The following is a 539,182-nucleotide window of genomic DNA, read 5'->3' as shown; positions in this document are numbered from 1 at the left end:
TCTGCGGGAGAGATGCGCGCACCACTATTCTGTCATGTAAACACAGGTATCTGTATAGCTAATGAGCAGTGGGATCCAACGCAAAACTGTTATTTTTAGAGTTCAATAAAAAGGTTGTTACAGAAAGATTTTAAGAAGAACTAGGGAGTGCTGTGGTACAGCTGCCTTGTCCTCCACATTCAATCCAACTGGTAATGCGTTCCACACAGTGGCGCGGTGAGTAACCCCTGACATCTTGAGAGAACCGGCTGGTGCAGCGCAGGCAGGGACAACTCCGCGTAAACACGGCCTTCCACTGCGACACGCCTCTGAGAAGCGGAAATCCAGAGCGCAGCCGTCATTCGGCATTGTCTTGCTGTTCCAGCTATGTACTCCTTGTCAGCCAAAGAGTAGGGCGGTACGAAACATGTGGGGTACAGATATGACTTAGAATTAAAGTTAGCAAAAGGCGAAGATTTATTCGTGTGTAAGGTGTCAGGTAGCAAACCAACAGTCGGTGTCTTACAACTGACTGCCAGATCAACGTATTACACAAAATATTTAAATTCTGTGGAATACCGAGGGCTATAGTACAGAGACAGGATTAGGGGCAGCGAGATAAATATCTCACTCAACATAGCTGCTTGGAAAATCACTTGTCCGGAATTATTTGTTCCCCGCCGTATATCTCCATGTGTGTCGTAATCGTTGTTCATGACACCAGAATACTGTACAATTTTTCTAGCTTAATAACTTACTTACTGTTAGTAGCTTCTCCACTCTTCAGCGGCTCGCCAGCTTTCACAGTCATTGCAATCTTCCTCTTTCACACCTATCTTCCTCACATTCCAATTATTCTTGCTGACCACGTTATTCTAGGCCGTCCTCGCTTCCTCCTTCTCGGCGGCGACAATTCAAAGATTGCTTTTGGTCATAGCCCTGCTCTATTCGCCGTAGGTGGTCACATAATCGAAGAGCTCGTTTCTCAATTTTTTTGCATGAGTGTTTTTTCCATATCCATTATCTCCCTAATTTCCTTATTTCGACTAATCTGGCAGTTCGAGATATCCTGGCTGGTCTCCTTACCCCATCCATCTCTATTGCCTGTACTGTACTTCTTTGCCGCTCCTTCACGGTCCGTCCTTCCGCACCATACATTAATGAGCTTTCAACTTCTGTCTGTGGACTGCTCTTCTTTCTTTCTTTTGATATTTCCATCCTCTATAGAACTCAATATAGCATCTGCAGTGCTTCTCTTGTCTGCTAGAACCTACATTCCATATCTGTTTCAAAGTTTCCCGAACTATGGATAATCGATCCTTAAGTCTTTAAATTGTTTCACTGCTTTAATAGTTCCTTGTTGCTGTACTATATCCCTTCCATCTCCTGCCACTACTAGGTATACTGTTTTGCTCATATTTACTCTTACCCTGCATTGTTCAAATGCTTTCAATAACTTCCTTATCACAAAGTTGAACTCCTCCCCACTTCCTGCTGTCAATACTTGATCATTGGCAAGTAATAATGAGTACGGGAACCATACCTGAGAGTGCGCAGTTAAGGAATAGCCGTCAGTATCTGAGCTTTTGTCAACAGGAAAACAAAATCGTTTTAGGTTTATATTTATTGACACAAAATATAAGTGCTGAGAAAACTACAGCAGCAGAGAGGTAATACTTTTATTGGACTTCTTAAAAACACAAAGAACGAGAAATGCGCCCTCTTTCTTTCACCTGCGGCTAAGAGTACGCAAAACATGTCCAAAGATAACGCATTTAGCGTATGTCATAAATGAACACAATATCACACTCAAATGAAGAGCACTCTTCGTGCCACCATCCCCAATACTTAATGCACTGGATCCAGTCCTATGGAAACGTCAAAATCTATGTCGTCTACTCACAGCTTTTTTTTTTCGGGGGCGGGCTGGCAGCAGCTTAGTACGCTGCTCTACAGCCTACAGACTTTTTGAAAAACGGAAGAAGAAAAGAAACAAGAAAAACAAGCGATAAAACAGTGACTTAAAGTGTAAAATGGCGGAAAATGCGGAAAGTTAAAACAGAAAGCAAAGGGGTTGGCAATGTTAATAAAATACACAGGAATCAGACAAGTAACATAGTAGACACACAATTAAAAAAACATGGCGACAGTCTGGTTTCTGTTCGCAAGACATAAAAAATCACACCCAGCGAAAGTATGATGGCCGTTCGCTACACTTCCCAAAAGACACACAACACGGAACACTCCCTGTAAAACACTCACTGTAAAACACTGCATGAAGATGGCGGCACAAAGATGACCTCCCGAGCCAAGGGCAGACGGGGGGGGGGGGGGGGAGGGGGACCTGGAGGAGGGGGAAAAACAAGGAGGGAGGAGAGGAAAAAACGAAAAAGGGGGGGACCAATGAAGGAGAGGACTCATAAGGGGGAGAGGGGCAGGGCAGACGTGAGAGGGAATGAGAAAAGGCAGGGAGGGAAATGCAAAAGGACTCAGGGGAGAGAAAGGGCAGAGAGAGGAGAGGTGGGGAAAAAAGAGGATGGAAGGGGAGGGGGGGAGAGGGAGCCCAGGAAAAGGACAGAGGAAAGGAGGGGGAGTGAGGATCCGAGTTGATAGGGATAAACGGAGGGAGAGAGGGCATCATCTGGGAGGGGGAGTTGATGGAAGCCACCTTGGGAAAGGAGTTGAAGGGTGTGGAGATGGAGGGTAGGGGGTACACAACAGTGAAGACGTGGCAGGGGGCAGGGATGGGAGAGGAGAGGAGCAACCAGGGGGTGAGGGGGATCAAGGCGGCGGGAGGTGTAGAGGATGCGGATATGTTCGAGGAATAGGAGCAGATGGGGGAAAGGAATTAGGTCATTGAGGATCCGTGTGGGGGACGGGAGGCATATATGGAAGGCGAGGCGGAGTGCATGACGCTCAAGGATCTGGAGGGACTTATAGAATTTGGGGGGGGGGGGCAGATATCCAGGCGGGAATGGCATAACAGAGGATGGGACGCATTAAGGATTTGTAGGTGTCGAGGATGGTAGAGGGTTCTACTCACAGCTTTCAGTCGTTTCCTTAAAGCGGACTCCTTCGTACAAAGAGCAGCGGTAACCTTTGTTTGTTTTATCCACCTTCAATTCGCTGTCTGGCCTCAATGAGCAGCTCTTCAGTTTCGCTGAGCTTCTTGTCTGATTTTCGTACTTGATTTGACGTCATTCAGAAACAAAACCTATCCTTCGAACTCCATATCGCAATCGAGGGATACATATTTTGCAGTTGTGCCCTAAGGACAGACCGGGCGAGGTGGCGCAGTGGTTTGTACACACGAGTCGCATTCGAGTGATTTCCCTAAATCGCTTCAGGCAAATGCCGGGATGGTTCCTTTGCAAGGACATGGCCGATTTTCTTCCCCATTCTTCCCTAATCTGATGGGACCGATAACATCGCTGTTTGGTCCCCTCCCCCAAATCAACCAATCAACCGACATTAAAGAGAACACAGGAAGTCGGGGACGTTATATGTGCGATCTTTCCTACAGGAACAATGGTTCCAAGCGAAGTCAATAGATGGCAGCACACGTCACATTTGTAAAACATGCAGATGCAACATGGTAGATTGCAAGCCAGCCTTTCGAAATGCAATCAAGAATTAAAGGCTACTGTTCGTCTATTCTTTGCATAGCTTATGCATCAGAGTAACAGAACTACATCAAGAATGGTGAAAAGTGATTCTTACCTGCTTCATTTCGGAAACGCAGGATTCCTTCACACAAATTCTGCGAGGTGTTCCTGAGACCACTGTGAACACAGTTACGTCAGTGGCAAGCTGATCAGTTTAGTCGACTGTCAGGAACACAAGCTTCGCTCTCTTTTGGACTGCGCACTCTTTGGTACATTTACCCTCAATAGTTCAATCATGGAAAGAAACTCTCATATCCTCGCACGATTCATTCTACCGCTCCAATACATACTGTATGTTATTTGAAACAGGATCGGAAACACACTGCAGCCCTGTCTAAGTCCTTTCGAAGTTTGGAATTGTTCACTCAACTTTCTCATTACTTTAATTACTGCATACGATTGCTCGTGTATTTCCTGAATTAGGGTTATCTGCTGCCCTTCTATAAGTGTATATTCCATCACTTCTCATAGTGCGTTGATAGGTGTAGAATCATACGCTTTTTCTAAATCCAGAAATATTATGTGTACTTTCTGACCCTTAGAATACTTACTTGTCTAAGGCTAAAAATATGATCCATACAAGATCTTACCACCGTAAAACCTATTTGGTACACTTGCGTCAGTCTCAGTCTCCAGCCTGTTCTTCAGTATAACGATGTGTGATTGGCACCACTCTCGTTTTGCTATTTCCTCCCCTTCCACAATCAGACTGAACCATAAGTCTCACCAATTGAGGAAGCCTATATTTTTACAGTTCTGTCATAACTCCTTGTAATCTCCCCACGGAAAATTACCCTCTACCACGCACCAATTAATCATTGTCAGAAAAACCATCCGCATTCATTCACTTAGGAAAAGTATCTGATCTGATTTTCTAGTAATATATGCGCCGACAGCTCGTCGACGCCAAAGTATTTTCTAGTACGTTTATTCTTTGGAATAACAGAGATACATGTATGTATTCTCCATGGTTGTTAGAGGGGTAACTAGGACAGCTTCGGAAGTATCTGTTGAAAGATTGACGGGTTTCTAAAAGAGACATATTTGCTTTTCTTCACGCTAAAGCGAGCTATTAACATTTGTGCCACTAGCGGGTTATTTGAAGAGAAAGAAATTGTAACGGAAAGTAATTAAGACTTGGAACCAAAAGAAATCTGGACATGTAATGGAGATGGATTGAATATACAATTTCCTTCATAAATAAGGTTTGTGACCCCTTTTATTCTGGAGTGAATGAACGAATGAGTTCTTTGTCTGAATCATTGATGATCGCGTTGGCTCTGTAATTAGTGGGGAAGTTTCAGCTGTGTCGAAGACAGCCTGCAATCACCGAGTCTTTGTTAAATCGTCCAAAAAGGCTTCGTACACATCTGGAATTCGAAATCTGTCGTAAAAGGAACGAATTGTTCAAACGATCGATTTTCCCAACTGAATGCAGCGCTTAACAATAATAATAAATGTAAAGATCTCTTACAGCAAGCCAGCCGCTGAACACTAAGACGAAGGGCTCCACCAGAGATTCTATTGGGCTGATTTCACGTAATGAAATATTATATTTAAAACTGTACATAGATAAAGGAGAGAGAGAGAGAGAGAGAGAGAGAGCGAATAAAATTAGAGAAAATACTGATAACCCTCCATTAGTCTAACTTTTCGCCTGTCTTATCACGGATCAGCCTAAAGACAAAACGGGAGGCCCTTACTTTACTGTATAGATTTATGTGTGAAAGTGAAGGGATCTTAAAGGCAACAGATACACGTCTATACAGACAAAACATTACACAAAGTTAGCGGCAAGCTGCATGCATTCATCATTCAGCATCTATTCTCTTCCTACATTAATACATTATATCCTCCCGGTTCAATTGCCTTTCCATTTCCTTTATCAGTATCCCCTTCACTCCTTACTCTAATATAGGTTCTGTGTTACCTAATATAATGTTTTTTTGTTGACTTATTTCACTTTGTACTTGATCTATCAGAAGTTCTTCAAAGTGCTTTTTCGACTGTTCAACACCTGTAGTTGTAGGTTGTATTGTGGGTACGGGATTGCTTGTCATTCGCATTTTCCTTAACATCCTCATGGCTACCGCCAACCTTCTATATCCAAGCGAATGCTCTGTTTCTCCACATACTCTTTCCCATGCTTCTTCCTTATTTCTTGTCAGTTTCTTAGCCTCTTTTTACATACCTTGCCTTTATTCCAATCCTTTTACCTACAACAGCTTAACAATACTCGATACAGCTTCTTTTTTTTCCACAACCACTTCCACCAAGTCTATGGTTATATTAATAGCTTAATACCAAAATAAAAAAAAAATACAATGCTCTTTCGAAGCCATGGATGAGAGACGGAAGTAGTAGCTGCATTGTAGGTGCCTAATGGGGAGAGGTGAAGGATGGGAAGACAGAGGTTGGGGTGGAATCCGACGTAAGAACCATTTCCTCTTTCGACTGAAATTTATTATGGCAGTCATAGATAATGTAAATCATGATGCGCTGACGCGTATGCACGTCCCGACTACGAGGTCATAGAAGACAAAGAAAAAGCTCTTATTTGATAAGCGTGAGTCATCATTCACCTGGAGGTGATTTAGGAAACTTATAGGAAACCTGTAAGCGGATGGCCGTGTCGCAATTTGAACCCCACTTCTTCCAAATAAGAGTCCAGTCCAGCTACTGACTTGTTTTGGTTGTAAATTCTTATTGGGAAGTTTTTACACTGCTATTATGCTATTTACTTCGATTTCACTGTTTCGTATTTTATTCTTTTGAAATCGCACATCCAGCGGCAGCAGAGTTCTCTGTGTTTTACCCCCCCCCCTCCCCTCTCTCTCTCTCTTCTTTCTCTCTCTCACACACTCTGTCTCTCTCTCTCACACACACCGTTATTTGAACGAAAAACGTAATTGGAACAAAAAACTGTTGTATGGAACAAATGTACCGTAATCCCAGCACACAGACATGATGCAATCGCCCGATACACTGACCGCCAGACTCCTTTGTTTTAAAGTTCATTCTTCGCCTGCGGGGAGTGGTCAAGGCAACACACGTCAGGAATGTCGCCTGGACACAGCTACAGGCTGCGCGACAATGGAACACGCACCGTCAAGCTGGGGGAAACTAGACTGTTGGAGAGTTTTTCAAAGAAAAGTTTTGTCAGTGTTAAAGTGTTTCTATTTGTCAGCAAAAATGTGTTAATATTCTTCGACCATTTATTTTTCGGAGACATTTGCATGTTTGGAAATGATTATTCCACTTTTGCATTTAGCAGTTTTTAAGTACTCTTATCTACCATATTAGAGTAGCATGGAGAGCTGCATCAAACCAGTCTCAGGACTGAAGACAACAACAACATCTACCATATATTTCCAAATCTTGGAACAGCCGATATTAGACTATTCAAATTATATGGCGATTTTCATATCAACTAATAGTGTATCAATAGACGATTCTTTGCAATCTAACTCTTTGTTATGTTTGGGTGGGTAGCGTTTCAGAGCATCGCATGCTACGTAAACGAAAGTTTTATAGATTCTTTCGTCGTTTTTCACGAAAATACGTTTTGCAGTACTCGCTTTTGGCCGCATTCTGTTATCATTTAATAATTTCATTGTCGCACAACAGGTCGATAACCATCCCGTCTGTTACACATTTAGATATTTAAGGTCGACGCACCCTTTGGTTATGTATCCTGTCGGTCCAAAAAGTTCCGAGACTGGATTAGTAAAAAAATAGAGAAAATCTAGGACGATAGTTTTAATGTATCTCGTTGTAACACTACTATCGGTATTACCTACAATGGTCTTATCTAACTTCTTTGTCTGTGTACCCACGTTCTTTGATGGAACATCCATGGAAATCCTTTATTGATTATTTATGATAATTTATGTAATTGTAATTAATGTATAGATGTAATTTCTAAAGCAATGTACCGTAAGAGATCGTAAAAGTTAACAGTTTAATTGTAATATTGGTTCATGCATAGGGGGAGTAGGTATGTAATCATATGAACCGTAGAGGGAAGTCCCTCCGCAACGGAACTGGCTAGGAAATAGAGGAGGTCGATCTGGTGGTCGAACTGGAAGCCTCATGTGAGGTATGTATCAGTTGGTGGCTAGCAGGCATCTTGCGAGCTGAAAGAGGCGAGAAGAAGTGAAACGTTATAGAATATAGCCTCTGATGCCGAAGTAATGCGGCTTCTTTTTCATGACATACTATCGTAAGGTCTCTACTATGAAAATCCAACTCTAAGAATAGTATTTTCAGAGTTTGTTACACGGGAAGACCCATGGATACATTTTCCTCCTCTTTTTTTTTTTTTTTTTTTTTTTTTTTTTTTTTTTTTTTTTTTTTTTTTTTAGTAACACAGGAGATCGATGCTGCCACCACCATCATCTCGAATTATAACTGCATGTACCAGTTACGTGGCTTCGTTTTCAAAAATAATGTTTTGTTATTATATCTTATCCTTAACGTTTACCTAGACAGAATCCTATCACAAGTGCTAAGATGAATCTGAGTATCCTATTCTAGTAAACTGGAAAGCAATTATCTTTCTTAACAATAGTTAAGTTGTAACGTTCATAATTATTTAGAGAGCATAAGTTTTGAAATACTCCATATAGTTTTCGTAAATGGAGAATTAAAGTTTCATCAACATACAAGTACTAAGAGAAGATTTAAAGTATTCATTTCAAAGATTTTTGTTATTGAAATAATAATGTTTACAATTTCATGTGTTATGTAGTTAATAGTTTTTCCACATTGTGTTGTGACTATAAAGTGTTCAGCCTCGATGTGAGTCTACCGACATATTAGGTGCTAAACCCCATGCCAATAATCAAGCCAGATTTAAATGTCGTTTTACAACAGCAATTAAGAATAAGCAACTGGCAACAAATATTCAAACTATACTAGATTCAAGTATCATATGTTCCATTTGAGCTAAACAGTATAAGGAAGTGAATATTCCGGGAAAATACAAATAATAATCACTACAAAATCCTCATCATGCTGCCTTTCATTCTGAAAGTGCATGCACTCATCGACTGTATGTGACTTATAAATTACGAAGTGAAGCAATCAGTCGTCCTTTTTAGATTTTATTATGCAAATCCAGATTTCGGCTAGTACCTAGCCATCTTCAATGCGCTATTTTTTATTTTCAATGCATGTAAGACCCTGTTGCTCGGGCGTCTGTCACAGTTCTTTGAATATTGATTGCTGCACTGTATAACTTATAAATCACTACAAAAGATACAATTAGTTGGTAACTATTTCAATAATAGTGACTTCTTCTAATTAAACTGACAACAGAACCTCTTGTTCAAGTCAATAGTGCCCAACCATTAGTAATTATTTATCTATAATTATCATTATCTTCCTACTGTAAAGTACAAAATGGTTCAAATGGCTCTGAGCACTATGGGACTTAACATCTGAGGTTATCAGTCCCCTAGAACTTAGAACTACTTAAACCTAACTAACCTAAGGACATCACACACACCCATGCCCGAGGCAGGATTCGAACCTGCGACCGCAGCGGTCGCGCGGTTTCAGACTGAAGCGCCTAGAACCGCTCGGCCACACAGGCCGGCTGTAAAGTACAGATAGTAAGTGTTACTGAGAGCCGGTTGTTGCCTAAACGTATTAATACTCCTTCTCTGTAAGTCAGTCCCGTCTGTTAACTTCCTTTATAAACCATGCTAGTAATGGCCACAATTTTGCCTTTACTCTCACGTAATTACAGTTTATTTGATTACTAATAGAAAATTGGTTCGAATCTCGTTTTGTCTTGCCTCTGCTTGCTTTCAATAGAAATCATTAGGGGAAAAATTAGTCTGCTATCTTACAATTACGCACGATATCGCTCAGAGTATTACTCTTTTATAGGAATGACATTATCGGCATATTACCAGTTCAATAATAGCCGGTAGTGGTGTAACGTGCTCACGTAGCCTCTCCCATTCCTCCCCCCCCCCCCCCCCCCCTCACTTGCGCACAACGCGTGGAACGTGCATACAATAACGTGAAACCACCCTCTTTGAGATGTTTTGCAACTCGCGCGTCACATTGGCTTGAAATTCGGTTTTGTCGTCAAAGCGTCGACCGTTCATGTGAATGTCTGCACTTTGCTTTTTTTTATGGATTTTTTACTTTACTTTGCTTTTTTTAGTTTATTTTTCTAACGGTTCTCGAATGCTGTCGAAAACATAACTAAAGTTGATGTAAATGCTCTTTAATGTGGGCGGTGAAACTTTTCGCAGAAACATTCGAGAAATGTGTAGAAGTCGATAGCGAAGTCGGGTGGAATCGGATATTTCGCTGTAAAGTGGGACTCTCATGCCAGACTCCGTCATTAAAAGCAGCGAGAAGATAGTCCTACATAACTGAGATTAAACGCATTTCCTCTTGGTTCTATTTCATACGACGTACGTAGAATGTCAGATATGAGTGTTGTGAATGGAATTAAATGCATCCTTCTACCCTAAGATGCGTTAAAATATTATTGAATAAGTTCTGTGGTAGAAGAGGGAGATGTAGAAGCAAAAAATTGTAGTAGAAGAAGGAGAAGAAATAATTGAGGACAATGGGTGTAAGACCGGTCTTGTGATACGAAGAGGTAAGCACAGTTGAAGAAACCGTAACGGGCCGCGTCAAACCAGTCACAAAGTTAGATACCAAACAAAGAACTCCATTCATTAATTCTCTATGTTCAATAGTGCTGACTCCACAACAGTTGGACTCATATTTAGACCACACAGAGCCGAACAAACACTGCTGAACATCTTGTAAACAGGTTAAGTTCTCTGAGCCTGTGTGGCGGGAAACTGCAGCTCCTGAGGCATCGCTGTGCTTTGCAGTCACCATTGAATTTAGTCGTACAGTTAAGACCGCGTGTCGCTCCTGCGATGGGAAGTGTTTTTTGACCTCATTCTCACCTATGAAGAACATTTACCATTTTGCAGAATCATCGACCAAACTCTTGGCAGATCACTTTCTGGTACATTCACCGCTGCTGGGGCTGAGAGCTTCCCCTGACCTGCATTAAGGCCTCCAATCGTTCTGCGTACCTTACGAAACAGCATCAAAAAGGCGCTTTTGTGGAATTTCTCTGAAAATTCACTACACTCTGCTCTAAACGAAAGAGCAAAGAAGAAATTGGCCTAAATTTTATTCAGCATTACTTCTAGTTATCTTTGAAAACAATACTCCTTTTTTACACAGGAATCAGAAGAACGGTTTGATGGTCATTTTACAGTAATAGTTCCTCCTATCGCTTCCCATATAACTTTTTTTTACGGCACTGTTTGACAGTGACACTGTCTCACAGAAGTGGATGCAAAGTTCGTGAGCAAATTTTGTCGCAATGTACAAACGTTTCCTCACGTGGTGTGATGGGATGTGATTTAGGTCCATGAGTTCAGATCTGACACACATATATGTAAGAATTTACGGATAATTTGAGCTCTCGAATCGAAATGGTACTTACAGAGTGACCGAAAAGTAAAGGAGGCGGAATTGTCTCTGTATGTGACTAACCTGTCGTTGTTTACGGTGAACCAGTAATGTCTGGTGTATTCCCACCACACGTTTAAATAACTGGTACGAAAATCAACCATGTGTGGTATGACTAAGAGATAAACGTGGTACGTGTTGTAATACCACCGATCTAAAGAGTGATGTGAGACATATATTTCGTTTCTGGGGTGACTGGCTCATATGTTTGTAGATGATCATCCAATCACGTTTCTTTCTGTGTATTCACGCTGCGACAGGGAATCTGGACGCAAAGGCTTTTACGTGCTTGAATATGAATGTGTATGCGAATGCGAGTGATAGCGCTAGATCGTCATTGTGATTTTAACAAATATTTTACGCACCGTATTGCACATATTTTAATAACCATCGTCTAAGGTCGCTATATAGCCACACTATGACCGAAACGAGAAAAGTAATAACGAACTGTAGACACAAAACGATTATTTTTCTATTTCCTGATAAAATAAATTCGGCGAATGGAAAGTGTCTAAATACTCATGTGTAAAGCAGTACCTGGCTATACATCTGCACGTACAGAAACATTTTTCTCGTTTTCAGTGAACTAGACGGGGTATTCCCAAATACTCCGGATAAGTATGAATGGCTCTGTGAGCATAATAGTTTGAATGGGAACCCATATCCGGAGATGTATATTAAAACATCCGTTCATTAAACGAATTCAAATGAAGCTTCAGTGGTCTACATTTAGATACATACAGGTTGTAAACCCATGTGATTTTCTGTGTAACATAAAATTATAAAGGGAAAGAATATTTATTTAGAAAAGAATACTTATTTCGACACTTTAACGAAGAAAACTTTGTTCATTCTGCAGAATTACGAACATAGTTCTTTTAGTTATTTTCTAGAGCGTTACAGCAACAAGTTATATTTATTTTTAATAGAACATTATTTTTTCTATTTTCTATCATATAGCTGAAGCATTTGAACCAGTTGTGTACAAATAAATTTAAATGAAATGACAATCAATTATAGTTAGAGAGCTAGAGCGTTTAAAGTATTAGGGATGCGTGCAACGTGTTGCACGTAATAGGCTGTGTTCAGGTGGATGTTCTGGTGGCGAAATGTTTATAAAACTAATATCCATTTTACCGGATGCATGTTTCAGTGCGCTTTCTAAACGTTCTGCGGGCGAGATGTAAAGCTCATGGTGTCAGTGGAACGACAAGTTCCCTCGATACGGTGTTTGAACTCTGCGATTGTGTGTCCGATGACATACACGATTCTTTAGATGTGTTAAAGTAGTGTTCAGAACGTACACATAGTTCATTTTCTGATATATTCTATGTTGTCTAGAAATTTCCAATGGAAATATCGAAATATTCGGTGTAACGAAGCCAGTGCTCAAGTTATATGTTGACGAGTTTCTCCTCTTCTCTTTGTTTTTATTTTTGAGTCACAGTGTACTTATACTGAGAAAAAAAGATACTGCTGGCCACTAAACTTACAACACCATGAAGACAGCATCAAACTGTCATCAAAAAATTGGCGTGTTTGGACATGCAAATGGTTAGCATTTCAGCGCAATCTCAGAAAGTAAGTAAGTATTATGCCATCTACAGCTATATCGAAATAGTGTATATGTAAGGAGATTTATGAGGCGGGTTTCTAATTCTAATCGCATCTTTCAGCAATTGTCGTAATTCGACAGCGTCAGGTACGTTGCCTGTCAAGACTTTGGATTATTGTACGGTGATATTGCTGCTCATGTTGTTCGTGATACCAGGTCTGTCATGCGAAAATGGAGTGCATGGGTTCAAAGGGTCATACTCAAGCCCATGTAGGACCTCAACTGCTTCGCGCAACAGTCACCTAACATGACAAACTCACCGTTCGCACGGCCGCGCAGGTTATTGCAGCCATGTAGCGTACCTCAAGTCGGGGAACGGGTTTGTTTTCACAAAGACACACGTACAGTTCGACGAAATCTGGACCATCCGCACAGCTAAAACCACTGCTGCTGCTTCCCAAGAGGCGCAAGCAGAGATTGGCTGATCGATAGTGGTGTGACCAATAACAATGGACATGGTTCAAATGGCTCTAAGCACTACGGAACTTAACATCTGAGGTCATCAGTCCCCTAGACTTAGAACTACTTGAAACTAACTAACCTAAGAACATCACACACATCCATGTCCGAGGCAGGATTCGAACCTGCGACCGTACCAGCAGCACGGTTCCGAACTGAGGCGCCTAGAACCGTTCGGCCACAGTGGCCGGCCAACAAAAATAGACGCAGGTGGCAATGACAACGTCTCCGGTAATGCGTAAGTCATCATAATAGAGGCATCCGTAAGGTGAGGCCCCAAGGTGAATGAACGGTGCCAGAGTGTATTCGTGATCGACACGTGAGGCCAGTACCTGGCGTGACGGTGTGGGGTGACTACCTCCCAATTGCTGGTGTTCCACTCTTTCCCTGGCCAACACATTCTCCAGATCTCTCAGCCACCGCGAAAATCTGGTGATGGATTACCGAGAGACTGGCCAGCTAACACTTGCCAGCAATTACGATAGATATGCTCAAGCACAGAGTTGAAGTATCACGGAATGAGGTATCCGTAGCTGTCATCCAAGACATTTCGACTCGATAGCCTCTCGGGTAGATCCATTGCTGCTAGCAGAGGTACCAGCTCTGTATACTAAATATCGCACCGTGCATCACTCAAATCATCTACAAGTTTAATCATGTATCCTTTCTACTGCACTCTACACGAGAATAAGTAAAATATCTTTGGTGCATATAAACAGAGTGAAGTATCGAATTAAACTCTGTACCAAGGCCGGGATTATTAACGGGGTTCTCCCGCTCACTAGGCATATGCACTAACCACTGCGCCATCCAGGCACAGTGGCTTTATAAAGCTGCACGGACTACCCTAGCACGTCTTCCTTCTCAAACCCAATACCCATTCACGCCTCAGCCAACTTGGTATTCCTGAAGAACTGGAACAGTATAGTCCGCAGCTCGTGGTCTCACGGTTGCGTTCTCGCTTCCCGAGCACGGGGTCTAGCGTTCGATTCCCGTCGCGGTCAGGGATTTTCCCCTGCCTCGAGATGACTATGTGTTTGTGTTGTCCTCATCGTTTCATCATCATTCATGAAAGTGGCGAAACTGGGCTGAGCAATGGTTGGGAATTTGTACGGGCGCTGATCACCGCGCAGTTGAGCGCCCCACATACCAAACATCATCATCATCATCATCGTCAAACAGCATAGCAGAGGCTCTCCAACTGTATTGGAATAACACATCATTGAATGAAACGGGCGATCCTGCCTGAAACCTAGGCATAGATGCTTTAATCAAATGAAACTACGTGGTTCCAGAGACCTTTTCAAGACTCAGATACCTGTCGTTTCGTTCGATGGTGTGGTGCTATTCCGATACAGTTGGAGAACCACTGCGTGCCTGTTCCAGTTTAGGGAGGATACCAAGTGGATTGAGGCTGAATGGTAATTTAGACTGACGAGGGAGATGTGATAGAATAGTCCGTGCAGTTGTGCAAAGCAATTGGGCTAGGCGCATCTGCATGTGCAAGTTGGGTGCTTCTCGTTATCGTTGACAGAGAGCCATTAAGATTTTGATCAACAGTGTATGATGGGTAATGTATTCCTTCGCATCGAACATTAGCTGAATTTGAATACTGGTTGTCAAAACCGATTTCCAGATGGTGCAGTAATCTATTTCGAAGACTGGCTGGTTGGTGCGTTGATTAAAGCGGCTCAACTACTAAGGTTATCAGTCCGTCTCTTGAAGGGAATGCTAAAACGAAGTCAGAGATCGTACTGTGTGTTTCAGTTTCAGTTGAACTTGTAAGTTTTTTTAGCTGCAAAAATTTTGGTAAGAGTGCAGAGCTGTGGAAATAGAATAGGGAATCAGCAACATCCCCAGTCACTGGGTATTTACTATTTACACTACTGGCCATTAAAATTGCTACACCACGAACATGGCGTACTACAGACGCGAAATTTAACCGACAGGAAGAAGATGCTGTGATATGTAAATTATTAGCTTTTCAGAGCATTCACACAAGGTTGGCTCGGGTGGCGACACCTACAACGTGCTGACATGAGGAAAGTTTCCAACCGATTTCTCATACACAAACAGCAGTTGACCGGCGTTGCCTGGTGAAACGTCGTTGTGATGCCTCGTGTAAGGAGGAGAAATACGTACCATCACGTTTCCGACTTTGATAAAGGTCGGATTGTAGCCTATCGCGATTGCAGTTTAGCGTATCGCGACATTGCTTCTCGCGTTGGTCGAGATCCAATGACTGTTAGCAGAATATGGAATCGGTGGGTTCAGAAGGGTAATACGGAACGCCGTGCTGGATCCCAACGGCCTCGTATCACTATCAGTCGAGATGACAGGCATCTTATCCGCACGGCTGTAACGGATCGTGCAGCCACGTCTCGATCCCTGAGTCAACAGATGGGGACGTTTGCAAGACAACAACCATCTGCACGAACAGTTCGACGACGTTTGCAGCAGCATGGACTATCAGCTCGGAGACCATTGCTGCGGTTACCCTTGACGCTGCATCACAGACAGGAGCGCCTGCGATGGTGTACTCAACGACGAACCTGGGTGCACGAATGGCAAAACATCATTTTTTCGGATGAATCCAGGTTCTGTTTACAGCATAATGATCATCGCATCCGTGTTTGGCGACATAGCGGTGAACGAATATTGGAAGCGTGTATTCGTCATTGCCATACTGGCGTATCACCCGGCGTGATGGTATGGGGTGCCATTGGTTACTCGTCTCGGTCACCTTTTTTTCGCATTGACGGCACTTTGAAGAGTGGACGTTACATTACACATGTGTTACGATCCGTGGCTCTTCCTTTCATTCGATCTCTGTGAAACCCTACATTTCAGCAGGATAATTCACGACCGCATGTTGCAGGTCCTGTACGCGCCTTTCTGGATACAGTAAATGTTCGACTGCTGCTCTAGCCAGCTCACCAATTGAAAACGTCTGGTCAATGGTGGCCGAGCAAGTGGCTCGTCACAATACGCCAGTCACTACTTTTGATGAACTGTGGTATCGTGTTGAAGCTGCGTGGGCAGCTGTACCTGTACATGCCACCCAAGCTCTGTTTGACTCAATGCCTAGGCGTATCAAGGCCGTTATTACGGTCAGAGGTGGTTGTTCTGGGTACTGAATTATCAGGATCTATGCACCGAAACTGCGTGAAAATTTAATCACATGTCAGTTCTAGTATAATATCTTTGTCCAATGAATACCCGTTTATCATCTGCATTTCTTCTTGGTGTAGCAATTTTAATGGTCAGTAGTGCACACGGATCAGTCACACTAATGTGACCACCGCCTGTATTCGACGTCAACGTGCAATAACCACTCAGTGACGGCATGTGGCAGCACTAGCGGTGGAGGGCGTATAATGCGTGCCAGAGCGGTAGTTGTCGTTACACGAAAAGGAACGATTTATCTTATGTCTAAAAGGGCATGATCATTGGTGTTCAGACCAGAGATAGAAGCATTTCCGAAACGGCTAAGTTTCTAAGCTTTCAGGGCGCCGCCGTGATCAAAGTATAACGTTCATGGTAAAATGTCCTTTATCCAAAACCGCAGCAGCGGCAACTGTGGTACAGGCCAGAGGTGAAAGACGGTTAGGGAGATGTGCAGGGTCGGATAGGTGTGCAACTCTTGAGCAACTGACTGGCCAGGTGAACCTAGGCGCTACGAAAAGCGTCCTCTCAACGACCGTTTAGCGAACTTTGTTGCGTGTGGGGTCTGCAGCAGGTGCCTGGTTTATGCAACCACGCTTGAAACTTCTAAATATAAATTTTTACCTACTGAAATAACTGAGAAGGTGAAACTTCTACGTTTTTACTTAAATTGCTTAATGCAACTGAACCTTCTAAAACTGCTGAGTGAAACTGAAGTACTGTCACTTTGCTTGTCTTTATCGCTTCAATAGTGACCTACAGAATTTCCCTAACAAATACAGCTCAAACTTATTCTATTCATTAATGAACTACAATACACAAACGCAACGCATTAATTAACACAAAAGAATTAGAAGAAATCCTAACAACCCTTACATTTCGTAAGTCACTTACGTCACAGAAAATCTTCATCACCCGACCTACAGCAAATACAGCAAGTATACTGCCAGCTAAATAAAAAGATTCTAATAACTTTAGGCTCTAACTACTAATTGGCTTGTGGTTAGCAAAGGAAAGATTTTGTTGCAGAGAAAACAATGTATTTAGCAGATTTTACCTTAATCATGTGACATCCAGTTCAAAAACTTATATAATCGCCCGTGACATGCAGTTCCCAAAATTATATAATCGTCAATAATTCCATTACCCACTTTTTACAATCCACGTCCAACCAGTATTGAATCTCCATGACGGACACACGTCCAGGCCGTCCGCTCGCGCTAACACTGGGCACCTCCATCACTGCTAACTGTTAACTTGTAACTGCGAGTCCTTCCAGCCACAGAGCCGGCCGGAGTGGCCAAGCGGTTCTAGGCGCTACAGTCTGGAGCCGCGCGACCGCTACGGTCGCACGTTCGAATCCTGCCTCGGGCATGGGTCAGTGTGATGCCCTTACGTTAGTTAGGTTTCAGTAGTTCTGGGTTCTAGGGAACTGATGCCCTCAGAAGTTAAGTCCCACAGTGCTCAGAGCCATTTGAACCATTTTGAATCAGCCACAGAGTCTCTTACAGAGCTGTCAGTGATGTTAATGCAGAGCACTGTCAACATACAAACATATACACAGGCTACCTACATGCTGATCGCTGTTCACCGGCGACGAAGGTTCAAACCTCGACGCCAGTAGCGCAACCAGACGTCCACTGATTGGTGGCAGGGGGCCTTTTCAGATGTATCACGCCGGCCGGAGTGGCCGTGCGGTTCTAGGCGCTACAGTCTGGATCCGAGCGACCGCTACGGTCGCAGGTTCGAATCCTGCCTCTGGCATGTATGTGTGTGATTTCCTTAGGTTAGTTAGGTTTAATTAGTTCTAAGTTCTAGGCGACTGATGACCTCAGAAGTTAAGTCGCATAGTGCTCAGAGCCATTTGAGCCAAGCCAGATGAATCACATTTTATGCTCCATTGGACAGAAGCCTGTTGGCGTGCATGGCTTGAACGTCTGAAAGCAAAGGGTGCAGATTGGAGGAGATAGCTATATGCCCTGGGGAACGTTTTCTTGGCATTCCCTCGGTAATCTCGTCGTTATGGAAGACACAGTGACTCAACTAGAGTATGCATCTATCTTTGTTTTTCCTCGGCACGATGACACCTACCAGCAGAAGAATGCAACGTGTCACACAGTTCAGAGTGTACGTGTGTGGTTGGAAGAGCACCAGTATAAGTTTGCTGTACTCCCCTGGCCACCAAACTCCTCGGATTTAAATTCAACCGAGTGTCTGTGGGACCGTCTCGATGGGGCTGTTCGTGCAATAATTCCCCAATCGAGAAACCTAGCGCTGACAGCCACAACACTCGAGTCGCCAAGGCTCCACATTCCTGCCGGCCGCTGTGGCCGAGCGGTTCTAGCCGCTTCTCAGTCGAGAACCGCGCTGCTGGTAAGGTCGCAGGTGTGTGATGTTTTTAGGTTTAAGTAGTTCTAAGTCTAGGAGACTGTTGACCTCAGATGTTAAGTCCCATAGTGCTTAGAGCCGTTTGAACCATTTTTCCACATTCCTGTCGGCACCTTCGAGGACTACCTTCCAGAACCTCATTGACTCTCTTCGTGCACGTCTCGCAGCGGTCCGCCATGTAAAAGGTGGTCACTGAGGCTTTTGAGAGGGGGTGACATTAATGTGACTGGACAGTATATGTTTCTGACTTAAGATCGCAGGGTCTAACAATACCACCACTTGCAAAGTAGGTTAGAAATCTGATTAATAATGTTGCTCACGCAGCATATGTTCGCTTTATCGGACAACAACAAAGTTATTGACTGTGGATGGTATCGTCAGAATGGAAATAATGAAGTCACTGTAAAAAAAGTCATTAATTTTGGCACTTATCTTGAATGGTTTCCCACGTAGATTTCCTCGAAGTTGTTATGGCTCATCTCGTTGATTCTACGGTGATTCCACTTTGACTGCTAGAAGGCCCAGATCTGTATTTTAGCAATATTTGTAGACCTACCAAGTGCGTTTTTTAGGAAATTCTTAATGATCAAACAATCCCAGATCAGAACAATGGTATGGTAGAAATAATTTTTGACTTGGTGTTCACGATCCACATTTTTGTTAAACTTCTAGTAAATTCACATATACTTCTTCTTAATTGTCACATCATCAAGAAAACAGTTTTGTATCAATCTTCATATATTTAATTTCCACTTTAACCAGACACAAGACTTGACTGTTCTTTTGTAAAGCAAAATAACAACTTAACTTCTGCAAGCTGAAACAAAGACTGCTCTGCGCGCATTCGCACCAAAACGGTTGCAAGTAAGTCAAAGATTGTGACAGTCTCACAGAAATGAATACAAACAAGAACCATATCACTGTAATATACCGATACATCGGAGTACCTATACATTAATAAAACCAAATGTGAATATTGTCACAAAAATATGCCTGTTTCGAGGTGCATTCAAGTTCTAAGGCCTCCGATTTTTTTTCTAATTAACTACTTACCCGAAATCGATGAAACTGGCGTTACTTCTCGACGTAATCGCCCTGCAGACGTACAAATTTTTCTTCTCGACGTAATCGCCCTGCAGACGTACACATTTTTCACAACGCTGACGCCATGATTCCATGGCGGCGGCGAAGGCTTCTTTAGGAGTCTGTTTTGACCACTGGAAAATCGCTGAGGCAATAGCAGCACGGCTGGTGAATGTGCGGCCACGGAGAGTGTCTTTCATTGTTGGAAAAAGCCAAAAGTCACTAGGAGCCAGGTCAGGTGAGGAGAGAGCATGAGGAATCACTTCAAAGTTGTTATCACGAAGAAACTGTAGCGTAACGTTAGCTCGATGTGCGGGTGCGTTGCTAGGTGAAACAGCACATGCACAGCCCCTTCCGGACGTTTTTATTGCAGTGCAGTAAGGAATTTGTTCTTCAAAACACTTTCGTAGCTTGCACCTGTTGCCGTAGTGCCCTTTGGAACGCAATGGGTAAGCATTACGCCCTCGCTGTCCCAGAACATGGACACCATCATTTTTTCAGCACTGGCGGTTACCCGAAATTTTTTTGGTGGCGGTGAATCTGTGTGCTTCCATTGAGCTGACTGGCGCTTTGTTTCTGGATTGAAAAATGGCATCCACGTCTCATCCATTGTCACAACCGACGAAAAGAAAGTCCCATTCGTGCTGTCGTTGCGCGTCAACATTGCTCGGCAACATGCCACACGGGCAGCCGTGTGGTCGTCCGTCAGCATTCGTGGCACCCACCTGGATGACACTTTTCGCATTTTCAGGTCGTCATGCAGGATTGTGTGCACTGAACCGACAGAAATGCCAACTCTGGAGGCTATCTGTTCAACAGTCATTCGGCGATCCCCCAAAACAATTCTCTCCACTTTCTCGATCATGTCGTCAGACCAGCTTGTGCCAGCCCGAGGTTGTTTCGGTTTGTTGTCACATGATGTTCTGCCTTCATTAAACTGTCGCACCCACGAACGCACTTTCGACACATCCATAACTCCATCACCACATGTCTCCTTCAACTGTCGATTAATTTCAGTTGGTTTCACACCACGCAAATTCAGAAAACGAATGATTGTACACTGTTCAAGGTAGGAAAACGTCGCCATTTTAAGTATATAAAACAGTTCTCATTCTCGCCGCTGGCGGTAAAATTCCATCTGCCGTACGGTGCTGCCATCTCTGGGACGTATTGACAATGAACGCGGCCTCATTTTGAAACAATGTGCATGTTTCTATCTCTTTTCAGTCCGGAGAAAAAAATCGGAGGCCTTAGATCTTGAATGCACCTCGTACTTCGCAGGAAAGTACTAAGACAGTACTGGTATCGAGAACTGGGGTTGGAGGGCCGTAATGGTCACGTAAATAAAGATCCATTACAAGGGGTAAACGCGATAGTGGAAACCCGCGCTGGAAGCGGCCTTTGCGGCGCGTCCAGGCGTCCTGTTGGCAGGGGTCGGCGACACGGCAGGTTGCGGGAGGAGGCTGCCGCGCGTTTGCCTAGGAATGCGAGCACCGCCGCCGCGGTCAGTGTCGCGGGGAGGGAGAAAGGAAGGCCGGCGGCCAGGCCCGTCCCGGTATATAAGCTGGTGGGGCAGTCGGCGAGGCACAGTCGCCCACCCTCCACTGTCAACATGCGCGCTCCGGCTCTCCTGTTGGTGAGTTACGCCCACCGCTGCTACGACGATCTAGCGTGTACTCACGCCCTACCTGAGACCTTAGCACCTGAACCATGCAATATCCTCATTACATTGTCCACCCCGGTAGCTGAGTGGTCAGCGTGACAGACTGTCAATCCTAAGGCCCGAGTTCGATTCCCGGCTGGGTCGGAGATTTTCTCCGCTCAGGGACTGGGTGTTGTGTTGTCCTAATCATCATCATTTCATCCCCATCGACGCGCAGGTCGCCGAAGTCGCGTCAGATCGAAAGACCTGCACCAGGCGAACGGTCTACCCGACGGGAGGCCCTAGCCACATGACATTTCCATTTCCATTGTGTGTGTGTGTGTGTGTGTGTGTGTGTATGTTTGTATGTTGACAGTGCTCTGCAATACAATCACTGACAGCTCTGTAAGAGACTCTGTGGCTGGTTCAAAATGGTTCAAATGGCTGTGAGCACTGTGGGACTTAACTTCTGAGGTCATCAGTTCCCTAGAACCCAGAACTACTGAAACCTAACTAACCTAAGTATGAAGCTGAAGGTTGTCCAGTGTCAGCAAACAAGGAAGATGCCTGAATCTCATTGGGGCCATGTAAAGTAGGGGGGGGGGAGGGGAAGGGAGGGGTTCTACAGGGGTCTGTTCAATGTCCATTGTTTCTCTTGTTATGTATCAATTATCTGCCACTAAACGTGGCATATTACACACAAAAAGATATTCTCCTTGTAGGTGACACTAGTTTTACTGTGAAAGACGTGGAACGTAATGTAAATGATGTAGCTAACAGGGTAGTCGGTATACTCTGGCATAGAGTTCAAGCAACACGGAATGGCTCTGAGCACTATGGGACTTAACATCTGAGGTCATCAGTCCCCTAGACTTAGAACTACTTAAACCTAAAAACATCACACACCTGCGACCTTACCAGCAGCGCGGTTCTCGACTGAGAAGCGGCTAGAACCGCTCGGCCACAGCGGCCGGCAGGAATGTGGAGCCTTGGCGACTCGAGTGTTGTGGCTATCAGCGCTAGGTTTCTCGATTGGAGAATTATTGCACGAACAGCCCCATCGAGACGGTCCCACAGACACTCGGTTGAATTTAAATCCGAGGAGTTTGGTGGCCAGGGGAGTACAGCAAACTTATCCTGGTGCTCTTCCAACCACACACGTACACTCTGAACTGTGTGACACGTTGCATTCTTCTTCTGGTAGGTGTCATCGTGCCTAGGAAAAACAAACAGCATGTAGGGGTGGACATGGTCCCCAAAGATAGATGCATACTCGTGTTGAGTCACTGTGTCTTCCATAACGACGAGATTACCGAGGGAATGCCAAGAAAACGGTCGCCCAGGGCATATAGCTATCTCCTCCAATCTGAACCCTTTGCTTTCAGACGTTCAAGCCATGCACGCCAACAGCCTTCTGTCCAATGGAGCATAAAATGTGATTCATCTGGCTTGGCTCAAATGGCTCTGAGCACTATGCGACTTAACTTCTGAGGTCATCAGTCGCCTAGAACTTAGAACTAATTAAACCTAACTAACCTAAGGACATCAGACACATCCATGGCCGAGGCAGGATTCGAACCTGCGACCATAGCGGTCGCGCGGTTCCGGACTGAAGCGCCTAGAACCGCTCGGCCACACCGGCCGGCTGTACATGCAGGTTGATCAGTGGTACTTTAATATGTACCCAATTCAATGTGTTGTTTGTTTCTTCTCTGTGTCTAACAGTCTCCCTGTAAACACATCACTTAATTATTTGCTACATGATATTCTCTGCACGGTCGCAACTGCACTGCCCAGGGGAAAATAAACGCTAATGGCTTGTTTGAGCTGTGCATACTTGGAGGAACTAGCCAACCTAAAAAGATAATACTTGTAATAGCTATAATTATTAGTCCGTAAATGAAGTAAACACTGATGTGGAGTTGGCCAGTACACTGTTCTCAGTCATCAGTAGAAATATTTGCACTTATATCCCTAACAACCTGTATATTTCTTCATGAGAGTCATTTATTGACGTTATCGGCTCATTCATAAGAAACTGCAACATTAATTTTGTTAACACTGCACGGAGTGAGATTCTGGTTGTATTTTCTTTGAGTCAGAGGCCACATTGTTGCACGAAAGTCTCTAGTCCGATGCCTCGTGCCGCCAACGTTTTTTTCTGCTATGGTCCGCTCTGAGAAGATATTTGATCGAGGAGTAGACATTAATGGTCGGAAGAGTTGAGTACTGATGACAAGTCCCCCCAAGGGCTGCTATTTTATGGCTAAATGGCTCTGAGCGCTATGGGACTCAACTGCTGAGGTTATTAGTCCCCTAGAACTTAGAACTAGTTAAACCTAACTAACCTAAGGACATCACAAACATCCATGCCCGAGGCAGGATTCGAACCTGCGACCGTAGCGGTCTTGCGGTTCCAGACTGCAGCGCCTTTAACCGCACGGCCACTTCGGCCGGCTGCTATTTTATGACATCATTCAATGCAGTCGTTTAGTGAACAGAATAGGAGTTTATCGAATATCGGACCAGATTTGTGACTCGATTCAAGCATTCCTACAAAAAAAAAATTAGTACCAAACAATGGAAAATCCAGGATGGAATGAAACAATATTATGAAAAGGAAGGTTGCTACTCACAATATAGCGGAGATTCTTGAGTCGCAGGTAGGCACAACAAAAAAAACTGTCACAAATAAAGCTTTCGGCCAATCAGGCCTTCGTCAACAATAGACGACACACACACACACACACACACACACACACACAAAAACACACAAGCAAACGCAGCTCACGCACACAAAACTGAAGTCTCAGGCAACTGAAGTGTCATTTCAGTTGCCTGAGACAGCACACGTGTGTGTGAGTTGCGTTTGTGTGTGTGTGTCGTCTATTGTTGACGAAGGCCTGATTGACCAGAAGCTTTATTTGTGACAGTTTTTTTGTTGTGCCTCAACATCTCCGCTGTATGGTGAGTAGCAACTTTCAATTCCATAATATTGTTAGAAATTAATACCCTTATTTCTAACCAGACAAGCTCAGTAGGTGTGAAGGTAATTTTGGTATAATGATAGAACCTGAAGAAATAAGTAAAAATTTGTGCCACTGGGCGGAACTGAACCTGCTTACTAGGAAGATGTGTTAGCCATTTCACAACCACAGTATATAGGTAAAAATAGCATTGGACTAGCCTAGTCCAATGCCCTCCCTAACACGGACTTCAGCTCACGCCTTCACCCTGATTTCCGCTTCTTAAATCGTCAGTATTGCTGACGCTCTCCGATATTGACACAAATTTAATTTCTTCAGCTTCTATCATTATTGTAGATAAAGCTGAAACTCATATGCCTGAAAGAAGATTTAACTATGCAATGTTTGGAGTATCCCAAGCGAGTGTTATAGGAACATTACTGTTTACAATATATATAAATGCTCTTACGCATAACATCTGTAGCCATATGGGGCTTTTTGCAGGATGCAAACCCAGAAGACTGTCACGAAATGCAGAATGATCTCAGAGGTTCGATGATTGGTGCAGGGACTGGCATGTGACCTTAAACGGAAATAAATGCAACATGTTGCTCGTAAATAGACTAAAAGTCCTATTTTTGTTTGATGACGGTATTCGTGAAAAAGCTCTGGAAACGATATTGACCACCAAATACCTAGCAATGGAATGACGACATAAAACAAATAGTAGGCAAAGCAGATACAAAGCTGAAATTCATTGGCACAATCTCAAGGAAATGTAGTTCATCCACGAAAGAAGAGACCTAGAAAACACTTATTCGATCGATTCTTGGGTATTGTCCATGAGTTCATATGGTTCAAATGGCTCTGAGCACTATGGGACTTATCATCTGAGGTCATCAGTCCCCTGGAACTTAGAACTACTTAAACCTAACTAACCTAAGGGCAGCACACATATCCATGCCCGAGGCAGGATTCGAACCTGCGACCGTAGCAGTCACGCGGTTCCGGACTGAAGTGCCTAGAACCGCTCGGCCACCGCGGCCGGGATTGTCCATGAGTCTGGAACGCTTACGAAGTATGATTAACGCAAGAGAGAGAGAGAGAGAGAGAGAGAGAGACAGAGAGAGAGAGAGAGAGAGACAAAGAGAGAGAAGATTTAATGTAGAGTGGTGCGTTTCGTCATTCATCACAAGATGGCTTAGTAAATACGTGGGCTCCACGGAGACACTCAACAGACTTCACTGGCAGACTATGCAAGAGATACGTTGAGCATCACACAGAGCTTTAATATTGAAATTTCGGGAGCTTACGTTTCAAGAAGAGTCGGGCACAACATTACTTCCTCCCACATGTCTCCCACGAAATGACCACGACCAGAAAATCAGAGAGATTAGAGCAAGTGCAGAAGGTTATAGACACTCATTCTTCCCACGCCCCAAGGGTGAATGGAAGAGAGTATAAGGATAATCATAATGGTACCAAAAACGTGTGTGAGATCTTGTGGGACTTAACTGCTAAGGTCATCAGTCCCTAAGCTTACACACTACTTAACCTAAATTATCCTAAGGACAAAAACACACACGCATGCCCGAGGGAGGACTCGAACCTCCGCCGGGACCAGCCGCACAGTCCACGACTGCAGCACCTCTGACCGATCGGCTAATCCCGCGCGGCCTGATGGTATCACAGGTACCATCCGCTGCATATCGTACGATGACTCGCGTAGTACACACGCAGACGTAGATGTAAGTAGACCCGTATCTACACTTTCCAGTCACGTTAATGTGACCGCTTGTCAAACATCTGAATAACCACCTTCTGCAGAGCAGAACTGCTGCGATACGTGCAGGAAGAGAATCAGTGACGTTCTAGAAGTTATCGACAGGGATGTGAGCCATGCCGATTTCAGTGCCGTGCCCAGCTGCCCTAGATTTCTCGTTTTGACGATCCATGGTGTGAACAGCCCGAGGAAGTGGTCCCACAGATTCTCGATTCGGTTTAAATTCGAGGAGTTTGGTGGCGAGGGGAGTGCGGTAAACTCGTCCGTTGCTCTTTGAACCAATCACGCACACTGTGAGACGTTGTACTGTCCATCGTGCCGAGGAAAAAAAATCTGCACATACGGGTGTAAATGGTCCCCAAGGATAGATGCATACTTGTGTTCATCCATTATGCCTTCCAGAATGATGAGACCACCCTGGAAACATTCCCCAGACCATAACGTTCCCTCACTCCAGCCTGGATCCTTCCGACGATTGTTGCAAGGTATTAGCTTTGAATCCTGTTGTTGTTGTTGTTGTGGTCTTCAGTCCTGAGACTGGTTTGATGCAGCTCTCCATGCTACTCTATCCTGTGCAAGCTTCTTCATCTCCCAGTACTTACTGCAACCTACATCCTTCTCAATCTGCTTAGTGTATTCATCTCTTGGTCTCCCTCTACGATTTTTACCCACCACGCTGCCCTCCAATACTAAATTGGTGATCCCTTGATGCCTCAGAACATGTCCTACCAACCGATCCCTTCTTCTGGTCAAGTTGTGCCACAAACTTCTCTTCTCCCCAATCCTATTCAATACGTCCTCATTAGTTATGTGATCTACCCATCTAATCTTCAGCATTCTTCTGTAGCACCACATTTCGAAAGCTTCTATTCTCTTCTTGTCCAAACTATTTATCGTCCATGTTTCACTTCCATACATGGCTACACTCCATACAAATACTTTCAGACTTTGAATCCTATAGAGCATAAAACGTGATTCATCTGAAAAAAAAAACACCTGTCAGCACTTTGTGGACGTCCAGTTGCGATATTGGCATGTAAATTCGAGCCTACGTCGCCGATGAATAGCAGTCATCATGTATGAATCCATGGTTTCGCGGCGATATGAATTAATAAAATTATCTCGGGCTTCCAGCCGCGTCAGGTGGTTAAAATCCCACGAGCTTTCGACCGAGCTCTCCTCACTCATTGTCAAGTGCTACGTCAGTCTTATCACTTGACAATGACTCAGGAGAGCTCGGTCGAAAGCTCGTGGGATTTTAACCACCTGACGCGGCTGGAAGCCCGAGAAAATTTTATTAACAGTCAGCATATGTGTATGATCCAGGCTCCCGCTGCAGGAGCCCTTAAGCAGCAATGTCCGCTGAAAGGTCCTCGAGGAGACACTGTTGGTATTCCTTTGAATCATCTAGGCGATTAGTTGCTCAACAATTGCACGTCTATTCGCTCGTATTCGTCTCTACATCCGCCGTTCACCCCTGTCGTCTATGCCCCATGGGGCTATTTTGCCACGCCCGGTATACTTTTACTGCTGTGGCATCTGAGCAGTTTACAGACTTAGCCGTTTAGAAAATGCTTCCACCCTTCGCCTGGAAGCCAATGGTCTGCCAATGGTCTGCCCGTCTGGACGTCAGATAAATCGCTCCGTTTCCACGTTAGTACAGCGACTGCACTGCTTTCCGCGCCTCTTCGACACGCTCTACATATCATCCTCTGCTAGTGTTGACACCAGCCATCTGTAAGCGATTCTTGCACCTTGACATCGAACGTAGGCGGTGGTCACATTGACGTGACTGGACTGTGTATGTTCCGCAGGCTAACCTACGGTGTGTGCTCAAGGCAATAAGGGATTAAGTACTGCTAGATTCGTGGGAGATGAATCTACAGGAACCGTTTACCTGCGAGATTTCCAGGAGAATATCAGTGTGCTGCACGCATAAATGGAAAGTCAGGTATTCACTGGTTCAAATGGCTCTGAGCACTATTAGACTTAACTTCTGAGGTCAACAGTTCCCTAGAACTTAGAACTACTTAAACCTAACTAACCTAAGGACATCACACACACCCGTGCCCGAGGCAGGATTCGAACCTGTAACCGTAGCGGTCGCGCGGTTGCAGACTGTAGCGCCTAGAACCGGTCAGTCAACGCGGCCGGATAGTATTCGCTGGGAATGGAGCTATGTGCATTTGCAGACTAACGCCTGTACTTTTACGTCATCAGTCTTTCAATTTAACTTGCGACATAAAATCAGATAGGAAGCCTGTGACCCCTACTTGAATACCGGGAACGTTATATCACCAGTTTTTTGCCTTTTTATTTGCGCACTATAGTCACATCCCATCATCAGAATTTCAGGTCCGCCTGCTTCGCTGAGTGGTAACGTGTTCGCCTACCACGCAAGCGCGCCCGGGTTCGATTCCCGGCCGGGTTGGAGATTTTCTCCGCTCGGGGACTGGGTGTTGTGTTGTCATCATCATTTCATCCTCATCACCGGCGCGCAAGTCGCCCAAAGTGGGGTCGAATGAAATAAGACTTGCACTTGGTGACGGAACTTCCCCGAATAGAGGCCTCCCGGCCAACGATGCCATACGCTCATTTCCATTTTTTATCGGAATTTCAGATAAAAGAACTTAATACAAATGATTTTGGTCTTAACAGTGGTGCACCAAAGTTAAAACAGAAGTCCTTTGATACGCTAATCTGTACCAACAAGAAGAGATCCCCAGCCTTTTTGAAACCATCTATACTGTTAAATAGGTTAAGATCCCAGGTATCACACAATGCAGCCATTCATCCTGCTGGGCCCACATTTGCAAGTAATAAACGAAAAATGCAGAAGATTAGATGGGTAGATCACATCACTAATGAGGAGGTGTTGAATAGGATTGGGGAGAAAAGGAGTTTGTGGCACAACTTGACTAGAAGAAGGGATCGGTTTGTAGGCATGTTCTGAGGCATCAAGGGATCACCAGTTTAGTATTGGAGGGCAGCGTGGAGGGTAAAAATCGTAGAGGGAGACCAAGAGATGAATACACTAAGCAGATTCCGAAGGATGTAGGCTGCAGTACGTACTGGGAGATGAAGAAGCTTGCACAGGATAGAGTAGCACGGAGAGCTGCATCAAACCAGTCTCAGGACTGAAGACCACAACAACAACAAACGAAAAATCTTCAGAATTTTGCGTGATGCTCAATAGGCTTTAAAAAGTCGTTCTAAGATACTGTGACACGTGGAATTCATTGTGTATCAGGACTGCAAGTTATTGAAAACAAGCAAAATATTAATTATGTAACTTTACTTTTTCGAAGTGGTAATTAAAACTTTGACTACCCTTCGTATTAATGGATGCCTTATCCCAGTGTCATGGCCCTTCTTGTGACTATGCTTTTCCGCTTTTAATTACTCTATCACTTTGGACTCTTTCAGTGAACTTAATTGTTAATAACCTTTACGAAGGTTCTAGGCGTGTTTTATGTAGGTTCAATGCTATTGTTTCGTGTAAAATACAGAAACAAAGGTGCAAGAGCTCCACTTTTGATGTTTATCGGTAGCTGGTGGTGGTTAGTGTTTAACGTCCCGTCGACAACGAGGTTATTAGAGACGGAGCGCAAGCTCGGGTTAGGGAAGGATTGGGAAGGAAATCGGCCGTGCCCTTTCAAGGGAACCATCCCGGCATTTGCCTGAAACGATTTAGGGAAATCACGGAAAACCTAAATCAGGATGGCCGGAGACGGGATTGAACCGTCGTCCTCCCAAATGCGAGTCCAGTGTGCTAACCACTGCGCCACCTCGCTCGGTTTATCGGTAGCTATGGGAACAAAGAATTTGCAAAATAATTCGTCCTAATTTTGTTTTATGTTTGAGGCGAATGAAGTGGCGGTCAAGTTGAAGAAGCAATTGGCTGAGTTTGAAAGTAGAATGAGTGGTTCTTTAGTCGAAGACGTGGCTCAAATATAAAGTAGACTTGAACAAGTTTTCTTCAAATTCCCAGTCTATCGGATTATTTCATGTCAGTCACCTTGAGCACGTATTATGCTAATCATTTCATGTCTGGATACACAGTACACTCAACAACTTGAGCAAACTGTTTTGTATTTTACAGTCTTTTTTTTTTGCACTACAATATTTTCCCTCTGCAGCTTCAGCCTGTAGTACGTTAATTTTCTCGATGCCTTATCAGATAAACTAAAATGCACCTTCTTGTGTAAAAAGTTTTTCATGGGCATCGGTCCTGTCCTATTCTTCCTCGTACCATTTTACATAGTACGTTCTCCTTCTAATTTTTAACATCTTTCTATAGTACAACATTTCAATTTCTTCCGGTTTCACCACTTCCAGTTTTCCTAATACACACGTTTCACTCCCAAAGAAAACTGTGCTCCAAGAAATTTCCCTCCTTAATACAAGCAAGAATTTGGCGCCGGTTTTGATGTTTAAAAAGTCGTTCTTTTCCTTTCAACTGATTTCTAACACTTTTCTCTCTGACTAATTTTTAATCTATATCGGGACCAATAACTTCAACAGTTAATTGTTATACACTACACTACGGGCTGACACTACGGGCTGACTGCCACTGACTGTTCGCATTGTAATTCCTGTAGAGAGATTGCTTTATCATTGTCCAGCATAATTATTAGTATTCCGTAATAAAAAGAAAAGCTGTTGTTAAAGCTTTCCCGCTCTAGAATAAATATGTAAGAGCCATAACACGTTTTAGGATATAAAACTCAGTCAGACGTGAGATAATCATCCAGAGTCCATTGTAAAGTTCTTTAACAACGCAGGGAAACAAGAATGTACGGCACTAACGAGATCCAGATAATTTATCACATGACAAACGGGTTGACCAATAGGGAAAAGGTCAGATTCCCCACCCACGGCAGATTTCTTGGGACGGAGAGAACAGTTAAACGTCCTCTAGATCTCGCTTCCTTCCTCACAAGTGGTTGCTGGGCGTGTTTGAACAATGCGGCTCGCTGTTTCTTTTCCCGTAAGTACATTACGATGCAGTCTTTCGTAATACATCTGTAATGATTGTTTCAAGGTCGGCAACATCTTACTCAGCTGTCGAGACGGCGATAAACGTGGTAATACATGCGATGATGTTGATAGCATGCCGTAATAGCTTCTCTGTGCGTGGGAGGGCCTCTTCTGTCAGTTTCCTTGTAGGCTGTTGGACGTGAAAGTAATATATTTGAGGAAGGGGGTTGTTTATGGATCATATTTTTTTGCAGATGGTTTATTCAGTTTTTCTGTAAGTGAGGTACAACGTGTGCGTGCTATGTCGGTAAGAAGTTTTAAGAATGGGTTAGTTATACTGGGAAAAATGTTATTATATTTGTATCCGTGACAAGAATAATGGAATATTTTAAAATTTCATTGATGAAGATAAGGTATACAAACAAGTGTACTAATCTACTGATTACGTAGGTAGCCGCGATTAGTAATGCTATGAAAATTCGGAAAATTTGTTTTACTTAGTTAGGAACCAGAAGACAATTTAAAATAAACCAATAAGAAGCTACTCTAAAAAGTTTTTAACAAACGAAATAATGAATAGAACTTATGTCCTGGAGACTTACCAGAAATTCTGAATATAAAATCTACGATCTCTTCAAATATTGCTTGAATAATAACATTAACGAATGAAGTTAAAGTATAGACCGAATACATAACCAATAAATTTCAGTTAGAATGTTGATCTGTAGTCATTAAGGATGACGAACCAAGCCGGTCTCATTAAAAGATGAAGTCGAATAGGATGAGTTTTAATACTATTATATTAGTAATTACGATACCCACGCTTCACTGGTGAATAGTTAGTGACGTTGAGTTATAATGTACCTTAAAACTTCAATACTGGCTCCGAATGTACAATAATTGTCACTTACTCGTAAGTATTAACACGATAAACTGTGCAATGAAACAAGAGTATCTAAATGATTCGTTGTTACTCGCCTACTTTGACCTGTGGCCTCTGAATTTGGGGAACAAAATGATGTAGATAGTACAGTAGCACATAAAAATTGCAGGATATTTAAAAATTTAATTGGAAAATAAATGATTTTCCTTTTTTCCTGTGGCGATGGATTGTTCTGTCACAAAACAGGGTAGCCTATTGTATGTCTGTATATTTAGCACGATACCTGGTTACGTATGGACCGCTTAAACGTTTAGTGTCGGAAGCGAGACCATGTCTACAGTTGTGTAACGACTAGTCAATTGGCGGCAATGGAAATAGTACAGTGAAAAGGATGGATCCTGATGCTGACGGACAGCATTCTTAAGCCTTCCATAGACACATAAAATGCAACCACACTTAATGTCTCCATTTAGGGGCTGAAACCACTGAGACAGTATCTAAATGCCTTTTCTCTGTTCTGACACTAGTTGTGGACCCAAGGTGTGAAGATACAACCCAGATGATTGAAGCTTATGTGCAGCTAGCTTTCCTCAGGGGGCCAACTTGTTATTGAGAGAATTGATGTTTGACGGAGGCTTCGTCGGGAATCACGTGTAGAAATTAATGCGAATGTCACCCGTTAGGTGATATGAAGGCCAGATAAAGATTATCAACTGCGAGTGAACGGTGAAGAACTTAATTTTATTAATAGTTGACACAACCACTCAAACTGTTTGCAATCCCACGAAGAAATGAATCTGTATATAGGTGTAACTCTCAAATTTGTACTACCTTATGATGAAATGTTGTCTCTTGAAAGGAGTTTCAAATTTTAATGTCTACTTCGTCTTTATTGCTGTTCTTCTGCACTTACTCTATTAGACTGAAATCGTATTCCTTCTTTATTTCATCTGGATTTTTATCGATCCGTTAAGCTTTTTTTTCCAACTTGGTCTCCATTTTATTACTACTAAAATTTGTAAAGGAGGTGACCTTCAGCACTTATGTATTTAAAAAAGGGTCATGTTTCAGAACTGCTGATAAAATATATCTTTATTACTGGTTCGATCATATGACTATCATCTGGCATTTTAAATTATGTACATTACCTAGTATGAGCAAACTGTTATTGTGCCGTCAAATCAAATGAAAACTACTCTTCGTTAGTGCTGCCAACAATAATAAGTATTGCCATTGTTAATTAATATTCTGAGGTTTCTGACGAGATCTAACAGCTTTATTTGTCACTACAGTGAGATCGTTGATATATGGGCTGCTGTATATAATTTCATCGTATCTGATGGTACTAGTATGTTCGCAACTGGCAGTTAATTAAGAATTATCCATCAGCATCATTTGATGATTCTGAATTATGATTTTTTTCAATTTATTACTTATTTCATCAGTATTTGTTGTGATCTATTCTCCAATAGGTTTTCGAACTTCTGCAAACTGTCCTCAGTTTTAGAGAGTAGCTTTGCAATTTTAATTCGCCCCTTAAATCAACATTCCTTATTAGATATATCAATTCTAAAAATTAATCTGTCTGTCTTGTTATTCATGTCAGTTACATAGAAGTTATTGCTTAGAGCGTTAAATATTAATGTACTTCTGTTTCTTCGTTGGGCTTCTGGACATAAAACAAGTAAGGTTATGATATCCCAAGTTATGACTTAAAGTGGGCCGTTTTCTTAAAGTTAGTTGATACATGAGAGGCTAAACTGCATTAGTAGCTGGGTAAAACTATAAGGAATAATGGCATGACCATGAAACACTAATTAAAAAGCTGAAGAGATAATGGAAAGGTAATATGAACAATTACAAATGCAGGTTTTTTTAAGGAATGTCTGGTAAGAATTTCTGGGACAACCGGTATGCACGCCGGAAAATTAAATCTCCTTCTCTGTATATCTATGGCGAGTACAGAGTAGCACGCGTTCTAGAGCCATTGATTCACCTGCTATAACCTTGCATAGTTCAGATGAGAAACACAGAGTCAAGCGTAAAGAGTTCAAATAACTGATACTGGGTTACAAAGTGGCTCACCAGGAGCGGTGAGTTACAGTTAGAGCAGAGATGTTCGTGGTCACCGCTTAACAGAAGACGATGGTTGAGATGACAGTATCTTGTATGTAGTCTGCATGAGGTATGACGGAAATACTAATTAAATTAAATACTTGGACAAATTATTAATTTTAATTTTAATAATCAACACTCTCAGTTGCACCGTTTACCTAGAATTATACTAGGTTTCAGTCGGGATAACACAAGCTTCTTCAGAATAACAGTAACTACAAATCCTTAAATTATCGTCAGACTGTAAAAACATATCTGAAACTGTCTCGGCTCAGACAAGTTTTTACAGTCTGACGATAATTTATGCATTTGTATTTCTAGCTTGACGATGCCCACTATGGACAAACGGTAGTTTTATTCTGAAGAAGGTTGTGTTATCCCGACTGAAACCTAGGTTAATTCTAGGTTAACGGTGCAACTGAGGCTGTTGATTATTAATATTAAATTTAATATTTATACAGTTGCTGACAGGGCCGCGAAAAGTTGAAGATATTTAACTTAGACAAATCACAGATTTTATAAGGTAACCGTGACTCTGTGAGTACAGAGGAACTTGCGAGGACATGCTGAAGAGGTGCCATGTGTTAGCTCTCTCTTCAGTTGAAAATCTTTTTGTCTTAAATTTGTGGTAAGTTCTGTGGGACCAAACTGCTGAGGTCATCGGTCCCTAAACTTACACACTACTTAATATAACTTAGACCAACTTACGCTAAGGACAACACACACACACACCCATGCCCGAGGGAGGACTCAAATCTCCGACGGGGCCCTCTTCAGTTGAAACCACTGCACTGTTAGGATTTGATATGACACGAGGAACAGGTAGAGTATCGTAGTGTTCCAACGAGCAGAAGACGGACCAGCATAATGTCTTAACGCTCTACACTAAAATAGTGTCTAACAACAAGTATTTATGTAGAAACACGACGATTCATCGGTTCTGTATCTTGGCACTTCGGATTTGTGTGCAGTGTCTCTTTTCTTGGCTCCTTTTATTATTTACAATAGCATATACCCATCAAACTGCGTGCAGGTTGCCCTGTCGTGCGCCGTGGCCGCCGTTTCGGCGGAGCCCGGCTTCCTCGGGGCCGCCGCCCCGGCGCTCGTCGCCGCCGCCCCCGCCGCCCCCGCCGCCGTCCGAGTGACAGTGCCCACGGCCGCCGTCATCCCGCCGTCCATCTCGACCCAGTACCACGCCCAAGACGAGCTCGGCGGCTACGCGTACGGCTACAACGGCGGCCCCTCTGCCAAGCAGGAGGTGCGCACGCCCGACGGCGTCGTGGCCGGCGCCTACTCCTACGTGGACGCCAACAACATCGTCCAGAGCGCCCAGTACGCCTCCGACCCCGTAAACGGCTTCCGTGTGGCCGCCACCAACCTGCCGGTCGGCCCCGCCGCCCCCGCCGTGGTAGCCGCACCCGCTCCCGTCGTCGCTGCTCACGCCGGCCCCGCTGCCGCCCCCGCAGTACTCGCCGCCGCCCCCGCCGTCGTCGCAGCCGCTCCAGCTTCCGCTGCCGCCGCTGCCGCCGCACACCTCGTGGCCAAGGCACACCTGCTGGGCCGCAAGAAGAGAGGAATCTTCGGAGCGCCCGTGGCGTACGCCGCCCACGCCCCCGCCGTCGTCGCCGCCCCCGCTGTCGTCGCCGCCTCCCCCGGGTCCACAGTGGTCACAGTGCCCGGCACCAGCGCATATTCCTTCAGCACCGCCTCTCTCCACCCGCCGCAGGTAGTCCCCGCTAGTCCTCAGACTGCCGTGGCAGCCGCTGTCGCTATCGACCCTCACCTCGCGGCCAAGGCGCACCTGCTGGGCCGCAGGAAGCGCAGCCCCGGCTATCTGGGAGCCGCAGGGCTGGTGGCTGCCGCCCCCGTCGCCCACGCCGCCCCCCTCGCCTACGCCGCCCCAGCCGCGGCCGTCGTCCCGGCCGGCCCCGTCGTCGCCACCGCCCCCGGCTCCACCACCATCACGAACCCGCCCTTCCGTAGCTTCTCTTACGCGGCCGCCGCCGGCCACCCTGCTCAGGTGGTACCTGCAGGTCCTGCCGTGGCGTACGCTGCCGCCGCTCCGGCCGTCGTTGCCGGCCCGGCTCTGCCCGTTGCCCCGGCTGTGGCAGCCGCCCCCGCTGTGGCCGTCGCCAACGCAGCTGCGGCTGCACACGCCGCCAATGCAGCTGCAGCTGTGAACGCCGCCAACGCCGCCAACGCTGCCAACGCCGCCCACGCCGCCGCAGCTGCACGTGCCGCCAATGCCGCTGCAGCTGTGAACGCTGCCAACGCCGTCAACGCCGCCAATGCCGCTGCAGCTGTGAACGCTGCCAACGCCGCCGCAGCTGCTAACGCCGCCGCAGCTGCCAACGCCGCCGCCGCAGCTGCCGCCCCCGCAGTGGTGGCTGCACACGCCCCCGCTGTCGTCGCTGCTCACGCCGCGGCTCCCGCCCCCGCCGCCGCCGCCGTCCTTCCAGTGACGGCCTCCAGCCAGTATCGCGTCCAGGACGGACTCGGCCAGTACACCTACGGCTACGCCGACAGTAATTCTGTCAAGACGGAGAGCCGCGCCGTCGACGGCTCGACTGTCGGTGGCTACTCCTACGTTGACGGGCACGGCCTGGTGCAGAGCGTCAAGTACCACGCCGACACCCTGGGCTTCAGGGTTGCAGCCACCAATCTGCCAGTAGGACACGCTTAAACCGCCGTCGACGATTATCAATAACTATGTTACCCCGCTTTATAAGTTATATTAACTTCGAGACGCCAAACATTGCTCTGTGTAAATACTTTTCCTTCTGTACTTTTCAATAAAAACACATTGATTGTTTGCTCTCACAGAAAACATGTCTTTTACCTTGTCTTAACCTGTTAAATGGGTCAGCTGAGTGGTCAGGGTGACGGGGTGCCGTCCTACGGGCTCGGGTTCGATTCCCGGCTGGGTCTGGGATTTTCTCTGCTTAGAGACTGGATGTTGTGCTATCTTCATCATCATTACATCCCCATCCGGCGCGCAGGTCGCCCAATGTGGCGTCGAATGTAATAAGACCTGCACCAAGGCGGCCGGACCTGCCCTGCAAGGGGCCTCTGGGCCAATGACGCTAAACGATCATTTCCATTTTTTCCATAGCTGCTGGTTTTCATTGGGTTCGATGGACACATCAGTTTGCAGCAATTTTTTTGTCTTGTACCTAATTGGAATGACGAGTTTCAAGTTGGCGCCGGCCGGAGTGGCCGAGCGGTTCTAGGCGCTACAGTCTGGAAACGCGCGACCGCTACGGTCGCAGGTTCGAATTCTGCCTCGGACATGGATGTGTGTGCAGTCCTTAGGTTAATTACGTTTAAGTAGTTCTAAGTTCTAGGGGACTGATGACCTCAGAAGTTAAGTCCCATAGTGCTCAGAGCCATTTGAACAATTTTTCCAAGTTGGTAGGTGTTAATGATATTGTTTAATACTTCTTGTAGTCAGACAAGATCAAGATAAGTTGATAACGACACAAATTATGCCAGTCATTACCCTGAAGAGAAAACACCTCACTTTCTCCCGATTTGATCAGATAGAGTAATTGTACTTATTTCGACAGCTTATTCACTAGTCCGGATTTGGTTGACAAACGAAAAAGTATGAACACAGACATTGTCGTCGAGACATAAAGAAGTTCCTAGACAGTGTGAAAAGGGAAGAAGGGCAAATACATAACAGAGTAGAGAAACAAGGACATGTTTATCAGATGGAAAGACGACATGACGCTCAGACATTCCATAACATATTTCATGAAGAAAAAAGACTGACATTGTGCAAAAGCCAAGCGTTGTCGTGGATTAAAACAAGATTATGGGAGCTACCAAATGACCAGGACCACATCGGAAGATTTTTTGACATTCCTTGGGTGTTGTAAGCCTAAATTATTCCGTTTTGTACAAAATATTTGGTGGCGAAGAATGCAGATTGGTTTTCGAGACCAGTGTCGGAGAACAGCTGGCCGTAGCCTCTCCACAAAAGAGGTCATCAATTAGACATCCACCTCAAGCGCCAAAAGTGACTCGTATTATAACAACACATTTTACAGAATTTTTGCTAGGACAACGAAGGAAAGACCAACAAGGTAGTGTGGAGAGTGCACGAGAAGAGGTCTTCGAACGAGACATCTTATTGGTATGCAGAATGTTAAGGTAGCCGCGTGGGATTAGCCGAGCGATCTAGGGCACTGCAGTCATGGACTGTGCGGCTGGTCCCGGCGGAGGTTCGAGTTCTCCCTCTGCCATGGGTGACTGTGTTTGTCCTTAGGATAATTTAGCTTAAGTAGTGTGTAAGCTTAGGCACTGATGACCTTAGCAGTTAAGTCCCATAATATTTCACACACATTTGAAATGTTAAGGTGGACTGCGGAGTATAGACATAGATATTCATTACACAGTATTGCCTAATGTGGCCAGAACATGACGATGATCCGTGAAGCTGAGAATATGTACAAAATTAATGTCAAGTTATGGCTTGCAACAGGTTCTAAGTTGGCCACACTCCTCTCCAGTTTGCGTACACACGACTTTCCTTCTTCCAGTTCAATAATTATCAGGATATCTTGCAGAAGGTAACAGGGACTTTTGTCAACGTAATCATGAGTATTTTGTATATTCATGGATTTTGTTTGTGTGTGGATCAATGGTAAGATTGCGCGAAACCTTAGAACTTGGTGAGATGCAACGGGCTTACAGCCTTTTTTTTAGTGGTATTAGTGGTATGTCACTTAACGCCTACCTTGTTAAGTCTTGGTAACATGAGCTTAGTGCCACAGATTGGGCTCCTATCTGATAGGATATTTTGTGGTGTACTTCGGTGTCGCCAGTTTTTATTCTTGCACTCCTGCATGTTTGCGGGGCACTTTAATGCCCAGGAGTATAACTTTGACTGAGACTTCACAGGGTCGATGACATCGTAGTGGCCAAATTCGGAGGCTCTATAGGTCAACATGGCATCTTTGTATTAAAAGTAAATTACGCTGCTGCCCATTAAAACTGGATCACCATGAAGGCGGAATTCAATAAGTGTCTACCTGGGATGAAGCATATTGTATGTTTGAATATGCAAATCATTAATATTACAGCGCAGCCTCACAAAGTAAGTAACGGTAACGTCATCAACATTCTGTGTCCAAAGAAAGATGCCGCGCGTTACTCTTTCAGATACGGCATCTGAATGTTAGTTGTGTGTGACTAGATTGCATAAAAAGGAGAAAAACATAGCAGTAGGAGTCGGAATTCGATATCGGCATGATCGTGACCTTTTGAAACAACAGTTAGTCATTCCATGATATTGCTGCAAATTTCGTTCAGGATCCTGTTTCTGTAAGGCGAATGTGGAACCGATGGATTCGTGAGAGTCATGTAAAACGCCATACAGGACCCCAGTAGACCCTCGCGATTAGCATGTGTTCCACCGGCAATCCAGCTACTACAATGACTGCGCGTAGGGAGGAGTTAAAACGGGCCTCATAAGCCTTGTATCTCTGTAGTCAGGGCGTCATGAGACGCATGAAATGGTCTAATGATCGACCACACTGGACAGTCTGATAATTGCTAAAAAGTGATTTGGGGTGATGTGTCGATTACGCTGGACCTTGTGGGAGTCCGATGGAAGGGTTTGGGTTTGGCGAAAGCCTGGAGAATGTTACCTGGCATCATGTGTGGTGCGGACAGTGAAGTACGGTTATGGTGGAGATGGTGTTGTGGTATGTGATTGTTTTTGGTGGTTTAGCATGTGGTCCCCGTACTGCGCTGAAGAAAACGCTAAATGCCGACGGATATGAACACACTTTGCGGCATTGTGTACGCCATACAGTAGAGGAACTGTTCGACGAAGATGATTATTTGTATCAGCCTGATAATGCATCCTGCCACGAAGCAGCATCTGTGAGACAATGGCTTGTGCACAACAACATTCCTGAATAAACTAGCCTGACTGGAGTCCCCGCCTGTACCACATTTGGAATGATTTAAAACTTCAGTTTCGCTGGAGGTCCTATTGTCCACACTACTACCTATTCTCGTTTCGGCTCATTCCTCCACATACATTCAAAACCTTCATTGAAAGTGTCCCCAGCAGAGTTCAAGCCGTCATAAAAGCGAAAGGTTGACACACCCTGTATTACAGTGCACCAATAAGTGTTTCGATGCTTCCAGGTCTAAATTGTAAGGCATTTCCAGGGGCAGATGTGGATTTACAGGGACTCTGGTTACGAACTGTAGATTAGAACTGAAGAAACTGCAAAAATGTAGGAATTTGAGGAGAAGGGATCTGGATAAACTGAAAGAACCAGAGATTGTAGAGAGAGCATTAGCGAACTATTGACAAGAACAGGGGAAAGAAATACAGCAGAAGAAGAATGGGTAGCTTTGAGAGATGAAATATTGAAGGCAGCAGAGGATCAAGTAGGAAGAAAGACGACGGGTAGTAGAAATCATTGGGTAAATGAAGAGATATTGAATGTGACTGATGAAGGAGAAAATATAAAAATGCAGTGAATGAAGCAGGCGAGAAGGAGTACAAAGGTCTCAAAAATGAGATTGACATGAAGTGCAAAACGGCGAAGCAGGGACGGCTAGGGGACAAAGGTAAGAATGTAGAGGCGTATACCAGTAGGAGCACGATAGATACTACCCACAGGAAAATTAAAGACACCTTTGGAGAAAAGAGAGCCACCCACATGACTATCAAGAGCTCAGGTAGAAAACCAGTCATGAGCAAAGAAGGGAAAGCAGAAAGGAGGAAGGAGCATGTAGACGATCTATACAAGGGCAATATTATGGAAATGGAAGAAGACGTAGATGAAGATGAAATGGGAGATATGATGGTGCGCAAAGAATTTGACAGAGCACTGAAGGACCTAAGTCGAAACAAGGCTCCGGGAGTAAACAACTTCCCATTAGAACTACTGATAACCTTGGGAGAGCCAGCCACGAGAAAACTCTACCATCTGGTAGAGACAGGCGAAATACCTTCAGACTTCAAGAAGAATAGAGTAATTCCAGGTGTGAAATCACCGAACTATCAGTTTAACAAGTCACGGTTGCAAAATACTAACGCGAATTCTTTACAGACGAATGGAAAAACTGGTAGAAGCCGACCTCGGGGAATATCACTTTGGATTCCGTAGAAATGATGGAACACGTGAGGCAATACTGACCTTACGGCTTGCCTTAGAAGAAAGATTAAGAAAAGGCAAACCTACGTTTCTAGCATTTGTAGGTTTAGAGAAAGCTTTTGACAATGTTGACTGGAACACTCTCATTCAAATTCTTAAGGTGGCAGGGGTATAATACAGGGAGCGGAAGGCCATTTACAGTTTGTGCAGAAACCGCATGGCAGTTATAAGAGTCCAGGGACATGAGAGGGAAGCAGCGGGTGAGAAGGGAGTGAGACAGGGTTGTAGCCTATCACCGATGTTGTTCAATCTTTATATTGAGCAAGCAGTAAAGGAAACAAAAGAAAAATTCGGAGTAGGAATTAAAATCCATGGAGAAGAAATAAAAACTTTGAGGTTAGCCGACGACATTTTTTTTCTGTCAGAGACATCAAAGGACCAGGAAGAGCAGTTGAAAGGAATGGACAGTGCCTTGAAAGTAGACTCTAAAATGAACATCACGGAAAGCGAAACGAGGATAATGGAATTTAGTCGATTTAAATCACGTGATGTGGGAGAATTAGATAAGGAAATGAGAGACTTAATGCAAAAAATGGGTTTTGCTATTTGGGGAGCAAAATAACTGATAACGGTCGAGACAGATAGGATATAAAATGTAGACTGGCTATAGCAAGGAAAGCGTTTCTGCAGAAGAGAAATTTTTTAACATCGAGTATAGATGTGTCAGGAAGTCTTTTCTGAAAGTATTTGTATGGAGTGTAGCCATGTATGGAAGTGAAACCTGGAGGATAAACAGTTTAGACAAGAAGAGAATAGAAGCTATTGAAATGTGGTGCTACAGAAGAATGCTGAATATTAGATGGGTAGATCACGTAACTAATGAAGAGATACTGAACAGAATTGAGCAGAACTGGAATTTGTGGCACAACTTGAGTAGAAGAAGGAATCGGTGGTAGGACACATTCTGAGGCATCAAGGGATCATCACTTTAGTATTTGAGGGAAGCGTGGAGGGTAAAAACCGTAGAGGGAGACCAAGAGATGAATACAGTAAGCATAGTTAGAAGGATGTGGATTGCAGTAGTCACTTGGAGATGAAGAAGCTTCCACACGATAGAGTAGCATGGAGAGCTGCATAAAACCAGTTTCTGAACTGAAGACCAGAACAACAAGAGTGTACGTTGGCCGTGCAGGATCCTACCAGTACGTCACGTTCTGTAACTCATGACATCGGCTTGTTTGCTGTAAGACAAGTACTCACACATATACTGGACTACCTCGGGATATCAGCACGGCGACTATTGTTACAGAGCAGCAGAGAGATGTGAGGCAGTAGTGGTTTGCCCAACGACAGCAGTTGAGTGGGGTCACGTCTTCTTTTCAGACGAATTCCAGTTTTGCTTGCAGCATCATTACGTACGTATCATAGTGTGGGGTGGGGAGTCTTTGGAGAATGAACTTTGTTAGATTGTATTCATCACCGTCATACAAGCGCGAACCTCACGTAATGATATGGAATGCCTTTTGGTATGCAACACAATTATCTCTGTATCGGTAATAAGAACTTGAACAGTTTTGCTTGAGACGTATTAAGGTCTGTAGCTTCGAGGGCTCCGAGACATTAGTTTTCAACATGATAACACAAGGCTGAATTCTGACTCGACACAGATGTTCGACCGCAGCCCTGATCAACACGTCCTCCTGATCCCTCATTCACTGAAAACATCCGTTCATGGGTTTCTGACATGCCACCTCTCGCCAGCTACTACGACTGATGAATTCTGACATAGAGTGGTAGAGATGGCAGACTCGGACATCCGCTATCTGCTTTGTCTGTATGCCGTATTGTCTGCTGAAAGAGAAGTTTTGAAGAGAGAGTCTCCAATACATTCCAAATAATTTCTACCGAAATTCATGGTACGTTGTTCACTCTTCACGCGACACTGAAAAGCAGCGCCCGTTCCTTGCTGTGTAGCACATCTTTCATTCATACTTTTATGGAAAAAATGCGACTCCAAATATTTAAGGAATATTTCTGCAATGTTAGACAGATGACTAACTTGGAGACATAAATTGTTTTTATAATTTGCGGAAGGTCTATGGCAGTGTACCATTTTCTAGGATGTGGGAAGGAATGAAAAACTAGAACATTCAAAAATGTTATATTCAAGTCGTTAGAAATCTCTATTCAGATAATACTTACCATTTTAAAGTTGGGAAGTTACTAACACAGATACTAAAGGGCCGCAAATGACAGCCAAGAATTCTGTTTTTAGCACCCAACTTCTCTAAGATATTTTTGAACGAAACAGTGAAATTTTAGAAAAGGAAGTACAGGAATATGGGAATTAGAGGAGGTGATGACATCCTGTTCTAAATTTCATGACGATCAGGTTATCTTCACCGAGGAAGAAGAGGATGTATCTAATATGTCAACAAAGCTTAAAAAAGAATATGAGCAGTGGAACATACAAATTAACTTTACAGGACTAAATACTTGGTTGTCGGAGGTACAGAAAGCGATCTTGTTATAGATGATGGATCCATAGTACAATGTAGCCGTTCATATAAATATTTAGGGATAATCATTTTGGATAAAGGTGGAAATCAAACACAGAATAGGAAAGGGAAAGGTGGCAACTAAGCAGTTAGACTCCATTATTTGGAATAAAACGACCTCAAAAAATTTGAAACGGAGGGCAAACGAAACTACAGTAGAGGGCATTCCTCTGTATGGTGCTGAACTGTGGGAAGTCTCCAGGGTCGATGAGAAGAAATGAAAGGCAATGGAAACGGAGTTTTGGAGACGAAGTTGTGAAGTAACAGGAAGAGATAAATTAAGAAATGAAGTGCTACGAGAATAGATGGGAGTTACAAAAGATATTGTAGACACAATGTAAAATAAAGGGTGAACCTGTAAGAACATCTTAGAAGAATGCCAGAGGAAAGAGAGACGTCTAAAATATGGCACTGGAGACCTCCACAACACATAAAAAGAGAAAAACTCCGGCTACATTGGAAACAAGGAGTGAGGCGTGCGATGCAGGACAGGGCCACACAGGAAGAAGACTAGCAGGATAAAAGGAGCTGGAAACATGGATGAGAGAGACGCCGCATGGTGTAGAAAACTCGCAGAAAAAGAAAGGTTTCATGTTAACAGTTCTACTTTATCTGCATTTTGACATCTGTTTATCAATAGTTGGGAAGCCTAGCTGACTGCACCCCTTTGCAAAGGTAGTTGTTCAAGGGGCCGTCAAATGAAAACGAGACAGACGAAAAAAAATTAATTAAAGTGTTTATTACGACAGTTATTATGACAGTGCAATTATGTTGTGTCTGTACACAGTATACACACAGACGTTTAACCATCAATGATATAAACTGTTTGTTATTTCAAATGTAATCATTTATACCACTGTGAGACAGGACAGTCAATGTCATCATCGAAAAATGTTTGTGGTTTCCTATGGAACCACGATGGTACCCAGGTGTGCACATCTTCGTTCGAAGCAAATCTACACCCACGAATAAAATTCTTCAGGGCTTCCAAAATATGAAAATCCTATGGGGAGAGATCGGGACTGTATAAAGGATGTATAAGGGCTTCGCAGCAAAACTTCTGCAGCCTAGTCGAAACGAACGACCTTGGCAAAAATCAGAACCATCCAGCTCATCGAAGAAAGGAAAACTTAGGATAGGGTAGAGCAGAATATACAACCCTTAAGAAGATATTTCCGAAATAAATTTAAAAAATCCGAGGAAATTTAACAATAATATGATCATACGGACAACTGAAAACAGCGGAAACACGATGATGATGATGTTTGGTTTGTGAGGCGCTCAACTGTTCTGTCATCAGCGTACAAAGTACCAATTTTTACACAGCCCAATTTCTCACGCAATCCGATCGAGCCACTATCACGAACGATGATGGAAATGGCGTTATTGGCCGGGAGGTCCCCTTACGGGGCCAGTTCGGCCGCTTTGGTGCAGGTCTTGTTATGTTCGACGCCACATTAGGCGACTTGCGCGCCGGATGGGGATGAAATGATGATGAAGACAACACAACACCCAGTCCCTGATCGGAGATAATCCGCGACCCAGCCGGGAGTCGAACCCGGACCCGTAGGACGGCAATCCGTCACGCAGGCCACTCAGCTATCGGGACGGACGCGAATGATGATGATAATGACGAAACGATGAGGACAACACAAACACCAAGTCCCCAGGCAGAGAAAACCCCAAACCCGGCCGGGAATCGAAGCCGGGACCTCGTGATCCAGAGGCAGTATCGCTAACCACTCGACAACGAGCTGCGGAAGCGAAAACATGAAAATTTTAAGTACCAGCAAGTCACAGGATGATCTAAAATTATGACACTCACAAACAGAAAGGAGAGGTATTCAAAGACAGACAAAATACAAGCATAAAAAATGTTTTGCATCACCTCATTTGCAAGAGCTCCGGAAACTGTACATAAATCTGGAATAGAGATCAACATAAACATCGTTTCCACTCATTTTATTGCTCGTGAAAACCATACTTCGCATGTTGTACCTCCATACAGCTAGACCTTCAGAGGAGGTTGTCCAGTTTTCTGTACACACCAGTACCTCTAATACCCAGTAGCATGTCCTCTTGCATTGATGCATGCCTATATTCGTCGTGGCATACTACCCACAAGTTAATCACGGATGGTCCAGATTGTTCCACTCCTCAACGGCGATTCGGCGTAGATCACTCAGAATGGTTGGTGGGTCATGTTGTCCATACACAGTCCTTTTCAATCTATTCCAAGGCATGTTCAATAGAGTTCATATCTGGAGAACATGCTGGCCACTCTAGTCGAGCGATGTCTTTATCCTGTAGGGAGTCATCCACAAGATGTGCACGATAGGGGCGCGGATGAAGACGAATGCCTCGGCAATATGCTGCCGATATGGTTGCACTATCGATCGGAGGATGGCATTCACGTATCGTACAGCCGTTACGGCGCCTTCCATGCCCACCAGCGGCGCACGTCGGCCCCACACAATGTCACCCTAAAACATTAGGGAACCTCCATTTTGCTGCACTCGCTGGACAGTGTGTCTAAGGCATTCAGGCTGACCGGTTTGCCTCCAAACACGTCTCGGACGATTGTCTGGTTGAAGGCATAAGTGACACTCATCGGTGATGAGAACATGATGCCAATCCTGAGCGGGCAATTCGGCACGTTGTTGGGCCCATCTGCACCGCGCTGTATGGTGTCGTGGTTGCAAAGATGCAATTGGCTGTGAAAAGAAAATGTGTTGCATTATTTATTGAACGCCCCTCATACCTACGACATGACCTCTAGCACGCAATGGAAGTACACATACCGCTCAGTATTCGAGTTAGCTTTCACTGTAATCAGTATAGTAAAAAGTAATGTTTTAATTCATCTCAATGGAATCTACTTTTTGTATCACCAAAAATGGTTCTAATGGCTCTGAGCACTATGGGACTTAACATCTGAGGTCATCAGTCCCCTAGAACTTAGAACTACTTAAACCTAACTAACCTAAGGACATCACACACATCCATGCCCGAGGCAGGATTTGAACCTGCGACCGTAGCGGTCGAGCGGTTCCAGACTGAAGCGCCTAGCACCGCTCAGCCACCACGGCCGGCTTTCGTATCACCTATTTAACGATTTAGAGTACTGATAACTATGTTAGCGGTCTGCAGTTACCGGACTGAAATTTATGTTATGCTACTAACAGTGATTACAGTGATTCCACATCTCCAGTTTCAGTTCACCGTGAAGAGCGTTTCGTCAGGAAAGAGCGAAATTCAAATAGGGTGTCGAAAATGCTAAAGCCAGCGCAGGTTCGTGGTTATTTATCCATGCAAGCGAAGTACCATTTGGTGCTGGCTTCCCATCCCCCTCTTCCCCCATTCGCTTGTGTCCGTTCACCTCTGTCAGTTTTCGCTGCTGCGATACACCATGTTTACCAGTTTTACACTTGGGCGTGTCTGAAGCTCCTTCAGCTTGGCGCATCAACCAATCACTGGTGGCACTCGTGCCAAACACTGTACCAGACTATGGCAAATAGACAGAGAGAATTCACCCGTGGTTGAAAAAAAGATGGCTTTATTAGTTCTTCATTTGCGACACGTCTCGCCTGTATTGAAAGGCATCTTCAGACATCTACGCAAATAACCGTACGAATGTAATGGCCATATAGAAAAATTCTAAAACAACGAAACTATGTAAAAATTCTTTAACCCCACAACATAAAAGCTACGGATAGTAATTGAGTTCGGGCGGGGGGTGGGGGGCGGGGCTAGGGGAGGCGGGGGATGGTAACTAAAGAGGGTACGAGCTCCCATAGTATTTAACACTTACTGAACTAAGGGGAAATAATCATCTCATGAAACGAGTATGTAACACCACAGCTCTTATGCTGTATGAATTTATTTTGCTTTTGCTTTATTTAATGTTACGTTGTTGATCTTCTGTAAGTGTGATTGAATCGATAACATAAAATTGTGTACTCTTTTCTTTGTCAAACTTTGAAGTCATGTTTTGATTCTATGCAAAGTAGTGTATCTGTAATTTAAAGTTCTTTGTCCCATTTGGAGGGAACAGAACTTATTGTATATAATTGTAATTTTGTGTGAATAATTTTTTGTAGAAGTATCAATATGTGAAAATGTTCTGTTTTATTTAATGTATTTGTTTGCTGTTATGTAAATTGCTGATCCTCACTTAGGGTTCTTAGTTAGTTTGTATGTAAATGATGTAGTGGTTCCCCTCTGGAACGGAACTGTGTAGCGCGCGCAAATTGTGGTTGGCATAGGTGGAAAAGGTGGAACTGATAGTCAGTCGGGGAAGAGCAGTCAGTCGTAGACGAGCCACCAGTCGGAAAGGAGCTACGAGTCTTTGCACTGTCATTATAAAGGTGCATATTGTGCTGATTCAGAGAGAGAGGCTTTTCTGCTTCTTTCCAAGGCCTCGGATGGGTGGATAAATAGCTGGAACTAGTCTGGAATTTGTATTTATCATCGCCACCAAGAAATGACAGAATGCAGCAATTCTACCTGCAATACCACCTACCAACATGCAGTTGCCACCACATTGCGCAATCACTGTAACGTAATACTATATTGATGTACAGTGAAGGATCAGCCTAATGGATGTGTTAGTGTGCTGGAATATAAGGTAATTAATATCGGAATTTATGTTCCTACCTTGATTTTACTCCTCATCATAACACCTCTCAGGGTCCTCTCCGTTTGAAGTAAAGTGATTACCGAGTGTCCTTACTGAAAGTACATTGAAACCCAGTTTTCTAATTGATGCCCCCTTTGAACATAGTAAAGAGAAAGTTATAGTTAATGATGCTTGCTGAAATAATTTTCCTAGTAAAACTGCTTATTAAAGTGTTATTGCCAACTTCAAATTAAAATTTCTCGAGACAGTGGCTTATAGAGTTTTGCTTAGTAAATAATCACACTACTGCCTGTTGTTAATATCAGAAAGTGGGTCAGTATCTTATATTAATGTTAATTTTATGTTTTACGGTAGTAACAGTAGAAAACTGCATAGTAGGAAATTATGTGTTCATGATCACTAAGTGTTTATCTCTCTTGTGTGCATATTAACAGTATAAAGACCATTCAGTTTGTGTAAACCCTGAAAGTGATAGTGTTTTTCTGTACGTCTTATAATTTAGCAAATAGTTCCTACTGCTCTAACTGTTAGCTTCAATCTTAAAACATATGCGTGTCAGAGTTCATTGTACTCGGGTGTGGCTGTCTAGGTTGTGTTTGTCCGTTTCAGTTACTTATAACTGCTTTCTTAAACGAGAACGTTAATCTTTCTCGTGCCTAATTAGGCTGGCGACCGTTTCCCTTATTCTATAAACAGTATAGCTAGGCAAAATTTTGTTTGTCACTATCCCAATATTAACGTAATTCTGACTTTCATTTCCGATAAGCCACTTCCATTAGGAACAATACGGTCAACGTAACAAAATTCCTCTCAGAGGGTAACACTGCTCTGTTGCTTTGTGCCATAGTTACTTTTACAAAATTGTTTTATGTTACAACCTGCTTCTGGCATTGAGGTTATGGCACAGTAGTAGCAGAGAGGGAGTGTTATAAGTAGTCACACGCATAAAATTGCACCCAGGAAAGAATGGGCGAAGTGCACGTGCAACGCCAAAACACGGAACAATGCCGACGGTCGCAGTTTGCTTGAGGAATTCGGAATTTCGAAACGCATTCGATTCAAAGCTCTGAGGCTTTTAAAGGAACAGTTATTGTTGAAAAATCATGCGTTTTTCTATTCTATAATGCGCATCTTCAAATGAGTTTATGACTTTATATATTTGTTCAGACTACGGCAATTCTCCCCGATTATTTACACACAGCTTTCCATAGTTAGAAACCGTAGCGTCACCACCTGGCGAGCTTTCACGTACTGCGACACCGTAAGACTCAGTTTTCGTCTAGTCAGACCAGTTCTAGCACGTAAGGTTCGACATACATGACACAAGTAAACAGGCCCTATTTTATGTTTAAGGGGCGTTGTCTCCATGTGGTACGTCAAATAATGTCTTTGTGTTAGCTCGTAAGTCATACAGACAGTTTGCTTCCTCCTGCTGTACTGCCCTTGGTCTGCTACTGTGAAAAGACGTCTGTACTCTTAACCAACATTAGCTATGAAAATGAACAATTCTCCACCTGAAGATGATGGTGTGACCCATCTAAACGGGTAGTGGCAAAATAATCTAGTGACTGATGCAGAAACTGTTTGTGTCAGAACAGCTTCTCTGGTGGCGTTGCCTTTCCTAAAGCCAAACTAACCGTCGTCTAACATATTCTTGATTTTCTCTTTCTTTCTGCTGTATATGAAGGGCTTATCTCCATAGTGGTAGAACTCCACATTTGTTCATATTGAGATACAGAGTCCTAAAGTTAAATGAGCGCTGAAAAATCTGCAGTTGAGATAGCAGAAATATTCAAGCATATGGCTTCTTGCTAGAGATGAACCTTTCTTTCTGTTTGTTTGGCTCATTAATTTCAGAAGCATTATGGACAGAAAAGTGGAGGTAATGGACTTGTACCACTATTGAAATAAGCCCTTCATATTATTGTTGTCAAGAACTTGGATTCATGAGCTTTTAAGCTGACTATGCGATAGGTATCGTGCTTCATCTACATTTCCATCTAATTTACATCTGCATCTACGTCTACACAGTCCACAAGCCACCAGACGGTGCGTGGCGGATGTTATCCCGTATCACAGCTAGTCGTTTTCTTGCCTGTTCCACTCGGAGATAGAGCAAAGGGAAAATGACTGTCTATGTATCTCCATAAGAGTCCTAATTTCTCGCATCTTATCTTTGTGGTCCCTATCAGAAATTTATGTTGGCGTCAGTAGGATCGTTCTGCAGTCAGCTTCAAATGATGGTTTTCTAAACATTTTCGGTAATATTCTCCAAAATGAATCTCATCTTCCTTCCGGTGATTCCCAACTGAACTCACGAAGCATATCCGGAATACTTGCATGCTGATGAAACAGACCAGTAACAAATGTAGCAGCTTGCCTCTGTATTTCTTTGATGTCCTCTTTCAATCTGACGAGGTACGGATACCACACTCCAACAGTACTCAAAAATATCTTGCACTAGCGTCTTATATGCACCCTCCTTTACAGATGAACCCCACTTTTCTAAAATTCCTATACAAAAGCGAGGTCGACCTTTCCTACCACAATCCTCGTTCCATTTCACATCGCTTCGCAACGTTACACCCAGATTTTAAACGACGTGACTGTGCAAAGCAGGACACTGCTAATGCTCTATCCGTTCACTCGAGGCTTGTTTTTCCTATTCATCTGCGTTAACTTACATTTTTCCACATTAGGAGCCTGCTGCCATTCATCACACAAACTAGAACTTTTGTCTATCATCTTACAGGGTGTTTCAAAAATGACCGGTATATTTGAAACGGCAATACAAACTAAACGAGCAGCGATAGAAATACACCGTTTGTTGCAATATGCTTGGGACAACAGTACATTTTCAGGCAGACAAACTTTCGAAATTACAGTAGTTACAATTGTCAACAACAGATGGCGCTGCGGTCTGGGAAACTCTATAGTACGATATTTTCCACATATCCACCATGCGTAGCAATAATATGGCGTAGTCTCTGAATGAAATTACCCGAAACCTTTGACAACGTGTCTGGCGGAATGGCTTCACATGCAGATGAGATGTTCTGCTTCAGCTGTTCAATTTTTTCTGGATTCTGGCGGTACACCTGGTCTTTCACGTGTCCCCACGTGTCCAGATAGCGAGATGCAGTAATCGTTTCGGATCTGAAAAATGGGCCAATGATTCCTTTGGAAGAAATGGCGGCCCAGACCAGTACTTTTTGAGGATGCAGGGACGATGGGACTGCAACATGGGGCTTTTCGGTTCCCCATATGCGCCAGTTCTGTTTATTGACGAAGCCGTCCAGGTAAAAATAAGCTTCGTCAGTAAACCAAATGCTGCCCACATGCATATCGCCGTCATCAATCCTGTGCACTATATCGTTAGCGAATGTCTCTCGTGCAGCAATGGTAGCGGCGCTGAGGGGTTGCCGCGTTTGAATTTTGTATGGATAGAGGTGTAAACTCTGGCGCATGAGACGATACGTGGACGTTGGCGTCATTTGGACCGCAGCTGCAACACGGCGAACGGAAACCCGAGGCCGCTGTTGGATCACCTGCTGCACTAGCTGCGCGTTGCCCTCTGTGGTTGCCGTACGCGGTCGCCCTACCTTTCCAGCACGTTCATCCGTCACGTTCCCAGTCCGTTGAAATTTTTCAAACAGATGCTTTATTGTATCGCTTTTCGGTCCTTTGGTTACATTAAACCTCCGTTGAAAACTTCGTCTTGTTGCAACAACACTGTATTCTAGGCGGTGGAATTCCAACACCAGAAAAATCCTCTGTTCTAAGGAATAAACCATGTTGTCCACAGCACACTTGCACGTTGTGAACAGCACACGCTTACAGCAGAAAGACGACGTAGAGAATGGCGCACCCACAGACTGCGTTGTCTTCTATATCTTTCACATCACTTGCAGCGCCATCTGTTGTTGAAAATTGTAACTACTGTAATTTCGAAAGTTTGTCCGCCTGAAAATGTACTGTTGTCCCAAGCATATTGCAACAAACGGTATATTTCTATCGCTGCTCGTTTAGTTTTTATTGCCGTTTCAAATATACCGGTCATTTTTGAAACACCCTGTATATCAACGTACAGTCACTTACCTTCGACTCCTTCCTGCACACCACAACATCATCAGCGATCAACCGCAGACTGCTACCTACCCTGTCTGTTGGATCATTTATGTGTATCTGCCTTTACTACCTTTGTGGATGACATTTTTACGAAAGTCTGGTGATACGTTTCCAAACTTATAGATTCTACAAGCCAACCTGAATAGTCGTTTGGTTGCCACTTGTCCTATTGATTTTAAAAATTATTGTCCATAAGTTTCGCGTTATTTAATAGCCAGGCTTCGAATTCTCCGTCAGACTCTGATTCTAATATTCGTAGAGGCCTTCACTTTACTACTTCCACCTACTCGCTCTCTCCTCTGCATTTAACAGTGGAAGTCTCATTGCACTCTTAATGTTGTCGTCCATGTTTGTAATTTCCTTACGAAATTCATTTCTTTTTCAGTTTCTACACATTTTCATGCAGCCTTTTTGCCTTAGCTTCTCTGATCCTCCTATTTATTTTATTCCTTAGTAGCTTGTTTTTGTGTATTCCTGAATTTTCCTGAACGTTTTTTTTTACTTCCTTCTTTGGTCGACCAGCTGATGTATTTCTTCTGTTATCCCAGATTTTTTCGTCCTAACGTTCATTATTCCTATTCAAGTTTTGCGATTGCCCTTTTTTGGACATATCCATTCCTCTTCAATCGAACTGCCTACCGTATGCGTCATACGTCTTTCAAAGGTCCCCAGTACAAGCAAAGCCACATCCTACTACATCACCCAGCTCTCACAATAGTTATTTCGAATTTTTATCCTCCACACCAGTTTTTCTCACATTTTAGTTTCCATTCCACAGCCACATTCTACGCAGTTTCTTGCCTGAAGCATATCATCAGCTCGTAGAAAATCACTTCTGCCTAAATAATAAGATCCCCCAAATCAAAAGCCCCAGGAACACTACAACGCCTGTCCTATTACTTTTTATTTTCATCTCTGTTGTTTTCGAAACCATTATGTTAAAGAACCGGTAGTTAGCTGCTGATACCCCACCTGCCCAGACAGGTGAGGAAAACAAAATAAAAACACAATACAGTTTTCACTACAAGAAACCAATGTTATATTAGTATTCAAAGAGTAACGTTGATAACTGAAGCTCTTATGGAAAAGTGTTTATATAAGATTTACGTTTCTCACTGGCGCTGAGCCACATGTCTTGTTGATATCAGAGTAATGTCAGACACGAAAAAACGGAGAAATAAAACAAAAAATAGGTAATTCGAAATTTTTTATTTTATCCCTTTTATTCGCTATTTTTTTACAGAATTTTATACATTATTCTAAGTGGGACATGAAGATGCAGGGAAAGAAAAGAAGGTTACAAACATAAAACGATGTAGAGTTCAGAATGGAACAAGTAAGTTACAGTAGCGGAGACTACAAAGAGAGAAAAATGTGGATGGAGCAGGTAGACAGTCGCCAGGGAAGATGTGGCTCTGGCTCAGGGCGAGCCCATCCCCACCTCTTGTGTTGCTTAGGCAGGTCCGACGGGCAGGTTGGTGGCGGCGACCCTGAAGCCCAGGCTATCGGCGTGGTACTTGACACTCTGGACCAGACCGTGGCCGTCTACGTAGGAGTAGCCGCCGACAGTGGAGCCGTCAGCGGCGCGGCTCTCAGTCTTGGCGGAGTTCCCGTCGACGTAGCCGTAGGTGTACTGGCCGAGTTCGTCCTGGACGCGGTACTGGCTGGAGGCGGCCACCGGTAGGACGGCCGCGGCGGCGGGTGCGGAGTAGGCGACAGCTGCGGGGCTGGAGTAGGCAACAGGGGTGACGGCGGCAGCGTGAGCAGCAAGGGCCACTGGGGCAGCGTGGGCAGCGTAGGCCACGGCGGTGGCATGAGCAGAGAGGGTTGTGGCGGCGGGGGTGGAGACCACGGCGGGGCCGAGCATTCCGGGGCTGCGCTTCTTGCGCCCCAGCAGAGCAGCCTTGGCAGCGACGTGAGCCTGGAAGTGGGCGGCGCGGGCGGCGAACATCTCGCGAGCGTCGACGACCTCCGCTGGCGCGGCAGCCACGACTGCGGGGGCGGCGGCTACGGCTGCGGCGTGGGCGGCCTGCGGGCTGGCGGGGACCACCTGTGCCGGGTGCACGGACTGTGTGGAAAAAGAGTAGGAGCTAGTACCGGGGGCGGTCACCACGGTGGAGCCGGGGGCGGAGGCGACGACGGCCGCAGCTGGGGCGGCGTAGGCCACTGGGGCGGGAGCGGCCACGACGGCTGCAGCTGGGGCGGCGTAGGCGACGGCGGGGGCGGTCACTGCGGCTGGGGCGGCAAGTGCGGTGGCCGCCGGCATCGATAGGACGGCCGCTGGAGCACCCAGGTAGCCTGGCTTAGCTGCCGTCAAAGCCACAAGGCAGGAGAAGACCACCTGCAGACATCACGTACTGTCAGTTATTTCCACTTTCTTTGTGCATCATAATTGCGGTCAGTCGCTGTGATGCGGAACTAGACATACAGTTACTGTTCACTTTCTCAGTAAAAAGTATGGCGACAGGCTGACTATTTAATTCCTTAAGTTTTAAAAAATGTGTGTGAAATCTTATAGGACTTAACCGCTGAGGTCATCAGTCCCTAAGCTTACACACTACTTAACCTAAATTATCCTAAGGACAGACACACACACCCATTCCCGAGGAAGGACTCGAACCTCCGCCGGGACCATCCGCACAGTCCATGACTGCAGCGCTTTAGACCGCTCGGCTAATCCCGCGCTACCTGAAGTTTAATTTCCCCCACTTGCAAACAGTGATTTATACTGAACAATGACCATTCTCTCTCAGTATCGCTTGAAAACATTCTCTCTCTCTCTCTCTCTCTCTCTCTCTCTCCCCCTCTCTCTCTCCCCCTCTCTTTCTCTCCCTCTCTCTCTCTCTCTCTCTCTCACACACACACACACACACACACACACACACACACACACACACACACACAAACACAAACACACACGCACACACACATACACAAACTATATTACTACAAACTTAGAATTTCTTCTATGGGGTGGGAGATGGTCAAGCAGGTATTTCAGTTTCTGTTTGAAGTTGATTCTACTATCGGTTAAGTCATTTCCATCCTGGACAGATAGTCAAAGATTTTAATAGCTGAATACCTCACTGCATTCTGTTGCACACTATTGCTGAGTAATGGAGAGCGTAAATAATGTCCGTTTCTATAATTGTATTTATAAATGCTACTGTTGTTTGTCAATTGTAATTGATTATTGAAAACAATCTGAATTAGTCATTTGTCCTGATGCATCTACAATCGTGGGAAAAAATTCTTTAGGTCATGTTCAAACACACTCCTCCGACTAATTGTACAAACTTTTCGACCATTTCTAATTCTTCTTCTTCTTCTTCTGCGTTTCATAGAATAGGCCAGTCGACCTGTTCTGGCCCTAGAGAGTCATTTAACAGGCCGTCCTATGTCTCTCTTCTCTCTTCGTTTTTATTGTAAGGCCTTGTTTCTTCCTTTCGTTCCAGATGTTCTTTCCAGTTTTGTTTGAATTCTGCTATTTTGTCATCTACTACGAAAATACTCATTTTTCAAATGTTTTCATTAGAAATTCTGTCCAACATCCATGGGGATTGCACCAATGCGTCGCTACCGATTTCGTCCAAGTTTGTGAAGTACATAGGGCTCGGCCTGTAATGAAAGTGACCGATGTGGGAGCTCCGGATGGCCAAGAGTAAAAAAAAAAATTGGGTTTTTGCGCGGGTCGGACGGAACATAAGCGACGTATATGGTAGTCAGACAGCAGTTGGTTCAGCGGAATGAATACAGAACGGTACTCCATGGATCGTGGGATCGTGTCCCGCTGTGGGAGTTTATTTTCAGTACTTACATTATTGCTCTCCTAATAAGCCGAAATAATGCACGGTATATTGTGCTTTTAACTGCGCCATAGCCGGTCCCAAGCCCGGTTGGGAAAGGAGGAGGGAGAGGAGTAACACCTCTTTCAAAACACTTGTTTCACCTCGCCCGCGCGGTAGTACCTCGTGAGGGACCCTTGCCAGGGTAACGGTCAAGACCTCAACGGCAGGGAAGGCGGGGATGAAGACCAACGATACGGTGGTACTGGCGGAAGAGGCAACCCTGCATCCCAGTGTATGCATTGTGGGAGTACGCGAAACGAACTCGGTATGCTGGTACCAGGCATCAGTATCGACTTGATGCACAGACCAAATGATGCTTTAGATGGATCAAGATCGAAGACTCATGGGCGAAACCAATCATTCTTTGGTTCCTCGGCCATGATACTGCGATGTGGAAAGGAAATGAAAAGACTACCACATACACTACTGGCCATTAAAATTGCTACACCACGAAGATGACCGTGCTACAGACGCGAAATTTAACCGACAGGAAGAAAATGCTGTGATATGCAAATGATTAGCTTTTTAGAGCATTCATACAAGGTTGGCGCCGGTGGCGACACCTAAAACGTGCTGACATGAGGAAAGTTTCCAACCGATTTCTCATACACAAACAGCAGTTGACCGGCGTTGCCTGGTGAAACGTTGTGATGCCTAGTGTAAGGAGGAGAAATGCGTACCATCACGTATCCGACTTTGATAAAGGTCGATTGTAGTCTATTAGTTATAAGTTTTTCTAATGCTGCACACAAAACAGATATCAAATGGATCTAAACAAGTAGAGCCCGCTTCCACGTGGCGGGACACGGGCAACGGTGTGAGTGGGGACGGGAGCCGGGGTGGTGTTACTTTCAGTCACTCCGGACCCCGGACCCACTCACAGCGGCTAAGTGGCAACATACGACCCACCATAAGAAATTAGACGGTGGATCATAAAATATAAGCAGCTAGTGAAAAAAAAAGTGAGTGTAGTCTATCGCGATTGCGGTTTATCGTATCGCGACATTGCTGCTCACGTTGGTCGAGATCCAATGACTGTTAGCCCAATATGGAATCGGTGGGTTCAGGAGGGTAATACGGAACGCCGTGCTGGAACCCAACGGCCTCGTATCACTAGCAATCGAGATGACAGGCATCTTATCCTCATGGCTGTAACGGATCGTGCAGCCACGTCTCGATCCCTGAGTCAACTGATGGGGACATTTGCAAGACAACAACCATCTGCACGAACAGTTCGACGACGTTTGCAGCAGCATGGACTGTCAGCTAGGAGACTATGGCTGCGGCTACCCTTGACGCTGCATCAGAGAGAGGAGCGCCTGCGATGGTGCACTCAGCGACGAACCTGGGTGCACGAATGGCAATACGTCATTTTTTCGGATGAATCCAGGTTCTGTTTGCAGCGTCATGATGGTGGCATCCGTGTTTGGTGACATCGCGGTGAACGCACATTGGAAACGTGTATTCGTCATCGCCATACTGGCGTATCACCCGGCGTGATGGTATGGGGTCCCATTGGTTACACGTCTCGGTCACCTCTTGTTCGCATTGAGGGCACTTTGAGCACTGAACGTTACATATCAGATGTGTTTCGACCCGTGGCTCTACCATTCATTCGATCCCTGCGAAACCCTACATTTCAGCAGGATAATGCACGACCGCATGTTACAGGTCCTGTACGGGTCTTTCTGGATACAGAAAATGTTCGACTGCTGCCCTGGCCAGCACATTCTCCAGGTCTTTCACCAATTGAAAACGTCTGGTCAATGATGGCCGAGCAACTGGCTCGTCACAATACGCCAGTCCCTACTCTTGATAAACTGTGGTATGGTGTTGAAGCTGCATGGGCAGCTGTACCTGCACACGCTGTACAAGCTCTGTTTGACCCAATGCCCAGGCGTATCAAGGCCGTTATTACGGCCAGAGGTGCTTGTTCTGGGTACTGATTTTTCAGGATCTATGCATCCAAATTGCGTGAAAACATTATCACATATCAGTTCTAGTATAATATATTTGTCCAATGAATACCCGTTTATCATCTGCATTTCTTCTTGGTGTAGTAATTTTAGTGGCCGGTAGTGTAATTATATTTCCTGAAATTCGTAAGACGGAGAACCATGATAGCACTTCCTGGAGTAAAATACTCGTATTTCGGTGGTAAACTGCTACCCCGTTCGGATCTCGGGTGGGGTGTATTTCAGGGGGAGTCATCGAAAGAGATGATCATTTTAAGTTCAGGATCAGGACATGGAATGTAAGAACACTTCAAACATCAGCAAAACTGGAAAATCTAGAGAGAGAAATGGACAAATGTGAAGTGAAAGTAACGTATTTAAGTGAAGTGGGATGGGCAGAAAGGGATGAAGTAACATCAGGTAATTACACAATGTTTTATACCGGTGGAAAAAGTTTTGAACATGGTGTGGTAGTAGTGATAGGAAATCAAGTAGTTTAAAGTGTGACTAAAGTGGTATGTCACAGTGATCTTTTAATGTTTGTGAAGGTAAGTGCACGACCAGTGCACATTCTGATAGTACAAGTGTACATGCCGACATCAGACCATGACGACGGAGAAGTGGAGAAAATTTACGATGAAATAGAATGTATGATACATTCTGAAGGAAGAGGAAAAGTAAACACCATAATCATAGGCGACTTTAATAGTGTGGTTGAACAAGTTGGATAAGCAAACATCGTGAGTCAATATGGCTTAGAAAGAAGAATGACAGAGGAGGGATGTTAGTCGAAACAACTTGGTGGTGATGAATACTTGGTTCCATAAAAGGAATGGTAAATTGTACACATGGAAGAACCCAGGAGACATTAACAGATCCAGATAGACTACATACTCGTCAAACAGAGGTTTGGGGATGGTGTGAAAGACACTAAGAGTCTACCAGCTGCTGATGTCGATTCTGATCACAACCTTTTGGTTGCAGACATCAATACAATATTGACGAGGATACGACAGAATGGGAGGAGAAAGCAGAAATGGGACCTGGAAAAGCTAAGAGAGAATAATGAGGCAGTAAGAGAATCCTTGGAACAACAATTTAGGGAAGTGAGAGGTGCAAATATAAGGGAAATTGTGGATGAGCAATTGAGAAATGTTAGACAGTTTTTATGGAAAACGTTAAAGAGCGAAGTTGTGAGGGAAGCAAAGAGAGCGAGGAAACCATGGATCACCTATGAGATGCTGGAAAAGATTTAGGAAAGGAGGAAGTGTAAAAATGTTAATGAAGAAGAATATAGAAGACTTAACAACACACTAGAAGAGTAACCGACAAAGCGAAAGAAAGATATATAGAAGAAATGCTGGACGAAACAGAGGAGCTACAAAGAAGAGGAAGGTATGACCTCATGTACCAGGAAACAAAGGAGCTGGGAGATAGAGAAAACAAAGGAGTATGGACTTTCGGGATAGAAGACTTTAGAGGACAAATGGCTACTGAACAAACGGAGGTGCTGAAAGTATGGGAGGAATATATAAAGAAACTATACGATAAAGAACGTCATCCACAAGGCATTGAAATAGAATCAGGGGAAGAGATTGACGAAGACGAAAAAGGACCTAGCATATTGACAACTGTAGAGGAGAAGGCGATCAAGGACATGAAGAGGAGGAATGCCATAGGACATGACGACATACTGGTGGATTTGCTGAAACAAATTGGAAAAAAGTGTTTGAAGGCACTGACGCAACACATAAACAAAATCTGCGAAAGTGAGGAATGATTTAAGGACTTTTTGGATATCACAATTGTTGCTCTTGAGAAGAAGCCGCAAGCCAAGAAATGTAGTGATTTCAGAATAATCAGTTTAATCTCACACGTAGCGAAGATTATTGTAAGAATACTCAACAGACGGCTGGAACGCAAAACTGAAGAAGTAATAGGAGAGGATAGTTTGGATTTAGGAACGGAAAAGGAACCAGAGACGCCATCGGCATTGTGAGGATATTGTCGGAGAGAGTTTTCGCTGTTAACGAAGAAGCTTGTGTTTGTTTTATAGACTGGCAGAAGGCCTTTGACAGGGTCAACTGGATAAAATTGATGAACATCTTTAAGGAGACAGGAATAAACTAGAGAGACCGGAGACTAATTCTCAACTTGTACCTAGGACAAAGAGTAAAGGTGCGGCTCAGCTACGGAGGAACAAGCAGCGTGGAAACAGGAAGAGGCATGAGACAAGAGTGTTGTCTATCGACGAGAATCTTCAGCCTGTACGGGGAATGGCTGACGAGAGAAGCTTTGAAAGGATGCAGAAACTTCAGGAGAGGAGGGCAACTCATCAACACCATCAAGTATGCAGATGACCTGATAGTGCCTGCTAAAGATCAAAAACAGCTGCAACACATGATGAACCAGTTGGTGGAGACTGAAAGGAAATACGTCATGGAAATCAACATCGAAAAATCAAAAGTGATACGGATATCAAAAGGTAGAAACCTTTGAGGATAACCATCGACAATCGAGAACTGCAGAATGTGAAATAGTTCAAGTACTTGGGAAATTTGGTGACAAAAGATGGCGAATGCACCAGTGAAATCCGAACAAGAATCGCTTTGAGCGAAATTGCGTTCAATAAAGTGAGAAATCTGCTGACTAGCAAGTTAAGCTTGGAATTAAGTAGAAAGTAGCCAAGTGCTACATCTGGAACATTACGCTGTGCGAAGCATAGACATGGACCATGAGAAAAAAGGAAAAAAAATCCTTGAAAGTTTTGAAATGTGATGCTGGAGGAGAATGGAGAAGATGAAGTGGACCGATCGGGTGACGAATAAAGATGTCCTGAGAAGAGCAGGAGAGAAGTGAGACATTCTGAATTCTTCAAAAGAAGGCCAACTGGATCGGACACCGAGGGCTTATACACGAAGTCATTGAAGGGAAAATTAAAGGAATGGTATGACGAGGAAGAAAAGAATTATACTTCTGGATGACATGAAAGATGGAAAGTGATACAGCAGACTGGAGGAAGAAGCTGAAAACAGGGAACATTAGCATCAGAAATCTCATACAAAGACACAGACCTGCCGGCCGGCCGGTGTGGCCGTGCGGTTCTGGGCGCTTCAGTCTGGAACCGCACGACCACTACGGTCGCAGGTTCGAATCCTGCCTCGGGCATTGGTGTGTGTGACGTCCTTAGGTTAGTTAGGTTTATGTAGTTCTAAGTTCAAGGGGACTGATGACCTCAGATGTTGAGTCCCATAGTGCTCAGAGCCATTTGAACCATTTGAACAGACCTGCCACTAGGCAGGATACTACAAAATAATGATTTTGTGTATCAATATTTTCACAAAAGGCATGAAAAGAAGACAAGGCTAACAAGCGAATGAGCTTCGTAACCGTAAATAGCGATTTAGTGCGTTTACGTGTATTTTTTAATATTGTGCTTGTAGTGCCACATATACTTTAATATCTTCGTAATTTAATATCTACATCCTTCTTGCCGTTAAAAATGATACAGTTCCTGAAGTGCTGAATTTGATTCTGAATTGCAATTTTGTTTCATACTGGTTATTTCCACTGGAATGCCATTGTCTTAATTTTATTGAGTACTGCTTTCGAATTAAGACGAACTATATAAAAAAATCCATCGTTTAAACCATTCCTAATTCTATCATGATAAATGGTTCAAATGGCTCTGAGCACTATGGGACTTAACATCTTAGGTCATCAGTCCCCTAGAACGTAGAACTACTTAAACCTAACTAACCTAAGGACATCATACACATCCATGCCCGAGGCAGGATTCGAACCTGCGACCGTAGCAGTCCCGCGGTTCCGGACTGCAGCGCCTAGAACCGCAAGACCACCGCGGCCAGCCCATCATGATAGTGTGACACATTACTTATGTGACGTCAGTATTGCAAATTCCTTCCAAACTAATATCTGAAGTAAAGCTTAGTAACAGTAGTCTTCTTATTAAATTTCTATTTTGTCACTGTCGAAATTCACTTAGAACATCTAACACAAAATATTTCAGCTTAGGAGTCAGAGTACTGCTAAAAGATATATGCTGGAATCGTCAGAAGCGATAGACCAGTTTTCTAGGAATGCGTAATTACCGGCGTACTACCAAGGAGCGAGTGTCATAGTGGTTAAGAAAGAATAGTTTTTAATAAAAAATAGTGACATTATGAATAAAATTTTCTCCGGTATTCCTGAAACTGACGCAGTTGATATCAGGTGCCTCCTACCTTAACTGACATAATGCACCGCATCTGTTGACAACGAAGTCGATGAAATATTAGGTTTATATCTATCCATACATCCTCTGCCAGACGATGACTGCTATAGTCTTCTGTGATTTACTACGGCAGCTAATGAAATTAGCAGTGATTGACAAAGATACTGTTCGTATCTGAAAAATGATGTGGTGGCATATGGATTACGGACTTGATAAACAAGGTATGATAACCTAAATACAATTACATCGCTTCAGTTAGGTGAGGAATCCATCTTCATATAGTTGAACATATACAATTAAAAACAGTCTTGATTGCAAATTTCTTTTAATCGGAGTGACCGGTTTCAATCCTTAAGGATCATCTTCAGAAGTATTGAAACCGGTCACTCCGATTAAAAGAAATTTGCGATCAAGACTGTTTTTAATTATATATATTTAATTATATTGTATAAGATCGCTGATAATGTTTTAAAAAACTTTTATGTTTATCTTCATATCAGCTGCCTACTCATGAAGATTAGCTATACGGCTCATGTCTAATGAGGAAAGACAGCAATCAGCTTCTGTAATGTCTTTTTTCAGGGCCCCAAAATCGCACGGGGACATATCGGGACTGCGTGTGTGGGATGTGTAAGGGCTTCCCAGCGAAACTTCTGCAGCGCAGTCGAAAGGGCCGGCTCGCCAGCTCCGAAAAAGTTACGCTGACTTGAGTGCAAGAGCTCGCTGCTCGACTGACTTTTTGGATCACGGCGCCACAACTGATGATATGCGATACGTGGATACTTTGCAAAAATTGAAGCGCACCATTAAGTACAAACGCCCAGGAATGTTGACGGACGGCACCATCTTGTTGCAAGATAATGTCCACCAACATGTTGCCAAGGTTGTCCATATTGACAGTTATCGTTTACAAAACAAAAATTAGTTGTATATTTCAGAATAGTATTTTGCATATTAATACAGGGTGTTCGTAAATTGCTGTTGCAAACTTCTAGGACTTGTAGAGAGGAGCATGTACGTAATAGAATGAGATTTTCACTCTGCAGCGCAGTGTGCGCTGATATGAAACTTCCTGGCAGATTAAAATTGTGTGCCGCACCGAGAGCTGAACTGTGAGGACGAGGCGTGAGTCGTGCTTGGGTAGCTCAGATGGTAGAGAACTTGCCCGCGAAAGGCAAAGGTCTCGAGTTCGAGTGTCGGTGCGGCACACGGTTTTAATCTGCCAGGAAGTTTCATGTACATAATATATTGAATAGGAAGTCATGTCTGATGACCATAGATGTTAAGTCCCACAGTCCTCAGAACCATTTGAACCATTTTTTTTTTTTGAAGTCATGTCTGCAAGCATACAGTTTCCGCTCTCGACGGTTTCAAGATGAGATGTTTAACTCATTCACTTCCGCTTGAGGAACTGAATTAGGCGAGACGCAGTACAGTTATTAACAATTCGAAAGGAACATAACGAAACATTTATGTATCACTTACGCGGATTTGTTTGTATTAACACATAAATTTTACGTGTTTACGTTATTCCAAAACAAAAAAGAAACCAACACAATGTACGTACTGATGCAGAACAGTTGTGGCGACCTCCAACATTGCTATAGTCAATGTACGTACTGTGAGTAGGCTGTTTAGGTTTTTATGTTGGTAACGCCACGTAGCGCTCCGTATGAAAATCACTGTCTGTGCTGTGTGCAGTCTGTGGCTGGTTGGCATTGCTGGAATATTTGCTATTGTAGTTTTGGGCAGTTGGATGTGAACAGCGCGTATCGTTGCGCATTTGGAGGTGAGCCACCAGCAGTGGTGGATGTGGGGAAGTGAGATGGTGGATTTTTGAGAGCGGATGATCTGGACGTGTGTCCATCAGAAACAGTACATTTGTAAGAATGGATGTCATGTACTGCTATATATATTATGACTTTTGAACACTGTTAAAGTAAATATATTGTTTGTTCTCTATAAAAATCTTCATTTGCTAACTATGCCTATCAGTAGTTAGTGCCTTCAGTAGTTAGAATCTTTCATTTAGCTTGCAATATCGGTGCTCGTTGTATCGCAGTAGTTTGAGTAACGAAGATTTTTGTGAGGTAAGTGATTCAGGAAAGGTATAAGTTTTTGTTAGTCAGGGCCATTCTTTTGTAGGAATTATTGAAAGTCAGATTGCGTTGTGCTAAAAAAAAAGATATAAGTGACTGTTTAGTGTTGATCAGAATAAGTAAAGAGAGAAATGTGTGAGTAAGTTCAGTTTTACTCAGCTGTCTCTGTATCAAATAACGTAGAGGTTTACCAGCACAGTAATTCATAAGTTTTTCTAAGGGGATGTTTCAGTACGAAGCGTGTTCTGATACACACCGTCCATCCCATCTAGTGTCTCTTCAGTCAGGGCAGAGGCCGCAACTCGTGCCAGCAGATCTTTTTCTATCGCTACCGGAGTCTCATAAATTAAACTTCACGTGCGATCCCACAGGAGGTAGTGCAACGTCGCACTGTCTACCAATTTGCACACCAGGACAAGCAAAACTAAGGCTTTTCTCTTTCCCTCAGCTGACGTGAACGCGCTGCACATATGACTCGCAACCGTCGTAGAACAGAAACGGTACCGTTTCTTACATGGGTTTCTATTCAAAATATTATGTATTCACTCCCCCTTTACTAATGTTGTAACGGGAATTTCCGAACACTCTGTATTAAGTTAACTATTTCCCCTATTGGAAGCAGGATAATCTTGAGGTTATTTATTTTAGTCCTACAAAAATTATACAGATTTCGCTGTTAGTACAGATGAACAGGTACCACTTGAAGTATGATATTGTACGAAACGAACTAAAAAATTTTAGAACTGGGAGACTGTTGCGTTATAATAAGACTGCAGTGCTCTTTAGATCTGAATCAACTGTAGCAGTGTCCGAAAGTGTTCACGAGGTTGGGCTTGATCTGATGAGTTAGGACGGTCTAATGAAGGAGATTACGAAACTGATATGACTATAATAACAGTAGTAGTAGTAGTAGTAGTAGTAGCTTTATTCATCCGTAGGTCTCTTTTTACAAGGATATAGGACATGTCAAAGTATTTACAAGTTCAGACCAATTTAAAATAAGCTACGTCGTGTACACATACACTTACAGACTTCTAGTTAGAGATGATCATTAGATTTACTCCTGGTATACTACAGTTTTTTTTACAAATAACTTATTTGATAATGTAACGCCACACTGTTCACTCATATCTCATTACCAGTCGCTGCACACAATATACACTACTGGCCATTAAAATTGCTACACCAAGAAAAAATGCAGATGATAAACGGGTATTCATTGGACGAATATATTATACTAGAACTGACATACGATTATATTTTCACGCAATTTGGGTGCATAGATCCTGAGAAATCAGTACCCAGAACAACCACCTCTGCCGTAATAACGGCCTTGATACGCCTAGGCACTGAGTCAAACAGAGCTTGAATGACGTGTACAGGTACAGCTGCCCATGCAGCTTCAACACCATACCACAGTTCATCAAGAGTAGTGACTGGCGTATTGTGACGAGCCAGTTGTTCGGATACCATTGACCAGACGTTTTCAATTGGTGAGAGATTTGGAGAATGTGCTGTCCAGGGCAACAGTCGAACATTTTCTGTATCCAGAAAGGCCCGTACAGGACCTGTAACATGCAGTCGTGCGTTATCCTGCTGAAATGTAAGGTTTCGCAGGGATCGAATGAAGGGTAGAGACACGGGCCGTAACACATTTGAAATGTAACGTCCACTGTCCAAAGTGCCGTCAATGCGAACAAGAGGTGACCGAGACGTGTAACCAATGGCACCCCATACCATCACGCTTCCAATGTGCGTTCACCGCAATGCCGCCAAAAACGGATGCGAGCATCATGATGCTGTAAACAGAACCTGGATTCATCCGAAAAAATGACGTTTTGCCATTCGTGCACCCAGGTTCGTCGTTGAGGACACCATCGCAGGCGATCCTGTCTGTGGTGCAGCGTCAAGGGTAACCGCAGCCATTGTCTCCGAGCTGATAGTCCATGCTCCTGCTAACGTCGTCGAACTGTTCGTGCAGATGGTTGTTGTCTTGCAAACGTCCCCATCTGTTGACTCAGGAGTCGAGGCGTGGCTGCACGACTCTTTACAGCCATGCGGATAAGGTGCCTGACATCTCGACTGCTAGCGATACGAGGCCGTTGGGATCCAGCACGGCGTTCCGTATTACCCTCCTGAACCCAGCGATTCCATATTCTGCTAACAGTCATTGGATCTCGACCAACGCGAGCAGCAATGTCGCGATACAATAAACCGCAATCGCGATAGGCTACAACCCGACTTTTATCAAAGTCGGAAACGTTATGGTATGCATTTATACCCCTTACACGAGGCATAACAACAACGTTTCACCAGGCAACGCCGGTCAACTGCTGTTTGTGTATGAGAAATCGGTTGGAAACTTTCCTCATGTCAGCACATTGCAGGTATCGCCACCGGCACCAACCTTGTGTGAATGCTCTGAAAAGCTAATCATTTGCATATGACAGCATTTTCTTCCTGTCGGTTAAATTTCGCGTCTGTAACACGTCATCTTCGTCGTGTAGCAATTTTAATGGCCAGTAGTGTATTTAAAATATTGTGTATTCACTCCCTTTTACAAATCCTGTAACAGGAATTTCAGAACAATCTGTATTAAGGTAACTCTATTTCTCCTATTGGAAGCAGGATAAACTGAAGGTTATTTGTCTTAGTCCTACAAAAATTCTACTGATTTCGTTGTTAGTACAGATGAACAGGTACCACTTGAATTATGATATTGTACGATACAAACTAAAAAAATTGTAGGAATGGGAGAATGTTGCGTTGTAATAAGACTGAAGTGCTCTTTAGATCTGAACTGTAGCAGTGTCCGAAAGTGTTCGCGAGGGTGAGCTTGATCTGATGAGTTAAGACGGTGTAATGAAGGAGTTTACGAAATTGATATGACTATTATAGTAGTAGTAGTAGAAGTAGTAGCTTTATTCATCTGTACATCTCATTTTACAAGGATATTGGACATGTCAAAGTATTTACAAGTTTAGACCAATTTAAAATAAGCTACTTCGTGTACACATACACTTACAGACTTCTGGTTAGAGACAATCATTAGATTTACTCCTGGTATACTACACTTTTTTTTACAACTAACTTATTCCATAACGTGACGCGACCCTGTTGACTCATATCTCATTACCAGTCAGTGCACACATTACACACACAGATGGGTTCATTACACTTCACTCACTACACACACACAAACACACACACACACACACACACACACACACACACACACACACACACTCAACCACACACACTGGTGATCTCTGGGCCATTTTCTGTACCGCAAGTTTCCATTTGCTATCCTGAATAACTGAATCAGCATCCCTCTATGAAGAGTGAGATGTTGAGCTCAGAAAGAGGAAGAAAAAAAAAAGTTCAAATGTGTGAAATCTTATGGGACTTAACTGCTAATGTCATCAGTCCCTAAGCTTACACACTACTTAACCTAAATTACGGTAAGGACAAACACACACACCCATGCCCGAGGGAGGACTCGAACCTCCGCCGGGACCAGCCGCGCAGACCATGACTGCAGCGCCTAAGACCGCTCGGCTAATCCCGCGCGGCAAAGAGGAAGAGGTGATAGTATTGTGCTACACACAGGTTGGGGGTAAGTTTTTCTAGGAAAGGAATAAAGGAAGGGGAAAAATAGCATGAAAGTGTTATGTGGAATGCCGGATGTTTTATTATCACTATTATTATTTATTTGTATAACTTTTTTAACGAGACCCCTACTCTGTTTTGTCCAAGCAATCCTTCAAGGTATAAAATGTATTGCATAACAGGTACTTTTTAGCTGCTTTTATAAATAAGTGTATTTTTGCAATTTCTTTAATCTCTTTTGGTTATTTATTGTACAGTTTTATTCCTTGGTAGAAAATGCTGTTTTGAGTTTTATGTTTATTTTTTCTTGGTAAATGTAAGTTGATTCTAGTTCTTGTTCCATGGTCACGGACAGAGCTGTTTGTGCAGTAATTACCAACGTTATTTTTGATGTGTACAACTGAACGGTAAATGTATTCACACGGAGCAGTTAAAATCCCCAGTGTTTTGAACAGATCTTTACAATGAGGAATAATTATTGTAAAAAAAAACACACTATAGATAAAGTGTAGTAATAAAGGGTAGTGACGTTGGACGAAGCGATCTGGGGCGGTCGACATCCAAACCCATGACAAAGGTGTTCTACTTGGTTCAGATAAGGACTGTGAGCAGACTAGCCCATTAAGGAATGTTATTGTCCACAAACCATTACCTGATAGAACTGTTCCCTTTCTGCAAGCCGTACTCACTTCTGCAAAATGTGTTGATATCTTTTAGCATTTTCTTATGCCCAATGAAGAGACCATATCCTAACCACGAAAAGCACCTTTGTACCCTAACACCTCCTCCTCTGTACTTCGCTGTTGTCACTAAACACCACTTTTCGGGCTTTCCAATAATAGGAAAAATTATGATGGTGATGTGGTGACCCTCAACTACATACGCGCCGACTCAGAGTTGAAATATTAAAAGTTTCGGCTGGTTTCGTTGTCTAGGGGCTGGGATACGTAGTTGCCGTATTACAAGCCAAATACTGCTGAGTCTACAGTATACAATATGAACAGACACACGAATCGAATGGTCGTCGAAGATTCCTATCACTTGAAAATTGCGAATGTTGAACGTAACATATAAATTTTGAACGTTAAATAAATTTTGAACGTAAGAATGAAAGATTGCAATTAAATAAAATCTGCTGGTTCTATCTTAACGACTTTAAATGAAGAGTATAATAGTAGAAGTGCTTTTGAGAATGCGGTATATTTCTGCCAGACACTTACCGGTGTCGGTGGTCCAGCAATTAAATCAAATATAAGTTGAATAACAGGGAAACAGTAGATTCCTACTGCACGTAATAAGTTATGAACGACAACATAGCTCACGAGATATTCACTTCTAAACGCATACTACTTCTTCACTGCGGAAACCATGGAGATCTCATAAGTTCACAAGTAGGCACTACGAAATATTCCTATCTCCCTCGCCCACGCGCAAACTACTCCACTGTCCAAGTCTTTCCGCGACTGTGCGTCCGACGCGCCGTACTGTCCAACACCCTCCGTCAAGCGCCTCCCGTGTCCACTCCCTTACTCCGCGCCGAATGTAACAACAACGACGTTGTACTATGGTACATATAAATAATATTTTTTTTCCATCTGATTTTTCGTTAAACTTGAGTAATTGATGTTCTGATTTCATTTGTTTTTTGTTTCATGCCATTGTGTTAAGAAAACTGTAAACAAGTTTCAATGTGAAGGTTAATGTTTATGTAAAATGTCAAGCAATATTGTAATAGAATTGAAATGTTGAGACTGTTGTAAGATGTTTAAAATTGTAACTGTGCGTCTGGTCCATACGTAGGCAATGTGTTAGGATATGTCTCCCCAATCACGAGCGCTGTGATTGGCTACAGCGCATTCGAAAACACATTCGAAACACATTCGAAATATTGGATTTACATTTAAATAACTTGAAATTAAATAAATATTCCTACGGCTGGACCATACACACGCTCTAACACATTATTAGATACATAAATAAATTAAATAAACATGTATCAAAGGAATAGAAAAGTAGCCTAGTGTCTCTGTGCTTTCTAAAACACAGTAAATATTTAACCAGTTTCTTCATGAATAGTATACATCGGATATAAACAAAGACATAGACGTATAAATATATTTATAAGGACGCTGCTATCGTTTTTTCGTGTCACTGTGGAGTACTTATGGCCTGATGCGATCGATAGAAATCGGCCACTTTGACCTTCAATAACTCATGTACTGTTCAAGTTACATGCTTGTAATTTATATCAATTTAGGTTTACACTAAAAGACAAGTCGATCGAGGAAATCGGGTGAAGCGTTTAGATTTTGGAAATTCGTTGCTGGGTGTTTCTTGTATAATTTACCATCAGATACGAAACTTTAAACTCATAAAGGTACTGAAAATATGGTTACACCATCAGAATCATCGTGCAAATAATGGTAATGTACATGTATCTTTTTGAGGTGTCATGATTCATCTGGCTACTATTAATTTCTACACGAACTGTGAAATGTCTGCCATTAAGGTTTCACAGAGTCCGCCATCAAGCAGCAACAAATTGTCTTATAGCGTATATAGGCATTTGTATCTGCTTTGAAGTTAAGTGTTTGTGTTCCAAATTTTGATTTTTATTTTTCTGAGAAATTTAATAATAATGAGTAATTTGCTACTTAAATTATGTTGTGATAGGAGGTTGGACTGTGCCAAAGGCACTTAAGTAAATAATAGGTAAATGTTCTCGATATGTTAAAAAGTATAGACCTATATAATGTGAGTGAAAGAAAGTTTTGTGATATAAAATTTTATGATGGCACATTCACACAAAGATTCAGAACCCCTGTATAAATATAAAGTTTAGTGTTCCCATCAAATTTGCACTTAGTGAAATTTATTGGAAACAGGGGCATGTGTAACAGCAACTACGTTGTACATATAAATAATATTTTTTTCCATCTGATTTTCCGTTAAACTTGAGTAATTGATGTTCTGATTTCATTAGTTTTTTGTTTCATGCCATTGTGAAACAAGTTTCAATGTGAAGGTTAATGTTTATGTCAAATGTCAAACAATATTGTAACAGAATTGAAATGTAACAAATGTTGAACTGTGCGTCTGGTCCATACGTAGGCAATGTGTTAGGATATGTAGAATGCAAAACCTCGGGTAAATACCTGGCCTGTCAGGGAGCGGTAAAAGGTGGATGGCAGTCAAGCGCGGGGAATTTCACGCGGGCACTGCACGGCACAACGGGCTCAGCAGTAGTAGTTGGAGTTTGGCATTGGTCTGAGCAACACCTTCTGGAGCGAGGAGGCTCTCCTGAAAGACGTAGTTTCACTGAGCCTCGGGTATGCTGTTCAAACGCCCTCACAGCATGGAAAAATTCCATAGGCACTAAATGGAAAAGTATTGCGACGCTAAGAAGAATTAAAGTGCCGATACGTCAAGAGCCATAGCTGTGGTTGTATGTGTGCTCTGTGTCTTGCCATCTCGCCGCTCGCCAACCGCCGCTTCGATAAAGGCAGGTTGAAACTTTTCGTACTGTATTCGTATGGACCAGAGAGTGAACGGTTCAATAATAACCTAAATTTTACCAGAAGTTTCCTCTCATTTAATTATCCTCACAACTAACCTAGACAGGGTCCTTTCCACATGTTGTGCAATCCGAGTGTCCCGAAATGAAATATTAAATTTTGTGTTAAGAATAATTACTTGCAGTCCTAACTATGTTAGAATGTTGTTTAAAGAACTGTTTTGTTAATGAACCAGTAAATGAATAACGAAGGTCTAATGAAGTTGAAAGATAACTTTAATATTGATATAGTAATGAAGTTTAATTATTTCGAGACAGGTATAAAGGTATTTAAATGAGTAGTAAATAAGATAAAAAGAGTAGTAACTCATATACTGGGAATCTTGAACGCATAATAATTTCAGTAATCATTTTTTTTAATACAGTGATCGTAACAGTTTCAGGGTCCCCCCTTTTTTATTCATTTGAATTCTGAAGTGTTATAAATTGATTTGACCAGCAAAAGTTAAAGCCAATATAAAAGCCAAAATTTATCAGTGTTTTATCTTTATCAAAATTGACATTTTATGTGTGTCACGAAAGTGCTATTGCTAGGGTAACCTATGCCCGATTTTAATCAGATTAATAGACAGTATGAAGTTTTGTAGTATACATTATAGTGTAGTGTTATGTATTCATGGTTTTTCCATATCAGTACAGAACGTGAAACTATCAGTTCAATAGATTTTCTGGTTCTAAAATTCTACTATATTATGCAGTGTTATTACATGTTGTTTTGCATGAATATACACCAACTTGTACAGGGAAGAAACTCAGTTCATGCCTAATTAGTCTGGCGACCGTATTATTATTAAATTGGTAGCATCTTCAGTGTTGCTTTTGGTCCATCCTAATGTGTAGTTGCATTTTGAACTTACTTGAGGGATCATCGTTATTACAGAGTGGGTGTTAGTCTGATTTGCCACGATTCAGGTACACGCAGTCAATATTGTAAGGTGTCAGGCAAATCCAACACCTTCCATGAAAACCCTGACATGATAAGCAAATCCAGTAGTATGTCACATAGCTCCGAATAAATCGTGACATTAAATTAACCAAAGTAATACGAGTAAAAAGTGAGCAAATGGAATACCACAGACTAACACAAGAATGCCTAAATGCATGTCATACCTTCCCACCGTGAGACAGACGCAGTTCTGAGGGGAGAAACGAGAACAGAAGCGGAGAGCAGAACTGTGTTAAGCTGGAAGGCCCTACGATAAGGGACGGACGGACACCCACGTTGTCAGCTAACCGCTAGGGCTACACCACCCGCCAGTTTTAGCGTGAGACTTTTTCGCGTCTCTGTTACGTCAAGACCACCCCCAGCCCATGTTAAAAGCTAGAGCCCTCCAGAAGAACAGTATAGATCTTACGATAACACAAAAAAGGGCTACACCACCCGCAAGTTTTAGCGTGAGACTTTTTCGCGTCTCTGTTACGTTAGGACCACCCCCCCCCCCCCCAGCCCATGTTAGAAGATAGAGCCCTCCAGAAGAACACTATAGATCTTACGATAACGCTAAAAGGACCACACCAGCTGCAAGTTTTTTAGCGTGAGACTTTTTCGCTTCTCTGTTACGTTGCAAACTTTAAAAACATTGCCCCACCACAAAAAGTATAACGTTTCTCATTGGATAGACAGAATTTTTGTAGGCGGAGCTTAAGGTTAACATTGAGACCCTGATTGGTCAGATGAAAACACAGCCAGATAGTTTTTTTTAAACCAACCTCAGTAAATTGTAGTAAGGAGAAGTTAGGAGAGAATTGTTAGGGAGTTGCTTCCGAGAGGGCGAGCTGGACGGAGCTGCGCCGGCCTCCGCCCCCTGACGAACACCGACAAGGTAATGAACGCACGCGATGCCACATTTTTGAGCGCATAAGGCTTCACTCAGAACTGCAGAAGTCTCATCTGTTACATCCCTCTTTGCGTAACACTAGTGTCGATCGTCAATTAAAGCTCATGGTGTTCACATTTGCCACTTGAAGTAAAAATCTGAAATGCGATGATTTTTCTGTTATATAGTTATTGAGATTTTTCTGTTATATAGTTATTGAGAAGCCACATCAGCCACTGTAATTTACGACAAGTTAGATAAGTAATTAAAGATAATAGGGGGTCACTGTAGACCATTTCGTTAGTTTTCTCTCTTGTAAAACTTAATTTAAGCCTAAATTATAGATGTGATATGGCATAGGTCATCCTTCGATCCATTGTAGAACTTGGAAACCCATTCAGGGAATATTCGTTCACATTTTTGTTGAACGCAGTAGGTTTTTACCATCCTGTATTAAAACATTTCCTTTTATGAATAGTGCAATTTATAAACGATGTTTTGTGAGTAGAATAAAATTTCCAATGGTAAACTTAACTGCTTTTTCGACGTTATTTAACCAGCTAAATAAAAATTGGAAAGCCTTGAACCCCTTCCACTAAATTTAGTTAGTATTAAGATTCCTTTACAGAGAGTGCAGTGGAGCTGACGCTGAAATCATTAAGTATTTGGTTATATCATCGCTAGTCTCACTGAACTCTTCTGAATTCTACATGTCATGTGTGGTCTGACGTCTCCTTACCAGCAAGAGGTCCCAGGTTCAAACTAGTCAATTCCCTAAAAAACACGCTCAGAGCGTCGTTGCGCGAAAGTGGTAGGGAGACACGATATAGAACAAACAGACACCACGCAGAATGTTTAGAATATCTATACGAAAATCCTGTCTCGTAAGGTGAACCCCGCTCACTTACCATAGTACAGGCTTTGATGAGTATTGTGTGCTCCACGCGCACGTTACACGCACTCCCCAAACTGCCCTGTTATCCCTCGAAACGATGCTCTTCTCCAGCTTCCTTCCAGTCTCCCCATACACGAGCGCTGTGATTGGCTACAGCGATCGCGCCATGTTTTGAATCCAACGCACCCACACAAACATAATGAAACACATTTGAAATACTGGATTTACATTTAAATAACTTGAAATTAAATAAATATTCCTACGGCTGGACCATACACACGCTCTAACACATTATTAGATACATAAATAAATTAAATAAACATGTATCAAAGGAATAGAAAAGTAGCCTAATGTCTCTGTGCTTTCTAAAACACAGTAAATATTTAACCAGTTTCTTCATAAATAGTATACATCGGATATAAACAAAGACATAGACGTATAAATATATTTATAAGTATGCTGCTATCGTTTTTTCGTGTCACTGTGGAGTACTTATGGCCTGATGCGATCGATAGTAATCGGCCACTTTGACCTCCAATAACTCATGTACTGTTCAAGTTACATGCTTGTAATTTATATCAATTTAGGTTTACACTAAAAGACAAGTCGATCGAGGAAATCGGGTGAAGCGTTTAGATTTTGGAAATTCGTTGCTGGGTGTTTCTTGTATAATTTACCATCAGATACGAAACTTTAAACTCACAAAGGTACTGAAAATCTGATTACACCATCAGAATCATCGTGCAAATAATGGTAATGTACATGTATCTTTTCGAGGTGTCATGATTCATCTGGCTACTATTAATTTCTACACGAACTGTGAAATGTCTGCCATTAAGGTTTCACAGAGTCCGCCATCTTCGGCACTCTTGGCTTACAAGTCTCTTTCATCGACACAGCGTCACCATGGAATTCCCATCCACGTGGTTCGATGGTCCGGCCATTGTGTGGCATCACGTGGTTGCTGAGCTAACGTTCGGCACCACGTGGTTGCTGCCAGGACACGTCGCGCTGAGAAGCACCAGCTCAGCCACGCCAACTCCGAACTTCGAATATTTTCAGGGCGCCACGACTCGTTCGTTACCTCACAACTTCAAGTGTCGCCTAAAATTCACTAGAGACATACGTGGCTCATGAGCAGATGCTCGATCATTGCACCCCATTATTTTTGACTCCCTATTCAGTCATTATGCTAGCTGAATGGTTGGTAGCCCTTTCGAACAGAATCTTTTCGCTGATATCATGCGCCTTTTCTTACAACCATCCTTTACAACTACATACGGTACTTGTCCGTGAATACATAAGGTCTACCTGGTCTTGGTTTAGAAGTGGTTCTTTCTTCAAATTTCTGGTTTACAACCATATCACCAACAGCCAACTTGGGTAGATTTAGAACGGTTAAAATGTGGCTGCTGGACTTCCTATTCAGTTGCCATCCAGCGATTACCGCACCTTCGAAGTAACTGATCTCTCCTGCTCGATCCGCTATGCTGTTACTTCTTCCTTACTGACAACACAATACAAAAATGGTTCAAAAATGACTCTGAGCACTATGGGACTTAACATCTGAGGTCATCAGTCCCCTAGAACTTAGAACTACTTAAACCTAACTAACCTTAGGACATCACACACATCCATGCCCAAGGCAGGATTCGAACCTGCGACCGTAGCGGTCACGCGGTTCCAGACGGAAGCGCCTAGAACGCTCGGCCACACTGGCCGGCAACACAATACAATCTGCCTCCTTTTGTAATGGACGATTCACCTCTCGTGACGTCTAATGGTCAATTCCGCATTACACAGGGGCGTTAAAATACTTTTGATCACGTAGTTTACATGTACGCATAGTACTATAATATTCAAAGAAGCTGAGTGACTTTAATGTTGAAGACCGTCTTGTCACTGATAACGTAAGAACTTGTAACATAATATAAGCGTCTTTCGTGCTGTTTTTGTATATTGGTGCTGTTTTATTATAATATCTGACCGCGTTTCCTATAGCTGTAGATGGCGCATTACGAAAAAAATATGTGTGGTGCATTTGTAGGACCCATAACGACCAAAGTCAACCAGAGCACGACACATTTTATATCAGTCATTCTCGTTTCGACGGTACGTGGGTTACAAACGTTCACTGTCCTCACTGCAATAGATGGTACCTGACAGTGTTACATATGTAGGCAGAAAGGCAAGTTCCGAACAACGTGCCACAAACTCGAAAATACACTCAGGTATGCCGGCCGCTGTGACCGAGCGGTTCTAGGCTCTTCAGTCGGGAACCGAGCTCTGCAACGGACGGAGGCTCGAATCCTGCCTCGGGCATGGATGAGTCTGATGTCCTTAGGATGGTTAAGTTTAAGTAGTTCTTAAGTCTAGGGGCCTGATGACCTCAGATGTTAAGTACCGTAATGCTTAGAGCCATTTGAACCATTTGAACACTCACGTATATTCTGTAAACTCTTCAACGAAAATGTCCAATGGTACTTTACCATTGGTAAGTGTCAATCGTATAAGGGTGCGCAGATTTACTTCTTGATTGTTCATTGTTGTACGAGTAAGTTCAGAATATTTTTTCAAGCTAATTCTATAATAAAATTTATGTTCTGGCGTCGATCTGACGGTAAATGAAGTTCAGCGCAGTTCACTATAGTTATGTTAATGAAATTTCTCAGTGATACAGCCTGAAATATACACTCCTGGAAATTGAAATAAGAACACCGTGAATTCATTGTCCCAGGAAGGGGAAACTTTATTGACAAATTCCTGGGGTCAGATACATCACATGATCACACTGACAGAACCACAGGCACATAGACACAGGCAACAGAGCATGCACAATGTCGGCACTAGTACAGTGTATATCCACCTTTCACAGCAATGCAGGCTGCTATTCTCCCATGGAGACGATCGTAGAGATGCTGGATGTAGTCCTGTGGAACGGCTTGCCATGCCATTTCCACCTGGCGCCTCAGTTGGACCAGCGTTCGTGCTGGACGTGCAGACCGCGTGAGACGACGCTTCATCCAGTCCCAAACATGCTCAATGGGGGACAGATCCGGAGATCTTGCTGGCCAGGGTAGTTGACTTACACCTTCTAGAGCACGTTGGGTGGCACGGGATACATGCGGACGTGCACTGTCCTGTTGGAACAGCAAGTTCCCTTGCCGGTCTAGGAATGGTAGAACGATGGGTTCGATGACGGTTTGGATGTACCGTGCACTATTCAGTGTCCCCTCGACGATCACCAGTGGTGTACGGCCAGTGTAGGAGATCGCTCCCCACACCATGATGCCGGGTGTTGGCCCTGTGTGCCTCGGTCGTATGCAGTCCTGATTGTGGCGCTCACCTGCACGGCGCCAAACACGCATACGACCATCATTGGCACCAAGGCAGAAGCGACTCTCATCGCTGCAGACGACACGTCTCCATTCGTCCCTCCATTCACGCCTGTCGCGACACCACTGGAGGCGGGCTGCACGATGTTGGGGCGTGAGCGGAAGACGGCCTAACGGTGTGCGGGACCGTAGCCCAGCTTCATGGAGACGGTTGCGAATGGTCCTCGCCGATACCCCAGGAGCAACAGTGTCGCTAATTTGCTGGGAAGTGGCGGTGCGGTCCCCTACGGCACTGCGTAGGATCCTACGGTCTTGGCGTGCATCCGTGCGTCGCTGCGGCCCGGTCCCAGGTCGACGGGTACGTGCACCTTCCGCCGACCACTGGCGACAACATCGATGTACTGTGGAGACCTCACGCCCCACGTGTTGAGCAATTCGGCGGTACGTCCACCCGGCCTCCCGCATGCCCACTATACGCCCTCGCTCAAAGTCCGTCAACTGCACATACGGTTCACGTGCACGCTGTCGCGGCATGCTACCAGTGTTAAAGACTGCGATGGAGCTCCGTATGCCACGGCAAACTGGCTGACACTGACGGCGGCGGTGCACAAATGCTGCGCAGCTAGCGCCATTCGACGGCCAACACCGCGGTTCCTGGTGTGTCCGCTGTGCCGTGCGTGTGATCATTGCTTGTACAGCCCTCTCGCAGTGTCCGGAGCAAGTATGGTGGGTCTGACACACCGGTGTCAATGTGTTCTTTTTTCCATTTCCAGGAGTGTAGTATATAATAGCTCATGTTCGCGTGTATATGAAAACTCAATGCCCTCCACTTCTTAGTAAATACAATACACTTCCATAAAAATATTTTCGTCCGGTTCTTCGCAGTATTCATATCACATAGAAACAATATTATTACGTTCAGTATCAGGCGATTTACATTCCGATACGGCATCGTCTAGCAGCGTACTTTCGTCGCGACACACGTTGACATCCTCGTTCCGTGCTGGCGCCAATGACCAACTCCAGACACAATACCTCAAATCGTCCGCCTCCGTAGTGTAGCGGTAGCGTTGCAGCGTACCCCGAAGGGGGTCCGGGTTCGATTCCCGGCAGGGGACTGGGTGTTGTGTGTCATTCATCATCATTTCATCATCACTGACCCGCAAGTCGCCGATGTGGTGTCAACTGAAAGGGGCTTGCAATACGGCGGCCGAACTCCCCCGCATGGGGCCTCCCCGCCAACAATGCCATACGCTCGTTCCCATTTTTTTGCTTCAAATCAAATTACAAACGCCAGCGCGCTACTTAAATGTTCAGAAATTGTGTAAGGTGGAATGCCAGTACGACCACAGTGTCATTTCCTGGCCACGCCTGTGGGGATGTCCTGAGTCGCTGTTGACGTTACGGCCGGTAGAAGGTATCCGGTAGCTTTTGCTCATCCTAGAATCCTCGCAAGTGGTTGTGGTCAGGGCAGACTAGTCTAATTTCGAGGTCGAATTATTTTTCCATGACGTCTAGCGTTTTCAAACATTTGGTGAAAGTAAACTTTGCAATGTTGACACAGGAATCAGCCTCTTCTGCAGAACTACTAGTGGCAGCAGGAAGTGGCCAATGGAAATGTCTGAATTGTGTTCCGCAGTCCGACCGGCTGAAAGACCCGAATGTTAAAATAATTTCGTGGAGTGGTTTGGTCCCCGCGAAACGGAGGGATCAGTTGATGATGGTCGTGGAATGTGAAAGTCGTGAGTCCTCTGGAGCAGAGGCTGTGTCTTTGTGGTGCATTTCTAAAGTCGGCAGCTGGTGATTCTTCGTGCTCAGTCAAGTTATTTCTTGAAACTTCCTGGCAGATTCCTTAGCAGAAGAGCTTCTGTAAAGTTTGGAAGGTAGGACACGAGGTACTGGCAGAAGTAAAGTTGTGAGGACGGGGCGTGAGTCGTGCTTGGGTAGGTCAGTTGGTAGAGCACTTGCCCGCGAAAGGCAAAGGTCCCGAGTTCGAGTCTCGGTCCGGCACACAGTTTTGATCTGCCAGGAAGTTTCATATCAGCGCACACTCCGCTGCAGAGTGAAAATCTCGTTCTGGAAGTTATTTCTTGCTGTACGGAAAAATGAGTCCCTGGGCGCAGGAGTGGGTGGCTGTTCCTTCCGGCCTTGCATCAAGAGATACAATAACTTACACAATCATAAGTCATGGCCTTTTAAGAGACTGTAGCCTGGACATGGTATAAAATCAGCCTTATTCTCACCTACGCAGGAAATGAATTTCACTAGATAGCTGTTTACGGAATCCATGTGCATCCCTACAGGTAAGATTTCAGTTCTATAAAAAGGTCAAAATAAAACATATTTTGTAATTAAAAACAGATTGACGTCAGTGAATTACGCCTATAGTTGAGAGTATCTGTTCGATCTCCCTTCCTGAAAACGAGGATGATCACTTTTTTCAATGGCAGGCAACGTTTCGTTTCTACGGTAACCTATAATAAACTGCTAGAAGACAAGAAAAATTCGTATTATCTATAAAGAAACTCCCTGAATCCATCAGGCACAAGCGCCTTTCTGTTTGGCGATTTTAGTTGAGTTTCTAGTTCGTGATCACTCATCTCGGTAGCTTTTATTCGACATTCGTCAGACGGTGCCAGTATACTATTTGGAAGACTGCACAGATAACTTTTATCGGCATGGTCAGTTTACGTAAGACAAAAGTTTTTCAACCGATAAGTAAATAAAATTTTACTTTCCAATTCATTAAACACTCCTTACGCTGTCCTCATGCTTCTTATTTTGTTTGTCAACAAAGATAAAACAGAATTCAGGTAAATAAAAGATAATGCATTGTGTATTTCGGTTTCTGGGCATCGTATAGAAAGAAAAGTTACAGATACAGTTGACAATAAATAATAATATCCCATATTATTTTTTAGGTGGTACATGCAATATTATTTCACAGAATTCGGTTTCAGCGACAGTATTGACTTCATAATAAATGCTCACAATTTTAGATAGTTTCCGTTGATTGCTTCATAACAAGTTACACGGGAAACATTATGGTGACTCAAGGTTTTTCGTCAAGTCATGTAGCACAATAGTTAAGACATTGGGCTCATGTTCTGGAAGAATGGGGTTCGAATCTCCGTCCGACCATTCCAACAAAAGTTTAGTATTGTTTCCCTTAACCATGACCCATCAGTGTCGTAACAGTTTCCTTAGAACAATACTGTGAGTGACTTCCATTCTCGTCACTGTCCAGCTGGTACTGTGCCTAAGAACGCCCATGTTGAGGTGATATTATCTCCAATCAAGCCACTTCTGCGTCAGCTCCTGGATTTGCTATGATATTTCAGGCCAATGCTGGTGCAGCTTTTTACCTAAGGCCAGAGGAGATTATTCCGTTGAACCCCGTCAAATCATAATAGGTGTTCTGGCATTAAAGGCCTTGCTTAGTGTCCCCCAAAAAATGAAAAAGAGGAGACAACGGCACAAGTCAAGCTGTGTGGCCTTCGCAGCAGTTACGACTACGCATCCGTCAGCTTGCAGCTCCAGCCCTCATAACACGCTATAGGCTGCTGCTTTGACATCGGTGTGGCGCCTGAAATTAAGGGCTTTCAAAGAAAACAAAAAAAGTGTTGTTGTTGTGTAATGGTGGCCCTAATCTGCATACCCACAGACTCAGAGATATATTAAAAGTTTTGGCTGGTTTCGTTGTCTGGAGGCTGGGATATGTAGTTGCCGCATTACAGGCAAAATACTGAGAGAACATGAATATACACAGGAACCGAATGGTCGAAGGTTTCTATCTCTCGACAGTTGCGAATTTTGAGCGTACAGAGGCATAAATGAAAAACTGAAATTAAATAAATTCTGCAGGTACTATTTTAACGACTTTAAATGATGAGTACGATAGCAGAAGCACCTTTAAGAATGCTCTTTGTTACTGTAAAACTGTATTATTGATGTCGATGGTCCATCAATTAAATAAAACGTAAGTTGAATAACAGGGAAACAATAGATTCCTAACTCACATAATTAGTTATGAACAACATAGCTCGCCAGATATTCACATCCAAACGCACACAACGTCTTCACTGCAGAAGCCACGGAAATCTCACAAGTGCACAAGTCGGCACTACGAAATATTTCAATCTCCCGTGACCGTGCATCCTTCGCGCCGTACTGTCCAGGACTCTCCGTGTCCTGTGCGAGTGTCCTTCACGCCGCACTGTCCAGGACTCTCCCGTGTCCTGTCCCGTACTGTCCAGAACTCCCGTGTCCTCTCTCGAAACGATGTTCCTCCCAAACTTCCATACAGTCTCTCCATGTGTCCTTTTTGGAACGATTGCTGTGATTGGCTAGAGCGCTCCCACCCTGTCTCCAAGCCAACGCACACTCTCAAACATGATGAAAGATCTTCGAAATACTGGATTTACATTTAAATAACTTGAAATTAAATAAATATTCCTACGACTGGGCCATAAACACGCTCTAACATACGTTATTAAATACATAAACAAATTCAAATAAACATATATCAAAGGTTCTTTTCTTCAAGAAACCGGATGGTCCAAATGGCTCTGAGCACTATGGGACTTAACTTCTAAGGTCATCAATCCCCTAGAACTTAGAACTACTTAAACCTAACTTACCTAAGGACATCACACACATCCATGCCCGAGGCAGGATTCGAACCTGCGACTGCAGCAGTCGTGCGGTTCCAGACTGTAGTGACTAGAACCGCTCGGCCACCTGGGCCGGCGAAACCGTATGGTTCACTAGAAACTAACAAGAAGAATAACTGCCAAATTCTCGCAGACTGTTTCAACAAAGTTCTCAACTGCGAAAGACCTACAGAGGATATTCACTACGAGACGTCTACACCAAATCCTGACACTAAACCGCCAACCATCAACGAAATAGTAGAAATTATCAAGACACTGAAAAACAATAGAGCCCCAGGAGAAGATGGAATTATTGCAGGACTATGGAAACTAAATGATGAAAGATTAACAGGAAAAATTCACAAAATAATATTAAACATTTGGGAAACAGAACAGATCCCTTCTGAATGGAAATGCGCACTCATCCATCCACTCCACAAAAAAGGGGACAAAACTGAACCAAATAATTACAGGGGTATCTCACTCGTACCGGTCACATATAAAATCCTATCAAAAGTTCTCATGAATAGATTAGAAGAACAAGCTGACCCACAAATAGGAGAATACCAGGCTGGTTTTCGCAAGGGACGATCATGCATAGAGCAGATCTGGAATATGAAAATGATTCTCCAGATGAGAAACACCCGAAACACAGTGGTCACTTTTGTAGATTTTAAAAAGGCCTACGACTCAATAGACGGAGTAGCGCTCTGCAAGACGCTGGAAGAATTCAGCATTGACAGAAAGACAAGAGCAATCATTCGGGAAACATTAACTGACACAGTCTCCAAGGTTAAATTTATGGGGGATATCTCGGAACCATTTGAAATCCAAACTGGAGTGCGACAGGGTGACGGACTTTCACCATTACTATTTAATGTCATTCTTGAAAAAAATCATCAGGACATGGGAAAAAGAAGTCAAAGGAATCCAAATTGGCATTAGAAAAGATAATAGATCCAATGTAAATTGTTTAGCTTTTGCGGATGATCTTGCAATCCTCACAAATAATAGAAAAGAAGCCACTAACGCCATAGAGAAGTTACACGAAATTGCACAAAGAACTGGCCTGCAAATCTCATATGAGAAAACCCAGTACATAGAAAGAGTGCCACAAAACAAATTGCCTATTGTGACAACCCATGGGAAAATCGTACAAGTACCACATTTTAAGTACCTGGGAGAAATCATCCAGCCAGCAGGCATCAACCTAAAGGCCAATGAGGAAAGAATAAAAAAACAACAGAAAGCATATAAACTCACGTGGAACTATTATAACAAAAGGTCCATATCCATTAACGCAAAATTGAGGCACTACAACACTGTCGTACTTCCGGAGGCACTGTATGCATCTGAAACAACACAAATAGGTGGGAAAACTAAAATAAAAGAAATAGAGGAACAAGAAAGGAAAATTCTAAGGAAAATTTTTGGCCCGATACAAGAGCAAGGAATCTGGAAGAAGAGACAAACATCAGAATTATAAATACACAGACAAGATTACGGATACAATAAGGAAAAGATGAATGCAGTTCTACGGACATATCCACAGGATGAATGAAAACAGAATTTCAAAGTGAATTCTTAAAGTCATCAACTCAGGCAGGGGAAAAACAAAATGGATAAAAGAAGTTGAAGAGGACCTCAGACAAGCACACATAACAGTAAACGATGCAGTAAATAGAACTGAATTCAGGAACATCATCAAAAAACATAAATTTGACACCGCAACACAGAAGAGACCAGGATGCAAATGGACAGCGGAGCGAAAGAAACAACACAGTGAACACATGAAGAAAATTTGGGCTCAGAAAAAACATAAACAATCATCATAAAGGAATTCAAGTTCAAACGCTCTCTTAAATGGGAATAATCGAAAATAATAATAATAATAATAATAATAATAATAATAATAATAATAATAGTAATAAAGGAATAGAACAGAAGTAAGCCAGTAGCCTAATGTCTCTGTGCTTTCTAAAACACAGTGAATAGTATATATCGGATATAAACAAAGACATAGACGAATAAATATATTTATAAGTATGCTGCTACCTTTTTTTCGTGTAACTGTGGAATACTTATGGCCTGACGCGATCAATACTAGCCAGCCACTTTGACCTTCAATAACTCATACACTATTCACGTTACATACCTATAATTTATACCAATTTAGGTTTACACTAATAGTTTTCTAAAGATACGTCGATCGACAAAATCAGATGAACCGTTTAGATTTTGGAAATTCGTTGCTGGGTGTTACTTGTATAATTTGTCATGAAATACTAAACTTAAAACTAATAAAGATATTGAAAATCTGATTACACCATGAGAATCGTCGTGCAAATAATAGTAATGTGCATATTTCTTTTTGAGGTATCATGAATTATCTGGCTACTATTAATTTCTATGCGAACCGTGAAATGTCTGCCACGATGGTTTCACAAAGTCCGCCATCTTTGGCAATCTCGGAATACACGTCTCTTTCATAGACACAGCGTCACCAAGGAATTCCCAGCCACGTTGTCAGCCTGGAGCCCGGGTAACCTTCGGCACGGAGCGGCCACCGCCGAGCCCCGGCTGGCCGAGAAGCCCCCAGCTGGTTGCGCCAACTCCGAACTTGGAATTTTTTCAGGGCGCCACAACCTCGCCCGTCACCTCACAAAATGTCCGCCCCGGTAGCTGAGTGGTCAGCGTGACGGATTGCCGTCCTCCGGGCCCGGGTTCGATTCCCGGCTGGGTCGGAGATTTTCTCCGCTCAGGGACTGGGTGTTGTGTTGTGTTCATCATCATTTCATCCCCATCCGGCGTGCGGGTCGCCCAATGTGGCGCCGAATGTAATAAGACCTGCGCCAAGGCGGCCGGACCTGCCCCGCGAGGGGCCTCCCGGCCAATGACGCCAAACGCTCATCATCATCACCTCACAAAATCTTGATATCCTGGCTCTCGTATTTGTAAGACAGAGAAAAATGCAAATGTTCGAGTACACTGGTGCAAACTCTTTCACCACGAATAGATAGCGCTGGTGAACAGATAAAACATGTTTTCGTCTACATCTACATTTATACTCCGCAAACCACCCAACGGTGTGTGGCGGAGGGCACTTTACGTGCCACTGTCATTACCTCCCTTTTCTGTTCCAGTCGCGTATGGTTCGCGTGAAGAACGACTGTCTGAAAGCCTCCGTGCGCCCTCGAATCTCTCTAATTTTACATTCGTGATCTCCTCGGGAGGTATAAGTAGGGGGAAGCAATATATTCGATACCTCATCCAGAAACGCACCCTCTCGAAACCTGGCGAGCAAGCTACACCGCGATGCAGAGCGCCTCTCTTGCAGAGTCTGCCACTTGAGTTTGCTAAACATCTCCGTAACGCTATCACGCTTACGAAATAACCCTGTAACGAAACGCGCCGCTCTTCTTTTGATCTTCTCTATCTCCTCCGTCAACCCGATCTGGTACGGAACCCACACTGATGAGCAATACTCAAGTATAGGTCGAACGAGTGTTTTGTAAGCCACCTCCTTTGTTGATGGACTGCATTTTCTAAGGACTCTCCCAATGAATCTCAGCCTGGTACCCACCTTACCAACAATTAATTTTATGTGATCATTCCACTTCAAATCGTTCCGCACGCATACTCCCAGATATTTTACAGAAGTAACTGCTACCAGTGTTTGTTCCGCTATCATATAATCATACAATAAAGGATCCTTCTTTCTATGTATTCGCAATACATTACAATTATCTATGTTAAGGGTCAGTTGCCACACCCTGCACCAAGTGCCTATCCGCTGCAGATCTTCCTGCATTTCGCTACAATTTTCTAATGCTGCAACTTGTCTGTATACTACAGCTTCATCCGCGAAAAGCCGCATGGAACTTCCGACACTATCTACTAGGTCATTTATATATATTGTGAAAAGCAATGGTCCCATAGCACTCCCCTGTGGCACGCCAGAGGTTACCTTAACGTCTGTAGACGTCTCTCCATTGATAACAACATGCTGTGTTCTGTTTGCTAAAAACTCTTCAATGCAGCCACACAGCTGGTCTGATATTCCGTAGGCTCTTACTTTGTTTATCAGGCGACAGTGCGGAACTGTATCGAATGCCTTCCGGAAGTCAAGGAAAATAGCATCTACCTGGGAGCCTGTATCTATTATTTTCTGGGTCTCATGAACAAATGAAGCGAGTTGGGTCTCACACGATCGCTGTTTCCGGAATCCATGTTGATTCCTACAGAGTAGATTCTGGGTTTGCAAAAACGACATGATACGATTCGGTAGAATCAGTTGTGTACTAAGTAGTTCAGCGCCGCTGAATCGAAAACGTTCTTAATTTGGCTTGATTGGGTCGTGTTGCGAAGATAAGTGGCACCTCGCTTCCGTATTCCCTCACTGTATGAAGAGATCATTCAGGCGCTTAATGTAACTGTAAACATTAAATATGTCTGTAATAAGAGTGAAATGAAGGTTGGAAGATCTATGACCACTTCTTGTGAAACGTATCTATTCAACTAAACGCATTCTCATACCTCTTGTGGTATACATTCATTAACCTCTTCTGCTTCGAATGATCGTTCCTGTCGTATACCTGAATATTGGCCATTCCTCCTGGGGAACCTGTAGACCAACGGTGATGGACGAAGGGAATTCTTTGTAGATCCTATCCAAAAGAAAGACCAAAGTGTTGAACTAATCGAAGGCGGATAGACTCCATTACAAAACTTGCAGGGACGACATGAATGGATTTAGCTGAAGAACTTCATGCACGAAAACGTCTAGATAAGATCTTTGTTCAGTAAGGATATCAAATAGGTGCTGGTGACAGTGATGATGACTACGATGATGATGATGACGACGATGATGATGATGATGATGATGACGACTGTAAGAGGTCCGAGCAGATGTAATTTCGATGTATTGCTCATGCGCTGCCTGCGATATGCAAGGTATAAGAGAATCGCTGACCAGAGAGCAGTGTCGACTGCAGTAGGAACTGTGTAGCTGTAGCAGTTAAGTTGTGGCTAGTCTGCAGTCTGCTCTGGTCTGGTCTGGTGTATCGTGTTGGCTGGGTCGGTCGCGGTGCAGCGATGCCGGAGCCTGAGTATTATTGTATAAGGTAAAAAGCAGCCTCGCGCATATGTAGTAATGTTATCTCAGGTCCCATGTAAATGTTCTAAAAATGTCCTAATAATAATCTTTCTCATATAAAGTAATTTTTTTTAACAACCATTCATTTCAATTTAAAGAATTTACTAATTTCTCCAATCCATGATCATCCCGATTGTTGCAAAAGAAAAATCAGTTGCTTCTTTTCATAAATGACAAATCTATCGGCCAGCATTGCACAGGGCTGTCCCAGAAAAATTTATTGTAAGAGCAGATATATATGCGATATCCGGCGACTTCGCTGAGGTAAGAATTTTTCTCTTTTTATTCAGAATGATCTTTCAGGGCCATGACGCAGCACTGCTGACGTCCAAAATTTACCAGGTTAAATTTACAGTCAATTACTGTAAAGTTATAAGTGAGCGACAATTCATTTGAGAGGTTAGTTACATTGTATTATTACCAGGTTACTGCATATTTTTTGTTGGGACGTTACACTGAATGTGAACGACATAATTATAATTTTTACTGTCGAGAGGTTTAGGAATTTTTCTGTTTTGAGGTTACACTGTGAAAGAATTTTGTGGGGAGGTTACACGACGACGATGATGATGATATTGTGTGGTGTGCGTTGCAGGTGCAATAACGTCTTGAGATCCTATATGGGCGCAGAAGCAGATGAATGTTTCACGCTTCGAATCCGTTACCTTAGCTCGCTCAAATTTCCGTTCATCCATCTTCGGATAGAGCCGGCCGGGGTGGCCGAACGGTTCTAGGCGCTACAGTCTGGAACCGAGCGACCGGGCATGGGTGTGTGTGATGTCCTTAGGTTACTTAGGTTTAAGTAGTTCTAAGTTCTAGAGGACTGATGACCTCAGAAGTTAAGTCCCATAGTGCTCAGAGCCATTTGAGCCATCTTCCGATAGATCATGGGACGACAGCTATTACTAAATCTTTTGCAGTATGGATGACACGTTCAGCTGCATTTATTTATGTTATTTTATTTGTAATCGATTTCAGTACTAGTATCTTCAGGCACCTTTATGATACCAGCGGAAACCGGCTAATGATCAATATAGATGTGATAGAGGGTACAAAATCGCTGTCTGCTACACCGAACTTTCTTTCCTGCTTTTGTTGTGAACGGCGGCTTCACATCAAGTAGACTGTTGATAGGAAGTAGGACTTCCACACTGGCCCAGTTACTGATTTTCCATGAACCCCCTCCGTCCTCCACCTCGACTCCAGCGGTAGACAGTATGGCAACCCTCTCCATAGAGACGCAAACGTGTTTCATAAGGCGTTTCGACAATACCCATCCTCAGCAGAACAGCATTCACACTACTCTCGTGACACCAAAAACTGGCTCGGTCATTGGTAAACGTCTGACTACTGCGCTATTTGTGTCAGATTGTTGAAATGTTATTTTGACATGATGGGACAATCGCCAATATCTCATTATCCTCATTCAACAACTGGCTTTCTGGTAGATTTAAATACACAGTAGGGGTACACATCTACAAAAAAACTGAAGTAAGAAAGACATTTTGAACCACAGGCCTCTTTTATCCCTTGCAGACCCTATAAAACTATTCGGAGGACCTAACAGAGTACCATCTCATTTCTTCTGAGAATAACTTGCTAACTGCATTCCTTCACAAACTCATCACGTACCACGAGGGAAAGCTTTCAGTAACGCGAACATAGTGTTAGACTAATTGCAGCATGCACATAATCATCCAAATGGTGCATCTCGACAAATGAAGAACCGCTACAGCTGCTAAATGATCCATTATTGAAACCCCCGGCTACACAGCTTATAGCTGCATCCTCACCTATGCATCTGAGTAGAGAAATGGTCTGCTCATCGTGTTGCATGATTATATTATTTTATTATGTTGTACTAATGTTAGAATGCAAACCATTGCCGTAGATGTACAATAAGGAATCAGCGTGGCCACTGCGAAATGAAGTTGCCTTCTCCTTGCTAAAAAGTCAGGGAGGCTCGAACAGGCAGGAAATACGAAGCAGCTGGCCATCATAGCAGCGACCAACGGCTTCGATCAAAAATGCACTTATTACTAAAAAGGACGGAAAGCGCTCTTTTATTTGTTTAAAATGGCCCATTAATTAGTCCTACACAGACTTAAGAGAGGGGCTGTTCTTAAATTTCCATTGCTGTAACTGGATTATTCTCCGTGGGTAACCTTGTAGTATATTTATCTGGTAAGAAGTACGAACTAAATGTGAAAAGGAGGTGAACCAAACATTCCACCTGAATATAACTGATGTTCGTGAGGTCTTCGTTAGTGGTTGATGATCTCGTCTATAACGGTTAAAGATGCGTTGACAGTTCTGGGTTTCCGAAAGCAAATAACACTGAGATTCAGGTAATTTTATTCACAAACTGACGCTTTAATATGGATCACAGATGATTTTCAGACAATATTGAGTTCGCCGTTGAATTTTATGGTATCGGAGCGTAGACCGATACATAAATCCGACTGTGTAGGAGGGGATATCTGCTCGGACCGCTCTAAGATAACTGAGTGATCCCCGGACAGTGATTTGCATTATTATTGCTGTGAATAGGTGCAATGAGTCCTAGTTGAGGACCTAGTTACGTAGTATCCTTACCTATTTGCGGAATTTGCTTCTGGCGAATTTCACGTGATTTTTATGAGTCCTGGAACGAAAGGCATTGTTGAGAGAGTTGTTAACTATTGTCCATTAGTCGAAAAGGAATATCTTTCACTGTACCTTTATTCAACTTTCTGATGCGTGTCCTATCTTCAGCACTAACAATGGATTTTAAATAGTCGAGGAGCCAACGCTTGAAGAGATAAACAACTTTTGTTGTTCTACATCTACATCTACATATACATACATACTCCGAAATCCACCATACGGTGCGTGGCGGAGGGTACCTCATACCACAACTAGCATCTTCTCTCCCTATTCCACTCCCAAACAGAACGAGGAAAAAATGACTGCCTATATGCCTCTGTACGTACCCTAATCTCTCTTATCATATATTTGTGGTCTTTCCGCGAAATATAAGTTGGCGGCAGTAAAATTGTACTGCAGTCAGCCTCAAATGCTGGTTCTCTAAATTTCCTCGGTAGCGATTCATGAAAAGAACGCCTCCTTTCCTCTAGAGCCTCCCACCCGAGTTCCTGAAGCATTTCCGTAACACTCGCGTGATGATGAAACCCACCAGTAACAAATTTAGCAGCCCGCCTCTGAATTGCTTCTATGTCCTCCCTCAATCCGACCCGATAGGGATCCCAAACGCTCGAGCAGTACTCAAGAATAGGTCGTATTAGTGTTTTATAAGCGGTCTCCTTTACAGATGAACCACATCTTCCCAAAATTCTACCAATGAACCGAAGACGACTATCCGCCTTCCCCACAACTGTCATTAAATGCTTGTCCCACTTCATATCGCTCTGCAATGTTAGCCCAAACATTTAATCGACGTGACTGTGTCAAACGCTACACTACTAATGGAGTATTCAAACATTACGGGATTCTTTTTCCTATTCATCAGCATTAATTTTCATTTATCTATATTTAGAGTTAGCTGCCGTTCCTTACATCAATCACAAATCCTGTCCAAGTCATCTTGTATCCTCCTACAGTCACTCAACGACGACACCTTCCCGTACACCACAGCATCATCGGCAAACAGCCGCACATTGCTATCCACCCTATCCAAAAGATCATTTATGTAGATAGAAAACAACAGCGGACCTACCACACTTCCCTCCGATGAACACTCACCATCGAGGACAACTACTGGGTTCTATTACTTAAGAAGTCTTCGAGCCACTCACATATTTGGGAACCAATCCCATATGCTCGTACCTTAGTTAGGAGTCTGCAGTGGGGCACCGAGTCAAATGCTTTCCGGAAGTCAAGGAATACGGCATCCGTCTGATACCCTTCATCCATGGTTGAAAGATATGTGAAAAAAGGACGAGTTGCGTTTCGCAGGAGCGATCCTTTCTAAAGCCGTGCTGATGTATGGACAGCAACTTCTCTGTCTCAAGGAAATTCATTATATTCGAACTGAGAATATGTTCGAGAATCCTGCGACAAACCGATTTTAAGGATATTGATCTGTAATTTTGAGGATCCGTCCTTCTACCCTTCTTATATACAGGCGTCACCTGCGCTTTTTTCCAGTCGCTCGGGACTTTACGTTGGGCAAGAGATTCACGATAAATGCAAGCTAAGTAAGGAGCCAATGCAGTAGAGTACTCTCTGTAAAACCGAATTGGAATCCCATCAGGACCTGGCGATTTATTTATTTGCAACCAATTCAGCTGCTTCAAAACCCCAGGGACGTCTATCACTATGTCCTCCATACGGGAATCTGTACGAGACTCAAACGGTGGTATGTTTGTACGATCCTCCTGCGTGACAGATTTCTCAAATGCTAAATTTAAAATTTCAGCTTTCGTCTTGCTGTCTTCCGTTGCCAGGCCAGACTGATCAGTGAGTGACTGGATGGAAGCCTTCGACCCGCTTACCGATTTTACGTAAGACCAGAATTTTCTTGGGTTTTCAGCAAGATATTTTGCTAAGGTATGACGGTGGTAGTGGTTTTAAGCTTCGCGCATCGCTCTTTTTACAGCAGCACGAATCTCTACTAACTTTTGCCTGTCCTCATTCTCCCGATCTTTCGTGTACCGCGAGTGCAACTGTCTTTGCTTCCTGAGCATTCTCCGAATTGCTCTGTTAAACCACTGTGGGTCTTTTCCGTCCATAACCGACTTTTTCGGCGCATACTTGTCCAATGCGTGATTTACGATGTGTTTAAAATTTCCCATAATTCTTCCACGTCCACCGTACCGGGGGTAAATGAAGTCGATTCATTTACTAAGTGGGATGCTAACAACTGCTTATCTGCTCTTTCTAGTAAGAATACTCTCCTAGCCTTCTTGACCGACTTTTTAACTTTTGTAACCGTAGTCGTAATGACAACATCATGATCACTAATCCCTGTCTCAACACTGACATCGTCGATGAGTTGTGGTCTGTTCGTGGCTACCAGATCTAAAATATTTCCATTAGGCGTTGGCTGTCGATTTAGCTGCTCAAGACAGTTTTCGGACAATGTGTTCAAAAGTAATTCACATGGCGGCTTCTCTGTACCACCTGTAATGAATCCACAGACATCCCAGTCTATACTAAGTAGGCTGAAGTCGCCTCCGACTAATATAGCATGATCCGGGTACTTCTGCGATACAGAGTGTAGACTCCCTTTGAATGATTCTAGAACTGTCACGGTGGAACCTGTTGGCCGGTAATAACACCCAACAATTAACTTTATTTCTCCTAGCCCTGTTAAACGTGTCCAGATAACTTCACAATCACACTATACTTCGACCTCAGTAAACACAGTATTTTTGTCAACTGCAATGAAGACACCACCTCCTACGGTTTCTAATCTGTCTTTCCGATACATATTCCAACCCTCACTAAATATTTCAGATCTTCCTATCTCAGGGTTCAGCCAGGACTCAGACCCGAGAATAATTTGCGCGCCACACGCTTCCTGGAGGGCAGTAAATTCAGGAACTTTATTCCGAACACTCTGAAAATTTACTGCTAATATCTTGATAGCTGAAGTGTCTTTACACTGAGCGCTTCCTTATTTCCCTGCCTGCACGTCGACTGGTGAGTGTTCATCAGGACACCTCGCACTACTGCCTAGCCTAAAAAAACCCCATGTGCACGCCACAAGTTCTAGTTAACTTTAGGGTAAAAGTGGCGTTGGTCACGGATTTTTTTACTTTTGAGTAGGCTACATATGTGAGTAGGTTTGGGATAATAAGATTTTTGACACTCATAAAGCTACTGTTTCTGTAGGCTGTATCTAAATAAATAAATAAAGGGTTATTAAAAAAGAAAAGGAAAAAGGAGAGAAAGTGGAATCGAGAAGAAAATTCGAGTTCTAATTTTTTTTATTTATTTATATAACAGAAGAGGGTTGCCAATTTTATGGTGAATAGCCAGCACATAAAAGCCATTACAGGAAGTGTTCATAATCCTGATTGAACTACTTAAATCAGTATTTCAAAAAGAGTAAGTACTAATATTCAGTTATTAAAGAATCAGCTGTTGTCATCAAATTGATACCAATCTAAGTTATCTCAAAAATATTGATATCACTTTGAGAGGACACGAGGACTGAATTTCAAGTTATAGTATTGAATCATAACTTTAAAAAAATAAATGAATAAAAAATAAGAACTTGAATGTTATTAAAACCTAATGATTAAATACTGAAAGTCTTACTGAAAACTGATAATTCACAGTTTGCTTAGTAACTTGGTTTATCAAAGTGAGAGTATTTCTCTATCTTTGTCATCTCTGCACGAAGTGGTAGATTAGCGAAGCAATATCTGCGAAACAGCTGTTGCAAGAAAGTTGCGTCTGGTGTTATGAGAAGTTTTGAATAATAAAAGACAGTCACTTGACGTACCAACGCGATTTAAGCATCAGAAACGCCGAAAGATAATCTTGAAACTTTTATTAACGAAAATATTGACTTTCTGACCTAACGCAATTAAGTGAATAGACTCTAGTTGCGTTCAACAGTGCGTTTATGGCTCTTAAGAGATATTCCGCTTGATGGTTCAAATGGCTCTGAGCACTATGGGACTTAACTACTGAGGTCATCAGTCCCCTAGAACTTAGAACTACTTAAACCTAACTAACCTAAGGACATCACACACATCCATGCCGAGGCAGGATTCGAACCTGCGACCGTAGCAGTCACGCGGTTCCAAACTGACGCACTTAGAACCGCACGGCCACACCGGCCGGCATTCCGATTGATTCTTACTCTACTGCACGCAATTAGATTTACATGAGTGTAAGTTTGAGAAATGCTGTTTTGTGGAGATGAAGCAAAAGAAATTATAATTATTGTAGGATACGGATTAGAAAAGAGTTGTAACTCACTAATTAATTCAAAATTTGGTCTTGGATTCAAACAAGACACGAGCTTAATGACAATAGAGCAGAGTAGACGTAGGTTCCTATACTGATTTACAAATCTGTGAAGTAAGTTGCTGTCTGTTTGTCCAAGATAGTAAATGTTTTCAAGACATGTAATGTAATGTATTTTGATGTGTGAAAACAACTAAAGGCAATGACTACTGGAGAACTGACAAGGATGTTTAGTGCGTAACTATATGGTGGTTTTTACACGTTATTAACACAGTTATAATCGTTACGTTATCACTCGTGCGGTATTCATAACTGTCAACTATGCTGAAAACTTCGTATTAGCTTCTTTTTAAATTCTTGAGTGCTGTATTTCGAAGTCTTTTGAGCTATTCTTCACGATGTCTGTATAGCGTCGAACAAAACAGCTCATTATCTAGATCAAACTGAATGAAAAATAAAATTGTCTGTAGCAGCATTAAAAAGGGTAGGATACGAGACTGGCACCTGGTAGATTGTGATAAACACTGTTGAACAGAGTACTCTGGCTTGATATGTGAATTAGACATATTACTGGAGACTTAAACAATTCTGTGAGTGCACATATTACGAATACCTAATTTGCACCCTTACCAGTTAATGGTGACCCTAGTTCCCAGGATGTATTCAGTTAAGGGGAGCAGGAGGTGCCTATACTGCCCATGTTAAAATCACTAAGTTTGAGGAACATTTATGAATAAACTACCAAATAGAAAAATTTGAATTTTTTTTACATATAGAGTGATTTATATGCAGCAGAACCAGTAAAGATAGCATTACACCAATGCATAGTAAAAATCTGGAATGAAGAGAAATTACCAGAAAATTGGACTACTGCTATAATACATCCATAACATAAGAAAGGAGAAAAATCAAATCCAGACAACTATAGAGGAATTTCCCTTTTGGACTGCATGTATAAGATCATGGCAAGAATACTATACAACCGCTGTAAAGATCAACTAGAGCTGGAACTGGGAGAATATCAAGGAGGATTTAGATCCTGGAGAAGCTGCCCAGAACAGATAATCACCTTGAAGTTAGTTATGGATATCTACAAAAGAAGGCAAAAACAACTAGTCATAACCTTTGTAGATTTCAAAAAGTCGTATGATTGCATCCATAGATCTTCAATGATGAAAATATTAAGGAATTTTGGACTTCATCCTAAATTAATAAAAATGATACAGTTAACCTTAACAAACACCAAATCCAAAGTAAAATTTAGAGGAGAAATATCTGAACCATTTACGATTAAAACAGGGTTGAGACAGGGGGATTGTTTATCACCATTGCTATTCAATTGTGCTCTTGAATATGTATTGAGAGAATGGTACAAGGAAAATCCTATGAATATTAAAATTGGAACTAAGAAAGATAAAATAAACCTGAATTGCTTGGGATTTGCTGATGACCTAGCATTACTAGCTAATAATATTCAGGTAGCCACGAAACAAATAACATGCTTACAAAATATAGCACAAAAATTAGGACTCCAGATATCATTTGAAAAGACTGAAATAATGGTAACGGATCCACTTGTAATAGATCACATCACAGTGAACAATAGGGAAAATAAAATAGTGAAACAATTTAAATACCTGGGTAAAATTATAACACATAAATTGGATGAGAAACCTGCATGGCGAGCAAGAACTAATAAAATGATAAAAGCTCAAAAACTAACATGGTCTACGTACAATAAAAAATGTCTATCAATTAAAACAAAATTAAAACATTACAAGATGGTGGTTCAACCAGAGGTTACACATACGGAAGTGAAACTCTTTTTAAAGTCACCCAGAAAAACAGAATTGACAAAATTTTAAAAGTAGAGAGAAGAATTGCTAGAACATGCATAAATAAGAAATATCAAAAAGCTGGGCAATGGCGGATAGTTCCAAATGAAGTGGTATACAGAGAACTGGAGCCCATCACCGATACTATACGAAAGAAAAGGATCTCTTTTTGTGGTCACATTCTGAGGACACCAGAAACCAGATTATCAAGGAAAATTATTGAGAAACTCTGGAATTTGAAACAACAAGGAGGATGGCTTAAGGAAATAAGAGAGGATATGGAAGAACTGGAAATAACTCTGGATGATTTGCAGAACAAAACGCCAAATTTAAAGAAGTTGAGGGACACAGAAATAAGATTTAAACCAAAAATTGACAAACGACATACAATGAAAAGGGTATTTACAGATGAGGAACGACGAAAAGCATCGGAACGAATGAAGAGATACTGGGCCACTCGGAAGGGGAAAATACCAAAGAAGAGGACCAGAAATGATTGACTGAAGTGGTAAAAGCAGAAGAAGAAGAAGAAGAAGAGTGGTTTAGTATTGCAGTTATGACGGAGGGATTTTGGAGTATCTTTTCTAGTTTCCTTCCAATTATTTCTTTTATTAATGACCCAAATTTTTTTTACAAATAATTGCTTTATAATTAAACTGAAATGAAACTACTGAACATATTGCCAAATGACTGTGTTACAATGTAAGTTTGACCACTAGGAGTGCTGTATAAAAATTTCATCTCTCTAGCTTGAGTGGATTTTGAGAAAATGTTCCTTATATTCGAAAAATTCTAATTTACGGGAAATGGCTATCAAAGTTTCTCAATACATTCCTGCACTATAGGATGGATTATCAGGGTTTTCTTCTTCATCCTCCAAAAGCTTCCTCTTCTGTCTTCTTTTCTGGCCTGTTGTTCCATCATACGTCATATGCCTTTCTCTTCTTTCTGCTCCTCTTATCCTTCCTCTGTCAATATTTCTTAGTGCTCATACAGTGTTCACCCCAGCTGTAAATCCTAATGCCTTCAGAACTTCACACTTCACACTGTTCCCTTGGTTGTAGGTTGCTATTGCATCATAAATGCCAAAGTGCAGTGTTTTTATGCTTACAAACACTCTTTTAGGAATCACTTTCCAAATCAAATTGTTTACGCTCTCATTAGGATTCTGCGTCTTTCCGTGTAGACATTTGAGTAACAATTCTGGCTGTGCTAAGTCATGAAAAATTGATTTTATTGTTCCCTCCTGATTCTTGTACATACTGCATATTACCCGCTTTACACAAGAAGTATAATACTACCAACAACAGCCGCAACACTGAACTAATTCGAAACGGTAAACAGCAAAGAGATTTTTTTTCCTTTATTGTGATTTCATTCCCCTTGCCCCATATGGGCAGGGGAGGGCTGTCAGCGGCACAATCCGCCGCTCTTCAGCTGAGAGACACGACAACTAAAACAAGAATAAAATGATACATACATAAGGAGATAAAAAAAGGGGAACATAAAACAGAGTAAGGGGAGAAAATGGAGGTAAAAAGACATGGACATGTAGACGTTCATGGGGGACAGTTAAAAATGTCACCAGAAAGTTAAAAAAAAAACACAGTTGGCGATTCTTGAAACACAGAGAAGACACTGAATGCACATGCACAGGTTAAAAGTTGGCCACAGTATTAAAAACACTCCGAAACAACACACTTAAAACCCACTTGGAGCACACACGACGAAGAGTATAACTACCAGGTGGGACCTGCCGAGGAAAAGGTCAGAGAGGATGGCAAAGGAGGGGAGAGCATGGGGCAGCTGAGGAAGCGGCGGGATGAAGAGAGGAGGGGCAGCCGTGGGTTCACGAAGAGGCAGGAGACACTTGGGGCGGGAGAGGAAAAGGGAAGACAGGGCAGGAGGGAGCGCAGAGACACTGAAAGGAGGCGCAAGAGATGGAGGGGGAGTAGGAGGGGAAAGCCGCTCAGAAGGAGGGAGGGGGAGGAGAGGGAGCCCTGAGGAGGAGGCAGGAAGAGTGGGTTAGAGTTGGTAGGAAGGGTAGATGTCAGGGCGAAGCTCACACAGCAAAGAGACGATGTTCTGTGCTCTTATTCAATGTAGTATCGCAACTTGGTATTAGTGTTAATTTTCTTTTCCCTACGTTCTTCCTCTTCTTATATACACGGTTACTAAAACGTGGCATCGTAACCAGAACAAAAGTGTACGACAATATTAAATGGAGCAAGATGTTCGAAATTCTGAGGAAAATAGGAGTAAGCTGTAAGGAAATACGGGTAATATTTGTCACAGTAAACAATGTAGCCAACCCTTGCACACTCGCTGTATGCGTAACAGGCCGAGAAAATCCCAAGCAGTTCGCCAGGAAGTCACGAGATGGTGTTAGATGCATTCAGCGGCCGCCCATTTCCTCTGCAGGCGTGGGGGAAAATGGTAATAACTCCACTTCTAGGGCGAGTAGAACAATAATTCAAAGTTTACATTAAAGAGGAATGTACCAATTAATTTTCGGTAGCAAAAAAAAAATCGCAATTTTTTTGATTTGACCACCTCCGGCTCCCCTTAAGAATGCCAGTATGGGCGCATTAGTTTGGCAGATAAATTATCGCTGTAACATCCAAAAATATAGAGAAGCATTCATATTGTTCTTTACCCTTCTTGACAGTACACATATTCTGTCAATAGTTTACAGTTATATTTGTTGTTTCACCCAGAATTTGTCCTACAAGTAAAAGATTAGTTGTACACGTACGTAATCTAAGAATGTAGCTAAATTATTTGTAAGTTTTGTGCAAGCGGTGGAGACGGCTGACTGGGGACTGTTAGCTTTAGCGGGATTCTGCAGCTGCATCGGGGTGAGACTACACGACCAGGATAGTCAAAGAGGCGTATCCAAGAGCAGAAATCAGTGTACAAGGAAACCTGGACAAGAGGGTAAAGCATATTTATTTATGTATTAAATTTGGAGTGTTAGTACCAGAAACAATTTCGGTGTATTGCGACCATAATTATTTTTTAAACTGTGATTCTTTTCGTGACATTAATTATTGTTCATAGGTAATTGTGAAGCACATTTGTGTTTTAATGACTTGCCTAGTGACTGTTAAATTTCTGAGTAGAAGAAAAAGCGTACACTATAAGACTTCTTAAAATAAATATTATAAGAATAAAGTGTTTCTGTTGTTATGCGAAACATGGAGTCGGAAAAAATTAGTCAGATGATGGCCCAATTACTTGATGGTCAAAATGCTATGAATATTTCACAAGAAGAATTAAAAACAGGGCAGAATGCGTCGAAGGAAGGATTATAAACAGAGTTACGGCTAGGGTTTGGGGAGGCGAAAAGTAATCGAGAAACATTATACACAATATTTAGTAACAAATATGATAACAATAATAAGAAAATAGCGGGTTTAGAGAAGAAATTAAGTGAACTGGAGCCACTTCCTAGTGAAGCTGAGAAGATAAAGGAATCTCTTTAAATTTCTGTCAGTTTATTATTGAGAGATGTGTCTGAGCAAGTTTCTGAGACTAACAAACAAATTGAAGCTCAAATTAAAACTTGAAGTAAAGATATAAGTACTGGTAAAGATTTTGGTAAGTACCATTTAAAATTCATAAGTACGGAGAAGCACGTGTTCAAAGAGACGGTGTAAAGGAAGTAAAGTTATTGGGAGAACGAGCTAATGCAGTGAGCTGTTTGAAGGACGTATTTGGAGAAGTCACTATGCCAACAGTCGTCAGTAGTCCACAAGCATATGAGAAAAGTGTTGAGAATGAAGCGACTAGGCAAAGCGAATCTATGCCAATTACTCTTGAAGAGTTTGGGCATAACGGAGTTGTCCTGGCATTTCGGTTATCCTTACGAAGTAGAAAAGAAATCTGACTACGAAGTCTTTCGCGACGAAGTCCTTGCATAAAAAGTTGTCGGTTTACTTGCGGCGTCAAACGAAAATGACGGGAGGTAGTCATCGAAAGCTTGGGATTTTGACGCGGCAAGTAAACTGAGAACTTTTTAGAAAAAATAATCGACTGAAGTTACAATATTCCATCAGAGTAAAAATATCGTGAAGTTAAAAGGTGATAAAGTATAAAAAACTAGTTGAGAAGCTATCACTAAATGGACTGGGTTGTATAAAGCCTCAGAAGAGCTTAGAGTTCGAAGTAGAAGTTCGAAGACGAAGAGCTCATAAGTAGCTTGTTCTTTAACAGTGGTTCTATGAGGATGGAAGTTAGTCAGATGTCCTCATGGAGGCCACTGGATTACGGAGAAACAGTATAAGGCGTAGATAAATGATATAAGAATTTTTAAAATCATATGTCATGTCTATGTGTTAATTAATCCTGATAGTGTTAGTTTAATTCGAAAACATAGTTTTGTTTTATTTAACAAATGACTAAGTGTTAAAAAAACAGATATGGATGAGATTGGTCATAAAGGGAACAAATTTTCCACAGAGGAATAGTAGGTGGTGAATATAAGCTGATGTAAACTGATACATATAGGTAATGTGAAGTATGAGATGATTGGATGATAGCTCTTTATATAGTCAGTCACTCCGTGTCCATAACTCTGAACTGTTCTGAACAATTCGTTTTAGCTTTTTTTAAAATGAATCTCTAGTGTCAAATTTTCGAGTCTTTAAGGTATTCTTAATGAATTCAGCATAGCGGGACACAAAACTAAGAATTATTTAGATCAAACTGAACAAAAAATAAAATAGTCAGTAGCTGTGTCAAAGAGGATAGTGTACAGGGTTTACATATTGGGCATTATGATACTGTCGAATGGAATTGTCTGACTTGGTGGGTGAATTAGAAATTATCCTGAGCTAGACATGTTACTGTAGATTTTAGCAATTCTGTGAGTATACACAATACGAGTCATTAATTTGCACCATTACAACTGCGAGGATGTTTGGAGCAGTATTGAGTTTCAGCGCCTCGGCTACTGCTGTAGATTCCCTTCATGCGGAAGCAGCCATGGGCGCACCGACGACGATGAGTCCAGAGACGACAATGGACACCAGAGCGCCACTACGCTGATTTCTCAGACAAGCCGCGGAACAGTATCGATGGACGTATCAGTGTGTGGAGGATCTGAAGAGAACCAAGACTGTCAAACTGCATTTCATCATCATACGCTCACAGCACCTTCGTGACGGTTTGGCATGCCACTGGCTACACAAAACGATCACATTTGGTTAGCAAGGTTAACAATGTGGAAAGCAAACGCCAAATTTCTGAGTTATTAAGGCGTGAATCTTCAACAAGATAATACAAAACCGCAAGCTGCCCGTGCTGTCCTGACCTACTTCGATAGAGAGGATGATCGACTGTTACACTGGTCAGCGTGACCTCCATACCTTTCACAAGTTGAGACATGGGTGTGGTGTCACCGCCAGACACCAAACTTGCTAGGTGGTAGCCTTTAAATCGGCCACGGTCCGTTAGTATAAGTCGGACCCGCGTGTCGCCACTATCAGTCATTGCAGACCGAGCGCCGTCACACGGCAGGTCTAGTCTAGAGAGACTCCCTAGCACTCGCCCCAGTTGTACAGCAGACTTTGCTAACAATGGTTCACTGACTACATACGCTCTTATTTGCAGGGACGACAGTTTAGCATAGCCTTCAGCTACGTCATTTGCTACGACCTAGCAAGGCGCCATATTCTTCAAGAATGTATTCTGAACTGATAATATTGTGAATCACGTACCGTCAAGAGCGACGTTCATCATTAATGGATTAAAGTTAAGTGTCAAACTAATTCCGTCCGATTTCTGAATTCTAATTCCTTGTCATGTTCCAGACCTCACGTCAGTATAGTTCTTCCCTCCTCACGCCAGCCTGCGTGAGCTAAAACGCGTGCGTTTCGGCCTCCTCTAGTAACATGGTGTTGGCTCTTCAGCCAACACAACAATGGGTTGCCGAGAGACTGGTTTGTCACCATTCGCCGGTCATTAGTGAATTTTGGCATGCAGCCAGAACAGCATCGATTCACAAACCGCTATCTATATCGCCGAAGCTCAGTTTGGCTCGATGCCTTGTCACATTAAAGTTCCTGATACTGCCACAGGGGCAGCTTTGTGTACTAAATTTCACACGCTGTAAATCTCCTATAAAATTAAAGATATATTCATTCTATTATACTGTATACGCACAATAAGAAAATTACCGTTATCTGCTATCAATCCTGTTGTTGCAATTTTAATTGCCATTGGTTTAGCTTGCTAGATACGAGTGTATTGAAAATCATATGTAGCTTTTCACCTGTTTTACTGTGGGACATGTTTATGTTCTATGAAAAGCCCATTGGTATATCTACGATGGCCTTGAAGGCTCTCACCCTGCCTACAATGTCACCTTAGTTGCTGTCAAGTAGGCTATGTCCACCATAGACCAGTTTCCGGCTGTGTCCGTCGTTTAGGAAGGGCTGCTGTATTGTCATGGATCACAACGATTGGTGACCATTCTCAATAGAGTTCAGTGGAGTGCTACGCTCCATCGAAATATACGAAGTATTCCATACCACAGTCTCTAAAAACGGAACCCTTATATAACCACTTCGTTGTCCATCTCACTGTCCGTCTGTTAAGACCTTTTTTCTCAGGAACGGGTGGAGACATCAAGTTGCCATTTTTGTCAAATACTAAGGTCTACGATCCCTTTGCGGTGTAAAAAAATTTAAGGTTCTAAGCCAGTTCAATCAAAAGATACGGTCATTTATGTCACATTTGCTGATACTAGCAAACTCACTTATCAAACAGATAGAAGTATATTCTCTGTTCGAAGCTATAATCAATGAATTTCATATATCTTAAATGTATTAAGTTATTTAAGGAATAATGCATTCAAGTAGCAATGAGCTATATTCTGTTTCAACTAACAAGTTACAAAAATAAGTGTATTTCTCATTTGAAGCTAAAATTCATGTATTTCATGTATGAAGCATACATTAACGCAAACCATTTCAGATGAGAATAGCTCGAGGTTGTACCGAGACCTTCTCATCTGAAATAGATAGAAATAGGCCATTATTAACCAACATGCTACTTAGACTGTATTACTCATCCAAATACAGCATATCACTTCCCTCTATATTTTACAAATTATTCTTAACCACGATCATTGTGTTACATTTTCTTTTTTTATTTTTCTTTGACATTTCCATTGTGTAAATTATATTCTCATCAACTATGTAGTAACAAATTATATGGAACCATTTTAACACTTGTTAAGCATTCAATTCACTGTAACCTCAGAAAAATCTTTATATATAATGTTCTTTATATTATTTTTTTTAAAGCATTAACAACTGTATACCAATAAGACTGCAACAATGAGAAGTCTTTGCTATTAGATTCAGAAGCATACAACCCACATTACATTTCAAGGTGGTGGATTACTGTGTACTGTTAATGAAATAAATAAATAAATAAAATCATAAATTATCAAAACCTAGAGATGAGCTATCTATATATATATAACTTGCTGAGTAATCGGCGTTGCACGGGTGTGTATTTATTCCAATCTTCTATTAGTCCATACTCTCCTTCCCCCTTTCTCTGTCCATCTCCACCACCATGTATCTCAGTACTCCTCATCCACCTCCCATTCCCCCCCCCCCACTCTTTGTCCATCTTTCCCTGCCCCTATCTCTGTCCATCTCGTCCTCCCACTTCTCTGTCAATCTGACAATCCTCCCTTCCCATTTGCTGATTCCCTGTCTGTCCACCTCCTCCCCCCTCTAATTCCATCCCCTCCCCCATCTCTTTGTCCATCTCTTCCACCCCCACTCTCTCTGTCCTTCTCCCTCCCCCCATTCATCTCTTCCTCCTTTCCTACCCCTGTCGCCCTCCTCCTACCACCCTCTCTGTCTACCTTTTCCTCTTCCATTTCTCTGTTCATCTCTTCCTCCCCTTGTCTCTGTCGATCTCATCCTCTTTCCTTTCTCTATCCATATCCGTCTCTCCCCTTTCTCTATTCATTTCCCTCTCCCCCTCTCCCTGTGCGCCTGCTCGTCACCCCTTGTCTCTCGATGTTATCACACTCATCCAAATAGAAGTCTAGTGGTTCTTACCCTTACAGTATTTATTTCCAGATTGCAACTAACATGTTTACCAAATTTTACTGAAATCGTTGCAGGCGTTTAGGATGTTTTTTTACCCGTGGCTTTGCCCACACGCACATGACAATATTTCCGACATTTTAAACACATTTCACACGTATTTGTACACATATTTCATGTGTTTGTCTAGCGAATTTCGCCCTGTACTTTCATTTTCAGGCAGCTCAATGGTTATGATGTCGTACCTCCTGAACTATGTGCTGCGCTGCGAAATGTGGCACGAATACAGTTAGTTGTAAACAAGCAATAAATTATGTGTGGCACGTTTACTGCATGAACATCGAAAATGTAGTAAGCGACAAACTTTTTCTCTTTCATCATTTTGTGTGGATCGTCAGTCACAAAACGTTTCTTTAAGGTTTAAACTTATGTGTAAAGTTTGTTGCAAGTAGATATGTGCTCTCATTCTCAAATACTGGATTAGTAAAGTCTTGGAATTCACGCGTCGTGGGCTATGCTTGTTTTTCACCCCCACCCATTTGATAAATGCTTCTTACCCCCAGAGCAATTGTTACCTGAGAGTTAGGTATATGTGTACCAAGTTTGGTTGAAATCGGTTCAGTAATATACACAATTTGTACGGACGAAGTTTGTACGGAGCCCTCAGAACCGGGTCATACGCTCACATGTCTGGATTTTTTTTTTTCGTATGTCAATTTGTCTAATAAACAGTCTAGTTCCTCTGGACGCAGTACGCCTTACACAAGGAAACAAATGTCTTCAGAGTTCGAAGATAAGATAGAATTAAAGGAGGTAGTGGAAAATGTACCACTACAGAATGACAGAAACTACACTACTGACCATTAAAATTGCTACACCAAGAAGAAATGCAGATGATAAACGGGTATTCAATGGACAAATATATTACACTAGAACTGACATGTCATTACATTTTTACGCAATTTGGGTGCATAGATCCTGAGAAATCAGTACCTAGAACAACCACCTCTGGCCGTAATAACGGCCTTGATACGCCTGGGCATTGAGTCAAACAGAGGTTGGATGGCGTGTACAGGTACAGCTGCCCATGCAGCTTCAACACGATACCACAGTTCATCAAGAGTAGTGACAGGCGTCTTGTGACGAGCCAGTTGCTCGGCCACCATAGACCAGACATTTCAATTGGTGAGAGATCTGGAGAATGTGTTGGCCATGGCAGCAGTCGAACATTTTCTGTATCCAGAAAGGCCCGTACAGGACCTGTAACATGCGGTCGTGCATTATCCTGCTGAAATGTAGGGTTTCGCAGGGATCGAATGAAGGGTAGAGCCACAGGTCGTAACACATCTGAAATGTAACGTCCACTGTTCAAAGTGCCGTCAATGCGAACAAGAGGTGACCGAGACGTGTAACCAATGGCACCCCATACCATCACGCCGGGTGAAACGCCGGTATGGCGATGACGAATACACGCTTCCAATGTGCGTTCACCGCGGTGTCGCCAAACACGGATGTGACCATCATGAAGCTGTAAACATAACCTGGATTAATCCGAAAAAATAACGTTTTGCCATTCGTGCACTCAGGTTCGTCGTTGAGTACAACATCGCAGGCGTTCCTGTCTGTGATGCAGCGTCAAGGGTAACCGCAGCCGTGGTCTCCGAGCTGATAGTCCGTGCTGCTGCAAACGTCGTTCAACTGTTCGTGCAGATGGTTGTTGTCTTGGAAACGTCCCCATCTGTTAACTCAGGGATCGAGAGTGGCTGCACGATCCGTTACAACCATGCGGATAAGATGCCGGTCATCTCTACTGCTAGTGATACGAGGCCGTTTGGATCCAGCACGGCGTTCCGTATTACCCTTCTGAACCCACCGATTCCTTATTCTGCTAACAGTCATTGGATCTCGAACAACGCGAGCAGCAATGTCGCGATACGATAAACCGCAATCGCGATAGGCTACAATCAGACCTTTATCAAAGTCGGAAACGTGAAGGTACACATTTCTCCGCCTTACGCGAGGCATCACAACAACGTTTCACCTGGCAATGCCGATCAACTGCTGTTTGTGTATGAGAAATCGGTTGGAAATTTTCCTCATGTCAGCACGCTGTAGTTGTCGCCACCGGACCAACCTTGTGTGAATGCTCTGAGAAGCTAATCATTTGCATATCATCTTTTTCCTGTCGATTAAATTTCGCGTCTGCAGCACGTCATCTTCGTGGTGTAGCAGTTTGAATGGCCAGTAGTGTAGTTTAAGCATTCTGCAACGTGAGAGAGGAAGAGAGAGTGATGTTGGCAACAGCACGTGACAGTGCTTAGTCTATTCTACTTTACAGTGTGGCCCCGAGATAAACGTCTCGTATGACGCACCCATTACCGTCAGCCGATGGATGTGCTCTTACTCCGCGAGACGCTGCATGAATGTTTGGGATTTAAATCATTGAATGGTTACAAATTATAGTGACTGGGAACAACTGCCCACCACTCTGGCATCCTTGTTACCCAGATACCATAGATAAAATATTTTTCGCTAGCAAGATTCACACCACGTACTTACAGTTAGAGAATCGCAAAATGAACCTGCGTTTGTTACCATGGCAAAGGAAGCGGCTGTTATAGTTTGAATAAATAACTGCTCCTCGCTTCAACCTCGTTCTTCTTCGCTTTCTCGCACTGGTATGTGTTCATCTGTTTCGCTCCAGTATTGACCACTGAACCGTAGCCAAAGTTACTTTTACAAAGGTACCTTATTTGGAACGAGTATGATATCAATGACTACTTCACAACTACGTTCTCAATATGATATTGTTGTTGTGTCTTCAGTCCAGAGACTGATTTGATGCGGTTCTCCATGCTACTCTATCCTGTGCAAGCTTCTTCATCTCCCAGTACCTACTGCGACCTACATCCTTCTGAAACTGTTTAGTGTACTTATACTTTGGCCTCCCTCTACGACTTTTACCCTCCACGCTGCCCTCCAATACTAAACTGGTGATCCCTTGATGCCTCAGAATATGCCCTACCAACCGATCCCTTCTTCTAGTTAAGTTGTGCCACAAACTCTTCTTCTCCCCAATTCTATTCAATACCTCCTCATTAGTTATTTGACCTACCCATCTAATCTTCAGCATTCTTCTGTAGGACCACATTTCGAAAGCTTCTATTCTCTTCTTGTCTAAACTATTTATCGTCCATGTTTTACTTCCATACATGGCTACACCCCATACAAACACTTTCAGAAACGACTTCCTGACACTTAAATCTATGCTCGATGTTAACAAATTCCTCTTGTTGAGAAAAGCTTTCTTTGCCATTGCCAGTCTACATTTTATATCCTCTCTACTTCGACCATCATCAGTTATTTTGCTCCCCAAATAGCAGAACTCCTTTACTACTTTAAGTGTCGCATTTCCTAATCTAATTCCGTCAGCATCACCCGACTTAATTCGACTACATTCCATTATCCGCGTTTTGCTTTTGTTGATGTTCATCTTATATCCTCCTTTCAAGACACTGTCCATTCCATTCAACTGCTCTTCCAAGTCCTTTGCTGTCTCTGACAGAACTACAATGTCATCGGCGAACCTCAAAGTTTTTATTTCTTCTCCATGGATTTTAATACCTACTCCGAATTTTTCTTTCGTTTCCCTTACTGCTTGCTCAATATACAGATTGAATAACATCGGGGAGAGGCTACAACCCTGTCTTACTTCCTTCCCAACCACTGCTTCCCTTTCATGCCCCTCGACTCTTATAACTGCTATCTGGTTTCTGTACAACTTGTAAATAGCCTTTCGCTCCCTGTATTTTAGCCCTGCCACGTTCAGAATTGGTTCACGGAGTTAAAGCTAACCTCTACGAGCAAATTCATGTCAGGAAAAATTCAATTTCACTGCTAAAATCAAAACGTAATTCCGTGCTGTCGTTGGCTGATTCAGACTACCCTCACACTAATTTACACGAGCTGCCGCTTTAACAGCCGATGAGCAGATGACACTAGGTTGCAAATTACAGGCGAGACATGCAGATTCCAAACGAAAAAAACAATGATACGAAGAAATATAAGAGCAAATAAAAAATAGAATGATGAAAAAGACGCGGCTAAGAATTAGAAATAAAAAATACATTTAAACTAATTAACTGAATACAAATAACAATCAAACTCTTTTTATTAGATTTAGAAATGAAAAAAAAAATTCGCCTCGTTTGACAAGAAACGGACCAGCGACGTCGACTCTGTGTGCTAACCATTGCGCTACGCCACAACCCTGGGTTAATTATTTATATTACTAGCTATGGTGACGCAAGACGGAGCGATATTTGCAGACTCCAAAAAGTCGGCATCACGAAATGTCGTGTGAAGCTTATCTGATGTCAGCCGATCTCTGTGATTACGACTTTATGTGTGACGCTGAATAGTGGTTTGGCTACTGCTGCGTGTGGAACGTGCGTATTTCATTAGCATTGTTTTTGTGCTGGCGTGCGTGCGTGTGTGTTGTTTCGGTGTGGATATTATGTTTGATGAAGTTCGAAATAAAAGTGCCAGACCCATAATTCGGGACCCAAGCACGTCAAGAAAGAAAGCCGGACAAGGAAATGGACACGAATTGACCAATACTGTTGTGGCAGTTTGGCAATTACGAACGCTTTGGACGTGATATTGAGCGCTGTGATTGGAGGGAACCAGCTCCAACGCGTGAAGTGTCAGCTATCAAGTAATTTTAATCGGACTATACTATAGTGTGCCTTCAAGTGTTAAGCAGAGTGCTGAATCGGTATTTCTGCCCTCTCCTTCAGGCGCTGCGAGTTTTGTTACTATGAGTACCGGAAGAAAAGACTTAGTCGGTAGTAGAAATGTTGTGCAGAAAAATAAGAAACAAGACTATTTGGATGAATTCAAAACAAACATTGAAATATGGAAGGCTGAATTCTGCCGATAAAATTTTAAAAGAGAGCACGCCAGAATTAATGCAGACAACCAAGAACCATGGATAAAAAATTACAAAAAAATTGCTATAATACAACTGTTGTAACAAATAGGGAATATGTGACTCAAAAATACGGGTACAATAACGAAATTGACTCAGTAACATTAGACGAGCTCCAACAGGCTTTAAAAAGCCAAAAATATCGTACAACTTGATGTCCAAACAGATAAAAATATCGAACTTATTAAGAATAGTGGGACGCTGCACGAGATAAGGCTTTTGCCTTTAATCAATGAACTCTGGCCAAGTTATAACTCCACTCCAAATTGGAAGACTGCAAAGGTAATCTCCATTTTAAAAAAAAAGGGTTAAGAAATATATCTTTCATTTACAGAGGTATAAATATTTTAAGCACAGTTTATAAACTCTACTCAAAAATTCTAAATAATCGCTTGGGACCATTAGCAGATGTTTGCGTAGGATAAGAACGAAGTGTATTTAGAAATGGGCACCTCCTAGCGAAGTTATTTCCAGCGTTAAAACAATTCTAGAATAACGACGCGAAGTCAATCTAGAAATACAAGTTGCTGCCATTAACTTCGAGAAAATGGACAATAATGGAAGAAATGGGATACCCCATATATCTTATGCAGCAAAAAAGAAACCTTATATGATGGTTAAAAAATATAATCATAAACATAGGTGCCTCAAGAACAGAAGCGATAATAATAAATAAAGTTCTCACTCAAGGATATAACTTGTCACTGAAACTCTTTAACATACACTGAAGAGTCAAAGAAACTGGTACACCTGCCTAATATCGTGTAGAGTCCCCGCGAGCACACAGAAGTGCAGCAACACGACGTGGCATATACTCGACTGATGTCTGAAGTAGTGCTGGAGGGAACTGACACCATGAATCCTGCGGGGCTGCCCATAAAGCCGTAAGAGTGGAGGGGGTGGAGATCTCTTCTGAACAACACGTTGCAAGTCATCACAGATATGCTCAATAATGTTCATGTCTGGGGAGTTTGGTGGCCAGCGGAAGTGTTTAAACTCAGAAGGGTGTTCCTGGAGCCACTCTGTAGCAATTCTGGACGTGTGGGGTGTCGCATTGTCCTGCTGGAATTGCCCAAGTCCGTCTTGATACGCAATGGTCATGAATGGATGCAGGTGATCAGACAGGATGCTTACGTACGTGTTGTAACAACAACAACGCTATACTATTGTACTTATAATAAATTTTTTCTTCTGAATTTCGATAAATTAGTATAATCGATGTTCTGATTTCATTTCTTTTTCTTTTCTTGCCATTGTGTTAAAGAAACTGTAAACAATTTTAGATGTACATTTTAATATTTGTGTCAAATTTCAAGCAATGTTATAATAGGAGTGAAGTTTAACTAATGTTGAAACTATTGTAAGATGTGAAAGTTGTAATTGTACGCCTGGTCCATACGTAAGCAATGGATTAGGATATGTGGAATGTAAAACCTTTGCTGAATACCCTGTCGGTAGGGGAGCAGGAAAAGGTGGAGGTAGGCGAGCGCGGGAAAATGCACACGGGCGCGGTACGGCATAACGGGCTCAGCAGTAGTAGTCGGAGTTGGGCATCGGTCTGAGAAACACGTCCTGGATCGAGGAGGCTCTCCTGTAAAACGTGATTTCGTTAAGCCTCGGATGTGCCGTTTCCGACGCCTATACAGCATGGCAATATTCCATAGGCACTAAATGGAAAAGTATTTCGACGCTATGAAGAAGTAAAGTGCCGATACTTCAAGAGCCAATGCTGTGATTGTATGTGTGCACGGTGTCTCGCCATCTTGCCGCCCGCTTACCGCCTCATCGATACGAACAGGTTGAAACTTTTAGTACTGTATTCGTGTGGACCGGTGTTACTTTGTTCCATACTGGGCAATAATACCTTAAATTTTACCAGAACTGTCCTATCAGTTAATTATCCTCACAACTAACCTAGATAGGGTCCTTTCCACATGTTGTGCAATCCGAGTGTCCTGAAATGAAGATTTAAAGTTTATGTTAATAATAATGACCTGCAGATCTATCTATGTTAGAATGATGTTTAAAGAACTTTGTTGTTAATGAATATATAGGTAAATAACATAGGTCTGACAAAGTTGGAAGATATTGTTGAAATTGGTTTAGTAATGAAGTTTAATTAATTTGAGACAAAAATTATGGTAGTTAAATGAGCAGGAAATAAGACAAAAAGAGTAGTAACTCATTTATTGGAAATCTTGAGTGCTTAATGCTTCCAATAATCAAAATTTTCAATACAGTGATCATAACAGTTTCAGGGTCTCTCCCCCCCTTTTTTTCTTTTCTATTCATTTGAATTCTGAAGTGTACTGGACTGATTTGACCAGCAAAGTTAAAATTAATATAAAACCAAAATTTATCAGTGTTTTACCTTTTTCGAAATTGACATTGTATGTGTGTTTCGAAAGTGCTATTTCTAGGGTAACCTATGCCCGATTTTAATCAGATCAATAGCCAGTACGAAGTTTGTAGTAAACATTATAGTGTATTGTTGTGTATTTATGGCTTGTCCACATTATTATAGAAAGTGAAATTATAGGTTCAGTAGATTTTCTGGTTCAAAAATTTACCATATTATGCAGTGTTATTACGTGTTGTTTTGTATGAACGTACATCAACTTGCACAGGGAAGAAACTTAGTTAATGCCTAATTAGGCTGGCGACCGTATTATTAACAATTTGGTAACATCTGCTGTGTTGTTTCTTGTTCGTCCTAACGTGTGGCTACACTCCGAAATTGCTTGACGTATCGTTGTTTTTACTGAGTGGGTGTACGTCCGATTTGCCTCCATTCAGGTACACGCAGTCAACATATGTACCAAAATCCTTTCTTATAAGGTGAAGCCCGTCAACTTACCATAGCACAGGCTTTAAGAGTATCGTACGCCCGAGCGTAGTGTTACAGTGTCACCTGTCAGAGTCGTATCCAGACGTATCAGGGGTCGCATGTCACTCCAACTGCACACGCCCCTCACCATTACAGAGCCTCCACCAGCTGGAACAGTTCCCTGCTGACATGCAGGATCCATGAAGTTGGCTCCATACCCGCGCACATCCATCCACATGATGCAATTTGAAACGAGATTCGACCGACCAGACAACATGTTTCCAGTCATCAACGGTCCTATGTCGGTGTTGACAGGACCAGTCGAGGCGTAAAGCTTCGTGTCGTGCAGTCATCAAGGGTACATGAATGGGCCTTCGGCACCGAAAGCCCATATCGACGACACTTGTAGATGACAAAGCATTGAAATCTGCAGCAATTTGCGGAAGGGATACACTTCTGTCACGTAGAATGATTTTCTTCAGTCGTCGTTGGTCCCGTTTCTTGCAGGCTCTTTCTCCGACTGCAGGGATGTCGGATAGCTGATGTTTTACCGGGTTCCTGATATGCACGGCACACTCGTGAAAAGGGCACACGGGAAAATCCCCACTTCATGGCTACCTGGGAGATGTTGTGTCCCATCCCTCGTGCGGCGACTGGAACACCCCGTTCAAACTCACCAAAATGATGATAAACTGCGATTGTAGCGGGCAGTAACCGATCTAACAACCGCGCCAGACACTTGCTGTCTTATTTAGGCGTTGCCGACCTCAGCGCTGTATTCTGCATGTAGATGTCGCGTGGCTACGCCCTCCCGTCGGGTAGACCGTTCGCCGGGTTCGGGTCTTTCGAGTTGACGCCACTTCGGCGACCTGTGCCTCGTTGGGGATGAAATGATGATGATTAAGACAGCACAACAACCAGTCCCTGAGCGGAGAAAATCTCCGACCCAGCCGGGAACCGAACCTGGGCCCTTAGGATTGACATTCTGTCGCGCTGACTACTCAGCTACCAGGGGTGGACATTCTGCTTGTTTACATGTCTCTGTATTTGAATACGCTGGCTTGTACTAGTTTCTTTGGTGCTTCAGTGTACCTATTGAAGATATCAGAGGTAAATGGAAGAATAATTTGAACGCTATGCTATAAGCAGAGAGTGCAGTCCTAATACCGAATAAGGAAGCAAACTTACAACATTCGGTGAATGTTGTTGTTATTGTTTTGGTCTTCAGTTTGATGCAGCTCTCCATGCTACTCTACCCTGTGCAAGGCCCTTCATCCCCGAGTAACTGCTGCAACATACATCCTTCTGAATCTGCTTAGTGTATCATCGCTTGGTCTCCGTCCACGATTCACCCCCGTCTCCTTCCAGTACTAAACTGCTGATTTTCTGATGTCTGAGAATGTGTCCTACCAACCAACCGATCCCGTCAGATTTTGTCACAAATTTCTTTTCACCCCATTTATGTTCAGTACCTTCTCGTTAGATACATGATCTACAAATCAAATTTTCAGCATTGTTCTGTAGCATCACATTTCAAAATCGTGTACTCTCTTCTTGTCTAAACTGTTTATCGTCTGTGTTCCATTTCCATACATGGCTACACTCCAGACAAAATATCATCAGAAAAGACTTCCTAACACTTAAATCTGTATTCGATGTTAACAAACTTGTATTCTTCAGAAACGCATTTCTTGCCATGGCTCGCCTACAATTCGCCTGCTCTCTACTTCGGCCATCGTCTATTATTTTACTGTCCAAAGAGATCATATGAACCAGGAAGACACAGCTGCAATCAGAAAAATCAAACACTAAAACGTAAGTTAGGACTCACTACGGAAAACACCCAGTCCGATCGAAAATTGTTATTGAGTACAAGGCACTGGAACAACTGTCCAGTGTTAGATATTTAGGGTGTGATAACACCATAACCAATGATAATGAGTTACAGAATAAGAAAACCAATTTCAGCACATAAGTGGAACCATAAATAAAACCTTAAAGAACAAAATGAGAAAGACACAAAATTAAAACTTTACAAAATATTGGCTGTGCCTATCTTGTTGTAGAGTAGTGAATTTTAGACTGGAGGAAAGGAAGACAAACGCAGCATACGAAAGGCTGAAATGAGATTTTTAAGATATGTCAAAAGTTGCTCAAGGAAGAGTCTTATAAGAAACGAGAATATACGAGAAAAATTACTAGCATTTAACTTAAACGACAAAATGAAAGAATGTAGTGAAAAATGAGGACAACATCTTACACATATATTGGAACATTATGAGTTACCTCGACCGAGCGAGGTGGCGCAGTGGCTAGCACACTGGACTCGCATTCGGGAGGACGACGGTTCAATCCAGCGTCTGGCCATCCTGAATTAGGTTTTCTGTGATTTCCCTAAATCGCTCCAGGCAAATGCCAGGATGGTTCCTTTGAAAGGGCACGGCCGACTTCCTTCCCCGTCCTTCCCTCATCCGATGAGGCCGATGACCTTGCTGTCTGGTCTCCTTCCCCAAAACAACCCAACCCTAACAAAGTTACCGCGAAGAAAACTGTGCATTGGCGCAGAGTTAGCACGGATTCAGAAAATTCCCTTCTTGTGCAACACAATTCGCTATTTCTTCTCATGAATAATGAGTGCTATCGACATGGCATCTCAAACTGAGTCCATGCTTCTAGATTTTCAGAACGCTTCGGATATCATTTCTAACAAGCGGCTTCTAATCAAATTGCATGCCTTTGGAGTATCGTCTCAGTTGTGTGACTGTTCACAAGGAAGTGTTTTACTCCCTGTGCTGTTCCTAATTCCTTAAAATGCTCATTTTACTAAGGTTCGAAGGTCCTCTTTTCGTTCTTCCGTGTTTTCGATTTAAAAACTGGGTTGTTTTGGAAATCAGCCTTATTCAAACACAATTAGTTTATTTTGATATTTCCCCTGACTGTATTGTCAGAAGCGTCTGCTCAGATCACATTTCGCCACATTTTGTGTAAGTGCATGTGAGGTGAAGTAGTGAGCGGAAATTTATGAAAAAATGAGTGAAAGCAATGGACTAAATAGTAGCTGATTGAGACACCAACCAGGGACACGAAACAGGACGGAAAATTTTTCAGATGACATGCTGTCAAAGAAAACGACGAAAACGAGCACTAAAATCGATGTACAATAATACAGTTCAATTAGCAATGTAATTTTAAGAAATAAAAATTTAACCTACAGAAGATGACACACTGGTGTTGAAACATGTCTGGGGAAATATAAAAATAAACTAATTGTGTTTGCATAAGGCTCATTTCCAAAACAACCCAGTTTCTTAAAATGATTTAAGAGAGTATCTAAACAGCCATCGTAGACTGTTTGCAGATGATGGTGTCATATACCGTCTAGTGAAGTCGTCAGAAGGTCATAACCAATTGCAAAATGATTTATACAAAACATATGAAGATGAGGAAAAGTGACAATTGATCATAAATAATGAAAAGTGTGATGTCATCCATATGAGGTCTTAAATGAATCCATTAAATTTCGGTTACACGATTAATCATACGAATCTAAACGCTGTCAATCCAACTAGATATCTAGGGATTACAATGAAGGACCACTTAAATTAGAAAAATCACATGGAAAATATTGGAAATGCGAATGAAAGAGTGCATTTTATTCTACTGGCAGAACACTTAGAAGATGCAACAGATTTGCTAGAGACTGCCCACACTACGTTCCTCCGCCCTCTTTTGAAATACTGCTGCGCCGTGTGGAATCCTTACCAGATAAGTGTGACAGGTGACATCTAAAAAGTTCAGAGAAGGTCGGCTCGTTTTGTATTATGCTCCGAAGGGAAGAGAGTGTCAAGGATATATTATGCGAGGTGGAGTGGCTATCATTTTTTTTTAAAAAAAAGGCGTTTTTCGTTCTGGCGAGATATATTCAAGAAAATTCAATCACCAACTTTCTCTTCCGAATGCAAAAATATATTGTTGAAATGATAATCATAATAAAACAGAAGAAATCAGAGCTCCCACGGGCAGATAAAAAAACGCTTATGTGTGAATAATCAGGTAGATGTAGGTGTATGGAAGAAGACGGAATGCCAGTCATTGTAAACAAGTACAAACCTCAGGAAAAACAGATGTTGGAATGCCGGGAATACATTGGCTGAAAAATTTCAGTTAGAAACTAACATATTGCTTAAACATAAGCGAGGAAGAAGAATAGAATCGAGAACTTGGCTGAGCAACCGAAAGAACATGATTACTCAATCACGTCGAGAAATCCTAAAAGAACCAATCCATAATTAATCAATCAACTACACAAAATTGATCGGGAGACAATGTTATCAAAAACATCAAAGGAATTTGTTACCTTGGGAACATCATAATAGCAATCCGATTTTCCTCCAAACTGTTCTTCAGAGAAAATGATGTGTTAAATTTGAAAAAAAGGATACTTAGCGAAACTGTTAGCAAACTACGATGCCTTCAGATGCAGCAAAGAAACCGGGAAGATATAAATTTCTCTTGTACGCTTTATGCGAGACTGAACAGGTATAAACTGTATGTAGTGAAATAGCTCCCAGGGCATCAGCGGTCCCGTTGCTTGTCTTATGAAGCCCGCGTGACTAAATGACATGCACTGGGTGTGTCTGGCGCACTTGGCCTCCACGAGCATATTTGGCTTCCGTAAGTTATGACTCAACGGCAGGCTGGCTTGACAGAGGTCACGAGCCGAAACATGCACCAAGTTGAACAGCACGCTGCTCGTGCTGTAAGGTAAAACCTCGCCGTCACCCGCCTCTCACCATTTCGTTATGAGCCTCTAGATACATACGTTTCCAGTAATATATTACGGCTGTCGCCCGAGTAAGCGTACCTAGAGTACCTTTTTGAACAACTTTGTCTGCTTATCCACAACTACAGATGCAGTTGGCGTAGGCTTGCAGCGTGACACTGACCATAACGAACATGGGGAACATTTGAAGTTCACCTGACATACATTACGACCTTCTCTTAAACGCCACGTGCGCGGTTGACGCAATTAGTGGTGTCATGGTTTTTTGGGTGTCAGTATTCAAAGCGGGAAGTGGGCAGGGGGGGGGGGAGGGGGGGTCCAAAGTTTTGTCATAGTGGAGCGCCATTAGATAGTGCTAAGTATGCACATGACTAAGAGTACTCTCGATCTCTGAGACAAGAAGTACTATGTGACGCAACTACTGGAATATGAATCAGAACATATTCAAGAGTAAGCGTGCGTTTCACAGGGTGATGAAGTATGATGGAAAATGAGAGCAGTGAATTGATGAAAAATTTCAGATATGGTAATAGAGGAAATTAAGGCAGTCTCCCACCTGAAAATTAAGACGAAAGCAGGTAACGGAAATCTTATTTAACGAAATACCTTATTTGCCCAGTAATAAGCCACAACCTCGTACAAGCCGCACCCCTAAATTTTGAGGAAGAAAAAAAATATTTTGCACGAAAATAAAGTGCACGTTCATTGAGAGAAGAAACGTGGCCGTACAATATTTCATCTTACTCATCACCATCAGTATCGGTATTCACTTCAGCACTCAAAAATGGCACTGAGCACTATGAGACTTAACATCTGAGGTCATCAGTCCCCTAGAACTTAGAACTACTTAAACCTAACTAACCTAAGGACATCACACACATCCATGCCCGAGGCAGGATTCGAACCTGCGACCGTAGCGGTCGCGCGGTTCCAGACTGAAGCGCCTAGAACCGCTCGCGCTCAGTCCGGAGCCGCGCGACTGCTACGGTCGCAGGTTCGAATCCTGCCTCGGGCATGGATGTGTGTGCTGTCCTTAGGTTAGTTAGGTTTAAGTAGTTCTAAGTTCTAGGGGACTGATGACCATAGATATTAAGTCCCATAGTGCTCAGAGCCATTTGAACCATTTTTTTAGAACCGCTCGGCCACACCGACCTGCAGTTCAGCACTCACTACGATACTTTCTCCTTTCTCTTTCCACAGTACACCATCCTCGCTGCTATTCAGCGCAGTCGGTATGAAGCATTTCCTGTACCTCCTGATGATTCTGATGATATGGAGGATCATCAAGGAGGAATTCTCTCGCACAGAAGGGTCACTAACGACTTCTTAATTCTACCGGGACCAATCTAAATACGTTTTTCAGATGTTGTCCTTGAACGGCTTGCTTATGGCCACATCTAGCTCCTGTAATTTAGACACTGGACTCGCATTCGGGAGGACGACGGTTCAATCCCGTCTCCGGCCATCCTGATTTAGGTTTTCCGTGATTTCCCTAAATCGCTTCAGGCAAATGGCGGGATGGTTCCTTTGAAAGGGCACGGCCGATTTCTTTCCCCATCCTTCCCTCACCCGAGCTTGCGCTCCGTCTCTAATGACCTCGTTGTCGACGGGACGTTAAACACTAATATCCTCCCCCATCCTCCTCCTCCTGTAATTTAGAAGTCATTCTTCCTGATATTACGACAAGGTATATATTTTGTCCAGCAAGTCGATCTTTTACTTCAGCAGTTAGGTGTCCCTTAAAAACATCCAAAACTAGCGTGGCTCTCTTAGCAAGCAGTGCCCAGGTCCGCGATTCCAAACTGTAGACAACCATTCAATAAGTACATGCGTCTTGGCATCGAATCACCAAGCCCCTCGGAAAGTTTTCTTGGAGAATAGTTTTTCTCTTCAGAAGGACATAAGGCGGCGACTTTCCGCCATCAGCTGTGAAAGCTATCATATTTATTCCGTTTTTATTTATTTATTTTTATTTTTATTGCCGGTGCGTCTTTCGTGTCGAATGGCGTATTGCTCGGCATGACATAAAATATTGCCGTTTCATCAGCATTGCAAATCAGATGAAAACGGTATGAGTGACACTTTCGCAACTGGAAATCTTAACTCTGGAAGTTAACCAGCTCCTTCTCGAATTCTGCTGGCATTCCCAGTGCTTGTGCAGTACTTAGTGGGAGAGCAAGGCCATTTCTGCGCATTAAGCGACGATACGACGCACGGAATTCTCCTTGTGGCACGTTTATGAATCAGGTGATTTCTAAGGCCTTCACTTGGATTATTTCTTGTGAGGCAGGTATTGCAACTTTCCTCTTATCTTTCACATAGGAAAGAACTGTAGCTTCTAACTTCCGCTTATTTGCAACATTTTGGTCCCCTGGATAATTTTCTCGTTAAAACTGCCTTCTTTCATCTTTCTTTTGAAGCGACCCAACGTTGGACATTAGTTATGTCAGTCCATAGTTTCTACCGACCTCTCTGTTGGTTGTGGTTTTGGCATGATGCACAAATGTACGTTTGAAGCTTGCATCGTAAATGCGCCGACTTCGTTGACTTGGTGATTCTTTCCGCTATAAATGGTCGTTCATAAATCAGGTTTCTTTATCAGTATCCAACTGAAACTGAATTATGAGTCAACGAAACACTATTGGTAGCCCTACAAAACGTTAGCACCTGCATTATAAAGTGGATTTCCACCAGTGTCCGTTACAGACACTAGTTGTGAAGTTGTAAATGAGCATAATTTTTTTTACAGCAAGGGTATGTAAAATAAGGTAGCGAATATAAGCTCCAATTGGACTTTTAGAGGGTAAAATTTGGATAAAAATTGCGTCTTATTTTCGGGCCAATGCGGTAGGTTTCCTTGTTGGGTCAGGCAGATTTGCATCCCTTCCCGTCCCACTATTTCTGAAGAAAATATTATAGAATTTACCCCTTTGCAAACAGGTGGCAAGTGCCAACGAAGATAACTTAATGGCCCCATGTTCATATCATGACCATATCGGTTGATAAAAGCTGATTCAAAGAACAATTTTTTTTTTACTTTAACAGCTTTGCATCTACAGACGTGAGATTCCTGTTACATATAAGTAAATAACGTTGTCATCAAACTGAAAGCTGTTTGAACACTGCAGCGCTTTTCTATGGGAGATGCCATGGCCTTGTCTTCATTTGGCCTTTGAACAGACTTAAAATGAGACAGCGTCTATTCGGCATCACCGATGTCGTCCAAATTACGATATTTGCAGAACTTGGCTAGAAGTGAATGTCACACGAGTGAGAGCTCCAGACCGCCAAGCGCTTGGAAAATAAGTTGACCAGTTACGTGTAGGACTTGTGCACTGAAGTTTCCGTACAAACTTAATTATGTATACAGACAGTTCATCCATTCTACGAATCGAGAATCTCGACCATTTTTACCTGTTATCGACACTGGTACCGCCAAGATATCGATTTATACCGGCAAGATATCGATTCCAACATTTTCGAAATTTAACGTTTCAGGTTGATGTGACACAGACGTTCGTAGATTAGTCTGCGAATTTTTGTTTCATATACAAATTGAAATATCATATCTACACACAGCAATGGCTCCTGGACATGTGATGATGGATAAACTCCGAAACGTGTCATATGAAGAATAAAGTCATTCTTTGACTGATGTTCGGCTTTTACCATTGCGACCTAGCGAGCTTGAATGCATAACTAGTGTTTGTTTTAACATCAAGTTTGACTTCGGATAAAAAAATGACCAGGAAATATTTTTTCATGTGATACAATTGCAAATTATTAATCTTTGGAGTCTTCTCCTTTCCTTGTACAGTGAAACCTGGCTTCTTGCCAAATTCCATGATACAGGGTCAATTGGGAGCAACCTACAGGTTTTGATGAGTGAGATTGCATCAAAATATATGACAAATGGCAGTATCATTTGGTTGCATCGACTTAGAAGCTTCAGTTTCTTACAGGTTTCAGTCCGGAACCGCGCTGCTGCTATGGCCGCATATTCGAATCCTGCCTCGGGCATGGATGTGTGATGGCCTTAGGTTAGTTAGGTTTAAGTAGTTCTAAGTCTAGGGGACTGATGACCTCAGATGTTAAGTCCTATAGTGCTTAGAGATGTTTGAACCGTTTTTCTCACAGCTGCCAAGGGATCGTATGTGACATAAGTTTCAGCTTTATATGTCTGTCCACTCATGAGAAGAAAGGGTTTTTAACAGTCGGACAGACAGATAGACAGACAGACGGACAACAAAGTGATGTTACGTTCCGTTTTTACCGACTGAGGTACGGAACCCTAAAAAAAGCATTTCGGATGTAGGACGGACGAGGCACTAGCTATTTCTGTTAGAGGTCACGCAGTCTTTGCCGCAGCGGAAAGAATAGAGAACAGTAATCCCACTTCGGCGGGTATAGTCCCTATACGGGAAGATCTTTAATCTCTTTATTTTCGATTTTTACATTACATACACTGCAAAAAAGTGAAATAATCCTCGATATACTGCGTTTATTAATATTTTCTTAAAAGACACGAAAACGCATTTATTTGGCAAGAAAAGGCATTTTTTGATTGATGTGATGACGCCCTAGGTGCAGGAGACCGAACGTCTTTTTGTAAATTGACTCGTGAGGTTCAAAAAACAAATCCGCAATTCTTAGACGAGATTTATCAAGATGATTCCACGAAACACGCTACGCTAGTGGAACCTAACCATGGCTACATATTTTGTCAGGCAAAGGATTTGATCAAAAAGCTTTGAAACTGCTAGTAAAGTATCGCGAAGAAAAAAATCACATCTCGAGAAGACTCCATCAAAATACACTACTGACCATTAAAATTGCTACACCACGAAGATGACGTGCTACAGACGCGAAATTTAAGAGACAGGAAGAAGATGCTGTGATATGCAAATGATTAGCTTCTCAGAGCACTCACATACGGTTGGCGCCGGTGGCGACACCTACAACGTGCTGACATGAGGAAAGTTTCCAACCGATTTCTCGTACACAAACAGCAGTTGACCGGCGTTGCCTGGTGAAACGTCGTTGTGATGCCTCGTGTAAGGAGGAGAAATGCGTACCATCACGTTTCCGACTTTGATAAAGGTCGGACTGTAGCCTATCGCAATTACGGTTTATCGTATCGCGACATTGCTGCTCGCGTTGGTCGAGATCCAATGACCTGTTAGCAGAATATGAAATCGGTGGCTTCAGGAGGGTAATACAGAACGCTGTGCTGGAACCCAACGGCCTCGTATCACTAGCAGTCGATATGACAGGCGTCTTATCCTCATGGCTGTAACGGATCGTGCAGCCACGTCTCGATCCCTGAGTCAACATGTAGGGATGTTTGCAAGACAACAACCATCTGCACGAACAGTTCGACGACGTTTGCAGCAGCATGGACTATCAGCTCGGAGACCATGGCTGCGGTTACCCTTGACGCTGCATCATAGACAGGAGCGCCTGCGATGGTGTACTCAAAGACGAACCTGGGTGCACGAATGGCAAAATGTCATTTTTTCGGATGAATTCAGGTTCTGTTTACAGCATCATGATGGTCGCACCCGTGTTTGGCGACATCGCGGTGAACGCACATTGGAAGCGTGTATTCGTCATCGCCATACTGGCGTATCACCCGGCGTGATGGTATGGGGTGCCATTGGTTACACGCTGTAGTGGGACGTGAAATGGAAGCGTCACCCATCCACCAGTGTCAGCCCAGTTTGCAGGTGAATATAAGTTTAATTTATTTTGTTTATGTATTTTTGTAATGATGGTGAATTATCTAAAAGTTTGTATTTTTTTATGTTTCATGTACGGAGAGGGCGGCGCAACGAACGGAGACAGCATCTTCGCTGCCGCGACCAGAGAGGAAATTGCTGGCCACTATACGTCGCGGGTCGACAGCCAAAGAGCAACAGATCCTGGAACCGAGTTGTTGCGTCGTGCTTCTAAAAATTGAAACTCTGTAAACGACTCAAAGATTTGTTTCTACATGTCGGTTGTTTTCACCAGAAACTAAACCTTTAGGTATTGTAGCAATGTTCAACATGTCTTGAAGAATTTTTCCATGGAAGTAAAATAATGCAAAGATATGTCCTTAACAACAGCGATAATCGGTGCTAAACAATAATCTTAGAATGCCAGAATATGCTAAACCTGTGGTTATTACTGTTATTTTGGAGAGATTACATTGTATGACGGTACCAGTGCAAGTGATGAACGGCCGAGATACAAGTTTCTCAGGTTCTTTTACGTTGGGGTAGTTCCGGTGTATGGATGTGAACTCTCACTGCAGTAAAGTAATAAATGATTTAAACTGCTGTTTTATATGACCCATCTAACTCCATCCTGAAGACTGAAGCCGGACTCTGGATTCGTGGTCAATCACTCACTTAATGATTCGCCCCTGTCGCTGAGTGTTCAGCGCGGCTAGCTGCCAAGCGGAGGACACGCGTTCGATTCCCGGTTCTGCTAGGGATTTTTCTTGGTGGAGGACTGGCATGGAGCGCATTTAGCCTCCTGAGGCCTACTAAGTAGCTACTCGACCGTTAAGTAGCAATTACAAGGTGAAGAAACCCGACAACGACGAGGTAGCGGTGTGCTGACCACGTATTCCTCCTTACCACATCCGATGACGCCATTAACATAGGATGACACGGTGGTCGGTCGGCGACAATTGCTCGTCCAGGGCCAGAACGTGGAACTTATTTTTTTAACTCAGTTAACGAATGGAAACAAAATGTTGACCTGACAAGTTCATAGAGAAAAAAATGGTAGCATTTGAAACGTTGCTGCAGAAGGATTTGAGTTGTTAAAAAAGGTCATTGAGAACATCACCTGAAACAAAAATTCTTCCTCCCTCTACTCTCTCTCTCTCTCTTCATTTCTTTCTCTCTCTCTCTCTCTCTCTCTCTCTCTCTCTCTCTCCCTCTGCATCTTCTCCATTTCACTTCTACCTTTCTGCCTTTCCATTACACTACCTACCCGCTTTCAGTTTCCCTACTTTTGCATACAATTTTCATTTCCTTTTACTCATCTCGCATAATATCCACTTTCTTTCCAGTTTTGATCATTAACTCCGAGACTGCACCTTCAGTCCAATTCGCTACAGATCAAAAGTACTTTTAAAAAAATAAAAATAAGTAAAACCCCAGAACATGCAGATAAATTAATGACCCTAAATACACAAAACGCAGAGACATAAACACTAGTATGCATTGTTTTATAGTGATTTTTTTTACTTCAAGAAATGTATAGTGCTGCAAGCTAATGGGAAATTAGGCCAAACGCAGCAATACGTGAATGTGCAAAGAGACGAAATTCCAGGTGTGAATGGAAATCAGATAAAATGGATCAAATAAAAATCAACTTGAATATCTCTTGTGACAAAATGGTTTTAAATCTAGGAGACACCCACAGTTCTAATTATGTTTCATTCCAGACCAGTTACAATGTTTTAAATGAATGAAACTAAATCTCTGTGGTTGAATAAGTAGACATTCTTTTGTTGTTACGAAAACGGATTTCAGATATTTTTAATAGCTGAGCACTCAGCCCGGAATATGTAAGACTGAAATATGATACACACATTGTTATATCTCACTTCAGTACTCGCGTTTATGTTGTGAGATTCCTATGTTGTCTTTTCTATGGGTAAACAGTCCCATAGAACGTGAATGTACGCTAAGAAACCGTTCCGTTCATTTGCAGTAGCCATTTCACTAAGACTTGTCGTATATTCTTGTCTCGACAGTAAATGCGCTGAAGGTTGTGACACTACAGCAAAATCTACGACACAAAATATTGCCTTTCTGCACTGTTTGGTTGGCATTAGCGTTTGGTAATTGATTCAGTCAAAAAACTCGGGCGAGACTCCCACTGCGTTGATTCCTCAGTCTAACTGCAAGTGCACTCTTACTTCGAGCTCATAGGGCACCACCGCCAAGTAAGAATCCCGTGTTATAAATATTCAGTGTAGATTACTCCAGCGATATCTTCTACTGTTGTCTGTGTTGATGAAGTTTTTGCTTAGAGCCGGGAATCCGATGTTGTGACATACAGGGGCGCCCATACGTTGTGGCAAGGGGTGGAGGTGGGGGAGGGGGGGGGGGAGGGGGTGAGGGGGCGCGGTGCCCTCCCCTAACGCTCGGGGAAAGGAAAAAAAATCTGTGTAGTCAGATATTATCCTCTCAAGTCACCATTTAAAAGTCGGTATTACGCAGGTTTTCAACGGGGTCGGAACTGTAACTCTTTTATGGCTATTTACAAGTCATTATTCGTCTTCCAAAATATTCAAAATATTCCATGGCCCCCAGTTCTAGACCCCCCTCCCCCACAAACTATAGCACGGGCGCCATTGGCGATATATACTTCTTCTCTAGAGCAGCACCACAATCGCCGACAAATCAATATTCCCTTCTGACGGACGAATCGCTAAAAGCTTCACATGCCCACACTCCAAGGCAGACCGCGATCACGTTACAAACTGAAATCACGACAATAGTGTGCTCTGGTCAAGTCTTGGTGGTGAAAATGTTTTCTCTCACCAAGATTCTAGTAGACACTTTCAGATAGAGTGAACATACCATCATAAATTACTGTTCTCGGCTAGCATATTTGTTTTCTGAAGATTCTGTTGCAATACATTATGAAACTAGGCAATAGAGGTGCAATCGGACAACAGATACACTTCAAACAACGGGAGTTGTCAGTCCATGCAACATCGATAAAATTTTTGTTGGACAATGAAGTCATTCTTAGAGCCACTTAGCTGGAGAGAGTGTAGATGGAAATGTTTTCTAGTTTCAGTTGCTTTATAAGTAGAGTTAAGTCTGCGTTTCTAAAGCATTAGCATCTAATTCGTCAAGGAACAACCAGCATGACATTCTTACATTTGCACTGTGTGACTGTGTACGAAACAAATTTATGATAATCTGCACACCGAAGCACTTCAGATTTAAAATGTAGCACACAATGTAACACTTAAACATGTTTTATACGCTACTTCTGCGATTGTGTATTAATACCACACATAAAAAATGAATACAACTTAACCAGTCGGTAAACTTTAATTATTCAATTACGACAGGTTTCAGAGGCTTTGTTCCATCATAGGTGACAGTTTTATTGTTCAGCTCAGCACAACTGCCCATGGCAAACCAGCAATGTAGAAAATTCCAGAATGTTTTAAATTAATGACTTTATATGGAACTGCTGAAAATAACATATTTACCAGCAACCTAACGGTTTGTCTCTTAGCACATTTTTCAGACATCCAAACATCTTACAAACGTGTGTGTGTGTGTGTGTGTGTGTGTGTGTGTGTGTGTGTGTAAGTGTGTTCCACACCTCCTTCTATTGGACCGATTTCAACCAAACTCCGTACAGATATCCATTACTGTGGGAGTAAGAACAACAGTTCATGAGATTTGTCGTCATAAACAAAGAGTTTTATGAAAAACAACCTGCGTCATAGTAATGTCTTCTGTCCAATTTGCTCAGGGGAAGACCGTTTTCTAAATACGTGCATACCGGTGAAGTTTTTCCTTATTCTTATATTTGCCCTCAATATCTATGGTATGTGTTTATGTGCGTGAATGTCGCCATTGAAAGAGCCCTCTGACCCTTCCATAATTAATGATGAATTCTGCTGGGGTCTCCAAGACGCAGTTGTAAACATAATTCTGTAACTCAGCCTAGAGTGTTATGAAGAACAGCAACCATCAGCCACTGATTAGTTGTTTATTTTTATTGGTTTCCCCAGTTCTTGAATAAACGTGATATTTTTACAAGAGCACGTACTTACGTATTCCCTCGCAAACTTCTATTTTTAGAAAATACTGTTATTCGTTGTGCAACAGATAAATATCGACAAGCTATTTATGTAATATTTATTCAGCTATCATAAACATGCAGATCCGGCAGCTCAGTTCATTTAGACATCAAAGGTTTTTCTGTCATGTGCATCCAGATACCTTTTCCCCACTTTCAGTGTTAACAGATACCGCATTTTTCACCCGCATCATCAGCACTGCTCCCCAACCAGATCTTTCACGTATAGATACCCTTCAATACACAGAACAGTAACACTGCCTCGGTCAGAAAATGTACCTGGAAACGAAATCCATACAAGAAACAATGGTTGAAACATTGAAAATATCAGCAAAATAATAAAAATAGGACAGGTTAAGGCAAAGGTAATCAAGAAGAACGCCATATACTATGGTATCTCGTAAGGGATAGCACGAACCTAGAGATACATGCGATTAACAGCGAGTATCCAACAAAAGATCAGTTAGTAGTAACACTGCCACATAAAATAAATAGACAAGATAAATTTAAGAAAACTGGAGTACATAAGACACTGTGTACTTGTAGAAGCTTCTGTATCAGACAATGGTGAGTCTTTGATATTATATTTTCTGGACAAATAGTGTGAAGAAATATTTCATCTATTATTTACAAATACCTGTCGGCACTAAAATGCTCGACTCGTGAACGTAATAGAATTTCATGAACTGGTTTTTCTTTTCTTGGAAACTTCATGGCAATATCTGAGGAATTCAAGAAGACCTGAGCGAGACTGAATTAAACTCTACTCGGTACGTGAAATCCGCACTTGAGAGATTACGTTGTTGAGTATCCTCGCTCTCAAAGGGTAGTTACCTAGAAGGTTTTCTCGATATCGATAACTGTACACTGCGGCACTTACTAAGATACTGCAAACAGATGGGTTTCTCGGATACAGCGATACCTCACTAATAGATTGCAATGACACTTTTTCTCCAAATATTCTGCTTCGGTGTGCAATTGTAATGTTGAAATTTTTCTTTTATTTCTCTTTTATTTTCTCTCAACTCAAGGAAAGCGTTTTTCATTTCCATCACGACAAGAAATTATATGCTGAGTTCCATGTGCGAAAATTTCCTGTCATCATATGTTGTTTGCATCTGAATAATTCGTTGCATGGCGTCTAGAAAACCCCAGAAAAGTTCTACAAAATGAAACGCAACCAGATCTACGAGTCTACCCTAAAACTTCATTTGAGTGGTTTTCACGCTGGAGGTTAGCTACAAAATGGACGACGTTCCGTTTTTTCTCTCTTTACATAGTGTGACTGAATTCCGTTGGAAGCGGTGATGGTTGATAATCATCAAGTATACAAAGATGCTGATGATAGTGGAATATTAAAATATTTTAGCGCTGGAAATGCGTACGATCGACTGATATAAGTGAAAAGTGAGCATGGCGTCACTATACGTATATGACAAACGCATGACAGTGAACAAAATTTTGGCAACATATGTAACTGGTCATAACAGAAGAGATTTTCATTCCAAAAGTAAAGTACTGAAAGCCCAAAACTTGTGAGAAACAAGCTTTGATTCAGTTTGATTGTAGTGAGAACAGTAAAATTTCATTCCTTCAACTCGAATCTGTTGCAAGCGCAAGACGGAAGATACTGTATTCGTCACAAAGGAAGTCCGAAAACCAAAACAATTCATACCTTTGGGAAAGTTATGAACATTATCGATCGGTTAGCGTTGCAGTTTGGTTGAAATTTTGATCTCAGATCATATGAGAAAGGTGTCCGTTGCCTCGTGCGACTAATAACTTGAAAAACGAAATCCTGTTGGCGACATAATTCGTCTGCTATTCTCATTTGGTGACGCGAAAACTGAGAGCGAAATGTGCGAAAAATCTTCGACTTTTCGCCTCCAGTCTAATTATCAATATTTGGGTTCTGTGAAGGGACAGGGGTACAAACCTACAACTACTTGGTGGTCCAGGACAAATAGAGCATAGTGTTCCAGTGTTGCGGTCTGGTGTAATGGAGTTACACGCCTCAAAAATCTTTACCTTGCAGAACAGCGAGGCTACGAGCGGCGCTCAGTAAGTAATGCAACACTTTTTTTCTGAAAGCAGATTGATTTTATACAGAGTTCCAATGCATCATATTATTCCCCACTCTTTTGACTACAAAACCATATTTTTCAACATAACTCCGCGAACGCCTTACGCCGCCGCCTTACTCCCTGTTTGTCCGCATGGTACGACTCCACTGGTCGACGTCGACGTAACGGCTTGCTGCATCAGAAACCTTCCTATCAGCCACTTACCGCATACCACGTTGCATTAGTTATTGAAAGCCCGTCGTATGTTAAAAAGAGAAGAAGAAGAATGACGAGTCACTCGGAGCGTATCATTAGGTACAAAACAAAGAACTCAGACGATTCTGGAAGGGAAAAACAGTTACTAGGTGGAAATCACAACGAAGTCATAGTGGGTTCAAGTTTAGGATAATTTCTATTCTATATATCTCTGAACACACTAACAGAGTTAGCACTTTTTGCAGATGACAAAAGTGTTTCAATTGATCTAGTTAGAGATATAGAGACAGAGTCAATTTTTGTATGTGTTTCAAAGGATTAATGAGTAGTGCACTGCAAATAGACTACCTCCTAACTTCAGAAGAACACTGTACGATCATTTATGTCCAACAAATAGAGGAGTACCAAGAATTATTGCATGATCATGAATCTGAATGGTTTAGGATGCTCCAAATGTTCATTGTTCATGCTGTTGAAAGTTTGAACTGGGAGAAGCAGGTTATTGTGATTCTCTAATAACTAAGTTCAGCGAATTTTTCTCTTCGTTTAAATATTAGTGTAGGAAAAAAAAACAAAAGACATACAAAAATATTTTGTTCATTTTCACTAAAAGTCGTATGATATAATCTTTTGGTTAATTCATCATATAGGAAGAAGTAATGATAGCATAAATGTGAGCAGCGAAAGCGGATTCTGACATTCACCCACAGACGTTTTGTAAGGCGCTTGAAGACGTTACGTGTTATAACTGCACGTTCACTATATTCTTTGGAAACGTTAGTCATGTCTACAGTTACAGCACTAAAAGAAATAAATGAATTTCATTGGCATTGCTACAGGTATCAGAGGCCCAATATGCAGCCATAATTAGCTTTGATTATTTGTCTGATGGACCACAATTCAAATTTTAAATCTAATCTGAAATCATTTCTCCTAGGCCACTCCTTCTGTTCTACAAACGAACATTATTTGGAACAGCAGGTGAAACGCATCAGTCAACGTCGCCGCAGTTTGATATCTGCACGGTACCCACTCATCAATGTCTTCTAGATATGACTAACTGTTTGTCATGTTTAATTCAACAGAGGACATACGTTACATGCACCGTAACGAATAAAAAGTGTTACATACTGTGTACTAGGTCTCTTAATGCTCTTATCAATAAAAGTTATAATAACGTCACAGCTTAGTAACCACTCCAGCGCATCACTCAATGAATATTACTTTTCAGCCATAATTGTTTACCATCTCCGCATTAACTTTTAATATCATCGCTGATTTTTGGATAGGAAATAATGCTTTCCAGAATTATAAGCTGCCGTTATTGAACTTTGTACTACCGCTACAGAAAACGTTTATTCAGCTGTTACTTTTTTCCCAGTATCTGCAGCCAGGGATCCTTGCGTTGTTTAAAAGAACAAAGGATAACCGAAATAGTGAAGAGGACATTTCTCGTAAGAGAAGCCACGCGAGTGGTCTCATGTCATCAGTGTTCATAGAACTTTTCGGACGCTGTTTTGAGGCAAACTGGGGTGATGCATGGTTGTGAGTACTGGCGTAAACAGGTGAACAAAATCTTTCCCACCAGCTGGTTTCTGCTGTTATCATCTCAGGGAGCACTAGCAAACTGTATCAGCAGTCTAATTTCATGTAACGTAAAATTTCCCGAAAATTAGATGCCGAAAATCTCTTCAACTGGCCCTAACTCCTAGAAACTTGTTTCAAAATGTGTTGAAACTCATCAATTCATGTGTCCTGCACTCATTTCTGCAGTGAGGCGTACTGTGAGCGCAGGTACTGTCATAGGACATCGTCTGTACCCGGAAGTAAGGAGTGAATCCCAAATGATGTGGCTCTTCATTTGTGGGTTGCCATTGAATTGATAAGTAATGTCCTGCACTGTGAAGTCTCTACTTGTTCCCGTGCTGCAGTTTACTTGCAGTTCCCCTGTAAACAACATGTTTCTGGAGATGCAGGCCATGACGGTAACGATTCGATACAACTGCAGGTTATAGACCTTCTGTAGAAGGTTCAGCGCCTTATGTCACAATTGTCTTACGTCTATCATCTGGCAAAGGTCAGATGCGTTGAGATTTCATTTCTTATCCATCCTAAGTATGGGCAAGTACTTACGTCTGATTTCATCACAGTCATGTCACTTGCCAAACCACTCCACTCACCAAGGCACACCATCTGTCCAATACTGTCGGTCTACCTAGTTGGATGAAAACGCCAACTGATTAAATTAGAGGATTTGCACCGGTTGTACACATGCAGCTGTTTTGATGCCATAACCCTAAACCCTTTGTCTGTAACCATCAGACGACAAACAACGTCCCCTCTCCCTTCACTCTCCCCCACCACTCTCCAGCCAATCTTAGCATAGTATCTTAGTGGCAATTAAGGTGAAACAGCCTAGTATTTAAGGGTCATTGAAATGAGGCACACTATCACTGTATAGCTATGGAACTACGTACGCTTCACTAGAACTGCATAAAAATGGTAAGATCAAAGATACACAGTATTTCCAAAAAAATATGTAAGCTTCACTTGGATTGCGTGAAAATGGTGTCATGTTCAAAGATGTCTCTTAACTGTGTCATGCTCAGAGGTACAAAATATTTCCATATTGAAAAAAAACATAAACTTCACTTAAATTAGCACGATGTTCAAAGATATTTGACTGCTATTTGCGTAAATTGGCGCTATCACACACACACACACACACACACACTGCACAACGCTACACCTCTGTAAATTCTGTACTCTGTAAGTACTGTACTTGACACCAAATTTCATCTCACAAGCGTGCACACAACATCAAGAAACTACGTACAGTATTTCCACTTCTGCTTCGTCATCATCATCATCATCATCATCATCATAAAAAATGTACCACAGTTTCCCTCTCTCTCTCCTCTCTCTCTCTCTCCTCTCTCCCCTCCCCCCTCTCTATCTCTCTCTCTCTCTGTATTTCCCAGACAGTTACATTAAAGAGGCAACAAAGTTATAATGTAATGCAAAGGGTGTAGAAAGTAAAGAAACTAACCAAACAATAATAGACATAAATTTTATTACAAAAAACTTTTTACACACTGTTAATTTGGTCTTGCAGCAGGAACTGTTTCTCATTTTATTCTGTCACACAGTGGAAACGTACGAATTTTGTCTCTATACCATTATAATTCAACGCTTTTTAGAATATCATCTATTGCATACAGTAGGTTGTTACAATAAGGGGAAGTACTTGATCTATTAAACAACCACGTTTTGACAACTGTATCAGCCTCAAGACAATCCAAATGACACTGAATTGCAATTTGAGGGCAAACAGTATACAGTATGACAATATATTATTATTATAACAATCAGCCTTTTTCTTATACTTAAACAGAAACAATTCGTTGTAATAAATACGTTCTGTTTATCGTGCACTTCAAAACAACAAAGTTCTGAGTCTGTTAAGTACTCCCTCTTAAATAATTGTATTATTTTCAGATTCACTACTAAAAAGAACATCTACATCGCAACACAAATCATTGACTTTATATTTGGGAGCTATGCACTCTCGCGAGCTAAACATAGTCACAACAATTTTCTTTTATAGAGTTCATTACTATCTCTTGTAGTTCCAACAGGTGACAGTTCGAATGTAGAAACTCACATTTTTATATACACATAGTTCTCTACTAGTCAGATATGAAGAAAAAATGTTAGTTCCTGTCACTGTTTTCGAAATCAACTGAGTACATGTTGTTCACTCACACGCGTTATACCATGTACACAGCGCTACTGTTTAGAGTGTCAAGACCACCGTCACAGGTACTCGAGAGCCTTGATGACAGATACGGTTTGGAGTTCTTCAGGTAGACCACTGCTGCCATTCCATACCTGGTACTGATACATTTTGCACTCAGTACTGGATGGTATTCTCCCTTTCGCAACGCCGTTAGTGTTTAGTGCATAGTGCGCTCCTACTCTCGCCAAGATGCGACTAGTTCTGCACATACTTGAAAGGATAATCTATGATTCTTGTTTTACAGCAAGTAATTAATAAACAAAATATAAATTATAATACTGGAAGTAGTATGTTGTGCATGTTGTTGTTGTTAAGGTCTTCAGTCCTGAGACTGGTTTGATGCAGCTCTCCATGCTTCTCTATCCTACGCAAGCTGCTTCATCTCCCAGTACCTACTGCAACCTACATCATTCTGAATCTGCTTAGTGTATTCATCTCTTGGTCTCCCTCTACGATTTTTACCCTCCACGCTGCCCTCCAATACTAAATTGGTGATCCCTTGATGCCTCAGAACATGTCCTACCAACCGATCCCCTCTGGTCAAGTTGTGCCACAAACTTCTCTTCTCCCCAATCCTATTCAATACTTCCTCATTAGTTATGTGATCTACCCATCTAATCTTCAGCATTCTTCTGTAGCACCACATTTCGAAAGCTTCTATTCTCTTCTTGTCCAAACTATGTATCGTCCATGTTTCACTTCCATACATGGCTACACTCCATACAAATACTTTCAGAAACGACTTCCTGACATTTGAATTTATACTCGATGTTAACAAATTTCTCTTCTTCAGAAACGCTTTCCTTGCCATTGCCAGTCTACGGTTTATATTCTCTCTACTTCGACCATCATCAGTTATTTTGCTCCCCAAATAGCAGAACTCCTTTACTACTTTAAGTGTCGCATTGCCTAATCTAATTCCGTCAGCATCACCCGACTTAATTTGACTACATTCCATTATCCTCGTTTTGCTTTTGTTGATGTTCATCTTATATCCTCCTTTCAAGACACTGTCCATTCCATTCAACTGCTCTTCCAAGTCCTTTGCTGTCTCTGACAGAATTACAATGTCATCGGCGAACCTCAAAGTTTTTATTTCTTCTCCATGGATTTTAATACCTACTCCGAATTTTTCTTTCGTTTCCCTTACTGCTTGCTCAATATACAGATTGAATAACATCGGGGAGAGGCTACAACCCTGTCTTACTTCCTTCCCAACCACTGCTTCCCTTTCATGTCCCTCGAGTCTTATAACTGCCATCTGGTTTCTGTACAAAAGGAAATAGCCTTTCGCTCCCTGTATTTTACCCCTGCCACCCTTAGAATTTGAAAGAGAGTATTCCAGTCAACATTGCCAAAAGCCTTCTCTAAGTCTACAAATGCTAGAAACGTAGGTTTGCCTTTCCTTAATCTTTCTTCTAAGGTAAGTCATAAGGTCAGTATTGCCTCACGTGTTCCAGTATTTCTACGGAATCCAAACTGATCTTCCCCGAGGTCGGCTTCTACTAGTTTTTCCATTCGTCTGTAAAGAATTCGTGTTAGTATTTTGCAGCTGTGGCTTATTAAACTGATTGTTCGGTAATTTTCACATCTGTCAACACCTGCTTTCTTTGGGATTGGAATTATTATATTCTCCTTGAAGTCTGAGGGTATTTCGCCTGTTTCATACATCTACCAGATGGTAGAGTTTTGTCAGGACTGGCTCTCCCAAGGCCGTCAGTAGTTCCAATGGAATGTTGTCTACTCCGGGAGCCTTGTTTCGACTCAGGTCTTTCAGTGCTCTGTCAAACTCTTCACGCAGTATCGTATCTCCCATTTCATCTTCATCTACATCCTCTTCCATTTCCATAATATCGTCCTCAAGTACATCGCCCTTGTATGGACCCTCTATATACTCTTTCCACCTTTCTGCTTTCCCTTCTTTGCTTAGAACTGGGTTTCCATCTGAGCTCTTGATGTTCATACAAGTGGTTCTCTTATCTCCAAAGGTCTCTTTAATTTTCCTGTAGGCAGTATCTATCTTACCCCTAGTGAGATAAGCCTCTACATCCTTACATTTGTGCTCTAGCCATCCCTGCTTAGCCATTTTGCACTTCCTGTCGATCTCATTTTTGGGACGTTTGTATTCCTTTCTGCCTGCTTCATTTACTGCATTTTTATATTTTCTCCTTTCATCAATTAAATTCAATATTTCTTCTGTTACCCAAGGATTTCTACTAACCCTCGTCTTTTTGCCTACTTGATCCTCTGCTGCCTTCACTACTTTATCCCTCAAAGCTACCCATTCTTCTTCTACTGTATTTATTTCCCCCATTCCTGTGAATTATTCTCTTATGCTCTCCCTGAAACTCTGTACAACATCTGGTTCTTTCAGTTTATCCAGGTCCCATCTCCTTAAATTCCCACCTTTTTGCAGTTTCTTCAGTTTTAATCTACAGGTCATAACCAATAGATTGTGGTCAGAGTCCACATCTGCCCCTGGAAATGTCTTACAATTTAAAACCTGGTTCCTAAATCTCTGTCTTACCATTATATAATCTATCTGATACCTCTTAGTATCTCCAGGGTTCTTCCATGTATACAACCTTCTTTCATGATTCTTAAACCAAGTGTTAGCTATGATTAAGTTGTGCTCTGTGCAAAATTCTACGAGGCGGCTTCCTCTTTCATTTCTTAGCCCCAATCCATATTCCCCTACTACGTTTACTTCTCTCCCTTTTCCTACACTTGAATTCCAGTCACCCATGACTACTAAATTTTCGTCTCCCTTCACTATCTGAATAATTTCTTTTATTTCATCATACATTTCTTCAATTTCTTCGTCATCTGCAGAGCTAGTTGGCATATAAACTTGTACTACTGTAGTAGGTGTGGGCTTCGTATCTATCTTTGCCACAACAATGCGTTCACTATGCTGTTTGTAGTAGCTTACCCGCATTCCTATTTTCCTATTCATTATTAAACCTACTCCTGCATTACCCGTATTTGACTTTGTGTTTATAACCCTGTAGTCACCTGACCAGAAGTCTTGTTCCTCCTGCCACCGAACTTCACTAATTCCCACTATATCTAACTTTAACCTATCTATTTCCCTTTTTAAATTTTCTAACCTACCTGCCCGATTAAGGGATCTGACATTCCACGCTCCGATCCGTAGAACGCCAGTTTTCTTTCTCCTGATAACGACATCCTCTTGAGTAGTCCCCGCCCGGAGATCCGAATGGGGGACTATTTTACCTCCGGAATATTTTACCCAAGAGGACGCCATCATCATTTAATCATACAGTAAAGCTGCATGCCCTCGGGAAAAATTACGGTAGTTTCCCCTTGCTTTCAGCCGTTCGCAGTACCAGCACAGCAAGGCCGTTTTGGTTATTGTTACAAGGCCAGATCAGTCAATCATCCAGACTGTTGCCCTTGTAACTACTGAAAAGGCTGCTGCCCCTCTTCAGGAACCACACGTTTGTCTGGCCTCTCAACAGATACCCCTCCGTTGTGGTTGTACCTACGGTACGGCTATCGGGTATCGCTGAGGCACGCAAGCCTCCCCACCAACGGCAAGGTCAATGGTTCATGGGGGTGTTGTGCATACCATACGTAAACTTCGTGCCCCCCCCCCCCCCCCCCAAAAAAAAAAGTGTTGGACGCTGATGGTGAATATGACAACCACAAAGATGGCGATATCTTTTACGGTCCAGCAACAATGACAATATACTCACAGTGGGTGTTCTGCCTTAATAACACACCATCAAGCTGAGTCAATAAGTTCAAACCAATTTTATAGGCAAAAAATGCGATAGTTGGCAAGTCCTGTCTTTAGTATTTTATCCCTCTTCAGCAACTACAGTCGTAAATAATGAAATAATAATCAACCAGTTGCATAAACGAAATCTAATTTATTTACCGGTTCCTGGCACCTAGTGCCCTTCTTCAGAAGGTTATGCTTATCGCTTTATTTGCGGGTGTCAGTAATAACGTGTGTATAGCAAAATGCCATGGTCGTGTTGTTCATAGTGTCTGCATAAAACCAGTGCTTCTAGTAGTTTTATGCAGCCACTGTGAACTACATGACCATGGCATTTGCTGTATGCACTTTATCACTGACCCTCGCAAATAATGCAATAGGCATAACCTTGTGAAGAAGGACACTGAGTGCCAGAAACCCGTAAAGAAAATAAATTTCTATTATGCAACTGGTTGCTTATTATTTCATTGTCAACATAAGCATCATATTTCTTTTTTCACATTTCAAGGATCTCGGAGGTATGTATGCTTTTAGATATGCATACAAAAAGGTATATATATATATATAAGGAATTCAAATGTGTGTGATTCTCTCTGCATCTCTGTGCTGCATGGATTACAATGGCTGGCAAAGATCATAGTTTTGCATCGTAATTAGCTACTGCTGCTTAAGTCACGTGTGTGAGAGGTCAGGGAGTCACGTCTCACCTGTAAAAACAGTTGCCAGCGATCGACAGCCTTTTACAGGAGGAACCATAGCCGCTTGCCCTGTGTTCGCACTCCTCGAGTGGAACTGGTCCAATATTTATGCCCGTGGCCTTCCGCCCGAAAATGGAATGGCAACGTTCCAGCAGATCACAGTGAGCGGGAGAGGACCACAGGGGAATGATTGGTACCACAGACGTGATTCCAAACGCACCAGACCGAAGATGGACACCCAGGAGCTTGTCTGGCAGGTGCGGGCGGCAAAGAGAACACCTAGGACTGCAGGAGACGGAAAAGGGAACGGCAATGCTCCAGAAGATTATTCTTGTATGTAGTTGTGATTCGAAGACGGAACACTGTTTTGAGTTGGTGTTATGCCTGTAGAATTTGTTTTGATTAATTGAACAGTCCAATAAATTGTTTTCGGACTTTGATCGTTAGTTTCTTCTGCTTATCCCGACATATCAACCTGGTTTTATAGAAACCAGGGATTTATTATGTACTTTGCCAATGTGGCATGTCCTGCATTGACCAGACGACAAGAACAGTAGGTATCAGGTGCAAGGAACATCAAAGGCACACCTGATTAAGACAGGCAACAAAATCAGCCATTGCTGAACACTGCCTAGAACTAGGTCATGCCATGAATTACGAAGAAACCAAGTTTCTAGTACAGACGCCCAGATTTTGGGACAGTGCTATAAGGTAGTCCATAGAGATAAAAGTGGCTGATAATCTCATGAACCGTAACACGGGGTACCAGCTAAGTAGAGCCTGGGATCTTGCTGTGGAATTGCTGAAGAAGCAACAGGGACAGCTGCAGCAGTCCACAAATAGAAGAACTGAAGGCGCGGACATGGAGAACGATCCTTATACAGAGTTTCAGGCGCACCTGACCGAAGATGGAGCGCCCAGGGTCGGAATTGACGGGCGAGGAGCGCAGAGGGAACATTTAGAACCACAGCAGACCGAAAATGGAACGGCAACGCTCCAGCAGATCACAGTGAGCGGGAGAGGACCACAGGGGGAATGCCTGGTACCACAGACGGGATTCAAAACGCACCAGACCGAAGATGGAACACCCAGGAGCGTGTCTGGCGGGTGCAGACCGCAAAGAGAAAACCCAGGACTGCAGGGGACGGAAAAGGGAACAGCAGTGTTCCAGAAGATCGCAGCGAGTGGGCACAGACCGCAGAGGGAGCGCCTGGTGAAGGCGTAAGGCCACAGGCATAAATATTGGATCAGGTCCACTCGAGGAGTAGTCTCAGGTCGCACCTGATGAAGGTAACAAGTTACACTACCAAAGTATCGTGCAAGTACGACGCTGATATTCGGAAGAACACCCGACAACCCAAGATGTCATTAGATCGCCGGTAAAGCCTGAAGAATTACATTGTAATAGTTGATGTAAATATTGCACTTTTTGCCTTTATGATGCAATTTTGTTTACATTCTTTGTACAGCAATTGGGCTTTGAACGTTTTATCACTGCAGCCATCTGTTGTCGAATACAGGCAATAGGGAACAAAAATCAAAAGATAATTTCATTTCATGTTTTTGAAGTTTTACGAAATATTTAAAGCAAAACCTACGTTATACAACTACTTAATGCTTATTCTCTAATTTCATTGTATAAGTAAAGGTTGGATTTAACTATGTGAGGAGAGTATTTTTATATTTGTTCCAATGTTCCAGAGCTAATGACATATAGCTTCCAATGAAATTCACAGATGAGACTGGCGAGACAGTCCATAAACCATATTCTGTAGTCATTGATGAAAACATTGTCACGATATTGCAGTGCCTGTTTTTTTAAGAAAATGTATTGTTTCTTTTGAAATGCATGCATGTCCTAAGGAATGGGCACTGCGGCGACTACAACCGTTTGAAACACACGAAATGTCTTTGCAGTTACGAATAAGAACATCAGTTGTTGAAGGGAATGACGGCAGTGAAACGGCAGGGAACTGTATGGAGGTCGTGGTTTGATGGTGTGGGGTGGGATTATAATTGGTACACGTACACCCCTGCATGTCTTTGACAGAGAAACTGTAACAGGTCAGATGTATCGGGACATCATTTTGCACCATTATGTCCGCCTTTTCAGGACTGCAGTGTGTCCCACCTTCCTCCTGATGGATGATAACGCACGGCCCCACCGAACTGCCATGGTGGAGGAGTACCTTGAAACAGAAGATATCAGGCGAATGTAGTGGCCTGCCTGTTCTCTAATCCCTGAACCCCATCGATCACGTCTGGGATGCTCTCGGTCGACGTATCGCTGCACGTCTTCAAACCCCTAAGATACTTCAGGAGCTCCGACAGGCACTGGTGCAATAATGGGGGGCTATACCCCAGCAGTTGCTCGACCACCTGATCCAAAGTATGCCAACCCGTTGTGCGGCCTGTGTACGTGGGCATGGTGATAATATCCCATTTTGATGTCGCGGTACATGTGCAGGAAACAGTGACGTTTTGTAGCATATGTGTTTCGGGACGGTTTTCTCAATTTATCACCAATACCGTGGGCTTACAGATCTGTGTCGTGTGTTTTCCCTATGTGCCTATGCTATTAGCACCAGATTTGCGTAGTGCCACGTTGTGTGGCACCACATTCTGCAATTATCCTTAATTTATGAGCATGAGTATATGTGTGTGTCTTTATGATAAATTTTAGGTGCGGACGTGCTGCGATCGTTTAATTTGGATACTTTTGAGCACAGCGAAGATGGGGTATACAGTAACTGGCTCTTTCAATTTAAATACTAGGCTCTGATTGGAGGGTAGGGGAAAGAGAGAGTACATTATGCAGTGCGTGTTTTTATGCAGTTTTTCGTAAATATCATAGAAATAATGGAGCTCCATGCCCTCTTTTTGGTACTCCACTCTGATTGGTCAGAGAGGAGGGGAGGGTGGGGTGGGACGTTCTGAATGGCTGAGTCCTTTTAATACTTTTCTGTCTCTGGCTGAAGAGCCGAGGAGTTTTAAATTCCCCACTAGCGCAATAATTGTGCTATTTCCAACATCTTGGATTTTCGATTGGGAGGTGAAAGGGAAGAGGGAGGGGAGGGGAGTTTTCCAGTAACATAATTGGGCTAGTTCCGACATCATGGAATTTTCGTGTAATTCTTCATCTTTAGTACTACATTGTGATTGGTCGGAAGGGGAATGAGGATTGATAAGGATGAGGATGATGTCACTGATTGCCTCTGCATATAGGCAACTCTCATTAACATGTGTATTTTTCAAGGTCAAGTGGTCACCATTTGGACAGTGAAGTCACTGGCATCGCCTGCTTCAATACCTCATTTGGGTGCAAATGTGCCAGAGTCTCATAGTCACACTACTATGAAATACAATGTGTATTACCTCCACATGCCTCCACTGTGACACCATAAGATTTGTGTTGCAAGTTACTGTTAACTGTGCTTTATTGAATCTAAAAACAAATTTGTAATAAAATTTATCATCGTCATCTTTACTAAGTGGAGTAGGTTGCACAACCTGTTCTGAAAGCATCTTGTCCTATCTATAGTTGGCGAAATTTCATATTCATTGTAGTTGGAGGTGGATTCCTGCTCCAGTATTTTGTCATTTATCTCTGTTTTGGATGTTACCATGGTTTTTCCCCAGAAATGCCATTAGTTTGTATTCATGTGCATATATTATCAGTCCATATTCTTCTGCTATATTTCTTAAGATGTGCAGCCTACTCCGTAAATTATTTTCTGTCTGTTGCATAATAACATCAACATCTGCATATAAAGTACTACTTAAACTTTGCTACAGCGAGATCATTATACAACACCTTAAAATTTGTTTCTACCTTACTATGAGAACGTCCTCACACATTTTAAAAAGTATTGGGAGAGACAGCAGCCTTGTCTAGTACATTATATGTTTTCAGTGTTGCTGTTAAATGCTTCCCCATGTCAAGCAAACACAGTAGTGTTTTGATACAAACTTGTGATCACTTATACTACATTCTTTCGTAAGCATTTCTGATAAAAATTTCTTATAACATATTTGCATTTAGGCTGTCAAATGCCATTTGAAGCTCGATGAACGCGATGTGAGCTTCCAAATTGAATTCCCTTCTTTTCTCGATCACTTTTCACTACAAAAATAGCATCTACTAAACCGCACTGCATCCTTTCTCACTGACGATAGTGTCTGCTAGGCTCTTAAGCCTAAACTGATTATTCTGATGTATATTTTAAAGGCACTGTCCAGTAAATGGATGCCTCTATAATTCTCACATTCACTCCTGTCACCTTTAATGTAAATAAAAATTCATGTTTATAGTATAACTTGGTTGTTTCTTATTTCTTTCATTTCCTATGTATGTATTGGTGATTCCTGATATGCGTTCCACGTCTTGTTGGCAGTTTCTTTATTCTCCGCTTTACATTCAACCAATCCTCAAATCCTATTATGATGTGTGGACGCCTACATTTTACTAGAGACGTGAGTTCTGGGACTTAACTGCGAATACTTTCCGCGTGAATTGTAATTTATTGTGCTAAACACATATGACTTAAGTACCGACAGAGGCATTTGAAACCATCCAAATAAAGTCGTAAGTAAAAGTTTTATGAGAAGCAACAGCTGCGACAGCGCAGAATGTAAACAGGGGTCAACGGGTCAGACAGGTTGTAGACAAAAGAAGACTGAAGCACTAAGGAATGACGAAATCGTCATGATCCTGCACAAATGATCGACATCTCAGACACCCATTTCAAAGTCATTATACAACAAAACGTCTTTGGACGGTGCTGTACTGTTCCTCCACATGCCTATCGAAACAGTGTTTAGCGCCTATTAGTATGACGTGTACAGTACTGATCGACGCAAGGCAATGGTAGCAAACTCCTTCCGAGTTGCTAACGAATGAGAAAGTGATTCAAAACGTAAGAAAACGAGGTATTTCGTGGACAATCTATAATCCACAACTAGTCATACAGTATACACACCACGCGGGCGCTTCTTCAGTGGCGTGAAGAGATAAAAACCACTGAACCAACTTCTTTACAATAAGTTCCACAGCCGGTATCAAATTTTTAAGGTTCAAACCATACTGCCGTCAAGGTCAAATAATAGAATTAAATGAAAGATACGATTGGCGAGTCTAGTTTTCTAGGCTTCGATTACAAATATCTGCGTTGGGACGTAAAATAATATAATTTTTGCAAATACTCTTCTCGGGTTTGCCGCCGGATCGTATTGTGAAAATCGCACAATATTTCTTCGATGCAACTGCTCGACATCATCACGTGGCAGTAGCTGCTGCTGTCAGTGCTGCAAGGCGCGACTGATGCAGCAGTGACAGCAGCAGCTACCACCACCTGATGATGTCGAGCAGTTGCATCGAAGAAATATTGTGCGATTTTCACAATACGATCCGGCGGCAAACCCGAGAAGAGTATTTGCAACAAATCCGTCGGGAAAGCATGAAAAGTCACAATATAGTTTTTTACAAAAAATGTGTTAAACTATGATACTCTAATATTTTTACCGTTTGTTTTCTAACGCAGTATAATGAGCTGCAATGACTACGATCATTCATCAACACGGGTGAATTCACGCCTGCTACTGCCACAAACTGCCCGCTCCAGATTAATCACGTACTTGAGGCGGTGTTGTGAAAGGCTATAGATGGCCACTTGACATCATAAACAATTTTTTACAAAACATCTTGCTCTATACAGTTTAATTATTTCTTTATTTCAGTGACTGCTGTATTGTATGGTCTAAGAAGGTTAATATAAAAAGAAATCATTATTTATGGACGAAATGGTTTTGGCTTCCGAGACCATCACGGCGTGACAACGGACTGTCAAGCAGTGGATAAAATAATAATATGAAGAGTACATTAATATCGCAGACTCTACGGTATTTACAAATAAAAAGTTGTTCTTACGTATAAAGTATTTGTTATTTCAAAATTGTTAAAGCTTTCGTGGCCACTTGTTGACAAACTGCCTATTGGCTTCTGTCTCGGGTTCTTCGGCCGACGTTCATCTAATGATTTTTCTGACGTTTCGCCAGCACGAGTGGCTGGCATTGTCAAAGCTTCACCCTCCATTGCCACACAGTGGTCAACCTCACTGAACGACAATTGACCGAAGAGGAAGTGTCTGTTCTTCAAAAAGGAGGGAATTTCGCTATCATCCCGAGAACTATACCTATGGAGGACATCATTGCCAACACCGAAGCAGCCATTCGGACCCTTCCTTGTGAAAGGGCAAAGGAAGTACGCACTAAAACAGCCAGTATACTGCGCCGAGCAAAACCACCAGCTTGCAACCTGAAGAAAGAAGAGGTACAAGCCATTAAGAATCTCAACGCCGACAAGAGTATATTGGTACTGCCTGCCGATAAGGAGAACGCGACCGTCGTAATGAAGACCGAAGATCATGAGCAAAAGATCCGAGACCTATTAGATCCGACGACGTACCGAAAACTAAGCGCAGATCCGACGCAGCGTATCACTCGGAATACGAATCGATTAATCAAGGTGTCTTCTCTGCCGGCGGACATACTGAGAAACCTGCGCAACACAGAAGCCCTACCACCTCGGCTGTATGGATTACCCAAGATCCATAAGAACAGCGTTCCACTGAGACCGATCGTTAGCGCTCCTAGCTTACCGACATATAAACTGGCAAAACACTTGGCCTCTCTGCTCCAGCCACACGTGGGGAAGACCGACACATACATTAAGGACTCAGGACATTTCATTGAGAAGCTGAAGAAACTGAAACTTGCACCAAACGACATCCTGGTCAGCTTTGATGTTGTTTCGTTATTTACGATAGTGCCACTCAGTGACGCTCTGGAGCACATCGGTTCCATTTTCCCGCAAGACATCAGAAAGCTCTTCCATGCATGTCTCACCACGAGCTATTTCACGTGGAATGGCGATTTCTACGAACAGCTGGAAGGCGTCGCCATGGGTAGTCCTCTCAGTCCAGTGGTGGCCAACTTCTTCATGGAACAATTCGAAGCACAGGCACTGGACTCGGCGACTTGCAAACCTAAGGTGTGGTACAGGTACGTCGATGATACTTTCGTGGTGTGGAGCCATGGTGAAGAACAGCTCGGTGACTTCCTAAGACACTTGGACAGCCTCCATGCCAACATAACATTTACCATGGAAGTAGAAAAGGACAAGAAACTGCCATTTCTAGATGTGCTGGTCACAAGGGACGGTGAAAACCTGGGACACAGCGTGTATCGAAAACCGACACACACGGACCGATACCTGCACAAACTGTCAAACCACCACCCGAGCCAGAAAAGAGGCATGATCAGTACGCTCGTAACGAGAGCAGGACGAATATGTGAGCCGCAACACCTCAAACGAGAAATGCAACACCTGGAAACTGTCTTGAGGGGCAATGGGTACTCCACAAATTATATTAGAAGTGTAACAGAGCCAAACACTCGGCGAAGTAAGGAACCAGAAAAAGAAATGTCGGTTACGGCCTTTCTGCCATACATTCCCAGAGTGACGGACAGAATCGGCCGTATATTGCGCAAACATGGCGTAAAGAAGATTTTCAAACCGACAAGGAAGATCAAAGAGTGTCTTAGATCGGCGAAGGAGAAAAGAGACTCACTTACAATGTCGGGAATATACCGTATACCATGGACATGTGGAAAAGTTTATGTCGGAATGACTGGACGATCCCTTAACACCAGGATCAAAGAGCATAAGAGACATTGCAGGTTGGGGCAGATGGAGTAATCGGCAGTAGCAGAGCACGCACTGAATGAGACCGACCACGTAATAAAATTCGCTGATACGGAAGTTCTGGCTGTAGAGAAGCACTATCACACGCGCATGTTCAGAGAAGCTGTAGAAATACAAAAACACGCGAACAGTTTGAACAAGAAAGAGGAAAGCCTTAAGGTAAACGGATCCTGGCTTCCCGTACTGCAGCGAACGACAGTCGCAGATAGCAAGAGGAGAACCGCACCGGAAATGACCGCGGAGAAGCCCTCGAACGTTGGCGCGCCAGGTACATATAGTCTGCGGCCGCGAGCTCGGCTCCAGTTCACCACCGGCAATGGAGGGTGAAGCTTTGACAATGCCAGCCACTGGTGCTGGCGAAACGGCAGAAAAATCATTAGATGAACGTCGGCCGAAGAACCTGAAACAGAAGCCAATAGGCAGTTTATTTGTTATTTGTTCCAAAATGCCTACATTTTAAATGTAGAAATTTCTTTTTATACGAAGGTGATTATTTGAAGGACTTATTTCAATAGTGATACAAGTCCATTTTTGTTCATATTGAGATACAGAGTCCTAAAGTTAAATGAGCGCCGAAAAATCTGCAGTTAAGATAAAAAAATGGTTCAAATGGCTCTGAGAACTATGGGACTTAACTTCTGAGGTCATCAGTCCCCTAGAACTTAGAACTACTTAAACCTAACTAACCTAAGGACATCACACACATCCATGCCCGAGGCAGGATTCGAACCTGCGACCGTAACGGTCGCGCGGTTCCAGACTGTAGCGCCTAGAACCTCTCGGCCCAGTTGAGATACCATAAATATTCAAGCATTTGGCTTCTTGCTAGAGATGAACGTTTCTTTCTGTTTGTTTGGCTAATTATTTTCAGAAGCATTATAGACAGAAAAGAGAAGGTAATGGACTTGTACCACTATTGAAAGAAGCCCTTTATTTTATATCGGGCTGTGACAGGTGTCACCTGGGAATGGCCTAACAACATGAATACCAGTTCGTGAGTAAAGGGAAATTTTTCCGAACGTCAAGAAGAGATTTTGTAATTTTGTATTGATTCTTCAGTGTCCTTTTGCCAAGTTTCTATGAGGAATTCAGTACTTCCCATCATACTTCCCAGAAGTCTACCTTTCAGTTAGTTATATGCGGCCCTCTTTTTTTTCTGTTAGTTAGAGCAATGAAGAAACCAATGATGGAAAACATTCTAGATGGGTCAACCAGAGATAGCTAACGAATTTGAGTCTTGGAGATAACATAAAAGCGAAAGATCAGATTTTAATGTTTACTGAAGGACAGCACTCAGTTATTTATGACAATGTGTTTGAATCCGACTTGTTTCAAATACTGCTCGATGGGGACCATGCAAAAATAATTCAACAGTTGCAAAGAAGTTGGCAAAACGCAATAGCCAGCTACAAGTGTTGCACAACGTAAAACGAACGTCATCTATTAGTCGACCACGATATTATTGCACCTGGTCGTGTCAGCGATTCGGTCGTCTTACCGTAAGCCAGTGTGTAATCGAGGTTGACAGTATGACGTGTAAGCCTTGACACCGCGTCATCCAGTGTTTCCGGAACCCGCACGTGCAATAATATCGTAGTTGAACAGTAATACACTACTGGCCATTAAAATTACTACACCACGAAGAAATACAGATGATAAACGGGTATTCATTGGACAAATACATTATACTAGAACTGACATGTCATTACATTTTCACACAATTTGGGTGCATAGATCCTGAGAAATCATTACCCAGAACAACCACCTATGGCCGTAATAACGGCCTTGATACGCCTGGGAATTGAGTCAAACAGAGATTGGGTGGCTTGTACAGGTACAGCTGCCCATGGAGCTTCAACACGATTCCACAGTTAATCAAGAAGAGTGACTGGCGTATTGTGACTATCCAGTTGCTCGGCCACCATTGACCAGACGTTTTCAATTGGTGACAGATCTGGAGAATGTGTTGGCCAGGGCAGCAGTCGAACATATTCTGTATCCAGAAAGGCCCGTACAGGACCTGCAACATGCAGTCGTGCATAATCCTGATGAAATGTAGGGTTCCTCAGGGATCGAATGAAGGGTAGAGCCACGGGCCGTAACACATCTGAAATGTAACGTCCACTGTTCAAAGTGCCGTCAGTGCGAACAAGAGGTGATCGAGACGTGTAACCATTGGCACCCCATACCATCACGGCGGGCGGTACGCCAGTATGGTGAAGACGAATATACGCTTCCAATGTGCGTTCACCGCGATGTCGCCAAACACGGATGCGACCATCATGATGCTGTAAACAGAACCGGGATTCATCCGGAAAATGACGTTTTGCCGTTGGTGCACCCAGGATCATCGTTGAGTACACCATCGCAGGTGCTCCTGTCTGCGCTGCAGCGTCAAGGGTAACCGCAGCCATGGTCTCTGAGGTGATAGTTCATGCTGCTGCAAACGTCGTCGAACTGTTCGTGCAGATGGTTGTTGTCTTGCAAACGTCCCCTTCTGTTGACACAGGGAGCGAGACGTGGGTGCACGATCCGTTACAGCCATGCGGATAAGATACCTGTCATCTCGACTGCTAGTGACACGAGGCCGTTGGAATCCAGCACGGCGTTCCGTATTATCCTTCTGAACCCACCGATTCCATATTCTGCTAACAGTCATTGGATCTCGACCAACGCGAGCAGCAATGTCGCGATACGATAAACAGCAATCGCGATAGGCTACAATCCGACCTTTATCAAAGTCGGAAACGTGATGGTACGCCTTTGTCCTCCTTACACGAGGCATCACAACAACGTTTCATCAGGCAACGCCGGTCAACTGCTATTTGTGTATGAGAAATCGGTTGGAAACTTTCCTCATGTCAGCACGTTGCAGGTGTCGCCACCGGCGCAAACCTTGTGTGAATGCTCTGAAAAGCTAATCATTTGCATATGACAGCATCTTCTTCCTGTCGGTTAAATTTCGCGTCTGTAGCAGGTCATTTTCGTGGTGTAGCAATTTTAATGGCCAGTAGTGTAAGATATAATGTTATTTTCGAGCCGGCCGCGGTGGTCTCGCGGTTCTAGGCGCTCAGTCCGGAACCGCGCGACTGCTACGGTCGCAGGTTCGAATCCTGCCTCGGGCATGGATGTGTGTGATGTCCTTAGGTTAGTTAGATTGAAGTAGTTCTAAGTTCTAGGGGACTGATGACCGCAGATGTTAAGTCCCATAGTGCTCAGAGCCATTTGAACCATTTTTTTTTATTTTCGACAGCGAAAATAGCTTGAAATATTCTGCGGATTAAAAAAAATTATGAATGATATTAATTGAAATTTAGAACATATCATGAAAAGAAATTGTTGTAGTTCCTTGCGAAATTGTAGACGAGGTTAAGTGGTCCTCAGATGTTTGCCCAGTACAGACGACAATGGTTCGATAACATTTAAATTAGACGATTTTAGACACCGGGGAAGAATGATATTTCATTGTTATGTCTATCAAACCAATCTAGGACGTATCCAGTAACGTGATTCGAACTGTTACCATTTTGGAGGATGGAAAATGTAAGTAGGCTGTTTATGTTTTCTTATTGGCAACGTTACGTAGCGCTCTGTATGAAAATCACTGGCTGTGCTGTGTGCAGTCTGTGGCTAGTTTGCATTGTTGTCAGCCATTGTAGTGTTGGGCAGCTGGATGTGAACAGCGTGTAGCGTTGCGCAGTTGGAGGTGAGCCGCCAGCAGTGGTGGATGTGAGGAGAGAGATGGCGGAGTTTTGAAATTTGTAATACTGGATATAATGAACTGCTATATACATTATGACTTTTGAACACTATTGAGGTAAATACATTGTTTGTTCTCTATTAAAATCTTTCATTTGCTAACTATGCCTATCAGTAGTTAGTGCCTTCCGTAGTTTGAATCTGTTATTTAGCTGGCAGTAGTGGCGCTCGCTGTATTGCTGTAGCTTGAGTAACGAAGATTTTTGTGAGGTAAGTGATTTGTGAAAGGTATAGGTTAATGTTAGTCAGGGCCATTCTTTTGTAGGGATTTCTGAAAGTCAGATTGCGTTGCACTAAAAAAATATTGTGTGTCAGTTTTGCTCAGCTGTTTGAAAAGCAAATAATGTAAGAGGTTTATCAGCACAGTAATTCTGAAATTGTTCTAAGAGGACGTTTCAAAAATTAGGAAATATGTGGTAAGGTCTTATGGGACCAAACTGCTGAGGTCATAGTCCGTAAGCCTACATACTACTTAACCTAACCTATACTAACTTACGCTAAGGACATGCCCGAAGGTGGATTCGAACCTTCGACGGGGTGGAGCCGCACGGACCGTGACATAGCGCATGAGACCGCGCGGCTACCCCGCGTGGTTAGAGGATGTAATTGCCTCTTAGAAACAACGCCAGCACTGCTGAATGTGAATAGACGTCTAACATTGTTTGATATATCGTATCAGTTACCTTTTGTTTCACTAAGACTGTTGGACCGACCACAACGGAGCAAGCTAAATGGGCACAGAATCCCCCGTTTCTTTGACGGGTGTAGGGCCCATCAGCTTGGACCCTAGTTCTCGTTATTTTTTTCCACTCAAAATGATCAGATAACAGCGGAGTAAGAAGCTAGATGCTTTTGCTAATGGCTTCTGTTCCTGCACTAAATTGCACATATGTAGATTTTTTAACAGCAGAGATGCTCACTGTTGGTCAGTAGTTTGACTTGCTTGGAAATTCCTCCTTGGCTTTGTCAAACAGTGGAAATGAGCTTCCTGTGACAAATTTCAGGAAGTGCGGTACTGATCCTGTGTATTGTTGTTGTTGTTCTAGTAGCTGATGAATAGTTTCCAAGCTTCCCAAATTAAAGTTCACTTGGTTTTATTGTAGCAATATTCTACATCACTGTCCTATTACACTGTGAAACTCAAAATAGCAGCACAAATATCTGGTGGAACACCTCTCTTGTCGTCATTTTTGTAGCAGCACTGAGTATTTATTTCGACATAAAACACTGTAAAAACACATTAAATAAATGTGACATAACTAATCTGAAAACAGATAAGTTCACTGTAGGATAAAGCAAGCAAGTCAGGAAAAGAAACCTACCACAGTCCAAGAAAATGTCCAATGCAGTGCGTACGAGCACAGTCCAAATAACAAAAACACATACCGCCGAAAGAGTTACACAGTTTAAGTGCAAATAAAGGTAACACAAACCTTTTTACACAGCTTTTCACCTGAGGAAACCTTGAGCTCTACATCACACGCCACCAGATTACTGAACTATTTTTAGTGTTTATTAGGAACCAGTTATTTTCTTCATTGTAAAAACTGTCGGTTTTATTTACTACATTACTACAATCACGGCACTGAGTGTCCTACATACACCGTCTCTTTTCGATGTTTCCATATTCTTTAACTTGGTTAACAGTTATTTGGCCAGTTCAGTTAAAATTAATTTATAACGTTAAAATTTTTGATTTCCATAAGGGAAATTTAATTTTATTAAATTGTTAAATAATGATATATTTCCTTGTTTTAGATTATATTTCTCTTTTTTATTTTGTATAAGCTTTGAAAACATATACTGCCACAAAACGTACGTCGCGAGAACGTATTAATAAACTTCCCTCCTCCACGCACCATTTTGTGGCTTGCGGAGTTATGGTGTAGATGCAGGAGAGACTCTGATTTGTATAAGTCACTAGTGTTCTCCTTTCGTAAACACGGCCTGTAATTGGAATATTACACAGTTAAAATAACTCGTCCAAATTACATGTTTCCATTGCTCGGGAGCCCAGATTTTATGGTGCTTATTTTAAAAATTAAGTCACCTGGTTGCAAGAAGTACCATGGACACATTGCTCGTAATGTCAGTCTATTTTGGTTACACGGTTCTGTAGACTCATACCAAGCACAGTCCTTACTTTTGTGACAATGGTCATCTTGCTAGGGATAAATATCATCCTGTTGATGTCGCTAATTGGTAGTATCGATAAAAAGAGTTTTGTTTGGAAAATGAGTCCTCATTAATTTCATCAGAGTTTTGCATAATGGCGTCTTTGGAAAAGGATGAAAAAAAAAAAAAAAAACACGAGAAGCTATGACCAACATCAGCCAATTAAAAATTCGCCAGGTGTGAATGGGCACGGGCTCTGCGAGCTCCGTACGAACTTAAATATGTATGCAGACAGTTCATCGATTCCAGGAATCGAGAATCTTGACGATTTTTGCCTGTTGCCGACATTGACATTGGCAAGATATCGCTCCCGGCAATTCCAAGACTTTCGAGAATGTTTAAACTTTGAGTATGAAGTCGTTTAAGAAATGACAAATATTTCTTTTTGTGAAGTATAATTACAGTTTTCAAATATTCTTCCTTTGCTTATACTGCGAAACGTTGCTTCTTCCCAAATTTCTTGATACTATATCAACGGGATGTACACTATTAGTTTTAATGAGTGGGTTTGCGAGTATCAAAATATGTTACATAAATGGTCATTATTTTGACTGGGTTGTTAGAACCTTGTTTTCTTTACAGCGCAAAGTGACTACAGACCTTAGTAAGTGATACAAATTTCAACTCGATGCGTCTATTTGTTCCTGAGAAAAAGGCGTCTTAACAGACGGACGGAAAGACAGGACGTCGTTCAAGAAATGAAAAATAAAAAAATTCTTGTGATAGAATTTGAGTTCCACAATTTTCGAACTTTTTTATTTATTTGTACTGTGAAGGCTTGCTTCTTGCCAAATTTCATGATTCTAAGTGAACAGGAAGTACCCTATAGCTTTTAATGAATCAGAGTACCACAATATGTAACATAAATGGCCGTAGCTTTTCGTTTCATTGACTTAGAAGCTTCAATTCTTTACACCGCTAAGGGGCCGTAGGCCTTAATATGGGACATAAATTGCAACCTCAAATGTTTAACTGTTCCTGAGAAAAAGAGTTTTTAACAGTCGCGCAAACAGAGAGAGAGAGAGAGAGAGAGAGAGAGAGAGAGAGAGACGGATAACAAAGTGATCCCATAAGGGTTCCATTTTTACCGACTAAGGTACAGAGCCTTATATAATGATAAGGAATGCTTATAACAACGGCAACCAGCTGGAATTTGGTTTTGGTTTGCTTTTTGGAAAAACCACTGTTACCTGTTTCGAATTAATACATTGGTCGTCAGACAGCTTGCACGCTTTTATGGAAGCACATAGTATACGGATTTTTCTTGATAACACGTACAGTAAACATTTGTGGATGTTCTTAGTTTAGTTAAGTCGTGTTCAGCAGATCATTTTCACCATTATTTTATCCATATGATATAGAACAAGTCAGATTACTATATATATATATATATATATATATATATAGCGACACATGCAACTACATTTAAAGGTACAAATTATTATTATTATTATTATTCTGCAGTTCTGAGGCAGAAACTCGTCCATGGAATAGAAGGTGTTGTCTAAAAGAAATGATTTTAAGCTAGATCTAAAACTTGATCTGGTGCCCGCCAGACGCTTTATGTTATTGGGCAAATGATCAAAGATTTTTGTTGCTGAATAATGTACTCCTTTTTGAGCAACTGACAGCTTCAATAACGGATAGGATAGGTCATTTTTTTCCTCAAGTGTTGTACGTGTGAATATCACTGTTCTTCGTAAATTGAGATGGATTATTTATAATGAATGTCATTAGCGAATATATGTACTCTGATGGTGCAGTTAAAATACCTAACTTTTTGAATAGGTGCCTACATGGCGTCCTTCGGTGAAAACCACTAAGTATTCTGACTGTTCTCTTTTGTGCACTCAATACTTGATGTCTAAGTGGTGAGTTACTCCAGAAAACTATTCCATAAGACATTATTGAGAGGAAATATGCAAAGTACGTTAGGAGGCTGATCAGTTTATTACCAAGACTAGCGATTATACGGAGAGCGAAAGAAGCTGAACTTAACTGTTTGAGAAGCTCAGCAATGTGCTTCTTCCAGTTCAAGTTCTCATCAACGTGAACACCCAAAAATTTGGAGAAATCTACCCTGTTAACTGAGCCTTGTTCATATGCTACATCAATTGTCAGTATGACTCTATTCGGTGTACAGAACTGAGTATAGTGAGTTTTTCAAAATTAAGGGAGAGTCCATTTTCTGAGAACCATTTAATAACTTTTTGAAAGACATCCTTAACACGATTGTGCACGTCATGAGGTTTCTGTTTTTGCCACTATGTTGCGCGCAAGTCACTTTTGGCAGGTTTTCTCGCATCCTGAAGCTTCCGATCTGAAGGACGGCGTCATTTGCGACACACGAGAAAGGTAAATTCAGTTTCAGTATTCATTTTTTAATTGTATTGCCATTTTTATCGTGTCTTACTCGAAACAAGACATCAAGGAAGTGATATGTGCATGCAATTAAAACGATAGTTTCGTAATTTCACAAACATCGACTGTTGGATTAGAAGTACACATTTGTGTACATGAGGTCTCAGCTCACAAAATGTAATGGTACTGAGGCTAAGACTGATCTCACTGAGAAATCGTGATTTAAAACGTAATCTAAATTAAAATCTCAAAGTTAAGCTACTAACACGGTAGAGTAGGGGCAAAGTCGTTGTCGGTGTTACGGGTAGCATGATGGACATGTAAACTATAGATACTAAACTCATTAAAAGCTCTAAAATTTTTAATTTTGTTATTAGGTTCACTTTAATTTCTTTATTCAATTACTTCAACAGTTACCTTCACTTTATTTAATTTTCGCTTCTCAGCTCTGACACACGATGAAATTATGAAACTACTTGAGACGAGTGACTTGAGTACCTTGTCAGATGAAGATGAGGATTCTGTTGATGAACTTCCAACTCCACCTGAACGTATTGGTGTGCCACTATTAAGTCATGGATTATGTACAAAAGGTGTTGTCAAAAAGAAGGGATACCAAAACAAAAGTGGATGTCTCTCATTAAATTCACTTGGCCCACGACTCGGTGAAGTCTTCAAAAATTGTAGACTCACTGTAACTGTCGAAAGAAATTTCTCCGAGTGTAACACAGGAGAATGTCAGCAGTTCTGATAAAATTGAGGAGCATCAAACCACACAAAACGAAGATGAAATGTGCCAAAGCCAACTAGAGAAAGCAGATGTGACAGGGTTGGCCACCTTCCTGAATATATTGAGAGTATTTTTGCCTCAAGGTGTCGGCTACCAGGGTGCAAGTAACGTTCTCGCATAATGTGTGAAAAGCACAAAGTTTATTTGTGCGTATTAAAAAACAATTGTTTTACTGAATTCCATAATGTGTTCATAAAATGTAATGTGTACATAAAAATGAGAAGTAATGTGGACATTTTTCATTGTAAACAAAAATATGAAAGTACTAAGAGATCGACATTTTTTTCTCTGTTAAGACCCAATGTACACATATGTCTACATTCAATTATCCAAACACTGTCTAAAATAAAATTTCAAAATTACTTTTTTTGTGCTACTTTGAGATCAACTGCACCAAAAAAAGTGACTGAAATATTTTTCCATTCTTTGTTTATCTTAGGCACTGAAGGGGATAAGTGAGAGGTCATTCGCGTGAATAAGGAACAGCAGAGGACCCAAAATTGAACCCTGTGGGACCCCCTTTGTGATAACTCCCCATTCACTAGAATTTACCGCCCTCTCAACATTATTTGTGCTATTCAGCACAACGTTTTGCTTTCAGTTCATTAAGTATGATTGAAACCAGCTGTAGCCTTCGATTCCATAAAACCTGAGTTTTTCTAAGAGTGCAATATTTATTTGGTTTGCGGACTGGTTTGCGGCTTCCAAGACTTCCGTTAGACAACACTTGGATGTCGTAAGAGATTATACGAAGTTGATGGACACCTTTTGACAGATCTGACTATCTTAACCCATTACTGGCCATTGTCCTCTTTTGGGACGCATATATTTTACTTATTTCTACGTAAGCAATGGAGCTTTTAGCTTTTATTGTTGCATCTGTAGGTTCAACTAACTGCTATAATGCCTGTAAATGTAAAATAAATAACGCTTTTCTAAGTACTTCACGTCAGGAAAATTATAAACTTGCCGATTTTTTGTTCTCGCACTTGGCAGCACTGTATCTCTGCTGGTAGTTCCTGGACGACAATGAGCTGTGATTTAGTTGTCTGGGCGTGTTTGTTATGAACATATGGATGTCCATGTAAGATTAAGTATTCTTCAGATTTTTTCAAGTAAGTGGAATATCGATATATTTTATGCGTCCCAATAATGGGACAATGACGTTACACTATCATTTATTGTTGATGTGCCCTATTCTTGTATACACGTATTATACAGAGAAGAATTGTATTTTACGTTCTTTATATCTGCTTTCTTCATGTTCTATTCGAATTTTAAGATTCCAACAGAATAAAAACATGCTGCGTGGACTTTTACTTGAAGAAATTCTAGCAGAACTAGCGAACCATCAAGAGAGTGACGATGAAGATGATGACGTAGAATTAGCGATTATTCCACCCGATGCAGATGTAATAACAGATGAAGAAGACATGGACAAAAATATATTGAACAATGAGTCTGTTTTACAAGATGTAGCCGGTACTTTAGAGAGTAGCTCTCACTTTTGGATGTCCGACTGAGAATAGTGATGTTTTACCAATCAACAAAAAGAGGATGAGTACCAAAACGCAGAGGACCACAAGGAAGCAAATTGATGGGAGGACGGGTGAGCACAGATGTACGACTAGATCCAGGAAATCATTTCAGTGTGTCAAGTAAAACACAGAAGAGAGTAAAACACAGAAGAGATGTGCTTACTGCAAGAAAAAAACAACAAAAATTTGTGATAGGTGCAATGTTGGTGTACAAGACAAGTGTTTTGCTTCATTTCATACTGAACAGACATTCAATAATATTAAAATATTCTTTATTTATTGTTTGCGTTGTTTCTTACAATATCATGCATGGAGAATAAGGTTTTGAATTTGGATAGCGCATTTGGCCAATGTCCCACAAATGGGACGGTCTGTAGTTTTTGTTCTCATAAACTGAAAATTTTCAAAACAACTTTTTATTCAATTAATCACTCAATGTAACGTATGTATGTATAAAAGTTTGCAAAAAATGATCCGATAGAGTTATGGCCAATAATCGGTTAAAAGACTTTAGGTAACTGAAGAACAACTTTTAAAGGTAGTACGAGTGGAAGATGTCTCAAAAACTCACAAAGCAGTCATCCGTCCTCGTCGGAGAGCACGCAGCCGACGTGCGTTAGAAGCTTCGGCGCCGCATCGTGTTGGCTGTTCTTACCTGGTAGTCCTCGCGCCAAGCCGTGGGCTTCCAAAAGCATTCCGAGAAGGAGTTCCCCCAGCGTGTGAAGCGGATGGAGCGGAGCGGAACTGAGTTGCCGCGTCGCGGATCGGCGCCGAGCATAATGCGCCATCAAAAGTGCTAATGCCGCCGGAGGGGGGTGGCAGGGGGCATCCGTGGCCCCCGGGGGCGAGGGGCGGCGGCCCCGCACGGCCCAGCCCGGCGTGGAGCGGCGTGGGCGGCGGCGCGCCGCCCTATATATATAGAGGCGGCCGCCTCGGGGCAGAGGCGACACCGCTACACGCTCTTCCTCCAGGCCGCAGCCACTGCCTCCGACATGAGGACACACCTGGTGAGTAGCCGCCGCTGCCTTCTGCAAACGAAACAGTTTCTCTAAGTTCTGAGCGTTCTGAGCGCGTCTACTACCAAGGATGACTAGTAAAACACCTACAACGTGCTTATGTCAAAGCGGTAGGTGGATCAAAACAAAATGTCCAGACACTCTGTCGCCAAAATGGTACTGAAACAGAGGATGACAGACTAAAGGCCGAAATACTAAAAGTCTTTTTCCAAAGCTGTTTCACAGAGGAAGACTGCACTGTAGTTCCTTCTCTAGATTGTCGCACAGATGACAAAATGGTAGATATCGAAATAGACGACAGAGGGATAGAGAAACAATTAAAAACGCTCAAAAGAGGAAAGGCCGCGGGACCTGATGGGATACCAGTTCGAGTTTACAAAGAGTACGTGAAGGAACTTGCCCCCCTTCTTGCAGCGGTGTACCGTAGGTCTCTAGAAGAGCGTAGCGTTCCAAACGATTGGAAAAGGGCACAGGTCATCCCCGTTTTTAAGAAGGGACGTCGAACAGATGTGCAGAACTATAGACCTATATCTCTAACCTCGAAACAGGAGCACCTCTGAAGATGTGCATCGCAGCTCTGGACGAAACGTCGGAACGAGAAAAATGCATGGGCCACGACTATACAAACCGGAAGATTCACCTGCAGCATATAAACATTCTCGTCACTGTCTGTGTACACAGGAGTTGCCCTACTGCAACCTGCTCTCGCGACGGAATTATATGGCAGGGTCAGAATTCATAGGAAGGTCCTGGATATGATGCTGACCGCTGGATGCTGCAGCCTATGGAGTGCCATTTTCTCCGTATCTTCCTACCAGAAATCTGTTCCTGCCGCCCCACATTCAAATCGGCAGCGGTATGATTCAGTACATCGCCTGTCACCCCGTATGGCTCTGAGATGGCAACGTGACGTTCGTTCGTCGTATCAAACTCGATCGCCTCATTAACGACTTTTAGTGTGGTACGCCAGGCAGTCCTTTGGGTGCTTCACCCAAAAGTTATTAGGTGAATGCTGAGCTGGTTTCTTATTCTCGCCACAGAAATACGATAGTCAATGTTCAGTAAAAGAGTCTTTACGTCCATAGGCAGAAGAACGTCAGTTTTTTTCAGAAATTAATTAACAAATGGTTCCCTGATACTCTCTCACTGACCGCAGAGGGAGAACATGAATTATGCAGGGTACAGTAAAGTTAACCTAATCTACCTATTCATGGCAAAGAATTCTACTGTTAAGGCAAAGGCGAATCATGAGTGATATTTCTGAATTCTTCCCACATTCTCATTAACAAACGAAGGACAGGTCATTTTTATAAACTGAAAATTTGTAGTTTGTGCTATAAAGGGTGCAAGGGAGCCTACAACAATTTTGCAATCATCTACCGCGTCTTTCAAATTCAAAAGACATATGAACTGATCAAGTCATTGCTTGATTTGTGATTTTTTAAATCTGTATGTCTTTATTTTTGGTTAATAAGCGTTTTAATGTGTGCCTACCTCTATTTACAATGGGAATTTTCAATCGCCCATGAGCCTATAGTTGCTATTGTTTCATCCTTCTCGAGACAGAAGCCATTCAGCAAAACTGCGACGTAACTGACGTGAGTTTACTCTTCACACAAATTTCTATAAGTTCATTTTTCTTTTGATATCGACTTGGGGTTATATCTTGTCTCACTTCATGTTTTACTCAATGCTCTTGGTATATCGTAACCTAATATTTTTCTGTTCTCTGCGTTTTCCTCAGATGTCAGGACAGAATTGTTTTCACGGATTTCATTTTCAATATTTCGTTTTTCTAACACAGGGTATGTTGTATGAGATGTGCGTTTGTTATCTCATCCCGTAGGATATTCTTGCACCAGTTTAGACACTGTTAAGATGTCTGAACAGAACTTATAGCCCTCCCTTCACACTTTGTTCTCACGAAAGGAGCGTTTGCAATCACCGAACAATACTACACATAATTCTTAGCGCCTGAATTGCTTCCATTAGCCTTTCTGTATTGCCCAGGAGACATTCAAACTGCCAGATAGTATCAGCTTTACAGTGAACAGTATGGCATTACTTACTTGGATAGTCTGTACAACAATAACACATCTCTGCTGCTTTCAAACAAGATGCCCTCTACTACTACAGTTAGTGTCCTGACGGTCGATTATTCATTTCTGAAATGCCTTATAGCAGGTTCCTGATTGAAACTCATTATCCGTCCATTAAATAGACACATGATTTCTGGATCGCTTTATAGAAATATAAGAAAACAAAAGGCACAGATTTTTACTTTTTTCGTGTACCTTGAATCACGAAAGTTGTTAGAAATACTGACGGATGGACAACCGTTGTCGCAGAGTTGATCGCAGCTGTAGTTATATTTCAAAATGTGCCATTGACTTTACTTGACAAATAAATTTCAAGGTGTAAAGGAGTCGTTGTCAAAATCATTAATATTTATCTTAGTGTTATGGAAGTATTAAAAAACTGTTACTTCAGGTGTTCGATTATTGCGAGAAAAATAGTTCAAGGTAGTTCTCCATTACCTGATCAGGAACATTGTCGGATAATTTAAGCCGCGATATGAGATGCAAATCTACAGCAGCGTCCTACAATATATGTATTCATAAGGAGAAGGGTTATTTTAAACAGTTCTTCGGCAAAAAGTTCTTAGCAAATATTGGCAGTAATAACGTATCATTATATTATAAAAAGAATGTGGAACACAACGGAAACTAATGAAGTTTCAAAATGTACGATAGCGTTCTGTTTCCTTCGATTTATGACATCTATGATCAAAAACGAAATAGAAAGGTATCATTGTGTCACCAGAGGCGACAGAGATCTTTTGTAGTTTTACGAAGAAAACAGTATAGATCATGGTTGTTTAACTGTAATTACCGGTTTATGCCTAACAGGAAATTAAACGACATCCAGATTATTCTGTTCTGTTACAATACACCAAATAAACCTGGAGAAAAATCTATAGGTCGTCTGTTACCCGCCACTTAAAAAGCCTGGTCGTAACAGATTTCTGTTCCAAAAACAACTTTAGCTGCAACCTGTTACTGCAAACTGTAGTGTTCCACAAGGAATTCGCTTGAGGATTAATTCAAACACATCACGAACTACGGTTTTCCCCAGTGGAACAAATTTCATAGGAGCACTTCGGTAGTTTTGCAACCGAAGAAGTCGCAAACTCCGTTCGTCAGGCCAACGAATTTCCTGTAAGTATAGAGAATTATTAACGAATCCTGTCATTGGTTATCATTTCCTTGAGAGATGCTTATGTTTACCAACTCAAAAGTTTCTCTTGCTAGTCTATCAGACTTGGAAAACTATAGGCATAATGGTCTTCTAGTCCAGAACAAATTAACAATTTTTCCTTAATAGGGTTTCTGGGAATTTATTTCCTTCAGCCACAGGGGATTCTTGTAAAACTACGTCAAACATTGATATTTACCACCAAGAATGTGAACGAGTTATGCTACTGCATTGTCCACTGTAGCTTGTGCGGCTTTTGGAACCGTTTCCGATATCCCATATTTGAAAACAAATCAACCGCTTATTTCACAAAATAAACTACTCCAGTCTTAAATAATTAACTGGTGCCACTAATACATTTAAAGTGCTGCAGTTCTAAGATAATTATGGCACAATCCGCGGTGGTCTAGCGGTTCTGGCGCTGCAGTCCGGAACCGCGGGACTGCTACGGTCGCAGGTTCGAATCCTGCCTCGGGCATGGGTGTGTGTGATGTCCTTAGGTTAGTTAGGTTTAAGTAGTTCTAAGTTTTAGGGGACTTATGACCTAAGATGTTGAGTCCCATAGCGCTCAGAGCCATTTGAACCATTTTTTTAATGGCACAATCGGCTTGTGACTTCTTGGACTGCTTAGACATTTACAAAGTATGAAGAAATTCTGCGGTCCTGATCCACACTACATGGACAATGAAATATGAAGACTGCTCATAGACTACTTGCGAGTAAGTGCTGTTTCCAAGTGTATGCCGTTTTGATGAAGGAGAGCCATTAAACGGCATGCACAAGGTACTTAGCTTAGAACTAAGCGAACAATAAACAAAGGTTCGACGCCAGGAATGAGAAGCAGAAGGACAACACTGATTAAGACAGCACAGACAAACTGGGAGGATTCTCGTGTTCGAGTCACAAGTCTCCACATAATAATCATGGAACATTAGTCTTACTAAAGAGACTATGGCAGGAAAAGAAAGCTTTCTTCAGTTACAGAATTATGTTCAGACGCGACTTATGCTAAAAATGACTATTAAATACTGTACTGCACTTCAAAGTGAGACAGCCGGCCGTTGTGGCCGTGCGGTTCTAGGCGCTCCAGTCCGGAGGCGCGCTGCTGCTACGGTCGCAGGTTCGAATCCTGCCTCAGGCATGGATGTGTGTGATGTCCTTATGTTAATTACGTTTAAGTAGTTCTAAGTTCTAGGGGACTGATGACCTCAGCTGTTAAGTCCCATAGTGCTCAGAGCCATTTGAACCATTTTTTCAACGTTCAAAATGGTTCAAATGGCTCTGAGCACTATGGGACTCAACTGCTGTGGTCATTAGTGCCCTAGAACTTAGAACTACTTAAACCTAACTAACCTAAGGACATCACACACACCCATGCCCGAGGCAGGATTCGAACCTGCGACCGTAGCAGCAGCGCGCCTCAGGACTGGAGCGCCTAGAACCGCACGGCCACTTTTCAAAATGAGACAGATACAGGACACTATCTTTCAACATAATCAACGGTCAGAACATTCTACCTATCGATAGATTCCTCGGCTACAGAATCCTCTGCTTGGTCATGCAGTGATTCGAGAAGCGCTGAGTGAACTTCCTCGTCGTTGCAAAATCTGCGAAACGGTTCCTCTATTGCCTGGACATTGTCATCTGCGGTCGTTGTCGGTGGCCCACTTCCCCGATGAGCATCATTCAGATCTGTGAGGCCTTGGTCAAATTGTTGGCACTGTTCCACTACAGCTGGACATAACATTACATTTGGTCCTTATACAGCCAGTATTTTACGGTGAATCTGTTCGATGTGTTTTCCACAAGAATCGTAATGTCCTGCGTACTTCAATTCTGGAGTCCGTATCCAGTTGCCGAATCATTGCCTTTGCACACTGCGATGTACCCGTTAACTGTACCTCACTAGAACTGTGCCTGTAGTGCACCCAGAATATGTACACACTTCTGACAATGCGCCTCTTTCCCATCTCCTACGCAGAGAGAACTGTGGCATCTGTTCTAGAGAATATTCCAAACGAGGAATCAGCAAAACTGCATAATGATATCACAAGACGAGTGAAAATAACAAACTCGTCGAAGGGTGGTGACGAATTTTCTTTTTTTTTTTCACTTTTCTTTCCCTTCTTGCAAACACAGTGCGGGCTGTTGTAGAACTTCAGTCTATTCTCAGAATGAAAGTTTCACTCTGCAACCGAATGTGCGCTGATATGAAACTTCCTGGCAGATTAAAACTGTTGTGTCGGACCGAGACTCCAACTCAGCACTTTTGCCTTTGGCGGACAAGTGCTCTACCAACTAAGTTACCCAAGCACGACTCACGCCACGTCCTCACAGCTTTAATTCCGCCAGTACCTCGTCTCCTACCTTCCAAACTTCGCAGAAGCTCTCCTGCATACCTAGCAGAACTAGCACTCCTGGAAGAAAGGACATTGCGGAGACCTGGCTTAGCCACAGCCTAGGAGGTGTTTCCAGAAAGAAATTTTCACTCTGCAGTGGAGTGTGCGCTGATATGAAACTTCCTGGCAGATTAAAACCGTTGTGCAGGACCGAAACTCGAACTCGGGACCTTTGCCTTTCGTGGGCATCTGCATATGCAGGAGAGCTTCTGCGAAGTTCGAAAGGTAGGAGACGAGGTACTGGCGGAATAAAATCTGTGAGGACGGGACGGGAGTCGTGCTTGGGTAGCTCAGGTGGTAGAGCACTTGCCCGAGAAAGGCAAAAGTCCCGAGTTCGAGTCTCGGTTCGGCAAAACAGTTTTAATCTGCCAGGAAGTTTCAGTCTGTTTTGCTAAATATCCCAGTTGACTGGGAATGAGGCAGAAGAAAACCCAATTTGGAACGTTACAGGAAATATTTCCACTTCAGGCATTTGCCTGCCAATCAAGGAAAATTTCCCAAAAACCTTGGAACCAGAGAACTGGAACAATTTCAATTTATTTCTTGGGCAATGTTGTCCATTGTCCCAGCCAGCCAAAAATTATGTGTGATTTTCTTAACCGCCCGTTCATCTCGATATTCGTAACTCATTCACACATAATACGTGCCGCAAGCAAAGTGAACAGTGAACCGAGTTTCGGACGGGGGCGTTCCGGATACTGCAGAGTCCGGGATCGGCGATCCATCTGCATAACGACGTGGCGGCGATTAGCGGCGACCTTGCCCGCCTCAAAACACATATTGTCTTCGCCGCCGCGACGCTGTGTCAAGGACACGCGCGCGCTTCTGGGTCGTGAGTTGACTCAAGTCACGCACTCGGCTGTTCGCGCACGCTGCTGACGGCCACTGCGACTCACTCTGCTCGCCATCTCATGTAGGCGGGTTAGTCACCCAACATCGGATTTGTCCAGATCTGCAACACGCACACTGTACCTACTTTTTCACTGCACAAGCCCTTCGTACGAATTCGATTACACCCCTCCAGCTCTTCCTCTCTCATAATGTCTTATTTTGTTTCCAAACGCAAGGCTAGAAAAAAACTTCTTTCTCCAATTTTTTGGTTGGTTCCCGACACGATACGTGTGCATAAGTGAGAGAGGTTTTTGACATTCTGAACGATGTCTTTCGTGAGTTGCGCAGTTTGCACCTTACGTGGCATCCCGCCGAAGTTCGTTAGCCGTAGAAAAATTCACAAAAATTGAACTTGATGCTCTTGATAAAGGTGAGTGTGTCACAGCCATGTTTTTGGATCTTTCTAAGGCGTCTGATACAGTCGACCACAGGATTCTATTACATAAATTAGAAGCATTAGGAATAAGAGGGCTAGCTAATAACTGGTTTCGATCATACCTAACAGATAGGGTACAAAGAGTAGAGGTAACACATACTTCAAATAGATCTAAACATTCAGTAAAACTCTTATCAGAACCAAAATGCATTAATATAGCGGTTCCGCAAGGTAGCGTATTAGGACAAATACTGTTCCTGATATACATAATGACTTTCCCTCTATTCATGGTGAAAAAATCCTCTATGACGTTCTTTTTTGGGGAACAAATGCACAAAATATGAACACAATTTTCAAATTCCAGAAAAGAACCCTAGGAACAATAACCAAAAATACTAGTCGTGCTCATTGTAAAGATTTGTTCAGAACACTGGGGATTTTAAGTGCTCCATTTGAATACATTTACCAGTCGGTTGCACACATCAAAAATAACGTTGGTAATTACTGCACAAACAGCTCTGTCCATGACCATGCAACAAGAGATAGACTCGACTTACATTTACCAAGAAAAACATAAAACTCAAAACAGCATTTTCTACCAAGGAATAAAACTGTACAATAAATTACCAAAAGAGATTAAAGAAATTGCGAAAATACACTTATTTAAAAAGGCAGCTAAAAAGTATCTATTATGCAATACATTTTACACATTGAAGGATTACATAGCTAAAACAGAGTAGGGGTCTGATAAAAAATGCTACACAAATAAATAATAATAATTATTATTACTATACAATATCCACCATTCCACATAACACCTTCTCTTTATGTTTTTTCCTTCTTTTTTCCTTTCTAGAAATACTTATCCCCAAGTAATGCATAGCACAATACTAACACCTCTTCCTCTTTCTGAGCTGAACATCTCACTCATTGTAGAGGGATGCTGACTCAGTTTTCAGGATAGCAAATGGGAAGCTGCGGTACAGCAAATGGCCCAGAGATCACCAGTGTGTGTGTGTGTGTGTGTGTGCGTGTGTGTGTGTGTGTGTGTGTGTGTAGTGAGTGAAGTGTTATTAAAAAATATGTGTATAGTGTGTGCAGTGACTGATAGTGAGATATGAGTGAACAATGTGGCATTACATTATTTAGTAAGTTATTTGTAAAAAAATATTGTATACCAGGAGTAAATCTAATGATCGTCTCTAACTAGAAGTCTGTAAATATATGTGTATACGAATTAGCTTATTTTAAATTGACCTAAATTTGTAAATACCTTGACATGTCCTATATCCTTGTAAAAAGAGATCTACAGATAAATAAAGCTACTACTACTACTACTACTACTACTAGGTGGACGAAGTGAGTCACATGTGGCATATCGCCGAGGGATGTTTTCAGCCTCGCCACTTCTTTGCTCAAAGAGAGTAGGCCGTCGTCAAATCACTGAACTCACATGCGGAAACAGTAACGGTTCATATATCTGTGAGGCCATCCTGATTTATATTACTGCTTATATCTTAAAGTCCGTGAGATGGCTGACCCAACAGTTCCTTTGTAACTAGAACACTACAAGTATCTTCTGTGATCCTTGTCTAACAGAGTTACTGCTTCATCTTTACTCAGCCTCTCTTATACGTGAGTCCTTCCGACCTGGCACATATCTGATACTTCCGTAAGTCAGATATCATGATAGTTTTAATCTGTCTTCGCTAGATGGGCTACATTTCTTACAAATTCTTACAATTAAGCTTATTCCACAGTTCTTAGTGTGAGTACACAATAGATGTCTCAAATAATTGCCATTTCGATCACGCTTCCAGCTTTTAAAGGTTTTACAATATTTATCCAGGTACGTTAACTCTGAGTAAACAACAGTGTCGCTTGAAAATCACGCTGGAGAGCTGTCGATGTAATGTTTTAAGTGTCTCGTGATACCACAACATCAGTCCTACGGCATTTTTCTGAGGTACGGGGGAACGAGTTGTTACACTAAGCTCTTATTCGACGGAAGAGGAGCTCAGATCGGTTACAAGATGCCTGATTTCTCTAAATCATTTCAGTCTAATACTTCCTTTTATTGACTAGATGTTCTTCGCGATTCAAAAAAGTGGTTCAAATGGCTCTGAGCACTATGGGACTCAACTTCTGAGGTCACCACTCCCCTAGAACCTAGAACTGCTTAAACCTAACCTAACCTAAGTACATCACACACATCCACGCCCGAGGCAGGATTCGAACCTGCCACCGTAGCGGTCGCGCGGTTCCAGACTGAAGCGCCTAGAACCGCTCGGCCACTCCGGCCGGCTCTTCGCGATTCCTTTCAACTTAAAGAACGCATCTACAGACATCCTTTTTTCTAAACGTTATGTTATATTTTATTCCTATGATGACTCTCCATACAAAGCGAAGTAATATCCACCTCACACCAAAATACTCATTCCACTGTCACACGTAAGTAGTATTTTCCATGCGAGTTCCTATTTTTTACCCATTGGTCGAGGACAGTACAGCGTTTGAAGTTGTACAATGTTTAAATTGAACGAAGGGCTGTAATAGGAATTAGGTTTTTCGTTGTTTCCCTAAATAGTTTACGGCGGACCTCAGAATGGTTTCGTTGAAAGGTCACTCACTATTTCATAACCCATCCAAACTGAAAATGGGGCAAAACTTTTATTTCCAACCAAGGCTTTTCAGAAATTTCCTTGATTACCCGGTAAACGCTGGGGCTGAAAATTCCCTCTGAAATGTTACCATTCGGAAACGAATTTGTCCCGTTTCCAGCTTACTGAGTTTCGATTCAGAAGAAAGGACTATCCGCACTGCTCTCATCTTCAGAGAATGATAGATGCAAAAAAAAATTGAAGTCGTTTGATGTCCTCAGCATTGCCTTTCTCACATTCATAGTGCAGAAAGGCCGCTTTTGATAAACCGTTCCATATTATAGAGATTCTAATTGAGATTGTATTACCTTGTAGGCAAATTATGAAAGCTCACTTTCAGGAAGAGACTTTTCTGCCACTGCCACTGCTCATAATGTTAACCCGACATACCCTCCAATAATTTCACTAGCTTTCAATAGCGCCTGGTTAAAGACTGTATTGTATTTGTGCATCCGCTGACATGTTATGGACAGAAATATTCCATAAGGGCATTCGCATTCTTTCGAAATAAGTTCAGGTCTTTCTTAAATCCATATTAAGTAGTTGGCTTGTCTATACCGAAATTTATGTGACGTCAGTTCCCCCCAAATTTTTTTTCCTCATCTCTTCTTGTTGAATACTTCTCAGTCTTGAGCTAAGTCTCTTCTGGAGATAACCGTTTAACCGTTACCTTTTTAATTTTCTGATTAGAATGTAACGGACATATATATATATATATATATATATATATATATATATATATATATATATATGTATTATCACTACAAAATCCTAATGCCTTGGTGCTATAATAACCCCAGTATTTTATGTGACTGGTCTACTTGCACAGAACGACCACTGATTAATATTCAAGATCCCTGCCACCACGATTCTTCCACTTGGTACATCAATATTGTTTTCAGTAGGGATACGAAAGACAAAGGCATTGAAAATGAGCGCTTGCTTTTTTGCGATAATCCATCGATATAGTTATTTGTGTAAACGAGTCTCCACAGATTTTACTTATTACTTCCTGAGCCATTTGCTACAAAGACGAGTCGCGAATGACACTGACAACTGAACCAAAGTCGTTATGAGAAAGTGAGTAATGCAAACTGAGTGAAATTTTCGTTCCCAATTTTGGGATCTTCTTTTTCAAACAAAACACTACCGTTAACTTTACTAACATATTTGCGATTCTCAGTTCATTCAGCAGCCTCACATTGACGGTAATATTTCTACTGCATTCTCCGTTCTTCGTGGTTATGTTACGGATGTAAACTTCTCTCTTGATAACTAAAGGCCTTATTGTTTACATGAGTAGTACTTATGAAGGCCCTTTAACTTCTGCTTTACCACTAGTACTGTTTGTATTTGCAGGCTGAATAAGTCTTAGCCTCGCTTCACGAGATAAAGTATTTATCCTTGACATTTCCTTTATACCTCCGTCAGGGTAGCCGAGAGCGCTAACGCACTGCTTCCTGGACTCGGGGAGGCGCGCCGGCCCTGGATCGAATCCGCCCGGCGGATTACAGACGATGGGCAGGTGTGCCGGCCAGCCTGGATGTGGTTTTTAGGCGGTTTTCCACATCCCGCTAGGTGAATACTGGGCTGGTCCGCACGTTCCGCCTCAGATACACGGCTCGCAGACATCTGCACACACGCACTATTTCATGGATTACACTAGATGCAGGCAGTTGGGGTACACAAATTCCTTCCCAGGGGGTACGGGGTAGCGACATCAAGGGCATCCGGCCACCCCTTAAAATTAACATGCCGCATCTGGTTAACCAGCAGACCTTGCAAGTCGGGATTAATGCTTGGAAAGAGAGAGAATTCCTTTATACCTATAATATACCCCTTCCTGGTATGGGGCTATTTCTGCTACTATGCTCTAATAAAAGTGACAGACTGTTCCTTTCAGTAACATAGGTGACAAAAGTATCATATAAACTTACATAATATTTTGCAATCCTTTACAATTACAATTGCCTTTCTTGACTCTTCGAGACAACTATAATACTAATTTTATCGTCTATCGTGTCTGACGAGTGAAAATGACTTAGTAGCGCAGATGTTTTTGCTGAAATGAGCGTCTAAGAGACAGCAACGGAAAGAAACGAAATTGATCATGAATCTAAACAGGGTGCGTTGTTTGACAGCAGGGGTAAGTGTGTAATACGACACAATACAGAGATTTGTGTGTGCGGAGCAGAAAGGCATGCATAGAATGAGATAGGCCAAATCGGATCGGAAAGTGGACCGGGTCGACTGTAGAAATACCGTTTTGCTAGTCACATACGAAGCGGTATCGGAAGTGTTGCCATAAGTGGTGAATGTTGGCGACCTATGTATAAGTTGGACAGTAGAAGATACAACCAAGTGTTTGATTGATGCCTTAAGGTCAGTGCCAGATCGATCTGTTCTGAAAGTAGACTACTTTGTAAAATAGTTTAGGAATCAAATTAACATCTCTCTGATAATACGTTTAGTGTTGTATTGAGTATTCGTTGCACAGTAGCTTTATATGCTGGAGAGGAGATCGTGGCGCTACCAGCACGTTAATACTCTTGCACAGAGCTACCAACTTAATGATTAATATGTTTTGCGTTTCCGACGATTCGGGTCAATAGAACGTTGGTGAAAAGGGCCGTTAACTTTTCTGTAAGTTTACTGAAATTACTATTTCCTTTGCATTTTGCACTGCAGATGGGAAAATGTAAGAGAAAACTCCCGTCTTTGTGGCCCTAGAATGCCACGTAAAATGCAGGTAAAGCTCACCTTGAGGGTAGACTTCATCACCACGCAGCGCAGTTCGTTGAAATGACGCATTTCTCTGTCTGCAAAGACGACTGCAGAGCGGAAAAGATTCCTCGTCAAAGGTAAAAGGCAGTAAAATAGTATCTAGAGAGAAGCAAGAATAATCAAAAAACGTGGAAGATCATCAAACGCACGTTTGGAAATATTTTCAAGGATAACACTAGCGAGTGCAGAAGATGGATCTCGTTCAACAGGCGTTTCTTCATTGAATAAAAACATAGTGACAGGATACGAATTTTTGCCAACTAATACATAGTCGAACCGAGCAAACACACCAAACGAAAATGATCTTCAATCTGTGTCACCTCCCGCTAGTCCAGTTCACGATAACGATGACTCGCCAAATTCTCTGTCCTTTTCTTTTTTCCACAAAATGTTGCCGTTTCAAAAGAGTATAAACCAAAATATTCAGACAAGAAACATAAAGTAGTACATTTTACATTCCCAGAAATTATAAATGGAAAAATGGACCAGCACACAGACTGGGACCAAGACATAAGGGCATAGAATTACACTGTTTAGCATTTGCTGATGACATGGCACTGATCGCACAAGACATTACCGATGCACAGAAACAGCTAGAATTATTACAAGAACAGGCAGCTAAAATAGGATTACAAATTTCATTTGAAAAAACAAAATTTATGACTGACGTCAAAGATGCACCTTCTGATCTCAAAACTGGTAATAACTACATCTCTCGAGTAAAAGAATTTAAATATTTAGGTGAATGGATTGCAGAAAATTGTAATGAAAAGAAATCTGTCAGATCAAGAGTCCAGAAAATGGAGACGGCGTTTCAGTTAACAAAAAACATTTACAACAAAAAGAGTCTCTCGTGGAACTGCAAAATACGACACTACACAACAATAATTAGACCCGAAGCTCTCTACGCATCTGAGACACTAAACCTTCGACACAGAACACTAAAAGAGGAATTAGAAGTGAAAGAACGTAAGATAATGAGGAAAATCGTAGGACCAAGAACTAAAGATGGGGTACATTATCCAAAACCCAATGCAGAAATATATAAAAATATCTCTAAAATAACAGACACAATGCGCATGAGAAGAATCCAATTCATGGGGCACTTAGAAAGAATGGACTCAAACAGGTTAACGCACAAAATCCATACGTTTTTAAAGAACAAAACTACAAGAACGAACTGGTACAAACAGACGGAAAAATACCTGAGAGAATTAGGGTCTCCAAATCTACATGATAGAAATGAAATCAGAAAAATCACAAACACACGGGGTTTTGAGGAAGAAGAGAGAAAAACTAACCGACATACGTGGTCTACGCAACGAAAGCTAGCCCATTCGTTGTTTATGAAGGAATACTGGGCGAAAAGGAAGGCCAACAAATGTTGATTACGCGTGGTCCTAAGTGATCCATCCGCGAAGAAGAAGAAGAAAATGGAAAAACAACAAAAAGATTGGCAAGTAAATAAGTCTTCACAGCCATACAGTTTGAAGAAACATCAGGTGGAGAAGAATCTACACCTACAAGAGGAATCTTCTGAGTCAATTTCATCAGAATAATACAAATAAATAGATGAAGATAATGAAGCATCTTGTGAACTCTGTAAGATTTAATACGGTGAACCAATACTAAAAGAGGAATTAGAAGTGAAAGAACGTAAGATAATGAGGAAAATCCTAGGACCAAGAACTAAAGATGGGGTACATTATCCAAAACCCAATGCAGAAATATATAAAAATTGGTGACTACGTGCAGTATCGAGGCAACCACTAGAAGTGTGGTATTTCAGTGGGGAAGAAGTATTTATTTGTGGAAAATATTTTGCGATTTTAGTGTGTGCATAACATAAATTTCTGTACTGACCTAATTCGCCTTACACGAACTAGGTCTATACTGATAATTCTTCAGATAAATGTTTTGAAACGGTGACCAACGTGTATATAGAGTTACGTGTTAGAATTTCGAGGCAAAAGGGCACAGTTGTTCAGTATTTACAATGGAAATCTGTTCATGTGAGAATATGTCTTGTACTCAGATTAAGAAATTTTGAGCTGATTCAGCCAACCTTGCAACGGCCTTGCCGCGGTGGATACGCCGGTTCCCGTCGGATCACCGAAGTTAAGCGCTGTCGGGCGTGGTCGGCACTTGGATGGGTGACCATCCGGGCCGCCATCTGCTGTTACCATTTTTCGGGGTGCACTCAGCCTCGTGATACCAACTGAGGAGCTACTCGACCGAATAGTAGCGGCTCCGGTCAAAGAAAACCATCGTAACGACCGGGAGAGCGGTATGCTGACCACACGCCCCGCCTATCTGCATCCTCGGCTTAGGATGACACGGCGGTCGGATGCTCCCGATGGGCCACTTGTGGCCTGCTGGAATCAAACTTACCCTACATTCATCTCGTAATAGAAAGCAAAATAAACAGCTCAACAGAGGGACTAGTTGAGAAATCGTTAAAGAGTAATGCTAGAATGGATTGCATCTTGTGGAGCGTACAGGAGAAAAAAATTTGGACAAATCATGCAACTCGAAAGCAGGTGTTGCACTGTAGGTCTAACGTTTTAGAAGTGAGTAGAAATCTCGGTAATTAATGGTGAGATAGGTATGGAAATGAATGTTACCTTATATGGTAATGTGTAGCGTCATAGAAATTATCTAAAAACTACCGGACTTTTGGACCCGTTTAGCACCTTTTCTTTCCCCAAAACAAAAAATGGTTCAAATGGCTCTGAGCACTATGGGACTTAACATCAGAGGTCATGAGTCCCCTAGAACTTAGAACTACTTAAACCTAACTAACCGAAGGACATCACACACATCCATGCCCGAGGCAGGATTCGAACCTGAGACCGTAGCGGTCGAGCGGTTCCATACTGAAGCGAATAGAACCGCTCCGTCACAGGGGCCTGCTTTTTCCAAAACAACTTTGATATCTTCCTGTTTCTCATTTCTTGCCGGCCGGTGTGGCCGAGCGGTTCTAGACGCTTCAGGTAGCAGTACTGCTGTTTCCGTTGCAGCGTATTGAACCCCGTTATTCTTCCACAGGCTGTGATGAGCGCCCTGCTGGCGTTGGCTGCCGCCGCCCCTAAGGCCTCCCCAGGCTTCCTCTCCTCTTTCCTGCCGCCGCCGCCGCCCCCACCGGAGCGGTTCGAGGACTACGACTACAACGACTACGGCGGCGGCAACGGCAACGGCAACGGCAACGGCAACGGCAATGGCGGCGGTGGCGGCGGGAACGGCGGGGGCGGCACGGACGGCGCGCTGCTGGGCGGCTACTCGTACGTGGACACCAACGGCCACCTGCAGAGCGTGCACTACGTCAGCAACGGCTTCCGCCTGCTGCACACCTACCCCGCCTCGGAGGTGAAGCCGCAGCAGCCTCAGCTGCAGCACCACAAGCCGGCCCCGCCGCCGCCTCCGCCACCACCACCACCGCCGACCACGACCACCACGACCACTACCCCACCGCCCAGTCAGAACGGAGGCGGGTTCTCTGTGAACGGCATAGGAGGCTCCAGCGCCGGCGGCGGCAGCTTCAATGGTTTCGGCGGCTCTGGCAGCAGCTTCGGCAGTGGAGGCGGCGCCGGTGGCGCCAGCGGCAGCGGCAGCGGAGACGTCCACTCGCTGAACAAGTTCTTCTACTCTTTTACTGACCCCACCACATTCGCCACGGCCAACACGGGCTTCCCCGTCCAGCACAACACGTACCTCGCGCACTCCGGCTACCCGGTGGCGCCGTCCAACCTGTACGGCTACGGGTACGCCCCTGCCGCCCCCGCGGCCGTCGCGACTGCCGTACCTGCGCCGACGGCTGCGACGTACACGGCTCCCGCGCCGATCACGTACACGGCCCACACGTACGCCGCCGCAGCGCCGGCGAAGATCACGTACACGTCCGCCGCGCCGGCCAAGATCGCCTCGTTCGCCGCGGCCCCGGCTCCAGTCGCCACGTACACCGCCGCCGCCCCCGCCGCCGTCACGACGTACACCGCCCCAGCGCCGGTAGCGACGTACACGGCGGCCGCCGCTCCAGCTACGGTAACGTACACCGCCCCCGCGCCCGCGACCTTCACGTACACGGCCCCCGCGCACCCCACCACCCTCACGTACGCGGCGGCGGCTCCCGCCCGCATCGCGACGTACGCCGCTCCGGCGCCCGTAGCGACGTACGCGGCGCCAGCCCCCCTGCCGTACGCGGCGACAGTGCTGCCGGGGGTGCAGACGCAGTACCACGCGCAGGGCGAGCTCGGCCAGTACACGTACGGGTACGTCGGGCAGCTGTCGGCCAAGCACGAAGCGGGCGGCGGCGACGGCACCGTGGCCGGCGGCTACTCCTACCTGGACGCGAACGGCGTCGTGCAGACGGTCAAGTACCTGTCGGACGACCTGAACGGCTTCCGGGTGGCCGCCACCAACCTGCCCGTAGCGCCCTCCGACCACAGCCGCCAGCAGCCGCCCCCGCAACAGCCTCCGCAGCAGCAGCAGCAGCAGCCGGACCAGAGGCCCGGCGACTCCGGCTTCGTGGTGCCGATGTCGGTGACCGAGACGCCGGAGGTGAAGGCGGCACGCAGAGCTCACGAGGCGGCGCACCGAGAGGCCATCGCGAGGAACATGAACATGTCTGACTAGGCTGCCAGGCGCCCACCCTGCACGGGCAGCACCGCGAAATACCGGCCAAAAAGCAACCCGACCGCTCTATCTAGTTGTCGTCTTCGAAACTAATTGTAATCCGTACACCCGCGACCACTAGCAGGGTAATCACTTTACCCCATCAGTTTCCTACCTACAGATCCATGAAACACGTTGTACGAATTAGACTTTGCTCTCCCAGCGCAGTAGTTCACGCGTTTTCCATCTTTTTCCTCTCACACACTACTTTGCCCGACAGTCATCGTAGCAGCTGTCGAATTCATATCAATTTCAACATAAAACTAGGGAACACATTTTATTTTGTTTATTAATCCCGTTTAAGATTCTGGCCAATTTAGATGTAAGAATGGTGGAAATGTATAACTGTAGCCTTTGAGAGCAGGTATCCAATTTAAAAAAAAAAATTCTAAAGTCTTAAACACGTCATCTTAAATAAAAACAACCTGAATTTTTGCTGTTGTTGCAGATAACTTTCATCAGTGAATATTAAGTAGCACACACCTCCCTGGTGATCTGATAAATGCTATTCATACAATCATTAACTGGCTTCCTGTTTCTAAGGCCGTCGTCTGGTGACAACAACGATAGCTCGAGAAGCCGAAAGCAAGTTCATGATAAAATCAATAACATTTTGCAGAAGATCAGCAAAGTTTTTTTCCATCTGTCATATTTTGTTGAGCAGACAAAACTGAATTCAATGTTCCTCAGGACAATTCACTCAAAGGCTGCCTATCAAAATAGCCGACACGTTGGCCTTCGAAAAAAATTCCCTTTTATTCCTGCAACAACAGTGAATCAAAAATGTCAGTACCCTATGTAGAGGTGTTTCAGTAGGTTACATGTTTCAGTAGCACCAAGTACATACAGCGCGTGCCCAGAGTGAATGTCGTAAGGACTACTCTTTACAAACGTATAGTTTTGTGTGCCATCGATTTCTTGTCAGACTAATTTCTAAATTGATTACGATTGTTTCAAAGAACCATTAACAGTCACGTGCCTTCATGAACAGCATCACTGATAATAGTGGCTATTATACAAAAAAAAGTTATCTAATAGCAATGTAGTAACCAGTTTTCTGAGGTGAGCTCAATATCTGTTCAGATTATAGGACGCTGTCCCCTGGGACTCTTTCCTGGTTATGCCATGTGAAGCAAGTCGCCTGTACCACGACGCGAAAGCTGAAATTCTACTGCCAACATAAGCACTCGAAGATTCCCACATATTTGAGGCACGTAAATCTTACCGCTGTCTTAATCATAACAGTCGGTTTTCCTCTTAGGTAGTGTAAGATTCACATTGTGATATGTTTTACTCAGTAAGAAGTTACAACATCTGAAAAATTTGGGTTGTTTAATGTCTGAGCGCCCGTGATGTTAGACTGTTACTGCGCAGAAATGACTTTTTAGAACGTAATTTATTATTAGGAGTAACTTTTTTAAAATTTAAGTTTTGTGTTAGATAATGGATGAATTTTTAAAATAAATTTATAAAACTGTAAGCTGAATGTAGTTTCTTTTTGGTTCCTTAATACTGCTTCCATCAGTGATACAGCTGTACTAGTATGGTAGTAGACACAAGTGGATGCAACTAAACATCAGCTTCCATTGTTTCACGTTCATTCACATCAACATGGCTAGTGGGTGCTGAACTAAAATGACTAAAATCGTTAGATCGGCTCTCGTCAAAATTGAAACTATCGCACTGACACATACTGATCCAATTCTACCCTCCCTCACCCCCACCCCCCAAATAGAATACCATTAAGTTCTACTCCTCCTCCCTGACTTTGTTCTGTAGTGTTTATCTCATAATTATACACCGTGCGAAGAGATATAAGAATACAGCTTCTCCATTCTTTCCCTTCCCGATACGCCAGCCTTCACCTGTCTCGTCCGTTGGCCACTCAGCTGTAGAATCTGCCATTCGTGCCATCTGTGCTACAAAAAAATGGTTCAAATGACTCTGAGCACTATGGGACTTAACATTTGAGATCATCAGTCCCCTAGAACTTAGAACTACTTAAACCTAACTAACCTAAGGACATCACACACATCCATGCCCGAGGCAGGATTCGAACCTGCGACCGTAGCAATTGCACGGTTCAGGACTGCGGCGCCAAAAACCGCTCGGTCACCGCGGCCGGCATCTGTGCTACGCTACGCCTTCTGTCATGTGCTTGATGCCTGCCATCAGTTTCAGGTTGTACCGAACAATATTTCACCACATCGATTTCCTCACTTCTTGCGCGCCCACTGTGATACACTGTCACTTGTTACAGTAACTTCTTTCCGGTTGAGTTTGTCAAGTACTGCTTGGCCGCGATAACTTGAGGATTCCGCAAGTGCTGCCAGAAGCGGAGAAAATCAGAACTACTTGAAAGATATTCAATGGTCTCCAAGCGCTGCCAGCGTCAAGCTGCCCCTAGATGCGAAGTGATGATGTTTGGTTTGTGGGGCGTTCAACTGCGCGTTTATCAGCGCCAGTTTTCATCCAGTCCAATGTTTACACAATACAATCTAGCCACTGTCACGAATGATGATGATGAAATCATGAAGACAACACAAACACCCAGTCCCCAGGCAGAGAAAATCCACAACCTAGCCGGGAATTGAGCCCGGAACCCTGTGATCCAGAGGCAGCAATGCTAGCCGCTAGACCACGAGCTGCGGACTGGATGCGAAGTAGTACAAAAGGCTTGAGCCCACCAACAAGTAACTTCTCTAAATACTTCCTGAGGTGTTTATACTAGAACAAAAACTTTCTCAAGTTTATTTCTTCAAGCCACTGGAGCAAGTTTATTTCAGCAAGTACTTGCTGCAGTACTGCGGTTATTCTCAAAAGCCAGAGTTGTCGGCACTGTTGTCGCATTATTATTATTGAATAAAAATCATGACGAAATACAAAAATAAGGTCATAGAAAAAATATTAGAGAAGTACATCTTGATGTTACCAAGAAACACAGTTCAGTTAACTAAAATCAGAGGATATCACTCAAACTGAGAACTTTGAGGATGTCGTGTGCAAACTTCGAACATCTCTTGTCTATTGTGTTCAAACACTCGGTATTAGGAAACAAAAATGCGGGGTGGTATCTCACCAAGACTGCGTTTTAATCACTCTTCGATTTTGGCAAGCAGTACTTACTGCTTTTATCACAAACGTAGCGCATTTATGTCTACGATAACATAAATAAATCAGACAGAATTTAAAGGCGTCTGTGCTGCCATTCTGCTTTCCCTTCTGGTAAAAGAAATTGATTGGTGAACACATTTCACAGCTCCTTGACTGCTGGTGCCAATTATGTGTGTTTTAGGGGTACCAACGGTACATTTGTTTCGGCCCATCTGTCTTTGTGTCATTGCTCTTTTCGACAATGATATTTTCACACATGTGTTCTGTAAGTTTGAGAAGAACTTCCACGAAAAGATAAATTGGGCAAGTACTTTCGCCAAGGTGCAAGAAACTAGAACGAATTTTCACCATCAGTGGAGTGTGCGTTAATTTCAAACTTTCTGACAAATTGAAACTGTATGCCGGACCGAGACTCGAACCTGGGAACTCAATCTGACACACAGTTTTAAATTGTCAGGAAATTTCAAGCACGAAACTGGTTCAATTAACTTGCGAACTACTTGAAAGTGATGAAACTAGTGGACGTCGACTGAAAGGGGGAAGGGGGGGGGGGGTTGCGGATTTGGTGGTTCGTAAATTACACCCAATTCTGTGGTTGTACTGATAATGCGCCATACCATATCAGGGAGCCCGACAGAACGCCTAATAAATATGATTTCAGGATTACGATGTGAGAGTGGTTGCAAGATGGGCAAATAAACTGGAACAATGAGGAAGCCTGAACTATTATCTACGGCCGGCCGGGGTGGCCGAGCGGTTCTAGGCGCTTCAGTCTGGAACCGCGCGACCGCTACGGTCGCAGGTTTGAATCCTGCCTCGGGCATGGATGTGTGTGATGTTCTTAGGTTAGTTAGGTTTAAGTAGTTCTAAGATCTAGGGGACTGATGACCTCAGAAGTTAAGTCGCATAGTGCGTAGAGCCATTTTTTTTGTTATCTACGGTAAGAGAAAACAAACCGTCCGTGAAAGTGTACTTCGTGAATAAAATGGTTGAGAGTAGAGGCTACAACGTAGTGCATTTAGCACCCCGAAACTGCGATCAACATCCGATAGAATTGGCGTAGGCCAAAATAAACACAGTTTCAGGGATGTCACTGGTGACAGGTCGAAGGAATCATTACAGAATCTTGTTAATGCTGCTTTCGTTTCAGTTACTGCACATGACTGGCAGGTTTATTGCAGGAATGTTCAGCGGTTAGAGCAAGAGTACTGGACACGGGATGGAATAATGGTAATGGCCGTCGATGAATTTATCAATATCACGCCCCCAAGCGATGGTGGTGATGGTCTTGAATCAAACCCAAATGACAGTGATATTTAATGAATGTCAGTTTGACAGTTCTTTCCGGGCACAATTAATTGCACTTTGTAAACGTTACTGCTGTGCCGATTTTAATAATTGCAGTGTGCAAGCAAATACCCCAAATCATTTTCTGACTTTCAGTTCATATTGTCGTAGGTTGCACGTTCATCTACTTCCATTTCCATTGTTTTCGATAAATAAATATTACGTAAATGAAAATGTCAACAAATTAGATGATTTCCGGTGTGACGGAAGTGTCACTTATGCGGACACTATTTCTGCGAGTGCTATCTCCGATTTCGTGTGAAGCACAAAACGCTGCAAAGCAGCCGACGCTGCCTTCCCCTCACCGCTCCTCTTGGAACGTCGGCAGCCATAAACCGGGGGCACCGGCGTTCCCGACAGCCACCGCGCCGATCATCAACTTATCGTGGACAAACAGTACTACAGCTATCCTCAATTCCATATTTTTTATTCTTCCCGGCACAAGGTGCAGCATGTAAGACCCCATCGGTTTTTCTGCTAATTTCAAAATTACGTTGGTTTTGTAGAAATATGGCTTGTCCTGAAGCTGTGTAGACTGAAGAGTCAAAGAAACTGGTGCACTTGCCTAGTATCTTGTAGGGCCGTCGCGAGCATGCAGAAATGCAGCAACACGACGTGGCATGTACTCGACTGATGTCTGAAGTAGTGCTGGAGGGAACTGACACCATGAATCCTACGGGGCTGTCGATAAAGCCGTAAGAGTCGAGGGGGTGGAGCTCTCTTCTGAACAGCACGTTGTAAGGCATCACAGATATGCCCAATAACGTTCATGTCTAGGGAGTTTCGTGGCCAGAGAAAGTGTTTAAACGCAGAGGAGTGTTCGCGGAGCCACTTTGTAGCATTTCTGGAGTGTGGGGTGTCGCATTGTCCTGCTGAAATTGCCCATGTCCATTGGAATGCACAACGGATATGAATGGATGCAGGTGATCAGACAGTTTGCTTACGTACGTGTCACCTGTCGGAGTCATATCTAGACGTATCTGGGGTCCCATATCACTCCAACTGCACACGCTCTACGTTATTACAGAGCCTCCTTCAGCTTGAACAGTCCGCTGCTGACATGCAGGGTGCATAGATTCATGAGGATGTCTCCATACCCGTGTACCCGTCCATCAGCTCGACAAAATTTGAAATGAGACTCGTCCGACCAGGAAACATGTTCCAGTCATCAACACACCAAAGTCGGTGTTTGTAACCTCCCCCTCACTTATCGACCTTAATGACAGTGAAAAATTAAACCGCGTGTACCTAATGGAAATTTGGGAAAAGCAATCGTCACCGAAGTTAATCTGTCGGTAAAGGGGGAGGAAAGGGTTACATCTAAATGAAAGGAAAAATGCAAATGAAACTGGTGGAAATTAATTTTGAAAAGGGGTAAAGTTAATAATGAAAGTAAATGTGCGGCCGTTACGTTAACCATTAACTAGCGGTAATTAGATATTTGAGATTTGGGGGAAATTACGGTCGCCAGTCCTATGGACAATTACTATAGTAACTGAAAAAGAAAGGTTATTACACATATAATTAGCACTAGAAGCGTGGCAACTGAAGGTTGACACGTGTAGTGTGACAACTGAAAGTTTGTCAGAAGTAATAAATTTCACTACACTCTGACTTAATTTAGAAAAAGAATTAATAGAACCGGAAAATTGAAAGTTAATTTAGTGACTGAAATTAATAGTGAGCTTTGTTTCTGAAGCACATCGAAATTCAGTAAAATACGGTTAGTCTTGGGATACCTCAACAATCATTTCAAAAACTACTTGAATCTACGCAATTTAGAAATAAGAGATTTAACTTTGAACTTGAATTAAATGATTCTGGACAATTAACAATAGTAACATTTAGTACGTGCCAAGCTGAGCTGCAGTCACAGGTAAGCTAAAATATGCTAACAAAACTCGCACTCTTAATTTGTGCTTGCGTAATCTAAATATTGTAGCCAGCTATGAATACTTTAACTGAACTTTGAAATTAAAGCAGTGAAATGGAATGATATTACTTTAATGCTGGCGTCTGAATTTCAACGACGCTCGGGTTCGTTTCGGAAAAGGAAGGGACCCTGCTTGGTAATGCAATTGGGACAATGAGCAACAAAGGTTCATACTAAGTTGCTGTAATTTTGTGATGCAACAATTTTAAAAGTTTGAAAAGCTGAGGTCTGCCATACTGTTCTAAAACTTTACGTGCTTCCAGTCTTCCTTGTTGGTTGATTCAACGTTTGAAGTCGTCGGTCCAGGAGGTGGCGACAGTCACTTACTGTCGGCCGTCGCTGTTGCAGAAGCTGGATGTTGACGCGCCTTCTTCTCGACACTGTCACCAGGCGAAACGGGCTCTTGATGTGCGCCAGCTAATGCTTCCCGTCCGCGACACCGTGTCAGAAACTATCATAGCAAGTCGAGCGCAATTACATGCTGCCAAACCCCGAAAGCGCGGCAACTCGCGGGAGCGTCACACAACACACCTGCTCAACCGCACTACTCCAGCCAGACTCCCCTCTGCCCGCGCTCCACGCGACAGAGTTAACAGTAACAAAGATCCTAAACACTTTAGTTCTCCACACGACCTATCGATGTATTCGTTCGATAGCATAGTTTTCCCTAGGCCAGACCCAGCGTATAAATACAAATAATATTCACAAAACAAACCAATTATACATCGACATAAATGCATATATATACAAATAGTAAAACAATTACAATATACAAAGACACAGATACCTTATATCTTCAGGTAACAAAATAAGGAAAAAAATTTGCAGTGCAATAGATGGAAATACGAGGATATGCATTTCCGGCGTTACATGTTGACGGGCCCTGGCGAGGCGTAAAGCTTTCTGTCGTGCAGTCATCAAGGGTCCACGAGTGGGCCTTCGGCTCCCGAAACCCGTCTCGATGATGTTTCGTTGAACGGTTCTCACGCTAGCACTTGTTGATGGCCCAGCGTTAAAATCTGCAGCAATCTGAGAAAGAGTTGCACTTCTGTCACACTGAACGATTCTCTTCATTTGTCGTTGGTCCGGTTCTTGCAGGATCTTTCTCCGGCCGCAGCGATGTCGGAGATTTGAAGTTTTACCGGATTTCTGATATTCACGGTACACTCATGAACTGGTGGTAAGGGAAAATGCCCACTTCGTCGATACCTCGGAGATGCTGTGTCCCATCGCTCGTTCACTGACTATAACACGACGTTCAAACTCACTTAAATCTTGACAACCTGCCATTGTAGCAGCAGTAACCGATCTAGCAACTGCACCAGACACTTGTTATCTTATATAGGCTTTGCCGACCGCAGCGCCGTATTCTGTCTGTTTGCATATCTCTTTATTTCAATACGCATACCTGTACTAGGTTCTTTGGCGCTTCGGTGTATAATGCTCTTCAGATGAGAAAATCACGTAAAAATAAGCTAGCAGCACTCCAAGTGTGAACAGGTTCCGTGGAGTGGCCAAGTCCGTTGTAGTACACAGTTCAAGGAAGGAAAGTATGAAAGTAAATACAGTTTGTACTGATTTTTTTCACAATTTCGGCTCTCTCTATCTCTCTATCTCCCTCCCTATCTTGTAGGCAGCGTGAAAATTGAGCTGCACAATTTATCAGTTAATGCGCAGTTCGTTAAAAAAACTCAGTGTTTAATGGTTTTGAATGTACGCAGATCTGAATTTTCATGGTTATGACTGGAAAGATGAGTATCCTGAGTTTGTACTCTTCGAAAACAAGTCTCAATTCTCACTAAAAAATGGGAAATTTCCATACAAGTCATTCACGGCTGATCACAAACTTCCAGGGATAAATTCAGTTCTTCATAAAACAAATATATTTACCAACTGATTAAAGTCTCTGGCTAAATGATCTCGTATTATAAGGGCTGGCCACAGACTTCCAAAGACAAATGCAAAAAATCATCTCGTGTTCCTAATGCGAGCAGAAGATCTGTTTTTTGATAGACTGAAACTAGCTACCTATTTCAGCTCATTCTACCTGTTATCTCCCTCTTCTAGTCATTCCCAATTCCTGAATCTATTTACACAGAAATCCGAACTAAGGCATTCTATAAAACGATTAAGGTTTAAATAATTTCCGTCTTTACTCGCCTGAACGACTGAAATAAAAGTTACATTACTAAAGAACCAAAGCTGGTTTCTTTTATAGTTAGCACCATCCCCCATGTATATGACTAACACCAAAACTTACACTATGATTCCCACGCTCATTCACATTAGTTATTAACTATTTCAATGATTCATATTTCACATACCGGCTTCATTAATCCCCTGATTCACATAGTGCACAATGTAACAAATGAAAATAATGTCATCCAATACGCCTAAATTTTAGCCTTTTGGTCGAACTCCTATGTAGCTGCTTATTTAATTATAAATTATTTAATTGAAGTTCTTCACTGAGTTTTACATAAAACATATTAGTATGTCAGGAAGTTAGTTACCAATGAAAGTCACAAATTCTGTGTTTTAGGTGATTTTGTGTGTTTGAGAAATTACGTCATATGTTGGACTGATATTCATCCTGTCGTTAACTATTACCATTACAAATAGCCTCATAGGTAAGCGCATCACCTACAAAAACTCTGAGACCGTGACTGATACTACCCGGCAACTTATTAGCCTATAACACGAACAGAAACCGCCCTATTACATTCGAATGCGGCGTGCAAGAAATTATTTCTATATGCACGATATTGTTTCATCTACGAAGTATGTATCTAGTCACGTGACGTGCTAAGGAAAGGACACGTGCAGAACAGAGATGAATGGGAAATTACTCTAGTGGCGGTACGGGCTGCAAATTTGGAAATTCACTCATGTAAGCGACTTCGACAAACGCCAGATTGTTATGGCCCAGCCACTGGGAAGGCACATCTCGGGAACGGCGGAACTGGTCTGCTGTCTGCGTGCTTTTGTCGCGAGCATCTACGGAAAGTTGTTGAATGACGGTGAAACCACGAGTAGTAGACAAGTTGTTGGAAGTCCTTGCCTCATTACGGAACGTGGAAGTCAGAGCTTCGCCTGCCGTGGATAGGTGACGATCTGTGGCACAACTGACAGTACTGGTGCAACCAAAAATGTTTCGGAGCACACGACTCAGCGCACATTGTTGAACACGTTGCTCTTCACCAGTCGGCGCTACAACTTCCACCGCTCATCCAACAACATCGTCAGAGATCACTGGAAGCGTGTCGTCTAGTCGAACAAATTGCATTTCTTGTTACACTACGTCGATGGTCGTGTGCAGACATGCCATCATCCACGGGAATGGAAACACCGCGCCACGGACGTAGCTCGGTTGAGGTAATGCTATGCTAAGGGAGACATTCAGCTGGGCTTTCATAGAACCTGTGAAAGTAATCGAAGGTACCATGACACCTGAGGACTACGTGAACATTACTGAGGACAATCTGCATCCCTTCATGCTTAGTGGCCTCCCATATGGCTAGGGCATCTTCCATCAGGATCACTGTCTGTTTCACAGTCCAGAATCGTGTTACAGTGGTTTTAAGAGCACGGTAGTGAGCTCGCGTTGATGTCTTGGCCGCCAAATACGACTCACCTGGACTTCCATAAAGCTATCGGACTGCGGCTCCAAACCACCGGCCCGTATTTTGCGGGCATTTTGTTCAAATGGCTCTGAGCACTATGGGACTTAAAATCTGAGGTCATCAGTCCCTTAGAACTTAGAACTACTTAAACGTAACTAACCTAAGGACATCACACACATCCATGCCCGAGGCAGGATTCCAACCTGCGGCGATAGCAGTCGCGCGGTTTCGGACTGAAGCGTCTAGAACCGCTCGGCCACCGCGCCGGAGGCATTTTGTGACCTGTGCGTATACCTCTGGTGCGACATACCTCTAGAAATATACCAAGGACTTCCGAATCAATGGCACGCAGAATGGCTGGTGTATTGGGTTCCAGAGGTGGACCAAAATGGTTACAAGCAAGTGGAAATGATGTTTTGTGTCATCGGTGTATGAACAGTGCTATGTGCTATTCTACCGGAAAACCAACATCTACGCATGCTGGAAATGTGTTTGTAGAACGTTTTAGCATCAGTATTTGACCAGCACGAACAACTGTTTCTGATCACTGTATTTTGCGTCAATGCCCTGGATTAAATTCCAAATCTCTCAGCAGTGTCTTATGGAGTGAGAACACATGGCATGATCCGTCCGTAAGATGGGAATGTTAAGCTTGTCGGCGCCCTTGGTGCTAACCGAGAGGAACAGGTTATGTGTCAGCACCAGGTTTACCATCTTCCTTTTTCCTTCATGATACACTCCTGGAAATTGAAATAAGAACACCGTGAATTCATTGTCCCAGGAAGGGGAAACTTTATTGACACATTCCTGGGGTCAGATACATCACATGATCACACTGACAGAACCACAGGCACATAGACACAGGCAACAGAGCATGCACAATGTCGGCACTAATACAGTGTATATCCACCTTTCGCAGCAATGCAGGCTGCTATTCTCCCATGGAGACGATCGTAGAGATGCTGGATGTAGTCGTGTGGAACGGCTTGCCATGCCATTTCCACCTGGCGCCTCAGTTGGACCAGCGTTAGTGCTGGACGTGCAGACCGCGTGAGGCGACGCTTCATCCAGTCCCAAACATGCTCAATGGGGGACAGATCCGGAGATCTTGCTGGCCAGGGTAGTTGACTTACACCTTCTAGAGCACGTTGGGTGGCACGGGATACATGCGGACGTGCATTGTCCTGTTGGAACAGCAAGTTCCCTTGCCGGTGTAGGAATGGTAGAACGATGGGTTCGATGACGGTTTGGATGTACCGTGCACTATTCAGTGTCCCCTCGACGATCACCAGTGGTGTACGGCCAGTGTAGGAGATCGCTCCCCACACCATGATGCCGGGTGTTGGCCCTGTGTGCCTCGGTCGTATGCAGTCCTGATTGTGGCGCTCACCTGCACGGCGCCAAACACGCATACGACCATCATTGGCACCAAGGCAGAAGCGACTCTCATCGCTGAAGACGACACGTCTCCATTCGTCCCTCCATTCACGCCTGTCGCGACACCACTGGAGGCGGGCTGCACGATGTTGGGGCGTGAGCGGAAGACGGCCTAACGGTGTGCGGGACCGTAGCCCAGCTTCATGGAGACGGTTGCGAATGGTCCTCGCCGATACCCCAGGAGCAACAGTGTCCCTAATTTGCTGGGAAGTGGCGGTGCGGTCCCCTACGGTACTGCGTAGGATCCTACGGTCTTGGCGTGCATCCGTGCGTCGCTGCGGTCCGGTCCCAGGTCGACGGGCACCTTCCGCCGACCACTGGCGACAACATCGATGTACTGTGGAGACCTCACGCCCCACGTGTTGAGCAATTCGGCGGTACGTCCACCCGGCCTCCCGCATGCCCACTATACGCCCTCGCTCAAAGTCCGTCAACTGCACATACGGTTCACGTCCACGCAGTCGCGGCATGCTACCAGCGTTAAAGACTGCGATGGAGCTCCGTATGCCACGGCAAACTGGCTGACACTAACGGCGGCGGTGCACAAATGCTGCGCAGCTAGCGCCATTCGACGGCCAACACTGCGGTTCCTGGTGTGTCCGCTGTGCCGTGCTTGTGATCATTGCTCGTACAGCCCTCTCGCAGTGTCCGGAGCAAGTATGGTGGGTCTGACACACCGGTGTCAATGTGTTCTTTTTTCCATTTCCAGGAATGTATAATGCAGAAGTGGTACCACACTAAACACATATCCATTGCAGACACCTACTCTCAAGAAATGCACGTTAGAGACAGTTATACTGTGTGAGGAAAGGGCACCACTGCGCGCGGTGGAAGGAAGATAGGCAGCTGAACCTAACCTTCGGGGTGTCACAGCCAACTATGCAATACGACTCTGCGTCTGCCTACATCATATATACACTCACAAGCCTCTGTGATCCGCATCAGCATTATCGATTTGAACTTCATTATGTTCGTATATTGAGCGAGGGGAAAACTGTATACCTCGGCAGACGATCTAATCTCTGTTATTCACATGGTTCTAACTCGAGCTATACCGGGAGGTTTTAACTGAAGTGCACCTACTTACAGAAATCCAGTGTGGGTTGTAATTACTGTATGACGGCGAAACTTGGTAGATATTCTAATGAGGCCGGCCGCGGTGGTCTAGCGGTTCTAGGCGCGCAGTCCGGAACCGCGCGACTGCTACGGTCGCAGGTTCGAATCCTGCCTCGGGCATGGATGTGTGTGATGTCCTTAGGTTGGTTCGGTTTAAGTAGTTCTAAGTTCAAGGGGACTGATCACCTCAGCTGTTAAGTCCCATAGTGCTCAGAGCCATTTGAACCATTTGAGCCATATTCTAATGCATTAGTGCGGGACCAGTTTGCACTGGAAAACAATTGGTCCCACATTTCGTCACCATATGAAGCTCTGGCACAGTGAATGCAAGAAAGACGTATAGAAACGTTTCGATATGTGATGGATTAGGAACGGGACGTGGTCAGAAGAGGTAAAACATGCGAGAAAGACATAATATTGATTTTATTTGCAACCGCCGCTTAGGCAATTTATTTAACATGATACGTCGACCGGTTGCTGTGCAGCTCCAGATCTGCACCTAGTGGCCAAAACTAGAACTAAATTTTTCCAGTGTAAATTGATTCCGCAATAATGCATTTCGCTGCCATACAGTAATAGCAGGTTGCACCGGACCCCTATGAGTAGCTGCACTTTAATTGTAACTGCACAGTACCATGGAGAAAGCACAATATTATCAATCACATAGTGGCTAGACTTATTAAAATGGATTGGAATCTTCTTTGAGTTTTTTTAGTCTTGCGATACACTCTCTAGTGCAGCACGTTTGATGGGTGTCTGATCGCTACACATCTGCAGCCCGACGTGTCCTACATCTCACCATATCATCATTGTCATCTCTTATTGTATAGTGTGTGGTGGGGCCCTACTCATTGAGCAACAGCGCAAACTAAAATGTGTGATCATATTGGGATGTGAACCTTCATGTACTCACAGCGTATTAATCCTTATCTACATAGAAATGAATGTTCGTTCGGAACGTATGATCTCAAAGTGCCGCGCGGGATTAGCCGAGCGGTCTTAGGGCACTGCGGTCATGGACTGTGTGGCTGGTCCCGGCGGAGGTTCGAGTCCTCCCTCGGGCATGGATGTGTGTGTTTGTCCTTAGGATAATTTAGCTTAAGTAGTGTGTAAGCTTAGAGACTGATGACCTTAGCAGTTAAGTCCCATAAGATTTTACACGCATTTGAACACATCTCAACAGTAATGGCATGATTTACGATCAGTTTTTTCTTTTTTTTTGAAAAATATCAGCACTGTATGGAGAAGGTTTTTAGCTATATAGCTTTTCTAGCAACAGTGAATCGGTTTTCCTTTGACTGCTCCAATTCTCAAAATCGGTTCCACATTATTGCATTAGCATCTTCCATATGATGCGATTTCCGTATGCTTTCACAGATTGGTAGTCCTGTGTAAAAGTTTGTTTAACAGAAGTTAAATACGGTAAATTTCATACTCAAGCGAAATAATTATTTTATTCGACTGAGATGAAGCTTTATACAATTGTTGTCGTTTGCTCTGTGAAAATAATCATCCTTCCAATACGCCCATCACTTGATGTATCCACTATTCAGGCACGAAATGGAAAGCGTTTACATCCTTCATAAGGAAGCGAAGGTCGGCAAGCAAGCAACGAATCAGATCATTTACGGGTTGCTCAGTTACGTTCATCAGAATCGGCGTACCAACGCACAGCAAGAAATTTATCTGGTCTTTTACGAGCTGCCCTATCGCATGCTTTGGAATCGGAAGGGCGACGCACAGAAAGAAATGTAGCTGATCGTACGAGCTACTTGGTCATTTGCATTGAAATCGACACGGCTAGGAACAGTTGGAGTGGACGCACAACGTATCCGTACTACTCGATGTAGACCTAACTCCTTTAGCATTCCAATATATTGTCAATTACAACTACAGTCTACATCCAAATCGGTAAATGGATAAAGTGAGCGCGCACTGTGGTGCACGGAAGATTTCCAGTGAAACACTAGGAATATGCTGAACGAATGGCAAAGTTGAACTTCCGACTTTGCGTATACTACCTTATCTTCTGTTGCCACCGCTTTCAAGCAAATCAGACGATTCCAGGCTCTTTCTACGACACATTCGCAAATCACCCTTCGGCTTTTCAAAGATTAGAATATGGCAATTTTTTAAATTCAGGGGCAAGTATCGTGTAGGATCACTTCCTCCAGTCCCCGGCGCTGTACATAAATTTCCAAAAATCTAAATTGTGTGCAACGATGATGTGCAAATTGATCAGCGAATCGATGTGATTCGGGACAGGCACCAAACTTCATACGAAGGCTACTCAAACAGCATTGCAACTAACGATGGTATCGGGGAGCGCACGCTCTCTATGTTTGTAAGCATAAATTGTGCGGATTCCTGTTTTTTTCCCCGTTTCTCCACGACTGCAGAAACAACTAGTCACTAGCTAACCGTTGAGAAGTGAACAGGTGTTTAAGTTGTAGTCGTGGAATTTAGTGTTGCAGGCAAAATGAGAGAAAGGGTGGAATAACGTTACTGCATCAAATTGTTTTAAGCTTGGCGATTCTCAACTTGAAACAGTCCACAGATTCAATAAGTATTTGGGGACAAAGCAATGGGTGGTACCACACAGATAACGGGTTGTTACAACCGCTTCAAAGTGGCTGCTCAGTGTGCAGAGTGAAGCACTTTCAGGTAAGCCATCGACATCCGCAAATGAGGTTGTTATGGACCACGTGAGGACCCTGGTGATGCAGGGTAGACGAATCACAATCAGAGAACTTGCAGACGAGGTTAAAATTAGTGTTAGATCCATTCATTCCATTCTAGTGGAACATTTGGACCTCAGGCTAAACACAGGAAAATTTTTGGCGAAGTTGCTAACAACTGAGCAGTAGCAACTTCGTTCGGAGATCACACAAGACATGACGGATACCGTGGAAGTAATCATTGGTGATGTGTCCTGTGCTTGGGGGTACGACCCATAACCAAAGCTGCAGTCATCGTAATGGAAGCATACACTATCCCCGCGATGCAAAACAGCGGGCCAGGTCCGCAGTCATGTGGAAGTCATGCTAATCGTCTTTTTTGACTCCAATGGCGTGGTCCATCACGAGGGCTCCCCAAAACGTATCAGTAAGGAGTACTACCAAGATGTTCTGCGTCGCCTTCGTGAAGCAGTGCGACGCAAACGGCCTGACTTGTGTACAGCATGTAGTTGGCACCTTCACCACGAGAACGCACTGTTGTGGTTTGTCAGCCTCCCTGTTGCCTTGACATAGTACCCAGGGACTTCTGGCTTTTCCATAAACTGGAAAGACTCTGAGAGGGACAGTATTTCAGAACAGGGAAGACATTATGCAGAATTCGACGGTGCTGCTGCGTTCAACCGAAGGAGGCTTTCAAGCGATGCTTCCACCAGTGGCAGCAACATTGGAAGAATTGTGTAGAAGCTGAAGGGGATTATTTTGAAGGTGACTAGTGCCAAACAATTGTATCTGAATAATGACTGATTTTATAGACAAAAGTCAGATACTTTTCGAATAGCACTCGTGTATTATCTAATTTGCAAACTTTTTTCACCTACACAACGCCCTAGTAAAATCGCACAAACTTCGGGTCAACGTAAGCGTCCGATTCCAACGTCTGCTTTGACCCATGACGTAAGGGTGTTGTGGTGTGTGACGTCATTACGGCGAGGAGTTTATGAGCTGGTTGTGTTTGCAGATGTCGTCTTGTTGTGTTTGATGGCGCCCTCTGTGTGAGTGAGTGAGTGTGTGTGTGTGTGTGTGTGTGTGTGTGTGTGTGTGTGTGTGCGCGAGTGTGTGTGTATGTGTTCGTTCGTGTATGGGATGGCGGACCTACTTTGAGGCGCCGAAATTTGTTGGTTGTAAGTAATTGTTTTCTTTTTTTCGGTCTATTTTTCTCGAGTTGTAATGTATCGTGAATTTATTGTGTATCGACTGTGTTTTCATTTACGTAGGGCTGTTTGACTTTTGAATTTTTGAGGTGTGGTTTTGGTTCTGACCTTCGTAGTTGTAGGTGTTGGTTTTTTCGTATCAGTAGTTATGGCTGACCTATATAGGTAAAAGGAAATAACCGATTACAATTTTCGTACAGTTTTATATGTAGGTATTGGTGTTTTGGTATCGTCAGCTGTGGTCAAGGGAAATCTCTGGTTTCAGTTTCCGTAGTTTTTGCTATAGGCGTTGGTGTTTGGTATCGTCAGCTGCGGTTAACTTATATAGGTCAAGGAAGTGTCCGATCCCTGCAGATTTTGTAACTATGTTTTTGTTCGTTATTTTACGTGTTTTGAGATCGTGGTGTGTTTTTTTACTGTTATATTTAACTTGCCCCCTCACTAAAACCCCCAATTGCCCGCGGTTGTCCCGTTAGTTTGATTTTGTTTTTGGAGCGAGGTGTTATTGTCTTATTTATACGTATTTTAGTGTTTTTTGCGGTGTGCATGTAGTGAAATCATAGACGCCGTACTGGTGACGCTTAGAATATCCATTTCCGCCATATTGATGACGTCATGGGTCAAAGCAGACGGGTGGAATCGGACAGTTTCGTAATCCCAAACTTTAAATTTGACCTATGGCAGCAGGTAACCATGTAATCCACATAAGGGCCGACTAAACACCAACTATACAGCATGCCAGATGCTGCAACGCACCTACCGTCAATGAAGTTACGATTGGTGTAAATTTGATAAGAACGTGATATGCGTGATATAATTCTACAGTGACGTAATACAACTGTACGTGTCACTGAAACACATCGGTGTTGTGATGCATCGCAGCATCCCATAAATTCTTGGGAGAGGAGGAGCGATATCACTTCAATATTATGCAAACTAATCCAACTAGAAGTAAGTGCATTACGCATTTCATCATATAACACAAAAGAAAGCTAACCCTTCGTCATTTGACACATCTGATTTTTCATTTTCCTAATCCTTGCTTTCCTGTTATTCCTCATTACAGGTAACGAACTTAGTAAAAAAGTATCAACTATAAAATACTATTCATACGGCAAAATGATATGTCAAAACGGAAGAAATCATATTCTGCAATGCCGTCAACTGTTTCAGCAACAGCTGGTGGTTATGCGAAAACTGAATGTGAACGCCCCCTTTCAATCCGATTACATAAAAAATCATTGCGTTCAGAGGAGTATGTTAATTTACAAGATGCGATTGTAAACGATGGAAACATCAGTGGCTTTCGAAAAACGGTGATACTTCCATCGGGGTTCACTAACAGTGCGCGACAAATGCATGATTATACGCAAGATACCAGCAAATACGTGCATTCATATGGACGCCCAGACTTATTCGTCACATTTACAGGCAGTCCAGCATGGGACGAGATAAAAGAATGTCTACTGCCTGGTGAAGCTCCATCTCATCGATACTATTTTACTGCACCCTTTTTCAAACAAAAACTCAGTACATTGATGGATTTAATTGTGAATCATCAGATTTATGTTGAAACTCACTGTTGGATGTAGACTGACGGTGAAGTGCTCCCATCCATATCACACTATCTGCTCAAAACTATCCGAAGACCAATATTAAATACGGAATTGACAATTGGGCGTTACGAGGGGTCGCACTCCCTTGTATAAAATGAGAAGTTCTCAGTAGAGAAGCAGTAACACCAAGTTTTTAAATCGGCCCAGACAGTACGAAATAATTTCTCCTCGTCCAGAATAGATGATCCTGAAAATTTGTGATTGTGAATTTCTGATAGCTATGAAAATATTAAAAAAAATGGTTCAAATGGCTCTGAGCACTATGTGACTTGACTTCTGAGGTCATCAGTCGCCTAGAACTTAGAACTAATTAAATCTAACTGACCTAAGGACATCACACACATCCATGCCCGAGGCAGGATTCGAACCTGCGACCGTAGCGGTAGCTCGGTTCCAGACTGTAGCGCCTAGAACCGCTCGGCCACTCCGGCCGACATTAAAAAAAAAAAAAAAACAACGCATGAATAGTTCACCTCTTTACTATTACACTACTTGCGCGAATAATTCGTCTCCTTACTATTATGTATTGCATGCGTCTAACTTTTTTAAAAATCTTACAGTTATTTTCATAGCTATTAAAATGTTCACAATCATGTATTTTCAGGACTGTATGAAGATGAAGTTTGATTTGTGGGGCGCTCAACTGCGAGGTCATCAGCGCCCGTACAATGCCCGAATTTTTACACAGTCCAATTTTTTTCACACTCCAGTCTAGCCACCGACACTAATGATGAGGATGATGATGAAATGATGAGGACAATACAAACACCCAGTCCTCCGGGAGATATAATCCCCAAACCGTCCGGTAATCGAATCCGGGACCCCGTGATCCAGAGGAAATTTTGTGGCGCTATATCCATCAAAATAGGAAAAGTCCTGTGTAGACGGGGTATAAGACCGATTTTTCGTCCTCCTAAGAAAATTAAGGAGATGATGCGACCTGTTAAGGACAGTCGCGGCCTCAGGGTCCCTGGAATTTATAATATCACCTGCGAGTGTGGATGCAATTATATAAGTCAGACCATTCGTACCGTTTCCGACCGCTGTGCAGAACACCAACGCCATATTAAAAATTGAGAACTGGAGAAATCGCCAATTGCGGAGCACAGCCTCACGAACAAACATAAAATACTGAAACTTCCTGGCAGATTAAAACTGTGTGCCCGACCGAGACTCGAACTCGGGACCTTTGCCTTTTGCGGGCAAGTGCTCTACCATCTGAGCTACCGAAGCACGACTCACGCCCGGTCATCACAGCTTTACTTCTGCCAGTATCTCGTCTCCTACCTTCCAAACTTTACAGAAGCTTTCCTGCGAACCTTGCAGACCTAGCACTCCTGAAAGAAAGGATGCTGCGGAGACAGGGCTTAGCCACAGCCTGGGGGATGTTTCCAGAATGAGATTTTCACTCTGCAGCGGAGTGTGCGCTGATATGAAACTTCCTGGCAGATTAAAACTGTGTGCCAGACCGAGACTCGAACTCGGGACCCTTGCCTTTCGCGGGCAAGTGCTCTACCACCTGAGCTACCGAAGCACGACTCACGCCCGGTCCTCACAGCTTTACTTCTGCCAGTATCGCGTCTCCTACCTTCCAAACTTTACAGAAGCTCTCCTGCGAACCATGCAGAACTAGCACTCCTGAAAGAAAGGATATTGCGGAGACATGGCTTAGCCACAGCCTGGGGGATGTTTCCAGAAAGGCAAAGGTCCCGAGTTCGAGTCTCGGTCTGGCACACAGTTTTAATCTGCCAGGAAGTTTCATATCAGCGCACACTCCGCTTCAGAGTGAAAATCTTATTCTGGAAACATAAAATACTGTTCGATGAAACAAAAATTCTGTCCCATGCCTCCACGTATTTTTTTTCCTTTATTGTAATTTTCATCACCTGATACAGGCGGGCTGTCAGCAGCATAGTACGCTGCTCTTCAGCCTTAAGTGGAACAATAACAAGACATATAGGTGATACAGACACTACAGTAAAAACGGCGGGCAAAAAAAAGGAGATTTAAAAAACAATAAACACGAAGCCGTTCACGCTGGACTCGAAAAAACGGGAAACACTTGGTGACAGGGCGCACAGAACACGGATGACGGCGACGGCACACGTGAACAGTTGATGCGTGACGGTAACAGAACACTAAACACAGATCGAGGCACACACACGACACACAGATGGCGATGATTTCCGGCGCGCGAAAGTCCACTGAGCGTGTACGAGTCCGTGGACCTGCCAAGAGAGGAGGAGGAGAAAGGGGAGTGGGAGAGCGAGAGGGGAGAGCAGAGATGCCACGGGCAGGGGAGATAGGGGAGGAAGGAGGAAGGGGGAGGGGAAGCCCGGGGGAAGGGGGGTGGAGGGAGGGGACGGGGGGGGGGGGAAGGAAAAAGAAGGGAAGAGAAGAGAAGGGAGGGAGGGTGCCGAAAGGAAAGGACACCGGAAGTGGGGGGTGGGGCAGGGTCAAAGTTGATAGGAGGGGTAGATGGAGGGGACGAGGACATCATCAGGGAGGGGGAGCTGGCGGAAGCCACCTTGGGAGAGGGTAAGGAGGGTGGAGAGATGGAGACCGGGTGGGACGTGGGAATACAGGCGCGGCGGCGGGCGGGGGTGGGAGGGGATCGGGGACACGAGCGGGTGAGGAGGATCAAGTTTACGGGAGGTGTACAGGATCCGTATCCTTTCAAGGAAAAGGAGTAGGTGGGGGAAGGGGATGAGATCATACAGGATCCGCGTGGAGGAGGGGAGACGGATGCGATAGGCAAGGCGGAGAGCATGGCGTTCAAGGATTTGGAGGGATTTATAAAAGGTAGGGGGGGCGGAGATCCAGGCTGGATGGGCGTAACAAAGGATAGGGCGGATGAGGGATTTATAGGTGTGGAGGATTGTGGAGGGGTACAGACCCCCACGTACGGCTGGAAAGGAGCTTGAGGAGATGGAGGCGGGAACGTGCCTTGGCTTGGATTGTCCGGAGATGGGGAGTCCAGGAGAGGCGACGGTCGAGGGTGACGCCAAGGTACTTAAGGGTGGGAGTGAGGGCCATAGGACGGCCATAGACAGTGAGATAGAAATCAAGGAGGCGGAAGGAGGGGGTGGTTTTGCCGACAATGATCGCCTGGGTTTTGGAGGGACTGACCTTAAGCAACCACTGGTTGCACCAAGCAGTGAAGCGGTCAAGATGGGATTGGAGAAGGCGTTGGGAGCGTTGCAGGGTGGGGGCAAGGGCAAGGAAGGCGGTGTCATCGGCAAACTGGAGAAGGTGGATGGGGGGTGACGGCGGCGGCATGTCCGCCGTGTACAAAAAGTACAGAAGGGGGGAGAGGACGGAGCCTTGGGGCACACTGGCGGAGGGGAAAAAGGTGTAGGAAGCCTCCACGTACTGGGATTCTGTTATTAAGGAGGTTGTTGAAATAAGAATGAGCGAGAAGAAGTTTAGCCGTGATAACGGATACTACCTGAGTGGTGCATGGAAACGAGCGCTCGATGCAGAGAAGCAGCAGACACATTCCTTCCAAGGTTTAAGTTCCAACGGAAGCGGTGGCGCTACCAGCGCACACATTGACACCGTCTGCGACAGCAGTTCGTAATCGCCGACCAATCACAACCGACCGATCAGAAGCCGTCCATGGGCTAAAAAAGGCCACTACAGCAACAGTGAAGAAAGTCAGTTGCTCCAGACGATGACGATGGGGGATATCGTCGAAAGCTTGCTGTTTTATCCCTACCTGACGCGGCAAGAAAACCGAGAATCTTTTACAAAACGTTACCGCTGTATTGCAAGTGCTTAAAACTGAACATTTCCCAAGTAGGATCCTTTCATGTCATTATTAATTACAACTGAGAATCACTGTTGATGATAAAAAGACTGAGATTACTGAGCTAATTTAGTTCAATAATTGGTTTAAAAAATTAAAAGTTGTCGAAACTTAAAAAATATTTGAGACTGATAATTAAAGATAACTGACTGTTGTCCAGCAACATCTTCACTTAAAAATCCAGTATTAATAGTCAGTGATTGTGAAGAAACAATTTGAGTGAATTTTTAAAGCTTATTGTGTATCAGAACGTTTAATTTCTTTGTGTGATTAATAATTTCTGCTCTCATCTCGAAAATACGTAACGGTGTTATGCAAAAGTTAATCAGTAGTTATTTAATGAGAGTTAAGGGATAATAAGACATATTTTGCTTAACAGAAAATATTTAAGAAAAATTACATTAGTAGGTATATTAATTGTAGGCATTATGGTAGGTTGCGTGACACTATTTATTAAGCAAACTGAATGCCAAACAATTAGCAGTCAAGTGCATATGCTTAGCTCAATTTGTTTTGCTGATTTCACGATTAGCACGTTGCTGTTATTTTCAATTTGAGTTCGAGTCAGTGTTACTGAGCTCCTTCATGACTGATTGTCTTGCATTAATTATGTACTTTTCCAAATTGATGAAGCCGGCCGGAGTGGCCGATCGGTTCTAGGCGCTTCAGTCTGGAACCGCGCGACCGCTACGGTCGCAGGTTCGAATCCTGCCGCGGGCACGGGTGTGTGTGATGTCCTTAGGTTAGTTAGGTTTAAGTAGTTCTAAGTTCTAGGGGACTGTTGACCTCCGCTGTTAAGTCCCATAGTGCTCAGAGCCATTTTTGAACCAAATTGATGAACAACTGTACAATATTGTTCGCTCACCCCGTGAGCTGACGACCAGTTCCTATAACCGTTTCAATCTAAACTAAAAAATATGTAACTACATTACCTTACATTCCACTAATTACTTTGCAGATTTATCATTCGTCATAATTCTTTCGAAGTAGGCGCGCAGTAACGATTCGGATATAACCGATTCTGTTTTTTTGGGTTTAATTTGCTATTAGGATTCGATGCTATTTCCCATACAATAGTGACATTAGGAACACATGATATCAATTATTTCAACTATTTGAAAGTGTAGGTCCGCTATAAGGAGTATGCGTGTCCACTGTAAAACCAGTTTTTATGTTCCGAATTACATTCCATATCCTAGTTAATGGTGTCTCTTTGCAGACTGCAGTGCAGAAATTTTGTCATGATGCGTTTTCCGTGATTTGCCAAATCGATTCAGGCAAATGCGGGGATGGTTCCCTTGAAAGGGCACGCTTAACTTCTTTTCCCAACCTTCCCCAGCCCGATGGGACCAATGACCTCGCTGCTTGGTCCCGTCCACCCAAGGCGGTATCCCTTTCCATGTTCCGGTAGGCAGTGCAGGGGATGTTGTGCTCAAGTCCACGGTCCACTGACACTGGGGCTTCATTTGATAGGATTAATCGTGTGGGTGAGCCATCATTATTTTAGTACTACAAGAGTACTTCCACCAGCGTTTTTCCCACTGCGTTGGCATCTCAGCAGTAGTAGTAGTAGTAGTAGAAGGGTTTTTTGGGCGCACGACAGCAAGGTCTTCAGCGCCCGCTCAGTAAGATTGTAAGACGGGTGTCAAGAAAAAAACTCAGAACAGTAAGAGAAAACGGAACATAAAACACGGGGAACAATCATTGAAAAATATGTGCTCACCCACACCGAAGCGTGGGATGAAGCAGGGCGTCAGCAGTAAAACATGGACAACACAGGAAGAAAAAGGTAGAGGGAGCTAAAACAATGGAGCAGATGGAAGTGGCTGGCTGACCGCAAGGAAAAAAGGGAGGAGTCAGCCACTCTGCAATATCCTAAAACCTCCATCCTAAAAGCTTAGGCCAGAGTCCAGACACATCACAAAACTTAAAAACCCTAGACACACACGTCTCATCGTTAGCTAAAACACAGTGCAGATCCCCATAAACTTGTGCTTCTGCCCTTGCATCACGGTATAAAATGCAGTCTGTTAAAATGTGCCGGACAGAGATGTGCACACCACAAGCATCACAAAACGGAGGATCCTCCCGCCGTAATAAATAGCTATGCGTCGGAGGACAGTGCCCGATCCGAAGACGTGTGAGGGCCACCCACCTCATCCCGCCTGAGCAGCCGGCAGGAGGAACGCCACGGTCGAGTGGTTGACTTTACCGACCGCAGTTTATTGGTCGTCACCGCCAGCCATTCGTCCTCCCACAACTCCATGTACTTCCTGTGGAGTGCAGCGACGACTGAGTGCAAGGGGATAGGACACTGGACCACATCCTGCTCTCTGCAGGCCTCCTTGGCAGCCCGATCGGCCTGTTCATTGCCTCATATTCCGACATGACCAGGCACCCAGCAGAAGGATACCTCTTTACTCCGCCGTTGGAGCAAGTACAGTTGGTCATGTGTCAGCTGGACCATCTCCTCAGTCGGGTATAGGTTCTGCAGTGATTGTAAGGCACTAAGAGAATCGGAGCAGAGAAGAAATCGATCGCCCCGAACACGATTCATCTGCCCCAGTGCCTTCAGGATCGCGTGGAGCTCCGCTGCGAAAACGGTGCCGCCCCACAGCGCATAGTGACGGTTAAAGTCACCTGCTAGCGGAACGGAGTTGCCAAGGGAGGCTTCATTTGTTAACTATTGTTTGGAAGGTCTTATTGGGTAGTTGTATGCTGAAATCACGGCCTTGCCGCAGCGTCAACACCAATTCCTCTCAGATTACCCAAGTTAAGCGATGTCGGGCTGCGCTAGCACTTTGGTGGGTGACCACCCGGTCTGCCGAGTGCTGATGGCAAGCAGGGTGCACTTAGCCGTTGTGAGGAAAACTTAGGAGCTACTTGATTGAGAAGTAGCGGCTCCGGTTTCGGAAACTGACATACGGCCGGGAGAGCGGGGTGCTGACCACATGCCCGTTGGCCGGTCAGTACCGTTGGGCCTTCATGGCCTGTTCGGGAGGAGTTTAGTTTTAGTATTCTGAGATGAAATTCAGATGGAGGTCTTTTTATCTGCAGGCGGATACTCAGCATCTGCAGTAGATCATGCTGAATGCCAGTGTTGACAACGGAAATGTGGATATTTAGTTTTTCCAAAAACGTTTCACCGCCGTAACCATGACTTGAGTCTTCTCCAATGACAGAGCAAACCAGAAGCGCACGCGTTCCTTCGGTTTTAATCATGTTTCGATGATGGCACAAATGTCTGCTTGAGTTTCCAGGAGAAAACGTCAAAGACTGACTTTGTTTGACGAGCTATATTGCTTTCCCTTGCATGAATTCATAGGCGATTTTGGAATGTAAGGGTCAACGTATCTTAGATTGACATCCGGATCGAATCTGTTTGTAGCAGTGTAGTGAGTCTGAGCCCATTAGAAGCCTACTGGTTCAATATATCACTCATCACAGCCATAATCATACTGTAAAATGTTGTTATATAGGCCGTTACAGACATCACTCTGTTGGTTGAGTCTGTGAAATTGTGTGAACAGGAGTTCGGACCCGTTGAAGCAAGAGGAAGGTGCGGTTTTGGTTGGTACAATTGATCCAGCGGGAGCATCTTTTGATGGGGTCCTCTATGTTTTACAGAACTTACGGGTTGCTTGTGAGGTAATTGGGCACACTGTATTAGAGGAGGGGGCGGTAGTATCGGCGGTGAATGCAGTGGAGCCACCGTTCCTGATGTCTGCGGCAATGTCGTAATGACATGCGTTGGTTGCTGCGTATCGTAGCTGGCGGTGCTGATAAGTGCATTGAGCCGCTGATGAGTCGGGAGGGGCAGCAATTCTGTACCGTCTCGTCATGCTTGGGGGGGGGGAGGAATAAATGCATTCGAGTAAGGTCTGTTTTCAAACAAAAAAATGGTTCAAATGGCTCTGAGCACTAAGGGACTCAACATCTGAGGTCATCAGTCCCCTAGAACTTAGAACTACTTAAACCTAAGGACATCACACATATCCATGCTCGAGGTAGGATTAGAACCTGCGACCGTAGCAGTCACGCGGTTCCGGACTGAAGTGCCTAGAACCGCACGGCCACCACGACCGGCTGTTTTCAAACATAGCTACGGTTTCGCAGAAGGTAATATTACTGAATGACACAATTTTGTTAATATCCATGTGTCTGAGATACAATGGGCAAGTTAGAGATAGAGCATTCTGACCAGCGGCACAATGAATACAGGTTGGTTGCTGAAGCACAGGCATGACTTCTGTGAAGCCCTGTGCAGTACGCACAACTTGTGATACTTCTGCACTGTTTGTTGCCATGTCAATATCGCAAACAGTTTATAGCAGTGAAGAGTATCACTCTTCCCTAACAACCGAACCTTTAATCCTGTCATGGGAAAAGCCACATACAACACTAACATGCCGTGAAACACGCTAATGTTACCCTCTGAGAGGATTTCGAAGATTGACCGCACGTGTGTCTAATGGACAAAGGTATCAGACTATAATTTTGAATTTAGTGAAATTAACAGAAAAACCAAACGGACTTTAACATTGGGAATTAATAAAAGTGGTAAAATCATAAATGAATGAAAAAAATCAACGGTCACCAGCCCAATTAGGCACATTAATTTGGAAATATATGTTTGAAAAAATTGACTGTTCGTTATTGAAGTTACTTTAGTTCAGATCTCCCTTTGAACAACAAACAGGATAAAAACTGACACAGTACACATCTGTGTATAGGAGCAGTTACCAATAACGCACACACCAGTATATTATAGGAACTAAATTTGCATCAAGCTCACAGTAATAACAGCTACACTCAAGAGCATTACTGAATCAAATACTGAAATGTTACTGCATGAAATGCAGAACTAAATTTGGACATGAAGGGCTTTTATCTTAACTGACATGAAAAAAAAACAAATAAAGATGAACATGATCATAAATACACTGTTTAAACTCCTCTACATATATCAGTTTTCCTTAGCAACAGTAATAGTTCAGTTTTTTACTAACAGGTAGAGAATATGACGGGGATCCATAAACTAGTATAGTTTCACTAGTAAATGTTCTGTGATTATTACAGTAGAAAAGACTTACGCAAAAAATTAATCACTCACTTCACATGGAGTAGTTCAAATGTGTGTGAATTCCTAAGTGACAAAACTGCTTAGGTCATCTGTCCCTAGACTTACACACTACTTAAAGTAACTTTTACTAAGAACAACACACACACCCGTGCCTTAGGGAGGACTCGAACCTCCGCCGGGAGGAGCCGCGCTGTCCGTGACATGACGCCTCAAACCGCGCGGCCACTCCGCGCGGCTGGAGTAGTTCATAATTTACTTTGCAAGACAATAAAATACAACACTGTGATTAGTTAACTTCAAAAAATGTAACCATTCATGATAGGAATCAAAACCACACTAATTTTCAAAATGAGCTTTACTTATTTGCCTTTTTATCACCTGTGAAGCAGATATTCTAGACAATAATATTTACCTAATCTTGTGCTGGAATCCTACAAACTAAGGATACTTTAGCAAAAGCCTATCCAACTTCACTTTTGTGGTTTTAACTTCAACTTTTACTGCTCCTTTTACGTTAGACAAAAAATCACTTTTAAACACTTGGTTGCAGGAATCATTCATTTAAATCAAGTTACTCGGTTTTACTAGCACTTAGGTGAGGACCCTACATAGGTTCGTGATCAGGATAGAAAATATGGTTTCGGACACGAATTTATGTTTTTGTGATTATTATTAAAACAAAAAACAAGTTAACTTGTCGATGCCCATATACATTACTGAATGTATGAAGTTAGTGAAGCAGTGGCGAAGATTGGATGCAAGCGACATGGCGGCTAACTGTACCCAGGGCTCTTGATGTTCGAAAGCTCTATAAAATCTTTTCTTGGCGTCTGATTTTCAACATATTAGAGCCATTCCTTTATGCCGAGAATACCAAATAATTGCCAGATCCACAACCGAGACAAGTCCTTTATAAAGCATCTTCCAATTCCTCTCTTAGTACCGTGGAAGTGTACTGTGCTACGGCTAGCCACATACTGCGTATCATTCACACAAAGGGGCCGCTCAGTTCGACCGCCAAAACCACCATGGCGCCATGCCACTTCCGTTGCGGAGGGACTTCCCTACTGCTTCTACATGTTACAAATACCATTGCCGTAAGCATGAACCACCTTCCAGTAAATATGTTCTTTTTATGAACATACGCATATTACAATATTTATCATTTTAACATATCCTTTTGCTTTTTTCGTATATACATTACAAAACATTAATTTTCTTGCCACAGATCAAGGGGGTTTAAACAACACAGAATACACACTTCATAATTACAGATACACAGTTACATAACGTAAACCTACTTCTAATTGATATAAATGTTACAAGTTGTAGCATTGTAAGACGAATTGTTGTCCATTGGACAGCGAATTCCATGAATATAAAATAAATTTGGGAGCCGCAGAGATCCAAATGTTAGAACACAAACTAGATATGGCTTTATTACCTTTTTCCTGTTCAGAATTGTAACTTTATTAATTCTCCTGATAGCAATAACATCCACCAACACGTAATTTCCATTAGTACATTACTGGCCATTAAAATTGCTACACCAAGAAGAAATGCAGATGATAAACGGGTATTCATTGGACAAATATATTATACTAGAACTGACATGTCATTATATTTTCACGCAATTTGGGTGCATACATCCTGAGAAATCAGTACCCAGAACAACCACGTCTGGTCGTAATAACGGCCTTGATACGCGTGGGAATTGAGTCAAACAGAGCTTGGATAGCGCGTACAGGTACAGCTGCAAATGCAGCTTCAATACGATACCACAGTTGATCAAGAAGAGTGACTGGCGTATTGTGACTATCCAGTTGCTCGGCCACCATTGACCAGACGTTTTCAATTGGTGACAGATCTGGAGAATGTGTTGGCCAGGGCAGCAGTCGAACATATTCTGTATCCAGAAAGGCCCATACAGGACATGCAACATGCGATCGTGCATTATCCTGCTGAAATGTAGGATTTCGCAGGGATCGAATGAAGGGTAGAGCCATGGGTCGTAACACCATCTCAAGTGTAACGTTCACTGTTCAAAGTGCCTTCAATGCGAACAAGAGGTGACCGAGACGTGTAACCAATGGCACCCCATACCATCACGCCGGGTGATACGGCAGTAGGGCGATGACGAATACGCGCTTCCAATGTGCGTTCACCGCGATGTCGGCAAACACGGATGCGACCAACATGATGCTGTAAACAGAACCTGGATTCATCCGAAAAAAATGGCGTTTTGCCATTCGTGCACCCAGGTTCGTCGTTGAGTACACCATCGCAGGCGCTCCTGTCTGTGATGCAGTGTCAAGGGTAACCGCAGCCATGGTCTCCGAGCTGATAGTCCACGCTGCTGCAAACGTCGTCGAGCTGTTCGTGCAGATGGTTGCTGTCTTGCAAACGTCCCCATCTGTTGACTCAGGAATCGAGACGTGGATGCACGATCCGTTACAGCCATGCAGATAAGATGACTGTCATCTCGACTGCTAGTGATACGAGGCCGCTGGATCCAGCACGGCGTTCCGTATTACCCTCCTGAATCCACCGATTCCATATTCTGCTGACAGTCATTGGATCTCGACCAACGCGAGCAGGAATGTCGCGATACGATAAACCGCAATAGAGACAGGCTAAAATCCGACCTTTATCAAAGTCGGAAACGTGATGGTACGCATTTATCCTCCTTAGACGAAGCATCACAACAACGTTTCACCAGGCAACGCTGGTCAACTGCTGTCTGTGTATGAGAAGTCGGTTGGAAACTTTCCTCGTGTCAGCACGTTGTAGGTGTCACCACCGGCGCCAATCTTGTGTGAATGCTCTGAAAAGCTAATCATTTGCATATCACGACTTCTTCTTCCTGTCGGTTAAATTTCGCGTCTGTAGCATGTCACCTTAGTGGTGTAGCAATTTTAATGGCCATTAGTGTAATTCGTCTTCCGTAAGCGATGATGCTTTGTTTAGCAGTGATAAACTTTGGACTCCACATTTGCTTTGTCTAAGGAAGTGTGTTGAGTGTTGAATATAGCACTGGCATTTAATCTTGACACAGTCTCAGTTTACACACCGCTTCTCCCTGCCACCTTGATATTGATTATTTGCTTGAGTAATGTCTCGTAATGTCGCCTAATGAGTTTACATAATGCCACAGTGTGGAGCCTGGTTATGTTTCGGTCTCTTCTTTCTACAAAAAAGATGAAAGGGACATTTTCGGTAGTCGCGTATAAGTTAACAACGCAACCTACGTGTTGGTGGATGACGGTATCTTCTTGGCTGGCGTCGTCACGTAGCATTTTTTCAATTTTGTCACGTGGGTCGTCTCGCCCTTCCTCATCTGTGCAGTCCGGCCCGTCCTGCGAGGGTTGCAGATCTCTTGCTATAGTTGCATCGGCAGGTGGAACACGTTGGTATGTGTCTGTGTTGTGGGACGCGATGATTGCTTCGCATAATCACTTGACTGATAGGTGCTCGGAGTTCTTCAGTATCCATTGCAGCACTGTGCGGCTAGTTTTGTGAAGTTATTGGAGCAGGGGGATGCAATCGCCACCGTCCATCGTAGTGATTACAGCGGAGGAAACGTTTAAACGATTCGAGAGAGCCTGTGGAGGTAGGATAAATATCATAACCAGCTATCACTGCGTGCACTGCGCGACAACTTGCCGCATAGGCGCGTAGGAAGTGTCTAATACCGTAGGGCGCAGATGTTGTCTCTTCCGCTTACCGAAGCGAGCTGTTGAACCTTTCATCTCCAGCTTTGAAACTGAAACGGTTCAAAAATAAATAAACACACACACACACATGCTCGTACACACAGTTCCATTTCATAGTACAAGAAAAGAAACTATTTGATCTAGCAAAGAAGAACGTCGAGGTGTGAAGTCTTTGTAGTCATCACACTAGATGGCGCATTGATTAAGAGACGCCGAGCGGTGTAAGGCAGTGCAGTCATGGACTGTGCGGCTAGTCCCGTCGGAGGTTCGAGTCCCCCCTCGGGCTGGGTGTGTGTGTTTGTCCTTAGGATAATTTAGGTTAAGTAGTGTGTAAGCTTAGTAACTGATGACCTTAGCAGTTAAGTGCCATAAGATTTCACACATTTGAACATTTTTTGATTAAGAGACACTCTCGCTTCCGGAGGGACGGCAGTTAAATTCGCCTCCGACCATCCAAATTTAGATCCCTAATTCGCTTTGGGCAAATGCTTTGACGTTTCCTTTGCTAAAGACACTCCTGCTCATCTTCCTCCATTCTTCCTCGATCCGAGCTTGTGTTCCGTGTGTATCCGAAACTTACTACATATAGAAAATAATAAAATGGCTCTGTGCACTATGGGACTTAACATCTGTGGTCATCAGTCCCCTAGAACTTAGAACTACTTAAACCTAACTAACCTAAGGACATCACACACATCCATGCCCGAGGCAGGATTCGAACCTGCGACCGTAGCTAGAAAATAATAGCCATCACAGATTGCTAAATAAAACTGTTATTCAGACAGCGATCACGGTTGTTCTTTTGACGTAAATTTGTTTACCTTCGGATGTTTAGACTGAAGTTGACAAGTATGCTGCACTTTTCAGTATATAAATATCGTTTTGGATGGGAATGTAGTGTTTGAAACATTCATTATGTATTCGAAATTGCCAACGGCCTTGCCACAGTGGTAACACCGGTTCCCGTCAGATCACCGAAGTTAAGCGCCGTCGGGTTGGGCTAGCACTTGGATGGGTGACCATGCGGTCTGCCGAGCGCTGTTGGCAAGTGGGGTGCACTCAGCCCTTGTGAGGCAAACTGAGGAGCTACTTGATTGAGAAGTAGCGGCTCCGGTCTCGGAAACTGACATACAGCTGGGAGAGCTGTGTGCTGACCACTTAACCCCTTCACATCCGCATCCAGTGATGGCTATGAGCTGAGGATGACACGGCGACCGGTCGGTACCGTTGGGCCTTCATGGTCTGTTCGGGAGGAGTTTTACATATTCGAAATTACGGTAAACGAACAACCAACCAGATTTGACTCTTTTTACAAATGCGATGCTTAAGAACTATAGTGTTTCCACATAGCGCCTACGTAGAAAACTGGGCGTGCTGAAGAAAAGTATAACAGCTTCATTAGTCGGAAATGGTGCGTTCGGTCATCGAACATTTACCGTGGTTGATATTTCACCTACGACAATGTTTCGGTGTTTGTAAAATGTTCACACTGATAAATATTCAATTATATTGCGTGTCAGTCGTGACACTGAAGCTCAGGTATCGCTTGTGCACTGCTGGTTGCTGACAACTAGTAAATTCCAATGAAGTGGGCGAGGTGCCGCACCACGTCAAAATCTTGGGAAGTGATATTTTACAACGTGTAAAAGAAACAGTAATTGAGGCAGCCCTCACAATAATTACGGGTTTCGAGACGAGTTAATGAAACGGAACGAATTGCTAAACAGTATTGTTTATTAACGCTCTGGCTGCCGTATAATTTACGATGCCGACCAGTTTAGCGCCTGAACTTTACTCACTGACGTATAACGGACGTCAGACTTTAACAACCGGTAATACCAACTCTGATTTACGCGCTGTGGTGGTAACAAAACTGTGGCCAATAAAACAGAACGATATGACGTGAACCACATTTGCACTCGTTGCAGTATGCGTGCGTGTAATGACCGGCAATTCACGCGAGGCTTGAGGAACTGCTCTCACTGCGTGGTTCAGCACAGTGGCAACAAGTCATCTACTGCCGCTATAAAATACTTTTCTGCATCAAGATGCAGTGAAAAACGTTTCATACCTAACACTGACGGACCTATTTTTTCGTATTAAACGATGTGTCCGATAAAAATTGTTACTATACAGTAAATCCATTTTATGCTAAAATCAACATACTGTACATTCAAAATCTATAAATCTACACTCCTGAAAATTGAAATAAGAACACCGTGAATTCATTGTCCCAGGAAGGGGAAACTTTATTGACACATTCCTGGGGTCAGATACATCACATGATCACACTGACAGAACCACAGGCACATAGACACAGGCAACAGAGCATGCACAATGTCGGCACTAGTACAGTGTATATCCACCTTTCGCAGCAATGCAGGCTGCTATTCTCCCATGGAGACGATCGTAGAGATGCTGGATGTAGTCCTGTGGAACGGCTTGCCATGCCATTTCCACCTGGCGCCTCAGTTGGACCAGCGTTCGTGCTGGACGTGCAGACCGCGTGAGACGACGCTTCATCCAGTCCCAAACATGCTCAATGGGGGACAGATCCGGAGATCTTGCTGGTCAGGGTAGTTGACTTACACCTTCTAGAGCACATTGGGTGGCACGGGATACATGCGGACGTGCATTGTCCTGTTGGAACAGCAAGTTCCCTTGCCGGTCTAGGAATGGTAGAACGATGGGTTCGATGACGGTTTGGATGTACCGTGCACTATTCAGTGTCCCCTCGACGATCACCAGTGGTGTACGGCCAGTGTAGGAGATCGCTCCCCACACCATGATGCCGGGTGTTGGCCCTGTGTGCCTCGGTCGTATGCAGTCCTGATTGTGGCGCTCACCTGCACGGCGCCAAACACGCATACGACCATCATTGGCACCAAGGCAGAAGCGACTCACATCGCTGAAGACGACACGTCTCCATTCGTCCCTCCATTCACGCCTGTCGCCGACACCACTGGAGGCGGGCTGCACGATGTTGGGGCGTGAGCGGAAGACGGCCTAACGGTGTGCGGGACCGTAGCCCAGCTTCATGGAGACGGTTGCGAATGGTCCTTGCCGATACCCCAGGAGCAACAGTGTCCCTAATTTGCTGGGAAGTGGCGGTGCGGTCCCCTACGGCACTGCGTAGGATCCTACGGTCTTGGCGTGCATCCGTGCGTCGCTGCGGTCCGGTCCCAGGTCGACGGGCACGTGCACCTTCCGCCGACCACTGGCGACAACATCGATGTACTGTGGAGACCTCACGCCCCACGTGTTGAGCAATTCGGCGGTACGTCAACCCGGCCTCCCGCATGCCCACTATACGCCCTCGCTCAAAGTCCGTCAACTTCACATACGGTTCACGTCCACGCTGTCGCGGCATGCTACCAGTGTTAAAGACTGCGATGGAGCTCCGTATGCCACGGCAAACTGGCTGACACTGACGGCGGCGGTGCACAAATGCTGCGCAGCTAGCGCCATTCGACGGCCAACACCGCGGTTCCTGGTGTGTCCGCTGTGCCGTGCGTGTGATCATTGCTTGTACAGCCCTCTCGCAGTGTCCGGAGCAAGTATGGTGGGTCTGACACACCGGTATCAATGTGTTCTTTTTTCCATTTCCAGGAGTGTATGTTCACTATTTACTTTTTTTTGAGAAAGCCTATTACTGTTTATTGATATATCTGTATCAAGATATCAACATCAAAGTTTGAACGAAGTTTTCAATATCTATATGGTTTTTCATTAATTTTCCCAGTCGGAATATAAATAGCTGTGAACACTTCTCACGATGTTCCACATTTCTGACGCAGTAAGGACAGGAACTGTAATGTTAAACTGATTGTCAAGTTAGTTATCATCGTCTACACGGACATGGTCTATTGAAAACTGAACAGTTTCCAAAAAGTATTCATCTGTCATTATCGGTTCTGTATATACTTAATATACTGCAGCTATCTCATGCAGTGATAATGTAGGTAACTCTAATAATGTAGTAACCTGCCTCGAAATTTCATTACACGTCATTTGAGGTTCAGTATCAGCCTATCCTAGAGGCGCTAAAGACTCTGCTACTTTGGAGAATCCCACATGGCGAAAACAACTTTCAGTCACCTTTCCGTCCCCAAATTCCAAGCAGAATGAACATAAGTAACGCAACTAATTGACTGATGGGAAAACCTTTTTTTTGCTTCGAATACGAGTAAATATTTTCAGAGCGATTGCTAGCGATAATGAAATTTCTAGTTTTGTATGACGCCTTGATCACACGGCTATAAAAAACTTGTGGTCGAAGGCAAGTATATACTGTACAGCTTTTAATTTTGTCAGAGTGTACTCAATTTTATAAAATAATTGTGACAGCACGTTTTGGTCGTAGAAATTGGTTATCCAAATTTCATCTCCAATCGGTGAACATTGCTATCACAATCCATGTTTTCTTGGCCCACTGTATATTTGGGCGATAAGATCTTACTTTTTTATAAACTTCTACCCATGACAAACAGGGGAGAGAGGTGTAATGGTAGACAGCAGGAAATGGGACACATCATGAAAAGTCAGATGCTTCCGGTCTGTAGACGTAAGTGAGTAGAGTGACATCTAGTGACCTTCGCAAGCTAGCGGTAATAAGTCTGAGTTGCTTCATTGAGAGACGTTTGGCTGTGATTGGATATTTGTTTTGCACAAATTCTTCTATTAAGGTTTCGAGGTTCTAAACAAGGTAAGTGGAAAACCGGTTTTTAATGTGCAGCCAAAGTGCCTAATGACATTCTGTGAACTGTGTGCAACAAAATGCTTGCTGTGCTTCATAATCAAACATTTCGTTTCTAGATTTCGTTTCAATGTGAAAGTGAGCAAACGACATGGCACAATCTGCGGTAATAGTACGCGGTACGACATATGGTGTTCCATGGCGCATAACCTTACCCCTCGTGTAATTAACAACTGTTTGATTTTTACGGAAATAAGGTAATGAGTATGTGAAATTTATGATACATTTAATGAGAGAATCATTTTATTTACTGTTTGATTTTTACGGAAGTAAGGCAATCAGTATGTGAAATTTACGATGCATTTAATGAGGGAATCATTTTATTTATAGAGGATTCGGAATTATGCCCGGAAAACTTGTAAAGATTCGTGAATAGAAGAATTTATAGCTGTAATCACGACTGCAGTTAGAAATTGAAAGAAAATTAGAGAATCTGGACGACATATTGGTATTTATAATGTTACACTTCGGAAAAGGTGAATGTAAATACTGAGCCCTCTGTAGGAAACAAAATTGATTCCTAAAACAACGATCGTGCAAAATCCAGCTCTCTCTATCTGTCTACGACAACCATAAAACAGTAGATACCGACGTCCATGTTGATTCCGTATTCATTGCTTCTGGAAGGCGCTGAATACAGTTGTGGCGTAACGAACAGAATAAGAGTGTATGGAATATGTGACCAGCTGTGTCACTGGATCGAAGAATTCAAGTAAACAGAATGTCATTCTTACTCTTAAGATTTAAAACTAATTTCAGGCGCCTGCCAAAAGGATATTTTTGGTGGATAATGTCGGTAGATTCATTACGCTTGTTCGGAAGATGCTGCTGCACAGTATGCCCATACAATAATGTTCCAGTTTCGGTGTTCATATATAACAATTTAATTTAGACTATTAACAACGAATCATACATTAAATTCAAGGTAAATTAATCTAATATTTGTTGCAACTGAGAGTGTACATCCAACCTAAAATCCAATTCCTCCCACACTTTAGTTAGCAAAAACGCATAAAAGGAAGCAAAAACCTCTTCACTTCTGTGACTCAACTCTGGCAAATTATTAGGTAGTGGTGTAACGTGGACACTATTTTTTATACAGCTTCAAAGAAAAGAACTACGTGGCGTGAGGTCTACATCTAAATCTACATGGTTACTCTTAAATTCACACGTAAGTGCCTGGCAGAGGGTTCATCGAACCATTTTCATACTACTTCTCTACCATTCCACTCTCGAATGGCGCGTGGGAAAAAGGAACACCTAAATCTTTCCGTTCGAGCTCTGATTTCTCTTATTTTATTATGATGATCATTTCTCCCTACGTAGGTGGGTGTCAACAAATTATTTTCGCATTCGGAAGAGAAAGTTGATGATTGAAATTTCGTAAATAGATCTCGCCGCAAAGAAAACAGCTTTTGTTCCAGTGACTGCCACCCCGTATCATATCAGTGACACTCTCACGCCTATTGCACGATAACACGAAACGCGCTGCCCTTCTTTGCATTTTCTCGATGTCCTCCGTCAATCCTACCTGGTAAGGTATGTAGGCTGTCTCTTTAGTGGGTTTGTCGCATCTTCTAAGTGTTCTGCCAACAAAGTGCAGTCTTTGTTTCTCCTTCCCCACAATATTATCTATGTGGTTCAAAAAATGGCTCTGAGCACTATGGGACTTAACTGCTAAGGTCATCAGTCCCCTAGAACTTAGAACTACTTAAACCTAACTAACCTAAGGACATCACACACATCCATGCCCGAGGCAGGATTCGAACCTGCGACCGTAGCGGCCGCGCGGTTCCAGACTGTAGCGCCTTTAACCGCTTCGATCTATGTGGTCTTTCCAATTTAAGTTGCTCGTATAATTGTAATTCCAAGGTATTTAGTCGAATTGACAGTCCTTAGATTTGTGCGATTTATCGTATACCCAGAATTTATCGGATTTCTTTTAGTACTCATGTGGATGACCTCGCACTTTTCTTTGTTTAGTGCCAGTTGCCACTTTTCGCACCATACAGAAATTCTCTCTAGATCATTTTGTAATTAGAATTGATCGTCTGATGATTTTACTAGACGGTAAATTACAGCGTCATCTGCAAACAATCTAAGGGGCCTGCTCAGATTACCACCTAGATCATGTATATAAATCAGGAACGGCAGAAGACCTATGACACTACCTTGTGGAACATCAGATATCACTTCTACTCTATGATTTACTGTGTATCACTACGAACTGTGACCTCTCTGAGAGGAAATCACGAATCCAGTGACACAACTGAGACGATACTCCATCCGTATTAAGTTTGATTAATAGTCGCTTGTATGGAATGGTATCAAAAGCCTTCTGGAAATCTAAGAATATGGGATCGATCTGAGATCCCTTGTCGACAGCACTCATTACTTCATGGGAATAAAAAGCTAGCTGTGTTGCACAAGAACGATATTTTCTGAATCTGCGTTGGTTATGTATCAATACATTTTCTTCAAGGTGATTCATAATGTTCGAGTACAGTATATGCTCCAAAATCCTACTGCAAATTGAGGTCAGTGATACGGGTCTGTAATTCAATGGGTTACTCCTATTTCCTTTCTTGAATATTGGTGTGACCTGTGTTACTTTCCAGTCCTTAGGAACAGACCTTTCGTCAAGTGAGCGGTTGTATATGGTTGCTAAGAAAGGCGCTGTTCTGATTTCGAATTCTGGAATATTTACTTCATCTTCTTTCGTGAAGGAATTACGGAAAACTGTATTTAGTAACTCCGCTTTAGTGGCACCACCATCGGTAATATTTCCATCACTATCGCGCAGTGAACGTCTTTAGGTTTTCTACCATATTTTGAGGCAATGTTTAATTGTGGAAACTACTAAAAGCATCTCACATTGACGTCCGCACTAAATTTCGAACTTCTGTGAAACTTAGCCAGTCTTGGGGATTTTGAGTTCTTCTGAATTTGGCATGCTTTTTTTCGTTGCTTCTGCAACAGTGTTCTGACGTGTTATGTGTACCATGGTACACGTGAACGTGGAGACCAACGAAAAGAGAGCTGTCGTATTGACCATTATTATCAATCCGACGGTCAGGGACTTTATATTCAACGACTCTCGTACAAAGAGATGCCAATGGGAAGCGCCTCCGTATTAGTGCCAAATAAAGCTTTCAGATTACCTTGTAATTGGGAAAGAAGCATTCTTTCAACGCATCCATGTAGTTTAAGCTGAAAAAAAATCATCCGTACATTTGATGTGAGGAAAGAGCGTAGAAAACGTTTAATTTCGGGGAATTTCTTTGGCAATGTGCAAGTCCGTCAGGATGCTCTAACCCCCACATACGAACGAACAGTACTGGTTTCCCACTCAGATGAAAAGGTGCCTCATCACTCAACATCAAACGATCAACAAAATCACCTTCCCGCTGCAAACCTTCACTTTGCAAAGTTATAACGTACACCATAGCCATCTGCATTTACAACATGTACCAACTTTAATCGGTATGGAAGCATGTGTACACGTTTTTTAAAACCTTCCACACTGTTGTCTTTGGCAACTGAAGTCTAGCACTTGCTTTCGGAACAGAATGCATGGGACTACGAAAGTAAGATGTTCTAATACGGTCAATATGCTCTTCAGATACTTTTGGTTGGCCCGTTCTTTTCTTTTTACACACACATCCGGTCGTTTAGAATTGACATTACCATCGCCGGATGTTTTTCCCACATGGGGCATCACAAACTTTAAACTAAACGCATGTTGGACTGAAATTGCAGCTTCACTCTTAGCAAACTGCAGAACACAAAACGGTTTACACTCTGGAGTCGCCATTAAGTGGCGTATGTGAGGCTGCAAGTGGGAAAACAACAAATCAGTAATTGTAACCTTGAACCAACACTTCATAGCCCTTAGAGTTGACATTATTAAAATTTATAACTGGAACATTATTTTATGGACAGCGTGTATTAAGAGACGTTTCAACACTAAAAAACTGTAGCAGTATGCTAGCAGACCTGCAGATGATCGATGTTTGGTGCAGAGATTGGCATTTGACGCTCGACATAAACAAATGTAACCTATTGCGCATAAACATAATAAGAGCCATTATGGCATGGTTACACGATTGCAGAACAATTACGGGGTGCAGTTACATCCAGGAGCATGGGTACAGAGCGATTTAAATTGGAACTACCACATAAAACAAATTTCAGGTAACATGCCAGTTTCATTGGAAAAATTTGCAGGACGTGTAGTCCATCCATGAAGAAAGTAAATTACAAAACCGTCGTTGAGCAATACTTGGAAATTGCTCTTGTCTGGCATACATAGCGGCACCATATTGGACTGGTAGAAGAAATGGAGAAGATCCAAAGAAGAAGAGTGTTTTTCGGCACATTTAGAAAGCGCCAACACGTCACGCAGCTGCACAACCAACTCCAGTGGCACACGCTAAAAGTAGGCATTGTGCATCGTGGTTTAGTTTACTATTAGAATTCCGAGAGCGTAACATTCTAGAACGTCAGCCAATATATTGCTCCCTCCAATATTTCTCGCGAAAAAACCTTCGAGGTAAAATTACAGCGATTCGAACTAACGCGGGGGCTTACAAACAATCGTTCTCCCTCTAAACAGTCTGTGACAGGAATGGGTTCAAATGGCTCTGAGCACTATGCGACATAACATCTGAGGTCATCAGTCCCCTAGAACTTACAACCACTTAAACCTAACGAACCTAAGGACATCAGACACATCCATGCCCGAGGTAGGATTCTAACCTGCGACCGTAGCAGTCGCGCCGTCCCGGACTGAAGTGTCTAGAACCACTCGGCAACAAGGCCGGCGACAGGAATGGGAAAGGGGTGAACACAATGGCAAGCAAAATACTCCGCCACACTCCCGCGGTTTGCGGAATGTACGTGAGTTGGTCAAAAAGTACTGTCTCCAATTTTTTCACCTGAAATAAAGTTTGTAAAGTGAAAAATCTGAATTTTGCGCTATTCCGCGAAACTACTTATTCTGTCCACTGCAGTAATAGTTTGGTCTTACGTCAAAACGGTAGGTGGATCAAAACAAAATGTCCAGACACTCTGTGACCAAAATGGTCTGAAACAGAGGATGACAGACTAAAGGCCGAAATACTAAATGTCTTTTTTCAAAGCTGTTTCACAGAGAAAGACGGCACTGTAGTTCCTTCTCTAGATTGTCGCACAAATGACAAAATGGTAGATATCGAAATAGATGACAGAGGGATAGAAAAACAATTAAAATCGCTCAAAAGAGGAAAGGCCGCGGGACCTGATGGGATACCAGTTCGATTTTACTCGTAGTATGCGAAGGACCTTGCCCCCCTTCTTGCAGCGGTGTACCGTAGGTCTCTAGAAGAGCGTATTGTTCAAAAAGATTGGAAAAGGGCACAGGTCATCCCCGTTTTCAAGAAGGGACGTCGAACGGATGTGCAGAACTATAGACCTATATCTCTAACGTCTATCAGCTGTAGAATTTTGGAACACGTATTATGTTCGAGTATAATGACTTTTCTGGAGACTAGAAATCTACTCTGTAGGAATCAGCAAGGGTTTCGAAAAAGATGATCGTGTGAAGCTCAGCTCGCGCTATTCATCCACGAGACTCAGAGGGCTATAGACACGGGTTCCCAGGTAGATGCCGTGTTTCTTAACTTCCGGAAAGCGTTTGATACAGTTCTCCATAGTCCTTTAATGAACAAAGTAGGAGCATATAGACTATCAGAGCAATTGTGTGATTGGATTGAAGAGTTCCTAGGTAACAGAACGCAGCATGTCATTCTGAATGCAGAGAAGTCTTCCAAAGTAAGAGTGATTTCAGGTGTGACGCAGGGGAGCGTCGTAGGACCGTTGCTATTCACAATATACATAAGTGTCCTTGTGGATAACATCGGAAGTTCACTGAGGCTTTTTGCGGATGATGCTGCAGTATATCGAGAGGTTGTAACAATGGAAAATTGTACTGAAATGCAGGTGGATCTGCAACGAATTGACGCATGGTGAAGGGAATGGCAATTGAATCTCAATGTAGACAAATGTAATGTGCTGCGAATACATAGAAAGAAAGATGCTTTATCATATAGCTACAATATAGCAGGTCAGCAACTGGAAGCAGTTAATTCCATAAATTATCTGGGAGTAGGCATTAGGAGTGATTTAAGATGGAATGACCATATAAAATTAATCGTTGGTAAAGCAGATGCCAGACTGAGATTCATTGGAAGAATCCTATGGAAATGCAGTCCGAAAACAAAGGAAGTAGGTTACAGTACACTTGCTTTCCCACAGCTTGAATACTGTTCACCGGTGTGGGATCCGTACCAGATAGGATTGATAGAAGATATAGAGAATATCTAACGGAGAGCAGCGCGCTTCGTTACAGGATCATTTAGTAATCGCGAAAGCGTTACGGAGATGACAGATAAACTCCAGTGGAAGACTCTGCAAGAGAGACGATCAGTAGCTCGGTACGGGCTTTTGTTGAAGTTTCGAGAACATATCTTCACCGAGGAGTCAATCAGTATATTGCTCCCTCCTACGTATATCTCGCGAAGAGATCATGAGGATAAAATCAGAGAAATTAGAGCCCACACAGATGCATATCGACAATCTTTCTTTCCACGAACAATACGAGACTGGAATAGAAGAGAGAACCGATAGAGGTACTCAAGGTACCCTCCGCCACACACCGTCAGGTGGCTTGCGGAGTATGGATGTAGATGTAGATGTAGAAACAGAAGCCAGTACTGCAGTCGCTTGCAAAATGGTCGACATCGAAGTTCGTATCAAACAGATTTCTGTGATGGAATTCTTGAACGCAGAAGGTGGAACGCCCATTCTTATTCATGAAATACTGAAAAACGCGTAGGGTGATGCAACATGGCTATCAGCACTGTCAGACGATGGTATTGTCGCTGTAACGGAGCTGAAGGGCAAACATCTTTGGCTGACGAAATGCGGATCAGCAAGCCACTGACACACAACATTCAGCGAGTGGATGACATCATTCGGACTGACCGCCGGGTGACTACGGATTATTTATGCCGCATTACTCTCCTCAGCTAAGGCAGTGTGATGATGGTTATTCAACAATTGGGATACTCAAAGGTTTGTGCAACATGGGTGCCAAAAATGTTAACCGACCAGAATAGAGAGATAAGAAAAACAATTTCCTCCCAACTCGTGCAGCGCTTCCGTTTGGAGGGAGAGGATGTTATGAAAAATGACCGAAGAGGAAACATGGGCTCATTTTCTTGAACCAAAATCAAAGAGGCAGTCTGTGGAATGGCATCACAGAGACTCACCGCAGAAGAAGTAGTTTAGAACTGTGCTATCGGCAGGGAAAGCTATGGCTACATTATTCTCGTACACGGAGGGTGTTGTTATGATTGGCTTTTTGGAGCAGGGACGCACAGATCTGTCCAGTTCGTCAGAACCCTCAAACAGCTTAATGCATGTCTTCAGCGGTTTCACACAACTGAAGCTACAGTGGATGTTCGTCTTGTGCAGAGAAGATTCAACGAAGAGCGGCGCGTTTCGCCACGGGATCGTTTAGCTGGCGCGAGAGCGTTACGGGGATGCCAAACAAACTCCACTGGCAGACGTTGCAAGAGAGATGTTGTGCATCACGGAGAGATTTACTACAGAAATTTTGGGACAGCACTTTTTAGGAGGAGTCAGACAACATATTACTTCCCCCCACATACATCTCGCGTATTAACCACGAGGAGAAAAAAATTCAAGAGATTGGAGCCAATACAGAGGCTTACCGACAGTCATTCTTCCTAAGCACTATTCGCTAGTGGAACAGGATTGGAGGCATCAGATAGTGGTACGGAAAGCACCCTCCGCCACCCACCATTAGGTGGCTTGCGGAGTATGATGTAGATGAGGAGGCCGTGAAAACTTCCCCGCGGCTTCGGGAACAGGGCCATTCGTTTTATCACACTGGGATACACGCCCTTCTCAAAATATAGACCAAAACTGTGGAAATCGACCGATATGACACTGAAAAGCCATAAATTAATCGTCACTCTTGTTTTCAACCTATGTAGTTGCATTTGAAATTCTTGACAAATATATATAAAATAGGAGGCATTATTTTTTGACTGACCCTTGTAGATGTGTTAGCATGGGCCCGATAACCTTCGTATATTAAACATTAGGGCCGGCCGGAGTGACCGAGCGGTTAAAGGCGCTACAGTCTGGAACCGCACGACCGCTACGGTCGCAGGTTCGAATCCTGCCTCGGGCATGGATGTGTGTGATGTCCTTAGGTTAGTTAGGTTTAAGTAGTTCTAAGTTCTAGGGGACTTATGACCACAGCAGTTGAGTCCCATAGTGCTCAGAGCCATTTGAACCATTAAACATTAGGGGTCGGAATCTGTCGTGGTGTCAAGTTTTGCGAGATGTAGACGACATAGGTAGGTGTACCGCCCCTTGCCTATACAGTACCGTAAATAAAGATAAGTGTTATGCAAGATTTCCTATCAAGTAGCGGAATTGAAGGTCTTAAATAAGACTAGTGAGAATTGTCAAGGTGAACTGCAGTGACAGAGGGAATAAGATACTGTGTCGCGAAGTGAATATTTATTAAGTGCAACCGGTATCCACCGTGCACCGTTACGGAGCTGAGCTGCTCCACGCACGGCACCGTTTACCGGCGCTAGGCGTGGCCTCTGTGGGCGAGGCGCGGAGACAGCTCGTTGCTCGCGAATCGTGTTTGTTCCTCGCTCCACAGATGTCGCCACGGGTACTGGTGTGAACACTAACGCCTACTGTCTTGCCGAAGATGAGGTATTTTCGTTCACCCCGTAAGGCAATGTTGCGTATAATCCATTATCCAAGAAACAGTCCCATGCAGAAAGAAAATTAGTTTCATAATAAAATGATTTTTCCCAGACTGGTTATCGTTCTCGTCTTCTCGGTATAGAACATAATCGTCTTGCTTTCAAGCATTAGGGTGTTCATCGTTCTAAACTCGCAAGCAAACTGATTCTCAGAAGGAGATTTTCACTCTGCAGCGGAGTGTGCGCTGATATGAAACTTCCTGGCAGATTAAAACTGTGTGCCCGACCGAGACTCGAACTCGGGACCTTTGCCTTTCGCGGGCAAGTGCTCTACCAACTGAGCTACCGAAGCACGACTCACGCCCGGTACTCACAGCTTTACTTCTGCCAGTACCTCGTCTCCTACCTTCCAGACGAGGTACTGGCAGAAGTAAAGCTGTGAGTACCGGGCGTGAGTCGTGCTTCGGTAGCTCAGTTGGTAGAGCACTTGCCTGCGAAAGGCAAAGGTCCCGAGTTCGAGTCTCGGTCGGGCACACAGTTTTAATCTGCCAGGAAGTTTCATATCAGCGCACACTCCGCTGCAGAGTGAAAATCTCATTCTGGAAACATCCCCCAGGCTGTGGCTAAGCCATGTCTCCGCAATATCCTTTCTTTCAGGAGTGCTAGTTCTGCAAGGTTCGCAGGAGAGCTTCTGTAAAGTTTGGAAGGTAGGAAACGAGGTACTGCCAGAAGTAAAGCTGTGAGTACCGGGCGTGAGTCGTGCTTCGGTAGCTCAGTTGGTAGAGCACTTGCCCGCAAAAGGCAAAGGTCCCGAGTTCGAGTCTCGGTCGGGCACACAGTTTTAATCTGCCAGGAAGTTTCAAACTGATTCTCATCTTTTTTACCGCCGTCTTTCAATTCTATCTTCCTATTCGGCTTGTAGTTTTGGATCTTCTGGAGAGTTCTCTGACCAAGCATTCTTACGTAATGTCCATAATCTTCGCAATATTATTGAATTTTTTCATTCGTGTTAAAAATGTGTAATTCTGTTCTAGTCACATCGTTACTTGCACAGCCCTTCGTCGTCTTTCTTAAGAACCTCATCTCCCCTGTTCGAATTTTTATTTTCTTGTAGTAGCCCAACTTCCGCTTCCGTAGGACAACGCAGGAATTGCCATTACTTATAGAATTTCATGATGGTCTCGTTTCGTACTTTATAGCCCAGTGTTCTGCTAATGGCAGCACAAACAGCTTGGAATCTGTGTATTTCATTTTCAATATCGGAGTCAAAATTAAAACCTATACCACAGCCTCAAATGAGAGAGTTGAGACACTTGTTCTAAAACTGAACTATCCAAAACAGCTTTTATCTAACTGAATAATTTCCTCTGGATGTTATTATTTTCCTTTTATTATTTGAAATTTTAAAGTTGTATACTGAGTAGATGATAAACTAATGGTGTGGCTCAAGGTCTGGTATGAATGCTTTGGTTTTCTTTTCCCTGTCACGAAGGGAGGGGGGGGGGGGGGTTGAGCGGTGAGGGAACTTGCATGTCAAGTGTAATTGTCGTGTGCCGGTGATAGTAGTGAGTGTACATCGTCAACGTAGAATCGTGGAGCCATTTGTCAGCGCTCAACCTATTGCTCTCGAGAAGCACCAATGGGCTGTCGAGCTTAGCTTTCTCCATATGAAAAAGGGATCATCATCAGTAATGTTACAATATCATGATCGATGAGACACAGTAGAGAGGTTTGAAATTTAATACAGTATTTCAGTGTAGTATCTGATGATCGAGAACTGTGCTCGACCACCCCCATTTGCCGGCCGGAGTGGCCGAGCGGTTCTAGGCGCTACAGTCTGGAACCGAGCGACCGCTACGTTCGCAGGTTCGAATCCTGCCTCTGGCACGGATGTGTAGGATGTCCTTAGGTTAGTTAGGTTTATGTAGTTCTAAGTTCTAGGGGACTGATGACCTCAGAAGTTAAGTTCCATAGTGCTCAGAGCCATTTGAACCATTTTGAACCACCACCATTTATTTGCACCCAAATACTGCCGTACAAAACTTCCCCCCCCCCCCTCCAATAACCGCCACCTCCCGCGTGCAGGACCGATTCGAAAGAGGTGAGATTGGCAACAGACATCTACGACATTTTGAAACGGATTCGTTGTCTGACATTTTACACTTCTTACAATAAACTGGAACCGACAATAATTTAATTCCTGTTGCACTAATCTGCATTATACATAGAGCGCTTCACAGTTCAATTTTTAGGACGCAGAGATGAGAATGTAAAACACATTTGCCACGATTTAGCTGCCATTTAACGAATGTGTCGTGACTACTGAAAACTTGTGTCAGAACGGAACAAGAAACCGATCAGGCATAAACTTTATTGATAGGTGATAGGACTGGAATAGGGTATCGCCAGCCTGGTGAGACCAATGAGGATCATGAAGATCTACCTGAATGAGAAGTAGCGGTTCCTAAGGTCTGCAAAGTCGACAATGGCTGGGGGAGGGATCAGCTGACCCAGCGTCTTTCCCGCACCGCATCAAAACGTCGTAACTACGGCAGTCCGTCAAAATGACTTTGTGCCCTGGCCTTGATGACGGAGATACTTTGGGCCATTTAGAAAAGATAGTATGATTAACAAAAAATAGTGCAATAAAGTCGGCTGGAAAGGGTGTACTCACTAGAAATTTTAGCAGTAAATCACTAAAAATTATTATTGAGCAATTTTCTACGAATGGTATCACTCTCATTTCAAGAAGACACAACATATTCAGTAGTGCATGTACAGAGGTGTGCCGTCCATGGAGAGGAAATAATAACTAGGGTGGAAGCTTCAAAATTTTTCGGTGCACGTATTGACGAGAATTTAAACTGGAGACAACAAATTTTTGAACTTCTCAAACAACTTAGTACAGCCACACTCGCACTTCGAATCACTGCAAATCTTGGAGAGGCAAACCATTTCGCTGACATGGTTTGCGTATTTTCATTCTATAATGTCATATGGAATAATGCTCTGGAGTAGCTCATCTTTAAGAAAGGAAGTCTTCATTGCACAAAAACGTGCCGTAAGATTAATTAATGGTGGTCTCTCACGATTATCATGTAGACATCTGTTTAAAACGTTAGGCAGTTTGACTACTTCTTCATAGCATATTTATTCGCTCAAGAAGTTTGTTGTAAACAATCCTCTCTAGTTCAAAAGGAACAATGATGTACATAATTACAGTACCAGAAGAAAATATGGGATTCATTACTGAACATTAAGGTTGTCTTTAGCACAAAAAAGAGTGCACAATGATGCCACCAAAACTTTCATTCACTTATCCAGTTACATAAAATGCCTGACAAAGAGCAAAGATAAATTTGAGAACAAACTGGACCGTTTTTTCCTTGACAGCTCCTGCTATTCCGTAGAAAAATTTCTATTTCTGTAATGTGTAAAATGTGGTGAGTAGGATTTACTAACGCACATGTGCACTTTTTTTTAAAAAAAGAAAAGAAAACACTTGGGGATCGTCAGCATGTAGTCATGTTTACAAAATACTCCCTGCTGCAAATAGAAAATGAGTCGTTCGACATCATTTATCGCGCAAATGATCCATGGCTGATAAAACTAACACTGTGATGCACAACTCCGTTTTCAGCGTCTGGATATGAAGTTGAATTATCACTTCTGTCTACGTTTTGTGCTTGAGAAAAGAGCCTGTGGCGAACCGTGCTGCTCACCTTTGCAGCTTCATTATATTTTTTGTCAATCCTATGTCAGACTAAAGAGTAACGGCCTAACAAGAGTTTCATAAGCTATCTCATTCGTGCGTGGTTTACACTTCCTGAGAATTCTTCCAATTAATCTGTCTGGCATCTACGTTACCTGTGATTAGTTTCATGCGGTCGTTACTTTTTAAATCGGTCCGTACAGGTCTTCGCATATACTTAATGAGTGCCCCTCTAATGAAAATAATGTAACGGACCCTTCCGATTATCTAACTACAAGAAGAGCGCTTACATCTCATGTGATCAACTCTTAGGTCATACTTTATAACAATAAGATTTCGTTACTCCGAAAACGGCTTAATACTGAAACGAGTAAGAGCTAAAGAAATGTAATAAATACTTGTGGTGGTTAAGACGAGAGTTTAGTTGTAAGGTCTAGAAGTTACATTCGTTTCTGCTCTGGGTCAGCTGCCGATATCTGAAGCAAACACCGATCCTTTGCTGGTCTTCCTATATTTCGCTACACTTTTTAGCCTTGCGACTTCTCTGTGAAGGACAGCATCATCCGCGAAAAGCATGGAAACAGTAATGATCCTGTAACATGAGACTTGCCCGAAGTTACTTTCCCGTAAGATTTCCTTTGTTATGAATGACATTATGTGTTCTAACACATTGTAGAAATGAATACTCCAAACCAGCTGCCATAAGGTAATACGTTTTTTAATATTTTACACGACAGGCCTGTTTAGACTTACTTCCATTATCAAGTGACGTCTAATTGGAAGTGATGACCATAGTGCATCTATAGCAAAGTCTTTCTGTTATGTCTCGATACGCATAATATTTCTTGTAGTTATGAAACGTAAAAATATGTTTTTGCCTGATATTTTGACTGTTCAGTTTTGACTGTTCTTTACTATGATGCTATATACTTACAAAGTAAAGAACTGTCGAAACTGAACTGTCAAAACATCTGACAAAGACATACTTACCGAGACGTGACACAAAATTTTACTGTAGACACAATATGGTCGTCACTTCCAACTAGACGCCAATTCATAACGCCTATAAGCCGAAACAGGCCTGTCGTGTAAAATATTAAAAACATATTACTTTATTCCAGCTGATTCGGAGCATTCATTTCCATAATATCTTATACCGACATATAGTATGATGCCGGTCCAACGGAGCGTAAAATATTATGTGTTCTATTTACTAAGAACTTTACAGGCCAATCATACATCTGGTCTGATACGCCCTACACTCGCATTTTGTTCATTCGGCGACAGTGAACAACGGCGGCGAAGTTCCGGAAGTCAAGGAACACGGCATCGACCTGGGTGTCGGTAATTACTGCTTTCTGGGTCTCATGGCCGAACGGAGCGAACTGGGTTTCACGTTATCATTGTTTGCAAAACACGTGTTGATTCCTACACTGGAGATTTTTTTCCCCAGAAATGTAAGCATAAAAAGCGTTCCTAATTTTTAAAACAGACTGACCTCAGCGATTTATTTCTACATTTGTGAGCGTTTGATAGATGAGAGAACGGCCTGCGCATTTTTCCAGTCACTTGGAACGCTTCGTTCCTCGAGACTGCTACTAGAAGAGGAACAAGTTATTTCGCATACTCTTTATAGAATCTTATATGTGTCTCATTGGGTACAACTACCTACCTTGTGTTGAGTTATTTTGGATGGATAAATTTAGAGCAAGTGTATTCGAGGAAGATTGTGGTATGATTCTGCTACAGCTATCGTATATCTCGCATACGGATAGTGAGAACAACAGATTTTGGCGCGTGCTTTGGCATCTAAGAATCATTTTGTTCATTGTTAGTACTGGTATGAATTACTGTCGGCTGCGCACAGTACAGTGACTTGTGGAGTGTACATGTAGATAGAGATGTACGAAGAGAGAATATTTTAGCAGCGCTAACAAAATGCAGATGTCTCTACCCGACAATTTGAATGTGCGAGTGGAACAAGCCTAGCAAGTGTGCTGTAAATTCTACACCTCAAAATATTTTATCCATTCTCTGTTTCGCTCCATCCATACTTCATGGCAATGACTTTCAGCTACAACTCTTCCAATGTTGTTGATGAAAACTTCAAAGCGAGGCATCGTTTATGAACCAGGGGAAATAAATCTTCACGATATCTACTACTGGCCGGTTGAAAATACGCGTGGGGTGAGAGATGCGAATAAACAAAAAGCGTGGCCTGTCAACATGTGATATGGCCTTTTGCAAGAACCGAAACGTCGTAACTATTTTATTGATAGGACATTAAACAGCCACAAGTATCTACTAGTATCCTAATACGTATGTTGTCCAAGTAATTAAGAGAGAGCCCGAGACATGAGGCAGTATTAACAGAGAGCTCTCTTTCGGCCGTTTGGACGGTCTCCAGAATTTACTCCTGTGGACATTTGTCTGTGGAGAACACTGAAAAAAGAGCTCTATGGGGAAACACAAACGCCTTCTGTAGACGTGAAATCCTATAACTATAACATGGACCTGAGCTGCAGTAATTCCAGATAAAATACAGCGCACCGTACTGTCTGCACGGAATTGCTTTACAGCTTGTACCAGCGCTCAAGGTAGAATTTTTGATAGTCGTTAAACTAAAAACACAAACCATACCTTAGTAACGTGCTTGCTCGCATTTGGTACAGTAGGTCAGACAGACTGGAAACGTCTTCTCTTAATGCTGGGACAGTGGTTTGCAGCGCTGTTTTATTCTTACTATTCTATCTAGTTCAACACGGATTATGCTGCCGTGATCCTTTTGGAAGGTTCTATCAAATTCCACAGAAAAAGTGTATTGTTCAATGTAACGAAAGTAAATGGCTTAATTCATTGAACCGGCATCCAGTCAGTCGTCTTCAGTTAAAGATTTCCGTGACTACAGTGTGACTAAGGGCATTTACCTGAATAATCGGTATCAGTTTCCATTGTTTTACCATTTGTTCGCTGTTAGCTCCAGCAAGGGCATGAATTGCTTTACCCAGGATACCTGCACTGTACGGTAGAACAGCAAAGTCAGTTAGTTGTTACTTTTTTAATACATATTTACGTGAATGATGCATATGATATGATAGAGGGTTTGAGGAGTGGAAGTGGATTACCAAATAGGCTTTTAGCGGGGTATGCTGTTGTGTACAGAGAAGTCGCAACGCTAGAAAAATTGTAGCAAAGTTCAAGAAGATCTGCAGGGGATCGACATTTGGCGCAGGAGGTAGTAACTCACCCTCCGCGTAAACAAATGTAGCATTTTGCGAATAAGCAGACAAAAAGACCCTTTATTGTACGATTACAAGATTGCAAAATAATCACTGGAGGCAGTTACTTCCATTATATATATATATATATATATATATATATATATATATATATATATATATATATATATATATATATCAGTATGCGTATGGAGCGAAGTGAAGTGGAACAAAAACATAAAGCAATCGTTCGAGCAATGTTTGAATTTTGCTCGTCAGTCTGGGATCCGCACCAAATAGGATTCATACAGGAAAAAGAGAACAACCAAAGAAGAGTAGCACGTTTTGTTACAGGCTCATTTAGTAAACGCGAAAGGGTCACAGAGATGCTCAGCCAACTCTAGCGCGAAAGACGTTGCAAAAGAGGCGTTCTGGATCACGGAATAGTCTACTGCCAACATTTTTCTGGTGAACTTTTCTAGAAGAGTCAACCAATATATTGCTTCCTCCTACGTGTATCTCGTGGAAAGATCATGAAGATAAAATCAACCCACATGGAGGCTTCGTTCTTCCCTCGAACCATACGCGACTGGAGAAGACATGGGGGAAGTGACAGTGGTAGAGAATATACCCTCAGCCATACACCGTAAGGTGACTTCCGAAGTGTATATGTAGATGCGAGTGCAGATAAAAAAATCTAAGATGCTATTTAAAAAAAAATGTTGCTGCAGAGGTACAGGGTGTCCAGGCTAGAGGTATACAGAACATTTGTATATATTTCAATACCTATTAAGTGTATAGCTTTATTTGTCCAACACTGTACACAGGAACTCAAACGTCTTTATGCATCCAGAATGAGATTTTCACTCTGCAGCGGAGTGTGCGCTGATATGAAACTTCCTGGCAGATTAAAACTGTGTGCCCGACCGAGACTCGAACTCGGGACCTTTGCCTTTCGGGGGCAAGTGCTCTTCCAGGAGCAGGAGAGCTTCTGTAAAGTTTGGAAGGTAGGAGACGAGGTACTGGCAGAAGTAGAGCTGTGAGTACCGGGCGTGAGTCGTGCTTCGGTAGCTCAGATGCTAGAGCACTTGCCCGCGAAAGGCGAAGGTCCCGAGTTCGAGTCTCGGTCGGGCACACTGTTTTAATCTGCCAGGAAGTTTCGTCTTTATGCATGTTGGTACAGTTAAGTGGGGTCATCGTTTGTAACTCTACAGATACCGAAACGGTACTCCACTTCTTGCGACGTGTTCATAAGCATGACAGGTGTTACGGCCTCAGTACAGTGTAGATCAGTTGTCTCATATCTACCAGATCTCGAACCCTTCTTATGTAACCAATGTCCTTGATAATCCCCATGCACTGCAAATCCATCGAAGTCAGACTGGGAGACGGGCGGGGCCTGGCAATGGGACCCTCACTTCCGATCCAACGCCCAGGAATCGTCTCAAGGAGAGGAGTGGTAACATCCACATCCCAATAATAGTGAGTGGGGCGTCGGGGAGGCACCGTCCTACTGGAAAATGACGTCTGCAGGCTTCTGCGAAACTGCATAGTGCGTCAAAATGTCGAGATATATGTGCGCTGTTACTGGCTCGCGTGCACTGTGCTCCTCAGTACAGTTCGTATAATGGTGAGTACAACATCTGTGAGTGTGTGTCTATCGACTGCTTATTTAACCAATAACATAAAATACCGACTTCTTTCGTTATAAGGATGTACTAGTGCGTACCTCTAGCATGGACGCCTTGAATTTGTAACGAACAAAATTATAAGAAAGATAAACCTACTAGCGGAATAATGATTGAAGGTGAATCATTGGTGAAGGCGGAAAGTGTCAAGTACTTGGGAAGTGTTATAGAGGAAAATGGAACAAATGAGAAAGAGATCAGCGAACGTGGCAGACAGGCGGAAGCATTGCTGCAAAATGTTAGGAACCTGGTTTGGAACAAAGACGTCCCACAGAAAAGCAGAGAAGTAATATAAATAAATTACTACATCCTAACAATGACCTCTGCATCTGAAACATGGGCAGTGAAAAAAAGAGACGGAAGCAGATTGCAGGAGTGTGAGATGAAGTTCTTCGGAAGTAGGATAAGAGTAACAAGGACATATAGGATGAGAAATGAAAGGGTAAGGGAAATAGTGAAAGAGCAATTCTTGCAGAATAGGATAGAATCATCAAGGCTAAGATGGTATGAATATTTAAAGAGGATGGAAAACAAGAACATTACCAAGAGATTTGAAAGAAACTACTAAGAGCAAGATCAAGGGATGGATGGCTGAAAGGTGTGAAGGAGCGAATTGTAAAAAAAAAGGCGAAGACTCGATCTGCGTGAATACAGATAGATGTTGGGAAAACAGGGCTACACGGCGAGGCTAATGTTCTAAATGACTAACTGTGGGGCTGGAAACAGTTCGAGATGATGATGATGATGATGATGACGATGATCGTGATAACAACCAAGCTGGTTAATATTCTCCTGTCCACCCCTGATAGCTGAGTGGTCAGCGCGACGGAATGTCATACATAACGGCCCGGGTTCGATTCCCAGCTGGATCGGAGATTTTCTCCGCTCAGGGACTGGGTGTTGTGTTGTCCTTATCATCATCATTTCACCTCCATCGACACGCAAGTCTCCGAAGTGGCGTCAACTCGAAAGACTTGCATCAGGCGAATGGTCTACCTGATGAGAGGCCCTAGCCACACGGCATTTCCATTTGCAATTTCCCCTAGTAGCAAAAAACATTCACTTCACACTGTTTTAATTTTTTTTTGTTTTACTTCTGGACAAATATAATTTGGAGTGGTCAAGGTAAATGGGACTCCATGTGTAAGGCGACTGATGACCTCAGAAGTTAAGTCGCATAGTGCTCAGAACCATTTGAACCATGTGTAAGGGAGAGGAGTGGACCTAAAACTGAACCTTGTGGGACACCCTTCGTGTTCTCTCCCCAGTTACTATAATTTTATTTCCTTCCGGCCAAGCTTGAATCGTTTAGCACAATCTTTTTGCATTCTGCTTGTTAAACATGACGTAGTTCTACATATACATGGATACTCTGCAAATCACACTTAGATGCCGGGCAGAAATCGCACCACCTTAACATTAATTCTCTATTATTCCACTCCCAAAAAGCGCGCAGAAAAACGAATACTTATGTATTTCCGAACGAGCTCTGATTTCCCTTACTTTATTATGATGATGGTTTCTCCCTATGTAGATCGGCGTAAACAAAATACTTTCGCATTCGGAGGAGGATGTTGGTGATTGAAATTTCGTGAGAAGATTCCGGCGCGACGAAAAATTCAGAGCAGTTGTTCAGAGAGCGATCAACCTATAAGAAACAAAGACGTCCTACAGAAAAGCAAAGAAGTAATATAAATAAGTTACTACATCCTAACACTGACCTATGCAGCTGAAACATGGGCAGTGAAGAAAAGAGACGGAAGCAGATTACAGTAGGGTGAAATGAAGTTTTTCGCAAGTAGGATAAGAGTAACAAGAAGAGATAGGATGAGGAATGAAAGGGTAAGGGAAATAGTGAAAGAGGAATTCTTGCAGAGCAGGATAGAACCATCAAGGCTAAGCTGGTATGAGCACTTAAAGAGGATGGAAAACAAGAAGATTCCCAAGAACACACATGAAATGGAGATTTGAAAGAAACGACTAAGAAGAAGATCAAAGGACAGATGGGTAAAAGGTGTGAAGGAGTGCGTTGTAAAACAGGCGAGTACTGGACCAGCGTGAATACAGACAGGTGATGGGGAAACAGGGCTAGATGGCGAGGGTTTTGTTCCAAACAGACCAAGTCTGGGGCTGGAAACACTTCGAGTTGATGATGTTTGTGATCGTGATAACAACCATGGTTAATGTTCCCATAGTAGCAAACAACATTCGCTTCATAAATTATTTTTTGTTTTACTTGTGGACAAATACATAGGGAGGAACGATCACCACGATAAAATAAGGGAAATCTGAGCTCGTACGCAAAGATATAGGTGTTCATTCTTCCCGTATGCTATACAAGAGAATTGTGAATGTGGTTCGATGAACCCTCTGCCACGCACTTAAATGTGATTTTCAGAGTATCCATGTAGATGTAGATGTAGAAATATAATTTGGTGTGGGCAAGATAAATGAGACACCATGTGTAAGGGAGAGGAGTGGACCTAAAACTGAACCTTGTGGGACACCCTTCGTTATTTCTCCCCAGTTACTGCAATTTTATTTCCTTCCGACGTTGCTCGAATCGTTCAGCACAATCTTTTTGCATCCTGTTTGTTAAATATGACATTTACGTGGCTACTATGCAAATCACACTTAAATGCCTCGCAGAAAGGTTCATCGCACCACTTTAACATTAATTCTCTATTATTCTATTCTCGAAATGCGCGCGGAATAACGAGTACTCACGTCTTTCCGAACGAGCTCTGATTTCGTTTATTTTATTATGATGATCGTTTTCCCTATGTAGATCGGCGTCCACAAAATATTTTCCCATTCGGAGGAGGAAGTTGGTGACTGAAATTTCGTGAGACGATTCCGCAGTAACGGAAAATTCAGAGAAGTTGCTTAGAGAACTACCAATCTATAAGGCTTAAGCCGTTCTGGAAGAGTCACACAATGTCAAAAGCTTTGGACAGATCACAGAAAAATATTAGCATCTCGTGATACTTAGTTATTTAACGCTCGCATTATTTGGCGAGTAACGGTGCCTCGGAGCGGCCCACACGCAGCTGCGGATGCCCGCGCCGGGGCACGCCGGACTGCGAGTGGCGTGGTCAGCGCAGCGGTCTCGGGAGCGCCGCCAAGTGAAAGGGACCCTGGAGGCTGCGGCGAGCCGGGGTGTGGCTTACGTAAGCGGCCGGCGCGCGGCGCGCGGTCCAGCGATTTCTTGCCCGCGGTGCGCGGTGCTCGGCCTTGGCGGGCCGCGCCCTGCTTCCTCACCTCGTCTTCGCCGGCCAGCCGGCCGCGGCCAGCGCGTCTGGACACGGCAGCCTTTGTCCCGGCCCCAGGGTCGCGACCCGGCCCGCTCCTTTGTCCACGCCTTCCGGCCGCACGCCCATACGCCGCCACTGCCGCTTCCACAGCGAAATTTTCCCAGAAATTGTAGGTCGTCGCGAAATTAGGTATTGTGACGGCGTCAGCTGGAAATATCGTCGCCCCCCACCGCGTCCGTGCCCGCAGACAGGTACGCGATCCCGTCACGCTTTGTTGCGACAACGGCGCGAGAGCGAAAAAGCTGACGCGGATCAGGTTCGCATGCCGTGCCTCGAAATGGAAACTATCTCACCTGTAACGGAACAGTGCGTGTTGCAACGGACAGTTCAGTTCCGCGCTCCGTTACATTTTCTCCTGTGAAAAGACAGATCACGGAAACAGTTGCTGATACCCGCCTATAAAGCGGTTTCTCAACAACTTCAAATGGCTCTGAGCACTACGGGACTTAACTTCTGAGGTCATCAGGCCCCTAGAACTTAGAACTACTTAAACCTAACTAAGGACATCACATACATCCATGCCCGAGGCAGGATTCGAACCTGCGACCGTAGCGGTCGCGCGGTTGCAGACTGTAGCGCCTAGAACGGCTCGGCCACCCCGGCCGGCTCAACAACTTCGGACATCCGAATTTAAACTTGTGTTGCTACGACGAATCCATCTTTTTTCTGAAAGGAAGTATAATAGTAAATAAAGACAATCGTACTGAATGCATTTGTAGTGAGGTACAATAAGAAATCGTGAGGACACCTAGGGGTTGACAGGAGTGGCCCCCGCCAGGGGCGCAAGAGCAAGGGGGGCGCAAATTCCAAAGGCTGCCGACGATGTCGTGATGGACCGCCGCGCCACCATCGGAAAAAATAACGTTGCGCCGCGGCCAGTCTGATACGACAAATTGTGGAAAAATTTGTTACAGAACGGAGAAGAGATAGTAAAGGAAGACGCTCTGATGACGAGAATCCTCTTCACTTTCCTGGTAGGCACTTTCCTCATGTCACTCACAAGTGACCAGTCCAGGAAACGCAGAATATCGCGTAGAGGTGCAGTCTACTCGAAACAGGATGTGCGCCGCGGCCAGTATTATCTTTTTAGATAAACTTTTGAAAAATACTACTACTACTGCTACAACTACTACTAATTTATTCTTGAGTTTTTAGCAGTGCTCAGCTAATATATGTTACCCAAGCTGAACCTCCTTACTCAAAAATGGTTCAAATGGCTCTGAGCACTATGGGACTTAACTGCTGTGGTCATCAGTCCCCTAGAACTCAGAACTACTTAATCCGAACTAACCTAAGGACATCACACACATCCATGCCCGAGGCAGGATTCGAACCTGCGACCGTAGCTGTCGCGTGTTTCCAGACTGTAGCACCCAGAACCGCTCAGCCACTCCGGCCGGCGAACCTCCTTACTCCATGAACTTTTTTATCACAGCACGAGAGCACATGACCTTGGTTTATGATCAATTCCTGACAGAACTCACTAAGAGGTATGAGGCAATGACTTCAATATCTTCAAAATTTTATTTTCTAATGGGAGAAGCTCTAAAAATTAGTCAATTGATGTTCTTCTTAAACATGCTGCAGATTATGGAATTAAATATTCACATGATGTAGATGTAGTTAGGTTGTCACAAGAATTGGAAATTTTTCGAATGCAAGCTAAAGAACTTATTAACGAAGTTGAAAAAGCAACACCACTTCACATTCTTAAAAAGATTCAATATCCAAATAACTCTTAGAATTTACTTAACACTTCCTGTTGCGGTGGCCTCTTGTGAGCGAAGCTTCAGTAAAATAAAGCTCATCAACAATTATTTAATATGATCCACGGGACAGGAACTTTGTCAAATTTAGCCATTTTATCGATAGATCATAAAGAGGTAGCGAAACTTAAGTTAGAGGAATTAATTGATAATTTTGCAAAAATCAAAGCCAGGAAAGTAGCATCTAAGTAGATTAACTGAGCTTAATAACAGCGTTAAGTTAAATTTCATATAGGTATTCCTAGCAACTCAATGTGTTTTGAAATAGACTTTGTAAAATATAACGAGTTTTTGTATTTAAATGTGTGTCTCTGTTTCTTAATCAGAACACCTTGATTCTGAACAGTAAATTAGTTTCGTTCTGTCTTAAATTTCTGTAAATTAACAATACTGCATATATATATTTGCCAAGAAACGCATTCACCTTTTCTTGGGACAAGGAAAAATATCAATCTCTCTGTATTGATAAGAGGGTGCATTCCATTCTTCGTGGGGGCTTCTTTAGACGGCGCCATTTTAAATTCTTGCCAGGGGCGCGACATACCTAAGGTACACCGCTGCGTGATGAATATCCTGAGCTCACGCATAATAAGGTAGAACAGAATGACCTCCTCCATACTCACCAGCATGGATTTCGAGAAAATCGAGCATGCAAAACCCAACTTGTGCTTTTCTCATATCGCGCACTAAAAGGCATGGCTCAATATAGGCAGGTAGGAGCAGTATTTCTTGATTTACGCGAAGCATTTCACTCATTACCACACCCACCTTAGTTATCAAAAGTATCAGGTGAAATTTGTGACTGGAATGATTATTTTTGGGCAGGGAGGACGCAGCAAGTTACATTGGATGGGTAGTGACCGACAGATGTAGAACAAAAAAATAGTTCGAATGGCTCTAAGCACTATGGGATTTAACATCTGAGGTCATCAGTCCACTAGACAATATGAATAGTTACCTTAGACTTTTCGTAGATGATGCAGACATCTATAACGAAGTACTATCTAAAAGAAATTGCAAAAATCTTCAGTCACACGTTTATAAAGTTTCAGGTTCGTGCAGAAATTGGAAACTTACTTATACGCCCAGGAATGTAAAATTGTGCCCTTTACGAAAAGAAAAAAGTGTCGTATCTTATGAGCACAATATCAGTGAGCCATACTTAGAATCGGTAAACTCATGCAAACGCCTGGTGTAACACTTTGTAGGGGCATGAAACGCAACAATCGCATAATATCGGTCGTAAGGCAGGTGGAAAACTATGGTGTATTAGTAGACTACTAGGGAAATGCAATCAGTCTACAAAGGAGATTGCTCACAAATCACACAAGCGACCCACCCTAAAATGTTGCTCAAGCCTGTCGGACCCATACCAAATAGGACGAGCAGGACATATTGAACGCATATAGAAAAGGGCAGCACGAATGGTCACAGGATCTGTTGAAAGAACTGAACTGGCAGACTCTTGAAGATAGGCGTAAACCATACCGAGAACGCCTACTTACAAAGTTTCAACAACCGGCTTTGAATGAAGAGTCTAGGAATATACTAGAACCCCCTACACATTACTGCCATAAGGACGAGGACAAAATTAGATTAATTACAGCATACACAGTTATTCTTCGCAAGTTCCATATGTGAATGAAATTTAAAAAAAAGCCCTAATAACTGGTACAGTTGAACGTCTGACATGCACTTTACAGTGGTTTGCAGAGGATGGATCTAGATCTGCTCATATGTGAAGAAATGTACATTATTGATCGATGCATTTATGCAGATGTACGGACATTATCACAGCGAATTCATTAAACTTGCATTTGTTCCTTTTGAGTGTTAGGCTGACAGCATATCGAGTTGGTATTGCAATTATCATAGAAGTGTGAACACGTTGTACTAACACCTTATGCAAGCTGTTTCCTGACATGCACCTACGATTTTTAATAACAATAACGGGAAAAAGCTAATTGATATTTAAAAATAACAGCCGTTCAGAAACAACTTTTTACCTTAGACTATGCGTATTTCAACAAGGGTGCGAAAACTAGAGCTGTCAGCTGACGTACTACCAGAGCGATCTTCAAGAGATGATAAGTCTCTCTGGCCATACAAGGTAGAACCATTCTGAAATATCATCAAAAGGTTTTGACTAGACAATAAGAAGTATACATCGGATTATCATTAATATAATTATCACTGGTGTTTGTTATCGAAGGAACATGATCCTTACTGGGGATACAAGTTTGTAGTGAAATATTAGAACACAAAAATGACGCCAACCAAGAGCGGTAGGGCAGATTTCTTAGAATATTGCTCTAATGCCGCTGTTCGAAGGATGGTGCCTCCGTATGACGTTCAGTGGGCCGTAAGACTTTGAACCTCGATTCTCGGAACCGCCTGAGAAGCGTTTCCAGAGCATCATTTTTTACGTCTGAATACGTACCATAATTTTTCGAAATGTGAACAATTTCTGTGAACAAATTCAGTTAGATGTATGCTTCTTGTGAACTATGAGAAATCAGATCCGCCTGTTCTCGGAACAACTGTTGTTTATAAGTTCAAATGTTCAAATGTGTATGAAATCTTATGGGACCTAACTACTAAGGTCATCAGTCCCTAAGCTTACACACTACTTAACCTAAATCATCCTAAGGACGAACAGACACACACCCACCCATGCCCGAGGGAGGACTCGAACCTCCGCCTGTTTATGTGCCCAAAGATGTTTGAGCGCCTTTGTGCATCATCAGTGGGTACTTTTATTCAGCTCTGTTAAATGCAAACATGTTTTAAGAACTAATTATTGTAACGAAATTAGATCTAACAACAGTCCGTCTGTAGTGGTTATTATACTTACATTATCGTATATCGATAACTACTGGTTATTGACATATTTTCCATATTATTGGTTTCTGTAGGAATGTAGAAAATAGGTAGTTACTACAAAAGAAAAATGTTCAAAAGTGCGTGAAATGCCGGCCAGTGTGGCCACGCGGTTAAAGGCGCTTCAGTGTGGAACCGTGCGACCGCTACGGTCGCAGGTTCGAAACCTGCCTCGGGCATGGATGTGTGTGATGTCCTTAGGTTAGTTAGGTTTAAATAGTTCTAAGTTCTAGGGGACTTATGACCTCAGATGTTAAGTCCCATAGTGCTCAGAGCCATTTGAACCGTTTTTTGTGTGAAATCTTATGGGACATTACTGCTAAGGTAATCAGTCCCTAAGCTTACACACTACTTAACCTAAATTATCCTAAGGACAAATACAAACACCCATACCCGAGGGAGGACTCGAACCTCCGCCGGAACGAGCCGCACTGTCCATGACTGCAGCGTCTGAGACCGCTCGGCTAATCCCGCACGGCACCACAAAAGAGAAACTGCTTTTAAGACTAACTTCATTAGAATAATTAGTACTTCAAACATTTTTTTCTTATTACAGAACTGAATAAAAGCACCCACTGATGATGGAACAAAAGTGCTGAAACATGTCTGAGTATATATAAACATGAGTTGTCTTCATAATAGGTGACTCTGAATTCTCACGATTAAGAGTAAAGATTAAGCTTTTGTTTGCCCCCTCAATAACAAAAGGTGCTGCATTGAACCTTGCGGTCGGAAAGCAGGCGGCCAGGTGGCAGTGACGCCGTGACGCAACACGCCGGCTCTTCCACTTCTCGTCCTCTTGTAACGAGCAGGCGCAGCAGACAGCCAGCGTACGGCGCGGTGAGTCACCGGCGGCGCATCTTCATTGAGAGAGATGCCCAGCCTGCAGGCGGCCTCGCGAAGCGCACGGTCACGGCAATTCCCCTCTCCCGCCTAAGGCGGCGCTTCACGGGTCATTCAGCTACCTGCTCCGCCGGTAAATGCGCAAGAGCTGAGCTCATCTGCCTGCCGGTGTACGAGTAGGGCTTTGATCTTTTAAATGAACGCGGCGTTCTTCCACCTCAGGCTGTTATTTATTTACATTGTTTCTTTCTTCGTTCCACAGCTAGTTTGAAATCCGTCTCCGTAGCGCAGCGGTAGCGTTACCGCCTACCACGCAAGGGAGCCTGGGTTCGATTCCCGGCAGGGTGATATGGCGCGCGCCGCTATCCTGTGATCTTGTTCAGAGCGCGCACTGTAATCGATTATAGTTCGCTGTCCTGGTGCGGGTGGCTCTCCGGTGGCGATTTGCTATGACGTCGCTGGCGTGTGTTTGCGGTGGCCGGCGGAAAGTGAGAGGGTAGTTGGTTTTTCGGGTATTGCACGGAACGTGAAGTTCGCTCTGCGTCTTGTGCCTCGCAATATGAGCAGAGTGGTCTGTCGCGGAGGCGACTCGCCGCTGTGCTGGCCATGTGGTGGTGATTAATTGGAGTCGGCGTACTTGTTCTTCCTGCCTGTCTGATGTGGAGGTCCGGTGGGGGGAGACAACTAGTTGCTGAATTTTGGAGTCGTCTGCCAGGTTAGAGTGTGGGCTCGGTTGGCTCTTCAGATTTTCCCCTGGAAGCTCCAGCAGCGGTTTCTGAACTTTTCTGATGTGGGACGGTGTTGTTGGAGCTTTTTGCTGTGTGTGTGGCTTGTTAGGATATTTGTTGGGACTAATTTATTTGCTCAACTGGAGTCAAATGGCTCTGAGCACTATGCGACTTAATTTCCGAGGTCATCAGTCGCCTAGAACTTAGAACTAATTAAACCTAACTAACCTAATGACATCACACACATCCATGCCCGAGGCAGGATTCGAACCTGCCACCGTAGCGGTCACGCGGTTCCAGACTGAAGCGCCTTTAACCGCACGGCCACACCGGCCGGCAACTGGAGTCCTGCCCGGAGTTGCGTTCGTGTATGGTACATTTGGCGGTCGATGTGTTAGGTAAAGTCTGCCTAAGAAGGGCGCTTTTGTACGGTATATACATAGTGAATTGCTGCTACTTGGTATATGTGGTCTTCTGGGACGTGAACAACACGATCTCGTCAATTTGGTTGTGTAACAGCATTTAGTGGTATGTTCTGTATTTTTTTTTTTACTGTGTTATTATTAACTTGGTGGAATAGTCACGTTTGTTGTCATTAAGGCACTTCTAAGACTGTGGTTTGACTATTCATGTGCGCTTGGCTTTTATTGTTTCGTTTTAAGAAGCGAGAATTGTTTGAGATTTGTGTGTTGGATTCCGGCACTTTTTAAGAGCGCCCGAGTTAACGGCGCCGTGGTTATCATGTGATGTAGGGATGTTATACTGTATTTTTGAATTTTATCTTGTGTTGATATTATCTATCATGTGTTACAGAAGATAACCAAGGTGCGTAAGTGATGGGCAGTTGTGGGAGGCGTGTCGGGGAGCTCTCAGTGGTTTATTTCGGTGGCCGTTTCTAGTGGGAAGGCTCCAAAGTGCTGAGAGCTCGCTCGTCTGTGATTGCGTTGGGAGTTGCCCTCGCCCTTTGGTTGTATCAAATTATTATTTTGTTATTATATTTATTGGTTGTGTGTTGCGCTTCTTTCATTTTATGGTGCCAAGCGCCATTATCTTTCTCAAAGTTTTTTATATAAATCATTTTAAATTGTAATGCCAAGTTAACTTATTATTGGATTTTATCTTTTGGGTAAACTCTAAAAGCACTATTGTAAAAGGTTCTTGATTTTATGGCGGCAAGCCGCCGTTATTGTTTTAAAGCTCACTCTTTAACCATTTGTTACGTTTTGTAAGTCATATGAATTTGTTGTTATTTAAAAGAGTTTAGTATTGCCAATTTAATAAATTGTGTACAGAGTCTGCTGTTTGGATATTATTGGGTGGAACTCCTTGGATAGTTAACCTATAAGAATACACATTCCACAAGGGACTGTGTGTTGTGTGTCCTTCATCATCATTGACAGGCAAGTCGCCGAAGTGGCATCCACTAAACAGACTTGCAATACAGTGGCCGAACCCCGAAGGGCTTATCTCCGTCAATAAATGCCATACGATCATTTCATTTCTGCTTTGAAACCATTACTTACTGTTCAGCTGCATCAAAGAGCGCACTACGTTACCGCTCCGAAACGCAAACATTATGGTCTGAGCTTAAATTAACAGAAAAACAGTTACCAAGAATTAGTTAACAACTTTAAATGTTCTTGGTGGCTTCATACATAGTTTGTACACACATGGCGGGAAATGTGAGAAGATAGAGCTTTGACCAAACAGTAAAACAATTGGGAATTTGGTAATTTCAGAAATCTATTTAAATACGCAGGGTGATTGAAAAGTAAGTGTACACACTACGTGGCTGTAATGTATGCATCAAAATAAGAGTAAAATGGTACACCGAGTTTTGTCTGAAACTATTTTGTTTCAGAGTTATGCAGTAGAGTAGGGATAGCAAATTCTACACAAACAACGCAGAATTAATTCTTCTCAGAAAGCAACCACACGAAGGGATGCGAAATTCAAAACAACTATCTACTGTACATTTACCCCAGAACCTGTTCAAATGGTTCAAATGGCTCTAAGCACTATGGGACTTAACATCTGAAGTCATCAGTCCCCTAGACTTAGCCGGCCGAAGTGGCCGTGCGGTTCTAGACGCTGCAGTCCGGAACCGCGCGACTGCTACGGTCGCAGGTTCGAATCCTGCCTCGGGCATGGATGTGTGTGATGTCCTTAGGTTAGTTAGGTTTAACTAGTTCTAAGTTCTAGGGGACTAATGACCTCAGAAGTTGAGTCCCATAGTGCTGAGAGCCATTTGAACCATCCCCTAGACTTAGAATTACTTAAACCTAACTAACCTAAGGACATCACAAACATACATGCCCGAGGCAGGATTCGAACCTGCGACCGTAGCGGTCGCGCGGTTCCAGATTGTAGCGCCTAGAAGCGCTCGGCCACCCCGGCCGGCGTGCTTTAGTTACGCTAGGGTTCTCATATGCCCACTCGTGCACGTTATGAACGTTCAAAACACCCTCACGAGTAAAGAGGCTCCATGCGTAAAGAGCATTCGACGACCGAACAGTGGATCTGCAATAGCACTCGTACATTACTCGTGGTTGAAAGTAATTCACTTCGGCTAAATTTTGCAGGATTACTCTCGGTTAATCTCGTTTTCATCGAGCTGAAGATTTGCCACTCCGGTAGATTTATTTTTATTCCGTGTCGTGTCGGGATCACCAGTGAAGGACGTTCGCTCACCCCTAACTACGTGTACTCATTTCTCATGGTGAATGATACTCCCGTCATCGTGGTACAGCCTTGATGTGAATTTGCAGACGGCGCTCAGGGGGCTAAACTTTAAAGTGTCGTCGGAGTCGATGCTATCAGAGGCTGCACGCTAATGTATTATGAGAAGTGTGGCTGAAGGATTAGACAGTGGAATTATTTAAAGAATCGTACCGGCATTCGACTAAAATGGCTGAGAAAAATCGCCGAGAGGCTAAATTTGAATCTCTGGACGGAAATGTGTGCCTCGCCAGTCCCAAATACGAGTCTAGCCCTTTACCTGTTCGCGGTAGCGTTCTCGCTTCCCACGCCCGGGTTCCCGGGTTCGATTCCCGGCGGGGTCAGGGATTTTCTCTGCCTCGTGATGGCTGGGTGTTGTGTGCTGTCCTTAGGTTAGTTAGGTTTAAGTAGTTCTAAGTTCTAGGGGACTGATGACCATAGATGTTAAGTCCCATAGTGCTCAGAGCCATTTGAACCTTTACCTGTTCGATATCCTTATCAGTGACGGGTGGTGGGAGGGGATGTCGTGATCAGCGTTTAAATGTTGATCATTTGTCTTCTCTTCTACGTGTTTTCGCAACTGTAATTACTTGTGTGCTGTTATATAAGACAGCATTACGGAACTTACTTGTGGTCTGTAAAAGTTAGTACCGACTGTGATTTAAAGTCTCTATTAATGGTGATATGTTAATTTGATAATAAGATATTATTCAGTTTTTTTTATCATCATAAAAACATTACGGAGTTTCAATCGTGGCTTAAATGACAGGTATTTTTCATATTAAATCGACACTTTTAATCGCTTTAACTTTATTGTTACGGGTGCCATAGATTCTGTAAGTTACATCGGAATTATAGTATTTTACGTTTCTGCGAGCGATCGTCTGACGATTAACGTGTTTTGTTAACTGACGAGTATTATGTATTTTGACATTACGCTTTCCGTATGACATCGTGTCTAAACTCAGCGAAATACATTTTAGACCACTTGAATTTTCACTGGTATGACACGCCCGCTTCATCTTCCCATTTCCTGCTAAACATTTCTTCAGCTGCACAATCTTTCTTCTCTATTTGCCCCACCTATGCGAAGGTAATTTCTTCTGTAAAGGTTTCACATAGAGGTCTTTCCTCCACTCTATTTCTGATGCCTCCTAAAATGGCACTTTATCTCTCGCGTTAAATATCAAAATACATCTGTAGAGCCTCTGATAAAATACAGACACCGTACTACACGTTAAACAGATATAACATGCAATTACTGAAATTACAACACTTGATACACTAAGGTGAGCACCTGCCATCGCTTGCGCTTTGACGTTTTCAGGGTCGTGACAAAGAACACCTAATCACGGTCTGCCGCCTTTGCCGCTAGCTACGCGCAGGTTGCCACTTTCGCCCTACAGATGGCAGGCAGCTGTCACTTTCGCTATTCGAGCCAGTGAACTCAAATTGTCGCTCATGTGCCGGACTCCTGTTCAAAGGTTTTTTTCACAGATTATGTACGAACATTGAAAGTGAATGTTGCAACTGAACTAGAAAAACAATTTTCACAGAAGGAACCATCTTACCAAGGTTGCAATGAAACAATTACGGTCTCGTATTTACTGGAGACCTCTAATTTACAGTTCATATCCCGCACCCAACAACGAAATCATCACCTATGCACAGACCTGTCAGTAGCAGCTGACCCTATCTTTATCATCTCGAATGAAGTCTCTCACTCACTCTTTTCCTACTTAGCTGTCACGTTGTACACCTTCGTTCACAACCTCACTTTTTGTCTTTAATACTATTTCAATTAACTTTCTCTCTAATCCTGCCTGATTCCAATTTTAAAAAGTCATTCCACTAGCATTATCTCTGGGCACAAATCCAGTATGTAGAAAATTCTTACTTTTATGTGAATATAAACTTGGATTTTTAAAATTTACTTAAAATTATGTATGGGAGAAGCAAGTAGGACTCTGCACTAAGTAGTAAATATAAGTAACAAAATGTAGCTTGTTGTTAGAGCACAGAATTACTGAAAATTGTTAGAGTTTTCCGTATCTAAAGTTATTATACATGTAGAGGCTTCAGAGATGTACGTGAAGCAAAATTTCTTTTTTAATGCAATTACACTGACTTATTCATCTTGGGCTATCATCAGCTTTCAGTCAGACGCGATATTCAGTTAAGGCGTAACGAAGCAGCACGCTTTAATACTTCTCTTTAAAAGGGCGTAGGTCTCAAATAGAATGAATATTTTCTCATTACCAGAAGTTGTACTTTAAAAAAATCTTTCTGTAGTATGTAACTGAAGCGCCCGAAGATGCGGAAGTTCCTACATCGAATATCAGTGGGTGCGGCTGTTTTGAAATGTTTAAGGGCAGTGAGAACCTCTAATAACGTCTACACGTAATTGTAATCAGGTTCTAGCATCATATATTTTCGCAAATTGAAGCTGGTTTTCCTAATAACTAGTGTAAAGCTAGGTTAATTAACCACTGAAGAATCATCTCCAGGGAAACAACTTGTGAACTTGAAAGCCCGTCACTACTTTATGCTTTAACCTGTGAGTTCATAAGAGACTATGATCCTTGTTTTGATGCCCAGAAACATTCCCCTGTACATGAAATCCGACCCCACAGTTGAACAACGCAATCTGACTAACTTTGTTTTAGAAATCGTAGTGACATTTAGAAAACGTAGTGACAAGGAATTTTCTCGTAGCGCAGTGGAGTAATTAAAGGCGGGTTTTAGCATAACTGAAACCAACACAAATCTGAAACCATAATCGTTACAGCAGATCTCCTGTAGCTACTCGCTATCTCTGCCTAAGACTTACACCTTATATCCGTAATTCGCGCAGTGGAAATACATTTGCACTCTGTATCCTACGGTGCTTAATTAAACGAAAAGAGCGTGATACAAAAAAATCGGTTTTCTGTCGCTGCAACATGAACTTACCTGGCTAGTTGAAAATTTCATTTAAAAATAAGAAAGTACTATCACCGGTGAAAAGAACTTATTCTCTCTCTTCTTGGAATATAGTGAAAGCAAAATATAGTTCGTTTGAGATTATAATTCGTAAGTAAACATAAGTATAGATTTGAATTAAGATTAAGGAAGTGAAAAATAAGTTCATAAGAATCCCAAAGTGCATGACTACTGGATATATATTGTTCGTAGAATGAATACAAAATCTCAAGTTTCACACACAAGTGCCATTGAATGTTCTATATGTCTTTACATGGCAATACATATACGAAAAAAGAGGAGAATCACCCTATAACCGTATTAAAGCCCATGATGTTAGTTAATGAGTGGAAAAACCGTGAGAAAGTCTACTTGCAATTCCAGAAGACTTAACTGAAATTGGAAACTGTGAACTCGACAAGCAACTAATATTGCCCACTTGGAATCATCATCAGCCAATTCAATCATTAGATGATGTGGCCTCTTCGAGTCGTGGATTCAGGTAGGCTTCTCCAAGTGGGACGGTCTTGGGCAGTTCTCTGCCAGGTGTTACCAGCGATCTTCTTGATGTCTTTGACCCATCTGTCTGGTGGTCTTCCTCTAGGCCTCCGGTGCTCTCTCGGACTCCACTCCAGTACTAGCTTCGTCCATCTGTTGTCTTTTCTTCTAGCAACGTGACCAGCCCACTGCCGTTTCAAGGAACCTACTCTCTCTAAGATGTCATTAACCTTCGTCACAGACCGGATGTCATCTGCCCTTTTCCTGTCCTTTCTTGTATAGCCCAGCATTGATCTCTCCATGGCTCTCTGTGCTGTCCTAAGTTTCCCTTTTGTGAATGAGCTCAGTGTCCATGTCTCGCAGCCATACGTCATCACAGGAAGAATGCATTGATCAAATACTGCTTTCTTCAGATTTACTGGCATTTTTGATCTGAATACTTTTGAATTCTTCCCAAATACTTGCCAGCTAAGCTTGATGCGTCGATAGATTTCTGGTCTTATATCTCCCTTCATATTTATAATCTGGCCAAGGTAGACACATTCACTGACCTCTTCTAGTAGACTGTCCTTGACTTTCACATCTCCAGCTGGGAGCCATTTGTTGGATATTACTTTTGTTTTGGAAAGTTCATGTTCAAGCCAACCAGCTGACATTCCGATGCAAGATCTGTAACTAAGTTTTGGAGCTCTGCGAAGTCTTTGGCCAGTAAGGCAATATCATCAGCAAATCTCAAGTTGGTAAGCCTTCTTCCACTTGGAATACGACTTCACATATCTGGAATAAATAAATCTGATGCTCTACAAAGGATGAATACACAAATATAGTGCAAGCAAGCTACTAACTAAACTATTTGGCACGTTCTCACGGCATCAAGCGTAAGAACAGAGTTTCTTCCTTTGTTCACTGACCATGCGACACTCGCCAACCGATCCTCCCTTCAAGCACTTGCCGGCCGGTGTGGCCGTGCGGTTAAAGGCGCTTCAGTCTGGAACCGCGTGACCGCTACGATCGCAGGTTCGAATCCTGCCTCGGGCATGGATCTGTGTGATGTCTTTAGTTTAGTTAGGTTTAATTAGTTCTAAGTTCTAGGCGACTGATGACCTCAGAAGTTAAGTCGCATAGCGCTCAGAGCCATTTGAACCATTTTTGAACCTTCAAGCAATTCTTTTGGCTGGCTCACCTCCAGGAATAGGCGACCTGCACTGAAAATGCCATGTAAGGATAAACTACTGTTGCACATGGATACGTGACTAAAACTCCTTGATCAGATAAGAACTTACTGAAGTGCATAGTATGAAAGGTGTCTAAAAGCAAACAACTTTCAAACTTTCAATACGAAACGATCAGATGACGCCATATATCAAATGTCGGTGTTTATTTGGTATGTAGCAATTGAGAAGCAAAGTTCTCAGGACGATTTAGTCAGACTCGATTGCGGAAATAAAACACAAAGCAAGATAGAGACATAACAGAAGTAAGCATTAAAATTCTCGTGAAAAAGTGAATTTTACTTCCCAGAAGACACAAAGTAAAGTTTTAATACTGATGACTGTTAACTGTTTGTTGGGAAAACTGAAATGCTATTTTATCGAAGTTACACGAAATTCTCTGAATATTAATAGGTCCAATATCGAGCATTGATATGGCACTACTTCTACATTTACACCATCCTCCACAAGCCGCCTAACGGTGTGTGGTGGAAGGTACTTATGTTACCACTAATTGGTACCCAATTCCCTGTTTCACTTGCTATGACGTGTCGGAAGAATGATTGTCGGTAAGTCTCTGTATTTGCTCTAATTTTTCCAATTTTGCCGTCGTGGTCATTTTAAAATATGTGCGTGGGAGGAAATAATATGTTGTTCGACACTTCCCGGTAAGTGCAATAGCAAACCTCTCCGTGATGCAAGGCCCCTCTCTTGTAACGCCTGCCACTGAAGTTTTGATGAGCATTTCTGTACGGTTATCGCACCGACCCGACAAACCAACGAAGAAACGAACCGCTCTTCGATGGATCTTCTCTACCTCTTCCATCTGTCCTACTTGTTAACAATCCTAGATAGATAAACAATACTCAAGAATCGGTCGAGCAAGTGCCTTGCAAACCACTACATACGTGGCTGAGTTATATTTCCTTAAGATGCTTCCTATGAATCTCAGTCTGGCATGTGATTTTCCTGCTATTTGTGTTATGCGGCCATTCCACTTAAGATCGCCCTGGAGAGTTGCTCCTAGGTATTTGACGGTAAATATTGTTTCCGGAAGCTTTCATCAACAGAGTAGTTGTACACTAGAGAATTTCTTTTCCTGATTGCGAGCAATATGTTACATTTATTCACAATCACTTTTATAGACAACGGCGTCATCTGCGAACAGTCTTCAGACATTTTATACTAAATCATTTCTTTATTGTCAAAAGTAACGGTATTGAAATTTACTGGCAGGTTAAAACTGGTTGCCGGACCGAGACTCGAAATCGAGAGAGCACTTTCCCGCGAAAGGCAAATGTCTCAAGTTCGAGTCTTGGTCCAGCACACAGTTTTAATCTGCCATGAAGTTTCGTATCAGCACACAATCGGCTGCAGAGTGACAATGACATTCTGTTCAAATGGCTCTGAGCACTATGGGACTCAACATCTTAGGTCATAAGTCCCCTAGAACTTAGAACTACTTAAACCTAACTAACCTAAGGACACCACACACACCCATGCCCGAGGCAGGATTCGAACCTGCGACCGTAGCAGTCCCGCGGTTCCGGACTGCAGCGCCAGAACCGCTAGACCACCGCGGCCGGCGACACTGTGTTAACAGTACTATTACGCTTCTCTGGGTTGCAACGGAAGTTACCTTTTGTTTACTGTTTGCATCGCTTATGTAATGTTGTAAGATTGTCTTATGTTTTTTTGTGAACCCTGCTCTCGTAGCGCCTATATTCAGAACAACTGCGGTTCATTGTAGCTTGCAACGGGCTATATTTGGACGCAGGAGTGTCCATTCCTTACAGGCAGAACAAGGGCCACAGGCCGAGAACAGTGTTCGCTTTTTGTTCCAGTAGCTCCAAGGATTTTCACTTGTGGTTCAAAACCTGAGATTTTGTTGGGCACAGTATGTGCGCTTCCTCCCGTAAGTTTCTCAGGCCAGTGCCGAACACTTTAGCCCTATGCACTTGGTCACGGTTGTCCTTGTTCGTCACGGACTTCTTTCGATCGCAGTTCTGAGGTGAATTCCTTGTACAGCGAGATGTCTGCCACAGCTGGCGAAACCTATTCGAGGGGGAGAGGCGGCAGACCTACAAAATGTCGTATAGATACGTCCTTGGCATGATCATCTTTGACATGGCCGAACACAATCTTTATGCTTACTGTCAGTACTCTACACTCGTCCAACAATCGAGTCTCACTCCTTCTCATTCTACATCATACGCTAGAAATTACTGTTGGTGTCCACTCACAATGTGACTAACATGCTGCTGGGTGAACTTCACACATCCCTTTTCTAAGGAAGATTGCAGCATATTGTCTGAAGAAGTAAGGTACACGCTGTGCTATAAGAGTTGCCATCACTGAAGACTAACACACAAAATGTATGTGGATGGAGGTGAAAGACATGTTTATTCACGTAAGAAAAGCAAAGATAAGTCTGCTTGGGTCGTTAGGTAATATGTAACACCTGCAAGAGACACGTCCCAAGCTGCTTCATTATGGCTTATTGTGTGCTAAGTGAGCAAGTAATTTCCGCGCCGAGGTAATCGGATTTTCGTCACGCTCGTGCGGTTCCAGAGACTGTTTCGAATCGACCGCTGCCGCTTACTTTTTGCTACCGTTAAGTCACGCGGAAAACTTGATACGGAGCACAAACTAGAAATCGCAGAGTCACTTCGCCGGGTAAGAAGCGGTCTCCAGTGCAAAGAAAGCCGAGAGTAAACGAGTTAGATCGTCCGCAGCAAAATGGGATGTCCTTGGTGGCCTCTTTCTTCAGTGTTCGAAGTGTCCTTGATGAGAGTCAATGGACGCTATCCGTTTTACACGTGCACCTGGGAGCTATCACGTGTACTGCAGAGTAACACTTACAGAATGACGTTACGCTAACTGGTGGGTTGTACTGAACATTGCTAAACATTGCATCATTCGTTAATGGAATAGGAAAGGGGTGTGAAGGTACCATATTGGCACTAGACGTAACGTCTGCCGCATACCACCAAAGTGGCTTCGAAATGTATACGAGGCATGTTCAGTAAGTAAGTGTACTGCGACTATAACGGAGTGCTTTTTCATTTTTTGAGGTTTGGCAACACTGAGTGGTAGAGGGAGAGATCCTCTGATCGGAGGGAGCATAATAGGACCACGGTAGTATCAAAACTCACCTTGTAGTCTCCAGTTGCGTAAAAGTTGGTAATAAATCACGCCAAGTACGAATTATATTCTGTGACCAACTTCCTACTTGCGGAAGAGTGACACCTACCGAAATTTTTTCGCGAATCAGAACGGTTAACGGCAGAGGTGTTATGAACACAACGGTTGTGTTTAAATGGTGTAAGGAGTTTGTTGGAGACATAGGAGTGGTTCAGATGGCTCTGAGTACTATGGGACTTAACTTCTGAGGTCATCTGCCCCTAGAACGTAGAACTTCTTAAACCTAACTAACCTAAGGACATCACACACTCAATGCCCGAGGAAGGATTCGACCCTGCGACCGTAGCGGTCGCGCGGCTTCAGACTGTAGCGCCTAGAACCGCTCGGACACTTCGGCCGGCGAGACATAGAACATGTTCATTACAAACAGAGGAGTGGTAGACCTTCCGTTTTGATTGCTGAATTGATGAAAAAAAACAAAAACAAAAACAAAAAAAAAAAAAACAGGAAACATTGTGAAGACTGCCAACTGACAGCGGAGGAAATTTGTGCGATGTTTCCGCAACCCTCCACAACTGTCTTACATGAAACACTAACAGAAACGCTGGAACACGGGAAACTGTGCGCAAGTTGTTTCAGGATCTCCTGAAACAGCAACAGAGCAACACAAAAAAAATTTGCGCCAGTAATGACCGCGAGTTTTCTGAGTGACTTCAGTTGGAAGGTAAAGATTTTCTGACCTCTATTCTGAATGTGGATGAAACGTGGGTGACTCATAACACGTTTGAGAAAAAGCAGTCGTCACAGTGCCGTCACACAAATTCCCCATCCGCCAAAAAATCCAAAACCACAATTTCGCGCAAAAGAATTGTGGGCGTCAGTGTTTTGTGACCGAGAAGGCATTCATTATGGTCTAATTTCTGCCTCAAATGGAGACCAACAGTGCACAGTGATATTGTGAGACCCTAAGAAAACTCAGAAGGAACATTCCAAATTTCAGAAGGGGAATGCTAATGAGAGAAGTGTGCCTGTTGCACTGGGACGCCCGTCCTCACGCAGCCTTAGCCGCTAAGGCGCTTTTGGACTCATTTGGTTGGAATGTTTTGAACCCCCCTCCCCCGTATTCTCCAGACTTAGTGCCTTCAGCGTATCATTTTTGACCTCCCTGAAGGCACACACGAGCGGAATTAAAGTTTCAACCGACGAGAGGTATGCTGAAGTCGGGGAAGGAGTTAGTGATAGAGTTCTTCGAGGAGGCCATGAAAAAGCTTGTGGCACGACTCACCACGTTCATTGCATTCACTGAATGGAATGGCGATTATGTGGAAAAATAGTCAACAACTGTATGGCAAAAGTCACGAGATAGCGATATACACTACAGACACACACACACACACACACACACACACACAGAGAGAGAGAGAGAGAGAGAGAGAGAGAGAGAGAGAGAGTAGTAGTAGTAGTAGTAGTAGTAGTATCGCGTACACAAGGTTGCACTGTACTTAAGTGATTGAAGTGAAAAGATTTCCTGCGTGACTGTGAGCGCACGACCGGAATTAACAGACATTGAACGCGGTTTATAGTTGGAGATGGATACATGGGATACGACATTTCGGAAATCGTTAGGGGATTCAACATTGCGCGATCCACAGTGACAAGAGTGAGCTGAGAATATCAAATTTCAAGCATTACCTCCCACCACGCGGACAACGGAGCGGCCGACGGCCTTCACTTAACGACAGAGAGCAGCGGCGTTTGCGTAGAGTTGGTAGTGCTAGCAGACAAGCAGCGCTTCATGAAATAACCGCAGAAATCAATGTGTGACGTACGACTAACGTACCCATTAGGACAGTGCGGCGAAATTTAACGTTAATGGACTGTGGCAGCAGACGACCGACGCGAGTGTCTTTGCTAACAGCACGACGCCACATGCAGCGCCTTTCCTGGGTTCGTGACGATATCGGTTGGATCCTAGACGATTGGAAAACCGCGGTCTGGTCAGACGAGTGTCAATTTCAGTTGGTAAAAGGTGATGGTAGGTTTCGAGTGTGGCGCAGACCCCACGAAGACATGGACCCAAGTTGCCAAAATGGCACTGTGCAAGCTGGTGGTGGCTGTGTGATGGTGTGGGCTGTATTTACGTGGAACGGACTGGGTCCTACGGTCCAACTGAAGCGATAATTGACTGGAAATGGTTATGCTCGGCTACTTGGAGACCATTTCCTACCATTCATCGAATTCATGTTCCCAAACAATGGAGTTTCTACGGATGTCAGCGGTCCATAACTGTTCGCGATTGGTTTGAAGAACAGTCTGGACAATTCGAGCGAATAATTTGGCCACCGAGACCGCCCGACGTGAACCTCGTCGAATATTTATGGGACGTAATCGAGAGATCAGTTCGTGTAGAAAATCCTGTACGACAACCAACATATTAACAATTATGGACGGCTGTACGGGCAGCATGGCTCTGCAGGGGACTTCCAACGACTTGTGGAGTCCGCTACGCCAGGCAAAAGGAAGTCCGACACGGAGGTATCTCATGATTTTTTTCATCCCAGCATATTCTTATCACGCGTCAATAGATTAGATTAGATTAGATTAATTATTCATTCTATAGACCCATAAAAGAGGGAATCCTCCTGGGTGTGGAACATGTCAGGTAAACACATTACAAAAATGTAATTAGAAAAACTTGAGTTTCATTAATTTTGATGATCCTCAATCAATAAACAGTAAAATTATGTGCAAGAATTAAATTTAAACTTCTAATATTTACAGGTTTAATACTTACATCTGCTTTCATTGAATCCATCATTCAGACATTTGCTAGTTTCTTGGCTATTACAACCAAGTATTGTCAAAAATTAAAGTATAATAAATTTTCATTAAAATGGTCTACTACACTTGTTGAGAAACTCGTGGATGGAATAGATGGAGTTGGCCACCAAAAGTTCTTTTAAATTATGGTTAAATTGTGCCTTGTCAGAAACTAAACTCTTAATGGTTTCTGGTAACTTATTGAAAATATGCGTTGCTGAATACTGAACTCCTTTCTGGGCAAGAGTAAGTGATTTTAAATCTTTGTGTATATTTTTCTTGTTCCTAGTATTGATACTGTGTACTCAGCAGTTAGGTGGAAAAAGAGATGTATTATTTACAACAAACTTCATTAAGGAATAAATATACTGAGAAGCTGTGGTTAATATGCCCATTTCTTTGAATAGGTTTCGGTATGATGTTCTAGGATTTTCACTACTCATTACTCTTATTATACGCTTCTGTACTCTAAACAGTACTCTTCAATGGAACAGGAAAGGGGTGTAAAGGTAGTGATACTAGAATACCCTCCGTCACCTATAGTAAGCTGGCTTGCGGAGTGTATAATTATGTTGATTAAAAAATGTAAATGTCGTGTGACTAGGACCTCCCGTCGGGTAGACCGTTCGCCGGGTGCAAGTCTTTCCATTTGACGCTACTTCGGCGACATGCACGTCGATGGGGACGAAATGATGATGATTAGGACAACACAATACCCACCCCTGAGCGGAGAGAATCTCTGACCTCGCCGGGAATCGAACCCGGGCCCTTAGAATTGACATTCTGTCGCGCTGACCACTTTTTTTTTTAAATCTCATTTTGTTCGCTTTCATTCGTTGCATCTGCGCGGGGCGGACGTCGTAAGGCATCCGTTTAAGTTCGTTGTTGATCGATTAACTCAGTTTTTTTTTATTTTATTTTTTTTATTACAGAGGGCGGCTAACCCTCTGACCGAACACGCTGAGCTACCGTGCTGGCACCACTCAGCGGTGTCGTGGTGTTTCCTACCGTGTGCTTTCCTACCGTGTGGTTTCCTACGAGCAGTGGCACACTAAACCTGTCAGAGGCCCGGGCCGGAAAAACAAATCGAGGCTCCCCTTGCTGCCCCCTCCCTCCTCACCACACAGGATTTCTCCGAGAGTTTCAAACGCAAACGGAAGTCCCGCATTGCTTATCATCTTCATTTTGTGTCGTGATAATTTACAAGGTATAACGTTATTGTACGTAACACTGAAAGTGACTGCTCTCGTAATCTCGTTACTATTATTTAATACCTATGTTGCACCTTATACGACATAAATCATTACGTGATTTCTGTTGTTCGAATCTATTTTTTATGTTTCGCAACTAAGTTGGCATAGAGCGAGGGGGTTGTATAAAAATGAATTCCTATTCCCCAAACCAAGAGGAAGGTCACTGTCTACATAAAACTTCGTTCAGTGCATGGTGGAGAGTACTTTACTTACGGATTTGAACAAAAGCCACAGTGTTGCTCCGATCTTGATGAAATTTTGTACATTTGATCTTCAAAACAAGGGGAACCTCACCGTCTACGTGAAATTTCATACGGTGTATGGCGGAAGGTGCCTTACAACAGAATTACACACCATTTGACTGATCAGCTTGGGAGTTGGCTCATGTATGGATGTTTTCGTGGTAAAGGCATTTAGCCAACGTATGCTGGATTGCGGATGGTTGGCCTACCTTTAAATAAATTCAACGTAGTATCGTCAATCAGCATGAAAGTTGGCAGATATACGTATTTTTTCATAGACGGGGAAAGAGGAGATGGCATGACGGAGGTAGAGGAGATATACGGAGAGAGAAGAACGTGATGGGGGCGGGGTGGCGGGAGGAGGTGCATCCAGAGAAGTGAGAGAAGTAGATTAAAAGAGAGAGGGAGCATCAGGTAAACAGAGAGAGGGGGAAGGTGATGAACGACTAATGGAACACTGTAATAAATACATAAATTAGGGGTGTTATTCTAAGTCTGATGTACTATTAGAAAAAGCGGAGAAGAAGGTGGCCAGAGACGGGAAGAAGGATGGAGAAGGAGAGGAGGATGGAGAGGAGAAGGAAGTGTTGTGGGAGAGGGGGGCAGATGGAGGAGATTGGCGGAAGGAGGAGGTGGATAGAGAGACGAGATAGGACTAAATGGACAAAAGAGATGAGGGAAGAGGGGATGAACTGACATAAAACTGGGATGAATCTATATCCGGGCAACGCCTGGTTTACATTTAGTAATTAGATAAAGATTTACGCGACAATGGACGTCTTCATGTGAAAGAAATTACAGAATATTTCCCTATGGTTAGTCGCGGCGTATAAAGTCTCGCTAACTAGAGAGTTGTTCTTGATGTCTAGAGATGATAAAATTCGTCGCTTAATATAGATGACTCCACCAAAGTTCATCTAGTTGGAATTTCATCTTTATAAAATGAACTACATAATAATTAGCCGAAAAATGCTCCTGTTGGAGCACAATAAAGTCAAATATGATCGTGTTTAAAAGTCTCTGACAGAAAAGTGGGCAACCAGCTCTCTGAGTCCTCATTCCGCCTTCCTCACCAAAAATTCTGGAAGCTTCACAGGACGAGTGACCATGTTATGTAAGAAATTTACCAAGCAAAATTTCAGTTTCGTTGAGATCAAAATTCTATAAATAGCAGATTGTGCATTAGAACTTTTGTGAATGAGACGCGCCAAATACAAATAATTAGTTTCGTATGACATACATGACGAAAATCTAGAATCGGCAAGTTAAGTTTGCGAAATTATTGATCCTGATCGACCACGACACTGTCTGAGAAACGGTGACAATACCTGCACTGAGGGTGAACGACTGGGGTAGACAAGCAGTGGGGGAGGCTCAGTTCGAAAACATCTCATTAGGACTGGACAGCTTCGCTACCTGCTGCACCCTTGTAGGAAATCCCATGATAGGAAACCCCACGCAGCCCACTCAGCTACCGGGGTCGGACATTATGTTGATGAAGTGGAGCGTTTCCTGAGCATCCGACATGCAGACTTCTACGACATGCTATCCGCCTAATCATTAGTCATTGGGAAAAATGTGTCCCATGGAAGTGCCAACAGGGGACTGACAGCACCAGGGCGTTTCATGGAGACAGCTTGGTTGTTACCCTTCGTATATTACGAGGTGCATTCAAGTTCTAAGGCCTCCGATAGAAACATGCACATTGTTTTAAAATGAGGCCGCGTTCATTATCAATACGTCCCAGAGATGGTAGCACCATACGGCAGATGGAATTTTACCGCCAGCGGCGAGAATGAGAACTGTTTGAAATACTTAAAATGGCGACGTTTTCCTTACTTGAACAGCGTGCAATCATTCGTTTTCTGAATTTGTGTGGTGTGAAACCAATTGAAATTCATCGACAGTTGAAGGAGACATGTGGTGATGGAGTTATGGATGTGTCGAAAGTGCGTTCGTGGGTGCGACACTTTTAATGAAGGCAGAACATCGTGTGACAACAAACCGAAACAACCTCTGGCTCGCACAAGCCGGTCTGACGACACGATCGAGAAAGTGGAGAGAATTGTTTTGGGGGATCGCCGAATGACTGTTGAACAGATCGCCTCCAGAGTTGGCATTTCTGTGGGCTCTGTGCACACAATCCTGCATGACGACCTGAAAATGCGAAAAGTGTCATCCAGGTGGGTGCCACGAATGCTGACGGACGACCACACGGCTGCCCGTGTGGCATGTTGCCGAGCAATGTTGACTCGCAGCGACAGCATGAACGGGACTTTCTTTTCGTCGGTTGTGACAATGGATGAGACGTGGATGCCATTTTTCAATCCAGAAACAAAGCGCCAGTCAGCTCAATGGAAGCACACAGATTCACCGCCACCAAAAAAATTTCGGGTAACCGCCAGTGCTGAAAAAATGATGGTGTCCATGTTCAGGGACAGCGAGGGCGTAATACTTACCCCTTGCGTTCCAAAGGGCACTACGGTAACAGGTGCATCCTACGAAAATGTTTTGAAGAACAAATTCCTTCTTGCACTGCAACAAAAACGTCCGGGAAGGGCTCCACGTGTGCTGTTTCACCAAGACAACGCACCCGCACATCGAGCTAACGTTACGCAACAGTTTCTTCGTGATAACAACTCTGAAGTGATTCCTCATGCTCCCTACTCACCTGACCTGGCTCCTAGTGACTTTTGGCTTTTTCCAACAATGAAAGACTCTCTCCGTGGCCGCACATTCACCAGCCGTGCTGCTATTGCCTCAGCGATTTTCCAGTGGTCAAAACAGACTCCTAAAGAAGCCTTCGCCCCTGCCATGGAATCATGGCGTCAGCGTTGTAAAAAATGTGTACGTCTGCAGGGCGATTACGTCGAGAAGTAACGCCAGTTTCATCGATTTCGGGTGAGTAGTTAATTAGAAAAAAAAAATCGGTGGCCTTAGAACTTGAATGCACCTCGTAGATGGGAGCTACCCACAGTTTCGTGTTACTATTCTCCGGCTTAATATGGCTTCCCCTACCCAGAAGTCCATCTACAGTTACTCCTCAGAATTTCTGGACGACCGCCACGACAGCTTCCTGGTAGAGCCCAGCGGCATTTGAGAATATTCCCCAGCCAGGGAGAAACGTGTGCAGATAGGCGTGTGGAGGGGAGCGGCCCGGTGGCTCCCTGCAGCGCCCGCGGGCCCTGGGGCGTCTGCACAGTGGTCGGCCTCAGAGGAAGGTCGCCTGGACTGGACTGGGCTGGGCTGCTCCGCTGGCCCTGGCCGGCTGCCTCGCCGCTGACGTCTCAAATTACCCACGGCGCCCAGAGGCTGCCGCCCGTATAAGCTAAAATATGCGCGCAGGTCGCGCCCTTTCGTGACGCACCCGTGTGGCGGATGGACGCTTTTGACGCAAGCAGTAACCAGGAAGACCTTACATCCAGAAAAAAGGAAAAAAAAAATTCACTGCTTATTCGTCTTTTCAGATTCATATCTCATGTTGGACAACAGCAATGTTTGTGCAGCTCCAGATTAATTTTGTTTTGACCTATTTATAATTACTATAGATTATTTGTGGAAAAACACAATTATTTTTTCTGACCTTTATGTCACATGTATGGCCTAGTCGGTCTGCATTTCCAGTACAGGAATTATAGTGCGCTTAAAATTACACTACTGGCCATTACAATTGCTACACCAAGAAGAAATGCAGATGATAAACGGGTATTCGTTGGACAAATATATTATACTAGAACTGACATGTGATTACATTTTCACGCAGTTTGGGTGCATAGATCCTGAGAAATCAGGTCCCAGAACAACCACATCTGGCCGTAATAACGGCCTTGATACTCCTGGGTATTAAGTCAAACAGAACTAGGATGGCGTGTACAGGTACAGCTGCCCATGCAACTTCAACACGATACCACAGTTCATCAAGAGTAGTGACTGGCGTATTGTGACGAGCCAGTCGTTCGGACACCATTGACCAGACGTTTTCAATTGGTAAGAGATCTGTAGAATGTGCTGGCCAGGGCAGCAATCGAACGTTTTCTGTATCCAGAAAGGCCCGAACAGGACCTGCAACATGCAGTCGTGCATCATCCTGCTGAAAAGCAGGGTTTCGCTGGGATCGAATGAAGGGTAGAGCCACGGGTCGTAACACATCTAAAATGTAACGTCCACTGTTCAAAGTGCCGTTATTGCGAACAAGAGGTGACCGAGACGTGTAACCAATGGTACCCCATACCATCACGCCGGGTGATACGCTAGTATGGTGATGACGAATACACGCTTCCAATGTGCGTTCACCGCGATGTCGTCAAACACGGATGCGACCATCATGATGCTGTAAACAGAACCTGGATTCATGCGAAAAAATGACGTTTTGCCATTCGCGCACCCAGGTTCGTCATTGAGTCTCTCCGTGATGCAGCGTGAAAGCTAACCGCAGCCATGGTCTCCTAACTGATAGTCCATGCTGCTGCAAATGCGAACGTCATCGAACTGTTCGTGCAGATGGTTGTTGTCTTGCAAATGTCCAGGGATCGAGAAGTGGCTGCACGATCCGTTACAGCCATGTGGTTAAGATGCCTGTCATCTCGACTGCTAGTGATACGAGGCCGTTGAAATCCAACACGGCGTTCTGTATTACCCTCCTGAACCCACCGATTCCATATTCTGCTAACAGTCATTGGATCTCGACCAACGCTAGCAGCAAAGTTGCGATGCGATAAACTGCAATCGCAATAGGCTAGAATCCGACCTTTATCAAAGTCTGGAACGTGATGGTACGCATTTCTCCTCCTTACACGAGGCATTACAAAAATGTTTCACCAGGCAACGCCGGTCAAATGCTGTTTGTGTATGAGAAATCGGTTGGAAACTTTCCTCATGTCAGCACGTTGTAGGCCAACCTTGTGTGAATGCTCTGAAAAGCTAATCATTGGTTATATCACAGCATCTTATTCCTGTTGGTTAAATTTCGCGTCTGTAGCACGTCATCGTCGTTGTGTTGCAATTTTTATGCCCAGTAGTGTACATGTTCCATAGATCATGAATACGACACATCTTAATGATGTAGAGTGCGTCAGTTTAACAACAGGTTTCTTTACATGGCATAATTCAGGTTTTTTTTAATAAAGGAAATTATAGAACGGGTTTAATGACATCCTACGAAGCAGCTTTCACATAGTCATTCTCTTTGGGTAGAAATCATCAGTTCTGAACTCATGAAATGGCCGGTAGTGTTCACTATTTGTGTAAATCTTGCGGTAGGTAACATAGATAGCACTCTCACGTTAGTCCTGCGAACGCGGTTGTACGGTGATGTTTCTAAACATTGCAGCATGGGAAAAGGTGTGGCTGGAATGAAAAGTATACAATAAACTGAGTACATGGAAACAGTAAAAGTATTAAGATTAGAAAGCGTACTAAATTACTGACTTAGGATTGAGTATGTTTGAAAGTAAACGGGTCAGGTCTATCTGCAAGCCCCCAAAATTCTGGAGCCTCTGTATTCCGAGGTTCCTTGTAATTCGAGATGGTCTTACGAAAATTAAAATTTTACATAAAACTAGAGTAAATACTCGTTTTCTTTCATCGTCCACATTTATGTTTTACGCGCTTTCGAATGTGTTAAATTTTGAACTTTCTTTCAATTGCCATCTTCAATATAGGTTAAATTGTCCCATTTAGGGTTTTCGTTCATAATTCACAGAAATAACCTTCGCCTCACTCTGCCAATGCACTTCTATTACAGATGAACAGGTACCATTATGTTTCGTGGAGTGCGCTTACTCTTTCTTTGTCAACCGTTCACTAACTGGGACCGCCTGACAATCAGTAGTACAGTGCGTTTGGTCCTTATTGGCCGGCCGGGGTGGCCGAGTGGTTCAAGGCGCTTCAGTCTGAAACCGAGCGACCGCTACGGTCGCAGGTTCGAATCCTGCCTCGCGCATGGATCTGTGTGATGTCCTTGGGTTAGTTAGGTTTAAGTAGTTTTAAGTTCTAGGGGACTGATGACCTCAGATGTTAAGTCCCATAGTGCTTAGAGCCATTTTTTTTATCTTTATTGTTACCTCTGTCACGGTGTCTAAACAGCAACAGTGGTCATTAAAATACAGTACGCTTGACTAACAATACAGTACTCATTTACCAACATTGGCTGACCATTGTCGTATACATTATAGTTGGTTGTGTAATAAATAACATATGTACTGTAGTGAGTCCACCTGTGTCACGTTAATTTTAAAGTGTTGTATGTATGTACAGTGTACTGTACATTTGTAATTGTGTTTCTTAATGTTTTAATTCATACTTTAGAATGTGTGGTAGGAGCAAGAGAAGATTTGTACCGTTGAATGTGAAACTGGAGGCTTTGAAAGGCTAGACAAAGGAGGAACATTAAAAAAAACTTGCTGCTGAGTATGGAGTCGGTGAAGTTTCAGTAGGAGAGTGAAGTTTAGTTCGTTTGGTTTACTCAACAGACAAAACGGGAAGCCAATTTCAGGGCCTATTCTGCAAGAAGAAGCTGGATTTTTTGGAAATGAGTTGAAAGTTAGGACGTCTTTACTGCAAGTTCAGAATGGTTGTATAGGTGGAAGAAGCTATAGAGCATAAGGCGTCTTGAAATTAGGGTTGAAAAAATTTCTGCGGTTTCTCGAACTGTTACACAATTTCGCGAGAAATTAAGAAAAATTATAGAAGAAGAAAATCTTACTCCTGATCAGATGTATAACTGTGATGAAACGGGGCTTAACTATAAAATGCTTCCATCTAAAAGTCTAGCTTCAGAAGAAGAAAAACGCTGCCCCGGGGTACAAATAACGTAAAGAGAAATTAACAGTTCTTGCTGCATCGGACGCAGATGGAGACCGTAAACTGAAGCTGATGGTAACAGGGAAGTCTGCTAAGCCTAGAGCTTTAAAAAATACCACTGCTTCTGCACTGCCTGTCCACCAAAAATTTGCTTGGATGTACAAAAATATTTTACGTGGTTTTTCGAAGATTTAGTTCCAGAGACCAAAAGATACCTGTGGCAAAAGTGCGTGCCTTCCAAATCAATTTTAACGCTAGGCAACGCTGCTTCACACCACAATGAGGAGGAATTACACAATTCGTGCATTGTTATTACCCCATAATGCGACGAGTGTAATACAGCCTATGGACCAACACGTTTTACAGTGCTAAAAAAAAGATTTATCGTCGTCTTTTGCTTCAGATGCTTCTACAAACAACAGAAGGTGAAGGAAACATCAAAGAATTTCTAAAGAAAACTACGATAAAAGCCGTAGTTTACTGGATAGACGATTCTTGATCTGAACTAAAGGCGGAGCCACTAAAAATATCTTGGAACCAGATTTTACGGAATGAAACTGATACCTACAGTACAGACGAAGATGACCTACCGTAGGTAGCACTGATGAAAAAGCTTATTTCTGTGAAAATGCGAATTCGAATGTTTCGGAATTGATGACCAGTGATGAACAGTTTGAAGCGACCGATCTTACAATTGTTGGAAGGGTTACTGAACTCGCTGAAGACAGTGGACGCGAGGAATTTCCTGGAGAAATTGTACCAGTGATTACTCACAGCCGGCCGGTGTGGCCGTGCGGTTCTAGGCGCTTCAGTCTGGAACCACGTGACCGCTACGGTCGCAGGTTCGAATCCTGCCTCGGGCATGGATGTGTGTGATGTCCTTAGGTTAGTTAGATTTAATTAGTTCTAAGTTCTAGGCAACTGATGACCTCAGAAGTTAAGTCGCATAGTGCTCAGAGCCATTTGAACCATTTTTGATTACTCACACCGAGGCTTTGGCAGCGCTAGGTGTGACATTGCGTTATACTGGACAGCAAGCGGAAGTTACTCCAACTGACGCCACGCTTCTTAGAAGATGGTACGACTTTGCTGCGGCCGGCCGGAGTGGCCGTGCGGTTCTAGGCGCTACAGTTTGGCACCGAGCAGCCGCTACGGTCGCAGGTTCGAATCCAGCCTCGGGCATGGATGTGTGTGATGTCCTTAGGTTAGTTAGATTTAATTAGTTCTAAGTTCTAGGCAACTGATGACCTCAGAAGTTAAGTCGCATAGTGCTCAGAGCCATTTGAACCATTTTTGATTACTCACACCGAGGCTTTGGCAGCGCTAGGTGTGGCATTGCGTTATACTGGACAGCAAGCGGAAGTTACTCCAACTGACGCCACGCTTCTTAGAAGATGGTACGACTTTGCTGCGGCCGGCCGGAGTGGCCGTGCGGTTCTAGGCGCTACAGTTTGGCACCGAGCAGCCGCTACGGTCGCAGGTTCGAATCCAGCCTCGGGCATGGATGTGTGTGATGTCCTTAGTTTAGTTAGATTTAATTAGTTCTAAGTTCTAGGCAACTGATGACCTCAGAAGTTAAGTCGCATAGTGCTCAGAGCCATTTGAACCATTTTTGATTACTCACACCGAGGCTTTGGCAGCGCTAGGTGTGACATTGCATTATACTGGACAGCAAGCGGAAGTTACTCCAACTGACGCCACGCTTCTTAGAAGATGGTACGACTTTGCTGCGGCCGGCCGGAGTGGCCGTGCGGTTCTAGGCGCTACAGTTTGGCACCGAGCAGCCGCTACGGTCGCAGGTTCGAATCCAGCCTCGGGCATGGATGTGTGTGATGTCCTTAGGTTAGTTAGATTTAATTAGTTCTAAGTTCTAGGCAACTGATGACCTCAGAAGTTAAGTCGCATAGTGCTCAGAGCCATTTGAACCATTTTTGATTACTCACACCGAGGCTTTGGCAGCGCTAGGTGTGGCATTGCGTTATACTGGACAGCAAGCGGAAGTTACTCCAACTGACGCCACGCTTCTTAGAAGATGGTACGACTTTGCTGCGGCCGGCCGGAGTGGCCGTGCGGTTCTAGGCGCTACAGTTTGGCACCGAGCAGCCGCTACGGTCGCAGGTTCGAATCCAGCCTCGGGCATGGATGTGTGTGATGTCCTTAGTTTAGTTAGATTTAATTAGTTCTAAGTTCTAGGCAACTGATGACCTCAGAAGTTAAGTCGCATAGTGCTCAGAGCCATTTGAACCATTTTTGATTACTCACACCGAGGCTTTGGCAGCGCTAGGTGTGACATTGCGTTATACTGGACAGCAAGCGGAAGTTACTCCAACTGACGCCACGCTTCTTAGAAGATGGTACGACTTTGCTGCGGCCGGCCGGAGTGGCCGTGCGGTTCTAGGCGCTACAGTTTGGCACCGAGCAGCCGCTACGGTCGCAGGTTCGAATCCAGCCTCGGGCATGGATGTGTGTGATGTCCTTAGTTTAGTTAGATTTAATTAGTTCTAAGTTCTAGGCAACTGATGACCTCAGAAGTTAAGTCGCATAGTGCTCAGAGCCATTTGAACCATTTTTGATTACTCACACCGAGGCTTTGGCAGCGCTAGGTGTGGCATTGCGTTATACTGGACAGCAAGCGGAAGTTACTCCAACTGACGCCACGCTTCTTAGAAGATGGTACGACTTTGCTGCGGCCGGCCGGAGTGGCCGTGCGGTTCTAGGCGCTACAGTTTGGCACCGAGCAGCCGCTACGGTCGCAGGTTCGAATCCAGCCTCGGGCATGGATGTGTGTGATGTCCTTAGGTTAGTTAGATTTAATTAGTTCTAAGTTCTAGGCAACTGATGACCTCAGAAGTTAAGTCGCATAGTGCTCAGAGCCATTTGAACCATTTTTGATTACTCACACCGAGGCTTTGGCAGCGCTAGGTGTGACATTGCGTTATACTGGACAGCAAGCGGAAGTTACTCCAACTGACGCCACGCTTCTTAGAAGATGGTACGACTTTGCTGCGGCCGGCCGGAGTGGCCGTGCGGTTCTAGGCGCTACAGTTTGGCACCGAGCAGCCGCTACGGTCGCAGGTTCGAATCCAGCCTCGGGCATGGATGTGTGTGATGTCCTTAGGTTAGTTAGATTTAATTAGTTCTAAGTTCTAGGCAACTGATGACCTCAGAAGTTAAGTCGCATAGTGCTCAGAGCCATTTGAACCATTTTTGATTACTCACACCGAGGCTTTGGCAGCGCTAGGTGTGACATTGCGTTATACTGGACAGCAAGCGGAAGTTACTCCAACTGACGCCACGCTTCTTAGAAGATGGTACGACTTTGCTGCGGCCGGCCGGAGTGGCCGTGCGGTTCTAGGCGCTACAGTTTGGCACCGAGCAGCCGCTACGGTCGCAGGTTCGAATCCAGCCTCGGGCATGGATGTGTGTGATGTCCTTAGTTTAGTTAGATTTAATTAGTTCTAAGTTCTAGGCAACTGATGACCTCCGAAGTTAAGTCGCATAGTGCTCAGAGCCATTTGAACCATTTTTGATTACTCACACCGAGGCTTTGGCAGCGCTAGGTGTGGCATTGCGTTATACTGGACAGCAAGCGGAAGTTACTCCAACTGACGCCACGCTTCTTAGAAGATGGTACGACTTTGCTGCGGCCGGCCGGAGTGGCCGTGCGGTTCTAGGCGCTACAGTTTGGCACCGAGCAGCCGCTACGGTCGCAGGTTCGAATCCAGCCTCGGGCATGGATGTGTGTGATGTCCTTAGTTTAGTTAGATTTAATTAGTTCTAAGTTCTAGGCAACTGATGACCTCAGAAGTTAAGTCGCATAGTGCTCAGAGCCATTTGAACCATTTTTGATTACTCACACCGAGGCTTTGGCAGCGTTAGGTGTGGCATTGCGTTATACTGGACAGCAAGCGGACGTTACTCCAACTGACGCCACGCTTCTTAGAAGATGGTACGACTTTGCTGCGGCCGGCCGGAGTGGCCGTGCGGTTCTAGGCGCTACAGTTTGGCACCGAGCAGCCGCTACGGTCGCAGGTTCGAATCCAGCCTCGGGCATGGATGTGTGTGATGTCCTTAGGTTAGTTAGATTTAATTAGTTCTAAGTTCTAGGCAACTGATGACCTCAGAAGTTAAGTCGCATAGTGCTCAGAGCCATTTGAACCATTTTTGATTACTCACACCGAGGCTTTGGCAGCGCTAGGTGTGACATTGCGTTATACTGGACAGCAAGCGGAAGTTACTCCAACTGACGCCACGCTTCTTAGAAGATGGTACGACTTTGCTGCGGCCGGCCGGAGTGGCCGTGCGGTTCTAGGCGCTACAGTTTGGCACCGAGCAGCCGCTACGGTCGCAGGTTCGAATCCAGCCTCGGGCATGGATGTGTGTGATGTCCTTAGGTTAGTTAGATTTAATTAGTTCTAAGTTCTAGGCAACTGATGACCTCAGAAGTTAAGTCGCATAGTGCTCAGAGCCATTTGAACCATTTTTGATTACTCACACCGAGGCTTTGGCAGCGCTAGGTGTGGCATTGCGTTATACTGGACAGCAAGCGGAAGTTACTCCAACTGACGCCACGCTTCTTAGAAGATGGTACGACTTTGCTGCGGCCGGCCGGAGTGGCCGTGCGGTTCTAGGCGCTACAGTTTGGCACCGAGCAGCCGCTACGGTCGCAGGTTCTAATCCAGCCTCGGGCATGGATGTGTGTGATGTCCTTAGGTTAGTTAGATTTAATTAGTTCTAAGTTCTAGGCAACTGATGACCTCAGAAGTTAAGTCGCATAGTGCTCAGAGCCATTTGAACCATTTTTGATTACTCACACCGAGGCTTTGGCAGCGCTAGGTGTGACATTGCGTTATACTGGACAGCAAGCGGAAGTTACTCCAACTGACGCCACGCTTCTTAGAAGATGGTACGACTTTGCTGCGGCCGGCCGGAGTGGCCGTGCGGTTCTAGGCGCTACAGTTTGGCACCGAGCAGCCGCTACGGTCGCAGGTTCTAATCCAGCCTCGGGCATGGATGTGTGTGATGTCCTTAGGTTAGTTAGATTTAATTAGTTCTAAGTTCTAGGCAACTGATGACCTCAGAAGTTAAGTCGCATAGTGCTCAGAGCCATTTGAACCATTTTTGATTACTCACACCGAGGCTTTGGCAGCGCTAGGTGTGGCATTGCGTTATACTGGACAGCAAGCGGAAGTTACTCCAACTGACGCCACGCTTCTTAGAAGATGGTACGACTTTGCTGCGGCCGGCCGGAGTGGCCGTGCGGTTCTAGGCGCTACAGTTTGGCACCGAGCAGCCGCTACGGTCGCAGGTTCGAATCCAGCCTCGGGCATGGATGTGTGTGATGTCCTTAGGTTAGTTAGATTTAATTAGTTCTAAGTTCTAGGCAACTGATGACCTCAGAAGTTAAGTCGCATAGTGCTCAGAGCCATTTGAACCATTTTTGATTACTCACACCGAGGCTTTGGCAGCGCTAGGTGTGGCATTGCGTTATACTGGACAGCAAGCGGAAGTTACTCCAACTGACGCCACGCTTCTTAGAAGATGGTACGACTTTGCTGCGGCCGGCCGGAGTGGCCGTGCGGTTCTAGGCGCTACAGTTTGGCACCGAGCAGCCGCTACGGTCGCAGGTTCGAATCCAGCCTCGGGCATGGATGTGTGTGATGTCCTTAGGTTAGTTAGATTTAATTAGTTCTAAGTTCTAGGCAACTGATGACCTCAGAAGTTAAGTCGCATAGTGCTCAGAGCCATTTGAACCATTTTTGATTACTCACACCGAGGCTTTGGCAGCGCTAGGTGTGGCATTGCGTTATACTGGACAGCAAGCGGAAGTTACTCCAACTGACGCCACGCTTCTTAGAAGATGGTACGACTTTGCTGCGGCCGGCCGGAGTGGCCGTGCGGTTCTAGGCGCTACAGTTTGGCACCGAGCAGCCGCTACGGTCGCAGGTTCGAATCCAGCCTCGGGCATGGATGTGTGTGATGTCCTTAGTTTAGTTAGATTTAATTAGTTCTAAGTTCTAGGCAACTGATGACCTCAGAAGTTAAGTCGCATAGTGCTCAGAGCCATTTGAACCATTTTTGATTACTCACACCGAGGCTTTGGCAGCGCTAGGTGTGGCATTGCGTTATACTGGACAGCAAGCGGAAGTTACTCCAACTGACGCCACGCTTCTTAGAAGATGGTACGACTTTGCTGCGGCCGGCCGGAGTGGCCGTGCGGTTCTAGGCGCTACAGTTTGGCACCGAGCAGCCGCTACGGTCGCAGGTTCGAATCCAGCCTCGGGCATGGATGTGTGTGATGTCCTTAGGTTAGTTAGATTTAATTAGTTCTAAGTTCTAGGCAACTGATGACCTCAGAAGTTAAGTCGCATAGTGCTCAGAGCCATTTGAACCATTTTTGATTACTCACACCGAGGCTTTGGCAGCGCTAGGTGTGGCATTGCGTTATACTGGACAGCAAGCGGAAGTTACTCCAACTGACGCCACGCTTCTTAGAAGATGGTACGACTTTGCTGCGGCCGGCCGGAGTGGCCGTGCGGTTCTAGGCGCTACAGTTTGGCACCGAGCAGCCGCTACGGTCGCAGGTTCGAATCCAGCCTCGGGCATGGATGTGTGTGATGTCCTTAGGTTAGTTAGATTTAATTAGTTCTAAGTTCTAGGCAACTGATGACCTCAGAAGTTAAGTCGCATAGTGCTCAGAGCCATTTGAACCATTTTTGATTACTCACACCGAGGCTTTGGCAGCGCTAGGTGTGACATTGCGTTATACTGGACAGCAAGCGGAAGTTACTCCAACTGACGCCACGCTTCTTAGAAGATGGTACGACTTTGCTGCGGCCGGCCGGAGTGGCCGTGCGGTTCTAGGCGCTACAGTTTGGCACCGAGCAGCCGCTACGGTCGCAGGTTCGAATCCAGCCTCGGGCATGGATGTGTGTGATGTCCTTAGGTTAGTTAGATTTAATTAGTTCTAAGTTCTAGGCAACTGATGACCTCAGAAGTTAAGTCGCATAGTGCTCAGAGCCATTTGAACCATTTTTGATTACTCACACCGAGGCTTTGGCAGCGCTAGGTGTGACATTGCGTTATACTGGACAGCAAGCGGAAGTTACTCCAACTGACGCCACGCTTCTTAGAAGATGGTACGACTTTGCTGCGGCCGGCCGGAGTGGCCGTGCGGTTCTAGGCGCTACAGTTTGGCACCGAGCAGCCGCTACGGTCGCAGGTTCGAATCCAGCCTCGGGCATGGATGTGTGTGATGTCCTTAGTTTAGTTAGATTTAATTAGTTCTAAGTTCTAGGCAACTGATGACCTCCGAAGTTAAGTCGCATAGTGCTCAGAGCCATTTGAACCATTTTTGATTACTCACACCGAGGCTTTGGCAGCGCTAGGTGTGGCATTGCGTTATACTGGACAGCAAGCGGAAGTTACTCCAACTGACGCCACGCTTCTTAGAAGATGGTACGACTTTGCTGCGGCCGGCCGGAGTGGCCGTGCGGTTCTAGGCGCTACAGTTTGGCACCGAGCAGCCGCTACGGTCGCAGGTTCGAATCCAGCCTCGGGCATGGATGTGTGTGATGTCCTTAGTTTAGTTAGATTTAATTAGTTCTAAGTTCTAGGCAACTGATGACCTCAGAAGTTAAGTCGCATAGTGCTCAGAGCCATTTGAACCATTTTTGATTACTCACACCGAGGCTTTAGCAGCGCTAGGTGTGGCATTGCGTTATACTGGACAGCAAGCGGAAGTTACTCCAACTGACGCCACGCTTCTTAGAAGATGGTACGACTTTGCTGCGGCCGGCCGGAGTGGCCGTGCGGTTCTAGGCGCTACAGTTTGGCACCGAGCAGCCGCTACGGTCGCAGGTTCGAATCCAGCCTCGGGCATGGATGTGTGTGATGTCCTTAGGTTAGTTAGATTTAATTAGTTCTAAGTTCTAGGCAACTGATGACCTCAGAAGTTAAGTCGCATAGTGCTCAGAGCCATTTGAACCATTTTTGATTACTCACACCGAGGCTTTGGCAGCGCTAGGTGTGACATTGCGTTATACTGGACAGCAAGCGGAAGTTACTCCAACTGACGCCACGCTTCTTAGAAGATGGTACGACTTTGCTGCGGCCGGCCGGAGTGGCCGTGCGGTTCTAGGCGCTACAGTTTGGCACCGAGCAGCCGCTACGGTCGCAGGTTCGAATCCAGCCTCGGGCATGGATGTGTGTGATGTCCTTAGGTTAGTTAGATTTAATTAGTTCTAAGTTCTAGGCAACTGATGACCTCAGAAGTTAAGTCGCATAGTGCTCAGAGCCATTTGAACCATTTTTGATTACTCACACCGAGGCTTTGGCAGCGCTAGGTGTGGCATTGCGTTATACTGGACAGCAAGCGGAAGTTACTCCAACTGACGCCACGCTTCTTAGAAGATGGTACGACTTTGCTGCGGCCGGCCGGAGTGGCCGTGCGGTTCTAGGCGCTACAGTTTGGCACCGAGCAGCCGCTACGGTCGCAGGTTCGAATCCAGCCTCGGGCATGGATGTGTGTGATGTCCTTAGTTTAGTTAGATTTAATTAGTTCTAAGTTCTAGGCAACTGATGACCTCAGAAGTTAAGTCGCATAGTGCTCAGAGCCATTTGAACCATTTTTGATTACTCACACCGAGGCTTTGGCAGCGCTAGGTGTGGCATTGCGTTATACTGGACAGCAAGCGGAAGTTACTCCAACTGACGCCACGCTTCTTAGAAGATGGTACGACTTTGCTGCGGCCGGCCGGAGTGGCCGTGCGGTTCTAGGCGCTACAGTTTGGCACCGAGCAGCCGCTACGGTCGCAGGTTCTAATCCAGCCTCGGGCATGGATGTGTGTGATGTCCTTAGGTTAGTTAGATTTAATTAGTTCTAAGTTCTAGGCAACTGATGACCTCAGAAGTTAAGTCGCATAGTGCTCAGAGCCATTTGAACCATTTTTGATTACTCACACCGAGGCTTTGGCAGCGCTAGGTGTGGCATTGCGTTATACTGGACAGCAAGCGGAAGTTACTCCAACTGACGCCACGCTTCTTAGAAGATGGTACGACTTTGCTGCGGCCGGCCGGAGTGGCCGTGCGGTTCTAGGCGCTACAGTTTGGCACCGAGCAGCCGCTACGGTCGCAGGTTCGAATCCAGCCTCGGGCATGGATGTGTGTGATGTCCTTAGGTTAGTTAGATTTAATTAGTTCTAAGTTCTAGGCAACTGATGACCTCAGAAGTTAAGTCGCATAGTGCTCAGAGCCATTTGAACCATTTTTGATTACTCACACCGAGGCTTTGGCAGCGCTAGGTGTGACATTGCGTTATACTGGACAGCAAGCGGAAGTTACTCCAACTGACGCCACGCTTCTTAGAAGATGGTACGACTTTGCTGCGGCCGGCCGGAGTGGCCGTGCGGTTCTAGGCGCTACAGTTTGGCACCGAGCAGCCGCTACGGTCGCAGGTTCTAATCCAGCCTCGGGCATGGATGTGTGTGATGTCCTTAGGTTAGTTAGATTTAATTAGTTCTAAGTTCTAGGCAACTGATGACCTCAGAAGTTAAGTCGCATAGTGCTCAGAGCCATTTGAACCATTTTTGATTACTCACACCGAGGCTTTGGCAGCGCTAGGTGTGGCATTGCGTTATACTGGACAGCAAGCGGAAGTTACTCCAACTGACGCCACGCTTCTTAGAAGATGGTACGACTTTGCTGCGGCCGGCCGGAGTGGCCGTGCGGTTCTAGGCGCTACAGTTTGGCACCGAGCAGCCGCTACGGTCGCAGGTTCGAATCCAGCCTCGGGCATGGATGTGTGTGATGTCCTTAGGTTAGTTAGATTTAATTAGTTCTAAGTTCTAGGCAACTGATGACCTCAGAAGTTAAGTCGCATAGTGCTCAGAGCCATTTGAACCATTTTTGATTACTCACACCGAGGCTTTGGCAGCGCTAGGTGTGGCATTGCGTTATACTGGACAGCAAGCGGAAGTTACTCCAACTGACGCCACGCTTCTTAGAAGATGGTACGACTTTGCTGCGGCCGGCCGGAGTGGCCGTGCGGTTCTAGGCGCTACAGTTTGGCACCGAGCAGCCGCTACGGTCGCAGGTTCGAATCCAGCCTCGGGCATGGATGTGTGTGATGTCCTTAGGTTAGTTAGATTTAATTAGTTCTAAGTTCTAGGCAACTGATGACCTCAGAAGTTAAGTCGCATAGTGCTCAGAGCCATTTGAACCATTTTTGATTACTCACACCGAGGCTTTGGCAGCGCTAGGTGTGGCATTGCGTTATACTGGACAGCAAGCGGAAGTTACTCCAACTGACGCCACGCTTCTTAGAAGATGGTACGACTTTGCTGCGGCCGGCCGGAGTGGCCGTGCGGTTCTAGGCGCTACAGTTTGGCACCGAGCAGCCGCTACGGTCGCAGGTTCGAATCCAGCCTCGGGCATGGATGTGTGTGATGTCCTTAGGTTAGTTAGATTTAATTAGTTCTAAGTTCTAGGCAACTGATGACCTCAGAAGTTAAGTCGCATAGTGCTCAGAGCCATTTGAACCATTTTTGATTACTCACACCGAGGCTTTGGCAGCGCTAGGTGTGGCATTGCGTTATACTGGACAGCAAGCGGAAGTTACTCCAACTGACGCCACGCTTCTTAGAAGATGGTACGACTTTGCTGCGGCCGGCCGGAGTGGCCGTGCGGTTCTAGGCGCTACAGTTTGGCACCGAGCAGCCGCTACGGTCGCAGGTTCGAATCCTGCCTCGGGCATGGACGTGTGCGATTTCCTTAGGTTAGTTAGGTTTAATTAGTTCTAAGTTCTAGGCGACTGATGACCTCAGAAGTTAAGTCGCATGGTGCTCAGAGCCATTTGAACCATTTGATTTGACTTTGCTGTTAAAAAACTAGTCACTGTTTTACAACAAAGAACTGTGGACAATTTCTTTAAAATGCAACTTATATTTTTGCAACTTCGAAATATGTGCTCATATATGTACATATAACACAAGTATGTACTATATTGTTTTTTGTTTTTTAATCATTATTGTGCTTATTAAGGATTAATTCATAATTTACGCATTGTGCCCATTAACGTTTATATATTATTTACCCATTTATTTTTGTGGTATTTCCGTATTATCAGAGGTAGCCTCGGCTCCAATTAGCTCAAATTACAGGGGCTACATTGTAGCGCAGATACAAGGTATACAACTTTCTTCCGCCGTTTGCCGATAGGTGGCGACAACGGTAAGTAGTGGTCGAAAGAAACAGATCGCAGACGTCAGGCAGTTAGCTTGGACTTCGGTCAACATAACCACATTCAAATATTAGTCGTTTCACTATGAAGAAAACAGCAGCTGAGTCTCATAGAATGCTCTCAAGTACGTATGATAGGGACGCTATTAGTGAAAGAACGTGTCATGAGTGGTTTCAACAGCTCAAGAACGGTGATTTTAACGTCGTAGTCTGGCATAATGGTGGATGAGAGAATGTTTTCGAAGATGCAGAATTGGAGACATCGCTGAGTGAAGACTCGCGTCAAACTCAAGAAGAATTGGCACTATTAGTGGGAGTGACACAGCAAGCCATTTCAAAACGTCTCAAGGCTATGGGCATGATTCAGAAAAAAGAAGCTTGGGTCCCATGTGAGCTGAAACCAAGGGACGTTGAACGACGTTTGTATGTTTGTGAACAGTTGCTTCAGAGACAAAAACGGAAGGGATTTCTGCATTGAAAAATGGGACCATGCTTCCACGTCGACGGACGGCCAAACCGAATATTCACGGCTCCAAGATCATGCTCTGCATTTGGTGGGACCAGCTCGGCCTCGTTTACTGTGAGGTGTTAAAACCAAGTGAAACAATCACAGGTGCTCCTTATCGAACGCAATTAATGCGTTTGAGCAGAGCGTTAAAAGACAAACGGCCGCAATACAGTGAGAGGCACGATAAAGTGATTTTGGAGCACGATAACGCTCGACCCCACGTTGCAACAGAGGTCAAAACGTACTTGGAAATGTTGAAATGGGAAGTCCTACCCCACCCGTCGTATTCTCCAGACATTGTTCCCTCCGACTATCACCTGTTTAGATCAAAGGCGCATGGCCTGCCTGACCAACACTTCCGATCTCAAAGAAGTCACAAATTGGATCGATTCGTGGATCGTTTCAAACGATGAACAATTTTTCCCACGCGGGACTCGTACACTGCCCTAGAAGATGGGAGAAAGTAGTGGCCAGCGATGGAAAATACTTTGAATGATACTTGTGTAACCAATTTGTTTCATTAAAGCCTCAAATGTTGGGGAAAAAACGACGGAAGCAAAGTTGTAAGCCTTGTATTTACTGCTCAATACTTAACAGTATTGTTGTAACCTTAACCCACGTGAACGACCTGGGAGATACTCAGACTATGTGACGCATGTTAAGTGATTGATATGCTCCAGAAGCACATTACTTTCTGTACGTTAAATCTGCGACACACGTAATTGAAAGACACAAAAACGAAAGATAAAATCATGGGAATTGTATGTAGCAAATATATACATTAGTGTTACATATACAGGAATAAGAGTGACAAAAAAGAAAACATGTCGGTTGTTCTAGACTCAGCACAAAACCCGACACAGACCACGTTTCCTTCCAACTTGCAGAATAAGTGATGAGAAAAGAAAACTGACATGAAGTGCCTACAATACATCAATATGAATCCCACAACTTGAATAGCATAAGTTCAGTGTCTGAGCTCATCAAAGCACATAGATTTCTCATCAACCCTCCCCCCGTCCTCCCCCATACCTCGTCCATCCCCATTGCTCTGTCTCTCCCACGATCATTCCGAAGTTAAAAAACATACGAACTCACACACTCATATATAAAATGTGTGTATGTATGTATGTGTGTGTGTGTAAGAGAGAGGATACATATGTGTTTGTGTGTTCTTAATATAAATGAAACTGAAGAAAATATATTGGCTATTCTAGGCTCAGCACTAACCGCGACACAAACTATCTTTCCTTTTCAACTTGAAGAAAACGTGACAAAAAAAGTATATACACAACGCCTACTGTAGGTTTAACGGACTGCAGAAAGAAAAATGCGTAAAAGTACGCATTATTGGTTCTCATGACCTATCTTTAACAATAAAATGAGCAAAGCAAGTTAGTTTGAAACATAACACTTGCAACTCCATTCTACACTGACGTTCCGCGTGTTGCGAGATATGAACTCAATCAGGTCCCGCAATTCGAACGACAACGCACTGATCTCCATATAATGGCAGTCTGAATCTCGGAGCCAAAGAGAATTCTAGCGCGCTTTATCAAGGAAGTTACTACTCCAGAGCGAACAACGATATATTTGCCACATAGCAACAAGGAAACCCACCATTGAGCACCGATACATGCATACTACACTACTGGCCATTAGAATTGCTACACCAAGAAGAAATGCAGATGATAAACGGGTATTCATTGGACAAATATATTATACTAGAACTGACATGTGATTACATTTGCACGCAATTTGGGTGCATAGATCCTGAGAAATCAGTACCCAGAACAACCACATCTGGCCGTAATAACGGCCTTGATACGCCTGGGCATTGACTCAAACAGACCTTGGATGACATGTACAGGTACAGCTGCCCATGCAACTTCAACACGATACCACAGTTCATCAAGAGTAGTGACTGGCGTATTGTAACGAGCCAGTTGCTCGGCCACCATTGACCAGATGTTTTCAGTTGGTGATAGATCTGGAGAATGTGCTGGCCAGGGCAGCAGTCGAACATTTCCTGTATCCAGAAAGGCACGTACAGGACCTGCAACAAGCAGTCGTGCATTATCCTGCTGAAATGTAGGGTTTCGCAGGGATCGAAGAAGGGTAGAGCCACGGGTCGTAACACATCTAAAATGTAACGTCCACTGTTCAAAGTGCCGTCAGTGCTAACAAGAAGTGACCGAGACGTGTAACGATTGGTACCCCATACCATCACGCCGTGTGATACGCCAGTATGACGATGACGAATACACGCTTCCAATGTACGTTCACCGCGATGACGCCAAACACGGATGCGACCATCATGATGCTGTAGACAGAACCTGTATTCATCCGAAAAAATGACGTTTTCCCATTCGTGCACCCAGGTTCGTCGTTGAGTACACCATAGCAGGCGCTCCTGTCTGTGATGCAGCGTCAAGGGTAACCGCAGCCATGGTGTCCGAACTGATAGTCCATGCTGTTGCAAACGTCGTCGAACTGTTCGTGCATATGGTTGTTGTCTTGCAAACGTCCCCGTCTGTTGACTCAGGGATCGAGACGTGGCTGCACGATCCGTTACAGCCATGCGGATAAGATGCCTGTCATCTCGACTGCTAGTGATACGAGGCCGTTGGGATCCAGCACGGCGTTCCGTATTACCCTCCTGAACCCACCGATTCCATATTCTGCTAACAGTCATTGGATCTCGACCAACGCGAGCAGCAATGTCGCGATACGATAAACCGCAATCGCGATAGACTACAATCCGACTTTTATCAAAGTCAGAAATGTGATGGTACGCGTTTCTCCTCCTTACACGAGGTATCACAACAACGTTTCACCCGGAAACGCCGGTCAACTGCTGTTTGTGTATGAGAAATCGGTTGGAAACGTTCCTCATGTCAGCACGTTTTAGGGGTCGCCACTGGCGCCAACCTCGTTTGAATGCTCTGAAAAGCTAATCATTTGCATATCACAGCATCTTCTTCCTGTCGGTTAAATTTCGCGTCTGTAGCACGTCATCTTCGTGGTGTAGCAATTTTAATGGCCAGTCTTGTACCAAGATATGTGACATAAAGAAAGAAATAAAAATGGGCTTCTTTCATATTCGGAAACTGCAATCATATCCTCTAAGCGTCGACGCATGGTGTCGGAATCTACATCCACCTGTACACAGATACTCCGCAAGCCAACGTATGGCGCGTGGCGGAGGGTACGCTGCACCTCTACTGGTCATTTTCTTTCCTGTCCCACTCAGAAATTGAAGGAAGGGAAAAGACTGTCTATATGCCTCCGTATGAGCCCTAATCTCTCTGATGTTATCTTCAAGGTGCTTCCGCAATGGTGCGTTGGTGACAGTAGAATCGGCAGTTAGCCTCAAATGCCAGTTTTCTACATTTTCTCAATAGTGCTCCTTGAAAAGAACGTCGGCTTCCCTGCAGTGATTCCCATTTGAGTTCCTGAAGCAACTCAGCGATACTGCGTGGTGTTCGCAACTATCGGTAACAAATCTAGGAGCCTGCCTCTGAATTACTTCGATGTCTTCCTTTAAATTGAGCGGGTGCATATCCCCAACACTCGAACGCTACTCAAGAATGGGTCGCACTAGTGTTCCATATACGGTCTCCTTTCCAGATAAATCACACTATCCTAAAAGTCTCCCAATAAAGCGAAGTAGACCATTCGCCTTCCTCACTGCAGCCCTTACATGCTCATTCCATTTCATATTGCTTTGCAGAGTTACATCTAGTAGGTAGGTTTTTGGGCCGTCTTTCTCACTATGGTTTTTATGCGATCCGCAAAGTATCAAAAATGGCTGCAGAAGGACCAGGACGAACGAGTTATCACCCAGACACGTCCCAGATATGGGAGAGAGTGTCACTGAAATGATATAGGATTTGGGATAGACATCATCGAAACAGAGGCGTTTTTCATTGCGAAGGAATCTTCTCACGAAATCCCGATCACCAACTTTCCCCTCCAAACGCGAAAATATTTTGTTGACGCCGACCTACATAGGGAGAAACGATCACGACGATAAAATAAGGAAAATCAGAGCTCATACGGAAAGATATAGGCACTCGTTCTTTCAGCGCGCTGAAGAGATTGGAATAATAGAGAATTGTGTAGGTGGTTCCCTCTGCCAGGCACTTAAATGTGACTTGCAGAGTATCCATGTAGATGAAGATGTATCTCTCTATTCAGCGTGATATTTTACATTTGCTTGTGGTGAAGATAAACTGCCACTCTCTGAACCAAACATCAATAATCACCAGCAGTTCGCTATAAATTTCTAACGTTGCGGCTTTTCTGTATATAACAGTAGTATCGGCGAAAATCTTCATGGAACTTCCGATCTTATCCACCAAAAGTAAAGGATATATAACATCTCTTTGGGGTACGCCCGAAGTTAATTTTACGTCTGAGGGTTAAGAACGACGTGTTGCGTTCTGTTTACTAGCACCTCTTCAGTGCAACCACACAGCTGGTCTGATACTCCGTGTGACTGTATTTTGCTAACTAAGCGGCAATGCAGAACTGCATCAAACGCCTTCCGGAAGTCAAGGAAAACGGCACCAATCCGGGCGCCGGTACCTCCTGCTTTCTTCATCTCGTAGACGAAAGGAGTGAGCTGCGTTCCACACGATCGCTGTCTTGGGAAACCAGTTTCATTTCTGCAAAGATTTTATGTCTTCAGAAATATCAAAATAGGGGACCACGATACATGTTTCAAAATTCTTCGACAGAAGGACGTCAGAGATATAGGTCTGCAGTTTTGTACGTCGGTTCGACAATCCTTCTTGAAAACGGGAATGACCGGGCTTTTTTGTTTTTCAATCACGAAGAACGCTTCACTCTTCCAGCGACTTACTAGTATGGTACAGAGCTGCTGGAAGAGGAGCAAGTACCTTCCTGTACTCTATGTCGAATTGTACTGCAATTCCATCAGGCGCAGTGGCCTTTCCTCTGTTGGGCGATTTCAGTTCTTTCTCTATCCCGTGGTCACTTATTTCGATATCTGTCATTTTGACGTTCGTGTGGCGATTTAACGCGGAACCAGAATACGATCTTCCATAGCCAAACACTTTTGGAAAGAGGTGTTTATTATTTCAGTCTTCTCTCTGTCATCCTCCGTTTAGTGTCGAATTCACTGGACGCCTCACGCATGGCTTTCCTTGCGCTAATGTTGGTTTCGTGTTGTTTCTATTTGTCTGTCTTATTGTAAACCACTGGTGAGAACAGCACATGGCGTGTGTATGTGAGGCTGCCTAATGTCGTCTCCGCAACGGAATTCTCAAGACCTGTCAGTGACGACAACCGGCATCTAGGGATTTACATAAAACGAAGTATTGGGTTGCAGTTTCAGTTCACTTCAGTTTAACACATCAAACCAAACATTCTTATCGCAACGCTACGAGAATGCGGTGTACTATAAAAAACTGTACAAGTAAGAAATACACAGTATCGAATTCTAGCCTACGTGTCATTTCGAGATTGGAAGAACACATGTTTAAATTTAGACTCCATCCTCCCATTACTAGATGGACATGAAGTTGGGTGATACTTGATTAGTGGTGAGAAACAGAAGATCTACACCTCGAGTGGCATTTACAGAGCAAAAGCTAAGTGGACAGGCAAATGAAACTGTGATTGTTTCCGCCAGACCGGAGTGCGCGCATCACCTATTGAAGAACGGACAGCAGTTGTACTAAACGAATGATCTGCACTTGGGGTGTTGGCCGCTGTGCAGACGGCGTACGTGGCGTAGCTGAAATTCTCTGGCTATTCAGTGGACGCAATATGTCGTCCACAAGCTCTTAGGGCTGAAATTACCACAGTACAAAAAATGGTTCAAATGGCTCTGAGCACTATGGGACTTAACATCTGAGGTCATCAGTCCCCTAGAACTTAGAACTACGTAAACCTAACTAACCTAAGGACATCACACACATCCATGCCCGAGGCAGGGTTTGAACCTGCGACCGCAGCAGTCGCGCGGTTCCGGACTGAAGCGCCTAGAACCGCTTGGCCACAGCGGCCGGCTCTACCCCAGTACAAGCCAGAATACAAGATTTCTGTGCGTGGCTCACCCCGTCGGAGGTTGGAGTCCTCCCACGGGCATTGGTATGTGTGTTATCCTTAGCGTAAGTTAGATTATGTAGTGCGTAAGCTTAGGGACCGATGACCTCAGTAGTTTGGTCCCATAAGATCTTACCACAATTTTCCAAATTTCCAAGATTTCTGTTTGCACACTAGCCAGAAACAGAAATTCGACTCAAGCATTCTCCCGTAAATAAGCACTTCATCGTATGTCGGACTCCACACAGAGCTAAAGAATCATCGTTCGAGTAAACAGAACAACAACTCTGTCACAGAGAGAAGACTCACGCTCTCCCGGTGTCAAAAGCAGCACTTCTTAAAATTTGACCGCCAGTTTCTCCGCTTTGCCTATCGCGGGTGAAGTCCTTTCTAGTGATCTTCAGAGGCAAGCCTTGACGATCACTGCCGGCAGGGAAATCACCCGCTATACGCCACAAGCAACTGGATACGCTGCGATACGTTTGCGCTCTGGCTACGAATCCCAGCAGCCGTTAAAAACCATTACCTCCCACTGCATAAGTCATGAAACTGTCAGCCAATCACCTGAACTTCATGGTCCTTTCAGAAGAATTTTAGAAAGGCTCCATTTCCCCTCCTTGCCGCGTGTTTTTTTGCAAGAGGCGTGCTCCGCCACTGCTTGTGAGAAGATTCCATAGACGTCAGTCCGCGAACATCGTTTGTCATCCTGCGCATTCCTTCGCACTAAAAGAACGTCCTTTCGCATTTTCTCGCCGCCGACGCTCTTTCTCCAGGTGCACTATACTGAATTTTTTTCCTCTCGCCAGAGAGTACCTCCCACTCGCTCTGTCCGTACTACGATGTACTTATACCTCTAGCATCACAAACCACCGCCCCCAAGCACTGGTCTCTTTCAAGGAAATAAGTGTCTGCCCCTGCAGAATACGACAAGTGCTTCATAGCCCCTCTTTAGCCCATAGCAGCTTCTGAAGAACGCGTGACCACCTGGTCCTTTCTGCCAGTGCTCAGCCCTAATCAACTCTCAGACATACTCTATCAGAGAAACTGTTAGTACCTGGTGCTAGCGAGTAACAGCCATTGAAATGATTAATCCGATTTTGTATCGTAAAAATGATCCAATATAAACATAAATCTACGACAATATTAAACATATGGTGGCAAAATCTTGCCGCAGAACATTATTTGCAGTGAAGTTCTTCTTGCTCTCGCAGCAGCTTTCACAAAACCAAATATCATATAATGAATTGCGCTAAGGCTTCAATGATTCGTCGAATGAATTAAGATATTATGATGTTAGTAACCAGTTGTGGGGTAAGTGCATGTGAGATTGTCATTTGGGAATATTCATATCACGTCTTCACAACCACAGGAAACGACGAAACACAAAATACCTCCAGTAATTGTAAAGAAATTATGGGCACACAAATGGGGAGACTGTTGTCCTTTGGAGGATTCACAGTCATTTATTCGCAAAGCGGACTAAGCGGTAAGTCCTCGTCCGATAGATTATCGAGTACTTTTAGTCATTTGTGGATCCATACGCAGTTAAATTAATGATAGATGTGGGCAGTTCGTGATAGGTTTATTTAAACGCCACAAGAATGAACACTGAGCCCCAGTGGACATTTTACAAGAAAACTGTTGTCGCCCAACAGAAATATTCACTATTATAGTTTCACAATGATATGTTGTATGATGAGTAAATAAACATGTTACATCCTCCGCCACGGCATTCCTGTAATTACAGCCACAGTAGAATTAGATAATTGTGGACTAATGCAGTAGCACAGAGACAGTAGTTTTGAGGAATCTGCTAATGGGATAGAAGAGAGAAACTGGTACTAGCGAAGGACCCCTAGCCACACACTATATTGTTATTCATAAGTACCTCCCTATTATTGTAAGACAATTGTTCAAAAACTTCAAGGCACGCGGAAAATAGCCACATATCAGTAGTTTTTAACTCACGTTAAAAGTGCTCAAAATGAGCACCGTTTGTGTCCTGGCACAAGTCAATACGTGTATGCAATTCATTGATGTCGCTGCTAAGAATGCCTGGAAAGTCCAATATGGAAACCTGTGTGCTGGGTTACCTGTCTGCAGGCGCAAAGTAACTCGATGTGGCAATACGGAGTTCATACTTTGTCTCCATAATTCTGACACACCTGTTCGTCAGTGCAACTACGTCATGGCGCGTATTACAAATCAGACCTTGAAGAAATGCTCTAACCATTGATATGTGTAATTACAGCAAACAGTTTGTAGCTTTCGCACTGTGCTCGGAAACTGCAGAGCTACTTATGAATAACCCTATTGTTATGTGCGAAATATAATTTTGGATATAAATGCAGAATCGTATTGTAGTAACCTCGGAGTGGTATGATATCTGTGGAAGTTGGTTACAGTGAGCGTCATAATCTAAAAACTTCGTTGACCTGAATTTCTTACTAGGCTCTTCAAAGACTCCAAAGATCCATGTTTGAGAGGCCGATCACAACATAGCAGCTCCGCATTCCATCTCTGGCACTACCATCGCTTTTTCGTTTGTTTAAGAACTGAAACATGGTCTAGTGTGCTTCGTAAGTAATTATATATTTCGCGTATTGTGCATGGTGAAGGGTACTTCGTAGCAATACTTCCGACTCTCTGTCCTATTCCCTACGCCAACTGCATGACGGAGCACCAACATTGTTGAACAGTTTTCATCAAATACCAGAACTTCAATTGATGATGTAGGATTTAATGGAATCAAAGTCTCTTTTCTTCCAAAGGTTTCCAGTTAAGTTCCCACAGTCCTCACTGTACACTTTTCTAGATGTTGTAATAGTCTACTCAGATAGTAGCATTGCGGCTCTGAAATCGTTCGATGTGTACTGTCATGTCATACAGTACTTAATAATCACTCGGAATGATGGCGAATTACTCGACAATGGGTCGCAGTAGATCCCTGTCAGCACTTTCCTTTACAGATGCTTCCCATGTTCCCACAATCTTTCTAATAAATATAAGTTTTAAATTTGATTTTCCTACTACTGATTTTACGTATATTATGCCATTTCATATCGCTTCGTAGTATTATACCTAGATGTTTCACCGGTGTGGCCTTACCCAAAGTTTTTCGTTGATCTCGTAATTGGATACTGTCAGGTTATTTTTTTCCTCAGGCTATTTTTTTTCTTTTGTTAATCTTGTTTGCATCGCTAGCATTTACCCACATTTAGTGTGAGGTACCGTTCAGTACACCAGATGGAAGTACTGCGTAAGTCGTACTTAACTTCTTTTACGGCCATCATGCTGAGAGAATTATGGTTAAGGCACTGGACCCCGATTGTTTTTAGTAGTGTGCTTCAAATTTGTGTCCAGTGATACATATTTAGGTTTAGGTTTAGGATTGAATCCTGGGAGGAGAAGTAGTTTCCATCGCTAATGTGTGACTACCAAGCGGAGTAGAAATGCACTTTTCCCCAGTGTCAGAGGTTAAATACCGAGACTCTACGCAATGCCTCATAGAATGAGCCTACTCATTACAGTCGTCCATACGATGGTGATACGCGAGTGACAGTTTATAACAGGTCGGAGGAAGGCAACGCCAAACCTTTAGGACCTTAACCACGATGGTAATGTCAAATTCCCACATCGGTCCTCAACGCTTATTTCCTGAGAATCTAACTTTCGCTTTTATGATTGGCATGAATCAATTCAATCGAATGGTGTGCTGGTCCCTTTTGAGTCTTCTGATTTCCTGTCACATTCCTGTCCAATCCAGACCTGTGCTCTGTAGAAATGGACGTCATCGTTTATTATAGGTTAAACCGGAAGAGCACTACCCACGATAGGCATGGTTCTGGCTGGTCCCGCACACAGTCTTGATCTGTTAGTAAATTTTGTAACACAACTGTTCTCCACAGGGTCACCACGTGTCGGCACCAGTAAGTGTGCGCAAGCACAAGGCTTCTGACAGTGAAAGAGGCAATTAACAATTCCTAATCCGTCCATCCAATTATACATTTTCATTTTTTCCCGATTACCATCCGATGAGTGAATTTATTTAGGAGCTATTACCTACATTTTCAGCTTCCTTATATTTCATTGGAAGATTAACACATTAATAAAAAAGAACAGATTTCACTTGCTGTCATTCAAGGGGAAGTTGATGACTTTCCCAAAAGCGCGGTAATCTTTAGAAAGTACGTTTTTCGTGCGATGGGAGAGCAGGGACACTGGAATAACCGTTTAGTTTCCTATGCGGCTACAGAAAGTCCTTGTTCTTCCTCCTTCCCGGCTCAACTTTTTAGGGTCATTGGCTCGTTGAAGTGCAGTATCTTCGAGGCAATAAAAGTACGGAGCGCAGCGGCCACCACCCTCAATCGCTAGCTTAGCTTGCTTTCAAATCGTCCGGCGACACCGCCACGAACACGCAACTGGCTCTTGCTGCTTTGCAACTACATACAGTTTGCCTGTCCATTACTTTGAGAAGAACGTCACAATGCTATTCGCACTCAGATCGTCGTATTTACTCGGTGAGCGAGACCACGTCGAACACCGACAAGTCACTCATGTGGTAACAAATCACGACAAACACGCCGTTTGTCTGCCACCTCGATCACACTCTCAGGGGTTCAGTACACTCTCTCGCTTTAACTTGACAGAAAATATTCATGCACATTCTCTCTGGTCCAATACTAGGTTGCTTTGATCTAAAGCTCCTTTGTATATTTACTTATTAAAAAGAGAGAGAGAGAGAGAGAGAGAGAGAGAGAGAGAGAGAGAGAGAACTAATCGCTGGTTCAGGTCTTCACTGACGTATCCTGTATTACTCGGCATGGAATTTTTGTCAATGAAGGCTGCTCTTTAATTGTGTTCATATCTCTGTTCCCAGAATACATCCCTTCTTTAATCTTTTCTCAAATGCGGGTTGTAGGCTAACCCCTATCCATCTACATTCATGCTCATAAATTAAGTATCACGGTGAAACAACGCTCGGGTGGGCGGTTTGCGGGTTTAAATCATCTCGGGGTATGACCATACGATGCATCTGACCTGCGGTCGTCGCACGGTGGCGCTGGCAGCAGTCCACATACAAAGAGTTGTGTTGGTGCATGTCAGAGTACGGTGCAGCAGAGTAAGTGTACAGACGTTTTCAGACGTGTTAATGGTGACTGTGTGTTGAAAATGGCTCAAAGAACACATATTGATGACATTATGATGGGTAGAATACTAGGACGACTGGAGGCTGGTCAAACACAGCAGGTCGTAGCACGGGCTCTCCGTGTGCCACGAAGTGTGATCTCAGGATTATGGCAACGATTCCAGCAGACAGGAAACGTGTACAGACGCTACAGTATGGGACGTTCACAGTGTACAAGACCACAAGAAGACCGATATCTCACCATCAGTGTTCGCAGACGACCACGGAATACTGCAGGTAGCCTTGCTCGGGAACTTACCGCAGCCACTGGAACAGTTGTCTCCAGACACACAGTCTACAGACGACTGAACAGACATGGTTTATTCGCCCAGAGACCTGCAAGGTGCAATCCACTCACCTCACAGCAGAGCCTGTAAAGCCTGGTGTCAAGAACACAGTACATGGTAATTGGAACAGTGGTCCCAGGTTACGTTCACGGCCGAGTCCAGGTATAGTCTGAACAGTGATCCTCACCGGGTTTTCATCTGGCGTGATCCAGGAAGCAGATACCAACTCCTTAATGTCCTCGAAAGGGACCTGTATGGAGGTCGTGGCTTGATGGTGTGGGGAGGGATTATGATTGGTGCACGTACACCCCTGCATATCTTTGACAGAGGAACTGTAACAGGTCAGGTGTGTCGGGACGTCATTTTGCACCAGTATGTCCCCCTTTTCAAGGGTGCATTGGGTTCCACATTCCTCCTGATGGAAGGAGCTGCCATCGTGCAGGAATGCCTTGAAACAGAAGATATTAGGTGAATGGAGTGGCCTGCCTGTTCTCGAGACCTAAACCCCATCGAGCACGTCTGGGATGCTCTCAGTCAACGGATCGCTGCATGTCTTCAAACCCCTAGGACACTTCAGGAGCTCCGACAGGCACTGGTGCAAGAATGGGAGGCTTTAACCAAGCAGCTGCACGACTACCTAATCCAGAGTATGCCAACCCATTGTGTGGCCTGTGTACGTGTGCATGATGATCATATCCCATACTGATGTAGGGGCACATGCGCAGGAAACAGTGGCGTTTTGTAGCATATATGTTTTGGAACGGTTTACTCAACTTATCGCCAATACCAAAAACTGGTACAAGCCGACCTCGGGGAAGATCAGTTTGGATTCCGTAGAAATGTTGGAACACGTGAGGCAATACTGACCCTACGACTTATCTTAGAAGAAAGATTAAGGAAAGGCAAACCTACGTTTCTAGCATTTGTAGACTTAGAGAAAGCGTCTGACAATGTTGACTGGACTACTCTCTTTCAAATTCTGAAGGTGGCAGGGGTAAAATACAGGGAGCGAAAGGCTATTTACAATTTGTACAGAAGCCAGATGGCAGTCGAGGGACATGAAAGGGAATCAGTGGTTGGGAAGGGAGAGAGACAGGGTTGTAGCCTCTCCCCGATGCTATTCAATCTGTATATTGAGCAAGCAGTAAAGTAAACGAAAGAAAAGTTCGGAGTAGGTATTAAAATCCATGGAGAAGAAATAAGAACTTTGAGGTTTGCCGATGACATTGTAATTCTGTCAGAGACAGCAAAGGACTTGGAGGAGCAGTTGAACGGAATGGACAGTGTCTTGAAAGGAGGGTATAAGATGAACATAAACAAAAGCAAAGAGAGGATAATGTAATGTAGTCGAATTAAGTCGGGTGATGCTGAGGGAATCAGATTAAGAAATGAGACACTTAAAGTAGTTTTGCTATTTGGGGAGCAAAATAACTAATGATGGTCGAAGTACAGCGGATGTAAAATGTAGACTGGCAATGGCGAGGAAAGCGTTTCTGACGAAGAGAAATTTGTTAACATCGAGTATTGATTTAAGTGCCAGGAAGTCGTTTCTGAAAGTATTCGTATGGAGTGTAGCCATGTATGGAAGTGAAACATGGACGATAAATAATTTGGACAGGAAGAGAATAGAAGCTTTCGAAATGTGGTGCTAAAGAATAATGCTGAGATTAGATGGGTACATCACATAACTAATGAGAGGGTGTTGAATAGAATTGGGGAGAAGAGGAGTTTGTGGCACAACTTGACTAGAAGAAGGGATCGGTTGGTAGGACATGTTCTGAGACATCGAGGGATCACCAATGTAGTACTGGAGGACAGCGAGGAGGGTAAAAATCGTAGAGGGAGACCTAGAGATGAATACACTAAGCAGATTCAGAAGGATGTAGGCTGCAGTACGTGCTGGGAGATGAAGAGGCTTGCACAGGATAGAGTAGCATGGAGAGCTGCACCAAACCAGATTAAGGACTGAAGACCACAACAACATCACCAATACCGTGGACTTACAGATACGTGTCGTGTGTGTTCCCTATGTGCCTGTGGTATTAGCTCCAGTTTTGTGTAGTGCCACGTTGTGTGGCACCACATTCTGCAATTACACTCCTGGAAATTGAAATAAGAACACCGTGAATTCATTGTCCCAGGAAGGGGAAACTTTATTGACACATTCCTGGGGTCAGATACATCACATGATCACACTGACAGAACCACAGGCACATAGACACAGGCAACAGAGCATGCACAATGTCGGCACTAGTACAGTGTATATCAACCTTTCGCAGCAATGCAGGCTGCTATTCTCCCATGGAGACGATCATAGAGATGCTGGATGTAGTCCTGTGGAAAGGCTTGCCATGCCATTTCCACCTGGCGCCTCAGTTGGACCAGCGTTCGTGCTGGACGTGCAGACCGCGTGAGACGACGCTTCATCCAGTCCCAAACATGCTCAATGGGGGACAGATCCGGAGATCTTGCTGGCCAGGGTAGTTGACTTACACCTTCTAGAGCACGTTGGGTGGCACGGGATACATGCGGACGTGCATTGTCCTGTTGGAACAGCAAGTTCCCTTGCCGGTCTAGGAATGGTAGAACGATGGGTTCGATGACGGTTTGGATGTACCGTGCACTATTCAGTGTCCCCTCGACGATCACCAGTGGTGTACGGCCAGTGTAGGAGATCGCTCCCCACACCATGATGCCGGGTGTTGGCCCTGTGTGCCTCGGTCGTATGCAGTCCTGATTGTGGCGCTCACCTGCACGGCGCCAAACACGCATACGACCATCATTGGCACCAAGGCAGAAGCGACTCTCATCGCTGAAGACGACACGTCTCCATCCGTCCCTCCATTCACGCCTGTCGCGACACCACTGGAGGCGGGCTGCACGATGTTGGGGCGTGAGCGGAAGACGGCCTAACGGTGTGCGGGACCGTAGCCCAGCTTCATGGAGACGGTTGCGAATGGTCCTCGCCGATACCCCAGGAGCAACAGTGTCCCTAATTTGCTGGGAAGTGGCGGTGCGGTCCCCTACGGCACTGCGTAGGATCCTACGGTCTTGGCGTGCATTCGTGCGTCGCTGCGGTCCGGTCCCAGGTCGACGGGCACGTGCACCTTCCGCCGACCACTGGCGACAACATCGATGTACTGTGGAGCCCTCACGCCCTAAGTGTTGAGCAATTCGGCGGTACGTCCACCCGGCCTCCCGCATGCCCACTATACGCCCTCGCTCAAAGTCCGTCAACTGCACATACGGTTCACGTCCACGCTGTCGCGGCATGCTACCAGTGTTAAAGACTGCGATGGAGCTCCGTATGCCACGGAAAACTGGCTGACACTGACGGCGGTGGTGCACAAATGCTGCGCAGCTAGCGCCATTCGACGGCCAACACCGCGGTTCCTGGTGTGTCCGCTGTGCCGTGCGTGTGATCATTGCTTGTACAGCCCTCTCGCAGTGTCCGGAGCAAGTATGGTGGGTCTGACACACCGGTGTTAATGTGTTCTTTTTTCCATTTCCAGGAGTGTATCTTAACGTACGAGCGTGAGTGTAGTAGGGCTGTTGTTAAAATATGATATATCGACATTTTTCTGAAAATCTTCGATATACGAGGGCAGTTCAATAAGTAATGCAACACATTTTTTTTCTGAAACAGGGGTTGTTTTATTCAACATTGAAATACACCAGGTTATTCCCCAATCTTTTAGCTACACAACACTATTTTTCAACATAATCTCCATTCAATGCTACGGACTTACGCCACCTTGATATGAGGGCCTGTATGCCTGCACGGTACCATTCCACTGGTCGATGTCGGAGCCAACGTCGTACTGCATCAATAACTTCTTCATCATCCGCGTAGTGCCTCCCACGGATTGCGTCCTTCATTGGGCCAAACATATGGAAATCCGACGGTGCGAGATCGGGGCTGTAGGGTGCATGAGGAAGAACAGTCCACTGAAGTTTTGTGAGCTCCTCTCGGGTGCGAAGACTTGTGTGAGGTCTTGCGTTGTCATGAAGAAGGAGAAGTTTGTTCAGATTTTTGTGCCTACGAACACGCTGAAGTCGTTTCTTCAATTTCTGAAGAGTAGCACAATACACTTCAGAGTTGATCGTTTGACCATGGGGAAGGACATGGAACAGAATAACCCCTTCAGCGTCCCAGAAGACTGTAACCATGACTTTACCGGCTGAGGGTATGGCTTTAAACTTTTTCTTGGTATGGGAGTGGGTGTGGCGCCACTCCATTGATTGCCGTTTTGTTTCAGGTTCGAAGTGATGAACCCATGTTTCATCGCCTGTAACAATCTTTGACAAGAAATTGTCACCCTCAGCCACATGACGAGCAAGCAATTCCGCACAGATGGTTCTCCTTTGCTCTTTATGGTGTTCGGTTAGACAACGAGGGACCCAGCGGGAACAAACCTTTGAATATCCCAACTGGTGAACAATTGTGACAGCACTACCAACAGAGGTGTCAAGTTGAGCACTGAGTTGTTTGATGGTGATCCGTCGATCATCTCGAACGAGTGTGTTCGCACGCTCCGCCATTGCAGGAGCCACAGCTGTGCACGGCCGGCCCGCACGCGGGAGATCAGACAGTCTTGCTTGACCTTGCGGCGATGATGACACACGCTTTGCCCAGCGACTCACCCTGCTTTTGTCCACTGCCAGATCACCGTAGACATTCTGCAAGCGCCTATGAATATCTGAGATGCCCTGGTTATCCGCCAAAAGAAACTCGATCACTGCCCGTTGTTTGCAACGCACATCCGTTACAGACGCCACTTTAACAGCTCCGTACAGCGCTGCCACCTGTCGGAAGTCAATGAAACTATACGAGACGAAGCGGGAATGTTTGAAAATATTCCACAAGAAATTTCCGGTTTTTTCAACCAAAATTGGCCGAGAAAAAAAATGTGTTGCATTACTTATTGAACTGCCCTCGTATAACGGCGTTATATTTTCCCGCGATATATCGATGTATAAACGGGGCATAAAAGTGACAATATGTTTGTTTTATATTACATTTTTGAAAATATTTGAAATTGTTCTTTTGAAAGTGTAGTAGGCCATCTTTCACTGTGTGAAGCAGGTTGTTTCGCAGCGACGCGTGGTACCGCGCGCGTCATCGCGGACCTGCGTTACAATTCTCCAAAGGAATAAGGCTATCGATCTCTGAGGCGTCCCACGCAGCGCGACAGCGCAAGGGTCAGTGACCGCGGGTGAGCGGCGCGGCGTGGCGCTGCGCGCGGTGGCGGCTGCAGAGAGAGAGAGAGTGGGCCGGCAAGGCTGACGGGCGGCGCCGGCCGTGACCGATTATCGCCGGCCACGCGCCCTTCGCAGGCGAGGTTCAGGGGCGGCGCTGCCGCCTCTCCGGACGTTTCCCGTCCGCTGGCCACCGGCTCCGCACAAAACCGCCAACAATTAGTAACACTCTCCTCAGTCACGAATACGGAGCGAACGTGTTGTTGCCGTAAACCAGACAAAACGGCCCATTGCCAAGATACCGCTTTCTCAGAAAGGACGTTTTTTTTCTTTGGAGGGTGCAGGAAGAGCGAGAAGTGAATCGCATCGAACTTCTAACGACTAGCACTTCCGTTCCTTTTTTAGTATTTGGTAACAAATTCTTGCGTTTCCAGAGCGAGATTTTCACTCTGCAGCGGATATCTTGCGAACCATGGATGAAGGGTATCAGACGGATGCCATATTCCTCGAATTCCGGAAAGCATTTGACTCGGTGTCCCACTGCTGACTCCTAACTATGGTACGAGCATATGGGGTTGGTTCCCAAATATGTGTGTGGCTGGAAGACTTCTTAAGTAATAGGACCCAGTACGTTGTCCTCGATGGTGAGTGTTCATCGGAGATGAGGGTATCATCTGGAGTGCCCCAGGGAAGTGTGGTAGGTCCGCTGTTGTTTTCTATCTACATAAATGATCTTTTGGATAGGGTGGATAGCAATGTGCGGCTGTTTGCTGATGATGATGTGGTGTACGGGAAGGTGTCGTCGTTGAGTGACTGTAGGAGGATACAAGATGACTTGGACAGGATTTGTGATTGGTGTAAAGAATAGCAGCTGACTCTAAATATAGATAAATGTAAATTAATGCAGATGAATAGGAAAAAGACTCCCGTAATGTTTGAATACTCCATTAGTAGTGTAGCGCTTGACACAGTCACATCGATTAAGTATTTGGGCGTAACATTGCAGAGCAATATGAAGTCGGATGAACATGTAATGGCAGTTGTGGGGAAGGCGGATAGTCGTCTTCGGTTTATTGGTAGAATTTTGGGAAGATGTGGTTCATCTGTAAAGGAGACCGCTTATAAAACACTAATACGACCTATTCTTGAGTACTGCTCGAGCGTTTGGGATCCCTATCGGGTCGGATTGAGGGAGGACATAGAAGAAATTCAGAGGCGGGCTGCTGGATTTGTTACTGATCATCACGCGAGTGTTACGGAAATGCTTCAGGAACTCGGGTGGGAGTCTCTGGAGGAAAGGAGGCGTTCTTTTCGTGAATCGATACTGAGGAAATTTAGAGAACCAGCATTTGAGGTTGACTGCAGTAGAATTTTACTGCCGCCAACTTATATTTCGCGGAAAGACCACAAAGATAAGATAAGAGAGATTAGGGCTCGTACAGAGGCATATACGCAGTCATTTTTCCCTCGTTCTGTTTGGGAATGGAACAGGGAGAGAAGATGCTAGTTGTGGTAAAGGTACTCTCCGCCACTCACCGTATGGTGGACTGCGGAGTATGTATGTAGATGTAGATGTAGATGTAGATGTGGATGTAGATGTAGATGTAGAGTGTGCGCTGATATGAAACTTCCTGTCAGATTAAAACTGTGTGCCGGACCGAGAATCGAACTCGGCACCTTTGCCTTTCGCTGGCAAGTGCTCTACCAACTGAGCTACCAAAGCACGACTCACGCCCCGTCCTCACAGCTTTACTTCTGCCAGTACCTCGTCTCCCACATTCCAAACTTTATAGAAGCTCTCCTGCGTACCCTGCAGAATTAGCACTCCTGAAAGATGTCTCGGTCCGGCACACAGTTTTAATCTGACAGGAAGTTGCATATCAGCGCACACTCCGCTGTAGAGTGAAAATATCATTCCGGAAACATCGCCCAGGCTGTGGATAACCCATGTCTCCGCAATATCCTTTCTTTCAGGAGTGCTAGTCCTGCAAGGTTTGCAAGAGGTGGTTCAAATGGCTCTGAGCACTATGGGACTTAACATCTATGGTCATCAGTCCCCTGGAACTTAGAACTACTTAAACCTAACTAACCTAAGGACATCACACAACACCCAGTCATCACGTCGCAGGAGAGCATCTGTAAAGTTTGGAAGGTAGGAGACGAGGTACTGGCGGAAGTAAAGCTTGGAGGACGGGGCGTGAGTCGTGCTTGGGTAGCTCAGTTGGTAGAGCACTTGCCCGCGAAAGGCAAAGGTCCCGAGTTCGAGTCTCGGTCCGGCACACAGTTTTAATCTGCCAGGAAATTCCAAATTCATGCTTTGCTCAGAGGTTTCCCTATAAGAACTATATAAATCGCCTTTTGTAATGTGACGGAGGGAACTTTTGGTATTACCACCGGTTTCTGCCTTCCCCGTTCCGTTTGCGAATGGTGCGTCTCAAGAACCTCCAAATCAGGATCTACATCCATACTCCGTAAGCCGCCTTACATTCGGGAGAACGACGGTTCAAACCCCGTTGTTCGCCCATCCTGATTTAGGTTTCCGTAATTTCCCTAAATCTCTTCATTCAAGCGTCGGGTTGGCTCCTTTGGAAGGACACTGCCGACTACCTTACCCGTCCTTCCCTACTCCGATGGTTTCCTCCTCCAGATCAACCAATCAAATTCTCTGTTCCATTCGCGAATGGGGTATGGGAAGAATGATTGGCGGTAACCCTCAGTGTAAGCCGTAATTTTACGGATTTTCTCGCTGTCATTTCGCGAGACGTGTGTGGGAGGAACTACACTACTGGCCATTAAAATTGCTACACCACGAAGATGTCGTGCTACAGACGCGAAATTTAACCGACAGGAAGAAGATGCTGTGATATGCAAACGATTAGCTTTTCAGAGAATTCACACATGGTTGGTGCCGGTGGCGTCACCTACAACGTGCTGACACGAGGAAAGTTCCCAACCGATTTCTTATACACAAACAGCAGTTGACCGGCGTTGCCTGGTGAAACGTTGTTGTGATGCCTCGTGTAAGGAGGAGAAATGCGTACCATCACGTTTACGACTTTGATAAAGGTCGGATTGTAGCCTATCGCGATTGCGGTTTATCGTATCGCGACATTGCTGCTCGCGTTGGTCGAGATCCTGTGAGTGTTAGCAGAATATGGAATCCGTGGGTTCACGAGGGTAATACGGAACGCCGTGCTGGATCCCAGAGGCCTCGTATCACTAGCAGTCGAGATGACAGGCATCTTATCCGCATGGCTGTAACGGATGGTATGGGGTGCCATTGGTTACACGTGTCAGTCACCTCTTGTTCGCATTGACGGCACATTGAACAGTGGACGTTACATTTCAGATGTGTTACGACCCGTGGCTCTACTCTTCATTCGATCCCTGCGAAACCCTACATTTCAGCAGCATAATACACGATCCCATGTTGCAGGTCCTGTACGGGCCTTTCTGGATACAGAAAATGTTCGACTGCTGCCCTGGCCAGCACATTCTCCAGATCTCTCACCAATTGGAAACGTCTGGTCAATGGTGGCCGAGCAACTGGATAGTCACAATACGCCAGACCCTACTCTTGATGAACTGTGGTATCGTGTTGAAGCTGCATGGGCAGCTGTATCTGTACACGCCATCCAAGCTCTGTTTGAGTCAATGCCAAGGCGTATGAAGGCCGTTATTATGGGCAGAGGTGGTTGTTCTGGGTACTGATTTCTCAGGATATATGCATCCAAATTGCGTAAAAGTAATCACATGTCAGTTCTACTATAATATATTTGTCCAATGAGTACCCGTTTATCATCTGCGTTTCTTCTTGGTGTAGCAATTTTAATGGCCAGTAGTGTATATTGAAGGAAAATATTCTGTTGTGAGAGTACAAAATGAGAAAGCTTACATATGAAAGATATGCCGGGGAGTGAGACAGGCTGTATTTTGTCGCCATTGATAAGTAACATTTATTCGGAATTCATCTTAAAAGAAGTTCTTGAAAATGATGAATGAAGAGAAGTTGAATAATATCCGCTATGCTGATAAAAGTGTAACATTCGCTGGCAGCTTAAACAGTTTTCATCTTGTATCCCGAATCAACTAAAGTAGTGAGCGTAATGGTCTAGAAATCAACATAAGTAAAACAAAATAAAACAAAGTCAGTGGTCGTCAGCAAGAGAGACATACTAAACTCTCACCCAAAACTTAATAGTAAATGTGTTGAACAAGTGAACAAACACACATACCTGGCAACTAAGGTTAACAACGGTTGGGATAGCGCACAAGACATTAAAGTCTGTATTGAGAAAGCCAGAGCCACATTTTGTAAAATAACTAAGGTGTTCAAGAGCCATCACGACTAGTCCAAGCAAAATTAAGCTTTCTACGTTGCAGCATACTTCCCATTTTTTTCTATGACGCTGACACCTGGACTTTGACCTAGGCGAGCAAATGAGCATTTGAGATGAGTGTGTAAAGAAGAATGCTAAAATTACATTCTCCGAAAAATGAAGAAAGAAAAAGTATTCCTAAACACAAAAAAAATAAAAAATAAAATAAAAGAGAACCAGAATATCTCGGTCACGTAATGAGAAATTTTGCTTCGGAGACTTAAGGAAACATACGTAACACACGAGCGAGGAACGTTTTCGTACATGTATTAGTGTTGTACCTATGATGGTCACTTATCATCCGGATTGGATAGGCACTAAAAGAAGAACATTGGTCATATTGTCCACACAGTGATCAACGTATGAGAAGGTTTCGTAACAAAAATATGTTACACATCTCTGTTTTCGCTGTAAATACTGCAGATTTGTTTACCTAAGTGTATACATCTGTACAAAAATTCTATTAACTCTTTATACGCCCTCAAATCGTTCGTGTATAGTAAATAGTGGACAGCAGTTCGGAGCTGTTGGCCAGATTTTATTAAAAGAGTCAGTAGTTGCTTCCAGGAGCATTCGTACTACCTGCAAGGCAAAAAACAACACGTGGAAAAAATTTCCTATTGATGTTCTCTCTCGGTCAGAATATGGAGACTCAATAATCTTGATACGGTACAAACGAGTAGATGATGAGCATTGGCTGAATCTTATTTTTTCGTGTTTTTTTTTGTTTCGTTTTATACAAAAGAAGTTCAAATGGCTCTAAGCACTATTGGACGTAACATCTGAGGTCATCAGTCCCCTAGACTTAGAACCAGTTAAACCTAACTAACCTAAGGAAATCACACACATCCATGCCCGAGGCAGGATTCGAACGTGCGACCGCAGCAGCAGCGCGGTTCTGGACTGAAGCGCTTAGAACCGCTCGGCCACAGCGACCGGCTACAAAAGAAGTAAAGGGAGATGTACGGGGAATATCTGTCTGTACTTTTGAATAAAGTTTGCGTCTTATTGTTTTAGATTGCTGTCAGTTGCTTCCTCAATCCCGAAAATCAGGCATTGAGCATGTTGGTTTCAACATCAATGACAGGTTGTAATCATCTGTTTGCCGTATGTTCGTTGCCTCCTTTGCTAGTCTACCCACCTGCTCGATGAATTTCTTTCTCATGTGTCCCTTTATCCACATAAGTAGAACCTGTTGTCCGACTGCATTATTTTTTCCACTTCTTGCTCGATATCCCGAATAACTTTTATTAGATGTCTGCACCATACTAGACGACTGCAAAAGATTGAAGTACACTTTTGCTGTATGACAGCATGAAAGAAGAATGTGACTCGACAGTGAGCAGACACTCTGGGTAACTTGCGTTAAATATTCGAGAAGAGAGCTAAAGAATGCTCGTAATTTATTATTTACGTTGCCGTTCCCGTTGCGCGCGTCCTTGGAGGTGGTACGCGTCTGCGCTTCTGGTTTACAGCGTCTACGACGTTGTTTGCGTGCTCCGCGGCGTCACTCGCTGGATGCCGACAGGTTAGCCTCGAGAACGCCATTCCTGGGAGGCTCAAATTTCCGCTGCACTCTGCCTCCTCGCGAGCTCGCAATTAAATAGCCTATAAGCGGTCTGCCGCCGCTTATATTTCGCCACTGAACCTCCACCTGGCGAACCTTCATCAATAATGCAGTAGAAAGTGCTCTGTCGAAGGTATCGATGGAAAGGTCAGCTAAATGTTAAAGACACTAATCCTTCAATTACCTCGAGGAGTTTGTTGATTTTAACTGGAGCAGAAAAAAAAAAACACTAGACAGCGGAGTTTGCTCAGTCTATTACCGTTTGTGGTCGTTAGGTACGGCGATAAACGGTCAATTATTTTGCTCTTCCTCTGAATAAAGGGGCTTTCCAAGAATTCACTTTTCCCGTCATAATTAGAGATTTTATCAGCAGTACTTGGTTGCATTCAATTACGTCCTCGGGAGGATAATTTTCCTGTACTTCTGGACAAGTCTCGTGCACGTCCGCTGTCAAGCACTTCAGCCACAAAATTTTTAGTTAAAATAATTTGCAAGTACGTTTTTAAACCTGCCATAGTTTGTCAAGCAAATGCTATTTTTGGTCGCTTGTTTCGAAATACTGCAGTGTAAAATATCATCTGTCTAGCGTATTTTGTTAATTTGTGTTATCACTTACAATATTTATAGTGTTCACTATCGTATATATGCATAAATTCATTACATTTTCTTTCTTCTATCGGCCATATGCAACATTTTTCTTGTACTACCATGACAGCGCAAGCAGGGATTTACTCATAATGAAAATATCGTTATATCATCAATAATGTTTCTGGATGTAACTGTGGGTTTTGCAGGCAATGAACGTAAGCCGCAATACCGTAATATCAGTTTTAGTTTAACATCATGAAGCGGCTTCTGATCATCATTTTCATGAGATCTTCTCCTTCCTATTTTCCCCGACGTTTATCCAATTGTTCAGGATTTAGTAAATTTTGTTTATATTACTGAATCTAGTCAAGTATCCTAATGGAGGGAAGTCCATAATCATTATCATCGTCATATCACAATAAAAGCATTCAGATACTTTATTCCTCTTCCGAATAATGGGATTTCCAAGAATTCATTTTCCGTGGGCTCTCTTTTTGCTTGTATGGGATTTCTGAATTATTGATCTGGCAGATACTGCATTGTGATATGTGACGTGAATAAACATCACTCAACCGTGAACGTAATGCAATGAAGAGATGATGAGGTGGAAACTAATGTCATGTTAACTGTTCAAAAAGAAAAACCATGTGATGTGAAAGAACAAAATAAATTACACAAGACGTAATTCGTACATCAGTACATTTTCTCTTTTGAGACACTTGTGTGTATTGAGTAATCTCACACTTCCTCACTTAACTGCGGCAGGCTAAATTATCTCACACTTCCACCCATGCACTGGGCAGCGGTTTTAAAAGTATAAGGTGCCTTCAAAAGGAAACATGTCGGTTGTTGTAAACCATTGAAAGGATCGTAGTGTCATTGGCCGCGAAAGAAAATATAGTGGCTTTTTTTTCTCCTGTAACAATCTCTTCATCTCAGAATAGCACTTGCAACCTACGTCATCATTTATGTCCTGGATGTATTCCAATCTCTGTCTTTCTCTACAGCTTTTGCCCTCTACAGCTCCCTCTAGTACCATGGAAGTCATTCCCTGATGTCTTAACAGAACTTCTATTTCATCTTGTCCATTCTCGTTGTCACTGTTTTCAACAGATTCCTTTGCTCTTCGATTCTGAGCAGAACCTTCTCATTTCTTACCTTATCAGTCCACCTAATTTTCAACATTCGTCTGTAGCACCACATCTCAAATGCTTCGATTCTCTTCTGTTCCGATTTTTCCCACAGTTCGTGTTTCACTATCATACTATGCTGTGCTCTAAACGTACATTCTCAGAAATTTCTTCCTCAAATTAAGGCTTATGTTTGATACCAGTAGACTCCACCTGGCCAGGAATGCCCTTTTTGCCAGTACTAGTCTGCTCTTGATGCCTTCTTTGCTCCGTCCGTCATTGGTTATTTTGCTGCCTAGGGGTAGTAGAATTCCTTAACTTCATCTACTTCGTGGTGCGGCCCCAAAGAAGCAGCGCCGAACTACCAAACTCGTCTGTATGGGGACATGGACGCACATCCACGTGGTGACAGAGCGAGCACGCGAATGTATCGACCATCCACTGCACTCAATCGTGATGAAAACAGAGAAAAAGGAAGCTTCAAAAGAAAAGGGTTGTAGTGTGTTTCGGATGGTGGCGATCCAACATCACTTCGAAACCATGAGAAACGACCAAGTCACTAGTGGAAGCACGCAGCATCGCCGCTGCCCGAAACACAATCCAACCCTTTCCTCTTCTTTTGAAGCTTCCATTTCACCGTTCACTGCACCGCTCAGTGCAGTGGGTGGTTGCCGCGTCCGCCTGCTCGCTCCATCACATAGGTAAGCTCCCATGTCCCTCTAGAGGCGAGTTTGGGACTTCAGCGCTCTTATAGAGATCGCGACATATTCGCTGCCAATGATATTACGATTCTTTCAGCTTTTTCATTTGACAGCATCTGGTTCATTTCTTTTTGAATGCACCTTATACGAGTTCTAAGAAAGGCAGCACGTTTTATATTATCGCGAAGTATGGGAGAGAGTGTCACAGAAATGATACGGGATTTGGGCTGGAAATCATTAAAAGAAAGGCGTTTTTCGTTGCGACGGAATCTTCTCACAAAATTCCAATCACCAGCTTTCTCCTCCGAATGCGAAAATATTTTTGACACCGACCTACATAGGGCGGAACGCTCACCACGATAAAATAAGGGAAATCAGAGCTCGTACGGAGAGATATAGGTGTTCATTCTTTCCGCGTGCTATACGAGATTGGAGTAATAGAGAATTGTGAAGGTGGTTCAATGAACCCTCTGCCAGGCACTTAAATGTGATTTGCAGAGTATCCATGTAGATGTAGAGGTCGTTCAAATATTCCGCAACTTTGTCCACAAAATTTTTCTACGCTTACCTTTGACTAATTTTGCATGGTCTCCGTCGAAGTACTCTCCTCCACAATTTATATACGACTCCAAACGCCGTTTCCACTTCCGGAAGTAGTTTTGGTACGCCTCTTGCTGGATCGCTCGAAGCGCCGTCTGCGAATTTTCTTTTATCTCGTCTGTCGTTGCAAATCTTCGTCCTTTCAACGGGATTTTCAATTTTGGAAACAAAACAAAATCCGCAGGGGGCAGGTCTGGAACGTATGGAGGATGACGCAGTGCAGTAATTTCGTTTTTCGAGCAATAATCAAGCACCAACAGGGATGAATGTGAGCGTGCGTTGTCGTGATACAAGAGCTATGAATTATCTCGTCACCCATCAGACATTTCCATTCTAATACTTTCTCGCAGGCGTCGCAACACATTCCGATAGTACTATGGATTAACAGTTTGTCCCTGTGACACGAATTCATGATGAGCTAATCCTTCAGAGTCAAAGAAAACTATCAGCATCGCCTTGGCATTTTTTTGTTTTGAGAATGTTTTCTGACCCATTATAGAAACTGAACCTTGGTCTCAACATCATAACCATAGATCCACGTCTCATCACCAATTATGATTCTGTTAAGGCACATCTCGTTCTCATTTGTGCGATGCAAAAGCTCTTCACAGACTGCGAAGTGAAGGTCTTTCTGGTCTTGACTCATGAGCTGTGGGGCGAATTTGGCAGCAACACGATGCATTCCAAGATGCCGTGTCAGGATTTCATGACATGATCCAACTGAAATGATACATTCGTCCGCAATCTCTTGGACAGTCAGTCTTCGATTGGCATGCACAATTTCGTTGACGTTCCTGGTATTATTGTTGTCGGTAGACGTCCATGGGCGTCCAGAACGAGGGTTATCTTTAACCTCCGTTCGGCCACTTTTTAACCGTGTGGACCATTTGTAACACACCGCGTGAAGCTTAAGCACCCATCACCGTAGGCTTCCTGCCTCATTTTGTGTGTCTCTGTGAAGGTTTTCTTCATTTTAACGCAAAATTTAATGCAGACGCGTTGGTACTCTAACTCTGCCACCTCGAAATTCGCAAACTGTGCGACGCAACATTCTACTCAATACAGCACTGAACAATAACTAACGGACATACAACAATGAAACTGCCGGTAGTTACCCGCTTATGCTTCCGGAAGTTACACGCTAAAAATAGGCGTGTGTTGGGACGCCAACCGCATTTCGCTCCCAACACACCAATGAATGTTCCGAAATTTTTTGAACGACCTCGTATATGCGTACGTGTCATTTTAAATGTGATTAATTTTTTTTTCACTTTGACAGGACGATTATAGCGAACAGTCTGACTAACGCGTCTGCTGGGTACGGCGTCCGCCCCGATAGCTGAGTGGTCAGCGTGACGGATTGCCCGGGTTCGATTCCCGGCTGGGTCGGGGATTTTCTCCGCTCAGGGATTGGGTGTTGTGCTGTCACCATCATTTCATCCCCATCCGGCCCGTAGTTCGCCCAATATGGCGTCGAATGTAATAAGACCTGCACCAAGGCGGCCGGACCTGCTTCGCAAGGGGCCAATGACACCAAACGCTTATTTCCATTTCCATGAGTATGGTCTGTACATATAACATTTGCAGCTAATTGTAAAATTATTCCATCAGATTTCAGGATTGCTGCTAGATGACGTCGACTTCTTTCTTTTGGGATTCCAACCAATTGATGTTTAGTTCTTTCTTCGACACTTCAGTTAATCATATTCAGGTGAATTTTACGACGGTCGTGAAAATCACCTGAAGATATGCTACTTGGTTGTCAGTTCCAAATATCAAGACAAAAAGTTGACGCCATCCGGTTGCAATTCCAATATATCATGGAATGCTTCATTACACTGAGAAAATTTCGAATTACACAATCATAAAGTTGGTAAAACCCATTTACCAATGAGGAACGAGAGTACACACTTAGAAATGTATCTTTTACTGATTATTACGTGGTTCAGATGTCAAATGGAACCCAGTCGCTCAAATCGCTTCATTTAGTAGCAGTACGACTATTACGTTTATTTCATTCGTGGCGCGAGAAGCACCCCAGTGAAATGATGTCTAAAATTTCAATCCTGTAATTTGGAACTGAATATCGGTTAAGTTTATGTGACTGTATATTTGTTGTTGTATGTTATTTTGCAGTTAGTTCCGTTTGTGATTATCGCAGGTAGCCAAATGCTGTTCACAGGTACGAAGATTACAATTTTGGAGCATGAAGAGAAAACGAAATCGTCAACCGTTGTGTGTGAATAAGAATGGTTGGTGTCTGCGGCTATTAACGATCCGCCGCTGTCCAACCGTAGCCGTGAATTAGAGCTCGTTCACGCGCCGACCGCAGCTCAGATTACACGAATTACTCGCTCAGAGGAGGCGGGAATTCCTCGTGGTTTCGCTCCCACCTCTAATACCTGTGCCATAACAGGTCGTTTCGAGCTGGCGCGATTCAGTGGTTGCGAAAGCTTTCTCCGGACTATGTATCTGAATCATAAATCGACTATAAACACCATCTAAAACGGGAGAAATAAAGAAAATTTAAAAAGGGACCATATATCGGCTGAAAATTCCTTACGCCAACCTCTCCTCATTATACAAACAGTGACAGTTAAGGAATGGACACCTGGCAAATGCCGACCTCGGCGAAGATCTGTAGATTAATAAATGTAGTATCATTGTTTAAGGGTTTTGGGCGTTGCTCCTCTCCGTTTTTTTTCCTTTTCCTATTTCATTTACTGTTATTAGTTATTAAAAGTGCGTAAATTACAAATCTCGAAGCGAGTGTTGATAATTGTTGTATACAACTCTCTGTAGTTATGTGAAAATACGATCCGCATTGGATTCCAGGTGGTGTGTGACGAAATTGTAAGCAATAATAAATTTAAAAAAAATCTTTTTGGCTCTCAGAGAAATGCTAGGCCTGGCTGACCCTCAGAGTTACCTTAGAAGGTAGACTGAAGAAAGACAAACCTACTTTAAATGCGAAGGCTTCACCGTGACTGTTACTGACATTAAATGAAACAACTTGTTTACTGTTACCATTCACTGTTTATTTATCTCCACGACGCGTTTCACAGGTTTAAACCTCCATCATCAGGTGGATTGTCATTTGTTAATATGACATTTGTGTGTGTGTGTGTGTGTGTGTGTGTGTGTGTGTGTTGTGTTACGATTTTTTGAAGGAACTTGTAAACAAATTATTTTTATTTATTTTTTTTTCTTTTTTACAAATTGACAGTATACAGCGAAAGGAACTTGTGACCACTGGAGAGAGTGAGAGAGTACCACAAGTTCCTCCAAAAAATCGTAACACAACACACACACACACACACACAAATGTCACATTAACAAATGTAAATGTAAATCCACCTTATGATGGAGATAAATAAACAGTGACTGATAACAGTAAACTTGTTGTTTCATTTAAAGCCAAAACTACGTTTCCAGCTTTTGTAGATTTAGAGAGAGACTATGACAATGTTGACTGCACTATACGCTTTGAAACTGTGAAGGTATCGGGGCAAAGTAAGAGGGATCGAAAAGTTACTTGCATCTTACACAGATACCAAACTGCAGTTGTAAGAATTGAAAGGCATGATAATAAAAACTGTAGTGAAGAGGAGAGTGAGGCAGACCTGTAGGCTTTTCCCAGCGTTATTCAGCTTGTAAATTAAGCAATCGTTAAAGACAATCAAGGAAATTAAATTTCAAAAGTTCGAGGCGTAGAAATAAAACGTTTGTGGTTTGCCGATGACACTTTGTTCGTCAGAGACAGCAAAGGACTTGCAACAGTAGTTGAATGGATTGGATAGTGTCTTGGAAAGAAGTTATGAGTTGCGAATCAATTTAATATTACGCAAAAGTAATGGAATGTAGTCGAACGAAATCAGGCCACGAGTTTTGCTATTTGGCCAGTAAAACAATTGACGATGGCCTAAGTACAGAGGGTATCAACAGCAAAAAAATGCGTGTCTGAAAAAAGAATTTGTCACCGAATGAAATATAAATTTGAGTCTCAGCATGTCTTTTACGCTTGTATTTGTATGGTGTGTAGAACTGTTCGTAAGTGAAACATGGGCAGCAAGAGTTCACACATGAAGAGAATGAAAGCTTATCAAGTGTGGTGCTACAGAAGAATGTTAAAAATCAAATGGGTGGAGCGAATAGATAATGAGAGGATACTGAATCGAATTGGGGAAAAAAGTAATTTCTGGCATAACCTGACTAAAAGAAGAAGTTGGTTTGGCAGGACACATCCTGTGCTATCATGGAATCGACGTTTTGGTAGTGGAAGGAATTGTGGTGGCAAAAATTCTAGAGAGATACCACGACAGAAAACGGTAACCGTATTGAAATGGATGTAGGTTCTAGTAGTTATGTAGAGATGAAGAGGCTTACACACGATAGATTGGCACGGAGAGTTGCATGAAATCAATGTCCGGACTGAAGACCACAACAACAACAATAATGTTTAAACTATGTATATGCTACTTGTTACGACATTGACAAAATGTTTAAACACTTACAGTGCTGAAGGACACAAACGAAAATTTCGTTGAACTGACTTTACATTCTAAGACTTCAGATTTTGTGGCTGTTGATTATCATATTTAGCCGTCCCAACTTTATTACAATTAGCAACCACTTCGTATTCCTCGTTTCATCCCAAATTAGCACAGAAAGAAACGTGAGAGAGTAACGTCCCCTTATCTTTGTCACCATTACACACAATACAGCGGCTCGAGTTGTACTGTAAAAGAATGAATAGGAAGTCAGCTGCGGTCTCATAAGAACCATCGCCGCGGCTCACTAGAGCGATTCAGAAAACCATGGCAAACCCTTGTCAGAGTAATCCACTAAATTACAGGCCCATATCTTTAACGTCGATATGCAGCAGAATTTTGGAACATATATTGTGTTCGAATATTATTTATTACCTCGAAGAAAACTGTCTATTGACACACAGTAAACATGGGTTTAGGAAACATCGTTCTGTGAAACACAACTAGCTCTTTATTCACATGAAGTGTAGAGTGCTATTGACAAGGGTATTTCAGATCGATTCCGTATTTCTGGATTTCCGGAAGGCTTTTGACACTGTGCCACACAAGCGGCTCGTAGTGAAATTGCGTGCTTATGGCATATCGTCTCACTTATGTGACTCGGTTTGTGATTTCCTTTCAGAGAGGTCACAGTTCGTAGTAATTGACGGAAAGTCTTCGAGTGAAGCAAAAGTGATTTCTGGCGTTCCTCAAGGTAGAGTTATAGGCCCTTTTCTCTTCCTTATCTATATAAACGATTTGGGAGACAATCTGAGAAGCCGTCTTCGGTTGTTTGCTGATGACGCTGTCGTTTATTGACTAATAAAGTCATCAGAAGATCAAAACAAACTGCGAAACGATTTACAAAAGATATATGAATGATGCGAAAAGTGGCAGTTGACCCAATGTAACGAAAATTCATCCACATGAGTGCTAAAAGGAACTCGTTAAACTTCGGTTACACGATAAATCAGTCTAATCTAAAAGCCGTAAATTCAACTAAATACCCACGTATTACAAATACGAACAACTTAAATTGGAAGGAACGTAAAGAAAATGTTGTGGGGAAGGCTAGCCAAAGACTACGTTCTATTGGGAGGACACTTAGAAAATGTAACAGAACTACTAAGGAGACTGCTTACACTACGCTTGTCCGTCCTCTTTTAGAATAGTGCTGCGTGGTGTGGGATCCTTACGAGATAAGACTGACGGAGTACATCGAAAAATTTCAAAGGGCAGCACGTTTTGTATATCGCGAAATATGTCACAGAAATGATAAAGGATTGGGAGTGGACATCATTAAAAGAAAGGCGTTTTTCGTTGCGACGGAATCTTCTCACGAAATTCCAATCACCAACTTTTTCCTCCGAATGCCAAAATATTTTGTTGACACCGACCTACATAGGAAGGAACGGCCACCACGATAAAATAAGGGCAATCAGAGCTCTTACGAAAAGATATAGGTGTTCATTCTTTCCGCGCGCTATACGAGATAGGAATAATAGAGAATTGTTAAGATAGTTCGATGAACCCTCTGCCAGGCACTTAAATGTGATTTGCAGAATATCGATGTAGATGTAGATGTAGAAGGGCTGGTGAAGATCCGAATCCCTCTACACCCAAATACAAGTACCAAGTGTTGGCAACCACGCTGTATCGTTCGATAAAGTTGCTGAGAAATTTAAACCAAACTTTGTGCGCATGTGAAGTTACTTGAAGACAGTTACCGTGAAGGTTAAGATACTTCTGAGATCCCCATATGCGGATGTGTAACAGTGACTGGACGTTGGGGCAAAATGCCCATGGGCATTTAGTGTGGACAAGAAATTATCGGACGATATTAGGGTCGAAACCGTAGTTTCCCCGCTTCCGAGAATAATTGGTGGCATACACCGCCGATGACATTTAACACAAAGGAAGGTGGGTTGGAATAGGAAGCATAGCTTTCGAATTCTTGGAGAAATTTTAAGCAAACGTTCTAGCTAAAAAAAAAATAACTTTTTGGTCCATCTATGGCCCTTAAGCAAGCAGTTACTCGGCTTGGCATTGATTTATTGAGTTGTTGGATGTCCTCTTCAGGGAGACTGTGCCAAATTCAGTGCAGCTGGTGCTTTAGGTCATCAGTATCCCGAGCTGGTTGGAGGGCCCTGCGTATAATGCTCCAAACGTTCCCAGTTGGGAAGAGATCCAGCGATCTTTCGTCTCCAGATACATCGTCGACTTGGAATCTCCTCGCCTGGAATAGTATTATCTTCAGTGATGAGCGCTGCTTCGAAATGAGCCACGGTGACCAGCGAAGAAGTGTCTGGAAAGGACCCACACAGCGGTGAGATATCACTCTGACTGCCGTCCATCGTACGGCCCGACAACCAGGTCTGGGGTGCCGTTTCTTTTCGTAACGGGACGTCTTTGGTTGTCATCTGTGGCCCCCTTATAGTACAGCGGTACGTCGACGATATTCTACGCCCCGTTTTGTTGATCTTCATAGTGAGCCATCCTGGGCTTACATTTGAGCGTTTCGCACACGGCGAGAGTGTCTGCCTGTCTTTGTGCTTGTCAAACACTACCTTGGTCAGCAAGGTCGCTGGATCTCAGCCCAATTGAGAACGTTTGGAGAATTATGGGCAGGGCCCTCCAACTGTTATTTTGACCTCCTAACGCACCAGCTGGACAAAATTTCGCACGATTTCTCTCAGGAGGACATTCAACAACTCTCATTCAAAGCCATTTGCACAAGGAACAGGGGTGGACCAACGCGTTACTGACTTGCTCAGTTTGTGAGGCTCTTTCTCTTGAATAAATCACCCAATTTTTAATGAAATTGTAATCATTTGTTTGACTGTACGTGTGCATCACATCTACCGATTTCTGGCCCATTCGAATAACCACTTCGTGGTGCATTCTTTTGCCCCATGCAGTGTATCTTGCGGTACTTAACCGTCTAGAGTGGCAAATTAGTCACAGGTAAGCATAGTTCTTGAACGTCTCGATCAATTTCTACCAAACCTCTTACATAAATTGATCAGCCAGTACATTACGACCACCTGTTTAACAGCGCGTCTGCACCAACTTTGGAATGGAAATACGGCAACGACTCCGCGTGGCACGGATATCGGAGATATGTCCCACCAGAGGTCTACGCACAGGTCACGAAATTCGCATAAATCCGGGGCTTGTCGTTTGTGGGGGCGGAGCTTCAGCCCGGCAGCGCCGAAGATAGGTTCCATCGTTTCATATCAAGCGGATTTGTTTGTCAAGACATCAACGCGAGTTCATTTCTGCCGAGGGCAGAGGAAGTGAACGAAAATTCTTACAAGTGAAACTGATTTTTGGTCAAGATCCATAAAGCATGGCGAAAAATCTTTAAATAGTGTTGGCGAGGAATGACGTCAATAGCCGTGACGTGAGAACGGTGAGGGCTGTGACGCATGGTGTGGTGTGTAACTGTAAATAGGATCACAGGACACTGTGGAGCAGATTAGTTCAGTTCAGTTTCCTGTAGCTGTTGGCCTTGAAAGCGGATCAGAACCCGACACCAAAATACAGGCCCCGTCGTCCGACCGGCTCTCTTCCTGTGTGTGGCGTACTTCTGCGTAGCAACTCGACTTGTGAAATGACTATCGCTTTAAGGGCATTAAGTTTTCTTCTATAACATTTAAGAACTGTGGCTCTGAGCTACGTCGACGTCCATCTCACAAAAGGCACAGAATTACTGTGTCGTGGCTTCTCAATATTTTGAGAATGTCATCTCCTTTTGCGCTCTTTATGTACTCACTTACAATACTGTACTAAATAAAATAAGTGAACAAGCTTCCGAGTTCAACCTCAGTTTCAATAAATGTCTTTTGAGCATTAGGCCTCATTAATATGTAAAAGTAAATAGGAACTATAAAACCAAACTGATGTTTCGACCGATTTGTAGCTTCTTGCCGGCCGCGGTGGTCTAGCGGTTCTAGGCGCTCAGTCCGGAACCACGCGACTGCTACGGTCGCAGGTTCGAATCCTGCCTCGGGCATGGATGTGTGTGATGTCCTTAGGTTAGTTAGGTTTAAGTAGTTCTAAGTTATAGGGGACTAATGACCACAGATGTTGAGTCCCATAGTGCTCAGAGCCTTGTAGCTTCTTCTCGGAAACGAAACACGATTTATGAAGGAATGACACAAATAGTGACTAAAATGATTCTGCTGAAATTATTAACGGTGTAGAAAAATGTCTCCATTGTCTCATGCCATGCTAAGTTACGTGTTAACGAAACCCATATTTTTAAGTAGCATTGTGAATCTTTTCCGTAAATTTTACTCGCTGTAATTGTAAGTTTAAGAAAAAATGACAACGAATAGAAGGTTAGTTTGGACACCACATCAGTCATGAGCCCTTTTGAAATACTATTGAAATATTTGTGCTGTTGTGAATTTTTGTAGCAAATTAATTGTGAGCTAAGTTAGTACAATTCGGAGAGTATTTCATTTTGTCTCGCAAGTGGCAGTCAGGACGTAAACTGAATCTGTGGCGGTTCGAAGTTGCACCGATAAAACGCAGAAACGATTAGCGATACGTGGGGAAACAACAATGAAATAAAGATCCACGAATTGCATCAGAGGATGAAAATGTCAACAGAAAATAAAAATTAATTTTATATTGTTATAATGTTTTTTCGTGAGTTGCTCAACAACAGAAACCACATGAAAATAGACTGTAAATTTTCATGAACCATGGCCTGCGTGATATGTAACTAAACTCCGTGCGTGTAGGTTCTGACAGATCCAAGGACGATATAAGATGGCGTGGTTTCCCTGCAAGTGTGGTTGTCGGAAACAATATACCACCTAACGCAATCTTCCAGCGAGCATATTGCACCATATCTTGTGCAAAGACTAAACTAAAGTGCGCGTCATTTATGTTGGCGGCCGAGTTTAGGTTCGTTCTGCGCATCTGACGTCACAAAACACAGTCAGCCAATGAACAGAGAACGACGTTGCCACATCTCGACTGAAGTGTAGAGCATGGACGAGTGTCTTCAGTTTTAGAAACGTTTAGTCATAAATAAAGTAATAGAACAAAAGCAATGCCTTGATAGCAGACATTCTTTTATAGAAAGTTCGGAAAAAGCATTCTTTATACCAATTGCTTCATATTCTATTAATTAATTAAACCAAACAAGCAATAAGACTCCTAATTCAGGCGATAGCAAGGAAAGGCGTTTGTATCACTCTCACGAACCGCTTTTTCGCAATAAAGAACAGCGGTAATTGTTTATTTCCTATTGTACTTCGACGAAGCGTGAGTAATTCATAGTCACACCAACAGTCTTTGTCAGTAATTTGCGTGCCGTTTTATACTCCTAATGGCGCTACGTATTCAGATAAGGTGTGTTAGCGTAACGGTCAACGTTTTGGGCTGCTACGCGAAAGGATATGGGTTCAAACCTTATATGGTGCGTAATATTTTCATTATTTAAAAACAATATCGAAGTGCCTTACTTTACGAATTATATTCGTTTGAATGAAATTTTTTGAAATTTCTAGTGCTTTGTCTCTTCATTAACCCTTTCGCTGCTGCAGACACGTGCTCGCCGCATTCCGCGCTGTGCGCGTATTTGTCATCACTGCACTGCTCGCCTGTGCAGACACATGGTGTTCGCTACTACTAGGTCATTTATATATATTGTGAAAAGCAATGGTCCCATAACACTCCCCTGTGGCACGCCAGAGGTTACTTTAACGTCTGTAGATGTCTCTCCATTGAGAACAACATGCTGTGTTCTGTTTGCTAAAAACTCTTCAATCCAGCCACACAGCTGGTCTGATATTCCGTAGGCTCTTACTTTGTTTATAAGACGACAGTGCGGAACTGTATCGAACGCCTTCCGGAAGTCAAGGAAAATGGCATCTACCTGGGAGCCTGTATCTAATATTTTCTGGGTTTCATGAACAAATAATGCGAGTTGGGTTTCACACGATCGCTGTTTCCGGAATCCATGTTGATTCCTACATAGTAGATTCTGAGTTTCCAAAAACGACATGATACTCGAGCAAAAGACATGTTCTAAAAATTCTACAACAGATCGACGTCAGAGAGATAGGTCTATAGTTTTGCGCATCTGCTCGACGACCCTTCTTGAAGACTGGGACTACCTGTGCTCTTTTCCAATCATTTGGAACCTTCTGTTCCTCTAGAGACTTGCGGTACACGGCTGTTAGAAGGGGGGCAAGTTCTTTCGCGTACTCTGTGTAGAATCGAATTGGTATCCCGTCAGGTCCAGTGGACTTTCCTCTGTTGAGTGATTCCAGTTGCTTTTCTATTCCTTGGACACTTATTTCAATGTCAGCCATTTTTTCGTTGGTGCGAGGATTTAGAGAAGGAACTGCAGTGCGGTCTTCCTCTGTGAAACAGCTTTGGAAAAAGGTGTTTAGTATTTCAGCTTTACGCTTGTCATCCTCTGTTTCAATGCCATCATCATCCCAGAGTGTCTGGACATGATGTTTCGAGCCACTTACTGATTTAACGTAAGACCAGAACTTCCTAGGATTTTCTGTCAAGTCGGTACCTAGTATTTTACTTTCGAATTCACTGAACGCTTCACGCATAGCCCTCCTTACGCTAACTTTGACATCGTTTAGCTTCTGTTTGTCTGAGAGGTTTTGGCTGCGTTTAAACTTGGAGTGAAGCTCTCTTTGCTTTCGCAGTAGTTTCCTAACTTTGTTGTTGTACCACGGTGGGTTTTTCCCGTCCCTCACAGTTTTGCTCGGCACGTACCTGTCTAAAACGCATTTAACGGTTGCCTTGAACTTTTTCCATAAACACTCAACATTGTCAGTGTCGGAACAGAAATTTTCGTTTTGATCTGTTAGGTAGTCTGAAATCTGCCTTCTATTACTCTTGCTAAACAGGTAAACCTTCCTCCCTTTTTTTATATTCCTATTAACTTCCATATTCAGGGATGCTGCAACGGCCTTATGATCACTGATTCCCTGTTCTGCACTTACAGAGTCGAAAAGTTCGGGTCTGTTTGTTATCAGTAGGTCCAAGATGTTATCTCCACGAGTCGGTTCTCTGTTTAATTGCTCGAGGTAATTTTCGGATAGTGCACTCAGTATAATGTCACTCGATGCTCTGTCCCTACCACCCGTCCTAAACATCTGAGTGTCCCAGTCTATATCTGGTAAATTGAAATCTCCACCTAAGACCATAACATGCTGAGAAAATTTATGTGAAATGTATTCCAAATTTTCTCTCAGTTGTTCTGCCACTAATGCTGCTGAGTCGGGGGGTCGGTAAAAGGAGCCAATTATTAACCTTGCTCGGTTGTTGAGTGTAACCTCCACCCATAATAATTCACAGGAACTATCCACTTCTACTTCACTACAGGATAAACTACTACTAACAGCGACGAACACTCCGCCACCGGTTGCATGCAATCTATCCTTTCTAAACACCGTCTGTGCCTTTGTAAAAATTTCGGCAGAATTTATCTCTGGCTTCAGCCAGCTTTCTGTACCTATAACGATTTCAGCTTCGGTGCTTTCTATCAGCGCTTGAAGTTCCGGTACTTTACCAACGCAGCTTCGACAGTTTACAATTACAATACCGATTGCTGCTTGGTCCCCGCATGTCCTGACTTTGCCCCGCACCCGTTGAGGCTGTTGCCCTTTCTGCACTTGCCCGAGGCCATCTAACCTAAAAAACCGCCCAGCCCACGCCACACAACCCCTGATACCCGTGTAGCCGCTTGTTGCGTGTAGTGGACTCCTGACCTATCCAGCGGAACCCGAAACCCCACCACCCTATGGCGCAAGTCGAGGAATCTGCAGCCCACATGGTCGCAGAACCGTCTCAACCTCTGATTCAGACCCTCCACTCGGCTCTGTACCAAAGGTCCGCAGTCAGTCCTGTCGACGATGCTGCAGATGGTGAGCTCTGCTTTCATCCCGCTAGCGAGACTGGCAGTCTTCACCAAATCAGATAGCCGCCGGAAGCCAGAGAGGATTTCCTCCGATCCATAGCGACACACATCATTGGTGCCGACATGAGCGACCACCTGCAGATGGGTGCACCCTGTACCCTTCATGGCATCCGGAAGGACCCTTTCCACATCTGGAATGACTCCCCCCGGTATGCACACGGAGTGCACTTTGGTTTTCTTCCCCTCCCTTGCTGCCATATCCCTAAGGGGCCCCATTACGCGCCTGACGTTGGAGCTCCCAACTACCAGTAAGCCCACCCTCTGCGACTGCCCGGATCTTGCAGACTGAGGGGCAACCTCTGGAACAGGACAAGCAGCCATGTCAGGCTGAAGATCAGTATCAGCCTGAGACAGAGCCTGAAACCGGTTCGTCAGACAAACTGGAGAGGCCTTCCGTTCAGCCCTCCGGAATGTCTTTCGCCCCCTGCCACACCTTGAGACGACCTCCCACTCTACCACAGGTGAGGGATCAGCCTCAATGCGGGCAGTATCCCGGGCAACCACAGTCGTAGTCCGATCGGGGGATGCGTGGGACGAGCTGGCCGTCCCCGACAAACCCCCATCCGGACCCCCACAGTGATGCCCATTGGCAACAGCCTCAAGCTGTGTGACCGAAGCCAACACTGCCTGAAGCTGGGAGCGAAGGGATGCCAACTCAGCCTGCATCCGAACACAGCAGTTGCAGTCCCTATCCATGCTAAAAACTGTGCAAAGAACGTCTGAACTAATCTACAGAGAGCGCAAACAAAACGACACAAAATTGAAGCGGTTATTAAAATACAAGATTGCCTAGTAAATGCAGTAATGCTGCCACTTGTGCACTGCTGACACACTGCTCGGCGGCGGAAGGAGACTACGCGATTTAACACTATTCGAGTACTAAAACGTGATGCTACAACTCTCAAATACTATAATACGCCCGAAATTTATGAATTAAACAATGCAAGTACCAAAAACACGCAAAGAAATTAAGAATTAAACTATGTAACAAATGAGTGAGCTAGGAGTATACGACTTGCTGCTGCAGCTGCTTATCCAACGGCGGCAGGGAGCACACTGACTGTGACCAACCGACACTGGCCGTTCAAAACAAAAACAGTTGACAGACGACTACGCGAATTTACACTATTCAGGTACTAAAACGCGATGCTACAACTCTCAAATACTATAATACGCCCGAAATTTATGAATTAAACAATGCAAGTACCAAAAACACGCAAAGAAATTAAGAATTAAACTATGTAACAAATGAGTGAGCTAGGAGTATACGACTTGCTGCTGCAGCTGCTTATCCAACGCAACCGAAATTACGTCTTTGTCTACGACCGAATGAGGTGACGCAATGGTTAGCAAAATGGTTCAAATGACTGTAAGCACTATGGGGCTTAACACTTGAGGTCATCAGTCTCCTAGACTTAGAACTAGTTAAACCTAACTAACCTAAGGACATCACACTCATCCATGCCCGAGGCAGGATTCGAACCTGCAACCGTAGCAGAAGCTCGGTTCCGGACTGAAGTGCCTAGAACCGCTCGGCCACAGCGGCCGGCAATGGTTAGCACACCGGACTTGTATTCGGAAGGACTACGGTTTAAATCCATGTCCGACACCCACATTTAGGTTTTCCGTGAATTCCCTAAATCGTTGCAGGCAAATTCCATGTTGGTTCCTTTTAAACGGCACTACCAGTTTTCTGTCCCATTCTTGATAACAATTCGAGCTTGTGCTCCGTCTGTAATGACCTCGATGTCGAAGGGACGTTAAACCCTAATCTTCTTGTTACTTTCTTTGCCTATGGATAAGTATATTCTGGATAACGTATAGGGTCCTTCTTAAGGGTTTCTGAATCCGTCCTGGCATCCCTATGAGTCGCCTCACATGAAAGATGCCGAAGTTGTTCTTTTGCAAAGGCACGATCGGTTTTCATCACTTGATATTAGACTGCACTGCCTGTCAAATGACTTCGTAGATTGGACGTTAAACCCTAATTTGCCTTTATTCTTCCCACGAGAATGTACTTTATTAAGTAACATCTGTGTGACTGGAATCGTGTTTTATTTCGTGTCTTGAGGTCTGAAAAGCCTCTGGTAGTATCTCATATTTATCTCTATTGATTCTTCTGTCTCAGAAAGCCTTAATTTGATTTAATACTTCCTGCAGTTAATATCTTCATTCCCAGCATCAACATCTCCAATCTGTGTTTGATGATTTACCATATAGCACCTTTCTGTTTCGTATAATCAAGACGTATAATTCATGGTTGTTACCTCTGGAGATTTCGGTCTTTTGTTTTTATACCGAGAAACATATTTAGAGCGTACATCCCCTTCTCCTCATAGAAATATTGCACATTGACTTTTGTACCTGTATCGTTGTAAATCGAACGTCTTTCAGGTCCGTCCTACAATCGTGTGAGAGTCTCTCATTATTTTGTAATTCTGTTTACATTTGTTTGGTAGTCTTCAGCTTCTCACAAAGGTCGGCTTGATAAGTGTCTGAGGATTTAAAGGTACAATCTTCTGTTTCCTCAGAATCTTGCATTATATTTACTTCAAAAGCACTTTGATAATTCTTTAACGTTAGTTATCTAAATATTAAGGTGGTAGTTTGCCTTAAGCGCTAACTAAGAATAAATCCGTGATCACGTCTAGGGCATCGCACGATTCCTACCGCCCACCGGTATATTCTGTAAGGCAGGGAGACAAGTCCGAACACGTCTCGCTCGGCTGTTACGCTCCTTTTACACGATCGACTTTGTTGGCTCAAATGTCTACTCGAGCCAAGTGAGCCTATTGCAGCGCCCCTGGCGTTTTATTCCTGAACTGAGTCTCCTCCGTATCGAGCAGTGATTTTCGTTTACACATCGGCGCCAAAACTACATGTGTTGTGAAGGCTGTCTGATGGGCAGTTTGGCAACTGGACAGTGGAAATGAGGATATGGGGGACTACCCTCTTTTCGAAAAAATCGAAATATAGAACCAAAACGTAGGAACAAGAGCTGATAATAGAGTTTACTAATCCTAAATACTAAAGAGGGAAAAATGTTGGCTTGTTAGTAAATCATCGTATATTTTACTACTTCATATGTTATTCAGAGGAAGCCGCAATTTATAGTTTAGGCAACAGTTAATTACAATTATAAGGTCTCCAGTGGTTCAAATGGCTCTGAGCGTTATGGGACGTAACATCTGTGGTCATCAGTCCCCTAGAACTTAGAACTACTTACATCTGTGCTCATCAGTCCCCTAGAACTTAGAACTACTTAAACCTAACTAACCTAAGGACATGACACACATCCATACCCGAGGCAGGATTCGAACCTGCGACCGCAGCAGGCGCGCGGTTCCGGACTGAGCGCTTAGAACCGCACGGCCACCGCGGCCGGCAATCCAGTGGTACAAAATGTGTACAATATGTCATGTTTTAGACAGTATGCTGGCAATAACAGATTGGCGGTGGGAACCGCGAATTGGTGTCATTTGTAACCATAAATATTTCGAGGTTTTAGTAATCTAGGGTTAATGACCAAAGCAGAATTTGTAACGCAAGTTCTTTTCAAAAGTCGTGTGGTAAATCTTTATACTTCTGAGAACAGGAAGAACAGGGAAAGTGTCATCCCAGCATTTCAAAACATAGACATTTATTTGCTCGAGAAAACTAGCAAACACCTCAAACAATATCTAGAACGTAGTAAAAAGTGCCTTTTTGGTTTATCCTTTGTATCTTACTAAGTGCTATAGAAAATTATTTTTATCCAAATAATTAAAAAGTTTGTCTATTTACGTACTTATTTATCCGTGGTGCAGGCTTTTCGTTTTTTGGAACATAAACACTGTTTGCTTTCACATACTTCGTCTCTGTTGTTGGAGAGTACTAATAGGAAAACTACAAAGGCTTGTGCTATCTTTTCAGTGCCGGCTGCGGTGGTCTAGCGGTTCAGGCGCTCAGTCCGGACCCCGCGACTGCTACGGTCGCAGGTTCGAATCCTGCCTCGGGTATGGATGTGTGTGATGTCCTTAGGTTAGTTAGGTTTAAGTAGTTCTGAGTTCTAGGGGACTGATGACCACAGATGTTAAGTCCCATAGTGCTCAAAACCATTTGAACCCTTTATCTTTTCAGTGCGTCACAAAAAGAAAGTAAACAACACAATAAAGATTAAGTAAATACGAAAGCACAAAATCAATTTCGGTTATAGGAGTGAGTCCGACCAGAGTGGATTAACTTCCGATGTTAACAGACGTAGCCATAGTCCCTTGTTTCTGCGCATGCGCAGTGTGCAGCATACTTAGTAATTTAGAGGTCCACAATTGACACAGTCTATAGATCGTTGATGTCATAGAGACACTCGCATCGTGATTGGTTGCTGATTTACACGCAAGCACGAAAGGCGCACGCACTTCGAATGGCCGATTTTTATCAGAAAGTCGCTCGTGTGAAAATGACGTTTTTTCTAGGTTTTCATAACCACTGCTGCTACTACCGAAGAAGTTCCTCAGTTGTTGTCTCGAAACCGAATGTTTCTCGTTCCTGTCCCCCTTTGGGATATCGAAGATCGAGTCCGAGTGCACCTTTTGGCAGTCCGACACACTGTCTGGTTGGCTATAAACAGAGCAGTAGTAATACCTGCTCCTGAATAATCTCCTAGATACGTTGATCTTTGTGTGCAATACACACACCTGGAAATTAAAACAGCGTCACTATTAAGGTGGCAAACCAGCAACTACTAGCGACCAGGAAGACAAGGATATTAGTCGCTCGGCTGTGCAGAATCGTACAGCCGCAGCAAGTACATTGGGTCAGGAAATGGGCTTGTTTGTTGGTATAGAAGTATCCATAGAGCGGGAAGTTTCACTGGCTCTATTTGCTTTGTTTTATTGCTCGCGTAACAACTAATATATGAGATAAAATATGTTGCTATGAAAAGAGCCCTGAAATACTTATTAGGGATGCTGTGCTATGACCTTCTTTGGATCATTAACTTTCAGCAAAACAAAATATATTATGTTCTTATTATTCTGGATCTGGCTTTCTATTAAAGGAACATTTTTTCGTTACTGTAACTCGCGATAAAGGTCAACATATCTTCCTTACTTTGCCGGCCGAAGTGGCCGTGCGGTTCTAGGCGCTGCAGTCTGGAACCGCGAAACCGCAACGGTCGCAGGTTCGAATCCTGCCTCGGGCATGGATGTGTGTGCTGTCCTTAAGTTAGTTAGGTTTAACTAGTTCTAAGTTCTAGGGGACTAATGACCTCAGATGTTGAGTCCCATAGTGCTCAGAGCCATTTGAACAATTTTCTTCCTTACTTTATAGTTACTGAAAAGGTTACTGAAAATTATTTCGTTATCAATACTGATGTCACAGTACACAATGTTTGTTCAACATAAAAATATTGCAGTGGATTTTTGTTAACAGTAAAACACCAATAAGTACCACGACTACACGAGAACATGAGACTATTATCAGAGAAAAAGATGTTTTTACTATAACGTTTGCCAGACCAGAACTATGCATAGCAAGATTTCATTTATGTTATGAAGGTAAATTATCTTTTTGCACTGTTAATAATATATCATCCGCAGCCCACACCAACCTGTAAAACACATCATAAAATCTGCTGCTCTGCTCTGCAATTCCGAAACCTAAAAGAAATAATTTTAGTTTCCTATTAACTGTCCGCTTCTTTGCGGTATGATTGGTTTCATTTAATGCAGTTTGAATGCGCCGCGGCAGCGGCCCGTTCGTTCGTAGCGCATCTCTGCACCACGAATAATATTTAAATAACTGAAAATGTCTTAAAAGGATGGGATAAAATACCACGCAAGCTTATTACAATCATAATGCAAGTTTTCACTAACTCTATTCAAAACATTTAAACAGATTACATTATTACACACCTTTACAATGAGTACGTAATGGCGTACGTCTCTCAATCTTGACAAAAGAATACTACGTAAGCGTACAATATAACGTCACAGGCTCTTCCGATTCACGTAACTCTAAGATGACGACAGAGAAATTAATGTTTGGTCACTTCTATTTATACTTGTCACATATTCTCATCTTTGTGTGATTTTTATAAGTATCGTCTGTGGCGGTTTCAGTACTCGCCGACAGTACTCTTAAAAAAAATCAATACATAATTCTATACAAGAACAAAACATGACATATAATGCTTTCTCTTTATTACATAAAGTTCACACAATAGTTGTCCACGCAATTACAATCATCCATTTCAATTACTCTTTTCTCCATTTTTACCGCATATAATATGTGTTTTGCTAAGAGACGTTACAGAGGGGAGGGAGTAAGGCGACATCTGGTGCACCGTGGACAGCACAGCGACCTCTGTAGCGGATTCCCTTCACGCGGTAGTCGTGAGCCGGCTGCATTAGACACGCGAGTGTTTCCACGTCATCTCTTCAGAGGGGTCCCTGTTCTGTGTACCGCAACACAGTGAACTAATTCTTATGTAGGAGCTCCGAGAAGAACGAGCGCTACGGGACTGGATTTGTCATCGTCATACAGGTGCAGTACCTGGTGTAATGACATGTGGTGCCACAACACGATGGACTTCGCATTGCATAGCCAGTAATTTGGACAGTAACTGTCGCATTTCTGAAGCCTTAAGACCGGTGGCTGTGCTGTACCTTCGTGGCGTTACCCTTCCTCAAGATAATGCCAGACCGCAAGCTTCCATGCTATCCTGACCTACCTCGATTGTTGCTCAGATCTAGACTTTCTACAGCTCTCTCATCCACCGAACATACCTGGTCTTGGGGTGCTGACTGGCTGACCAAGCCATCACTTTCCAGCCACAACGATGGATGAATCGGGCAGAGACTTGAAGCGGTATGAAGTGACGTACCTCTATCTGTAATCTAAGCTCAGTTTGACTCAATGACCATCCGTCAGTCCTTGCTGCCAAGCGTGCGCAGCTCGTGGTCTCGAGGTCGCGTTCTCGCTTCCCTAGCACGAGTTCCTGGGTTCGATTCCCGGCGGGGCCGGCCGGAGTGGCCGAGCGGTTCTAGGCGCTACAGTCTGGAACCGCACGACTGCTACAGTCGCAGGTTCGAATCCTGCCTCGGGTATGGATGTGTGTGATGTCCTTAGGTTATTTAGGTTTAAGTCCCCTAGAAGTTCTAACTTCTAGGGGACTGATGACCTCCGATGTTGAGTCCCATAGTACTCAGAGCCATTTGAGCCATTCTTCCCATTTACTCTGAATGAGTGCAAGTAAGATTTTGTAGAGACTTACTGGGAAATTAAAACTCTGTGCTGGATCGGGAGTTGAACCCGGCACTTTTCTTTTCACGAGAGTAGCTGCAGTAGAGCTGCGAGGACGGGTCGCGAGACGTGCGTGGACCGGTTAGCCGGTAGAGCATTTGTCTGTGGGAGACAAAGGCTGTGGCTTCGAGTGCCGCCACGCAGTTTTACTCTATCAGGAAGTTTCAAATCAGAGCAGTCTTCTCGGCAGACAGAAAATTCGTTCTGATAAAATTTCGTTCTTTGCTGTCCTCTATGCTATTTCAATTCTAATGACCAGCAGTGTATTTACGAAACTTTAAATAGCGAGTTTGGGCAACACCGACTTAAAGGAAGGCCTCGGCGCTTGTTGGTGACGTCACGTCAGCTAGGCACGGCGAACGCCAGGTCTGTTGCAGGCAGAAACGCCTGGGCGTGCTTATCACTATAAATCTCTTATTTTTGGACAAAATGTTTGGTATTGTTTTGGATTCTGCAGTTTCATTTAGACGAAAGATTTTCTTACTATCGTAAAGCTACAAATGAAGATCATAGTTGTGTATTACTGAATCCTGTCGAAACAAACGTAGATCAATATGAGAAGACGCTTTGCCCCATTGTAAGCTTCGGAAATTTTACATCCAAGTAACTATATTTACTTGATCCATTTTGCTATCGAAACTTACCCCAACCCCCTTACAATGAACTCGTTTTTTTTATTTATTTTCGTTTGATCGTCACTGGAAATGTGAACTAATTTGCATGTGTAAATGTCCAACTGTTGCCAGTCATCAGATTACAGTCGTTTTCAACGAAAGGAATTCTAAACAGGAAACAAAATAGCTTCATACATCGAAAATACTGCTGAGCTTAAACTTTTATAAACATGCACATTAGAAAAGATAAATGATTCTCTCTTGCAACTGAAAGGAGAAACTTTATAAGATAAAAAAAAAATTTATTTGATAAAACAAGTATCTCTCTTTTGCCTCTTCTTCTGTCCCCGACCCCCTACCCCAACGTGTACAATCGCAAGATATTTCATTAACATTCAGTGCTCCTCACCCCATAGTCAACCAACATACCTAAAGAAGAGCACCGATACGTTCACAGTTTCTTGTAAATGCAACCCAGTACAAACGTAACTTCCTCAGATTTACAAATAAGGTAAAGAAGCACGAATTCTATTGCTGCTGGACCACGAAGTTGTTGTTGTATGTCTATCCTTAAAACAGGTGGAAATTTAAGTCCAGGAGTACACTATTTGTTAAGAAGTGTAATGAATTGCACAATTAATTGATTGCACAAATCTCTCAGAAGAATGTGTGTTGGTCAACTACCGCCAATAGTTTCACATTTTCCTGTGTCAGGGAGGGTGGCAGCACCATTATGAGTATGCCTGCAATTGACCTGGCGTTCGCCATGCCTAGCTGACGTGACGTCACCAGCAAGCGCCGGGGCCTTCCTTTGAGTCGGTGTTGGTTTGGGTCGACGTGTGAGGTTCCCTGGAACCAATACCTCAGGCGCTAGATCAAGAAGCGTTTCAGTAGTGGTCAGAGTTCGCACAACTGTGAAGTAGCGATGCGTGTCTCCAGTGTGAGAGAAGCAGTCGGTCGATGATTTACGGAGTTGCGACATTGGTACTCCAACGGTCTGGAAACGGGTCCGTGTGGGTTTCGAAGGCGAGCAGGCGCCCCGTTTGGCTTCTGCCGCAGCTGCTTTGCATAGCGGACCGGTCCGGCAGCGAGGTGGGACGGCCACAGCCTTCGCCCGCGGCGGGCTGGGTCGTCCGCAAGGCCGCTCGCCGACGCCGACTCGTCGCCCTCAGTTAATCCGCCCCGGGGACCTGGACCACGCGGAGCGCCGCCGCCAGTAACGCGGCATATTTTCTGGACAGCGCTGGGGTCGCAACTGGAGGATCCACATCTACATCTACACGATTACTCTGCAATTCACATTTAAGTTCTTGGCAGAGGGTTCACCGAACCACAATCATACTACCTCTCTACCATTCCACTCTCGAACAGCGCGCGGTAAAAACGAACACCTAAACCTTTCTGTTCTGATTTCTCTTATTTTATTTTGATGATCATTCCTACCTATGTAGTTTGGGCTCAACAAAATATTTTCGCATTCGGAAGAGAAAGGTGGTGACAAATTTCGTAAATAGATCTCGCCGTGACGAAAAACGTCTTTGCTTTAATGACTTCCATCCCAACTCACGTATCATATCTGCCACACTCTCTCCCCTATTACGTGATAATACACAACTAGCTGCCCTTTTTTGCACCCTTTCGATGTCCTCCGTCAATCCCACCTGGTAAGGATCCCACATCGCGCAGCAATATTCTAACAGAGGAGGAACGAGTGTAGTGTAAGCTGTCTCTTTAGTGGACTTGTTGCATCTTCTAAGTGTCCTGCCAATGAAACGCTACCTTTGGCTCGCCTTCCCCACAATATTATCTATGTGGTCTTTCCAACTGAAGTTGTTTGTAATTTTAACATCCAGGTACTTAGTTGAATTGACAGCCTTGAGAATTGTACTATTTATCGAGTAATCGAAATCCAACGGATTTCTTTTGGAGCTCATGTGGAACACCTCTCATTTTTCGTTATTTACCGTCAACTGCCACCTGCCACACCATACAGCAATCTTTTCTAAATCGCTTTGCAACTGATACTGGTCTTCGGATGACCTTACTAGGAAAGGAAAGGAAAGACCAATGCACTTTCAGGAAGAATAGAAACCGGCTTTCTCCTACAGCCGGTATTTGGCCGAGACGACTAAAATAGTGAACTCGTCTAGCACACGCGGATGGCCAGGAAATAATACGTTACTCAATGTCTGTCTTCGACGCTGCATGCAATGATCAACGATTCCATTTGTTTCTCACTAATTACGGTGGGTGTTCAATAAGAAATGTGAAATACCTGGGCTAGCAGGACAGAGTGGATTAGGTTATGGAAAGGGGCCAAAATGAGTTCCTGTCAGTTGCACTCAATATACAAACTTTATTTATCTACACACAATATTACAAAAACTTGGCCGGCCGGGGTGTTACAGTCTGGAACAGCGCGACCGCTACGGTCGCAGGTTCGAATCCTGCCTCGGGCATGGATGTGTGTGATGTCCTTAGGTTAGTTACGTTTAAGTACTTCTAAGTTCTAGCGGACTAATGACCACAGCAGCTAAGTCCCATGGTGCTCAGAGCCATTTACAAAAACTTAAATCGACCTCCTTTGATTAACTTTAGATCGGCTGAAAGCCTCATTCAAAATCCAAGACACAAGGCCTAAGCATAATTGAAATACAACATTCTTCTGGAGGTTCACCCAAGAAAATTTTCTAATCAGCTGAAGGCCTTAGCAATTTAATTTTAATGGAACTAGTCTGGAGGACTTTCAATGAAAAGGCAGAAGGCCTTATCTTAAAACATTTCATATAAAATAAAGAATAACAATGTATAAGTTAACAGATTAAGGCCTTAGAGCCCGCCCGGTTGGCCGTGCGGTTTAACGCACAGCTTTCCGGAGCGGGAAGGAGCGCCGATTCCCGGCACGAATCCGCCCGGCGGACTCGTGTCGAGGTCTGGTGAGCCCGCCAGTCTGTGGATGGTTTTTAGGCGGTTTTCCATCTGCCTCGGCGAATGCGGACTGGTTCCCCTTATTCCACCTCAGCTACAGTGGTTAGCGCACTGGACTCGCATTCGGGAGGACGACGGTTCAATCCCGTCTCCGGCCATCCTGATTTAGGTTTTCCGTGATTTCCCTAAATCGCTTCAGGCAACTGCCGGGATGGTTCCTTTGAAAGGGCACGGCCGATTTCCTTCCCCATCCTTCCCTCACCCGAGCTTGCGCTCCGTCTCTAATGACCTCGTTGTCGACGGGACGTTAAACACTAATCTCCTCCCTCCTCCTCCTCAGCTACACTATGTCGGCGATTGCGGCGCAAACAAGTTCTCCACGTACGCGTACACCACCATTTCTCTACCACGCAAACATAGTGGTTACACTCTTGTGGTGTGAGACGTTCCCTGGGGGGCCCACCGGGGGCCGAACCGCAGAATAACTCTTGGTTCAGTGTGGGGCGGTGGAGGGGTGAAGTGGGCTGCGGTAGTCGTCGTGGGATTGCGGACCACTGCGGCTGTGGCGTGGACGGAGCCTCTCCGTCGTTTCTAGGTCCCCGGTTAACATAACATAACATAACAAGGCCTTAAAAGATTTGATGTAAAATTCGGCTGAAAGCCCTATATAAGGAATAACAATTTTATGTCTAAAGGGCAAGACAGGAACATTAATTCAGGCTACGTAAAAACTCGGTTGAAGGCCTCACATCAAGCAAATAACTAAAACTCAAACAGGGAAGTTACTTTGTAACAAACACAGAACGGCGCTCAGAAGCTTCCAATGGTCGGCCTGGAATTGTAACACTAACGCCCGTTTAGGCGAGACAGGCAGCCTGACCAACAATCTCTACATCGCAAGGCAACCCAACCGACAGACAACCGACGAACCAACCAACTACCTGACTTCGGTCACCAGATCAAAAACACTACATCCAAAATGCCAGAGAGGCGAGGAGACCAGTAACACTCGTCTTCTAACATTAGTTTGTTAACAAGCCAAGGCACAAAAACTACTGACATACATCAACATCGCAACGGCTGTGGAACTACACGCCGTGGTGGACAACATTAACATGGTAAGAAAATACTCACTCGCTGCTCTGTCGCAGCCGACCAACTGGCTACTGCAGTACGCAGACAGCATTACAGCATTTAAAGCATTGCTCAGTCGAACTGACACAGGGTACACAGTGTTGCACGAAACACTGCCACAAGAAACTCGAACACTCGTAAAACGAATCACTAATGAACAACTAGAACAAATCATCGGCGGACACACACACAAAAACGAAGGATGGTCGCTGACGAAACACACGTTGTCTGACCAGATGACCAACCAACAACCAAGCAAGGTCGTTGGCAAGGTCGTCTCAAACCATGTGCGTCCGCTGTCTGTCGGGAACTGGGAGACACGGCGATCCGGGCACATTGGCTCGGACCCAATCATGCAGAGGTAACTCTCGCCCATTGGCCACGACGTCTCCGCACGAGAAGGAACCGAGCCACGTCCAGCAAGACGACCCAGTGACGAGGCCCCGAAACGGTGAAAGACCGAACACACGTCGCCCAAACAGGCGACCAACTGAACGACCGACCAACGGCCGATCCCGCTGCTATCTCCGTCCGTCTAAGAGTTCATCCTGTGTCGCGAGCGGTCGGCGAGTACCGGCTGTCCGCGCCTCCCTAACGCTCCGTCCCCGACTGCTGCTACGTCCCGACTGCACTTCTGCTGAGTTGCAACTCCAACCACTCCAGGTGCGATCTCTGTCCACGACACACCACGACCGGGAAGTAATAGCCGTCCAGCAAAGATAATACGGCAGGGCAAATATCGATACGCGCTGCTGCTGCCACTCACGAGCAGGCAAGACAGTAATTCAGTGACACCAGTAACTGAAATTTAAAATGACGAGGCGACCGTACGGTAAAACAAGATGTTACGTAATAGATGGCACGAACATGAGCCACGCACTGCTCAAAATACAACACCTTTTTTCTCTGAAAGCAGTTTGGTTTCATTCAGGATCACAATATACAATATTACCACGTTGTGACCAGTTCGTTTGGCTACAAAACCGTGTTTTTCAACATAATCTCGGTTCAATGCGATTGCCTTACGCCACCTTACGGGGAGGGCCTGTATGCCTGCATGTTACCTCTGTACCGGGCGACGTCGGATCCAACGTCTTGCTATGTCAATAACCTCCCCGTCATCTACGCACTGCTTCCTTGGCCAAACAGAAGTTGGAAGGTGCGAGGTCTGGCCTGTAGGGTGGATGAAGAAGGACAGTCCAATGAAGATTTGTGAGTTCCTCTCAGGCGTGCAGAGCTGTGTGGCGCCTTGCGTTGTCATGAAGCGGGAGAAGTTCGTTTGCATTTTTGTGAGGAAGAACATGCTGAAGTTGTGTCCTCAGTTTCCGAGGGTAGCACAGTACACTTCAGAGTTGATGGCTGCACCGTGAGGGACAACATCAAACATCAGATTCCCAGAAGACCGTAGCCATGGCTTTACCGGCCGAGGGTTCGGTTTTGAACATTTTCTTCGCGGGAGAAATGGTGTGGCGCCACACCATGGACTGCCGTTTTGTTTCCGGTTCGAAGTGATAAACCCACTTTTCATCTCATGTAACGGAAGTCCTCCGGAACAGGCCATCGAGGCCCAACGGTACCGACCGGCCACCGTGTCATCATCAGCCCATAGGCGTCACTGGATGCGGATATGGAGGGGCATGTGGCCAGCACACCGCTCTCCCGGCCGTATGTCAGTTTCCGAGACCGGAGCCGGGACTGCTCAGTCAAGTAGCTCCTCAGTTTGCCTCACGAGGGCTGAATGCACCCCGCTAGCCAACAGCGCTCGGCAGACCGGATGGTCACCAATCCAAGTGCTAGCCCAGCCCGACAGCGCTTAACTTCGGTGATCTGACGGGAACCGGTGTTACCACTGCGGCAAGGCCGTTGGCCCTCATATGACAACGTTCGACAAAAAATTATCACGCTCAACCTCTTAACGGTACCGAGCGAGGTGGCGCAGTGGTTAGACATTCGGGAGGACGACGGTTCAATCCCGCGTCCGGCCATCCTGATTTAGGTTTTCCGTGATTTCCCTAAATCGCTCCAGGCAAATGCCGGGATGGTTCCTTTCAAAGGGCACGGCCGACTTCCTTCCCCGTCCTTCCCTAATCCGATGAGACCGATGACCTCGCTGTCTGGTCTCCTTCCCCGAAACAACCAACCAACCAACCTCTTAACGGTCAAGCATATCCGCATAGATGGTACTTCGTTGCTCTTTATGATCTGTTAGGCGGCGAGGAACCGAGGGGGCACACACACCTTTGAGTACCCTAACTGTTGGAAAAGTGTGTCAGGATACCAATAGAGACGTCCAGTTGAGCAGTAAGGTGTTTGATTGTGATCCGTCGATCATGTTGAATGAGAGTGTCCGCACGTTCCAAAACTACGGAAGTCGCAGCTATGTACAGCCGGCTGTCACCCGTTAGATCAGACAGGGTTGTGCAACCTCACCCAACAATTCACCGTGCTTTTGTTCACTAACACGTCACCGTAGACATTCTGCAAGCAGCTATGGAATCTGCGATGCCCTGGTTTTCAGCCAAACGAAACTCAGATCTCTGCTTGGAACGAACCTCCGTCAAAAACGCCGTTTTGAAGGCTACGTGTTTCACCATCACCTATCGGAAATTTATTAAATCATATGGGTTGAAGGGGGAATATTCCATGATGTTCCACAACGAATTCTCCTTTGTTTCAATCTAAATTGTCCAATAAAAATTTTTATTGCATTACTTAAATATTATTAATTAAATACCTGAACTGAACAGTGAGTGACTCAGTTAAAAATGAAATGTGAGTACCACATTGCTCGTAGATATGTTGATAAAAGCTTCCATCAAGCCATTAAATGAAACTAAAGGTCACTATAACAGTCTCATTGATTGCTACATACATTACTGTGATTACAGCTGAATAAGCATAACAAATAAATACTAACAGGTGTAAGGGTGCAAAAACATGTACGAAAGAGCTTAGCAAGAGTAGGAGGTTTTGAGGTACAAATGTTATAAAAACTGTGTCCACGAAAATCGCCAGTGATTGCTGAGTAAGTTGAGAGCACAAAGAAAAAACCCATAAAAGAACATGCAAGCACGAGTTCTCTCACCTAAGCTTATTTTGAGTGCAGCTAGCTCGTTGTATCGGTTAATTCAGAAATAAGAAACTCTGACGTGAACAAAATAACTTGGCGGTCTTCTCGTCACGACGTAAGCAAGTGCTTCCCTTGCTTATCACTCTGCTGATACTCAGGTGGAGGGGACGACTGCTGAGAATTGTTAAGTTCAGCCGCAGCGTCTATGATCAGTTCAAAAGCGAAGAAAGCGAAGGCATCTCCCTCTTCAGTACTGAAGTGTAGTCATCTCTCCCTGAAGATCTATGACGAAGTCATCCTCTCCTTCACAAAATCTGGGTGGTTTTGCCAATGCCAGAATTCTGGAAGGCCATACCAGCATGCTTTCCGAGTCCCGACCAATCAAAAGTTTATAGCAGTTGCAACAGTTTCCTTTTTACTAACGAAAGTTCTATGGTTAACCAAAACTGCTCAGTTCTCTCTTTGAGTGCGGTAATAGACAGAAATTCTCACTCATTACAGGTGTGTTTTGGCGTTTTGTCCAATAGAAATGGTTGCAAGTCCACACTCTTGAGTCTCCAAAACTGCTGCAGAATTAACTGTCATAAGCCAACCATGGATGGGTCTCCTTAAAACATTTAAACATCTACGCCTGCGACCTCCTCTACCACTCCCCCCCCCCCGCATCCTCTCTCTCTCCCCCTCCCCCCCCCCCTCCCCCCCCCGCTCCAATGACTATGTTGCATTCTGAGTGTGTTGTGTCTTTCTGAAAGGATCAGAGCACAGAAAGTTTACAACATGCTTGGCACTCTTGGCTGCCACCCCCACGGCGACCGTCCTCCCTCTGGCATGGGTGTGTATGTTGTCATTACGGTAAGTTAATTTAAGTTAGATTAAGTAGTGCGTAAGCTTATGGACCGATGACCTTAGCAGTGTGGTCCCGTAAGACATTACCACCACGGCGACCACCCACGGTTCTCGCATCTGTTGAAAAACAGTGCCCTGTTCACAGGACTTACACTAGGTGATCAAAAGTATCCGGAAACCCGCCAAAAACATACGTTTTTTATATTACGTGCATTGTGCTGCCACCTACTGCCAGGTACTCCATATCAGCGACCTCAGTAGTCATTAGACATAGTGAGGGAGCAGAATGGGGCGCTCCGCGGAACTCACGGACTTCGAACGTGGTGAGGTGATTGAATGTCACTTGTGTCATACGTCTGTACGCGAGATTTCCACACTTCTAAACATCCCTAGATCCTCTGTTTCCGATGTGATAGTGAAGTGGAAACGTGAAGGGACACGTACAGCACAAAAGCGTACAGACCGACCTCGTCTGTTGACTGACAGAGACCGCCAACAGTTGAGGAGGGTCGTAATGTGTAATAGGCAAACATCTACCCAGACCATCTCACAGGAATTCCAAACTGCATCAGGATCCACTGCAAGTACTATGACAGTCAGGCGGGAGGTGAGAAAACTTGGATTTCATGGTCGAGCGCCTACTCATAAGTCACACATCACGCCGGTAAATGCCATACGACGCCTCGCTCGGTGTAAGAGCGTAAATATCGGACGGTTCAACGGTGGAGCAATGTTGTGTGGAGTGACGAATTACGCTACGCAATGTGACGATCCGATGGCAGGGTGGGTGTATGGCTAATACCCGGTGAAAATCATCTGCGAGCGTGTGTAGTGCCAACAGTAAAATTCCGAGGCGGTGTGTTATGGTGTGGTCGTGTTTTTGATAGAGGGGGCTTGCACCCCTTGTTCTTTAGCGTGGCACTATCACATCACAGGCTTACACTGATGTTTTAAGCGCCTTCTTGCTTCCCACTGTTGAAAAGCAATTCGGAGATGGCGACTGCATCTTTCAACACGATCGAGCTCCTGTTCATAATGCACGGCCTTTGGCGGAGTGGTTACACGACAATAACATCCCTATAATGGATTGGCCTGCACAGAGTCTTGACATGAATCCAATAGAACACCTTTGCGATGTTTTGGAACGCCGACTTAGTGCCAGGCCTCGCCGACCGACATCGATAACTCTCCTTGAAGAATGGACTGCCCTTCCCCAAGAAACGTTTCAGCCCCTGACTGAACATATGCCTGCGAGAGTGGAAGCTGTCATCAAGGCTAAGGGTGGGCCAACACGATACTGAATTCCAGCATTACCCATGGAGTGCGCCACGAACTTGTAAGTCATTATCAGCCAGGTTTCCGGCTACTTTTGATCACATAGTGTGCGTGACTAAATCTTGGCTTTTAGTAGAAACATCTTTATAGCCCGTGCGCCTTCGTCCTCTCAGAGCACTCATGTATTCTCATAACTGGCTAGCCGTTCCAAGTTGCAGCAAAGTACTACAAGGACATGGCTCCATACAGAGTTAATGAGTACAGTACTACTTAGATTTCCAGTCATTGGTGATCGATTTAATTGTGTACATACCTTAATGCAGCAATAAACAGATTGGGTATCCTGATCTGGATAAAGGTTTATTAATAAGATTTTGGAGAAAAAACTATCCCATAACACTGTCTACCTTATTTCAGATAAGATTCCAAGATCCGACCACTCGAGTGATGTATATTTACCGCTAACAGTCCAATGCGCCACCTCTAACTCTGTGTATTAGAATCTACCACTGGTAATAGCTACGACAATACAACAGGCATAAACTTCAAAATCAATAAGCAAAGAGTCACGAAAAAAGACCGTAGTCAAATTTCCACAGAAACGAGTGTAATTTATTGGCTTCAATGAAAATGTCGCCAAGTCGCTCTCTTTCGCTGAATCGGCTATTGAGCTATCTTCTAGTCTCTGGAACCTAAACTGAGGTCTCTGCTTAGTGAATGTGTGTTCACTCACTACATGGCAGTATTCGCATAGAAAATTGGCATGACTTCACTCGAAATCCAAGTGCGAGCACAGAGACACACTTTCGGATTTTCTTTATTTCTTGTACTGCAGCAAATAAGCGGTTGCTCACAAAAGACCACTTTCTCTCGACTTCTGGAATAAACTACGAAAACACCATCTTCACCGCAGTAGACACACAACTTCTGCTTCCTATGAGGATGCCGGCCGATTCTTCCAGTTTACAATAACCCAGAACGCTCCGCAAATTATTTAACATTTAGGCCTTCTAGCAAATCAGAATTAGGATCAGAATGTAAGCATTTTCCTAGGCCTTTCCTGCTCTCACTCTAGTGTTTCTGTAAAGTGGTGTTTCTTCGGAGGACTTTTACATGTGTCTTTGCAGTGGGTGGTAATAAGCACCAGCCATCATGAGGAAATTTCTCTCGTTTAAAATCCACCAACTCGTCTCCGACTTCTTCACGTTTAGGACTAGCGAAAGACCGGTCTATCGTCTTGAGCACGAACACTAAACCCTTACCCCTGCAACCGAAAACTGGCGGAGGCGGCTAAAATAGAGGACGCGGCTAGTAATTACAGGAGGCCAGTAAGTAATAGTAACACGTTACACGATGTCTGTGTTCTATGCTGGGAGCAATGAACAACAATTTCATATGTTCCTGGTTAACTGTTTTCTAAATTAGCCCAGACATTTATCGTACAGCAGTGTCAAAACTAGTATGTCTTCTGAGGAGTAACCGGACAAACACTGCGTATTCGGACATGTGTGGTCGAATAACCAGAAGTGTAGCGGCCGTATAGAGTGCTACAGACAACAGATTTTCTCTGTGTGTGTGTGCGTAGACGAGGTACCTAACACGAGCTACTCGACATAAATGTAAGCCGTTCTAATCCTGGTGGTGCAATAAAATACTACGATTGATATTTGGTCAGCAAGAGGAGGAGATACAGATTATTAATGAACGTGCTAGTGTCCAAAACCTATCCGCAGTGAGAACTGTGGCATTTGATGCTGGTTTGTGCTACAGATGGGGTTATCCTGCTTCGATTTTATGCTGGCATCGGACAGGGTGGGAATTTAAGGAGATGGGACCTGGAAAAACTGAAAGAACCAGAGGTTGTACAGGGTTTCAGGGAGAGCATAAGGGAACAATTGACAGGAATGGGGGAAAGAAATACAGTAGAAGAGGAATGGGTAGCTTTGAGGGATGAAGTAGTGAAGGCAGCAGAGGATCAAGTAGGTAAAAAGACGAGGGCTAGTAGAAATCCTTGGGTAACAGAAGAAATATTGAATTTAATTGATGAAAGGAGAAAATATAAAAATGCAGTAAATGAAGCAGGCAAAAAGGAATACAAACGTCTCAAAAATGAGATCGACAGGAAGTGCAAAATGGCTAAGCAGGGATGGCTAGAGGACAAATGTAAGTATGTAGAGGCTTATCTCACTAGGGGTAAGATAGATACTGCCTACAGGAAAATTAAAGAGACCTTTGGAGATAAGAGAACCACTTGTATGAACATCAAGAGCTCAGATGGAAACCCAGTTCTAAGCAAAGAAGGGAAAGCAGAAAGGTGGAAGGAGTATATAGAGGGTCTATACAAGGGCGATGTACTTGAGGACGATATTATGGAAATGGAAGATGATGTAGACGAAGATGAAATGGGAGATACGATACTGCGTGAAGAGTTTCACAGAGCACTGAAAGACCTGAGTCGAAACAAGGCCCCCGGAGTAGACAACATTCCATTGGAACTACTGACGGCCTTGGGAGAGCCAGTCCTGACAAAACTCTACCATCTGGTGAGCAAGATGTATGAGACAGGTGAAATACCCTCAGACTTCAAGAAGAATATAATAATTCCAATCCCAATGAAAGCAGGTGTTGACAGATGTGAAAATTACCGAACAATCAGTTTAATAAGCCACAGCTGCAAAATACTAACACGAATTCTTTACAGACGAATGGAAAAACTAGTAGAAGCCAACCTCGAGGAAGATCAGTTTGGTTCCGTAGAAATACTGGAACACGTGAGGCAATACTGACCTTACGACTTATCTTAGAAGAAAGATTAAGGAAAGGCAAACCTACGTTTCTAGCATTTCTAGACTTAGAGAAAGCGTTTGACAATGTTGACTGGAATACTCTCTTTCAAATTCTAAAGGTGGCAGGGGTAAATACAGGGAGCGAAAGGCTATTTACAATTTGTACAGAAACCAGATGGCAGTTATAAGAGTCGAGGGACATGAAAGGGAAGCAGCGGCGGGGAAGGGAGTAAGACAGGGTTGTAGCGTCTCCCCGATGTTATTCAATCTGTATATTGAGCAAGCAGTAAAGGAAACAAAAGAAAATTTCGGAGTAGGTATTAAAATCCATGGAGAAGAAATAAAAACTTTGATGTTTGCCGATGACATTGTAATTCTGTCAGAGACAGCAAAGGACTTGGAAGAGCAGTTGAACGGAATGGATGGTATCTTGAAGGGAGGATATAAGATGAACATCAACAAAAGCAAAACGAGGATAATGGAATGTAGTCGAATTAAGTCGGGTGATGCTGAGGGAATTAGATTAGGAAATGAGACACTTAAAGTAGTATAGGAGTTTTGCTATTTGGGGAGCAAAATAACTGATGATGGTCGAAGTAGAGAGGATATAAAATGTAGACTGGCTATGGCAAGGAAAGCGTTTCTGAAGAAGAGAAATTTGTTAACATCGAGTATAGATTTAAGTGTCAGGAAGTCATTTCTGAAAGTATTTGTATGGAGTGTAGCCATGTATGGAAGTGAAACATGGACGGTAAATAGTTTGGACAAGAAGAGAATAGAAGCTTTCGAAATGTGGTGCTACAGAAGAATGCTGAAGATTAGATGGGTAGATCGCATAACTAATGAGGAAGTATTGAATAGGATTGGGGAGAAGAGAAGTTTGTGGCACAACTTGACCAGAAGAAGGGATCGGTTGGTAGGACTTGTTCTGAGGCATCAAGGGATCACCAATTTAGTATTGGAGGGCAGCGTGGAGGGTAAAAATCGTAGGGGGAGACCAAGAGATGAATACACTAAGCAGATTCTGAAGGATGTTGGTTGCAGTAGGTACTGGGAGATGAAGAAGCTTGCACAGGATAGAGTAGCATGGAGAGCTGCATCAAACCAGTCTCAGGACTGAAGACCACAACAACAACAACATCGGACAGCATTATCAGACGCAAGGAACATAAACGCATCAAGGTACTTAGTGGAGCTACTCGCAGTGGCAACCCGTATAAAACATAATAGGTATCCTTGCCACTACAAATAGGAATCAAATCTAGGTTTTCCGATCGCTATCTATATTATCTTTGTCAGTAACAACTGGCTGTCGTCATGTTAGCAGAGATCGTCCCAAAGTCTGCGATGCTAGAAGCGTCAACACATTTTACGAACAGTTATTTTACACTTTAAATACCAGATTGCACTGAGGAAAAAGGGAAACTGTGTTTTGTTGTTTCAATATATTCCACTGTGTGGATGTGAAATACGGACTGTGGGAAAATCAAAACAGAAGAGAATAGAAGCATCCGCTGTGTGGATGTGAAACGTGGACTGTGGGATAATCGGAATAGAAGAGAATCGAAGCATTTGAGATGAGGTGCTACAGACGAAAGTTGAAGACTAGGTGGACTGATAAGATGAGGAACGAGGAAGGTTTGCGCAGAATCGGGGGGGAAAGGAATATGTGGAAAACGTTCACAAGGAGGAGGGATAGGATGATAGGACATCTGTTAAGACATCAGCGAATGATTTCCATGGTCCTAGAGGGAGCTGTAGAGGGCAAACATTGTAGAGGAAGACAGAGATTGGAATACACCCAGCAAGTAATTTGAGGATGTATATGGGAAATGGTACTCTGAGATGAGGAGGTTGGCACATGAGGGAAATCCGTGGTGGGCTGCATGAAACCAGTCGGAAAAAAACTGATGACTCCAAAAAATAAATAAAATAAAATAGAATAAGTTTTACTTGACATAACACTAAGACCGTTGTCCAACAAGAGTGGCGCATTGTAAGAAGAGAGTACGTGTTCTAGGTTTCACGCAGATGCTGTTCTGCTGCTGTGCCGATAACAGATGCATCACAGTGTGTGTGTATGTGTGTGTGAAATGGCGCGACAACTGCAAACGAATTGCAAACTAGAAGTATGAGGGACAGTACATTTCTTGTGGGCAAGGTGGCTATATTGCACACAGATTCACCATTAATTACTGGCGGTATGTGGACCAACCGTAGTGAAACAGTTCCAGTAATTTGACTAAGGCCGTAATCAGAGAGCGACTTCAGCGGTCTTTGCTTTGCAGACGAGCATATCAGTAGGTAGTGTTCATTCCGTCGTCCGAGTTCGTCTGCATTATTTTAAATTGTGCTCACGTTGGGTTCTGCGATCACTGTAACCTGCAAGGAAATGCGCAAGGCTTACGGGCGTCTCTGGAATTCCTTGAACGTTACTCCGTGGAAGGCAACGATTTCCTAAGCCCCACCATTACAGGCGATGAGACATGGATCCATCCATCACACCTGCAACAAACAGAGCGTCCATGGAAAGACACACCTCATCGCCTTCGGCGGAAGAAATGAAAAGTTGCAGAGCAGCTCATGGGCACCGTTTTCTTCGACTGACCAGGACTTTATGGCAAAAGGCACGACCACTAATTCCGGTACGTACTGTGCAACACCGACATCGCTGCGCAATGGCGCAAAGAACAAGAGTTGTAGAAAATTAAGCAATGACAGTGTTCTGCTGCACCACAATGCAACACCCCACACTACACGCACAACACAAGTTGCATCAACGTTTTCCTTGAAAGGTTTGCAGACAAGATCCTGCACCACGTGATTTCCATATTTTCGGCAAGTTAAAAGAACATCTGGGTAGCAAAGAGTTTTTCCAACGATATGGACGTTCACACATCAGTTTTCGAATGTCTCTGTGACCAGGGAGCGGATTCTGTCGTCGAGGAATTGAACGACTGTCAGAATGATTCGGCTGTTGTTTGCAGAGACTTGGTGACTATGCTTAGAAATATTGTCATGGATCTGTGTCACTTTGAATTGTAGGTCAGCAATCAATAAAGTTTACTTGTCATGGCACAATAATGTGTTACTTACTTTCTGAAGTGCCCTCGTACGTTATGATGGGACGGCAGTACGTCCTTACGAGTATGAAACTGAAATTCATGTGTTTTAATATTTACTTCATTTAGCCACTTCCGGGTGCATTATTACTAAACTCGAGTCACGGATCAGGAGCAAAAGGTAAAACGCACTTAAAATGTATTGTGCACCAGAAGTAATGAAAAATCTCAAAAAAGTCTCTGTTGTTAGTGGCCCTCTTTTATTATAGTATTATAAGATAGAGTACTCCAAGGTTACAGTGAAGAAGTAGGTACAAATGAGGTATTTAATAGGTTTGAGAAGATAATTGTAATCGTACAAAATAGCACTGGCAATGATTTAATAAGTTTAGTTAGTTGTTACAAGTTCGTAGGCTTAGTTAGTTGTTGTTCCACACGGCGTATTGGTGATTACCGTCATGACGTGCAGCGTGTCAGTTCAACAAAAGTTACATATATTTCATTTTAATATGCAACATGTTTCCATAATAACGATACAAGCGTTAAGGGATCAGCTAGAAGGACAAATGTGACGACCTGAGACAATAAACTCTGATCTACTGAGTCGAGAATTCTAAGAGAAATTGAGAAAATTTTCTAACTTACCTAAGGCCTGCTGGCGATTACGAAACTGCAAGTAAACATTTTTTGTAACATTTTTTCACTTGCACAACTTGTACAAAGGGTCCGTTTGACGTAATTTTGAACTTACTAAATTTGCACCCTTGTCAGAGCTCCTAGTGGTTCTGCAATGAAGACATTCCACGTACTATAGTTATTCATTCGCATTTGAATTATGACTGTGTAATCTCCCCCCTCCTTCCTTCTTCCATCTATTGTCCACATTAAACAATGACCAGTCCAAGTAATTAACAAGCAGAGTCTTTTATGAAGATTTTGGAGGAGCGAAGAATACAATAAACTTCCAAGTTTACTTAGCTTGTCATGTTGAGATGGCTCCAGATCTTTTTGTCTAGGCGTCTGATTCTTGAAGCTGAAAATCTAAATCAGGTCCTCACGGTTGGTTTGAACTAAATAAATTAGAAGATTGTTGTTGCAGAATTTTTTACGAAAATATGTTTTCTACTGATTTTCCCACACTTCAGTATATCATTAACAAAACCGAAATTACATTGTTCGCGCCCATTATACAAAAATTCGTCCGATCACATCAGAGGCAAGCTTACGACTCTCACAATCAGCGTAAATAATAATATTCCGAAGGGTTTACAATTTTGATTAAAAATGAATTACTACTAGTTTTTGTTACATTATTAATTTCGATTATTATTTCATAAATGAGCCCAGAAACAAACATAATAAACAGCACAGGATTGCGTAATTAATAATAGAAATTATAAGTGTGCAAATAATTCGTAATTTCAAATGTTTCTAAAAAAATATTTTAAATTGTACATTCAGAGCTAGTACTTACCGATTATAGCATCGAAACTGAAATACCTTATAAAATAATTCTTTTTCATAAATGTTAGCTTGAAATATAACATATTGAGTATACAATTATATCAAAGTTTTCAGAAAAACCACTGTGATGATGCTGACCTGACCAAAATTTGAAAAAGTAGTACAGGTATCGACAACTACTGTGGGGGTAATGCTAGAGGACGATGTCCGGTTACAATTAGTACGTAACTTAATAAAAACTAGATAAGATCTGAAATTCTCGAAAATGTATTCCGGAATTAACCTACCTCGTCTGTTACATGAACAGTCTTTACATGCAGCACAGACACTACCCTGACAATTCTCTATGCGCACTGCATCATTTCAGAGCGATTACGAAAGCATGGACAAGACACTGTTGCACAGAGCGTTCAGCTTGACGGGTATAAACAGTCAGTGTGTGTGTGTGTGTGTGTGTGTGTTCCATCGCTGTAGATTAACCTTGAAAGTAGGCCAAGAAAAGTATTATAATCCTCTTGTGTCCGTTATGTGACTAATAGAGCTGTCTGTCATTGCGGAACTTCGAACACGGAAGTATTCGACAACTAAGCTCTGCAGGAGAGTGGGTTCTTGTTTCTGTGGAAAGGAAAAGAAAGGAAGATTAGGTTTTAACGTCCCGTCGAATGCGGAGCGGCTGGTATAGTTCCACAGCAAAAGGTGGCGAATATCGGACCATCAAGATGGGAAGACTCGCGTCGCAGTCATCGATAGTGTGTGGAGAGAACGAAAGTGATAGACACTGGCTGGGCTACCGTCACGAAGTAGCGATGGGCAGTGAGCCCCCATGATTCTTCCAAGACTAAAACTGCACGGCTAAGTGGCCGACTCTTTGGCTCCAACTTTTCTCTAACGGTCTAGTTCACTGACCTTTGGAAAGTGTTCTACTTCTCTTGCGCTGATTTTCTATGGTTTCTCATTGGTTTGTTCAGTGTACATTCTGTAGCCAAGGGAGTGTGGCGTTACAAAACTATGGCTTGCACCAAGTCTTCTCGGCGCTGCTGTGTGAATCCGCCAAACAAATGCTGAAACACGGCGATCAAAATTTCCTTTGTTTGGCTGCCACGAGCTTCTATACATGGAAAATTTCGCTCCGCAATAGACAGGTTCCTATTGACTACTATCTTTTGTGTAGTTTTTCTGTAGTTGTTACCCCTTACTGCTGTCTTTCTCCAGGGACGGACATTTCCTGTGTCCAGATATACGCCTTAAAGCTTAAGAGCTTAGAGGCTTATTAAGCTGACTAATATCTAAAACGAGTTTCCAGGAAGTCCCGTTTTGTAGAGGCGGAATGCTTTTCTTTCTCGTGAACTATAATTGCTTGACTAAATCAAACATAGTGTTTATACCACATACAAACAGAATCACGTGATAAGGGAATTACTGTGTCTGTTGCGTCTGTAAAAAGTCTTACTTGGAACAAACACGTTTCGTTTTATTTAAAGCATCTTCAGCGCTTAATTGAACAACTTTGGGTTTGTCCTAAATCGGATTAGTGATATCATAAAAACTTCTCATGTTTAAAATAAGTGTTTTATACTGTATTTCTCACGTACAAAAGTAATTTTAAACTTGAGACTGTTTATGTCGTCGCTAAACCGATTTATAAACAAAACCAAAATTGATACAGTGAACACTGAAGATATTTCTCACAGTAGCAGAAGACTAAATAACTTCGACTTTTCGCAACAAAAATCGAATCCGGGAGGTAGGCCTCAAAAACGAAAAGACAAAACGTAAATATAATCACCCGCATATTAAATCACTTCAGGCTTCAGCACATAAACACATTTCTGTTGTGGGAGTACAGAGCTACTACAAACACCGTTTGAAGGCTCGTTCGGTAAAGGTCTAAGTCATTCATTATGTTTCCCGACATAATAAAAAAATGGCTCTGAGCACTATGGGACATCTGAGGTCATCAGCCCCCTAGAACTTAGAACTGCTTAAACCAAAATAACCTAAGGACATCGCAAACATCCATGCCCGAGGCAGGGTTCGAACCTGAGACCGTAGCAGTCGCGCAGTTCCAGACTTAAGCGCCTAGAACCGCTCTGCCACAGCGGCTGGCTTCCCGACATAATAGGTGATAGGTTGCGGGATTACAGCCAGATGGCGCTTACATCTTGCCACGATATTTCGGCTGTCCAGCTATTTAGCCGTCTTCAGGTAAGTGCTTCACTCAGGAACAATCACCTAAAGATGGATGAGTGGTTGAGAGCCAAAATATCGCGGTTAGATGACAATGCTATCCGGATGTAATCCCGAAATCTCATAAAATAGGTCTACTTCACGTGAAACAGAAGTCCGTTGTGAATTGTACTCAGGATTTTACAGTTACAAGTGCTTCGCAATGAGAAATACGAAGGGCGTGATTGACGGCATCTCTTAGGATCCCTGAGCTCAGTTGTATTAATAACCGAAGAAAACCTGGATCACAATTTCTTTTATTGATGACTGTCAGTTTCGATCTGCCCCGCAAATCATATTCAAGTCTGGTGTCGCAAGTGCAGTCAACAGTAGTTCGAATGACGTACGTAAATATACGAAGGATGTCACATCGTTTGCGCATTTTCCTTAGTTTGATGTCTTTCGTTCAAACGGCCATGCCACAGTGGTAACGCCAGTTCGTCAGGTTACGGAAGTTAAGCTAGCACTTGGATGGGAGACCTTCCGGTCTGACGAGCGCTGTTGGCGAGCGGGTTGCACTCCTAAACTGACAACGGCAGGGAGAGCGGTGTGCTGACCACATGCCCCTCCATATCCGCATCCAGTGACGCCTGTAGGCTGAGGATGACACGGCGGTCGGTCAGTACAGATCTCTTTCGTAGCCCTGCTGAGAATCTGCACTTGCCACGACAGACATGAAGGCAGCGTCGATCTAAACCGGTATCCGTCAATAAAAGAAATTAGGGCTTAGACGATGGTTTTCATATGCGTATTAAAACGATATGAACAAGATGGTACTCCGACATATTTGCTTTCTATAACCCTGTCAGGTGCCACATATACTCTAACAACTGCACTAAAGTTTACCCATTTTCTGTGCGTGCGTGTGTGTGTGAGAGAGAGAGAGAGAGTGAGAGTGAGAGAGAGTTAGAGAGAGAGAGAGAGAGAGAGAGAGAGAGAGAGAGAGAGTGGGAGAGAAGGAGATATGTAGGGAGGCTAATTAATAACTCTTTCTAGCCAGACTCATTAGTGCTGTTGTTTACATTATAGTAAGCCTTAGGCAACTGCAGGTGATGGGTAAAATTCTTTGGCACGAGGCACGACTTACATTACAAATGCTATAAGAAAACAGCTTAGACACATTTTGGATGCAGTCAACATTAACAACGTCGTAATAGAACCAACAGCCTGGAGCGTGGTTATGTAATTAATAATATTAAGGCGGGACTAAACACAGTACAGGAACGAACGGTTTAGTATTAAAAACAGAACGATGGGAGTAGTATCTTGTTTGGCGGCATGAACGCTACGGGTTCAGTATATTGCGATCCATAGACAGAAGCGGGAGAGATGTAAGGCGATTTTTACCTATTATCAAAAGTATGATAAATAGAATAATAAGTCAATATTCTGGCATAAATGCTTCAGCTTTAATCAGTTGCGATCCGTAATGTCTCTCTAATGAACTGTGTATCGTTATATGCACTGACGCTTCACTCCTACAGTGGTTGTTAAAAAAGATCACTTAACACAGAACGTCTTCAATCTTCAAGTGTCCTAAACTTGTGGCCAGAGATTGTTAGCTGACATATAAGTAACTGTGAAAATGCACATCGTCTTATTAGACACAGTGCTTCACCAACGTTAAAAAAATCCTCCACTTTGAGCAACTAGTCAAAAAAGTATATTATGTTTCTACTCTTTAACAGTGGATATAAATTTATAAAAAGTGAATCAGGTGATATCGTGTGTGTTCGAGACGTAAGAGTCTGTTCTCAGCCTTAATTCGTTATACAACACGAATACAGGCCTACACGTATATTACACAAGCTTAGTGCCCGCTCCCTCCCTCGTGTGGACTGCATGATCTGCACAGATCTTTTGTTTTTGTTCAATCGAATTTTTATGTTGTTCACAAATCGCAACACTTTCTAAACTTTCATGTTAAATAAGGTCATAGACCCACGGTCTTTTCCTAATGTACTCCTAACCAAACAGCGATTTTGGTAGTTGAAGTCCAAGGTTTCTTGTTAACTGTGCCTTTTGCGTTCTTGTAATGGAAGTGGTGGTAGTGTAGGTAAACAGATTTGCTTCATAAAATTACGATTGCAATAGTACTACTAAAACCAATCTCTGTTTAGGGGCGACGGTGAGAACGTTTATCAATGTAGCATAAGAAATGATGTTTTATAGGGGGCAGTTCGTAAGGTTCCGTAGTTTTAGCTACAAAACTGCCATAGTAGCGATGTATTTTCAAAAAGCCTTTCATCTCCTATTTCAGCCCCTTAATCTTAAACAATGACTACAGTATAAGATTCACACCCTTCCCAAATTTAAAGTTTCTATCCTTGGCGCTTTGGGCTGAGCGATAATGGGCGAGTGAAACAGTCTGACCCTATTCCACCCCTTTAAGGATCGAATTTCGAAAAAAAGTGAAACACCTAGTTTTTCGTTTCTTACTGAGAAGCCAAATACCAGTTGGATAGACATATATCTAAAAAGGCTTTCACAATGAAATATTTTCATTAAACATTGCACCTTCCTATTTCACCCCATTAGGGGTTGAATATCCAAAAACAGTGAAATGCGTATTTTTTTATTTTTAATAGAGAAGCCAAATACAAATTTCCATAGATATGCGTGCATAGTGAAATGTTTCTAAAAAAATTTCATCCCCTATTTTATCCCCATAGGGGTTCAGTTGCCAAAAACAATTTGAACATGTGTTTTTTATTTCCAGCTAACAAGTCAAAAACCAGTTTTCGTAGGCCTATCTTTAAAAATACTTTCGTAGTTCTTTAATAATGAATTATTTAAAAAAAAAACTTTCGCCTATTATTATACCTCTATATGGGTTAAATTTCAAATAGTACTGAAACACGTTTTCCTTTATGTTTGATCGAGGAAAGAAATACTGATTTTCGTAGATCTGTCTTCAAAATTGCCTTAATAGCGACATGTTTTCAAAAATCTTTGATCCACTATTTCACCCCCTTATCGGTGTAATTCTGAAAAATCGCTTATTAAACGGCGCCAACAGCGTAAGATCAACACTCTCTCCAAATTTCAAGTTTCCATCCTTAGTGTTTTGGGCTGGGCCATGATAACTCAGTGAGTGAGTCAGTCAGTCGGGATGTTGCCTGTCTTATATATAGAGATTTCTTGCTCCTAAATTTTTTTGATTGCCTTGCAAGGGGTAATCGAAGGTGTAGGTACACAGATTTTCTTCATAATATGAAGTTAGGATTGTGATAGTACTACTAAAACCAATTACTGTTTAGAGGCGTCCTTGAGAGTCTACTAATGTACCATTCAGAAATGATGTTTTATGAAGGACGGTTCATAGGTTCTCGTTGCTGGGTTAATGATTGCCTTCATCGTTGTTAAAGCACCAGTAGAATACTTGAGACGCCAACTACTTTACTCATACTGTTACTAGTGCAGGGCTTGTGACATGCTGTTACCAGGATGCACTCTGTGAAGTATTTCAATTGCTTCAGTTACTCCTTGCCACCGTTCCTATTACATATGCAAATCACCATGCGTGAGCGTAACTGCTGCCGTAGTGAAGCTTGTTAACAAGGTTGCTAATGGAGATGTGAAGAACCACAGAGAGTTGAAACCGGCGAGTCGACATCTTGCAGCGGTTCGAAACTAGCTGAAGATTAACATTACGACTCAGGAGCTGTAAAAAAGCTGGCGGTAAAGGCTATGAGCACTACGTTAGTATTACGTTGATATGTCCCCGAAACTAAAAGTATGTTTTTCCAGTAATACGACACATTAGGTTCCATTACGCGGTTATTAGTCTATTACTGCTAACAAAGGGAGGTCCCACGGAATGGGACTGAGTTTTGAAACGACCCTATACTGTGGTGTAGACTATGGATCCAAGTACCATATCTTGCAGCCATTCACCCGAGAACGGCCCCCATATGTGGGTAATCAACGAAAAAGTATTTCTCGCTATCCATTCGAGCCTGGAACAAATTATGATTCTGGAAAGGCTCCGTACCTTGTAGTCAAGACAGTTAGCTGAAGGGTGTGGGTTCTAGTATCCTCAGTAGCCAAATAAATATTAAAGTCGCAATCGAAATCAGACTCATTTTAATCATCGTATAAACTTTTTTATTTGCTCCCATTTTTTCATTATTATTTTGCATTTGGATTCTTTGTCCATGTACTTTCATTATTATGTATTTATTTCGATTAAATTTCTTAATTTTTATCATTTTATACTTTTGCCCATAAAGGGAAGGAAGAAATGAGAGAAAACAGAAAAGTCATCAGGTTTCTAACTTATCTCTGGTGTTCAGAGAAAGTGATGTGAGCTCTCTTTTTATTCGATGTCTCATACTACAGAACTGTACCCTGGATATTTATCGAGTAGATGTCTTCAGTAGAGGTTCTAAGTAAAAGCAATATGATATTTGGTTATCAGTAGAAATGTCGTTGCCAGTGTACCTTTCAGTATGAATTAAGTGAGAAAGTCGGCTGTTGCTCCTGCTGCTGATCCATCTAGAAGTAACTAGCAGAACACAGAAATGTAAATATATGCCGGCCGCTGTGGCCGAGTGGTTCTAGACCCTTCAGTCCGGAACCACGCGGCTGCTACGGTCGCAGGTTCGAATCCTGCCTCGGGCATGGATGTTCGTGATGTCCTTAGGTTAGTTAGGTTTAAACAGTTCTAAGTCTAGGGGACTGATGACCTCAGATGTTAAGTACCATAGTGCTTAGAGCAATTTGAACCATTCTGTAAATATAGAGGATATTGGTTTTTGAAAATATGATTTTGTAAATACTGATTTAAGAAATGGGAAGATATTCAGGTAATATTGTCACTGCATTGCTAGGTCATGCGCAACTTGAAAGCGTAAATTTTTAGCATGGTGTTTCTTTATTAGTACGGGTCATTTAGTTCGATTCTCGAGACGATATTGAACAAAAGCATCTGCTCACATAGTTTGCACTCAGAGTTTTAGATTGCCACTCTTTTACCATTTCAGTAACTAATTATGTGTCAGAATTGGATTTTTTTATATGAAATGGATTTTGTTAAGATTATTGTAATTGTTAGGGCATCAGAGGTCCACAATTCAGTTTTTGAATACTAGTCTCTTGTACATTCGTCAGTAAGTTCAATTATTTCCACCGTCTCCTCACGAAACTTGATTGCTTTCACATATTTGATTCGTTTAGATGTCTAATGGATCCACCTTCTTCAGTGAGGATGCGTCCGACCTCGTGCGGGAATCTCAGAGTAGCGGGCCTGGAGGAAATGGACAGGGACTGGGGATAGATGGCGCTCGGTGGGGATGGGGAGAGGCCGTGAGGCGTGTTGAGGTAGTCCGCGCAGCTACGATAACACTGTGTCTCGGATGGCACTGTGGTGCCTAGTACGTAGGAGATCCGGATTCGAAACCTGGTCCCGTACACATTTTCACTCGTCGCCGCTGTTTCCACATAATGTCATGATCCAGCTGACATCAGTAACCCCTTCCCTTCCCTTCCATTTCTCACCCCTCCACCTGCAATTTACATTCAAACTACAAGTGGCTTCGCACAATGAAACGTGGACAACACAGAAAACTTGGCAATTATGTTTCCCTAAATGTATGGGTAATTCACATTCGATAATATGCGGATGCTGTTTCAGACGTAGCTTATTTTATGCGCACATTGGATAGGGAGAATGGTGTTGACAATTCATTCAAACCCACAAAAAATACCACAGTAGAATTCAGAAACGCAAACTATAAAGGAATTATAGATGTTCACCTACTACCAAACAATTGACTAGGGAAGAAAAACAGGGCGAGCACATGTACATCAGTGATCGAAGGAATGTTGTTGTTGTGGTCTTCAGTTCAGAGACTGGTTTGATGCAGCTCTCCATGGTACTCTATCCTGTGCAAGCTTCTTCATCTCCCAGTACCTACTGCAACCTACATCCTTCTGAATCTGTTTTAGTGTATTCCTCTCTTGGTCTCCCTCTACGATTTTTACCCTCCATTCTGCCCTCCAGTACTAAATTGGTGATCCCTTGATGCCTCAGAATACGCCCTACCAACCGATTCCTTCTTCTAGTCAAGTTGAGCCACGAACTCCTCTTCTCCTCAATTCTATTCAATACCTCCTCATTATTTATGTGATCTACCCATCAAAGGAAAACGTGTTAAATTCTAAAAAACCCAAATATGGTGAAACTCCTTATGCACGTCAGTATTGGTTTGGTTTCAGTTTTATTCATGGCAACATAAAGCAATGTTTTGCTTGTGTGATGGCCATTAAAGAACGTGTGGCAGATTCCGCCATAACTACTATACAAAGAACTGAAATTTCTCAACTCGGGTAAAAACATACCTGGAAAGACAGCAATAAAACCATTAAACGCAATCGCTTAAAGCGAAGATATATTCGTTTAAACAGCTCCGGATGACCTTCGATCAGCTACTGTGCCACATGATGTGGTCACCAACAGTGGATCGCGAATAAGACACGAGCATACATACGAGGGTTGAATGAAATGTAGTGCCTCCACCTACGTTAATTGGGTTTTGATGGGAATATTTTAATAAATCAAACGCAGAGATAATCCTTAGAAGGTGATCTTTAATTACCAATATTCACTTTTCCACATTATCACCAGCCAATTGGATATATTTCTGCCAACGGTGAACAACTTTTCTGAAGCCGTCGCGAAAGAAGTCGCAACCACAGTCTCACAGTACTCTCAGCGTCTTCATCAGAAGCAAAATGATGTCCCCGCAGATTGTCTTTCATTATCGGCAAAAGGTGGAAGTCAGACAGTGCTAAATCTGGACTGTATGGAGGATACCTTACGGTGGTGATATTCAATATCTGAAGTTCTGCTGTGGTGGCACGTGAAGCGTGTGGTTTGGCATTGTCATCCTGCAGGAAAACATTTCCCTTTTCCTTTCACATCAACACAATCACCATAAACTGCTTTCTCTGATGAATCTCCTTTGGGGTGACACCCTCTGCTGTCAAGAAGAAATCGCATTGACCGACCGTGTGCGCAGGGTTCCATACTTTACACTGTAACAACAAAACCATTCAATGCTAAGGCTTAGCGCAAACTGGAGCTGTAGAGAATAGGCTATGGAACAAGCCAGTACCTGCTGCATACCAATGCTGCCAGCTGTTGAAGAGTTACAAAGGTGGAGACATTACTTTTCAGTCAACCACGGTATTAAAATCAAACGAATGCTTATAAAAATTATTTTCACATTTTCCAAAACAAACAAATATTTAAATTTAGAGGTAAGCTAAATAACTACAATGTGAAGCATCGACGAAACTTCCTGAATTCAGGTAATAGTATTCCTAGAAAGCCGGCCATGAAATGATTAAATGCAATCGCAATATATTGTGTTAAGCATTTCAGAATGACCTTTGATCGGCTACTGTGCTGTGAGACTGATGTACGAGCATATACATTAAAACCATATGAATTTTGATACAAAAGGATTTAACAGTTTTATGAACAAACACATATGTGAATTTAGAAAAAGGATGAAACATGAAACAAGAAGTTCGCTGATCTTTAAGTGCACATGTGAACATACTTTTACAGGCAGTCCTTCTCCCAAAGACGTCTTCTTCATGCGAAAATGGATTAACTGTAACTAAAAATATAACAATGAAAGTCACTACAGAATTGTAACACTTAAGTGAAAAGCAGTTGGAAGTACTATATGCTAATCATCCATAAGTTAATTTCGCCAATTTTACAAATTGCAAAGCCTTATGGTCCGATTACACCTTAGTTACGGAACTGAAAAGAAACTGCCTAAATTTGTTACAACCGCACATTGTGGCCAAGGCTTCGATTTCAGTGATCGAATAAGTTTTTTTTCCACGTTGTTAAGACTCGGTTTGCCACTTCGATTGTTCATGGGACAATCGCCCAGTCTTGTTCAAATTCCTGAAAGAAAGTCACGCCTAAACTATATCGGGAAATGTCCCATGAGAGACAGAATTCGTTGTTCAAATCAGAGAGAACCAATACGGGAGAAGACAACAGAGCTCTTTTTACTTCTTCAAACTCTCTCTGTACCACATCAACACATTTCCAAACTCTCTCTTTCCCTGTGAGACTAGACAAGTAGTATAGTGTTTAATTTTACATTCTAATGGACATTTACAAAAAATTATGAGATCAAGAAATGTTTGAATTTATTGTTTGGAATGGTATACAGAAAACTATGCATGTAATTTATCTCTGCGCAAATCACCTCGATCGAGAAAACGTGGCGTAAAAAGTTTAGTTTTTCTTTTTCGCCCAAAGTCAGTGTTACTTAAATGCACAGTGACGCTGTGCACTTGAAATGCTTGAAGCAAGGCATCTAAAGTTCAGTTGTGCCCTGCTCAAGATCTATCAACTAAGAACACATCGTTGACATAGAACGATTTATTTATGCTCTGACTAAAGGATTACGACGTTTAATCCTCGAATACTTTCCCAAACAGAGAAAACTTCCCATAACACAGAAAGGCTGTGCACTCCTGACAGGAGGAGTCTATTTCTAGCTGTCAGTAACTTCGTCTCAACTCGACTGAAGTTAACACCTTAACCCTGTGCAATCTTCGCAGTAATCCTCTGAAATCTCAAGACAGTCTGTCTCCATTTCAATGACGGTGTTAATCTGTCTTGAGTCTAAGAGCAGCCATATTTATCTATCCCCTTTTGTTTCGCAATGCAGTGGACTGTTATATGCTCACTGACAGATGTATAACACCTTGTCCTAACAATGACTGAATCTCAGCTTCGACTGTATACACGGACAGTATCGGATAGGGGCACATTAAGAGCTTTCAATGATGCTTCACCCAAAATTGGTAAATAAAATTTTAAACTATTCCCATCAATTTAGAAAATACGCACCTATTTGCTTGTAATATTTCACCTAACGCTTCTGCTCAACCCGCGCTTCTATGTACTATGCTTATTTGTTAATAAGTTTAGACAACTCTTTTACTTTGTCATTTTCACTTCGTGATCCTATGGTGATGTATAATTCACTCCTCGCTCATACACTTGAGTTTACTATCATGTTAAGGAGCTCACTCAATCAATCATCTTTATTTATATTGTCCTCGAATGTTAGTGAGACTACAAATCATTCACATTTACCACGACGCAACTTTCTTTCAAATCAAGAACAAGAACAGTCTATAACACTCCTAACTGCTACTGCTATACCATAACCTTAAAGTAGGAGTCAGTTTGCAAAACAGAACTATTTTGCTATAGCAATTATGGTATGAAGCAACAGATCTGTGTTACCCTCTGAGAGGAATTTTGTTATGTTGACCGTGTTGTTCCTAACGGAGGTGGCTTATCGGAAATGAAAGTCAGAATTACGTTAATATTTGAACAGTAACAAACGAAATTTTGTTTATCTGCACTGTTTAATTGATAAAGAAAACGGTCGCCAGCCTAACTAGGCAAGAGAATGATTAACATTCTCGTTCAAGAAAATAGGTATAAGTAACTATAACGGACAAAACACAACCTAGACTTGGCCACACGCGAGTGCAATGAACGCCGACACACATATGTTTTAAGGTTGAAGCTAACAACTGGAGCAGCACAAAAACTATTTGCAAAATTATAACACGTACAGAAAAACACTATCACTTTCAGGGTTTACACAAACTGAGTGGTCTTTATACTGTTAATATGCACACAAGAGAGATAAACACTTAGTGATCATGAACATATAATTTCCTACTATGCAGTTTTCTACTTTTACTACCGTGAAACATAAAATTAACATTAATGTAAGATACTGACCCACTTTCTGATATTAACAACAGGCAGTAGTGTGATTATTTACTAAGCAAAACTCTATAAGCCACTGTCTTGAGAAATTTTAATTTGAAGTTGGCAATAACACTTTAATAAGCAGTTTTACTAGGAAAATTATTTCAGCAAGCATCATTAACTTTAACTTTCTCTTTACTATGTTCAAAGGGCATCAATTAGAAAACTGGGTTTCAATGTACTTTCAGTAAGGAGACTCGGTAATCACTTTACTTCAAACGGAGAGGACCCTGAGAGGTGTTATGATGAGGAGTAAAATCAAGGTAGGTACATAAATTCAGATATGAATTACCTTATATTTCAGCACATTAGCACATACATTAAGCTGATCCTTCACTGTACATCATTATAGTATTCCGATGTAATGATTGCGCAATGTGGTGGCAACTGTATATTGTTAGGTGGAATGGCAGGTAGAATTGCCGGACTCTATCATTTCTTCGTGGCGATGATTCATACAAATTCCAAAATAGTTCCAGCTATTTATCCGTCCATCGGAGGCCTTGGAAAGTAGCAGGAAAAGCCTCTCTCGGAACCAGCACCATATGCGTCTTTTACGAGGCAGAGCACGGACTCGTGGTTCATCTCCGGCTGCTGGGTCGTCCCCGACTGACTATCAGTTCCACCTTTTCCACCTAGGCCAACCACAATTTGCGCGCGCTACCTAGTTCCGTTCCCGAGGGGAACCACTACACCTTTTACATACAGAATAACTAAGAGCCCTAAGTGAGGATCAGCAATTTACATAACAGCAACCAAATACATTAAATAAAACAAAATATTTACACATATTGACATCTCTACAAAAAATTATTCACACAAAATTACAATCATATACAGTAAGTTTTGTTCCCTCAAAATGGGACAAAGCATTTACAGTACAGATACACTACTTTGCATTGAACCAAACCATGACATCAAAGTTTGCACAAAGAAAAGAGTATACAATTTTGTGTTATCTATTCAATCAAAGACATTTACAGGAGCTTACCGATGTAATATTAAATAAAGAAAAAAAAAATAAATCAGTACAGCATTAGAGGTATAGTGTTACAAGTCTTGGCCAAGGATCACCTCGACAGTTAACGCTGGAATAATTAGAAAATATAAATTGAGAAAATGTGATTAATGTGTGAAATCTAGATGCTTTTTCCGTTAAAATTCCACACCTTTACGTGAACTGGTCCCCTGGCCTTAATCTTCCAGTTGTGTACCATCTCAATCTCCTTTGCTCCTCAAGCAAATTTGCTCGACAGCAACTGCAAGTCAGTCTAGCTTTTCAGTTACTTTAATGGCGTCTGCTTCCTTGTTTTGCAACACTACTTCGTGTGTACTACCTGATGAGAGACAAAATTTAGTACCTTCTTCTGCTTAGAACAAGTCCTGGCTACTATTTCTTCTTTGATCTGATCACTACCGAGGGGTGCCCAATAAGAGGACACTGTCAAATCATACTTTGTCACCAGTCAAACCACATTCGATCACCACTACACGTCTCTCAAGCAACTTCTTGAAACTTAGCTAATTCTCTATGCCACTTCATCTTTCTAGTGATTTGCTACAGGACTCTCCTGTCTCACTTCAGCCACATTCTGTTGAATAGATTCCACAGTAGCTCAGATTTAAGAAACTACTAAATATAATCTGGAAAACTGTTCATCCAATATTTTGTTTTGACTGCCCAGCTCTTGACATTCATGATCAAACCTTGTACTCATTTCCTGACATTAATTGTTGCTTTCTTTTTTCTGATTCCTAGGCTCCTTGTCGACATCCTCAAACTTCTGCAAAATCTGTGCGAGTACATCAGTTTGCAGATATGTCACATCAACCGTCGTTTCCATTGTGTCAGTTCGAGATGGCAATGCCAATGTCATAACAGCAGTTTCACCTTTGGCTCTAAGTATGTGTTCAAATATTCCAGCTCAAATTAGTGGCCTGCCAAACTGGCAGCAAAAGGTGCATTATCTTGGTGGAACGCCCACATTACCTACTACATCAGTTCCCATTAATCCTCCCTCTCTAGGTGACTCGAGGTCATCCTGGCTCGCGACATCGGGTGCACAGTCCCACACGCTTCCCTCAAATACTTCATCTGCTATCTGTTACTACTAAACATTTTGGTTTTCAGCGAGTAGTGATGGTTATTCCTTCTACTTATAGAGTACAATTTCCGTTACTCAAGCTCATTAACCCTAACGAAACATGGAGTAAAAAACTGTTCAATGCCACTGCTAAATACTGAATGAAAGCTTAATAAACACTTCAAAAATTTTCAATAAAGGTAGAAGCTCCAGTAAGGAATTAAAATCTGTGGCAAGAACAGGACATGAACCCATGTCTCTCGTTTACTAGTCAGCTGTGCTAACCACTACACCACGCAGCTCTGTGACTACTACTGCTGCACATACTGCTCGAGTCCAACGCCCTCCCTAACACAAACTTCAATTTACGACTTCAGCCCATTTCCCCTCCTTATATCGTCAGTATTACCAACGCTCTCTGATATTGGAATATCGGCCTAGATTTGTACGCAATGGGGAAATCCTGCCTGTACCTAAAATGTAGATGATGTATTGATCTGACGGAATTACATTTTCCTGGAGATATACGCGTATCAACTTCATCATCAATAATGGTTCAAATGGCTCTGAGCACTATGGGACTTAACATCTGTGGTCATCAGTCCCCCCCCTAGAACTTAGAACTACTTAAACCTAACTAACCTAAGGACATCACACACATCCATGCCCGAGGCAGGATTCAAAGCTGCGACCGTAGCAGTCCCGCGGTTCCGGACTGAGCGCCTTAACCGCGAGACCACCGCGGCCGGCATCATCAATAATGATAGAACCTGAAGTAAAGAATTAAAATTTATACTAAGGCTGCGAATTGATACCAGGTCCTCTTCTCACAAAGTTGATGTGCTAGCCACTGCTCCACTGTGGCATTGTGACCATTACACCTGCACAAATTACCCTCGTCCAATGCCCTCCAATACAAAAACTTAAGTTCACACCTTTAGACTGTTTTCCCCTCCTTAAATCGCCAGTATTGCCAAGGCTCTCCAGTATTGGAATGACCCCAGCATTGTACGTAACAGGGAATCCTTCCTGCACCTCAGGAATAGGTGACCTGTTGATCTCAACAAGCTGAAGTAATGAATTAAAATTTGGAGTAGGGTAGTGTGTGCAGCAGTGGTAGCTACAATGCCATATACTCACACAACTCACGTCAAAGAAAGAGGCTGGGAAGGAAGAGGGGGGATGCAGGAGTTCTGCGATAGACGGGAGTCCTTATAGGAGGGGGAGAGGCATTGTTCAGTTGAGCACGTCTGATTATTAACCAGGAGACTCGAGTTTCCTTATCGAAAGTTGAGACTCATACGTCTCCAGAAAATTGTAAACCGAACAGATCAATATATCATGTATAACTCCCAGAAATTCTTGTCAGTGCATGCTAGATGAAAGGGGGTATTTAAAAAGTTTTTGTATTGCTCTTGCAGATGGCGAGATTGCACAGGTTAGAATGCTGTAGAAATCAGATTCGATGATTAGTGTATCTTCGACCAGGCTGTCTGTATATCGATAATCTTGCTTGAGACGAGAGGATAAACAAAGAAATTAAACCACACTTAATTAGGTTTGGCCACTGATGTCATTAGCATCATATCTATGTGCATTGTAACCTTCCATTATCTCAAGAACTCAAGAACATGCGATGCTGCACTGAGGAAATTTTGATAAGCATCTCAGTAACTGATTTCATCTTCTTTCCTAGGACTCATTAAGTCAAGTTAACAGATTGGTCTGTGGGGAGGGTTATAGTAAGCATGTATCTGGTTCATTAGAAAAAGACGCTAGTCAATAACCACGATAGTGGGCATTTATTGCCTTAAGCACAAACTATGGACAATGATTTTTACAATAAAAGATCACTAAAAATGGCTTCAGTCAATGAAACATGTACAACACAGAAAACTGTATAATTATATGTTTTTCTAAATGCATGGGTAGTTCAAATTCAATAATATGGGGATGCTATTACAGATGTAGTTTGTTTTATATCCGCAGTGGATAGGGAGAGTGGTTCGGACCAGTAGGAACGGAAACAGTTCATTCAAACGCACGAAAATTATCACACCTGTTTGCAAAAATAGGAACTACGAAGGACCTACAGACGTTCAGTTACTATCAAGGAAATGACTTGGCTGAAAACAGGGCAATTGCAAGCATATCACTCATCAGATAAATATGAAGCATAGTACTGCTCGTTTCGTGGTCACTAAAGAAGGCGTGGCAGATTCTGTCTATAACTACAATGTGAAATACTGATCAAAAACCCCTTAGCATGAGTAAAACCATCTCTAGAGAGACGACTGCGAAACGATTGATTGGCATTGGTTAAGGCGAAGATACACTGATTTTAACATATCAGGATGACCTACGATCAGGTACTGTGCCACGTTATGTAGTCACCAACAAGGGATTGAAACTAAGAGACTAGCATATGCATTAATATCATACGAATTTTTATAGAAAAGGTTTTAATAGTTTGCCGAAGAAATATATAATTGAATTTAAAAATAAGCTAAAACATGAAACACGAAGTTCAGTAATCTTGAAGTGCACGTGGAAACATTCCCTTACAGACAAAGTCTACAAAACAAAGAAACTTCCTCCTTGAAGAAATATAACAACGAAAGTAACTACAGAATTATCACACTAAACTGAAAACCGACTGAAAGGACTACAGGATGAAATAACGATTCGAAACCTATCTCGAAAATGTAATACTTGTAACTGCTTTATTTGTTTTGTTTTGTATAAGGACCTCATATTCTCAATTTTCGTATGTGTATGCTTTGTAATGAGAACTTTCTTTCAACCGAACAATGGAAGTGGCATGCTTTCGTAAATGCTGTCTGATGAAAGAGTCATCAAATCCATCTGAAATTGTGTAACTGTATTCCAATTAACTTTTACTAAAATTAATTTAGAAAACCTAAAACTGTGCAGAAAAGAAGCTGTCATGTGAAACTCTGTGTTATTCAATGCAGTGATCAGTGCTACAGAGCGTGAGGTCACATGACGTATCTAACAGTATAAAAATCGTACATAAAATCACAAACTGAGTTTGAGACAATCAATGCCCCGAAAATTTAGGTACCTAAGCTGATGAAATAGCGAACACTGAATGACACGCACGCAAACATGTAACACAGCACTGTAAAAAGAAGAAATAATAATAACAGTAATTAAAATTCGCAGTACTGTAAGAGTAAGAATGTCTGACAAATGAAATGAGATGTGAACTAAACTTTAACTAAACCGTCCCTGATGATAATTTGTAATGTAATGTTTGACTGTAGATAATCTTATTGCGTCCTAAAAGTCACCATAAACGGGCCCTTTTTTTGTGACTTACTTAGTGGTAACGGGAACTCGGTTCTGTTCGAAATGGTGAATGTTAGAATTCAGCGCAGCAACGAACCAGCTAAACTAAACCATGGCCAAATAAAATGCAACCATGCTAAGCATATCATACTTTAAACATTTAAGTAACTGTCTTTAGCTAAGTGCAAAATAAAACTTTAGTAAGCGGAAGGTGTAAGAAATTGAATCTGTTAGATGACAAAGAAGAGACTAACATTTAAAAAAGTGTATTATGAAATTGCCTTTTCACTATTACGGTGATCCTTACAAAATTCACTTCTTACAAAAAAATATAACTCCGCCTTGTAACTCGTTAATGACATGGTAAAGGACTAGTGAACCTATAATTTTGAGTCCAGCGCTTGTAAGCAGATAATTTTGCTTCATCTCGCTTCGACAACCAAAGTAACAGACCCGAATCAAGAAAGAAATATCATACTGACAACTTGCACGTTCCAAACTAAAAAAATAAACTAAACTCCTTCTGGACAGGCCTTGGAAGGCCCAACGGTACCGTCCGGCCTCCGTGTCATCCTCAGCCCACAGGCGTCACCGGATGCGGAAATGGAGGGTCATGTGGTCAGCACACCGCTCTCCTGGCCGTATGTCAGTTTACGAGCTCGGAGCCACTACTTCTCAGTTAAGTAGCTCCTCAGTTTGCCTCACAAGGGCTGAGCGCACCTCGCTTGCGAAAAGCGTTCGGCGTGACCACCCATGCAATTGCTAGCCCAGCCCGACAGCGCTTAACTTCGGTGATCTGACTGGAACCGGTGTTAACACTGTGGCAAAGCTGTTGGCTTGCACTTTTCAAACTCTTCATAAATTATGCCCGAGCAAACAATGCAGCGGCAACGTTTCCTGAATATCTTCATACTTCGGAAATCAGTCTTTACAAAACCATATTTCCAAAAACCAACATCCTCTGCGTCTGCACCACTGTTTTCTACTAGTTATTTTCCCAAACTGCTCAGCAACATGATTACCATCAGACTCTGTCACTAAATACACGTGAACGCTATGATGTCAACGACAAACTACTAACAACAAAAGATCATAAATCTTGTGCTCAGAATCTCTGTGACGTAACATATCGACTGTGAGACATATGTCTGCAAAATATCCAGTGTACATCGACTAAAAAGAGAACTCACATCACTGACTACCAAAAATAAGACAGAAACCTTACATCACCTTACACAATAGACTCAACGCAAATACGAGTACCATGTCGTACTCACAAGCCGGTCACCAGGAAAGTGCCAGTGTATTATAAGGTTTCAACGGACCAGTTTTCACAAAGTTACCCACCTTGCCAACTGCAGGACAGCATGGTACCCAGCAACGGAACATCTGTCACACTCTGTCTTATCCGTTAGCTCTACGAATACCAGAGTACAACAAGGATGGCATAGCTCATGTAGGGTTGGAGTATAATCCCTGGTCCTCATGGATCTTTTAAAACATATTCAGGAAGTGCATCAAGAGGAATCAGTGGGTGACAAATAAGATCATTATCCTGCTCATCTTTCCCTCACAGGCGCCTCATGACTATAAGAGAGCGAAGTTCAATGTTACCCTTGTACTTACAACTCTCTTGAAGATTCCAAACGACAGATCAGATGCTAGCGAACTGACAGCACCGTTAAATTTCCATTCCTACAATCTCCAAGTGGTGCAACAGTTATTCCCCAGAGATCAAGATCACGTCAGAAGTTCTATACACAGCGTTCTGAAGGGGAGCAACACTCAGACTTTCTCAACAATTTAATGTCTGATGAGGCTCTTTTTCCAAATAAAACATTAGGCACTGGGCACCGACCAATCGTCATCAAACGACCGGAAGACCACTTTATTGCATAACAGTTATTGTGTTGTCTGCGCAGCGTGTTTATGTTCAGTACCTTTTTATGAGCCGTCCGGTGTGGCCGAGCGGTTCTAGGCGCTTCAGTCTGGAACCGCGCGACCGCTACGGTCGCAGGTTCGAATCCTGCCTCGGGCAAGGATGTGTGTGATGTCCTTAGGTTAGTTAGGTTTAAGTAGTTCTAAGTTCCAGGGGACTGATGACCTTAGATGTTAAGGCCCATAGTGCTCAGAGCCATTTGAACCATTTTGAACGACAGAAAGGTGGGAATTTAAGGAGATGGGACCTGGATAAACTGACTAAACCAGAGGTTGTACAGAGTTTCAGGGAGAGCATAAGGGAACAATTGACAGGAATGGGGGAAAGAAATACAGTAGAAGACGAATGGGTAGCTCTGAGGGATGAAGTAGTGAAGACAGCAGAGGATCAAGTAGGTAAAAAGACGAGAGCTAGTAGAAATCCTTGGGTAACAGAAGAAATATTGAATTTAATTGATGAAAGGAGAAAATATAAAAATGCAGTAAATGAAGCAGGCAAAAAGGAATACAAACGTCTCAAAAATAAGATCGACAGGAAGTGCAAAATGGCTAAGCACGGATGGCTAGAGGACAAATGTAAAGATGTAGAGGCTTATCTCACTAGGGGTAAGATAGATACAGCCTACAGGAAAATTAAAGAGACCTTTGGAGAAAAGAGAGCCACTTGTATGAATATCAAGAGCTCAGATGGAAACACAGTTCTAAGCAAAGAGGGGAAAGCAGAAAGGTGGAAGGAGTATATAGAGGGTCTATACAAGGGCGATGTACTTGAGGACAATATTATGGAAATGGAAGAGGATGTAGATGAAGATGAAATGGGAGATACGATACTGCGTGTAGAGTTTGACAGAGCACTGAAAGACCTGAGCCGAAACGAGGCCCCGTGAGTAGACAACATTCCATTAGAACTACTGACAGCCTCGGGAGAGCCAGTCCTGATAAAACTCTACCGTCTGGTGAGCAAGATGTACGAGACAGGCGAAATACCCTAAGACTTCAAGAAGAATATAATAATTCCAATACCAAAGAAAGCAGGTGTTGGCAGACGTGAAAATTACCGAACTATCAGTTTAATAAGTCACAGCTGCAAAATACTAACACGAATTCTTTACAGACGAATGGAAAAACTGGTAGAAGCCGACTTCTGGGAATATCAGTTTGGATTCCGTAGAAATGTTCGAACACGTGAGGCTATACTGACCTTACGACTTATTTTAGAAGCTAGATTAAGAAAAGGCAAACCTACGTTTCTAGCATTTGTAGACTTAGAGAAAGCTTTTGACAATGTCTACTGGAATACTGTCTTTCAAGCGAAAGGCTATTTACACTTTGTACAGAAACCAGATGGCAGTTATAAGAGTCGAGGGGGATGAAAGGGAAGCAGTGGTTGGGAAGGGAGTGAGACAGGGTTGTAGCCTCTCCCCGATGTTATTCAATCTGTATATTGAGCAAGCAGTAAAGGAAACAAAAGAAAAATTTGGAGTAGGTATTAAAATCCAGGGAGAAGAAATAAAAACTTTGAGGTCCGCCGTTGACATTTTAATTCTGTCAGAGACAGCAAAGGACCTGGAAGAGCAGTTGAACGGAATGGACAGTGCCTTGAAAGGAGGATATAAGATGAACATCAACAAAAGCAAAACGAGGATAATGGAATGTAGTCGAATTAAGTCGGGTGATGCTGAGGGAATTAGATTAGAAATGAGACACTTAAAGTAGTAAAGGAGTTTTGCTATTTGGGGAGCAAAATAACTGATGATGGTCGAAGTAGAGAGGATATAAAATGTAGACTGGCAATGGCAAGGAAAGCGTTTCTGAAGAAGAGAAATTTGTTAACATCGAGTATAGATTTAAGTGTCAGGAAGTCGTTTCTGAAAGCATTTGTATGGAGCGTAGCCAAGTATGGAAGTGAAACATGGACAATAAATAGTCTGGACAAGAAGAGAATAGAAGCTTTCGAACTGTGGTGCTACAGAAGAATGTTGAAGATTAGATGGGTAGATCACGTAACTAATGAGGAGGTATTGAATAGGATTGGGGAGAATAAAAGTTTGTGGCACAACTTGACTAGAAGAAGGGATCGTTTAGTAGGACATGTTCTGAGGCATCAAGGGATCACAAATTTAGCATTGGAGGGCAGCGTGGAGGGGAAAAATCGTAGAGGGAGACCAAGAGATGAATACACTAAGCAGATTCAGAAGGATGTAGGTTGCAGTAGGTACTGGGAGATGAAGAAGCTTGCACAAGATAGAGTAGCATGGAGAGCTGCATCAAACCAGTTTCAGGACTGAAGACCACAACAACAAGTTATTCCTGTGTTACTCGATGACTTACCGTCAATTACTACGAACTGTGACCTCCCTGACAGGAAATCACAAATCTAGTCACATAACTGAGACGATATCCGATAAGGAAGCAATTTCACTACGAGCTGCTAGTGTGGTACAGTGTCAAAAGCCTTCCGGAAATCCAGAAATACGGAATCGATCATAAATCCCTTGTTAGTAATACTCAACACTTCATGTGAATAAAGAGGTAGTTGTATTTCACAGGAATGGTGTTTTCTAAACCTATATGTTGACTGTGTGTCAATAGACCGTTTTCTTCGAGGTAATTCATTATGTTCGAACACAATATCTGTTCTAAAATCCTGCTGTATATCGACGTTAACGATATGGGCCTGTAATTTAGTGGATTACTCCTACTACCTTTCTTGAATATTGGTGTGATCTGTGCAGCTTTCCAGTCATTGGATACGGATCTTTCGTCGAGCCAACTGTTTTGTGTGATTGTTAAGTATGGAGCTAATGCATCAGCATACTCCGACAGGAATCTAATTGGCATACAGTCTGGACCAGAAGACTTGCTTTTATTAAGTGATTTAAGTTGCTTCACTACTCCGAGGATATTTACTTCTACGTTACTCACGTTGGCAACTGTTCTCGATTCGAATTCTGGAATATTTACTTCGTCTCCTTTTGTCTAATCGACCATTTGGGTGGCGTTCTTGATGGAATAAGGGTGTGTATGAACTACATACATTATGGTGCACCGGCACATTTTCATGTCGCTGTTCGGGAATTCATTGTTCGAATCTTCCAGTGTATCGGACGTAGATCGCCAATACCAGCCCTGCAGCTATCTCCAGGTGAACCTTTTGGATTACTTGTGCGGTGTATGTAAGACTCTAGTGTATTCCGGTAGTGTTGACAATGTCGGTGAAATCAAGGGCACATTCTGAACTGTTGTCAACGCATTCGGCACACATCTGGGGTTTAGAACGTGTACGGACATCGACTACAAGACAGGCTGAAGCCTGCGTTCACATGAACGGTGACCACGTGAAACACTTGTTCTAACGTTTTTGTAGTACTTTCTCTTGATTGGCGTGGACAGTATTCACACAACCCTTCAACAAGACGACTGATAGAAAGAACGTTGTGCATTTCACTTCTGTTTGCATTTATTTATAGTCAATTCTAGAACTGGATAAGTTACCTTTCCACGGCTAGCTTCACTGTGCGCTAGTACAATTGAACCAAAGAAAATTTTGTGTTACATTATTGATAACGTCATGTTCACAAGTTTCTGAACAGCTCTTGAGGAGATGAAGTGGATTACTGAGTACAAAAATATAGGTTGCTATTTAACGAAGACGTGCTGCTGTTCATATCGTTGTAACGAACAAAGTTACAGGGAAGATTATTATGCTGGTTAATTGGTTAATGCCCCCTAGTAGCTTAACATTCTCTTGATACATTTATTATTTCACTTCTGGACAAAAAGTTGTGAAGATAAATGAAACACCCTGTATATTTATGCGCTGATCGTCACAAGAGTACCTTAGATGATAGTAACAATTTTGTGACAACGCTATCTTCATTTCTTCGCGTAAACTTGGATATGCTGCGATTAATGTAGGTGTTTCCTCTTTCTCTATCTAATACTAGCTTAGAGCCAGCCGCTTCGCTCGAGGAGACTGTATTGCCTGCAGAGATTACTTTTCTTTCTTTTTCCTGTTTAGTCGAACTTCTATGTTGTTCACAAACTGCAACAGCTTCTAAGCTTTTCACTCTAATTAATGCTATATAAGAATCGTCTTTTCCGAATGTACTTCTGAACAAAAAGCGATTCTGGTAGCTAGACTCCAAAGTTTTTGTTAATCAGGCTTTTTACGTTTTTGTGGAGATATTTCCATAGCAACTACCATCCCCTAACAAATATTTCCCTGTATCTAACCGAGAAGTGAAGTACAAATTTTCATACATTTAAATTAATTTTTTTTTTAAAGTAACGAAATGTTTTCTTAAAAATTTTCATCCCTTGATGCCGTCCCTTGGGGGTTGAATTTCCAGAAACACTGAAACACGTATATTTTTCTTTATTTCTAACCGAGAAGTCAAATACCAGGTGTCACAGACGTAGTCTTAAGAATTCGTTAGTGGTTCTTCTGTAATTACTTGCTTTCAAAGAAATGTTCAACCACTATTTTATCCCCCTAGTGGTTCAATTTCCAGAAATGAAGAAACACTTATTTTTTATTTTCAGACTGAGAAACCAAATACCAGCTTCGTAGTTCCAGCTTAAAAATTCACTTAATAGCGACAAATTTTCAAAAAGCTTTTCATGCCCTATTTCACCCCATTAGGAGTGGAATTTCCAAAAATAGTGATATTCGTATGATTGATTTCTAGCAGAGAAGCCAAATACAAATGTTCACAGATTTAGCTTCAAAAATGCTTGCACAATGAGATATTTCCATAAGAACTTTCATCCCTCGTGTCACCCCCATAGGAGTTTAATTTCCAAAACCAGTGAAACACATGGTTTTTCTTTATTTCTAGCTGAGAATCGAAATTTAAATTTTCATGGATTTGGCTTTAAAATGCTTTCATGATGAAATATTTTCATAAAAAATCTCATCACCGATTTCATATTGTTAGGGGTTTAATTTCCAAAAACACTGAAACACGAATTTGTTTTATTAATAACCGAGAAGTCAAATACAAATGTTCACAGATATAGCTTTAAAAATACTTCAGTAGTTCTTTAATTATGATACATTTTCAAAAAAAGCTTACACCCACTATTTCACACCCATGGGGTTAAAATTTCAAAAATGCTGTAACACGTATTTCTTTATTTATGACAGAGAAACCAAATACCAATTTTCGTAGGTCTAATAGCGACATATTTCAGAAAAACCCTTCATCCCTATTTCACCCCCTTAGGTTGGAATGTTGGAAAATTCCTTGTTTAACGATGCCTACAGCATAAGATCCACACCTTCTCCAAATTTCAAAATTTGTATCCTTAGCGGTTTGGGCTGGACGATGATAAGTCAGCCAGTCATAGAGTTCCCTGAACGAAATTTGAATTCCTCGATAAAACAATGATCAAAATCGGATATTGGCCATGGCATCCGAGAGTTTTTGAAAGGATGAGACAGAGTGAAAAGGATGCCAGTATCATTGATCGCTTTAAATTCTACCGAGTCGAGAAAGCATTTCAGTTCCTGGTGGACTGCAAATTTTTAGCTTAACTTTGGAATATAATTTTAAATTTTTTCACAAAATTGACCTCTAATATCATAGTGACAACGAATACCAGAAGAAACTGGCAACAAGTAAACTATCGATTGTTTTATGGAGGTTTTTTTGACTTTGAAACCACTGGGACATACAGCTTTCAAAGACCCATCGTTTCATGTGCAAAGCAAATCTGCATTTTTCCTTGATACAATGCAACGTCTCGAAACTTCCGTGAACTCATAACATTTAAAGCAAATTACAGCCCTTAATAACAAGCAAAAAGTGTCTAACATTTAACAAGTTTTGCCAAAACTACGTACTGTCCCAGTGGTTTCATTTCGAAACCACTAATAAAATCAGCAGTACAGTCTCAAATTTAAGTTACACTACTTTTGGATATACTTTAATTGTCAATGATCTCCTCCATTTAGCCACTATAAAAAAAAAACCACATATCAAAATCTCCTACAATCACGTAGCACAGTCGCCGCACCGACTGTCTCTTTAAGCTGCACTGCACCACATTCGTAGAAATACCTGAGTGTGCCGCTAGGTGTGTCTGTGTTACAACAGCGTCGGAGGTTTCATGCTACAGGCACTAAAATGGTTGTTTCGGGAAAAAGCTACTGTACTCACAGGGTTAAAGACATTTCACCCTAATCTTCGCCTTTTATTTTAACAGACTTCCATGACATTCTTCTATTTAATATTCTGGAGGCGGTAGTGGTCACGATCGTCTTTCAAACGTAAAAATCAGTTTTCGCTGGCTCCAGTCCATAAATTAAGAGTACTGCGAATGCTTACCACAGCATGTTCATAGTACTTCAGATTCTAGAATGCTTCGTATTGCAAATTAAATGTATTCCAAGATTCTACTTCAGGCGGGTGTAAAAATAAATGTGCACAACGGAAAATAATAAACGCTAAAATGAAGATCTGGCCCTGCATGACTACCCCCTGAAGCGGATCTTAGGATCTCTTAAAGGACTTTAACATATAAATTACAACCTAAACATAAATGAATGATTAAGGCAATTAGTACTACTAAGTGTTAACCGTTGTTCCTGCTTGTATATTTATTGTAGATGAAAAAAACCTTTATATTACAAAGTTTACATTTCTTAAGTAAATTTGCTAATTAATTGTCCAACTCTGCCCCTTATTATGACTGTGCGCTCTAATTTCAATAACGCGAAATGACTGACATCATCTACGTACCAAATACGAGAAGACACTACTTTCAAAGATGAGCTACGGTGGTGAGGAACCTCAGTAGAAATAAACTAACGTGATCACAGCTGTTTAGCCTTTATATCCCTAATAAGCCTAATAATTTGCGATATCACTGTATGTACAGCGTCCGATGCGTCGAAGTGATGGTTTTCGTACTTGTCTGCGACGATGCAAGAACTCCAGCCACAAAAAAACTCTTTCAAACACTAGGACGGCAGAAGGTGGTCCTCTGACTAAATATACTCTAATACTGCTTTCTCCCCTCTGTGTTCTACAGACGAGAATCACGAACTCTCAGCCACAAGGACAGACTTCAGATAACGTCTCAACGTAAGTATAGGCAGAGGAAGTGCTCTCAATTACTGAATGCTGCGTACTCAGTGACTTCCAAGCCGGAGGTGAAGTCCAGAATCGTATAGGTTCGCAACAGTACAGTGCCTAACTGTTCTAACTATAAACTCTCCCGAGAGCAAACGCAGCAAGTCCGTCTGTACCATCAAAGCTGACATCGAGCGACCGTCACACACGGGCGCTCACCACGGAAGACCTCGTCTCTCCACTGCTGGCCTCCCAGCAAGGCTCGGCTCCCCACCATCGTAATTCCGAAAACGAATCATATTCCCGAAACCACGGAATATTCTCCCTCTCTACAGATTCTTCCGAACGCCGACCAACCATATTTTAGTCTTTTGTCATCCAGCACGGAAAGTTTGCGAGGAGGAACCTATACTCATAGAATGGTACGCTTCTGAGTAAAATTCCTTGAAAATAACTCAGCCTGCGTGGTTTCTGAGGTGTCGCTTCTTCGTTCCGCTCACCTGCGTCCAAAATTTGCACAGTTCGGAAGTATTATCCGGTTATCCTTCCGGCCCTACTACAATAGCGGCCGCCCGTCATCCTATTGTGCTCCAGAGCTCAGGTGCCACGACGTCCGTCTGGCTACTTCCTATGTTTAAGCAGGACCAACACACCTGTGTGGGCTTTCCACCCAGGGCTTGAGTTCCGCCTGCCGTTTCATTTCCACTGTCGATCCATCCTCTACTAGTATGATAATAAAGACACCCCGTCACCTTTCACGCAATAAACGTTAACAATTATTTACAATGTACGCGACAATGTCAGTCTCCTTTATATATTCCCATATATGATGTACAACCTATCACATGATACCTAATTGTGTTTGTAGATGACGGCATAGTATGTGAATGGGTGCTTGTAAGGTGCGAAATTATAGCCACCCTCCGGCCGGAGTGGCCGAGCGGTTCTAGGCGCTACAGTCTGGAACCGCGCGACCGGTACGGTCGCAGGTTCGAATCCTGCTTCGGGCATGGATGTGTGTGATGTCCTTAGGTTAGTTAGGTTTAAGTAGCTCTAAGTTGTAGGCGACTGATGACCACAGCAGTTAAGTCCCATTGTGCTCAGAGCCATTTGAACCATTTTATAGCCACCTTACAGTCTACTACTACGATAATCAAAAACGCGGCAAAATGTATCTTTGACCCAATTTTGCTATAAATGGTTAACTTAAAATACACAGCTAAACAGTATGTAATCTTGTGCAAATGGCTAACGTCTGGGGGGCTTGGGAGCGTAACGCCGGAAATGCATATCCTCCTATTTCGGTCTATTGGTTCAAATGGCTCTGAGCACTATGGGACTTAACTGCTACGGTCATCAGTCCCCTAGAACTTAGAACTACTTAAACCTAACTAACCTAAGGACAGCACACAACACCCAGCCATCACGAGGCAGAGAGAATCCCTGACCCCGCCGGGAATCGAACCCGGGAACCCGGGCGTGGGAAGCGAGAACGCTACCGCACGACCACGAGATGCGCGCTATTTCGGTCTATTGTACTATAAACTTTTTCCTTATTTTGTTACCTGAAGAAATGACATTTCTGTGTCTTTATATATTGTAATTGTTTTACAATTTGTATATATATATATATATATATATATATATATATATATATATATATATATATATATATATATATTATTATTCACGTTTGGGCCCTACTGGACCACGCGAAGTACAATCACGGGGCATTCAGTTATTTTCTTTTAGACTTTCTCTCTGCCCAAATTGTTTTCATTCTCTCGGAATGAGCTCTTTTCCTTTCATCAGACCATGTGGTTCCAGTTTTCTTTGGTTTTTCAGCTTGACCAACTACCCAGTCATGAATTTTTTGCCTAAATAATTTTCTGTCTTGAATTTCATCTTGTTTTATATCTGCCTCTTTCATGTCCTCTTTTATAGCAGCAATCCATTTTATTGTCTCAAATTTAGCTTTACTTCGATTTTCGTAGAATTCCACAACTTGTTTAGTTAGTCTGGTAGCATCCATTCTTTTAATATGCCCATAAAATTTTAATCTGTGTTTTTTCATATCCGAATATATGCTGGTGTATTGTTGAATTTCACTATTTGCTCTTAGCCTGTATGTTCCTTCTTCAGTATATTTTGGACCTAGAATTTTTCTGATTACTTTTCTTTCTCTTTTTTGGATTTCTTGAATGTCCTTTTTTCTGTTTAAAATTAGCGTTTCAGCCCCATAAAGGCACTCTGGTTTTATGACCGTGTTGTAATGTCTCAATTTAGAGTACCTCGAGAGAAATTTTTTGTTGTAGATGTCTTTTGTAAGTCTAAAAGCTGTCTCCATCTTTTGACAACGAATTTCATTTCCAGTTTTTTCTAGACCAGTCTCTGAGATTGTTTCACCTAAATATTTGAATTGCGAAACTCTTTTTTGATTTTTCCATACTTAGTTTCCAAAAGTTTGGGTGCCAGTTTATTGCTAGTCATATACTGTGTTTTTTCAAATGAGATTTGGAGACCTACTCTTTCTGCTGTTTCTTTAAGAATTTCTATTTGTTTCTGAGCAATTTGGATGTCCTGCGTTAGAATAACCAAGTCGACTGCAAAGGCCAAACAGTCTATTCGAATATTTGTTCGTCCTAATTTCACTGGTTGGTCAATTTTGAACTCCAATTTTCGTTCGCGCCACTCTTGTATTACTTTTTCTAGAACGCAGTTAAATAGCAACGGAGAGAGTCCATCACCTTGCCTCACGCCTGTTTTTATTTCAAAGGGTTCTGAAATTTCTCCTCTGAACTTTACTTTTGATTTTGTACCAGTTAGCGTGTCTCTGATAATTGCCGTGGTTTTAGGATCCAGGCCTTGTTCTTTCACAATTTGGAAAAGAGATTCACGATCCACTGAGTCATAAGCCTTTCTAAAATCTACAAAGGTACAAACTAGTTTTTTATTGTAAATTTTTTGATGTCTGAGAATTAGTTTGAGGACTAAAATCTGTTCTGGGCAAGATCTATTTGGCCTGAAACCTGCTTGATATTCGCCAATTTTCCATTCAAGTTGTTGTTGTGCTCGGTTCAGAAGACATTGAGAGAGGATTTTGTATGTGACTGGAAGAAGAGAAATTCCTCTGTAATTATTAACATCAGTTTTGTCTCCCTTCTTATGAAGTGGGTGAATCAAGGCGGTTTTCCATTCATCAGGAATTTTTTCAGTTTGCCAAATGTTTTGCATGATTGAAGTAATTTCTTTAACGGTTTTTGGACCAGCTGCCTTTAAAAGTTCTGCAACAATTCCATCTTCACCAGATGCTTTGTTGTTTTTCAACCTATGAATTTCTTTAATGATTTCCTCTTCATTTGGTGCAAGTGAAACTGGATTGCATTGTTGGGGAATTTTTGGTGGAAATCTTTCTGTGGGCTCGGGGCAATTTAGAAGATTCTTAAAATATTTAGAAAGTTCTTTGCAATTTTCTTGGTTGTTAAGAGCCAACTGTCCATTTTCCTTCTTGAAGCAAAGATTCTGGGGTTGGTACCCCTTTATTTTGGTTTTAAAAGTTTTATAAAAATTTCTGGTATTGTATTTCTGAAAATCTTTTTCAATTTCTAAGAGTTGACTATTCTCATATTGTCTTTTTGTTTGTCTAATTAGTTTTGAAGTGTCTTTTCTAGTTGTCAGGAATGTATCATATGTGTCTTCTGTCTTGTTGCTATTCCATGCTTTAAATGTCTCTTGTCTGGCTTTGATTGCATGATCACAGTTTTCATTCCACCAAGCATGTTTCTTGTGTTTTCGTAAAGGAATTTGATCTTGAGCTGTTTTGATAACCTTGTGTTTGAGTTGTTCCCAATTTTGTGCACTTGTTTTGTCAAATTCGTCTGCTAATAGTGAGGGTTGGATTTTACTGGTGTCAAATTTGGGGATTAATGGTGTCCTTTTGTTGAAATTTTGGGGTTTTAGCTTTAGTTTCACACGGGTTAAGTAATGGTCTGAGTCAATATTGGCGCCTTTACGAACTTGAACATTTAAAATTTCTTTGTGACATGGATACGAGATTGCAATATGGTCAATTTGGAATTCACCTATGTCCTTGTTAGGTGATCGCCATGTCTTTTGTTTTGAAGGTTTTTCCTTAAAATGACTTGACATAATTTTGAGATTGAAATTTCTGCAAAATTCTACCAGCCTCTTTCCATTTTGATTGGTCCATTTATGTGCAGGGAATTCACCGACCGTTTTTCTAAATTTTCTCTCTTTCCCTAACTGTGCATTAAAATCACCCATTAAAATCTTTACATAATTTTGAGGCATTTATGTCGATGTATAACTGGTTTGTTTTGTAAATATTATTTGTATTTTTACGCTGGGTCTTGCCTAGGGAAAACTATGCTATCGAACGGTTACATCGATAGGTCGTGTGGAGAACCAAAGTGTTTAGGATCTTTGGTAGTGTTAACTCTGCCGCATGGAGCGCGAGCAGAGGGAGTCTGGCTGGAGTAGGGCGGTGGAGCACGTGTGTTGTGCGACGCTCCCGCGAGTTGCCGCGCTTTCGGGGTTTGGCAGCATGTAATTGCGCTCGACTCGCTATGATAGTTTCTGACACGGTGTCGCGGACGGGAAGCATTAGCTGGCGCACATCAAGAGCCCGTTTCGCTTGGTGACCGTGTCGAGAAGACGGCGCGCCAACATCCAGCTTCTGCAACAGCGACGGCCGACAATGAGTGACTGTCGCCACCTCCTCGATCGACGACTTCAAACCTTCAATCAACCAACAAGGAAGACTGAGAGCACGTAAAGTTTTATAACTGTATATCAGACCTCAGCTTTTCAAACTGTTCCATTTGCATCACTAAAATACAGCAACTTAGCATGAACCTTTGTTGCTCATTGTCCCAATTGCATTATCAAGCAGGTTCCGTTCCTTTTCTGAAATGAACCCGTGTGTCGTTGATATTCAAACGCCAGCATTAAAGTAATATCATTCCATTTCACTGCTTTAATTTCAAAGTTCAGTTAAGGTGTTTATAGCTGGCTACAGTATTTACATTACACAAGCGCAAATTAAGAGTGCGAGTTTTGTTACCATATTTTAGCTTACCTGTGACTGCAGCTCACCTTGATATGTACTAAATTTTACTATTGTTAATTGTTCAGATTCATTCAATTCAAGTTCAAAGTTGAATCTCTTATTTCTAAATTGCGTAGATTCAAGTAGCTTTTGAAATAATTGTTGTGGTAGCCCAAGACTAACCTTATTTTACTGAATTTCGTAGTGATTCAGAAACAAAGCTCACTATTAATTTCAGTCACTAAATTAACTTTCAATTTTCCGGTTTTATTAATTCTTTTGCTAAATTAAATCAGAGTGTAGCGAAATTTATTACTTCTGACAAACATTCAGTTTTCACACTACACGTGTCAACCTTCCGTTGCCACGCTTTTAGTGCTAATTATATGTGCAATAACCTTTCTTTTTCAGTTATTATAGTAGTTGTCCATAGGACTGGCGACCGTTATTTTCCCCAAATCCCAAATATCTAATTAACGCCAGTTAATTATTAACGTAACGACCGCACATTTACTTTCTTTATTAACTTTATCCCTTTTCAAAATTAATTTCCACCAGTTTCATTTGCATTTATCCTTTCATTTAGATGTAACCCTTTCCTCCCTCTTTACCGACAGATTAACTTCGGTGATGATTGAATTTCTCAAATTTCCATTAGGTACACGAGGTTTAATTTCTACTGTCATTAATGTCGATAAGTGAGGAGGAGGTTACACGAGTCTCACTGTTCTGCCATTTGAGGACTAAGTTTTCCAGTTGGAGTGTTAGGTTTGACTGACCATTCCCTGTAGAACGCTTGGGTGCCATCCAGAACTGTGATCGGGACTGTTGTACGAATTTTCTTTTTAATGTGGGGTAAGTGGGTCCCTCATTATTGGAATTATCTCTGCACAAAAAAAGGCGTTAGGGTTTTCTGTAGAACGCTTGTGGAGCTTTCATAACTTAATGATTGTTTTTTTTTTTCAATTTTGCAAATAATTTTTTCACAAGATTAAAATTTCCCCGAGTACTATTGTTTTCTTTGCGAAATTCTGCTGAACCGTTCAAATTTCACAGATAGGACTTTAGGACTGTGCCATATTTATCAAAAACTCGGAAAAAGTATATTTCTCGAAAGTCGGGTAGGACCCTCGCCGGACTTGGTGCGACTGACACCCTGTGAGGAGCACTTGTGGTGAGGCAGTCTGACTTCCTCTGGCAGCAGACGAGTCGAGTCGGTCGAGACGTACGGCGAGCAGTTCAGTTCAGGTTATGCTAATGCTGTGCGCGACACACGGCCGTCAGTCACGGCGGACGCACACCTCGCGTCGCGTCTCTCGGAAGTTATTAGCCGCGCGTCACAACACGTCAGCTCGCTGCTCCCTGCCACTCGACACGCCGCCTCCTGTCTGTCTGTCTCATTTAGCAGCCCAGTGCACCACCCACACGTGTCTGCACACACAAGCACTGAGCAGTTTAACTTGTTTCAAGGAAGGTGTCCTTCTCTGCAACTTACAAAATAATGACAGGAATATTTATTTGGACAGCTGTACGTACGAAACGATACTGTTTCAGCGAAGTTACGAATATACGAGGGTACTCCCAAAAGTAAGGTCTCCTATATTATGGTGCATAGTCCTGTTTACGAGGTGCATTCAAGTTCTAAGGCCTCCGATTTTTTCCTCCGGACTGGAAAGAGATAGAAACATACGCATTGTTTTAAAATGAGGCCGCGTTCATTGTCAATACGTCCCACAGATGGCAGCACCGTACGGCAGATGGAATTTTACCGCCAGCGGCGAGAATGAGAACTCTTTTAAATAATTAAAATGGCGACGTTTTCCTTACTTGAACAGCGTGCAATCATTCGTTTTTTGAATTTGCGTGGTGTGAAACCAACTGAAATTCATCGACAGTTGAAGGAGACATGTGGTGATGGAGTTATGGATGTGTCAAAAGTGCGTTCGTGGGTGCGACAGTTTAATGAAGGCAGAACATCGTGTGACAAGAAACCGAAACAACCTCGGGCTCGCACAAGCCGGTCTGACGACATGATCGAGAAAGTGGAGAGAATAGTTTTGGGGGATCGCCGAATGACTGTTGACCAGATCGCCTCCAGAGTTGGCATTTCTGTGGGTTCTGTGCACACAATCCTGCATGACGACCTGAAGATGCGAAAAGTGTCATCCAGGTGGGTGCCACGAATGCTGACGGACGACCACATGGCTGTCCGTGTGGCATGTTGCCAAGCAATGTTGACGCGCAACGACAGCATGAATGGTACTTTCTTTTCGTCGGTTGTTTCACCAAGACAACGCACCCGCACATCGAGCTAACGTTACGCAACAGTTTCTTCGTGATAACAACTTTGAAGTGATTCCTCATGCGCCCTTCTCACCTGACCTGGCTCCTAGTGACTTTTGACTTTTTCCAACAATGAAAGACACTCTCCGTGGCCGCACATTCACCAGCCGTGCTGCTATTGCCTCAGCGATTTTCCAGTGGTCAAAACAGATTCCTAAAGAAGCCTTCGCGGCTGCCATGGAATCATGGCGTCAGCGTTGTGAAAAATGTGCAGGGCGATTACGTCGAGAAGTAACGCCAGTTTCATCGATTTCGGGTGAGTAGTTAATTAGAAAAAAAAATCGGAGACCTTAGAACTTGAATGCACCTCGTATTTCTGCAATGGCTTGCATCAGTTTACAGTTTGAACATTTCGCTATTTTTCGACATAATCACCATCTCTGTCCATGTATTTTTGTAGACGTTGTGGCAGTTTTTCTATGCCCGTGTCATACCAGCTCGCCGCCATGCCGTTCAGAAACTTATGAACTGGCGCGATTGTTGCTTAATCTTAGGTGAAAAGTGGTATGCCCAGGTTTCGTCACCCGTGACAATTGAGTCCAGAAAGTTGTCCTGTTCGGCTGCAAGGCGGTGAAGAAAGGAGCGGGAAGCAACAACTCGTTGCCACATGTGGTCCTCAGTCAGCATGGTGGCACCCATATTGCGCACAGCGTCCGGTATTTAAATGTTTCCGTTAAAATTCTGTGAGCGGTGCTTCAAGAAACCTCATGAACCAACGTGCAGAGATCATCCAGGGTGATCCGCCTATTTTCAGGCATGCTTAGCTCAACCTTCAACACTGTCTCCACAGAAATTGACAGTCTCCCGCGCCTTTGTTCGTCGTGAATTTCGGTCCGACCAGATTGGCGATGGATTTGGCGATGGATTTCAGTCGGCGCAGTGCCCTTTGCGTTCAAAAACCCAATAACAGCGTGTAACTCGCACTTGGCGGTAACATCCAACGGGATCTCCATTTTCAGCGGCTGCCAAGCCAAGGCTGAGCGCCTCAGGGGGGCGTGCGCATGTTTACACACAGCGCGTGAAGCACTCTTCGTAACAGTGTGACCAACTGCCACACAGACAGAGTTCTGTACTTATAAAAAAATAGGAGTCCTTACTTTTGCGATTACCCTCATAGTCCATTTAATTACTTTCCAAAGAGTTACAGCAACGACTTACAATTTTTCAAATAGGTTACAATTTTTCTGCTTCGAGTAAGGTGTGAAGGAAAGCAAGAGCAGTTTACAAAGGGAATTAAAGTTCAGGGATGGCAGAGGACCCTGAGCTCCTTTTTCACGGAGGAGCAGGAAAGCACATCCCGGCGGCGCTTCCTCTGGCGAAGCCATCGCGTCACAATGCCTCTGTCTCGCTCAGTGGCTGACTACCTCCACCGCTGGCGAAGTGCCACTGTACCACCGCTGACGGAACATTGTTTTCAATAAAAGCCTCCACTTATTATTTTGTCAGCTACAGAGGAAAAACACCATATCTGATAGACTGCCACGTATACCTACTCCTGCTGACAGTACGGGTAATGTAACGGATGATGATAAGCAGAAGGTCGAAATTCTAAACCTAGCTTTCAAAAACTCATTTACGGTAGAGGACTGCAGCGTCATTCCCCCTTTCAATTATCGAACAAAAGAAAGGACGGCTGGCATGGTGTTTAGTGTATTTGGAATTTTAAAACAGTTAAGATCCTTGGACGCCAGGAAGGCAAACAAACCGCTGGCCCGAAAAATTACCTGTTCATGACACTGATGTGGGTGTGCCAACTGTAAAAATTGTTAGTTTGCCTAAATAGGTCGTTCCAAAGGATTTAAATATGCTTAATCTGATGTTAGTAAATTGTCGAAGTGTCTGTAGCAAAATCCCCGAGTTAATCTCCGAAATAAACAGTAGCAATGCCAATATTTTATTAGGTACCGAAAGCTGGTTGAAACCAGACATAAAAAACAGTGAAATTTTCAACTCTGATTGGACACTGTTTAGGAAGGATAGGACTGATGCTATGGGAGGTGGTGTGTTCATTGCAGTTAAAAGCTGTTTAAACGCAGTTGAGATCGATGTTGCGTCGGACTGTGAAATAGTCTGGATAAAGCTGTCAATCAAACAAGGATTGACCATTGTATTAGGATGTTTTTATAGACCACCAGCATCCGCAACAGACGTCGCAGAACGTGTCAGGGAAAGTCTTGAGTACCTAGGAAGTAAATATCCAAATTATCCATTAGTTATAGGTGGAGACTTTAATCTAGCATCCATGGACTGGGAAAATTACACGTTTATCACAGGGGGCAGAAGGATTCGTGTGAAGTTATTCTAGGAGCGCTCTCAACATGCAACCTTGAGCAATTGGTTAGAAAACCAACTCGAGATGGGAACATATTAGATATCTTGGCGACAAACAGACCTGATCTCTTTGAGGAAGTTAATCTAGAAGGAGGTATTAGCGACCATAATGTCGCTGTGGCTTTTATGTCAGTGGAAGTTGCAAAAAAAAAAAAAAAAAAAAAAAAAAAAAAAAAAAAAAAAAAAAAAAAAAAACCAGCGTAGAGTTTTCTTGTTTGGGAAAGCAAATAAAAGTGTCATTAATGAATATCTTCATAGTCAGCTCCAAGAATTCACCACGGGACACAAAGATATTGAGCATCTTTGGTCGGAATTTAAAGGTATTGTCCACCATGTGCTAGAGAAGTATGTGCCTAGCAAAAGTATAGGGGAGAGAAAGGATCCACCTTGGTACAACAAACATATTAGAATGTTGCTGAGAAAGCAGAGAATTTTGCACAGTCGTTTTAAACGTAGTCACTGCCCCACTGACAAACATAAATTATGCGAAATGAAAGTAGCTGTCAGAAGGACAATGAGAGAGTCTTTTAACGAATTTGAAAGCAATATTTTATCTGCAGATCCTAAAAATAATCCCAAAAAATTTTAGTCGTGCGTAAAATCTATGGACGCTACAAATAATTCAATAACTTCTGTTGCTGACAGTTAAGATCCTTAGACGCCAGAAAGGCATCTGGCCCAGACGGTATCCCCGTAAGATCATCCATCAGAGAACATTGGAACAGCGGAAAGTTCCACGGGACTAGCAGTAGGCCCAGGTCATAGCAATCTATGAAAAGGGTAGAAAATCGAATGCACATAATTGCTGGCCAATTTTACTGACATCGATTTGTTGTAGAAACATGGAACATATTTTGTATTCAGACATAATGACCTTTCTAGTCTCTGAGAAGCTCATCTGCAGAAACCAGCACGGTTTTAGGAAACAGCGGTCATGCGAGACACAGCTGGCCCTCTTTGTGCATGATATACAACAGGCTCTAGATACCGGCTCCCAGGTTGATGTCATATTCCTCGACTTTCGAAAGGCATTCGACTCAGTTCCGCACTGTCGCTTGCTCCAAAAAGTGCGCGCTTACGGTCTATCCGATGACATATGCGGCTGGATTGAAAGTTTTCTAACAGACAGAGAGCAGTATGTCGTCCTGAATGGGGAGACTTCAACAGAAACAAGCGTAACATCAGGTGTGCCCCAGGGCAGCGTAATAGGTCCGCTGCTTTTCACGATTTACATAAACGATCTGGTTGATGGTATTGACAGCGGCATTAGACTGTTTGCCGATGATGCTGTAGTCTACAGGAAAGTATCACACGAAAGTTGTAAGCAAATCAATGAGGATATGCAGAAAATAAATGCGTGGTGTAATGTTTGGCAGTTATCTCTCAATGTTAGTAAGTGTAATGTACTGCATATAACAAAGCGAAAATCCCCATTAATGTACGAGTACAAAATAACTGCCCAGTGTTTAGAAGCGGAAACATTCGTCAAGTATCTGGGTGTGATTATTCGAAATGATCTCAAATGGAACGATTAGATTACACAATTAACGGGCAAGGCGAACTCTAGATTGCGGTTTGTTGGTAGAATCCTGAAACGATGCAATCCTTCAACAAAGTAAATTGCTTACACTACTTTAGTTCGTCCAGTCTTAGAGTATTCTTCGTCTGTATGGGACCCTTACAAGTTGGGTCTGATTCAAGAGATTGAGAAGGTCCAAAGTACAGTGGCAAGATTCGTGTCTGGCACATCGCGAGAGCGTTACAAATCTCATAAAAAGTGTTAAGGGGGACACACTTGCAGACAGACGACGCGCCAAGGGGCTGCTCACTAAATTCGAAAATCCGATCTTCGATGAGGATGTAGATCATATATTATTACCACAAACTTTCATACTGCGCAATGATCACCATTCAAAGAAAAGTGAAATCAGAGCTCGCACTGGGGCGTTCAGACAGTCGTTTTCCCCTCGCGCGATCCGCGAGTGGAACAGAGGGAGGGAAATATGATTTTGTCGTGAATAGTGCCCTCCGCCACACACCGCTTGGTGGCTAGCGGAGTATATATGTAGATGTAGATGTATGTGTGTGTCTGAGATGTTTACGATTAGCTGGCAGGTAGAATCAAAACCTTCCCGGCAGCCCATACTGGCGAAATATTTATTGTTATTACGTGATTTTAAACTACGTTTTCATTAAAGTAAGGGGCTCCAGGTCATGTACCTGCAAAATAATTTCTCGAGAGCCTTTCCTTCAGCTGCCGCATCCTGCTTCTTTGATAATCACATAGTGCTTTATTTCTGTGACACATATATTCGCTAAGTATTATTGTTTTACTTCATTTTATATTTTAAATGAAGGATAAAAATAGCCAACAGCTGCACAAGTGTTATTGCATTGACATGGTTTCGATACCACGCAAGGGCATCTTCATCAGAGTAACTTACACTTACGTATAAAAAAAATTTGGATCAACATACAGGAACAACAACCACACCAAACACCTTAAGTAGCACTAGACGTTTTGGAAACGGAAAAAGTATTACTTACATATATTCACATTTTACGGAGAGATAATAAAAACGTGTGACCTAAGTGCTCAGGTCAAATAAGTTAAAGTTATCTTGCAAAGCCAACATTAAAACCGCGAGTATAACAAACCACTGGGACTTAAAGGTTTGTCAGCTGATTTTGCAGCTACCTCGTAAGAGCGCAGTGCGAGCCAGTTTGGGATGCAAATCGCGTAAAGCGACACAAACAAGAAAACAGTAAAGTTAAAAATGAAAATAGTGGCAAAAGACCAAGGTCAATAACAAAAGCACAAAGATAGGCAGTAAGTGGAAATATGCTGGAAAATGTTGTAAAATGAAGCAGTAGTTGTACGCGCCACCTGTCCGTTACAGATAGCATTGAAGGGCTTAAAATGAAACCGCTTTTAGGGACCATTTGCAACAGAATTCGCCGCCTGCTGGAAAAAGTGTTTGGCTGCAAAGTTGCCTTTTTCACTAAAAATATTTTGCGGAAAACTCTAATTCACAGTTTGAAATCTTCGTTTAGTCCTTTGCACCATTCAGTTTTTAAAGTCACCTCTGACATTTGTTTAGTTTATTAGAGAGGACAGACCGGTGTACAAAGTATTTATTAAGAAGAAAGGGTACTAATCTGCGTAATTCATCCTTAGCGTATTATTTGCTAATTACAAGGTAAAAGCCAAAGCTGTCGATGAAACTTACTGCCCCCCATAAAAAGCCGAAAGGTTGTAGGCTTGATATTCGAAAATAACTAGAATTTTTTAAGTTTAAGTTAATCATGGTCTAATTCTCACTGAACAGCTACAATTGTCTTCAACTGCCCTGATTACATGAACTCGTAAAATGGTTCTATGACGTCATTGTTGCTTTATGCAATTTTGATTTCGATGTTTTGATTACATTTTATTCGCATCTAAATGCAGTAGTAGAATATTTTCGTATGGCAGTTTCAAGGGAGGCCCATAAATGAATAAAAACTCAATTGTGTCATCAAAATTCCTAAAAATTCACTGTCGATAAACAAACGATTAATCAGAATCCTCACGGGGTGAAAGTAAGTTCGTATGACACGTCCGGCTGGGAGTCCCTCAAGAGGGATGTTCAGTCGTCTGCATGCTACGGCTTTCAGATGGACGCCACTTCGGCGATGTAAGTGTCCTTAACCTACAACAGCAATCCCACTGGCGAAAGGGGAGCTACAGTTTAACATGCAGTCCGGACCACGTTCTGGGATATCTTCAGGTCACTGATACACGAAGACTGGCGTAAAGGTTGACTAAAAAGTTTTAGGCTCGCCTATGTTACTAGGTTTTCAGGCTCGCTCTATGTTACTAGACCACCAAACCCGACCTCGTCAAAGTGATGGTAGTTACATAATCTATCACCAAGAACACATTACGCCTGCCAGTACGTGCTACTCTGAAATGAAGAGACTGGTACGAAAGAAGAAATCGTAGCGCACTTTATCAAACGAGTCAGAAGCGATCTCCGGCCCCACTGCACCAAAAAAGGTTTAGATATATAATAGAAAGCACAAACTTTTTCGCCTAGATTCTTGTTAAATGTATTTATTCGCGATCGCCATTTCGTCCTAATCTACCATCTCAAGTGACAGCTCTGTAAGAAGTGCTTCAACGTATCGCGTTCCTCTTAAGAGAACACTGCCCTGGAGTCAACCATGTTTACATATCCCGACATCATCTGTATAGCCGGCCTGTGTGGCCGAGCGGTTCTAGGCGCTTCAGTCTGGAACCGCGCGACCGCTACGTTCGCAGGTTCGAATCCTGTCTCGGGCATGGATATGTGTGATGTCCTTAGGTTAGTTAGGTTTGAGTAGTTCTAAGTTCTCGGGGACTGATGACCTCAGATGTTAAGTCCCATAGTGCTCAGAGACATTTAAATCATCTGTATAAATGGACGTAGTCCACCAGGTGCGACTTTTGAGAACTCAACTTTCAAAATAATGCAGAACTGTAAATCCCAGTAAACAGTAAATAACTTTCGCTTAGTGCTGGTCCTAGATAGGTACAGCTTGTCACCACAGCACAGTGTATGTTGCGAAGTGGCTACTCTTCCACAAATAGATCAACAACAACGGAAAAATCAGTTTCGTACTTCAAGCACATCAACCCAAATTCAGATCAGTACACGAATAGGAATACAAAGGTACTCGTTTCACGACTACTTATGGACACAACACGGCCAAACTCCAGCGCTGATAGAACACCGCAATGTTACGGTCGCTCTCGCTTAGAAAATTTTGCTGCTGATACCACCGTCACTGGTCGTGAGACAAAGTCACTGTTCCGCGCACCTGTCACAGCTTCCACTCGCCTTTGCAGCTAACGGCCCAAAAAATGGTCCAAGTGGCTCTGAGAACTATGGGACTTAACATCAGAGGTTCAAAATGGTTCAAACGGCTCTGAGCACTATGCGACTTAACTTTTGAGGTCATCAGTCGCCTAGGACATCACACACATCCATGCCCGAGGCAGGATTCGAACCTGCGACCGTAGCGGTTGCGCGGTTCCAGACTGAAGCGCCTAGAACCGCTGGGCTACAACGCTAACGGCCCAATCGCGTACTGGGTTTATGGTGCCCGACCCAGTGGTAGATGGTTGGTGAAAGAAATTTGCATCTACTCTGCAGTGTGCCATAGATAGAGGGCATATCGCATTGTTGATAGCAGTCCACTTTCGGTCAGAGATCCCAGTAAGTCTCGCTTGAGACGAGAAGACGATATGCCAGCGCAAAGTTTTATGAACTTCCTTTTCTCTGCACACACCTCCGTAACAATATAAACAGAGCAAGTGCGGTGCGCAGATATTCACTACACTTATCCGCATGAAACAAATATACACTTCAGCAATGGAAAACAACTTCCACTAGGACTTAGCCAATACATTAATAGAAAACTCTCGTGTTTTCTCCAACGCTCAGAGATGTTTGTGAGAATAAAGTGACTTGCCCTTTGAATTACCTTTCGAGCAGCAGCAACAATGAAGGGTAGCCCGCTTGTTTCGACCACTCCAAATAACGTACCCACAAAGCCAAATAACAGAAAGTGTTGAGCATATGCAGTTTAGCTATGAGGTGGACATTAAGTAGCGTGATTGTCATTCTAAGAACTTTGATCGTTACGAATACGCCTTTTTAAACGGCACCCCGTGATTTTTGTTCAGTAAACCGCTTCCTCTTCTCGGGATCTGTTCCATAAAGGAATTCCGGCGTATATCTCATGTATACATCACATTAATGAAAACGTGACACAAAACTGACTTGAACTCCCCTAACTGGCATTCAGTGGAGGAATCCGGGCTAACGTAACTCGTCCACTTGTTGGATTTGACAGTAAACAAATGGAAACACAAGAAAAATGCACACCCGTCATTCAGTGAACCATCTTCAGCTAAAGGTTTGTGTGAGTACAATGTACATCAATGTATTAGTGCAAATTCATTGACGACGATTGACTGAACGATCCGCGTCCATTCTCCTAAGGATGTAGGATCCAGAGACATGTAACAACAAGACTCGAGATATATGGGTTTCATCACAAAATTTGTGTCAACAACAAAAGTCACGAACCGATATGCGCTATACGGACAAGAATATACAAAATACCACATTATGACGTGTACGAAGAGAACAAGAGATCGTCTTTCTAAAGACGTCCCTCTTTTCACTATAACTCGAGCAGATAATTTGAGTATTTTCAGTCTCTTTCACAGTCTTTTAGTCTTTGTTTATTCTTATTAGGACACTTCGACGACCTTTAAGATCTAGCAAAATTATTGATGATGATTTCTTGGAGAACAGTAGTGCCTCCCAACTATTTTGGGCTACTTTTATCCATTCAACGAAAATAAACTGCTGGCATCGTGACGAAAAGTCATTATAGTAGTATACTTCGGGGCTAGTACCGTATCTTGGAGGTCCGCTAGTGAATAAAAGAAATTTTCATTACCATGCGTGATTATATTTACCTCTGCAAGCAAAATGCCGTCTTAGTTCCTCGGCTCGGATTCTGGTGGGAGCCGTAATACAGGGCGTTCCAAGTGCGACGCGAACGCCGCGTCAGACGTTGCACGGGAACCACTGCCGCCGTACGCAGGTTCCCAGCACCGCGTATACGCTTCGGCATGTTGTTTAGACTGTTTGGCAGCTAGCGTATCGGCTTCAGCTGACAGTAAAATAGAGCCAGGACCGGCATTGGAAAGACATCCATGACAATCTTTGTGCCATTAGGACTTCAGACTGTCTGCAGTAATTCTGCAACTCCATCTCTTGAATATGCCTAAGGATTAATTATTTTTACTACAAAACATGCAGTCGAAGAGTACTCCGATTCCGATGAGCTTAGTATTCAGGAGAGTTTAAAACATCAATAAAGCTAGTATGAGGATTGCCCAGAACGTAAGGCACCGCACTTTTTTCTTCAACTATTCTTTATTGAACATAATGAAAATTACACACACGAAAGAATGGTGTTGTATCTACACGCTCTATTTTTTCACGTAATCTGCATCCGTAATCTCCATTCCGTTCTAAGGTCTTCCTCCAGGGCGAAACAAGGGCGTGTATGCCCTGTCGGTACCAGTCCTTGTCTTGGAGGCGGAGCCAATGCTTCACTGTGTTAATCACCTCCTCGTCGTTCTCAAAATGTCTTCCATGAATGGCATCCTTTAATGGCCCAGTCAAGTGGAAGTCCGAGGGGACTAGGTCAGGACTGTACGGTGGATGCAGTAACACTGTCCAACCCTGTTTTGCGATGTGTTCAGCAGTCCTCAGACTTGTGCGGTGCCAAGCGTTATCGTGTTGCAGCAAAACATCTCCTGGGTTGCTGTAGCGCCGAAGTCGCCCGAAGCCCGTCTTGAGTTTCGTTAATGTGTTGACATATTCTTCTGAATTAATGGTTCAAATGGCTCTGAGCACTATGGGACTCAACATCTTAGGTCATAAGTCCCCTAGAACTTAGAACTACTTAAACCTAACTAACCTAAGGACATCACACACACCCATGCCCGAGGCAGGATTCGAACCTGCGACCGTAGCAGTCCCGCGGTTCCGGACTGCAGCGCCAGAACCGCTAGACCACCGCAGCCGGCCTCTGAATTAATGGTACTGCCTCTTGCCATCACATCAATGAGAATCACACCTTCACAGTCCCAGAACACGGTGATCATGACCTCGCCGGCGGAAGCAGTTGCTATGATTTTTTTTTGTGAGGAGTGGGAATGGCACCATTCCATCGACTGTCGTTTTTTTCGGTCTCAAAACGGTGAACCCAGGTTTCATCACCTGCCACAATACGGGACAGGAAGGCCTCCCCCTCAGCTTCAAAACGATGCAACTAAACAAGACAAATGTCTTTTTAGTGCGATTTGCGATCCTCCGCTAGACACCCATCTTGCACCGACTTTTGAATATCCAAGAGTGTCATAATTGCATCCACACTTCCTCTGCCGATTGACAGATGCAGCGCCAACTGCCGAATCTTAACGCGTCTGTCCTCGCGAATGACAACTTCAGCCAGCTGCAACATTTCAGGTGTGACAGCCGCGGATGGTCTCCCCCATCACTGCAAACCGTGGAGCTCTGCCGAACCACCTTCTGATGACCTTACCCTCCGTGCCCAGCGACTAACTGTACTTCTGTCGACACCAGACGCTCCATAGTCTTTGCACAACCGTTTGTGAATACTCCCCACAGTTTCTTTCACTTCAGTGAGAAATTCAGTGGCGGCACGTTGCTTGTAACGTACATCACCTACAGACACCATTTTGAAACTGTCCTGCAGTTACCACGTCTGTCGTAGGTGACGGAAACTTGGCGCGCTCACTCAGGAGACTTCAAATAATACGTACGTAACATTTCTCATTGGTAGCATTTTTTTTTTCTTCGGCTGAGAAAACAAATGCGGTGCATTACTTTCTGGACAACCCTCTTAAATTAACAGCGTGATGTGATAGTTACTCTTGTTGGAGGGTTCAATAGAAGAGCAGACGTGTGTACTGGCGTTTCTAACAGCGCAACTAACGTGGGGAACGGAAATTCGTCGAAGAATGCAACTACTGTGTGGAAAGCACAGCATGTCCGTTGCAGTTGTGACACTCAATTCGTCCTCTGGAGGAACCACCATCGTAACTCGACGGTCTTCAATAACGAGGGCTGGAAAATAGTATCTCTAATGCGGTGTGGCATTCCAGATCGCGCATAATCGGTCAACGACATCGACCCTTCACTGAATCACATCTACCACGCCTTGGCCCTTGCGCCGGACATGCAGTGTGCTCTTCGTACATTTGTGCCATTCTCTGATAAATTTCCGTTCCCCACTCTCCTTCCTCGGCTAGGAAACGCAATACATTCGTTTTCTCTTCTTTCGAAGCCTCCATTTCTCTATTTTCAGCACGACTGAGTGGGGTGGACGGCTGACTCGTACACGTTCTCGTTCTGTCGCCACATGGGTGTGCGCCGACGTACCTGTAGCGGCACGTTTGGGGCCCCAACGTTTACATAGAGACCACACATTCTGTAAGCAATGGCATTATGATCCCCTCAGCAGATTTCATTTTACAGCCTCTAACTCTTTTCTTTTTCAGTGACACTAGCATGTGGAAGTACTGACAGCAGTAACTGGCCTAGCAAGAAGGCGTGGCTTCGTATTAGGCGGTGAGAGCTGAAAACATTCCCCAAAATAATGACTGCATGATGAATGGCTTTAAGCAGCGTCTAACACTCAGCTGGATGGATCCTCCAAGCCCTTCACCGAACAATCCGATACACAGAGGAATTCCATACCAATTTTCATTATGAGTACGAGGTGCATTCAAGTTCTAAGGCCTCTCATTTTTTTTCTCCGGACTGGAAAGAGATAGAAACATGCGCATTGTTTTAAAATGAGGCCGCGTTCATTGTCAATACGTCCCAGAGATGGCAGCACCGTACGGCAGATGCAATTTTACCGCCAGTGGCGAGAATGAGAACTGTTTTAAATACTCAAAATGGCGACGTTTTCCTTACTTGAACAGCGTGCAATCATTCGTTTTCTGAATTTGCGTGGTTTGAAACCAATTGAAATTCATCGACAGTTGAAGGAGACATGTGGTGATGGAGTTATGGATGTGTCGAAAGTGCCTTCGTGGGTGCGACAGTTTAATGAAGGCAGAACATCGTGTGACAACAAACCGAAACAACCTCGGACTCGCACAAGCCGGTCTGACGACATGATCGACAAAGTGGAGAGAATTGTTTTGGGGGATCGCCGAATGACTGTTGAACAGATCGCCACCAGAGTTGGCATTTCTGTGGGTTCTGTGCACACAATCCTGCACGACGACCTGAAAATGCGAAAAGTGTCATCCAGGTGGGTGCCACGAATGCTGACGGACGACCACACGGCTGCCCGTGTGGCATGTTGCCAAGCAATGTTGACGCGCAACGACAGCTTGAATGGGACTTTCCTTTCGTCGGTTGTGACAATGGATGAGACGTGGATGCCATTTTTCAATCCAGAAACAAAGCGCCAGTCAGTTCAATGGAAGCACAAAGATTCACCGCCACCAAAAAAATTTCGGATAACCTCCAGTGCTGAAAAAATGATGGTGTCCATGTTCTGGGACAGCGAGGGCGTAATCCTTACCCATTGTGTTCCAAAGGGCACTACGGTAACAGGTGCGCCCTACGAAAATGTTTTGAAGAACAAATTCCTTCCTGCACTGCAACAAAAACGTCCGGGAAGGGCTGCGCGTGTGCTGTTTCACGAAGACAACGCACCCGCACATCGAGCTAACGTTACGCAACAGTTTCTTCGTGATAACATCTTTGAAGTGATTCCTCATGCTCCCTACTCACCTGACCTGGCTCCTAGTGACTTTTGACGTTTTCCAACAATGTAAGACACTCTCCGTGGCCGCACATTCACCAGCCGTGCTGCTATTGCCTCAGCGATTTTCCAGTGGTCAAAACAGACTCCTAAAGAAGCCTTCGCCACTGCCATGGAATCATGGCGTCGGCGTTGTGAAAAATGTGTACGTCTGCAGGGCGATTACGTCGAGAAGTAACGCCAGTTTCATCGATTTCGGGTGAGTAGTTAATTAGAAAAAAAAATCGTAGGCCTTAGAACTTGAATGCACCTCGTATTACTTGATTCCGAGCAGAGAGTCTGCTGACCTTAGATGCTCGATAATGATCATATCGAATGACAGACTGTTCAAGGAAAATCTGATAAATTTTCACACCACGCCTGAGTTTGGCTAGTATTACGAAAGGGGGGTTCAGTTTAGGGAAGGACACTGGTACCACAGGAGATACTCGAACTCCTGAAAGGTCCGCGTAATGCATAGGCGTAATTCTTAATCACACGTGCTGGCTTTTGGCTGAATACAGTGTGAAAGGTGACTAAGTGAACAATATGAATCACTTTCAGTCGTAGGTGATCTATGTAACACGATTGAAAATCCATCTGCATCACGAAGGCGTCAGTGGTGGTGATAAGTGATTTGCAGGCGTCTATCAGGTCAGCGACGTTCCGAGTATGCAGCTACTGTCGGTTTATAAATGCAGTAAGAAGTTATTTAAGAAGATAATTCAGTCCTGAAGATATCTGCATGTCATTAGCTCTGCGGTTTTCTGAAACAAAGGTGTGCAATGTTAGGCGCTCCCATACAGAGAGTACTATTTTCTGTTCACCATTACTACACAGAAGAATGTAAAACTTGGCAGAAGCAGTCCTTGTAGAAGATTTGATTTCGGGGAAATGCAGGCACACACAAGGCAGTAATGACCCTATGACTTATCTCCAAATACTGGTAAGAGAAAGAAAACCTACGTTTATAGCATTTCGGTATTTAGAAAGCCTTTTCAGAATGCTGACAAAATTACGCTATTTGAAATTCTAGAGGTAGTATGGATAAAATACAGGAAGCGGAAGCTTATTTACAACTTATGCAGAAACGAGACTGCAATTATAAGAGTCGAAGGACATGAAACGGAAGCAGTGGTTGACGAGGGAGTGAGACAGGATTGTGGCCTCTCCATGACGTTATATAATCTGGTACATTGGACATCCACTAAAGGAAAAGAACGGCAGTTTTGGGAGGGGAATTAAGGTTCAACAATAGGAAATAAAAACTTAGAGATTTGTCGTTGACACTGTAATTCCGACACAGGTAGCAAAGATCTGAGAAGAGCAGTTGAATAGAATGCATAGTGTCTTGAAGAGAAGATTAAGATGATCACAAAAAAAAACCAAAAGAAGGGCAATGGAATGTAGCCGAATTAAGTCAGGCCATGTTGAAGAAATCGTGTTAGGAAATAGGGCACGGAAAGTAGTAGATGCGTTTTGTTTGTTTAGGCAGAAAAATAGCTGATAATGGTTGAAGCAGAGAGACCATAACATGCAGACTGGCTATAGCAAGACATGCATTGCTGAAGAAGAAAAAACTTATTGACATATAACACAAACTTTAATGTTAGGAACTCTTTTCTGGAATTATTTGTCTGCAGTGTGGTCTTGTACAAGAGTGAAACATGGGCGACATGCACTTCTAACAAGAAGAGAACGGAAGCTTTCCGCATGTAGTTCCACAAAAGAATGCCAGAGGCTACATGGATGGGTCCAACGACTAATGAGTTAGCACTGAATCGAATTGGGGAAAAAATTATGGGACAACTTGGCTAAAAGAAGGACTCGATTGAAACGACACATTATGAGGCTTGAAGGAATATTCTGTTTGGTAATGGAGTAAAGTGTGGAGGATCAAAACTGTAAAGGGAGACATAGAGATGAACACAGTAGATTCAAGTGGATGCAGACTGCAGCAATTATTTGCAGATAAAAGATGCAAAGGACAGAGTAGCATAGAGAGCTGCACCAAACCAGTCTTCGGGCAGGTGACCATAACGGCAACAATTAAACGATGACGTAATAACCAAACAAAAGCCGTTTCTCAGTTTGCGTATTAGTTTGTGCAGCGGTGCTTCTTTTATTTGAAGTTACCAAAACGCGCTTTTCCAGAGGAAATTTATGTGTCGCTGTAGAGACAGCTTTGGTCTACAGATAGCTCATATGGTAAACCGCTGTTCAGAAAAGACGTATATCCAGTCTTGCGTCCCGGCCAAGGTCTTTCTTTTTTAATCTGTAAACTAATCACAAACCATTGTAGGGTGGAATTTGTGTTATCTCTGCGAATGTATACTCAAAGTAAAATTAATAGATAGTACTCTAATCTTTGACTTCTCATCTAGTTACTAAATATAGTATTTATGATGTAGCGGATTATCGTACAAGTGCAAGTCTATAAAATGTAATGGAGGCATTTGCAAGTTTTTAACGGGTTTCCGTTATGAATATTCATCACACACTGCTGTCTGCAGTCAACAAACGTCGAAAACTGGTGTAACTGCTTGTGTGAAGACTAAGCCACCTTAAAAAGCTTTGACTGTGGTCTTCTAGAAACTGTAGCGATAAAATGAAATAGTAACAAATGGTACGTGAAACCCTTACGAAACAGAAAGACTGAACAATTCACTTGCTGTTTCGAATCACACAGAATTGTCACTAATAAATTACCACAGTCTTAAATTTATGATGTCATGTTTTGTTATGGATATTTGGTGGCGTTTTATGTTATTGCGTTTCTTTGAAACTAGACTTTTCTTCTGCCAAAAGAACACCTCGCCAGTAAGACTGAATCATGAAACACGAGCTTTCCCTTTTCAGTCACTAGACCCTGAAGCTAGCAAAACAATCTGTGGTTCGATTTCCAATAAGCCTTTTCCAAAATGTATGTGAGACTGTTTAAAAATACAGTCTTAGGAAGTCACAATCGAAAACTGGATGCAATGCAAGTGTAAATTTTTACTTATTTCTTCGATGGGTCATCGTCATTAATGAGAATATTGGTGGATGATACTGTTGCATGAGAAGTCGCATCGATAGAAAACTGTAGCAAAATGTAGGAAGACCTACAAAGGATCGACGCTTGTGCAGGGATCGGTAACTGACCATCAGTATGAACACATATAACGAATTGGGCATCAATAGACAGAAACACCACTACACCATTCGGTACGAATGCGACAGCATGCGCTACCTAATATGTTACCAAACGTCGCTCACAGAAATGGGTTTCTTCCGGGATCCGTGCCTCAGGTGCTACAGGTGATAGCAAGGTAGGGTGTTTTGAATAGTGCTCGGGCGAGGGACCATTTGTATACCCAACAGAAGGATCGTCTTAGTGTAACTATCCTACAGTGCAAGATAGAAGTATGAATATTAAACAATTCCTCGAACTTGGGCACATGGAGCAAATCGGTTGGTTTCTTTGGTATTTGATGTGGTTTATGGTTGGCCATAAGGGACTTACGGAGGTACCATTAGTTCATGGGCGATACCTTAGAACCCTAAGGTTTTTTAGTATCTTTTCGTAACAAAACCGAGCCTGCTATGAGCAGTAATAGGTTGAAAGTTTTATGATATTTTACTAAGACACCGATGTCGAACAGACTTTCTTGATATCTTCATCCGTTTCTGAGATACAGAGGCTCAAAATTTGCCCTACTTCTACACGTAAAAGACGCATGTGAAATCCGATATGAGGCAAAATCTAAATAATAAATAACTGCAGCAAATTGCTCAAATTTTAGTTCATGTTTAGTTGAATATTAGGTCATGGGACATTCCTTAGAAAACAGCAAAAAAGTTCTTTTTTATCATTTTTTCGTACTAAACCCGATCCGCGGATATCAAGATAGTTATTCCCAACAAATCGCTGACATTTTTACAATATATTCCTAAGATTCCGATCTCGAACAATGTACAGAATCTTCTTGATATCCTTATCCTTTTCCGAGGTTGAAAGTTACCTTAGACGAAGACGCAAAATACACACGAAAATTCTGTTGTGAGGCGAAATCTAAAGGAAAAAATCTTTATCCGTTATCGAGGAATACCACTAAAACAGCGGGTTTTGGGTACCAAAACCGAGCGGCAGATTTCGAGACAGGTACTGACAGCAGAAGGGTTTAATTTTTGTAATGTGTTCCTAAGATGCCAATCTCGAAAAACCTTCAAAATTTTCTTAATGTCTTTATCCGTTTCTGAGATACGGAGTTTTAAAATTGCCCTACTTGTACACGTAAAATGAGCCTGTAAATTCGAGAGAGAGAATCTGAATACTTTATAATGTAACATAGCACGGAGAAATATGCTGTGAAGCGTCTCCGTTATTATCAGGAGAGTTGTGGGGACCCCATTTTGTAGTTCTAAAGCACATTCAAAAATTTTATGCACGTAAAGTCTGATCTGATGTGTAAAACTGTTTTGCGTTTTGCGTTGCATCAGTTTCACAAAAGTAAACTATCAAAATTTTACTGACCCATAAAGTTCTTTTTCTTTCCTTGATCTAGAAAGAATGTCGCAGAGACCTCCGAACAAGTTCCAGGGCATTTGGAACTGTTTGTTGTATGATATCCTATGGTATTCATGTTGATAATAATGTCGACTGTTACATGATACTGTCTGCCAATTTCGCATTACATCAAATATTATCACTTATGAACTGTCTTGTTTTCTACATTCAGATTGAATGGCTCTGAGCATTATGCGACTCAACTTCTGAGGTCATCAGTCGCCTAGAACTTAGAACTAATTAAACCTAACTAACCTAAGGACATCACACACATCCATGCCCGAGGCAGGATTCGAACCTGCGACCGTAGCGGTCACCCGGTTCCAGACTGAAGAGCCTTTAACCGCACGGCCACACCGGCCGGCTTCAGATTGAAACGTCAGTTAAATTACTGTAATAGTTTCACAATGTCTGATGTGTCACCTTTGGAAATGGTTACCACATACAAGAGATGTTAGCTGTCTTACGTCAGAAGCAGCAGACTGTACACACGACTAAAACGTAAATTGTACACAGACTTTTTTAGACTACAGTCGTGGAAGATAATTTAGTTAGACAGTGATCGTATATTAAACGGAAGAGGGAACAGACATCCTCACATTAGATACACAATACATTAAAGGGTATTAATTCATCGAATAAAAGACAAGTAAGCTAGAACAATACCAGGAACGCATGGTTAATTAGGGACTCTACTGATTCAAATGAAAATATTAACAAAGTCAAGCAGAATGGAGAATCGAATGAGGTGTTTATAACGCAATGCTCATTTTGCATTCGTACCACGTATCGCATCTAGCATAAACATCTCCCAAAACGAGCTGGTGTTATTACCATTTCTTAGAGCCCTTCCATCATAATTTTGTTTTGTTACAGACTTTTATTAAAAACTGAGGGTAGATGTCGTTTTTAACAGTTGCTCTTACTGGAGCTGACAAGCCGAGTACCGCAGATACCGAACTAATGATCGATTCATGTGTTCAGGATCCGCAAGAAAACCACTCTGGTATTTTATAATAGATGGTAGGTACATCAAACTATCATGAATTTTTTTCTAAAATGTGTTTAATTTGACTGAACTAATGTGTCAGATAATTCTATAAGTGCTCGAAATGTTTTTTATTGTGAGTGCAATTTTACATGGTTTCAGCGAACATTTTTTGTTGACCTCAGAACTTACTGAGTTGACGAGCAGTTATCTTTTTTTTTTTTTTTTTTTTTTTTTAACTGAAGCTGGAGAAGTGTCGTACATTGAGAGGACAAAAGTAGATGTACGAGGAAAACGTGAACGAGGCAGAAGGGCAAGAGTTCACGGTATCGTACTGGTTCATTACACAGCTTTACTCTATCTGCATTAGAGTAAAAGAGTCAAACGCACAGTATTTTGACTGTCATACTATGGCTGCTACGGTATAGTTTGATTTTAAAGATTTGCATTTCTTGACGCATATAAAGAACTCTATCGGTTCAGAATCCGGAGGTAAAGGCAAGGGTAGACATAAGAAAAATAAGTTGAAAGGTAAATGTATTTTACAATCATAAGATTGATATTTTGGTGAAGCTTCCAATAGCCAACATACTGAGAGCTTGTAGCAGAAAGATGTGGTATATGAATCCATAGCATAAGCGATATGTTGAGATGCTCGCCTCCACAAGCAGACTTGTTCACTCGTTCCGGTCCTTTATTTTTCTACAATACGACTTTCAGATCTGGAAGGCTTACAGCAATCACATAAGTATTGGAGTCGGATTACTCAACACAGATATAATGTGTAATTGTTTATTACAACAGATTTTAGTATTTTGCCCACAGTCAGCAACGGCACATTCAAAAGGGTCCCTTATTTTCCATGCAGGACCGAAACCGTGCTCTCCAATTTACAAGGAAGTAGCGCGGCCCCGAGAACAAAGGGACGTCAGACAGATACGGCGTGACGTACCTATCTTTAATACTCACTATTTGCAGCAGTCGACCAAGGGCACATACTAAGCACTTGACAAGCTTTATTATGTAGTTAAATACATGTCTGTTACGTATCTACAGAATCTTTATAAAATTTTCATGCAACGGCTGATTTTCGTGAGGAACTTTGACGCCTGCGAGGACCGAACAGTGCTGTCGAGTGTCTGGTCACGATCTGCAATGCGACGAAGGCCATCGCTCCTCAGAGAAGAGCTCGCGTATTGCTACTGTAATCTCCTATCAATGTCACAGCAACAGAATAACAATTATGAAAACGACTATAAAAATAATTTTTTGCACTGTTTGTTGGATTCAAAAATTGAGCATGTTGAGATTCATTGCCAGTGTCGTTAATTTCTGTGTGCAAGATACACTCGTATTAGAAAGAGTTTACTGTTGTGAGGAAGTCGGAGATATTATTTTATGAGGAGCTGAATATTATTATCCGACAATAGTGAAATGAGTTATTGGGAGTACGAAGATCTTCCAAGGCGTCAGTGGAGGATCATTAACCGCATTCGAACTGGACAAGGCAGATGTGGCTATCTACTGCACAAATGGGGATGGGTTGGCTCTGCAAATTGTGACTGTGGTGCCCCCTCACAGACGATTCATCACATTGTTGCTGACTGCCCTCATCGTACTTTCAGAGGAACTTTAATGGACATTCACCGTACATCGGATGAAGCAGTCAAGTGGATTGAAGAACTAGACATAGAGCTGTAAAATTGTACGAACTTGTGATTGTACATTTTAGTCTTGAAAATATTGTATATAAATGTAAATCAATGTACACATCATACGATAAATAAATAAATAAATAAAATTTTTCATCGAATTATATATTTTATTTTTACAAAGCAAGGAAATCAAGAGAAGTATATACAGGATATTTTAAGCAGAGAGTGACGTTCTGTTGAAGAATCTAAATATACATTTATGTTCAAAAAGTTGAAATGGCTCTAAGCACTATAGGACTTAAGATCTGAGGTCATCAGTCCCTTAGAACTTAGAACTACTTAAACCTAAGGACATCATACATATCCATACCCGAGGCAGGATTCGAACCTGCGACCGTAGCAGTCGCGCGGTTCCGGAGTGACGTGCCTAGAACCGCTCGGCCACCGCGGCCGGATACATTTATGTGAGGAAAGGAATTTTGTTTACTGTTTTTTGTAAATATATATAGAATCTGCTTGTCCTCAACGGCGGTAGATTTAAATTGAAGCAATTAATTATTTTCATCATCCCTGCTACTCGTCTAATGTCTTTTCTCAATGGAGTTGGCGACAGGAAAATCTGCATTGAAACTTCCTGGCAGTTTAGTACTGTGTGCCGGACCGAGACTCGAACTCGGGACCTTTGCCTTTCGCGAGCACTTGCCCGCGAAACGCAAAGGTGCCGAGTTCGAGTCTCGGTCCGGCACACAGTTTTAATCTGCCAGGAAGTTTCATATCAGCGCACACTCCGCTGCAGAGTGTAAATCTCATTCTGGAAATCTGCATTATTATATTTGAAATTATTCATTTAATTAAGTGATTTACGTATTGAGAAGAAGCAAGCTTAGTCAGAAACAGCGATTATGTACAAGGGAGTTAACAGAGTCCTTTGTCGATAGTTGTGAGAGATGTTTTTATGTGTGTTTATGGAAGTACGTGGTCGGTCTAAAATCTGAATTGCCCTCATCTCGTGGTCGTGCGGTAGCGTTCTCGCTTCCCACGCCCGGGTTCCCGGGTTCGATTCCCGGCGGGGTCAGGGATTTTCTCTGCCGCGTGATGGCTGGGTGTTGTGTGCTGTCCTTAGGTTAGTTAGGTTTAAGTAGTTCTAAGTTCTAGGGGACTGATGACCATAGATGTTAAGTCCCATAGTGCTCAGAGCCATTTGAACCATAAAATCTGAATTCTTATTCATAATATCATAGACACAGCTTTAAATAAGCGAACGTTGATGACGAGGGTGAGAGGTGACTTGACTGAGTTTGGCGTTGTTCGCGAATACTTTGCGACTAAAATTGTTTACGAGATGGAGACTCTAACGCTGCTGCAGTCAATATTCCTACCATCTTTCCTCATAGTATCAACAGGGCTATGGCTATCTGAAGCAATTAAAACTCGAGTGAGTTATTATGAAAACGTAAAGCTCTGTCAATCCCCGCCCCCCCCCCCCCCTCCCCTAACCGGCCGCGGTGGCCGAGCGACTCTAGGCGCTTGAGTCCGGAACCGCGCGACTGCTACGGTCGCAGGTACGAATCCTGCCTCGGGCTTGGATGTCTGTGATGTCCTTAGGTTAGTTAGGTTTAAGTAGTTCTAAGTTCTAGGGCACCGATGACCTCAGATGTTAATTCCCATAGTTCTCAGAGTCATTTGAACCATTTGTCTGTATGTCCCGTACATCACAGCGCTCTACAAGACTCGATTGTTATGACCGGACAGTGTTCTGCACGTGAGCGGTGTTCAGGGTTTCTGGGAAAGCAAATGGAATGTAGACTGTACATGTAACGACAAAATTATGCTCTTACCGGTGCGTGGTGGAAGAGCAGGCAGTTTAACAGGAGGCTTTAGCTGCGCTACGTCATCGAGAGATACGAACGCGGACGCATAGCGAAATACGCGAAGCGGATTTGGGACCAGACGAAAGCGGGTAGCCGGGCTGGGCGCGGAGCGGAGCGGCGTTGCGGCTGGCGGGCGTGGACGTGGCTACCGACCGGGCCACCGGGCCGAACTGCGCCCGAGTGCGGCGTCGCCCCACGCCCGGGAGCCACTGGGATGTCCCGCGAGGTCGCCGCCACCGGAGGAGGAGTCGCAGAACCCGGGCGTGGCAAGGCCGCCGCCGCCCTATATATACGGCGCGCGCGCATCCCGGGCCACAGGTCCTCTGCGAGTGCTCAGCAGACCGCACCAGCAGCGCACAGCACCACCCAGCCATGAAGATCTTCGTAAGTACCGCCTCACACCTACTCTTCGACCTGCTGTGCTCTTGGCGGTCGGCACGTGCCTTACTAGCGAGTACGGCATCACTCGACAACTATCTGTTATTGAGAATCGCTCCTTACAACTAAAATAACTCTGTTGTTTTCTTGAGTCGTCAGTCTTCTGTCCGATGTGATGCCGCCCGTCACGAATTTCTCTCCTGTGCCAGCCTGTTCATCTCAGCGTAGCACTTCCTCTCAGTGACCTTAATTATTGCTTGGCTGTATTCCAGTCTCTGTCTTTCCTTGCAGTTTTTACCTCTACACCGCCGGCCGTTGTGGCCGTGCGGTTCTAGGCGCTTCAGTCTGGAACCGCGTGACCGCTACGGTCGCACGTTCGAATTCTGCCTCGGGCATGGATGTGTGTGATGTCCTTAGGTTAGTTACGTTTAAGTAGTTCTAAGTTCTAGGGGACTGATGACCACAGATGTTAAGTCCCATTGTGCTCAGAGCCATTTGAACCATTTTTTCTTACCTCTACAGTTCTCTCAAGTACCACGAAAATTAGCCTTCGACGTCTTAACACGGATCCTTTTTCCACAGCTGTTTCACAGAGTAAGACCGCACTGCAGTTCTTTCTCTAACTCCTCGCACGAACGAAAAAATGGCTGACATCGAAATAAGTGTCCAAGGAATAGAAAAGCAACTGAAATCACTCAACAGAGCAAAGTCCACTGGACCTGACAGGATATCAATTCGATTCGATTCCACACAGAGTACGCGAAAGAACTTGCCCCCCTTCTAACAGCCGTATACCGCAAGTCTCTAGAGGAACGGAAGGTTGGAAAAGAACACAGGTAGTTCCAGTTTTCAATAAGGGTCGTCGAGCAGATGCGCAAAACTATAGGCCTGTATCTCTGACATCGATCTGTTGTAGAATTTTAGAACATGTTTTTTGCTCGCGTATCATGTCATTTCTGGATACCCAGAATCTACTCTGTAAGAATCAAGATGGATTCCGGAAACAGCGATCGTGTGAGACCCAACTCGCTTTATTTGTTCACGAGACCCAGAAAATATTAGATACAGGCTCCCAGGTAGATGCCATTTTCCTTGACTTCCGGAAGGCGTTCGATACATTTCCGCACTGTCGCCTGATAAACAAACCAAGAGCCTACGGAATATCAGACCAGCTATGTGGCTGGACTGAAGAGTTTTTAGCAAACAGAACACAGCATGTTGTTCTCAATGGAGAGACGTTTACAGACGTTAAAGTAAACTCTGGCGTGCTACAGGGGAGTGTTATGGGACCATTGCTTTTCACAATATATATAAATGACCTAGTAGATAGCGTCGGAAGTTCCATGCGGCTTTTCGTGGATGATGCTGTACTATACAGAGAAGTTGCAGCATTAGAAAATTGTAGCGAAATGCAGGAAGATCTGCAGCGGATACGCACTTGGTGCAGGGAGTGGCAACTGACCCTTAACATAGACAAATGTAATACATTGCGAATACGTAGAAAGAAGGATCCTTTATTGTATGATTATATGATAGCGGAACAAACACTGGTAGCAGTTACTTCCGTAAAACATCTGGGAGTATGCGTATGGAACGATCTGAAGTGGGATGATCATATAAAATTAATTGTTGATAAGGTGGGTGCCAAGTTGAGATTCATTGGCAGAGTCCTTAGAAAATGTAGTCCATCAACAAAAGAGGTGGCTTACAAAACACTAGTTCGACCGATTGCTCATCTGTGTGGGATCCGTACCAGGTCGGGTTGACAGAGGAGATAGAGAAGATCAAAAGAAGAGCGGCGCGTTTCGTCACAGGGTTATTTGGTAAGCGTGATAGCGTTACGGAGATGTTTATCAAACTCAAGTGGCAGACTCTGCAACAGAGGCGCTCTGCATTGCGGTGTAGCTTGCTGTCCAGTCTTCGAGAGGGTGTCTTTCTGGATGAGGTATGGAATATATTGCTTCCCCCTACTTATACCTCCCGAGGAGATCACGAATATAAAATTAGAGAGATTCGAACGCGCACGGAGGCTTTCCGGCAGTCGTTCTTCCCGCGAACCATACGCAACTGGAACAGGAAAGGGAGGTAATGACAACGGCACGTAAATTGCCCTCCGCCACACACCATTGTGTGGCTTGCGGAGTATAAATGTAGATGTAGATGTAGATCCTGTCATTCTCATCTTCCTTCTTACCGTCGTTCCACTCCTCGAACATTCTGTGGAGAATCTCTTCGTTTCTTATATTATCATTTTGTCTAATTTTCAGCATACTTAAAGAGCACCACATCTCAAGCGTTTCGATTCACTTCTTTTTAGATTGTCCCAGTGTCCATCATTCACCGCCATACAGTGCATGCCCGTAACGTACATTCTCAGACATTTCTTTCTCTAATTAAGGCCCCTGTTTGATACTAGGCTACTGCTTCTGACCAGAGATACCCTCTTTACCTGAGCCAGTCTATAGCCTGATTTTTATATCTTCCTTGTTGCGTCCGTTGTATTGTTTTGCTTCCAAGGTAGCAGAAATCCTTAACTTCTTCTACTTCGTGGTCACCAATTTTTGAAGTGATTTCTACTACTCATTACTTTCGTCTTTCTTCAATTTACTCTCAATCCGTAGCACTTGCGCCTTTACTTGCTTTTTCCATTCGGCAGATCATATAATTCTTGAACTTTTTCACCGAGGATAGCAACATCATCAGCGAATCTTATCAATGGTATCCTTTCTCTCTCAAATTTAACCGCAGTCCTGTAATTTCTTTTATTTCCATCATTGCTTCATGGAAGTGTGGATTGCAAAATAGGGTCGAAAGCAACATCCGTGTCTCGTAACCTTACTAACCAGAGCACATAGTTCTTCGTCTTCAATTCTAATTTTTCCTGTTTGATCCTATGGTCTCAGTATTACACTAATGACTATCACAAATTTTTCCTACTGTCTCTTTCCTCCTCTGTTAGGACCGAGGCAATCACACGTGAGGATTATGAATTACTTTTGACCTGCGTTATTCTTATTTGACTTGAGGCAAATTTAAATCTGTCTTCCAATTCCATCCCTTCTGCGCTAACCATTTCCCCAGGCAATCCTTATTTTTTCTGATGACTTTAGCGATGTTACTCTGAATTTTTACCCTCCGCTGCAAATTTCACTTTTACACATCAGAGCACGTACAGCTAAACGTATTGTTCGAGGTAGCAATAACTCTCAGCGTGTCTCTCTAAGTGCTCTGCCCTTCTCTCATCTTAAGCGAATTTTATTTCCCAACATTTTCATCGGACAGTTTTAGTTGCAGAGCGTTGTTTACATTTACCGAAGAAGATTTCACGAGAGTAGCATCACCTTTTCTCTAAAGATGATTTTGTTAGAAAATTATATCACCATATTTAAACGAAAATAACTTCGTAAATACAAGTAGGTAACACTACTGAATGTCGTTTTGTCGTGTTGCCTGAACTCTCAGCACCGAGTCTACCGCGGCCCTTCGTATCGAATCTGTATCCTTTCACTGTCAGACCGGACAGGTCATCTACATTCAGGAGTGAGTAAGACGGAAAGCTGCTCTTCTCAGGTATGGTGCACTTTGCAGTGAACTGGATCTGCTTTCACTAATCTTATCTCTCCTTCATTGTGGGAGAGAGCATCTACTCAGTAAGTCTCGTACGATGAATACACCCTGGGTGAATCACAGACCATATGTCAACAGTTTCGTGTACATGTCTCTCCAATCTTCGCAGATAATTTTTGGTTGGGAATGAGCTATAAAGTATTGTAGGATGCAGTACAGAATTTCTGTTTAAATGGAGAGATAAATCGAATTGATACTACGGTTTGAGTTTATAGAAGAACTCTGCAAGAGAATGCAAAATTTTATCTGTTATAGGAAAATTGTAAATGTCACTCTAACACTGACGATTGTCTGTAAGAGGCCAGGCGTGGCATTGTGTTCTTGCGGAGCTATTTTCGCCGTGGTTGTTCTTCATCGCTGTTAAGTTTCATACGATTGTGTCTTAAGGATACTCACTGTGGCTACTGCTCATCAACTTCGTGAACTGTTTCCTGTTCTGTTCTTATTTCAATAATGAGAAACGGAGCGCAATGCGTCTGCCAGTCAGAAACCGCCTTACCGGAAGCCAGAGTTTGTCAGGCAGTCCCTGGAGATCAGGTCTCTGAATACATTACGGCGATGGTGACGTTTCAGCAGCGAGACGTCAGTCCAAAAGGCTCTTGGCTCGGGCGACAACGCGTCAAGGACGTGCTCAGACGCCGGGCGTTGTGGTCGACACTTGAGATCCAGTGGTGCGTCCTTGGCGAACGCTGCCGGCTAGTCCACAGCCATGTATTTGAGTGTGTGTTTCCACCTTTTTCACTCATACGATGACAATCAAGGAATGCGGACACAACACAGAGAAGCTTAACACACGCGCATATCCCGTAATCACATCGTACAGATTTTCAATTGACCTGAATCATTGTCGTAGCATCTGTATCTCGAGACAGGGTGAACCGCGAGGATCGCCCATGCGAGAGCATTCGCAGCCTACGATATGGCCTGAAAATCTCACACGAAAATCCCAGTATCTCAGTACTTGTTAGGCAAGAGGGGCGGGGGGGGGAGAGGAGGTTGCTTACAAGGGAACTTCCCCATCGCACCCCCCTCACATTTAGTTATAAGTTGGCACAGTGGATAGGCCTTGAAAAACTGAACACAGATCAATCGAGAAAACAGGAAGAAGATGTGTGGAACTATGAAAAAAAATTAGTAAAATATACAAACTGAGTAGTCCATGCGAAGATAGGCAACATCAAGGACAGTGGGAGACGAGGAGCGCCGTGGTCCCGTGGTTAGCGAGAGCAGCTACCGAACGGGAGGTCGTAGGTTCAAGTCTTCCCTGAGTGAAAAGTTTAATTTTTTTATTTTCAGTTTATGTGACAAACTCTTATGTTTTCATCACTTTTTTGGGAGTGATTATCACATCCACAAGAAAACCTAAATCGGGCAAGGTAGAAGAATCTTTTTACCCATTCGCTAAGTGTACAAGTTAGGTGGGCCGACAACATATTCCTGTCATGTGACGTTCATGCCATCACCAGTGTCGTATAGAATATATCAGATGTGTTTTCCTGTGGAGGAATCGGTTGACCTATGACCTTACGATCAAATGTTTTCGGTTCCCATTGGAGAGGCACGTCCTTTCGTCTACTAATCGCACGGTTTGCGGTGCGGTCGCAAAACACAGACACTAAACTTATTACAGTGAACAGAGACGTCAATGAACGAACGGACAGATCATAACTTTTAAAGAAAGTAAAATTTTCAGTCGAGGGAAGACTTGAACCAAGGATCTCTCGTTCCGCAGCTACTCACTCTAACCACGGAACAACGGCGCTCCTGAGGTCACATTATCCTTGATGTTGCCTATCTTGCGCATGGACTGCTCAGTTTGTATAGTTTACTAATTTTTTTCATAGTTCTACACAACTTCTTCCTGTTTTCTCCATTGATCTGTGTTCAGTTTTTCAAGGCCTATCCATTGTGCCAACTTATAACTAAATCTGAGGGGGGTGCGATGGGGAGGTTCCCTTGTTAGAAATCGTCAGCATTTAGTTTTATAGGTATGTTCACCTCCGTACTCCTCGCAGTATAAGCGCTACCCCATCAATGTGAACATCCTTTATGAGGTTTCTCCTTAAAGTGGTTAATAATGATACTATCGTCGTCTGAGTAACACCAGCCAGTATGCGCCTCCTGAAATCTCTTCACAGTAACTGTTGCGCGTCGTCAACAGCATATCGCCGTCGTTTACTAAACGATACCACGTTTCCGTCTAAATCTTGCCTCCATACTAAAGTATGCTAACACACACTAGTGTGGAACGGTGGATCAGGAGGCAGCTGCTTCGATTGCTGGCGGTGTTAGGAAAGTCCCCTGTCAAGTGCAGGAAAGACGATGACGGTTAAATCTTTTGCTTCCTTTGTCGCTCATGATTGATAATGGGACTAGGATATGTGTTGACTCCAACTTTCGTGGTTTCATAATCTTCCAAAATCACACAAATTGCGCAAACACTTATCACCTTCGTCCATAGGTAGCAGAGACGCTTTACGCTGGGGAGTGTGGACACGGGGGGAGCGAGGGGGGGGGGGGAAGAAGAATGGCCCTACTTGTTTGTTACACAGTATTCCACTAAGACATATTAAAACAGAGCTCAACCGTCGGGCTCGAACGAATGGTAATACTCATACAAATACTGGCCCTCTGGCGAAACCTTTACTTAAATGTTTCACAAGACCCACTACTGTACTTTCCTGCCTATTCCATTCGTATATAGAGCGAGAAAAAAACGGCTGACTCTGTGCCTCTGTGTGTCGTCTAATCCTTCTTATTTTAGTGCCACGATCCCTACGCGAGAATACGATTTTGCCAGCATAATTCTCACACTTCCATCTTCGAATACAGACTCTCTTAATGCGTCTAACAGAGTTTCGCAAGAACTACACCGTTTTTCTCTTTGTTACACTTTCGTATGGGCTATAACGACCTCTTACTGTCCAAGGACTGTGTCTGGGAATTCGTTCGATGCCTATTGTCAAGCCTACTTGATAGGGACTCCTAACACTGGAACAATAGGATTGATCCCAATAGTGTCTTCCATACGATTTCCTTTATAGATTCATTAAGTTTACGCAGAAACGTTCCAACAAATGTGCGTTCTACTCGCATTCCCTAATACTGATTTTATGTGATCTTCCCATCTCATTTTGCTTCTTAGCATTACTCACAAATACTTATACGATTTAAAGTGCTGAATATGTTTCCTACTAATTATATAATCTCATATTATCGGGTGCTCTTTCTGTTTTGGTACGCATGATCTCGAATTTATCCACATTTAAACAGACTTACGATTCATAGCACCCTGAAATCCTTCACGATCATCGAACGACGATATTTTACTATAGACAACAGTGTCACCGTGAGCAGTCCCACATTTATCATAGTCTTTGAGATTAATTCGAAGTAAGGGCGTATTGTTAATACTTGGTAGCAGCCTGTACCATAATGAATAGAGGAATCTCTCCAAATAAAATCTTCTTAGCTCAGAATTTTTTTTCATTCAGTAGCTGGGTGTTCCTCAGGATCTTCTACATTTCAGATGCATGAACACTGTTCCTCTGCGGAAAGTCACAACAGTTCATATGGTTCAAATGACTCTGAGCAGTATGGGACTTAACTTCTAAGGTCATCAGTCCCCTAGAACTTAGAACTACTTAAACCTAACTAACCCAATGACATCACACACATCCGTGCCGGAGGCAGGAATCGAACCTGCGACCATAGCGGTCGCGCGGTTCCCGACTGTAGCGCCACCCTGGCCTGTTCACAACAGTACGAACTGAAATGATAACTGCTGAAGAAGAGAAACCGCGTTACAAAAGGCTATGTAGAGGTGCAGTAGGGCAGCCTATTGTTAGGACGTGAAGTGTGGACCTATCGTTTGTTGTGACCGTGAATTTTTCCGCCGCAGGTTGTCGTGAGCGCCCTCCTGGCTACGGCCGCTGCCCGCCCGGGCTTCCTGCACGGCGGTCTGAACGGCGTGACGCACATCGCCGCCGCCCCCGCCATTTCCTACGCCGCCGCCGCCCCCGCGGCAGTCACCTACTCGGCCGCCGCCCCCGCGCACATCTCGTACGCCGCCGCCCCCGCCGCCGTCGTCGCGCCCGTCTCCGTGTCGTCGCAGTACCACGCCCAGGACGAGCTGGGCCAGTACAGCTACGGCTACAGCGGCGCCCTGTCCGCCAAGTCTGAGGCCCGCGCCTTCGACGGCTCCGTCGCCGGCGGCTACTCCTACGTGGACGCCAACGGCGTCGTCCAGAGCGCCCACTACGTCGCCGACCCCGTCAACGGCTTCCGCGTCGCCGCCACCAACCTGCCCGTGGCCCCCGCCGCCCCCGAGGCCCCCGCCGTCGAGGCCCCCAAGCCCGTCGAAGACACCCCCGAGGTCGCCGAGGCTAAGGCCGCCCACGCCGCCGCCGTCGCAGAGGCCGCCGCCCGCGCCGCCGCCGCCCCCGAGGAGCCCGAGCCCGCTCCCGTTCCCGCAGCCGTCGCCGTGGCCGCCCCCGCCCCGGCCGTCGCTGTGGCTGCCCCCGCTGTCGCCTACTCTGCCCCCGCGGCCCTGGCCTACTCCGCCCCCGCCGTGGTGGCCGTGTCTCCCGCCAGGTCGTTCGCCTACCACACGGTGGCTGCCGCCCCCCTGACGTACGCTGCTCACGCCCCAGTCGTGCTGGCCTCAGAAGGCCTGTCCGCCGAAGCCATCGCACACCTCCGAGCCAAGGCCGCCCTCCTGGGTTGAACTGGTTCAGCCCCAAGGATGGGCAACCATCACTAGCAACTCACCTGTCCTATCTTGTACATACACTTTTTTAATAAAAAATGATGGCATCTTAAATATAGTTTTATTTCACATTACATTTTATACTTCCCATTTCCTATACGAGATTGTTCATAAGGACCTCCTGGATGTTTTCATTGCGTTTTATTGGCAGGACGAATCATGTTCGGGGCAATGGATTTCTTCTCTGCTCCGATTCTCTTAGTGCCTTACAATCACTGCAAAATTTGTATCCAACTGAAGAGATGGTCCAGCTGATATACAGGGTGTTACAAAAAGGTACGGCCAAACTTTCAGGAAACATTCCTCACACACAAATAAAGAAAAGATGTTATGTGGACATGTGTCCGGAAACGCTTAATTTCCATGTTAGAACTCATTTTAGTTTCGTCAGTATGTACTGTACTTCCTCGATTCACTGCCAGTTGGCCCAATTGAAGGAAGGTAATGTTGACTTCGGTGCTTGTGTTGACATGCGACTCATTGCTCTACAGTTCATGCACGATGGAGCTCCTGCACATTTCAGTCGAAGTGTTCGTACGCTTCTCAACAACAGATTCGACAACCGATGGATTGGTAGAGGCGGTCCAATTCCATGGCCTACACGCTCTCCTGACCTCAACCCTCTTGACTTTCATTTATGGGGGCATTTGAAAGCTCTTGTCTACGCAACCCCGGTAGCAAATTTAGAGACTCTTCGTCCTCGTATTGTTGACGGCTGTGATTCAATACGCCATTCTCCAGGGCTGCATCAGCGCATCAGGGATTCCATGCGACGGAGGGTGGATGCATGTATCCTCGCTAACGGAGGATATTTTGAACATTTCCTGTAACAAAGTGTTTGAAGTCACGCTGGTACGTTCTGTTGCTGTGTGTTTACATTCCATGATTAATGTGATTTGAAGAGAAGTAATAAAATGAGCTCTAACGTGGAAAGTAAGCGTACCCGGACACATGTCCACATAACATATTTTCTTTCTTTGTGTGTGAGGAATGTTTCCTGAAAGTTTGGCCGTACCTTTTTGTAACACCCAGTATGACCAGCTGTACTTTCTCCAACGGCGGGGTAAGGAGGTGTCCTTCTCCTGGGTGCCTGGTCATGTAGGAATATGGGGCAATGAACAGGCCGATCGGGCTGCCAAGGAGGCCTGCAGAGAGCAGGATGTGGTCCAGTGTCCTATTCCCTTGCAGTCTGTCATCTCTGCACTCCACAGGAAGTCATGGAGTTGTGGGAGGAAGAATGGCTGGCGGTGACGGCCAATAAACTGCGGTTGGTCAAGTCAACAACTCGGCCGTGGCGTTCCTCCTGTCGGTTGCTCAGGCGGGAAGAAGTGACCCTCACACGTCTTCGGATCGGGCACTGTCCTCTCACACATAGCTTTTTATTACGGCGGGAGGATCTTTCGTTTTGTGATGCTTGTGGTGTGCATATCTCTGTCCGGCACATTTAAACAAGTTGCATTTTATACCGTGGTGCAAGGGCAGAAGCACAAGTTGATGGGGATCTGCCTTGTGTTTTAGCAAACGACGAGACGTGCGTGTCTAGGGTTTTAAAGTTTTGTGATGTGTCTGGACTCTGGCCTAAACTTTTAGGATGGAGGTTTTAGGGTATTGCAGAGTGGCTGACTCCTCCCTTTTTTCCTTGCTGTCAGCCAGCCACTTCCATCTGCTATATTGTTTGAGCTCCCTCGACCACTTTCTTCCTGTGTTGTCCATGTTTTACTGCTGACGATGTGCTTCGTCCCACGCTTCGGTGTGGGTAGGCACACATTTTTCAAAGCTTGTTACCAGTGTTTTATGTTCTGTTTTCTCTTACTGTTCTGAGTCCTTTCTTGACACCCGTCTCACTATGTTACTGAGCGGGCGCTGAAGACCTTGCTGTCGTGCGCCCAAAAAACCCTCTACTACTACTACCACTTCTTAGAAAATGTAACAGACCTACTAAAGAGACTGCCTACACTACGCTTGTCCGTTCTCTTTCAGAATACTGCTGCGCGGTGTGAGGGATCGTTACCAGATAGGACTGACGGAATACATCGAAAAAGTCAAAGAAAGGCAGCACGTTTTGTATTAACGCGAAATATGGGAGAGAGTGTCACAGAAATGATACAGGATTTGGGCTGGAAATCGTTAAAAGAAAGGCGTTTTTCGTTGCGACGGAATCTTCTCACGAAATTCCAATCACCAACTTTCTCCTCCGAATGCGAAAATATTTTGTTGGCACTGACCTACATACGGAGAAACGATCACCACGATAAAATAAGGGAAATCAGAGCTCGTACGGAAAGATATAGGTGTTCATTCTTTCCGCGTGCTTTACGAGATTGGAATAATAGAGAATTGTGAAGGTGGTTCGATGAACCCTCTGCCAGGCACTTAAATGTGATTTGCAGATGTAGATGTCAGAGGACAACTGCGCGAAAACTAGAAACCATAAAAATGAATCATGCCAGTGGACAGATCATCTCTCCAAATTTCGATCCGTAATACAGGTCATGGCGTAGTTGCACCTAGGGGCGGGCGAGTCAAAACGTGCAGTAAAATCACCAACTCTATACTGTCGCATTATAATAGTTCTTGACTGAAGATAGGAACCTGGTGAACAGATTTACAAATTGTCGTTACACCAGCGACGACTGCAACGAACTGAACGCATCTGCTTTTCCACCCGTGTTTATGTTTGCCGCAACACAAACGCTATTCACATTGAGCACCTCTAATGTGAGTTAAAAGTTTGGAGAGACGCCCTATCCAGTAATATGACTCGTAGTTTTAGTGCAGGTCTCTTCTGAAACCCCAGAGGTACTGGTACTTGTCAGTAACCCGTACTTTTATTTCTCTATCTTGACAAGATTATGACCACATCCAACCAGATACTCAGTACATCAGTACTTTAATATGCTATTTACCGTCCAATGCAAATCTGGCTGAAGTGGCACTGTTGTAAGAAACTCCACGTGCTTTCAGGGCAGCAGTTTACACTCCATTCAGATGTAAATTTTTGATGGCTTCTTTAATTACGTAAAAAAGTCCTCTACAGTTTCTTGTAAAAGGGCATGGCTGATGTCATTTCTCATCCTTCGATAATCCGAGCATGTACCTATAATGCCTTGATTTGCGATAGTACGTTGAACCCTAAAATTGCTTCTATTTACAATGGAGTTTTTATTTTGTCTTACATATTACGTTCAAAAACAGTAATAACGCAAGAATTCATAGCTGCAGGAAATTCAGCATTAGTAAGTAAATCTTAATCTTTAACTGAGACGAAGAAAACTACAAAAAAATTGCATACGTTGATAGTTTTATACCTGTGGTCATGGTGAGAATGAAAATAACAGAAACAGATAGAAGAGGTTAATCTTTTGCGGCTGCCTGCGCACAATCAGATAATTTTTTTAAATGACAGCATGGTCGCCTTTGATTGTAAAAACTGTTTCATCATAAAATCAACTACTGCAATTTCAGTTTAGTTGGATGGAAGAGGAAGTGATCGATCAACAAGGTAGCTACAAGTATTGAATATAGGAGCAAAAATGGGATAGACTGAGAGATTGCAAAAGGAAATGAAACTGCTGGAGGAAGCAATAAGAATTTACTTACCTTTTGGACAAAATGGAATGGTCATGGCTTTATTTTCTGAGAGAGGAATTACATGGATTACATTTTCCTTAAATGAAATATTCTTGGATTTTGCGTAGACTGCAGGGTATCTTATTGCAGTGGCGGACAGCAGTAATTAAGAACGATTTTCCAAATCTTTTTGCTTTGTGGATGTGTACAGATGGGATGCTAACTGAGCCATGTCTTTTATTAGATGTAAATGAAATGTGTTCGATACATGGAGCGATGTACTGAGGGCATGCACAATATGTAGTTGGTGAAGTACACGTAGTTTGTAGTAGTCAAGCAACTTGTCTGATTGTAAAAATCATAAGTGAACGTATGAGACACTGAATAGATCAAACAGTTGAATCTACCAGACGTAACGTAGTCTATTATTAATAGTTCTAACCTTCTGGACTTTTCAATTCTCAGGCCTTGTTGGTGTACCCTACAATAACGGTGATGGCTACACAAGGTTTCAAACCTAGTGGTAATGTACATGGGAATTTTACCACGGCATAGCAACAAGTGAAAGTCTTCCTGCCCGTTGCAGCATCGTTTCCTAAGATCCTGAGGTGCTCATACTGAGATGTACCCAAATTTGTTGCCTTGTTTTTAATACAGATCTGAGATGCTGTCAGTAAGGAACTCGCTACGGTCGCAGGTTCGAATCCTGCCTCGGGCATGGATGTGTGTGATGTCCTTAAGTTAGTTAGGTTTAACTAGTTCTACGTTCTAGGGGACTGATGACCTCAGAAGTTAAGTCCCATAATGCTCAGAGCCATTTTAACCAATAAGGAAGTAAGCGTTAGCGTCGGAGGTTGAAATTACGTCGGACTTCTTCATATTTAGCTTTACGCTCGGGCTCTGGATTTACCTATCCAGGGAACTGTGGCCCTTACTTACTCGTGCGATTCGTATCCTCAGCTTTGGCACTTAATTTAAACTGCAGGTCATCGATAAAGAAATGGTTTATGGAGGAGAACAAAGCCAACAGACGTCATCGAGACATAACAAAATTAGCAGACCTAAGATTGAACTCTAAGGAATTTTTACGAGAACTCGCTTTTAGGGAGATTTTATATTTCCATTCATTTTATTGTCAAATTTGACTTTAACAAATACTTTTCTGGAATCTCTAGTAATATCAAGATCGTTGCTGTAGTGTTACCTGCGGATTATTTTAGATCATCTGTTACCTCAGTTAGCATAGTATTCGTGCTATGTTGTTTGCGAAAACCAGGAAGATGGAAAATGTGTGTAAACGTTAATTTAGTTGTGTAGATATATTTCAAGTCTTTGGAGAATAAAATACTGAAAGGTACATAACTTCAGAGCATGGCACCTCTGATGGAGTAATACATCAAAAAATATTTATTCATAATAAGGTCTACGAAAATTTTCTATATGCGCAATCGTTGCAACGCAACAGTAAAACAGTGCCAACTGAAGATATGGAACGGTCGTGCTTATGCTGCATGCTCTGCATGACACTCTTGCAACACACTTGTTGTTTAATACGTGCTTTTTTGCAGAGAGTTGCATTTCTTAACAACTCGATTTGATGACGTAATCCGCTCGATACCACTTGACATTTACGATCGAGGCCACCTGACCTCCACGTTATACGTGCAAAATAAATCAAGAAATGCTGCATCTCACGAGTCGATGACGTATAGAAAAGTAATACCAGTTATAAAGCGCCACTTGCATCAGGAGAAGCAAGAGCTGTTCAAATATTTTTTGTGTTGGAATGACAGCAAATGTCACCCAAGTTTCAATTAACAGTTAGTTAACTATCTAAGGTTCACAGGAAGCACGGGAACCAAAACTATTCGCTAATGGAACGAAATACTACATAATTAACGTAATTACAATAAAAAAGTAATACTAAAACCTGAGAAAGACACAAAGTTTGTGATACAACATATTTTTAAGTTAGTTAAATCTACACTACTGGCCATTAAAATTGCTACACCACGAAGATGACGTGCTACATACGCGAAATTTAACAGACAGGAAAAAGATGCTGTGATATGCCAATGATTAGCTTTTCAGAGCATTCACACAAGGTTGGCGCCGGTGGCGACTCCTACAACGCGCTGACATGAGGAAACTTTCCAATCGATTTCTCATACACAAACTTGACCGGCGTTGCCTGGTGAAACGTTGTTGTGAAGCCTCGTGTAAGGAGCAGACATGCGTACTATAACGTCTCCGTCTTTGATAAAGGTCGGATTGTAGCCTATCGCGATTGCGGTTTATCGTATTGCGACATTGCTGCTCGCGTTGGTCGAGATCCAATGACTGTTAGCAGAATATGGAATCGTTGGGTTCAGGAGGGTAATACGAAACGCCATGCTGGATCCCAAAGGCCTCGTATCACTAGCAGTCGAGATGACAGGCATCTTATCCGCATGGCTGTAAGGGATCGTGTAGCCACGTCTCGATCTCTGAGACAACAGATGGGGACATTTGCAAGACAACAACCGTCTGCACGAACAGTTCGACGACGTTTGCAGCAGAATGGACTATCAGCTCGGAGATCATGGCTGCGGTTACCCTTGACGCTGCATCACAGACAGGAGCGCCTGCGATGGTGTACTCAACTACGATCCCTGCGAAACCCTACATTTCAGCGGAATAATGCACGACCGCATGTGGCAGGTCCTGTACGGGCCTTTCTGGATACAGAAAACGTTCGACTGCTGCCCTGGCCAGCACATTCTCCAGATCTCTCATCAACTGAAAACGTCTGATCAGTGGTGGCCGAGCAACTGGCTCGTCACAATACGCCAGTCACTACTCTTGATGAACTCTGGTATCGTGTTGAAGCTGCATGGGCAGCTGTACCTATACACGCCATCCAAGCTCTGTTTGACTCAATGCCCAGGCGTATCAAGGCCGTTATTACGGCCAGAGGTGGTTGTTCTGGGTACTGATTTCTCAGGATCTATGCACCCAAACTGCGTGAAAATGTAATCACATGTCAGTTCTAGTATAATATATGATTCTTGAGTTTCTCCCGGCGTATTTGATAATCAAAATATCCACGGGTATGCTGCCGGTCTATAGTGTCCAACGGGCACAATATTTCGGCGATCAAACATGTCGCCATCATCAGGTGAACTGACGGACTGAGCTCCTGTGAACGTGCCGGCACGGAGATCCGTACGCTATGGCTGCTCAGAGGGAACTGGGTTCGGTCGCGGCGGCGGCCGATTTAAATACCCTCCGCCCGCGGCGCGCTCCCTCCGCCGTCCGCGCCCAGCGCCACGGTCGCGCGGTGGAACAGATTGCGACGGCGTCTGAGATGACGTCGGTGTGATGGCTCTGTCCGCCGTGGTCGTCACAACTATACGTCTGCTCGATTTACTCTTGATCAACCCGATCGCTGGTTCCCAAGCCTTGCTAAGATTATAGCCACAGTCCCGGTTTATGAGGTCGTCATTGGTGCGAATTTCGATGGCCTCTCTAACAACGCTGTCCCAGTATCTCGACGTCTGTACCAGAATCCTCGTGCGGTCATACTCCATGGCGTGATTTTCCGACAAACAATGTTCAGCGACCGCCGACTTGCTCGGATACATCAGTCGAGTGTGCCTCTGGTGTTCACGGCATCGATCCTCGACGGTACGCATCGTCTGACCAATATACGACTTGCCACATTGACACGGAATCTGGTACACGCCGGCCTTCCTCAAACCGAGGTCATCTTTGGCGCTCCCCACTAGTGCACGAGTTTTATTTGGAGGACAAAACACAGTTCCGACCCGGTGTTTCTTCAGAATGCGGGCGATTTTCCCCGAGAGTGCGCCTGTGTATGGAATAAATGCAGTGCCTACCTCCTCCCTCGTGACTTCATCCATCTCAACAGGTTGTGCTGCAGTGGTTGGGCGGAGAGCACGTTGAATCTGCCACTCTGAGTACCCATTTTTTCGAAATACAGTTCTCAGATGTTCCAATTCCTGGGGTAGACTCTCTGCGTCAGAGATAGTGCGCGCCCTATGTACTAGAGTTTTAAGTACCCCATTCCTCTGTGAAGGGTGGTGGCAGCTGTCTGCATGCAAATACAGATCAGTGTGCGTAGCCTTCCGATACACCCCATGACCTAGGGTGCCGTCAGCCCTTCTCTTGACCAAGACGTCAAGGAAAGGTAATTTACCCTCCGTTTCAGTCTCCATAGTGAATTTGATGTTGGGGTGTATGGAGTTTAGATGTGTAAGGAAGTCAAGGAGTTTATCCATACCATGTGGCCAGATGACGAACGTGTCGTCCACGTAACGGAAAAAGCAAGTAGGTTTCCATACGGATGACGACAGGGGTTCCTCCTCGAAGTTCTCCATGTACAAATTCGCTACCACCGGTGAGAGTGGGCTACCCATGGCGACTCCCTCCGTTTGCTCGTAGTATTCTCCATTAAAAAGAAAATACGTGGAAGTCAAGACATGCCTAAAAAGTTCAGTGGTCTTCTCATCAAACTTCTGACTAATCAATTCTAGTGACTCTCGCAGGGGTACCCTCGTAAACAAGGAAACGACATCAAAACTCACCATGATATCTGACTCATCCAACCTGAAGCTATCAAGGCGTTTAACAAAATCCACGGAATTACGGATGTGATGAGGGCATTTACCCACATAAGGACTTAATATTCCCGTCAGGTATTTGGCCAACAAATATGTAGGTGCCCTGATGTTGCTGACAATGGGGCGTAATGGTACCCCCTCTTTGTGAACCTTCGGGAGTCCATATAGTCTAGGCGGTACCGGACCTTGGGGTAACAATTTCTTAGCGTCACCCTCCGGTAAATCTGCGTCTTTGAGAAGCGCCCTCGTCTTGTTCTCCACCTTCTTTGTAGGGTCAACGCTGATCTTCCGGTAGGAATCGTCATTTAGCAGGCTCTGCATCTTATCAGTGTAGTCCTTATGGGAGACAACAACTGTAGCATTGCCTTTGTCAGCTGGTAAGACAACAATTTCAGAGCGCTCCCTCAGATCACGAATGGCCGCCCTCTCTTTACTGCTGATATTTGACTTCATCGGCTTGGATTTCGTCAACGCACGACAAGTTTCACGACGTATTTCCTCGGCTGATTCTGGCGGAAGTCGAGCTGCAACCTGTTCAACAGCACTAACAATTTCTGCGACCGGAGTGAAACGGAGGGTAAATTACCTTTCCTTGACGTCTTGGTCAAGAGAAGGGCTGACGGCACCCTAGGTCATGGGGTGTATCGGAAGGCTACGCACACTGATCTGTATTTGCATGCAGACAGCTGCCACCACCCTTCACAGAGGAATGGGGTACTTAAAACTCTAGTACATAGGGCGCGCACTATCTCTGACGCAGAGAGTCTACCCCAGGAATTGGAACATCTGAGAACTGTATTTCGAAAAAATGGGTACTCAGAGTGGCAGATTCAACGTGCTCTCCGCCCAACCACTGCAGCACAACCTGTTGAGATGGATGAAGTCACGAGGGAGGAGGTAGGCACTGCATTTATTCCATACACAGGCGCACTCTCGGGGAAAATCGCCCGCATTCTGAAGAAACACCGGGTCGGAACTGTGTTTTGTCCTCCAAATAAAACTCGTGCACTAGTGGGGAGCGCCAAAGATGACCTCGGTTTGAGGAAGGCCGGCGTGTACCAGATTCCGTGTCAATGTGGCAAGTCGTATATTGGTCAGACGATGCGTACCGTCGAGGATCGATGCCGTGAACACCAGAGGCACACTCGACTGATGTATCCGAGCAAGTCGGCGGTCGCTGAACATTGTTTGTCGGAAAATCACGCTATGGAGTATGACCGCACGAGGATTCTGGTACAGACGTCGAGATACTGGGACAGCGTTGTTAGAGAGGCCATCGAAATTCGCACCAATGACGACCTCATAAACCGGGACTGTGGCTATAATCTTAGCAAGGCTTGGGAACCAGCGATCGGGTTGATCAAGAGTAAATCGAGCAGACGTATAGTTGTGACGACCACGGCGGACAGAGCCATCACACCGACGTCATCTCAGACGCCGTCGCAATCTGTTCCACCGCGCGACCGTGGCGCTGGGCGCGGACGGCGGAGGGAGCGCGCCGCGGGCGGAGGGTATTTAAATCGGCCGCCGCCGCGACCGAACCCAGTTCCCTCTGAGCAGCCATAGCGTACGGATCTCCGTGCCGGCACGTTCACAGGAGCTCAGTCCGTCAGTTCACCTGATGATGGCGACATGTTTGATCGCCGAAATATTGTGCCCGTTGGACACTATAGACCGGCAGCATACCCGTGGATATTTTGATTAGTATAATATAGTTGTCAAATGAATACCCGTTTACCATGTCATTTCTTCTTGGTGTAGCAATTTTAATGGCCGGCAGTGTGTGCCCCCGAAACCATTTTTAACGATTTCTGTCGAAGTTATGTCGAGTCACTTTACAGAGTACCCACATATGATTTGAATTTTTAATGGTCAGGATGCATGCAGCCATTTACCGAATGCAAAATTTAATACCAGAAATGACGATGTCTTTAACCTTTCTTGTGTTATTTGTGAAATATATTTAAATTACTGAAGAAGAGTGAACATTAAGCCCTAAAGTTAAACACTCTCTTAAAAACGACAACGAAGGTGTATAATGACGTAATACTAAATTTCGCTTTTACGATAGTTTTGTGCCAGGAAGTGAATGCGCTATACCTTGCTGGATTTGAATGACAATCCGCTCTCAATAAACCTAGAGCTCATACTCTAACTACCCCGTTCATATTCTGCTCTACATTCGCTGCTACTTTTCTTCGTAATTCATCCATATGATAGGATGAGCTGTGCAAATGAAATATTTTCGAATTAGATTGGAAATTTAATTTGCTAACTCACCCTTGCTCCCCTGCATCTGTATAAAGGCATCTGTTTGGCCTTGCTGCCGCGACCTACAGAACAGTGTAAGGTCGGCAGACGGCTGGGCACCTTACCTGTCGCGTTCTCGTAAGTCAGCCGGCAGAGCGGGTTCAGCGCTGACTCAGCGGCGCATCCTCGCCTGGAGAGACCGCGTGCGGCCGCGTGGAGGCCACGGCCACGGCTGTTGCTCTTCCTCTCACCTGCTGACCCCGCGCACAGCCAGGCCGTTCACGGGCAGTACACCCACGTGCTTCAGCACGAGGAAGCGAGAACTCACACAGCACCAGCTCCACGCTCATAAATATCATTACTACCTACATCCCAACCTAATAACTACACTCCTGGAAATGGAAAAAAGAACACATTGACACCGGTGTGTCAATTCCCACCATACTTGCTCCGGACACTGCGAGAGGGCTGTACAAGCAATGATCACACGCACGGCACAGCGGACACACCAGGAACCGCGGTGTTAGCCGTCGAATGGCGCTAGCTGCGCAGCATTTGTGCACTGCCGCCGTCAGTGTCAGCCAGTTTGCCGTGGCATACGGAGCTCCATCGCAGTCTTTAACACTGGTAGCATGCCGCGACAGCGTGGACGTGAACCGTATGTGCAGCTGACGGACTTTGAGCGAGGGCGTATAGTGGGCATGCGGGAGGCCGGGTGGACGTACCGCCGAATTGCTCAACACGTGGGGCGTGAGGTCTCCACAGTACATCGATGTTGTCGCCAGTGGTCGGCGGAAGGTGCACGTGCCCGTCGACCTGGGACCGGACCGCAGCGACGCACGGATGCACGCCAAGACCGTAGGATCCTACGCAGTGCCGTAGGGGACCGCACCGCCACTTCCCAGCAAATTAGGGACACTGTTGCTCCTGGGGTATCGGCGAGGACCATTCGCAACCGTCTCCATGAAGCTGGGCTACGGTCCCGCACACCGTTAGGCCGTCTTCCGCTCACGCCCCAACATCGTGCAGCCCGCCTCCAGTGGTGTCGCGACAGGCGTCAATGGAGGGACGAATGGAGACGTGTCGTCTTCAGCGATGAGAGTCGCTTCTGCCTTGGTGCCAATGATGGTCGTATGCGTGTTTGGCGCCGTGCAGGTGAGCGCCACAATCCGGACTGCATACGACCGAGGCACACAGGGCCAACACCCGGCATCATGGTGTGGGGAGCGATCTCGTACACTGACCGTACACCACTGGTGATCGTCGAGGGGACACTGAATAGTGCACGGTACATCCAAACCGTCATCGAACCCATCGTTCTACCATTCCTAGGCCGGCAAGGGAACTTGCTGTTCCAACAGGACAATGCACGTCCGCATGTATCCCGTGCCACCCAACGTGCTCTAGAAGGTGTAAGTCAACTACCCTGGCCAGCAAGATCTCCGGATCTGTCCCCCATTGAGCATGTTTGGGACTGGATGAAGCGTCGTCTCACGCGGTCTGCACGTCTAGCACGAACGCTGGTCCAACTGAGGCGCCAGGTGGAAATGGCATGGCAAGCCGTTCCACAGGACTACATCCAGCATCTCTACGATCGTCTCCATGGGAGAATAGCAGCCTGCATTGCTGCGAAAGGTGGATATACACTGTACTAGTGCCGACATTGTGCATGCTCTGTTGCCTGTGTCTATGTGCCTGTGGTTCTGTCAGTGTGATCATGTGATGTATCTGACCCCAGGAATGTGTCAATAAAGTTTCCCCTTCCTGGGACAATGAATTCACGGTGTTCTTATTTCAATTTCCAGGAGTGTAGATTAGCCCGGATTTTATGTAATGACGTATTCTGTTCCTTTACGCGTAGTCACTAGAAAAACTAAAATGACGGCGAATTACACTGAAAGGACACTTATTTCAATGTTGTTAATTACATTTTATCACATATTTCGGGGCATAATACACTACTACTACACCAATAAGAAATGCAGATAATAAACGGGTATTCATTGGACAAATATATTATACTAGAACTGACATGTGATTACATTTTCACGCAATTTGGGTGCATAGATCCGTAATAACGGCCTTCATACGCCTGGGGGTTGAGATAAACAGACCTTGGATGGCATGTGCAGGTACAGCTGTCCATGCAGCTTCAACGCGATACCACAGTTCATCAAGAGTAGTGACTGGCGTATTGTGACGAGCCAGTTGCTCGGCCAGCGTTGACCAGACGTTTTCAACTGGTGAGAGATCTGGAGAATGTGCTGGTCAGGGCAGCAGTCTAACAGTTTCTGTATCCAGAAAGGTCCGTACAGGACCTATAACATGCGGCACTGCAAAAGGTAGGGTTTCGCAGGGATCTAATGAAGGGTAGAGCCACGGGTCGTAACACATCTGAAATGTAGCGTCCACTGTCCAAAGTGCCGTCAAGGCGAACAAGAGGTGACCAATGGCTCCCCATACCATCACGCCGGGTGATACGCCAGTATGGCGATGACGAACACACGCTTCCAATGTGCGTTCACCGCGATGTCGCCAACACGGATGCGACCATCATGATGCTGTAAACAGAACCTGGATTCATCCGAAAAAATGACGTTTTGCCATTCGTGCACCCAGGTTCGTCACTGAGTACACCATCGCAGGCGCTCCTGTCTGTGATGCAGCGTCTACATCTACATTTATACTCCGCAAGCCACCCAACGGTGTGTGGTGATTGTACTTTGTATTTTCATAAATAAAGTGATCTGTAGCGTAGCTGAAAACTGGACAAGGGTACATCTAGAATCTGTCGGCATAGAGTTGGTAACAGCATGTCACGTCAGCTCTCTGAGCGCTTGACCTTTGACCCCGGCCGATAAGGCCGGCTGACGCAATCGTGGCAGCGCGCCAGCAGATACGAGGGTAACCGCAGCCATGGTCTCCGAGCTGCAAACGTCGTCGTACAGATGGTTGTTGTCTTGCCAACGTCCCCACATGTTGACTCGGGGATCGAGACGTTGTTGCACTATCCGTTACAGGCATGCGGATAAGATGCGTGTCATCTCGACTGCTAGTGATACGAGGCCGTTGGGATCCAGCACGGCGCACGGTATTACCCTCCTGAACCCAACGATTCCATATTCTGCCAACAGTCATTGGATCTCGACCAACGCGAGCAGCAATGTCGCGATACGATAAACCACAATCGCTATAGGCTACAATCCGACCTTTATCAAAGTCAGAACCGTAATGGTACGCATTTCTCCTCCTTACACGAGGCATCACAACAACGTTTCACAAGGAAACACCGGTCAGTTGCTGTTTGTGTATGAGAAATCGGTTTGAAACTTTCCTCATGTCAGCACGCTGTAGGTGTCGCCACCGGTGCCAACCTTGTGTGAATGCTCTGAAAAAGCTAATCATTTGCATATCACAGCAGCTTCTTTCTGTCGGTTAAATTTCGCGTCTGTAGCACGACATCTTCGTGGTGTAGCAATTTTAATGTGCCAGTAATGTACGACGTCTGTTCAAAAAATTGTATAACATTCGTTATTTCGCGCCAATAGTGTGTTGGAGCGAAATGCAGTTGGTATCCCTGCACATGACTGTGCTTATGTCTAACTGACGGAAGTCTGTTAGTTATTGTTCAGTACTGTACTGAATAGAACGTTGAGTTGCACAATTTGCGGATTTCGAGATGGCAGAGTTAAAGGAACAACGCGTATGCATAAAATTTTGCGTGAAATTTAAGAAAATGATGCAGGAAGCCTACGGTGATGCGTGCTTAAGCCGTACTCGGTGTTACAAGTGGTTCAGGCGGTTTAAAAATGGCCGGATGGAAGTTAAAGAAGACTGTCGCCCTTCGACGTCTACTGACGACGTTCATATCAGGAACACGCGCGCCAATCGAAGACTGACTGTCCGAGAGACTGCAGAAGAATGCAACATTTCAGCTGGATCCTGTCATGAAATACTGACACAGCATCTTGGAATGCATCGTGATGCCGCCAAATTCGTCTCACAGCTCATGAATCATGACCAGAAAGACCTTCACCTCGCAATCTGTGATGAGCTTTTGGATCGCGCAAATGAGAAAGAGATATTCCTTAAAAGAATCATAACAGGTGATGAGACGTAGATCTACGGTTATGATGTTGAGACCAAGGGTCAGTTTCCACAATGGGTAGGGAAACATTCTCCAAGACCAAAAAAAAGCTCGTCATGTCAGGTTAAATGTCAAAGACATGCTGATATTTTTCTTTGACTTTGAAGGATTAGTTCATCATGAAAGCGTACCACGGAGACAAAGTGTTAATCGATGGTACTATCAAGACGTGTTGCGATGTCTGCGAGAAAATGTGAGAAGGAAACGGCCTGAAATCTGGCGAAACAATTACATGGCTCTTGCATCATGATAACGTATCCACACATTCATCCCTATTGGTGCGCGACTGTTGCACAAAAAGCGAAATCACTATGCTGCCTCATCCTCTTTAGTCTGCAGACCCCAGAGGACTTTTATTTCCAAAGTTTCAAACTCCGTTGAGAAACGAAAACTTGCAACGATAGACAAGATACAAGAGAATACGTAGACGTCGCTTCGCACGATCCAGCGAGAGGCATACCAAGATGCTTCCCGCAGTGGAAACGGTGTTGGGAACGGTGTGTCAGTTGTGAAGCAGAGTATTTCGAAGGAGACGTATAAGGTAAGCGCAGAAATATTTTGTGGACAAAGTTCGGGAATTTTCTGAACAGACCTTGTACATATTTCACACTACGCGAATTACATCATTTTACATACTTAATATTATTGTGTAAATATTATAGGGTTTCTTATATCCATATATTTTTGTTGCATAGCAAAAAAGGAAAAATTAAGTTTTATTATTGTGCGTCTCATACTGTCGTCAGTCGCTATAGACTCAAAGCTAAACTCTACATGTTCAATGTGGACAACAATGACTGGTATTAAACGCTTTCCTTTCTTGTTCTCAGACGCTTCACAATGTGTAATAGTCAATTGCATTTAAGTCAGTCTCGGCGCCGATTGCGTCTTCATTGTCATCGAAGCTGAAAATATGTATTTCTGTTGCCAGTGCTTTGAGTCATCGACCACACTGCCTACATCATCTAACAGAGAATTTTACAAAGAACTGTGTTTTGAATTGGTTGCTGGAAACGCAACATAGAACAAACTTCTTACATAAAAACTGCACCTGCAACACTCCCGACGAGCCAACTCTCAAAAAGAATTACCTGGTTCTCCTGTGTAGACATATTCGGAAAAATCAGAGCTGACATTTGAGAATCATCTATATGGATTTCTGCAGATAAGACGACGCATGCTGTGTGCCGTTTCATCGCTAATCTGACTGCGGGCCAATTGGACTCTGAGGGTGCGTCTGATCCCTATTTAATCCAATGTAAACCTCTGGAGGCACCAAACAGTTCAACAATCTAGATTAAGACAGAAGGGAATTACAGACATTGGATGCAAGTGGACGTTGATGCAAATCATTGGGGAAAGTTGAAAATTTGTGCCGGACCTGGATTCGAAACCGGGCATCTGTAATCCCCTTGTGTCGTATTTCAAAATGGCTGCTGGATCAAAACATGGTGTTTGTTCTTTCAAACATGTCCGAAAGAACAGACATAAGGTATTTCATCCAATTGTGCGTGTTACATGTACGGCTCATGGACTGCAGCGAGTGCCAGAGACAGTTAGACATCAATTCCCAGAAATAAGTACACTGATATCAGCAACGAAGAAGGATTTCTTGAATTGCCCTTATCGTGTACAATACTACAAGTAGCGGCTATCTGGCGAACCTCTGCTTCGAGAGCCAGTGGTAGCAAGATGGGCAACATGGACTAAAGCTGTGATATTCTACAGTAAGCACTTTGAAGCTGTGAAGTCTGTGATGGAAGACTTTTCTTCATATCCTACAGTGCGTGCGAGTGAATCCTTGCCAGCATTTAACAGCTGTAAAGTGGTCAATTCAGTATCATACGTCGCAAGTCACTTCAGCTGGCTTTCCTACTCCACTAAGAAACTGAAGGCTTCATGTATGCCTGAGCAAGAATCCATGAGAATAATGAAAGATACAGTTGGGTAGGTCAGTGTTGTTGTAGGTGAAGTGGGTGGCGAAGTTTCCAATAAACTACACCCTACGCTGGATATAATGCTTGGATACTCATATTCTGTTATTTTGTCCCGCTTATTTAATGGTGAAGTTGTAGAACCCCTGAGAGAATTATTTCTAGAATAATTACTCTGTATAAATACGTACCGTTGACTTTTTGCGAAGTTGTGCGTTCTTTCCGGATTTATCAAACTATATTGTCAGACAGAAGACTATGCAAAGCAAAAGAACATATAGAAACATGTATTATAATCAGTGAAGCATCCCGTTCCAGTGGGACTCAGATGCTTGAATAGGAGTTCCCACTAACTGTAATATTTCGCTAGCTATTTTCAAGCAATAAAATAATTTTGGATTTTACTTATAATTGCATCATTACATATTATTTACATATTTCACCAATTTTGGTTAAATATTTATGTGCACATTACTTAATTTGGTGTTACATAGAAACCGGGCTCTACTTACAACGAAATGTATTTATGTTGTGTACAGTGGTGTTCGGTTTGTAGAGATCACGAGTGGAGAGAATGTTTGCTCATTGTGGAGCAACTACTTCCATTTCTGTGGGCGGATGGTCGGGGGTCACTATATTATCGCCTTAGTTTGAGTTAGAGTGTGGATACAAAAGCTAGACTTTATTTAGATTGAGAATATTTTCTTTCCTTCTCAAGTTGTATGGAACAGTCTTAGTGAAAGGCACTTACTCACGAAGCTAGTCGCTACATATATAACTCTGCGACTAATGCAAAAATATGGAAGGTAATATTTGTGCCAGAATGTTAAAGTAAGTAACACGACACAGGAAAAGCCTCTAAGTGCAGCGAGGAACGCTTGTACAGAAAAAACATGGATGGTGCCACACTGCAGGTTCGGTATATAACACTGTAACATTTTTGGGTCTTGAACCTACATCTTTATTACCTGGTATTCTAACACCGAAAATGCAGGATGCATGGCACCTGCTTCCGATATATAACATTTTTTTTGAATTGTATGTAAATATTTGTAATTTAAATGCTTTCTTTTAATACGTAAGAATATTGTTGCACTGTATGTGTACATTTAGGTAGAAGTCTGTTGATGTTTCATTGCATTTATCTGTGTTTTACTGTGAAACTTACAAGCTCTGGGAAAAAGCGAAAGGAATTTTTATTTGTATCGTCTAGCAACGATAATAGCAGTGCTTGTACGTTGTAAAATCTTTGGTAGGGGTTGTTGCGCAGAGTGCGCAGAGAGAGAGGGAGACGGGTTCCAGCGCTTGCAGTGTGGGGAAGTGTGGTGTTAACGCTCTCGCAGAAGAAGGTACCATTTCGGCGGCATCATGTACGTGCGCCGGCCAGATGTCTAGACCAGGAGTATGGACAGTGGACGGGCGGAAGAGGCTGTATTAATTACGATTGTCCGTTCCTATAATTCGCCGTGGCTCCACAAGATGCTACCGTCTTCAACAACAGCAGCAATTCCAGCAACACAGTTTCATCGACGGCTCCGTGTTTCGTCGTATGCACAGCACTGAAGTGAGACTGTTCATTGGTAGAAAGTATTAACGACTAACCCAGCAGCACAACTGAACGTGATTTCATTGACAAGATGTACTTAAATAATACACTCCTGGAAATGGAAAAAAGAACATATTGACACCGGTGTGTCAGACCCACCATACTTGCTCCGGACACTGCGAGAGGGCTGTACAAGCAATGATCACACGCACGGCACAGCGGACACACCAGGAACCGCGGTGTTAGCCGTCGAATGGCGCTAGCTGCGCAGCATTTGTGCACCGCCGCCGTCAGTGTCAGCCAGTTTGCCGTGGCATACGGAGCTCCAACGCAGTCTCTAACACTGGTAGCATGCCGCGACAGCGTGGACGTGAACCGTATGTGCAGTTGACGGACTTTGAGCGAGGGCGTATAGTGGGCATGCGGGAGGCCGGGTGGACGTACCGCCGAATTGCTCAACACGTGGGGCGTGAGGTCTCCACAGTACATCGATGTTGTCGCCAGTGGTCGGCGGAAGGTGCACGTGCCCGTCGACCTGGGACCGGACCGCAGCGACGCACGGATGCACGCCAAGACCGTAGGATCCCACGCAGTGCCGTAGGGGACCGCACCGCCACTTCCCAGCAAATTAGGGACACTGTTGCTCCTGGGGTATCGGCGAGGACCATTCGCAACCGTCTCCATGAAGCTGAGCTACGGTCCCGCACACCGTTAGGCCGTCTTCCGCTCACGCCCCAACATCGTGCAGCCCGCCTCCAGTGGTGTCGCGACAGGTGTGAATGGAGGGACGAATGGAGACGTGTCGTCTTCAGCGATGAGAGTCGCTTCTGCGTTGGTGCCAATGATGGTCGTATGCGTGTTTGGCGCCGTGCAGGTGAGCGCCACAATCAAGACTGCATACGACCGAGGCACACAGGGCCAACACCCGGCATCATGGTGTGGGGAGCGATCTCCTACATTGGCCGTACACCACTGGTGATCGTCGAGGGGACACTGAATAGTGCACGGTACATCCAAACCGTCATCGAACCCATCGTTCTACCATTCCTAGACCGGCAAGGGAACTTGCTGTTCCAACAGGACAATGCACGTCCGCATGTATCCCGTGCCACCCAACGTGCTCTAGAAGGTGTAAGTCAACTACCCTGGCCAGCAAGATCTCCGGATCTGTCCCCCATTGAGCATGTTTGGGACTGGATGAAGCGTCGTCTCACGCGGTCTGCACGTCCAGCACGAACGCTGGTCCAACTGAGGCGCCACGTGGAAATGGCATGGCAAGCCGTTCCACAGGGCTACATCCAGCTTCTGTACGATCGTCTCCATGGGAGAATAGCAGCCTGCATTGCTGCGAAAGGTGGCTATACACTGTACTAGTGCCGACATTGTGCATGCTCTGTTGCCTGTGTCTATGTGCCTGTGGTTCTGTAAGTGTGATCATTTGATGTATCTGACCCCAGGAATGTGTCAATAAAGTTTCCCCTTCCTGGGACAATGAATTCACAGTGTTCTTATTTCAATTTCCATGAGTGTAATAAGTTAAACTCAGCGCCCACAGATATTGTTACCAAGCACGATCCTTGTTCCTTTTTTTCCTAATATGCTAACTTAGTGTCATAAGAATCAAATTGAATAGTTACAGCCAGTTTATTAATGAATAAATTCTCTTAAGAATTTTATCCTCAGTCTACTTTCAATTAACTGTTGTACAACAGAGGCTTCAGTATATGACTAAAGTAAAGCAATTTCCTTTTTCAAGTTTGAGACTCAATCACTGGAAAAAATCCAAATCTAAAGAAATGCACAAATTAAGAGTGCGGAAGTTTTATTTATTTTACATATAGCTTGGAGCACATGGCTGTTTGGCTTGGTACGTATTCTAGTATTTAATTCAGTTCAGGTCAGTAAAAAAGGTTCTATTGTTCAGACAATAATATGAAATCCAATTTGCAAAATAAGTACGGCAAAGTAAAAGGTACTTGCTTTTTTTCTAAATTTCTTTGATGACGTAATGCTGAGGTCACTGAAAGTCATTCTTTACCTAACGAAGTTCAGTACTAACATACAGTTTAATTGCATATTTTCCAATCATTACTCGATTGCCTTTTTCAAAATTTAATGCCAAACATAACGTAAGAGTGACTTCTCAGTTTTCTTTATCATTACATACTCACTTAAAATTAGTGTAAAAGAAAGTGACAACTTTCAGTTGCAGCGTCAGTGTTTAATAATGCATGTTTTTCTTTCCCATCACCTTGTACAGGATTTTGGATGTAAATTGCCCTAGTGGGCTGGCGACTGTTAATTATTTTCTTTTCGTTCATTAGCGTAACTTTTGGATTCATTATCAGTGGTATCCCTTTTCTGTCCAGTGTTGGCCGTGAGTGAATGCACAAAATAACTTTCATTTTCCAAATTATAGCCCTGTTCGGTTTAATTACTTTTTATTTTTAGTAGACTTTCCATAAGAAGGGTCTGCTGTACACTTTCCTCCTACTTATCGGTATCACTTCTTCGGGAAATATAGCCTTATCCAATTAGCAAAAATCCATCAGGCATACACGCGATCCACGGCCACATTTTATATCGCAAGCAGGATATGCCGATTAGTAGGAGGGAGGTTACAGTTCTCAGTTGAACGTATACACAGTAGCTGACGCACGACGCCATAACGTTGTGTGACGCTGGAACGATGGATGCTGCCACCTGGTTATAGCGACCGTGGGAAACTACCAGCAAAAAGATCGACATATTTTCCAAATAAACTGGTATAGGCATGCGTATTCAAATACACAGATATGTAAACGGGCAGAAAACGGCGCGGCAGTCTGTAACGCCTATGTAAGACAACAAATGTCTGGCGCAGTTGTTAGATCGGTTACTGCAGCTACAAGGTCACCAAGATTTAAGTGAGTTTGAATGTGGTGTTATAGTCGGTGCACGAGCGATGAGACACAGCATCTCCGAGGTAGCGATGAAGTGGGGAGTTTCCCGTACAATAATTTCACGAGTGTACCTTGATTATCAGGAATCCGGTAAAACATTAAATCTCCGACATCGCTGCGGCCGGGAAAAGACCGTGGAAGAACGGAACCAATGACAACTGAAGAGAATCGTTCAACGTGACGGAAGTGCAAACCTTCAGCAAACTGTATCAGATTTCAATCCTGGGCCAGCGTGCGAACCATTCAACGAAACATCATCAATGTTGGCTTTTGGAACCAATAATGGTTCAAATGGCTCTAAGCACTATGGGACTTAAGATCTGAGGTCATAGTCCCCTAGACTCAGAACTACTTAAACCTAACTAACCTATGGACATCACACACATCCATGCCCGAGGCAGGATTCGAACCTGCGACCGTGGCAGCAGCGCGGTTCCGGACTGAAGCGGCTAGAATCGCTCATCCACAGCGGCCGGCCTTTCGGATCCTAAGGCCCACTCATGTGCCCTTGATGACTGCACGACACAAAGTTTTGGCCTCATCTGGGCCCGTCAACATTGGACTGTTGATTACTGGAAACATGTTGCCTGGTCGGTCGGGCCTCTTTTCAAATTGTATCGTGCAGATGGAAGTGTGCGGATATGGAGACAACCTCATGAATCCATGGACCACGCACGTCAGTATGGGACTGTTCAAACTGGTGGAGGCTCTGTAATGATTGGGTGCTTACCACTGGAGTGACATGGGATCCCTGATACGTGATTTTCACAAGAGGTTTCGACCCCCTCGTTCTCTTACGGATTTATGGACATCCCTCCAGGATTCATGGTGCCAATTCCCTCCAACACTACTTCTGTCCATGCCACGTCGTGTTGCGGCACTTCTGCGTGCTCGCGGGGCCCTAGACGATATTAGGCAAGTGTTCAGTTTCTTTGGCTCTTCAGTGTACATACGCTTAGTAGAGCTCTGTATTGCCCCAGAAACGAATTATTAATAATCTGACCAAGGTTTTGGGGAGATTTCCCGCGTACGATAAATCTTGGAACGTAATCTCCTCCCAGTTATTCCCAAGTTGTCACCCACTTCTCGTACCTAAATGTCGCTGGCACTTAGATGAAAAGATGCGATCTCAGCGACGGTCCAGACGTGAAACAGTTCGCCCTACTCTTCAGGGTAAGGAATGAACAATACAAAAGTTTTCTATACACTAGTGGTTGTCAAGTAGGTACACTTCATTACATGTGGAATCAAGTCTTCGGTGTTTACTCTCTTTAATATACGATTCACGCACACCCAGCAGCTGCATCGGTTTTTGAATTTGATAGTGCTGTATCTTAACAAATTTAAATAATTCCTAGCCGCCGGTATGACGAAGATTTTCGAGAGGTTTTCCTTTCTAGTTAGGCAGATCCATAACTGAAAATCTCGTCCCAGTGTTCCCAACTGAGTATATCCCTGGCCTTCTGTGAGATCCTTTTGCGGACAAAGCCGTCTACGTCTCTTAATAGATTTTCATTTGTTATTTCGATTCAGCTACTGCCATCATCATATCAATACCTAGAACTCGTAAAATAAAGTTCACTGTCAGTTGCAATAACAATACGGTGAAACTGTGTGATGTATGACAATTATTAAACTATCTGTTCGGCTCTGTTGGTAAAAAAACCATAATGATCGTAGACTCATTTAGGGAATTTATTTCCTTAATAAATTTCTCTGAGCTCTGGCTGAAAAGTCAGAGCTTGAGTATCCGATTAGATTTAAAACAGTCCCTCCTGAACTTTGGCAATCGGGTAACGAAGTGTATGAGTAAAAAAAGTACAAAGAACTGAATTAACGTTAGCCTCTTACGAGACACTGCCATCAGACTAACAGTCAAAGCCCATGGACTAATACTCCAAGAGAAACACGTTGAGGACACATACTCAGTTAGAGGAAGTAAGAAGTTTCAAGTACGATCTTACTATCACGGAAAGAAATAGCTCCATTATTTACAAAAAGTATTTTTATACCAATCGAATTAGAAAAACTACAGCTGAAGAAGAACACTGAAGATTAGACTGGCAAATCGGATAACGAATAAAGTAGTACTGAATCGAGTCGAGAAAGAAAGTCGTCTACCACCCACAAGAAAGCACATATCGATAGAACACTTCCTAATACGTCAAGTAATAGCTAATCTGGTAATGGAGAGAAATGTGGAAATAAATATTCTCGAAGGGAACCAAGTATCGACTACAGTAAACAGAGTTCAAATGGATGTAGGTCACAGTAGTTACTCAGAAATGGAGATTTAAACAGGATAGATTACATGGAGATCAGCAAGAAACTACGACTCAAGACCACAAGAGCAGCATCGACAACAAAACATGCTGTTAGATCGATTACCTAGTCGTACTCAAAAGGCCTGCGAGTGGGAGGACTAACCTTTAGCTATTCCGTGACAATGTGTTTGAACAAATGAAAACATTCAACTGCAATTAAGCTCACTGAGACTGAGTACGATTTGTAATATGGCACAGCACTGATGAACCAAAAAAAAAATTTGACAGTCTGCTTAAACAGCACTTATGGTCCACATTTGGAATGCAGAACAGCATGGCATGGGTTCGACAAGTCCTTGGTACCCTGGAGGTATGTAGCACCAGATGTTTACGCATTGGTCTTTCAATTTCCATAAGTTCCGGGATGGTGGTCTGAGGGCATAGAGCTGACACTCTAGATAGCGTTTTACATGAGTCCCATCGAGTTCAGAGCAGTGGAATTTGCAAGTCGAGACGTCAACGTACGTTCACTATCATGTTCCTCAAACCAGTGTAGTACGATTTAGGCCTAGTGAAACGGGCAGTTATCCTGCATGCCATGGCCGTCGTGCAAGACATCAAGCATAAGGGATGCAAGTGGTCTGGAATAAAGTTCTCGTAGCCCACAGTTGTATGGTATCTTCAATTACTAAAGTAGTTATCATGAAAGTCCAGGTAAACGTCCCCCAAAGCATAAGTGTGATAAAAAAATGCGGTGAGCGAATTATTTTAGCAGCAAATGTTGAAGCTACGACAATTTGATGTAATTTGTCACATAGTCATGCGTTGAGAGGCCAGCGTCAAGTTGGAGCACCTTACGACTTGTCAGTGAGTGTCCAGAGACGCTAGAGTGGTGTTATGTTTATCGTTTCAGTAGCGCATCACGGATTTCGAACAAAGCGTGAACATTACGTTCTGTTTCAAGTTGTATAAAAGTGACAAAGAAACTCACGAAAGGTTGAAATTGGCGTATGACGATAAGGCTGTAGCTCCGAAGTTTAGAAGTGGTAACAGCGATTTAAAAGTGGAAATGAATGGGTGGAAGACGAACAACGTTCTGGACGTCCATTAATCTCAAAAACAGAGGAAAACGTGGCAAAAATTGTTCATTGAAACAAGCGGATATCTATTCGAGAGCGTGCCGAAGAACCTAGCATCTCGTACGGGTCCTTGCAAAGCATTTTAACCGATAATTTGCAAATGAGACGAATGAGTGCAAAATGTATTTCCACACATTCGAGTGACGAGTAGAAGGAAAATCGTGTGTCAGTTTGCACGGAATTGAAGGATCGTCTTCATTCAGATCCGGATTTCATGTCCAAAATTGTAACTTAGGTCTATGGATATGAAACTGAGACGAAATTTCAGAGCTCCCAGTGAATCTCCTCGTCCTAAAGATGCACCTCATTCAAAATCGAATATCAAAGTCATGCTCACTTTAGATATGAAGGGCATAGTGTGATCAAAGTTAGTTCCAAAGGAACAACTGTAAACGGAGAATTTTGCAAGGTTTTACTGCAACGTTTGCGAAACGATGCACGAAGAAAGAGACTAGAAAAATGGGCCAATGGCTTGCTTCTTCGTCACGACAACACCCCGTGCCACACCTAGCTTTTGATTCGCGACTTTTTGGCCGTAAAAAGTGTTCCCGTCTGCAAACATCCGCCTTACTCATCAGAGTTAATCCCATGTGAGTTCCGGCTACATCCAGAAATTAAAACCACGCTTAAAGGAAAACCGTTTGACACCATTTCTGACACTGAAGAGAGCCACGACAGAGCAGCTGCACGCCCTTCCAAAGGAAGCCTTCCATAAATCGTTCCAGTCGTGGATTCAGCGTTGGAATAATGCTGAGCTAGCCAAGGACAGTATTTTGAAGGGGACAGAATCAAATTTAATGTACACTTTTTACTTTGTTTCCAATAGAATTGTTCGTCATGTTTTTATCACACTTTGCATTAATGCGACCACCGGCGTGCGTCCGTGAATCGGTGCATAGTTCAAGCAGCCATTTCCATGGATGTTGGTGCATCCGGACACGATCATCGACGTGCTGTAACAAGATACATGATTCATCCAACCAGTCAACATGTGATTCTTCAGACCAGGCGACACGCTACCACTGATCTAATCTTCACGACACCGTACTCACTGCAGTCGTAATTAACTACGTAGTTGGGTCATCCACTGACGAGCCACAAGTTCGACAAAGTCTGCTGAACAGTGTACTCCGAAACACTTGTGCTTCCAGCAGCACTATATTCTGCCGACATACCTGCAACAAATACCTGCTTATCCTGCTTGACAGAGCACGGTCTGCGATGAGGCGTGGACGTCGGACCCCTCGTCCACTACTCGTGTTAGGTACGTCATTTAACCACTTTTATGGCAACGGCACTAACACTCGAACAGCCGACCAGCTTCGTCGTTCGCGAGTTGCTTATTCCCGGTTGCTGGGCCGTAACAATCTTCCTTTGGCCAAAGTCGTTTGTGTCAGTGAACTTCCCCAGTTGTGTCCGATAATATCGCTAGAGTGATTGCCTATTCGTCTTTCCTCCGCTTGTACTGTCCTTACTGTGTCACTGACCGCAGTATCAACAGGCAGCATTCAATCTCGCTGTGAGCAGTGGTCATAATGTTTTGGCTCACGAGAGTACGTCTGAGCCACACTACGTGCCGAAGGTCAGCAGGACTGTGCCGCCATGAAGAAGAATATGGGCAGTTAGTTAGTTACATGTTACTTAAATCATTTGACGATTCTTTTATCGAAATTATGTAGAACGAGTCAGTTTACAGAGATATGTACACATGGTTGGTGTTAACATTAATGGACACATTATTATTTTTTGTCCTACTTACACAACTACAATTAAATGTTTTTAATGGTTACCAGTTTTTAAGAAGAAATTCGTCACTGAAATAGGCATTTACCTGGAGAAATGATTTTCAATTAGATTTAAAACTTGCTCCGCTACCTGTCAGACATTTTGTGTTATTGGAAAAATGATCAAAATTTTTTGTTACTGCATACTGAACTTCTTTTTCACCCACTGACAGCTTTAACAATGGGTCATACAGGTAATTTTTCCCTCTAGTGTTGTAGGCATGGACCACACTGTTCTTCTCAAATTGTGCTGCATTATTTATGACGAATTTCATTAAAGAATGTGCATATTGTGACAGAGCAGTTAAAATGCCTAGCTCCTTGAAGAACTACCTACATGACATCCGTGGGTGAACACCACATATTATTTACCCCAGAAAATTATTCTGTAGGACGTTATTGAGTGGAAATACACTAGGAGATTGTTACATGTGTTTCCAAGATTACCAATTATACGAAGAGCAAAAGCAGATGAACTTGTTGGAGAAGCTCAGAAATATTCATCTTCCAGTTCAAGTTTTCATCAATATGTACACCCAAAAATCTTGAGCATTTCATTCCATATACTGACTCCCACTCATGTGATACATCAGTTGTTAGTGTGACTCTCTTTGTTGTACGGCACTGTAGTGTGTTTCTTCAAAATTTGAAGCCCATTTTCAGAGACTATTTAATAATTATTTTAAAAATATCATTTACCAACTATTCAGATGCTTTGTCTTCAATGGGATTCATTGTAACACTAGTATCGTCTGTAAAAAGCACCAATTTTGCTGGTTCAGTGTTGAGTGCAAGGTGATTCACATATGTAAGAAATAGGGGTGGACCCAAAACTGAACCCAGTGGGACTCTATATGTGATAATTTTTACCTTTTTTTTCTTTTTTGCGGTACCTAGAATTCTCTACCGTCCTGACATCCTCTGAATCATTCAGCACAGCCTGTTCGTTAAGTATGATTCAAATTGACTGTGCATAAAGCCATCACTTTGTAATGGTTCTTTATTTACGTGACCATTACGGCACTCCAACCCCAATTCTCGATACCAGTAATATCGTACTACTTTTCTGCGAAGTAAGAGACGTATTTTTGTGACAATATTCACATTTGGTTTATGTATAGGTTCTCCGATGTATCGATATATTACAGTGATATGGTTCTTGTGTGTATTCATTTCTGTGAGACTGTCGTAATCTTTGCCTTACTTGTAACCGTTTTGGCGCGAATGCGCATAGAGAAGTCTTTGTTTCACTTTGCAGAAGTTAAGTTGTTATTTTCGCTTTGTAAAAGAACAGTCAAGTCTTGTGTTTGGTTAAAGTGGAAATTAAATATATGAAGATTGATACGAAACTGTTTTCTTGATGATGTGACAATTAAGAAGAAGTATATGTGAATTTACTAGAAGTTTAACAAAAATGTGGATCGTGAACACCAAGTCAAAAATTATTTCTACCATACCATTGTTCTGATCTGGGATTGTTTGATCATTAAGAATTTCCTGAAAAACGCACTTGGTAGGTCTACAAATATTGCTAAAATACAGATCTGGACCTTCTAGCAGTCAAAGTGGAATCACCCTAGAATCAACAAGATGAGCCATAACAACTTCGACGAAATCTACGTGGGAATCCATTCAAGATAAGTGCTAAAATTAATGACTTTTTTACAGTGACTTCATTATTTTCAGTCTGACGATACCATCCACAGTCAATAACTTTGTTGTTGCCCGATAAATCGAACATATGCTGCGTGAGCAACATTATTAATCTGATTCCTAACCTACTTTGCAAGTGATGGTATTGTTAGAACTTCCATAAAACTAAAGTTTTTCTAAGGGAGCAACATGATTTACACTGTCAAATGCTTTGGAAAGATCACAAAAAACACCAAGAGGCTAAGACGTATTACTGTTTGAGGCTTGCTCTATGTGATGAGTGAATGGAATAAGGTGCTGGCTTGTACGTACGGAACCGTACCGGCTGGTCTGCCCGCCGGGACCCGACTGCGGCGCGCGGGGGCAGCGCCTCGTCCTCTGCAGCGTCGCGACTCTCGGGATGATGTCTCCAGGGGGGACGGCGAGGCCGCCAGAGGACGAGTTGGACCGGGCCAGAGCCGGCCGGGCCGCCAGGGCGTGGCAAGGCCGCCGGCAGAGGCGCGTCCGTATATAAGGGCGCGGCGCGCATCTGCAAGCCACAGGTCTTCTGCGAGTGCCGGCCACACACCACCAGCAGCGCATCCAGTCATGAGGTTCCTCGTAAGTACCAGCCTCGATCTCGCTTAGTCGAGGGACTCCTCTCGTGGACCGTAGTTTGGTCCATACCACACCCTATGCGAGTTTACCGGAACACGGTTTTTTCTCATGTGATATCTTGCGATGAAGGGCAACAGGCAAATTCCATACTGTTATATTTCCCAAAACGGTTTGACACGTCGTCCCACTGCACACCGCTAACGAACGTCCGAGCACACGGACTACATGACTAGCTCGGACGCTTCTTAAGTAATAGAACTCAGTACGTTGCCCTCGACGGCGAGTGTTCACCGGAGATAAAGATATCGTCAGGAGTGTTCCACGGAAGTCTGATAGGACCGCTTTCATTCTCTCTACATTTAAATGATATGATGGATAGGGTGAGCAGCAATCTGCGGCTGGTCGCTGATGACGCTGTAGTATACGGGAAAGTGAATGTAGAAGGATACAGGACGTCTTACGTAGAATTCTGTTTGGTATAATGAATGGCAGCTTGCTCTCACTGTATAAACATAAGCTAGTGAGAGTAGTAGCAAAAACAGTACTGTAATATTCGAATGCCGTATTAGTGCTGTGCTGCTTATGTCACGACGATTAAATATTAGAAGTAACGTTGCAGTGCGATATGGAATGGAACGAGCACGTGAGGAATGTGGCAGGGAAGGCGAATGTTCCATTTCGGTTTGTTGGGGTCGTTTTGGGAAAGTGTAGCTCATCTATAAAGAAGACTGTTTACGGAAGACTAGTGCGATGTATTCTTGAGTAGTGCTTACGTGGTTTGAATAGCCACCATGTTGAATGAAAGGAACACATCGAGGAAATTTAGAGACATGCTGCTAGATATCATACCGGTAGGTTCGATGAACATACAAATATTACTCCGACGCTTTGAGAGCTGAAGTGGGGATCCATGGAGTGGAGACAAGCTATTTTCCTGAAATTTAGAGACTCAGTATTTGCAGCTGACTGCAGAACGATTCTACGTCCTCTGGCGTACGCTACGCGTAAAGACCGCGAAAAGTCCTCCCGAAAAGGCCATGAAAGCCCAACGGTACCCACCTGCCGCCGGTCATCCTCAGCCCATAGGCGTCACTGGATGCGGATATGGTGGTTCAAAAAATGGCTCTGAGCACTATGGGACTTAACTGCTGTGGTCATCAGTCCCCTAGAACTTAGAACTACTTAAACCTAACTAACCTAAGGACATCACACACATCCATGCCCGAGGCAGGATTCGAACCTGCGACCGTAGCGGTCGCGCGGTTCCAGACTGCAGCGCCTAGAACCGCTTGGCCACTCCGGCCGGCGCGGATATGGAGGGGCACGTGGTCAGCACACCGCTCTCCCAGCCGTATGAAAACCCGCGAAGACAAGATAAAAGAAATTATTTCTCGTACGGATGCGTTCAGATAATCTCTCTTCCCTAGCTCCATTTGCGAGTGGAACAGGAAAGGAAAGACTAGTAGTGGTACATGGTACCCTCCGCCATGCATCGTACGGTGACTTGTGACTATGTACGTGGGTTCAGATACAAGTCTTACACGTCTATCACATGGATCGTAACAAGCGGTATGTTATAGTGACTCTGCGATCCTGATCTGCGCCAACCAGCAAAGATTCCGAAAATATCGGTAATGCGGAACCCAACTCGTGATAGATGTGGTATCTCTTGACTTCCGAAGAGCATTTGACTTAGTACGGCACCAACGCTTATAGGAAAAAGTGCTATCGTACTGGGTTTCCATCGTAATTTGTAACCGCATTCAGGATTTCTTGATAGTGTGGATGATCAATGTTTTCTTGGAGGGCACGTTGTCAACAAATGTAGAAGTAAATTCTAGAGTGCCCCAGGATAATTGTTGGGACCCTTACTCTTCAAGTTGCATATTGACATCCTGGTTGGCATACTTAAAACTAACCCAAAAAAGCGGGTGATACATTATCTGTCTTGAACTACTGTCTGCAAAAAAAGTTGTACAGATGTTCTCTCAGACCCGATAAGATTTGAAAGTGGTAGGTAGATTCGCAACTTACATTTAATTTTCAGAAATTCAAAACTGACAACTGCTCAAAATGCGTAAAAGAGTATCCTATGGCTGCAAATTGGGATCTGCAACTCATACAAATATAGTGGTGTAGTGGTTTTTATGGACATGAAATAGAATCACATGGGCTCCGTCGTAGGAAGGGAGGTTGTTTAGAATGAAACGAGACTGAGGAAGTGCAGACTACAGAGAAGACTGCTTATGTTAAACTCGTGTAACCCATCGTGGAATCGCGCTTAAGTGTGTGGGACCCTTATCAAATAGATGCAACAGGAAATATTGAGAACTTACAAAAAAGGGTGCTGGAAAATCTAACCTACCCAGAGAAAAGCCTACTAGCAACATTTCAAAAACTAGTATTAAGAGAGGAATCTAGGGATATATCACCACATCCCCTTATGCGTCGCTCCCGTAGCGAACGCGACGACAAGGTTAGACTAATTACAGGAAGCGCAGAGGCATGTAATCATTCATTCTTACCGCACTCCATACGCGAACGGATGAGATTTTAATATGGGGTACCATTGGTACCATTCATTTCTAAGTGGTTTACACGTTATGAATGTAGATGTAGATGTTACGTTCACACTATTTTTAGCGACCAACCATTGCTTGATAGTCTACCTAAGGCGTCAGAAAGCGTTATCTGACGAGCATGCGATCAGCACACGCTTCTTCTAGCTGATAATATCGTATTTCAAAACCGGAACCGCTGATTTTCCTTCATTTAGCTCTTTAGTTGTCTTCAGCGCACTGCATGGACCCACAGGTATAGGAAAAGTCTCCAGTACTGTCGGAAATAGATTGAGGGCCTCTATATTGCAGTCATAGATGTAGACGTCACCTATGGCGAACCTTAACTTTCCTTCGTTTCTTTCCAGTAGAATATTCTAGCATCTGTAATTGTCTCATGGCGATGAAACAGACCTATCCAACTTTTAGGAGTCTTCAGTCATACGGACTTGGCGAGGCTCTCAGTAGGCGAGCTACTTCCAAGAACGAATTGAATGAAAGATTTGTAGCTCCTATGAACAGTCCCTGTGAGAAGTAACCTTGTATCAGCCGTAATTTCATACGAAATTCACGGAAATAATCAGCTGTAATCCCCTCTAGCTTCCAGTCTACAGAAATTTATGGGAAATAACGTAGGAGTTTCTCTCAAAGTTTCATGTAGACAGATATTGGATGCTATTTGATGAAAAGAATCAGGGTTACTGGCGTTTCATCAGTCGGTACTCAGTGTGCCTTCCAGATAGAGATTGTAAAACGGTTTTCTCTTTTTTTTCTTTTTCACAAGGATTTCGAAAAGTATGTAAAGTTTAATAAAAATCATAATGTCTGGCTAATTGTGATACTAAAAAAAGAGTGCTGTTTCTGGTGAGCTACACCGAGAATTTTATGTAGTTTATAGTATCCATCCATACCGTCTGTTTATCGCCTATGGCGGATAGCATTAATTATTTCAGGGATTTATGTCACGAATAATTGCATATAGTTTTGATTCTATCTTTAACAGCTGGTCATTGTTCCTGTGACAGTCTCTAGTTCACGGACAACAAGCTAGGATTTAATCTCTTACGATCTGGCCGTTGCAACTAATTGTGACTTTGCTAAACAGCCAGTCAATTGAAATACTCACACGAACGTACCGGCGCCTGCATGAATATTGACTAAAGTCAGATGCGAGTAATACTCTTTCCCACGGCACGTATCATCTCCACCTAACCACTTGCACATTTTAAGCCCTGTTTCAATTAAATAGAAGGCACTCTGAGACGAAGTACCCACCAAATAGTATGTCCGGCGTGTAAAACTCAGGTTGTTACCTTCACCTTTATGTTTATGTTCATAAGGCCACAATGTATGTGGAATACGCAAGTATGTGGACCAGTTCTAGAGAAGCTGCCGGCCTCAGATTAATGCGTACGGCCCGGTGGTCAATTTGAGGTTGCGCGACGCCTTAGGCCCAAGGACGGTAGCTGCGACGTAAGATGAGGCAAGCGTCGGCTGCGAGGCGGCGGCCAGATAGGGCGTGGCACAGTGTGCTGGTTAAGGGGTTGATTTCTCTATTTTACATTACTGTTTCACATCTGAATGGACTAGTAATACATCAAACAATACGCAAGTGTTCAAATGGTTCAAAAGGCTCTGAGCACTATGGGACTTAGAAGCTGAGGTCATCAGTCCCTTAGAACTTAGAACTACTTAAACCTAACTAACCTAAGGACATCACAAACATCCATGCCCGAGGCAGGATTCGAACCTGTGACCGTAGCGAATACGCACGTGTGGCGGGTTTATAGCACGTTAAAAATGGAAGAAGTCTGAATGCTTAAAACACCATTGCGGTATTATAAAACTCTGTATTTTTTATTTAGCTTTATTATCTGCAAAATACATCAATGACAGTCTGTAATGTGTATGGCCCTCCTTCGGTATCTTACAATGGTTGTCCATAAACAGTTCTTGGTGATCATATTCTTCCCATTTTTTAAATATTTTTTTCTAGAGGAGAGTTTGGAAACATTTTACTTCATTCTGGCCTGTGTATGGTATGATCGTCAGTCCTGATATTTTCCCTTTTACTTAATGTACGTTCTAAAAGCGCACTCTGCACATTTCATCACACCTGTACCCAGCATTTTATTAACTTTTTTCTCTTCTGTTGACTCCCCAAACTTCTGAGCTGCTACTACAATCTCCTGAACACCATTATGACGTCCATTCCAGATATGTTTTATCAGCTATCGGCTCCAAATTATGCCACTGAGTTACTATATGGTATTTCGTCCCTTGTTCATTCGGTACCTCAACAGATTTTTTATTAAATATAGAACTGAAGCGCTTCAATTCCTTGCAATTCTCACCGCAATTTCTTTCAGTATCTAAACGTTTTCAATATTTACGTTTCTAAACTACATTTCTCATTTGTGCTTCGCATCCAGGAAAGGGGCGAGTATAGATGTACGAGATGTCAGCAAAATTTAAATTCACGTAGTAGTTGGATTTTAATACGAAGCAAGTAAAACGCGCTATTGTTAAATCTTGTATAGGGAACTTTCATTGCAAACGAGTTTACACTTCAATTCTTAGCACGTAGTGACGGAGAAACACTCAAAATCTTGAAACTGCTTGGCAGATTAAAGCTGTGTGCCGGACCGAGACTCGAACTCGGAACCTTTGTATTCGCCGGCAAGTGCTCTGCCAAATGATTTACCCAAGCACGACTCACGCTCCGTCCTCACAGCTTTACTTCTGCCGGTAGGTTCGCAGGAGAGCTTCTGTAAAGTTTGGAAGGTAGGAGACGAGGTACTACCAGAAGTAAAGCTGTGAGGAGGGGGCGTTAGTCGTGCTTGAGTAGCTCAGTTGGCAGAGCACTTGCCCGCGAAAGGCAAAGGTCCCGAGTTCGAGTGTCGGTCCGGCACACAGTTTTAATCTGCCAGGAAGTTTCATATCAGCGCACACTCCGCTGCAGAGTGAAAATCCCATTCTGGACTCAGAATCTTATTAATACTGTCATGAGTTACTAGCACTGTTATGAATTTGTTTCTCCTGCCTGCAGGTTGTCATCGGCGCCCTTCTGGCGACAGCCGCTGCCAGGCCTGGCTACCTGCACGGAGGGCTGGCTGGCGTGACGCACATCTCTGCCGCCCCCGCAGCCATCTCCTATAGCGCCGCCGCCCCCGCAGCCATCTCCTACGCCGCCGCCGCCCCCGCAGCCATCTCCTACACCGCCGCCGCCCCCGCTGCCATCTCCTACACCGCAGCCGCCCCCGCCGCCGTCGTCGCGCCCGTCTCCATCTCGTCGCAGTACCACGCCCAGGACGAGCTCGGCCAGTACAACTACGGCTACCACGACGGCATCTCCGCCAAGTCTGAGGTGCGCGGCATCGACGGCTCCGTCGCCGGCGGCTACTCCTACGTGGACGGCAACGGCGTCGTCCAGAGCGCGCGCTACACGGCCGACGCCGTGAACGGCTTCCGCGTGTCCGCCACCAACCTGCCCGTGGCCCCCGCCGCCCCCGAGGCCCCCGCCCTCGAGGCCCCCAAGCCCGTCGAAGACACCCCCGAGGTCGCCGAGGCCAAGGCCGCCCACGCCACCGCCGTGGCTGAAGCCGCCGCCCGCGCCGCCGCCGCCCCCGAGGTGCCCGAGCCGGCCGCCGTCGCCGTGTCCGCCCCCGCTTCCTACGCCGTGGCTGCCCCCGCCATTGCATACTCCGCCCCCGCCATCGCCTACTCCGCCCCCGCCGTCGCCTACTCCGCCCCCGGCGTGGTGTCCGTGTCGCCCGCCAGGTCCTTCGCCTACCAGACGGTGGCCGCCGAGCCTCTGACGTACGCTGCCCGCTCGCCCGTGGTGCTGGCCAGTGAGGCGCTGCCTGCCGAAGCCATCGCTCACCTCAGGGCCAAGGCTGCCCTTCTGGGCTGAAGCTTTCTAAGATAGCTTCGCACCCCTCCTGACCTGTACATAAATCTTCAATAAACTATTGATGGCATCTTAAAAGGTTTTCTGTTATTTACAACACATTAAATTACATGTTTCCTCTCCACTGTAAAGGCAGCTTAAAAAATAATCACCAAAATTCTAAAAACACACTCTTCAGGTAGGGAGAATAGCAAGGGCAAATAGCAACATGAGCCCGCAAATACGGAATTATAGTGACGGAAGGAATTGTGGCACGGGGTCGACAAAACGCTCTCGAAGCCAACGAAGGCAAGTCGATGTAATAAACATCGCACTATTCAGTCTGGTGCAACGTGCCGAAAGCGCTCCAACAGCATGAAACTGCGAGTACTTTTGTGATTTTAGAGAGAAATTCTTCGGCACCGACGACGAAATTTTATTTTCTAAACTACACTACTGGCCATGTAACTTGCCACACCAATAAGAAATGCAGATGATAAACGGGTCTTCATTGGACAAATGTATTTTACTAGAACTGACATATGATTACATTTTCAGGCCATTTGGGTGCACAGATTCTGAGAAACCCAGAACAACCACCTCTGGCCGTAATAACGGCCTTGATACGCCTGGGCATTGAGCCAAACAGAGCTTGGATGGTGATACGCCAGTATGACGATGACGAATACACGCTTCCAATGTGCGTTCACCGCGATGTCGCCAAACACGGATGCGACCGTCATGATGCTGTAAGCAGAACCTGGATTCATCCTAAAAAATGACGTTTTGTCATTCGTGCACCCAGGTTCGTCGTTGAGTACACCATCGCAGGCGCTCCTGTCTGTGATGCAGCGTGAAGGGTAACCGCAGCCATGGTCCCCCAGCTGATAGTCCATGCCGCTGCAAACGTCGTCGAACTGTTTGTGCAGATGGTTGTTGTCTTGCAGACGTCCCCATCTGTTGACTCAGGGATCGAGACGTGGCTGCACGATCCGTTACATCCATGCGGATAAGATGCCTGTCATCTCGACTGCTAGTGATAACCAGGCCGTTGGGATCCAGCACGGCGTTCCGTATTACACTCCAGAAACCACCGATTCCATATTCTGCTAACAGTCATTGGATCTCGACCAACGCGAGCAGCAATGTCGCGATACGATAACCTGCAATACAATTCGACCTTTATCAAAGTCGGAAACGTGATGGTACGTATTTCTCCTCCTTACATGAGGCATCACAACAACGTTTCACCAGACAACGCCGGTCAACTGCTGTTCGTGTATGAGAAATCGGTTGTAAACTTTCCTCATGTCAGCACGTTGTAGGTGTCGCCACCGGCGCCAACCTTGTGTGAATGCTCTGAAAAGCTAATGATTTGCATATCACAGCATGTTCTTCCTGTCCGTTAAAATTCTCGTCTGTAGCACGTCATCTTCGTGGTGTAGCAATTTTCATGGCCAGTAGTGTATATAAAGTTAACGTTGTGGTGCACACGTCCACTGTAATCGACTGCCCGTAACGTCGCTTCTTTGGCGTTTCGAATCAGTTCTGAAACGGCAAATGCACGCTGCCAACTCCAGTGGACACTCCCAATGAGCGCAGCCGCAGGACAGATTGATAAGAAGCGACATTAAGAGCTGTCCACTAGAGTAGGCGCGTGCACCACAGGGTTAAAGTTAGCGCAAAAAAGCGCTTTAATCTGCAACAATACTGTGATACTGCCAGATACAGCAGCTGTGGGAAGAGAAGTGCTGAAAATGTCAGCAGATAAACACTGTTATTTGAGTAGGCAGGTCCGTCTTCAACAATGCAATCATTCTTCAAGGACTTGTATGAAATAATGGTGTTTTGCAACATCCCAATGGAGAAGCTGAAAAATCCACGCTTGAGCAGTTCTTGGAGAAGTATACAATAAGTCCAGTTCCAGCTGAATTTTCATTGAGAAAGCATTTTCAGTAGAATTTTGGAACACGTATTATGTTCGAGTATAATGACTTTTCTGGAGACTAGAAATCTACTCTGTAGGAATCAGCATGGGCTTCGAAAAAGATGATCGTGTGAAACCCAGCTCGCGCTATTCGTCCACGAGACTCAGAGGGCCATAGACACGGGTTCCCAGGAAGATGCCGTGTTTCTTGACTTACGCAAGGCGTTTGATACAGTTCCCCACAGTCGTTTAATGAACAAAGTAAGAGCATATGGACTATCAGACAAATTGTGTGATTGGATTGCAGAGTTCCTAGACAACAGAACGCAGCATATCATTCTGAATGGAAAGAAGTCTTCCGAAGTAAGAGTGATTTCAGGTGGTCGCAGGGGAGTGTCGTAGGATCGTTGCTATTCACAATATACATAAATGACCTTGTGGATAACAACGGAAGTTCACTGAGGCTTTTTGCGGATGATGCTGTTGTATATCGAGAGGTTGTAACAATGGAAAATTTTACTAAAATGCAGGAGGATCTGCAACGAATTGACGCATGGTGCAGGGAATGGCAATTGAATCTCAATGTAGACAAGTGTAATGTGCTGCGAATACATAGAAAGATAGATCCCTTATCATTTAGCTACAATATAGCAGGTCAGCAACTGCAAGCAGTTAATTCCATAAATTATCTGGGAGTAGGCATTAGGAGTGATTTAAAATGGAATGATAATATAAAGTTTATCGTCTCTAAAGCAGATGCCAGACTGAGATTCATTGGAAGAATCCTAAGGAAATGCAAACCGAAAACAATGAAAGTAGGTTACAGTACACTTGTTCGCCCACTGCTTGAATATTGCGCACCAGTGTGGGATCCGTATCGGATAGGGTTGGTAGAAAAGATAGAAAAGATCCAACGGAGCGCAGCGTGCTTCGGTAAAAAAAAAGGTTCAAATGGTTCTGAGCACTATGGGACTTAACATCTGAGGTCATCAGTCCCCTAGAACTTAGAACTACTTAAACCTAACTAACCTAAGGACATCACACACATCCATGCCCGAGGCAGAATTCGAACCTGCGACCGTAGCGGTCGCGCGGTTCCGGACTGAAGCGCCTAGAACCACTCGGCCACTCCGGCCGGCGCTTCGTTACAGGATCATTTAGTAATCACGAAAGCGTTACGGAGATGATAGATAAACTCCAGTGGAAAACTTTGCAGGAGAGAAGCTCAGTAGCTCGGTACGGGCTTTTGTTGAAGTTTCGAGAACATACCTTCACCGAGGAGTCAAGCAGTATATTGCTCCCTCCTACGTATATATCGCGAGGAGACCATGAGGATAAAATCAGAGAGATTAGAGCCCACACAGAAGCATACCGACAATCCTTCTTTCCACGAACAATACGAAACTGGAATAGAAGGGAGAACCGATAGACGTACTCAAAGTACCCGTCCGCCACACACCGTCAGGTGGACTGCGGAGTATGGATGTAGATGTAGATGTAGAAAGAACTATTTATCCGTGTGCTACGGGGAGTTGCTCAACAAAATACGAATTAATGTTGCTGACCAAAAGGTCTGGAAGTCCATAGATGCAAATGTTGGCATTGGTATCCTACGCTACGTTGCCTACGCTACGTTTGTCAGTCCGCTTCTGCAGTATTGCACTGCGTTAAGATCTTATTACCAGATAGGACTGATAGAGGATATCGAAGAAGTTCATAGAAGGACAGGTAGTTTTGTAGTATCGAGAAATTAGACAGAGAGAGTCACAGATATGATGCGCGTGTTGGATGGCAATCATTAAAACAAAGGTGTTTTTCGTTGCGGTAATATGATTCCATGAAGTTTCAATGGCCAAGTTTTTCCTCCGAATGCGAAAATGTTTTGATGACGCCCAACTACATTGGAAGAAACGATCGTTGTGATAATATAAGAAAAATCAGAGATTGCATTGAAAGAATAAAGTGTCCGTTTTCCAGCGTGCTTTTCGTTTAGAGTTGAACGGTAGACATCCATGGGAGAATTAAGAATGTCTATGGGGCAGGGCAGCATGTCTGTTGAACACCACCTCTGTGGAATGAAAACTGCAACAAGGAGTGCTGCGACTTCATGCAAATGAACGCCCTCTGTTGCAAATGTAGAAACGCAGAAATTTCGCCAGCTCCCACACCATACACTACGTCTGTGGATTTCATTAATGGAGTGAAACAGGTGTTGCGGCATCTCTCACCACGCATCGCCTACAAGGTAACACTTATCACCAGTCGTATTTTAGCAGCCAAGACTCTCTAGTCTAACGTCAGCGTAGCAGAGAGAGAGAGAGAGAGAGAGAGAGAGAGAGAGAGAGAGAGAGGCTCCGTGCATTGAGGAAAGGTGAAGATCTTGTGTTACTTCCGTCTGACAAGAGAAATTCCACAGTTATTCGGTTTACCATACTTCTGCAGTGGACATCCAACGACTTCTTGAGTCCATGCCACGTCCGAGTTTCAGCACGACGCCGGGCAAAAGAAGGTCCGACATGGTACTAGGAGGTATCCCATGACTTTTGTTACGTGAGTACAGATAATGTCAGAAGTGCATTCATCGAAGAGCAACGGCAAAATATATCAGTCTTCTGCCAGAAACTTAAGGGGGAGCCACAGAGGAGTCACGCAGATGTATGACTAGATGTTGGTTAAGCACAACGTTAGAACTGTCTGATACCATCCTCTTTCTAAGATCAAACTGACTGTTATTTCAGAATGAGATTTTCACTCTGCAGCGGAGTCTGCGCTGATACGAAACTACCTGGTAGATTAAAACTGTGGCCGTCCGAAGTGACCGAGCGGTTGTAGGCGCTACAGTCTGGAACCGCGCGGCCGCTACGATCGCAGGTTCCAATCCTACCTCGGGCATGGATGTGTGTGATGTCCTTAGGTTAGTTAGGTTTAAGTAGTTCTAAGTTCTAGGGGGCTAATGATCGAAGAAGTTAAGTCCCATAGTGCTCAGAGCCATTTGAACCATTTTGAAACTGTGTGCCGGACCGAGACTCTAACTCGTGACCTTTGCCTTTAGCGGGCCATTGCTCTACCAAATGAGTTTAATTTGGATGGGCCGGATGGATTCCAGTATTACTCGTATGATCTGAGAACAGATCAGCAGGTAAGAATGAGCAGAAACTTTGATGGTGGAAGTGTTATGATTTTCGCAGCCTTCTACGCTAAAGATAAACCACGCATTGGTTGGCTGAATACTAGAATGAACTCTTAATATGTACACTGAGATGCTAGAGACATAACGGATTAGAATGTATAGGGGCATAGGGGACGGAAATCTAATGTTTCAACAACACATCCACGCATGTTTGTGCTACAACCAGAAAGTGGTTTGCGGATAGAAATATCGATGTCTTGCCCTGGTCTGCACGTAGCCCATTTTTGAATCCAATGGGAAATGTTTGGGAAATACTTGCTAGGCGTGTTTGGTGCAATGCGAGGCACTTTGGGGCCGTATGTGAGCTAAAAAGAGCGACACGAGAATAGTAAGCGAGAATTTCACTGCAAGAACTATAAATTCTAACAAAATCAATGTCGAAGAGCATTTTTGTGGCCATTAGGAAGAACAGAGGCTGGACAACGTACGAAAAATGCAATAACACAACAGGTCAGAGAGTGCCTTTGTACGAATTTCCATCCAGGAAATGCAAACGTCTAATTTTGTTATTCGTGTTATGAAAGGAACTATGTAATTCCGTCTTAATTATTTATGTCTTGTACACTGATATAGATACATGGAGAAGAAATAAAAACTTTGAGGTTCGCCGATGACATTGTAATTCTGTCAGAGACAGCAAAGGACCTGGAAGAGCAGTTGAACGGAGCGGACAGTGCCTAGAAAGGAGGATATAAGATGAACATCAACAAAAGCAAAACGAGGATAATGGAATGTAGTCCAATAAAGTTGGGTGATGCTGAGGGAATTAGATTAGGTAATGAGACACTTAAAGTAGTAAATGAGTTTTGCTATTTGGGGAGCAAAATAACTGATGATGGTTGAAGTAGAGAGGATATAAAATGTAGACTGGCTATGGCAAGGAAAGCGTTTCTGAGGAAGAGAAATTTCTTAACATCGAGTATAGATGTGTCAGGAAGACATTCCTAAAAGTATTTGTATGGAGTGTGGCCATGTATGGAAGTGAAACATGGACGATAAATAGTTTGGACAAGAAGAGAATAGAAACTTTCGAAATGTGGTGCTACAGAAGAATGCTGAAGATTAGATGGATAGATCACATAACTAATGAGGAGGTATTGAACAGAATTGGGGAGAAGAGAAATTTGTTGCACAACTTGTCTAGAAGAAGGGATCGGTTGGTAGGACATGTTCTGAGGCATCAAGGGATCGCCAATTTGGTATTGGAGTGCAGCGTGGAGGGTAAAAATCGTAGAGGGAGATCAAGAGATGAATACACTAAGCAGATTCAGAAGGATGTAGGTTGCACTAGGTACTGGGAGATGAAGTATCTTGCACAGGATAGAGTAGCATGGAGAGCTGCATCAAACCAGTCTCTGGACTGAAGACAACAACACAACACACTGATATACCAAAATATTATGACCACTGCTCACTGCAAGGTTGTATGGTGCCTGGAGGCGCTGAGGGCACGTGACGAGTTGGAGAAGTATATGAGCGGGACAGAGGCGAATGGGGAACCATTCTAGCGACGATCAAGCGGCGCACATGCAGAAATCCGCCGACCTAAGCGATTTTGACAAAAGCCAGATTGTTGTGGCCCAGTGCCTCAGAGCAAATATCTCGGAAATGGCGAAGCTGGTCGGTTGTTCGCGTGCTACTGTCGTGAGCGTCCTTGGACAGTTGTTGAAGAGTGCTGAAACCACGAGTAGGCGATAAGAAGTTGGACGTGCATACTCCATCACAGAACCTACGGATTGGAGGCTTACCTGCTCTCTAAAGCAAAGTAGGCGTCGATCTGTGGCCGATATGACGACGGAGTACAGTGCTGGCGCAGGTACAGGTGTTTTGGAGCACGCCGTTCAGGGCACAGTGTTGAATATGGTGTTCCACAGCAAAGGATTCCTACGTGTTCCCATGTTGATCCAACAACATCGTCAATTATAATTACAGTGGGCAAGGGGTCATCGAAGTTGGACGGCGGATAAGTGAGATTGTGTTGCCTGCTCGGATGATTCCTGTTTATTTTGAAACCAGGTTTTTGGTCGTGTCCAAGTACTCTGTCATCTAGAAGCACAGCTGACCGAGACATGCAGCGCGCCACGGACGCAGGCCTATGGGAGCAGTATTATGTTGTGGGAGACGTTCACCTGGCCTTGCATGGGACCTCCGGTAGTAATCGAAGGCACCATGACACTTGTGGACTACGTGAAGATTATTGGGGACCCTCTGTAACCCCTTATGCTTGATGTCATCCCGAACAGCGATGGCATGGCATCTTCCAGCAGGATAACTGTCCATGTCACAGGGCCAAAATCGTGCTGCAGTGGTTTGAGGAGCTTGACAGTGAACTCAGTTTATGTCTTGGTCATGAAATTCGGCTTATCTGAATCCGGCGAGACCCAACTGGGAAGCTATCGGACGCCAGAGCCGTGCCCACAAACCAACCGCCCACAGTTATGGCAAGTGTGTGACCTAAGCGTAGGCATGTGGTGCCACAAACCCCTGTAAACCTGTCGAGTATTTGTCGAAACCATTGCGCGCAGGACCACTGCTGAATTGCGTTCCACGCTTTCTGGTATGTGTTCGTAATGTTTTGGCTCATCATAATCAATTAGACATACTTATGTTTCAGACGTTGTACTTAGTTTCATAGGAACTTCGCCTGTATACACATTGCCACTACTGTAGATGATGCCCAGATACTTCGCAGTATCTTTTGATAACAACGGAATCGTACGAACTTCCCCCACGGATTTGATTCATACCGGCAGGGTATGTACAGCACGAACAGGACATCAACACATGTAAACAGGAAGACTTAACTCTCAACCGTTTTTTAGAGGATCGTGTTTGAAAATTTGAGGCGTTCTTTATACTTTGTATGGCCGCAAATACTCAAGCAATCCACAGGCGAGAGAGTAAGAACGTAGTTTCATAAGTGCGAGTCTGTCAATCGAATCTCGTTGCTGGTACTTTTTTCATTCCCACGTAATTTTAATAACACGTTTATTATGAGTGCAAAAATTCACAGACTTTAGTGATTAGTTTATTATTCATATAATGCTTACCCTTAAAAGGGGAGAAAAGGCTTTTTCGTTAGGAGATTGGAAATAAAATAGGAGACACGAGAGCTTTTAATCAAATCAGCATAGTCATTTAATTTATATTACTGTATTGTGACAAGTATAATATGTAACATCTGGAGCACTGCATGAATCAGGATGATACTTATTGTAGAGACATGGAAAACAGTAATTATTGAGACATACAGCACGTGTGATGAATGCTGAATTTTTGCATATGCACCATGTTTCAATGCATGTACTGCAAAGCAATCTTGGTTTATATTTTAAACGGTTCCCGGTCATCATACAATTTAGCAACGTGCCACGCATATCGAAGAATATCACAAAATATTCGTACAGACGACTGAGTAAATGTTTATGCAGTATTCTCTAGAAGTTACCTCTTTTCTGTTCGACAATACACGCGCGACTTTGTAGTCGTTTTACAAGGTTCTTCACTTCATGTGAAAATAAATGTTGCAAGGCTGCACCAGCAGAGTACGTTAGGAAGAATTTACTTTTATATTTCATGCTGGTAGAATAATGTCGGATTAAAAAACAAAAGTAAAATATCGGTAGCCAGATTCGATCCAAGGAGCTCGCTCTTACGAAACTAACCACTTTCTCGTTCAGCTGTGGTCTCCTACGCTACTGGTCATGCAAAGTATATAAGCGGGCTTAAACTTTTCAAATTAAATTTTCTCGGGAACGGTTGAGAGTTGCATCTTCCTGTTTACATATGTTGAAGCCCTACTCATGCTCTATACACCAGTCAATATGCATAAAATCGGTGAGTGAAAGTTCGTACGGTCCTCTCATAAGATAGTCTGTTCCCCTAATTTTCGCTTTTGTCTTTTTGTTATTGTTTCACAGTTCATGTTTGTGATGATTTTTGTTTTTTTTATTTTGTTTTTATGGTCTTCAGTTCGAAGACGTGTCTGATGCAGTTTGACACGCTAGTGTGTCCTGCGCAAGCCTCTTCATAAGTATTGCGACGTACATCCTTTTCAGTCCGCTTACTGTATTCACTTTCTGGTTTCCTCCTGCAGTATAACCACTTATACTTGCATGCATTGCCAAATTGACAATTCCTTGATACCTTGTGCCAAGACAGGTTATCAGAGAACCAATTGGAATTGCTGCCTGTTATTGCTATGTATCATGTCCCACTGCTAGAGGGAAGCCTTCTAATGGTTAGCAGAACTCTCATAATTATAGGCTGCACTTGTAGGCTGTGCTGTCGTCAAGTGGCATTGTTAATCCACGTCCCCGTATTGCCACATCGAATTAGTTAGCACCTGCAGATAGGCAACCCAATTAGCAGATCCGCAAAACGGACTGCTTCGCGCCTTCCCAGATACAGCCTTCCATCTATTTGTACTCACGAATTGAAGCTTGACACGTCACAAACGAAGTCCATGTTGAGCACCTGATTTGTGAGGTACAAACTTGGAGAGATGCTGACGTGTGTCTGTTTTCATAACGTCTTGTAGTTTTTGCGCAGTCGTCTTCTCAAGCATAAATAATCCTGTATGTATTATCCCCGACCCCCACCCCCTACTGCTTAACGAAACGGCGATAAATATTCTTTTAGTATTGTTACATCTCACTAAGACATGAATTAAAATAATGTTCTTGAAATAAAAATGGTAATCACCTTGTTAAGATGTCTCCTATCAACCGGTCTCTTCTTAGTCAAGGTGCACAATAATTTCCCCCATTCGTATCAATACCTCGTCTTTAGCTACTCGATCTACCAATTTAAAGATTATTAAGTGTGTGCTAGCAGCATTATGCTTGATTTTCTAAATTTTATGAACCGGTGTTGGAGTTGCTTTAAATAATTCTCATTTGCGGAATGAGATTTTCACTCTGCAGCGGAGTGTGCGCTGATATGAAACTTCCTGCCAGATTAAAACTGTGTGCCCGACTGAGACTCGAACTCGGGACCTTTGCCTTTCGCGGGCAAGTGCTCTACCATCTGAGCTACCGAAGCACGACTCACGCCCGGTACTCACAGCTTTACTTCTGCCAGTATCTCGTCTCCTACCTTCCAAACTTTACAGAGTTTGGGCGTGAGTCGTGCTTCGGTAGCTCAGATGGTAGAGCACTTGTCCGCGAAAGGCAAAGGTCCCGAGTTCGAGTCTCGGTCGGGCACACAGTTTTAATCTGCCAGGAAGTTTCATATCAGCGCACACTCCGCTGCAGAGTGAAAATCTCATTCTGGAAACATCCCCCAGGCTGTGGCTAAGCCATGTCTCCGCTATATTCTTTCTTTCAGGAGTGCTAGTTCTGCAAGGTTCGCAGGAGAGCTTCTGTAAGGTTTGGAAGGTAGGAGACGAGATACTGGCAGAAGTAAAGCTGTGAGTACCGGGCGTGAGTCGTGCTTCGGTAGCTCAGATGGTAGAGCACTCGCCCGCGAAAGGCAAAGGTCCCGATTTCGAGTCTCGGTCGGGCACACAGTTTTAATCTGCCAGGAAGTTTCAATTCTCATTTGGTTCACTGGTCACTGTTATCGTAAGCGTGTGGCACCAATAAGCTCTGTCGCAGACATACAGCGTTAGAGTCTTATGTTCCACCTTCTGGGATATTGTGATGTCTGACGCGCATGGGCTGTGCAAAGGAGGAGAGGAAATTGCTCCCTGAGGTATTGCTGTGTCTGGAATGAAGATTTTACGCTCCACCTCGTTAACGACTGTTCTGGAAGGGCGGTTGTCTAGTGTTCTAGTATGTTGGACGAGAGTGTGGTGAGCTGTGGCGGAAAGCCCACATGTTGTGGGCGTGTTTCCGGCTTCGTCGCTGGACGCCACACACCTTGACATTTAGATGGCGGGTGGGGGGAGTGGCGGCAGACAGCCCCCGCCCCCGCAGACGCCGCTTCCACTCCCGCCTTACGTCATATGCGGCGGTACGGGAGCGCCCCGCGTATCGTGAGACCGCCGTTGAGAGAACCTGGCCAGTATACATTCTTGCCGCCTGAGGCAGCCGGACCCGACCGATATCGAGTGTAGTTTAGCTCCGAGACGGAACACAACAGCCAGTGTGCCGTCCCTCCCTCCCCCCCCCCCCCCCCAGTCACGCTGCGATAAGCAGGATGCATCGTAATCTAATAAATAAAAATGTAGATGTTCGTTTGTTCAAAATAGTATATCGCCAGAAATTCTTCATCGGTTGCTTTAAAATTTTGATACAACGTTTCATGTGAATATCAGCATGTTTTCACGTACCTTGTGAGGCCCCACATGTAATATATACATTTATATGTAACAATTATAGCGGAAAGCTGCATAAAATGTGAAAGTTCATTCGATCAAAATCTAAAATCTCCGAAAGTTCTTCACCAATTGTCTCGAAATTTTGACACAGCAGTTTCAAGTAGGCTGTCTAGGCTTTTATGTTGGTATCGCCACGTAGCGCTCTGTATGAAAATCACTGACAGTGCTGTGTGCAGCCTGTGGCTGGTTTGCATTGTTGGAATATTTGCTATTGTATGTTGGGCAGTTGGATGTGAACAGCGCATAGCGTTGCGCATTTGGAGGTGAGAGATGGCAGAATTTTGAGAGCGGACGATCTGGACGTGTGTCCATCAGAAAGAGTAAATTTGTAATACTGGATATCATGAACTGATATATAAATGATGACTTTTGAACATTATTAAGGTAAATACATTGTTTGTTCTCTATCAAAATCTTTCATTTGCCGGCTATACCTATCAGTAGTTAGTGCCTTCAGTAGTTAGAATCTTTTATTTAGCTGGAAGTACTGGCGCTCGCTGTATTGCAATAGGTTGAGTAACGAAGATTTTTGTGAGGTAAGTGATTCATGAAAGGTATACGTTATTGTTAGTCAGGGCCATTCTTTTGTAGGGATTATTGAAAGTCAGATTGCGTTGTGCTAAAAAAATATCGTGTGTCAGTTTTGTGATAATCAGAATAAGTAAAGAGAGAAACGTCTGAGTACGTTCAGTTTTGCTCAGCTGTTTGAAAATCAAATAACGTAAGAGATTTACCAGCATTGTCATTTATAAATATTTTCTAAGGGAATGTTTCACAGTGTATTCGAAAACACGCATTTTTATATACCTTTTAGTAATATATGTAATACATAAATGAATATGTAATATATAAATAGGACATGTTATGACCAAAGATTTCTACAAATTCTTGACCAAAATACTTCATATTTTTACACAACACTTTAATAAACGTACAGACAGACAAAGGCTAAACATTCTTAACATATATAAATTAGGAATATATACTTACTACACGAAAGGGAAGCGTTGGTGCCAAAAAAATTAAAAAAGGACTCGGCCGATTTACTTCAAATTTTCAAATGCTACTGTAACAAAAGTGTGGACACATATAGGGTGGAACTTTGTTAACAAACAGCAATCTTGCAATTATGGCTTATCTGACTACAATTAGAATACTACTACATAATCTGAATTTACAATAACAGTAAACAAGGCTCAAGGTCAAAGAGAGCGGAAATGGAAGAACGACAGAGAGGTGCTATGAAATGGACATAGAAGGATAGAACGCGAAAATTAGAAGATGGACAGACAGGTGGGAGGGAGGGGCAGGAATAGATGGAGAGAGGGGCAGGAGAATATGGAGACAGAAAGGGAGGAGGAGTGACGGGCAGAGAGAGCAGGGGAAATAGGGGGCAGTATGAGGTGGAGTGGGGGAAGGCGAAGATGGACGGAGAGAGGGAAGACCAGGTGATGGGATGGACATGGGTAGGGGGAAGGAGGAGGAGAGGGCTAGAGACAGAGGGGAGAAGAAGATTAGGACGCATATCCAATTCCCATACATACACTGTGTGATCAAAACTTTCCAGAAACCCCGAAAAACACACGTTTTTCATATGAGGTGCATTTTGGTGCCATCCACTGCCAGGAACTCCAATCAGCGATCTCAGTACTCATTAGACATCGTGAGAGAGCAGAATGGGGTGCTCCGCGAAATTCACAGACTTCGTACGTGATCAGGTGATTGGGTGTCGCATGTGTCATAAGCCTGTACGCCAGATTTCCACACTCCTAAACATCCCTAGGTCCACTGTTTCCAATGTGATAGTGAAATGGAAACGTGAAGGGACACGTACAGCACAAAAGCGTGCAGGCCGACCTCGTCTGACAGAGACCATCGACAGCTGAAGAGGGTCGTAATGTGTAATAGGCAGACATCTATCCAGACCATCACACAAGAATTCCGAACTGCGTCAGGGTCCACTGCAAGTACTATGACAGTCCGGCGGGAGTTGAGAAAAGTTGGATTTCATTGTCGAGAGGCTGCTCATAGGCCACACATCTTGCCAAACGACGCCTCGCTTGGGTGTAAAGAGAGTAAACATTGGACGATTGAACAGTGGAAAAACGTTGTGTGGAGTGACGAATCATGGTACAAAATGAGGCGATCCGATGGCATGATGTGGGTATGGCGGATTCCCAGTAAACGTTATCTGCCAGCGTGTGTCGTGCCAATAGTAAAATTCGGAGGCGGTGGTGTTATGGTGTGGTCGTGTTTTCATGAATGGGGCTTGCATCCCTTGTTGTTTTCCGTGGCACTATCACAGCACAGGTCTACATTGATGTTTTAAGCACCTTCTTGCTTCCTACTGTTGAAGAGCTATTCGGGCATAGCGATTGCACCTTTCAGCACGTTCGAACACCTGTTCATAATGCACGGCCAGTGGTGGAGTTTGTTACACGACAATAACATCCCTGTAATGCACTGTCTGCACAGAGTGCTGACCTGGATGCGATAGAACAGCTTTGGGATGTTTTGGAACGTCGAGTTCGTGCCAGGCCTCACCGACCGACATCGATACCTCTCCTCAGTGCAGCACTCCGTGAAAAATGGGCTGCCATTCCCCAAGAAACCTTCCAGCACGATTGCACATATGGGTGGAGGCTGTCACCAAGGCTAGGGGTGGGGAAATACCATATCGAATTTCAGCATTACCGATGGAGGGCGCCACGAACTTGTAAGTCATTTTCAGCCAGGTGTCCGGATATTTTTGATCACATAGTGTATTACACACGTGTACTTTCTTTCCTATTTAACCTTACTAAGCAACAGCGACGCATGATCGGGAACAGCTAGTTAATAAAGCCAACTGACACAGATGAAAATAAACGATTACAGAGGAAAAACCTTCCCAGCAAACGAGTTTCCCGGAACGTTCTTTTTCGAGATAACCGCGAATGTATGACTACGATTTGCTATCGACATCAGTACGAAAATTTGTTCAAGCTATTACAAATGTATTTGAAATGTAAACTTTTTGGCTAAAGACCATTTTAATTGTCCCCAAAGAAGATGAGAATATCAAGATGTTAGTAAAAACTGTTAAAGGATTCGAAAAAATGCCAAATTCTGGCCCCCCAAGAAATACTTGTTATGTAGAATTTGCCAATCTGTTTTGATTTATTTCGTACCTCTGTTTCGTAGAGAGTTTCCTGATATTGTCTGTTTCACTAGTGAGATCAAGAACGAGTTTTTGTGCTACGTACGTATTTTCCTAGTGCTCGGTGTATTATCCGTTTGAACATGAGGCAGGGTCTGACTCCACGTTCACTGAATGGATCAACTGCATCTAGCTACTGGCTGTCAGATAAGATAAACCCCTTCCTTATGCATTTTACTCAACGTGTCGACTTCTTTACATACTCTCCTAGTCCTTTACACCTTTGTGCTCATTGTTGTCATGACTGTATGGTAATCACAATTCTCACACTCTGCCTATAGATGAACACTCTCAAACAGAGCCTAATATACTTCCATCATTGATAGGGTGCTGCTCTGTACTCCGATGAGCCAAAACGTTATGACCACTTGCTTAATAGCTTGTTTGTGCGTCACTGATTTGCATATCAGGGATTCGACAGTTTCTTGGTAGATTTTTGGAGGTATGTGGCATTAGATACAGGTCACGTAATTCGCGTAAGTAATGGGCGACTGATTTGCGTACGAGATGATGGCGACACAGATGCGTTCTGTAAGATATACATCAGGCGAATTTGGTCGCCGAGACATCAATGTCAGTTCACTATATTGATCCTCAAACCACTGTAGCACGGCTCCGAGACACGGACAATTATGCTGCTGAAAGATGACATCGCCTTCGGCGAAGACATCAAGCATGAAATGATGCAGGTGGTTCGCATCTGTCAGCGTGTCCTCCATTACTACAACAGGTCCCATACAAGCGCGGGGGATTGTCTCCTATAGCATAATACTGTTCCTATCAGTCTGCGTCTGTGGCGTGCTGCACGTTTCGAGTCACCGTTCACCTCTATGCTGGCGTTTGTGGACGCGATAATCGACCTATTGTAGCAAAAATGTGATTCACCCGAAGACGCGACACGTTTCGATTGATCGACGGTCGAATCCCGATGGTCCCGTGCCCACTACAGTCGTAATTGACGATGTCGTTGGGTCAACATGTGAACACGCGGCGGAGGTCTGCTACGGAGCTCCATGTTCGGAACGTACAATATTGGCCATTAAAATTGCTACACCACGAAGACGACGTGCTACAACGCGAAATTTAACCGACAGGAAGAAGATGCTGTGATATGCAAATGATTAGCTTTTCAGAGCATTCACACAAGGTTGGCGCCGGTGGCGACACCTACAACGTGCTGACATAAGGAAAGTTTCCAACCGATTTCTCATACACAAACAGCAGTTGACCGGCGTTGCCTGTTGAAACGTTGTTGTGATGCCTCGTGTAAGGAGGAGAAATGCGTACCATCATGTTTCCGACTTTGATAAAGGTCGGATTGTAGCCTATCGCGATTGCCGATTATCGTATCGCGACATTGCTGCTCGCGTTGGTCGAGATCCAATGACTGTTAACAGAATATGGAATCGGTGGGTTCAGCAGGGTAATACGGAACGCCGTGCTGGATACCAACGGCCTCGTATCACTAGCAGTCGAGATGACAGGCATCTTATCCGCATGGCTACAACGGATCTTGCAGCCACGTCTCGATCCCTGAGTCAACAGATGGGGACGTTTGCAAGACAACAACCATCTGCACGAACAGTTCGACGACATTTGCAGTAGCGTGGAGTATCAGCTCGGAGACTATGGCTGCGGTTACCCTTGACGCTGCATCACAGACAGGAGCGCCTGCGATCGTGTACTCAGCGACGAACCTGGGTGCACGAATGGCAAAACGTCATTTTTTCGGATGAATCCAGGTTCTGTTTACAGCATCATGATGGTCGCATCCGTGTCTTGCGACATCGCGGTGAACGCACATTGGAAGCGTGTATTCGTCATCGCCGTATTGGCGTATCACCCGGCGTGATGGTATGGGGTGCCATTGGTTACACGTCTCGGTCACTTCTTGTTCGCATTGATGGTACTCTGAACAGTGGACGTTACATTTCAGATGTGTTACGACCCGTGGCTCTCCCCTTCATTCGATCCCTGCGAAACCCTACATTTCAGCAGGATAATGCACGACCGCATGTTGCAGGTTCTGTACGGGCCTTTCTGGATACAGAAAATGTTCGACTGCTGCCCTGGCCAGCACATTCTCCAGATGTCTCACCAATTGAAAACGTCTGGTCAATGGTGGCCGAGCAACTGGCTGGTCACAATACGCCAGTCACTACTCTTGATGAACTGTAGTAACGTGTTGAAGCTGCATGGACAGCTGTACCTGTGCACGCAATCCAAGCTCTGTTTGACTCAATGCCCACGCGTATCAAGGCCGTTATTACGGCCAGAGGTGGTTGTTCAGGGTACTGATTTCTCAGGATCTATGCACCCAAATTGCGTGTAAATGTAATCACATGTCAGTTCTAGTATAATATTGTAAGTAGTCTGTTTAGGTTCTTATATTGATAACGCCGCCGCCACGTAGCGCTCTCTGTATGAAAATCACTGGCTATGCTGTGTGCAGTCTGTGGCTAGTTTGCATTGTTGTCTGCCATTGTAGTGTTGGGCAGCTGGACGTGAACAGCGCGTAGCGTTGCGCAGTTGGAGGTGAGCCGCCAGCAGTGGTGGATGTGGGGAGAGAGATGGCGGAGTTCTGAAATTTGTAATACTGGATATCATGAACTGCTATATACATTATGACTTTGAACACTATTGAGGTAAATACATTGTTTGTTCTCTATTAAAATCTTTCATTTGCTAACTATACCTATAATTATTCTAAGGGGACTTTCCATATGGCGAGCTTGCCAGGATACCTCACTGGAATCTTCTGATTTCTTCTTGTAGTTTGTGCAATTAGTGCAGCCTTTGTTTATTGCTAGCGCGTAATTATAGGGAGAATTTCCTTTGTAGTTGTAGTTTTTCATTCTTGTACAGTAAAACAGTTGTGGCATGCATGTAGATTTGCACCAAGTATTTCGCAGCTGCGCTTGCAATTAACGAGATATTATTTTCAGTGCTAAGTTAATGTGTTCTCTCATTTTTGCTCTTCAAATTGTGTTTTTCTGTGTTATCGTGTGAAATATTGTGACAATAATGGCGTGTGAAAAACGTAATACTAGGCTCCAAAGTAAACTGAGAAATGACTGTGAAGACGAAAGCAGTGTGTTAGCGCCACCATGTAATGAATTAACTAATATTCAAAGTAGTAATTTGGTAACTGTGCATAGGGAAATGGAGCGGGCGTCAAATAATGGAGTAGACAGTGAAACAGGTAGTGAACAGGGAAGCATTATCGATCGATGGGTCGGCAACAGCTCGCCTCAGGAATCGGAAATGACAGAATACAATATTGCAAATACTGTCGACTCAGGTTTTGGGTTCTCACCGTTTTCTCAAATGAGTCAAGACACATTTTCCACTTGTCAAAATGTGAATGTTGCCGGTGCAAATTCACTGCCGAAAAGCACTGAGGAACATGTTTCAGACACCAGTGCATTGTTATTACAATTAATGCAACAAATGGGACAAAAGCTTCAAAAGTTAGACACAACGGAACAAAATCTTCAAAAGCTAGACACAATGGAACAAAATCTTCAAAAGCTAGACACAATGGAACAAAATCAGAGACAAACACAGCAAAAGCTTCAAAAGTTAGACACAATGGAACAACACCAGAGACAAACACAGCAACAGTTAGACGCAATGGAACAAAATCTTCACACCACGCTTGAACAAACACGTGAAGATTTAACTACTGAGTTACATAAAATAGAATCGAAATGTCAAAAAGTATGTAATGACGTAAAAACACAAATTTGTGAGCATTTCCAACCTATTTTTTCGCGTCATGAAAATGCATTACAGAATCACGAAGCAGCCATAAAAGAACTGCAAACTATTGTTCATGAAAATCATGAGACCTTGCAAGCTAAAATGGACTCAGTTGCATCTACCGATTCGGTTACGCAACTTGCAAAAACTCAGGAAAACTTAAAGGACACAATAGAAAGAGACATGGAGGAAATTAGTTCATTATCAGAGAAAGTAGTTGAACTTTCGGATCAGCTAAATAATTTATCTACGAAGGTAGATGATAATCTGAATGACACAAAACCAGTAGTCTTTAATGACACAGAAGAGTACGAACAAATTAGGAAATTCAAACAAAATCAGAATCAAATTAATACGCAATACAAAAGAGAAATCCGGGAAGTACAAGATCAGTTGGCACAAGTACTACAAAAATTTCATATTTCAGAGGACACTCGCGCTCCAACACGGGAAGAGGAACTTAGAAATACGGAAAAGCTACAAAATAATAACACAGGGCATTTCGGAAATTATGAAAGAAATTGGCAAGGTGCACCGAATTTTGAGATGGAACTGCCAACACGACGTAACAATGACCGATATGCTACTCGCCGACACGATGATTTTGAGTATAAGCTGTTCATTACTACACGTAAATTCAAAACGTTTAAGAATTCTGCCAACGACATTCATCCACAAGCATGGCTCCATCAATTCTATCATTGTTTTCCTCCCTACTGGTCGTTAGAGCACAGATTAGAATTTATGTGTGGCTATTTAGAGAATGAACCAGCTGTAAGAATGCGATCGGTCATTCACGATTGTCACAGTGAAGGAGAATTTTACCATACCTTCCTCTCAGCATATTGGTCTCAAGCTACACAAGACCGAGTAAAACATAGCATCATGATGATGAAACACTTTGAACAATCTGAATTTTCCAGTCTTGTAAAATATTTTGAAGACATGTTGCATAAGAATCAATATCTTTCAAACCCATACAGCCCTTCAGAACTCATCCGCACTTGCTTAATGAAATTGACTGAACATTTGAGAAATATTATTTTATCAGGGCGTTGCAAAGACGACATTGAAGCTTTTCAGGGACTCTTACAAGAATTAGAAATTGACACAGACAGTCGCGGGATGCGAAAACAGGAAAACAATCACTACAGGTCACATCCGTCACAATTCCATGACGACAGAAACAATAACTAGACACGACAAGGCTATTCTCACAACACAAATCGTGACCAAAACAGACACCACCCGTATGACAACCGTTGGCAGAGTAGTAATAATTACAGGGAAAGATCACCTCTCCGCGGTAATGACTATCACAGAGACAATCAGAGAAACAGACAATATGGGAACCAAAATAATTATTACCAAGGGAGACAGAATAACTTCAGACGCAATGGTCCACCACGCAGTTACTATTCCGGGAGAAATTCTCCACCACATGACCGACAAACAAGAAACTATGTAAACTACCGACAAAACGACAGACCTGAATTCCATCAGAACTGGCGAGCTTCAAACAGGGCAGGGCCTTCTCGTGAAGGTGAATTTGTAGAAGTTATGTCTCCTAATCCCAATTACGACGCTCGCCAACGAAGAGACAGACAATGACTCGCACCGCAGGCAGCCACGTGCGCCGGCTGGCTCAGAGAGAAATAACATAGACGCTAACATTGAGAAAAATTCCAGTATCCTTTACCGACGTATACCACGTGATAATTGCGTTAAAGTTGAAACTCGGCGTACTAGGAAGAGTAAAGGTTTACACCACATTTCACATGTAAAACCCTTTATTGAAAGATAATCTGCTTTGTCTTTGCCATATAACATTTCACTTTACATTACTAGTATGCTTTGTCAGACTTAGAATCTGTTAACAGGCAACAATGTTAGAAGTTAAATATCCAATCAAAAACCAAGAGAACTTATTTAAACAGAAATTACGAATGCATTGTTATTGTGAGCAGACAACACAGTGTTATTGTGTGTGTACATTCTTGCTTGTTTGTTGCACGATTACGTAATGACTATAAGGCTCACATACTTAGAACATTTACCAGTTCTGCTAATGAGATTTTAATGCAACATTTTGGTTTACTTGAAAATACATTCTGGATTTAAAGTACTTTCAGTGAGATACCAAATGACACAGTGGTTAGTTTATGTGACAGCTACACGATTTTATTACGACGCTGCTAATGAGTGACAATATACAATGTTACCTTTGCAGTGTTTCTGTTTTATATCTGCACAGTTTTTCTGTATTATTCTGGAAAGTAAAACATGTTTTAGTAGTAACTTTTGTGGTATAGCTACAATGAGACAGCCTTTTTCGTAGCACAACAATACGTTACTGTACAGTATTTTCTTCATCACGCCGATAAGCATAATAACTAAGATATCTATACGCAAAGCATTTCACTTTTGTTTATCATGAGGTAAGTACATTGACTTCTGCAGAACTTAGCTTTCGGAGGACGATAACTACGATACTTCCACAGAGATTATGTTGCAACAAGACGCACAGTTTAGCGCTACAGTACACGTATTTGAGTGATTAATTTTATACTTAAAACATTTATTTTTAAAGATTTTTGAATTACAAAGAAAGTTTTCCGTGATACATTTCATTCCATTGCTGTAATCTGTAACACCTGAGGGTAAAATTACATTAATCCTCAGGGGGGACACGCTTACTGTTGTGTATCATGTGTTTGGCAAGCACAAGGAGCGCTAGCTAATATGGTATTTGCTTATAAAACTTTACACATCGGTACCATATTTCTCTAACACATAAATTACACAGCTATCTGATCATTTAACAGAGAAACAAACATTTCTTTACTACGTCGATGACACATGTTTACGCAATTACACAGTTAGATAACTTCACACTTATGAATTTGTATTTTGTCTGTACTTTGTGAACTGTTCATATTTTTTCAGACCCATTGTGATATTATGAGAACTTTGAATGATATATTTGGTATGGGATCACGATTTTTAAAGTACGTTTGAGGCAGATGACACTTTTGACATGAGCAGAGAATTTTTTTACGTTTTGACATTATTGCAGAAAGCTACGACGTTTTTGAGATTTGACTGAGGTATTATGATGTTATTTTTACGATGACGATGTGTATTATGCTGTTGAGGTATGTTTATGATCAATAAGCTGATGCTATATGAGGAATTTGATTATGCTATGTATTTATTATGATGAAATATTGAAGTGTCGTCGCAAGATTGACTTGTCGACGAATATATATATATATATGTGTAATAAGGTAAGGAGTAATGAGTAGTTGTTAGGGACTCTGACTTGTGAAAAAGTATGTGTCTAAATGCGTGAATGTATCACAATGCTGACAAATATTTTTTGGACACTGTTATATTTATAGGATTTTGTTTCTACAGATTTGCAACGGAAATTCTCGAACTGTGAAACCTTTATATGAGACTGTCACAGTAGTGCAAACTGGTGTCGCAAATATTTTGGTAAGAAAGCCAAGTGACCTTGATGTAATGCGTCTTGAGTGGCCAGCTGTGTCAGACGCCTGGAGAAAAAGCCGTTAGTGTGTGCCTTTTCAGAGGCACAGGTAAAAAAAAAAAAAAAAGGAAGGCCATTATACTCGATATTGACATATCTTTGTAGAAAGCATCGCAAATACGACACACTCAAACTTGAAAACATATGATTACACTGTGGAGCTCTTAATTGATGATATTTACTGAAATGCCTAATGAAATGATGAGAAACATTTTACATTTATTGTCTTTCTAGTAGAGAGATTCTTTTGCCTTTGGAGACGCCATTTGCCTAGTGAATGACGTTTCATGCATTGCTCTATATAGGCTATATATATATTTGTTCATTTCGTTTAATATCTAGTTTCTAGCTGCACTGCAGCATTGGTTATTATAAAATTTAATAGATGTACTAATATCACTATTTTCTGTCTACAGACCCGGGAAAGAATACATTTATGATGTACTTTCTTAGAAAAGAGAGCACAAATAGACATTTCCCTTCACAGGAACAGCATAAATAATTTTTTAAACGATTTGGTTACTTGTCTGCTACAGTAACTTATCGTGATGCATCACTCTAGTGTTAAGATGTGACATAGGTATTAAACAAGGCCATTTTTACTGTAATATTTTTTCTGCTTGAACTTTCTCATGTTTAGATGTAAGTTATTGCATTTGCTGCGGCTGTTTGCCAGGCATAGTGCTACTAAATTTCACTTTGTATTACTCTGTTAAGCTAGTTTTACTACTGATTTATTTTTCTTGTTTGCTGCACAGTGTCTTATATTAGTTGTAATATTGCAATTGCTTTGCCTATTTAAATTTTTTGTCATTGATGTTTGTGTTAATTGTTTTGTGCTGCTGCATTGCCTCGTCCCTTAGTTTAGCATCTGAGCTCAGTAGATTTAAGTTAGCTTAAGAGGGGGTAGCCTATAAGAGAATGAGTTGTGATGAATTTGAAGAAATGCACTGAGAGGTTATACGAGAAAAGTACATAAAGCATTCTTGGATAGGACTTTTTTTGGTAGAAGCAAAGTTTGAAATAAGACGAAAGATCTATGGAATGAAGTTTTGGGTTGGACTGCAGTACCAAATGTTACACTGAAAAAAACCCTGTCCTTTCCTTTTGTGTTATCCCACTATGTGTTTGTGTAAACTTGTGTATTTGTTTCCTTCCTGTCTCTGTGTAGTTTCATAGAATTTTTTCTTCTTCTAATACTAAGCTACATTCACTATGATGAGGAATACTGTTATCCTCAAATATAATTGGCATTAATAATATGTTATTTACCTTGTAAATATGCTTAGACATTATTTATTCTGTTTTGTTTTAATGCTCATGTGCAAAGTTGATGTTTCAAAAGTTATTCTGGTCTTTTATGTATTTACTTATGTCATAATCCCTGTAACACTGATGTATATGTTAGTTTGATTCTTTTGTAAAGCTTGTACTAGAAATGTTATCTGTATTGTTATGTTCTTTAATGATGTATTTTGTACCTTTGTTATTGTATTTTTATGTTATAAAATTGTAATTAACACCAGTTCTTCAAATTAAGTAACTTGTAAGTTACATTTCACTGCACACGTTTCTGTTGGTCATAGTATATGGACAATATGTGAGAAGTAGGGACTGATGGTGTTTGCACGTGTGTTAATAATTCAGCAAGGGACTGGTTAACAGCATTGCTGGTTCTAAGGACAAAAAAAAAACTTTGTGAGTGCACAAGTGGTGGTTCATGGACTTGCTATATTCTCAGACTCTTCGATGGTGAATGTGCACCTGCACAGTCGCAACAGATGGCTGCTGGCCGTCTCTACATGGACTATAGTGGGTCTGCATCTTTGATGGCCCACCAGTACCATTATTTCTACAAGGACTGCAGTGGGTCTGCACCTCTGGTGGCCCACCAATACCACAATCTCTACCAGGACTACAGTGGGTCTACTCTGTGAAGGCCTACCTACCAATATTCATCAACTTCGACTGACTCTGCGGTGAGTTTGCTCTGTTGTGGCCCATTACCTGTCTGCATGTCAAGAGTCAGCACTGTCTTTCCGTTGGAAGGACAACACTACTTCTTCAAGTCTGCATGGAAATCCACTACTTCTGTGTGCAATTTCTTTTACTAATGAGACTTTGTGAAAAAAAACTGTAATTACTATTATGATGAATGATCAGGACTATCTTTATGGACTGTGAGAAAATTTTAGCTTTTGACCAACATTGTATCAATAAGTGTGTGCATTTGATTCCTTTGTTATTGTAATTACGATTATGAAAAATTTTAACAAATATGTATTGCCCAATGCCCAAAACAATTTGTAAAATTTTTTGTGGGGAGCATGGGGGCTATGTAAGTAGGCTGTTTAGGTTCTTATATTGGTAACGCCGCCGCCACGTAGCGCTCTATGTATGAAAATCACTGGCTGTGCTGTATGCAGTCTGTGGCTAGTTTGCATTGTTGTCTGCCATTGTAGTGTTGGGCAGCTGGACGTGAACAGCGCGTAGCGTTGCGCAGTTGGAGGTGAGCCGCCAGCAGTGGTGCATGTTGGGAGAGAGATGGCGGAGTTCTGAAATTTGTAATACTGGATATCATGAACTTCTATATACATTATGACTTTTGAACACTATTGAGGTAAATACAATGTTTGTTCTCTATTAAAATCTTTCATTTGCTAACTATACCTATTAGTAGTTAGTGCCTTCCGTAGTTTGAATCTTTTATGTAGGTGGCAGTAGTGGCGCTCGCTGTATTGCGTTAGTTCGAGTAACCAAGATTTTAGTGAGGTAAGTGATTTGTAAAAGGTATAGTTTAATGTTAGTCAGGGCTATTCTTTTGTAGGGATTACTGAAAGTCAGATTGCGTTGCGCTAAAAATATTGTGTGTCAGTTTAAGCACAGTCAGGTATAATATTCTAAGGGGACGTTCCAATATATCTGTTCAATGAATACCCGTTTATCAAATGCATTTCTTCCTGGTGTAGCAATTTTAATGGCCAGTAGTGTACGACGAACAGTGATCTCCGATACACTTGTGCGTGCACCAGCATTGTGCTCTTTCGCCAGAGATGTCAAAGGTCACCATTCATCCTACTTCACTGAGCAGACAAGCCTCGAAACCCATCGTTCTGTGAAGAGCCGTGGGCGTCGAACCATTTAGCGCCTAGTGACAGTTTCACTTTCTTCTACCTCTTTCCTTAGATGCTCACGACAGTAGCACATGAACGTTCAACCAGCTCCGTCTTTTTCTAGATACTTTTTCACAGGCTCTGCATAATAATAATCTGCGTTTTCATTTCATCCTCATCATCGTGGCGCAAGTCGCCCAATGTGGCGTTGAATGAAATAAGACTTGCAATTGGCGGCCGAACCCGAATGGGACCTCCGGGCCAACAATGCCATACGTACATTTCATTTCATTTTCATCTGCGTTTTGTCAAAGTCGCTTAACTCAATGGATTTTTCCGATTTGCACCCCATATGTTCGCTAGGGTGATCCCCTGTCGTCCGTGTCTCCACCGCTTACATACTTTTGTTATTACCGCGTCAAATGGCTCTGAGCACTATGGGACTTAACTTCCAAGGTCATCAGTCTTACCGCGTCACGTACCCGCAACACCACCAGGCGGCATCCAACGTGACGGTGGGCATATTTTGGCTCATCATTGTATATTCTGCATAATTTTCAAAAGAATACATTTATCGCTGTTTGATAAGGTTATGAAAGTGGATTACAAACAGTTTCGACAGCAAAAGGATTTATTTCGATGGTAACCGGTATCGATTAGTATTTGACCATCCTCAGACTCCCATACAGTGTTGGTAGGCGTTGGCGGTGAACGGGGATGGTGGCCGGCAAGGGTGGCCGAGCGGTTCTAGGCGCTACAATCTGGAACCGCGCGACCGTTACAGTCGCAGGTTCGAATCCTGCCTCGGGCATGAATGTGTGTGATGTCCTTAGGTTAGTTAGGTTTAATTAGTTCTAAGTTCTAGGCGACTGGTGACCTCAGAAGTTAAGTCCCATAGTGCTCAGAGCCATTTGAACCACTTTTTTTGGGCATGGTGTTGTAACTCCACAAACATTATTTGACGTTCGTGGAGGTCCAAAACCCGCTCCATTCACCGTCACCTCCTATCATCATGGTATGATGGTGTGAGGATGATCAAATACCGACCGAAACTGGTTACCATCCAAATTAATGTTTTTCTGTCAAGACAGCTGGTAATGCTTTTTTAAAGTACTTTTAGTCAGATCGCTATTTCTCCACGAGAAATGTTCTAAAAAATTACTGTTTCATAAACTGTTTTCTCTCATTCACCGCTACTGAAATTGTAATATGCGCCAAACACTTGAGGATAGTTAATATCTCCTCTAAATACGACAGGGCTCGCAAACGTATTTAGAGGAGAATGTTGTACCTGGTACATTTTCAGACTTCCGCGTTTAGCCTGCCCTGTAATAGAAGTTTATTATATTTTGTAATTGAAAAAAAAGTTCAAATCTGTGTGAATTCCTAAGGGGCCAACTGCTGTCATCGGTCCCTACACTTACGCACTACTTTAACTAACTTATGCTAAGAACAACACACACACACACACCCATCCCCGAGGGAGGACTCGAACCTCCGGCGGGAGGGGCCGCGCAATCCATGACATCGCGCCCTAAACCGCGCGACCACTCCGCTCGGCATTTGTGATTCCATTTTTAAATAATGACATTCACTTTCTATATGCTGCAGTTACAAAAATTACTCCGAAAAACTTAAGGTTTTTCCAAATGTGAGAACATTTGAGTACAACATGGTCCTGTACCTAGGAATAAATATTCTACTGAAATTTAAAAACGTTTGCAATCGAGAAAGTCTTGTCGTCCGCTCTCCACACCTCACAGCTTAGTCCATAGTATAGTTACAATGTAATCCTTTTCGTGATGCTCAGATATCGGTCAATTTATGAATATGAGTGCAGAAGGTATTCTGTGAGCCACCCTGCTGTGAACAATCACTACCATCAGTCATACGTTCAATGGTAAACGTGCCTAAAAGAGGAGAGCGACATGTCAGAGACTTACCAACTGCTCGCGTCCCCATCGATTTCTTGACGGTGTGGCGAAGATGACCGAAATGCTTTCACGTGCTGGTCAGTTTAGCAGACTTTATTGCTCCACCTGTCACGTAGAATGTCTGCGCGGTGATGGTTTCGTTAATTGATAGTGTCGTGTCTGAAGACTAACTCCCCCAATTTAAGAGTAGTCTTCCCAATGCCGACAATTCTTTTTATACATCAGAATTTTTGAGTGTTTCTTGGCAATATTTTCCATATATTCCTTTCCTCGCCGATTCTGCGGAGAACCTCCTCATTCCTTACGTCATCAGTTCACCTTATTTTCAACATTCTTCCGTAGCACCACATCCCGATGCTTCGATTCTCTTCTGTTCTTTTTTCCCCACAGTTGTACACTACTGTGCTCCAAATATACATTGTCAGAAATTTCTTCCTCAGAATAAATCTTACGTTTGATACTAGTAGATACTCTTGGCTAGGAATGCCCTTTCTGCCAGTGCTGGTCTGCTATTTATGTTGCCCTTGTTCCGCCCTACATGGGTTTTTTGCTGCCTAGGTAGTAGATTTCCTTAACTTCCTCTATTTCATGATCACCTATTCTGATGTAAGTTTATCGCTGTTCTCATTTTTGCTTCTTCTCATTACTTTCGTCTTTCTTCGATTTATTCTCAGTCTACAGGGTGGCCCATTGATTGTGACCGGGCCAAATATCTCACGAAATAAGCATCAAACGAAAAAACTACAAAGAACGAAACTCGTCTAGCTTGAAGGGGGAAACCAGATTGCGTATGGTTGGCCCGCTAGATGGCGCTGCCGTAGGTCAAACGGATATCAACTGAGTTTTTTTAAACAGGAACCCCCATTTTTTATTACATATTCGTGTAGTACGTAAAGAAATATGAATGTTTTACTTGGATCACTTTTACGCTTTGTGCTAGATGGAGCTGTAATAGTCACAAACATATGGCTCACAATTTTAGACGAACAACTGGTAACAGGTACGTTTTTTAAATTAAAATACAAAACGTTGGTACGTTTGAACATTTTATTTCGGTTGTTCCAATGTGATACATGTACCTTTGTGAACTTACCATTTCTGAGAACGCATCCTGTTACAGCGCGATTACCTGTAAATACCACATTAATGCAATAAATACTCAAAATGATGTCCGTCAACCTCTAGGCATTTGTCAATACGTTTAACGTCATTCCTCTCGACAGCGAGTAGTTAGCCTTACGTAATGTTCGCACATGCATTGAAAATACGCTGACGCATGTTGTTAGGCGTTGTCGGTGGATAACGATAGCAAATATCCTTCAACTTTCCCCACAGAAAGAAATCCGGGGACGTCAGATCCGGTGAACGTGCGGGCCATGGTATAGTGCTTCGACGGCCAATCCACCTGTCACGAAATATGCTATTCAATACTGCTTCAACCGCACGCGAGCTATGTGTCGGACATCCATCATGTTGGAAGTACATCGCCATTCTATCATGCAGTGAAACATCTTGTAGTAACATCGGTAGAACGTTACGTAGGAAATCAGCATACATTGAACCATTTAGACTGCCATCGATAAAATGGGAGCCAATTATCCTTCCTCCCATAATGCCGCACCATACATTAACCCGCCAAAGTCGCTGATGTTCCACTTGCCGCAGCCATCGTGGATTTTCCGTTGCCCAATAGTGCATATTATGCCGGTTTACGTTACCGCTGTTGGTGAATGACGCTTCGTCACTAATAGAGCGCGTGCAAAAAATTTGTCATCGTCCCGTAATTTCTCTTGTGCCCAGTAGCAGAACTATACACGACGTTCAAAGTCGTCGTCATGCAATTCCTGGTGCATAGAAATATGGTACGGGTGCAGTCGATGTTGATGTAACATTCTAAACACCGACGTTTTTGAGATTCCCGATTCTCGCGGAGTTTGTCTGCTACTGATGTGCGGATTAGCCGCAACAGCAGCTAAAACACCAACTTGGGTATCATCATTTGTTGCATGTCGTGGTCGGCGTTTCTCACGTGGCTGAGCACTTCCTGTTTCCTTAAATAAGGTATCTATCCGGCGAACGGTCCGGACACTTGGATGATGTCGTCCAGGATACCGAGCAGCATACATAGCACACGGCCGTTGGGCATTTTGATCACAATAGCCGTACGTCAACAACGACATCGACCTTTTTCCGCAATTGGTAAACGGTCCATTTTAACACGGGTAATGTATCACGAAGCAAATACCGTCCGCACTGGCGGAATGTTGCGTGAGACCTCGTACTTATACGTTTGTGACTATTACAGCGCCATCTATCACAAAGCGAAAAAAGTGGTCCAAGTAACACATTCGTATTTCTTTACGTACTACACGAATATGCAATAAAAATGGGTGTTCCTATATAAAAAAACAGTTAATATCCCGTTGACCTATGGCAGCGCCACCTAGCGGGCCAACCATACGCCATCTGGTTTCCCCCTTCAAGCTAGACGAGTTTCGTTCTTTGTAGTTTTTTCGTTTGACGCTTATTTCGTGAGATAATTGGCCCGGTCACTATCAATGGACCACCCTGTATACCCTGTACTCATTAGATGTTTCGTTCCATTCAACAGACCCTATAATTGTTCTTGACTCTCACTGAGGATAGGAAAGTCATTATCGAATATTATCACTGATATTCTTTCATCTTGAATTAATCGTACTCTTGAACGTTCCTTTTGTTTCCGTCATTGCTTCTTCGATATATGAACTGATACTAAGCGACTAAAAACTACACCCCTGTCCTACACACTTTTCAATCCGTTGGTCTTCCAGTCTTATGTTCCCTTTCGGTTCCTGCTGATATTGTATATTACCCTTCTTTCCCTGCACTTTACACCTACTTTTCTCAGAATGTCGAACATCTTGCAACATTTTGTACTGTCGAACGCTTTTTCCAAGTTAAAAAATCCTGTGAACGTCTCTTGATTTTTTCGTGTCTTGATTCCATTATCAACGAATCACAACTCTCTCCTCTATTTTCTTTTCCATTCTTCTGTATATTATTCTTGTCAGCAACTTGAATGCATGAGGTGATTGTGCAACAGTTGTTGCACTTCTCAGCTCTTACTATATTCGGTATTGCGTGGATGATGTTTTTCCGAAAGTCTGATGGTATATCGTCAAATTAAAGACACCAACGTGACTAGTCGTTTTGTTGCCATTTCCACCAATGATTTAAGAAATTTTGATGAAATGTTATCTATTCTTTTTGCCTTATTTGGTCCCAAGTTTTCGAAAGCTCCTTTAAATTTTGATTCTAACACAGGATCTCCAATCTTTTCCCTATCACCTGTTGTTTCTGCTTCTGTCACTTCGTTAGACAAGACCTGCCCAACAAACAGGCCTTCAATGTACTCTTTCCATCCATCCGCTCTCTCCTCTACATTTTAGTGGAATTCCCGTTGACTCTTAATGATACAGCTTTACCTTTAATTTCACCGATTGTTTTTCGGTTTCTTCGCATTTTTCAAGCAGCCGTTTCGCTTTAGCCTCCCTGCACTCGCAGTTTATATCATTGCTCAGTGACCTGTATTTCTGCACTTCTGAATGTCCCTAAACAATTTTGTACTTTCTTCTGTGATCCATAAACTTAAGTATTCCTTCGAAGTTACCTTCCTTGTACCCTATTACTTTGTAACTTCCGTGGTTGCCCTTTTTATAGATATTCACTCCTCTTAAACTGAACTAGCTACTGAGCTCTTCATTATCGCTGAATCTATGTATCTCTTCATTGCTTGTCAGTTCCGTATTCCATTTCTTTGCGCATTGTTTCTTCCGAAGTAATCCTTTAAAATGGTTCAAATGGCTGAGCACTATGGGACTTAACTTCTGAGGTCATCAGTCCACCTGAACTTAGAACTAGTTAAACCTAACTAACCTAAGGACATCATACATATCCATGCCCGAGGCAGGATTCGAACCTACGACCGTAACGGTCGCACGGTTCCAGACTGTAGCCCCTAGAACCGCTCGGCCACCCTGGCCGGCAGTAATCCCTTAAACTTCAGCCTACTCGTCATCATTACTAAATTGTGATGTGAGTCAATATCTGCTGCTGGGTATGCCTTACAACCCAATATCAGATTTCGGAGTCTCTGAGTCACAATGATGTAATGTAACTGTAATATTCCGGTATATCCAGACCATCTCATCAAAAAATGGTTCAAATGGCTCTGAGCACTATGGTTCAAATGGCTCTGAGCACTATGGGACTTAACATCTGTGATCATCAGTCCCCTAGAACTTAGAACTACTTAAACCTAACTAACCTAAGGACATCACACATCCATGCCCGAGGCAGGATTCGAACCTGCGACCGTAGGAGTCGCGCGGTTCCGGACTGAGCGCCTAGAACCGCGAGACCACCGCGGCCGGCACCATCTCCTCCTCTTGTGATTCTTGAACAGAGTATATAGATGAAATCTATTGCAGAATTCCATTAGTCTTCCTCCTCTCTCATTCCTGATACCTATTCTATTTTTCCCTACCTTTCTATTCACAACGTATCCTACTCCCGACGTACCATTTTCTTCTGCTGTTGAAATGGCCTGCCGTTGTAGCCGAGCGGTTCTAGGCGCTTCTGTCTGGAACCACACTACCGCTACGGTCGCAGGATCGAATCTTGCCTCTGGCATGGATGTGTGTGATGTCCTTAGGTTAGTTAGGTTTAAGTAGTTCTAAGTTCTAGTGGACTGATGATCTCAGATGTTAAGTTCCATACTGCTCAGAGCCATTTGAACCATTCTGATACGAGGCGCCATTGCCTACATTATGTGATTTTTTTTCTGTTGAAATGACCCTACACTCATATAACCCGAAATCCTTCTTCCCGTTTCACTCCAATGACCTTTGCTATATCTAGATTGAGCGTTTGCATTCACCTTTTCAGATTTTCTAGCTTCCCTACCACGTCGAAACTTTTGACATTCGACGCTCCAATTCGCCAAACATTACTCTTTCGCTAGCTATTTCATCGTTTACTCGTGTTCACCTCTCCCTTGGCAGTTCCCTCCTGAAGAACCGAAGTGGTGACTACTCCATTGGAGTGATCATAATAACATATTTTCAGTTTCAGGCCACATGTCTTGTGGATACACGCTGTGTGTCTGTAATGCAGTGGTTTCCATTGCCTTCTGTATCCTCATGCCGTTGATCATTGCTGGTTCTTCCGCCTTTTAGGAACAGTTTACCATCTCAAGGTCAAGAAAGTGTCCTGAATCTCTGTCTGCTCCTTCGCCCTCTTTGGCAAAGCCGTTGGTAGAGTGAGGGTGACTTCTTAAGACGAAAGACTTCGGCCACTATTGCTGATTTTTTATTCAAAATTTTATTCAAAATTTAAGCAGTGGCGGGGTTCGAACACGGGACCCAGGACGTTTCGATTTGATCACTATATCAACTGATTAAAGCAGTTTCACAAATACGATTAAGTTCAAAAGACAAAGACTAAATATATTTTCCAAAGGATAAATTCGTGTAATATTGTTAAATTTTACCACACACATTTAATCGAATTGTGTTCACCGGAAAATAAATGATTTGCAAGATTCTAATTTGTAACGTGCTCTGCTCGACGGACGTATTGTGGGAGTGGTATTGGTCTCCTATATTGAATTGTCTTGCAGGAGCTATACGTGCCTATGAGCTCTGAGGATGGAAGGGGCAGGGTGAGGGAAGGAGCAAATGGACAGAAAGATTGGATGAGTGGGTGGTGTGTGAGGTAGGTGGAAGGTATAGAGGTGTAGTGGGCAGGTGGAAAAGGAAGGTGGGAAGGTGGAGATGGAAAGAGAGAGGAGGAGGAGGAAATGGTCGAAGAGGGGGAGGTGGTGATGGAGACAGAGAGAGTGATAAGGTGACAGACAGACAAATGTAGGAGAGTGAGATGGATAGACAAAGGGAGGGAGAGGTGGATACAGAAAGGACGAGAAGGAGGTGTGTTCAATATGTGGCGAATGCATACGCGGTCGAAGCTGCGGAAAAAAGCTAGTTACATAACAAATTATGTACAGTCTTAGGAGTTTCTCTTTGAATTGTGAGAAATTTTATTAATATTTGTTGCCAATATAAGACACTAACATTTTGCTCTTCTACACACTGAAAACGAAACACTGTTTTTCTTTTAGTGCTATTAATAATAACAGCAGTACCGTAATATACATAAATTTAAGTTGTAAAGTAAGAAAAGAACTACCATTTTGAAATAACTATTTTTCGAAAAGCTAAACTTTCGCATTCTATAGCCAACGATTCTAAATCGGAGATCAGTTGTATTTGTTCTCAGTGAAACCTGTAACGTTACAGTCAATGTTATTATTAACTACCACTTATCTGTAGTATTTTTGCCGTGCGGTAGCGTTCTCGCTTCCCACGCCCGGGTTTCCGGGTTCGATTCCTGGCGGGGTCAGGGATTATCTCTGCCTCGTGATGACTGGGTGTTGTGTGATGTCCTTAGGTTAGTTAGGTTTAAGTAGTACTAAGTTCTAGGGGACTGATGACCATAGATGTTAAGTCCCATATTGCTCAGAGCCATTTGAGCCATTTTGAGTATTTTTGCTCCTGTGCAAAGTTGGCTGGATTTTTCCACACCTTGAGGCACATGATTTACTTTTTCTGATAAGTGTGCTCTATTATCTCTCACATTAATCTGATTTTGGAATGCGGTATAAGTTATGATATTATGTACCACAAGTTAAGTGCGAGGAGTGTGAGACAAATAATGACACTGACAACACTGCGAGCGATCAGGCAACGCTGTGTTGTTCCACTTACGAAAACCGGTGTGCTCAACCCTTCCATATGCTTAGTCCGAGTGCCAGCTCCACACAGCTATCACGTGATTTTTGAGAGCACCATCAATGAAGTAGTGTTTTTGTTGTGTGATACGAAAATGGAACAGTGGAATTTAGAGCAACGTTATGCCATTGAGTTTTGCGTTAAACTTGGAACATCCACAAGCGTGGGTTTTGAAAAACTGAAACAGGCGATATTCCTTACAAAGAGCACTAGTTCTTCTGTGGTGAAAATCATTTTCGGAAGGCCGAGAACACACTGAAGATGATTCTGGCTCATGGAGACCTTCAACTCCGAAAACCGACTAAAACGATGAACGTGTGCATGCTTTTGTGAGATCAGGCCGTTTTACAGTAAGGATGATGGGTGACAAAATGATGTTCTTCAAAGGCTTAGGAAAGGATGAATCGAGTGAGGCCGGACACTGCAGACGAGTGGATGCTGCATCGTGACCACGCCCCATGTCACATGGCCACTCCATCACGGAATTTTTTAGTTCGAAAGCCATTCCTGTTGTTCCATTGCCGCCCCCCCCCCCCCCCCCCCACTCCCCTACTCAGGCTCCCTCAGACTTTTTTCTTTTCCAGGAACTGAAAAATATCTTAATAGTACGTCGTTTTGGGACTCCGGAGAACATTAAAAAAGGATGTGACTGGCATGTTAGAGGCCTACCAGTAGAAGATTTACAGCTCCGCTACCAAGATTGGGAACAACGACTCAGCCGGTTTATAGCTGACGAAGGAAACTATTTTGAATGGGACAATATTGTTGCTTGAAGAAACTAAAAGATTTTCTAGATAAAAAATCACTCTCATGACTTTTCTCACATACCTCATATTTTTCAACAACGAGATGTTGTTCCATTATAAATGGTACTGGTGTACTTAAAACAGGTCAGACACGGATACAGAAATATTTATTAAAACATCTTGATACGTCATTTAGAATGAGTGTATACTGAATGTTGAGATTTGTAGGCACGTATTAGTTTTGAAAGCGGCTGAAATATCTCTAGACAGCTTCACATGGTAATTAATGTCACCAAAGTCGTTTAAATTTTTATTCTGGTATCTACAAAATGGTGCGTAAAATAGAGATTAGAAAAAAATTAAGGAAGACTGGTGGAGATTAGAAGCGATAGTGTCGATAATTGGTCAACTGAAACATATGTCTGCTCAATGGGCCTAGTGTGGAATATGAATTTTGGTAGCCATGAATAGTTAAATAGATATTGGAAAATCTAGTACAAGGAAAACTTGATGGGCCCATGGAGACGAAAAGCAGTAAATCAAATTATTGGTGGAATTACATGGGGGATATACTCAGAAATGAAGACATTAAAACGCGTTAAGAAGAAAAGAGGAACAAAATCAAAGCACTTTGACGGCAATTAGAAATGTGCCTCTTTATGTGGGTGTACTCCTTGACATTTGTGGCGCAATGACCTTGGGCCCCAACAACACGAAGGATCATTTGAATAAAATAACAATAAATGGCTGAATCCGCCTCTGCTGCCTTTAGACGTGAGACTCAGACCAACTGGAGCAGCGTAATTGGCGCAATTATGTCTATATTACGCGTTGCTTAGCACACTGAGTCCGGTTCCTGCGAATGACAGCCTGAAAATAGCCCTTAATGCATAGCTACCATAGTTTTAATCACTGCTTTGTTTCTGATTAATTGCTCGCAATTACCGGGACGGAGTTCTGAGGTATCTAGACAAGAGCCTTTATGCGAAGGTCGTCTAAAAGTGTCTCTTCAAGTTCCTGTTTGCGGAGTTTTTTGTGCATAAATTTATTTCTCAGTATAATACAGCACTGCCTGCTAGCAACGGGTAAAACTATGGCCATTAGCCTTAGAAATAGTGACTGATACTCTGCTGCTTGTTGGGAGCAAGAAAGGAGCGATTTGCTTTCAGCGTGCGTGCCTTAATGAAACAAGACATCTGCACTGATCAACCAGAACACTATGACCCCCTACCTAATAGCCAGTATGTCCACCTTTGGCCCGGATAACAGCGGCGACGCGTAGCGGCATGTTAGAAATGAGACCACACGCAAGTCACCTATTTTCCGTAAATTCCTCGGAGGGGGGCGATGAGCTCTGACATCACGTTCGGTCACGTTCCAGATGTATTCGACTGGGTCCGGATCTGGCGGGATGGGGGGGCCAGAACATCAATTGAAATTCGCCACTGTGTTCCTCGAACCATTCCATCACCCTCCTGGGCTTGTGACATGGCGCATTATTTTGTTGAAAGACGCTGCTGCCGTCGGGAAACAAGATCATCATGAAGGGGTGCACGTGGTCTGCAACCAGTGTTCGGTACTCCTTGGCCGTCTTGGTGCCTTACACGAGCTCCACTGGACCCATGGACGGCCACGTGAATGTTCCCCAGAGCGTAATGGAGCCGCCACCAGCTTGTCTCCATCCCGCAGTACAGGGTCAAGGAATTGTTCACCTGGAAGACGACGGATTCGCATCCTCCCATCGGCGTGATGAAGAAGGAATCGTGATTTATCAGACCATTCAACGCTCTGTCACTGCGCCAACGTCTAGCGCTGATGGTCAAGTGTCCATTTCAGTCATAGTTACCGATGTCGTGGTGTTGACATTGACACATGCATGGGTCGTTTGCGCCAACGGCCTTCCCGCAGTGGTAACACCGGTTCTCGTGAGATCACCGAAGTTAAGCGCTGTCGGGCGTGGTCGGCACTTGGATGGGTGACCATCCAGGCCGCCATACGCTGTTGCCATTCTTCGGGGTGCACTCAGCCTCGTGATGCCAGCTGAGGAGCTACTCGACCGAATAGTAGCGGCTTCGGTCAAGAATACCATCTTACGACCGGGAGAGCGGTGTGCTGACCCCACGTCCCTCCTATCCGCATCCTCCACCGAGGATGACACGGCGGTCGGATGGTCCCGGTAGTGCTTTATGGGTCGTTTGCTGCGGAGACTAGTCGTTTAGGAGTGTTCGGTGCACTGTGTGTTTAGACACACTTTTTGTCTCCGCCCAGCATTAAAGTCTGATGTTTGTTCCGCCACAATTCGCCGCCTGTCCTATTTTACCAGTCTGTCCTGCCCACGACGTCCGACATCTGTAATGAAGGGTGGCAGGCCAAACACACGGCGTCTTGACATACCTGTAGCTTCACCTTAGTTTCACCACGTGTTGAAGATACTGATCACAGCACTCCTCGAACACCCGAAGAGTCTTGCAGTGTCCAAAATGTTCGTGCCGATCCTCCTGGTCATCAAAATCAGACCTTGGTCAAACTCAGAAAGGTCGTGCGCCTTCCCCATTCTAGACACTGATAGAACGTTCACTGATACTACAGGCACCGTGCGTGTGTCTGACTAGTAGTCATTCCTCGCCAGGTGACGCTATCGCCTGGACGGGTTTCTATCGATAGTAGATCATAATGTTGTAGCTGATCAGTGTGTATTCCGCAAGTCACCTCATGATGTGTGCGACTGAATAGATGATTTCTCTCACTTTCTGATCCTAGTCACCTAACGACAAACAAGTGGGAGTAAGTAATACGTTTCCCGATACTTCTTCGAACGTACAGTCTCAGGATTGAAACAACAACCCTCTCCGTGATGTACATTGCCTGTCTTGTAACGTCTCCCACCGTAGTTTGATGAGCACCTCTGTAACGCTCTCACGCCGACCAAACGATTCCGTCACGAAACGCGCCGTCTTTGTTGGATCTTCCTCCTCTCTTTTATTAATCCAACTGGATAAGTTTCCTACACGAATAAACAGTCCCATGTATTGGTGGAACACGTGTTGTGTAAGCCACTTCTTTCGACAATCAATTGCATTTTCTTGAGGTACTTTCAATGAACCTCGGCCTGGCATCCGCTTCTTCTACAGTTATCTTTATGTTGTCAGTCCACTTCAGGTAGCTCTGGATAGTTACTTCTAGATGTCTTACCGTGGATTCTGTTTCCTGTAAGTTTTCACGAATTGCATAATCGAACGTTAACGGGTATCTTCGCCTATTTAAGCGCATTATGTTACGAGGGGAGTACAAATATTAACTGGGATAGTATTAAGCAATCTTTATTGAATCAATCAAAACAATAATACACCCACCTCATTGTTCTACATAGTCTCTTGAATTTGTTACACATTTTCCCATAGAACTGGCAACTTTTTGATGTCGTCTTCGGAGAAGCAAGAGCGACGTGTGCGTAGCCTCTGTCGCATCGTTGTCATCAAACTGGTGTCTTCCAAGTTCTTCCTTAGGGGTTTAAACATGTGGTAGTCGCAGAGCGATGAATCTGGAATGCGAGGAAGATGTTCCAGAGCCACCCAATGACTTTCCTCCAGTTTTCCCGTCGTTAAAGCAGCAGAGCGCAGTCTTCCATTGTTGTGCAGAAGAAATCATCATTAGTGACGATGGCTTGAGGACTTCCATAGCCTACTCCTGCCGCCGAAGTAATTTCGAAAAGGTTTATCCACCGGTTTGCAATAAGGTCCTGCATGGCATGCATGTTGTCTGGTCTGATTCTTGTCTGTGGTGACCTTTTCCAAACAAGTTCTATACAATTCGTATACTTCCCCAAACTGTTCACGAAGCCTTCTCAGAATTTTCGCAGGTTTGGTGCTTCTTTTACGAGAAACTTGATGATTATGCGCTGAGCAACAGACTTGTGTACCTCTTGTTCGTACATGGAGGCCTGGTTCGAACACGCACTCACGCTAACTGACAATGTTCAGGTGTATCGAATGCCTTCCGGAAGTAAAGGAGCATGACATCAGGTCCAGGACGTTTTTATATACGGCGTTCTGGATTTCACGGAAGAACGGAGCGCGCTATGTTTCGGCAAAATCTCTTTTTACAGAGTCCATGTCGTGATTCTCCAAAAACGTCATAATGCGTGAGCACAGAACATGTCTCTTAATTCTACAACAGCATGACGTGAGTGATGTAGGCCTATAATTGTATCAATTCGAAGGCCTGTTTTGAAAACAGGAGTAATTTGCGCTTTTTTTTTTTCAATCGCTTGGTACGCTCCGTTGTTCAGTGCCTTACGATGAACTACTTGTATGTTTCTGATGACCGTAGGAAAACATGTGGCTTGATGTATGCGTGATGGTAACGTACTGAGACGACAGAGAAAAATATTTACCGCCAAGAATCATTTAACACAAAATCGTCACAGAGACACCGAGTGAGAGAGAGAGCGAGCGATAGAGAGAGAGAGAGATGCCAGTCTGCCATTAAACTCATTACAAGACAAATCGATCAAAAAAAATTGTAAACCGCAGCTCTCCATTTTTTGAACTATTTAACTGTCAGTAATTAAGAATGATTTCAGCAAAATTGCCTTTCTTTTAATCACAGCATTTTACCCGTCTTAATAAAGCAAAATTAGTTATTCCGTCGAGACGTAAAGATAAACTTGCATGGACAATACAACTTGACTGTAAAGTTTTTTTTCGACAATTTTACCTGACAATATTTACTATTCAAAGTCGTTGCAGTCAAGTCACAGAGTTTTACTGCTAGCATAACATATTTTTACAATAATTACAGTGCTATTTTCATGTGTGATTAATAATGTTATTCGTCTGAATCTGTGTGTATGAATGCTTTCCTACTGATGTTTACATCTGTTGCTAAGCAGATACAATGCTGGAAGATGGTAAAACATTGGCCATACCTAAGTCAGCTTTCTAGTTATCGTATGAAAAAAATTTCAAATTTGTGTACCGAAAAGTAAAGTATTCTTACCACTTGCCTCGATAAAATTTTCATTGTAACGCGTTGTTGGGGGTCCGTTTTTAAGTTCACTGTCATTATTCCTCAATGTTGTTGTTGTTGTTATGGTCTTCAGTCCTGAGACTGGTTTGATGCAGCTCTCCATGCTACTCTATCCTGTGCAAGCTTCTTCATCTCCCAGTACCTACTGCAACATACATCCTTCTGAATCTGCTTAGTGTATTCATCTCTTGGTCTTCCCCTACGATTTTTACCCTCCACGCTGCCCTCCAATACTAAATTGGTGATCCTTTGATGCCTCAGAACATGTCCTACCAACCTATCCCTTCTTCTGGTCAAGTTGTGCCACAAACTTCTCTTCTCCCCAATCCTATTCAATGCTTCCTCATTAGTTATGTGATCTACCCATCTAATCTTCAGCATTCTTCTGTAGCACCACATTTCGAAAGCTTCTATTCTCTTCTTGTCCAAACTATTTACCGCCCATGTTTCACTTCCATACATGGCTACACTCCATACAAATACTTCCAGAAATGACTTCCTGACACTTAAATCTATACTCGATGTTAACAAATTTCTCTTCTTCAGAAACGCTTTCCTTGCCATTGCCAGTCTACATTTTATATCCTCTCTACTTCGACCATCATCAGTTATTTTGCTCCCCAAATAGCAAAACTCCTTTACTACTTTAAGTGTCTCATTTCCTAATCTAATACCCTCAACATCACCCGACTTAATTCGACTACATTCCATTATCCTCGTTTTCCTTTTGTTGATGTTCATCTTATATCCTCCCTTCAAGACACCATCCATTCCATTCAATTGCTCTTCCAAGTCCTTTGCTGTCTGTGACAGAATTACAATGTCATCGGCGAACCTCAACGTTTTTATTTCTTCTCCATAGATTTTAATACCTACTCCGAATTTTTCTTTTGTTTCCTTTACTGCTTGCTCAATATACAGATTGAATAACATCGGGGAGAGGCTACAACCCTGTCTTACTCCCTTCTTAACCACTGCTTCCCTTTCATGTCCCTCGACTCTTATAACTGCCATCTGGTTTCTGTACAAATTGTAAATAGCCTTTCGCTCCCTGTGTTTTACCCCTGCCACCTTTAGAATTTGAAAGAGAGTATTCCAGTCAACATTGTCAAAAGCTTTCTCTAAGTCTACAAATGCTAGAAACGTAGGTTTGCCTTTCCTTAATCTTTCTTCTAAGATAAGTCGTAAGGTCAGTATTGCCTCACGTGTTCCAACATTTCTACGGAATCCAAACTGATCTTCCCCGAGGTCGGCTTCTACCAGTGTTTCCATTCGTCTGTAAAGAATTCGTGTTAGTATTTTGTGTGGCTTATTAAACTGATTGTTCGGTAATTTTCACATCTGTCAACACCTGCTTTCTTCGGGATTGGAATTATTATATTCTTCTTGAAGTCTGAGGGTATTTCGCCTGTCTCATACATCTTGCTCACCAGATGGTAGTTTTGTCAGGACTGGCTCTCCCAAGGCCGTCAGTAGTTCCAATGGAATGTTGTCTACTCCGGGGGCCTTGTTTCGACTCAGGTCTTTCAGTGCTCTGTCAAACTCTTCACGCAGTATCGTATCTCCCATTTCATCTTCATCTACATCCTCTTCCATTTCCATAATATTGTCCTCAAGTTCATCGCCCTTGTACAGACCCTCTATATACTCCTTCCTAAATAGAATGGGTATTTAAGTAGTAAATCATGACGGCAGCCTTACAACACGAATAAAACGACAGTTTTTGCAACACATAGTTCTTGGTGCGTTATAGAGTCAATATCAGAATATTCCACACGTGTCACAGTGATTCACAGAGTATGCATGTAGAAGCAGAAGCTTGAAGATAAGGATGAATTTTGTTGCATACATTACTGCGAAAGGCTACAAAGTCTGAAAATAAAAACAGGGTGATTCAAAAAGAAAGAACAGATTTCAGTTGTTTATTACAAACTATGAAAGATAGAACAAACCGCGCATGTCACAGGACAGATGAAGGTTCAAACTTTCATGTTCGCGCAGACGTTATACTTTGTACCACACACTCGAAATGTTAGTCCATTTCATTCCACACAGGAATCAACAGATTCCTTTTTACTGAATCGACAGCTTCAACGACGCTATTTATAAGATCTTGAAGATTAGCTGCCATAGATGGGATAAAGACTATCTTTTATGTATCCCACACAGGAAAAAATCGCATGGTGTGAGATCTGGTGAGATGGGAGGCCAAAAGTAGTTAGGAAAATCTTGTTCTCCACCCCTTCCAATGCAACGTTGTGGGGTAGTGATTTTAAGATAATGCCCCACATCAAGCCGAAAGTGAGGTGGGGCACCGTTATGCATAAAAATGAAGTCATTGGAATCTTCGTGAAATTGAGGAAACAACCAGTCTGTAGCATCTCCATGTACGACATTCGTGTCACAGTTTCCTCCGGAAAAAAGATTGGCCCATAAACTTTGTCAATAGGAACGGCACAGTCTTTTCAAGTTCGACGATGACGCCAGGATTTTGACACCCAAATTCTTACAATATGGTGGCGTATTTTACCCGATAGATGAAACATCGATTCATCCGAGAAGATGAGTCGTTCGGAAGAAGTGCCCTCTCCCATATCCTGGAAAAAAATTCTTACCTTGCGTTATGGTAGCTGGGACGCAATTGCTGCAGTAACTGCAACGTTTGATTTTTGGTGTCAGGCGTCGTTTCAGAACACTCCACACAGTTGTTTGAGGAAGGTGAAGTTCCTGGATGGCCCTCCTGTGAATTTACGAGCGTTCCGTGTGGTCGCATCTCTGATATGCTCGACATTTTCATCAGACGTGTGTCGCCGACCAGTGCTCTTCCCTTTGTGTTGCAAACAACTTCCAATCATTTTGTTTGCCAGTCATAAACCTGATTACGCGGAGGTGGCTTCTTGCTGAATCGACGGCGGAATGCACGTTGCACTTAAAAAAAAAAAAGGATTACCTACTGCCGGCCGCGGTGGTCTAGCGGTTCTGGCGCTGCAGTCCGGAACCGCGGGACTGCTACGGTCGCAGGTTCGAATCCTGCCTCGGGCATGGGTATGTGTGATGTCCTTAGGTTAGTTAGATTTAAGTAGTTCTAAGTTCTAGGGGACTTATGACCTAAGATGTTGAGTCCCATAGTGCTCAGAGCCATTTGAACCATTTTTTTTGATTACCTACTCCCAAACTCCAAGACGCAAAACAATTTCTCTTGTGGCGTATTCGCTATGTTGCTGCAAACAAACAACAGCACAGCTGTGTCGAAACTTTGGACCTTCCTCTAACCAATGACACGCGCAATGTGTTTCTATCTTTTATAGTTTGTGTTCTATAAACAACTGAAATCTGTTCTTTCTTTTTGAATCAGCCGGTAGTCTGCATACTGCAGACTGGAAGAACACAACAGCCATGCAAAAAGAAGAGTAAGGTTTAGCGGAAGTCGAGATCATCCGAGGGGGAGCTCCAGATTGGATGGTGGAAGGATGGGAAAGGAAATGGGCCGTGTGCTTTCAAAGCAACCATCCTACCATTACGAATTAGCGGTTTAGGGAATTCACCAAAATCTAAATTTGGATGGTCGAACAGGAATCTGTATCACCGTCCTCCCACCTCGCTCGGTAGTAACTGTGGTGGTTAATACAAAGTCGTTCAGAAACCTTCGGGCTGTTACAAAGCAGTACCCTCCACTACCTTTTCCCAAGGAGAGAGACTGTACGAGTACTAAGGCAAACAGGAGGGCCTCTTCGTAGTTACCCCAAGGGTGAGACAGTTAACTGGCAGCGTAAAAGTTGGAAACTGTCCATTAGTCGTGTTTGGGTATCTAGACAAACAGAAATATTTCCCATAAAGTTTCAGGTTATAGTTATAGGAATCTGTCAGGATGTCTCAGCACACCAGCAGTTACACATGAATACGCGCGAAACGCAGTTAACAATAACGAAACTCTAACAAACCTATGCCGTACTTGACATTCTTACATGGGATTAAAGTGACGTTGTGGCGTTGTAAATTCCACATATATAAGCTGCACCACAAAAGAAATAAAATAAAAATGGTTTATATAAAATAATGCGAAGTCATAGCTACACTCCATACAAATACTTTCAGAAACGACTTCCTCACGTTTAAATCTATACTCGATGTTAACAAATTTTTCTTCTTCAGAAAGCTTTCCTTGCCATTGCCAGTCTACATTTTATATCCTCTCTACTTCGACCATCATCAGTTATTTTGCTCCCCAAACAGCAAACCTCCTTTACTACTTTAAGTGTCTCATTCCCTAATCCAATTCCCTCAGCATCACCCGACTCAATTCGACTACATTCCATTATCCTCGTTTTGCTTTTGTGTATGTTCATTTTATACCCTCCTATCAAGACAAAGTCCATTCCATCCAACTGCTCTTCCCAGTCCTTTGCTGTTTCTGACAGAATTACAATGTCATCGGCGAATCTCGAAGTTTTTATTTCTTCTCCATGGATTTTAATACCTACTCCAAAGTTTTCATTTGTTTCCTTTATTGCTTGCTCAATATACAGATTAAATAACATCGGGAATAGGCTACAACCCTGTTTCACTCCCTTCCCAACCACTGCTTCCCTTTCATGCCTCTAGACTCTTCTTACTGCCATCTGGTTTCTGTACAGATTGTAAATAGCCTTTCGCTCCCTGTGTTTTACCCCTGCCACCTTCAGAATTTGAAAGAGAGTATTCCAGTCAACATTGTCAAAAGCTTTCTCTAAGTCTACAAATGCTAGAAACGTAGGTTTGCCTTTCCTTAATCTTTCTTGTAAGATAAGTCGTAGGGTCAGTATTGCCTCACGTGTTCCAACATTTCTACGGAATCCAAACTGATCTTCCACGAGGTCGGCTTCTATCAGTTTTTCCTTTTTTCTGTAAAGAATTCGCGTTAGTATTTTGCAGCTGTGACTTATTAAACTGATGGTTCGGTAATTTTCAGATCTGTCAACACCTGCTTTCTTTGGGATTGGAATTATTATATTCTTCTTGAAGTCTGAGAGTACTTCGCCTGCGTCATACATCTCGCTCACCAGATAGTAGAGTTTTGTCAGGACGGGCTCTCCAAAGGCTGTCAGTAGTTCTAATGGAATGTTGTCTACTCCGGGGGCCTTGTTTCGACTCAGGTCTTTCAGTGCTCTGTCAAACTCTTCACGCAGTATCATATCTCCCATTTCATCTTCATCTACATCCTCTTCCATTTCCATAATATTGTCCTCAAGTACATCGCCCTTGTATAGACCCTCTATATACTCCTTCCACCTTTCTGCTTTCCCTTCTTTGCTTAGAACTGGGTTTCCGTCTGAGCTCTTGATACTCATACAAGTGGTTCTCTTATCTCCAAAGGTCACTTTAATTTCCCTGTAGGCAGTATCTATCTTACCCCTACTGAGATAAGCCTTTATATCCTTACATTTGTCCTCTAGCCATCCCTGCTTAGCCATTTTGCACTTCTTGTCGATCTCATTTTTGGGACGTTTGTATTCCTTTTTGCCTGCTTCATTTACTGCATTTTTATATTTTCTCCTTTCATCAATTAAATTCAATATTTGTTTTGTTACCCAAGGGTTTCTACTAGCCTTCGTCTTTTTACCTAGTTGCTCCTCTGCTGCCTTCACTATTTGATTCCTCAAAGCTACCCATTCTTCTTCTACTGTATTTCTTTCCTCCATTCCTGTCAATTGTTCCCTTATGCTCTCCCTGAAACTCTGTACAACCTCTGGTTCTTTCAGTTTATCCAGGTCCCATTTCCTTAAATTCCCACCTTTTTGCAGTTTCTTCAGTCGTAATCTACAGTTCATAAACAATAGATTGTGGTCAGAGTCCACATCTGCCCCTGGAAATGTCTTACAATTTAAAACCTGGTTCCTAAATCTCTGTCTTACCATTATATAATCTATCTGATACCTTTTAGTATCTCCAGGGTTCTTCCATCTATACAACCTTCTTTCATGATTCTTAAACCAAGTGTTAGCTCTGATTAAGTTATGCTCTGCGCAAAATTCTACCAGGCGGCTTCCACTTTCATTTCTTAGCCCCAATCCATATTCACCTACTATGTTTCCTTCTCTCCCTTTTCCTACTCCTGAATTCCTGTCACCCATGACTATTAAATTTTCGTCTCCCTTCACTACCTGCATAATTTCTTTTATCTCATCATACATTTCATCAATTTCTTCGTCATCTGCAGAGCTAGTTGGCATATAAACTAGTACTACTGTCGTAGGCGTGGGCTTCGTGTCTATCTTGGCCACAATAATGCGTTCTCTATGTTGTTTGTAGTAGCTTACCCGTACTCCAATTTTTTTCATTCATTATTAAACCTACTCCTGCATTACCCCTATTTGATTTTGCATTTATAACCCTGTGAAATAGGTGAAATAGGTAACAAAATAAAATATTAAGCATTTTGTTTTTCTCACATCAATTTTTTACAGCAGATGCTTGAAATTCCTGTTTCCATCATTGCCAAAAGTTGACACGAATATTTCTGACATTTTACAAATTAATACCTCGAGCTGAAACACGGACAAACTTACCCCCCTCATCGCTGATCCGCTGTCGTCTTATGCACGAAGTCCCGCCACAGTATATTTCCGTCGTGTAGTTATTCGAAAAATTTTGCTCGATTCACCATACCGTGCACTGGCGTTATTATTAAGTTGTTTCTCTCCAGCAAGGGAGGCTAGGAAGGCGCTCTTCGTGACCATTTAACACTCACAATACCTAGGGGGCCGAGGAGGGGGGGGGGGGGGAGGGGCACTTTATGCCCACATTTTGAAAAAATTGTAATCTAGGCAATTACTTTATAATTTAAAACTTCGAAAAAATATTTGTTTCTAATGAATCCTTCTACCAGATTCCATATATCTTTCAATTTTCTCGGTTATACTGAAACCAAAACCCAGGCGGAGTGGCCGAGCGTTTCTAGGCGCTACAGTCTGGAACCGATCGACCGCTACGGTCGCAGGTTCGAATCCTGCCTCGGGCATGGATGTGTGTGATGTCCTTAGGTCAGTTAGGTTTAAGTAGTTCTAAGTTCTAGGGGACTGATGACCTCAGAAGCTAAGGCCCATAGTGTTCAGAGCCATTTGAACCATTTTTTGAAACCAAAAATCCAAGTCTCAGCAGTAGATTTAGGTTTCCCTAATGAATGTCATGTTCAATACTTCGGGATTCAGGGCCTTACTTACACATAAGTATCTTTTTAAGAAGTATGTTGAGATTAAAAGTTAATAACAATGAAAGAAATTTGCACTTTTTAATTTTTTCTGCTGGTAATGATCTCGGTAGAACACTTTATTGAAAATGCATTGGTATTGCCACGATTGTGCTGTAAAGTATTTTCAAGTTCTGGATCATACTAGCACATCAGTACCTCTTTAAAAAGACTCTTGTTAATACAGAGGGGTCCAAAAAAATGTATCGACTTTTTAAAAGTCCATAACTGGCAAACTAATTGAGGAGTTGTCTCATCTTTGTTAGTGTAATATTTTGTAGTTTCGGCAATCGCCACACAAGCGTTGTATTGCGTTGTTTTATTTTGTCAGATGACAGTCGCCAGATAGTCAGTGTTTTGTTCTTAGTTGCACCTAGTTACTCGAGCAAACATGGCTGGCGCAAGGCTCACATTCGATGAAAGGAAGTCAGTTTTGAAGTGGTATTTGAAGTACGAAAACATTAATGAGGTTCAACAGCAATGGTGAAATGAGTATCAAACAGAGCCACCGATGCGTTTAACGATTCGTCGCATTCGAGACAAATTTGAAGCGTAAGGCTGTGTTAAAGACGTACACAAACAACGATCTGGACGAACTGTAACAGTAACAAGTCCAGCTAACTCCCGTCGTGTGTTACAACAATTCACTCGCTCACCACAGAAGTCTGTGAGACAGTGTGCCCGTGAAACTGGAGCGAGTCGCTCAAGTGTTCAGCGAATTTTGAAGACAGCAAAGGGGAAGTGCTACATCCCACGATTTCTACACGCAATGAACGAGAACGACCCAGATCGTATAATGGAGTAATGCGAGTGGTTTACGAACATGGTGCGCAACGATGAAGAGTTTGCAGGGATGATTGTGTGGTGGCACAGTTCAAACTCAATGGCACAGTAAATCGCCACAATTGCATCTATTGTGCCGCCGAAAATCCGAACGTCCATGTAGAGAAAGCCGTGAATTTGTCAAGAGTAAATGTGTGGTGTAGGTTGTCTTACCGGGGCTTGATTGGGCCATTATCCTTTGACGGCACAGTTACCAGCGAGGTGTACCTTCAGAAGCTTCAGACATCCATTTTACCTGCCATCCGAGACTTGTATGGAGACGGAAGAGTCTACTTTCAACAAGATGGTGCCCCAGCCCACTACCAAAATCGTATTAGGGCGTATCTCGACGAAAATCTACCAGGAAGATGGATAGACCCTAGAGGTGCTGTGGAGTACCCACCACGTTCCCCAGACCTAACTCCTCTGGACTTTTACCTGTGGGAACACTAAAGGACGTCGTTTATAGACAAAGCCACGCACATTGGATGAACTTCGAGAATCTATCGTACATTCATGTGCAAATATCCAACTGAACACGTTGCAGTCAGTAGTTCGTGCTGCAGTTCGGCAGCATCGTTTGTATGTGGATATTAATGGTGAACATTTCGAACACCTACAGTGATATCTTTAAGTTGGACCTTAAACTACACTTTCACCAAAAATGAGAACCTCCGTCAATTAGTTTGCAAGCTATTGACTTTTAAACAGTGGATACATTTTTTTGGACCCCTCTGTATAATTCAAGAGCAATTAATGACCTTTGGTTTTCTTCGGTTGAGCACATAGTACCCCCTCCTCCCTTGGTATTGCGCGTTATGGAAAAATGCCTTGGCATTGTTAGGATTAAAATGAACAGTTGCTGGAACTGTGCACACGGATGTAATTCTCGACCTTCCTGGCTATCATTGTCGAGCGGATGTTGGGAAGAAATAAAGGGGAAAAAAGGAACTGGAGCCTCGTACATCCGTTTGGGTGGTCCTGCAGCAGGTCCTGCCAAGGCGCAGGTAGGAGATGACGTGCTGGCGATAGCAGCCATCCGCCGAACGAACAAAGCCAACCGCCAGCGCCGACACATTTGTCATCATAACGAGGCGCGCGCGATAGGGGCGGGGCTAACAGCAGAGCCTAGCGCGCATGCGCCGGGCGGGCTCTCCTCTTACGGCGCTTCTACGAAAAAACAAAAGAAGGTATTGCTTCGTTACGGCGGTCTGCTGGTCGGCGAGTGTTCTTGATGGTCCGCGTCCATCCTGATCCTCTGTGTCTACATGGTCTTTTCAACCATTTACACTAACCTGGATGGACTTAATGTCGGCTGGCGGTTTACTGACAAAGTTTATGACCGTTGATTAAGGGCTTCGGACCGGAATTCTATCTGAAGATAAGCGACACGACCACATGACTGTGAAGTCATCGGTATGTTCGAACTCTCTTTGGTTTTGCTGAATGGGAGTCTGAATTAGTTTCAGGGTTTAATATTGAATATGGTGTAGGTGGTTTTATTCTAATTTTTTTGACGACACGAACGCTGTTGCTTGAGACAAGCAATAAGTTTCTCTCCCTCTCGCACTATCTTTTAAGGAACCTTGCCAGAGGACTAGAAAACAACGTACGCTCTAAAACCAAGACGCACCACGAAACAACTATTCGAAAGGGGTGGAATCGATAGATGTGATTTCAGAAAAAAATGGGTGATTTATTCGAGAGAGAGCTTCACAAACTCAGCGAATTAATAACGCGTTGTTCCACCTTGACACTGATCGATAGAACCGTTGGGTGACCTCCTGAAGGATATTGTGCCAACTGCTGTCCAATGGGCGCGATAGATCGTCAGAATCCCGAGCTGTATGGAGCACCCTTTCCATAAAGGTTCAAACCCTCTTAAATGGGAAGAGACCCGGTGACCTTGCTGGTCACGGTAGAGTTTGGCAAGCATAAAGACAAGCAGTACTTTCGCCGCATGCGGGCGGGCATTATCTTGCTGAAATGTAAGGCCAGAATGACTTGCCATAAAGGACAACAAAATATCGTCGACGTGCTGCTGTGCTGTAAGGTTGTCCCTGATGACAACCAATGCTGTCCTGCTATGAAATGGAATGGGACCACAAACTATTATATCTGGTTGTCCGTCCGGGTGGGGGTCACTGTCTGGTTAATATACCAGTACTGTCCGTCTCCAACCACGTCATCGATACGGTATCTCATTGAATGGAGTAGAATTGTGTTCTGTGATGAGTCCCACTTCTAACTGAGCCCAGCGAACACGATACCCCGCGGGAGTGTATATCAAATAACACGATCAATAAATACCAAGCCGAACAACTGCTTGGCTATGGGCCAGAGGTGGACCAACGCGTTACTGACTTCCTCAGTTTGTGGAACTGTTTCTCTTGGATAAATCGTACAGTTTTTCTGAAACAGTAATCATCTGTTCCTTAATCTATACACGTACAGCAAATCTACCGATTTCCCTCCCGATGAAGTATGAACGGCACAGAAGTCTTTATGCAGTTCACTACGAAGGTGCCGCTGATTCTTGTCTCACAGCGCTATTTATGGGGACTGGTTCTCTTCGATTTTCTTCACACCTATTTCGCCAAACGATACAGACTTTCGGCAAGGCTCGAAGGAAATGGTGGCCTGAAGGTACCGACAGGTACTTCTTTATGGTGTAAGCTGAAGTCATGGGTGATGGGCGCAATAACCTTAAGTCTGTAACAACTGTAGACATAATTTTTTTGGGAGGTAGGGAATATCCTCGGTCCTGTTAAGCTGGGCCACCAGAACAAAAATGCTGGCGGCAGCATGCAAGACTTCGAGCGCTGCCGCGCACGGTGTCTCTCGTATGTAAATCGCGTTCATAGGTCACACGATACAACAATCATGTTTCAGATGATACCAAAGCTAATTTATGACAACTTCCTCGCTGGAAGTTACTACAAGGCCTAAAAGAATCCAACTTTATCAGTGAAAACACATCACTTCCGGTATACTTTTTTATCCTGGAATTATTTTATGTTTTCGCTATAATGTATCACAAGAGACTCTAAAATTTGAGGATCGTTAAACATTTTTTCAGTTCAAATAAATCAGTACCTTTCGCTTTGTCCACAGTTTGAAGTAAAAAAAATATTTTTCGTGAAAATTTCATTCAACATTCGTTATTTCTTTCTTTTTTCTTTGGTTCGTATCATTTGGCAAGATCCTTACCAGCCGTGTCAAAGAGGTCAAAGAGGCTTTGTCTTTTTATTACACCGCTGTGTCCATTGTCGTCAAGTCGTTTGAGATCGCTCCAATAAGAATCAAGTAGGAAAGACAGGCCAATAATAGCTTATATTTTCTTATGACAGCAGCCTGTCACTTTCACAGGGACAATAAAGCAGAGTTACTACATTAGTTTATGTCTATTTGTGCCTCTGCACACTCATACACCGAAGAGTCAAAGAAATTGGTACACCTACCTAATATCGTACAGCGCCCAGTGAACACCCAGAAGGGCCGCAACACGACGTGGCATGGACTCGACTAATGTCTGGAGTAGTGTTGCAGGGAACTGATTCCATGAATACTGCAGGGCTCTCCATAAATCCGTAAGAGTACGAGGGGGTGGAGATCTCTTCTGAACATCACGTTGCAAGGGATCCCAGATATGCCCAATAAAGTTCACGTCAGGGGCGTTTGGTGGCCAGCGGAAGTGTTTAAACTAAGAAAAGTGCTCCTGGAGCCACTCTGTATGATTTATGACTCGGGAGGTGTCGCATTTTCATGCTGGAATTGCCCAAGTCCGTCGGAATGCACAATTGACATAAATGGATGCAGGTGATCAGACGGGATGTTTACGTACCTGTCACCAGTCAGAGTCGTATCTAGACATATCAGGGGCCCCATATCACTCCAGCTGCACACGCCTCACCGTTACAGAGCCTCCATTAGCTTCAACTGTCTCCTTCTTACATGCCGGGTCCATGGATTAATGAGATTGTCTCCATACCAGTACACGTCCATCTGCTTGATACAATTTGGAACGAGACTCGTGCAACCAGGCAACATGTTTACAGTCATCAACAGTCCAATGTCGGTGTTGGCGGACCCAGGCGAGGCGTGAAGCTTTGTGTCGTGCAGTCATCGAGGGTACACGAGTGGGCCTTCGGCTCCGAAAGCCCATATCAATAATACAGGGTGATTCAAAAAGAATACCACAACTTTAAAAATATGTATTTAATGAAAGAAACATAATATAACCTTCTGTTATACATCATTACAAAGAGTATTTAAAAAAGTTTTTCTCACTCAAAAACAAGTTCAGAGATGTTCAATATGGCCCCCTCCAGACACTCGAGCAACATCAACCAGATACTCCAACTCGTTCCACACTCTCTGTAGCATATCAGGCGTAACAGTTTGGATAGCTGCTGTTATTTCTCGTTTCAAATCATCAATGGTGGCTGGGAGAGGTGGCCGAAACACCATATCCTTAACATACACCCATAAGAAAAAATCGCAGGGGGTAAGATCAGGGCTTCTTGGAGGCCAGTGATGAAGTGCTCTGTCACGGGCTGCCTGGCGGCCGATCCATCGCCTTGGGTAGTTGACGTTCAGGTAGTTACGGACAGATAAGTGCCAATGTGGTGGCGCTCCATCCTGCTGAAATATGAATTGTTGTGTTCTTCTTCGAGCTGAGGGAACAGCCAATTCTCTAACATCTCCAGATACTGTAGTCCAGTAACAGTAGCACCTTCGAAGAAAAAGGGACCAAAAACTTTATTGGCTGAAATGGCACAGGAAACGTTCACCTTAGGCGAGTCACGTTCATATTGAGTTGTTTCCCGCGGATTCTCGTCGATTCACTTCTGCCGTACTCAATAACACAAAAAGCTTTCTGTTGAGCGGTCGCCATCTTGGCATCAACTGACGCTGACGCCTAGTCAACAGCGCCTCAAGCGAACAAATGTACAACTAAATGAAACTTTATAGCTCCCTTAATTCGCCGACAGATAGTGCTTAGCTCTGCCTTTTGTCGTTGCAGAGTTTTAAATTCCTAAAGTTGTGGTATTCTTTTTGAATCACCCTGTATTTCGCTGAATGGTTCGCACACTGACACTTGATGGCCTAGCATTGAAATCTGCAGCAATGTGTGCAAGGGTGCACTTCTGTCACGTTGAACGATTCTCTTCAGTCGACGTTGGTCCCGTTCTTACAGGGTATTTCTCCGGCCGCAGAGATGTCGGAGATTTGATGTTTTACCGGATTCCTGTTATTCACAGTGCACCGTGAAATGGTCGTACGGGAAAAACTCCGCTTCATCGCTACCTCGGAGATGCTGTGTCTCGTCGCTCGTGCGCCGACTATAACACCACGTTCAAAATCACTTAAATCTTGATAGCCTGCCATTATAGCAGCAGTGACCGATCTAACAACTGCGCCAGTCACTTGTCTTATGTAGGCGTTGCCCACCGCAGCGGCGTAATCTGCCCATTTACATATCCCTGTATTTGAATAGGCCTTTGGCGTTTCTGTGCATTATATTGAGGCAAAAAACAACAAACAAAACAAGCCATGACAGTGTCACATTTTCATTTTATTATCGTTGCTTGCAATAGAGATCTACCAATTTTAAAAGGAATACCGCTGTCGAACAAATGAATGCGCCAAGTATACCCATCGTTGCGCACGGCTGGTTGATGTGAAGGATATCGTCGTGGCTGTATTAGGCGAACCACGACAAGCATTTAGTTTAAAACTAAAGTGTTTAACAACGGCGTTGTAGTAGCTGGGTGATACGTATACCTATATAACATCTTACTATAGTTAGCTTCTCAAATGCAGCAGCTAAACAACAACGCCGTGAGCGTCATTTCGATGACAATGGACAACAAGCAACAGACTTTTCCGAGTGGCTTTCGAAACAAAGATGAGTATACCGCATATTCTAAAGCAAGCCGTGTATGTTTTGCAGTGAAATACAACTCAGTGAAAGCAGTAAAACATGTCAGTAACAACACTCATGCTTGTAAGGTGTAGGATGTGTTAAGGAACTCCTCTGTTCAAAGGTACTCGTATTTCGTACCAGCGGGAATTAGGAAGAGGAAGTGTCAGCAACGGAACTAATAGTAACATATCATGGAGTGAAGCATCATCAGAGTTACCTTTCACAAGACTGTGGGAATGCTATACTACCTGAATTTTTGTTTCAAGACTCGAAACTCTCATCCAAAATCCCCTGTGGACGGACTAAAGCTGAAGCTGGAGTAGAGAATGTATTGGCTCCACATTCTCTGCAACAAATTCTGAAAAAAGTTGCTGCAGCTCCATTCTCGATTGCATGTTATGCTTCAAATAAAGGAAATATGAAATTTTCAGTTTCTGTCCGGTACTTTGACTAAGAAATGGGAACGACTTCAGCTGTTACAGATTTTTACGAAGACGCTGACGAAACATCAACTTCTACAGCCAAGAAGTTTAAGAGAGCATCATGAAGACTGGTCTGTCAGGATCCCAACTAGTTGCTTGCGGTATGACAACTGTTCCGTCAATTACAGGAAAAAAACAATCTGTTTCTGTGGAACTGGAATAAAATGTTTTTGAAGCACCCCATCTTATTGCAGGACATTATCACATGCATATACTGCAGAATACTGCGAAATATGGACTAAAACTACTGCCATACGGTGTTGAATAGTTAGTTGCTTAGGTATTTAATGAATTTTCTTAGAAAGCGAAGAAAGTGAGTGAGCTGCAGAGCGTTTTTGAATTACTGCAGAGTACTGCACACTACTCTGGCATGTTCCTATATGCTTTTTGACTCTTTTCTCTGCTGCGGATAGATTTATCCAGAACTGGAAGCCCTTGTTGAAGCCCTATTTTATAAGCCAATACGGCTAAACTTATCTGGACCTTCGTAGCCCATGGAAATGACAGTGAAGTGAACGATGAAGTAACACTCCCAGAAATTTACATTTATTTTGTGCACAATGTTACGCATTTATTTAACACAACCGTAAAACACTTGGTAGGTGACTATATACAGATAACTGAAATACATCTGTATTCCTAAAGTTGCGTACAGAAGCTATTAAAAGACAAAAAAAAATTCTTCGGATTACAGGAGTTGAAAATTTCTCCACAATATGAACAAGCAAAACTCGTTAGAGAAGCTCAGCAAGACTGTAATAGGAATCTTGAATATGTAGAAAAATGGTTTAACCTCAGTGAAGATTCAATTTTCAAGCTTATCTCTCAGTTAAATCTTGAAAAGCCGGTTAAAATAGAGGACATAATGAAACTTAAGCATTATTTCAACATAAATATAAATGGTGACGAACTGCACACATCAAAAAACGTTTTGGATCACCTCGGTTCCGAGAGTTGCGGAACCTGTACAGAAAATTGGAATAGAGTTCAACGTAAACATCATTTCCGCCCTTTTTATTGCTCATGAGAACCAGACAGTACATGTTCAACCACCATACACCGAGACCTTCAGAGGCGGTGGTCCAGACTGCTGTACACACCGGTACCTCTAACAACCAGTAACACGTCCTCTTGAATTGATGCATGCCTCTATTCGTCGTGGCATACTATCTACAAGTTCACCAAGGCACTGTTGGTCCAGATTGTCCCACTCCTCAACGGCGATCCGGCGTAGATCCTTCAGAGTGGTTGGTGGGTGACGTCGTCCATAAACAGCCCTTTTCAATCTATCCCAGCCATGTTCGACAGGATTCATGTCTGGAGAACATGCTGGTCACTCTAGTCGAGCGATGTCGTTATCCTGAAGGAAGTCATTCACAAGATGTACACGATGGGGACGTGAATTAGCGTCCACGAAGACGAATGCCTCGCCAATATGTTGTCGATATGATTGCACTATCGGCTGGAGGATGGCATTTACGTATCGTACAGACGTTGCGGCGCCTTCCATGACCAGCAGCGGCGTACGTCGGCCCCACATAATGCCACACCAAAACAGCAGGGAACCCCCACCGTACTGCACTCGCTGGACAGTTTGTAAGGCGTTCAGCTTGACCGCGTTGCCTCCTAACACATCTCGACGATTGTCTGGTTCAAGGCATGTGGGACACTCAACGGTGATGAGAACGTGATGCCAATCCTGAGCGGTCCATTCGCATGTTGTAGGCCCATCTCTACCGCACTGCATGGTGTCTTGGTTGCAAAGATGAACCTCGCCATGGAAGTCGGGAGTGCAGTTGCGCATCATGCAACCTATTGCGCACAGTTTGAGTCGTAACACGACGTCCTGTGGCTGGACGAAAAGCATTATTCAACAAGGCGGCGTTGCTGTCAGGGTTCCTCCGAGCCGTTATCCGTAGGTAGCGGCCATCCACTGTAGTAGTAGTAGCCCTTGGGCGGCCTGAGCGAGGCATGTCATCGGCAGTTCCTGTCTCTCTGTATCTCCTCCATGTCCGAACAACATCACTTTGGTTCACTCCGAGACGCCTGGACACTTCCCTTGTTGAGAGCCCTTCCTTGGCACAAAGTAGCAATGTGGATGCGATCGAACCGCGGCATTAACCATATAGACATGGTTGCACTACAGACAACACGAGTTGCGTACCTCCTTCCTTGTGAAATGACTGGAACTGATCGGCTGTCGGGGCCCCCTCCGTCTAATAGGCGCCGCTCATGCTAATGTATGAATTCTCCGCCCTGCGAACTTTCCGCCCCACTAGAAATCTGCGAACTCTCCGCCTCGTACCTGCGTCCATTGTGTCCTGTGCTACCTGCAGCCGGACCGTCCTAAACACCTTGCTCTACCTGTTTCTACATCTACATCCATACTCCGCAAGCCACCTGACGGTGTGTGGCGGAGGGTACCTTGAATACCTCAATCGGTTCTCCCTTCTATTCCAGTCTCGTTTTGTTCGTGGAAAGAAAGATTGTCGGTATGCCTCTGTGTGGGTTCTAATCTCTCTGATTTTATCCTCATGGTCTCTTCGCGAGATATACGTATGAGGGAGCAATATACTGCTTGACTCCTCGGTGAAGGTACGTTCTCGAAACTTCAACAAAAGCCCGTACCGAGCTACTGAGCGTCTCTTCTGCAGAGTCTTCCACTGGAGTTTATCTATCATCTCCGTAATGCTTTCGCGATTACTAAATGATCCTGTAACGAAGCGCGCTGCTCTCAGTTGGATCTTCTCTATCTCTTCTGTCAACCCTATCTGGTACGGATCCCACACTGCTGAGCAGTATTCAAGCAGTGGGCGAACAACCGTACTGTAACCTACTTCCTTTGTTTTCGGATTTCATTTCCTTAGGATTCTTCCAATGAATCTCAGTCTGGCATCTGCTTTACCGACTATCAATTTCATATGAGCATTCCATTTTAAATCACTCCTAATGCGTACTCCCAGATAATTTATGGAATTAACTGCTTACAGTTGCTGACCTGCTATATTGTAGCTAAATGATAAGGGATCTTTATATCTATGTATTCGCCTCACATTACACTTGTCTGCATTGAGATTCAATTACCATTCCCTGAACCATGCGTCAATTCGCTGCAGATCCTCCTGCATTTCAGTACAATTTTCCAATGTTACAACCTCTCGATATACCACAGCATCATCCGCAAAAAGCCACAGTGAACTTCCGATGTCATCCACAAGGTCATTTATGTGTATTGTGAACAGCAACGCTCCTACGACACTCCCCTGCTGCACACCTGAAATCACTCTTACTTCGGAAGACTTCTCTCCACTGAGAATGACATGCTGCGTTCTGTTATCTAGGAACTCTTCAATCCAGTCACACAATTGGTCTGACAGTCCATATGCTCTTACTTTGTTCATTAAAGGACTGTGGGGAACTGTATCGAACGCCGTGCGGAAGTCAAGAAACAGGGCATCTACCTGGGAACCCGTGTCTATGGCCCTCTGAGTCTCGTGGACGAATAGCGAGAGCTGGATTTCACACGATCGTCTTTTTCGAAACCCATGCTGATTCCTACAGAGTAGATTTCCTACAGAGTAGTTTCCTGTACTCGGCCGAACTCCGCCCGCACAATCCCGTCTGCCTGTTAGTATCACTCTAGTTTTCGTAGACTTCACATCGTGCCACTTGGATATTACCATCTCCGTAGTTGTGATATGGAAGTTTCAACGACAATTCGTGGTAAGCCTAGTTGCCACTATGAAGGTTATTCTTAGATAGTGAAGAAAACGAAGGAAGATGGGACTGTGATTTGGCGCTGTTCAAAACAGAAAGAGAAGCATTGCCGAGGAAAGCTTAAAACCAAAGATTCTACACTGCTCTTTTCGCACGAGCACCAATGTGGAGCTCCGGATGACGCAAGGTTGCAAGTACAGAGGACTCTGAACCAGGCAAAGAAGAGGGCACGAGAGGAAAATTCGTCTATTTCCAAAATCTATTCAGAGGATCTAGGTAGCTTGCATAATCGAGGATACGACTTTGTGACAGAAATGCCAGAGCAGCGAACAACGAAGAAGAATTTATACAAGCAAAGGGCAAAGTCGCAGGGAAGTGAGAGGGATCTAGAGACAAGAGAGTTATTAACTATGAATGATGGCAGCTGTTTCCTCTTAAGCGACGATAAATCAGGAGACAGGGTAATAGTTTTCTGTGGAAGAGCAGGGACAGAGGCTCTAAGAAGTAAACGGGACTTTTTTTATGGATGGTACGTTCAAGGCTTGCAGCAAACAGTTTTCACACATATATACAATTCATGTAGATTTTGGAAGTAATAAAAATGAGACTAATATCTACCCAGTTGCATTTGCGTTATTACCAAATAAAAGGAAAGAGACATACATCCAACTTTTCAGAAATGTGCTGGAAAAAAATTCCAGTATGGAACCCTACAAGTGTGACTGTAGATTTTGAGTCAGCAGCGATTTCTGCAATTATACATATGTTACCAACTTCGTCAGTGCATGGATGTTATTTCCACATTAGAAAGTCTCCCTGGAAAGGATCTTGGACTCACTCGCGAATATAAAGAAAATGAAGAAGTGAGACAACAAATTCGCATGTGTGTGCTGCGCTGGCGTTTCTACGGTCTGAAGATGTATGTGATGGCTGGCTGGAGATACATTCACAGGCACCGGATGTTCCTAGGCTTTCTGACGTTTTCGACTATTTTGTAGAGAGATGGTTGTAAAATGAAGAAAACCCTATCAATCTTTGGAGCTGCTACAAACGGCTCCATCGAACAACTAACTCCGTAGAGTGTTGGCATAACAAAATTAAGAATATGCTTTCCAAACCAAATCCTAAAATTTGTGATGTAATCACTTGCATGAAAACAGAAGCAGAAAATTCTGCGTGCGCATTAATGAGAACAGAGCTGAGTATGGAAGGTAAAAGAAAGAAAACAGTGAACATGAAACGGGATGAAAGGCTGGAGAAAATACTGAAAAAGTACGAGGAGGAGCGTGACATAAGGGCTTGCTTGAATGTTATCTCCTACCTTCAAAACCTAGACTAAATAATGTATCAGAATATGTTTATGAATAAAAAATATATGAAATGTAAATAGCAATCTTAAAAAATACAAAAGAACACAAAAATTTGACGAAGCTATTAAGCTGATTTTAAACACGCCTAAATGACAATAAAATTACTTTTGCCATTTAGCCAGTCCAAAGCCTGGATAAAGTGCGATGGGAATCAGATTATTTTTAAAAGCTTAGGTATGTGATTTCTAACGCACCTAAACCCAAAGCGCCATTAGTCACATGCCTCAGCAGTGTTTACAAATTAACAGTTAAAATTAAGCTACACTACACATGTGCGAACATAATGCCACTTAATATTTACGTGTATTTAATAAGTGCACTTTTATGTCTATTGACAATGACTTCTGTCTGGTGCTGGAAAAGAACCGAATCTTCTTTATGTACTGAAATATTCTAAAGTCTCTGTGAAGTCTTATTTTGTTCTATCTACTGTCTATTTGTTGTTTATCGTACCAAGCGAGGTTAGCACAGTGGCTAACCAGGGCTCAATCATTTGGCCGTCCATAGTCTACTGTATTTGGTTTTCATTGTTTAAGCAAACGCTGTGAAGGTTCCTTAAAGAGGTCATGGTAGCTTCCCAATTCCCCACCCCCACCTCTCCCGTAACCAACAATCCGAGTGAAATCTAAATCTCTAATGAGCACAACTGTGGACGTTACATGAAACACCAAACGCAAAATTGGTTTTCTCTAGGTTGTAATGATGAATGATCATATACTGAGCGAAAATTAAGCATGTTTTTGGAATGTTAAGTTGCTTTTTTGAGTTTCCATTCATTTTAGAAAGACGTGCTCTAATGATGCAAATATGAGACTCCTGAGGTATTTAAATATTAAGTTATTGAATGACTTGGCGATATTTGCCGTAATAAATCTAGGGCTCACACAGAAATGTATTAATTTCCTATTTTATTACCTACCCGTCGAATATTTTGTTCTGCTTGTGACTCAAATTTACACAGTGGTTTAGCTATGCATTTTGGAACCCAACGCGGCCTTCTGTCATCCTCATCAATTACCATCTTCACAAAATCATTTACTTATTTACTAGTTCCGATAGGACCATTCTTCCGTCTGAGGTGCTGTTTAGGTACGGTATTTCTGTTTACAGTTAGACTTGTACCACGCTTGAAAACTTTTAACAAATTTATATGCGTTGTTCAAACTCGTGCCTGTGGTAAAGAGGCTACAACAAGAATAGTACAAACTGTTATTTTCAGTTAAATGTGACATCCAAGTTCTAAAAACATTTGCACGCTGTGGCTGATATAGAAGGAGTCAGACGTTAACTGTTAGTTAACGCTTTTTTTATCTGATTGTCTGTTAAACAAGAACGAATGAGTAATGTGTTTTTTAAATTTTTTGTCACTATTTTGATGATTCAACTGTTAGATTTCCAAGACAGTCAAAGGTCACTGACAGATGTCAGAAAAGAAAATATTACTACTACTTTCATTGGATTCTTCTTCATTTGCTCTTTATACAACTAACACACTGTCTTCTTTTGCATGCCAGTGATGTGCAAGATTTTCTACGTTTTCTCTAAGTCCTTCAGTTTTATCAAGAACGACCTCCTTAATAGGTTCTTCATTTTTGTTAGTCTCGTCAGTTTTTTGATCAGCTGCAAATTTACTCTTGAACTATAATATTTTTGCGCCTTCTTTCATATCCTTTGGGTCGAATGCTTCTCTGACGTAAGTTTAACAAATTTCAGCATTGAACCAGCCAACAAATGGCCCCTCAAAAACCTGACCGCAATTTACTTGTTTATTTACTTATTTACTTATTTTGTGCTCCACTTGGACAACGTTGCTGTGTATTTGTTCTAAACCAAATTTCTGCATAAATTAATGAATCTTTTTTTTTACTTTTAATCAGTAATAACTCTCTACGTAAAAACATGTACATATCCGAACTATAACACTCAAATTGTCACATGCAACGTATAGTATGGCTTGTACCGTGCGGCTTGAGCTTGCTAGCTCGCGTCCCCAGGGGATTATTGGGCCCTTGCGCGACCTTTCTGGGGCGGAAATTTCACAAGGCGGAAAATTCACAGGGCGGAGAACACATGGGGGATAAGTGGACCCTTCTTCGACCTTTTCTGGGCGGAAAATTCACAGGGCGGAGAATACACGGGGGATTAGTGGGCCCTTCCTCGACCTTTTCTGGGCGGAAAATTCACAGGGCGGAAAATTCACAGGGTGGAGAACACACAGGGGATTATAGGACCCTTCTTCGACCTTTTCTAGGCGCAAAATTGACAGGGCGGAAAAGTCACAGGGCGGAGAACACACAGGGGTTATTGGACCCTGTTTCGACCTTTTCTGGGCGGAAATTTCACAGGGCGGAAAATTCACAGGGCGGAGAACACACAGGGGATTAGTTGGCCCTTCCTCGACCTTTTCTGGGCGGAAATTCCACAGGGCAGAAAATTCACAGGGAGGAGAACATACGGGGGATTATTGGACCCTTCTTCGACCTTTTCTGGGCGGAAAATTCACAGGGCGGAGAATACATGACACCTGCTCATGTATGGTTGTTTACATTTTTGGGTGGGTTTAGTGACACCTCTGAACAGTCAAAGGGACTGTGTCTGTGATAGAATATCCACATTCAACGTCTATCTTCAGGAGTTCTAGGAACCAAAACAGTCAAAGAGACTCTGTCTGTGATAGAATATCCACAGTCAATGTCTATCTTCAGGAGATCTAGGAACCACGGTGCTGCAAAACATTTTTTGATGTGTGTATTTTTTTAAATGTATGTACTGAGTGGTATCTTGCTATTCATTAAGGACCTAACAGGCTCAAACATTTCAGGCAGATGGGTGACGTTATTTAGTAAGTGCAAAACACATAATTTGCTGGAAGTTGTTCAATATGTGCTAGCAGTGCCACGGTGCAGAGCGTTTGTAGAGTGGATTTTCAGTTTGATGCTAAATATCTGGAGCAATGAAAGAAACAGAAAGCCAAACTATTTGTTAATTTTAATTACTGTATGAAATATGCTGAATTTGCTACATTTGTCAAATCCGACAACGAGAAAGAACTTGTTAAAGGTGTGAATTCAGAAAAGACGTATAACTTCAAACCATAAGAAGAAAAGAAACAAGAGGCTCACAGAAATGGCTGTATTCCCAATATTAACAGTGAGTATCGTTATAAATAAATGCATGGTTCCTGCTGGAGCAGCTATTATGTACCTATTGTGTAATGTGTTGAGAGTAAAATTAATAACAATAATAATAATGTGACAGTAAATAACAATATTAATACATTTTTGAGTTGGCCGGTTTGTACGTAGGTGACATGACCTTAACCTGCATAGTTCCGTGCGGCGACTGAAATATACGGGATTATTGACCAGCGTTCATTATTGTCGAGTGGGGTTGTACACCCCTGATACCTGTATGACAGAGTTTACATTATGACGAACTGGCGACAAAATCGCGAGTAACGTTAACGGACAAAAAATCAAATTTGTTATAATTTTCTTAATTTCCGCTCGTGCCTGGTGCCCAGTTCACCTGTTTGGTGAAGCCACTCCTGTGGATCACAAAAACTAATGGGTTCTACTGGGTGCCCCGTGTCCTAGTTATGGGGTTTCAGCGGGACTCAGTTATTACTGACCGTCGTGAATTATGATGGTCTAATCTCGAAGTGTCACTCAGTATGTGAAAGTCGCAGATGGAAGATCGTCATATTTAAATAACTATATTGCCAGCAGTATACAACAGAATTTCGTATCTAGTGATGGCGTAACGTTGGAGTATTGTTAAAGGCCCGCCATTGTCTGTTTCCATAAACCACAGAAGTTTGCTAAGCCTTGGAATTCGGAGATGCATTCCTTTGGGCAAGGTATCCTGCTTAATTAAAAAACCTCAAAAATAAACCTGCCATTTGACTCGCGCTCCTGTGCATCGATGGAAGTACTATATACGCTAGGTCATCTTGTGCGCTGCAAGCCTCCCAAATCCTTGTGGCGGCGAGGCTCACACACATATTTTATTTTTCCTTTTATCGGGAGTCACAAAACTACTGAATCACAGGCCGTAGTTGCAACTTGTACTTCATATTTATCATAATTTTACACCATTAAAAAACACGAATATTAGTCTCTGCATGCTCCACATTTACTACTGAGGTACTGTAATTTTACTCCAGCAAAAAATACCAGTATTAATCTCACCATGGGCCACATATACTACTGAGCTATTACACACTAATATAACCTACATAATCCTATCAACGAAACATTACACACAGATTGCATGCGTCTGCTTACTCCGTGTACACTCGCGAACTGAAGGTAAGCTGTTGCCGATAATACCAGTACCAGTATTAACCTAACCATGAGCCACATCTACTACTGAGCTATTACACACTAATATAACCTCCATAATCCTATTAACGAAACATTACACACAGATTGCATGCGTCTGTTTACTCCGTGTACACTCGCGAACTGAAGGTAAGCTGTTGCCGATAATACTCAGCTATTGCCAAGGAAAGCTGTGTTATGACAATTGTTGGTGTTTCAAAACTAATGCATAACAACAAATGTACTATTCTATATGCGGAAATGAAGCTGTCTAACGGGTAAGTGGGTGTGTTTAAGGTAGCATCCATTGGCTAAAAAAATAGCCTATGTAGTTAATTTAACATTTTATTTCTAGAGGGGATCGATGACGCTTGTAAGTGGACTACTGGAAATAGTGATGGCGGTTGTAGAACTCATCATAGCAATAGAAATTATAGTGATAACAGTACAAGGAAATGACAATGGGGATGCGGGTTAACAGTAAATTTTAAGTAGTGGGAAGCAGTACATTGTGGCAGCAATAGGCAACAAGTAGTAAATACCTTCATACACTTATGTATTAACATGAGGTAGCTGATAACACTACCTATTTTGCTCTGTAGGGTAGCAGACTATCATTGTGAAATAATAGACAAGTAAAACAAATCTTAACCTTAACAAAAGCATTCCTCTATCGTGTTTTTGTGCTGTTCTTGACAGATATGCGAGAAAGCAGAAGGAGAAATCCAACGCCAGCAGAAAGTGTAACAGTCGCTAGGGACATCAGAACGGTCACAAAACGTCGAGCTCTCGTACCACGACTAGATAATTACCGCCAGTGTCTTTTGCTAGCACTCAGTAGGCCACTGTACAAGTTTCCTTTTTTGCTGTGGATATATCTGCATAGAGCGAATGTCAACACCATTCCTGCCATATCAGGAACATTTCAGCGATGGAAATTTATTTCTGTATAACGATTTTAATTGCCTATCAGTCACTGTTATATCAACTGTTAAGTCGGATACTTGCAACTACAAAGATTCAGAAATGTACACTTCTCAGAACAGAAAATTCATCTTAATGAAATCAGTAATGCTGAAAATGCTGAATTGGGAAGAAGAGGAGCTTGTGGCACAACTTGACTAGAAGAAGGGATCGGTTGGTAGGACATTTTCTGAGACATCGAGGGATCACCAATTTAGTACTGGAGGGCAGCGTGGAGAGTAAAAATCGCAGAGGGAGACCAAGAGATGAATACACAAGCAGATTCAGAAGGATGTAGGCTGCAGTAGGTACTGGGAGATGAAGAAGCTTGCACTGGATAGAGTAGCATGGAGAGCTGCATCAAACCAGTCTCAGGACTGAAGACCACAACAACAACAACAATGGTGAAAAATGTGCAAGTATGTGAAATATGCTGTAAAACAGATGATTGTGATCACTGATCACAAAGATAGGACCACAAATTGCTAAATATTCGCTGACCCTCTAAAAAATCTTTGACGACCCTAGACGTGTACGAGCAGACTAGCGGATGGCCTCCTATACGACTGTGGGAATTGGAGGTTTGCTTGCTCTACAGGAAAGTATGATTCAAATCAAAAGTCGCATGATTAGAAGTAGCAGTTACTATTGCTTTTGTAGATGGCTCGGAGAATGTAATTGATAGTGTCTCTAACAAAGGGCAACTTTTGGCGTTGAGGCATTATAATGCAGTGTATGCGATAGTCTTCACCAGAGCTTTCCAATCTGGGTGTCCCGGCACCCTGGGCTACGACTAGTACATCGAGGGTATTGCTAGACTTGCAACTCAGAATACACTCCTGGAAATTGAAATAAGAACACCGTGAATTCATTGTCCTAGGAAGGGGAAACTTTATTGACACATTCCTGGGGTCAGATACATCACATGATCACACTGACAGAACCACAGGCACATAGACACAGGCAACAGAGCATGCACAATGACGGCACTAGTACAGTGTATATCCACCTTTCGCAGCAATGCAGGCTGCTATTCTCCCATGGAGACGATCGTAGAGATGCTGGATGTAGTCCTGTGGAACGGCTTGCCATGCCATTTCCACTTGGCGCCTCAGTTGGACCAGCGTTCGTGCTGGACGTGCAGACCGCGTGAGACGACGCTTCATCCAGTCCCAAACATGCTCAATGGGGGACAGATCCGGAGATCTTGCTGGCCAGGGTAGTTGACTTACACCTTCTAGAGCACGTTGGGTGGCACGGGATACATGCGGACGTGCATTGTCCTGTTGGAACAGCAAGTTCCCTTGCCGGTCTAGGAATGATAGAACGATGGGTTCGATGACGGTTTGGATGTACCGTGCACTATTCAGTGTCCCCTCGACGATCACCAGTGGTGTACGGCCAGTGTAGGAGATCGCTCCCCACACCATGATGCCGGGTGTTGGCCCTGTGTGCCTCGGTCGTATGCAGTCCTGATTGTGGCGCTCACCTGCACGGCGCCAAACACGCATACGACCATCATTGGCACCAAGGCAGAAGCGACTCTCATCGCTGAAGACGACACGTCTCCATTCGTCCCTCCATTCACGCCTGTCGCGACACCACTGGAGGCGGGCTGCACGATGTTGGGGCGTGAGTGGAAGACGGCCTAACGGTGTGCGGGACCGTAGCCCAGCTTCATGGAGACGGTTGCGAATGGTCCTCGCCGATACCCCAGGAGCAACAGTGTCCCTAATTTGCTGGGAAGTGGCGGTGCGGTCCCCTACGGCACTGCGTAGGATCCTACGGTCTTGGCGTGCATCCGTACGTCGCTGCGGTCCGGTCCCAGGTCGACGGGCACGTGCACCTTCCGCCGACCACTGGCGACAACATCGATGTACTGTGGAGACCTCACGCCCCACGTGTTGAGCAATTCGGCGGTACGTCCACCCGGCCTCCCGCATGCCCACTATACGCCCTCGCTCAAAGTCCGTCAACTGCACATACGGTTCACGTCCATGCTGTCGTGGCATGCTACCAGTGTTAAAGACTGCGATGGAGCTCCGTATGCCACGGCAAACTGGCTGACACTGATGGCGGTGGTGCACAAATGCTGCGCAGCTAGCGCCATTCGACGGCCAACACTGCGGTTCCTGGTGTGTCCGCTGTGCCGTGCGTGTGATCATTGCTTGTACAGCCCTCTCGCAGTGTCCGGAGCAAGTATGGTGGGTCTGACACACCGGTGTCAATGTGTTCTTTTTTCCATTTCCAGGAGTGTATATAGAAAATGAAAAACATATGATAAAATAAAGCAAAGCAGGTTTCTAATCATTCAGTGTGAACATAAATTGCGTATTAAACGAGTGATCCGTCTGTAGAAGTCCCATTATTTTGTGCATGCAACTTCTAATTATGGCACTAGATGTCCCTCTTCTGCTGCTGTACATTTTAGCTCTCTATTGGCCCACACTTAACAAGCTCTTCGAGCGATGATAGAGGGAAATTGTATACCTTTCCTTCAGTCTGTTTCTTTATTTCTTTCGTAATATACGTCATAATTTTGCCTCTTTCAAAGTGATACAACTTATGGAAGCCATGAGAAATTAAAAAACTTATCATCAGAAAGCGGCCTTTGGCGGTTTATGAAACATCAGACTACAATCAAAAAATGTGTCTGAAATTAAAGTAGGTACAGAACAACAATCAATTAGTGCGCCTCAGACCTCTGTTTGCTCCTCGATATCACGTAGTAGCAAGAGCACAAAAGTGAGGCTGTTCAATGAGGAGTACTTAACAATGGGGTTAACGTAATGCAGAGCTGAGGGCTGTCCTACGCCGAAGCGTGTGACAGTGGAGAAAAACTTTCTAATGTAAGCGCAACAACCGAATAAATTACTTAGCCAAATTTCAACAAAACGCAAAAATTTACAAGGAAGATGTTTTGACTGTTTAAAAGAAATTCTAAGACAGACTAATCGGCAGAGTAATTTCTTTACTAAGAAATTTAATACTTTTGATAAAGCTCAGGAAGTTAGTTATCTTGTACCTGAGATTATTTTAAAGAAAACGTTACCTCATTAGTTGCACAGATAGCCAACATTCCAGCTTGCTGTTTGCTGTGTTATAGTGAAAACAATGTTTGGTTCCGACTGTTTTACGTGATGTGAAAAAAATCCCTTGGTTCAGAATAAAGATGGAATATGTATTAAGGCTATGTCTGAAAACAATGAGTATTCCGTTAAAACTTGAATTTGTGAAACAAATCCTTTGTCTGAAATTAAACTGGATGAATCTATCGATGTAAGTGGCCTACCTCAGCACATTTCTTTTCTTCGTTTCATTGATGAAAGGAACATAATTGAACTGCATGATTGTTGCGAGGGAAGTGCCTTAACTAGCAAAGGCAGAAATATTTTTGAAGTAATAAATAGATACACAGAGACAATGGATTTGTCGTGGAAGAATTGTGTCTTCATATCACAGGTGGCGCCCCTTCAATGAGAGGTTCCATAAAAGTATTCAACACACCGGCGGAACAGCGAAAAGAAAACTTGATTATTACGCACTGCTTACTGCGTATAGAAGCACTCACAGCAAAAACCAATGGAAAGGATTTGGAATTACATTAACAACAGGCCTCTCAAGTCAAGAGTTTTTTCTCAAACATAGGGCGAGCTAGGAATGCAGCATTGTAATCTCCTCCTTCAGACAGAATCCGCTGGCTATCCACAGGGAGAATACTTAGTCGTGCCTATGAACTTAAATACGGTTAGTTGCAGTTATATGAGCAAGAAAACAAAATCAAGTTTATGACTGAAGTAATACACGAACTCTGGGGCACAAAGCTAACTTTTCTTTCTCATATATTTGAAATACGCAACTAGTTTACACGGTAAGGGTGCCAATATCCTTACCACAGAGGAAATTGCAACCTTAAGAGACAAAGTAAGAGATAAAAGTTGTGGTATGACTGAGAGAAACAAAAGAAAGTAACTTTTGAAATTTCCCCACTGACATCTAAATGTGCAAACAGTTCCAGAATACAGCTAATGGTGCACGATCATTTAGTACAATTGAAAGAGAGGCTAGATGGATATTTCCCACTAGATATAAACCGTGTGATAGGACAAGAGATTCTTTGCCTCTTTCCAGCACTTAACGAACTACAGCTTGTTGAAGAGGAGGAATTGGCAGGGCTGAAGAACAACCGCTCTTTAAAACTTAAGTTCCGAAAATCAAGTTTATGCAACTCCTGGATATCCATTCGGCAAGATTATCCTCACCTAAGTAACAGGTCACTCATCGTTTTGCTCCAGCATTCTACAACAGATTCTTGTGAAAGCGCATTTTCTATTATGAACAATATAGAGACAGCTAAAAGTGAAAATATGATTAAGTTAGACGAGAAAATGCATGTCAATATGTAATACGTCCTTGCTAATATAAGACGGATTTATAATGCTCCTCAGCCCCATATAAGTCATCGAATTCAATAATAGAACTGAAAAGTTCTGTGAAATGCTGTGTAATGTATTATTCTGTACTTGAAAATGAAATACAAAAATTAATATTTCTTTAAAATTTCAGTTTCAGTACAATCTCTTTTATTAATAATAATGACAGGGTGCCTCATGAAATTGTATGTGTGTGAACGATGAGCATCCTGTTGCTCCTGCGTGTTTCCTGTCTCCACAATTAATGTGTGTATGGTGCAAATCAGCTGTTTGTACATCTGACATCCTGACTTTGATAATGAAGAACGTTGGTTACAGAAATTATATCCACTTATCACAAGTATTAGTGCTTGCACGGCAACTCGGAGGTCGAGGTGCAAATAAAATAAATAGTATCACAGATGACGTAAACGGTCACAATATACAGTAGATACTCTTTGATATTTCTGAATACAAGACGCATACGTAAGCTACAAATATATTGCACGTCTGGAGAATTCTAAAACACTTACTACTCCACAAACGTCTACAAGAATCAAAGCAGTAATTAAATGGTGAAGATACTCATCTTAGCGATTTACTGAGACGTGGTCTAACGAGTGGTTCGACCGACCGTTTCAGATCCATAATCTTCTGATACGTTGTGCATTAAACGTGTTCAACCAGTCTCCGATCCAAACTCCATCCTAAATATGCCAGCTTGAATCAGAATTTCGCATCCTCCCTATTTTCAGCACAGATTTTATGCATGTCATGTTCTTGTAGTACTGAATAAGAACGTAGTTATCAAGTCTCGTGTTATGTATTTGAAGAAACATTTGACAATCAAAGGTGCAACAACGATGTAATCTATGTACAAACAAAGATAAAACTTCGATTTGCCGTTATTACCACAGTCAACAAACTCTCTGCCCCCCGACAGCAACGCTTCAAGCGGACAGTATGCGACACTTTTGAATAAGATATCGGGTAAGTGCGAAGTGTATGGTTTATATTGTTTTGTAACATAGTTTTTGCATAAGGGAGCGTATGTTTTGCAATTCATACAGGCAACAACCAAAAAATTACACTACTTTCGTCTTTCTTCAGTTTAATAAGGACCATGCGACGTATGAAACGGTACATTGCAGGACAGTTTATTTTCAATTCTTCTGAAGAATGTCGTTTTCATTAAAAAAAATAGCAAGTAAACAGCAGAAGATCTCAAATTTTCTGAAACATGGCGTACATCTACCAAACCAACGTTCAGTTTTGCTCGTTACACTTCCAGACAAACGAGTGAGCGTGGAACGTACGAAACTTGTATGGAGTGCTGTACCTACATTATTTAACGTACGAAATAAGCCATCACAACTGCAGCTGAGGAGAAAAACCACACAGAAGCGATAATAAAACATTAAAGGCAGTAAAACTGTTTCCCATCACAGAAGAAAACAATTCTGCGTTTGTTGCTATCTTTGAGCTACGCACAGGGTTGCCTTATCTAGCTTGAACGCTGTCAGGACACACTGAGATAGGGGTGTAGAAATGAAATAAAATTTTATTTAACATAATTAATTTTTATTTAGAACCCAGTTACACGAAACTTGTTACGGTGGAAGTAGTTGGTACTCCATATTTTTCGAAAGGTTCCATCTTTTCCTGAACGTCTTTTCCATTTTACGTAGTTATACGATTCCATGCAGGTCAGCTTGCAGTTAAATTGGGACCGTAAGATTGATTCCGCACTCCTTGGCAGCAGTCGATTTCTTTCATCAGTCCTCTGGGCCGACACCAGCAGAAATACTCTTTCCACAATGGCGTTGTGCGCTTAAATAGAAAACAAATATTCTCGTAATTTTAGCAGTGGCGTTTGCGTCCAGGACCTTCGGTTTCCTTAAGACAGTAAATCCAACTTTCTTCCACGGAGTGTTTAGATTTCCATTCTTTCGCGCCGCGCTTACTTTCTAAAAAGGTCTTCAGAGACATATAATCTTGGAAACATTTGTCATCTGAAATCTTCACACCATTTTGTTGACTTCAATAAAACTAACTGAGGCTGCATTTACTTGTTGCGCTAATGAATGATGTTACTTCAGTACAGTCGGGGATACATGTGGTGGCCATTGCCACCCGCGCCTCCCCGCCAGTCAGCCCGCATGCTATTCGTTCGTTTCTTTCGTCAGTCGACTCGACTGAATCGAGTTATCGAGTAGTTGTACTTTCTAATGTAGGACGCGCGTCCGCGCCATCGTATATGGTACGTTTCTGTCTGGCATGGAGCGGGCCTTTTGTATATACAGCACACGATGGGCAAGGGACGAGAGGTGGTAGCGTACAATTACAAATAACCTAAGCTGGTACGATCACAAAGATAATGTTGTAGGTAGAGCAAACAAAAGATGCGATTTATTGGCAGAACACTTAGAAGGTGCCACAGATCTACTAAAGAGACTACGTACGCTACACTTGTCCACCCTATTCTGGAGTATTGCTGTACGGTGTGGGGTCCATATCAGGTGGGACTGACGGATGACATTGAAAAAGTTAAAAGGAGGGCGGCTCATTTTGTATTATCGCGAAGTAGGGGAGATAGTGCCACAGACATGATACGTGAATTGGAGTGGCAATCACTAAAACAAATGCGTTTCCGTTGCGACGGGATCTTCTCATGAAATTTCAATAAACAGTTTTCTCCTCCGATTTCGAAAACATTCTGTTGGCACCCACCTACATAGGGAGGAATTATCATGACTATAAAATAAGAGTAATCAGGGCTCGCACAAAAACATTTAAGTGCTCGTTTTTTCCGCGCGCCGTTCGAGAGTGGAACAGTAGAGAGACAGCTTGAAGGTGGTTCATTCAACCCTCTGCCAGGCACTTAATTGTGAATAGCAGAGTAATCACGTAGATATAGATGCAAATGCACACTTCTTGATCCTCACGCGTAACGCCGAAGTCCTGGGATAAATTCCAAACTTCGCAGTGTTTCATGGGGTAAGGACATTTGTTCATGGTAATCATATGGGAACTTGAACTCGACGACTGTCTTGTTTGTAATGAAGAGCAGCAGTCTCTGTGTCGACATTTGCTTCTTCCTTCTCTCTTTTCTCTCTCTCATTGACATCAGTCATACAACACACAACACTAAGCGCTCTGCGCTCTAATTGCCTATATTCGACAAATACACTTCAGACAAAACACATTTCGGAAACAGCAGTCTCTGCATCGGCATTTGCTTTTTCCTTCTCGTTTTTCTCTCTCTCATTGACATCAGTCACACAAGGCATAACACTAAGCACTCTACGCTCCCACTACCTGTATTCGACAAATACACTTTAGGCAAACAAATTTCGGAAAAGTTTCACTGAGCGTGTGGAAGGCAAGAAAGTCTTAACAATTAGACCACAGAAAAATATTCCCAGGGAAACAATTTCAAATGATTTTACTTTCATGTTGTTCAATATTGTATCCTCTAATAGTGCTCAAAGTACAGAATCGGAAATTAGGAACACGCTGTTTAAGTCAGAAACAGCGTCTCAATATCACATACATGTCTTCCCGACGCCAGGCAAAGAACATTCAAAATTGTATCAGAAAAATTTATCGGTAAAATAATGCGTCTTTCGGAATGCATCTTTGTATTTCGACAATTAAGTAATAAAATAGTAAATAAATGATCAAACTCTTCAGGCTAACGGAAAGATAAAGGCGAGAAATATTGATAATTTACGTTGATACACGTTTTGGGAATTACGTGTAAGAATCGACAGTAGGCAACTTTGCTACATTATGCAGCACAGATGTGTTTGTTTACGAATAAAGTTAAATTAGGTGTAAGTGCTACATTAGGAATGCCATCGTTTTTATGAATACTGGAAACTTTTTAATCTACTTTGCCGCTTAGGGAGCCCATTTGTTATTTCCCATTCTAATCAGAATAGAAAGTGTCCGTGGTTATGCCGGGTCAAGAAGCGCTTAAAAAAACTTGTCATACTCATCTGAATCTGATACTATTAGGCAATTATTATTTAAGAATCGGACCACGTACAAATGTTAGACCCCTAAAGGCTAACTGCAGTTTGGTTGAGGCAGGCAATAAAGTCGAGAATCGATTTTTGTGGCTTGGATCACGTCTTTTTAGTGCTCCAAGGATAGCAGGTACACCTGAAGTATGGCGGTGGAGCTTGCCGATGAAGGCCGATCTCAGCTGGAAGCACAGCGACGAAAGGTGCAACAGGGACGTCGACAAACAAAAGGGCGGACGCGGGTAGCTCGCTTCTGACGAGTGCTTCAATCATCACCTTTTGCGAAGGACTGATGAATGTTTTTGCTTGTAATGTCTTTGGCTAACTGTCTACTGTACCACTGAAAAAGGGACTTTGCAAAACTAAGAAAAACTTAGTCAAATGCAGTTTTAAGTGTAATGTTGGTGCCGGCCTGAGTGGCCGAGCGGTTCTAGGCGCTTCGGTCTGGAACCGCGCGACCGTTACGGTCGCATGTTCGAATCCTGCCTCGGGCATGGATGTGTGTGATGTCCTTAGGTTAGTTAGGTTTAAGTAGTTCTAAGTTCTAGGGGACTCATGACCTCAGATGTTAAGTCCCATAGTGCTCAGAGCCATTTGAGCCATGTAGATGAAGATGTAGATGAATCTCTGCCTATTTAGCGTAATATTTTACGTTTGCTTGTGTTGAATATCAACTGCCAATCTCCGAAGCAAACATCAATGATCAGCAGCAATTCGATATAAATTTCTCACGTTGCGACGTTTCTTTATATAACAGTAGCATCGGCGAAAATCTTCATGGAACTCCCGATGTTAACCACAAAAAAAAAAAGGATATGTAACATCTCTTTGGGATACGCCCGAAGTTAATTTCACGTCTGAAGATCAAGAAGGACGTGCCGCGTTTTGTTTACTAGGACCTCTTCAGTGCAACCACAAAGCTGGTCTGATACTCCGTGTGACTGTATTTTGCTAACTAAGCGGGAGTGCAGAACTGCATCAAACGCCTTCCGAATGTCAAGGAAAATACCTCCTGCTTTCTTCATCTCGTAGACGAAAAAAGTGCTCAGAGCAATTTGTAATGTTGGTGAAAGAAGGACGCAACATTAGGGTTTAGGTTTCTCTCCATGAACAGATCGTTAGATGCTTAGCAGAAACTGGGATTAGACAAGGTTGGAGAATGTAATCGGCGGTAGCACTTAAAAGGAATCATCCAGGCATTCATATGGAAACAGATAGGAAGATCTTGGATGACTTAAACATGGAGACCCAGAATGGGTTTTTAAGCTATATTCGTTCCAAATGTAGAACCATTAATCACAGCATCGTGAATGAGTGGGTAATATTTTGTTTGATCCGAATTTTGTGATGATTATAGTTGTCTTACATAAAGGATGAATTCTCTCATGTGGGAAGACCGCGAAAGAATAGAATAGAAGAGCTTGGGACGTGGTGGAAATGTAGCAAGGGGGTGACTCCACTTGCAGCAGTTCTGCTATTTGAATACATACAGGCAGTTTCAGAAGTGGCGGTCAATATTTAGGGATATAACAGGAATGACCATTAGAAACCAAAAAGTCAAGTAAACATAGGGTCTAAAACGCATACCGTACCTCAAGAGCTATGAGCAATTTTTGATCTTCGATACTGTGAAACAAATCTCTTCTACTGCAAGCTCTTTGCTTTCCATATTTTGGGAAGAAAACAAGAAAAAAAAGTCCAGTAAACATGCACTCGACAATGCATACCTTAAAAGTTATGAGCACTTGTTCGTTAGAAGAGTTGTGTTCAAAATACCTGTTAAGTTACGCGTTGTATGGAACTTGTTTACTGGATATTTTTTCTTGTTTTACTCCATACTACCACTTCCCAAAATATGGAAAGCAAAGACCTTACAGTAGAAGAGATTCGTTTCACAGTAAGCCGGCCGCGGTGGCCGTGCGGTTCTAGGCGCTCCAGTCCGGAGCCACGCTGCTGCTACGGTCGCAGGTTCGAATCCTGCCTCGGGCATGGGTGTGTGTGATGTCCTTAGGTTAGTTAGGTTTAAGTAGTTCTATGTTCTAGGGGACTGATGACCACAGCAGTTGAGTCCCATAGTGCTCAGAGCCATTTGAACCATTTTTTGTTTCACAGTATCGAAGATCAAGAATTGCTCATAGCTCGTAAGGTATGCATTTTATACCCCATGATTACTTAACTTTTTTGTTTCGAATGGTTATTCCTGTCATATCCTTCAATATTGACCATCAGTTATGAAACATCTTGTATATACATTTTTCTTTTCTCATTATACACAGTGCAAATATCACCATCGTTACTTGACGTAACTCATTTCCTATTCAAGTCATACGCCATAAACTTCATTATTCACTGTATAATTTACCGATTACTGATGAACAAGAATATATTTAGTTATTGTAGAAAGCCTGTATTTAAATAATTATTAATGATTTACTATACGTGCAAACTTTGGGTACGTCAATATCCACTTTTTTTTAATTGACTAAAATAGCTTTTATGAAAGTCCTCGTTCTCCTCTTTCAGTCTAACATTCCACTTTTCCTGGAAGCTTAGTTTTTCAAAAGTCATTCGTGTTCAGACTTTTCGTATTCCAGAATGTTCTAGTCTTAAGACGTAAGTCTTTCCAAAATTAGGTGCCACTGTTTTGTAGCACCGACTTTTCTATTAAAAAAAACAGATAATCTTAATTAAAGAACGTGCGAGCTCATTAAATTATTCAAATTACAAAGAAACCTAACAACGTAGACAGTCCTCATGCACATTCAAACTTTACTCTCATGAAGCAGCTAGTTACAATTTGTACAGAAACCAGATGGCAGTTATAAGAGTCGAGGGACATGAAAGGGAAGCAGTGGTTGGGAAGGGAGTGAGACAGGGTTGTAGCCTCTCCCCGATGTTATTCAATCCGTATATTGAGCAAGCAGTAAAAGAAACAAAAGAAAAATTCGGAGTAGGTATTAAAATCCATGGAGAAGAAATTGAAGCATTAAGGTTCGCCGATTACATTTGTAATTCTGTCAGAGACAGCAAAGGACTTGGAAGAGCAGTTGAACGGAATGGACAGTGTCTTTAAAGGTGGATACAAGATGAACATCAACAAAAGCAAAACGAGGATAATGGAATGTAGTCGAGTTAACTCGGGTGATGCTGAGGGAATTAGATTAGGAAATGAGACACTTAAAGTAGTAAAGGAGTTTTGCTATTTGTGGAGCAAAATAACTGATGATGGTCGAAGTAGAGAGGATATAAAATGTAGACTGGCAATGGCCAGAAAGCGTTTCTGAAGGAGAGAAATTTGTTAACATCGAGTATAGATTTAAGCGTCAGGAAGTCATTTCTGAAAGTATTTGAATGGAGTGTAGCCATGTATAGAACTGAAACATGGACGACAAGTAGTTTGGACATTTGGGAAGCAAAATAACTGATGATGGTCGAAGTAGAGAAGATATAAAATGTAGACTGGCAATGGCCAGGAAAGCGTTTCTGAAGGAGAGAAATTTGTTAACATAGAGTTATTGATTTAAGTGTCAGGAAGTCGTTTCTGAAAGTATTTGTATGGAGTGTAGCCCTGTATAGAACTGAAACATGGACGACAAGTAGTTTGGACAAGAGGAAAATAGAAGCTTTCGAAATGTGGTGCTACAGAAGAATGCTGAAGATTAGATGGATACATCACAGAACTAATGAGAAGGTATTGAATTGAATTGGGGAGAAGAGAAATTTGTGGCACAACTTGACTAAAAGAAGGGATCGGTTGGTAGGGCGTAATCTGAGGCATCAAGGGATCACCAGTTTAGTATTGGAGGGCAGTTTCCATCACAACAACACTCTTATCCCCTTATAGTCCTAAGCAATAACAAGGAAAGGTCCTTATAATACGATGATAATATGATATGAAATTATCTTGAAAGGTCCTTATAATACGATGATAATATGATATGAAATTATCTACTATTTCGTCACTGCAGAGCTGCAATTTATTCATTGCTCAGCTATCTGGAGGAGACGTTTAGAAAATGTAGTTCTGCCACTGCTAGGCACATTAATTTCGTTCAAAAACGAACAACCACGTACTTATTGTATGATGCTGTCACTTTCTTTGGTATATAGATATTTCGGGTTGGCTGATTGTCCCGTCAGTCATGGGTTCCGGACAGCAACTGACAGGACTATATTTGAAGTCATCTTTACAGTTTAACGTCTTCTGTCCGTCGAAAATTCCGTTATTTCCATTATCGATGTTACACAGAAAATACCGCACACAACAGCTCATGCTATGTTGACTCAGTTTATAAGTAGTAAACTCGAACACATACATCGGCAGTCAAGAGCTTCTACCGGTTTACTGGTACAGCAGCTTAAAGCCAAGTGTGTCTGTGTGACGTTTAAACCTTGCACCTGTCACTTTTTGCGTGCTATGCTTGCCGTTAAAAGCTCAGCACTTTAGTAATTAAATCGCAACTAGAAACTGCTTGACAAGTCACTACAAGGCAGCAAACAAAATTAAAAAGCAGGACAGGATACTAGCATGAATACGAATGAGATTTACTAGAAACTAAATGTATTTAAAAAAAGGCACTAGTGCGTTGTTCATAACAACAGACGGTTAGCTGTGTCAGTTGTTAAGGCTGCTCCGCTGCATCCTCACTGCCTCTATGTAAAGCATAATGTTTTACCACCAGAATTCTATAGAATTTTCGAATTTTTCATTGCAAAGAACATGCTTGAAAATTAAGTTCATTCTAAAAACTCTGATATATACAGTACTTGCGAAATTATGACAGTGATAACCAACAAAGAAAACTCTGAAGGTGAACGAAGACATTTTTCTCTATCTTTCAAATGTCAAAGTACTACACCGACTAAATAAAGGACATAAAATGGATATGCTAGAAGAACTGGAGATATATTCACATTACAGAAAATATGAAGATAAAATATTAAACGAAAAACTAGAAAGTGAATCAGTGAATTTCTTCAGATGTTTCGATAGTATACGTAAATTAAAATAGTAAAACATAGAAATAAGCACAATTGTAAAATCGATATAAGTAATTTATGAGCCAAATTGTTAAGATAAATAACGTGTATACAAAAGCATATCATAATCTGTGGAAGACCTATAATGTTATCTCTGTGGACTACCTGTAAGAAGAGCTTTGTAACTGTTTTGTTTATATAAGATATTTCCGATGTGTAAAGTGTACAACAAGTTGTGTGTGATGTTTAGTGTGTGTGAGACTCTGCACAAATGGACCAATAGAAAACTGTAAGTACAAATTCTTCTAATTTTCGCCACTAACTTCACCAAATGAATCGACACCCCACCAAAAAATCGCGTGTTTCTTATATATTGGAGTAAAAGTCAACGAAATGATGCAGACTCTCACACATTGACAACATCTATAGAAATGGCTTAATACACATAAACAACGCACTTGAAAATGGGAATCATTTCCCGAAACGCGTCGTGTGAAAAGTAAAATAAAGAAAAATCGTGAATGGTAGCAGAAGATTTATTTATAAACAAACCTATTGTATACGGTAACCTATCAGGTTAGACTACCAGGGTACAACTACCGTACACAAAGACGGGCAGTGCAAATGGTCGCAGGCTTTTTGGACTGGTGAGAGCGTAAGACTATTGTTGAAAAATGTGAAACTACCAGACTGCTCAAGACAGACGCCGGAAATCATGCGATATCGTGACAAGAAAGTTCCTTTAAGGACTTCGCACTACAAAGATGTTCGTAAATTCTGGACCCCCAACAACGGGATTATTAGCTTCTGGAATTACAAAACAGAAACGACATATCGAACCTGTAGAGATCTTGCACATAAAAACAAACAGATAACAACTCAACGAGAGAGACACAAGCAGTCATTTTCCTAAGCTCCATCCGTGAATACAACAGAAGGAAACATACCTGTCAGGGATCTTCGCGCTCCTGCGACGTATCGGCTTACGACACCGTGGAGTGATAGATTCGTACCTAAAGAACGGAGAGTTGCACAGATCACACCAATACATAAGAAGGAAAGAGAAGTAATGAGCTGAATTATAGGCACGTGTCATTGACTTCGAATGGCCGTAGAATTTTGGGACATATACTGTGTTCCAACTTCATCAAATACTGCGAAGGAAACGATCTATTGACATATGATCAATACGAAATCAAAAAACGTTGTTCTTGCCGAACACAACAGGCTCTTTACTCACAAGAAGGAATGAGTGCTAACGACAGGGGGTCAAAACTTGATTTTGAATTTCTAGACTTCCGGAAGGCTTTTAAAATCGTTCCTCGAGAGCTACTTCTAATCAAGATAAGGCGTTTTGAGTATGGTCTCAGTTGTGCGACTTCATTCGCGATTTCCTGTCAAAAACGCCACAGTTTGTAGTAACTGATGGAAAAGCCTAGAGTGAAAGAGAATTGACATTTGGGATTCCCCATGGAACTAAGGGCCTTCTGCTGTTCTTAATCTGTATAAACGATTTCACAGAGAATCCGAGCACCATCATCGTTTGTTTGCAGATGATGCTGTCATTTATGGTCTAGTAACGTCACGAGAGGATCACAACGAACTGCAAAATGGTTTAGAAAAGATATCTGTATGGTGCGAAAAGCTGTAATTGACCCTACACAATAAATAATGAGGTCCTCCACATTAGTACCAAAAGATATGTAAAATTTTGGTGTACAGCGTGACCCAAAGACAGTACAATTTGAAAATTCAGTACTTCATTGAATGACGTACGTAGAGAGGTAAAAATGGGCGCGCGTGCTTGAGATGACATGAGGTTATACGGAAATCAAATAAATGGACATAATTATCAACAGATGGTGCTTCATATGATACAATAGCAATAATTAGCATAAGAGTTGATTTTTAACAAAAACGATGTTCTTCATAACATATGCTCAACATGCCAGCCGTTATTCATAAGCAGTGCCTGTAGCCGAGCAACAATGTTATGAACAGCACTGTACCGCACATCAGAAGCTGGATGAGAAATGGCCGTCGCATGTTATCTTTTACCATAACTGATGAGTGGTACGACAGCGGTAGATTTGCGGCTTCAGGGAACCCGACCAACCAATAATCACAAGCAGATTGACGTCTGTGGACTAGTGATGCCAAGCATGGCGAAGTGGCGGCTTAGCACGCAATCCTCACGAAACCACGTGCACCAAGAGATCTTTCATCTGCATAAACGTCTTACCTTCCGACAGGTGTTAATCCGTCAGGCTAGGGATGATCTCACTTTTTGTCTCACTACATCTCATTTTATAAAAGCGGCGTCACTTAGGTGTTGCTCGCAGCGCCATCTGTTGACTAGTTTTTGGTTTCAATGAACCCCATCTCATTTCACGCATGTGTGTGAATTTTCACCTCTCTACGTGCATTATTCAGTGAATTATTCCGTCTTCAGATGTTAACGGATTATTGGGTTACACTGTAATTTAAACCACACAAATTTAAAGGTTTTACATTCATTAAATACCTATGGACTACAATTACGAACTTAAACTGGAACCATCACATACGAAATGCTGTGGGGAAGGCGAACGAAAAACTGAGTTTTACTGGCAGACACTTAGATGATGCAACAGATCTACTGAAGAGACTGACTGTACTACGCTTGTCCGTCCTCTTCTGGAACATCGCTGCGCGGTATGACACCTCTACTGAACAGAATTGAAGGGAGGATGAAGGAAAAGTTTAAGGATGGGCATCTTATTTTGTCCTATCGCGAAATAGGGAAGAGAGTATTTTGGCTATGATACGCGAGTTTTGGTTGAAATGATTAAAATACAGACATTTCCTGATGCAGCGAGATATTTACACGAAATTTCCATCACCAACTTTCTCTTCTGTATGTGAAAATATGTTGTTGATTTCCAAGTACGAGGCGTATTCGGAAAGTAAGGTCGTGAAATGGAAACCACTGTGAAAATAAAAAATGTTTTATTTGAAACAGTTAGCTTCACCTTCCATCTTCTTCTCTACATAGTCGTCCCTCCGACTTAGCCACTTGTTGTAGCGTTGTAGCAACATTTCCAATACCCTCGTCATAGAAGCAAGCTGTCTGGATTGCTGCCAATTCTCTACGCTGGTCTACAGCTCGTTGTCTGTGTCAGAACGTTGTCTTCATAGCTAGCGGTTCATGAGAGCAGAGATGAAACTCAGGGAGAGTCAATTACGGGCTCTACTGTGGGTGATCAAACACTTCCCATCGAAAACGCTGCAGGAACATCTTTATTACCCCTTCAGAGTGCGGCCGAGAAATGTCATGCAGAAGAAAACGTATGACACATATGTTACGTGGACTGCGTGATATCAGGTGAAATGTCACACCAGGGCCTCGTACTTGGCGGGAGACACTGTTGTTCTAAGCATCTTTACGTGATCAGTGTGCGCTCAGAACTGAAAAGAGCGACGTCGCGCGATCGGCGGGCATGCTAAAGACTCTGCCCAACGTATCTGTGCAAAGCTTCATCGGATTTTCACTGTGGTTTCCATTTCGCACCCCTTCGGACCTTACTTTCCGAAAAGCCATCATACATAGGGAGATGTGTGTAATAAAATAAGCGAAATCTGAGCTCGTACGGAGATATATAGCTGTTCAGTTCCTTCACGTGCTATTATCGAATGTAACAGGTTGTTTCGGCTTTTTTTTTTGGGTCATCAGTCTACTGACTGGTTTGATGCGGCCCGCCACGAATTCCTTTCCTGTGCTAACCTCTTCATCTCAGAGTAGCACTTGCAACCTACGTCCTCAATTATTTGCTTGACGTATTCCAATCTCTGTCTTCCTCTACAGTTTTTGCCCTCTACAGCTCCCTCTAGTACCATGGAAGTCATTCCCTCATGTCTTAGCAGATGTCGTATCATCCTGTCCCTTCTCCTTATCAGTGTTTTCCACATATTCCTTTCCTCTCCGATTCTGCGTAGAACCGCCTCATTCCTTACCTTATCAGTCCACCTAATTTTCAACATTCGTCTATAGCACCACATCTCAAATGCTTCGATTCCTTTCTGTTCCGGTTTTCCCACAGTCCATGTTTCACTACCATACAGTGCTGTACTCCAGACGTACATCCTCAGAAATTTCTTCCTCAAATTAAGGCCGGTATTTGATATTAGTAGACTTCTCTTGGCCAGAAATGCCTTTTTTTGCCATAGCGAGTCTGCTTTTGATGTCCTCCTTGCTCCGTCCGTCATTGGTTATTTTACTGCCTAGGTAGCAGAATTCCTTAACTTCATTGACTTCGTGAACATCAATCCTGATGTTAAGTTTCTCGCTGTTCTCATTTCTACTACTTCTCATTACCTTCGTCTTTCTCCGATTTACTCTCAAAGCATACTGTGTACTCATTAGACTGTTCATTCCGTTCAGCAGATCATTTAATTCTTCTTCACTTTCACTCAGGATAGCAATGTCATCAGCGAATCGTATCATTGATATCCATTCACCTTGTATTTTAATTCCACTCCTGAGCCTTTCTTTTATTTCCATCATTGCTTCCTCGATGTACAGATTGAAGAGTAGGGGCGAAAGGCTACAGCCTTGTCTTACACCCTTCTTAATACGAGCACTTCGTTCTTGATCGTCCACTCTTATTATTCCCTCTTGGTTGTTGTACATATTGCATACGACCCGTCTCTCCCTATAGCTTACCCCTACTTTTTTCAGAATCTCGAACAGCTTGCACCATTTTATATTGTCGAACGCTTCTTCCAGGTCGACATATCCTATGAAAGTATCTTGATTTTTCTTTAGCCTTGCTTCCATTATTAGCCGTAACGTCAGAATTGCCACTCTCGTCCCTTTACTTTTCCTAAAGCCAAACTGATCGTCATCTAGCGCATTTTCAATTTTCTTTTCCATTCTTCTGTATATTATTCTTGTAAGCAGCTTCGATGCATGAGCTGCTAAGCTGATTGTGCGATAATTCTCGCACTTGTCCGCTCTTGCCGTCTTCGGAATTGTGTGGATGATGCTTTTCCGAAAGTCAGATGGTATATCGCCACACTCATATATTCTACACACCAACGTGAATAGTCGTTTTGTTGCCACTTCTCCCAATGATTTTAGAAATTCTGATGGAATGTTATCTATCCCTTCTGCCTTATTTGACCGTAAGTCCTCCAAAGCTCTTTTAAATTCCGATTCTAATACTGGATCCCCTATCTCTTCTAAATCGACTCCTGTTTCTTCTATCACATCAGACAAATCTTCATCCTCATAGAGGCTTTCAATATATTCTTTCCACCTATCTGCTCTCTCCTCTGCATTTAACAGTGGAATTCCCGTTGCACTCTTAATGTTACCACCGGTGCTTTTTTTAATGTCACCAAAGGTTGTTTTGCTTTCCTGTATGCTGAGTCTGTCCTTCCGACAATCATATCTTTTTCGTTGTCTTCACATTTTTCCTGTAGCCATTTCGTCTTAGCTTCCCTGCACTTCCTATTTATTTCATTCCTCAGCGACTTGTATTTCTGTATTCCTGATTTCCCCGGAACATGTTTGTACTTCCTCCTTTCATCAATCAACTGAAGTATTTCTTCTGTTACCCATGGTTTCTTCGCAGCTACCTTCTTTGTAGCTATGTTTTCCTTCCCAACTTAAGTTATAAATAATACGGGGTGTTCAAAAAGTCTCTCCCCAGTGCCGTATGATTGTTAGCCGCGCTTTCCGTATGACTGTTCGCCTGCCCTGGGCTACTTCCCTTCGAGTGGACTCTCCCAACATTCCACTGTTTCGTTTACCTCAGCCAGCCATACAAATTCTTGTATGTGGAGTACTGCAAATTCATAGTCTGTTCATGAGGAACCACTTCATTCTGTGAAAACAGGAGTTTGGATTGCAATTCCTAGAAGTCGGATTGTGGGTCCCATATTTTTCAACGAAACAATAAACGCACAACGATACTGTAGTGGTTCTGTACCCAATCATAGGAGAACTTGTGTAAAGTTAAATACTGAACGGTTATTTTCAACAAGATGGTGCAACTGCGCATACAGCTCGCGTTTCAGTGTCGCTGCTTGCTAATGTTTTTAGTGATCGCATAATTTCTCAGTGACTTTGGCCTCGACGATCGCCTGACCTAACACCACCTGACTTCTTCTTCTGGGCTGCAGCGAAAGCAGCTGTCTATAAAAACCGTCCAAAATCCATCGATGAATTGAAAACTGCAATACCCATTTTCACTGCTTCTGTTACAGAAGAAATGTTACAGCTTGTGTTTGGCAACATGATTAGTGGAATTGAATTCTGTTTTCAAACAACAGAGGGGACTCGTTCAACATTTAATGTGGAAGCTGGTAAGTAAAAATGAATATTCAATAAATTAATAACTTGTATTTCACTGAGTTTCACTTCTGTATATTCACTGCGGCATACGGCACGCGCGGCTAACAATCATACTGCAATGCGGAGAGACTTTTTGAACACCCTGTACAACAAATGAAAGAGCAAGTGTTGAATCTGAGCACTATTCGTCACACATCGAGTCAATAGGCGAGATCTTACCGAACCTTCATCTCTGTCTGGAGTAATTGTTGCAAGACTGCTGTTTCCAAAGTCGTGTAGATCACATTTTAGCGGAGGAACATACTCGTATACATGTTTCTTTACGAATCCCTGAAGGTAAATATCGCATGGCGTCAGATCGTATATGAACGTGGAGATCGTGCAAAACAAATTTTGCTGCCAGTTCAGCGGTCGGATACAAAGTCGTTTAACCAATTGCGTATTGAGTTGTGTCAGTCAGACTGCACAGCATCTTGCTGCCAAATAAAGTTATGTGATTCAGCTTTATCCAGTTGAGGAAAGAGTCATAGGTCTTGTGGATCAAGATGAGATACACCATATACAGTTGCTTCACTGAAAAATAGACGTCCATAAACTTTCCGCCAGGTTATGACACCAGAACCTTCAATTTAGGGATGTCTTGTTGCTACTGTACCAGCTGGTGAGGGTATGCTGGACCCAAGATGCCCAAATTATATCTATTCATCTTTCCGCTTAGATGAAATGTCAGCTCATCAGTGAAGACGACATGATCCGGTAAGTGTCAGTCGTTATGCAGCAACATTTCGTTTGCAAAGTTGGCACGTAAACTGTAGTCTGTAGACTTAGAGACTATAAGGATGTAACTGTAAGCGTCTCCTTAAGACTGTCCACACAGACGTCACTGGAATTGCTAATTCACGACTAACGTTCCGAACTAATTTCGCGTGAAGACTCTGACTCACTCTATATCTACATCTACGTGATTACTCTGCTTTTCACAATAAAGTGCCTGTCAGAGGGTTCAATGAACCACCTTCAAGCTGTCTCTCTACCGTTCCACTCTCGAACGGCACGCGGGAAAAACGAGCACTTAAATTTTTCTGTGCGAGCCCTGATTTCTCTTATTTTATCGTCATGATCATTTCTTCCTACGTAGGTGGGTGCCAACAGAATGTTTTGGCAGTCGGAGGAGAAAACAGGTGATTGAAACTTCATGAGAAGATCCCGTCGCAACGAAAAACGCCTTTGTTTTAATGATCGCCACTCCAATTCACGTATCATGTCTGTGACACTACCTCCCCTATCTCGCGATAATACAAAACTAGCTGCCCATTTTGTACTTTTTCGATGTCGTCCATCAGGCCCACCTGATGCGGATCCCACACCGCACAGCAATAGGGCGGACAAGCGTGGTGTAAGCAGTCTGTTTCACCCTCTAAGTGTTTTGCCAATGAATCGCAGTCTTTCGTTTGCTCTACCCACAATATTATTGATGTGATCGTTCCAATTTAGGTTATTTGTAATTGTAATCCCTAAGTATTTAGTTGAATTTACTGCCTTCAGATCTGTGTAATTTATCACGTAATCGAAATTTAGCTGATTTCTTTTAGTATTCATGTGAATAACTTCACAGTTTTCTTTATTCAGGGTCAATTGCCACATTTCGCACCATACAGATATCTTATCCTAAATGATCTTGCAAGTCGTTTTTATCATCTGTTGACTTTTCAAGACGGTAAATGACAGTATCATCTGCAAACAATCTAAGACGGCTACTCAGATTGTCTCCTACGTCGTTAATATAGATCAGGAACAATACAGGGCCTATAACACTTCTTTGGGGAACGCCAGATATTGCTTCTGTTTTACTCGATGACTTTCCGTCTTTTACTACGAACTGTGACCTTTCTGACAGGAAATCACGAATCCAGTCGCACAACTGAGGCGATACTTCGTAGGCACGCAGTTTGGTTAGAAGACGCTTGTGAGGAGTGGTGTCGAAAGCCTTCTGGAAATCTAAAAATATGGAATCCATTTGACATCCCCTGTCGATAGCACTTATTACTTCACGACTATAAAGAGCTAGTTGTGTTTCACCAGAACGATATTTTCTGAAACCGTGTTGACTATGTGTCAATAAATCGTTTTCTTCGAGGTACTTCATAATGTTCGAATACAGTATATATTCCAAAACACTACTGCAAATCGACGTTAGTGATATAGGCCTGTAATTCAGCAGATTACCCCTACTTCCCTTTTTGGGTATTGGTGCGACTTGAGGAATTTTCCAGTCTTTAGGTGTGGATCTTTCTGTGAGCAAGTGGTTGAATATAATTGCTAAATATGGAGCTATTTTATCAGCATACTCTGAGAGGAACCTGACTGGTATACAATCTGGACCGGAGGCCTTGCCTATATTAAGTGATTTAAGCTTCTTCGTTACTCCGAGGATATCTAATTCTATGTTTCTCATCTTGGCAGTTGTTCTTGATGGGAATTCAGGAATATTTACTTCGACATCTTTGAAGAAGGAGTTTCGGAAAACCGTGTTTAATAACTCTGCTTTAGTGGCACTGTCATCAGTGACTTCCCCGTTGTTATCGCGCAATGAAGGTATTGATTGCGTCTTGCCACTGGTGCGAACGTTTTTCAACCACTCCTGGTCTTTCCATATTCTTTCCTTTGCGCACGAGTACACAAAGATAAATTGTTAGAGTTGCTCTTTCAGTGGATGTATTATTTATTACTGTAAATTGACTGTAGTAAATGGTACAAAGCCGTAAAACCAGTATATTCATTTTGAAACACCCTGTAGTTTCAAAATGATTTCATTAACCCGTTTACCAATCACTTATGTTCTAATGAATTTCAGAGTATTCATGTAGATGTAGACGAGACAAAGGTACAATTGGAAAAGTGTGTCATATTCCAGCAGTAAAGTAAGAATAGTTGTCGTACGAACGCCATACTGATATACACTACTGGCCATTAAAATTGCTACACCAAGAATGCCGTCAATGCGAATAAGAGGTGACTGAGGCGTGTAACCAGTGGCACCGCGTACCATCACGCCGGCTGATACGGCAGTATGGCGATGACGAATACACGCTTCCAATATGTGTTCAACGCAATGTCCCCAAACACGGATGAGATCATCATGATGCTGTTAACAGAACCTGGATTCATCCGAAAAAATGACGTCTTGCCATTCGTGCACCCAGGTTCGTCATTGAGTACACCATCGCAGGAGCTCCTGTCTGTGATGCAGCGTCAAAGGTAACCGCAGCCACGGTCTCCGAGCTGATAGTCCATGCTGCTGCAAACGTCGCCGAACTGTTCGTGCAGATGGTTGTTGTCTTCCAAACGTCCCCATCTGTTGACTCAGGGATCGAGACGTGGCTGCACGATCCGTTACAGCCATACGGATAAGATGCCTGTCATCTCGACTGCTAGTGATACGAGGCCGTTGGGGTCCAGCAAGGCGTTCCGTAGTACCCTCCTGAACCCACCGATTCAATATTCTGCTAACAGTCATTGGATCTCGACCAGCGTGACCATCAATGACGCGACACGATTAACCGCAATCGCGATAGGCTACAATATGACGTTTATCAAAGTCGGAAATCTGATGGTACGCATTTCTCCTTCTTAGACGAGGCATCACAACAACATTTCACCAGGCAACGCCGGTCAACTGCTGTTTGTGTACGAAAAATCGGTTGGAACCTTTCCTCATGTCAGCACGTTGAAGGTGTCGCCACCGGCGCCAACCTTGTGTGAATGCTCCGAAAAGCTAATCATTTGCATACCACAGCATCTTCTTCCTGTCGGTAAAATTTCGCGTCTGTAGCACGTCATCTTCGTGGTGTAGAAATTTTAACGGCCAGTAGTGTAAATGATGTGCAGGGAGGAAACAGGAGAAAAGTCGCAGGTTCGTTTCCATAATCACACAGTACAGTGGTTCGCAGAGAATGGCTGAAAACACGTGCAAATCCTGCAAGATAATGGAGACTCCTTAAAAAGTCGAGGCGAGCAAGTAATGCGCGGAGCCGGCTGGCTATTGCGAGGACTGCGTCGGCGACTATCTGGACGCGCCCATCTCGCGGCTAACGGTAATGAAGTCCATCACGACGGCGATCAGAGCAAAAAGGCGGTGACAGTAATTGCCATGCGAGGCACGGAGGAGCCGGCCTCAAGGTTGGAGGCCGCCTCCGCGGTGCGCGGGCGGCGTGGGGCAGGGCGTGGCGTGGCGTGGTGTGGTGTGCCGCGTCCGAGGACGCGGGATCGAGGCCCGCCGACGCCGAAGCTACCGCTCCGGTCTGCCACATGCGGACGCGGGCGGAAGCGTGCGCGTCACCTCTGCATGTTTTGCTTAGCTCTGTTTTGAATTCTAAGGCTGATTCTTCTGTGGATAAATGCATTACGCCAGGGAAGTTGAAGTTCTGTAAGACTGAGAAAGAAAAATAGAACATCACTGTTGGCACAGGTAAAGGGTCTGAAAAAAAAAACAGGAGGTGCGCAATTTCCGTCATTTTTCACACTGTGGCCGATGGCTGGGTGTAGCTCTTTCAACTGGACTTCTGTTCGATAATTTGCGTGTCCCTAGTCCGCGCCACTTATCTAACCGGGGAAAGGGAACCTACAGTTTTGTTGTGTGCATAGTTCCGCGTAGTCAGCGCGTACGCTACTTTCCCAATAGAGCGCGCCCCGCTAAGCACAACAGCGCAGGCGCAGCGCTCGTCCGTCTCCGCACTACGAGATGGCGCTGTCTTAGAGACGAACCAACTTCTGCTTCCGCCGATCCGCGTATTAATATGTAACGCAGCCAACGAGATCGCTGCTAACGTAGAACCTTTTCTCCTCGCGGATCACACTCGCGCAGTGATACCTGAACGCGCGAGTTATTATAACGAGTGTACAGACCTCCGATTAGTCAATCTGCATTTGTCTGCACCAGTCTGCATTAGTCTGCATCAGTCTGCATCAGTCTATAGTCAAGTTTCAGTCTGCGCCTAATAAGATTATAATATTCCTGTACATAGCCATGAAGAGAAATGTATAGACACTTTGTCAAGTATCAGAGATATGTGAGAATAAGATTAACGTACCAAGACCAAAGGAACTTCAGATTGTCAATTGTAAATAGCATCCAGAACCAAGTAAAGTTATTTTTATACTTGTTATAATTTTAATAAATATGTGTGAAAATTAATCAAGTTCTGTTTAAAGTTGGACACCGTCAATCTGCTACTCTAAGCGTGCAAGTGGCATTTCTATCGCCTGACCTAACGGCAGAATATAAACACGCCACGATAAGACCACGAGACATATTTCTGACACTCGCCTACTTCGTTAGAGCGACAAGTCAGATAATCTGATGGTTTGTGTACCGAAGGTCTTACTGTACGCACACCACAAGTTTATTGTGGTATACGAACAATGTGTCATTCTTTGCTGCCCACTTTGTTAAAAGGTGAACAGTAAATTAAATGCACACTGAAAATTCCCATGCTCCGACCGAGATTCGATCCCACGACTTACTGGTTTTCAGGCACGCACTTTACCGCTTTCTTTAACCAAATATTTTTTACTATGGATAACACAATCGACAAAACAACTTTTCTGATGACAGAAATATTATAGTCACTGAGAAAACCAGAGAAAGCAAATGAAACTCTCAAGCAAGTTTATGATTGGTCAATAAGTAATAAATTGACATTGAACATAAAGAAAACTAATGCCATGAATTTCAGGTTCAAGAGGACAAATGATAATGTTAAATTAAATGTAGATTGCACCTCTATAGACTGTGAAACAAATGCAAAATTTCTAGGAATGAGTATTGATTCTCAGTTGAAGTGGTGTGAACACACAAAAGTACTTGGAAACAGAATGTCATCAGCATGCTATGCCCTTAGAATCCTATCATCAGTGTGTAACTTGCAGTGTCTTTTAGTTACATATTATTCATATGTACACTCAAATCTGGTAAATGTGAGATTTAGCGTGTTAGTAAAATTGTCCCGATATCGTGGCAGTTGCGAAGCGTCCCAATATGCAGTAAGCACGTACCACCCAACGGATTTTTGACATCTCTGAGGAGCGACGCTTGTGCGGAGATGGCACGTGTTGACATTTATACGGAGCACAAGTCACTTTAGGTAGTTTTTTTGGCACATTCGATAGTTTCCTCGACTCACTATCAAGCTATTATTACATTCCAACGTAACCTACACATCGGGCTCAGCTACTGACCAGTCTGTCACCACAACTGGATATTTTGATTCCACATTAACAGGATTCTCTAACTTTCAACCAAACTGTCACCTTCCAAACTAACATAGACCTCGGGCTAAGTTACAGATCTGTCTTTCAATACAGACGCGTAGTTTGCTTCCACATTCGATAGCTTTATCAACTCAAAAACTAAACGATCACGTTCGAACCCAACCTAGAGCTCATCTGAAAATATGCAAACCAATCTGAAACTGATAAAGGCAAAACAAATTATATTAAAAAAGTCACCGCCGCAGCTTTTTTCTACCTTTTAACACATATTAAAACTAATTCGTAGCAACATATCTCTTAGATTACAGCTTGACTTACTACAATGCTAGGCAGGAAACAAATAATTCTTATGTTCTTGTGTGCTACCTGCGAAAAGCGGCTTATCCCAGTTAGAGCCCACGGCTCCGCAGAAATGTCCCTTCGCATTAGTGTCACTCCACACAAGTTTTCTATTCCCCTATAGGGTAGCGAGGGTCCGCCCCTCGTGGTCTCGCGGTAGCGTTCTCGCTTCCCGAGCACGGGGTCCCGGCTTCGATTCCCGGCGGGTCTCCCGCATCGTTCCCCTACGCTCTGTAAAGAAGCATGGGACTTCATTTCCATTTTTTTCATAGGGTAGCGAGACGGGAGACTGTTTGCCTAAATCTTCTCATAATTATGACTATTAGAAGTGCATAATCTCAGTAGCCGTCAGATGAATTGTGGGCGATTCACAGGAGAAATACATCAAACGCCATCTTCACTACGATGCGGGAATGAGTTCAGAGAATTCTCTTTCATTTTCATCCAACAGTTACCTGAAACTGCTCGTTTGGATTGCTGTTTAGATGGAAGATCCCCTCCATCCTGACGATAATAAGTGATATGACTGAGTACGAGAATCTGGGAATAATGATTCAAATGGTTCAAATGGCTCTGAGCACTATGGGACTTAACATGTGAGGTCATCAGTCCCCTAGAGCTTAGAACTACTTAAACCTAACTAACCTAAGGACATCACACACATCCATGCCCGAGGCAGGATTCGAACCTGCGACCGTAGCAGTCGCGCGGTTCCGGACTGAAGCGCCTAGAACCGCTCGGCCACCGTGGTCGGCAATAATGATTCAATGGTAACATTTGTTTGCATGGGCTTGGAGAACCTTAGAGAATCCTACGGAGACCCTGTCCTTTCATCGTTGTGACAAATCCGTTCTGCAGAGGGCCAGTGTATTTGCTCTTCGTTTTTTCGTGAATGACATGCTGACGTCCTTACGGTTGATGTGCCAGGAAGCGGATTCTTCGACTATCGTCTCAAGTGAACAAGTGATTAGCTGTGAAAGTCGAATCCAGTTTTACCAGTACATCTTTCTTGTTATCTATTATGTGAACCAGATGCGTATGGGGATACACATCTGGTCCATCGAAATGTTTTAGTGCTGTTTTTTAATGAAACATGGTTAGCCTTTGTGAAGAAATGTAGCGCATCTGTTGGCTGTGCCGCAGCGTTATAGGGCGACGATCATTTCATCATCTAACTTCACACTTTTGCCAAATTTGCATGTAAACAATTTGTTAGGTGTGTTAGTTCATCAGTACGATCATGTTTTGGCTACAAACATAGCGTGAACTTTTTTACTTTGGTCTGAATTACTTAAATTATCCAAGAATATTTTCGTTGCTATGTAGCCATCAATGCATTACAAATATAGTGCTGTTTTTCAGCCTGTGTGATACATTCTTACTCTAAAACGTTACTGTGTTTATGAACTACTCCAAAAATGTTATATCTGAATGAAATCAACTCTATACGACAGTTTGCATACATGCCGCCACAAACGATCATGTTTACAAACCAAATAAATCTGTTACTATCATTAACCTTACAAGCCATGAATACCCTTCGATGCAGAGTGAATGAAACTGAGTCAATTTGCTCTGAACTGAGAAATAATTTTTCAGTATTTATACGGTCTCATTTTTTTCGTAATACTCTGAATATTGTCAACATATGCTTGCATCTGAGATGTCGTTCAAAATGTTCAAAAGTGTGTGAAATCTTATGGAACTTAACTGCTAAGGTCATCAGTCCCTAAGCTTACACACTACTTAACCTAAATTATCCTAAGGACAAACACACACACCCATGCCCGAGGGAGGACTCGAACCTCCGCCGGGATCAGCCGCACCGTCTATGGCTGCAGCGCCTTAGACTGAGATGTCGTCTTCCAGTGGGGAAGCTCTTCTGTCACCATCTTAATGCCACAAGTTCGTAATAGTCCAATGAGCTGCCGTATCCATTGAAATCTTTTCACTTTATTTTTTCTGCTACATCATGTCCTTTGTATAAGTGATCTGACTTTTGTTATTGAATATGGGATGAATCTGACTAATACTGCAGTATAATTCACGAAACGTTCTAACGTGGAATCAAAGATAACCTGCAAATGATCCTTGGGAATTTAACCCAGATAGTTTGTGTGCTAATCACGAAAGCGTCAACAGTCGATATTGGAGTGTCACTATGATCAAGGTGCTAACGAACAGTATATCTTATAACTCAGGGAACACCAAAAAGTCAGGCGAATGTGCAGACCAAGTATGCAGTTGTCCATGTTGACCTGTAAAGGCGGTTGGAACATTAGTAGCCGCAATGTGCTTCTCATATATGGCATGTGGAGTTGACCTAAGGAGAAGCAGTACTTGTAGCTTTAAAGTCTCCCCGCTGAAGGGATTGTTGTACAGACTGTTCTCGATGGGTAGGACTCGAGATCACATAATGTAGGCAATGGCGCCTCATATCATTACACTTGGTATTCGTCCACTATGATACCAGATTACGGTCTCGATGGTAACATCTGCGGTCGTTGGTTTCCAGAGGTTTCATGAATAAGTCAACTAATCGTGCAAATTTTTCATACTTGATCACTTCTCAACTACAAATAATCAGTTGAGATAATGGCGTCCTATGAAGAATTTTTTTCCTTGCTCATCGATTACATTCTGGATTGTAAAGCGTACTGAGGAGCGGATAGAGACGCAGATCAGAATTTACGAGTAGCATGATGAAGAGTAGACTGAAGTTCAAGAGACTAGTCAGGAAGAATCAATGCGCAAAGAAGTGGGATACGGAAGTACTGATGAATGAAGAGAGATGCTTCAAGTTCTCTGAGGGTAAAGATAGTGCATTAATGAATAGCTCAGTAGGCATTTCGGTTGAAGAGAAATGGACAACCCTAAAAAGGGCAATCACGGAAGTTAGAAGAAAAAACGTAGGCACAGAGAAGGTAACTGCGAAGAAACCATGGATAACAGATGAAATAATTCAGACAATCGTTGAAAGAAGGATGTAAAAAAAATGTTCAGGCAAATTCACGAATACGGAAATACGTCTCATTTAGGAATGAACTAAATAGCTAGTGCAGGGACGCTAAGGTGAAATGGTTGCATGAAAAATGTGAAGAAATCGAAAACGAAATGCTTGCCGAAATTAAAAGGAAGGGTGATAACATTAAGAGTGCAAAGAGAATTCCGCTGTAAAATGCAGAGGAAAAAGCGGATAGGTGGAAAAGTACACTGAGGGTTTCTTTCAGGAGAAGACTTGTTTGATGACGTGATAGAAGAAGAAACAAGAGTCACTGAAGAAGCGACAGGGGTTCCAGTAACAGAATGGAATTAAAAAAAACCTGTGGATGACTTAAGATCGAATAAAGCAGAAGCGATAGATAAATTTCATCAGAATTTCTAAAAATCATTGGGGGAAGTGACAACGAAACGACTGTTCACGTTGGTGTGTAGAATGTACGAGTCTGACGAAATACCATCAGACTTTCGAGGAAAAAAAAAGAACCATTATCCATACAATTCCAGAGACTGCAAGAGACTACAAGGACGAGAATTATCACACAGTCAGCTTAACGGCTCATGCATCTAAGTTGCCAATAAGAAAAGTAGCCGGCCGCTGTAGCCGAGAGGTTCAGTCCGGAACCGCGCTGCTACTACGGCCGCAGGTTCGAATCCTGCCTCAGGCATGGATGTGTGTGATATCCTTAGGTTAGTTAGGTTTAAGTACTTCTAAGTCTCGGGGACTGATGACGCCAGATGCTAAGTCCCACAGTGATTAGAGCCACTTGAACCATTTTGAAGAACAGTAAATAGAAGAATGGAAAACTGAGGACGTTTTAGATGACGACCAGTTTGGCGTTAGTAAAGGTAAAAGCACCAGGAAAGCAATTCTGACGTTGGGGTTGATAGTGGAAGCAAGACTAAAGAAAAATCAAGACATATTTACAGCATTTGTCAACCTGGAAAAATCGTTCGACAATGTAACACGGCACGACATTTTGAAAAATCTAAGAAAAATAGGGGTAAGCTGCAGGTAAAAACGGGTAATATACAATACATACAAGAGCCAAGAGGGGAGAATAAGAGTGGAAGACCAACAATGAAGTGCTTCCATTAAAAAGTGTGGAAGACAGGGATGGTCTTTCGTTCCTACTGTTCAATCCATTTGTCGAAGAAACGATGACGGAAAGGAAAAGGAAGGTTCAAGTGTGGAATTAAAATTCAAAGTGAAAGGATATCAATGATAAGACTCGATGATGACATTACTATCCTCAGTGAAAGCGAAGAGGAGTTACGGGACCTGTTGAACGGAGTGAACAGTCTAATGGCCGGCCGGAGTGGCCGTACGGTTCTAGGCGCTACAGTCTGGACCAGAGCGACCGCTACGGTCGCAGGTTCGAATCCTGCCTCGGGCATGTATGTGTGTGATGCCCTTAGGTTAGTTAGGTTTAATTGGTTCAAAGTTCTAGGCGACTGATGACCTCAGAAGTAAGTCGCATAGTGCTCGGAGCCATTTGAACAGTCTAATGAGTATAGAATATGGACTGAGAGTAAATTGAAGAAAGACGAAACTAATGAGAAGTAGCATAAATGAGAAAAACGAAAAACTTAACGTCACTACGTAGATGAAGTTAAGGAATTCTACTACCTAGGCAGCAAAATAAGCCAAGATGAGGGGAGTAAGCAGGACATAGAAAGCAGACGAGCAATGGAAAAAAAGGCATTCACGGCGAAGAGAAGTGTACTAGTATCAAACATAACCCTTAATTTGAGGAAGGAATTTCGGAGAATGTACGTTTGAAGCACAGCGTTGTGTGGTTAGTAAAACATGGACTGTGAGGTAAACGGAAAAGAAGAGAATCTAAGCATTTGGGATGTGGTGCTACAGAAGAATGTTGAACATTAGGTGGACCAGTAAGGTAAGGAATGGGTCGGTTCTCCGTAGAATAGACGAGGAAAGGAATATATGGAAAACAATGACAAGACGAAAGGACAGGATGGTAGGACGTCTGTTAAGACATCGCGGAATAGCTTCCATGAGTACCAGAGGGTACTGTAGATGGTAAAACTGTAGGGGAAAACAGAGATTAGAACAAATTCAGCAAGTAATGGACCCAAGTTACCAGTGCTACTCTGAAATAAAGAGGATGGCACAGGACAGGAATTCGCGGCGGGCCGCATCACACGAGTCAGAAGATTGAAAAAAAAAAAAAAAAAAAAAGAAAAGAAATTAAATTGTACACTGTTTGACGATGTAAGTACGAATGACAGTAAATGTTTCATGCATCTTAGAATGTCAAAATCGTCTTTTTACAGGTTGCCTGGCTACATAAAACGAGTTGTAATGGGATTCGACACAAAAGAGAACAATAATTTTTCAGTATAGGGAAAACTCATTTTCATTCTTACTTAAGTCACTACCTAGCCCTTACTCTACGTCTCGTGATATATTTTTTGCACTTATTTATCAGTTTCAAAAATATTAATCACCAGTAACAACAGTAACAAATAGTAAGTATTGTAGAGGAAAACAAGCAGCTAAATAAGTGTCTCAACATCTGTATTTAGATAGTGTGAATGGATATGTTTTGAAATGGTGAAACGAACTACAGTTTTACAGAACACTGTAACTGAAAAACGAAATAGCTACTCGTTTCTGGAATGCTGGTATCCAAGGCCTATGACGCAATGGGGCTCTGCTGGGGATGCTGGTGATGAAGGGAAGTAGATTTTCTTGGTCATTGGTATTATTTAGCTGAATATAATATGAACCTTTTAGGAGATTTGTTGATGCAGAGCATGTGAATACATGCTATAAAATAGATATTGTTCAAGAAAATTCATAAGTGCCTCCAGGTCTCCAGAAGGTGACTGCCTAAAAACTACAAAGCATACAGAAAATTTATAGATATCAGGAGGTACAGCATCTCTCCAAGTTGCTTCCTCACAATAAAGGTGCTCAATATGGAAAGTTCGTAACGTGGCAAACGTCTGTATGTGAGTGCAATTCATTTCAGTTGTTGCTGCTGCTGCCCAGGAAGACGCGAAATTATAGTCAGCTTTGGTAATCTGTTCATTGGTTTGCATATCTGCGAGTGCGAAATAATTCGATGTGACAATAAGGAAAGGATGATTCATCTGCATAGTCTGATATGCATGTAGTCTAGTGGCACACTCTGCAACTCGCCAGGTACGTATTACGAATCGAAACATGGAGAGATGGTCTGTTCATTCATGTGTTCAGTTTCCTGTATGTCTTACAGTTTTCACCCAGTTCTCTCTGAAGTTCTGAAGAATAATAAACATGTTTAAGTGGGTGGATGAGCACTTGATGACAACTGAAAAGATGAAACTGTTGCTTGATGGGAGAGATTTAGCATAGGAAGCGGAACATGATTTGACCACTGTAGTTTATCTGGAATAATTGAAATTAAATCGCTTAGTAATATCAGTTTCGTTTTGTAAATAACTTTGTGGAGAGTTATGGGTCAGAGCAAATGTTGCAGTGACATATTATAAGCATGCAAATTTCTACCGGTCGTCTGTGGAGAGAAATGTTCGAGCCCCATCACTGTAGTAGCTCTGTGACGCCGCAAACTGCTGTAGGGTAATGGGTCCAAACAGTATGACACTATGCCCAGTGAATTGTGGAAGCCAGTACAGCTGCCGTTAGTTGCCCTCAGCTCATAGGGGCCTAAAGCTGTCAGCACAACGAATGAGCCACACCACAGAGCGTCCCATCACAGTGGCGCATTGCTGCGCAGAACGTCGCTGAGGAGCAGAGAACTGCACAGAATGCAGCAGAGTGTTCACAGGTGCGCAGCAATGTTCAGGTGTGTAGGCACGCAACACTTGAAATAGAGAAATGCTGTCAGAACAGAGCTCGGCACAAACGAACCACTTCCTTCGATGTACCAACAAGCGCAGAACTTTTCCGTTGCTGTGCAGAGTAAGGCTGTTGATATTTTTAAAAACATGGTTCAAATGGCTCTGAGCACTATGGTACTTAACATCTGAGGTCATCAGCCCCCTAGAACTTAGAACTACTTAAGCCTAACTAACCTAAGGACATCATACACATTCATGCCCGAGGCACGATTCGAACCTGCGACCGTAGTGGTCGCGCGGTTCCAGACTGAAGCGCCTAAGAACATGGGAAATCGGATATATGGTTATTTAGAAAACATCCATATCGTCTCTCGATACATCGTGAAAAGATATAGACATATCGATACATGGAGGGAAAAAACATCGACGTAGAGGCCCATAAAAATATCGACTTCACGTTGTAAATATACTGGCGGCTTTAGAGCTTGTAAAGCGTCCGGATTTTATGGACCTTACATGAGCTTGATCCATAACGACAGGACAATACAGTGTGAGAGCCTCAGAAAATAATAATTATATTATATCAACAAAAGGCAATCGCAGTTAATGCCATGTACTGGAAATTAACAACACAATATCTACCAATATATGGACTGTTACGAACGAACAAGTTAAAGTGAAACGCATTTTGGAAACGAACAGAGCAGATGGTTAATGAAATCGTAAAACTCCCATTTAGCAAGAGAATGGCAAGCTTCAGTGCAGAAAGGGATAAGGCCAGAAAAATACACTATTCCTTTTAACCTAAATAAAGCCTGGACCGAGGGTAAGTGGCTGCACGTCATTAACAGGGCTAGGCTGTGACCCAGCTGTGACGAGCTGTGTACTTAAATACACTCCTGGAAATTGAAATAAGAACACCGTGAATTCATTGTCCCAGGAAGGGGAAACTTTATTGACACATTCCTGGGGTCAGATACATCACATGATCACACTGACAGAACCACAGGCACATAGACACAGGCAACAGAGCATGCACAATGTCGGCACTAGTACAGTGTATATCCACCTTTCGCAGCAATGCAGGCTGCTATTCTCCCATGGAGACGATCGTAGAGATGCTGGATGTAGTCCTGTGGAACGGCTTGCCATGCCGTTTCCACCTGGCGCCTCAGTTGGACCAGCGTTCGTGCTGGACGTGCAGACTGCGTGAGACGACGCTTCATCCAGTCCCAAACATGCTCAATGGGGGACAGATCCGGAGATCTTGCTGGCCAGGGTACTTGACTTACACCTTCTAGAGCACGTTGGGTGGCACGGGATACATGCGGACGTGCATTGTCCTGTTGGAACAGCAAGTTCCCTTGCCGGTCTAGGAATGGTAGAACGATGGGTTCGATGACGGTTTGGATGTACCGTGCACTATTCAGTGTCCCCTCGACGATCACCAGTGGTGTACGGTCAGTGTAGGAGATCGCTCCCCACACCATGATGCCGGGTGTTGGCCCTGTGTGCCTCGGTCGTATGCAGTCCTGATTGTGGCGCTCACCTGCACGGCGCCAAACACGCATACGACCGTCATTGGCACCAAGGCAGAAGCGACTCTCATCGCTGAAGACGACACGTCTCCATTCGTCCCTCCATTCACGCCTGTCGCGACACCACTGGAGGCGGGCTGCACGATGTTGGGGCGTGAGCGGAAGACGGCGTAACGGTGCGCGGTACCGTAGCCCAGCTTCATGGAGACGGTTGCGAATGGTCCTCGCCGATACCCCAGGAGCAACAGTGTCCCTAATTTGCTGGGAAGTGGCGGTGCGGTCCCCTACGGCACTGCGTAGGATCCTACGGTCTTGGCGTGCATCCGTGCTTCGCTGCGGTCCGGTCCCAGGTCGACGGGCACGTGCACCTTCCGCCGACCACTGGCGACAACATCGATGTACTGTGGAGACCTCACGCCCCACGTGTTGAGCAATTCGGCGGTACGTCCACCCGGCCTCCCGCATGCCCACTATACGCCCTCGCTCAAAGTCCGTCACCTGCACATACGGTTCACGTCCACGCTGTCGCGGCATGCTACCAGTGTTAAAGACTGCGATGGAGCTCCGTATGCCACGGCAAACTGGCTGACACTGACGGCGGCGGTGCACAAATGCTGCGCAGCTAGCGCCATTCGACGGCCAACACCGCGGTTCCTGGTGTGTCCGCTGTGCCGTGCGTGTGATCATCGCAGTGTCCGGAGCAAGTATGGTGGGTCTGACACAACGGTGTCAATGTGTTCTTTTTTCCATTTCCAGGAGTGTATTTAGTTATTAATTGATATTCCGTACATCAACTAGCTAGCAGCCTGCCTATCCCTCTTAGAGCAAGATCTGAAAGGAAAACGTTGCACGTTCACATTTCGCGATAACCACTTTGCTAATAATGGTAACTGTATGTAAGAGGCACAATAAAAGGTGTCCGGTGGGTTTGTCGTTCTATTTCGTCATATATTGGATTTGCCCAGAACACTTCATGTCGGCTTCCCTGTTTTCTTTTTTTCATGTCTGCCAACGTCAGTGACCTAGCAGTTGTAGTGTAAAAACTGCGTGGTGAAACTAAGTGTTGTAGTTTCTGTTGGTAGCGCCAAGCGCCGATTGTGTCAGCAATTCCATCCACGCGTCTCTGCAAACACCAGTCATTTAGATTTTTGTTCATTTTCAGCAACTGTTTTTGAAGAATGAACTTTTTTTAACGCAGTTAGTCTGCTATTTTGTTATTCCATTCACACCCCCACCTCCCTGCCTCCCCCCCCCTCCCCCTTCCCTCAAGTGCATTCGGATTTCCTCTTTTGTGCCACATACTCTTGCTTCACACAGACAAAGAGAATGGTTCGATGGTTCGACGTGTTGAAAGCTCAAAAGGTAGGCTCCTTCACGTAGTGGAAGTAAAGTCACATTGTACTACAATTTCGAAAGAACAACTTGAAATACGTACCGGTACCGAAAATTGTGAAAAAATATAAAAGAAAAATATCGGCACTCGATATTGCCATTTTGATATTGATAAATAGGCGGGGAAATTATCGTCGATATATATCGTTATTTTTTTGGAATCAGCAGCCCTAGTGTAGACCGGAATGGTTTGACGTCCACGGTTTAACACTGTAGGAAACTATGCGGCGAGTTTAAATGGCACCGGCCCGAAAACAAATTTTGCCGCTCAGCTTGCAAAAAGTCGAAAAGACGTTACCATAGCACTGTGTGGCGTTTATGCTTCTGTACAACAGAAACCGAAGTAATGGCTTACGTGTCATTTTGTTAGTCATCTGCAGATGGCGTCAGACCCTCTAATCAAACAAACCCATACTCAGGCATAAACTGCACTTTAAATGGTCTCTTCTGTCAGTTCATTCGGTTATACTATTTTACATCTTCACGTGTAGGAGGGGAATCCTTTCCAGCTTCGAAAATGATTTCATTTACTGATTTCAAAGTTTTGCTTCCTCAAGTGTATTGCCAACTTTCTGAATCAGATGTTCCATAGTGAATGCCACGATGTCCCATTCAGTGTCTTCTTTCTCATAGGTTTCCAAATGGCTGGCGCTTATATGAGTCGTCAGGTACTCTTTTAAGATATTTATTTTACCATTCAAAAAATGTTCAAATGTCTGTGTAGTGTTATGGGACTTAACTGCTAAGGTCATCAGTCCCTAAGCTTACATACTACTTAACCTAAATTACCCTAAGGACAAACACACACACCCATGCCCGAGGGAGGACTCGAACCTACACCGGGACCAGCCGCAGAGTCCATGACTGCAGCACCCTAGACCGCTCGGCTAATCCCGCGCGGCATTTTACCATTCTCAGACAGGATGCTTAATGTAGTTTCGTGGAGATGGCAGCTATAGAACTACCCGTGCAGTCTCATCCAGCGTTAAACGCTCGTCCATTGAGAATCAGAGTTCGAGCCCATTTCCTCTTCCTATATTCCCGATAATTTCAGGATTACCCTTTCAGGAGGTGAAACGCGACTGTACTTTGTTAGAATTGTAATCCTGACTGAGTGAAACTAGTTTAATGGATGCGGACGCGTACTTGGCTGAATATGCCGTGAGAACGATTGTAACGCAAGCTGCTGCATCTCTTTGCGCATGCAAACGCTGTCTGACTGTAAATATTAATGCGAAACATACTTACGTTACAACTTGTTTGAGAGAACGCTAACAATGACTAAATATAGGTACATGGGCATGATTTCATACACACAAGTATGAAAATAAACCAGACGACCAGCTGTAGGTGCCACAGGGAGGGGGAGGCGGAAATCTAAAGGAAGTATCCCAGAAAATTGTTAGTTTCTTGACAAGAAAAATTTATGGAAACCCCTGCGTAATAAGTAATTTGAAAGACCACGTTGTGTGACATACACGTTTATTCATCTAATGTACTTGTTAACGGAATAGGGAATGGAGTCGTTTTAGGCTTAAATAATTAGGTTAATTTCCATTTAAGCGAATGCATCCACTTATGATAAGAGTTCGATAAAAACGTTGCATCCCACACTATGGCACTGGTATATAAATTGTGCGTGAGTGTAAGGGACGTAACCTGACGATACCGATCAATTTCGGATGATTGTAGAGGATCCCTTGAGAAAGGCATACTGGATATCCAGAAACGTTATCAAACGAACATATGAAGTGTCGACGTTTTAGGAGCCAACGCCTGCAGCGATGGAGAAAACGTGAATTTGTACACTGATGGAGCGAAAGTGAAATTCTGACAATAGGCCTAGCATAGGTGATCTGGAGACAGGTGTTGTCCCCAGTAGCTTCAACATTCTGTAGCGTCGAAACTTCCTGGCAGATTAAAACTGTGTGCCCGACCGAGACTCGAACTCGGGACCTTTGCCTTTCGCGGGCAAGTGGTCTACCAACTGAGCTACCGAAGCACGACTCACGCCCGGTACTCACAGCTTTACTTCTGCCAGTATCTCGTCTCCTACCTTCCAAACTTTACAGAAGCTCTCCTGCGAACCTTGCAGAACTAGCACTCCTGAAAGAAAGGATATAGCGGAGACATGGCTTAGCCAAAGCCTGGGGGATGTTTCCAGAATGAGATTTTCACTCTGCAGCGGAGTGTGCGCTGATATGAAACTTCCTGGCAGATTAAAACTGTGTGCCCGACCGAGACTCGAACTCGGGACCTTTGCCTTTCGCGGGCAAGTGGTCTACCAACTGAGCTACCGAAGCACGACTCACGCCCGCTACTCACAGCTTTACTTCTGCCAGTATCTCGTCTCCTACCTTCCAAACTTTACAGAAGCTCTCCTGCGAAACTTGCAGAACTAGCACTCCTGAAAGAAAGGATATAGCGGAGACATGGCTTAGCCACAGCCTGGGGGATGTTTCCAGAATGAGATTTTCACTCTGCAGCGGAGTGTGCGCTGATATGAAACTTCCTGGCAGATTAAAACTGTGTGCCCGACCGAGACTCGAACTCGGGACTTTTGCCTTTCGCGGGCAAGTGCTCTACCAACTGAGCTACCAAAGCACGACTCACGCCCGGTACTCACAGCTTTACTTCTGCCAGTATCTCGTCTCCTACCTTCCAAACTTTACAGAAGCTCTCCTGCGAACCTTGCAGAACTAGCACTCCTGAAAGAAAGGATATAGTAGAGACATGGCTTAGCCACAGCCTGGGGGATGTTTCCAGAATGAGATTTTCACTCTGCAGCGGAGTGTGCGCTGATATGAAACTTCCTGGCAGATTAAAACTGTGTGCCCGACCGAGACTCGAACTCGGGACCTTTGCCTTTCGCGGGCAAGTGCTCTACCAACTGAGCTACCGAAGCACGACTCACGCCCGCTACTCACAGATTTACTTCTGCCAGTATCTCGTCTCCTACCTTCCAAACTTTACAGAAGCTCTCCTGCGAACCTTGCAGAACTAGCACTCCTGTAAGAAAGGATATAGTGGAGACATGGCTTAGCTACAGCCTGGGGGATGTTTCCAGAATGAGATTTTCACTCTGCAGCGGAATGTGCGCTGATATGAAACTTCCTGGCAGATTAAAACTGTGTGCCCGACCGAGACTCGAACTCGGGACCTTTGCCTTTCGCGGGCAAGTGATCTACCAACTGAGCTACCGTAGCACGACTCACGCCCGGCACTCACAGCTTTACTTCTGCCAGTATCTCGTCTCCTACCTTCCAAACTTTACAGAAGCTCTCCTGCGAACCTTGCAGAACTAGCACTCCTGTAAGAAAGGATATAGTGGAGACATGGCTTAGCTACAGCCTGGGGGATGTTTCCAGAATGAGATTTTCACTCTGCAGCGGAATGTGCGCTGATATGAAACTTCCTGGCAGATTAAAACTGTGTGCCCGACCGAGACTCGAACTCGGGACCTTTGCCTTTCGCGGGCAAGTGATCTACCAACTGAGCTACCGTAGCACGACTCACGCCCGGCACTCACAGCTTTACTTCTGCCAGTATCTCGTCTCCTACCTTCCAAACTTTACAGAAGCTCTCCTGCGAAACTTGCAGAACTAGCACTCCTGAAAGAAAGGATATAGTGGAGACATGGCTTAGCCACAGCCTGGGGGATGTTTCCAGAATGAGATTTTCACTCTGCAGCGGAGTGTGCGCTGATATGAAACTTCCTGGCAGATTAAAACTGTGTGCCCGACCGAGACTCGAACTCGGGACTTTTGCCTTTCGCGGGCAAGTGCTCTACCAACTGAGCTACCAAAGCACGACTCACGCCCGGTACTCACAGCTTTACTTCTGCCAGTATCTCGTCTCCTACCTTCCAAACTTTACAGAAGCTCTCCTGCGAACCTTGCAGAACTAGCACTCCTGAAAGAAAGGATATAGTAGAGACATGGCTTAGCCACAGCCTGGGGGATGTTTCCAGAATGAGATTTTCACTCTGCAGCGGAGTGTGCGCTGATATGAAACTTCCTGGCAGATTAAAACTGTGTGCCCGACCGAGACTCGAACTCGGGACCTTTGCCTTTCGCGGGCAAGTGCTCTACCAACTGAGCTACCGAAGCACGACTCACGCCCGCTACTCACAGATTTACTTCTGCCAGTATCTCGTCTCCTACCTTCCAAACTTTACAGAAGCTCTCCTGCGAACCTTGCAGAACTAGCACTCCTGTAAGAAAGGATATAGTGGAGACATGGCTTAGCTACAGCCTGGGGGATGTTTCCAGAATGAGATTTTCACTCTGCAGCGGAATGTGCGCTGATATGAAACTTCCTGGCAGATTAAAACTGTGTGCCCGACCGAGACTCGAACTCGGGACCTTTGCCTTTCGCGGGCAAGTGATCTACCAACTGAGCTACCGTAGCACGACTCACGCCCGGCACTCACAGCTTTACTTCTGCCAGTATCTCGTCTCCTACCTTCCAAACTTTACAGAAGCTCTCCTGCGAACCTTGCAGAACTAGCACTCCTGAAAGAAAGGATATAGTGGAGACATGGCTTAGCCACAGCCTGGGGGATGTTTCCAGAATGAGATTTTCACTCTGCAGCGGAGTGTGCGCTGATATGAAACTTCCTGGCAGATTAAAACTGTGTGCCCGACCAAGACTCGAACTCGGGACCTTTGCCTTTCGCGGGCAAGTGCACTTGCCCGCGAAAGGCAAAGGTCCCGAGTTCGAGTCTCGGTCGGGCACACAGTTTTAATCTGCCAGGAAGTTTCATAACAGCGCACACTCCGCTGCAGAGTGAAAATCTCATTCTGGATTCTGTAGCGTCGTTGGACGGTGTTTTCTATCATCGCTTCGTTCCTGAAAATACCCCCAGCCTACTGAAATTTATTGGTTTACTCACCTTGAGCCGCAAGGGGCGCTCAGTTGGTAATTACTTGAGAGAAGCTGGACTTATTAGCCAAGATCGCTTCTAAACAACCGTTATTGTCGATTACCGGTTTTAGGAAACATGGTTACCATCTTCAGATCTCGATAAAAGGTTATTGAATCTCCTGTATCAGCTGTACGAATACTCTTCTTATAACATTTCCAAGTACGTGAGGGACGACATGAACGAAGAATCGGCAAGTTGAGGTTAAAACCACAATATACAGAAGAATACGGAAAATACTCGTGCCGCATACCACAGTACTGTGCACTTCGTTGCAGTCAGACTACCACTAGACTAACTACACTGGCTAGAACAAAAGAAGAAAAGAAATGGCCCACTTTGTGCAATGTAATGATACCGGACATAACTGTTTCTTGTGTGAATTCTATGAGTGAACTAAGTTGTGATAAAATATTAATAATGCCCAACTAACTCAACTTGTTTCGAAGCTATGTGTAACGGGCATGCTTGGCTTAGTCTGTTAGCTATCCTCTCTGTTTATAAATCTGAAATTCAAAGATACAAAGCAATCAAGTCGTCTATAGAGGGAAGAACTGATGTTAGATTAGATTAGATCTACTTTTTGTTACAAAAGATCTGTAGTGACGAGATGCTCAAGGACAGTTCCCTCTGCAACACGAACCTTCCCTTCAGGCCTGTAAAAAGATGCGAAGATAACAGACGAGGCTTACTGCTCACTGCAGTTTTGAAATGTACTCGGTGACTACAATAATGATTCAGGATAATTTGTATCTGTGCTGAAAACAAAGTCTCCCACATTATGAGAGTTACCTCAACGGCGTTTGCAGAATACACTTTCAGCCGTGAAGATATTATAATTTTAAACAGGTAGCATGGAATCACGAATAAACTTTAAATCTGTGAATAAGAAAATCTGTAATTGCATCTAAGCCATAATTAGGGCCATCATGGAGCACACGATACCTCTCCTGTCAAAGATCGATTGCTCGGACAGAATATATCTTTGTACAATGCAGTTCAGAATTTATGAAAGAAAATCAGTATTGAATGTTGCGATGTGACTGACAACTTTCACATGAATATAAGAAATGCATCTAGTCAAATAAATGGGAAATCAAGCAGTTTCATGTATGCACCGCTGAGCTTCATCACTGCAGGAAGGAAATCAGAAAGACGGATTCGTAAGTGATTATTGCATATTATTTGGATTAGAGTACATTGCGGTGCTTCGTGTTATAAAATAAGCTTTCGTTCACAAAAATTGGGAAGATTATTAAGTGAATGTATAAATTTGTCTCTTCCTTCACAAAGCAAACATTTACTTTCTCTTAACATTTTATTAAACAGTATTTCAGAGAGAATATAAACCAATGGTTAAGTGAAGTTTGGAAGTTAAATGATAGTACATAAGTATCAAGATACATGCACAGCATAGCTCGTATTTGGAAAAAAAAACTCATACCAGTGTAAATACTTTGTTCTGTTGAATCAGGTAAATTTTAGTCCAAATTCTGTACAAGAAATAAAGAAGCGAATCGAGTCTACTCACGGAATTACCTGTCTTCTCACTTCCGTCTGATGTATCCGGTCTAGATTTCTACTTACAAGACAGAAAAAAATGTCAACATGCATATTAAATGTTCACGTATATAAATGACTAGCCTTGGAACAGACGACCAAGGTCGTGCTGCAGTAGCTTCGATGTGTAAGACGTCTTGTAGTGAAGGTAGTCAATTACGAGCACAATTCTAACGTCCCCTTTTATAATACCGACCATTCCTCCTCTCAGTTATTTAACATTACTGAGAACTCCATCGTAAATCAGATCGTTAAGAATTGACTTTTCTTTCTCAGGTCATTTTTTGCCAGCAGTTACAA

General features: G+C 43.3%; 4 protein-coding genes, 1 non-coding gene and 2 pseudogenes across 6 annotated transcripts; 5 read left to right on the top strand and 2 right to left on the bottom strand.

Moving 5' to 3' along the window:
- The first annotated feature begins 21,459 nt into the window (after positions 1-21,459).
- Positions 21,460-37,071, top strand: LOC126177054 (ice-structuring glycoprotein-like). The gene is made up of 2 exons (XM_049924289.1): positions 21,460-21,511; positions 35,278-37,071. The coding sequence occupies exons 1-2, from the start codon at positions 21,488-21,490 to the stop codon at positions 36,925-36,927; spliced, it is 1,674 nt and encodes a 557-aa protein (XP_049780246.1). The 5' UTR covers positions 21,460-21,487; the 3' UTR covers positions 36,928-37,071.
- Positions 37,072-53,925: 16,854 nt separating this feature from the next.
- LOC126177049 (cuticle protein 16.5-like) lies at positions 53,926-388,376 on the bottom strand. 2 transcript variants are annotated; one of them, XM_049924285.1, is made up of 2 exons: positions 388,161-388,376; positions 53,926-55,034 (listed from the first exon to the last, which is right to left on the bottom strand). In XM_049924285.1, exon 2 carries the CDS (start codon positions 54,957-54,959, stop codon positions 54,147-54,149), a length of 813 nt encoding a protein of 270 aa, XP_049780242.1. In that variant the 5' UTR covers positions 54,960-55,034; positions 388,161-388,376; the 3' UTR covers positions 53,926-54,146. The 2 variants fall into 2 exon arrangements, with proteins under 2 accessions (XP_049780242.1, XP_049780241.1); XM_049924284.1 differs by lacking the exon at positions 388,161-388,376 and adding an exon at positions 156,687-156,831.
- On the top strand, positions 156,985-175,039 carry LOC126177052 (SH3 and multiple ankyrin repeat domains protein 1-like). The gene is made up of 2 exons (XM_049924288.1): positions 156,985-157,038; positions 172,461-175,039. Exons 1-2 carry the CDS (start codon positions 157,024-157,026, stop codon positions 174,042-174,044), a joined length of 1,599 nt encoding a protein of 532 aa, XP_049780245.1. The 5' UTR covers positions 156,985-157,023; the 3' UTR covers positions 174,045-175,039.
- Positions 205,692-205,809, top strand: LOC126177399 (5S ribosomal RNA; annotated as a pseudogene).
- On the top strand, positions 219,074-219,148 carry Trnal-caa (transfer RNA leucine (anticodon CAA)). The gene has a single exon. It is a non-coding gene; the product is annotated as a tRNA-Leu (tRNA).
- On the bottom strand, positions 321,773-321,890 carry LOC126177343 (5S ribosomal RNA; annotated as a pseudogene).
- A 68-nt stretch (positions 388,377-388,444) lies between the features above and the next one.
- LOC126176123 (ice-structuring glycoprotein-like) lies at positions 388,445-431,960 on the top strand. The gene is made up of 4 exons (XM_049923261.1): positions 388,445-388,577; positions 396,100-396,922; positions 425,080-425,417; positions 431,022-431,960. The coding sequence occupies exons 1-4, from the start codon at positions 388,566-388,568 to the stop codon at positions 431,883-431,885; spliced, it is 2,037 nt and encodes a 678-aa protein (XP_049779218.1). The 5' UTR covers positions 388,445-388,565; the 3' UTR covers positions 431,886-431,960.
- The last annotated feature ends 107,222 nt before the right edge of the window (positions 431,961-539,182 follow it).

Source organism: Schistocerca cancellata, chromosome 3, assembly GCF_023864275.1.
Source record: "Schistocerca cancellata isolate TAMUIC-IGC-003103 chromosome 3, iqSchCanc2.1, whole genome shotgun sequence".
In the NCBI taxonomy this organism is placed as follows: Eukaryota; Metazoa; Arthropoda; class Insecta; order Orthoptera; family Acrididae; genus Schistocerca; species Schistocerca cancellata.
Note: the sequence above shows the minus strand (reverse complement) of the source record. Positions and strands in the feature narration are given on the sequence as shown.

Coding starts and splice junctions, on each gene's coding strand:
- LOC126177054 (XM_049924289.1), top strand. CDS start 21,488: ATGCGCGCTCCGGCTCTCCTGTTG. Junction 21,512..35,277: donor GCGCTCCGGCTCTCCTGTTG/GTGAGTTACGCC, acceptor AACTGCGTGCAG/GTTGCCCTGTCGTGCGCCGT.
- LOC126176123 (XM_049923261.1), top strand. Junction 396,923..425,079: donor CAAGGCCGCCCTCCTGGGTT/GAACTGGTTCAG, acceptor TTACTGTTTGAG/GCTTGCTCTATGTGATGAGT. Junction 425,418..431,021: donor ATCCAGTCATGAGGTTCCTC/GTAAGTACCAGC, acceptor TCCTGCCTGCAG/GTTGTCATCGGCGCCCTTCT.
- LOC126177049 (XM_049924284.1), bottom strand. CDS start 156,809: ATGCTCGGCGCCGATCCGCGACGCGGCAACTCAGTTCCGCTCCGCTCC. Junction 55,035..156,686: donor CTTGGCGCGAGGACTACCAG/GTAAGAACAGCC, acceptor TGATGTCTGCAG/GTGGTCTTCTCCTGCCTTGT.